This window comes from Aquarana catesbeiana, linkage group LG01 (genome assembly GCF_042186555.1).
Source record: "Aquarana catesbeiana isolate 2022-GZ linkage group LG01, ASM4218655v1, whole genome shotgun sequence".
Classification (NCBI taxonomy): domain Eukaryota; kingdom Metazoa; phylum Chordata; class Amphibia; order Anura; family Ranidae; genus Aquarana; species Aquarana catesbeiana.
In genome coordinates this window covers 986,055,819-986,632,534 of record NC_133324.1, presented here as the reverse complement: position 1 = coordinate 986,632,534, position 576,716 = coordinate 986,055,819, and the positions used below count along the sequence as shown (strand labels likewise).

The 576,716-nt window shown below is 46.1% G+C and overlaps 7 protein-coding genes and 2 long non-coding RNA genes across 19 annotated transcripts; 8 read left to right on the top strand and 1 right to left on the bottom strand.

The window, feature by feature from the left end:
* The first annotated feature begins 10,974 nt into the window (after window positions 1-10,974).
* Window positions 10,975-11,997, top strand: LOC141129249 (proteinase-activated receptor 1-like). Its single transcript, XM_073617163.1, has one exon. The coding sequence runs from the start codon at window positions 10,975-10,977 to the stop codon at window positions 11,995-11,997; it is 1,023 nt and encodes a 340-aa protein (XP_073473264.1).
* Window positions 11,998-48,937: 36,940 nt separating this feature from the next.
* Window positions 48,938-88,121, top strand: LOC141124038 (uncharacterized). The gene is made up of 4 exons (XR_012240774.1): window positions 48,938-49,000; window positions 77,773-77,826; window positions 80,416-80,469; window positions 88,104-88,121. It is a non-coding gene; the product is annotated as an uncharacterized lncRNA (long non-coding RNA).
* LOC141127190 (uncharacterized) lies at window positions 58,947-61,333 on the bottom strand. Its single transcript, XR_012241496.1, has 3 exons — window positions 61,222-61,333; window positions 59,246-59,418; window positions 58,947-59,150 (listed from the first exon to the last, which is right to left on the bottom strand). It is a non-coding gene; the product is annotated as an uncharacterized lncRNA (long non-coding RNA).
* Window positions 88,122-108,173: 20,052 nt separating the features above from the next.
* LOC141124037 (proteinase-activated receptor 1-like) lies at window positions 108,174-112,326 on the top strand. Its single transcript, XM_073612122.1, has one exon. The coding sequence runs from the start codon at window positions 108,220-108,222 to the stop codon at window positions 109,186-109,188; it is 969 nt and encodes a 322-aa protein (XP_073468223.1). The 5' UTR covers window positions 108,174-108,219; the 3' UTR covers window positions 109,189-112,326.
* Window positions 112,327-136,573: 24,247 nt separating this feature from the next.
* LOC141124036 (uncharacterized) lies at window positions 136,574-393,524 on the top strand. Of its 11 annotated transcripts, XM_073612111.1 has the most exons (17): window positions 136,575-136,749; window positions 160,962-161,282; window positions 173,858-174,049; window positions 174,418-174,612; window positions 187,854-188,045; window positions 188,419-188,613; window positions 190,177-190,216; window positions 191,687-191,835; window positions 196,915-196,967; window positions 201,108-201,176; window positions 203,067-203,135; window positions 204,466-204,534; window positions 305,601-305,669; window positions 309,564-309,632; window positions 312,165-312,233; window positions 314,882-314,950; window positions 393,170-393,524. In XM_073612111.1, exons 1-17 carry the CDS (start codon window positions 136,707-136,709, stop codon window positions 393,275-393,277), a joined length of 1,971 nt encoding a protein of 656 aa, XP_073468212.1. In that variant the 5' UTR covers window positions 136,575-136,706; the 3' UTR covers window positions 393,278-393,524. The 11 variants fall into 11 exon arrangements, with proteins under 11 accessions (XP_073468221.1, XP_073468212.1, XP_073468217.1 ...); XM_073612116.1 differs by lacking the exon at window positions 203,067-203,135; XM_073612113.1 differs by lacking the exon at window positions 204,466-204,534.
* LOC141124104 (uncharacterized) lies at window positions 212,483-297,392 on the top strand. The gene is made up of 6 exons (XM_073612188.1): window positions 212,483-212,605; window positions 246,694-247,014; window positions 284,562-284,753; window positions 287,510-287,704; window positions 296,097-296,136; window positions 297,140-297,392. The coding sequence occupies exons 1-6, from the start codon at window positions 212,563-212,565 to the stop codon at window positions 297,390-297,392; spliced, it is 1,044 nt and encodes a 347-aa protein (XP_073468289.1). The 5' UTR covers window positions 212,483-212,562.
* Window positions 393,525-396,164: 2,640 nt separating the features above from the next.
* LOC141127184 (uncharacterized) lies at window positions 396,165-455,284 on the top strand. Its single transcript, XM_073613420.1, has 10 exons — window positions 396,165-396,316; window positions 398,876-399,196; window positions 422,545-422,736; window positions 423,360-423,554; window positions 428,765-428,804; window positions 434,648-434,793; window positions 435,117-435,169; window positions 447,432-447,500; window positions 448,062-448,130; window positions 452,895-455,284. Exons 1-10 carry the CDS (start codon window positions 396,274-396,276, stop codon window positions 452,976-452,978), a joined length of 1,212 nt encoding a protein of 403 aa, XP_073469521.1. The 5' UTR covers window positions 396,165-396,273; the 3' UTR covers window positions 452,979-455,284.
* Window positions 455,285-489,163: 33,879 nt separating this feature from the next.
* Window positions 489,164-493,025, top strand: LOC141127176 (resistin-like beta). Its single transcript, XM_073613406.1, has 4 exons — window positions 489,164-489,299; window positions 489,875-490,012; window positions 492,271-492,348; window positions 492,656-493,025. Exons 2-4 carry the CDS (start codon window positions 489,895-489,897, stop codon window positions 492,787-492,789), a joined length of 330 nt encoding a protein of 109 aa, XP_073469507.1. The 5' UTR covers window positions 489,164-489,299; window positions 489,875-489,894; the 3' UTR covers window positions 492,790-493,025.
* Window positions 493,026-526,898: 33,873 nt separating this feature from the next.
* Window positions 526,899-544,475, top strand: LOC141124035 (resistin-like). Its single transcript, XM_073612110.1, has 4 exons — window positions 526,899-527,022; window positions 531,510-531,640; window positions 542,213-542,290; window positions 544,165-544,475. Exons 1-4 carry the CDS (start codon window positions 526,991-526,993, stop codon window positions 544,293-544,295), a joined length of 372 nt encoding a protein of 123 aa, XP_073468211.1. The 5' UTR covers window positions 526,899-526,990; the 3' UTR covers window positions 544,296-544,475.
* Window positions 544,476-576,716: the final 32,241 nt, after the last annotated feature.

The following is a 576,716-nucleotide window of genomic DNA, read 5'->3' as shown; positions in this document are numbered from 1 at the left end:
TTTGACACTTTTTTCGTGAAATGGTAGGGGTACTTATGTACCCCCTTACCATTTCACACAGGGGGGGGCCGGGATCTGGGGGTCACCTTGTTAAAGGGGGCTTCCAGATTCCGATAAGCCCCCCGCCCGCAGACCCCCACAACCACCGGCCAGGGTTGTGGGGATGAGGCCCTTGTCCTCATCAACATGGGGACAAGGTGTTTTGGGGGGCTACCCCAAAGCACCCTCCCAATGTTGAGGGCATGTGGCCTGGTACGGTTCAGGAGGGAGGGGGGCCGCACTCTCGTCCCCCCCTCTTTTCCTGCGGCTTGCCAGGTTGCGTGCTCGGATAAGGGTCTGGTATGGATTTTTGGGGGGACCCCACGCCGTTTTTTTTTTTTTTTGGCGCGGGGTTCCCCTTAAAATCCATACCAGACCTGAAGGGTCTGGTATGGAATTTAGGGGGAACCCCACGTCATTTTTTTTTTTAAATTTTGGCCGGGGTTCCCCTTAATATCCATATACCAGACCTGAAGGGCCTGGTATGGAATTTAGGAGGACTCCCACTTCATTTTTTTTTTTTAATTTTGGTTCGGGGTTCCCCTTTGGGGAATTCCCATGCCGTTTTTATCAATGAACTTCTATGTGTATTGTCGGCAATGCAATAGCCGCGGGTAGTTTTAAATGAGTTTTTTCCTTCAAAATGTCATTTTGCTGTCAGACTGTTCTAAACACAGGAAACATGCGCCCCTTTACAGGCATACTATAGACACCCCCCAGGTACGAAATTTAAAGGGATATTACACTTTTATTGATTGACTTTAAGCATTATTAAAATCACTGCTCCTGAAAAAACGGCCGTTTTTAAAACTTTTTTTTGCATTGATCCATGTCCCCTGGGGCAGGACCCAGGTCCCCAAACACTTTTTATGACAATAACTTGCATATAAGCCTTTAAAATTAGCACTTTTGATTATTCATGTTCGTGTCCCATAGACTTTAACGGTGTTCGCATGTTCGAACGAACTTTTTTCCTGTTCGCATGTTCTGGTGCGAACCGAACAGGGGGGTGTTCGGCTCATCCCTAATCCTTAAGTGCTTTCTCTCTCTGCATATAAGAAAGGCCTTCAAAACAGTCTCATGGCCTTATCTTTTCTATCTTCTCTACTCAAACAATGGGGATTTTGCCCCTGCTTTTTTCAATGGGTGACTTCCCAAAGCATATGTATGATAGGCCGGCTTCTGACTGGATTCATTTGCAATTGGTAGAAGCACTAGGAAGGGCTGCCCTACTTTTTTTCCCCCCATTCTCACTCACGATAAAACCACTTGCCCACTTCATACTCTCTGGCCCGAATATCAGAGGAAGTAGGTGGGCATCACCACAAACTGGCTGCAAAAGGGACTCATGGGTAACCCATGCCAGCCATGCAGCAAATATGGAAACTTAGAGGTACCAGACTAACAGCTGGTGAGAGGATTGTCCTAATACCAGAGTTTGGCTGGCCAGCGTGCACCAGATCAGCGGACGCAGGCTGGGCAGCAGACACTGGATCAGCAGAAGAAGGCTGGGCAGCTGACATTGGATCAGTAGAAGCAGGCTGAGCAGCAGACACTGGATCAGCGGAGGGAGGCTGGTCATCAGACACTGGATCAGTGAAGGCAGGCTGGGCATCAGACACTGGATGAGCAGAGGAAGGCTGGTCATCAGACACTGGATCAGCGAAGGCAGGCTGGGCATCAGACACTGGATCAGCAGAGAAAGGCTGGTCATCAGACACTGGATCAGCGAAGGCAGGCTGGGCATCAGACACTGGATCAGCAGAGAAAGGCTGGTCATCAGACACTGGATCAGCGAAGGCAGGCTGGGCATCAGACACTGGATCAGCAGAGGAAGGCTGGTCATCAGCCACTGGATCAGCAGAGGAAGGCTGGGCGTTAGACACTGGATCAGCAGAGGAAGGCTGGTCATCAGCCACTGGATCAGCAGAGGAAGGCTGGGCATCAGCAGAGGCAGGCTGGGCATCAGACACTGGATCAGCGGAGGCAGGCTGGGCATCAGCCACTGGATCAGCAGAGGAAGGCTGGTCATCAGCCACTGGATCAGCAGAGGAAGGCTGGTCATCAGCCACTGGATCAGCAGAGGAAGGCTGGGCATCAGCAGAGGCAGGCTGGGCATCAGACACTGGATCAGCGGAGGCAGGCTGGGCATCAGATACTGGATCAGCAGAGGAAGGCTGGGAATCAGACAGAGGCTCAATGAAGTTAGGTTAGGCAGCAGACAGGAAATCAATGAAGTCAGGCTAGGGAGTAGAGGGAGCATCAGTAAAGTCAGGCTGAGCAGCAGATGCGGGGTCAGACAGAAGAGCAGTAGAGGATCAATGGTGTCATACTCGATAGCAGGCAGAAGATCAGTGGCATTAGGGCTGGACAGCAGGCAGCATATTAGCAGATTCAGGTTGGACAGCAGGCAGCATATCAATGACATCAGGCTGGTCAACAGGCAAAGGATCAGTGACATCAGGCTGGTCAGCAGGCAAAGGATCAGTGACATCTGGCTGGGCAGCAGGTGAAACACCAATGGAGTCAAACTGGATAGCAGGTAGAAGAAGATCAGTAGAGTCATACTGGACAGTAAAAGTATAAGCAGAATCAGGCTGCATGATATAGTGCACAGTGGCTTTAAGAAATGGTCAAGTACACCACTTGACTGAGTAAGTCAATCTGTTCCAAGGATGGATGGAACTTCTTTGAAAGGCTTGAACAGCTATTCTTGCTGTAGAATATGTCTGGGCTCCTTAGAGTAGCAAATATGAAAGTTGAAGGTTGCATGGTTTCCAATCAGGTTGTTCTGCTAGCGGGGAAGTAGTGATCGCACTCAGAAGTGGAGAAGAAGGAGTAAAAGTAGCAGAGAAAAATGTATAAGTAGAAGGAGCCTTCATTTGGTTAAATGCAGGGAAGGTGCAACTAATAGGAGCAGGATACTGATATACATTTCGATATATGGAGTACTCAGTAGAAGCTGTGGTAACTAAGGGTAGCAAAGGAAGAGATTTTTGGTGTCTAGAGACAGGACTGAATTGGTGTGAATCGGCTTAATCTGGGAATAGTGTCTCTGACCAGGTTTGGGGTAAGGGCTGGACAAAGTGTAGTACTACCCCTGCAGGAGCTGCTGGATATTGGGTCCCCCTATAGTCTGCACAACCAGGCAACACACATGTCCTAATTTAAAATGTAAAAATAGAATCGCCAATTTGGAGGAGCCTCTACCTTCCTGGGGATCAGTTCTCCCAACAGTAATGCATGGAAAACCTAAATATGGAAATATGGAACTGTTTCTAATGTTGGATGGTGTGGAGAGAAGAAAGAAAGAAAGAAAGAAAGAAAGAAATGGCCCGGAGCTAAAGTAACACTAGGAGGAGGGCCAGCATGACTTGGGTGGGGCAGTGAGGCAGAGGCAATTAGGGGAGGTATTATTGCAGGGCCCCAGCCAGTCCTCCTCTGCTGCGCCCACAAGCCACCCTCCTCCGGGTCGCACACGTGCTAGGAGGTCTAGGCTTCCTGAGCATTTTAGCCCTGTGATGGATTGTGTTGGGAGCCCGGCGCAAGAAGTGTTGACTCCACCGGCCAAGCGTAAGCCTGCTGTGGCTTCTGCGGGCAGGGAGAAGAATACCCGCTCACGTCGGACCCGGGGAACGAGCCGCTCGACTGATACAGGTACCGCCCCCCTTGCGGAAAGCTCGAGACGCATGGCGGGCTCTCCACCTGACCGGAGGGAAGCTTGGCGTGGGAGAGATGCCTCAGCAGGTGTCGGCTATGTGCCTGGAGCGGCCGGGGCCTGTATTCCAGACAGGAGAGGAAGGAAGAGAGGTGCGGCAGATGCCCAGCGACATTGCAGGGACTTGGATGAGGCTCGGTCCAGGTCAACTGCCAGGCGGGTTTCCCCTGCCTGGCCCAGGGCTCAGCATGATGGCCTCGTGGAGACACGTTCCGGTGCGGCACGCAGTAATGATGTCACTGCTGTGCACTCAGCTGCTGCGGGGAATCCTGATGTGCGGCCTGCGAATGGGGAGCAGAGAGAGGCCGGGAGTTCCCAGGACAGTTTGTCTGAGGGCGAGCTGGAAGATCGGTTGGAAGGCGACCTACCAGAGGTGGCACGTGGAACAGGAATTGCGGCTGGATGTCCCGTGAGACAGCGGCAGCCAGGTGAGCACCCTTCTGTGTTGTCTTTGTCCTCTTCTGATGTTAGTAAAGGGGGGTCTGTGAGTGGGGCTGGAGGTGTAGGGTTGTCAGTGGGACAGGGGGATGGCTTAGGTGGGTTAGGTCATGGTGGTGGTTCCCGGTCCCTGGGGTTAGCGGGGGCGCAAGAAGTGGGGGTAGTGCAAATGTTGCTGGCTGGCTTGCAGGAAGTGTTGGCGCGCTGTGAGGCTAGTCCACGGCCGGTGGCAGGAGCTTCTCTGGTGGCAGCGTTGGCTACAGCCCACACGTCAACAGCCCAGGACTCTGTGCGGGTGGTACCTGCCCCAAGTGTATCGGCAGGGGTTGCGGGGCCAGTGGGGGGCCCGGTTGTTGAGGGGGTTGGGACGAAAAATCCTTTGACTCCACCGCCGGCGGCGACGGTAGTAGCTGGTACAACGGCGGCGGTTGGGGATGCCGCGGCCGTTGGAAAGGGGGCGGCAGGAGTGGATGGGGTGCGATTGGCGGATGCTACCAAATGCAAAGTCTACGTCTGCTTTGAGGGGCCTTTGGGCGCTCATCTAAAGGTGGAGGTGAAGGAGCGCATTTGGAAGGGTGAGTACGTTGAAATTTTCTCTTTGTTGCCCTTGGAGAAGTTTAACTTGGACAAAGTTAAACCGGACGAGAGCAAAAAAGAAGAGGAGGAGAAGCGGCGCTATCGGTTCATCCCGCGCACATTTGCAAATTTGCTGCAAGCGTTTGCGATTTTAGCAAGCGTTATTGGTGAAAAGACGTCCGAGCACTGCTCGGCACTTTTCTGCTATCTTGACTCTATTGGGGAGGCACAAAGGGTGTATGGTGGGATGGCCTGGTTGCGCTATGATGAACAGTTCCGGCAGAGGAAGGCGGTATGCCCTGCATTACGGTGGGACCATAAAGACATTAGTCTTTGGATAAAGCTAATGTCCTCTCCAAGAGGTTCTTTGCCTCCCTTTCAGGGAGGGGCCGGGGGTTCAGCTTTTGCCGGACAACCGTCCGGCAATCGCATGGGTTTCTGCTGGCAATTTAATGCTGGTACCTGCAAATTTGGGGCAAAATGTTGATTCCGACATGAGTGTTCCACATGCGGGGGGTCGCACTCGCAGTCTTTAAACAAGGTCGCAGAAAAGGGGCAGATGCTGGAAAAAGGGAAGACACCAGTGATGATAAAAAGGATGGCTCATTTTCTACCCTAATAGGGCAGCGGCCAGGTTATTAGATTTGGGGTTTACGGAAGGTTTCAGATTGAATAGCCGGCTTCTGGTTGTTCCGCCTATGGCGGATAATTTGAGGTCGGCTAGGGTACACCCTGGTGTTGTCACTGATAAATTGTTCAAAGGGGTTTCGTTGGGGCGCATGGCTGGCCCATTTGAGTTGCCGCTGATACCCAGTTTGGTTATTTCCACTTTGGGTGTGGTTCCTAAGAAGGAGCCGAACAAGTTTCAGCTCATTCATCATTTGTCTTACCCGCGTGGGGAATCAGTTAATGATTCCATTGATCCTGATCTTTGTAAGGTGTCTTACACACCTCATGACACGGCGGTAGCATGGGTGCAGCATTTGGGAAAAGGCGCATTGTTGGTGAAAATGGATATAGAGGCTGCTTTTCGCCTCTTGCCGGTTCATCCAGATTGCTGCCATTTGTTGGGATGTCATTGGCAGGGTAAGTTTTTTGTTGACAGATGTTTGCCCATGGGGTGTGCTATTTCTTGTTCGTTGTTTGAGCAATTTAGTTCCTTTCTGGAATGGGCAGTACGGGATGTTTCAGGCTTGTCATCCGTCATCCATTATTTGGATGATTTTTTATGTATAGGGCCTGCGGGGAGCTTGGTGTGTGCGTCTTTGTTAGCTAAGTTTCAGCAACTTTTTGAAGTTTTTGGGGTTCCGTTGGCTGTTCACAAAATGGAAGGTCCGGCTACTGTTTTGTGTTTCTTGGGGATAGTTATAGATACTGTGGCTATGGAATGTCAGTTGCCTTTGGACAAATTGGAGGGTTTGAAGCAGGAGGTGGCTGAGGCATTATGGGTGAAGAAGATCCAGCTTCGAGCTCTACAATCTTTGCTAGGAAAATTAAATTTTGCCTGCCGCATCATGCCTATGGGGCGTGTTTTCTGCAGGCATCTTGCGGCGGCCACGGCTGGAGTCTGTGCTCCGCATCATTATATTCGGTTGGGGTTGGATCACAAGGAGGATTTGAAAGTGTGGGATTCTATTTTGGCAATGTATAATGGCCGTTCTCTGTGGCTAGGTCAGGTGGTTTCGAACTTTGATTTGGAACTGTTCACTGACGCGGCTGGGTCCGGTGGCTTTGGGGCTTTTTACCAGGGAAAGTGGAGCGCTGGGGAATGGCCGGTGGCATCGAAGGAGTCTGGTTTGGTATGCAATTTGGTGGCATTGGAATTGTTCCCCATTGTTCTGGCTGTAGAGCTATGGGGCGAAGACTTTAGGAACCGTCGCGTGCGTTTTCACTGTGATAATCTGGGTGTGGTACAGGCCATTAATAACAACACTGCGTTTTCCCCCCCAGTTGTGCGCTTACTGCGGCATCTGGTTTTGCATTGTTTGTGTATCAACTGTTTTGTGACTGCAGTTCATGTTCCGGGGGTTGACAATTCTGTGGCTGATGTGTTGTCTCGTTTCCAGTGGGACAGGTTTCGTCAACTGGTACCGGGAGTGGATGTGTCCAGGATTCCTTGCCCCGAGAGGTTATGGAGCATCGCATTGCCATTGCCCAGCGGTTGATACGTAGCTCGGTTTCTGCAGCTACTTGGACGGCATACAGTAAGGTCTGGCAGGAATGGGGGGGCTTTGGGGAAGTAGGGGACAGTCCTCGTGATGAGGGTAGGGTCCATTTGCTGCTTTACTTTATAGGTAGGAATTTTGGGAGCAGAGTGTCAGCTTCATCGATGTCACAAAAGTTGGCGGGGCTGGCATTCATGTTCCAGTTGGCAGGGCAAAGGGATGCTACGAAGGCTTTCATGGTTCGGCATGCTATGCGTCGATATTGCACTGGTAGAACGGCTGCTGACAAAAGACGCCCAGTTTCTTTTAAGGTTTTGGGGGATGTGGTGGTACAGTTGGGATATGTTTGTTTTTCTCAGTTTGAGAGGGTTTTGTTTCGGGCCATTTTTGTATTGGCCTTTTTTGGAGCTTTTCGGGTGGGCGAGATGGTGAGTAAGAATAAAAAGGGTGACAGGGGTTTGGAAGTTCAAGATGTTTGGTTACATGGGGATATGTTGGGAGTATTTTTGAGAAGGTCCAAGACGGATCAATTTGGAAAGGGGGCGTGGGTAGAGTTGAAGATGGTCCCGAGTTCCCCTTTATGTCCGGTTGTGGCTGAGGGGGAATTTTGTAAAATTAGGCCTCAGGGAGAGGGTTTTTTTTCCAACATGAAGACGGGAGGGCTGTATCTCGTTTTCAGTTTCAGGCAGTTTTCAGAAAATGTTTGGTGGCAGCAGGATTGAATGCTGAGAATTATTCTTCTCACTCATTCCGCATTGGAGCAGCCACTGAAGCGGTACGGTGGGGATTGGATGAGAAGGCGGTAAAGAGTATTGGTCAGTGGGAACCAGCTAGGTTTAAATTATATGTTCGCCCTCACTTACTTTAGTTGAATGAATCCTTATGGGTGGGGGGGTTTAGCGATTTGCGGAACCTCTCTTTTTTATTTGCTTATTCAAAAACCTTATGTTGGGTAGGCTGGTGGGTTAGTGGCTAGGGAATGTGAGGGTGATGTGTTTTTGTCTTCTCTCTTTCTTCCTTTTGTCTGTTTTTTCATTTTCTTTCAGATTCAGAGTCCTGCTTGGTGTGGATCCTGGGACACTCATACGTGTATTGGGGTGCCAGGAGGGCGGATGTCAGGAGGGATGGCAGGTTGTTGGGTTTGTCAGGGGAGGAAGGCATAGTACGCTGGATTGGGATCCCGGGCATGCTCTGGTCCAGGGTGGTACCTGAGATGCATAGGTTTGCCCGCCTTTACCGCACCCCTGATGTGGTTTTGATATATGCGGGAGGTAATGATCTGGGTGTTCGGTGTGCGAGAGAGTTGATCCGGGACATTAAATTCGATCTGTTATGGCTGCAATCCTTTTTTCCAGATACTATTTTTATTTGGTTGGATATCGTGGCCAGGAGGGCTTGGCGTTTGGCTCGCTCTGTTGCAGGTCTGAACAGAGCGAGGATAAAGGTCAACAAAGCAGTGGCAACATTTTTTGTTCGAAATGGTGGTTTGGCGGTTCGTCACCGGGATTTGGAAAAGGAAACATGGCGTTTTTTAAGATCGGATGGGGTACACCTGAATGCTAATGGTCTTGACCTGTGGCAGCTGGCTTTGCAGGATGGCGTACACCGGGCGTTTAGGATGTGGAGGGCGACACGCACGTAAGGTGTCACGTGCGTGTGCTGTGGCGGTAGGTCTATGGGGTCTTTGAAGGCGGAGCTGAGAAATAATGGAGGTTTAGGGGGGGTTGGGCCCATACGAAGGTATGGGCGTCCTTTCCCTTGAATGGAAACAATGGTGTGTAGTAGGTTGTATCTGGAAGGAAGTAGCTGTTTGTCCCCCTGTTCGGTTCGCACCAGAACATGTGAACAGGAAAAAAGTTTGTTCGAACACGCGAACACCGTTAAAGTCTATGGGACACGAACATGAATAATCAAAAGTGCTAATTTTAAAGGCTTATATGCAAGTTATTGTCATAAAAAGTGTTTGGGGACCTGGGTCCTGCTCCAGGGGACATGGATCAATGCAAAAAAAGTTTTAAAAATGGCCATTTTTTCAGGAGCAGTGATTTTAATAATGCTTAAAGTCAAACAATAAAAGTGTAATATCCCTTTAAATTTCGTAGCTGGGGGTGTCTATAGTATGCCTGTAAAGGGGCGCATGTTTCCCGTGTTTAGAACAGTCCGACAGCAAAATGACATTTCAAAGGAAAAAAGTCATTTAAAACTACTCGTGGCTATTAATGAATTGCCGGTCGGACAATACACATAAAAGTTCATTGATAAAAACGGCATGGGAATTCCCCACAGGGGAACCCCGAACGAAAATTTAAAAAAAAAATGACTTGGGGTCCCCCTAAATTCCATACCAGACCCTTCAGGTCCGCCAAAATTTAAAAAAACAAGTCCCTTTCTTAAATGAGGCTTCCAGATTCCGATAAGCCCCCCGCCCGCAGACCCCCACAACCACAGGCCAGGGTTGTGGGTATGAGGCCCTTGTCCTCATCAACATGGGGACAAGGTGTTTTGGGGGGCTACCCCAAAGCACCCTCCCAATGTTGAGGGCATGTGGCCTGATACAGTTCAGGAGGGGGGGGGTTGGGCCTCCCCTCTTTTCCTGCGGCCTGCCAGGTTGCATGCTCGGATAAGGGTCTGGTATGGATTTTTGGGGGGACCCCACGCCGGTTTTTTTTTTTAATTTTGGCGTGGCGTTCCCCTGAAAATCCATACCAGAACTGAAGGGTCTGGTATGGAATTTAGGGGGACCCCCACGTCATTTTTTTTTTAAATTTTGGCCGGGGTTCCACTTAATATCCATACCAGACCTGAAGGGCCTGGTATGAAATTTAGGGGGACCCCACATCATTTTTTTTTTTAATTTTGGTTCGGGGTTCCCCTGTGGGGAATTCCCATGCTGTTTTTATTAATGAACTTTTATGTGTATTGTCGGACCGGCAATAGTAGTTTTAAATGACTTTTTTCCTTTGAAATGTCATTTTGCTGTCAGACTGTTCTAAACACAGGAAACATGCGCCCCTTTACAGGCATACTATAGACACCCCCAGGTATGAAATTTAAAGGGATATTACACTTTTATTGTTTGACTTTAAGCATTATTAAAATCACTGCTCCTGAAAAAACGGCCATTTTTAAAACTTTTTTTTGCATTGATCCATGTCCCCTGGGGCAGGACCCGGGTCCCCAAAAACTTTTTATGACAATAACTTGCATATAAGCCTTTAAAATTAGCACTTTTGATTTCTCCCATGGACTTTTAAAGGGTGTTCCGCGGCATTCGAATTTGCTGCGAACACCCCAAATTGTTCGCTGTTCGGTGAACTTGTGAACAGCCGATGTTCGAGTCGAACATGAGTTCGACTCAAACTCGAAGCTCATCCCTATCCCTGAGCTTGCGTAATACACAGCAGGGGGCCTTTTTAATGGGTGTACCGATACAACTAGTTGGTTTTAAAATGATATATTTGCCTTCAAGGACCTCTAGATCAGGAAAGTTAATACTAAGGTTCATTTGGTTAAAATGTTTATGTAAAATGTATAATATGCATTAAGTTATATGTTTAAACTATTTTTGTATTTCTATTTGTTGTAATAAAAGGCTGCTATGACCATTTGACTCCAAAAAAGAGTAGTGTCATATGGTCAATTGCTGGTAAGGGGTAAAAAGGGAACAGTATGTATGTACGGGAGCCTCACTTATAGACACATCCATTGGTTTGTCCAGCGTCCAACCTTCTAAAACCAAAGCATATACCCAGAGATCTGCTGTGCCTTTTGGTTTGCCAAATGTCCAACCTCCTAGAACAAAAGTATATTCCCAGAGATCAGCTGTCCCTTTGGTTTTTCCAATGTCCAACCTCCTAGAACAAAAGCATATACCCAGAGATTTGCTGTGTCCTTCCTCTTAGATTGAAATCATCAGCAGATCTCAGGGCACCCAACATTAAGGGGACACACAAGAGATCATCAGCCATCCTCCTGTTTGAAGTAATGTGAAAAATGCTGCAAAATGTTTCCCATACAATGACTTCAGCTCATATTTTCATGTTTTCAGATAAAGAAACTATGGTGAACTCAACCCAACAAATCAAGGTCAAACAAGTGCACAGAACATTTTCACAAGAATTTAAAGAACATATGAACAGCTGGTGGGTGACGAAGTTTGTGCCCTCTGTCTATACCGTGGTTTTCCTTGTGGCTCTTCCTCTCAATATAACGGCCATTATCGTGTTCTTGGTTAAGGTGAAGAAGCCGGCAGTGGTGTACCTCCTGAACCTAGCCGCTGCTGATGTTCTCTTTGTTAGTATTCTTCTGTTCCACATTGTGTACCGATTTTCAGGAAATAACTGGCTTTTGGGGGAAGGGATGTGCCGATTTGTCACGGCCATGTTTTTCAGTAGCATGCGTGTATCCATCCTGCTGATGACGAGTATCAGTGTGGACCGGTTCCTGGCTCTGGTTTACCCGGTCCAGTCCCTTCCCTGGCGCACAGTGAGACAAGCCTGGCTGGTGTGTTGCTGCATCTGGGTGATATCGTTGGTCAGCACTGTGCCGATTCTCATAAGACAACTAACTCGACCATTTCCCGACCTAAATATCACAACTTGTTATGATGTTCAGGATGCCGAATTGGTTGAAAGGTTTCACGTTTACTACTATTTCCCCTTTTATATCACACTTTTCTATTTCTTACCTTTAATTATTACAATCTTCTGTTACATTGGAATCGTCCGCAGTCTCAGAGCACCGAGCATGAAGGGTGCCCAGAAGAGATCCCGAGCCGTCCTCCTGTCTGTGGTTGTGTTGTGTGTGTTTGTCCTCTGCTTTGGCCCAGCCAATGTTATTTGGTTCATGCATTTCCTGCAGGTTTATAACCAAGCCAGTAACTTCCTGTACATTGTTTACATCATCAGTGTCAGTATGAGCAGTGTCAGTTGTTGTCTGGATCCTCTGATCTATTACTATGCGTCCTCGGAGTGGCAGAGACATGTCTACAGCCTGCTGGGATGTAAGAGAGAACAGACACAACCAGTAGACCCCAAAGACAAAATGCAAGAATCGTCCTGAAACATCTTAGTTTATATAACTGGATGAGGCTGAACATTTTCAGAAGACCTAAAACATAAATAAGTGCCAATTACCTCTATGGTAACCCTCTCCGTTTGTCTTTTCACTGTTGCCTGTTCCTAAGTTTCCATGCCGCCATTTTTAAAATTCTTTCTGGGGTCAGCTTGCAATATAGTTTTAGTGCAAGATGGAGTTCATGATATCATGTGGCTCATCCCACACATGCATATGACAATAATGTGAGATCTGGAAGAATAGGTACAAGATCAGCAGGGTTTTATTGCCCATACTCAGTGCTAATTTCTTCTGAATCATTCTCTGAAGCTGCAAAAGCTCAGTGAACTCCTGTGGCTTACCCCTATCTGGTGGGGCACAAGAATTCGTCACCTTTCTGATGAGCTCCCTTCGAGCCAAGCTCTGTGTAATGACATGTTCCTTAAAGTCCTCCAGCAATAAAGTTACACATAGCACTTTCAAACTCATGTCTTCCAGTATTAGTGAATCTCTTCTGGTTATGCAATAAGTTAAATAGCCGAAAGCTGAACCTGCCACTTTGCTGATCCCCATCGGTTCACCTGCTGGAACAGAGGCCTCCAGCTCCTTCCATGTGGGGGCAACAGGACTGTCTTGGTTAATAGGACTTTCCGAGGCATCTCTCAGATGAACTTCAGCCATGGCTCCTGCTTTGGTAGCAGGAGTAGAAGTTTCATCCCTCTGGATGGGGTTGCAGGCAAAACCAACCAACTCAGTCTTGGTCCTGATCTCCATCCATCTCCCTACTGCTGCACAACATTCCGTTCCCTCAGTGATACACACAACTTCCCCATCTCCGCTCCATGTACATAAAGTGGTGGATAATTTGTAACAGGTTGCCGGACTAGTCCGTTCCGGTAGGTGCTGCCATTTTGGTGCTCTCGCCAAGTGAGTACTTCTCTGCTGCACTCAAGCATGGCACACTGGCTCCTCTTGCCTTTTCAAATCGGCTGAAACTGCACAGTAACCCCACACCCCTTCTTCTAGCTGGCTGGCATGCTAGCAGTAACCTGTTGGACAGATTTCCCTGGCACGCTCGCTCTGATGCCAGATGCCCATTCTTTCACTGCTGCCACTTGGAAATGCTTCTGCACTGACAGTAGCCATTGTAGAGCAGGCATTCTTCATTGTGACACAACACTTCTCCATGCTGATTACCTTCCAGCAATTCAGCACACTGAATAAAAGCACTGACAGTCTTTTCTGTTTTCTTCGGTCAGTTACCAGTAGCAACTGTTGCAATTCCTTTAGGGGAAAATCCTGGATGAGCCCCCACATGTACCGCTTCCCCACAAAGGAGACGATTGTAGATTGTCTGGAGTCCTTTCCCCAATAGTTGCCCCTCATCCAGGCACACAATCACAGTCAGTCTTTGGCTCAATGAACAGTCCAGGGGTTTTCTTTTTTGGTGTTTTTTATTTTTGGGTAACTTGGTTGAGGTTAGGGAATTTCTATAGAACTATGAGCCTGTAGCAAACTAGAGGAGTTTACACTTCCTTTGGTGGAAAGTCTAAGTAATGTCCTTTCACTGGGAATTAGACTAAGCTCTTAAGGACACCTTTACACATACACAGTCGACTGTGAAATGCACACAGGGATGACCTCAGCCCACAGTCTCTAGGATCTCTCTCTCCAGTCTCTACTCACAAAAGTCCTTGGAAAACTGGTTGCCTCCTTCCAATACCCTTACAACACTTTCTCCCTGTGATACCAGACTAGATCCTCAGATGACAGCCCCTCAGTCAGCTTTCTGCAACTTCCAGCAAAGCAGGCTTCCTGGTAGCCCACTTGGGGCCTTGATACCCCACAGGCACATGGCAGGGTGGTGGAAATGGTCATTGGAAAACTATAGAGGGAACGATAATAATAGGCAGACAATGTCTGAGAAATCGGAGAATATTAATCATCAGATTTACTCAGAATTCTTCATCTAGATTACAGACAGACGTTGAGCAGCTTCAGATCATCCAGATATAGGAGGTCAGACAGAGTATGAGAATGTGTTAGACTTTCCATGTCATCAGATCGTCCTCTGACCACAAATGACTCCATGTAACCTTCCTGGCTCTAATATAATATAGAAAAAGAGAAATATAATAAAAGCCGCAATATCATCCTCAACAGTGCCGGCTAATAGGCATATATCCATTACTACACATGTAACAGCAGCCATGACATTATCATCCTGATGATCGTTTTTGCCCAATGAGCACACATACACTACTATATATCAGTTGTGACATCATCTTCATCCTTGCCACCCGATGGGCAGACATTTACAGCTACATTTACAATACCAGTTATGACATCATCATCTTCCTGATCGGTTTTACCCAATGAGCGCACATCCAATACTATCCAAAGCCATGACACCATCCTTATCAGTGCCACCTAATAGGTACATATCCATTGCTACACATGCAATACCAGCCATGGCATCATCATCCTCCTGATTGGTGATGTCCAATGGGCACACATCAGTCATGACATCATCATCTGCAGCTGACAAATCTACAACCCCTCCTAAATAATTATTATAGTTATATTAATTGGTTATTACTCTCAAAGATGAGGAGCTCTTCCCACCAGCCCATATAAAGGTTGGTAAGTGAGGGCTTCATCATTGCCCTCATGGAGGCTCCGCCTTAATGCAGGTAATAAGGACCATCACACAAAAAATTATTTGAAGCTAAAATTTCCACAGAATTAAGTAAAACTGACGGTAACTCCTCAGTGAAGCCGCTGTCCTGGATAAGATGATATGGCGGAGCCAGTGTTGCAGGTATATGGTTAGGGATTAGCTTAAGGTCTAGAGATGGGCTGAACACCCCCCCTGTTTGGTTCACAGCAGAACTCCTGAACGGGGGGAAATGTTCTAACCCAAATGGCGAACCCCATTGAAGTCTATGGGAACCGAACAGGAAAAAATCAAAAGTGCTCATTTTGAAGGCTTTTATGCAAGTAATTGGCCATAAAAGGGGTATGGGGGGTGTGGGCATCGCCCTGGGGGACATGTATTAATAAAAAAAAAGCAGTGGAGGAACAGAGATTTTATATATGTTAAAAGTGCAACAATGAAAATGAAAAATCCCTTTAAATATAGTGCCTGGGGGTCTCTTTAGTCTGCCTGTAATGTGGCGCATCTGTAGCATTCATAAAGCATGCTACAGCAAAAATTAAATTTCTAAAGAAAAAAAACAAGGCAAATCCCATTTAAAATGACTCACGGTTGCAATTCCAGCTATTGAAAGAATAAAGAAAAAAATGGCGTAGGGTCCCCCACAGTCCATACGAGGACCTTCAGGTCTGAAATGGATTTTAAGGGGAAAAATCGCCAAAATTGTAGAAAAAAAGGAAGTGGCCCTCCTCCCCCAAAATCCATATCAGACCTTTATCTGGTCATGCAGCCTGTCAGGTCAGGAAAGGGGGGACGAGCGCGTGCACCCCCTACTGAATCTAACCAGTCCGCATGCCCTCAACATGGGGGGGTGGGTGCTTTGGGGTAGGGGGGGCTCTGACATCAAGTGACATCAGAAGGGGAGCAGTGCCACCAGATGACGTAGCCAGGTGCCCCCCCCGCCGCTTGCCTAAATATGAAATGTTAAAGCGCAGAGCAGGCATATGACGGGAGGCCTCCCAAGAGGCAAGAGCGTTTAATTTTTTTTTTCTATTTTTCGGGTCAGCGGGCGGCGTGATTGGCAGTGGATTTACACAGAGGGACACTATTATTACTTTTGTACACTTTTTTGGTGAATGGGTAGGGGTACTATGAACCCGATACCCATTCACATGGTGGGGCCAGGATCTTTAACAAGGGGGCTTCCAGATTCTGATAAGCCCTCCTCACCCATAGACCCTGACAACCACAGCCCAGGGTTCTTTGAAAGAGGCCCTTGTCCCCATCAACATGGGGACACAGTGCTTTGGGGTGGGGGGGCTCTGCACCAAAGCACCCACCCCCCATGTTAAGGGCATGTGGCCTGGTATGGTTCAGGAGGGGGGGAGCACTCGCTCCTCCCCCACTGTTTCCTGATCTTCTAGGCTGCATGCCTGGACAAGGGTCTTATTATGGATTTTGAGGGGGACCCCACACCAGTTTAAAAAAAAAACATTTTTACCAACATTTTTTTATTTTATTATTTAGCTGTCAGTGGGGAAACCCATTGACAGCTGATGACTAATCGGTTGTTAAGGACACCGCGGCTGGCTTCCTGTCCTCGCTCCCTAACAACCAGTTTACACTGCGCCCTGATTGTGCAAAGCTTTGCTCAATCAGGGCGCAGAATGCACTGTGCAAATGTTCGGCCCAAACTCATTCTCGGGCTGCACCGTTCTCCCATCCCTATTAAGGTCCTGTTTGAACAGAAATTCACACCAAATCCTGGCTATTCAGGTGCCTGATCGAACATTTACCCATTCTGCGGGAGCCAAATGTCATGTATAATAGCGGTATTACTTCCCACTGTCATTGGTTGTTAGGGATGCTGCTGCATGCAGGCACTGCTGAGTCCATAGCAACTGAAGACATCAGCTGGAAGGGCTGATAAAATTGCTCAATTAACCTATAACTATTAAAGAACTAACCGAGGCCGTTGCTACTATGGCTAACAGTAAGTCCCCAGGGACCGACGCATTACCCATGGAGTTGTATAAACGCTATAGTGAATCTCTTTTGCCCTCGCTTTTGGCTGGTTGAATGATGCTGTTTGCAGAGGAGCATTTCCAGCTTATATGAGAGAGCCCATCATTGTAGTTTGCCCAAGCCGGTTAAAAACCCTTTACTTCCTGACTCTTATAGACCAATCTCATTAATAAATATGGACATCAAGCTCTTGGCCAGAGTTCTAGCCACACATTTGGCAAAGGTGGTGCCTGGGCTGATACACCTTGATCAGTCGGGCTTCATTCCTGTTCGGTCAACGGCATTGAATGTTAGAAGGCCATTTTTAAACATACAGCTACCAGTAGATAATCTGGACAATAGGACTGTGTTCTCTCTCGACTCTGCCAAAGCTTTTGACAACGCCAAGTGGAGATATCTGTGGGGGGGTCCTACGCAAATTTGAAGTTGGGAAATTCTTTCTTGCCTGGATCCAATTGTTACATATGGCTCCCAGTGCACGAATTTGCATTAATGGGGTTCTCTCCAAGGCTTTCCCATTGCACAGAGGGACTAGGCAGGGATTCCCATTGCCCCCCTTGCTCTTCGCTTTGGTGCTGGACCTCTGGCGGCCATGGTGAGAGCATCCCCTGTGGTGGTAGGCTTCCATAGAGGTGAGAGGGTAGACAAACTCTCCCTCTACGCTGACAACACCCTGATAGACCTCGGAGATACAAGTGGGTCCCTTGAAGCTGTCAACTTATTGAACAATTTGGGCAGTATTCAGGTTTTGCCATTAATTGGCATAAGTCCTTAATATTGCCATTGGACCTCTTGCCAGGTGTATTTTTATTTTCTTTAACGTTATTTGTTCGGTTTTTGTGAGGTTTTGATTTTTTATTGTACTCACCACTGTTTGAAAAGTGTGGACTCTTTGCAAACAAGCTCATACTTCATGTAGAGTAAAATGTATCTCTGAATATCTAATAATTGCACATGCCGTCTATCCTTGAATGTTTGTCATGTATATTTTCTTGTACAATAAAACTTTTTCTCTGATTTAAAAAAAAAAAAGACATCAGCTGACTCCAATCACTTGCATGAAAGCAATGGAGGTGGAGATGACTAAAAAAAACAGCACTGGGGTTCCCCCTAATTCATCCCAGTGACTTCAGGTAGGATAAGAATTTTAAGGGGGGGCAACACAAAAGAAACAAAAAAAAAAGGCATGAGGTCCCCCTAATTCTATACCAAACCTTTTGGGTCTGGCATGGATTTTAAGGGGTGCCCCACACAAAAATAAAAAAATAGCATAAAAGCTCACAAAAAATTCACACCAGACCCTAGCAGGCCAGAAAAAGGGAGGAACCATACCAGGCTACATGGACATGATTGTATATACTGATATGACGGGTTGACAGATGTTGGGTTTCGTGATTGATGTGTATGTACATCCCGGGACTTTTCTGGGGTTTATTTCATTAAAGGACTTGCCAGACACTGTGCCTGTGTGTTTATTTACACGTTCTATTTTCACTGGGAATTGCTATGTACTGTGTACCTCTTACTCATTTACAAGGGGGGGGGGGCAGTATCTGGAGCCCCCTGGCTGTAGACCCACACAAACACTGAGCCATGGTTGTGGGGAAGAGGACCTTGGCATCATCAGGATGGGGGAAAGAGTGCTTTTCCAGGGGGGTCCCCAAATTCTCCAAGGTACCCTTGAGCGCATGTGGTTTGATATGGTTCGTGAGAGGGGCACACAAGCATCCCACCTATTCTGGTCTGACAGGCTTCTGTATTTTTTTACATGATTGTCCCATTCTGCCAAAACAGCAGCTCACCGTCCCTTTGTAAACACACCTCTGGTGATGAGGATGTCCCTCTTTGATGCAGAGGTATTCATACACCTTAGTATGTGCCCACCCCAACATCTATGACCCCAAGGTCCCCCATCACAAGAGCAGGGGAGGAAGAAACAGGGTCTGGGAAGAAACTTTGCCACATATATTGCCTGATTAAACTAGCTAGGAATCAGCACATGGCAACCTTGTAGACAGACCTGTGAACCTATTTTTTAGCTGAGAACTAGCTGCAACTAATTATATCCAAAATAAAGTAATAGCAGAAAAAATAACAAATTTGATTGTTTAAAATAATACTATTATGCCAAGTGAAAAGTAAGCAGACAACGCAGTTTTTAATCAGAACAAATATGTTGACAGGTGCAATTAGTCTGCCCACCTGCAGGTGGCCTAGTGCCAATGTTGCTTGAGAAGATAAAGCTCGGGAGGGGATTGATTCTGTTCAGTGCCTTAAGAGGAGAAGTATTTAGACTGAACACAGAACTTTGGAGTGACTTTGGTGGCCATCTTAGGTGATGGAACTTTTTAAATAAGAAGACCCATGCCATTTTGGCACACTTTTGGTGAGTGGATGGTCAGGGACAGTAACTCACTTGTGAGGGACAATATTGAGCATAGAAAAAGCAGAGCAGAAGGGATAGCTTAGGGGAAGCTCCTTCTTTCTTTCATGCACTCCAGTAGCTGAGGCATGGATAGGGTTGCCTCCTGTCCAGGATTCACCCGGACAGTCCAGGTTTTGAATCATGTGTCTGGATTTCAGTCTGCCTGAAACTCAGACACATTATTCAGACCTGGCTATGGCTCCCCAAGTAGCTAAGATAGTCACACACAAATCTGTTGCTGTCCGGGAGCTCCAGCAGCTGTCTGGGGGCAGGGGCAATGATGTCAGCAAGAGCAATTTGGCCACACCCACTGTTTGCCTGCATCACTACTCTCCTTGGGGCACCCAATGGTTTCCCGGGTCTTTTATAATCCTATAGTGTAGACTATGAAAATAAAAAATGTAAATGGCCCTGTGGCGCTAAAGTGTTCGGGTTCGGCTTAAAGAAAAGGTGGCAAGCCTAGGCGTGGAGTCGGTGCAGTCTGCAGAATCTTCTCTGCCCCTTTCCAGAATAGACACTATTCCCACAAACTGAAGCCATCCTATGGTACCATAACTTGTAAATGCTGGGACTGTATATTTTCTGGACCATTATACATCAGTGCCAACAATTGGTTGTTCTGTTACTACCAACAACCTCACTTAGGAGCGCTATAAAGACACCAGTGCCCTATAAACTGTGTGTGAGTGATTCCTCCCAGACAAGATACCTAAAGCAGCCCCCACCTACAAGTCTGTAGATCTGAAGTCCTTATTTAAATTCTTATATATCCTTGAGATGCCATGGGAGTGTTCCTATGGGAAACCTAAAGAATTATGCAAAGTTCTCTCTGATGTTTACACCACTTGTGATACCATGGCTTCCGGTCTAATTTGCCCTTTCCATAGTGTGCATTATTGTATCTTTAAAAGGGTACCTATCACACCAGGGAACATAATCATGCAGGGCGCATGAGGCCTTAAGAGCAGTGATTGCATTCTGCGTGTTCAAGCTGATTGGAGTGTGCAGAAAGGAGACCAAAAGCACATTCCACAACTCTTCCTGCTCTGGTAAGCCAATAATTGAACACCCTCTTGCCATGCTTGCAATAGGGCCTTAGCAAGTGCTCACCCAGGGCAAAGGCCTCACTCCCAGCAAAGACAATTGGCAGACCAGGACTACTTATTCCCAGCAGTGGAGAGTTATCAAAAAAAGGTTTGCAAGCATGAGGAAACTGCATTAAGATATTTTAAATGATTACTTTCCTCCAATGTTAGCATGTTAATATTATTTTCTTGTGTGAGCTAGTGTTCCTTTTGGCCAGAGGCTAAAATACCTTCTCGGGTCCCACATCAGAAGTCTTTTAATTTGCCAGTGATACCTGTCTCGGCACTGACTACACAGACATTTTGATAGATACCGCATTGAGTCTCACCAACAGTTCTCTCACACGTTACACAATATACTTTACACGTTCAGCCCAAAGGCATGGAAGGAAGGTGCTGTATATTTCATGTGGCCTCACACACCATGATCCAGGTCAGTCCATAGGAGGGTTCTATTATGCAGAGGGATATAACAGAGGGATCCTGCTAATTAGAACGGCAAACCATACACTAACCCTCTTCACCCCTCATATAGAACCTCAGTCACTGGTTACCACCGCCTCCTCTCCCGAGCTGCCAACTGCTCCTTCCCTTTACGTCTTACTTTCTATTACCCAGAAAGTAACATGAATATTTAAACATCTCCTCAGTTCCCATACACAGTAGGAGCACACTCTCACTCTATCCACAAGTAAATCAGACCAGAGCCTACAACCAACCAAATTGTCCCGTCTAACAATATGCATTTGTAGCGCCTACCCCGATTTTCCGGAAGCCTGATGGTGACTACCGGGGGCAGGGATGGCTGACGTACATTTTCAGGGTGCAGGTTTGAGGGCATGGTGGGTGATAAACAATAAAGAAGTTGGGCGCCAGTCACTTTTATGCCTTAAACAATAGAGAAGTTTATTTCTCAGAACAGAAAAATGTGGGAGAGAGGGGAGTAGGGCGCAGTTCACTCTTAATAATGATTAGCAACAGGCAGATTGGCAGACTTCTTAGACAAAAATAGGTGAGGTAAGGTAGATGGCAGTACAGGAAAAAGAGCCTTTAAGCTGAACCATCACATCTGTACTTTGTAGTACAGGCGGTCTCCTCTAGTAACTGAACTTTACTCACAGCTTCATGCATAGACTCCCTTGGATGAGTTCTCTCTTGAAGTCATCCCAGCCACTTCATAGCCTTCTGATTATGAAGGGTCACCCCTGGTGCTTCTTTAGAACTTCATTCCTCTGGAATCATTTCCTGATCTTTGGCAGGCTTTTCTCCACATACACCTGGATAGGCCTCAGATAGGCCTTGCAGCTGGCAGCCACCTGGATAGGCCTCAGGCTCCAGGCCTAGCAGCCAGGAACTGTACACACATCCACCCAGGCTGAAGCCCTGGGCTGGAACACTGACCATGATCATCTGACTTTGTTTCATTAAATAAATTTTCCCAGCATGCATCACAGAAAATATAATTGGCTGAGAAAAGTATGTTTATCCATGTGATGGACCTGGCCGGGACAGAGGCTGTTGGAGAGGACTGGGTGCGGGCCTGTTGCCTTTTGATTATGGGCCCTAGCATTTTGATTTGGGCCCCAGCAAAGATCCGTGTACCTGGGAGACAGTACCATTGACGTGTCATCCCAGCAGCCAGATGAGGGAATGGAAAAGGAAGCAGCCGGCTCACCTCCCCAATGGCAGCTACACAGTTTGGGAGTGGAGGAAGCCAGCCTCCTGCTCCAACGGTTAGCCAGAGCGGAGGATGCGGAGTCCCCAGCAGAAGTGCTGGCAACAGGGCAGAGTGCTACCAACCTCTGCCCAGCACCGGCAACAACTACAGAGTTCCAGGGAGGCGAGGCAGTCGGCCTCCCTCTCCAACAGTTAGCCGGAACAGATGGTGTGAGGTTTCCAGCAGAAGGGCTGGCAACAGGGCCGAGGACTGCTGGACTCTGCCCTCAACTAACAGAGGATGGATTTCCTGTGAAGGTGGATGGGACTTCAGTCTCCACCTGTATACCCCAGGGATGCTGGGCAGTGGGCCCCGATCCCCAACAGCATGACAGAGTGAGCCCAGACACCCTGTCTTCTCTCCAGCGGCAGAAAGGATTCCAGGGAGAAGAGCCAGTCCAGGCCTCTCCCCAGCGGCAGATATGTTCTCTGAGAGAGGCAGAGGTTGGCTGGGTGAGTAATACTCTGTTTGGAATAATTTATTTGGGGTACTGTGTGGGTACAGGCATTAGAGGACTGGAACTACTGACTAACTTCGGAGTCAACCCGTCTGGGGTCCCCTCCTGTGTTAGTCTCCTGCCGAAAGGGGAGAAATGTGATCGACCTGGCCGGGACAGAGGCTGTTGGAGAAGACTGGGTGCGGGCCTGTTGCCTTTTGATTATGGGCCCTAGCATTTGGGGGAATGGTGCTCTCTATGAGCTGTATGCCTGGGGACCCTGGGGTTGGTGTTACTTTGGATTCAGCTCCATGTCCCCCCAAAAACACACAGACTCTGGGAACCCTTTATATGCCATATTAGAATGGTGACTGATTTATACCGTTGGGACTCGTACTGTTAAATGCTAATGTCATCAATTCTGCTATAATGTGTTTATTGTAAATAAGTCTAGTGTGGCTCTAAGAGTCTTTTCACCCATTGTTATTTGTGTTAATTAACTGTGTGAAGCTCGGTGACCACAAGTCTGGGCGAAAGGTCAGGTCTCAGTCACCTAGGCTGTATAAAGGATTAGATAATTAGCTCATGTTAATTAAGTTACAGTTGTATTGTTAGAGGAGGTTCCAACAGCATATAAAGTCTTGTAACTGATTCATAATAAACAGTCCATGTTAGCAGTGAAGCAAGTGTCGCCTTGTTTTCTGCTCAGAGAGGTTGCAATATCTGATATCTGTATACAGACTGGGAGGAAGTGGTATATGACGGAAGCACTCAAGCGGAGTGTGGGACGTTCCGTGACAATCCATAACTTGCATATATTGTAGCTTATCATACTAATGTCAAAGGCAACAGTGCCACCTACTGACAAAAAGGAGAACCCACAACTGAACAGAAGTCATTTTAAACTTAAACACTACAAATTAGCCAGGCTGGCTACCACCCAGCATAACTAAATTTACCTGCAGCCCTACTCTAGGGACGAGGGCGCTTTGCGTTAAAAACAAGGGTTTAATGTGCACACATTTGCAAATACACGCATAAGCTGCAGAGCCACTCCAGGGCACCCCAGTATTATCTAAATTTTTGGGAGCCTCCATAGTAGAAGTACATGCACAATAATGGATAGATAGAGGGCAGGTGAGCCTGGAGGGAGCCCACCCCTTTCTAAAAGGCACAGCAGCACACTAGACACCCAGCATAGAGGACAATTGCAGCAAAGATGTCCAACGCGTCCCCTCACCATATTTCAACAGTACAAACAAATGGCCATTGCCCCCACCTATAACTGGCTTTTGCAGCAAGGAGCACATGGAAGGGCAACGCATGTCAAACAAAACGAAAGAAAATTCCCAGCTCAACTTACCAATCAGCCTGCTCTCCAGGCTTGCATGCCCTCTATCTATCCATTATTATACATGTGCTTCTACTATAGAGGCTCTTGAAAATGTATAGAGTTAGGATTGCAGATAATACTGGGGTGCTGTGAAGTAGTTCTGCAGCTAATGCACCCCCCACACGAAAAAGGCACCCGCATCTTCCTTTCCGAGGGCTGCTTCTGAGTTCTTTGGCAAATGGAGCAGCAGCGCTGTGACAGGGAGAGCAGAGCTGTGGGCTATCTGTGTATCTCCCCAGCTTGCGCCCCCTCCCCTTTCTCCTGTCAGCTGAAGGGAGAAGAGAGAGAGCATCTCTAATTGGGTGCACTCTGCTGGGGGGGGAGCCTGGAACCTGGAACAAAGCAGAGAAATTGAGTGTTAAAGGAGGAGAAAGAAAGAGTACTGTGCTGGGGGAAGCCAGAGAGGGAGCCACATTGTACACCTGTACCTGTACCACCAGAGAGGGAGCCACACTGTACCTCTGTACCCGCACCACCAGAGAGGGAGCCACACTGTACCTCTGTACCTGCACCACCAGAGAGGGAGCCACACTGTACCTCTGTACCTGCACCACCAGAGAGGGAGCCACACTGTACCTCTGTACCTGCACCACCAGGGAGGGAGCCACACTGTACCTCTGTACCCGCACCACCAGAGAGGGAGCCACACTGTACCTCTGTACCCACACCACCAGAGAGGGTGCCACACTGCACCCCTGTACCTGCACCACCAGAGAGGGTGCCACACTGCACCCTTGTACCCGCACCACCAGAGAGGGAGCCACACTATACCCTTGTACCCGCACCACCAGAGAGGGAGCCACACTGTACCCCTGTACCCGCACCACCAGAGAGGGAGCCAGACTGTACCCCTGTACCCACACCACCAGAGAGAAAGCCACGCTGTACCCGCACCACCAGAGCAAGAGCCATGCTGTACCTGCACCACCAGAGAGGGAGCCACACTGTACCTCTGTACCTGCACCACCAGAGAGGGAGCCACACTGTACCTCTGTACCCGCACCACAAGAGAGGGAGCCACACTGTACCCGCACCACCAGATAGAAAGTCACGCTGTACCCGCACCAACAGAGCAAGAGCCACGCTGTACCTGCACCACCAGAGAGGGAGCCACACTGTACCGCTATACCTGCACCACCAGTGAGGGAGCCACACTGTACCTCTGTACCCGCACCACCAGAGAGGGAGCCACACTGTACCTCTGTACCTGCACCACCAGAGAGGGAGCCACACTGTACCTCTGTACCCGCACCACCAGAGAGGGAGCCACACTGTACGCGCACCACCAGATAGAAAGTCACGCTGTACCCGCACCACCAGAGCAAGAGCCACGCTGTACCTGCGCCACCAGAGAGAGAGCCACACTGTACCGCTATACCTGCACCACCAGTGAGGGAGCCACACTGTACCTCTGTACCCGCACCACCAGAGAGGGAGCCACACTGTACCCCTGTACCCGCACCAACAGATAGAAAGTGATGCTGTACCCGCACCACCAGAGCAAAAGCCACACTGTATCTGCACCACCAGAGAGGGAGCCACACTGTACCTCTGTACCCGCACCACCAGAGAGGGAGCCACACTGTACCTCTGTACCTGCACCACCAGAGAGGGAGCCACACGGTACCCCTGTACCTGCACCGCCAGAGAGGGAGCCACACTGTACCTCTGTACTTGCACCACCAGAGAGGGTGTCACACTGCACCCCTGTACCCGCACCACCAGAGAGGGAGCCACACTATACTCCTGTACCCGCACCACCAGAGAGGGAGCCACACTATACCCCTGTACCCGCACCACCAGAGAGGGAGCCACACTGTACCCCTGTACCCGCAGCACCAGAGAGGGAGCCACACTATACCCCTGTACCCGCACCACCAGAGAGGGAGCCACACTGTACCCCTGTACCCGCACCACCAGAGAGGGAGCCACACTGTACCCCTGTACCTGCACCACCAGAGAGGGAGCCACACTGTACCCCTGTACCCGCAGCACCAGAGAGGGAGCCACACTATACCCCTGTACCCGCACCACCAGAGAGGGAGCCACACTGTACCCGCACCACCAGAGCAAGAGCCACACTGTACGTGCCCCACCAGAGAGGGAACCACACTGTACCCCTGTACCCGCACCAACAGATAGAAAGTGATGCTGTACCCGCACCACCAGAGCAAAAGCCACGCTGTATCTGCACCACCAGAGAGGGAGCCACACTGTACCTCTGTATCCGCACCACCAGAGAGGGAGCCACACTGTACCTCTGTACCTGCACCACCAGAGAGGGAGCCACACTGTACCCCTGTACCTGCACCGCCAGAGAGGGAGCCACACTGTACCTCTGTACTTGCACCACCAGAGAGGGTGCCACACTGCACCCCTGTACCCGCACCACCAGAGAGGGAGCCACACTATACTCCTGTACCCGCACCACCAGAGAGGGAGCCACACGATACCCCTGTACCCGCACCACCAGAGAGGGAGCCACACTGTACCCCTGTACCCGCAGCACCAGAGAGGGAGCCACACTATACCCCTGTACCCGCACCACCAGAGAGGGAGCCACACTGTACCCCTGTACCTGCACCACCAGAGAGGGAGCCACACTGTACCTCTGTACCCGCACCACCAGAGAGGGAGCCACACTGTACCCCTGTACCTGCACCACCAGAGAGGGAGCCACACTGTACCTCTGTACCCACACCACCAGAGAGGGAGCCACACTGTACCCCTGTACCTGCACCACCAGAGAGGGAGCCACACTGTACCCCTGTACCCGCAGCACCAGAGAGGGAGCCACACTATACCCCTGTACCCGCACCACCAGAGATGGAGCCACACTGTACCCCTGTACCCGCACCACCAGAGAGGGAGCCACACTGTACCCCTGTACCTGCACCACCAGAGAGGGAGCCACACTGTACCTCTGTACCCGCACCACCAGAGAGGGAGCCACACTGTACCCCTGTACCTGCACCACCAGAGAGGGAGCCACACTGTACCTCTGTACCCACACCACCAGAGAGGGAGCCACACTGTACCCCTGTACCTGCACCACCAGAGAGGGAGCCACACTGTACCCCTGTACCCGCACCAACAGATAGAAAGTGATGCTGTACCCGCACCACCAGAGCAAAAGCCACGCTGTATCTGCACCACCAGAGAGGGAGCCACACTGTACCTCTGTACCCGCACCACCAGAGAGGGAGCCACACTGTACCTCTGTACCTGCACCACCAGAGAGGGAGCCACACTGTACCCCTGTACCTGCCCCGCCAGAGAGGGAGCCACACTGTACCTCTGTACTTGCACCACCAGAGAGGGTGCCACACTGCACCCCTGTACCCTCACCACCAGAGAGGGAGCCACACTATACTCCTGTACCCGCACCACCAGAGAGGGAGCCACACTATACCCCTGTACCCGCACCACCAGAGAGGGAGCCACACTGTACCCCTGTACCCGCAGCACCAGAGAGGGAGCCACACTATACTCCTGTACCCGCACAACCAGAGAGGGAGCCACACTATACCCCTGTACCCGCACCACCAGAGAGGGAGCCACACTGTACCCCTGTACCCACAGCACCAGAGAGGGAGCCACACTATACCCCTGTACCCGCACCACCAGAGAGGGAGCCCCACACTGTACCCCTGTACCCGCACCACCAGAGAGGGAGCCACACTGTACCCCTGTACCTGCACCACCAGAGAGGGAGCCACACTGTACCTCTGTACCCACACCACCAGAGAGGGAGCCACACTGTACCCCTGTACCTGCATCACCAGAGAGGGAGCCACACTGTACCTCTGTACCCACACCACCAGAGAGGGAGCCACACTGTACCCCTGTACCCGCACCACCAGAGAGGGAGCCACACTGCATCCCTTTACCCGCACCACCAGAGAGGGAGCCACACTGTATCCCTGTACCCGCACCACCAGAGAGGGAGCCACACTGTACCCCTGTACCTGCACCACCAGAGAGGGAGCCACACTGTACCCGCACCACCAGAGCAAGAGCCACACTGTACCTGCACCACCAGAGAGGGAGCCACACTGTACCCCTTTACCCGCACCACCAGAGAGGGAGCCACACTGCACTCCTGTACCCGCACCACCAGAGAGGGAGCCACACTGTACCCTTGTACCCGCACCACCAGAGAGGGAGTCACACTGTACCCCTGTACCTGCACCAACAAAGAGGGAGCCACACTGTACCCCTGTACCCGCACCGCCAGAGAGGGAGCCACACTGTACCTCTGTACTTGCACCACCAGAGAGGGTGCCACACTGCACCCCTGTACCCGCACCACCAGAGAGGGAGCCACACTATACTCCTGTACCCGCACCACCAGAGAGGGAGCCACACTATACCCCTGTACCCGCACCACCAGAGAGGGAGCCACACTGTACCCCTGTACCCGCAGCACCAGAGAGGGAGCCACACTATACCCCTGTACCCGCACCACCAGAGAGGGAGCCACACTGTACCCCTGTACCCGCACCACCAGAGAGGGAGCCACACTGTACCCCTGTACCTGCACCACCAGAGAGGGAGCCACACTGTACCCCTGTACCCGCAGCACCAGAGAGGGAGCCACACTATACCCCTGTACCCGCACCACCAGAGAGGGAGCCACACTGTACCCGCACCACCAGAGCAAGAGCCACACTGTACGTGCCCCACCAGAGAGGGAACCACACTGTACCCCTGTACCCGCACCAACAGATAGAAAGTGATGCTGTACCCGCACCACCAGAGCAAAAGCCACGCTGTATCTGCACCACCAGAGAGGGAGCCACACTGTACCTCTGTATCCGCACCACCAGAGAGGGAGCCACACTGTACCTCTGTACCTGCACCACCAGAGAGGGAGCCACACTGTACCCCTGTACCTGCACCGCCAGAGAGGGAGCCACACTGTACCTCTGTACTTGCACCACCAGAGAGGGTGCCACACTGCACCCCTGTACCCGCACCACCAGAGAGGGAGCCACACTATACTCCTGTACCCGCACCACCAGAGAGGGAGCCACACTATACCCCTGTACCCGCACCACCAGAGAGGGAGCCACACTGTACCCCTGTACCCGCAGCACCAGAGAGGGAGCCACACTATACCCCTGTACCCGCACCACCAGAGAGGGAGCCACACTGTACCCCTGTACCTGCACCACCAGAGAGGGAGCCACACTGTACCTCTGTACCCGCACCACCAGAGAGGGAGCCACACTGTACCCCTGTACCTGCACCACCAGAGAGGGAGCCACACTGTACCTCTGTACCCACACCACCAGAGAGGGAGCCACACTGTACCCCTGTACCTGCACCACCAGAGAGGGAGCCACACTGTACCCCTGTACCCGCAGCACCAGAGAGGGAGCCACACTATACCCCTGTACCCGCACCACCAGAGATGGAGCCACACTGTACCCCTGTACCCGCACCACCAGAGAGGGAGCCACACTGTACCCCTGTACCTGCACCACCAGAGAGGGAGCCACACTGTACCTCTGTACCCGCACCACCAGAGAGGGAGCCACACTGTACCCCTGTACCTGCACCACCAGAGAGGGAGCCACACTGTACCTCTGTACCCACACCACCAGAGAGGGAGCCACACTGTACCCCTGTACCTGCACCACCAGAGAGGGAGCCACACTGTACCCCTGTACCCGCACCAACAGATAGAAAGTGATGCTGTACCCGCACCACCAGAGCAAAAGCCACGCTGTATCTGCACCACCAGAGAGGGAGCCACACTGTACCTCTGTACCCGCACCACCAGAGAGGGAGCCACACTGTACCTCTGTACCTGCACCACCAGAGAGGGAGCCACACTGTACCCCTGTACCTGCCCCGCCAGAGAGGGAGCCACACTGTACCTCTGTACTTGCACCACCAGAGAGGGTGCCACACTGCACCCCTGTACCCGCACCACCAGAGAGGGAGCCACACTATACTCCTGTACCCGCACCACCAGAGAGGGAGCCACACTATACCCCTGTACCCGCACCACCAGAGAGGGAGCCACACTGTACCCCTGTACCCGCAGCACCAGAGAGGGAGCCACACTATACTCCTGTACCCGCACCACCAGAGAGGGAGCCACACTATACCCCTGTACCTGCACCACCAGAGAGGGAGCCACACTGTACCCCTGTACCCGCAGCACCAGAGATGGAGCCACACTATACCCCTGTACCCGCACCACCAGAGAGGGAGCCCCACACTGTACCCCTGTACCCGCACCACCAGAGAGGGAGCCACACTGTACCCCTGTACCTGCACCACCAGAGAGGGAGCCACACTGTACCTCTGTACCCACACCACCAGAGAGGGAGCCACACTGTACCCCTGTACCTGCATCACCAGAGAGGGAGCCACACTGTACCTCTGTACCCACACCACCAGAGAGGGAGCCACACTGTACCCCTGTACCCGCACCACCAGAGAGGGAGCCACACTGCATCCCTTTACCCGCACCACCAGAGAGGGAGCCACACTGTATCCCTGTACCCGCACCACCAGAGAGGGAGCCACACTGTACCCCTGTACCCGCACCACCAGAGAGGGAGCCACACTGTACCCGCACCACCAGAGCAAGAGCCACACTGTACCTGCACCACCAGAGAGGGAGCCACACTGTACCCCTTTACCCGCACCACCAGAGAGGGAGCCACACTGCACTCCTGTACCCGCACCACCAGAGAGGGAGCCACACTGTACCCTTGTACCCGCACCACCAGAGAGGGAGTCACACTGTACCCCTGTACCTGCACCAACAAAGAGGGAGCCACACTGTACCTCTGTACCCACACCACCAGAGAGGGAGCCACACTGTACCCCTGTACCTGCACCACCAGAGAGGGAGCCACACTGTACCCCTGTACCCACAGCACCAGAGAGGGAGCCACACTATACCCCTGTACCCGCACCACCAGAGATGGAGCCACACTGTACCCCTGTACCCGCACCACCAGAGAGGGAGCCACACTGTACCCCTGTACCTGCACCACCAGAGAGGGAGCCACACTGTACCTCTGTACCCGCACCACCAGAGAGGGAGCCACACTGTACCCCTGTACCTGCACCACCAGAGAGGGAGCCACACTGTACCTCTGTACCCACACCACCAGAGAGGGAGCCACACTGTACCCCTGTACCTGCACCACCAGAGAGGGAGCCACACTGTACCCCTGTACCCGCACCAACAGATAGAAAGTGATGCTGTACCCGCACCACCAGAGCAAAAGCCTCGCTGTATCTGCACCACCAGAGAGGGAGCCACACTGTACCTCTGTACCCGCACCACCAGAGAGGGAGCCACACTGTACCTCTGTACCTGCACCACCAGAGAGGGAGCCACACTGTACCCCTGTACCTGCCCCGCCAGAGAGGGAGCCACACTGTACCTCTGTACTTGCACCACCAGAGAGGGTGCCACACTGCACCCCTGTACCCACACCACCAGAGAGGGAGCCACACTATACTCCTGTACCCGCACCACCAGAGAGGGAGCCACACTATACCCCTGTACCCGCACCACCAGAGAGGGAGCCCCACTGTACCCCTGTACCCGCAGCACCAGAGAGGGAGCCACACTATACTCCTGTACCCGCACCACCAGAGAGGGAGCCACACTATACCCCTGTACCTGCACCACCAGAGAGGGAGCCACACTGTACCCCTGTACCCGCAGCACCAGAGAGGGAGCCACACTATACCCCTGTACCCGCACCACCAGAGAGGGAGCCCCACACTGTACCCCTGTACCCGCACCACCAGAGAGGGAGCCACACTGTACCCCTGTACCTGCACCACCAGAGAGGGAGCCACACTGTACCTCTGTACCCACACCACCAGAGAGGGAGCCACACTGTACCCCTGTACCTGCATCACCAGAGAGGGAGCCACACTGTACCTCTGTACCCACACCACCAGAGAGGGAGCCACACTGTACCCCTGTACCCGCACCACCAGAGAGGGAGCCACACTGCATCCCTTTACCCGCACCACCAGAGAGGGAGCCACACTGTATCCCTGTACCCGCACCACCAGAGAGGGAGCCACACTGTACCCCTGTACCCGCACCACCAGAGAGGGAGCCACACTGTACCCGCACCACCAGAGCAAGAGCCACACTGTACCTGCACCACCAGAGAGGGAGCCACACTGTACCCCTTTACCCGCACAACCAGAGAGGGAGCCACACTGCACTCCTGTACCCGCACCACCAGAGAGGGAGCCACACTGTACCCTTGTACCCGCACCACCAGAGAGGGAGTCACACTGTACCCCTGTACCTGCACCAACAAAGAGGGAGCCACAATGTACCCCTGTACCCGCACCGCCAGAGAGGGAGCCACACTGTACCTCTGTACTTGCACCACCAGAGAGGGTGCCACACTGCACCCCTGTACCCGCACCACCAGAGAGGGAGCCACACTATACTCCTGTACCCGCACCACCAGAGAGGGAGCCACACTATACCCCTGTACCCGCACCACCAGAGAGGGAGCCACACTGTACCCCTGTACCCGCAGCACCAGAGAGGGAGCCACACTATACCCCTGTACCCGCACCACCAGAGAGGGAGCCACACTGTACCCCTGAACCCGCACCACCAGAGAGGGAGCCACACTGTACCCCTGTACCTGCACCACCAGAGAGGGAGCCACACTGTACCCCTGTACCCGCAGCACCAGAGAGGGAGCCACACTATACCCCTGTACCCGCACCACCAGAGAGGGAGCCACACTGTACCCGCACCACCAGAGCAAGAGCCACACTGTACGTGCCCCACCAGAGAGGGAACCACACTGTACCCCTGTACCCGCACCAACAGATAGAAAGTGATGCTGTACCCGCACCACCAGAGCAAAAGCCACGCTGTATCTGCACCACCAGAGAGGGAGCCACACTGTACCTCTGTATCCGCACCACCAGAGAGGGAGCCACACTGTACCTCTGTACCTGCACCACCAGAGAGGGAGCCACACTGTACCCCTGTACCTGCACCGCCAGAGAGGGAGCCACACTGTACCTCTGTACTTGCACCACCAGAGAGGGTGCCACACTGCACCCCTGTACCCGCACCACCAGAGAGGGAGCCACACTATACTCCTGTACCCGCACCACCAGAGAGGGAGCCACACTATACCCCTGTACCCGCACCACCAGAGAGGGAGCCACACTGTACCCCTGTACCCGCAGCACCAGAGAGGGAGCCACACTATACCCCTGTACCCGCACCACCAGAGAGGGAGCCACACTGTACCCCTGTACCTGCACCACCAGAGAGGGAGCCACACTGTACCTCTGTACCCGCACCACCAGAGAGGGAGCCACACTATACCCCTGTACCTGCACCACCAGAGAGGGAGCCACACTGTACCTCTGTACCCACACCACCAGAGAGGGAGCCACACTGTACCCCTGTACCTGCACCACCAGAGAGGGAGCCACACTGTACCCCTGTACCCGCAGCACCAGAGAGGGAGCCACACTATACCCCTGTACCCGCACCACCAGAGATGGAGCCACACTGTACCCCTGTACCCGCACCACCAGAGAGGGAGCCACACTGTACCCCTGTACCTGCACCACCAGAGAGGGAGCCACACTGTACCTCTGTACCCGCACCACCAGAGAGGGAGCCACACTGTACCCCTGTACCTGCACCACCAGAGAGGGAGCCACACTGTACCTCTGTACCCACACCACCAGAGAGGGAGCCACACTGTACCCCTGTACCTGCACCACCAGAGAGGGAGCCACACTGTACCCCTGTACCCGCACCAACAGATAGAAAGTGATGCTGTACCCGCACCACCAGAGCAAAAGCCACGCTGTATCTGCACCACCAGAGAGGGAGCCACACTGTACCTCTGTACCCGCACCACCAGAGAGGGAGCCACACTGTACCTCTGTACCTGCACCACCAGAGAGGGAGCCACACTGTACCCCTGTACCTGCCCCGCCAGAGAGGGAGCCACACTGTACCTCTGTACTTGCACCACCAGAGAGGGTGCCACACTGCACCCCTGTACCCGCACCACCAGAGAGGGAGCCACACTATACTCCTGTACCCGTACCACCAGAGAGGGAGCCACACTATACCCCTGTACCCGCACCACCAGAGAGGGAGCCACACTGTACCCCTGTACCCGCAGCACCAGAGAGGGAGCCACACTATACTCCTGTACCCGCACCACCAGAGAGGGAGCCACACTATACCCCTGTACCTGCACCACCAGAGAGGGAGCCACACTGTACCCCTGTACCCGCAGCACCAGAGAGGGAGCCACACTATACCCCTGTACCCGCACCACCAGAGAGGGAGCCCCACACTGTACCCCTGTACCCGCACCACCAGAGAGGGAGCCACACTGTACCCCTGTACCTGCACCACCAGAGAGGGAGCCACACTGTACCTCTGTACCCACACCACCAGAGAGGGAGCCACACTGTACCCCTGTACCTGCATCACCAGAGAGGGAGCCACACTGTACCTCTGTACCCACACCACCAGAGAGGGAGCCACACTGTACCCCTGTACCCGCACCACCAGAGAGGGAGCCACACTGCATCCCTTTACCCGCACCACCAGAGAGGGAGCCACACTGTATCCCTGTACCCGCACCACCAGAGAGGGAGCCACACTGTACCCCTGTACCCGCACCACCAGAGAGGGAGCCACACTGTACCCGCACCACCAGAGCAAGAGCCACACTGTACCTGCACCACCAGAGAGGGAGCCACACTGTACCCCTTTACCCGCACCACCAGAGAGGGAGCCACACTGCACTCCTGTACCCGCACCACCAGAGAGGGAGCCACACTGTACCCTTGTACCTGCACCACCAGAGAGGGAGTCACACTGTACCCCTGTACCTGCACCAACAAAGAGGGAGCCACACTGTACCTCTGTACCCACACCACCAGAGAGGGAGCCACACTGTACCCCTGTACCTGCACCACCAGAGAGGGAGCCACACTGTACCCCTGTACCCGCAGCACCAGAGAGGGAGCCACACTATACCCCTGTACCCGCACCACCAGAGATGGAGCCACACTGTACCCCTGTACCCGCACCACCAGAGAGGGAGCCACACTGTACCCCTGTACCTGCACCACCAGAGAGGGAGCCACACTGTACCTCTGTACCCGCACCACCAGAGAGGGAGCCACACTGTACCCCTGTACCTGCACCACCAGAGAGGGAGCCACACTGTACCTCTGTACCCACACCACCAGAGAGGGAGCCACACTGTACCCCTGTACCTGCACCACCAGAGAGGGAGCCACACTGTACCCCTGTACCCGCACCAACAGATAGAAAGTGATGCTGTACCCGCACCACCAGAGCAAAAGCCACGCTGTATCTGCACCACCAGAGAGGGAGCCACACTGTACCTCTGTACCCGCACCACCAGAGAGGGAGCCACACTTTACCTCTGTACCTGCACCACCAGAGAGGGAGCCACACTGTACCCCTGTACCTGCCCCGCCAGAGAGGGAGCCACACTGTACCTCTGTACTTGCACCACCAGAGAGGGTGCCACACTGCACCCCTGTACCCGCACCACCAGAGAGGGAGCCACACTATACTCCTGTACCCGCACCACCAGAGAGGGAGCCACACTATACCCCTGTACCCGCACCACCAGAGAGGGAGCCCCACTGTACCCCTGTACCCGCAGCACCAGAGAGGGAGCCACACTATACTCCTGTACCCGCACCACCAGAGAGGGAGCCACACTATACCCCTGTACCTGCACCACCAGAGAGGGAGCCACACTGTACCCCTGTACCCGCAGCACCAGAGAGGGAGCCACACTATACCCCTGTACCCGCACCACCAGAGAGGGAGCCCCACACTTTACCCCTGTACCCGCACCACCAGAGAGGGAGCCACACTGTACCCCTGTACCTGCACCACCAGAGAGGGAGCCACACTGTACCTCTGTACCCACACCACCAGAGAGGGAGCCACACTGTACCCCTGTACCTGCATCACCAGAGAGGGAGCCACACTGTACCTCTGTACCCACACCACCAGAGAGGGAGCCACACTGTACCCCTGTACCCGCACCACCAGAGAGGGAGCCACACTGCATCCCTTTACCCGCACCACCAGAGAGGGAGCCACACTGTATCCCTGTACCCGCACCACCAGAGAGGGAGCCACACTGTACCCCTGTACCCGCACCACCAGAGAGGGAGCCACACTGTACCCGCACCACCAGAGCAAGAGCCACACTGTACCTGCACCACCAGAGAGGGAGCCACACTGTACCCCTTTACCCGCACCACCAGAGAGGGAGCCACACTGCACTCCTGTACCCGCACCACCAGAGAGGGAGCCACACTGTACCCTTGTACCCGCACCACCAGAGAGGGAGTCACACTGTACCCCTGTACCTGCACCAACAAAGAGGGAGCCACACTGTACCCCTGTACCCGCACCACCAGAGAGGGAGCCACACTGTACCCCCTGTACCCGCACCACCAAAGAGAAAGCCACGCTGTACCCACACCACCAGAGCAAGAGCCACGCTCTACTCACACACCACCAGAGAGGGAGCCACGCTGTACCCACACCACCAGAGGGGGAGCCACGCTGTACCCGCACCACCAAAGTGGGAGAAAGATGGAGCCACTGCCAGGGTACAGGCATGCTACACTACTGACTAGAGTCAGCCTGGGCAACCCAGAGTGAGCGAACATCCAACCGGAGGGAGCACTGTTGCGGTTTTGCGGGGTCTGGTAAGAGAGCCTGTTGGCCATTATCCATTACTGTTCCCAGGGACTGAGCCATTAGGAAGTGCCTAACCTGATGTCCTCTAGGCCTTATTGACCGCCACAACGATCTCCAACGCTGGTCCTCCGGTCCAAAAAAAGGGGGGGTGACACCATTTTTACCGCACCAGGTGACACCAACCCTAGTGACAGCACTGTCCCAGAGACCAGTGCCATGACAAGTTCCAGCACTGAGCTCCGGTAACTGGCCAGACAGGGGTGTGCTAGCATAGGCACCCAGGGGTCCCACAAGCGGCGATCTGCTTTCCGTAGCAGCCGACACCTCTCTCCCCACTGTCAGCCACACACACTCCTCAGCTCCAATGTTCTAGTGTACACAGCCAGGAGGAGTAGGAGCCACAGAGGAGGGACATGACTTCAGTGCAAGAGCCGTGCTGCTGGTCTGAGGTCTCTGTATAGTTTACAGAGGAAGGAAACACAGTAACCAGGAAGGGGAGGGGGCAGATAACAGATGTACACATGGAGTGATGGGAAGGAGGGATAAGGGGATATGTGCTGGGTGCTTTGGGAGGGGAGAGGAGATGTGCCAGTGTAGGGGTCTGATCCTCCCCCACCACTAACACATGTCCTCTACAATCCCAAAGCACCCAGCACATATTCCCTTACCCTCCACATTAAAAGATGCTGCATCCCTCTCTGTCCTCTTCCCATGGAGATAACAGGGCGGATCTTAAAAAGGAAGGGGTGGGACATATTTAAATTAGGGGGTGCACCAGTTTAGTCAGGCCGAGGGCAGCACAAAACATAAATACACCACTGGTGCAAACTAAACCCCGGTTTTTAACATATACTGTTAGACAGGATAATTTGGTTGAATGCAGGCTGGTTGGTAAGTTGAGCTGGGAATTTTCTTTGGTTTTGTTTGACATGCGTCGCCCTTCCGTGTGATTCCTTACTGTGAAGACCAGTTATAGATGGGGGAGTGGCTATTTGTTTGTGATATTATGATCCAGGTATCACTGCCAGACAACACAGCCAGACTCTCTATCTGCACTGCAACAAGACACACCCCAGGCTGACTGGCTCCGGGTCTGATTGCTGCTATGCAGAGGGATACACAGAAGACAGACTCTGGTATTTGTATTTGTAACATTACAAAATACATTTAAAGATTTATAATGCAAAGATATATAATTTTTTTTTAGATTTGCCCGGAGTCTAAGAAGTTAACCATTAGGAAATGAACAGGGTGTCTGCCAGAGTTGTCTGGGCTCCATGGCCTTAAATGTAATAAACAATGGTATTCCTTGTAATGGGATTGTTGGTGATACCCAATTACATCCACTTGTCAGCTGGCTTGAAGCTGCTGGCTGTCACGTATGGAAATCATGTTTCTGAAGATCATCAAATCTGTGCTGAGATTATCTCCAACTGTCATCTCCTCCAACTCCGATAAATAACCCAACCCGTCATCTACAGAGAGAAGACTCTTCATCACTTCTTAGTTTTCACTGTGCAAAGATGGAGCTCTGTGTACCTCTGATCCTTCTGTGTGTGTCCACCTCGCTCTCCATAGAGGACAATGAGATGGAGGGTGAGTACCCCCATTTCAGTATTGTAGGGTGATATCATGTATTGTGTGTGACCTCCTCACTCTCCATACAGGACAATGAGACGGAGGGTGAGTACCCCCATTTCAGTATTGTAGGGTGATATCATGCATTGTGTGTCCTCCTCGCTCTCCATAGAGGACAATGAGATGAAGGGTGAGTACCCCCATTTCAGTATTGTAGAGTGATATCATGTATTGTGTGTGTCCTCCTCACTCTCCATAGAGGACAATGAGATGGAGGGTGAGTACCCCCATTTCAGTATTGTAGGGTGTTATCATGTATTGTGTGTGACCTCCTCACTCTCCATAGAGGACAATGAGACGGAGGGTGAGTACCCCCATTTCAGTATTGTAGGGTGATATCATGTATTGTGTGTCCTCCTCGCTCTCCATAGAGGACAATGAGATGAAGGGTGAGTACCCCCATTTCAGTATTGTAGAGTGATATCATGTATTGTGTGTGACCTCCTCACTCTCCATAGAGGACAATGAGATGGAGGGTGAGTACCCCAATTTCAGTATTGTAGAGTGATATCATGTATTGTGTGTGTCCTCCTCACTCTCCATAGAGGACAATGAGATGGATGGTGAGTACCCCCATTTCAGTATTGTAGAGTGATATCATGTATTGTGTGTGTCCTCCTCACTCTCCATAGAGGACAATGAGATGGAGGGTGAGTACCCCCATTTCAGTATTGTAGGGTGATATCATGTATTGTGTGTCCTCCTCACTCTCCATAGAGGACAATGAGATGTAGGGTGAGTACCCCCATTTCAGTATTGTAGAGTGATATCATGTATTGTGTGTCCTCCTCACTCTCCATAGAGGACAATGAGATGGAGGGTGAGTACCCCCATTTCAGTATTGTAGAGTGATATCATGTATTGTGTGTGCCCACCTCGCTCTCCATAGAGGACAATGAGATGGAGGGTGAGTACCCCCATTTCAGTATTGTAGAGTGATATCATGTATTGTGTGTGTCCTCCTCACTCTCCATAGAGGACAATGTGATGGAGGGTGAGTACCCCAATTTCAGTATTGTAGGGTGATATCACAGATATTTGCATTGCACTATATAGAAGTGAATAAAGGAGATGTCAGTCTACTACAGTTTTACTACAGTTTTGGGGTATTGAATGTCTTAGACCCCACTGGAGAGGTGTTCATAGAGTGAGGAATATATCACAAAAAGTGACCAGGTGGACACATTGATTATGAAGGGTTTGAATGATAAAATAGATAAACTATTTTAACAGCGATTTGTGATTTACTGATTTTGATATTTATGTACTGGGTTTTTGTGCATAAATAAACTGTCCTTGGTGTAGTAGTGGGTAGGCAGTATATTGGCCCTACTTTTAGTGAGGAGTTCTAGGTTTGTCACTTTTATATCCATTTCTCATGGCTAGATATTTCTCAGATATCAACATCACTTGTTTTTAACAATACAGAAATGATCTGCCCCTGGAAGGGTTCTGGGTCACCCTGAGAAGAGTGGTGTCAGGAGGAAGGGGTGACCTTCCATCACAGAGATTGTAGAGGAATGATCTGCCCCTTGAAGGGTTCTGGGTCACTCTGAGCAGAGTGGTGTCAGGAGGAAGGGGTGACCTTCCATCACAGAGATTGTAGAGGAATGATCTGCCCCTTGAGGGGTTCTGGGTCACCCTAAGCAGAGCAGTGTCAGGAGGAAGGGGTGACCTTCCATCACAGAGATTGTAGAGGAATTATCTGCTCCTGGAAGGGTTCTGGGTCACCCTAAGAAGAGTGGTGTCACAAGGAAGGGGTGACGTTCCATCACAGAGATTGTGCAGTAATGATCTGTCCCTGGAAGAGTTCTGGGTCACCCTGAATTTAGCGGTGTCAGAAGGAAGTGGTGACCTTCCATCACAGAGATTGCAGAGGAATGATCTGATTCTGGAAGGGTTTTGGGTCACCCTGAGAGGAGGGGTGTCAGGAGGAAGGGGTGACACGCTTCATGGAGATTGCAGAGGAATGAACTGCCCTTGGAAGGGTTCTAGGTCATCCTGAGAAGAGTGGTGTCAGGAGGAAGGGGTCACATTCCTTTACAGGGATTAAGGGTGGGCCGAACACTCCCTTGTTCGCTTCACAGCAGAACTCCCTGCCCGCAGACCCCCCACGACCACCAACCATGGTTGTGAGGAAGAGGCCCTTGTCCCCATCAACATGGGGACAAGGTGCTTTGAAATAGGGGGGGGCTAAAGCACCCACCCCCCATGTTGGAAGCATGTGGCCTGGTATGGTTCAGGAGGGGGGAAGACGCTTGCTCATCCCCCTTTCTTGACCTGCCAGGCTGCATGCCCGGATAAGGGTCTGGTGTAGATTTTGGGGGTCCCCACACCATTTTTTTTTTAATTTTTTAACCGGCACTTCTTTTTATTGTTGAGCTGTCAGCGGAAAACCCATTGACAGCCGATGACTTGTTAAGGATGCCGCGGCCAGCTCCCCCCCCACTGTGCCCTGATTGGGCAATGCTTTGCCTGATTAGGGAGCAGAATGCACTGTGTAGCGCTCAGTGCATTGCAGGGTGTTCCTCGAGGCAAATCTGATCTGCCTCTGGAAGGGTTCTGGATCCAACGGGATTAGTTGTATTGCAGATTTCTGTTCAGTGTTGTTGGGTGAGAGGACAGTACTGATTGATCGCTCACATTCTGACTTTACAAATACAGGCCATATAATTATAACATGGGAATTTACTTTTATACTGCATATTACTGAAGGTCATTAAAATCTAAAACTTAGAAAGGAGAAATGTTTGTTTTGCATATTGTTGCATCCTCTAGTGTAGAGTGCTAGTGTAAATAATTTTTTTGATAGTGTAGGTAAATTTAGGCCTGGCTGGCAGCCAAGCCTGAGGTGAATCTGGGTCCAGGGTGAGTGACTCAGGGAGGATGGCTGACTCATCGGGCAGCACCTCTAGTACCTCCCCCTACTCGTGGAACCTTGGAGAAGCTTAGAGAATAGAAGGAAGATTAGGAGGAACTTGTCTGGAGTATTGATGAGGGTTCCAGCCAATCCCCAGCAAATGGTCTGGCAGGGAGTAGGCCCCTCTTAAATACTCAGGGTCATGCCAGCAGGGACAGGAGACTTTGGGTGGAAGCTGGAGATGCAGTGCTGAGGAGGCTGTCAGGGGCCCTTGAGGTTAACCCCTAGTCTGGGGGGTGACCTCAGGACTGGGGCTCGGGTGCAGGAGGAGTCCTGTCCGGAGCAAGAGTGAGTAAAGCAGGAGCCAGTGAGCACATCCAGGAGGTCTCTAGGGGGAAGTCAGCTGGGTTCGGCTGGTGAGTGTGACAGTCTGGGAGGACTGTGGGAAGTAGCCAGTAGGGCTAGTGAGAGAGGCAGCTGCAGCCAGGTTGGTTGGCAGTGCCGGGAGAGGTAGTGCTGGGATCATTAGCCACAGGAATACTGCTGGACACTGGACTTTTTCTCTACACACCATAGGGGCCTGTGATTGCTTCCTGCAAAAGGCTTGTGCTTGATCTGGCTGAGTGCCTCCAGCTGGGTCTGTGTTAGTTCCGCAAGCAAGTTATGTGCTGGAGGAAGAGGAGTGTATGCAGGGAGTGTACAGTTTATAGCTGAAGTGTCCCTGAAGAAGTTTTGTTCCACTCAGGTGGACATCCCATAATCATCCCATCCCCATCCAAGTTTATTAACCTCTAAATAAACAAACACAAAGTTGCTGGACTGTTTCCTGTCTCAAGTGTGTCTGTGGAAATTCGGTGTGCCTGGCTGTGCAGGATGGGGTGATCCCTATTCACTAGCGGCTCCTACAGGGAATGCTCTACAATAGAAATATAAATCCTGAGAGTGGACCGAATTCTAAATGATTTTCTCTTTTCAGGTCTTCCCATATCTGTCCTCAACAGCTCTTCTGAAGATTACAGATGGACCAATTTTTTAGATGGTACGTAATTTATTGTATATTCTATGTGTACCAGTTGTAGGTGGAGAAATATCTCTGTGTAGATAATATTGGGGTCTCTTCATGACTGATGGGACCTCTAGAGTTTAATTTGTGCTCCTGTTCATCATCCCGTCCAGTAAGATTTTCAGATATCCAATGACTCCTCATTACATCCATCCCATGTCCTCCACTGGTGTATATTCCGGGAGAGGAGATCATTGTTCAGTTGAGGATGGAGGAAGTGATGTGGGTACACGGTACCCTCAGCCTCACCTCCTTCTATCCAGGTCAGAGGAAAACTACATTTTGTTGAAAGAAAAATGATAAAACACAGGACTCGGCGAAGAGATTCAAAACCACTCAAACCACACAAAGCCAATTTCGTGCAGGTCCCTCTGACTCCATAGCTTAGTTTGAATATAGTTGGAGGTTCTGGCAGGACATCTACTCTTATACTCCTACTTCTCTCTTCCTCTACTCCTTTCCCTCCTTCTCCCTGTCTTCACTGTTTTTCTATTGGTGATTGAATACTTATGATATAGATATGGGACACCTCATCTTGAGTAGGTGAGACACACATCTGTGGATTTTCTATTATAGGGGACAACTTAATTTCCTCAAGAATCACAATGGATGGTTCATTTCAGCAGTGAATATGATCCTCTGTAGTAGGTATGAGCTTCGAGTTCGAGTCGAACTCATGTTCGACTCGAACATCGGCTGTTCGCCAGTTCGCTGAACAGCGAACAATTTGGGGTGTTCGCGGGAAATTCGAAAGCCGCGGAACACCCTTTAAAAGTCTATGGGAGAAATCAAAAATGCTAATTTTAAAGGCTTATATGCAAGTTATTGTCATAAAAAGTGTTTGGGGACCCGGGTCCTGCCCCAGGGGACATGTATCAATGCTAAAAAAGTTTTAAAAACAGCCGTTTTTTCAGAAGCAGTGATTTTAATAATGCTTAAAGTGAAACAATAAAAGTGTAATATCCCTTTAAATTTCATACCTGGGGGGTGTCTATAGTATGCCTGTAAAGGGGCGCATGTTTCCCGTGTTTAGAACAGTCTGACAGCAAAATGACATTTCAAAGGAAAAAAAGTCATTTAAAACTACTCGCGGCTATTAATGAATTGTCGGTCCGACAATACACATAAAAGTTCATTGATAAAAACGGCATGGGAATTCCCCACAGGGGAACCCCGAACCAAAATTAAAAAAAAAAATGACGTGGGGGATCCCCTACATTCCATACCAGGCCCTTCAGGTTTGGTATGGATATTAAGGGGAAAACCCTGCCAAAATTTATAAGAAAAAAATGGCGTGGGGTCCCCCTCAAAATCTATACCAGACCCTTCAGGTCTGGTATGGATTTTAAGGGGAACCCTGCGCCAAAATTTAAAAAAAAATGGCGTGGGGTCTCCCCAAAAATCCATACCAGACCCTCATCCGAGCACGCAACCTGGCAGGCCGCAGGAAATGAGGGGGGACGAGAGAGCGCCCCCCCCTCCTGAACCGTACCAAGCCACATGCCCTCAACATTGGGAGGGTGCCCCCCAAAACACCTTGTCCCCACGTTGATTTGGACAAGGGCCTCATCCCCACAACCCTTGCCCGGTGGTTGTGGGGGTCTGCGGGCAGGGGGCTTATCGGAATGTGGAAGCCCCTTTTAACAAGGGGACCCCCAGATCCCGGCCCTCCCCCCTGTGTGAAATGCCCCTACCATTTGACTAAAAAAGTGTCAAAAATGTTAAAAATGACAAGAGACAGTTTTTGACAATTCCTTTATTTAAATGCTTCTTCTTTCTTCTATCTTCTATCTTCCTTCAGTTTCTTCCTCCATCTTCTTCTTCTTCTGGTTCTTCTGGTGACCCTGCCCCCTCTGACGCACGGGAACTTCCCCGTGGCATTTCCCGTGACGTCAGAGGGGGGCGGACAGGGAAGTCACCGTGAGTCAGAGGGGGCGGGGTCACCGGGTGGCCCCGCCCTCCATTATTTAAGAACTGTCAGAAGAGAAGCGTCACACAGCGGGAGCCTCCCATCCCATCATGCTGGATGTGGAGCAGCCCAGAAGACGAAGGGAAGAAGACGCCGGCGCCGAGGAGGAAGATGCCAGACGAGAACACTGGAGGAAGAACCAGAAGAACCAGAAGAAGAAGATGGAGGAAGAAACCAAAGGAAGATAAGAAGATAGAAGATAGAAGAAAGAAGAAGCATTTAAATAAAAGAATTGTCAAGAACTGTCTCTTGTAATTTTTAACATTTTTGACACTTTTTTGTGTGAAATGGTTGGGGTACAAGTACCCCCTTACCATTTCACACAGGGGGGAGAGCCGGGATCTGGGGGTCCCTTTGTTAAAGATTTTCGATAAGCCCCCTGCCCGCAGACCCCCACAACCACCGGGCAAGTTTTGTGGGAATGAGGCTCTTGTCCTCATCAACATGGGGACAAGGTGTTTTGGGGGGCTACCCCAAAACACCCTCCCAATGTTGAGGGCATGTGGCCTGGTACGGTTCAGGAAGGGGGGCACTCTCTTGCCCCCCCTCTTTTCCTGCGGCCTGCCAGGTTGCGTGCTCGGATAAGGGTCTAGTATGGATTTTTGGGGAGACCCCACGCCATTTTTTTTTAAATTTTGGCACGGGGTTCCCCTTAAAATCCATACCAGACCTGAAGGGTCTGGTATAGATTTTGAGGGGGGCCCCTACGTCATTTTTTTTTTTTTAATTTTGGTTCGGGGTTCCCCTGTGGGGAAATCCCCATGCCGTTTTTATCAATGAACTTTTATGTGTATTGTCGGACCGGCAATTCATTAATAGCCGCGAGTACTTTTAAATGACTTTTTTCTTTGAAATGTCACTTTGCTGTCAGTGTGCTGTTCTAAACACTGGAAAAATGCGCCCCTTTACAGGCATACTATAGACACCCCCCAAGTACGAAATTTAAAGGGATATTACACTTTTATTGTTTCACTTTAAGCATTATTAAAATCACTGCTCCTGAAAAAACGGCTGTTTTTAAAACTTTTTTTTGCATTGATCCATGTCCCCTGGGGCAGGTCCTGGGTCCCCAAACACTTTTTATGACAATAACTTGCATATAAGCCTTTAAAATTAGCACTTTTGATTATTCATGTTCGTGTCCCATAGACTTTAATGGTGTTCGCGTGTTCGAACACATTTTTTTCCTGTTCGCATGTTCTGGTGCGAACCGAACAGGGGGGTGTACGGCTCATCCCTGCCCTCATTGTAACCATCTGTAGCCAAGTCCTCTCCAGGCCTAATGGTGACCTTCAGAGTTAGGGACAGCTGACATCCTTCTATGTAGAGTGGGTTACCAGGCATGGTGGGTGTAGTGCAAGGTAGATTCACGGGCGCCAGACACTTCTTGAATGCAAAGAGATTTATTTTCTCTTGAACAGAACTGTGGGAGAGAGGGTTTAAGGCCAGGACACCCTTTAGTAGTTGAAATGTTAATTAGCAGACTCCGAGACTTCTATAGGGAGACAGTCATGCAGGGAAAGGCACCCAGCCGGACACCACATCTGCATGTGTAGACACGCTGTCTCCTATGGCAACTATCTTCAACAGTTTCTAACAAAGGTTGCAATGAACTTGTTCACTTCCTCCACAATCTCCTTTTTAGATCTTCACTCAACTGGGCTCCCAGTCTGTCACCTAGACCCGCTGATCCACTGCTACTGGAGCTCCTGAGTTCTTCCAATCTTCTCACTAATTATCTTCCTCAAGCCTCACCCCAGCATCCCTGCTGGGTCCCCAGCTTGGAATTCACAAATACTCCTCGAGCGTCACCCCACTGGCCTGCTCGGTCCCTGGCTTGGCACACAAGACCGCTCTGCAAGCATCATCTCCGCTGGTTGGGTCCCTGGCTTGATACCTGCTGAAGTTTCTCAATTCTTCACCTCCCCGGTTGATGAGAATACTGCTCTGGTACTTGCTTCAGCTACTCACAATGGTCCCTGGTAATAAGTTGGATGGTCCCTAAGTTGTAACAGCTTCCCCTCTATCTCCGACCAGGACAGGTTCTCCGGCCTGCCGAACCATCACTTTTGGTTGGACTGCAAGCCGCAGTCCCAACCCTATGCTGCTCTCTCTTGCTTCTGGATAGGCCCTAAGACAGCCTAGCAGCCAGATGTCCCCAGGATAGACCTTAGGCTCTGGACTAGCAGCAGTGTTGCCAACCGTCAGTATTTATACTGGCAGCCAGTAAAAAACAGGCAAATTTGTCCTGCCAGTAAATGCCAGTAAAAGGAAAAGTTGCCAGTAAAAAATATGGCTGTGATGTTCGGCTCGGTCCAGAGCCCGCCGAGACCATCCGAGTGCCTGCTACAGTTCGGGCAGCTCTAGTGGAGGTGGTGCCCAAGTGTGTCGTGTGATGTCATGGTGCATGGGAGCCAAGCAGAGCAGCCAGAGCCTCGTGTGTAGGTCTGCAGGACAGGAGCAGGGCAGGTCGGGAGCGGGACTGTCAGTGCTGTTTAGACTGGAGTGGACTGAAGGAACTAAGAGTCAACTTCGTGTGTGTGTGTGTGCCTTCCTATTCTAATTTCTTGCCCTCCTGAGTCCTGTCCCTGAGCTACTTACTTACGATATCGAAAATAAAATAATATGTTTTTTGCCCTAATATCTACCTTAAATCACATTGCTATTTGCATATTGTACTTGTTTGTAGCCTAAATACTAAAATTTGCACTTAAAACTGTAATTTTGTAACTTTTGGAAATGCCAGTAAAAACTTGGCTGTGCCAGGAAATTTTGGGTGTTGTGTCAGTAAATTTCAATCTGGTAGGTTGGCAACACAGCCTAGCAGCCCAGGGCAATACAAACCATGTCCACCCAGACAGCTGTCCAGGTAGCACAGAACCCCAATCACCTGACTCCACCCAAATAAATAGGCTCTCCCAGCAGGCCAAGGGACCCAAGAAAATCCCTGCCCATTGGCTGAGACGCCCCATCTATTCCTAATCTGTCCTTGCAATGCCCTTGTCTTATCTAATACCAGTTACAGGGCCACCTAGTGACAGAAGAGAGAAGTACAGCAATTCCAGAATTAGGGTGGAATCAATTGATCTCCTAACAATTGGCCAAGACAACTATACTTGGCAGGTAAATTTACTAGCAACCCTGTCTAAACATCAGGGTGCTACATATCTATTACCCTTATATGAGCACACGTAATCCACGTGTCCCCGTACGCCACTGAGCTGTATGGTCCTATATTGTAAACCTCATTATTCATGTTATATCACCATTTTCTATGGTATACTGTGCAACTCTTCTAACAATAAAAAAAATGATTGAAAGAGAAAAATTAAGGTTGGCAGTATTGCCTACTGCCCTAGGACACAGTTTGTTCCCAGTTGGGGTGTCGGGGGCAGGGGTCACCTTACCACACAATCAGTTTAATACTATTTTCACTGTTCAAGTTGAAACAGGACATTTGCCTTGTTACTATGCTCACAACAGTACCTATTCTAAGGTATGGCAGGAAATGTCAATGTCATTTCTTTCTGTACTCATTTTTTTATGTTGAAAAATGAATAAAAACCATTGAAAGTAAAAAAAAAAATTATAAAACATAAATGTTTTGTAATCCATTTGGTAATTTAATGTCTGTCATGGGCGCCTGGGCCTACCCGCACATCTCGCACCACCCCACCCACATCCATGAGGTGAAACATGCCACTCAGAGCCACTCTTCTCACCAGTGCCACCACTCACAGCTCCCACCACCTCACACCACCTGTGTGAAAGGCATGGGGCAAACTATCCCCCCCTCGCTGTGACCTGAATGTAGATTTACCACATACCGGGTGGACATATCCTCCCCTGGTGTTCTAGAGTGTCAGGGGCACAGTGCACTCCCCTTCCTATACTATGGCAGTGCCCACCAGAGACTGCACTCCTGATATGACTGAGCTGTAAGCAGGGGTGGATCCAGAGTCTAGTCTCGGGAGGGGCACTGCCAGAAAATGAGGCGTTGCTTACAGAACTGTATTTAACGTATCATATAGTCCTAACCCTGTTTAAAACAGTGACATGTTTATCATTCCAGGTTAGATCATTACATTACAAACAGACAGGATAGGTTTAGGCCCATTGGCCAGAGGGGGAGCCAATCAGCGGGTCTGGTGGAAGCGGTGTTGGAAAAGTGGAAAAGTGTCAGTAAAGTGTCTGATCTGTCCGCTGCAGTCCCACTAAAAATCACCGATCACCGCTATTACTAGTAAAAAATAAAATAAGCATCTGGGGGCCCCCTTTAACAAAGGGGGCCCCAGATCTTGCCCCCCTCCCTATGTGAATGGGTATGGGGTACATTGTACCCCTACTCATTCACAAAAAAGTAAAAATGATAGCAGGCAGTTTTTGACAATTTCTTTATTGAAAAAAAAAAAAGTGTCCCGCGATGTAAATCCATCGTCAATCACGGCGCCGACGGACCTGAGAAAACTTTTTTACGGAAAAAACTCCAACTCCATGGGGAGCGCCCTGCCGACTGATGTTATATATCCATGGGCGGGGCCACCCAGTGACATAAACGGGTGACCCCACCCCCCCTCTGATGTCAGATGGAAGTGACATGTAAAATGTTCTTAGTAGGAAGGGAAGATCAGTGAACAGATTTAATGATCTTCCTCCCCTCTACCCAGCAGCACCCACTATGGTGGTCCGGGGGTCAGTCAATGGGAGTGGAGAGCCCTGGAAACATGGCGGGGGATTGACTGTTGTCAGGGTGTGTGGAAGGAGAGCCACCCAACTGCGTCCACCTAACAGTTGGTTTCCATACATGCCATTTATCTGTGGCAGTGAAAGTGTTAAAGATATAAATGTAGAGCAGGAATGGTCCTTTTGTGTGAAAATATAAATCCTGAGAAAGGACTGAATTGTCAATGATTTTCTCTTTTCAGGTCACCCCATACCTGTCCTCTCTGAAGATTATGGAAGTGCACTTTATTTTGACGGTTAGTAATGTATTGTACATTGTCCTGTTATGTGTTCACAGATGAAGGAACATCCATGTATTAATAAGGTGGGGAAATCTCTATAGCAGGTATGTCAAACTCAATTTTATCGTGGGCCACATCAGCATTATAGTTGCCCTCAAAGGGCCGGTTGTATCTGTAAGACTAGATATCCAGATCACCCCACCCCCTCTTACATCAGATGTCAAGAGCCGACCCCATATATATATCTATATCATTATCGGTGTTAATACTTGCCTTGTATTGCACAGGGGTTTCTTCTGCTGAGTTGGTGCTGTTTGCCTAAAACTCAGTAGCTCTACTACCTCTTCTTTGTAGCAACATTCCCCTTTTTGGTTCAAGCAAAATAGTCATAGAACCTAAATACACTGTGTTGTCTGATTATTACTCCACAGTGAATGTCTGAACCCAGAGTGTCAGGTGGGTTGGAATGTTCACCAAGTCATGGCCGTGAGGGTGAGCAGGTAATTCTAAGTAGTCCCCTAGGGGGGCTAGGCTACCCATGGATGAGCTTAGGAATATGAGAAGCATCTGGACTTGGCTATGAGGGAGCATACTGTGTAGGTGTATTGTCTCTGGTACAAGAAGCTGCCACAGCTGGATGATATGAAACCTAGCATATAAAATGCATGTTTAAAAATGATGGGACTGCAGTGTCGCCTGACTAGCTCTCACCCACCATGCTGCTTGCTTTCCGCGGTCCGTACGTGACCATAGGATGGATACCATTTAGCACCTTAAGTGTCCAACAAGCCGGTCTCTGGATCAGTTCAGGCAACTGAAGCAACCATCCAAAGAGATGTATTGATTTAAGTGTAGCACCCTGATGTTTAGGCAGGGTTGCTCCTAAATTTACCTGTATAGCTACCTTGGCACATTGTTAGGGATCAATTGATTTCACCCTAGGTCTGGAATTGCTGCACTTCACCTCTTCTGCCGCTCGGTGGCTGGGTACTTGGTGACATTAGATAAGACAAAGGGCAAAGCAAGCGGGGAAGGGAGCGGGCCAGAAAGGAGATAAGGGAACAAAGAATCATTGCGGAAGAAGTAGCAACTAAGCGGAAGGAAACTGGGCGATCGATCGTTTATGAGTGGCACATGGACTGTTGATCACGTGAGTGAAAGCCCAAGGGAAGGGTACTGCAGGGTACTGCCAGAGGCTGAGGGATGTTGGTACGCAAGTCAGTGAGATGGGCAGTGATGGCCCGTGACTTTGGGTTCAGCAATGCCCCGGGATTCCAATCAGTCAAGCGGGAGGAGTTATTCAGAGTGACTTTTCTTTAGCTCAACTTGGAAGTACCATGTAGATGGGAAGTAGTGGTAAAAAGGTAGTGGTAAAGCTGCAAGCACACATATAGAGATACAGACTGTTCTTAAAATGTTCTGCAGATGAAGATGTTATTCAGAGTGACTCTTTATCTATTATTCTCTATCAAATCTACTTCCATCTTCCCTAATTGAAGAAATCACACAAAGTGATTTCTTATTATCCGCAAATGGTTCTAGTTCTCCATAAGAGAAAGTGAAAAGATGATAATGCAACAAAAGAGCATCTCGGAACAAGTCCTTCTCCTATGCCAGTTCATGTTATTTAATAAAGCAAGAGAAAAAGCATTATGGACTGTGTTTCTGAATTTATGGGCTGCGATGGGTTAGTTGGTAAACGTGAATTACGGATATAACAAATACTAGCAGCTCCTTCGGGGTACTTGCTACATAACCATGTACTAACACTCCTATAATAATAAATATAAAGATGGTATATTTCCCCTACAAAGATTAGAGATCATTATCATGGTTCAAGGAATACTTGTAGGCTTAATTCAGTATTCAACCCCTTTGGGATCATAGTTTTCAAACTGAATATCCATTCCTTTTCCTTTCAGAGGATGGTGTCATAATCACCTCTGCATTTAGGTAGAGATTGGGCAAAAAAGCCTTTTTACTTTTAGCCCCACAGTGGAGGATTTCTTGGAACCTCTCGAAGTGCTGCGCTATAGGGCCCCATTTTGGGTTGTCCTTGTCCTTAACTTTTTGGACATTTCTAATGCTACAGAGGTGTCCCCCTACACGTATACATAGATGTCCCTTCTGTTTAACATCAAGTCTTCCTGTTCTTGCCCACATACAACTTTTCACACGGACATTCCAAAATGTGTAAGACTTTTTTCTGTGCCACAGTTAATGAACCTCATAATCTGATAAACTCTTTCACCATCCGTGTCGTTAAATTTATCTGTACGCTCAATATGATGACAGATATGGCAATGACCACATGGAAACATACTAGCCAATTATTAGACGGAGTGCAATTTTTTTTTTTTTTTTTTTAAGATTAAACACCTATATAGAAATATAATGGCCTTTTAACCACTTAAGGACCAAGCCTCTTTCTGAGATTTGTTGTTTACAAGTTAAAAACAGTTTTTTTTTTGCTAGAAAATTACTTATAACCCCCAAACATTATCTATCTATCTATCTATCTATCTATCTATCTATCTATCTATCTATCTATCTATCTATCTATCTATCTATCTATCTATCTATCTATCTATTTATGGGTGGAGCCTATGTCCGATATGGACATAGATAACATTTGTAGTTAACATAAACTTACCATCGGAAATAGACCTGGAAGTGTGGACTTACCATATGAAATGGACCTGAAAGTGTGCCTTGGTCTGCTGGTCGGTATGCCAGAATAAGGGGGCATACCCTAGTTTAAGAAATGATTATTCTGTAGAGAGAAATGAATGAAATGAATGAATGAAATGAATACCTTGAAATGGGGATGGGAGGGTGGGTATCGCGCACAGAAAACCGACAAGCACCACAGGTGAGTGGGCTGCTTAAATATCCCCCGGGCTCCTCCCATAAATTCAGGCCACCATACTGGCCTTCCTACATATATACATACATACATACATACATACATAGATATATTCTAACACCCTAGAGAATAAAATGGCGGTCATTGCAATACTTTCTGTCACACTGTATTTGCGCAGCGGTCTTACAGGTGCACTTTTTTTGAAAAAATACACTTTTTTGAATTAAAAAATAAAACAACAGTAAAGTTAGCCCAATTTTTTTTTTATACTGTGAAAGATAATGTTATGCTGAGTAAATTGATACCCAACATGTCACGCTTCAAAGTTGCGCCCGCTCGTGGAATGGCGACAAACTTTTACCCTTAAAAATCTCCATAGGCGACGTTTAAAACGTTCTACAGGTTGCATGTTTTGAGATACAGCATAGGTCTGGTGCTAGAATTATTGCTCTTGTTCTAACGGTCGCGGCAATACCTCACATGTGTGGTTTGAACACTGTTTTCATATGTGGGCACTACTCAGGTATGCGTTCGCTTCTGCACGCGAGCTCAGCGGGACGGGGCACGTTTACATTTTTTTTTCTTATTTATTTTACCTTTTATTTTTTTATTTTTACACTGTTCTTTTAAAAAAAAATTGTGCCACTTTTATTCCTATTACAGGGAATGTAAACATCCCTTGTAATAGAAAAAAAAGCATGACAGGACCTCTTAAATATGAGATCTGTGGGGTCAAAAAGACGTCACATCTCATATTTACACTAAAATGCAATACAAAAATAAATAAATAAATAAAAATGTTATCATATAAAAAAAAAAAAAAATGGACCTTTAAGAGCTATGGGCGGAAGTGACGTTTTGACGTCGCTTCCGCCCTGCAATGGTATGAAGAGGGGGGGGACCATCTTCCCCTCACTCTTCTCCATACCAAGCAGGAGAGCGGGCCCGATCGCCTCCGCTGCTACTGACGGATCCGGTAAGCGGCGGAGGGCACCGGAGTGCGGCGGGAAAAGTGATCTCCCGCCGCTGATAAAAGTGATCTTGCGGCGAATGCGCCGCAGAGACCACTTTTATCTTGAAGTGGACCACTTGCCGAAGAAGAAGATACCGGGGTTATGGCAGCTAGCTGCTCCCATTACAGTGACCCATTCAGTCCCCTTTTCTCTCTAATCACAGTGCCCCTTTACATTACAGTGCCCCCCATCACAGTGACCCATTCAGTCCCCTTTTCTCTCTAATCACAGTGCCCCTTTACATTACAGTGCCCCCCATCACAGTGACCCATTCAGTCCCCTTTTCTCTCTAATCACAGTACCCCTTTACATTACAGTGCCCCCATCACAGTGACCCATTCAGTCCCCTTTTCTCTCTAATCACAGTGCCCCTTTACATTACAGTGCCCCCATCACAGTAACCCATTCAGTCATGTCCCCTTTTCTCTCTAATCACAGTGCCCCTTTACATTACAGTGCCCCCATCACAGTGACCCATTCAGTCATGTCCCCTTTTCTCTCTAATCACAGTGCCCCTTTACATTACAGTGCCCCCCCATCACAGTGACCCATTCAGTCCACTTTTCTCTCTATTCACAGTGCCCCTTTACATTACAGTGCCCCCCCCCATCACAGTGACCCATTCAGTCCACTTTTCTCTCTATTCACAGTGCCCCTTTACATTACAGTGCCCCCCCATCACAGTGACACATTCAGTCCCCTTTTCTCTCTAATCGCGGTGCCCCTTTACATTACAGTGCCCCCCCATCACAGTGACCCATTCAGTCCCCTGTTCTCTCTAATCACAGTGCCCCTTTACATTGCAGTGCCCCCCCATCACAGTGACCCATTCAGTCCCCTATTCTCTCTAATCACAGTGCCCCTTTACATTACAGTGCCCCCCCATCACAGTGACCCATTCAGTCCCCTATTCTCTCTAATCACAGTGCCCCTTTACATTACAGTGCCCCCCATCACAGTGACCCATTCAGTCATGTCCCCTTTTCTCTCTAATCACAGTTCCCCTTTACATTACAGTGCCCCCCCATCACAGTGACCCATTCAGTTGCCTTTTCTCTCTAATCACAGTGCCCCTTTACATTACAGTGCCCCCATCACAGTGACCCATTCAGTCATGTCCCCTTTTCTCTCTAATCACAGTGCCCCTTTACATTACAGTGCCCCCATCACAGTGACCCATTCAGTCATGTCCCCTTTTCTCTCTAATCACAGTGCCCCTTTACATTACAGTGCCCCCCCATCACAGTGACCCATTCAGTCCACTTTTCTCTCTATTCACAGTGCCCCTTTACATTACAGTGCCCCCCCATCACAGTGACACATCCAGTCCCCTTTTCTCTCTAATCGCGGTGCCCCTTTACATTACAGTGCCCCCCCATCACAGTGACCCATTCAGTCCCCTGTTCTCTCTAATCACAGTGCCCCTTTACATTGCAGTGCCCCCCCATCACAGTGACCCATTCAGTCCCCTATTCTCTCTAATCACAGTGCCCCTTTACATTACAGTGCCCCCCCATCACAGTGACCCATTCAGTCCCCTATTCTCTCTAATCACAGTGCCCCTTTACATTACAGTGCCCCCCATCACAGTGACCCATTCAGTCATGTCCCCTTTTCTCTCTAATCACAGTTCCCCTTTACATTACAGTGCCCCCCCATCACAGTGACCCATTCAGTTGCCTTTTCTCTCTAATCACAGTGCCCCTTTACATTACAGTGCCCCCATCACAGTGACCCATTCAGTCATGTCCCCTTTTCTCTCTAATCACAGTGCCCCTTTACATTACAGTGCCCCCCCATCACAATGACCCATTCAGTCGCCTTTGCTCTCTAATCACAATGCCCCTTTACATTACAGTGCCCCCATCACAGTGACACATCCAGTCCCCTTTTCTCTCTAATCGCGGTGCCCCTTTACATTACAGTGCCCCCCATCACAGTGACACATCCAGTCCCCTTTTCTCTCTAATCGCGGTGCCCCTTTACATTACAGTGCCCCCCATCACAGTGACCCATTCAGTCATGTCCCCTTTTCTCTCTAATCACAGTGCCCCTTGACATTACAGTGCCCCCCCCCATCACAGTGACCCATTCAGTCCCCTTTTCTCTCTAATCGCGGTGCCCCTTTACATTACAGTGCCCCCCATCACAGTGACACATCCAGTCCCCTTTTCTCTCTAATCGCGGTGCCCCTTTACATTACAGTGCCCCCCATCACAGTGACCCATTCAGTCATGTCCCCTTTTCTCTCTAATCACAGTGCCCCTTTACATTACAGTGCCCCCCATCACAGTGACCCATTCAGTCATGTCCCCTTTTACTCTCTGCCTCCCATGCACAGTCCTATCTTCAGCAGGGCAGAGGCAGGATTCAGTCTGTGTGTCTTCTCCAGGGTCTCCCACCCTCCAATGATGTCATCCTATCAGCAGGGCAGGGGGTGGGAGGAGCTGCAGTTTTGGATCATATTACAAAGTGGGGGATTACCTGCTTGTTAATATGAAAAGACTCTATGCAGGGGCGGACTGACCATTGAGCCACTTGGGCACTGCCCGAGGGCCCTGGGCCACTAGGGGGCCCCATCAGGGTTGCCAGCCTCAGTAAAACCAGGGACAGTATGTATAAATCTGTGTTTTTTTTACATCTGTCTGTGTATACTGTTTGTACATGTATACTTTGTGATTGTATGCTGTGTGTGTATACTGTGTGGCCCCATAATCTAGGATTGCCTGGGCGCCCCATAATCTCCTATTGCCCGGGGGCCCCATGAGTTATCATTCTGCCCCTGACTCTATGTTTGTGCAGATCTCCAGCTCCTCCCACCCCCTGCTGATAGGATGACAGATAGTTGGTGGGGCGGGAGAGCCAGGAGAGGAGACACAGGTATGGATGCATATTGGGAGGTGAGCCGCGACCGTGGTCTGTGTTATGCCACGTACACACGATCGGACATTCCGACAACAAAATCCCATGTTTTTTTTTCAGACGGATGTTGGCTCAAACTTGTCTTGCATACACACGGTCACACAAAGTTGGTCGCAAATTCCGAACGTCAAGAACGCGGTGACGTACAACATGTACGGCGAGCCGAGAAAAATGATGTTCAATAAGCCAATGCTGCTCTTCTGCTTGATTCCGAGCATGCGTGGCACTTTGTGTGTTGGAATTGTGTACACACGATCGTAATGTACGACAACGGATTTTGTTGTCGAAAAATTTGAGAACCAGCTCTCAAATTTTGTGTCACGGAAATTCCGATGGAGCCTACATATGGTTGGAATTTCCGACAACAAGCTCCTATCAAACATTTTCCATCGGAAAATCCTATCGCGTGTGTGTGTGTGTATGGCGCATAGGTGTCATGTACCTGGGTGTCGTTGAACTGGGATGTTCCTGGTTCCACAGTTGCAGCCTTACCTGTTGTGCCACGGGGGAGCTCTGGAGTTGTCTCAGCTTGATGCATTCCCTTGGACTCACTAGCCCCACCTGCTGCCAGCTGTGGACAATGTACAATCAAGCAGCCCATAAATAGCACCACCTCCTGTTATTCAGTGCCCTTTTGTGTGGACTAGCTCCCTGGGTGTATTGATAACGCTGTGATTCTGATTACTGTGCGTGAACTTCTGCCTGAACTCTTGACCACTCTCTAGCCTGCTGATTTTGTACTTCACCGCCAGCTCGTGTATCACCTCTGCCTGCCTGACCACTCTCTGGATTTCGATTGTGTACCGCTTTGCCTGATCAGCTGCCAGCCTGACTACGTTTTCGCCTGAATCCTCAGCACACAAGCTCCGCTTTGGGGACTACCTACCACAGGTACCTTACATTACAAACAGGCCACAATGGCAGTGGAACCTGCTGAGATTTTAAGGGCTATTTTGCATCGGATACAACTGATTGGAGCTCGTGAACAGCATCTTTCTTCTCTGGACGGTAAGCTAGATGAGCTTTGTGCTATGCTTAAGTCTTCTTTGCCTGGTTCCTCTGCATCTGTCCAGACTCCAGCTTCTACTCCTGCTCCAATCCAACCCGCCTCTTCTGTGCCACCCAAACTTCCCTTGCCTGAAAAATTTGGTGGTGATACTGAGGACGGCAGAGGTTTTTTTTAAAACGTTTGCCATTTGCATTTCTGCAACAACCCTGGGACTTTCAGCACTTCTTCTGCCAAAGTGACTTTTGTTATTTCATTGTAAAAGGGGAAAGCCCTGGCATGGATCTCTCCTTACCTAGAACGTAATGATCCTGTGGTGCAAGACGCTGATACATTTCTGGCTTCTCTCCAGACTGTATTTGGCAAGCCAGATAGAGCTAGATAGAGTGCTCACTTTTGGACATACAGCAAGGTACCAGAACTGTGGCACAGTATGCTATTGAGTGCCGTACCCTGGCTGCTGAGACTAATTGGGATTTAAGTGCATTACGTGCAGCTTTCCATAAAGGTTTTATAGATCGCATTAAGGACGAACTGGTCTATAAGGATTCCCCAGAAGACCTTGAAAAATTCATAGAGCTGTGTGTTTGTCTGGATGTCCGGTATCATGAAAGGTTCCAAGAGAGACTTAGAATTTGTAAGCTTCCCAGGCCAGTTTAACATTTGGCCCTTAACTTCCAAGACTCAAATTTCAGTTGAGTCTAAGACACCTGTGGAACCCATGAAAGTTAGTTGTCTCCACCTAACAGAGTCAGAGAAACAAAGGAGGCGTGCGTTGGGCCTATGCCTGTACTGTGGACTTAAAGGACATTTATTTGTCTGCTCTTCCCATCCAGTAAAAGGCAGGTTCTAACCAGTGTTAGAGGAGCTGGGTTAGACCTTACAAGTACTTCCTCCAGGCCCGAGATTACTTTACCCGCAATCTTCCATTTAGCCTCTAAACTTGTCTCCTCTTTGCTAAGGAAAATAAGATCCCATCTGTTCCCAAGTCTAGACCCCTCAGCATCACCACCCTGAATGGACAACCGTTGGGAGATGGCCTTGTAAAGTTTGAGACTACAACAATCACCCTTCAGGTAGGCGCACTCCACAAAGAGGAAATTATCTTGTCTCTTATTGATTCTCCACTTCTGCCCGTTATCCTTGGTTACCAATGGTTACAACAACACAACCCTTCTTTTGATTGGGTAAATGAAGAACTAACATCTTGGGGCCTTCCTGTTATCTGAACTGTTTGTCTCGACCCAAAAGACTTTCTGGTTGTTTGTTGGCTTCCTTGGCCATTCCACCTACCCGATGAAGCTCTATGAACATAACGCGTACGGGGGAGGAGCTACGTGCTGATGTCAACCGCTGCCAACCTGCTACTTACACACCACTCAGCCATCTGTGATGGAAATGCCGTTTTTTTAAACAGCCGTTTGTGAGTAACCATTTTTACAATAAAGCTGCTTTGTAACTGATCCACAGTGAGCACTTTGAGTTGTTTTTGCTTCACCTTTTGTATATTTTGGGGAATCTCCTGGAGTTCCTGTCTTTGCCTGGATCATTTACCCTATGAAGGGACCTGCCTATGTGACATCTGTTAATTCAATGGTCCAGTCCTTAAGGTGAGCAAAGCTATTGCTCTGAAGGTGGAGGGTCTGTCACCATTATCTTCCTTGAATTGTGTGATCGTCACGTGTAATCCTCCTTGTGCTTGCTGGGACTTTTAGTCCTCTTCCCCTCTCTTGTTGGACTTTTTGTGATTGCTTTTGTAATACTGCATTTATCATTGTATTTTCAATTTACTTGTTCTTGCGCTGCACCTTACCTTATGCATTTTACTTGGATTATGTAATGATCTTTTTGTGCTAGCTGCATTCGTTTTTAGGTTATTTAGGAATTATTTTTTGTGCTGATTGCTTTATTTGTATTCACATTCCACCTACCTTGCCTCGTGAATACCATGGGTTTGCAGACATATTTTGCACGTAAAAGGCAGAGGTTTTACCTCCACATCTATCCTTTGACTGTGCGATTTAATCTGATTCCTGGAGCACCTCTTCCCAAAGGAAGACAAAAAGGAAAAGGTCTGGTGTCACCCGCAAACCACCTCCATCCCAATATATGCAACAAAAAATGCTGTAAGCCAACAATTGACAGAGTAAATGCAGTCTCAAAATGTATTAAATTTGTCATGCAAACATAAACATGAATCATAGCCAAGCCACTGAAATGATACATATAGTAAAAAATGTCATTACACGTATCATGGTATAGAATGCAAATTGCAAAGTACACAGGCATGAAAAGTATCCCAACGCGTTGCGCAAGACCATGCTTGCTTCATCAGGGGTAGATTCGTGTGCAGAACATCTGTAGGGGGTATAATGAACCAAATAAGTATCAACACAGACATGGTATCGTGACAATTAGTCAAGAGGGTCCAAAACACTTGGCCCTATACTCACCAGAGGCTGCATCAGACTACCAATTGCTTGATACCCAGAGGCAGCAGTAATGAGCGTCTGGCTCGGGAGCTGAGGAGGCAGAGGAAAAACCAACCCAACAGAGCACAAACGGGGGGCAGACATGACTGGGAGTGTGTCACCAAAGATCTCCCAGTATCCATTAATAATGTCAACTGAAACATAAATGCATGTGTATCAATAGATGCTGTCATAACAGCATAGAAGTAAAGTAATATATGATAGAAGTATGTATATGCATGAACCAAACTGATTAAATAATGGTATGAGCTAAGAATCTAGGGGACAATAGAGAAAAAAAATAAAGAAATAAAATAAAGAAAATAGTACAAAAACAGTGTAATAGAGTGTGTGTCTCGTATAGCTTATAATCTGATTTGAATTAGAGAGGGAGACGAGTGGAAGCAGTGCTGGGACAAGGCCATTTGGTGCCCAGGGCAAAGATGGCAAACTGCGCCCCCCCCCCCCCCCCATTTTTAAGAAAGAATCAATGTCATTTCAAAACAAGGATATACTTAAAACAATACAAATTCAATTAGGTTTATTGTGATAGAAACAGAGTTCACTCACACCTTTTAATTATATGTACAGTCAGGTCCATAAATATTGGGACATTGACACAATTCTAATCTTTTTGGCTCTATACACCACCACAATGGATTCCACCACTGGTCCACAGTGGGAGGATTCCCCCTTCCACCTGGAATGTGTAGATGGGGGAATTGGAACATTCTTTTATTTTTTCATTCAACCTAATAGTTGAATGAAAAAAGTGATCAATGTATGGGCTGCCCAAGAGCGAAGACTAAGATAGTTTAACCTCTTGACATCCACGCTATAGCTGAATGATAGCCACAGCGCGGACCTGAATTTCCGGAGTGCACGTGCCCTATGCGCGCTGTGATCACCGAGTCACTGGGTCCCAGCCCCTTACAATGTGATCAGCTGTCAGCCAATGACAGCTGATCACATGATCAAAACAAAAGCTCTATGATCGTTTTTTTTTTCTCCTCACGCTGACAGCGCGAGGAGAAAAAAAAGCTGATCACCGGCTCATCTGCAAGGGACATCGGTCCCGAAGAGGAAGAGGCAATTATGCCTCATCTGTGCCACCTGCCATTGCCACTTACCTATGCCCATGAGTGCCACATTTTAATGCCCACAAGTGCCACCTATCAATGCCACCTATCAGTGTAACTGATCAGTGCCCATCAGTGCCGCCTCATCAGCGTACATCAATGAAGGAGAAAAATTACCTGTTTTAAAATTTTATAACAAAATATAATAACATTTTTTTTTTTTTTCATTTGGTCTTTTTACATTTTTTTTAACAATAAATAAAAACCACAGAGGTGATCAAATACCACCAAAAGAAAGCTCTATTTGTGGTGAAAAAATGATAAAAATTTCATTTGGGTACAGTGTAGTATGACCGCGTAATTGTCATTCAAAGTGCGTCAGCGCTGAAAGCTGAGAATTGGTCTGGATAGGAGGGGGGTTTAAGTGCCCGGTAAGCAAGTGGTTAAATCTCAGCTGTTTCAGTGAGAACTGGCTGAGATTGGAACCATTAATGGGCAGGCTGAATGTTCCAAGTTGATCGATCAAATTGGGTACAACCAGCCTGCCGGATTCTCTTATGATTATCACTAGCGGTTGCTATATCTGCTAGTGATAATCACGTTTGTGGGGACAATACAATTGCTCAGCAGAAGGGATTCCCCTGTCAGCACTGACTGTGCTGACAGGGGAATTGTGTTAATTTCTTTCATGCAATCTGTGGTTACTGGAAAGAAATTTGTACCATCTATTGTACCATCTAATGTCTAACTGAAAGTGAAAGTGAAAGTTAGTGAATATCTTGAAAGAACATGAGGGGGGGAGGGTGAGGGGGAGACAGATGGAGATAAGGACAGTTCAGTGATTACATTGTACTGTGGTGTACACAATTGCTCACTCACCCAGGTCCAGGCTGGATGCTCAGGCATCTTTGGAATCTGGAGCCTGCAGCTGCTGTTTTCATATCTCCCACACATCCCTTCTCTTCAGATATATCTGCACGTCGGGGATAGTGTGGGCGGGGCGGGAAGTCACTAAAGGAGCAGAGGTGGGAGGAGCTGTATTCCTCCGTGATCTCCCGTCAGTGTGGGGGGGAGGTAATGTGTTCGCTGGGCTGTGTAAGTGTCACAGTCAGACACACTTACACAGCTGCAGCCACCAGTCTCACAATGTTACAGACTGATTCTCCTATCCTACGGGACGGGAGAAATCAGACTGTTTTCTCACAGTTACCAAGATAATGGGAGGCTTGTCCGCCCCTCCCCCTGCTGGTTCAATCCCTCTGAAGTCGCTCTCCTCCCTGACAATGAGGGGGAGGGAGCAGATCGGTCGGAGCGGCTCTCACATTATGCTCAGAGTCAGCGAGCAGAGGGAGGGGGAGAAATCCGCCCCCTCTCACACTCCGCCCAGGGCACCCGCCCCTCTCGCCCACCCCTTGTACCGGCCCTGAGTGGAAGACAGCATTCGACACCTGCAATGGACATTTTGAGTATCATCTGGTTATGCCATTTGGACTCTGTAATGCCCCTGCTGTCTTTCAACATTTTATGAATTACATTTTTCATGATTTCAACAACAGTTTTGTGATTATCTACTTGAATGGCATTTTATTCTTTTCCAAGACTCACCTAGAGCACATCTCACATGTAAAGCAAGAACTACAGCGACTGAGAGAAAACCACCTTTACGCAAAGATTGAGAAATGCAGTTTTCATCAAAACCGTATACCTTTCCTTGGATACATCATAAGTGCTGTCGGTTTTCAAATGTCCCCACAAAAGCATTCTGCTGTCTTGCAATGGCCCCAACCAACCACTTTGAGGGGGCTCCAAAGCTTTCTAGGGTTCTTGATATGACTGATTTCTGATTGGGACTCTAAACAAAGTTAATACTGCAGCTGCAGGAACAGATTCATAGGACTCAATCACTGTGTTTAAAATGTCCGTTCGGTGAAAAATTTATTATTACATGTTATTTTATACATAGATAAGAAAGGGGTGGTGTGAGATGTTATTAAAAAGTAACAAATAGCAATATGTTATTAAAAGCTAACAAATAGAAATATATTATTAAAAACTAGCGAATAGAACAATTGCAAAAGGGAGGGGGGAGTAGAGAGCGTTTAGTAGGAGAAGTGTCTGTGTGTTAGGTGAAGGTTACAGAACACATTTCAACAGTGAGAACAAAATGGGTTCTCTTGTGCTTAAATGAACAGTACAATGAATGTCCATGTCATTTCCCCCCTTTTGTTTATTTGACACCATTCTTCTCCGCGTTACGTTCAGCCGATTGCTGGTAACTCCTGTTACATTGGCGCAGAGAGACGGCGTCCTGTTCAGCTCTCTCCTAGCTTTCTCACAATAATGGGTTCATCAGGGCTGGTGGTACATTTGTTGGTACAGCGGGTAGTCACACAGAGGCATAGCCTGATGAGGAAGTAAATAACAAACATGAGAAATAGGAACATCACAATGTAAGCGCCTAGTTTTTGTAACCATGTTGCTATGCCATATAAAAAATCACCAAAACCTCCTAAACCCTTAAAGGGGTTCCATCCATCTTTAGCAATATCTCTGGCCTTATTCTGTAGTCCTCTTATCTTAGCAAGATGCCCTTTAATAATGTCCTCATTATCAGAAATGTATATACAACAGTCAGTGTGAAATATCTTACACATCCCACCTTGAGCTGCAGTGAGATAATTTAGCGTTAATCTGTGCTCTAATACTACTTTTTTAAGCTGAGCCATTTCTTCATTTAATAAACCTATATCGGTGGTAGTAAGGTTAATAATCTCATCTACAATTCTAGTGTAATTATTTAGTCTTTTCATTGCTTCAATTCCCCATCCTGTCCAGGAAGGGAACCATGACCATGTCATGTCACCTTCAGTGAACAGCTCTCTTTTGAACACTGAAGGGTATTCTGGACTCTGATCTGGTCGCACTGTATCTTTGCGAACAGCCAAAGCAGGTACTAACTTCCCAATGTAACATGTACCTGTAACATTAGTAGGAAGCCAGGCGTAAGCTTTATTTCCACATATATAATATAACCCTCTACGTATGGACGGTATGCCTGCTCCTAAAAAACTGGAAGCAATAACATGGAATCTCAGGAAACCGATATTTTCACATATTGGGAACTGTGAGCAATTTGTACTATAAAGGGTTCTATTTAGTTCTGGATCTGGGATATAATAATATTGACCATAGTTTCCTCCATAAACTGTAATTTTTGCTCCGGTGCAATCTGAATTGCCCAACCGTCTACATTTAGTGTTAAACGGGCATGTAATGTTTAAACAAATCTGTGGAGTGTTTATCTGTTTCGAAACCATCAAAGTTACTGATCTGTGCTCATTATCTGTGGAGACGATGTATGAGCCATTTATTCTGGTCCTGTTTAGATCAGTGAAATTGAGAGGCATTGCTATCATGGGTATTGTTCCTGTTTGGGGATGTAAGTGAGAACACACCCAGCAGTTACTAGCGTTGCTATGGGTTGCATACAATTTTAACATTTAGATGAAAGGGTTATTTTTCCATGTCTCAGTTCTCACAAACAACAAAAAGAAAAGAAACATTATCATCTTTTTTTCAAAGGATATCATCACTTCAGGATTTTCTTGCAGTGACTGGCGTGAATCCAGGTGGGCTTTCCTTCCAACTTGACAGCAGAACCGGTTGTCAAAAGCACCAAATGTGGTCCGTCAAATTTTGGTTCTAGTGGCTTTCTGACGTGTCGCTTGACCACCACCCAGTCACCTGGTTGGATTCTGTGAATACCTGAAACAGAATCTGGGTCGGGGATAGATTTATAAACACCTTCATGTATTTTATTCAATGTTCTTTGCAAAATCTGAACATATTCTAACAGATTAGAGTGAGAAGCCTGCAACTGTTGGGGAAAATATAGCCCTGTTTTGGGTGGCCCTCCAAATAAAATCTCATAGGGGGACAGCTCATGTGGTTGTTTAGGGGTAGTTCGTACAGAATATAGGGCTAATGGCAAAGCTTCCACCCATCCTTTTCCTGTATCTGCTTTAATTTTTGCACATCTGTTTTTCAAAATTCCATTAAGTCTCTCAACTTTACCACTACTTTGTGGATGATAAGGTGTATGGAAAGCTTGCTGTATGTGAAGTGCTTCCATTACCTCTTTCATTACTTCCCCAGTAAAATGGGTTCCTCTGTCACTCTCAATAGTTTCAGGAACTCCATATCTACAAACTATTTCATTCAAAATTTTCTTTGCTGTTGTTTTTGCATTTGCTTTGGCTACTGGCCAGCTCTCGGGCCAACCTGAAAACATGTCAACACACACTAAAGCAAACTCATAGGTGCCTATTCTGGGCATCTGAATGTAGTCTATTTGAATTCTTTGGAAAGGGAAATCTGGCTTTGGAGAATGCCTTTGGGGAACATGAACAGGCCTCCCTGCATTGTACAGAGCACAAGTGAGACATGAAGCACAAAACCTGGCTGCAAATGCACTAATTCCAGGTGCTATCCAATAGCAGTCAGTAAGTGCCACCATCGCGCCCTTAGCAAGATGACTGACGCCATGTGCCAGCTGTGCTAAAACTGGGTACAAACTCCTGGGTAGACACCACCCGTTGTCAGCGCTCCACAGGCCCTGCTGATTTTGGGTAGCATTACATTTGATCCACTTATCCTTCTCTTCATCAGGGGCCTGGTTCTGCAACTGAATTAGAGTTTCTACATCCCACTGCTCTTGATGAGGGGAATCTGTCCCCGCTACCTGGGCGACCCCTACAGTGGATGTGACTCCAAATGCCATAAGGGCAGCATCCTTTGCCGCTTGGTCCGCTAAAGCATTTCCTCTGGCTGTCATGTCACTTCCCCTTGCATGCCCTTTTACCTTCAAGATGGCAACTTCTGCTGGTTTCTGAAAGGCCTCAAATAGCCGCTCTATGAGTTTTGCATTTCTCACTGGCTTCCCTGCACTAGTCAGGAAGTTCTGTGCTTTCCAGATAGGCCCAAAATCGTGGGCTATTCCAAATGCATATCTGCTGTCAGTGTAAACATTTCCCCTTTGATTCTCTAGGAGATGACAAGCTTTGACTACAGCACACAACTCCGCTTCCTGTGCTGACATCTGGGGTTTCAATGCTTCCTGATGTAAAATGGTGTCTGTAGTGATTACAGCAAACCCTGTGTGTGGCTGACCATCATCAGTGTAAAATCTGGAACCATCTACGAATAAGTGTGTGTCACAATCTGATAAGGGCTCATCTTTTGCTGGTGTGACAGAGGCCCTTTCTACCTCCATAAGAGCCATACAATCATGAGAAAAACTCTCAGGTTCTACATCAGTACCATTTGTTGAATCTTCCTCATCAATTATAGGAAGAAGAGTAGCTGGATTTAAAGTAACACATCGTTTGATTGTTAAATTCGATGGAGCAAAAAGAGCAGACTGGTACTTGTCAAATCTACTGGCAGACACATGTCTAGTATTTACTTGATTCAGGATTTCCTGCACTGCATGTGGCACATACAGGATCAGAGCAGAATCTAGTACAAGCTCCGTTACTTTGTCTAGCAGCAAAATGCAGGCTGCTATGGCTCGCATACAACTGGGGGAGCCTTTGATGACAGGGTCTAATGAGGCTGATACATACATCACAGGCCTCTGTTTGTCTCCATGTAGCTGGGTGAGTACACCTGCAGCAAATCCATTGACTTCATGACAGAACAACGAGAAAGTCTTAGTATAGTCAGGAAGTCCAATGGCGGGCGCTTCAGACAAAATTTTAATAAGCTCCTTCATCTGCAATTCATTGTCCCATGTGAGTTTGAAAGGGTTTCTAGTGGTAGCCTCATATAGAGGAGCCATAAGTTCTGATGCATTTGGAATCCAGTCCCTACAATATCCCACTAACCCCAGGAAGGCACGTAGTTGCCGGACATTTCTTGGCTTTTCAAAGTTTTGTAGAGTTTTAACTCGATCTGGGGTTAGGTGACGGATTCCATGTGAAATACAGTGACCCAGGAAGATCACTTTCTCTTGGCAGTATTGTAGCTTATCTTTGCTAACTTTGTTGTTACTGTTATAGAGAAACAGGAGAAGGCTTACTGTTTCTCTGCTACAAATGTCCTTTGTATCAGAACAAATAAGCAAATCGTCTATGTACTGAAGCAAAACTGTGTTTGGGTGTGAGGGGGACCATTGGTCCAATACTTGCTTTAACGCAGTATTATATTCAGAGGGGCTACTCACACAGCCTTGGGGCAATCTTGTCCATGCTAACTTTTGGGCATCATGGGTAAATGAAAAAAGGTGCCAGCAATCTGGGTGCAGGGGCACCGAAAAGAAAGCATTTGCAAGATCAATCACTGTAAAGCAGGTGCTGGAGGCAGGTATTCCACTTAGTAAAGTGCGGGGGTTGGGCACGATCGGGGTATCTGCCTCTATTATATTGTTAATGGCTCTCAAATCATGCACCATGCGGTATGTCACCTGCCCACCCTTCTTGTCTGGCTTCTTTGAAATTGGGAACAGGGGTGTATTGACCTGGGACTTAATTGGTACAACAACCCCTGCTGCTTTCAGTTGAGTGATTTGATCCTTTATCCCCTCAGTCTGAGCAATACTCAGTGGGTACTGTTTAATCTGTGGGAGATGGGCTCCTGGTTTAATTTTTATCATGACTGGGGTGCAATCCAGCAGACCTACATCATATTTGCTGGTGGCCCATAATTCAGTGGGAATCACTTTCAATTCTGGTGGAAATGGCAGAGTGGAGTCTTGGATTAAAAATACTCCACAGGCAGAATTTAAAACTTCTCCTGATAGACTACTGACCACTTGGACTCCTGTAGGAGTGTAGTCTATGTTTGCTAGAATTTGGTTCAAAATGTCAGCTCCCAAAAGATTGGTAGGAACTGTGTCTGAAACTAACACTTTAGTGACAATTTCTGTTTGCTGTCCTAGCCTGAGTTTAAGTGGCTTGGACTCAACCAAATCAGTAGAGGTCCCGGTTAGGCCAACACCAGAGATAACATTTGTAGATAATAATCCTGGAGGTAAGTCCTCTATATTAAAAACACTTCGGCTTGCACCAGTATCAATTAAACAGGTTAATTCTGTTTCTCCTCCAGGATAGGGGAGTTCTTGTAAAAATACTTTTACTCTGGCCTCGGGACCATTGTCTCCCCTATTTAACATGATTGATACTGGCATGCCATTTTCCTATGCCTGATCCACTGCTTTTGGCAGAGAACTGGGCTCAGCATGAGGTGCCTCTAAGCTCTTTTCTAGTCTACGGTCAGGAAGATGGCAGAATTTGGCTATGTGTCCTTCCCCATCACAATTGTAGCATATAATTGGTCCCCGATTGCCATGATTTCTGAAATTGCCTTTGCCTCTTCCTCTTCCTTTTCCTCTCTGCTTCCCCATGTACATTACCTTGGGTTTGCTGTCTTTTTGGTTAATCCTGTTTTCTATGGACAACAGGATAGGCAGGACGTCTCGAATAGACATATTGCCTGCCTCAGGCCTTGCTGTGAACAACTTTTCTTTCAACTGGGGTATTAAACCATCAAGAAACCTTTGTTTCACCAGTTGTGTAGATGGACTTGCAGTTTCTCCCACCTTCTCTTCCTCTATTTTAATGCCTGCTTCCTCAGCCATATCACTTAACCGCCTCCAATAAGCCCCTGCTGCTTCCTCTTTCCCTTGCTTAGCATTCATAAATTCAGCATGTCTGGTTTGTCCATATATTTGGGGCAATTTTTCCTTCAATTTCTCACAAACCTCCCGTCTACTAACCATCTTACCTAGATTTTTGAAGTCTACACCACATTCTTTAAGTATATAGCCAGACATGTTGCTTCCCACTGCTTTAATAAGAAGCTGATGAATGTCAGTAGCAGAAGCCTCATATGCTTCCTGTGCAGCACTAAGTTTGTTTGCAAACCCAATTGGATTCTTTCTAGGATCTCCCAATCCCTCTAATATGGCTCTCATATCTTGGGGACTAAAAGGTACATGCCATTTAATTTGAGACTTACTGTCAACAGCATCACCTTCAAAAACTAATTGGGTTCTGACAGGATAAACTGCAACAGATTTCTCTATGCCAGGGGCAGAAGGGCTGGCATCTCCCTTCCTTCTCTCTTCATCTTGCTGCCACAATTTGGAAATTATGGTTTGCTCTGGAAGTTCAGACTCTATCTCTCTTTCTCTGGCCAAGGCCTTAAGTTCAGAGAGATCTAGGTTTGCATATGTGCCTTTTGATTTATGCCAATCATCTGTTTCTAGGATACGAGCCAAATCCCTCTTTGTAGGTTGATATGGGGCTGTTAAACCTCTGCTCTCTACTATATTGCATAGCTCATCTTTTGTGTGTTCCATGTAATCTAATTCTTTTGCTTTTGTGCGTGGACCCCTTAAAGCCAAACTGGCAGCCACATAAATATCTCCGTCAAGCCAGTTTGATTTGCTACTTTAGCTTCTGTCTCCCATGTGCAAGCTATTCTCCACGTTCCTTCACTGCACAGTAGTGGGCCATAATCGTGCAGAAAAGTTTGCCATACTTTTAAATCAAAAGTCCCTTCAGATTTTAAAGGTTTAGCTGTTCCCTTTGTCCATTCTACCCATTTATCTAGGGGCTCAGTATAGGCAGAACCGTACCTTCTGTTCATATATTCTCTAGCGCTCATCTTGCGCTGGGCATTTTCTGAAGGCCTCTCTCCCTTCATTCCCTTAATTAATTTAATGCCCATAATGACTGGCCAGTCTTCTCTCTTCTCTACTTGTGCCTATACCCTCTTGCCTCTAAAACAAATAGTACAGCAAATCTGCAGATTTACAAGAATAGTCTCCACTTATCTACGTGGATAGAAGGGGTTTATGACAATAGACAAAACACTCATTAAGAGACCCTCCTCGTCTCTTCTCTTCTCTGTGAGTTTTATCTGACCCTACCATGTGCCTCTGACCCAGGTCGCCCACAAGGAGTCAACGCAGGGAACTGCAGAGGATTTTCCCTATCCACACACAGTCCAACCCGTGAAGGGGGACACAAACACATTCACACACACACGTTACCCAACCAGAAAGGTCCGAGAGTGGTCTGGTTTCCTTGAGAACCGACAGATAGGATACATAGGAAAAGGCAGAAATATAGCAAGCTTAAGGGCAGCTTACCTAGCCGGCATTTGAGGTCTGCGTTTTCCCGATGATCCCGATCGAAGCGCGGTTCCTTCTGGAGACTCTGCCAAACTCCTGGCTGGCTCGCCAAGACTGATATGACTGATTTCTGATTGGGACTCTAAACAAAGTTAATACTGCAGCTGCAGGAACAGATTCACAGGACTCAATCACTGTGTTTAAAATGTCCGTTCAGTGAAAAATTTATTATTACATGTTATTTTATACATAGATAAGAAAGGGGTGGTGTGAGATGTTATTAAAAAGTAACAAATAGCAATATGTTATTAAAAGCTAACAAATAGAATTATATTATTAAAAACTAGCGAATAGAACAATTGCAAAAGTAAAACCTTGAAAAGGGAGGGGGGAGTAGAGAGCGTTTAGTAGGAGAAGTGTCTGTATGTTAGGTGAAGGTTACAGAACACATTTCAACAGTGAGAACAAAATGGATTCTCTTGTGCTTAAATGAACAGTACAATGAATGTCCATGTCAGTTCTCAAATTACTACAGGTGCTTCATCAAATGTTTTGCCTCTATTGCTGTCCCCCTTACTGCTATGACTAAGAAAGGTACAAATCGCAAGGTGTGGCCCTCAGAAGCAGAAGCAGCTTTCCAGCAATTAAAAGGCATGTTCAGCAAGGCTCCAGTTCTTCAGGATCCCAACCCCCATCTCCAGTACATAGTTGAGGTTGATGCCTCTGAAGTAGGAGCAGGTGCCGTGCTGTCCCAGAGACAGCCTAAGTCTGGAAGAATTCATCCAGTGGCTTTTTTCTCTAGAAAGTTTTCTCCAGCAGAGATTAATTATAGTGTTGGAAATTGAGAACTACTGGCTATCAAATTGGCATTGTCTGAATGGCGACAACTTCTGGAAGGGGCTCTCAAGCCCTTTTCTATCCTGACTGACCATAAAAACCTGCTGTATCTTCAGACTGCTAAACATTTGAATTCACCACAAGCTCGATGGGCTCTGTTCTTCTCCCATTTTAATTTTGTTCTTTCTTATGCTCCTGGGCATAAAAACAAGAAATCCGATGCTCTTTCCAGACAGTTCGCTACTTCTGAAGAAGATCGACCTACAGAGCAGTATATAATCCCACCCCACAAAATTTTCGCACCGATCTCGACGGCTCTTTCCCAACAGTTACAAGAAACCCAGAATCATGCTTCTCAAGGCTTGAAGATACCACCAGATCACCTGTTCGTAGCCCCCAGCCTCAGAAAACCTGCACTCCTCTGGGCACATGATGGAGTGTTATCCGGTCATCTTGGTGTCACCATCACTCTTAAGACCTTGCAGCATCATGTTTGGTGGCCTCACATGAAAAAAGATGTTATCAACTATGTGGCTGCCTGTCCAACTTGTGCTGCTAATAAAGTACCTCACACATTACCTACTGGGTTGTTACAACCACTTCCTGCACCTTGTCAGCCTTGGACCCATTTGGCTATGGACTTCATTACAGAGTTACCCAAATACGATGCCATGACTGCTATATGGGTCATAAAGGATCGCTTATCCAAAATGTCTCATTTTGTACCGCTCCCTGGATTACCTACAGCGGAAGCACTGTCCACCCTCTTCCTTTCCCATATTGTGAAACATCATGGCATACCTACCAATATCATCTCAGACCGGGGATCCCAGTTTGTTTCCAGATTATAGAGAACGTTTTGTAAGAAACAGGGAGTAACACTCTCACTCTCTACCTCACATCACCCTCAAACAGATGCTCAAACCAAACGCATGAACCAGACCCTGGAAACCTATCTTTGACATTATGTCTACTCGTTATACTGTAATTGGTCTGAGTATTTGCCTTTGGCTGAATTTCCCATTATCTCCCGTTGACACAGTGCTCTTCATACCACGCCATTCTATGCAGCCCTAGGCTATCACGCTCAGACTTTTCCCCTACTTCAGCAGCAGATCAGCGGGTGAAAAATATTCTGCTACACTGGAATAAGATTTGCTTATTGCTACTAAAGTCAGCAGGCAAATATGCGCTTTTCTCCAACAGATGAAGATGCCATATACCTCAATATGTGGTGGGGGACAGAATTTGGCTGTCTACCAAATACGTGAGACTGAAACAACCCTCTACCAAATTGGGTCCTTGATTCATCGGGCCTTACAGAATACTTGCTCGAGTCAGGCCAGTCTCCTATCAGTTGAAATTACCCTCCTCTCTCCAGATACATCCTGTGTTCCATGCTTCTCTCCTCAAAAAAGCAATTTTCAATCGTTACTCCAGAACTCAACAGCTGACTCCTCCTGTTCTTGTTGATGGACAACATGAGTCTGAAGTCTGTAAGATTCTAGATTGCGGGGTCATGTCCTACAGTATCTGGTTCATTGGAAGGGATATCCCGTCACAGACCGTTCCTGGATTCCAGCCAAAGATTTGCATGCCCCTGCTCTTATTCGAGACTTCCATACCTCCTTTCCTGCTAAGCCCCCATAGGGGTCCACTGGGGAGGGGGCCCTGTCATGAACCTGGGTGTCATTGAACCGGGATGTTCCTGGTTCCACACCTGCAGCCTTACCTGTTGTGCCACAGGGGAGCTCTGGAGTTCTCACAATGTTCTCCCAGCTTGATGCATTGCCTTGGACTCACTAGCCCCAAACGCTGCCAGCTGCGGACAATGTACATACAAGTAGCCCATAAATAGCAGCACCTCCTGTTATTTAGTGCCCTTTTTGTGGACTAGCTCCCTGGGTGTATTGATAACGCTGTGATTCTGATTACTGTGTAATCTTCTGCCTGAATTCTTGACCACTCTCTAGACTGCTGATTTTGTATTTTACCGCCAGCTCATATATGACCTATAACTGCCTGACCACTCTCTGGATTTCGATTGTGTACCGCTGTGCCTGATCTGTTGCCGACCTGACCTGCCTAACTACCTTTTTGCCTGAATCCTCAATACACAAGCTCCACTTCGGACACTACCTAACACAGGTACCTTACATTTAGCCCTGCCTGGACCCCGGTTACTGCTTACCTACCACTGTGTGGCCCAGTCGGCAACAGGCCACAGTCTGGTACCATTCCACGGCCCAGGGTTTGGGGTATTAGCCAGCTCATGTTAGTATGTGTGGCCAGGGCAGCCATCAGAAATTTTGGGGTGCCTTACACAGCTTTAGGTCTGGGCCCCCCAGGCCTGACCACCAACATTCCCCAGGGCACGCCTACTTTACATCCTATCGAGTCCTTCAGTGCACCCACTTTTATATTAACATTCTTACAACTTAATATATGTAAATGAAAGGTGTATTCCACGTTATCTGTGCTTTCAAGATTTAACAGTAAGGAATTATATTTTTGTCAAAGAACAGCAAAAAGACAACCCCATATATTCAGCAAAAAGATAGCCCGATCCACCAAAGAGACTTCCCAACCCAGCAAAGAGACATCCTCATATATTCAGCAAAGAGACATCTGTGACAGACCTAGTCATGACAGAGGCTTTTGGAGGGGACTGAATGCTAGCCTCTTGCTGACCAATCATGGGCCCTGGCATTTGGGGGAAAGGTGCTCGTTGTGAGCTGTATACCTCGGGACCCTTGAGGTGGTGTTACTTTGGATTCAGGTCCATATCCCCCAAGAGACACAGACTCTGGGAACCCTGTATTTGCCATATTACAGTGTGACTGATTTATACTGTTGGGACACATACTGTCAGATGCTAATGTCATCAACGCCAGCCACCTGTCTGTTGCCTTCCATAATGTAAATGAGTCTAGTCTGGCTTGCCACAGCTGCTAAGAGTATTTCACCCATTGTTGTTTGTTCTAATTAACCCTGCAATTGTATGAAAGAGTTCTGTGTTGATAATGTTGATTGTGTCTTCTGAGCTAAAAGAGACAGCAAGTCTGTCCTAAAGGTCATGTCTCTTAGTCACCTAGGCTGTCTAAAGGATTAGATAATTAGCTCATGTTAATTAGGTTTCTGGTTACAGTTTGTCATCCTGCTGTATATACAGTATTTGTGTGAAAATCTCAAATAAAAGTTATTCCTGATGTACTTCAAGACTGGTGTGGTCTGATTCCTGTTTGACCCTCAATACAGAGCCTTGTCTCGTACTTGGGGGGAGAATTATTTGTGTGGATTTCTTGTTCGTATGATTGGAGTGTTCAGTAGCTGCCTTTGTGTTTGGAAATGGAATGTCCTAAACGGCTTTAACCCCTTTCATACTTGGGCTGTCATTACAACATCCCAATCCAGCAAAGAGATGGGATAATCCAGCAGAGACATTCCCATATATTCAGCAAAGAGACATCACAATCCAGCAAAGAGATGGGATAATCCAGCAGAGACATTCCCACATATTCAGCAAAGAGACATCACAATCCAGCAAAGATATGGGCGAATCCAGCAGAGACATCCCCGTATATATACAGCAAAGAGACATCCCAATCTAGCAAAGAGATGACCAAATCCAGCAGAGACATCCCATATATTTAGCAAAGTGATATTACCATATATTTGGCAAAGAGGCATCCCCACAGAGCATCCATCAGTGTCCCCCTCATTAGAGGTCCCTCCATCAGTGTCCCCATCATTATTGTTTCCTCCATTAATGTCTCCTTCATTAGATGTCCTTCCATCAGTGTCCCTCTCATTAGAGGTTCCCCATCATTGTCCCCATCATTGGAGGTCCCTCCATCAGTGTCCCTCTCATTAGAGGTTCCCCATCATTGTCCCCATCATTGGAGGTCCCCCCATCAGCGTCCCTCTCATTAGAGGTTCCCCATCATTGTCCCCATCATTGGAGGTCCCTCCATCAGCGTCCCTCTCATTAGAGGTTCCCCATCATTGAAGGTCCCTCCATCAGTGCTCCCTCATTAGAGGACCCCTTGCTACCTCTGTGGAATTACTGCTTTGATAAACTTCTCCCTTTTTAAAGGACTGTTAATGGACTTGCTGCTACTCAGATATGTTTACCCAATGAACAGGACTATATGTGAACTTGACTTCTAAGGACTGTTTCTGTATGTTTTGCACTACTTCAGTTAAAGGGGTTGCAAACCCTTGTGTTTTTTAACCTTAATGCATCCTATGCATTAAGGTGAAAAAACTTCTTCTGGTGACCTGCCCCCCAGCCCCCTGTTTTACTCACCTGAGCCCTGGAATTTCTCACGACGGAGACACGCTCTTTCTCTGCTCGGGGTTCTCGGCTCTTGATTGGATAGATTGATAGTAACACAGCCATTGGCTCCCGCTGCTGTCAATCAAATCCAATGACAGGGTGCCGGGGGTGGGGCTGAGTCTGGAATTCTATCGATGCAAATGCTGGACTCTGGAGCGCGCACGCAAGGTAACCCACCAGGTGGAGGTCTCCTAGGGGGTTTTACGATGCGGGGAGGAGCTACCAGCGCCACCGGGGGACCCCAGAAGAGGATGATCGGGGCCACTCTGTGCAAAACTAACTGCACATTGGAGGTAAGTGTGACTTTTTTTTTTTTTTTAAACACAAAGCTTTACAGTCACTTTAAAGTGGTTTTCCAGCCGAAATGATACTTTTTAAATAAAAATTCCCCTATAATACACAAGCTTAATGTATTCTAGTAAAGTTAGTCTGTAAACTAAGGTCTGTTTTGTTAGTTTATAGCAGTAGTTTGTTATTTTATAAACTTACAGCAGGCCGTGGCCATCTTAAGTCTGGGCATCTGAAGCCAGAATGTATTTCTTCCTGGATCTCATCCTTGCAGATCTCGCACGTGCTCAGTGCAGCACAAGCAGTGTAATAGGTTTCAGGTCAGGTTTCCACAGCAACGGCAGTGTCAGAGGAAGTTGCCGCCCCTTCCCAGAAGGCATTGCAAACAGGAAATAATGCGATGGGCCGCGGCCAGGGAGGAGGAAGTGAAAAATTAATACAAAAGATATACAGTAGGTGCTGAGAAAAAAAAATAAAAAAATATCCAATTCGTTTACAGTGCACAGTTTAGTGAGGGATGCTGAAGAGTTGTAAAAGTGGGTGGAACTCCACTTTAAGACTGTTTGTTACTTTACATGCCTGGTCTGAAGTCTCTAAAAGGTGTGCATTGCTAGGTACATCTAAAGAACAGGGCTCATACCATTGGGACTGTAGGTTGGAGAAGATACAGTACATTTAGTCCAGCCTGTAGTTTACTGTCTAGTGTGGTCTATATTGCTGTTGCTATGGACAACTGTACATGTATCATTATCTAAAGGCAGCCAGGGTACATGTATCATTATCTAAACCGGCCAGGGAACGGGCGACTTGTCATAGGGTGATGGTTACTCTGGTAGTGAAGAGGTGTTATACTTGTTCCCCACATACTGGGGCCAGATTCGTGGCACAGCATACCTAGGTACCTAGCCTGGGAGTAACTGGAGAGATGTCAAGGGAAAAACATGTAGCTATAGTGAAGCGTGTTTCCTGTATCCAGTAGCAACAGGTGGATATGTCATTGGGAGTGAGGTGACAGTAATTGATGGGTTGGTTGACACCGGTACAGGCTCTGCAGTACCAGTCCCTAAATGCTGCACACCTGGGGGTTGGTGTTCTCTAACAGTAGTGGTGTCTAGATGTGTTTAGTGTTAAGAGTACAACAAGTTAGCCATGGGTTAATAGAGAGTTAACTGTGTTACTTGCTGCTCACTTCTAAGTCTAGAGTTATGCCTTAATGTTGATTTCACATGAGTGCAAACTCCTGCCTGGGGGGGATGGAGGACCTCAGTTTTGGGGATGGAGGACCTCAGTTTTGGGGGTTGGAAGATTTCAGTTATGGGGGCCTCTAATGATGTGGGCACTGATGCAGAGACCTCTTATAAGTGGAACATTCATGGAGGGACCTCCAATAAGGGGGACACTGATGGAGGGACCTCTAATGAGGGGAACACTGATGAATGCTATATGGGGGTCTCTTTGAATATATGGTGATGTCTCTGCTAGATGGTGCCACCTCTTTGCTGCATTGGGATGTCTCTTTGAATATATGTGGCTATCTCCTTGCTGGATTGGGATATCTCTTTGCTAAAAATATGAGGATGTCTTTTTACTGGGGTGGGATGTCTCATTGCAGAATTGGGATGTCTCTTTGCTATATATATCGGGATAGCTCTTTGTTGAATATATGGGGATGTCTCTTTGCTGGATTGGGATGTATATTTGCTTGTTGGGATGTCTCTTTGTTGGATATCTGGGGATGTCACTTTGCAGAATATATGGGGATTTCACTTTGCAGAATATATGGGGATGTCTCTTTGCTGGATTGGGATGTCTCATTTCTGGATTGGGCCATCTCTTGAAATATGTAGTGATGTCTCCTTGATGAATTTATGGAGCTGTGGGGGTGGAGGAGTTCAGTTATGGGGGAGTGGAGGACCTCAGTTATAGGTGATGAAGGAGCTCAGTTATGGGGGGTGGAAGAACTCAGTTATGGGGGTGGAGGAGTTCAGTTATAGGGGATGGAGGAGCTCAGTATTAGCGGATGGAGGAGCTCATTTATGGGGAATGTAGGAGCTCGTTTATAGTGGATGGACAAGCTCTGTTATGTGGGGTGGAGCAGTTCAGTTATGGGGGTGGAAGAGCTCAGTTATGGAGGATAGAGGACCTCAGTTATGGGGGATAGAGGAGTTCTGTTATAGGGGGTGTAGGACATCAATTATGGGGGGGTGGAGGACCTCAGTTATGAGGGGATAGAGGACCTCATTTATGAGGGAATGGAGAAGCTCAGTTATAGAGGATGGAGGAGCTCCGTTATGAGGGATGGCGGACCTCAGTTATGGGGGGTGGAGAAGTTCAGTTATAGGAGATGAAGGAGATCATTTATGAGGAAGGAAAAATGAGGAATAGGGAGACATAACCGAAACCTATAAATACCTGAAGGGGTGAATAGAGTTCAAGAGGGCAGGATTTTCAACATGAAGCCAAGATGAAGAACATGAGGACATGATGCCAAACTGTCAGGAGGGAAGTTCAAAACTAATCTTAGCAAGTATTATTTTACCAAAAGAGTAGTTGATGGTTGTAATAGACTTCCAGCAGAGGTAGAGAGTCAGTCAACAATAAGTGGATCCAAACATGCTCGAGACAAACATAGATCTATACTTAGACAAAAAAAGTTAACACAAAGTTTATAAATTAAGGAAATAAATTGGAGAGACTCAGTGGCCCTCTTGGTATTTCTTTTGCTGTCACTTTTCTATGTACAGTAACGATGTGACAGAGGAATGTTGTGTTTGTGTGTAAAGTTGAATCCTGAGAATTAACTGAATTCTAAATGATTTTCTCTTTGCAGGTCGTCCCGTATCTGACCCATCTGAAGATGAAGGATCATTAGGAAATAGAAGTGGTTAGTATCACAGCTGACTCTCTGTTCTATTTCTACACATTCCAGGTTTGGGTGGAAATATCTCAATGCAAATTAGGTGGGGCTCCCTCCATAACTGACATGGCCTCTGTAATTCTATTGGTGTTCATCATCATATCATCCAATAGAATTCTCAGATGCCCAATACCTTCTCATTGTGTCCATTCCATGTCCCTTGAGAGGAGATCATTGTCCAGGGAGTAATGTGGGGGGATGGGAGCCTCCACCGCACCACCTTCCATCCAGGTCTGAGCTGGGATTTATCCCAGAGTTATCTATAGAAAGGAGATCAGGAGGTCAGGGTAATACGCTGTCCTTTCCCATATGCATCTCCACTAAACCCGCCCCCAGTGCGTACTGATCACATCACCCAACACCTCCAGTAATTGAACGCTCTGCTTCCAGTTCCTGCTCTTCTCTGAACAGGACTGGTTGCTGCTAATGGCTGTAGACTTCTATTGTCCTGATTGGTAGATGTAAACAAGAGCTGAGAGCTGCCCCTGCTGGTTGGCGTACACTATTTTATATATGGGGATGTCTCTTTGCTCTATATATGGGGATGTCACTTTGCAGAATCAATATGAGGATGTCTCTTTGCTTGATTGGGATGTCTCGTTTCTGGATTTGGCCATCTCTTTGAATATGTAGGGATGTCTCCTTGCTGAATTTATGGATCTGTCTCCTTGCTGGATTGGGATGTCTCTTTTCTGGATTGAGCCATTTTTTTGCTGAATATATGGGGATGTCTCATTGCTGAATACATGGAGCTGTCCCTTTGCTGGGTTGGACCGTCTCTTTTGCTGAATATATGGGTATGTCTCCTTGCTGAATATATGAAGCTGTCTCTTTGCTGTATTGGTATGTCTCTTTGCTGGATTGGGCCATTTCTTTGCTGAATATATGGGGATGTTTCCTTGCTGACTATATGAAGCTGCCTCTTTGCTGTATTGGGATGTCTCTTCGCTGGATTGGGCCATTTTTTTGCTGAATATATGGGGGTGTCTCATTGCTGAATACATGAAGCTGCCTCTTTGCTGTATTGGGATGTCTCTTTGCTGGATTGGGCCATTTCTTTGCTGAATATATGGGGATGTCTCCTTGCTGAATATATGGAGCTGTCTCTTTGCTGGATTGGGCTGTCTCTTTGCTGAATATATGGGGCTGTCTGTTTGCTTCTGTTTGGCCAAAATATAAATCCTTACTGTTAAATCTTGAAATCACTTATGATTTGGAATACACTTTTCTTTTTCATATATTAAGCTATAAGAGTGTTACAGTAAAAGAGGGTGCACTGAAGGACTCAGTGGGATGGCCAGTGGATGGGCCCTAGGGAATGTTGGTGGTCAGGCCCAGTGGGGAACCTGGATCTAAAGCTGTGTAGGAGGAACCAAAATTTGTGATGGCTTCCCTGGGTGGAGGAGCTCAGTTATAGGGGATGGAGGAGCTCAGTTTTAGCAGATGGAGGAGCTCAGATTTAGCGGATGGAGGAGCTCAGTTATGGGAAATGGAGGAGCTCAATTATAGTGGATGGAGGAGCTCTGTTATGTGGGGTGGAGGAGTTCAGTTATGGGGGTGGAAGTGCTCAGTTATAGGGGATGGAGGACCTCAATTATGGGGGTGGAGGAGTTTAATTATGGGATGGAGGACCTCAGTTATAGGGGGGTGGAGGACCTCAGTTATAGGGGATGAAGGAGTTCAGTTATGGGGGGGGGTGGAGGAACTCAGTTATGGGGGTAGAGAAGTTAAGTTATAGTGGATGGAGGAGCTCAATTATAGTGGATGGAGGAGCTCTGTTATGTGGGGTTGAGGAGTTCAGTTAGGGGGTGGAGGAGCTCAGTTATAGGGGATGGAATGCTCAGTTATGGGGGATGGAGGACCTCAGTTATGGGGGGATAGAGGACCTAAATTATGGGGCTGGAGGATCTCAGTTATAGGGTATGGAGGAGCTCAGTTATGGGGGATGGAGGCGTTCAGTTATAGGGGATGGAGGACCTCAATTATGGGGGGGTGGAGGAGTTCAGTTATAGGGGGTGGAGGACCTCAATTATGGGGGGTGGAGGAGTTCAGCTATAGAGGATGGAAGAGCTCAGTTATAGGAGATGGAGGATCTCAGTTATGAGGAAGAAAAAATGAGGAATAGGGAGACATAACCAAAACCTACAAATACATGAAGGGGGTGAATAGAGTTCTGAGGGCAGGATTTATAATATGAAGCCAAGATGAAGAACACGAGGACATGATGCCAAACTGTCAGGAGGGAAGTTCAAAACTAATCTTTTAAAGAGTAGTTGATGGTTGTAATAGACTTTCAGCAGAGGTAGAGAGTCAGTCAACAATAAGTGGATCCAAACATCCTTGAGACAAACATAGATCTATAGTCAGACAAGATAAGTTAACAAAAATAATCAGTTTATAAATGAAGGAAAATTAAATTGGAGAGACTCAGCGGCTCTCTTGGTATTTCTTTTGCTGTCACTTTTCTATGTAACTATGTGATGGAGGAATGTTGTGTTTGTGTGTAAAGTTGAATCCTGAGAATTAACTGAATTCTAAATGATTTTCTCTTTGCAGTTCATCCCGTATCTGACCGATCTAAAGATAAAGGAATGTTAATAAAAAATGGTGGTTAGTATCATATTGTAGACACTCTGCTCTATTTCTACACATTCCAGGTTTAGGTGGAAATATCTGTATGTAAATTAGGTGGGGCTCCCTCCATAACTGAAATGGCCTCTGTAATTCTATTGGTGTTCGTCATCATACCATCCAATAAGATTCCCAGATGCCCAATACCTTCTCATTGTGTCCATGCCGTGTCCCTGGAGAGGAGATCATTGTCCAGGGAGTAATGTGGGGGGATGGGAGCCTCCACCTCTCCACCTTCCACCCAGGTCTGAGCTGGGATTTATCCCGGAGTTATCTATAGAAAGGAGATCAGGAGGTCAGGGTAATACGCTGTCCTTTCCCATATACATCTCCACTAAACCCGCTCCCAGAGCGTACTGATCACATGACCCAACACCTCCAGTGAGTGAGTGCTCTACTTCCAGTTCCTGCTCTTCTCTGAACAGGATTGGTTGCTGTGAATGGCTGTAGACTTCTATTGTCCTGATTGGTAGATGTGAACAAGAGCCGAGAGCTGCTCCTGCTGGTTGGTGTACACTATTTTATATTTATTAGGCTAAGAAAAAAATAAATCTATTTTGAAATATTTTTTTTCAGTTTTATACATCAGGAAAGGAAATATACATACTTCCTCCATGATCCCAGACAGGATCCATAGACATCCTTCCTCAGTCGGCTCTCAGGAGAACCATGAGTTTCAGCTTCAATGTCTCAGGCCCTCAAGTCGCCCACCTGAAGCCACATGGCATTATACATTTCCTTTATACAGTAAAACAATAGGTATTAATAATGAGTGGATTTATCAGGGCCCCTTTAAGACATTGGTAGGCCCAGGGCAAACCTTTCATACACGGGCCCCAAATCTTTTATGAATGGGCCCCAAACATATTTACACGCACCCCTCAAACATAAATTCCCTCTGTAAGTCAAATTTCTCCCCAAACAAAAATTTTAAAAATCCAACCTAGTCCCACTACAAATCCCCTCCTTCTAACTAAAATATTCTCTCCCCCAAATACCCTCTCACAGCACAAATACCCCCCCCCCACACCCCCAATCCCCCCTCCAAGCACAAATCCTCACCCAACACAAATCTTCTCTACCCAAAACACCCTCTCCAAACACAAATCCTCCCCTCCCAGCACAATTGTTCCTCCGTATGTCCCCAGCACAGCAGAATATTTGGGACGATCTTTCTTCCAGGTTCCTCCTCATCTTGTGTCATGTGATACATCAGATTTGCTGAGGAGCCTAGGGGCAGCTTCCCTTGCCAGTAAATTTTAATAATCTAACAAGCAGCTTGGGGGGGTGCCGGCTGCTGATCTGAAGTAGTGGTTGATCATGGCATTGGAGATCTGGGACACCCCATAGGACATGTGGGGCATATGCTGTGGGTTCCTATTGATGCCGCTGATATTAAGGATTCATTTATTTCTGAATTTAATCATTTGTGTTACTTTGTCCTGTGACTGGACGAGTATTGGACATCAGAGACGAGCTTTGATGCTGTAACTACATCTTTATCAATAAATGTGACATCATCCTCATCGTCATGTGTAGCGGGAGCAGTAACGTTGTGTCAGTAACATTTAGTAGCTCATATGACCATCTGGCTATACCCATTCCTCTTCACCTTGCTCCCTTTTAGGGATGAGCCGGGCTGCCCTGGGCCTCCTGTTCACTTTGGAGGGGTCTGTGTGCTTTTTTGGTATTTGTAGGCATTTAAAACTGTATAATATTCTTTGAAAATGTCACTTTTTCTGTAGCACAAGCTACAGAATGAATGAAAAAGAAATTGCTTTTGGCCCCTCAAAATACATACTAGGCTCTTTGAGTCTTGTTTGGATTTTAAGGGGGTCCTCAGGACAGGTGCTAGACTATTTTGCACCTTAGACAAGACCATCTACTTGCACCTCCTCAAAAAAAAATAAAATGAAACTGTGACAGACCTAGCCAGGACAGAGGCTGTTGGAGAGGACTGAATGTAAGCCTCTTGCCTTTTGATTATGGGCCCTGGATTTTCAAGGGAACAATACTCTTCGTGAGGTGAATGAGAAATCCAGTCTGAACTGTACTAATCGGACTCAGTCGTGTATATATGTATATAATGTAGGTTGTCTCATTCTGTTGTGGACTCTTTGCTGTGGTCATTTGGGATGTGTGTCCCGGTAGAGGGAGGGGGGATTCCTCCAGCAGCCCCCTGCTGATAAGACTGTGTACTGAGGAGACGTTTGAACACACCAGACCTGTGTGTCCATTGTCTTTGGACAGTTTAACCCGCCCTCTTTTCCAAGGGTGGAGGGGGAAGAGTCTCTTATTTATTTTATCTGTTGTGTCCATGTGTGATAATAAAACAGTCCATGTTAGCAGTGAAACAAGTCTCGCCTTGTTTTGTGCTTGGGAGCAGTTGGAATATCTGATATCTGTGTCCAGACTGGTAGGAAGTGGTATACTGACGGAAGCACTCAAGTGGAGTGTGGGACGTTCCGTGACATTGGTGGCAAGCAGTGGGACGCTTCCTGCAGTCTGGGACATCCAAACTTCCACCTGGATCCAAGGTCTGGATAGCAGAAGAGGAGAGGTACAGATACCAGCCGTCATGCAGGAGGAATTCAGAAGGAGGTTGCGAGAGATGCAGATACAGCACAGAGGACCAGTATCAGAGCAGGTCCTGCTGGGATGGTGTGATTCTATTTGCTGCTGACTCTGGAAATAAGCGCTAGCCTGTGAGCAGTGACACCAGGGAAAAGTTCTCCCCTCCATCCAGGAAAGTTACTGGTCACAATACGGATTGCGGGTGCGGTTTTTATGAGAAAAAACGCACAAGGAGCAGACATCTGAATTAAGCAGGCTGGTCTGGGCAGAGATGAATCTGGATGAGAGCTACAAAGCCCTCCGGTGGCATGTATCCCAAGCATGACCCTGGATAGCGGATGACAGCCCAATGGAACACATAAGCTACGGCGGCTTGGGACTGTTGTATGTGAAGCTGACAGGGGACCCTTACTTTGGGAGTGATTTGGAGTGGCGGTTGGACGAAATCATGTATTTCAGAGAAGGGCTACTGAATGTCTCAGAAGTGCATTGGGCACTGGAAGATATATAGTTTCTGGCCGTTCAGGAATGGGAGCTGGAGATCGCCTACAGACGGCTGCTAGACATTGCCCAGGGCCAGGGCTGGGCTCCCTTTGCCTGGAACTATCAGGAAAAACCAGCTGACAACCCTGAAATCCTGGCTGAAGAGTCGGCAATGTGGCAGAGTAATAGTGTGCTTTGCCAACCTGCCCCTGCAGCTATGGAGGCGGAGGTCTTATGGCGGATGCAGCAAGTGCTGACTGACCTTGATGATCCTGTTTCTGCATGGGATGATCTTGCATGAAGGAATGTGCCTGTCCAGCAGCATGCCAGAGAATCGGCAGTGGAAAATCTGGAGATTGCCATCCCCAAAGTTGAAGTGCTGACAACAGGGCAGACCTCTGCTAACCTCTGCCCAGCACCGATAGCATCTTCTGGGTTCCACGGACATGAGATTGTGAACCTCTATCCCCAGACACCAGTTGCAGAGAGAGGGGGTTTGATAAACTTTTCTGCTGAGGAAGAACAACCTGATGAGCCTCCAGCAGAAGAGCTGCTATCAGGGCCAAAGTTCACTGTGCTCTGTCCAGCACCAACAGTGGCTTCGGCCTTATTGAGAGAAGAGGTAGTCGGCCTTTCTCCCACAACACTGACAGGGACATGTGATTTTCTGCCAGCAGCATCTATGGAGTTACAGCAAACTTCTCCAGCTGAAGATCTGGTATCTGAACAGAGGGTCCAAGACCTCTGTCCCACACTTTTAGCAATTCCAGAGACTGGGGATTTAATAGACGTTTCTGTAGAAGAGGAATCACCTAGCAAACCCCCAGCAGAAGTGGTAGCAACTGGACAGAGGGTCCAAGACCTCTGCCCCACACTTTCAGCGAGCTGCAGATCAGGATCCAAGGGGAGAATGCAGTCATAACCTCACAACTGCAGCTTGATCTGGTGTCCGTGGATGGGGCTTCAGTCCCCACCTGTATACCTCAGGGATGCTGGGCGGTCGGCCCAGATCCCCAACAGCATGACGGAGTGAGCCCAGACACCCTGTCTTCTCTCCAGTGGCAGAAAGGACTCCAGGGAGAAGGGCCAGTCCAGGCCTCTCCCCAGTGGCAGATATGTTCTCTGAGAGAGGCAGAGGTTGGCTGGGTGAGTAAAACTCTGTTTGGAACAATTTGTTTGGGGTACTGTGTGGGTACAGGCATTAGAGATCTGGAACTACTGACTAACTTCGGAGTCAACCCGTCTGGGGTCTCCTCCTGTGTTAGTATCCTGCTGAAAGGAGAGAAATGTGACAGACCTAGCCAGGAAAGAGGCTTTGGGAGAGGACTGAATGCAAGCCTTTTGCCTTTTGATTATGGGCCCTGGATTTTCAAGGGAACAATACTCTTTGTGAGGTGAATGAGAAATCCCGTCTGATCTGTACTAGTCGGACTCAGTCGTGTATATATGTATATATTGTATGTTGTCTCATTCTGTTGTGGACTCTTTGCTGTGATTATTTAAGATGTGTATCTCTATGGAGGGAGGGGGGATTCCTCCAGCAGCCCCCCTGCTGAAAAGACTGTTTACTGAGGAGAAGTTTGAACACACCTGACCTGTGTGTCCATTGTCTTTGGACAGTTTAACACTCCCTCTTTCCCAAGGGTGGCGGGGGAAGAGTCTCTGAGTTATTTTATCTGTTGTGTCCGTGTGTGATAATAAAACAGTCCATGTTAGCAGTGAAACAAGTGTCTCCTTGTTTTGTGCTTGGGAGCAGTTGGAATATCTGATATCTGTATCCAGACTGGGAGGAAGTGGTATACTGACGGAAATACTCAAGCGGAGTGTGGGAGGTTCCGTGACAGAAACTCATTTCCTTCTCCTCTTACTACCTCCTTCAGGCCTACCAATCACGGTGCCTGGACCCCCTATGGTGATGGTGGTGTCAGGGGACTCCCTATAGTGGAGATGGTGTCAGGTGACCCCCTGTGGTGATGGTGGTTTCAGGTGACCCCTTATGGTGGAGGTGGTGTTAGGTGACCACCTATGGTGATGGTGGTGTCAGGTAACCTCCTATGTTGATGGTCATGTCAGAGAACCCCCTATGGTGATGGTGGTTAAAGGTGACCCTTTATGATGGAGGTGGTGTTAGGTGACCCCCTATGGTGATGGTGGTTTCAGGTGACCCCTTATGATGGAGGTGGTGTTAGGTGATAGACCTAGCCGGGACAGAGGCTTTTGGAGGGGACTGAATGCCAGCCTCTTGCCTACCGATTATGGGCCCTGGCATTTGGGGGAACGGTGCTCTTTGTGAGCTGTATGTCTGGGGACCCTTGAGGTGGTGTTACTTTAGATTCGGGTCCATATCCCCCCAAGAGACACAGACTCTGGGGACCTTGTATTTGCCATATTACGAATAGTGACTGATTCATACTGTTGGGACACATACTGTGAGGAGATGCTGATGTCAATTCCAGCCACCTGTCTCTGTCTGTGTCTGCTATAATGAAAATTAGTCTAGTATGACTTGTCACAGCTTCTAAAGAGTCTTATCATCCAGTGTGCTAATTAACCCTGCAATTGTATTGAGATGTATAATAATGTGTATTGTATAGTCCGTGAGCTAGGAGACATGAAGTCTGTCCTAAAGGTCATGTCTCTGAGTCACCTAGGCTGTCTAAAAGATTAGATAATTAGCTCATGTTAATTAGGTTTCTGGTGAGAGGTTGTAGTTTCATCATGCTGTATGTATTTGTGTGAGATCTCAAAATAAAGATTCAGTCCTGTTTGAACCTCAAGACAGAGCCTCGTCTCGTATTTGGCGGAGAATTATTTGTATGGGTTCCTTGTTCGGCTGATTGGAGTGTTCGGTAGCTGCCTTTGTGTTCGAGTATGGAATGTCCTAAACGACTTTAACCCCTTTCATACTCAGGGTGTCGTTACCCCCTATGGTGATGGTGGTGTCAGGTGACCTCCTATGTTGATCGTTGTGTCAGAGGTGATGGTGGTTTCAGGTGACCCCTTATGATGGAGGTGGTGATGGAGGTGGTGTCAGGTGACCCCTTATGATGGAGGTGGTGTTAGGTGACCCCCTATGGTGATGGTGGTGTCAGGTGACCTCATATATTGATGGTTGTGTTTGATGACCCCCCTGTAATTGAATTTTAAATATGTTGTAATATAGATAGTGGGGCCAAATGGGGAATAAGGCCCTGACTGAATATTGAATTTTGTATGTATGTTAAAACACAATAAAGAAATAAAAAAAAATAAATAAAGATGACCCCCCTATGGTGATGGTGGTGTCAAATGACCCCCCTATGGTGATGGTGGTGTCAGGCGGTTCTCTTTTCAGTGCAGGATATACAGTAGAAGTAATCTTTGGTATGATCCGAAGCTTACAGTGATTGTCAGGAAGGACAGAAGAGCTCCAATTCGCTGACCTGACACTTACAGCTCCAGGACAGCCAGCCCTGGCTGCTCACACAGCCTTCTAAACTATGCACCCCTAGAAGAGGAGACGAAGGGGGGCCCCAGACACACATCAGCCAGGTCACCTTAGCCAGGGTCTGCACTACAGCAATACAGGTCCTACAGTGACCAGCACAGCACCTCCACTCTGCCTGGCATCACAGCTCCATAACTGGCAGAGGAGGCCAGGCTTGGCACACCGGATCATGCTCACTCCTCCATGGGGGATGAAGACACTACGAGTGTTGAGCCCTGGCCATCCATGCCACACTGCTCTGCGGGGTGAAAGTTAACCATGGCCCGCCCACTACTGACATCAGTACATGTGATTGGTCCTTCACCTTGACATTACCTGTGATTGTTCAGCTGGGCTTAACTGTGAATAGCGCCATCAAGGACAGAGATCATCTTCCTGTTCATGTGGCTGGGCAGGCTCTGTTCTTCTACAGTGGCCATGGCTGCATCCTAGGTAGCTGCCTATTTCACCTAGTGGTAGCACCAGCCCTGGGGGGTAGCCCACACAAAAACAATAAAAAAGACACAGTTTTTTACAAGTCATTTAATAAAAAAAGCCTCATAATGTTCATCCACATCGATCACGCCATCCAGAGATGTTGATTCAACTCAATCGTGATGCACCCACCGAAAGAAAAAAAAATAGCTATCCACCAAGATGGGTCTAGATCATTCTCATAACTTCCACCAAATGACAGAGTGCATAGAAATAAATTAAAAAAACTGGATGCGTGAGGTTCCTCAGAAAATTCATACCAAACCCATATCTGAGCATGCAGCGTGGCTGGCAAGAGAAGATAAGGTGGAGCATATCCCCTGGAAAATATCCTTCTTCCCATAATAAAAAGGACAAGAGCCTCTTCCTCACAACCCTGGCCCAGCTATATCAAGAACTTTGACGACCACTGATATAGATGGTCCTCAGATTACACAACAAATCAGAGGTATGACATGTGACCACATTGAGCTGAAATATGATTGGTTACTGGGGCTTAGGTCACATGGTACATCCTCATTACTCTGTATAAAGTAACTTATATATCAGTGGAAGATCAAACCTAACTCTGTGCCTTCTCTTCTCTTATTTTCAGTGGGCATGGTCCTCCAAGGTAAGGAGCTTCATTATTAAAAGTCTTTTTATGTTTCCATCATTCTGTAACAAAAATGTCACTTAAAGTGGAACTCCAAACAAAGCTTTCTTGTTTATTAGATTGAGTGTGGGAAGGTAAGTGTCTGTGTCAGCTCTTATGTGGTGTCTGTGTTCTCCTCATTATTTTCTGTCCTTCTGACTCCATATTAGACTCTGACTAATGTGGTGTCACATGGAGAGAATGTGAGGGGCAAATCATCCTGCAGGAGCACAGTCACCAAAAAAGCCCCAAATCCCGCTCCACCCAAAACAGTTTGTTTGGGGTTACACTTTAAATAGGAGTTATTGTAATAAGTTGAAAATAACTATATGTAGGGGGCAACCATGACATAATGTTAAGAGAAGTGCATGGCCCTCCCCTGGTACCCAACACAGCTCTGTGATCTCTCTTCCATCATCCTCCAGTACAGCTCTGTGATCTCTTCCATCATCCTCCAGTACAGCTCTGTGATCTCTCCTCCATCATCCTCCAGTACAGCTCTGTGATCTCTCTTCCATCATCCTCCAGTACAGCTCTGTGATCTCTCCTCCATCATCCTCCAGTACAGCTCTGTGATCTCTCTTCCATCATCCTCCCGTACAGCTCTGTGATCTCTCCTCCATCATCCTCCAGTATAGCTTTGTTATCTCTTCCATCATCCTCCAGTACAGCTCTGTGATCTCTCCTCCATCATCCTCCAGTACAGCTCTGTGATCTCTCTTCTATCATCCTCCAGTACAGCTCTGTGATCTCTTCCATCATCCTCCAGTACAGCTCTGTGATCTCTTCCATCATCCTCCAGTACAGCTCTGTGATCTCTTCCATCATCCTCCAGTACAGCTCTGTGATCTCTCTTCCATCACCCTCCAGTATAGCTCTGTGATCTCTCTTCCATCATCCTCCAGTACAGCTCTGTGATCTCTCTTCCATCATCCTCCAGTACAGCTCTGTGATCTCTCTTCCATCATCCTCCAGTACAGCTCTGTGATCTCTCTTCCATCATCCTCCAGTACAGCTCTGTGATCTCTTCCATCATCCTCCAGTACAGCTCTGTGATCTCTTCCATCATCCTCCAGTACAGCTCTGTGATCTCTCTTCCATCATCCTCCAGTACAGCTCTGTGATCTCTCTTCCATCACCCTCCAGTACAGCTCTGTGATCTCTCTTCCATCATCCTCTAGTACAGCTCTGTGATCTCTCTTCCTTCATCCTCCAGTACAGCCCTGCAATCTCTCTTCCATCATCCTCCAGTACAGCTCTGTGATCTCTCTTCTATCATCCTCCAGAAAATACATTCTATATTATATTTGAGATAACTCTTTTATATGATTCTGAATACAGAGAGTGCATTCTGCTTATTTCCTGTGCATGTGTTGTGTTATATCTGAAGATAATGTTCTAACTCATTTCTATTTTTCTATTAGTGAGACCGCTTATCGAGGTTACTAATTCATCTAAATTAGGTAAAGACTTCATTTTTCTCTCATATTTGTTATTTATGATTAGTCTGTTTCCAATCAGCCTTTGCTGAACATGCATTATATTGTGCAGCAGAGCAGCTCACAGTCTGGTTTATGTTCTGACCTTTTACATCATTTGTATAAACATGTATATGTGGTGCCCTCTAGCTAGGTGCTAGTGTATATAGTTATTAGGGTTGGTGAATTGGCTTGGCTTAGAGCCAGGCCTGGGTTGAATCTTTGTCAGGGCTGGGAGACTCAGTGAGGCTGGATGACACAGCAAGCAGCATCTCTGGTGACTCCCCCTGCTAGGGATGAGACGAACACCTCCCCGTTCGGTTTGCATCCAGAACATGAGAACAGGCAAAAAATTTGTTTGAACACGCGAACACCGTTAAAGTCTATGGGACACGAACATGAATAATCAAAAGTGCTCATTTTAAAGGCTTATATGCAAGTTATTGTCATAAAAAGTGTTTGGGGACCCGGGTCCTGCCCCAGGGGACATGGATCAATGCAAAAAAAAAGCTTTAAAAACGGACGTTTTTTCGGGAGCAGTGATTTTAATAATGCTTAAAGTCAAACAATAAAAGTGTAATATTCCTTTAAATTTCGTACCTGGGGGGTGTCTATATTATGCCTGTAAAGGGGCGCATGTTTCCCGTTGTCACGGAACGTCCCACACTCCGCTTGAGTGCTTCCGTCATATACCACTTCCTCCCAGTCTGTATACAGATATCCCAACCTCTCTGAGCACAAACAAGGCGACACTTGCTTGTTGCTACCAAGAACTGACTTTATTCAGAACCAGAATACAGTCTTATATACACAGGAGAAGATTACTCTAACAATACAAACGTAACCTAATTAACATGAGCTAATTATCTAATCCTTTATACAGCCTAGGTGACTGAGACCTGACCTTTCGCCCAGACTTGTGGGCACCGAGCTTCACACAGTTAATTAACACAATAGCAGTCATCCCGTCTCCTACATTGTATAGAGGACAATGTCATCAGCTCATTCAATTAACATAAACACAGGTTGATGACACCAGCATCTCCTCACAGGATGTGTCCCAACAGAATGAATCCATTGAAAATCCAGGGCTCATAATCAAAAGGCAACAGGCTTGCATACAGTCCTCTCCAACAGCCTCTGTCCCGGCTAGGTCTGTGACATTTCTCCCCTTTCGGCAGGAGACTAACACAGGAGGAGACCCCAGACGGGTTGACTCCAAAGTTAGTAAGTAGTTCCAGTCCTCTACTGCCTGTACCCACACAGTACCCCAAACAAATTGTTCTAAACAGAGTATTACTCACCCAGCCAACCTCTGCCTCTCTCAGAGAACATATCTGCCGCTGGGGAGAGGCCTGGACTGGCTCTTTTCCCTGGAATCCTTTCTGCCGCTGGAGAGGAGACAGGGTGTCTGGGCTCACTCTGTCATGCTGTTGGGGATCGGGGCCCACTGCCCACCATCCCTGGGGTATACAGGTTGAGACTGAAGTCCCATCCACCTTCACAGGAAATCCATCCTCTGTTAGTTGAGGGCAGAGTCCAGCAGTCCTCGGCCCTGTTGCCAGCCCTTCTGCTGGAAACCCCACACCATCTGTTCCGGCTAACTGTTGGAGAGGGAGGCCGACTGCCCCGCCTCCCTGGAACTCTGTAGTTGTTGCCGGTGCTGGGCAGAGGTTGGTAGAGCTCTGCCCTGTTGTCAGCACTTCAGGTTTGGGGACGGCAATCTCCGGATTTTCCACTGCCGATTCTCTGGCATGCTGCTGAACTTGTTCTAGCAGTTTCCTGTATGCCCTTTCCAGATGCTGTTCCTTCCTTAGCAAATGGTCCAGATCAGGTTTGAGCTCTGAGACCCCTGCAAGACCGAGCATAGACTCTCTATAGTCTCTCAGGTCCTCAAGGTCAGGTTCCCCTTCATCGTCAAACATAAAAAGATCTGTAAGGTTCTCCCACAGCAATCCAGGGCCGCCAAAGTCATATCCCTCCGGAGAGCATTCTGTTGTCTCCCCTAAATATCCCTCCTCTGCGTGCCATTGCAGAGCCCGATAATGATTGTCCAGCTCTATCTCCTGCTGGACCAACCTGTCCAACTCAGTCACCCATTTCTCCTGGGGCTGCTCTCCCAGGAATGCCATCCGCAATGCCCGTTGGTCACTGGCCCGTTGCTCTTGGGTTGGAAAGCACTTGCCCTGTTTTATACCAGCGAGACGGAGGGCTGCAATCCAGAGCTCCACCCGAATCAGCTGCCTGAGCTCCAGGTATTCATCCTCAGACACAGTCCTGGAGTACGTTGAAAGGATGATCCGCAGCAGCCCCGGGAATTCTGATGCCAGGTCCATATCTCCGCTGGGGTGACTGAAGTCTGCTATGCTGATCTTGGATCCAGTTGGAGGTTTGGATGTCCCAGACTTCAGGAAGCTTTCCGGCTGCTTGCCACCAATGTCACGGAACGTCCCACACTCCGCTTGAGTGCTTCCGTCATATACCACTTCCTCCCAGTCTGTATACAGATATCCCAACCTCTCTGAGCACAAACAAGGCGACACTTGCTTGTTGCTACCAAGAACTGACTTTATTCAGAACCAGAATACAGTCTTATATACACAGGAGAAGATTACTCTAACAATACAAACGTAACCTAATTAACATGAGCTAATTATCTAATCCTTTATACAGCCTAGGTGACTGAGACCTGACCTTTCGCCCAGACTTGTGGGCACCGAGCTTCACACAGTTAATTAACACAATAGCAGTCATCCCGTCTCCTACATTGTATAGAGGACAATGTCATCAGCTCATTCAATTAACATAAGCACAGGTTGATGACACCAGCATCTCCTCACAGGATGTGTCCCAACAGAATGAATCCATTGAAAATCCAGGGCTCATAATCAAAAGGCAACAGGCTTGCATACAGTCCTCTCCAACAGCCTCTGTCCCGGCTAGGTCTGTGACACCCGTGTTTAGAACAGTCTGACAGCAAAATGACATTTCAAAGGAAAAAAAGTCATTTAAAACTACTCGCAGCTATTAATGAATTGCCGGTCCGACAATACACATAAAAGTTCATTGATAAAAACGGCTTGGGAATTCCCCACAGGGGAACCCCGAACCAAAATTTAAAAAAAAATGACATGGGGTCCCCCTAAATTCCATACCAAGTCCTTCAGGTCTGGTATGGATATTAAGGGGAACCCCGTGCCAAAATTTTTTTAAAAAATGGCGTGGGGTCCCCCTCAAAATCTATACCAGACCCTTCAGGTCTAGTATGGATTTTAAGGGGAACCCCGCACCAAAATTTAAAAAAAAATGGCGTGGGGTCCCCATAAAAATCCATACCAGACCCTTATCCAAGCACGCAACCTGGCAGGCCACAGGAAAAGAGGGGGGATGAGAGAGTGCCCCCCTTCTGAACCGTACCAGGCCACATGCCCTCAACATTGGGTGGGTGCTTTGGGGTAGCCCCCAAAACACCTTGTCCCCATGTTGATGAGGACAAGGGCCTCATCCCCACAACCCTGGCCGGTGGTTGGGGGGTCTGCGGGCTTATCAGGATCTGGAAGCCCCCTTTAACAAGGGGACCCCCAGATCCCGGCCCTCCCCCTTTGTGAAATGGAAAGGGGGTACCTACCATTTTACTAAAAAAGTGTCAAAAATGTTAAAAATGACAAGAGACAGTTTTTGACAATTCCTTTATTTAAATGCTTCTTCTTTCTTCTTTCGTCTTTCTTCTATCTTCCTTCGGTTTCTTCCTCCATCTTCTTCTTCTTCTGGTTCTTCCTCCAGTGTTCTCATCCGGCATCTTCCTCTGCGGCATTGGCATCTTTTTCCCTTCTTCTCCTTGGGCCGCTCCACATCCATGATGGCGTGGAGGGAGGCTCCCGCTGTGTGAAGCTTCTCCTCTTCTGACGGTTCTTAAATAATGGGGGGATGGGGCCACACAGTGACCCCACCCCCCTCTGACGCACGGGGACTTGACGGGACTTTCCCGTGGCATTCCCCGTGACGACAGAAGGGGCGGGATCACATAACCCTGCCCCTTCTGACGTCACGGGGAATGCCACAGGGAAGTCCCCGTTAAGTCCCCGTGCTCTCTCGCCCCCCCTCTTTTCCTGCGGCCTGCCAGGTTGCTTGCTCGGATAAGGGTCTTGTATGGATTGTTGGGGGGACCCCACGCACGTGGCACATGGTTCTCCTTAATATCCATACCAGACCTGAAGGGCCTGGTATGGAATTTAGGGGGACCCCCCACGTTATTTTTTTTTTAAATTTTGGTTCGGGGTTCCCCTGTGAGGAATTCCCATGCTGATTTTTATCAAAGAACTTTTATGTGAAATGTCATTTTGCTGTCAGACTGTTCTAAACACGGGAAACATGCGCCTCTTTACAGGCATACTATAGACACCCCCCAGGTATGAAATTTAAAGGGATATTACACTTTTATTGTTTCACTTTAAGCATTATTAAAATCACTGCTCCCGAAGAAACGTCCATTTAAAAAAAATTTTTTGCATTGATCCATGTCCTCTGGGGCAGGACCCAGGTCCCCAAACACTTTTTATGGCAATACCTTGAATATAAGCCTTTTAAAATTAGCACTTTTGATTTCTCCCATAGACTTTTAAAGGGTGTTCTGCGGCTTTCAAATTTGCAGCGAACACCCCAAATTGTTTGCTGTTCGGCGAACTGGCGAACAGCTGATGTTCGAGTCAAACATGAGCTTGACTCGAACTCGAACCTCCTCCCTACCCCCTGCTTTCTGGAACCTTGGAGAAGCTTCTAGATGCAGAAGTGGGGAATCTAGGAGGAGCTGCATGGCGTATTGATGAGGGCCCCAGCCAATCCCTGGCAGGTGGAGTTAGAGAGCAGGATGTCTTGTGAGGAGCAAAGAGAATGATTAGGTTGGTATTTTGAGACTAAGTTAGTGATGTAGCTGGGGTCGGTTGTGGATGGCTTTGTAAGTTATTGTTAGTATCTTGAATTAAATTTGTTGATTGAGCGGGAGCCAATGGAGGGATTGGCAGAGGGGTAGCAGATGCTGAGCGGTTTGTGAGGTGGATCAGTCTGGCAGCAGCATTCATGATGGGCTGAAGTGGGGGTAGCCTATTTAGAGGTAAGGAGGGAGTTGCAGTAGTTGACGCGGGAGATGACCAGGGAGTGGATTAGAAGCTTTGGGGTGTCAATGGTTAGGAAGGGGCGTGTCTTGGAGATGTTATGGAGGTTGAAGCTGCAAATTTTTGATATCGATAGGATGTGGGGCCGAAAGATTAGTTTGGAGTCCAGGATTACACCAAGGACCTTGGCGTGGGGGAACAAGTTGATAGTTGAGCCGTTGATATTGACTGAGAAATCAGGGGAAGTGGCACATGGAGGAGGAAAGATCATGAGCTTGGTTTTGGATAGGTTGAGTTTGAGGAAGTGATCATCCAGCCTGATATATCTGTTAGTAAGTTGGTGATGCGTGAGGAGACAGATGGAGAGAGCTGGGGGGTGGAGAGATAGATTTGGGTATCATAGGCGTAGAGATATTGAAAGCCATGGGAGGCAATCAACTGACTCAGGTGGTGTAGATTGAGAAAAAGAGAGGTCCAAGAACAGAACCTTGAGGGATCCCGACGGAGAAAGGAAGAGGAGAGGAGGAAGTAGAGTTGTAAGTGACACTGAAGGAGCGGTGGGATAGGAAGGATGATAACCAGCAAAGAGTGCAGTCACGGAGACCAAAGGAGTGGAGCTTTTTGAGGAGGAGGGGGTGGTCCACCATGTCAAAGGCAGCAGAGAGGTCCAGAAGTAGTACAGTGTTCACTGGTTTTAGCCATAAGTAGAAGTAGCTGACTCATTTGTGAGCTTAAGGAGAGCAGTTTCCGTGGAGTATTGAGGGCGAAATCTGGACTGAAGGGGATCAAGAAGAAGAAGTGTTTGCGGCAAATTTGAATGCCGCGGAACACCCTTTAAAAGTCTATGGGAGAAATCAAATGTGCTAATTTTAAAGGCTTATATGCATGGTTATGTCATAAAAAGTGTTTGGGGACCTGGGTCCTGCCCCAGAGGACATGGATCAATGCAAAAAAAGTTTTAAAAACGGACGTTTTTTCGGGAGCAGTGATTTTAATAATGCTTAAAGTGAAACAATAAAAGTGTAATATCCCTTTAAATTTCATACTTAGGGGGTGTCTATAGTATGCCTGTAAAGGGGCGCATGTTTCCTGTGTTTAGAACAGTCCGAGAGCAAAATGACATTTCAATGGAAAAAATGTCGTTTAAAACTACTCGCGGCTATTAATGAATTGCCGGTCCGACAATACACATAAAAGTTCATTGATAAAAATGGCATGGGAATTCCCCACAGGGGAACCCCATGCCAAAATTTAAAAAAAAATGGCGTGGGGGGTCCCCCTAAATTCCATACCAGGCCCTTCAGATCTGGTATGGATATTAAGGGGAAACCCGGCCAAAATTTAAAAAAAAATGGCGTGGGGTCCCCCCTTAAAATCTATACCAGACCGTTCAGGCCTGGTATGGATTTTAAGGGGAACCTATGGATTTTAAGGGGAACCCCGCACCAAAATTTAAAAAAAAAACGGCGTGGGGTCCCCCCAAAAATCCACACCAGACCCTTATCCGAGCACGCAACCTGGCAGGCCGCAGGAAAAGAGGGGGGGATGAGAGAGCGCCCCTCCCGCCTCTAGCCGCTAGTACTTTTAAATGACTTTTTTTCCTTTGAAATGTCATTTTGCTGTCAGACTGTTCTAAACACGGGAAACATGCGCCCCTTTACAGGCATACAATAGACACCCCCCAGGTACAAAATTTAAAGGAATATTACACTTTTATTGTTTCACTTTATTAAAATCACTGCTCCCGAAAAAAACGGCCGTTTTTAAAACATTTTTTGCATTGATCCTTGTCCCCTGGGGCAGGACCCGGGGCCCCAAACACTTTTTATGACAATAACTTGCATATAAGCCTTTAAAATTAGCACTTTTGAGTATTCATGTTCATGTCCCATAGACTTTAGCGGTGTTCGCGTGCTCAAACAAATTTTTTGCCAGTTCGCAAGTTCTGGTGCGAACTGAACAGGGGGGTGTTCGGCTCATCCCTATTGACCACTAAACACTACAAATTAGCCAGGCTGGCTACCACCCAGCACAACTAAATTTACCTGTAGCCCTGCTTGAGGTCAAGGGTGCTACACCAACAAATCAGGCTTAGTCTATGGAATGTCTTTTTTGTATTTTTTGCGGAAAAAAATTAACAGAAGAGAGGTTTGGGGCCACAGTATACTCCAAAATAATTAGTAGCAAAGATGGGAGGACAAACTTCTCATTTACCTTCAAATAGCAACTTTTCTGGAGGTAGTAGGGAAACGAGAGTATATATAGGACCCTGTCGCAGCAGTCCAAATAACAACCTCTTGCACTTGGTTCCCTTTTGATGTTCACACAACTAATAGTTCTAGGGTTGCCACCTGTCTGGGTTTGACACGATCAGTCTGGGTTTTGACAGTTGTTAAACCCGGACACACATACCTCCAGTGCAGTCCAACCATCTTGGGATAAATCCAATAAATCTAATTATGTCCCAGGGATGGAACCAGCCAGTGCCAAAGCAAGTTCTGGGTACAGTGCATCAGTGAGGATTTCTGTGTCGGTCCAGGGCAGTGCCTGCCTCTGTTCTCCCTGACTCCCCCGCTTCTCCCCCCCTCACAGCGGGAGGGAAAATAGCGCTGGAGTAGAATCGCTCAACTTTCCAGCTCTGCCCCCAAACTCTGGCTCCCACACCTCTTGGTTTGCACCAGCTCCCGCCAGTAAGGCAACCTAGAGAGGGTCTTTAGGGACAGAGGGCGTTGATAAAAGGGGGACTCTCTGGTCTAATGGAGGTCTCTACAGGGGACACTAATATAAGGAGACTCTGAGCTGATGTAGGGGAGGTCTCTAAGGGGGGGTGCTGGCTGATGATCTAACCATTGGATCAGCAGTCATCACCCTTCCTTAGAGACCCTTCATTAGATCAGAGATCTCTTACATCAGTACCCCCCCAACCCCTGTATTATGAAGGGGGGTGACACTGAAAAAAAATTGCAGAGCGCTGCTAAAATGTTGGGCTTGAAGAAAAGGTGGCAACCCTGAATAGTCCACAGCAAGGTCTTTACTCACAGTGTCCCAGGAGCTGTCTGACACCCAACATCCACAGGTAGATCCTCAGTAAGGAAAATACAAGACCCTTTTCCAAACCAGGACTTCAGAACAGTGACCTCCAGCAAATATTATCCTTTAGCAATCTTCTGCAGGCTCTCAGCCCAGCTCCTGCTGAGGCCCAGACTGCAGCTTCTTGTCACTCTGGCTATCTCCCAGGGGCAGCAGCCCCTCCAGGAGACTGGAAACCTTCTTGCAGAACAATCTGCTCAGGCCCCTGGCATATTTATCATGTCCCAGCCCAGAACCTGTAGCCAGTGCTCTCATCCTGGGGATCAGACAAGTCCTGTCTGGGAAAGCTTACATACTTTAGCAATCTTCTGCAGTCTCTCAGCCCAGCTCCTGCTGAGGCCCAGACATTTAGGGATCTCTGATCCACAGTACAGTTCAGAGTTTACAGGTCAGCTAAACTTCATTGAGAACTCAGGTAAAGACATTACTAATTCCCCCCCCCCCCCCCCCCCCCCTGCAGGAGTCCCTGGATTTTGGGGTCCCCTATTCCTGCACAGCAAGGCAACACACATTTTTTGACTCTCATGCAGAGACAATGAAACAGTCCAATAACTTGTTTTTTATTGCTTTATTGTGGGAAAAAACTTGGATAGAGTATGGGATTTATGGAATACCCAATATGACTTGAAGATTAATGAGGACAAGTTCCTTCTCTATGTAATCCAGAAAATGAATATATACTCCGGAAAAGCAATAGTCTATATGAACTTGACGAGGAAATCCCCCTTTATGGGAGCTTTGGGTCCCCAGAGTAGCATTTTAGCAAAGCTCCCACTTGAAAGAGCTTTATGTCCACTTTCTTGAAAATACCAGCCCACCTGGTTGCTTAGTGAAATGTCCCAGGACAAGGGATTGGATCATAGCTTGTTACCAAAGTCCCAGAACAGCTTTCTTAATATTACATATGGTAGCTTTAGCCCTTTTTGGCCCTGGGGGATGTACAAGTACTCACACTGTCCCTGGAAATTTTGCTGCCTCAGAAGAGACGACTGTTCAGTCCTCCTACTGTACAGGTCCTTCTCCGCAAGCCAGGGTGCCTCTCAGCTAAGGCCACGGGATAGTAGAGATCCCTCTGTACTTTTTCCTTTCTCAGCTCCCAGCCAGGAAGAAGAGCCCCCCTTAACCTGGGTCCCCTCTCAGGCTGGACTCCACAATATTTAGGGGCTGATCCAGCCGTCCTGCCCGGCCTCCTGCCTGGGGATTGGCCACATTCCCATAAATATGCAGATTATCACTTCCTGGGAAAACCAAAGGCACAGCTGGTCCTGGTGCCTATAAACCGGCACATACTGAGTAAGCCCAGGTTGATTGAGTGACCTCAGGAGGTTGGTCTCTAGGAAAATGAAAGGCACAGCTGGTCTTTTTTTTTTTTATTAGATCTTAGCAACAGATGACAAGTCCAAAAGAGTATATACAAAATAATACAATAAAAGAGGAACACCTATAAATCCCTTTTCGAATACCCGGTCCTCCTGCCTTATCTTACCAAGTATATAGACCCTCCACACATCCAGCATATAATTGTGATCTATATACACCTCTGTGTCTTCCATGTATAGTATGTACATGCATTTCTCTGCCCATCCTTTCTAGGCCTTTCCTTCTATTATTCTTTTTTCCCCTTCCACTCAAATCTTCCCTCCATAGACACATTTTTCCTTATTTTCTAATAAGCAAAGGACCTCATTGGTTGATCAAACATTTTTAGCCGTATCCCCAAAGGAGCCAGCAGCATGTAAGGTCCCTCAGGTATTTTCCCAGAATTGCCCTGCAGCAGACACTCAGTCACAGGCATTCCTTTTACTCAATGAACAGTTAAGGGTGATGCTTTTTTAGCGCTGGTAGATTTTCCAATCTACCGCTTATATGTAAATTTAGTGGGTCATCTGTTCTGTACATAGTTCAGATTCAATCTATTGTTAGATTAGCCTCTGTTCCAGTTTGGCTGTGTTGTGTGCAGTTCCACATTCTGCCTGTGGGTGTCGTTGTCACCGTGGGTCGGTGTTGGAAAGCAACAAGCTGAAGTATATGAGTGCTCTTCTGTCCCGTAGACAACTCTGCCAAGGTGGTCCTCCGGGTTGCATTCTGGGAGAGGGTATTTATGGGACAGACTCCATGTTTCTAGGAGTCTTTACCTCGTGGCCCTCCTGGCCTAGAGGTATGTGTTAGTGAGTTCCACCTCGTGGCCCTCCGGCCTGGAGGGTTGCGTCACGGCAGCTGTGCGGGTAAGCCCAGAAGCCTGTCTGGGGCCTGCTATCGCTGGGGTGGTCCTGTGCTGTCTGTCCTGCGGGAAGAAGCCGGACAATTGAGAAGATCCAGGGGAGGACCCATCTTGGAAGGGACCATGCAAGGCTGGTCTTAAGAAGGGCCTGGTGACTTGATTGGAGGACGCATCTTAAACTAATCTACCGCACAAGTACTGCCGGGTCGGCTTAAAGGTTCTGGTACTGTGTTTGCTGTTCATCGAAAACTACTACATCCTGTGGCAGAGGATCGTACAGTTTTATTTCACTCAAGTCTGTGGCAGAGACTTTTTGTTCGTGCTGCGTTCCGGCTGCTAGGTTGGCGAGAGAGACCTATCCGGGCGGGCAAAGATTTAATCCTGAACTGAAGATACATTCATCCCTGAGATTTCAATTCCTTAGTGCTACACCAAGAAAAGTTATTTGAACTTCCCTGCAACTCTTCTTCTATCTCTTTCCTGCTACTTCTTCCAGTTATCTCCCATTAAAGCATTGGAAAAGTACTAAAGTGACTGGTGCCTACATTGTCAGATAATAAGCTCAACGTGGACTCTAAGTTCGGTGTTGGTGAAATTACAGGTAAAAAAGGTGACGATAACAGCCCTCTTTAAATCAGCAGCTTCACCGTGAGTTATTGCTACACTTTTCTAGAGTTTTGTAGCACCCTGATGTTTAGGCAGGGTTGCTCCTAAATGTACCTGCCAGGTGTAGCTACCTTGGCTAATTGTTGAGGATTAATAGAGTCAACCCTAAGTCTGGAATTGCTGCACTTCTCTCTTCTGCCACTGGGTGGCCGGGTACCTGGTGGCATTAGATAAGACAAGGGCAAAGCAAGGACAGATTAGGAGTATATGGGGGTGTCACGGACCTGGCCGGGACGGAGGCTGTTGGAGAGGACTGTATGCAAGCCTGTTGCCCACCGATTATGGGCCCTAGCATTTGGGGGAATGGTGCTCTCTGTGAGCTGTATGCCTGGGGACCCTGGGGTTGATGTTACTATGGATTCAGCTCCATGTCCCCCCAAAACACACAGACTCTGGAACCCGTTATATGCCATATTAGAATGATAAGACTGAATTATATTGTTGGGACACATCCTGTGAGGAGATGCTAATGTCATCATCTCCACTCACCTGTCTGATGTCAGCTATAATGGGTTTACTGTAAATAAGTTTAGTCTAGGTTCTAAAGGTATTCAACTCATTGTTGTTTGTTCTAATTAACCCTGTGTTGATGTTTATGGTAATGTGTGTTAATTGAATGAGCTGATCACATTGTCCTCTATACAATGTAGGAGACGGGACGACTCCTATTGGAGCTCATGTTAATTAGGTTAATTAGGTTATGTTTGTATTGTTAATTGTAATTAGCTCCAGCTATTGTGTTTATATTCCTGTGTGAAGCTCGGTGACCACAAGTCTGGGAAAAAGGTCATGTCTCAGCCACCTAGGCTGTATAAAGGATGAGATAATTAGCTCATGTTAATTAGGTTACGTTTGTATTGTTAGAGTAATCTTCGCCTGTGTATATAAGACTGTATTCTGGTTCTGAATAAAGTGAGTTCATGGTAGCAGTGAAGCAAGTGTCGCCTTGTCTTGATGCTCAGAGAGCTTGGAATATCTGTTATCTGTATACAGACTGGAGGAAGTGGTATATGACGGAAGCACTCAAGCGGAGTGTGGGACGTTCCGTGACATTGGTGGCAAGCAGCGGGAAAGCTTCCTACAGTCTGGGACATCCAAACTTCCATCTGGATCCAAGGTCCAGATAGCAGGAGAGGAGAGGTACAGATACCAGCCGCCATGGATGAGGAATTCAGAAGGAGGTTGCGAGAGATGCAGATACAGCACAGAGGACCAGTATCGGAGCAGGTCCTGCTGGGATGGTGTGATTCTATTCGCTGCAAACTCTGGAAGGAAGCGCTAGCCCGTGAGCAGCGACACCAGGGAAAAGTTCTCCCCTCCATCGAGGAAAGGTACTGGTCGCAGTACGGACTGCGGGTGCGGTTTTTGGGAGAAAAACCACACAAGAAGCAGACAGCTGAATTAAGCAGGCTGGTCTGGGCAGAGATAAAGCTGGATGAGAGCTACAGAGCCCTCCGGTGGCATGTATCCCAAGCATGTCCCTGGATAGCGGATGACAGGCCAACGGAAGGCTTAAGCTACGGCGGCTTGGGACTGTTGTTTGTGAAGCTGACAGGGGACCCTAACTTTGGGAGTGATTTGGAGCGGCGGGTGGACGAAATCATGGATTTCAGAGAAGGGCTACTGAACATTTCGGAAGTGCACTGGGCACAGGAAGATTTGGAGTTTCTGGCCATTCAGGAATGGGAGCTAGAGATCGCCTACAGACGGCTGCTAGACATTGCTCAGTGCCAGGGCTGGGCTCCCTTTGCCTGGGACTATCAGGAAATACCAACTGAAGATCTGGTAACTGAACAGAGGGTCCAAGACCTCTGTCCCACACTTTTACCAATTCCAGAGACTGGGGATTTAATAGACGTTTCTGTAGAGGAAGAACCACCTGGCAAACCCCCAGCAGAAGTGCTGGCAACCGGACAGAGGGTCCAAGACCTCTGCCCCACACCTGCAGCAATTGTGGAGGCTCAGGCTGAGAAGATGGCAATCACTTCCCAGCAGCAGATACAGGGGGAGAAGGGAGAGGAGGTGTGTGTTGTCCCTCCCCAACAGTTGGCCAGGGTGGAGGAAGTGGGCTTTCCTCCCCAGCAAAGATCCGTGTACCTGGGAGACAGTACCATCGACATGTCGTCCCAGCAGCCAGATGAGGGAATGGAAAAGGAAGCAGCCGGCTCACCTCCCCAATGGCAGCTACACAGTTTGGGAGTGGAGGAAGCCAGCCTCCTGCCCCAACAGTTAGCCAGAGCAGAGGATGCGGAGTCCCCAGCAGAAGTGCTGGCAACAGGGCAGAGTGCTACCAACCTCTGCCCAGCACCAGCAACAACTACAGAGTTCCAGGGAGGCGGGGCAGTCGGCCTCCCTCTCCAACAGTTAGCCGGAACAGATGGTGTGGAGTTTCCAGCAGAAGGGCTGGCAACAGGGCCGAGGACTGCTGGACTCTGCCCTCAACTAACAGAGGATGGATTTCCTGTGAAGGTGGATGGGACTTCAGTCTCCACCTGTATACCCCAGGGATGCTGGGCAGTGGGCCCCGATCCCCAACAGCATGACAGAGAGGTTGGCTGGGTGAGTGATACTCTGTTTGGAATAATTTATTTGGGGTACGGTGTGGGTACAGGCAGTAGAGGACTGGAGCTGTTTACTAACTTCGGAGTCAACCCGTCTGGGGTCTCCTCCTGTGTTAGTCTCCTGCCGAAAGGGGAGAAATGTCATGGACCTGGCCGGGACGGAGGCTGTTGGAGAGGACTGTATGCAAGCCTGTTGCCCACCGATTATGGGCCCTAGCATTTGGGGGAATGGTGCTCTCTGTGAGCTGTATGCCTGGGGACCCTGGGGTTGATGTTACTATGGATTCAGCTCCATGTCCCCCCAAAACACACAGACTCTGGAACCCGTTATATGCCATATTAGAATGATAAGACTGAATTATACTGTTGGGACACATCCTGTGAGGAGATGCTAATGTCATCATCTCCACTCACCTGTCTGATGTCAGCTATAATGGGTTTACTGTAAATAAGTTTAGTCTAGGTTCTAAAGGTATTCAACTCATTGTTGTTTGTTCTAATTAACCCTGTGTTGATGTTTATGGTAATGTGTGTTAATTGAATGAGCTGATCACATTGTCCTCTATACAATGTGGGAGACGGGACGACTCCTATTGGAGCTCATGTTAATTAGGTTAATTAGGTTATGTTTGTATTGTTAATTGTAATTAGCTCCAGCTATTGTGTTTATATTCCTGTGTGAAGCTCGGTGACCACAAGTCTGGGAAAAAGGTCATGTCTCAGCCACCTAGGCTGTATAAAGGATGAGATAATTAGCTCATGTTAATTAGGTTACGTTTGTATTGTTAGAGTAATCTTCGCCTGTGTATATAAGACTGTATTCTGGTTCTGAATAAAGTGAGTTCATGGTAGCAGTGAAGCAAGTGTCGCCTTGTCTTGATGCTCAGAGAGCTTGGAATATCTGTTATCTGTATACAGACTGGAGGAAGTGGTATATGACGGAAGCACTCAAGCGGAGTGTGGGACGTTCCGTGACAGGGGGTATCTCAGCCAGTGGGCAGGGGTTTTCTTAAATCCCTTGGCCTGCTGGGAGAACCTATATATTTGGGTGGAGTCAGGTGATCAGGGTTCTGTGCCACCTGGACAGCTGTCTGGGTGGATGTGTGTTGTATTGCCCCGGGCCGATAGGCCGGAGATTGGGCCTATCCCAGGCACATCTGGCTGCTAGGCTGTCTGAGGGTCTGTCCAGAAGCAAGAGAGCATTGCAGGGTTGGGATTGCGGCCTGCAGTCCAACCAGAAGTGACGGTTCTGTCGGTTGGAGAACCTGTCATGGTCGGAGGTAGACGGGAAGCTGTCGCCACTAAGAGACCAACCACCTTGTTACCAGAGACCACAGTGAGTAGCTGAAGCAAGTACCAGAGCAATATTCTCACCAACCGGGGACGGTGGAGAATCGGGAAACTTCAGTGGGAATCAAGCCAGGGGCCCAACCAGCAGAGGTGACACTTGCAGAGCAGCCTTGTGTGTTAAACCAGGGACCCAGCAGAGAAGCGTGGGTGACGCTTGAGAAAGATACACCATGAATATTGGAGGAGCTCAAGGGATTCAGTGCCAGTGAATCATCTAGTCTAATGAGAGAGACCGGGAGCTCAGTGGGCTGAAGAACTACAAGAAGTGATTGTAGTGGAAGTGAATGAACTGTTACAACTTGTGTTAGAAACTGTTAAAGACTGTTACCATAGGAGACAGCATTCCTACACATGCAGTTGTGGTGTCTTGCTGGATGCTTTTCCCTGCATGGCTATTCTCCTATTGAAGTCTCAGAGTCTGCCAATTACCATTGCAACTATCTAAGGGTGTCCTGGCCCTAACTCTCTCTCCCAAAGTTCTGTTAAGAGAAATAAAATCTTTTGCATTCAAGAATTGTCTGGCGCCCAATTTATACACCTTATACTATACCCACAATGCCTTGCAACCCACCATACGAAGGATGTCAGTAGTTCTTGGCTCTAAAGGTTCTCATTAGACTAGAGGAGGCCCTGGACCTTGCTACAGTTTTATTGCAGAACTTGAACTTGGATAGGTGTATGGTAACTGGGGTATACTCTAGCAACTTTAGGCAGCAATTGCACCAGTCCTTGCACAAGCAAATACTAGACTGAGCTATACTAGGACACCATGAACAATGTCCCCTTTGAGTAATTCTGACTCTAACACAAGAGGGATGGAAACAGCACACAGATCTCTCACATTGGGCTGTACTCACTAATGTCCACGGACAATTGGACTCATCCTACCAATATCTTCCAGACACCTCTCCTGTGATACCACATCAGTTCCCCAGAAAAAAGTCCCTCAGTCAGCTCCAAAAAAAAGAAAAAACACACTAAGTGCAATATTTGTAAGAACTTTAATGGAGCAGCCAAATAAACTCTCACATGTGTTCCATAAGAATGTACATATCAAGTAGTATCAACAGAGGGGTCACTCAGGTTCCAAGTCGGTAGCCACCTGCCACTGGTGGTGTTGGACGGTGCGAGCTGGTCACTGCTCATCGGATGTAGAGGAGGACTTCCGTAACCACTGTGGAACATATCTTTGACTTGCGGAATGTCATAACTGGGGACTCTAAAGCTGGACTTACACACCTCTGTCAGCTCAACAAATGTCATTCAAAATTCAATGGAAAATTATCGGCTAAACAGTGACTGCATCCTATTAGATGAAGTCATTGGTTAGGTATTCAGGGAGGAAGGCAGAAGAGAAATCACTGCTCCAGGTGATCCAAGGAGATCCCACAGCAGGTAACTCCACAGGTGCTGGCCCGGCTCGCTACCGCGACATACAAGGGAACTGGAAGGTTAACATGTTTGACACATCTTGTGCTTAGTCATAAGTCAATACCTGGGTATTTGGGCAGCCATGGGTGCTGCAGCTGCCCAAATATCATCGTCAGCAATGGAGATTCCTTCATCCATGCAGTTTATATTGAACAGAGAATAGACTGTATGTGGCCTGAACAAGAGAAATTGAAACTTGTATGACTAGCTTTAATCAGCTCATCCACCACAAGGACAAGGTGGTTCTTATGAAGTTAGTTTTGTTCTTCCATCTCTGAGAAAACATTGTGCTGCCCTCCTTATGTTAATCTCTCTCATCCCAGATTGCTTTTCACTCCCTGGATGTCACACAGTGGCCGGTATTCATCTGTCCTCTATGGCTTCCTTCTGTAAGGTGGACTCAGGCTTTTTCATTTCTGAGTGTACCCACAATGCCAAGTGCCGCTATGATATCCCGGTCATACTCTACCACAGGATGAGAGGGCATGTTCCATGTCACTGCTCACTCTCACAGGTCAGTAGGTACTTGGTAGACAACAGATATCTGTCTTACGGGTACGAAGAGCTGGGACCTGGTCCCCATATTACACATTTACCAAGATCTAACATGGGTGACTGTGAAAATCAGCCAAAGCATGACATCTAAGGGGTTGCCTGTTGGTTTTATCACCTCTTCTTTAGGGATGTTTTTGGACATTTTATATGTCTACTGCATATGCTATGAATTTGGAAAAAAAAATCTTTTTCTACTCGGTGTAAAATCTTTTTCTCCTGTAGTTAACAATTTGAGCTTTCTAGGTTTGCTTGCTATGTGCAGAAGCCATAACCACTAGAATCTGCTGTGCTTTTTGGTTTGCCTATTATTCAACCTCCTCGAGCCAAACCTCCTGGGTGCAAAGAGGTTAAAGTCATTGGGGGCCAGACATTTCTTGAATGCAAAATATTTATTTCTCTTAGGGGAAAGAGGGTTAGGGCCAGGACACCCTTAGGAAGATGCAAGTTCAATTGGCAGACTCCGAGACTTCAATAGGAGGACAACCATGCAGGGAAAGCCATCCAGCAAGACGCCACATCTGCATGTGCAGGAATGCTGTCTCCTATGGCACCAGTCTTTAACCATTCCTAACAAAAAGCATAACAGTTCTTTCACTACAATCACTTCTTGTAGTTCATCAGATCACTGAGCTCCCAGTCTCTCACTAGACCCACTGATTCACTGCCACTGAATCCCTTGAGCTCCTCCAATCTTCACGGTGGTATCTTCCTCAAGCGTCACCCCCGCCTCTCTGATGGGTCCATAGCTTGACACTCCAGATTCCTCTCAAGCTTTACCCCACTGGCCTGCTCAGTCCCTGGCTCGACATACAAGTCTGCTCTGCAAGCGTCACCTCCGCTGACTGGGTTCCTGGCTTGATACCCACTGAAATTTCCCGATTCCTCACCCTCCCCAAGTTGGTGGGAATACTGCCATGGTACTTGCTTCAGTTACTCACTGTGGTACCTGGTAATAAGGTGGATGGTCCCTTAGTTGCAACAGCTTCCCCTCTACCTCCAACCACGACAGGTTCTCCGGCCATCACTTCTGGTTGGACTGCAAGCCGCAAACCCAACCCTGCGCTGCTCTCTTGCTTCTGGATAGGTCCTCAGACAGGCTAGAAGCCAGATGTGCCTGGGATAGGCCCAAACTCTGGCCTAGCAGCCCAGGCAATACAACACACGTCCACCCAGACAGCTGTCCAGGTGGCACAGAACCCGATCACCTGACTCCACCCAAATATATTGGCTCTTCCAGCAGGCCATAGGATCAAGAAAACCCCTGCCCTTTGGCCCGAGATACCCCATATAGTCATAACCTGACCTTGCATTGCCCTTTTCATACCTAGTAAAACCAAGTACTCAGCCACCTAGTGGTAGAAGAGAAAAGTGCAACAAGGCCAAACTTAGGGAGAAATCTCTAGATCTCTAACAATCAACCAGGATAGCTATTCCTGGCAAGTAAATTTGTGAGGAGCTCCCTGCCTAATCACCAGCTGTCCTCCTGTTTGCTGTAATGTGAAAAATGCTGCAAAATATTTCTCGTAAATGATTTCACCTCATATTTTGATTTTTTCAGGTAATAAAATTTGGGTGAACTCAACTCAACAAATTGAGGGCCACATCCTACACAATATGTTTTTACACGAATATAAGAAGTATATGAACAGCTGGTGGGTGACAAAGTTTGTGCCCTCCATCTATACCGTGGTTCTCCTCGTGGCTCTTCCTCTCAATATAATGGCGATTATCGTGTTCTTGGTGAAGGTGAAGGTGAAGAAGCCGGCAGTGGTGTATCTGCTGAACCTAGCCGCTGCTGATGTTCTCTTTGTTAGTATTCTTCCTTTCCACATTGTGTACCGATTCTCAGGAAATAACTGGCTGATGGGGGAAGGGATGTGCCGATTGGTCTCTGCCGCATTTCACAGTAACATGCGTGGATCCATCCTGCTGATGACGAGTATCAGTGTGGACCGGTTCCTGGCTCTGGTCTACCCGGTCCAGTCCCTTCCCTGGCGCACAGTGAGACGAGCCTGGCTGGTGTGTTGCTGCATCTGGGTGATATCGATGGTCAGCACCGTGCCAATTCTCATAAGACAACTAACCCGACCATTTCCAGACCTGAAGATCACAACTTGTTATGATGTTCTGGATGTTGAACTGGTGGAAAGGTTTTACGTTTACTACTATTTCCCATTTTATATCTCACTTTTCTATTTCTTACCTTTAATTATTACAACCTTCTGTTACATTGGAATCGTCCGCAGTCTCAGAGCACCGAGCATGAAGGGTGCCCAGAAGAGATCCCGAGCCGTCCTCCTGTCTGTGGTTGTGTTGTGTGTGTTTGTCCTCTGCTTTGGCCCAGCCAATGTTATTTGGTTCATGCATTTTCTGCAGATCTATAACCAAGCCAGTAACTTCCTGTACATCGTCTACATCATCAGTGTCAGTGTGAGCAGTGTCAGTTGTTGTCTGGATCCTCTGATCTATTACTATGCATCCTCAGAGTGGCAGAGACATGTCTACAGCCTGCTGGGATGTAAGAGAGAACAGACACCACCAGTAGGCCATCAGAGGTTCCTCCTCCACAAAGGCCGGATGTAGAGAACACCCAACAAACCTTCTGAAACTTCCCGGTTTATATAACTGGAGGAGGCCAAACATTTCCAGAAAGTGATCCCCTTTATAAAGAAAAATAACTTGTATCTGTATACTAATGGTTATATGACCGTATTATGTGCTTACAGTATATGCTGAGGTTGGGTTCCTTATATAACAGGTTCACTTGCTAGAAAGATATTGTTAGAATGTCCTTGAAACGTCTTGATAGAAGGTTGTTGGGACGTGTTGTTAGAATGCCCTCACCACAGATCTGCTGCTTTGCTGCTTATCTGTCACCTCTATTCCCAAAGATCAGCAGGCATGCTGGTACATGTAGTTCAATGGCTTTCATTTGCAAGGTTTTGATGTTACCTGTTATCCCATAAGACTAGAAATCCACCTGCTGTTGAATCAATTAGCTACACGCCCAGTCGGGCCATCTCATTCCATTTAACCACTTTAGCCCCGTTAGGATTTATCCACGTCCTGACCAGGCCATTTTTTGTGATGCGGCACTGCGTCGCCTTAACTGACAATTGCGCGGTCGTGCGACGCTGTACCCAAACAAAATTATGTCTTTTTTTCCCCCCACTAATAGAGCTTTCTTTTGGTGGTATTTGATCACCTCTACGGTTTTTACTTTTTGCGCTATAAACAAAAAAAGAGCGACAAGTTTGAAAAAAACACAATATTTTTTACTTTCTGCTATAATAAATATCTCCAAAAAATTGTAAAAAAACAAATTTCTTCATCAGTTTAGGCCGATACGTATTCTGCTACATATTTTTGGTAAAAAAAATCACAATAAGCGTATATTGATTGGTTTGCGCAAAAGTTATAGCGTCTAGAAAATACGGAATAGATTTATGGCATTTTTATTATTTTTTTACTAGTAATGGCGACGATCAGCGATTTTTTTTTGCGGGACTGCGACATTGCGGCAGACAGATCGGACACTTTTGACACTTTTTTGGGACCATTGACATTTATACAGCGATCAGAGCTAAAAGTAGCCACTGATTACTGTATAAATGTCACTGGCAGGGAAGGGGTTAACACTGGAGGCGATCAAGGGGTTAAACGTGTGTCTTAGGAAGTGATTCTAACTGTGGCGGGATGGGACTGACTGGAGCAGGAGAGAGATCGCTGTTCCTGATCACTAGGAACAGACAATCTCTCTCTACTCCCCTGACAGAATGGAGATCTCCGTTCAGTCTCTCTCAGGAGCGATCGCGGGTGCCAGGTGGACATTGCGGCCTCCGGGCACATGCATCAGCTCCTATGTCACGCAGCGGGCACGCACGTGGGTGCCCCCTATACCCCTTAAAGCACCCACCATACAGTGATTTGCACAGGGGAGCTGACCTGCCGCCGTAGATGGACAGTGGCTGGTCGGCAAGCGGTTAACTGCTCTAACACCATAGGACATCCTCGTATGTTCCCTAATGGAAGTGGGGATATCGGGTTCATGGTTGCAGCTGAAGTGTTTTCAGCCAGCGATGCTGAACACTGTAAAAGCAATCCTAGACTAAACAGCTGCTGGATTTCTTTTACGGGTGGTGGAAGTTGAGCCCCCCTCCTGCTGACTTCTCAGGTTCTCCCATCCCACCTGGGAACCTGAAATTGCAGCCAGCGGTTCCATCGGCTGACCAAAGAGATGATTGAGGACCAGAACATCCCAGATCATCGCTATGGTCTAAGAAACCAAAAGCGATTAGTATTTTGTCACTTCCCGTTTCAGCCTTTTGTTTACTGGCCGGTTACTAGCCAGTGAAGACCAAGCTATGTCTGATCAGCTGCTACATGTGAGGCAACACCGCCAACATTATAGTGAGAGCAATAATTCTAGGACCAGTCCTTCTGTGCAACTCTAAACTGGTAACTAGGGATGAGCTTCGAGTTCGAGTCGAACTCATGTTCTACTCGAACATTGGCTGTTCGCAAGTTCACCGAACAGCGAACAATTTGGGGTGTTCGCGGCAAATTCGAATGCCGCGGAACACCCTTTAAAAGTCTATGGGAGAAATCAAAAGTGCTAATTTTAAAGGCTTATATGCAAGTTATTGTCATAAAAAGTGTTTGGGGACCCGGGTCCTGCCCCAGGGGACATGGATCAATGCAAAAAAAAGTTTTAAAAACGGACGTTTTTTCAGGAGCAGTGATTTTAATAATACTTAAAGTCAAACAATAAAAGTGTAATATCCCTTTAAATTTCGTACCTGGGGGGTGTCTATAGTATGCCTGTAAAGGGGCGCATGTTTCCTGTGTTTAGAACAGTCTGACAGCAAAATGACATTTGGAAGGAAAAAACTCATTTAAAACTACCCGCGGCTATTGCATTGCCGACAATACACATAGAAGTTCATTGATAAAAACGGCATGGGAATTCCCCAAAGGGGAACCCCGAACCAAAATAAAAAAAAAAAAAAAATGATGTGGGGGTCCCCCTAAATTCCATACAAGGCCCTTCAGGTCTGGTATGGATATTAAGGGGAACCCCAGCCAAAATTTAAAAAAAAAATTGACGTGGGGTTCCCCCTAAATTCCATACCAGACCCTTCAGGTCTGGTATGGATTTTAAGGGGAACCCCGCGCCAAAAAAAAAAAAAAAAACGGCGTGGGGTCCCCCTAAAAATCCATACCAGACCCTTATCCGAGCCCGCAACCTGGCAGGCCGCAGGAAAAGAGGGGGGGACGAGAGTGCGGCCCCCCCCCCCTGAACCGTACCAGGCCACATGCCCTCAACATTGGGAGGGTGCTTTGGGGTAGCCCCCCAAAACACCTTGTCCCCATGTTGATGAGGACAAGGGCCTCATCCTCACAACCGTGGCCGGTGGTTGTGGGGGTCTGCGGGCGGGGGGCTTATCGGAATCTGGAAGCCCCCTTTAACAAGGGGACCCCCAGATCCCGGCCCCCCCCCTGTGTGAAATGGTAAGGGGGTACATAAGTACCCCTACCATTTCACGAAAAAAGTGTCAAAAATGTTAAAAATGACAAGAGACAGTTTTTGACAATTCCTTTATTTAAATGCTTCTTCTTTCTTCCTTCATCTTCTTCTTCTTCTGGTTCTTCTGGCTCTTCTGGTTCTTCCTCCGGCGTTCTCGTCCAGCATCTTCTCCGCGGCGTCTTCTATCTTCTTCTCCTCGGGCCGCTCCGCACCCATGGCATGAGGGGAGGCTCCCGCTCTTCTCTTCATCTTCTTCTCTTCTTCATCTTCTTCTTCATCTTCTTCTTCTTCTTCTCTTCTTCATGTCTTCTCCGGGCCGCTCCGCAGCCATGCTGTGGCATGGAGGGAGGCTCCCGCTGTGTGACGGCGTCTCTTCGTCTGACGGTTCTTAAATAACGGGGGGCGGAGCCACCCGGTGACCCCGCCCCCCTCTGACGCACGGTGACATGACGGGACTTCCCTGTGGCATTCCCCGTGACGTCACAGGGAAGTCCCGTCAAGTCACCGTGCGTCAGAGGGGGGCGGGGTCACCGGATGGCTCCGCCCCCCGTTATTTAAGAACCGTCAGACGAAGAGACGCCGTCACACAGCGGGAGCCTCCCTCCATGCCACAGCATGGCTGCGGAGCGGCCCGGAGAAGACATGAAGAAGAGAAGAAGAAGAAGAAGATGAAGAAGAAGATGAAGAAGAAGATGAAGAAGAGAAGAAGATGAAGAGAAGAGCGGGAGCCTCCCCCCATGCCATGGGTGCGGAGCGGCCCGAGGAGAAGAAGATAGAAGACGCCGCGGAGAAGATGCTGGACGAGAACGCCGGAGGAAGAACCAGAAGAGCCAGAAGAACCAGAAGAAGAAGAAGATGAAGGAAGAAAGAAGAAGCATTTAAATAAAGGAATTGTCAAAAACTGTCTCTTGTCATTTTTAACATTTTTGACAGTTTTTTAGTGAAATGGTAGGGGTAAGTACCCCCTTACCATTTCACACAGGGGGGGTTGTGAGGATGAGGCCCTTGTCCTCATCAACATGGGGACAAGGTGTTTTGGGGGGCTACCCCAAAGCACCCTCCCAATGTTGAGGGCATGTGGCCTGGTACGGTTCAGGAGGGGGGGGGGCCGCACTCTCGTCCCCCCTCTTTTCCTGCGGCCTGCCAGGTTGCGTGCTCGGATAAGGGTCTGGTATGGATTTTTAGGGGGACCCCACGCCGTTTTTTTTTTTTTTTTTTTTTTGGCGCGGGGTTCCCCTTAAAATCCATACCAGACCTGAAGGGTCTGGTATGGAATTTAGGGGGAACCCCACGTCAATTTTTTTTTTAAATTTTGGCTGGGGTTGCCCTGTGGGGAATTCCCATGCCGTTTTTATCAATGAACTTCTATGTGTATTGTCGGCAATGCAATAGCCGCGGTAGTTTTAAATGTGTTTTTTCCTTCAAAATGTCATTTTGCTGTCAGACTGTTCTAAACACGGGAAACATGCGCCCCTTTACAGGCATACTATAGACACCCCCCAGGTATGAAATTTAAAGGGATATTACACTTTTATTGTTTGACTTTAAGCATTATTAAAATCACTGCTCCTGAAAAAACGGCCGTTTTTAAAACTTTTTTTTGCATTGATTCATGTCCCCTGGGGCAGGACCCAGGTCCCCAAACACTTTTATTGACAATAACTTGCATATTAGCCTTTAAAATTAGCACTTTTAATTATTCATGTTCGTGTCCCATAGACTTTAACGGTGTTCGCGTGTTCGAACAAATTTTTTTCCTGTTCGCATGTTCTGGTGCGAACCGAACAGGGGGGTGTTCGGCTCATCCCTACTGGTAACCGGTAAAGGCATTAAAAGCAGTGCCTATGGAGATTTTTAAGTACCTAAGATTGTAGATATTCCATGATCGTGCACAAACAAGACATGTTAGTTATACATTTATTCAGTGTAACATCATCTTTTATATTTTACAAAAAAAATGGGTATTATATTGTGTTTTTGTGTGCTAAAACTCAATAAAGTGCTTCATCGTGTCCGTGGCTTCCTCAGAAGATTCTTAATGTGCCCCAGTGCTTCCGTATCCCTGGCTTCCCGAGAAGATTCCTAGTGCACCCCCAGTGCTTCCTCATGTCCCTGGTTTCTTGAGAAGATTCCTAGTGTACCCCCAGTGCTTCCTCATGTCCCTGGTTTCTTGAGAAGATTCCTAGTGTACCCCCAGTGCTTCTTCATGTCCCTGGTTTCCTGAGAAGGTTCCTAGTGTACCCCCCAGTGCTTTATTGTGTCCCTGATTAGATTCCTAGTGTACCCCCAGTGCTTTCTCATGTCCCTGGCTTCCTGAGAACATTCCTTGTGTTCCCCAGTGCTTCCTCGTGTCCCTGGTTTTCTGAGAAGATTCCTAGTGTACCCCTAGTGCTTCCTCATGGCCCTGGTTTTCTAAGAAGGTTCCTTGTGTACCCCAGGTGCTTCATAATGTCCCGGGTTTCTTGAGAAGATTCCTAGTGTACCCACCAGTGCTTCCTCATGTCCCTGGTTTCTCAAGAAGATCCCTAGTGTGCCCCCGGTGGTTCATCCTGTCCCTAGTTTTTTGAGAAGATTCCTAGTGTACCCACCAGTGCTTCCTCGTGTCCCTGGTTTCCTGAGAAGATTCCCAGGGTACCCCCAGTGATTCCTTGTGTCCCTGGTTTCCTGAGAAGGTTCATAGTGTACCCCCCCAGTGCTTTCTCGTGTCTCTGATTTCCTGATAAGATTCCTAGTGTTCCCCCAGTGCTTCCTCGTGTCCCTGGCTTTCTGAGAAGATTCCTAGTGTACCCCTAGTGCTTCCTCATGTCCCTGGTTTCCTAAGAAGGTTCCTTGTGTACCCCAGGTGCTTTATCATGTCCCTGGTTTCCTGGGAAGATTCCCAGTGTACCCCCAGTGCTACCTCATGTCCTTGGTTTCCTGAGAACAAAGGATAAACACCCCCTCAAGTGGAACTTTGACGGACCATCCACTCAGTACTATGTAAAAAATGTCTTTAATAGTATAGAATAAAATACATATGAAATCTACACATCACAAGGGTGCATAACAAGTATCGCATGAGAAACAAACAAAAACAAAAACTAACAACTGTGTATATGAACATCATACAATGTAGATGCCCGACGCATTTCCGGTATGAAGTATTCAGATACCTTCGTCAGGGGCTGAGGGTTCGACAAGTTTTTTTACATGTATATTGGTTCTAAAATACAAAGAGATGTGTCAGACAATACATACGATTGGAGTGTAAATAGTATTAAAAGAGAGACAATTAGCCATATGCACAAGATGTAATATAGTATGGATGGATGAACATAGGGAGGGAGGAAAACACATACTTAAACAATAAGTATACTCATACCCAGTTTGGTGGTTCCATGTAATAAGTAGGCACTGAGGATCAAAAATCCGTAATAATGATGCATGGCTGTCAGACTGTAAAAAAGTGGGCCAACTCTTAGATGCGTAATGTCTGCAATATCTGCATGGTAAAAAAGAAAATCAATGATGGGAAAACACGCCTCAAAACATTAAAAAAAGTGAGTATAAGAAAAAAAGGAAAAAGCAAGAAAAAAGGGGAGAAACCCCCCCCCCAAAAAAAGTCAGCGAATAAAGAGAGATAAAAGGAACAATTGTGGTGTAGATATGAAGAAACATGAGTCTGTAGGTGGTAAAAAGAATAAGGTGAGCAGAACATGGCCCACAATAAATATCCTAATGCTCATCAAAAGAGAAAGAGATAATTTGTGGACTGAGCAGGGGCCAATAAGGGACTCAGAAACAGAGCAAAGAGAATGTATCTACACAAGGCAGCAGCAGAGTGGATGTGTTCCAAAAATCCAAATAGAGAAGGAAGGGAAAAGAGGTACCAACCCTATGGGGTATGCCAATGTAGTATCCAGAGCAATGTGAGGGAAAGCTAGTCACTGAAGCAGAGAGTGTTAGCTGAGCGACCAAAGGATAAATATCCAGATGTCCCTGGGGCGGTATGTCCTGCATGTACCAATACATAAAATCAGTGTCATGTAGAGTGAACTGGTTTGAATGTATAATAAAGTCCCCAGGGTGGCAAAGCCTACTTACATATATCACTCTCTGCCGTGTAGCATGCTGCAGCCCGGCCCATGCCTGAGATGCAGAGAGTCGCTTCCTCTATTTGTATGTTGGTGTATGACGCCAGCGCATGCGCCCCAGTGTAACCATGATTGGTATGGGAAGAGAGGTCGGCGCGTGCCTGCGTCACTCCCACTGACGTTGTGCGCGTTCCTGGAGTGCACAAGTCAACTGTGAAAGAAAGGAGGGGCCACAATGGCACGGCTCCACCAAGTGAGTATAGAGCGCACATTCATAAACCCCATTGGCAGACTCAATAAGGGAACCGATAGAGTACCTATGGGGCATACACTACTGATGGAAGAATATGGAAGAAGATGGCAAAAATAAGAGAATAAAAAAATATTAAAAAAATAATGATAAAAAATGTATAGTGTGTCCATAAAAAAGAAGGTGGGTGCAGAACCACTTATGCAACAGGAGGTTGGCCCAATCGTCTGACGCCATCTAGTGAAAATAAATAAATATAGCAACCAAACTTGTTTCACATGAAAACATCCTCAACCTGGAGATGTTCTTTGGGGTGTATATCCAGCAGGGTGTCAGTAGGGAAAAATTATATAGCTATCCATGTGCAATTACTAAAAAATCAACCAATATCAACAAAAATAATATACAATAAGTTATTGCTAACAAAAGAACAGATGCAAAGTCTGCAGGTATAAGACCCCAGAGGTATATGGACAATGAAATATGAATATTTACAAAACTTTTAATTAGTGTCTGTTCCTACCCTGTTTCCCCGAAAATAAGACCTAGCAGGTTTGTTGGTGATGGCTGCAATATAATCCCTACCCCCGAAATAAGCCCTAGTTAAAGTCCTTGTAGGTCTTATTTTCAGGGTAGGGCTTATTTTCGGGGAAACAGGGTAGGGCTTATTTGGGGGGTAGGGCTTATATTGCAGCCATCACTAACAATCACACTAGGTCTTATTTTCAGGGAAACAGGGTAACTCTCCCTTAATTCATCCATCCATCATTTAAATGGTGGTATAGTTTCTCAAATGGGGACCTAAGAGTAGATCATACCCAAAGAGAAATTGGGAAGTACAAAAAAGCAAGAGAAGGGAATAATTTTGGTTAGAGGTTACAATTGTGGGTGGAGAAACCCTAGGGTGTTGTGGGTGTCTACCACTATGGCAGAACCAAGAGAAGGGGGGGGGGAATTGTAGCTAAATCAACTCCCAGTGCTTCCTTGTGTCCCTGGTTTCCTGAGAAGATTAATAGTGTACCCCCAGTGCTTCCTCGTGTCCCTGGTTTCCTGAGAAGATTAATAGTGTACCCCCAGTGCTTCCTCGTGTCCCTGGTTTCCTGAGAAGATTAATAGTGTACCCCCAGTGTTTCATCGTGTCCCTGGTTTCCTGAGAAGATTAATAGTGTAGCCCCAGTGCTTTCTCATGTCCCTGGTTTCCCGAGAAGATTCCCAGTGTACCCCCTGTGATTCCTCATGTCCCTGGTTTCCTAATAAGATTCCTAGTGTTCCCCCCAGTGCTTCCTCATGTCCCTGGTTTCCTGAGAAGATTTCTAATGTAACCCCAATGCTTCCTCCTGTCCCTGGTTTCCTGAGAAAGTTGCTATTGTACTCCAGTTCTAACTCATGTCCCTGGTTTCCTGAGAACATTCCTAGTGTACCCCCAGAGCTTCCTCATGTCCCTGGCTTCCTGAGAAGATTCCTAGTGTACCCCTAGTGCTTCCTCATGTCCCTGGTTTCCTGAGAAGGTTCCTAGTGTACCCCCAAAGCTTCCAATGCTTCCTCATGTCTCCGGTTTCATTAGAAGGTCCCAAGTGTACCTCGAGTGCTTCTTCATGTCCCTGGCTTCCTGAGAAGATTCCTAGTGTACCCCCAGTGCTTCCTCGTGTCCCTGGTTTCCTGAGAAGGTTTGTAGTGTACCCTCAGTGCTTCCTCATGTCCCTGGTTTCCTGATAAGATTCCTAGTGTACCCCCAGTGATTCCTCCTGTCCCTGGCTTCCTGAGAAGATTCCTAGTGTACCCCCAGTGCTTCCTCGTGTCCCTGGTTTCCTGAGAAGGTTCCTAGTGTATCCCCAGTGCTTCCTCATGTCCCTGGTTTCCTGAGAAGATTCCTAGTGTACCCCCACTGCTTCCTCATGTCCATGGTTTCCTGAGAAGATTCCTAGTGTACCCCCAGTGCTTCCTCATGCCCCTGGTTTCCTTAGAAGGTTCCAAGTGTACCCCCTGTGCCTATTCATGTCCCTGGCTTACTAAGAATATTCCTAGTGTACCCAGCAGTGCTTCCTCGTGTCCCTGGTTTCCTGAGAAGGTTCGTAATGTATCCTCAGTGCTTGCTTGTGTCCCTGGTTTCCTGAGAAGGATCCTAGTTTACCCCCAGTGCTTCCTCATGTCCCTGGTTTCCTGAGAAGATTCCTAGTGTACCCCCCCCCAGTGCTGCCTCATGTCCTTGGTTACCTGAGAAGGTTCCTAGTGTTCCCCCCAGTGCTTCCTCATGTCCCTGGTTTCCTGAGAAGATTTCTAATGTAACCCCAATGCTTCCTCCTGTCCCTGGTTTCCTGAGAAAGTTGCTATTGTACTCCAGTTCTAACTCATGTCCCTGGTTTCCTGAGAACATTCCTAGTGTACCCCCAGTGCTTCCTCGTGTCCCTGGTTTCCTGAGAAGATTAATAGTGTACCCCCAGTGCTTCCTCGTGTCCCTGGTTTCCTGAGAAGATTAATAGTGTACCCCCAGTGCTTCCTCGTGTCCCTGGTTTCCTGAGAAGATTAATAGTGTACCCCCAGTGTTTCATCGTGTCCGTGGTTTCCTGAGAAGATTAATAGTGTAGCCCCAGTGCTTTCTCATGTCCCTGGTTTCCCGAGAAGATTCCCAGTGTACCCCCTGTGATTCCTCATGTCCCTGGTTTCCTAATAAGATTCCTAGTGTTCCCCCCTGTGCTTCCTCATGTCCCTGGTTTCCTAATAAGATTCCTAGTGTTCCCCCCAGTGCTTCCTCATGTCCCTGGTTTCCTGAGAAGATTTCTAATGTAACCCCAATGCTTCCTCCTGTCCCTGGTTTCCTGAGAAAGTTGCTATTGTACTCCAGTTCTAACTCATGTCCCTGGTTTCCTGAGAACATTCCTAGTGTACCCCCAGTGCTTCCTCGTGTCCCTGGCTTCCTGAGAAGATTCCTAGTGTACCCCTAGTGCTTCCTCATGTCCCTGGTTTCCTGAGAAGGTTCATAGTGTACCCCCAAAGCTTCCAATGCTTCCTCATGTCTCTGGTTTCATTAGAAGGTCCCAAGTGTACCTCGAGTGCTTCTTCATGTCCCTGGCTTCCTGAGAAGATTCCTAGTGTACCCCCAGTGCTTCCTCGTGTCCCTGGTTTCCTGAGAAGGTTTGTAGTGTACCCTCAGTGCTTCCTCATGTCCCTGGTTTCCTGATAAGATTCCTAGTGTACCCCCAGTGCTTCCTCCTGTCCCTGGCTTCCTGAGAAGATTCCTAGTGTACCCCCAGTGCTTCCTCGTGTCCCTGGTTTCCTGAGAAGGTTCCTAGTGTATCCCCAGTGCTTCCTCATGTCCCTGGTTTCCTGAGAAGATTCCTAGTGTACCCCCACTGCTTCCTCATGTCCATGGTTTCCTGAGAAGATTCCTAGTGTACCCCCAGTGCTTCCTCATGCCTCTGGTTTCCTTAGAAGGTTCCAAGTGTACCCCCTGTGCCTATTCATGTCCCTGGCTTACTAAGAATATTCCTAGTGTACCCAGCAGTGCTTCCTCGTGTCCCTGGTTTCCTGAGAAGGTTCGTAATGTATCCTCAGTGCTTGCTTGTGTCCCTGGTTTCCTGAGAAGGATCCTAGTTTACCCCCAGTGCTTCCTCATGTCCCTGGTTTCCTGAGAAGATTCCTAGTGTACCCCCCCCCAGTGCTGCCTCATGTCCTTGGTTACCTGAGAAGGTTCCTAGTGTTCCCCCCAGTGCTTCCTCATGTCCCTGGTTTCCTGAGAAGATTTCTAATGTAACCCCAATGCTTCCTCCTGTCCCTGGTTTCCTGAGAAAGTTGCTATTGTACTCCAGTTCTAACTCATGTCCCTGGTTTCCTGAGAACATTCCTAGTGTACTCCCAGTGCTTCCTCATGTCCCTGGCTTCCTGAGAAGATTCCTAGTGTACCCCTAGTGCTTCCTCATGTCCCTGGTTTCCTGAGAAGGTTCCTAGTGTACCCCCAAAGCTTCCAATGCTTCCTCATGTCTCTGGTTTCATTAGAAGGTCCCAAGTGTACCCCGAGTGCTTCTTCATGTCCCTGGCTTCCTGAGAAGATTCCTAGTGTACCCCCACTGCTTCCTCATGTCCATGGTTTCCTGAGAAGATTCCTAGTGTACCCCCAGTGCTTCCTCATGTCCCTGGTTTCCTTAGAAGGTTCCAAGTGTACCCCCTGTGCCTATTCATGTCCCTGGCTTACTAAGAATATTCCTAGTGTACCCAGCAGTGCTTCCTCGTGTCCCTGGTTTCCTGAGAAGGTTCGTAATGTATCCTCAGTGCTTGCTTGTGTCCCTGGTTTCCTGAGAAGGGTCCTAGTTTACCCCCAGTGCTTCCTCATGTCCCTGGTTTCCTGAGAAGATTCCTAGTGTACCCCCCCCCCCCAGTGCTGCCTCATGTCCTTGGTTACCTGAGAAGGTTCCTAGTGTACCTCCAGTGCTTCTTCATGTCTCTGGCTTCCTGAGAATATCCCTAGGTTACCCACCAGTGCTTGCTCATGTCCCTGGTTTCCTGAGAAGGTTTGTAGTGTACCCCCACTGCTTCCTCATGTCCCTGGCTTCCTGAGAAGATTCCTAGTGTACCCCCAGTGCTTTCTTGTGTCCCTGGTTTCCTGAAAAGATTCCTAGCGTACCCCTAGTGCTTCCTTGTGTCCCTGGTTTCCTACGAAGGTTCCTTGTGTATCCCAGGTGCTTCATCATGTCCCTGGTTTCTTGAGAAGATTCCTAGTGTACCCACCAGTGCTTCATCATGTCCCTGGCTTCCTGGGAAGATTTCTAGTTTACCCCTATTGTTTCCTCATGTCCCTGGCTTACTGAGAAGATTCCTAGTGTTCCTCCATTGGTTCCTTGTGTCCCTGGCTTCCTGAGAAGATTTACAGTTTACCCCCAGTGCTTCCTAGTGTGCCTGGTTTCCTGAGAAGGTTCCTAGTGTGCCCCCAGTGCTTCCTCATGTGACTGGTTTCCTGAGAAGATTCCTAGTGTACCCCCAAAGCTTCCAATGCTTCCTCATGTCCCTGGTTTCCTTAGAAGGTTCCTAGTGTACCTCCAGTGCTTTTTCATGTCTCTGGCTTCCTGAGAATATTCCTAGGTTACCCACCATTGCTTGCTCATGTCCCTGGTTTCCTGAGAAGGTTTGTAGTGTACTCCCACTGCTTCCTCATGTCCCTGGTTTCTTGAGAAGATTCCTAGTGTACCCACCAGTGCTTCATCATGTCCCTGGCTTCCTGGGAAGATTTCTAGTTTACCCCTATTGTTTCCTCATGTCCCTGGCTTACTGAGAAGATTCCTAGTGTTCCTCCATTGGTTCCTTGTGTCCCTGGCTTCCTGAGAAGATTTACAGTTTACCCCCAGTGCTTCCTAGTGTGCCTGGTTTCCTGAGAAGGTTCCTAGTGTGCCCCCAGTGCTTCCTCATGTGACTGGTTTCCTGAGAAGATTCCTAGTGTACCCCCAAAGCTTCCAATGCTTCCTCATGTCCCTGGTTTCCTTAGAAGGTTCCTAGTGTACCTCCAGTGCTTTTTCATGTCTCTGGCTTCCTGAGAATATTCCTAGGTTACCCACCATTGCTTGCTCATGTCCCTGGTTTCCTGAGAAGGTTTGTAGTGTACTCCCACTGCTTCCTCATGTCCCTGGCTTCCTGAGAACATTCCTAGTGTACCCCCAGTGCTTCTTCATGTCCCTGGTTTCATGAGAAGGTTTCTAGTATACCCCCAGTGCTTCCTTGTGTCCCTGGTTTCCTGAGAAGATTACTAGTGTACCCCAAGTGCATCTTCAGGTTCCTGACTTCCTGAGAATATTCCTAGTGTACCCACCGGTGCTTTCTTGTGTCCCTGTCTTCATGAGAACATTCCTAGTGTACCTCCAGTGCTTCCTCATGTTCCTGGAGTTCCTGAGAAGATTTATAGTGTATCCCCAGTGCTTTCTCATGTCCCTAGTTTCCTGAGAAGGTTCCTAGTGTACCCCCAGTGCTTCCTCATGTCCCTGGTGTCCTGAGAAGATTCCTAGTGTATCCCCAGTACTTCCTCATGTCCCTGGTTTCCTGAGAACATTCCTAGTGAACCCCCAGTGCTTCCTGATGTCCTTGGTTTCCTGAGAACATTCCTAGTGTACCCCAAGTTCTCCCTCGTGTCCATGGCTTCCTGAGAAGGTTCCTAGTATACCTATATATATGTCCCTGGCTTCCTGATAAGATTTCTAGTTTACCCCCAGTGCTTCCTCATGTCTCTGGCTTACTGAAAAGATTCCTAGTGTACCCCCAGTGCTTCCTCATGTCCCTGGCTTCCTGGGAACATTCCTAGTGTACCCCCAGTGCTTCTTTATGTCCCTGATTTCCTAAGAAGATTCCCAGTGTACCCCCAGTGCTTCCTTGTGTCCCTGGTTTCCTTAGAAGGTTCCTAGTGTACCCCCAGTGCTTCCTCATGTCCCTGGCTTCCTGAGAAGATTCCTAGTGTACCCCTAGTGCTTCCTCATGTCCCTGGCTTCCTGAGAAGATTCCTAGTGTACCCCCAGTGCTTCCTCGTGTCCCTGGTTTCCTGAGAAGGTTCCTAGTGTATCCCCAGTGCTTCCTCATGTCCCTGGTTTCCTGAGAAGATTCCTAGTGTACCCCCACTGCTTCCTCATGTCCATGGTTTCCTGAGAAGATTCCTAGTGTACCCCCAGTGCTTCCTCATGCCCCTGGTTTCCTTAGAAGGTTCCAAGTGTACCCCCTGTGCCTATTCATGTCCCTGGCTTACTAAGAATATTCCTAGTGTACCCAGCAGTGCTTCCTCGTGTCCCTGGTTTCCTGAGAAGGTTCGTAATGTATCCTCAGTGCTTGCTTGTGTCCCTGGTTTCCTGAGAAGGATCCTAGTTTACCCCCAGTGCTTCCTCATGTCCCTGGTTTCCTGAGAAGATTCCTAGTGTACCCCCCCCCAGTGCTGCCTCATGTCCTTGGTTACCTGAGAAGGTTCCTAGTGTTCCCCCCAGTGCTTCCTCATGTCCCTGGTTTCCTGAGAAGATTTCTAATGTAACCCCAATGCTTCCTCCTGTCCCTGGTTTCCTGAGAAAGTTGCTATTGTACTCCAGTTCTAACTCATGTCCCTGGTTTCCTGAGAACATTCCTAGTGTACCCCCAGTGCTTCCTCATGTCCCTGGCTTCCTGAGAAGATTCCTATTGTACCCCTAGTGCTTCCTCATGTCCCTGGTTTCCTGAGAAGGTTCCTAGTGTACCCCCAAAGCTTCCAATGCTTCCTCATGTCTCCGGTTTCATTAGAAGGTCCCAAGTGTACCTCGAGTGCTTCTTCATGTCCCTGGCTTCCTGAGAAGATTCCTAGTGTACCCCCAGTGCTTCCTCGTGTCCCTGGTTTCCTGAGAAGGTTTGTAGTGTACCCTCAGTGCTTCCTCATGTCCCTGGTTTCCTGATAAGATTCCTAGTGTACCCCCAGTGCTTCCTCCTGTCCCTGGCTTCCTGAGAAGATTCCTAGTGTACCCCCAGTGCTTCCTCGTGTCCCTGGTTTCCTGAGAAGGTTCCTAGTGTATCCCCAGTGCTTCCTCATGTCCCTGGTTTCCTGAGAAGATTCCTAGTGTACCCCCACTGCTTCCTCATGTCCATGGTTTCCTGAGAAGATTCCTAGTGTACCCCCAGTGCTTCCTCATGCCCCTGGTTTCCTTAGAAGGTTCCAAGTGTACCCCCTGTGCCTATTAATGTCCCTGGCTTACTAAGAATATTCCTAGTGTACCCAGCAGTGCTTCCTCGTGTCCCTGGTTTCCTGAGAAGGTTCGTAATGTATCCTCAGTGCTTGCTTGTGTCCCTGGTTTCCTGAGAAGGATCCTAGTTTACCCCCAGTGCTTCCTCATGTCCCTGGTTTCCTGAGAAGATTCCTAGTGTACCCCCCCCCAGTGCTGCCTCATGTCCTTGGTTACCTGAGAAGGTTCCTAGTGTTCCCCCCAGTGCTTCCTCATGTCCCTGGTTTCCTGAGAAGATTTCTAATGTAACCCCAATGCTTCCTCCTGTCCCTGGTTTCCTGAGAAAGTTGCTATTGTACTCCAGTTCTAACTCATGTCCCTGGTTTCCTGAGAACATTCCTAGTGTACCCCCAGTGCTTCCTCGTGTCCCTGGTTTCCTGAGAAGATTAATAGTGTACCCCCAGTGCTTCCTCGTGTCCCTGGTTTCCTGAGAAGATTAATAGTGTACCCCCAGTGCTTCCTCGTGTCCCTGGTTTCCTGAGAAGATTAATAGTGTACCCCCAGTGTTTCATCGTGTCCGTGGTTTCCTGAGAAGATTAATAGTGTAGCCCCAGTGCTTTCTCATGTCCCTGGTTTCCTGAGAAGATTCCCAGTGTACCCCCTGTGATTCCTCATGTCCCTGGTTTCCTAATAAGATTCCTAGTGTTCCCCCCTGTGCTTCCTCATGTCCCTGGTTTCCTAATAAGATTCCTAGTGTTCCCCCCAGTGCTTCCTCATGTCCCTGGTTTCCTGAGAAGATTTCTAATGTAACCCCAATGCTTCCTCCTGTCCCTGGTTTCCTGAGAAAGTTGCTATTGTACTCCAGTTCTAACTCATGTCCCTGGTTTCCTGAGAACATTCCTAGTGTACCCCCAGTGCTTCCTCATGTCCCTGGCTTCCTGAGAAGATTCCTAGTGTACCCCTAGTGCTTCCTCATGTCCCTGGTTTCCTGAGAAGGTTCCTAGTGTACCCCCAAAGCTTCCAATGCTTCCTCATGTCTCTGGTTTCATTAGAAGGTCCCAAGTGTACCTCGAGTGCTTCTTCATGTCCCTGGCTTCCTGAGAAGATTCCTAGTGTACCCCCAGTGCTTCCTCGTGTCCCTGGTTTCCTGAGAAGGTTTGTAGTGTACCCTCAGTGCTTCCTCATGTCCCTGGTTTCCTGATAAGATTCCTAGTGTACCCCCAGTGCTTCCTCCTGTCCCTGGCTTCCTGAGAAGATTCCTAGTGTACCCCCAGTGCTTCCTCGTGTCCCTGGTTTCCTGAGAAGGTTCCTAGTGTATCCCCAGTGCTTCCTCATGTCCCTGGTTTCCTCAGAAGATTCCTAGTGTACCCCCACTGCTTCCTCATGTCCATGGTTTCCTGAGAAGATTCCTAGTGTACCCCCAGTGCTTCCTCATGCCTCTGGTTTCCTTAGAAGGTTCCAAGTGTACCCCCTGTGCCTATTCATGTCCCTGGCTTACTAAGAATATTCCTAGTGTACCCAGCAGTGCTTCCTCGTGTCCCTGGTTTCCTGAGAAGGTTCGTAATGTATCCTCAGTGCTTGCTTGTGTCCCTGGTTTCCTGAGAAGGATCCTAGTTTACCCCCAGTGCTTCCTCATGTCCCTGGTTTCCTGAGAAGATTCCTAGTGTACCCCCCCCCCCCCAGTGCTGCCTCATGTCCTTGGTTACCTGAGAAGGTTCCTAGTGTTCCCCCCAGTGCTTCCTCATGTCCCTGGTTTCCTGAGAAGATTTCTAATGTAACCCCAATGCTTCCTCCTGTCCCTGGTTTCCTGAGAAAGTTGCTATTGTACTCCAGTTCTAACTCATGTCCCTGGTTTCCTGAGAACATTCCTAGTGTACTCCCAGTGCTTCCTCATGTCCCTGGCTTCCTGAGAAGATTCCTAGTGTACCCCTAGTGCTTCCTCATGTCCCTGGTTTCCTGAGAAGGTTCCTAGTGTACCCCCAAAGCTTCCAATGCTTCCTCATGTCTCTGGTTTCATTAGAAGGTCCCAAGTGTACCCCGAGTGCTTCTTCATGTCCCTGGCTTCCTGAGAAGATTCCTAGTGTACCCCCACTGCTTCCTCATGTCCATGGTTTCCTGAGAAGATTCCTAGTGTACCCCCAGTGCTTCCTCATGTCCCTGGTTTCCTTAGAAGGTTCCAAGTGTACCCCCTGTGCCTATTCATGTCCCTGGCTTACTAAGAATATTCCTAGTGTACCCAGCAGTGCTTCCTCGTGTCCCTGGTTTCCTGAGAAGGTTCGTAATGTATCCTCAGTGCTTGCTTGTGTCCCTGGTTTCCTGAGAAGGGTCCTAGTTTACCCCCAGTGCTTCCTCATGTCCCTGGTTTCCTGAGAAGATTCCTAGTGTACCCCCCCCCCCAGTGCTGCCTCATGTCCTTGGTTACCTGAGAAGGTTCCTAGTGTACCTCCAGTGCTTCTTCATGTCTCTGGCTTCCTGAGAATATCCCTAGGTTACCCACCAGTGCTTGCTCATGTCCCTGGTTTCCTGAGAAGGTTTGTAGTGTACCCCCACTGCTTCCTCATGTCCCTGGCTTCCTGAGAAGATTCCTAGTGTACCCCCAGTGCTTTCTTGTGTCCCTGGTTTCCTGAAAAGATTCCTAGCGTACCCCTAGTGCTTCCTTGTGTCCCTGGTTTCCTACGAAGGTTCCTTGTGTATCCCAGGTGCTTCATCATGTCCCTGGTTTCTTGAGAAGATTCCTAGTGTACCCACCAGTGCTTCATCATGTCCCTGGCTTCCTGGGAAGATTTCTAGTTTACCCCTATTGTTTCCTCATGTCCCTGGCTTACTGAGAAGATTCCTAGTGTTCCTCCATTGGTTCCTTGTGTCCCTGGCTTCCTGAGAAGATTTACAGTTTACCCCCAGTGCTTCCTAGTGTGCCTGGTTTCCTGAGAAGGTTCCTAGTGTGCCCCCAGTGCTTCCTCATGTGACTGGTTTCCTGAGAAGATTCCTAGTGTACCCCCAAAGCTTCCAATGCTTCCTCATGTCCCTGGTTTCCTTAGAAGGTTCCTAGTGTACCTCCAGTGCTTTTTCATGTCTCTGGCTTCCTGAGAATATTCCTAGGTTACCCACCATTGCTTGCTCATGTCCCTGGTTTCCTGAGAAGGTTTGTAGTGTACTCCCACTGCTTCCTCATGTCCCTGGCTTCCTGAGAACATTCCTAGTGTACCCCCAGTGCTTCTTCATGTCCCTGGTTTCATGAGAAGGTTTCTAGTATACCCCCAGTGCTTCCTTGTGTCCCTGGTTTCCTGAGAAGATTACTAGTGTACCCCAAGTGCATCTTCAGGTTCCTGACTTCCTGAGAATATTCCTAATGTACCCACCGGTGCTTTCTTGTGTCCCTGTCTTCATGAGAACATTCCTAGTGTACCTCCAGTGCTTCCTCATGTTCCTGGAGTTCCTGAGAAGATTTATAGTGTATCCCCAGTGCTTTCTCATGTCCCTAGTTTCCTGAGAAGGTTCCTAGTGTACCCCCAGTGCTTCCTCATGTCCCTGGTGTCCTGAGAAGATTCCTAGTGTATCCCCAGTACTTCCTCATGTCCCTGGTTTCCTGAGAACATTCCTAGTGAACCCCCAGTGCTTCCTGATGTCCTTGGTTTCCTGAGAACATTCCTAGTGTACCCCAAGTTCTCCCTCGTGTCCATGGCTTCCTGAGAAGGTTCCTAGTATACCTATATATATGTCCATGGCTTCCTGATAAGATTTCTAGTTTACCCCCAGTGCTTCCTCATGTCTCTGGCTTACTGAAAAGATTCCTAGTGTACCCCCAGTGCTTCCTCATGTCCCTGGCTTCCTGGGAACATTCCTAGTGTACCCCCAGTGCTTCTTTATGTCCCTGATTTCCTAAGAAGATTCCCAGTGTACCCCCAGTGCTTCCTTGTGTCCCTGGTTTCCTTAGAAGGTTCCTAGTGTACCCCCAGTGCTTCCTCATGTCCCTGGCTTCCTGAGAAGATTCCTAGTGTACCCCTAGTGCTTCCTCATGTCCCTGGTTTCCTGAGAAGGTTCCTAGTGTATCCCCAGTGCTTCCTCATGTCCCTGGTTTCCTGAGAAGATTCCTAGTGTACCCCCACTGCTTCCTCATGTCCATGGTTTCCTGAGAAGATTCCTAGTGTACCCCCAGTGCTTCCTCATGCCCCTGGTTTCCTTAGAAGGTTCCAAGTGTACCCCCTGTGCCTATTCATGTCCCTGGCTTACTAAGAATATTCCTAGTGTACCCAGCAGTGCTTCCTCGTGTCCCTGGTTTCCTGAGAAGGTTCGTAATGTATCCTCAGTGCTTGCTTGTGTCCCTGGTTTCCTGAGAAGGATCCTAGTTTACCCCCAGTGCTTCCTCATGTCCCTGGTTTCCTGAGAAGATTCCTAGTGTACCCCCCCCCCCAGTGCTGCCTCATGTCCTTGGTTACCTGAGAAGGTTCCTAGTGTTCCCCCCAGTGCTTCCTCATGTCCCTGGTTTCCTGAGAAGATTTCTAATGTAACCCCAATGCTTCCTCCTGTCCCTGGTTTCCTGAGAAAGTTGCTATTGTACTCCAGTTCTAACTCATGTCCCTGGTTTCCTGAGAACATTCCTAGTGTACCCCCAGTGCTTCCTCATGTCCCTGGCTTCCTGAGAAGATTCCTAGTGTACCCCTAGTGCTTCCTCATGTCCCTGGTTTCCTGAGAAGGTTCCTAGTGTACCCCCAAAGCTTCCAATGCTTCCTCATGTCTCTGGTTTCATTAGAAGGTCCCAAGTGTACCCCGAGTGCTTCTTCATGTCCCTGGCTTCCTGAGAAGATTCCTAGTGTACCCCCAGTGCTTCCTCGTGTCCCTGGTTTCCTGAGAAGGTTTGTAGTGTACCCTCAGTGCTTCTTCATGTCCCTGGTTTCCTGATAAGATTCCTAGTGTACCCCCAGTGCTTCCTCCTGTCCCTGGCTTCCTGAGAAGATTCCTAGTGTACCCCCAGTGCTTCCTCGTGTCCCTGGTTTCCTGAGAAGGTTCCTAGTGTATCCCCAGTGCTTCCTCATGTCCCTGGTTTCCTGAGAAGATTCCTAGTGTACCCCCACTGCTTCCTCATGTCCATGGTTTCCTGAGAAGATTCCTAGTGTACCCCCAGTGCTTCCTCATGTCCCTGGTTTCCTTAGAAGGTTCCAAGTGTACCCCCTGTGCCTATTCATGTCCTTGGCTTACTAAGAATATTCCTAGTGTACCCAGCAGTGCTTCCTCGTGTCCCTGGTTTCCTGAGAAGGTTCGTAATGTATCCTCAGTGCTTGCTTGTGTCCCTGGTTTCCTGAGAAGGGTCCTAGTTTACCCCCAGTGCTTCCTCATGTCCCTGGTTTCCTGAGAAGATTCCTAGTGTACCCCCCCCCAGTGCTGCCTCATGTCCTTGGTTACCTGAGAAGGTTCCTAGTGTACCTCCAGTGCTTCTTCATGTCTCTGGCTTCCTGAGAATATCCCTAGGTTACCCACCAGTGCTTGCTCATGTCCCTGGTTTCCTGAGAAGGTTTGTAGTGTACCCCCACTGCTTCCTCATGTCCCTGGCTTCCTGAGAAGATTCCTAGTGTACCCCCAGTGCTTTCTTGTGTCCCTGGTTTCCTGAAAAGATTCCTAGCGTACCCCTAGTGCTTCCTTGTGTCCCTGGTTTCCTACGAAGGTTCCTTGTGTATCCCAGGTGCTTCATCATGTCCCTGGTTTCTTGAGAAGATTCCTAGTGTACCCACCAGTGCTTCATCATGTCCCTGGCTTCCTGGGAAGATTTCTAGTTTACCCCTATTGTTTCCTCATGTCCCTGGCTTACTGAGAAGATTCCTAGTGTTCCTCCATTGGTTCCTTGTGTCCTTGGCTTCCTGAGAAGATTTACAGTTTACCCCCAGTGCTTCCTAGTGTGCCTGGTTTCCTGAGAAGGTTCCTAGTGTGCCCCCAGTGCTTCCTCATGTGACTGGTTTCCTGAGAAGATTCCTAGTGTACCCCCAAAGCTTCCAATGCTTCCTCATGTCCCTGGTTTCCTTAGAAGGTTCCTAGTGTACCTCCAGTGCTTTTTCATGTCTCTGGCTTCCTGAGAATATTCCTAGATTACCCACCATTGCTTGCTCATGTCCCTGGTTTCCTGAGAAGGTTTGTAGTGTACTCCCACTGCTTCCTCATGTCCCTGGCTTCCTGAGAACATTCCTAGTGTACCCCCAGTGCTTCTTCATGTCCCTGGTTTCATGAGAAGGTTTCTAGTATACCCCCAGTGCTTCCTTGTGTCCCTGGTTTCCTGAGAAGATCACTAGTGTACCCCCAGTGCATCTTCAGGTTCCTGACTTCCTGAGAATATTCCTAGTGTACCCACCGGTGCTTTCTTGTGTCCCTGTCTTCATGAGAACATTCCTAGTGTACCTCCAGTGCTTCCTCATGTTCCTGGAGTTCCTGAGAAGATTTATAGTGTATCCCCAGTGCTTTCTCATGTCCCTAGTTTCCTGAGAAGGTTCCTAGTGTACCCCCAGTGCTTCCTCATGTCCCTGGTGTCCTGAGAAGATTCCTAGTGTATCCCCAGTGCTTCCTCATGTCCCTGGTTTCCTGAGAACATTCCTAGTGAACCCCCAGTGCTTCCTGATGTCCTTGGTTTCCTGAGAACATTCCTAGTGTACCCCAAGTTCTCCCTCGTGTCCATGGCTTCCTGAGAAGGTTCCTAGTATACCTATATATATGTCCCTGGCTTCCTGATAAGATTTCTAGTTTACCCCCAGTGCTTCCTCATGTCTCTGGCTTACTGAAAAGATTCCTAGTGTACCCCCAGTGCTTCCTCATGTCCCTGGCTTCCTGGGAACATTCCTAGTGTACCCCCAGTGCTTCTTTATGTCCCTGATTTCCTAAGAAGATTCCCAGTGTACCCCCAGTGCTTCCTTGTGTCCCTGGTTTCCTGAGTAGATTCCTAGTGTACCCCCAGTTCTTCCTCGTGTCCCTGGCTTCTTGAGAAGGTTCCTAGTCTACCCCCAGTGCTTCTTCATGTGCCTGGTTTCCTGAGAAGATTCCTAGTGTACCCCCAGTGCTTCCTCATCTCCCTGGTTTCCTGAGAAGACTCCTTGTGCACCCCCAGTGCTTCCTCATGTCTCTGGTTTCCTGAGAAGATTCCTAGTGTACCCCCAGTGCTTCCTCATCTCCCTGGTTTCCTGAGAAGGTTTGTAGTGTACCCCCATTGCTTCCTTGTGTCCCTGGTTTTATGAGAAGTTTTCAATTAACCACTATAGTGTTCTATGTTCTGAGAGACTCCTAGTAACCCTGATACTCTTCGTGTTCCTCTAGCTGGACTCCTCTTGTTTCTAGTGTCTGCATACAAGCATATCCCAGTGTGATCTCAGTACCCCAGTGTTCCCAGTGCTATCTCAGTACCCCAGTGTTCCCAGTGTGATCTTTGTAGATCAAAGTTCAAAAATCTTGGCACAATGTTATGTCTGACCTTTATGTGTGGAGGAACTTTAGTCACCCCCTTCAGTTCTTTCCCACTCCTACCTCCCCTCAGTTCACATACAGCATTGTCTTGATGTGATCCACTGTCCTCTCCTGTGTCCTGTGCTGCCATGTTGGGTGCGGACATCACTGAGGATTTGGCTCCTCTTCCTAGTTCAGGCAGCCCGGGTGGCCCCTGATGACATGGCACTGGTTCCGCCCACCTCCAGCTACATGAATGGAACCTGAAGCATCCTGAAATATGTGCTGTGTGTATCCCAGGAGCTTTCTGAACACAAAAGATGTAATTCTCACCAAGGCAAAAATGGAGGCTGGGGGGTGGTGGCAAATTTCAAAATTAAGAAAAAAAAATAGGTAGGGAGTGTAATGATGCCTAGTGCATTGGATGGGTGAAGGTCTTTGTTAAAATCTGGGGACCCCTTAGTTAATTCCTTGTTTACATATAGGTTCTGGGACTCCCATATTTATACACAGAGATACGGAGAGGAGCGACGAGATACAACTATTGATAAGGAGGTGATGTCTGTTTATTGAAAAGTCCTGATGGGCCGAGGCTTGTTTTATGTCCAATACTACAATCTTGGCACAATTCTGTGACGGAACAAAGTAACTCCTGTATACACTGTAACATAGGAAGAGCAATGTAGCGTGATCGTAAACAGAGTTTAATTCAGTAGTATTAGACATACAATATTCTCTTGATCCAGTAATCAATCGTAGATGAATGTTTCTCAATTAGAATTTGAGAGAAACAAGCAAGCCCATACACCAGAATTGACACTTGGGTGCCAATAAAATTCTCACATCTCTGTAGAGGTAGATTGGGATAAACAAATTGTCACCTCACTGAGTCTCAAAAAAAGTCCTAGCTCTTTTATTTACAAGCCCTTCAGGGGACGAGGCCTTTACACTGAGAGGGCCCCAAACCATCTGCAAGCCATTGATTTATGTCAAAGATCAGAGGAATATGTTTCATCTCTCATAATAGCTAAAATATTAGTTGCAGAGAGATAAAATTAATTTCTTCTGATTGCATACACCTTGGGGTACGTGTTCATCTAAAAGTGTATATGTATTGTATATGGAGAGAGAGATATCCAAGATGGTGGTATGGAGACTAGTCGTGACAGCCAAGCAGTCAGTGATCTTGTTGCGAATTGACTGACACACTGGTGTCTTAAATCCTATCACTGACATGGCCACCAGAACCATTCATGGCCCATTGATTTTACCTCTGTCACTTTGGGACACAGAACCGGCCCAGAAAGGGAACACCTGCCAGGGTTTATTGGCTAAGGACTAAAGTCAAGCCCACATCCATATCTCAATAATCCTGAGATATGGACGAGGTGATTTGCATGGAGCCGGTCTAATTGGTGAACATTCCCGGCATGCTCCTCTTATAGGATGAAACCTCAGTAAAGTTTATTTCTGTTTTTTTTTTTTTATCTGTGTAGCACCCTGATGTTTAGGCCGGGTGGCTATTACATTTATTTGCCAAGCAATAGTTGCCTTGGCCAATTGATAGGAGGTCAACTGATTTCACCCTAATTCTGGAGTTGCTGCACTTCTCTCTTCTGTCACTAGATGGCCGGGTATCTGGTGACATTAGATAAGACAAGGCCAATGTAAGGTCATATTAAGAATGAATGGGGTATCTCAGCCAATGGGCAGGGATTTTCTTGGATCTTGTTGGGAGAGCCTATTTATTTGGGTGGGGTCAGGAGATCGGGGTTCTGTGCCACCTGGATGGTTGCCTGGGTGGACGTGTGTTGTATTGCCCTGGGGCTGCTAGGCCAGAGTCTGAGGCCTATCCCGGGGACATCTGGCTGCTAGGCTGTCTGAGGGCCTATCCAGAAGCAAGAGAGCAGCATAGGGTTGGGATTGCGGCTTGCAGTCCAACCAGAGGTGACGGTTCTGCCGGCCAGAGAACCTGTCGTGGTCTGAGGTAGAGGGGAAGCTGTCGCCAGTAAGGGACTATCTACCTTATTACCAGGGACCACAGTGAGTAGCTGAAGCAATTACCAGAGCAGTATTCTCACCAACCGGGGACAGTGAAGAATTGGAAAACTTCAGCAGATGTCAAGCCAGGGACCCAACCAGTGGTGGTGATGCTTGCGGAGCAATATTGTGTGCCAAGCCAGGGACCGAGAAGGCCAGTGGGGTGATGCTTGAGGATTATCTGAGAGGGCCAAGCTAGGGACCCAGCAGGGACACGGGGGTGACGCTTGAGGAAGATACCATGGGAGAAGATTGGAAGAGCTCAGGAGATCCAGTGGCAGTGGATCAGCGGGTCTAAAGTGATAGACTGGGAGCTCAGCTGAGTGAAGATCTACAATAGTAGATTGCAGAAGAAATTTGTTTACAACTTTGTTAGAAACTGTTGAAGATTGTTGCCATAGGAGACAGCGGTCCTACTCATGCAGATGTGGTGTCCGGCTGGGTGCCTTTCCCTGCATGGCTGTCTGCCTATAGAAGTCTCGAAGTCTGCCAATTACCATTGCAACTACTTAAGGGTGTCCCGGCCCTAACCCTCTCTCCCAAAGTTCTGTTTAAGAGACAATAAATCACTTTGCATTCAAGAAGTGTCTGGTGCCCATAACTTCAGCTTGTATTACACCCACTATGCCTTGTAACCCACTCTACACAGAATGATGTCAGCTGTCCCTAACTCTAGAGGTCACCACTAGGCCTCAGGGGTCTCTGGACCTCGCTACACCCATTTTATTAGCCAGATAGACGAACTGTGTATGTCCTTTTGTCTTTTCCGTAATACTTTCCTTTGTATATATTTTATGTACAGACCACTTTTGGAATATTTAAAGATAAAATTAATGAGTGTCTTCTATGTACTAATCTAGGACTTTTATCCCTGGAGATATAGTTGCATTGTAGTGTGTATGTGCTCAGTCCAAATTCCTTGCTAATCTGTATGCAATTGTGTGTTGACAGACTGAGTGCAGATTGTAAGCTAGGCTATTGTGTGTATGGTTGTCTAGCAGACTAGTCAGGAGACAAATTGCTAGGTGGTGGCAATCTCCTGTGAGTCCTGTGTCTGGTGTGGAATTGCGCATGGACAGTAGGAAGAACGATTAATACCGGGATTCTAGCTCACCAGATAGCTTGATGAATCCTAGAAGTGTGCATGAATTGCTAGACTGCTCCCCGACCCTTAGAATGAATCAGATTGAATGTAAGATTTATATGTGTCTGTGTGTGGTCGGCCAGTTAGATTGGAGTGGAGTCTCCCTCTAGTGGTGGCCAGCGGTAGTGCGGGCTGTTAAAAGTGTATCACAACCAGTCTTAATTGCTCAAAGTAAGCTCCCCCTCATACCCTTCTACCTCAGTCAAGGGCCTTGCATCGTGTTGCTAGCTACAACGGGCTTGCCTGCCTTGACAATTATATTGGTCTGTACATAATTTAATCACTTTGTTATGTAGTAGGGTGCACTCATTAATTTGTTGGGAAGTGGAGATTGTGTATTTAGGAGTGCTCCCCTTTATTTAGCTCTAGGTGGCAGCAGAGTGTCCATCCTGTGCCTCTGTTATCCACAGTCCTTGTCAAGCAGTGCAATACCTGATCTGAGCTCTAGGTGGCAGCAGTTTCCATCCTGTGCCTCTGTTATCCACAGTCCTTGTCAAGCAGTGCAATACCTGATCTATGGCTCTAGGTGGCAGCAGAGTGTCAATCCTGTACCTCTGTTATCCACAGTCCTTGTCAAGAATCGCAATACCTGATCTGAGCTCTAGGTGGCAGCAGAGTGTCCATCCCGTGCCTCTGTTATCCACAGTCCTTGTCAAGCAGTGCAATACCTGATCTGAGCTCTAGGTGGCAGCAGAGTGTCCATAATGTGCCTCTGTGTTATCCACATTACCTGTCAAGCAGTGCAATACCTGATCTGAGCTCTAGGTGGCAGCAGAGTGTCCATCCTGTGCCTCTGTGTTATCCGCAGTCCTTGTCAAACAGTGCAATACCTGATCTGAGCTCTAGGTGGCAGCAGAGTTTCCATCCTGTGCCTCTGTTATCCACAGTCCTTGTCAAGCAGTGGAATACCTGATCTGAGCTCTAGGTGGCAGCAGAGTGTCCATCCTGTGCCTCTGTTATCCACAGTCCTTGCCAAGCATCACAATACCTGATCTGAGCTCTAGGTGGCAGCAGAGTGTCCATTCTGTGCCTCTGTGTTATCCACAGTCCTTGTCAAGCATTGCAATACCTGATCTGAGCTCTAGGTGGCAGCAGAGTGTCCATTCTGTGCCTCTGCATTATCCACAGTCCTTGTCAAGCATTGCAATACCTGATCTGAGCTCTAGGTGGCAGCAGAGTGTCCATAATGTGCCTCTGTGTTATCCACATTACCTGTCAAGCAGTGCAATACCTGATCTGAGCTCTAGGTGGTAGCAGAGTTTCCATCCTGTGCCTCTGCATTATCCACAGTCCTTGTCAAGCATTGCAATACCTGATCTGAGCTCTAGGTGGCAGCAGTGTCCATAATGTGCCTCTGTGTTATCCACATTACCTGTCAAGCAGTGCAATACCTGATCTGAGCTCTAGGTGGTAGCAGAGTTTCCATCCTGTGCCCCTCTGTTATCCACAGTCCCTGTTAAGCTTCGCAATACCTGATCTGAGCTCTAGGTGGCAGCAGAGTGTCCATCCTGTGCCTCTGCGTTATCCACAGTCCCTGTCAAGCAGTGCAATACCTGATCTAAACTCTAGGTGGCATCAGGTTGCAAACTGCTTTATTAAAGCCCAACTCCAGCTAAAAAAAAATTGTGATGAAGGGTTATAACCTGCTCCTCTCCTTGTTGTTCTCCCCTCAGATGTCCCCGTCACCCCTAACCCTCTGTGCTGGAATTATAAGGGAAAGAATAATCACCATTTTAGTGTCAGAATTTTTTTCCACTATGCAGTTTCGCTTACTTTGCTGCATTCTCACAGAGTTTCTGTATTTGACCGCCACTGAGCATCTGATAATGTTACAAAGAAACGGGAAGTAGGTGTTGAGTTTTTTCTATCTCATATAACTGTGTTCTTGGTACTGTGATCTGCTGTTCTCCTTTCTGTTCTCATTTCATATCAGCACACGGACCGCTCATCAGTGTCAGAGGGGCACCGCTGTCTCCCGGGGTCCCTCTGTGTGCCATTGTCCAGTATGAGGGTCTTCGCTGTGATCTGGGGATCCCTCTGCCTTATTGGTAAGTTTGGGAACATTCATCAATACATAAAAATTAGGGGTGAGAGGGACATAGGAAGAGGGAATCACCTGTTCATCAGTGTCTGGGAGCAGGGTTCCCACTGTGATCTGGGGTTCCTCTATTTATTAGTGTTCGGGATTAGGGTTTCCACTGTGATCTGGGGTTCCTCTCTTTATTAGTGTTCGGGATTAGGGTTCCCACTGTGATCTGGGGTTCCTCTCTTTATTAGTGTTTGGGATTAGGGTTCCCACTGTGATCTAGGGTTCCTCTCTTTATTAGTGTTCGGGATTAGGGTTCCCACTGTGATCTGGGGTTCCTCTCTTTATTAGTGTTCGGGATTAGGGTTCCCACGGTGATCTGGGGTTCCTCTCTTTATTAGTGTTCGGGATTAGGGTTCCCACGGTGATCTGGGGTTCCTCTCTTTATTAGTGTTCGGGATTAGGGTTCCCATTGTGATCTGGGGTTCCTCTCTTTATTAGTGTTCGCTGTTCGGGATTAAGGTTCCCACTGTGATCTGGGGTTCCTCTCTTCATCAGTGTCTGGGATTAGGGTTCCCACTGTGATCTGGGGTTCCTCTCTTTATTAGTGTTCGAGATTAGGGTTCCCACTGTGATCTGGTTACCTCTCTTCATCAGTGTCTGGGATTAGGGTTCCCACTGTGATCTGGGGTTCCTCTCTTTATTAGTGTTCGGGATTAGGGTTCCCACTGTGATCTGGTTACCTCTCTTCATCAGTGTCTGGGATTAGGGTTCCCACTGTGATCTAGGGTTCCTCTCTTTATTAGTGTTCAGGATTAGGGTTCCCACTGTGATCTGGGGTTCCTCTCTTTATTAGTGTTCGGGATTAGGGTTCCCACTGTGATCTGGGGTTCCTCTCTTTATTAGTGTTCGGGATTAGGGTTCCCACTGTTATCTGGGGTTCCTCTCTTTATTAGTGTTCGGGATTAGGGTTCCCACTGTGATCTGGGGTTCCTCTCTTTATTAGTGTTCGCTGTTCGGGATTAAGGTTCCCACTGTGATCTGGGGTTCCTCTCTTCATCAGTGTCTGGGATTAGGGTTCCCACTGTGATCTGGGGTTCCTCTCTTTATTAGTGTTCGAGATTAGGGTTCCCACTGTGATCTGGTTACCTCTCTTCATCAGTGTCTGGGATTAGGGTTCCCACTGTGATCTGGGGTTCCTCTCTTTATTAGTGTTCGGTATTAGGGTTCCCACTGTGATCTGGTTACCTCTCTTCATCAGTGTCTGGGATTAGGGTTCCCACTGTGATCTAGGGTTCCTCTCTTTATTAGTGTCCGGGATTAGGGTTCCCACTGTGATCTGGGGTTCCTCTCTTTATTAGTGTCCAGGATTAGGGTTCCCACTGTGATCTGGGGTTCCTCTCTTTATTAGTGTTCGCTGTTCGGGATTAAGGTTTCCACTGTGATCTGGGGTTCCTCTCTTCATCAGTGTCTGGGATTAGGGTTCCCACTGTGATCTGGGGTTCCTCTCTTTATTAGTGTTCGAGATTAAGGTTCCCACTGTGATCTGGTTACCTCTCTTCATCAGTGTCTGGGATTAGGGTTCCCACTGTGATCTGGGGTTCCTCTCTTTATTAGTGTTCGGGATTAGGGTTCCCACTGTGATCTGGTTACCTCTCTTCATCAGTGTCTGGGATTAGGGTTCCCACTGTGATCTAGGGTTCCTCTCTTTATTAGTGTCCGGGATTAGGGTTCCCACTGTGATCTGGGGTTCCTCTCTTTATTAGTGTCCAGGATTAGGGTTCCCACTGTGATCTGGAGTTCCTCTCTTTATTAGTGTCCAGGATTAGGGTTCGCACTGTGATCTGGGGTTCCTCTCTTTATTAGTGTTCGCTGTTCAGGATTAGGGTTCCCACTGTGATCTAGGGTTCCTCTCTTTATTAGTGTTCGGGATTAGGGTTCCCACTGTGATCTGGGATTCCTCTCTTTATTAGTGTTTCGGGATTAGGGTCCCCACTGTGATCTGGGGATCCTCTCTTTATTAGTGTCCAGGATTAGGGTTCCCACTGTAATCTGGGGTTCCTCTCTTTATTAGTGTTCGCTGTTCATGATTAGGGTTCCCACTGTGATCTGGTTACCTCTCTTCATCAGTGTTCGGGATTAGGGTTCCCACTGTGATCTGGGGTTCCTCTCTTTATTAGTGTTCGCTGTTCGGGATTAAGGTTCCCACTGTGATCTGGGGTTCCTCTCTTCATCAGTGTCTGGGATTAGGGTTCCCACTGTGATCTAGGGTTCCTCTCTTTATTAGTGTTCAGGATTAGGGTTCCCACTGTGATCTGGGGTTCCTCTCTTTATTAGTGTTCGGGATTAGGGTTCCCACTGTGATCTGGGGTTCCTCTCTTCATCAGTGTCTGGGATTAGGGTTCCCACTGTGATCTGGGGTTCCTCTCTTTATTAGTGTTCGGGATTAAGGTTCCCACTGTGATCTGGGGTTCCTCTTTTTATTAGTGTTCGGGATTAGGGTTCCCACTGTGATCTGGGGTTCCTCTCTTTATTAGTGTTCGGGATTAGGGTTCCCACTGTGATCTGGGGTTCCTCTCTTTATTAGTGTTCAGGATTAGGGTTCCCACTGTGATCTGGTTACCTCTCTTCATCAGTGTCTGGGATTAAGGTTCCCACTGTGATCTGGGGTTCCTCTCTTTATTAGTGTTCAGGATTAGGGTTCCCACTGTGATCTGGGGTTCCTCTGTTTATTAGTGTTCGGGATTAGGGTTACGACCGTGATCTGGGGTTCCTCTCTTTATTAGTGTTTGGGATTAGGGTTCCCACTGTGATCTGGTTACCTCTCTTCATCAGTGTCTGGGATTAGGGTTCCCACTGTGATCTGGGGTTCCTCTCTTTATTAGTGTTCGGGATTAGGGTTCCCACTGTGATCTGGGGTTCCTCTCTTTATTAGTGTTCGGGATTAGGGTTCCCACTGTGATCTGGGGTTCCTCTCTTTATTAGTGTTCGCTGTTCGGGATTTGGGTTCCCACCGTGATCTGGTTACCTCTCTTCATCAGTGTCCGGGATTAGGGTTCCCACTGTGATCTGGGGTTCCTCTCTTTATTAGTGTCCAGGATTAGGGTTCCCACTGTGATCTGGGGTTCCTCTCTTTATTAGTGTTCGCTGTTCGGGATTAGGGTTCCCACCGTGATCTGGTTACCTCTCTTCATCAGTGTCCGGGATTAGGGTTCCCACTGTGATCTGGGGTTCCTCTCTTTATTAGTGTTCGGGATTAGGGTCCCCACTGTGATATGGTTACCTCTCTTCATCAGTGTCTGGGATTAGGGTTCCCACGGTCATCTGATTACCTCTCTTCATCAGTGTCTTGGATAAGGGGCTCTGCTGTGATCTGGGGATCCTCCCTTTTATTAGTTTCTGAGATTAGGGTCTCTGCTGTTATTTGGGGTCCTTTTCCATACCTATGTTTGGGATTAGGATCTCTGCTTTGATCTGGGGTTTTTCTCTTCATCATTGTCCAAGATAAAAGTCTCTACTGTGATCTGTGGTCCATTTGTTCATCAGTGTCCTGCATGAGGAGCTCCACTGTGATCTGGGGGTCTTTCCCTTCATCCTTGTCTCTGATGAGGGTTTCAACTGAGATCTGGGGTCCTTCACTTCATAATTTTCTGGTCTCTGGGTTTCTACTGAGATCCAGAAACACTCTTTTCATCATTGTCTGAGATGAGGGGCCACGATGTGATCTGGATTCCCTCTCTTCATCAGTGTCTGGGATGAGGGGTTCCCCTGTGATCTGCGGTTGCTCTGTTCATCATTGTCTGGAATAAGGGACCCGATGTAATCTGGGGTCCATATCTCTTTATCAGTGTCTGAAATGAGAGTCTCCACTGTGTTTGTGGTTCAACTCTTCATCAGTGTCTGGGATGAGGGGTTCCCCTGTGATCTGCGGTTGCTCTGTTCATCATTGTCTGGGATAAGGGGCCCCCAATGTAATCTGGGGTCCATATCTCTTTATCAGTGTCTGAAATGAGGGTCTCCACTGTGTTTGGGGTTCAACTCTTCATCAGTGTCTGGGATAAGGAGTTTAGCTGTGATCTGGGGCCCCTCTCTTCATCGGTGTCCAGGATCAGGGGCTCCACTGTGATCGGGGTCCCTTACTTCACCAGTATCTGGGATGAGGGACTTCACTGGGGTCCCTCTGTTCATCAGTGTCTGGGATAAGGGGTTCCACTGTAAACTGGGCTTCCCTCTGGTCATTGATGTCCAGGATGAGGGGCTCCATTGTTATCTGGGCCCCCTCTTCATCAGTGTCCTGGGTGAGGGGCTCTGCTGTTATCTGGGGTCTCTCTGTTCATTAGTGTCCAGGAAGAGTGTGCCCACTGTGATCTGGGGTTCCCCTTATAGTGTTACCCCCGTAGCAGCCACTGTAGTGGTAGTAACCCAGTAGTAGTAGCGTTATATCAAAGGAAACAGGCACTGAACTAGTCAGTAAAGGCAAACTTCATACATTATCACCTGATATGGTTGGTAACGAAGTAAGCATAGAAATGGACTAACAATGGTAATCACACGATTCAGCTTACAGGGTGACACTTGGCATCCAGATCAGCATAATTAGTAGCAATGTCACCTAAAGTGCAGCAGTGAGCAGTAATAAAGCTTGATTTATCAACCACATAAACTATACTGCCAAAGGGCATTGATGGTGACTATGCTAGTCCACTACTGATTGTATGTGCACTCTCCATGAAATGAAGGAGATAGGAGAAGGGAATAAAGAGGACTTGCAGGATGGTTTTGCGGAAGGGGCAGTCCTTATGTTGTTACATATATATACATATACATACATATATACATAGTTACATAGTAGGTGAGGTTGAAAAAAGACGCAAGTCCATCAAGTCCAACCTATGTGTGTGATTATGTGTCAGTATTACATTACATATCCCTGTATATTGCGGTCATTCAGGTGATTATCTAATAGTTTCTTGAAGCTATCAATGCTCCCCGCTGAGACCACCGCCTGTGGAAGGGAATTCCACATCCTTGCCGCTCTTACAGTAAAGAACCCTCTACGTAGTTTAAGGTTAAACCTCTTTTCTTCTAATTGTAATGAGTGGCTATTGTGGGGTCACCAGTACAGTATTTGTAAATTGAAATCATATCCCCTCTCAAGCGTCTCTTCTCCAGAGAGAATAAGTTCAGCGCTCGCAACCTTTCCTCATAACTAAGATCCTCCAGACCCTTTATTAGCTTTGTTGCCCTTCTTTGTACTCGCTCCATTTCCAGTACATCCCTCCCGAGGACTGGTGCCCAGAACTGGACAGCATACTCCAGGTGCGGCCGGACCAGAGTCTTGTAGAGCGGGAGAATTATCGTTTTATCTCTGGAGTTGATCCCCTTTTTAATGCCAATATTCTGTTTGCTTTATTAGCAGCAGCTTGGCATTGCATGTCATTGCTGAGCCTATCATCTACTAGGACCCCCAGGTCCTTTTCCATCCTAGATCCCCCCAGAGGTTCTCCCCCCAGTCTATAGATTGCATTCAGATTTTTGCCACCCAAATGCATTATTTTGCATTTTTCTACATTGAACCTCATTTGCCATGTAGTCGCCCACCCCATTAATTTGTTCAGGTCTTTTTGCAAGATTTTCACATCCTGCGGAGAAGTTATTGCCCTGCTTAGCTTAGTATCGTCTGCAAATACAGAGATGGAACTGTTTATCCCATCCTCCAGGTCGTTTATGAACAAATTAAATAGGATTGGTCCCAGCACAGAACCCTGGGGGACCCCACTACCCACCCCTGACCATTCTGAGTACTCCCCATTTATCACCACCCTCTGAACACCCCCTTGTAGCCAGTTTTCAATCCATGTACTCACCCTATGGTCCATGCCAATGCACCTTATTTTGTACAGTAAACGTTTATGGGGAACTGTGTCAAATGCTTTTGCAAAATCCAGATACACCACGTCTACGGGCCTTCCTTTATCTAGATGGCAACTCACCCCCTCATAGAAGGTTAGTAGATTGGTTTGGCAAGAACGATTCTTCATGAATCCATGCTGACTACTGCTAATGATACCGTTCTCCTTACTAAAATCTTGTATATAGTCCCTTATCATCCCCTCCAAGAGTTTACATACTATTGATGTTAGGCTAACTGGTCTGTAATTCCCAGGGATGTTTTGTGGGCCCTTTTTAAATATTGGTGCTACATTGGCTTTTCTCCAATCAGCTGGTACCATTCCAGTCAATAGACTGTCTGTAAAAATTAGGAACAACGGTCTGGCAACCACCTGACTGAGTTCCCTAAGTACCCTCGGATGCAAGCCATCTGGTCCCGGTGATTTATTAATGTTAAGTTTCTCAAGTCTAATTTTAATTCCGTCCTCTGTTAACCATGGAGGTGCTTCCTGTGTTGTGTCATGAGGATAAACACTGCAGTTTTGGTTACTGAAGCCCCCCGATTCACTCGTGAAGACTGAGGAGAAAAATAAATTCAATACCTTTGCCATCTCCCCATCCTTTGTAACCAGATGTCCTTCCTCATTCTTTATGGGGCCAATATGGTCTGTCCTCCCTTTTTTACTGTTTACATACTTAAAGAATTTCTTGGGATTTTTTTTGCTCTCCTCCGCTATGTGTCTTTCATGTTCTATCTTAGCCGTCCTAATTGCACCCTTACATTTCTTATTGCATTCTTTATAAAGTCTGAATGCTGAGGATGATCCCTCAACCTTGTATTTTTTGAAGGCCTTCTCCTTTGCTTTTATATGCATTTTTACATTGGAGTTAAGCCATCCAGGATGTTTGTTCGCTCTTTTAAATTTATTACCCAATGGGATACATTGGCTAATGCCCTTATTTAATATGCTCTTAAAGCAAACCCATCTCTCCTCCGTATTCTTTGTTCCTAATATTTTATCCCAATTTATGCCTTTTAGCAAGGTTTGTAGTTTAGGGAAGTTGGCTCTTTTGAAATTCAGTGTCTTTGTGTTCCCTTCATGTTTCCTATTTGTGTGATTTATACTGAAACTAATTGACCTGTGATCGCTGTTACCTAAATTGCCCCGTATTTCCACATCTGTTATCAGGTCTGTATTGTTGGTAATCAGTAGATCCAGTAATGTTTTATTTCTAGTTGGTGCGTCTGCCATCTGACCCATAAAATTGTCCTGCAAGACATTAAGGAACTGGCGAGCCTTAAATGAATGCGCGGTTCCCTCCGCCCAGTCTATGTCTGGATAATTAAAATCTCCCATTATGATAACACTTCCCATCCTTGCTGCTAATCCAATTTGTGATAGGAGATCCATCTCCACTTCCTCCCTCAGGTTAGGGGGCCTATAGCATACTCCCAGTATTATTTTCCCCTTAGCTTCATCCCTTTGGAGCTCTACCCATAAGGATTCCACCTCCTCCCTAGCTCCCTCAGTGATGTCATCTCTCACATTCGCTTGTACATTATTCTTGATATATAGGCATACCCCTCCCCCTTTTTTACCCTCTCTGTCCTTGCGGTATAGGGTATACCCTTGAATGTTTGCCAGCCAATCATGAGAGCTGTTGAACCAGGTCTCTGAAATTCCCACAAAATCCAAATACTCCTTGTACAACAGTATCTCTAGTTCACCCATCTTGTCCGCCATGCTCCTGGCATTAGTGAACATGCCACATAGTTTAGACCAGTCGCATATTGTCCTCATATTGGGTGTTTCAAGATTGCAACTAGGACTTGCTACTATACTCACCTTGTTCTTCTGCCAGCTATCGATGGGGAACTTTAAGAAGCATTGGTGCATGCAGCGTCAATTTTAGTCAACCAGTATGCAGTAAGAGTGCGATATAGGTGCAGTACAGGGGCAGTATAGGCGTGCTGAAGATACAGAAAGAGCCCTTTCTCACTAGAATGCAGTTGTGGGAAACTCATGCTGCATATCAGTTTCTTGCACCAAGCGAACCAGAAAGACGTCATCAGCAGTCACTTCTAGTTCATGTGTATACAGTATATTCTGGGAGTGTCTGGTGCAGACATCACATCTGGTGTGCAGTGTGGACCAGCAGGAAGGTGAGCGGGGTCCGGACTGGAGTGGAACAACTGAGAACTCTATAGCAGAAGGCGAGTGGGGACAGGAGAGAGAAGACTGAGCTGCAGAGGATCAGCAGAGCTGGGGGACCAGAGCAGGAGAAACTAGCAGATGTCCCATATGGTAATTAGCATGGGACCAATATAGTGGGAGATGAGCAGGGACTGGAAAGAGAAAGGACTTAGTGGTGGAGAATCAGCAGAGCTGGGGGGACCAGGGGGGAGAAACTATCAGATGTCACAAGGGGAGTAATATAGTGGGAGATGAGCAGAGACTGGAGAGAGAGGAGGATCAGCAAACCAGAGGTTTAACAGAGCTAGGTGGGGGATACTACTAAGTGGGGGATCAGAAGAGCTGGGGGTTACTTACTACTCAGTGGAGGATAAGTAGAGCTGGAGGTTACTAATGAGCGGGGGATCAGAAGAGCTGTGAGTTACTACTGATTGGGGGATCAGCAGAGCTGGGGTACTACTAGGGTTGCCACCTCATCCCCTTAAACCAAAACACATATGAATTACACGGGTTCTGAGGCTGGTTTTAGTGCAGATAGGGCACCAAGTGAGTTTAATTACCACCTGTGTAATTCATATGTGTTCGGTTTTAAAGGGATGAGGTGGCAACCCTTGGTATTACTGAGGTATGGTTTTGCTGAACAAGGGAACTAATGAGCTTGAGATCTGCTGGGCAGGAGTACTAATGAGCTGCAGGTATTACTGAGTTGGGAGTACTACTGAGCTGGGGTTCTACTGGGCCTTTTTAAAACAAATAGAAAATCAATACGCATGGGACATTTTCCAAGCTTCAATGAAGCTTCAAAAAAGCATCACCTAATGTCCTGCCCCAATACCCCAGTCCCTGTTAGCAGTGTGAACAATGGGCTTTGCCCTCTCACCAGTCCCTGTGGTGCGGTGGTGAACTTTTGCTGTAGAAAGGGGGGGGTCCTTAGCCTCTCCACAGAATGCCTCCAGAGATTCAGCAGTGGGAAGTAGAATTTGAGAGGATGCTCTGGTCTCCCTGCAGCAAGGGTCTAGATGCGGTCCGTACTGCACTGCCCTGGGCACAGACTGGCTTCAACGGCAGATCTCATCTCTATCTCAGGGAGACAGTGCAGCCTCTGGGGAACCGAGTGGCCAGCCTGCTCAGGGGTCTCGGCTTTTCACCCCCATCCTTCCTCTCGAGCTCAGCGCCGTAATGGAAGCCCCTCAGATGGGGACCCTCCAGCCTCACTGGCGCGGCTTTCCACTTCGCCGGCCGGTGCCAGTTGTAATGCTTCAGGCAGTGAACTATGTTGGATTGAGTGGATCACAGCTTCAGAAGTCTATGAATACTATATTCTTAACAGTTAACTTTAACCTTAACAGCTATCAGGTAGTGTTAGCGAAATTTGGCTGCACACAGAGCACACAGCCAAATCTCCTGTTTCTAATCATAATAACAATTTCGTCTAATGATATAATATCATCTCACCTTTTGATCATATGTCTTTCCTCTGGCGTAGCTTATCCTCTGGTGTGTGCCTCATGCTTACAAATAGAATCACAACCTCATGCTTCCAGTTCCAAGATCACCCTGCAGCCAGCCTCCCTCAGCTGTCTGAGTGAGCCACTTTATTAGCATATCAATAGGAAGTCCCGAAGCTCGAAGAATAGGCCTCCAACAGCCAATAACACCTCTTACAAAGCTTGTGACATCACAGGATATTAATGACTATATAAGGATTTAACAACACAGGAAAATGCAACAGCCAATGAACAATGACTACAGGAGCCTTATGGGTGTGTCTGAGCAGAGACAGGGTGCATGTATGTTTTTAGAAGCCACATGGCTTTCAAACATTAACCCTGTCTCCAACCAGAACCCAAAAGACTCCCGTATTTCCGTTGATAGAAATCCCTATTATACATTGTTCCAGAGAACAATGTATACCTGGATTATTCTACTGTCTTTGTGGACGAGAGATTATCGGCAGGCGTACACTCATTGGGCCACAAATGTGTTGATCAGGTACACAGGGGCAACACGAGAGCACACTTGTTAAACCGATAATGTCTTTGCAGAGTGAACACACCCCCACCAGATGATCGTTCTGTGCATCGCACAGGGGCCCTTAGCTGGCGGACACGTCCCCACTCCGCAAACATTTCTCTACATCCCCAAAGAGCTTTTCACTACCAAACGGATCTCAACCAGCGTTGGTCTGCCCCAGTCAGCTCTTTAGAGTGGGCTACGATTGAACACACACTGGGAGACTTATGACAATACATTAATATAAAATTTTCCACAACAGTAGGAAGACTCAGATAAGTTTGGAAATACAATTGGTTTTATTTAGAGTGGTTATACACAGAAACGACAGGGTGCTGCAGAGGCATCTTAAGCTTAGTAGCACTACACAGGGATAAAGTTTATAGGAAACGTAAAGATACTTGCAGTGGGTTGATTCCTGGAGATGGGGTCACCCAGTGGCTTCTTGAGAGATGTACTGGTCTCCTATGTGGAAAGGAACAGGTAAGGTTTTCTTAGGGCAAATTAAGTAGACTGTGGGTAGGGCAGAGGAGAGTCTCTGACTACTAGAGAGGAAGGGGCTCTGTCCAGCCCAACAATTTGAAGTTGGAGGGGCTCTGTCCGGCCCAAAAGTGAGATGGTAGTCGGGGCTCTGACCAGCCCAAAAGAGAGATGGTAGTCGGGGCTTTGTCCGGCCCAAAAGAGAGATGATAGTCGGGGCTCTGACCGGCCCAAAAGAGAGATGATAGTCGGGGCTCTGACCGGCCCAATAGAGAGAGATGACGGCAGTTTTCTGTTGGAGATCTTTACCTGGCATCAGGTTCTTAGCACGAACGTCAAGCAAATGGCGTCAGCTATTTAAGTAGGTACAAGAGGAGGAGCAGGGTGATGTTGTTGTGACGTCATCAATCTGCGACGGAGTTTGTGGAGATATCAGAGCTCCCAGTGGAAAGATAAGAATATTGCAGGAGAAATGTTGGAGCCTCCAGTGGAGGAATAAAGACATTACAGGAGAAATGTCGTAGCTTCCAGTGGTGGGATAAAGACATTACAGGAGAAATATCGGAGCCTCCAGTGGAGGGATAAGGACATTACACCAGTGCTGGGAGGAATCCCAGACATAGGTGGAGCTCTTCTGGCAGGGACCGTGGCGTGGCTTCTCCCCCGGTCCCGCCTGCACAACACGGGAGACAGGAGCGTGCGGCCGCCTCACCCGGTGAGGCTCCTGTTAGGGAGGCGGCCCGACATGGGAGAGACATCGCTGTGGGTGCCGGCCAGTCGGTTAGAGTGGCCGGCGGCCCTCCAGTGCCTCCTTTGGGAGTCAGTCGCGCCCCCCTGGGACGGCTGTGAGAAGTGGTGGGAGAAGTGCAGTGGGGAGGAATACCCAGAGCGCAGATGGCGCTGCTGGAGTGGGAGTGCTGCACAGCCCGGCAGATGGGACGTGAGCTTCAGGATCCAGGGCTGATGCTGCCTTCCATGAAGTCCCCTCGGTTGCTGGTCGGCTAGATGTGGCGTTCACCCGGTCACAGGGTGAGCTGTCCAGCTCAGATGATGGTGAAGTGCCTGACCAATCTGCGGCGGTGGATTCCAGACCTGCAGCTGTGGGATCCTCTCCTGTGCAGCCTGGTAAGTGTTGGATGGTTTGTTGGGAGCGGGGGGTAGCAGGGTGTTGTCCCCCGCCGGTGTTGTCTTCTGCACTCCTCACTCATCGGACTGTGTGTCTGCTGCGTCGGGCATGGGCTCAGATGTACACCTTTTAGCGGGTTTGCGCACACTGGTGTTACGCTTTGAGGTGAGTACAATTCCTGCTTCCCCGGTTTCCGTCTGAATTCCCAGCCAGATGGCCACTGGGGTCCCCCGAGATGCTGCTGCCCCTGTTCCTGGGTCTAGTGTGGCCACTGGTTCGGGTACGGCAGTGGTGGTGACATTGGGGCTCAGACAGGGTAGATAGTTTCTGACAAGACGGATACATCAAAGGAGTCGGGTAAGGGGGTAAGGTTTCTGACACTTTCCGCTTGGCTGACACGGCCAAGTGCAAGGTGTATGTCTGCTTTGAGGGCCCATTGGGGACCCATCTCAAACCAATAGTGGAAGGGTGAGTATGTTGAAATTTTCTCCCTTTTCCATCCAAACTTTAACTTCGAAAAAGGATGAGGAGAAAAAAGGGCGGTATAGCCTGATTCCCCGATTCTTTGTTAACTGGCTACATTGTTTGCTATATTAGCGAGCGTGATTGGCGAAAAACAACTTGAGAGCTGTTCGCGCTTTTCTGCTACCTGGATGCCATTGGGGAGGCTCAGTGGGTTTATGGGGGTCAGGTGTGACTCCAGTACGACAAACAATTTCATAAGCGGGAAGCTGTCCGCCCCTCCCTGCGCTGGGACCACAAGGACATCATCAGCTTATGGATGAAGCTTATGTCATCTGCGAGGGCCTCCACATCGTTTTTTTTCCGGTGGGGCCAGAAGTTTGAGTACCCCGGCACAGCTAAACGACGGGGGGTTTTGTCGGCAGTACAATGAGGGAGCGGGAAGGTTTGGAGACGGACGTCGTTTCAAACACGAGTGCTCCGGTTGTGGAGAGTCCAGAAAACACAAAAACACCAAACCAGCGCCGTCCCCTTACTACTTCCTCTTTGTGCTTTACATAGGGTATCCATCCCATCTTCTCCAACCACGGTCTCCACATTTTTTTCAAATTCCTTAAAATTTCTTCTCTTTGTATAAACAATTTTCTCCCTCCTCCGGTACCCTGACATCTGGGGCACCTGGCATCTGCTGTCCACCCGAACCTGAACAGTCTTTTAGGTGTATAATATTTCCTATGTACCAACATCAAAAACAAGATCTTCTGTGTGGGTGAGACCGACACCAGGTGTCCTCTCTCTAGTATCCTCTTCCATTGCTCGTCCCTAGATCCATTGCTTGTCCCTAGATCATAGTTACATAGTAGGTGAGGTTGAAAAAAGACACAAGTCCATCAAGTCCAACCTAGATCCTCCTCGAGATCCTCCTCCCACTTTTAAGCAATTCCGGGCTCTCAATACTTCCTCCACATATATATGGGTAGATTTCTGATGTAAATCCCCCAGTCCTACTCAGGTTCATTATTCTTTGGTAAATGGTGGTATTCCACCAAACCGGGCCTTGTTTCTCAAACTGAGCATTTAAAGCGTGTCTAATTTGTAGATATTTATAAAATGTATGTTTAGGTATATCGTATTCCTCTCTCAATGTTGTAAATGTTTTTAGCGTTCTTCCCTCATACAGTCGGGCCAGCCTATCTATTCCTTTCATTTCCCATTCTTTGATCTTTCCTATCATCTCCAGCTCCCGGAGGTTCCTATTACCCCAGAGGGGAGTATATTCTGTCACACCACCTTGTCCCCTTAGTGACTTTACTGCTTTCCATACATTTTATGGCTAGCCTTACTGTAGGGGTTTTATTAACAAAGGAATCAGCCTCCAATACCTCCACTACCATCTTATGGGATGCCCCTAGTATCATTAGTTCCTTGTTTATTCCTCCTTCAGGGTCTTTACTCCCTCTTAAGTGTTGTAGTTGGGCTGCCAAAAAGTAACTCCGTGGATGTGGGACTGCCATACCCCCCTCCCTTGTTGATAACTGTAGGGATTCTAAGTTTATCCTGGCCTGGCCTCCTTTCCATATTAATTCTCTAAACAGAGTGTCAATTTTTTTAAACCATTTCTTGTGTATCCAAATCGGGGTGTTATGCAATAAATATACCGTATTTATTTAACACACACTTTTTTCCCCTTAAAATCAGGGGAAAACCGTGGGTGAGTGTTATACGCCTATGCCCCGCCGATCCCCCGCTGATTGTGAGCAGAGGAGCGAGCCGCCGAGATACACATAGCCGAGTGTACTCGGCTAGACTCGGCTCCGCTCACAGTCACGCCCAGTCCCGCCCTATGATGGACATAACACAGGCGGGACTGGGCGTGACTGTGAGCGGAGCCGAGTCTAGCCGAGTACACTCGGCTATGATCTCGGCGGCTCTCGGCTCCGCTCACAGTCGCGCCCGTCCCGCCATTGGACCTGTGTTATGTCCATCATAGGGCGGGACTGGGCGTGACTGTGAATGGAGCCGAGTACACTCGGCTATGTGTATTTCGGCGGCTGTGTGTCCATCATAGGGCGGGACTGGGCGGGACTGCGAGAGGAGCCGAGAGCGGCTGAGAGCCACCGAGAGCCACCAAGCGCCACCGAGGTACACAGGACATCCGACTCTGGATCTCGGAGGCGCCATTTTAGAACTGGAAGGCTACACTGACAAGTCTGCAAATGACACTGGGGCAAGGCTGCAATGACAAGGCTGCAATGACACTGGATAAGGCTGCAGATGGACACTGATGAGGCTGCATGGATGGGCATTTAAATGTAAGTTTTTTTTCCTTAAACTTCCCTCCTAAAAGTTTTTTTCCTTAAAATTCCCTCCTAAACTTGGGGTGCGTGTTATACGTCGATAAATCAGGTAATAACTGTGGCATCCACAACATTTTAATTAAGTTGCATCTCCCGGCGTCCAATAAAGGAGGGCGCCGTCAGATTTCAGTTTTCTTTTTGAACTTAACCAGAAGCGGGGATATGTTGTTATTAATATACTTATTTGGATCTCTTGTTATATGTATACCTAGGTATTTCATAGTCTCAACTACATCCACTTGGGGAGTTTCTGAAAATGTTAGGTTCCTGATGGGGTCCACTGGCATAAGTGCTGATTTCTCCCAGTTTATGGCTAATCCAGAGAGTCTTCCAAATTCTCTGAAAATACTCATCGCCTGCCTAAGTGATTGCTCTATATCTCCCAAGAAAAGGAGGACATCATCTGCATATAATGCGATTCTCTCCTCACCTGTCGCTCTCCTGATTCCTTCCATATTTGTACTTGCTCTTATTGCAATAGCCAATGGCTCCATTGCAAGTGCAAAGAGCAGGGGTTACCATGGACACCCCTGTCTTGTCCCTCTCTCCAATAGGATCTTACCTGAGTAGTCATTATTGACTCTAATTTTGGCACTAGGTCCCTTATGCAGTAATTTTATCCACCTAATGAAGGAGGGACCGAAGCCAAATTCTCCCAATATTCGCCAAATATACTCCCACTCTAAATAATTGAAGTCTTTAACCACATCTAGGGACATCACTGCCCTTGTACCCATATTCTCTGTTGGTGTAAGTTAAGGAATACCCTCCTAATGTTCATACTTGTTGACCTGCTGGGAATAAACCTCGTTTGGTCTGGGTGTATAAGTTTAGAGATGATCTTATTTAACCTGGCTGCCATTACTTTAGCTGATATCTTAGCGTCCGAGCAAAGTAGGGAAATGGGTCTATAGGACGTGGTCTCTAGCGGGTCTTTCCCCTCTTTATGCAGGACTATTATTGTTGCCTCTGTCATAGATATGGGCAGTTTCCCCTCCACGTCTACCCAGTTCAGCACTTTAAGGAGCTCCGGGAGCATTACTTCCCCATAATATTTATAGATTTCTACAGGGAGGCCGTCTGGTCCGGGGGATTTCTGATTAGCCATCTCCGCCACAGCTATCTGTATTTCCTCCAGTGTTATCGGGGCTTCTATTCCCTCTTTATACTCTTCTGTTAGGGACGGTATCTCTATTTTCCCCAAAATATTGTCCAACTCCTCTCCTCCTGCGGTCCCCTGTGACCTGTACAAATTCTCCTGGCTGGGGTGCTCATCCCCTCTTCGCCTTGCTGACATATCCACTTTTCAGTTAACCAACACAGTTTTTATTTTTAAAGATGATTTTTAGCCTTATGCCGCGTACACACGAGTGGACTTTACGGCAGACTTGGTCCGGCGGACTTTTCGACAGACTTTCCGACAGAACGGACTTGCCTACACAACGGACTTGCCTTTGGAGCCTTATATTTCCTGCTGATTGTGGCTACTTGGAGGAGAGTGGGATTACTACATATTCCTGTGCTCTACCATCCATATCTGTCAAGGTGCTTCGATTATTGGTGTGCAATCACTGACAAATCTGAACGATTCATGGGGCAAATGTCCTAGTGAATCCACGCTGCGTACACATGACCGGTTTTGTCGTCGGAATAAGCTCCGAAGGTTTTTCCGTCTGATCTCAGACGGAATTCCATTCAAGCGGTCTTGCCTACACACGATGCTTCAGAGCATGCGTCGTTTTTGGTCCGTCGGAACCCGATAGGAATTGGTTCCGTCGGAAATATTTAGAACATGTTCCATTTCTAGGTCCGTCAAAATTTTCGAAAAAAAAAAAGTCCGATGAGGCCTACACACAATCGGAATAGATGATGAAAAGCTTCCGTCTGACTTTTTCTGTCGGACATCCCGCTCGTGAATACGTGGCTTCATGGTATTGGTGGTGGTTTTCTGTTTCACCTTTCATGAACTTTAAATGGTGGTTTGAAAATTGAAGTTTGGTTCAGCAAGATTCATACATCTTTATTATATACATCTATCAACACTATTTATCACAGATTGGACTTCTTCTGCTTGTTTTGGCTTTACAGTATATTTTTTATATTTTTTTTTTTTGAATTTTTGAAGTGCAATTTCAGCTTTTCACTTTGTTTTTCTCACTCCTGTGGCTACTTTGTATCTTTGCATTTTTACCATTGCAATTTTTGAACTTTTACATTTTGGTTATTCATTGCACTAATATTGTCACTTATTGTCTGTATCACTATGGGTTTTTATTCGTTTTAAAATACCTAAGATTTTCATTTGTTTTCATTTTCAAATGTCATTAGCGCTGCACCATGATTTTTATATTTATACCTTTTGTCAATTGTCATTTGCACACACGAGCGGACTTTACGGCAGACTTGGTCCGGCGGACTTTTCGACAGACTTTCCGACAGAACGGACTTGCCTACACACGATCAACCAAAGTCCGACGGATTCGTACGTGATGACGTACGACCGGACTAAAACAAGGAAGTTCATAGCCAGTAGCCAATAGCTGCCCTAGGGTAGGATTTTGTCCGTCGCACTAGCATACAGACGAGCGGACTTTTCGAGTCCGTCGGAAAGATTTGAAACATGTTTCATTTCTAGGTCCGTCGAACTTTTGGGGAAAAAAAGTCCCCTGGAGCCCACACACGATCGAATTGTCCAATGGACTCCGGTCCGCCAGACCAAGTCTGTCGTAAAGTCTGCTCGTGTGTACGCGGCATTAGAAGTGCTTTTGGGGAGGCCTAATATCAAAGGGGACTTCTCCCAACCCCTAACTCAGGTCGAAGGCAATCGAACAAGTAACAAGTAATAAAGAGTTGTGGATGAGGGAGGTATCTGGGGGCTTATTCTGGGCTTGTATTTACAAGGGTCAGCAAGATGTATCCAATGCATCTGATTTATCAAATATATTGCGATATTGCACTGCAATGCAGTTCTCTGTATGCAAGTATGCTAGTATTTTACATAACAGTCTCTGTATAGAGTATATGCAATATAAGATATGCAATCTGCAGTATGCAGTGTACAATGTGCAGGTTCGTTACTCACGCAACCTTTTCAGGCTCAGACGGAACTGCCTTGATCCTGGATACCAGGCTTGTGGTGTAGTCAAGACACACACAGGTTCAATCAAAAAGTTACTGCATCCACGGTCGTGTTCCCTAAGAGAAAACAACAAAAGTTTTCTGGCGTTTGCAGGTATCTCGTGGGCCTCTCTGGTGTCTCGCGGCTCCATTCAGCTGCCTTACGCCACTATGAAACTCTCCCTGCACATCCGTTTCCGTCCTCCGTGGCCTTGCCGGCCTCCGTAGTTCTTCCTCTGCTACCCTCTACTGATTTGGGCGGTCTCGGGCTGACGGACAGCCAGGCAGGAACGGCTAAGAGCAGGCTTACGGTGCCGCCTAGTATCCCCTGTCAGGGATCAGCATGGAGCAGACTACGGCAGGCATAGGGCTGAAGGAGACACACACTCTCACTCCTCGCGTCTTATTCCACCTCTCCATCTGGTCACGCCCCCTTACCAAATCCTTTGAAGTAGTGTAACCCTTTTTAATTTGAATTGTATTCTAGTATTAAACAGTATCACACTAGGGCAGCTTTGTGCTCTCTTTTCTTTGTATGTTCCGGTTGTGGAGCCAGTCACACGCTGTCTCGATGCTTCAAACAGGAAAAAGGCCATCCCAGCGATGCTACAAGTGGGACGACTCCAGTGATGGTGGAAAGGACGCTTCCTTTCCTAAATAGGTACCTGGACCGTACGGCTGCCCGGCTTCTGGAGTTGGGTTTTACTGAGGGTTTTCGGGTTCCGTGTTCAATGGAGAGTATTTCTCCTGTTTCAAAAAATTTGCATTCTGCGCTGCTTCATCCTTTGGTGGTTCCGTAAAGACTACATAAGGAAGTGGCACTGGGGCGCATGTGTGGCCCCTTCCCTCTTCCCCCCGCTGGCAGATTTGGTGGTTTCTCCGTTGGGGGTGGTCCCCAAAAAAGAGCCATAGAAATTTTGCTTAATACATCACCTTTCTTTCCCTAAAGGTGGCTCGGTTAATTATGCGATTGACCCAGCTCCGTGTCTTATACTTCTTTTGATGCTGCAGTTTTTGGGGTACGGCATTACGGAAGAGGCGCGCTCATGGGCAAAACTGATGTGGAGTCTGATTTTCGGCTGTTGACGGTCCACCCACACAGCTTTTATCTCCTGGAGTGTCATTGGCTGGACACTTTTTTTTTTATCACAATCAAAGTTTATTGAGAGCAAATTCAATATACATGTTATATTATGATAAACATCTGTTTAAGCATGTAACATTATGTCAGCGAACAACTAGGCATTGCAAATATATTCTGAAAATTGAGTTTCAAAAATAATATTTCAAGTATTCTGGAAATAGGGTACAAGGGAAAAGGGAAGAGGGGGATGGAAAAAAAAAAGGGGGGGGGGAGGGTTTAAGGATGAGCAGGTAGCAATATGATACCATTTAGGATTGGTGTTGTTGGCTTATAATACATATGCATATAAATGAGTATTCTGAAACAGATAGTAAATGATAGCATCATTCAAGTTAAAAGTTCTTGGCAATTGAACCAGGGTTTCTTAGTTCGGGGTGGTTGCTGTTTTAAATTTGTCCGATAATGTAAACAGATACCAGGGTTGCCACATCTTGTTAAAGTTGGTGTTGTTTTCTTTTTTCATAGCTAAAATTTCTTCCATCTTATAGGTATACTGTACTTTGTCAAACCAATCTTTAGCTCCTGGAGTATGTGTAGATTTCCAGTGTAATGGAATTAGGGTTTTAGCTGCGTTTAAGAGATGTCTGGTGAAGGACTTTTTGTACTTGCTCAGTGTATATGTGTTGACGTGAATCAGGCAGGCAGCGGCATTTAGGTTTATTTTGGTCTCAGTAATGTATTTTATCCAGCGTATTATTTTTCCCCAATACTCTTGGATTGGGGGACATGTCCACCATATGTGCATAAATGAGCCTGTTTTTGTTCCACATCTCCAGCATGTGTCTGAGGTTGTGGGGAACCACCTCCTGGCCTTTTGTGGTGTCACATACCATTGGGTTAATATTTTATATGATATTTGGCTGGACACTTTTTATGTGGACTGATCTCTTGCTCTCTGTTTGAGACCTTCAGTTCATTTGTGGAATGGGTGGTGTGGGACATGTCTGGCATCAATTTCGTTATTCACTACCTTGACGATTTTTTAAGCATAAGCCCCCCTTCCTCTGGGTTATGTGGTATCTTACTGGCTACTCTTCAACATATTGTAGAACGCTTTGGGATACAGCTGGCACCAGACAAGACTATCGGCCCTGTGGTTGAACTTCGTTTTTTGGGGATCGTCATTGATTCCCAGGCTATGGAATGCAGGTTGCCTGATGATAAGTTGTTTTTTCTGTGACTTTCCTTCCTGTTTGTTTTATTTTATTCTCTATGTTGCCGTATTTTTCTTTTCAGATGATGAGGCTGGTCTCGTCTGGATCATGAGCGATTCTTTTGTTTTTTGGGGGGTAAATAGGCGGATGTTCGGCCGTCAGTTAGGTGTCCCCCGGGAGGTGACCATGGCCTGTTGGATTGGGGTCCCGGGTATATTTTGGAGGGGCCCCGGACGTGGTGGTATTGCACGTCCGGGGTAACAATTTAGGAGTTCGGTCTATGAGGCATTTGGCTCGGGACATTAAAATTGATGTCCTTCTCATCTGCACAGATTTTCCCCATACCCTCATCGTGTGGTCTGACATCGTCGGCCGTACTACTTGGCGCTGGGCTAGGTCAGTGAAGAAGGTCAACAAGGACCTTATTAAGGTTAACAAGGAGGTGGGAAGATTTATCACACGTAATGGTGGCTTTGTGGTCAGACACCGGGATATGGAAGTTGACACTAGTCGGTACTTGAGGGGGGATGGTGTACATCTCAATACTGTAGGCATTGATTTTTGGTTTCTACGCCTGCAGGATAGAATCCAATGAGCTCTGCATTTTTTGGGGCGCCCACAGGTGTAAGGCTTTACACCTGTGTGCTGTGGCGGTTGGGATCTTTGGAGGCCGTCAAAAATGAATACTGATATGGCATAGTGGGGAACCATCTATGGTATGGGGTCCTCGGTAAGATGCCAGTTAACCAAGGTTTAACTGGGTATTTGGCATATGGGTATCAGCGTTGGAAGGCGGAGAGTTGGTATAGTCCTCGACTCGGTGTGTTGCGACTGGGGACCTTGTGTGGTCACGCTGATACTAAAATCGATTTGGGGTCTTTTCAGTGCCTTCAAAGATCAGCAACATGGTTTAATAGATATACAGTATGTGAGATTATTGTTTGTAAATACAATCTTTATGGGTATTGTTAATAAATGGCCAGTACGGTATGGTTATTTAACTGCTTACCGACCGCCGCATGTACTTATACGTCAGCAGAATGGCACGGCCAATGGGCGTACCTGTACGTCCCTTTGAATTTGCCACCGTGCCATCGCGTGCGCGCCGCCGTGAGCTCCGTGAGATATCTGCGAACGTCTCACGGAGAGGAAGAACGGGAGGATGCTAATGTAAACAAGCATCTCCCCGTTCTACCTAGTGTCACTGTCACTGATCATAGCTCTCTGTGATCGGGAGCAGTGATCAGTGATGTGTCACTCACAGCCCCTCCCCCCCACAGTTAGAATCACTCCCTAGGACACACTTAACCCCTCCCTAGCTCCCTAGTGGTTAACCCCTTCACCGCCAGTGTCATTTTTACAGTAATCAATGCAATTTTATAGCACTGATCGCTGTAAAAATGACAATGGTCCCAAAAATGTGTCAAAATTGTCCGATGTGTCCGCCATAATGTCGCAGTCATGATAAATCCCAGATCGCCGCCATTACTAGTAAAAAAAAAAATATTAATAAAAATGCCATAAATCTATCCCCTATTTTGTAGACGCTATAACTTTTGCGCAAACCAATCAATAAACGCTTATTGCAATTTTTTTTTACCAGAAATATGTAGAAGAATACGTATCGGCCTAAACTGAGAAAAAAAAATGTTTTTTTTATATATTTTTGGGGGATATTTATTATAGCAAAAAGTAAAAAATAATGAGTTTTCTTTTCAAAATTGGCGCTATTTTTTTGCTTGTAGCGCAAAAAATAAAAACCGCAGAGGTGATCAAATACCAGCAAAAAGAAAGTTCTATCTGTGGGAAAAAAAGGACGTCAATTTTTTTTGGAAGCCACGTTGCACGACTGCGCAATTGTCAGTTAAAGCGACGCAGTGCCAAATCGCAAAAAGTGCTCTGGTCTTTGGGCAGCCAAATGCTCCGGGGCTGAAGTGGTTAAGATGGGTACAATAAATATGTTGAAAAAGCTATTCCCCCACTCTCCTTCCTTTGCAGCGTATTATGGGAATTGTATTGTAAAGGTCCTTAAGTCCCATTCTATGATTAATGTTTCAGGCTACAAGTCCCATGATCCTCGGTGTTCTATAGGTTTTTCTGACTATAGTTCTCCCTCTGTTGACTGGAGGGGATAGTGCAACACAACATAACAGCAGATAAGTGAACGTAAAACTGATTTTAAAGTGGTTGTAAACCACGGATGTTTGAACAAAAAAACACCTGTAAGGCAATGGCATAATGTACTAGTATGCATCGTATATTAGCACGTTATGAAATACTCACCTTGGAATGAAGCCCTCCTGTGCTGTCACCACTGAGAGGACTGACATGTTCCCCCATTCTTCCTTCCGGGTTTGCACGCTCCGGCTATGTGATTGGCCAGGACCCCGCAATGATGTCACATGCCGGACCTTCAGAACACATGCACCGGTGATGTAACTGGCTGCACCTTTAGGAGATATTCATTGAACCTACAGGTAAGACTTATTATATGCTTACCTGTAGGTAAAAATGGCCAAGCATGGGTTTACTACAGCTTTAAAGAAGGAAATACCTCCTCCATGTTTATGTAGTCCAGCATGGGGGTACACCCTTGTTGTTGGTCTCCAGGATACTTGGCACTGCTGCAAACTGGGGGCTCCTCTGTTCATAAATGAATGCTAGGATGGGGTCGGTGGGGTTGGTTTCCCTGAGAACAAAGCACAGCCAACGTTTGACACATTTCACTGACAGCATAATGACCACACACACTGCAACCATATGTAGCCATGCCTCCTTAGGGGTTTGCTGTGTGTAGTGGTCTTTGGGTGTCTTCCCATCATAACCCTATGGAGATACTCTTGATGAAAGCAAGAATTGGTCTTGCTGTAAAAAATTGCAATGATATGCACCTGTCATGCAGGTATGTATGTAAATCAGCGCTCTGGTTTCAGAATGAAGAGCGCCTTGCCCACCATGGCTGAAGAACGGCACTGGACTGAGCTGACATCTCCCGAGCACCGCAGTGGAGCCCTGGGTGGCCGGGGATGAGGGTGGGGTGGAGTCAGGTCAGGGGGACCCGGGCTGTCAATCACAGGTGGGCACACTGGGACACTGGCAGAGGACTGAGCAGACCTGACTGTAAACACCAGGCACATGTACACCTCCCGCAGGTGCATGCACCCCCCCATCACATATACCCCCCGTCCCATGCACACCCCCCGCAGGCACATGTACACCTCCCGCAGGTGCATGCACCCCCCCATCACATATACCCCCTGTCCCATGCACACCCCCCGCAGGCACATGTACACCTCCCGCAGGTATATGCACCCCCAGTAACATATACCCCCCAGTCACAGGCACACACCCCATAGGCACATGTTTACCTCCCACAGGCACATGTACACCCCCGCAGGCACATGCACACCCCCACAGGCACATGCACACAACCCGCAGGCACATGCACACCTCTCGCAGGCACATGCACACCCCCCCGCAGGCACATGTACACCTCGCCGCAGGCACATGCACACCCCCCTTAAGGCACATGCACACACCCCCAGTCACATGCAAACCCTCCCTAGTCACATGCACCCCCCCAGCCCATGTACTGCACACATAGCAAGGCTCTGTCCCCTTACAGCTCAGTCAGCGCATCCTCAGCTCAGCAGTCAGTCGGCTGCACACAGACAGAGAACTGGAATTGGCTCCGCCTCCACCACAGAAGGGCTGGAAGGAGGGTGGACTCGGCGATCCTGCTGGGGTCCCAGCTGCGCCATTGCACAAAATATCGTCTCAAGGGATGGATGGGATTTGCTAGCGGGGCGGGGCAGGGCAGTCGTCAGTCTGTGTGTGTGTCTCTGCCAGCTGTTACAGTGGAGTTTTAATGACAGGAGTGGAGACTGGGCAGTGCTCTGGTGGGGAGTGGTGTTACAGAGCAGAGAGGAGGCGGACTGACTGTATGCTAAATAAGGAGGCATGAAGCTCTGCTGACTGTACTGGGACTGATGTATGAGGATAGACACAGGTGGCTCTTTAGGCAAACTAGGTGGCCGCGAGGCCCCGGAGAGGGCGAGGCCTTAGGCGGCCACCTAATTTGCCTAATTCGCCTCTTCTGATGAATGGGATGTACAGGAATGATTTGCATGCTCTGCCCACCATCATGAAATGAGGATCAATCCCCTTTCTTGTAAATGTTCTAAGAAGCCATTACTCGGCTATTAAATAGCTGAGAACATTTTGTATCATTCTTCATGTCATTGTACAATGTGACATTACGAGGCCATTCATTTGTCATTCTCTCTTTTTACAGCAGAAGCCAGGGCCCTCCGGGGCCCCAGTGAAGTCACTGTTCGTCATGGAGAGGATTTATCTGTGACCTGTTATTACGATGACGGCTTTGAATCTTATGTGAAGTATTGGTGTAAAGGAGCCTACTGGAAAACCTGTAACATCCTCATCAAATCAACTGATTGGTCCAAGAACCAATACTCCATGGAGGACAACCCTTCATGGGGCAGGTTTACCATCACCAAAAGACGAATGAGACCGGAAGATGCTGACACGTACCACTGCGGGATCGAACGAAACTGGAGCGATAACATGCACGCCGTGATGGTGACCGTCCTCCCAGGTAATGTCCACCTCCTTGTTAGTTGGGTTTTATTGTCACAATGATTTCACGTAACGACACCCCACCACATTCACAGAGCAGACTGATGTTTGATTCGAGGGGAACTCCAACCACAGTGTTTTGGAAGGTTTTATGGATTTATTTGGTTTCCATTGTGTGTTGAAGAAATTAAATTCTTCTAAAACGGGTCTCAGATAATAATAATAATAATAGATCATACATGGAGGACAATGGTGAGGGAGAGGAATGAATACGATAAGAAGAGGAATCCACAGACCTATCATGACTATTGGTAGAATATATCGGTAAACATTGATATAAATACTATTTATACAGTGCCTTGAAAAAGTATTTTGTCATGTTACAAACAAAAACAAAAATATATTTTATTGGGATTTTATGTAATAGACCGACACAAAATGGCACATAATTGTGAAGAGGAAGGAAAATGATAAATGATACAAATAAATATGTGAAAAGTGTGGGGGAGGCATTTGTATTCAGCCCCCTTTACTCTGATACCCCTAACTAAAATGTAGTGGAACCAATCGCCTTCAGCAGTCACCTAATTAGTAGATAGTGTCCACCTGTGTGTCATTTAATCTCAGTATAAATACAGCTGTTCTGTGAAGCCCTCAGAGGTTTGCTACTTAGTAAAAAAACAGCATCATGAAGGCCAGGGAACACACCAGACAGGTCAGGGATAAAGTTGTGGAGAAGTATAAAGCAGGGTTAGGTTATAAAAAAATCTCCCAAGCTTTGATCATCTCACGGAGCTCTGTTCAATCCATCATCGGAAAATGGAAAGAGTATGGCACAACTGCAAACCTACCAAGACATGGCCGTCCACCTAAACTGACCGGCCGGGCAAGGAGAGCATTCATCAGAGAAGCAGCCAAGAGGTCCATGGTAACTCTGGAGGAGCTGCAGAGATCCACAGCTCAGGTGGGAGAATCTGTCCACAGGACAACTATTAGTTGTGTTCTCCACAAATCTGCCCTTTATGGAAGAGTGACAAGAAGAAAGACATTGGTGAAAGAAAGTCATAAGAAGTCCTGTTTGTAGTTTGTGAGAAGCCATGTGGAGGACACAGCAAACATGTGGAAGAAGGTGATCTGGTCAGATGAGACCAAAATTCAACTTTATGGCCTAAAAGCAAAACACTATGTGTGGGGAAAACTAACACTGCACATCACCTTGAACACACCATCCCCACCGTGAAACATGGTGGTGGCAGCATCATGTGGTGGGGATGCTTTTCTTCAGCAGGGACAGGGAAGCTGGTCAGAGATGATGGGAAGATGGATGGAGACAAATACAGGACAATCTTAGAAGAAAACCTGTTAGAGTCTAAAAAAGACTTGAGACTGGGGCGGAGGTTCACCTTCCAGCAGGACAACGACCTGAAACATCCAGCCAGAGCTACAATGGAATGGTTTAGATCAAAGCATATTCATGTGTTAGAATGGCCCAGTCACAGTCCAGACCTAAATCACATTGAGAATCTGTGGCAAGACTTGAAAATTGCTGTTCACAGACGCTCTCCATCCAATCTGACAGAGCTTGAGATATTCTACAAAGAAGAATGGGCAGAAATGTCCTCTCTAGATGTGCAAAGCTGGTAGAGACATCCCCAAAAAGACTTGTAGAGAAAGGGGGTTCTACAAAGTATTGACTCCGGGGGTCGCCATACAAATGCCCCTCCCCCCACACTTTTCACATATTTATTTGTATCATTTATCATTTTCCTTCCACTTCACAATTATGTGACACTTTGTGTTGGTCTATCACATAAAATCCCAATAAAATACATTTACGTTTTTGGCTGTAACATGAGAAAATGTGGGAAATTTCAAGGGGTATGAATACTTTTTCAAGGCACTGTAGAAGGTATTGGTGATCATTGGTGTAAATAACAATAGTGATGAGAAATCACACTTTTGAGGTCTGTGAAATGCCACTCATCATCACAGGAAACCACGGGGCAGCTCGGCACAGACAACACAAAATTAGTTCAAAAACGCATAAAAGATTGCTTTCTTTTGTCTTTTTTGCCCATTTTTGGGTTTTGCCTTTAGCCTGCTATGTATTTCCAGCTTTTAAATCTCATAATGTATTGTTGTCATTTCCTTGACATTCTGCATGTTTAAAACATTCAATACATGGAAAAGAAACCACGTAGAATCTGTGAGCGTGGACACACGGTGCTGACTAGGGATGGGCTGTCTGTTCGGGTCGAACGTAAGTTCCACTCAAACATCGGCTGTTCGCCCGTTCACTGAACAGCGAACAATTTGGGGTGTTCACGGCGAATTTGAAAGCCACGGAACACCCTTTAAAAGTCTATGGGAGAAATCAAAAGTGCTAATTTTAAAGGCTTATATGCATGGTATTGTCATAAAAAGTGTTTGTGGACCCGGGTCCTACCCCAGGGGACATGGATCAATGCAAAAAAAAGTTTTAAAAACATCTGTTTTTTCAGGAGCAGTGATTTTAATAATGCTTAAAGTCAAACAATAAAAGTGTAATTTAACTTTAAATTTCGTACCTGGGGGGTGTCTATAGTATGACTGTAAAGGGGTGCATGTTTCCCGCGTTTAGAACAGTCTGACAGCAAAATGACATTTCAAAGGAAAAAAAAAGTCATTTAACCACTTGCTTACTGGGCACTTAAACCCCCCTCCTGTCCAGACCAATTTTCAGCTTTCAGTGCTCTCACACTTTGAATGACAATTACTCAGTCATGCAATACTCTACCCAAATGATTTTTTTGTCCTTTTTTCCATACAAATAGAGCTTTCTTTTGGTGGTATTTGATCACCTCTGGGTTTTTTTTTTTTTTTGCGCTATAAATGAAAAAAGACCAAAAATTTTGAAAAAAAACGAATTTTTCTTAATTTCTGTGATAAAATTTTGCAAATTGTTAATTTTTCTTCATAAATTTTGCCCACAATTTATACTGCTACATATCTTTGGTAAAAATAACCCAAAATTTGTGGAAATTATTTGGTCTGTTTGAAAGTTTTAGAGTCTACAAGCTATGGTGCAAATCATAAAAAATGTATCACATCTGATTTACTGGTGGCCTATCTCATTTCTTGAGACCCTAACAAGCCAGGAAAGTACAAATGCCCCCCAAATGACCCCTTTTTGGAAAGTAGACATTTCAAGGTATTTAGTAAGAGGCATGGTGAGTTATTTAAAGTTGTAATTTTTTCCCACAATTCTTTGCAATATTAAGATTTTTATTTTTTTATTTTTATTTTTTCACAAAATTGTCATTGTAATAGCTTATTTCTCTCACATGGCATGTGCATACCACAAATGACACCCCAAAACACATTCTGCTACTCCTCCTGAGTATAACGATACCACATGTGTGGGATTTTTTCACTGCCTGGGCACATACAGAGGCCCAACATGCAGGGAGCACCATCAGGTGTTCTAGGAGCATAAATTACACATCTCATTTCTCAACCACCTATTACACTTTTGAAGGCCCTGGAGCACCAGGACAATGGAAACACCCACAAAATGACCCCATTTTGGAAAGCTAACACCCCAATGTATAATCTATGAGGCCTAATGAGTCTTTTGAACGGTTCATTTTTTTCCAGAAGTTTTTGGAAAATGTGGAAAAAAATGAAAACGCATTTTTTTTTACACAAAGTTGTAAGTTTATAAGATATTTCCAACACATAGCATTTAGATAGCAAAAATGACACCCCAAAATACATTCTGCTACTCCTCCTGAGTATTACAATACCACATGTGTGGGACTTTTTCACTGCTTGGCCACATACAGAGGCCCAACATGCAGGGAGCACCATCAGGTGTTCTAGGAGCAAAAATTACACATCTCATTTCTCAACCACCTATTACACTTTTGAAGGCCCTGGAGCACCAGGACAATGGAAACACCCACAAAATGACCCCATTTTGGAAAGCTAACACCCCAACGTATAATCTATGAGGCATAATGAGACTTTTGAATGGTTCATTTTTTTCCAGAAGTTTTTGGAAAATGTGGAAAAAAATGAAAACGCATTTTTTTTACACAAAGTTGTAGGTTTATAAGATATTTCCAACACATAGCATTTAGATAGCAAAAATGACACCCCAAAATACATTCTGCTACTCCTCCTGAGTATTACAATACCACATGTGTCGAACTTTTACACTGGCTGGCCACATACAGAGGCCCAACATGCAGGGAGCACCATCAGGTGTTCTAGGAGCAAAAATTACACATCTCGTTTCTCAACCACCTATTACACTTTTGAAGGCCCTGGAGCATCAGGACAATAGAAACACCCACAAAATGACCCCATTTTGGAAAGCTAACACCCCAACGTATAATCTATGAGGCATAATGAGACTTTTGAATGGTTCATTTTTTTCCAGAAGTTTTTGGAAAATGTGGAAAAAAATGAAAACGCATTTTTTTTACACAAAGTTGTCAGTTTATAAGATATTTCCAACACATAGCATTTATATAGCAAACATGAAACCCCAAAATACATTCTGCTACTCCTCCTGAGTATGGCAATACCACATGTGTCAGACTTCTACACAGCCTGACCACATACAGAGATCCAACATGCAAGGAACACCGTCAGGTGTTCCAGGAACACATAGCATGCACATACCAAGAATTACACCCCAAAATACATTATGCTGAGCAAAGTGTAAACAAAAGATTACCTGTGGTTGTAGTAGCGCAGTTGTACACAGGAGGATAGCACTGGTCCAGGCAGCAGGCAGGGACTTGGTCAGCAACGGCAAACACAATTGTCCAGGCAGCAGGCAGGGATACTGTCCATATACAGTCCAGGGTTAGTGCAGGCAGAGATATTGTCAGAAGTGCCATAAATATTGGTCCTGGTAGTAGGCAGGTCCATGTGGTGTGGTCAGTGCGACAGGCAGGGACATAATGGCAGTAAGTCCTACAGGCAGCAGTGGGGCCTCATTCAGGACAGAATGGGGACAGGGGTAGAGGCTTCTCCCACCCAAATCTCTTTGAAGCCTCCGAGTCTCCAGACCCTAATCTAGGAATGAGAAAACAAAAAAAATTGTTTTCTTCATCCAGAAAAACAATTCTGGAGCCCCTCACATATGTGAGACCCTTGTGTTGAATCCCACTAGTCCAGTTGCAGGGTACAAGATCAGTCCAAGAGGCAGGCAAATATCATGGTCAAACAGTCCAAGGTCAGTTCCAGATCAGGCAGAGGTATGTACAGAATCGTTAGGCAGAAGCATGGTCGAATAACAGTCCAGGGTCAGTTCCAGATCAGGCAGCGTTATGTTCAGAATCGTTAGGCAGAAGCATGGTCGAAATAACAGTCCAGGGTCAGTTCCAGATCAGGCAGCGGTATGTACAGAATCGGCAGGCAGAAGCGTGGTCGAATAACAAGCCAGGGTCATTTACAGAGCAGGTAGTGGCATAAGGGGTGTGAAGGTGTGTGAAGACAGGAACTGAGGATTATGTTACCATACTTCACTAATAATTTAGTGAAGTATGGTAACGGCGAAAGCATTCACTTATGCAGAGGCCTGGTTCGGAAGGGCATTGGGCACAGTAATAAGATGTATCTCTTCTGATTCCTGCTCTGGTACACACCTTACATCTTTTTTGACGTCGTTGGCCTGTTGGTCTGGAAGGGAGTCTATCTGGAAAGTGGCGCTCGGAGAGTCGACTAAGAACATCTGATCGGATGGTTTCTGGGGGGCCGTTCGGGAATATTAGGGCAGTGTAAATTTCCTCTTGGTAGCCAAGGAAGCGTTTGGGGTTTTGGGTGGAGTTACGGTAAATTACATATGAGTTGTATATGGCCAATTGAAAAAAATAAATTGCGACTTTCTTATACCAATGGTATGTCCGTCTTGTGGCAAGGTATGGTTCCATCATTTGGTCATTGAAGTCGACTCCCCCCATGTACAAATTATATTCATAAACGCATTTTGGTTTTTGAATGGGGCCATTTCTTCTAGGGATTTCTACGAAGGTATCATTGTGGATTGAAGATAACATATAGACATCTCTTCTGTCCCTCCACTTCACTGCCAAAATCTCCTTGTTCCGCAGGCTTGCCGTTTGTCCTTTCCTCAACCCCTTATTGACAAGACTTTGAGGAAAGCCCTTCCGGTTCCTTTTTATGGTTCCACATGCAGGCGTCTTCTTCCGGTGAAGGTTGTGGAACAGGGGCAGAGATGTGTAGAAGTTATCTACGTACAGGTGGTAGCCTTTTTCCAGTAGGGGGTATATCAGGTCCCAAACAATTTTCCCGCTTGATCCCAAGTAGTCCGGGCAATTAGGGGGTTGCAGCTGGGTGTCCTTCCCTTCGTACACTTTGAAGGCATACATGTACCCTGTGACTCGGTCACATAGTTTGTACACCTTCACCCCATAGCGGGCCCTTTTGCTGGGGATAAATTGCTTAATTTTAAGCCTGCCACTAAATTTAACAAGGGACTCATCCACACATATATGTTGGTCCGGGGTAAACAGCTGGGGGAATAATTCAGAAAAATAATTTAATATTGGCCGAATTTTGAAAAGCCTGTCATAATTTGGGTCATTTCGGGGAGGGCACTGGGTGTTATCATTAAAATGAAGGAACCTCATTATCATTTGATATCTGGTTCTGGGCATTACCTTGGAGAAGATTGGCATGTGGTGGATAAGGAGGGTTGACCAATAGGAATTCAAGGTGTTTTTTTTGGTGAGTCCCATAGCAAATGTGAGGCCTAAAAAAACCTTCAACTCCTCCACCGTTAGGTCTCTCCACTCATAGGGACGGGCATAATAGGACGTTGGGTTATTTAGAATAAATTGCTGTGCATAAAGGTTGCACTGGGCCACAATTGTTGATAACATGTCCTCTGTAAAAATTAAATCAAAAAAATTGATTGGAGAAAAATTTTCCGTGTCCACCTGGACTCCTGGCTGGGCAGTGAAAGGGGGAATGTTGGCTTCTCCTGAATTAGGAGAAAGCCACAAGGGATTTTGAAGGGCATAGGGAAGGCTGGCATGGGTCCTTGGCCTTTTTTGTGGAGGTACTGCGGTGCTGGTGGAAGGCACTGCGGTGCTGGTGGAAGGCAGTGCGGTGCTGGTGGAAGGCACTGCGGTGTTGGTGGAAGGCACTGCGGTGCTGGTGGATGCCACTGCCTCCACACTAGAACGCCTTCGTTTGGCGGGCCAAATTTCTTCCTCCTCTAAATCACTCAGTGTTCCACTACTGAGGACTGGCTCATAATTGACGTCCGACTCAGAATCGGAGTTTGAAATGGAATCCGAACAAGAGAGCTCCCCGTTGCTCTCGTCGGCCTGGGAAAGAATCTGGTATGCCTCCTCGGCGGAAAAGACTCTTTGGACATGCTTGCTGGTGATGATGCGACTTCACAGGTGTGTGCTAAGCCGGCACTGATGAGGCGGTAGTGATGAGCACAGATGGGCACTGAGGTGGCACAGAGGGGCACTGATGAGCTGGCACAGAGGGGCACTGATGAGGTGGAACAGGTGTGCACTGATGAGGCGGAACAGATGTGCACTGATGAGGCGGTACTATGAGGCTGCACAGATGTGCACTGATGAGGCTGCACAGATGTGCACTGATGAGGCTGCACAGATGTGCACTGATTACACAGATGGGCACTGATGAGGCGGCACAGATGGGCACTGATGAAGCTGCACAGATAGGCACTGATGAAGCTGCACAGATAGGCACTGATGAAGCTGCACAGATAGGCACAGATGTGCACTGAGGCGGCACAGATGAGGACTGATTTACGGCACAGATATGCACTGATGAGGTGGCACTGATGAGATGGCACAGATGGGCACTGAGGTGGCACAGATGGGCACTGATGGGGCGGAACAGTTGTGCACTGATTGATTGCATTGATGAGGTGGCACAGATGTGCACTTATGAGGTGGCAAAGATGTGGCGGCACAGATGGGCACTGAATAAAGCAGCACAGATGGACACTTATGAGGTGGCACAGGTGGGCACCGATGAGGCAGCACAGATGGCCACTGATGAGGCGGCACAGATGTGCACTGATTGCACAGATGTGCACTGATGAGGCGGCACAGATGGGCACTGATTGGCACTAATTGGCACAGGTGGGCACCGATGAGGTGGCACAGGTGGGCACCGCTGAGGTGGCACAGGTGGGCACTGATGAGGTGGCACAGGTGGGCACTGATTGCAGATGTCTTGACACTGATCACCAATGGCACAGATGGGCACAGGTGGGCACAGGTGAGCACAGATTGGCACAGGTGGGCACAGGTGGGCACTGATTGGCACAGGTGGTCACCGATTGGCACAGGTGGGCACTGACCGGCACAGATCCCACTGTACTGTTTGAGCACTGTTTGGGCACTGTTTGGGCACTGTTTGATCACTGTGTGAACACTTTTACAACAGATAGAACTAACACAAGGCACAGATCGCTGCAGTATCCTCTCTCTCCTCACACGCGGTCTCTGTGTGAGGAGAGAGAGACGGCAATGAGAGATGATCTCATATGTTTACATTTGAGATCATCTCTCATTGGAACCGGCGATCGCGCTGTAAACGGCCGCTGTGATTGGCCGTTTACCGCGATCTGTGACTGGCTGTGTCCAAGGGACACGGCCAGTACAGAATTTCCCCGATGCGCGCACGAGAGCGCGCACGGGGAACGAGGAAAGGGGAGGACGTCATATGACGTCCTCCCGGAGATTGAGGTCCGCGCTGTAGCCGTCATTCGGCTATGGCCCGGACCTCAAGTGGTTAAAAGTACTCGTGGCTATTAATGAATTGTCGGGTCCCGGCAATACACATAAAAGTCATTGAAAAAAATGGCATGGGATTCCCCCACAGTCCATTACCAGGCCCTTTCGGTCTGGTATGAATATTAAGGGGAACCCCGAACCAAAATTTAAAAAAAAAATGCGTTGGGGTCCCCCCAAATTCCATACCAGGCCCTTCAGGTCTGATATGGATATTAAGGGGAACCCCGCACCAAAATTTTTTTAAAAAATGGCACGGGGTCCCCCCCAAAATTCCATACCAGGCCCTTCAGGTCTGATATGGATATTAAGGGGAACCCCGCACCAAAATTAAAAAAAAAATGGCGCGGGGGTCCCCCTCAAAATGTAGGAGATCCATAGAGACCATATAATGAGAAAGCGGGAAAGGTATCATCCACAATGGCAGAGAGCTTCTCATTGTTCCAGAGATTCTGATCTCATTCTCAGCCCGGTTGAGGGTTGGTGGTCTCCATGCCCCTGGCTGTGATGTTCGAAGTCACTTATCATCATGAGGGAGTTGGTTCTACTTGATATCTATAATGGATTTGTTATAGTGAATTATTTGGAGGTATCAGGATCTCCAGAATTTGTTCAAATCTTCAGGCAGATCTTCATTATCAATTGTAACTAGATTTGAACATTGTCTGCCCTAACAAAGGGTTAGAGGTTTAGGGGCTGGGCTTTTTCCATTGCACGTTAATGAGGACAGACTTGGGACAGCCTCACGCTAACATTGTTCAAAAAACCTTTGAGTCTGCCATGACAATCCTCCTATGAAACATCTTAAAAGTAAGAAATATAAAAAAGATGTATATATGTATGTAAATATATACACTATACCACCAAAAGTATTGGGACGTCTGCATTTACACACACATGAACTTTAATGGCATCCCAGTCTTATAGGGCGTACACACGGTCGGACTTTGTTCGGACATTCCGACAACAAAATCCTAGGATTTTTTCCGACGGATGTTGGCTCAAACTTGTTTTGTCTACACACGGTCGCACAAAGTTGTCGGAAAATCCAATCGTTCTAAACGCGGTGACGTAAAACACGTACGTCGGGACTATAAACGGGGCAGTGGCCAATAGCTTTCATCTCTTTATTTATTCTGAGCATGCGTGGCACTTTGTGCGTCAGATTTGTGTACACACGATCGGAATTTCCGACAACAGATTTTGTTGTCGGAAAATTTTATCTCCTGCTCTCCAACTTTGTGTGTCGGAAAATCCGATGGAAAATGTCCGATGGAGCCCACACACGGTCGGAATTTCCGACAACACGCTCCAATCGGACATTTTCCATCGGAAAATCCGACCGTGTGTATGGGGCATTAGTCCGTAGGGTTCAATATTGAGTTGGCCCACCCTTTGCAGCTATAACAGCTTCAACTCTTCTGGGAAGACTGTCCACAAGGTTCAGGAGGGTGTCTATGGGAATGTTTGACCGTTCTTCCAAAAGAGCATTTGTGAGGTCAGGCACTGATGTTGGATGAGAAGGTCTGGCTTGCAGTCTCCATTCTAATTCATCCCAAAGGTGTTCTGTGGGGTTGAGGTCAAGACTCTGTGCAGGACAATCAAGTTCCTCCACCCCAAACTCGCTCATTCCTGTCTTTATGGACAAAGTTGGGAGCATAAAATTGTCCAAAAATGTCTTGGTATGCCGACGCCTTAAGAGTTCCCTTCACTGGAACTAAGAGGCCAAACCCAACCCCTGAAAAACACCCCCCACACCATAATCCCCCCTCCACCAAATGAATTGGATCAGTGTACAAAGTAAGGTCCATAAAGACACGGATGAGTGAGTTTGGGGTGAAGGAGCTTGACTGGTCCTGACCTCAACCCGATATAACACCTTTGGGATGAATTAGAACGAAGACTGCGAGTCAGGCCTTCTCATCCAACATCAGTGCCTGACCCCACAAATGCACTTCTGGAAGAATGGTCAAACATTCCCATAGACACCCTCCTAAACCTTGTGGACGGCCTACCCAGAAGAGTTGAAGCTGTTATAGCTGCAAAGGGCGGAGCCAACTCAATATTGAACCCTACGGACTAAGACTGGGATGCCATTAAAGTTCATGTGTGTAAAGGCAGGCGTCCCAATACTTTTGGTAGTATAATATATATATTAGGCGTGATGTGTGAACAGAAATCCACAGCAAACATTTAGTGGGGTTTTCTCAAATGTAATTGCAATAGTGGAATTACGCTTTATGCTTTCTCAGCAGCTTATCTTATTTCCTTCCCCTTTTTTCTCATCCTGTGTTTTTCTTTTTTTATTCTACTCGCTTCTCTTCTTTACATTGCAGTATATTTCATTTAATTAGTGCAGCCGGCAAGGCTCTGAGCCTTAGCTTTATAATCCTTTATAGTTCTAGAGTATACAGTATCTTATCCTGGGAAGAAAAATATAACACACAATGTAGCTCAACCAGTCCTCTAACGTGGTGGCTGCATTACTTTTCATTTTGCAGGCTTTATTGTAAGTACAGAAAAATAACTGTTGCTCTTTATAAAAATCCTGTCTTCTTGTAATGAGTCCCCAGTTTATATGCCAGAAGACGAGGTTGGGTCACACAATGGTACTCCTGTATGTCTCTTGTCCCTCACAATCCAGTTGGGTGGAGATGGATTGTCCTCTTGGTCCAACAGTAGTATTGGCTATTTCATCACACATTCTGTATCTGTACAAATCTTTGCTCACTGGATCCCCTCCAGGATCCATCCCTCCTCCCCATTCTAATGTTTGTAGGCTCCTCTGGAAGAGAAACCCCAAGAATCAGTCAAGTTTGGTAAAGTTAGATACACCTAGAGGAGGTACAAGTCACCCATTTCCAGAAGACAAGTTTAGATCATACAATGGAACTCTTGTATGTCTCTTGTCCCTCACAATTCATTTGGGTGGAGGTGGGTTGTCCTCTTGGTCCAATAGTAAAATGGACTATTTCATCATTCCTTCTGTATCTGTATAAAGCTTTGCCCATTGGCCCATTCTAATGTTTGCAGGCTCCTCTGGAAGAAGAACCCCAAGAGGCAGGCAATTTTTGTAAAGTTAGATACACCTAGAGGAGGTACAAGTCACCCAGTTCCAGAAGACAAGATGAGGTCATATAATGGAATTCTTGCCTGTCTCTTGTCCCTCATAACCCAGCTAATTGGAGGTATAAGGTCCATTTCAGAAGCACAACCAAGTGGCCCATTCTTGGTAAAGTAAAATTTCTGTGGGTGATTAAAAAAAAATTACAATGCAAAGGGTGCTAGAGTGAAGGTGTTTCTGAAGGACATGGTTTCTAGTTAAACACCTTTTGACATTTTTCAGCATGGGCTTTCTTTAAGGCCCTCTGGAATAAGTTACTTGATGTCGCAAAGCTTCCAATTAAATCAGTACTGTGAGATTTCCATATGCCAGGGGCTGTGATTGCAGGTCTCAACAAGGAGAAGGGACCTTTTCAAAGCCTACCATGTGTTACTAGCTGCATCTTTCACACTGACCAATGTCTGAATGGTTAAGGTTCTCCACTCAGGACCACCAGCCAAACATATCTTTTCATTACTGACCCAAACAGAGAAATGCTACCCCGTCCTTTAGCCCTCCCCCGATCTAATGTCACTTCCTCCTGTTACCCATCCCTTCTCTCTGATATACTAAAATCAAAAGTGGTAAATAAATTATACATAATAAGTGTGATTACTTCTCTGAACATTTACAATCTGGTCATAATAGGTGGAGATGTAATAATAATAATATCGGTGTATTGTGTCTTCTCAGGGGTCTGTAGGAAGACGCAGCTCTGGGCCTCCATAGTGGATTTCCCTCCTGGATTTGAGACTGCAAGGGAGAATGAGGTGGTGAAGGTGTCATGTAAGGAGCAGTATGACAACAGAACGTTCCGTCTGACCTGTGTGAAGAACTCAGACGTTTTCCAGTTTTATCCTCATCCTGAGCCGTCATCGTGTACACGTAAGAATTGTTCACTTCTTACAAACCCAAAGATATGAAATCACTACATACTGTATATGTCAGAGATTTTGCCTTCTCCTTGATCATAAGTTTTCTTTGCTGCTTCCTTTCTGTTGCATCAACAGTGAGGGCCTCAGGAGTGTCACCATTCCCCTACTAGAAGCTCTGGTCAACACATGGTAATCTCAGGTTCCACCACCTCATACGGAGCCTATACTGGTGACTCCACCTCTAGTGTCCCATCCTGTCATCTGTGTGTGCTTTGGTTTTGTCTGCTATTGCTCATATGCCTTGTCAGACCTTTTGGCGTCCCATTAGATCACCCTGGTGGCCCCCCGATGACAGGCTTTGTATCTTCTCCATTCTAGGGAAATGTCAGAGGTTGACAAATTTGGGGCAGAATATAAGCATGTATCCAGTAAAGGAATATTATGGTCAGGATGAAGAAGTCACCTTGACGTGTCCCACTGAATATTCACCAAATTACAACAAAATCCGATGTATGAGAGCCAACGACACCAATATCTGGAATGTGACTGAGGTTTTCTGTATCTACTCCCCAAGTAAGTCATACTTTTAATTGTTGTATATATATATTTTTAATATTACTAGTTAGAAAAAAAAGAGAGAAAAAAATTGTGAGAAGGAAAATAACAGCTAAGAGGAGAAGGAGAAGAAGGAGTTAGTTAAGGCTGATTTGAGGTAAATATAAGTTACTATGGTTTTATAAAAAATATATAAATATATTTGTATTTAATTTGAGTTCTATCTCCTGTCTGATCAATGTTTATAAACAATGTTACTTTATATCTCTCTATCTCCCATCTGATCAACGTTTATAAATAATGTTACTTTGTATCTCTCCATCTCCCATCTGGTCAACGTTTATAAACAATGTTACTTTGTATCTTCCTATCTCCTGTCTGATCAATGTTTATAAATAATGTAACTTTATATCTCTCGATATATTATCTGATCAAAGTTTATAAACAATGTCACTTTGTATCTCTTTATTTCCCATCTGCTTACAAAATGTACCTGCCCGGGTGTTCAGACATTTGACCCTCTTTCTGCAGTTTGGCTAATAAAGTGTCACTTCTCTCAGAACTGATCCTTACTTTGGATAAGAAGCTGATCCTCTTCTCCTTGTGTTTTTTGTTTGTGGTTATGGGGAATAGAGGGGTGATGTATTGTAGACGTAGAATTATAAATGGTGACTTGAAAAATAACCTAAAGAAAAAGTAATCCAAGGAAGGAAATTAGGAGGTAGGAGGTCAGGTAAAGGGCTATGGTTCAAGAACCATGTCAATATCAATCTTCCATTAAGAATACTTGTGAATTTTTTCGTACTTTATTGATGCTATGCCTGCAAAAGCCTCCCTTGTGTAGACTTTCAAAAGTCCTGAGGCTGCTGCTGTTTGCCGCCATCTTCAGTAACCCCAACAGACTCGGGTGACACTCTATAGCAGGGATATGCAATTAGCGGACCTCCAGCTATTGCAGAACTACAAATCCCATGAGGCTTAGCAAGACTCTGACAGCCACAAGCATGACACCCAGAGCCAGAGGCATGATGGGACTTGTAGTTTTGCAACAGCTGGAGGTCCGCTAATTGCATATCCCTGATCTATAGTGTTCCCCTTCACTCTTTCCCAAGCAGCTACATAAAAGTTTATATTGGGAAGTGAGGGGAGGAGGAGCTGGGTCAGCACTGACAGTAAATAGAAGCTCACATACAAGGAGGGTGGTAGCTTCTAGGGAATTGACAAGGTATCATCCACAATGGCAGAGAGCTTCTCATTGGATTCTGATCTCATTCTCGGCCCGGTTGAGGGTTGGTGGTCTCCATGCCCCTGGCTGTGATGTTCGAAGTCACTTATCATCATGAGGGAGTTGGTTCTACTTGATATCTATAATGGATTTGTTTTAGTGAATTATTTGGAGGTATCAGGATCTCCAGAATTTGTTCAAATCTTCAGGCAGATCTTCATTATCAATTGTAACTAGACTTGAACATTGTCTGCCCTAACAAAGGGTTAGAGGTTTAGGGGCTGGGCTTTTTCCATTGTACGTTAATGAGGACAGACTTGGGACAGCCTCACGCTAACATTGTTCAAAAAACCTTTGAGTCTGCCATGACACCTCCTCCTATGAAACATCTAAAAAGTAAGAAATATAAAAAAGATGTATATATGTATGTAAATATATACACTATACAACCAAAAGTATTGGGACGCCTGCCTTTACACGCACATGAACTTTAATGGCATCCCAGTCTTAGTCCGTAGGATTCAATATTGAGTTGGCCCACCCTTTGCAGCTATAACAGCTTCAACTCTTCTGGGAAGACTGTCCACAAGGTTTAGGAGGGTGTCTATGGGAATGTTTGACCATTCTTCCAGAAGAGCATTTGTGAGGTCAGGCACTGATGTTGCAGAGAAGGCCTGGCTCACAGTCTCTGTTCTAATCCATCCCAAAGGTGTTCTGTGGGGTTGAGGTCAGGACTCTGTGCAGGCCAGTCAAGTTCCTCCACCCCAAACTCACTCATCCATGTCTTTATGGATCACAAAGTTGGGAGCATGAAATTGTCCAAAAATGTCTTGGTATGCTGACGCCTTAAGAGTTCCCTTCCCTGGAACTAAGGGGGCCAAGCCCAACCCCTGAAAAACACCCCCCACATCATAATCCCCCCTCCACCAACACCATAATCCCCACCAATCCCTGAAAAACAACCCCCACACCATAATCCCCCCTCTCCCCACACCATAATCCCCCCTCCACCAAATGAATTGGATCAGTGCACAAAGCAAGGTCCATAAAGACACGGATGAGCGAGTTTGGGGTGGAGGAGCTTGACTGGTCCTGACCTCAACCCGAAATAACACCTTTGGGATGAAATAGTGCTGAGACTATGAGCCAGGCTTTCTCATCCACATCAGTGCCTGACCTCACAAATGCTCTTCTGGAAGAATGGTCAAACATTCCCATAGACACCCTCCTAAACCTTGTGGACGGCCTTCACAGAAGAGTTGAAGCTGTTATAGCTGCAAAGGGTGGAGCCAACTCAATATTGAACCCTCCGGACTAATGCCCCGTACACACGGTCGGACTTTGTTCGGACATTCCGACAAAAAAATCCTAGGATTTTTTCCTACGGATGTTGGCTCAAACTTGTCTTGCATACACACGGTCACACAAAGTTGTCGTAAAATCCGATCGTTCTGAACGCGGTGTCGTAAAACATGTATGTCAGGACTATAAACGGGGCAGTGGCCAATAGCTTTCATCTCTTTATTTATTCTGAGCATGCGTGGCACTTTGTCCGTCGGATTTGTGTACACACGATCGGAATTTCCGACAATGGATTTTGTTGTCGGAAAATTTTATATCCTGCTCTCCAACTTTGTGTGTCGGAAAATCCGATGGAAAATGTGTGATGGAGCCCACACACAAGGTCCTATCACACATTTTCCATCGGAAAATCCGACCGTGTGTACGGGGCATAAGACTGGGATGCCATTAAAGTTCATGTGTGTAAAGGTAGGCGTCCCAATACTTTTGGTAGTATAATATATATATTAGGCGTGATGTGTGAACAGAAACCCATAACAAACATTTAGTGGGGTTTTCTCAAATGTAATTGCAATAGTGGAATTACGCTTTATGCTTTCTCAGCAGCTTATCTTATTTCCTTCCCCTTTTTTCTCATCCTGTGTTTTTCTTTTTTTATTCTACTCGCTTCTCTTCATTACATTGCAGTATATTTTATTTAATTAGTGCAGCCGGCAAGGCTCTGAGCCATAGCTTTATACTCCTTTATAGTTCTAGAGTATACAGTATGTTATCCTGGGAAGAAAATATAACACACAATGTAGCTCAACCAGTCCTCTAATGTGGTGGCTGCATTACTTTTCATTTTGCAGGCTTTATTGTAAGTACAGAAAAATAACTGTTGCTCTTTATAGAAATCCTGTCTTCTTGTAATGAGTCCCCAGTTTATATGCCAGAAGACGAGGTTGGGTCACGCAATGGAACTCCTGTATGTCTCTTGTCCCTCACAATCCAGTTGGGTGGAGGTGGATTGTCTTCTTGGTCCAACAGTAGTATTGGCTATTTCATCACTCATTCTGTATCTGTATAAATCTTTGCTCATTAGATCCCCTCCAGGATCCATCCCTCCTCCCCATTCTAATGTTTGTAGGCTCCTCTGGAAGAGAAACCCCAAGAATCAGTCAAGTTTGGTAAAGTTAGATACACCTAGAAGAGGTACAAGTCACCCATTTCCAGAAGACAAGTTTAGATCATACAATGGAACTCTTGTATTGCCCCGTACACACGGTCGGATTTTCAGACGGAAAATGTGCGATCGGAGCGTGTTGTCGGAAATTCCCACCGTGTGTGGGCTCCATCAGACTTTTTCCATCGGATTTTCCTACACACAAAGTTTGAGAGCAGGAGATAAAATTTTCCGACAACAAAATCCGATCGCGTCAATTCCGACCGCGTGTGGACAATTCCAAATTTTGAGATGGAACAGCACGGTCTGGTAAGATTAATGTTCGGAATGGATAAAGCTCTTTCGTCACGCTGCAATGTTTTAAATAGTTTAATACAACGCACTCTCTTCTTCTTTATAATGTGAGAAGAATGAAGTTGTTTTGCTGCTCATATTCACACAGACTTCTCACAAACTTCTTTATTATTTCTCGTGATTTCATCAATATAATATTTTTATTTGTCACATCTCCCGAAAAAATAATATTTTTGGGATGTTTTTAGATTAAATAATTTTTTTTTAGGATTTTTTTAAAGCCTGATCTTGTGTTTTTTTTTTACTCCAGGATTTTACTCCAGATCTTGTGTTTTTTTTTTACTCCAGGATATTTTTGGGTGTGTTTTGTGTGTCAAGTTACCACAACACCATTATTATCTTGTATTATTTAATCTCAAGAAGATTGCTTGGTGTTGGGGTCTCTTGTTAATTTCACATTGTAATTTTGAAATGTACCTGAATCCTCACAAACAAACTGTCCTTTTTGAAGGAAAACACACATAGGCGAGTATAATTGAAACAAAATTCTGTTATTAAGGGCTCATAACCAAACAAACGCTGGAGAAACAGCAGAAATTGGCCCCCAGGGCAGACATCAATTATTTTACTGCAAAAATTGGTGGCCTGAGGAGTTCATATCTAAGGGAGTACAATCTGGCCCAGAAGTCCAAGAGATCATGAAAGCAGCAGAAGACATGTATGTCCCCAGGCTGTGGTCATACAAGAACCTGCATCTTTTGCCAGACCAGACTGAACCCAGGCCATCACTCTCTGGTCTTCCTTACATGCTTCCTTCCCGGCTGTGGCTCTGGTGTTGAAGGTGTGGCAGGAGGAGGAGTAGGACCTGAAGGAGAAGGAGGAGGACCTGGAGGAGCAGGGGGAGGACCATGGGTGAGCTCACAAATGTGGATTTGGCATGTGAGTTGGCCCCTCAACCCCTTTTTTAGTGCTTCTAAACTGAGAAACTCACATAAGAGGCGGTGGCCCTCCCCCATTTGCAGCATTTTGCATTCTGTTAGGTCAGCAAAATCTTCTTCAACACTGTGGGGTGTTCTGAGGGCCTCAGTAGCTTTCCAAAATAGGCCAATTGCAGCCTCCTCCAGGTTACTCCTCTTCCTGCCACTTTTTCCTTGAAGGCGGAGGGGAGGGACCTGGGTATCGGGCAGGCTACTGGGCCCGGCCACCTCCTGGCTGAGACTTTCCTGTGTATGAAAAAGGGACATCGTTTTAGTTTTTGGTTCATCAATCACAATCATAAATTAGTACTCCAAACTAACATATATTTAACATTATTAATTTGACAACCAGAAATATTTAGAAGAATGCTATACCTGGCTCAATCTGGGCTCCTCCACATGTTTCTGCCTGGAAGGCCCAGGTTGGATGTCAGAAGCCTCAGCTGGGGGGGAAGGAAGCGTGGAAGGAAGAGTGGAGAGTGATGACCTGGGTTCAGTCTGACCTGCCAGAAAATGCAGCCTGTCATAGTACCACAGCCTGAGGAGATAAATGTCATCTGCAGCTCCCGATCTCAAGGAATCCTGGACCTTCTTGCACTCCCTTAGATTAGTGCTCCTCATGCCACCAATTAGGGCCTTCAAATAGGTGATGTCTGCCTTGGGGATCACCTGCTTCACAATTTCCAGCAATTTATCCAGTGCTGCCTTCCTCTTTGTTTGATTCTTATAATGTGGGTGGTTTACCTGCCACAGACAAGGCAGCTCCCTGAACATGTCAATGAATATGGTGATAAAGTCCTGATCCTTCAATATATCCATTTTCTCTGCAAGACACAACACAAGACAAACCCTAAGGTCAGGCTAAACTCTCCTAATCTTGTCCCAATATAGGCCTCAATCTCTAAGCAGTATAGACCCAAGTTAAAATGTTACCTTCGTTATCACGATCGGTGCTTCCTATACTCCTTCCTCCGCTCACAGATCGTACGTACGACGCACACATGTTACGCTTTATATACACTGCGCATGCCTGAAACTCCGCCCATCCCTGGCATTCTTTCTAGTCTATTCCCTGCCCCTTCTCATTCGGCGAAGTGGGGGAGATCACATGGCAGAGTCAGAGCAGGTGCGTGCTAATTACAGCAACGAGGAGGAGGAGGAGGAAAGCCCGGAGCCAGAAGCGTCACAATCCCGGAGGAGACGATTTTCCATGGATCCATTGATCCCCCATGATGGCAGCTAACACATGTTGACATGTCGGCAATTTGTGTGCATGTTCAAAATTTGGCTTTTCCAGGGGTGACTTCACCCCATCTGAAGGCAATATCAAACACAGTTTATAAATACTCATGTCTCATATTGCCTTCACTTTCTATAAAAGTTGAACTTTGTAAGTCCCAGAGTTGTGTATTTATTGTTAGTTTGAAACATGCCTGTTTTATCTTAAAAGGCAATTTCTACTTTTAATGTGACCCAAAAAAATGATATGCAACAAACATGTTGGTTTGTTTTAAAAACCTTTTATAAATGCACATGTGATTGTGCTGGTATTATAAAGATAATTAACATTGTGTGGCTTCTTCTTTCAATGATCATAAACTTTTTTTGTGGTAAAATTGGTGTTTTCTGTGACAATGGGGGTTATTTCCTAAGGGCAAATCCACTTTGCACTACAAGTGCAGTTTCAGTGCAGTCTCAAGTGCACTTGTAGTGCAAAGTGTCTTTGCCTTTAGTAAATAACACCCAACAGTGCTGTATAATTTTACAGAATCACGCCATTTTCACGACTCCCCAAATTTCAGTCAGGGTCAGCTAAAAGAAAGACAAGCAGTAAATGTAAGCTAATATTTGTTCAGTTCAAAAAAGAATTTTATTTTAAAAATGTCTCAGACATTGTCTGGCATATTAATGGCCCCCCTACCCGCAAAGTATTCCATGTATTTTATACGGACCTCGCGGGAACTCAGGGGGGGCAAGCCAGAAAGGCCAGCTTCAAGCGCTTTCAGGGTTGGTTCATTGAGATTAATTCCGGCTTCAGGCCCAACTGAGCCAGCATAGTTTACAGAATTTCTCCTTAAAAAGTTGTGGAGAACACAGCAAGCCAGGATGATGTGATTGAGTTTATACTCTGCCATGTGTATCGGTGTAAGAAATAGGCGGAACCGGCTGGCCATTATTCCAAATGTGTTCTCCACCAATTAATAAACCCTCTGGTCCGAGTGAGGGTCCTCATTGGGAATGGCCGCATAAGATGGTCCCCCAGCACAAACCCTTCATCCACAACGAAGACAAAAGGGAGTCCTTCCGCATTGTCTTCTGGAGCAAGTCCAAGCTGCCATTCTGGAGACACCTGGGCGATGACTCCACCATCTGACATCCGGCCATTCTTCCCATCATTCACATACAGGAACTCGTAAGTAGCTGACACCACCGCTAACATCACAATACTATTGAACCCCTTGTAGTTGTAATAGTATGACCCCGAGTTGGGTGGTGGGATGATGTGGACGTGTTTCCCATCAATTGCCCCTCCGCAGTTAGGAAAGTCCCACCGCTGGGCAAAGTGGGAGGCCACAGTCTGCCATTCCTGTGGCGTGGAAGGAAACTGTGGAGTCAAACAAGAAAAAAAATAATCATTTTGCACATAAACATGGAAAGCAGATTAGACACAAACATTCTTGGCCAACATCACTATAACATTTATTTTAGGGAGTATTTAAAGACAAAGGTATAAGGTCCACCTATCAGATCCCCCCCCCCCTCATGGGCCATTAAAAAAAATTATGGGGGGAGATGTTTTGGACAGGTAACCCTCTCCACTTCATTGAGAGATGAATGACTAAATAATGTGTATTACTTTGGCCAGCCCCTCCTTACTTACACTATTGGCAGCCCGCTGGACAGGCAGGCCCTTGCACTACATGCTTTGGGGAATTCATCCATAAATCTGAACACAAAAGAGGTGGGTATAGTGTGTATGGGTTTGTCAAAGTCAGCAGATAGAGGATTGGTATCAGCTGAGTTAGCAGTTGGGGGAAGGGAGGGTTCCAAATGATTTTGGGACCCCAAAAAAAAGCCTCTGGCACTCTGCCTGAATTTAAAGCACAAATCACAATTTTCAACATTTTAGGGGGTATTTGGGGTAAAGCATTACTATGGAGATGACAAAATACATTGTTAAGTGACTACATGAGGTGAATATAGGCCCAGGAGAGCATGCTAGGAAGGTAAGTGAAGGCAAATATGTATGAAGGACAAAAAAATTACATAAAAATCCAGCATGCATGAGGACAAAGGGGATATTCATGGCATTACAAACATGGTAATTAGGAAATGAGGAAAGAAATACAATATAATAAATATAATAAACATTAAATACAATAAAATGTGATATAAAAAATCTTTAAAAATCTTACCTTCATATACTCCTTCTGCAGGACCTGCATAATGGCAGAACAGGTCTCTGGGATAATGATCCCAAGAGCCTGGGGGGAGATGCCTGTCGAGAACTTGAGGTCCTGCAGGCTTCTCCCTGTCGCCAAGTACTGCAGGGTGGCGACTAGGGATGAGCCGAACACCCCCATGTTCGGTTCGCACCAGAACATGCGAACAGGTAAAAAGTTTGTTCGAACGCGCAAACACCGTTAAAGTCTATGGGACACGAACATGAATAATTAAAAGTGCTAATTTTAAAGGCTTATATGCAAGTTATTGTCATAAAAAGTGTTTGGGGACCTGGGTCCTGCCCCAGGGGACATGGATCAATGCAAAAAAAGGTTTAAAAACGGCCGTTTTTTCAGGAGCAGTGATTTTAATAATGCTTAAAGTCAAACAATAAAAGTGTAATATCCCTTTAAATTTCGTAGCTGGGGGGTGTCTATAGTATGCCTCTAAAGGGGCGCATGTTTCCCGTGTTTAGAACAGTCTGACAGCAAAATGACATTTCAAAGGAAAAAAAGTCATTTAAAACTACTCACGGCTATTGCATTGCCAGTCCGACAATACACATAAAAGTTCATTGATAAAAACGGCATGGGAATTCCCCACAGGGGAACCCCGAACCACAATTAAAAAAAAAAAATGACGTGGGGGTCCCCCTAAATTCCATACCAGACCCTTCAGGTCTGGTATGGATTTTAAGGGGAACCATGCACCAAAATTTAAAAAAAAAAATGACGTGGGGTTCCCCCTAAATTCCATTTTAAGGGGAACCCAGCGCAAAAAAAAATTAAAAAAACAGCGTGGGGTCCCCCCAAAAGCCATACCAGACCCTTATCGGAGCACGCAACCTGGCAGGCCGCAGGAAAAGAGGGGGGGACGAGAGAGCACTCCCCCCTCCTGAACCGTACCAGGCCACATGCCCTCAACATTGGGAGGGTGCTTTGGGGTAGCCCCCCAAAACACCTTGTCCCCATGTTGATGAGGACAAGGGCCTCATCCCCACAACCCTAGCCGGTGGTTGTGGGGGTCTGCGGGCGGGGGGCTTATTGGAATCTGGAAGCCCCCTTTAACAAGGGGACCCCCAGATCCTGGCCCCCCCCCTGTGTGAAATGGTAAGGGGGTACAAAAGTACCCCTACCATTTCACTAAAAAGCTGTCAAAAATGTTAAAAATGACAAGAGACAGTTTTTGACAATTCCTTTATTTAAATGCTTCTTCTTTCTTCTATCTTCCTTCATCTTCTTCTTCTTCTTCTGGCTCTTCTGGTTCTTCCTCTGGTGTTCTCGTCCAGCATCTCCTCCGCTGCGTCTTCTATCTTCTTCTCCTCAGGCCGCTCCGCACCCGTGGCATGGGGGGAGGCTCCCGCTCTTCTCTTCATCTTCTTCTCTTCTTCATCTTCTTCTTCTTCTTTTCTTCATCTTCTTCTCCGGGCCGCTCCGCACCCATGCTGGCATGGAGGGAGGCTCCCGCTGTGTGACGCGTCTCCTCTTCTGACGGTTCTTAAACAACAGGGGGCGGGGCCACCCGGTGACCCCGCCCCCCTCTGACGCACGGTGACTTGATGGGTGACGTCACGGGGAATGCCACAGGGAAGTCCCGTAATGTCCTGTCAGAGGGGGGCGGGGTCACCGGGTGGCCCCGCCCCCCGTTATTTAAGAACCGTCAGAAGAGGAGACGCGTCACACAGCAGGAGCCTCCCACCATGCCAGCATGGGTGCGGAGTGGCCCGGAGAAGAGGATGAAGAAGAGAAGAAGATGAAGAGAAGAGCAGGAGCCTCCCCCCATGCCATGGGTGCGGAGCGGCCCGAGGAGAAGAAGATAGAAGACGCCACGGAGGAGATGCTGGATGAGAACACCAGAGGAAGAACCAGAAAGAAGAAGCATTTAAATAAAGGAATTGTCAAAAACTGTCTCTTGTCATTTTTAACATTTTTGACAGTTTTTTAGTGAAATGGTAGGGGTACTTTTGTACCCCCTTACCATTTCACACAGGGGGGGCCGGGATCTGGGGGTCCCCTTGTTAAAGGGAGCTTCCAGATTCCGATAAGCCCACCGCCCGCAGACCCCCACAACTACCGGGCAAGGGTTGTGGGGATGAGGTCCTTGTCCCCATCAACATGGGGACAAGGTGTTTTGGGGGGCTACCCCAAAGCACCCTCCCAATGTTGAGGTCATGTTGCCTGGTACGGTTCAGGGGGGGGCGCTCTCTCGTCCCCCCCCTATTTTCCTGCGGCCTGCCAGGTTGCGTGCTCGGATAAGGGTCTGGTATGGATTCTTGAGGGGACCCCACGCCGTTTGTTTTTTTTTTAATTTTGGCATGGGGTTCCCCTTAAAATCCATACCAGACCTGAAGGGTCTGGTATGGAATTTAGGGGGACCCCCACTACATTTTTTTTTTAAATTTTGGCCGGGGTTTCCCATAATATCCATACCAGACCTGAAGGGCCTGGTATGGAATTTAGGGGGACCCCCACGTCATTTTTTTTTTCAATTTTGGTTCGGGGTTCCCCTGTGGGGAATTCCCATGCCGTTTTTATCAATGAACTTCTATGTGTATTGTCGGACCAGCAATGCAATAGCCACGAGTAGTTTTAAATGACTTTTTTTCCTTTGAAATGTCATTTTGCTGTGAGACTGTTTTAAACATGGGAAACATGTGCCCCTTTACAGGCATACTATAGACACCCCCCCAGCTACGAAATTTAAAGGGATATTACACTTTTATTGTTTGACTTTAAGCATTAATAAAATCACTGCTCCTGAAAAAACGGCCGTTTTTAAAACTTTTTTTGCATTGATCCATGTCCCCTGGGGCAGGACCCGGGTCCCCAAACACTTTTTATGACAATACCATGAATATAAGCCTTTAAAATTAGCACTTTTGATTTCTCCCATAGACTTTTAAAGGGTGTTCCGTAGCATTTGAATTTGCCGCAAACACCCCAAATTGTTCGCTGTTCGTTGAACTTGCGAACAGCCGATGTTCGAGTCGAACATGAGTTTGACTCAAACTCGAAGCTCATCCCTAGTGGCGACTAACCTCTGCTCCAGAGTGATGGCTTGCCTCATGCAGGTATCCTGCCTGCTGATATAAGGGGTCAGCAAAGCCAACAAACGGTGAAATACGGGGTCCGTCATCCTGAGTTCCTGAAATCATCAGGATTATTCTCACGGATCTCACAGAGCAAAGGCATGTGACAGAACTGGTCACGCTGGAGCAACCAATTCTTCATCCATGAACTCCTCCTTGCCCTGTTCATGACTGGGCTTGTGTCAAAGTAAGGACCCCAACACCAAGCCCCAACACCAAGCCCCCACACAGCACAAACTCTACGATGAGTACGTATACGCAACATGGCTAGAAAACGGTCAGCTGCTCAGAACGCAGTAACAGAACGCACTGAAGAACAGCAAGGCCTGTGAAGAGAGACCTGAAAATCAGTAACGAACGAACAAGAACACAATGAAAAATCAATGGTAACTCGCTGCACGCACTGAAGACCAGACACAAACCCACAAGCACAAACCGAACAGCAGAAATACGATCTGAAAACCATCAGTCTGAAAAAGCGCGAATCGTCTCTCACCAAACTTTTACTAACACAAGATTAGCAAAAGGAGCCCAAAGTGTGCCGCGCTTAGTACTGAACTGCCATTTTATAGTCTCGTTGTACGTGACATTACCGCGTTCTTGCCGTTCTGAAATTCCGACAGCTTTGTGCAACCGTGTGTATGCAAAACAAGTTTGAGCCAACATCCGCAAGGAAAAAATCCATGAATTTTGTTGTCGGAATGTCCGATCAGTGTCCGACTGTGTGATCGGGGCATATGTCTCTTCTCCCTCACAATCCATTTGGGTGGAGGTGGGTTGTCCTCTTGGTCCAATAGTAAAACAGACTATGTCATCATTGCTTCTGTATCTGTAAAAAATCTTTGCTCATTAGATCCCCTCCAGGATCCATCCTTCCGCCCCATTCTAGTTTGTAGGCTCCTCTGGAAGAGAGACCCCAAGAATCAGTCAAGTTTGGTTAAGTCAGATACACCTAGAGGAGGTACAAGTCACCCATTTCCAGAAGACAAGTTTAGATCATACAATGGAACTCTTGTATGTCTCTTGTCCCTCACAATCCATTTGGGTGGAGGTGGGTTGTCCTCTTGGTCCAATAGTAAAACAGACTATTTCATCATTGCTTCTGTATCTGTATAAATCTTTGCCCATTGGCCCATTCTAATGTTTGCAGGCTCCTCTGGAAGAAGAACCCCAAGAGGCAGGCAATTTTTGTAAAGTTAGATACACCTAGAGGAGGTACAAGTCACCCAGTTCCAGAAGACAAGATGAGGTCATATAATGGAATTCTTGCCTGTCTCTTGTCCCTCATAACCCAGCTAATTGGAGGTGTAAGGTCCATTTCAGAAACACAACCAAATGGCCCATTCTTGGTGGAGTAAAATTTCTGTGGGTAATTAAAAAAATTACAATGCAAAGGATGCTAGAGTGAAAGGTGTTTCTGAAGGACATGGTTTCTAGTTAAACACTTTTTGACATTTTTAGCATGGGCTTTCTTTAAGGCCCTCTGGATTAAGTCTGAATGGTTAAGGTTCTCCACTCAGGACCACCAGTCAAACCTATCATTTCAGTACTGACCCAAACAGAGAAATGCTACCCTGCCCTTTAGCCCTCCACCAATCTAATGTCACTTCCTCCTGTTACCCATCCTTCCTCTTTGATATACTAAAATCAAAAGTGGTACATAAATTATACATAATAAGTGTGATTACTTCTCTGAACATTTACAATCTGGTCCTATAGGTGGAGATGTAATAATAATAATATCGGTGTATTGTGTCTTCTCAGGGGTCTGTAGGAAGACGCAGCTCTGGGCCTCCATAGTGGATTTCCCTCCTGGATTTGAGACTGCAAGGGAGAATGAGGTGGTGAAGGTGTCATGTAAGGAGCAGTATGACAACAGAACGTTCCGTCTGACATGTGTGAAGAATTTAGACGTTTTCCAGTTTTATCCTCATCCTGATCCGTCATCGTGTACACGTAAGAATTGTTCACTTCTTACAAACCCAACGACATGAAATCGCTACATACTGTATATGTCAGAGATTTTATCTTCTCCTTGATCATAAGTTTTCTTTGCTGCTTCCTTTCTGTTGCATCAACAGTGAGGGCCTCAGGAGTGTCACCATTCCCCTACTAGGAGCTCTGGTGAACACATGGTAATCTCAGGTTCCACCCCCTCATACGGAGCCTATACTGGTGACTCCACCTCTAGTGTCCCATCCTGTCATCTATCTGTGTGTGCTTTGGTTTTGTCTACTGTTGCTTATATGCCTTGTCAGACCTTTTGGCGTCCCATTAGATCACCATGGTGGCCCCCCCGATGACAGGCTTTGTATCTTCTCCATTCTAGGGAAATGTCAGAGGTTGATAAATTTGGGGCAGAATATAAGCATGTATCCAGTAAAGGAATATTATGGTCAGGATGAAGAAGTCACCTTGACATGTCCCACTGAATATTCACCAAATTACAACAAAATCCGATGTATGAGAGCCAACGACACCAATATCTGGAATGTGACTGAGGTTTTCTGTATCTACTCACCAAGTAAGTCATACTTCTAATTGTTGTATTTTTTTTTTTTTACTAATATTACTATATATATATAATATTATATTATAATATTATATATATATATATATATATATATATATATATATATATATATATATATATATATATATATATATATATATATATATATATATAACATATATATATATATATATATATATATATATATAATATATTTTATTATTTTATACATATATATATACATATATACACAACAGTGCCAACTTTATTGATATACAAAAATGGAACAAAAATGTCTAAAAGACAAGACCAACGTATACAATTAATGTAAAGTAGGTTTGAAAAATAATATTAACAAAGACATATAGAGCATACATGAATATTATCACCCAATGCCAGCAACCCCGAACCATCACCTAAATGAGGTAGATCTGGTGGGGGTAGGTGGATGCATATTTCCCAACATGTTTCGGAGAGGACCGTAGTCACATTGGTATATTCCTTCTTCAGGGGAATTGTTTTACATACAGATGGGTGGAGGATAAATATTTCTTGTCTCTAGAACATAGATGTAAACATCAATGAATAACATAGCAAAGAAACAGAACCATAAAAATGGTCTATTTTATAGCCATCATTTATATCACAGAAAATCATCAAAAAAAAATAATCATAGTACTTACAAAATAAAGCTCATGTCATAGGGAAAGGACAAGCAGAGAAAAGTCTTACTTTATATCTTTCTATTTCCTGTCTGATCAATGTTTATAAATAATGTTACATTGTATCTCTCTATCTCCTGCCTCATCAATGTTTATAAACAATGTTACTTTGTATCTCTCTATCTCCTGTCTGATCAATGTTTATAAGCAATAGGGTTGATTTACTGATATTGGAGAATGTAACATTTGGTGAGACTTTGTATAGAAACTTCCATTTTTTTTTTTTTTGTCAAAGCTTAATTAAACAAGTTGAAGATAGAAGCTGATTGGCTCCCATGCAGAGCTGCACCAGATTCTGCACTCTCCAATCTTAGTAAATCAGCCCCAATGTGTCAATCTTTTTTGATAGCCGCTGCTGTATTTACATAAAAACATTCTTATGAGAGTTTAAATATGATGGTAAGTGAGATGGGGGAGGGGCAGAAGAATAAGAAGTGCCGAACATGTCCTTTTTATTCCAAGCAGTATTTTTGGAGTGTGTGCAGTACATTCGGTGGCCATTATTGGTTGGTGGTGCAGTACACTCGGTGGCCACTATTGGTTGGTGGTGCAGTACACTCGGTGGCCACTATTGGTTGGTGGTGCAGTACACTCCGTGGCCACTATTGGTTGGTGGTGCAGTACACTCGGTGGCCACTATTGGTTGGTGCTGCAGTACACTCGGGGGCCACTATTGATTGGTGGTGCAGTACACTCGTTAACCACTATTGGCTAGTGGTGCAGTACACTCGGTGACCACTATTGATTGGTGGTGCAGTACACTCAGTGACCACTATTGGTTGGTGGTGCAGTCGGCTGTATGAAATTCATTATCTGGTTTCTGATTCTCTCATTGTGTTTTCTTTCATTCCAGCTGTTATTCCGATCATCTCAAATCACTCGGTGTCCTGGAAGTGAGTATGACTTATGATCACTATGTCACATGGTGTCAGGGGCCCTATGATCACTATGTCACGTGGTGTCAGGGGCCCTATGATCACTATGTCACGTGGTGTCAGGGGCCCTATGATCACTATGTCACGTGGTGTCAGGGGCCCTATGATCACTATGTCACATGGTGTCAGGGGCCCTATGATCACTATGTCACGTGGTGTCAGGGGCCCTATGATCACTATGTCACGTGGTGTCAGGGGCCCTATGATCACTATGTCACGTGGTGTCAGGGGCCCTATGATCACTATGTCACGTGGTGTCAGGGGCCCTATGATCACTATGTCATGTGGTGGCAGACGTTGCATGTATACCTTTTTTGTGCATTATTGCTCCTCACACATCAGGCAGCCAGTTCCTTTCAATGTACAGCAAATGCGACAAAGAATCTCATACACCTTTTCTGAGCTTCAAGATTTTTTAACTGTGTTTTTTCGTGCACAAAAACCTGGCTCTGCTTGCCGAATTTGGGGTGTCATTATTATTATCAGATATACCGGGGCAGGGAGTTCCAGAGGATGGGAGAGGCACTGGAGAAGTCCTGAAGGTTGACAGGTTAGGGGCTGATCAAACATACCGGGGCAGGGAGTTCCAGAGTATGGAAGAGGCTCTGGAGAAGTCCTGAAGGTGGACATGTTAGGGGCTGATCAAACATACCGGGGCAGGGAGTTCCAGAGGATGGGAGAGGCTCTGGAGAAGTCCTGAAGGCGGACAGGTTAGGGGCTTATCAAACATACTTGGGCAGGGAGTTCCAGAGGATGGGAGAGGCTCTGGAGAAGTCTTGAAGGTGGACAGGTGAGGGGCTGATTGAATATATCGGGGCAGGGAGTTCCAGAGGATGGGAGAGGCTCTGGAGAAGACCTGAAGGCGAGCATGAGTGGAGGTAACAAGGGAGCTAAAGAGCAGGAGGTCCTGGGAGGTGCGGAGGGGATGATTTGGGTGATATCTGCAGATGAGGTTGGTGATGTAGCTGGGGACGATGTTGTGGACGGCCTTGTATGTTGTGTTTAGTATTTAGAATTTTATACGGTGGAGTAGGGGAAGCCAGTGAAGGGATTGGCAGAGAGGGGCAGCAGTCACAGATTGATTAGTGAGGTGTATTAGTCTATCAGCAGCATTCATAATAGACTGAAGGGGGAGGAGCCTGCATAAGGGTCGGCCATTAAGGAGAGAGTTACAGTAGTCAAGGCGGGAAATAATCAAGGAGTGAAAAAGTTGTTTTGTGGTGTCGATAGTCAGGAAGGGTCAAATTCTGGAGATGTTGCGGAGGTTAAGGCTGAAGGATTTAGCCAGTGATTGGATGTGGAAGCCATTAACTATGAATATGTGTGAATGGAGCCTGATTGGAAGGAAAATCTCTCGGATATAAGTAAAACTTGCTAGTAGGTATGAAGGATTATATCATACCGATCCCCCGTCTTCTCTCCTCTCAGGAATATCGGGGTTTCCTGCTGTCTCGGGGTCATTCCTCCGATGGTGGTGAAGCTGATAACCATTCTGGTGATCCTCATTGTCAAGTTCTCCGGCTTTGCAAAGAGAAGATCCTCATCAGTGGAGGAGAGTCCAGGCCAAAGACAGCCAGGTAATCCCGACACAGAAGACATTTCTCTGAATCCCCCTGAAATATCATTTTATTCCCTCTTTGTCCAACCAGTAGAGCTGGGTTTTTTCCACTTCCGTTAACAGGGTGACAACATCATTTGTCCTGCAGTTAAATGACACAGCAGTGTTGTCACCATGCGAACAGGGGAGGCTTAGTGGACACATATGAGAAGAAAATAGCCAACCCAACCAACTTGTAACCAATGGGATATTTTAGGCACCAATAAAATTAGAAGATGATATGAATAAGATTAACCATTTCCCACCCAGGCCAATTCGGACATTTCCCTCCTACATGGAAAAATCCTGTATTTTTTTTTTTGCTAGAAAACTACTCAGAACCCCCAAACATTATATGTGGGTTTTTTTGTTCTTTTTAGCAGAGACCCTAGAGAATATAAGGATGGGCGTTGCAATTTTTTTTATGTCGCACAGTATTTGTGCAGCGATTTTGCAAACTAAAATTTTTGGAAAAAGTATACTTTAATGAATTTTAATGCAAAAAAACCCCATAATAAATAACCCAATTTTTTGGTGAAATATAAACGATGATGTTACGCTGAGTAAATAGGTGCCTAACATGTCACGCTTTGAAGTTGTGCGTGGAATGGCGCCAAGCTACGGTACTTAAAAATCTCCATAGGTGATGCTTTAAACATTTTTACAGGTTACCAGTTTAGAGTTACAGAGGAAGGTCTAGTGTTAGAATTATTGCCCTCACTATAACGTTCATGACGATACCTCACTGTTTACATATGTAGGCACGACCTACGTATGCGTTCACTTCTGCATATAAACACGAGAGGATGCGGGCACTTGGATTTTTTTTATTTTACTTTTTATTTTTACACCGTCCCTTTAATTTTTTTAACACTTTTATTCCTATCATAAGAAATGTAAACATCCCTTGTGATAGAAAGAAGGCATGACAGGTCCTCTTTATGAAGACGTCTGAGATCTATAAGACCCCCAATATCTCCTCTATCCTGTAAAGCATAAGATAAAAAAAAAACATTGATCTCTGCTTTCTAGGGAAAAAAATGCCAACGTTTACATCTGCAGGAGTGACGATGTCATGATGTCATGATGTCACTTTTGGCCTCCCAGGACCATAGAGATAGCCCAGGACCATGGCCAGCTCTGTGGTTACCCTGGCGCCACCGCTAGATTGGATCTCAAGCTCTTCAATCGCACGGGAGAGCACGAAAAGGTGGCGATGGAAGCTGGAATGGGGATGTCTCCTCCGGCTGTCTGTAAAAAGCAATCCAGCAGCTAATCAGCGGCTAGGGTGGCTTTCACATGCAAGGGAATCGCGGGCTGAATAGAAAGATATCTAGATGATGCCTATAGCTGCACCCATCATCCCTATATAACCACTTCAAGTACAGGACATCATATGGGCAGGAAGTGGTTAATGAATTTCACTACAAAAATCTTACAAAAATATTTTTGTATCATAAAACTGAAGGCTGACACATTGTTCCAATACTTCACCGATCATCTGTGACCTCTCTATGTTCCTACAAATGATAATTGTAAATACATCGACAAGTCCAATATTGTTATAATGATTACACATGTGGGATTGATCTTGACGCGTTTCACAATCTTCCTCAGGGGCTGGAAAAGATGACTTATATCTATAAAGTGATTAAACAACCTATCAGCATAGGATAAAAACAATCCATGTCTTGAAACCCAACTTGAAACTTACGTTTGACTCGAACATCGGGACCAGCCCTAGAATAAACACTTGTGGGAGGCTTTCCTGAAGATATTGGCTACTGGGGTGTGCTACAGGCCTATAGGAAGCAAACTGCAGGGATCCACAAAAACAATCCTTGTCTCGAAACCCAGGGAGACCCCTACGGCTGCAAAAGGAACAATGGGATGCCAGGAGGATCTAATTATCTGTATCCAGTGGAATATATGGACCTGCATAGGTCCCTCACAACCCCAGTGGCCCTACTAAGGAAGAAAGAAAAAAGAAAGGTGATTTTCTTTCTCCTCCAGTAAGGCCACTGGGGTTGTGAGGGACCTATGCAGGTCCATATACTCCACTGGATACAGATAATTAGATCCTCATCGCTTCCTGATGGAGCCATAGGGCTCTCCTTGGGTTTCAAGACAAGGATTGTTTTTGGGGATCGCTGCAGTTTGCTTCCTATAGGCCTGTAGCATACCCCAGTAGCCAATATCTTCAGTGAAACCTCCCATAAGTGTTTATTCTAGGGATGGTCCCAATGTTTGAGTCGCTGTGAGAGCCATGATTGGCCAAAGGCAGGGTGCCTTTAGCCAATCATGGTCCACGCCCCACACTATATAAGGCTGCCTATGCGGCGGCCGTATATATTGTTATAATTGAGAGAATGTTAGCTAGAGCCAGGTTAGTTAGTGGCGTGCAGGCAGTTTAGTATGTATGTATGTATATATATCCCCAGTGTCATGTGACTTGTTAGTGTTACAAGGTCTCAGGTGTGAATAGGGAGCAGGTGTGGTAAATTTGGTGTTATCGCTCTCACTCTCTCATACTGATCACTGGAAGTTCAACATGGCACCTAATTGGCAAAGAACTCTCTGAAGATCTGAAAAAAAGAATTGTTGCTCTACATAAAGATGGTCTAGGCTATAAGAAGATTGCCAAGACCCTGAAACTGAGCTGCAGCATGGTGGCCAAGACCATACAGCGGTATAACAGGACAGGTTCCTCTCAGAAAAGGCCTTGCCATGGTCCACCAAAGAAGTTGAGTGCACATGCTCAACGTCATATCCAGATGTTGTCTTTGGGAAATAGACATATGAGTGCTGCCAGCATTGCTGCAGAGGTTGTAGGGGTGGGGGGATCAGCCTGCCAGTGCTCAGACCACACTGCATCAAATTGGTCTGCATGGCTGTCGTCCCAGAAGGAAGCCTCTTCTAAAGATGATGCATAAGAAAGCCTGCAAACAGTTTGCTGAAGACAAGCAGACTAAGGGCATGGATTACTGGAACCATGTCCTGTGGTCTGATGAGACCAAGATAAATTTATTTGGTTCAGATGGTGTCAAGCAGTGTTGACAAGAAGATGAAGAGAAGACGATGAAGAGAAGAAGATGAAGAGAGAAGCGTCACACAGCGGGAGCCTCCCTCCATGCCATCATGGATGCGGAGCGGCCCGAAGAGAAGAAGGGAAGAAGACGCCGCGGAGGAATATGCTGGAAGAGAACACCGGAGGAAGAACCACAAGAACCACAAGAACCAGAAGAAGAAGAAGATGGAGGAAGAAGAAAGAAGAAGCATTTAAATAAAGGAATTGTCAAAAACTGTCTCTTGTCATTTTTAACATTTTTGACAGTTTTTTCGTGAAATGGTAGGGGTAAGTACCCCCTTACCATTTCACACAGGGGGGGCCGGGATCTGGGGGTCCCCTTGTTAAAGGGGGCTTCCAGATTCCGATAAGCCCCCCGCCCGCAGACCCCCACAACCACCGGCCAGGGTTGTGGGGATGAGGCCCTTGTCCTCATCAACATGGGGACAAGGTGTTTTGGGGGGCTACCCAAATGCCTAGGATGCATATATATACACAATACACTGTAAGTGCAGCTAACTGACTCGCAGCCTACTCTATCTAACTTAAATCAAATGACACTGTCTCTCTATCTCTCTCTCAACGCCGAAACACACTACACAGGGCCGCTGTGCAGGCGGCCTTATATAGTGCGGAGCATGTACTAAACCCCCTGAGCCATAATTGGCCAAAGCCACCCTGGCTTTGGCCAATTACGGCTCTCTGTACAGATGGTGCTGGCCAAGCATGCGGGTCATAGTGCATGCTTGGCCAATCATCAGCCAGCAATGCACTGCAATGCCGCAGTGAATTATGGGCCGTGACGCGCCACTCGAATTTGACGTGAACGGCCCATATCGTTCATAATTCGACGAACAGTCCAACATGCAATGTTCGAGTTTAACATGGGTTTGACTCGAACTCGAAGCTCATCTCTAGTAATAAACATGGAAAAGATTCATTACATTACAGACAGACTAAGGACACCCTCAGGCACGGTATTTAAAGGAATATTTCATTTTTATTGTTTCACTTTAACTATTATTAAAATCACTGCTCCCGAAAAAACGGTCATTTTAAAAACTTTATTTTGCATTGATACATGTCCCCTGGGGCAGGACCCGGGTCCCCAAACACTTTTTATGGCAGTAACTTGTATATAAGCCTTGAAAATGTTCATGTTCGTGTCCCATAGACTTTAATAGGGTTCACCTATTAGCACAAATTTTTTGTCTGTTCGCATGTTCTGGTGCGAACCGAATCGGGGGTGTTCGGCCCATCCCTAGTTTATTATCTCAAAACAAAGTCTAAGCATGAGACTGGTGTTCACAGCAACATCTCCATGACATTTTCATGGGGTGAAACCCTGGAGGGAAGGCCATTTGCAAGGAAGTGCCTCAGATATTTACTAAGTCTCCTAGCATGCACAGTAGCCCCCCCCTATTCCAAGTCTGGGTATTAAACATCCTTAATTTAGAATGTTAAGTCTAGCACACCATGGTGGAGCAAACGTAGCATAACATGTGACTGAGATAATACACATCAGCCAGCTAAACTGAATAAAGCTCAAAAATACAAAAAGATAACAAATACTACATCCTCACACTCCAATGGAATATTTAAAGTTTTAGAAGAACCCCTCACCCCATCAGCGGTACCCCGGGGATCAGAGTAACCTTGCATGTTGGGGGACTTCTGAAGGTCAGGTACCCAACACCAAATCTCACTCTTATCGTCCCCTAACCTGTGACCCGAACCAACACTTATCTCCCTGAATCCTAACCCAAACTTTAAAACTTCACCCCAACCTTAACCTAACACTAAAGGTTAACTCTTAACATTAAGTTCAAATCCAAGAGGCAGGTGAGGACCTGCTAAACAATGTTGGCTCTGACCCATGAGAGATTTTGAGTTTAAACCCCTGTCCTAAAGTTCATTCTCCATAAGTCTACAGGAAGCCCTGTCTGTCCATCTTTTGGTTCCCATCACCATGAATGTGTTTTCTCTCGTCAGATGTGAATATGGAGAAATCCTCCCACCGGGCAAGGAGCAACCTCTACTATAAGGTGAGACCTCCATTGCCACAACTGACCTTTCCTTGATAACAGAACAATATAAAATGGAAAAAAAACTCTGATTGGCTATGTGGACAAATTTAATGTAGAAGTCCATCCTGAGCTAGTTTGGCTGGGCTTCTCCTAAGGGTCACTGGAGTGAAATTCGTTTTGCACTCCTGTGACCTGTTTTCAGCAGAGAGCGGTCTGAAGTCTGCTCTCTGCTGACATCACTGGAATCAGTCCAGACACCATGTCATCATGATAAAGTCTGGATCCACCAGGTGCCTGGACTGATGACTGTCTCATCGAGCTGCTGAGAGCCTGAGAATGCTGCTCCCCTCAACAGCTCAGCGCTCCAGTGAGCGTGGAGGAGCAAAGAGGAGAGCTGCTGACTGACAGTCAGCAGCTCTCCTCTCTGGGATCTGTGAGAACCGAGCCATCGGTGGTGTTCGATCGCTCAGTGCTTAGTGCAGAGGTACCGGGGGACAGATGCAGCATCGGTCCCATGCTGCATTAACCTAGGTAAGTATAAAAGGGGGAAATAAATAACCCATACTTCTCTTTTAACTAAAAAGCAGAACTGTCTATGGCTTGTCCTCAGGACCAATGACTGATATTTGGAGCTCCGGTGAAGAAATTTCAGTGATTATTGCTGGTTTATGAATTCAGGAAGGATTCAGGCTCACTTGCCCAGTTTGCTTGCCGAGCCCTATTGGTTAATATTATTGACACCAATCACTCTGACCCGTGTCATGGCTGTCAGATCACCGGTGCAGCCCCGGAATTTACTAACACTCAGAAGCTTGTGACAGACCCAACCAGGACAGAGGCTTTTGGAGGGGACTGCAGAGTGGCCTTCTGCTTACTGGGCCCTGGCTTTTGAGCGAGCACTACTCTTTGGAAGGTGTGTGCCTGGGGGGGACCCTTGGAGTGGTCTTGCTTCGGATTCGGGGTCCATGTCTCCCCAAAACACAAAGATTTGGGGCCTTTGTGCCCGAACCAGCAATGACTGCTTCAGACTGTGAGACTCAGAGCAGATGTTAATAAAATCAGCTCAAAGCAATCTGATGCTGGGGTCTCCTGCTATAATCTGTTTACTAAGGTGTCTTTCCCCCATTGTATCATTTTCCCATTGTGTGCCTCCTAGGTGTGCATTCCCATTGGTTATTGAGTCACCTACTGTTTCTGTCTGTCTGCTCATCTCTTGGAGATGTGATTAATATTGTGTCCACTTTACCTTGTTACCAAACTATTTGTCAGAAACCATGAATCAGACTGAGAAGGAAGTACAGTTAAATCACATTTGTTTAACAAAAAAAAAAAAATAGCAAACAGAGTAAACATAGTCAAAACATAGCCAATTTTAGGAACCGCAACGGATAGTCAGAAAAGCCAAAACGTTAGGGAGCCAGAGATGAGCATAGTAGAACAGCAAGCTGGATCTGGAGCCAGAAGGAATGTCAGCCAAGCAAGTCTTTAACAGGAACACAGGAGAGCGTCTCTAGAGATGTGACCAAGGCAAAGGCAGAGATCATCTGGGCTGGAGGGTTTAAGTAGGCAGGACTGACGAGCAGGATATCATCAACAGGTGAGTCACTGTGGAGAGATAGGAGCTGGCAATTAGCCAACAGCTGAGTGGCCAGCTCAGTGAAGGAAGGGCTGAGCCCCGCCCTGACACTATTGTGGGATATTATATGTCTATGTTGATTTGCTTACTGTTTAATTACTGCTTATGTTTATGGTAATTGTTCCTTAGATATGCTATTTACAGTTTGCATTGTTTAGGATAATGTGATCAAACTCTTATCTGATCTTGCATGCTATATATTCTATGTGAATTTACAATAAAGAGTTCCAGTTTGAACCTAAGCTAGTGTCGTCTAGATCTTAGGTACAATATTCCGCTATAATACCGGGTTCCTGGTTCCAGACTGGAGGAATCTGTATCGTAGCGGAAGCACCCAGGCTGGGAGCCAGGCTTTCCGTCACAAAGCTTACCATAGATTCTCATAGTGGAAGGTCAATGAGGTCCACAGATTGGGAGGAAAGTGTTCATGAAAGGAGAACTCACATTATATGTAGAGATTGGGATGGAAAAGATCCTTGTAAGACAAAGTCAAACACACCGTGTCCTTCACTATGGGGCTCACAGGTATCACTCGCCACATATTACAATGTGTACTATACAAAATCAAATAGAATCTTTATAACTGGTATGTTTTTTTATTTTAATAAATATTTTATATAAAAACATATAAAATGCAGATATCACTGTTGCAGATTCAGGGTGGCCATACATCAGGAGAACCTCTCAGTCTGCCCTATGGCTCATACAACCAATATATCTGATCATTGTACACAATGTATTACGTATCTAATATCAGTTTAGGATGTCATAGGAAGATTCACAGATGGTTAGAAGATAACTTCTCAATGCATTTCATGAAACAAAGATCCTCTTCCTCAGGAGACTGTGGAACGTATTGTTATGAAACTCCCAGAATCCCAGCCAGAACCTCTGTATGGAGTTTTAGTAAAGTAGTTAATATGATACGAGTTCTATCTGGAGCGTCTTTCTTTTTATGATCCCGCTGGATATTGTGCTTCACCAGAGACACTTTTTTTCAGAGAAGGATGGACTGTATACACTGTGGAGGATCTGTTAAGCACTTACCGCCCGCTCACAGTACATTTACTGTGAACGGGCGGCACAGCCGGGCACCATGGCTTACCCATACGTCACTGTGAGATTCCAGATTTTTGGGTGCGCATGCACGCCCCCTGTTTACCCGTGCTGTGATTGGACACAGCACAAATTTGTAAGCAGATTTCAACCAATGATGTTGGCTGATACCTGATGATTGGCTGTGGCCAATCACAGCAAAGAGTTCTGTACACAGACAGAAATCTGTCTGTTTCCAGTGGCGTACCAATGGAGGAGCCCGCCCTGGGTGCTACACATTGGGTTGAGGGGGTGTCAGGCCGGCACCGCTTATTCAGCAGTTCTGCTTCCCATTTCAAGCATTGTGAACTTTGACCTTTTGTAACGGTCTCCGCAAAGATGGCACCGGCCCACAGAGGGGAAATGATGCATTCGACGGCAGGAAGTGCCCGCTGGAATGCATTTCCGGCCCCATTACCTGGTCCATGTAGTTGGCGTGTGTTCCACATTGCAGAACCACTTTTCTTCAAGCTTTGCATCCCAGACAACACCCCAGAAATGTTTACATCCTTAATCCACTGTTAGTAAGTGATCGTTGTCACTCTAGGTATGAAGTGTGTTACTGGCAGGATCACCAGATGAAAATAAAATAAACTCCAGAAAACAAAAAACTAATGCATCCACCAGCTGTTTTTGAAATGATATTTTGTATCTGATTGATATATATATTATTGGAAGTAACATCTCAAACTAGAACATTAGATGGAGACATACAGAGGGAGGGGCCAGTGCTCTACATGGAGGTGGAGCCACTGCTGATTTTTTTACTGTGTGCAAATTTCCCCTTGAGCTATTGGACTCTGTATACAACAGAATTTTTTTTAGCAGGAAGTGAGGAGAGACTGGAAAACATGTGAGAAGGAGTCAGAAGCTCCCCCTTCTGGCTTGATAGTACAATACATACTATTGATGGATAATATGTCCCACTTACCCGATTTTTATGATATAATTTAGTCATGACTGTAACAAGTAAAGAAAAGATATGATGTAGGCCTGATATGCTTCCCCTTTTATGGACTAGCCTGATGTACGGAATGAAAGAGAGGCTCTGGCTGCTACAGGCAACACAGGCAGTTCTTCTTTCAGAATTAAGGCTGCAGTCCGTCCCAGGGCCATAGATCATTTTCTTTCCTGTAGGGGGTTCAGCCTTGGGTACCATGGGTTACATAATTAGCGGCCCTTTACAGGCTGCACCGCCCCCTGCTGCTTCGTCAGCCAGTAGGTAGCTGAAGCTTCCTCAAATGTCCTGACATCACCCAGGATTCTCCGATGCCCAGCGGGCGGCAGCATGTACGTTTTTTAAGCAAATGTAGTAGATAGGTTGTGGCTGTGACAGGAGACAATCTGTGCATCTCCTGGAGCTAGTTGTCCCACATGTGTCCCATATGTATGAGTCTCAGGATTTTATCATCATTATTTATTTCCAGGTGACTGAAGATCAGAAGATAAATGAAGATGCAGAAGATGCTCCGGATCTGCTCTATAAGAATATGGAGGTGACCACGCCCTGTGATGTGTACAAGTCCGCCTGCTGTGCCCACTGACAGCTGAAAGTAAAAAAAAGAATTGCCAGAAAAATTTTTAAAAAATGGTGTGAGATCCCACCACCAAGTCCATACCAGGCCCTTTTGGCCCTTTAGGTCAACATGAGTGGCTCTGTCCCCCACTGGAAAGCACCTTGTCCCCATGTTGATGAGGACAATGGCCTCTTCCCAACAACCCTGGGTGGTGGTTGTGGGGATCTGCAGGCAGGGAGCTTAATGGAATTTGGAAGGCCCCTTTAACAAGGGGGCCCTCAGAACCCACCCCCCATGTTAATGAGTATGGAGTTCATGGTACCAAAAAAAGAGTGAAAAGTGTATAAAAACACACACAGGTTTTTGACAAATCCTTCATAAAAAAAAGGAAGTAATTAAAAAAAGTCCCCTGATGTAGATCCTACCTCAATCACAGCGCTTCGCCCGTGAGGAAGACTAACCACCGAATGCCTGCTTCTTCGTCTGACGGTTCTTAAATAGGTAAGGGGCGGGGCCACATGGTGACATAACAGGATGGCCCCATCCCCTTGTGACATCACTGACTGGTGCATGCTGGGTCCGTGACATTACAAGGGAGCCCCACCCTTTACCTATTTAAGAACTGTCACAGGGCAGGCATTAAGCGGTCAGACGTTGATGAGTCTTTTTTTCGGGTCCTGAGGTTGCGGCGGCCATCGGGATTGACAATTGCCAGTTTTGCTGCAGCAGGTTCTATACATTGTACAGATGCACCACTTTACAGGCAGACTAAGGGGACCCCCCAGGCACTATATTTACATAGTTACATAGTTAGTCAGGTTGAAAAAAAAGACACAAGTCCATCTAGTTCAACCAAAAAAAATAAAAAAATACAATCCCATATACCCAATCCTCCAAGAGGAATTTTTCATTTTTATTGTTTCACTTTAAGCATCAATAAAATCACTGATCCTGAAAAAACAGTAGTTTTAAAACATTTTTTTGCACTGATACATGTACCCCCATCCCCCTTCTATGGCCAAAAAACTTGCATATAAGCCTTCAAAATGGGCACTTTTGATTTTTCATGTTTGGGTCTCATAGACTTTATTAGATTTAGCGACTCGGGGCCAAACTTTCCCCCGTTCAGCAGCAAATTAATTTTGAAAAAGGAGATTTCGAAAACTTGTCACCCTCCTCTCTCCTGTGTCTCTGCAGTCTGTCACCCTCCTCTCTCCTGTGTCTCTTCAGCCTGTCACCCTCCTCTCTCCTGTGTCTCTGCAGTCTGTCACCCTCCTCTCTCCTGTGTCTCTGCGGCCTGTCACCCTCCTCTCTCCTGTGTCTCTGAAGTCTGTCACCCTCCTCTTTCCTGTGTCTCTGCAGCCTGTCACCCTCCTCTCTCCTGTGTCTCTGCAGCCTGTCACCCTCCTCTCTTCAGTGCCTCTGCTGTCTTCCACCCTCCTCTCTCCTGTGTCTCTGCAGCCTGTCACCCTCCTCTCTCCTGTGTCTCTGCAGCCTGTCACCTTCCCCTCTTCAGTGCCTCTGCTGTCTGCTACCTATGTCATCTTTCAGAATTAAGGCTGCAGGGCACCACATGGCCATTAATATTTTTTTTCCTTGAGGGTTTAGCCCTGGGTACCCAGGGGCACATAATTAGCGTGCCTTTACAGGCTGCACCGCCCCCTACTGCCTCCTCAGCCAATAGGTAGCTGAAGCTTCCTCAAAAGTCCATCCTTGCTGACATCACCCCGGATTGCCCAATTCCGGCGGGCAGCAGCATATTTGTTTTCTTATGCAAATGTAGTAGAAAGGTTGCGGCTGTGACAGGAGACAAGCTGTGCATCTCCTCTCTATGATTCTCAGGATTTAATCATCATTATTTATTTCCAGGTGACTGAAGATCAGAAGATCCCTGAGGATGCAGAAGATGACCTGGATCTGATCTATGAGAATATGGAGGTGACCATGCCCTGTGATTTGTAAACGTCCACCTGCTAAACGAAGAACATTTCATAATAAGACCAGCCTGCCACCCTCCTCCCTCCCGTATCTCTACAGCCTGTCACCCTCCTCACTCCTGTGTCTCTGCAGCCTGTCACCCTCCTCTCTCCTGTGTCTCTGCAGCCTGTCACCCTCCTCTCTCCTGTGTCTCTGCAGCCTGTCCCCTCCTCTCTCCTGTGTCTCTGCAGCCTGTCACCCTCCTCTCTCCTGTGTCTCTGCAGCCTGTCAACCTCCTCTCTCCTGTGTCTCTGCAGTCTGTCACCCTCCTCTCTCCTGTGTCTCTGCAGCCTGTCAACCTCCTCTCTCCTGTGTCTCTGCAGTCTGTCACCCTCCTCTCTCCTGTGTCTCTGCAGTCTGTCACCCTCCTATCTCCTGTGTCTCTGCAGCCTGTCACCCTCCTCTCTCCTGTGTCTCTGCTGCCTGTCACCCTCCTCTCTCCTGTGTCTCTGCAGCCTGTCCCCTCCTCTCTCCTGTGTCTCTGCAGTCTGTCACCCTCCTCTCTCCTGTGTCTCTGCAGCCTGTCACCCTTCTCTCTCCTGTGTCTCTGCAGTCTGTCACCCTCCTCTCTCCTGTGTCTCTGCAGTCTGTCACTCTCCTCTCTCCTATGTCTCTGCAGTCTGTCACCCTCCTATCTCCTGTGTCTCTGCAGCCTGTCACCATCCTCTCTTCAATGCCTCTGCAGTCTGCCACCTGTGTCATCTTTCAGAATTAAGGCTGCAGGGCACCACATGGCCATACATATTTTTTTTCCTTGGGGGTTTAGCCCTGGGTACCCAGGGGTACATAATTAGCATGTCTTTACAGGCTGCACCACCCCCTACTGCCTCCTCAGCCAATAGGTAGCTTAAGCTTCCTCAAAAGTTCATCCCTCCTGACATCACCCGGGATTCCCTAATTCCCGGCGGGCGGTAGCATGTTTGTTTTTTGTATACAAATGTAGTAGACAGGTTGCTGCTGTGACAGGAGACAAGCTGTGCATCTCCTGGAGCTGGTAGTCCCACAGCTAGACTAGTCTACCTGCTGTGTCATTGACATATGCTCTGGGGGGTTCTACCCCTCTGATCCCCCCCTTATCTATGCCCCTAGTGCACCAACATGGAGGAATAAAGGATGGGAATGTTCCCACATCACCCTCTAGTCATAATTGCTGTTAGAAGCCGCCTCCTCTTCTCAGCATTCAGAGTTTCTCCCGTATTCTAGATATGTGTGCGGGGATACTATGTACACTGCCAGAGTTCTACCTCCTATGTATGAGTCTCAGGATTTTATCATCATTATTTATTTCAAGGTGACTGAAGATCAGAAGATCCCTGAGGATGCAGAAGATGACCTGGATCTGATCTATGAGAATATGGAGGTGACCACGCCCTGTGATGTGTACAAGTCCACCTGCTAAGCGAAGAACTTTTTCATAATAAGACCAGAAATATATCACTTTGTCATCCCTCCATCATGTCCCACCATCATATCACTCTATTATATCACTCCGTCATATCACTCTATTATACCACCTTCTGGGATTTTATACGTTTGTAGATTCTTCACACGTTCTCTTCTATCACTATAAAGCAATTTTTATTTTTAAATCCATAAAACCAGAATGTGACCATTATTTGTGTGTTCCAATCCTGGCAAATAATGATGGAGTCGCAGAGAGTTTGTGATGGGCTTCTCTAGTTTTTTATCTCAATCATCCTAATGAGGAACGTTCACTCAGCAACATGAAAAATATAAAAGGTCCAAAATTTATACAATGAATAATTTGAACAAAAACAAACCACAAATCCCAGCTTTGAAATCTCTATTGTACAAGACACCAGGGAAGGATTCTTAATGGGAGATATGTGTCCCCATTATTTTGTGTTGTGGTCCCTTTAGGAGGGATGAAAAGAAGCTCTGGGAAATACTCATCCATGCAGGGTGAGGGACTTCAGGGTGATCCACTAAAGAGAGAAAACTGATTTACAGTTTTCCTGGGATTAATAATTCATGATATGGGACCCATAATGCAGAGGTTCTGAGAGATTTTGGGTGGGAAAGAGTCTCAATCCCTGTCTATGGATTCTGTGGTACTAAAAGGTTTAACCTGCCTGCTAGAGATGGCTGAGAAGGGCAGGACATTCTTAGCGGGTGTCCATGAGGTATGGTGAGGAGAAGGACACACTTGCAAAAGGAGCTGTGTGCTGCTGAGGCTTCAAGATACTATTGAGCTGTACTGTTGGGTGAACGGTTTGGCCCAAACAACGCAAACATTCAAATTTTCTGTGCACTCGGCGGGATGTTGGCCCACCGAGCGCACAGTCAGTATGTTGCTAAGGAGCAGGTATAGGAAGACGGCCGTCACATTCTTAACAACAAATGTGTCATCAGCTGTCAGCGGGCTTTCCCCAGACCCTTTTGACTCTTTGGGTCAACATGTTGATGGGGATATGAGTCTCTTCCCGACAACTCTGGGTGGTGCTTGTGGGGGTCTGCATGCAGGGGGCTTAATGGAATCTAATGGGCTTGATGGAATTTGGGAGCCCCCTTTAACAAGGGGGCCCACAGATCCCACCACGACCATGTGAATGAGTATCAGGGACATTGTGCCCCTACTCATTCATCAAAAAAAGTGTCAATAATAAAAAAAAACAGTACACAGGTTTTTGACAATTACTTTATTAAAAAAATTGAAAGAAAATAAAAAACAATGTCCCCCAATTTAGATCCATCATCAATCACAATGCCCGCCGCACCGCCGGACCCAAACACATAAAAAAAAGCTCCATCTGTGAGCAAGGCTGACTGCCAAATGCCTGCTCCTCCATCTGACAGTACTTAAATAGGTAAGGGCGGGGCCCCCCAGTGTCATCACCTAGTGGCCCCATCTACTTGTGACATCACTGACCATTGCATGCTGGGTCGGTGACATTACAAGGGTGCCCCGCCCCTTAAATATTTAAGAACTGTCACCCAGCGGAGCTGGTGTTCTATTGGATAGTGCCCACTATCGAGAAGTGCCCGGGAGGAACGGCCCATGCGCAGCACAACAGCTGATTTTCTGATCAGCTGTTGTGATGGCGAGGCGGCGCCTGCGCACAATAGCCGATGGAAGGAATTTTTGTGTCAGATTGTGCCCCACACTGGCGAGGCGTGCTCATGTTGGTGAGGGGCGGATTAGTAGATGATGGGGGCGGATTATTAAATGATGGGCAGTGCTGCAAAAAACATATTTTTCTGCTATTCTTCGTCGACGCTTGCGGGGCATGTTTAACTGAAGGGTGGATTTTTATATCCAAAACATATGTGTTTAGCAGCACTGCCCATCATTTATTAATCTGCCCCCATCTTGTACAAATCCGCCCCTCACCGACATGAACATGCCTCTCCAACGCCAGGCACAATCTGACAAAAAAATTTCTTCCGTCGGCTATTGTGCGCAGGCGCCGTCTCGCCGTAACAACAGTTGATCATAAAATCAGCTGTTGTGCTGCTCCCTACAGCGAATTCACCATTCATCTCGGGCACTTCTTGATTGCGGGCACTTCTCGATGGCGGGCACTATCCGATAGAATACAGGCATTCAGTGGTCAGCCATCGACGAGTACAAAGCTTCTTTTTTTTTTTCCGGGTCCGGCGGTGTGGTGGGTGTCACGATTCATGATAGATCTACATCGGGGGACACTGCTTTTTTTTTTAATAAAGGAACTGTCAGAAAATGTGTACTGTTTTTATTTATTTTTGACACTTTTTTGGTGAATGGGTAGGGGTATAAGGTACCCCATACTCATTTATATGGGGGGGTTGGGCTTCCAGATTCTGATAAACCCCACCCACCTGCAGACCCCCACAACCACCACCCAGGGCTGTTGGGAAGAGACCCTTATCCCCATCAACATGGGGACAAGGTGCTTGGGGTGGGGGGACAGAGCCCCCCATGTTAAAGGGATGTGGCCTGGTATGGTTCAGGAGAGTGGGGTGCTAGCTCACCCCCCCTTTTCTGGCCTGCCAGGCTGCGTGCCCTGATAGGGGTCTGGTATGGATTTTGGGGGGGACCACCCCACCCCGTGGGGTTCCTCTTTAAATCCATACCAGACCCAAAAGCACACCACTTTTTTTCGTATTGCCGGCAATACCTTGCAGCCGCAAAGTCAATTTAAATGTCAGTTTTTACATTTTTTTTTTGTAGAAATGTCAGTTTTGCTGCAGAAGGTTCTATACATGGTACAGATGTGCCACTTTACAGACAAACTAAAGAGACCTCCCAGGCACTATATTTAAAGGAATTTTTCATTTCTATTGTTTCACTTTAATCATCATTAAAGTTACTGCTCCTTTAAAAATTATATTTAAAAACATGTTTTTGCATTGATCCATGACCATTTTTATGGCCAATAACTTGCATCTAAGCCTTCAAAATATGGACTTTTTTTTTTCATGTTCGGGTCCCATAGACTTTAATAGAGTTTGTGGTTCAGGGCAAAACTTTCTCCCCTTTTCGGCAGCAAATTCATTTTGAAAGAGGAGATTTCAAAAACTTGTCACCCTTCTCTTTCCTGTATCTCTGCAGTCTGTCACCCACCGCCCTCTGTAGACTTTAGGTCAGCCTATTTTGACCAGGGTGCCCTGGGAGCTTGTAGTTCTTTCATGCATCATTAGGGGTACCTTGACAAATTGCCTAAAAATTGCCCAAAAATTGCAAGCCAGCAGGTGGATCAAGCCTTCCTTACACAAAGCCACAGGTTTTCATTGTGCACCATTACAACCTTCCAGCCACCAGCGTCCTACCAACCAATGACGTCATAGGTTTGTAAGGAGGATGTTGGGTTCCTGCACAGTATCGTTGTTTGCCCCTCTCCATCAGCACTGGAGTCACATTAGCTGGGGGAGAAGAGAATCACTAGAATGCTGATTAGTACCATTGTACAAAGGTGTATTTGCTCTGGAAGAATAAGTCACCTGTAATGTTGGGCGTTCTATGTGTGTGGCGACAAGTTCTGAATGAACCCTCAGCACATAGCTATACATCCTTTTTTTATATGTGTGTGGCTGTCACTGTGCTATGTAAAACAATTACTTTTTACATTGTAGAATGGGCTTCCTCGAAGCTGGTTGAGAAACATTGCTTTAGATGACAGCAGAGTTCCCATCCACCATGTATGTGTCTTGTGCAGTCCTTGACACACACTGCAATGCCCTATGTGAGCTCTAGATGGCAGAATAGTACCCAGTCTTTGCCTTTGTGTTCTCTGTAGTCCCTAATACAATCACAAATACATAATCTGAGCTTTAGATGGCAGAAGAGTACCCATCCTCCGTCTCTGTTTTCTCTGCAGTCCTTGACATACACTGCATTACCTAATCTGAGCTCTAGGTGGCAATAGAGTCCCCATCCTCTGTCTCTGTGCCCTCTGCAGTCCCTGACACACTCTGTATTATCTCATGTGAGCTCTAGATGGCAGCATAATGCCAATCGGTTGCCTACATGTTCTCTGTGTGCCCTCATACAATTTGTTATACTTCTTTTGAGCTTTAGATGGCAGAAGAGCACCCATCCCCTGCCTGTATGTTCTCTGCAGTCTAATCTGCAATACCTGATCTGAACTCTATATGGAAGCAGAGTTCCTATCCTCTTCCTGTGTGTGTTTTTTTTTATAAATAAATGACACAGACTGCAATACCTGATCTGATCCCTAGATGGCAGCAGAGTTCCCATCCTCAGAATTTGCCCTATCTGCAGTCTCTGACACACCCTGCAATATATGGCAGATGGCAGCAGAGTACCCATCCTCTGCCTTTGTGCTCTATGTGGTCACTGACACACTCTGAAATGCCCTATGTAATCTCTAGATGGCAGCAGAGTCCCCCCCCCCTTCGTCTGTAAGTTCTTTTCAGTTACAGACACACACTAAAATACCTGATCTGAGTACTAGATGACAGCAGAGTGCTTATACTTGTCCTTTATCTTCCCTTCAATCACTGGTACACACAAGAATATCCAACCTGTATGAGTATTACAGCAGAATTCCTATTCTCTGCCTGTATGTTCTCTGCACCCCCTGACACACACTACAATACCAAACCTGAGCTCCGGACGGCAGCATAATTCCCATCCTCAACATCTGTGTGTTCTCTGCAATCCCTGACACACACCACAATACCTAATCTGAACTCCAGGTGGCAGCAGAGATCCCATCCTCTGCCTGTGCACGCTATGCAGTCACTTGCACACACTGCAATACCCTGTATGAGCTCCAGATGGCAGCAGAGTTCCTGTACTTTCCTGCAATCCCTGACACACACAAACATACCCAATCTGAGCTCTAAACAGCATCAAAGTTCCCATCCTTGGCATTTGTCTTATCTGCAGTCTCTGACACACATTACAATATATGATCTGAGCTCCAAATGGCAGCAGAGTGCCCATCCTCTGCCCATATGTTTTCTGCACCCCCGGAACACACACTATAATATCAAATCTGAGCTCCAGATGGCAGCAGAATTCCCATCCTCTCCCTGTGTGCTCTATGCGGTCACTGACACACACTGCAATATCTGAAGTGAGCTCTAGATGGCAGCAACATTATGTGATCTCTAGCCACTTACCGACCGGCTCCTGTACGTATACGTCGGCACTTTGAAGGTGGATATCTCGGTAATGGCAGCAGCTGCTGCCACAACCGAGGTATCCACCTTTACAGGAGCCAGTCATGTTTCCAATAATGGTGGTCTCTGTGGCGGGTTCGCCGCAAGATCACCGTTATCGGCGGCGGGAAAGGTGCCACCCCCCTCCCGCCGCTCTCCCGCGCCCTCTGCCACTTACCGGAGCCGTCGGTAGCGGCGGAGGCGATCGGGACCTGTCACTTCCTCGGTATGGAGACGAGTGAGGCTAAGATGGCCCCCACCCGTCTCCATACCATAGGAGGGCGGAAGCGACGTCATAATGTCAGCTCTGCCCATTTGCCTTAAAGGCATTTTTTTTGTTGTCATTTTGTCATTTTTTTTTGCATTTAATTCCAAATATGAGATCTGAGGACTTTTTGACCCCAGATCTCATATTTAAGAGGACCTGTCGTGCTTTTTTCTATTACAAGGGATGTTTAAATTTTTTTTTTTTTTTAAAACAGTGAAAAAATAAATTAAATAAAGTAAAATAAATAAGAAAAAAAAAATTAAAGTGCCTTGTCCCGATGAGCTCGCGTGCAGAAGCGAACGCATACGTGAGTAGCGCCCGCGCCACACAAGTGAGATATCACCGCGACCGGTAGAGCAAGAGCAATAATTCTAGCCCTAGACCTCCTCTGTAACACAAAACATGCAACCTGTAGAATTTTTTAAACATCGCCTATGGAGATATTTAAGGGTAAATGTTTGACGCCATTCCACGTGCGGGCACAATTTTGAAGCGTGACATGTTGGGTATCAATTTACTCGGCATAACATCATATTTCACAATATAAAAAAAATGGGCTAACTTTACTGATGTCTTATTTTTTTATTCAAAAAAGTGAATTTTTTCCAAAAAAAGTGCGCTTATAAGATGCTGCACAAATACGGTGCGAAAAAAAGTATTGCATTGACCGCCATTTTATTCTCTAGGATGTTAGAAAAAAAAACAATATATATAATGTTTGGGGGTTCTAAGTAATTTTCTAGCAATTAAACCTGTTTTAAACATGTAAACACCTAAAATCCAAAACGAGGCTGGTCTTTAAGTGGGTAAATAGAAGCGCAGTACCCACCTCTGCCTGTGTGTTCTCTGCAGCTCCTGATACAACTTTCAATACCTGATCTGGGCTTTAGATGGCAGCAGAGTACACATCCTCTGTCTGTGCATTCTCTGCATCCACTAACTCAATTTGCAATGCCCTATGTAAGCTTTAGATGGCAGCAGAGCTTCCGTCTTCTACGTGTGCATCCTCTGCAGTCCCTCGCACACTCTGCGATGCCCTAGTTGAGCGCTAGATGGCATCACAATTCCCTTTTTTTTCCCTGTGTGTTCTTTGCAGTCCCTAATACAATCTGCAATACTTGATTTGAGCTGTAGATGGTAGAAGAGGTCACATTGTGTAGATGGCGGCATAATACCCATTCTTTTGCCTGTGTGTTCACTGTAGTCATTAATACAATCACCAATACCTGTTCTGATCTCTAGACGGCAGCAGAGTACCCATTCTTCATCTGTAGGTAACACACTGAACTACCTGATCTGAGCACTAGATGACAGTAGAGTTCCTATACTTGTCCTAATCTTCCCTGCAATCCCTCACACACACAAGAATATCCAATCTGAGCTCAGTATGACAGCAGAATTCACATCCTCTGCCTGTATGTTCTCTGCAATCCCTGACACACACTGCAATACCTAATCTGAACTCCAGATGGCAGCAGAGATCCCATCCTCTGCCTGTGTATGCTATACAACCACTTGCACACACTGCAATACCCTATCAGAGCTCCAGATGGCAGCAAAGTTCCCAACATTAGCCCATGCCCTCTCTGTAAAACCTGACACATTCTGCAATATTTGATCTAAGCTGTAGATGGCAGCAAAGTACTCATCCTTGGTTTGTGTCTTCACTGCAGTCCCAGACACATTGCAATACCTGATCTGCACTCTAGATGGCAGCAGGTTACAGATTGTTGTGTTAAAGCCCAACTCCAGCTAAAATTTATATAATTTTTTTTTTAAGATGTAATTGTTCTGCCTTTCTCTGCAATCCCTGACACCTCAATACTGGACCTGAACTCCGGATGGGAGCAGAGATCCCATCCTCTGCCTGTGCGTTCTTTGAAATGCCTAATACAATCTGCAGTACTTGATTTCAGCTTTAGATGGCAGAAGAGTACCTGTCCTCTGTCTGTAAGTTCTGAAGTTCGGAAGTAACTGATGCGCCCGTATCTTCTCTGTAAAACCTGACACATTCTGCAATCTTTGATCTGAGCTGTAGATGGCAGCAAAGTACTCATCCTTGGCCTGTGTCTTCTCTGCAGTCCCAGACACATTGCAATACCTGATCTGAGCTCTAGATGGCAGAAGGTTCCAGATTGTTGTTTTAAAGCCCAACTCCAGCAAAAATTAGTGTATATATATTAAAGATGTAATTGTTCTGCCTTTCTCTCCCTCTTTCTCTCATTGTTCTTCTCTCATCTGACCGCCCTCCCCCCTAGTCACTGTAGTGGTACTATGGGCAGAACATCCTGTATTTGGCCACCACAATTGATAATGTGGCCAATAGACAGGAAGTCAGCATTGGGTTGTTTTCATCTCATATAATTGTGTTCCTGACACTGAGAACTGATGTTCTCCTTTCTGTTCTCATTTCACATCAGCACACGGACTGTTCACCAGTGTCAGAGGGGCACCGCTGGCTCCTGGGGGTCCCTCTGTGTGCCATTGTCCAGGATGAGGGTCTCCGCTGTGATCTGGGGGTTCCTCTGCCTTATCGGTAAGTTTGGGAAGATTAATCATAATAAACATAATATACATAAATATTAGGGGTGAGAGGGATATAGGCTGAGGGGATCCCCCACAATTGGGGTCCCTCTGTATGTCAGTGTCTGTGATGAGGGTCTCCACTGTGATGTTGGGTCCCCCTCTTCATGTGTCTGGAATGAGGGGTACAGCTGTGATCTGTGGTCCCTCTATTTATCTGGCTCTGGGATGAGGGGCTCTGCTGTGATCTGGGGTTCCTCTCTTCATCAGAGCCTGAGATGAGGGGCTCTGTTATGATCTGTGGTCCTTCTCTTAATCAGTGTCTGGGATGAGGGGCTCTGCTGTGATCTGGGGTCCCTCTCTTCATCAGGGTCTGGGATGAGGGGCTCTGCTGTGATCTGGGGTCCCTCTCTTAATCAGGGTCTGGGATGAGGGGCTCTGCTGTGATCTGGGGTCCCTCTCTTAATCAGTGTCTGGGATGAGGGGCTCTGCTGTGATCTGGGGTCCCTCTCTTTATCAGTGTCTGGGATGAGGGGCTCTGCTGTGATCTGGGGTCCCCCTTTTCATCAAAATTCTGGGATGAGGGGCTCTGTTGTGATCTGGGGTCCCTCTCTTCATCTATGTCTGGGGTTAGGGTTCTGCCTTGATCTGGGGTCTTACTCTTTATCAGTGTCTGTGATGAGGGGCTCCACTGTGATCTGGGGTCCCCCTCTTCATCAGAGTTTGGGATGAGGATCTCTGCTGTGATCTGGGGTCCCTCTCTTTACCAGAATCTGGGATGAGGGGCTCTGCTGTAATCTGGGGTCCCTCTCTTCATCAATGTCTGGGATTAGGGTTCTGCCTTGATCTGGGGTCTTTCTCTTTATCAGTGTCTGTGATAAAGGGGCTCCACTGTGATTTGGGGTCCCTCACTTCATCAGTTTTTTGGATGAGGGGGTCCATTGTGATCTGGGGCCCCTCTCTTCCTGCACTGTGATCTGGGGTCCCTCACATCATCAGTGTCTGGGATGAGGGGCTCTGTTGTAATCTGGGGTCCCTCTCTTCATCAGAGTCTGGGATGAGGGGCTCCACTGTGATCTGGGGTCCCTCACACCATCAGTGTCTAGGATGAGGGGGTCCATTGTGATCTGGGGCCCCTCTCTTCCTGCACTGTGATCTGGGGTCCCTCTCTTCATCAGTGTCTGGGATGAGGGGCTCAGAAGTCATCTCATGCCCCTTCTCTTTAGCAATATCTAGGATGAGGAGCTCCAGCATTTTTAGGACCAGTAGTGTACTCAGTCAGCACTTCCATGGAGTGAGTCTTGGGTCCCAATGGGGCAGTGTAATCTGGATCTTTATATTGTCTTGTTGGGTCCCAATCCTCCCTCCATAGGAATCATGGTTTCCATACATTGCACTGATGGTGGCCAAGAAGCTTGGATCCCCCATGTGAAGATTGGAATGAAAGGCTTCATGATATTTGGCTATACTTGTACCATATAATACAAGTAAATGGCACAAAAGACTAAGACAATATATATCCCTGAATATAGAATAAAAGTGCTAAGTAGGCATAAAAATAAATGCAAACAATGACAACCCAAGTCCACAATCTAAGTGATTATATATAGAGAAAGTCCATAAATCAAATAAATAAAATAGATAAATAATGGCAGGGGGAAAAGGGGTGGGGGTGGGGAGGGGTTCTTAGAAGGGAAGAAAGTCCACGCTCACGGCAGCCATCCAGGGGGAACAGAAACCATGTTCCCAGTATACTGTAACAACAAAAGAGGGAGAGGAGGCGCCTCTAGGTGCAGATTTTTAACAGTTTTTTAATATGAGGTAAAACTGGTGAAATGGCAACTCACATTTCAATAGATAAAAACAGGCAATGTACTGTCCCAAACAGCGGGGGGGTTCTGTTCATCATCAGTTCAGTCAGTCCCTCGTCCTCCTGTGGATAGGTGCTGTGTTGTTATCTCCTGCACCGCTAGATGGATCTCTGCCGGCCGTGGTGGAGCGTTCATCAACACCAGGCCGCGCTCCTTCTTCAAAGCTGATGGGCTGGGACTAGCTCGAGTGGAATATAAGGGGAGGGGAATGGCCGGAAAATCGAGTGCACCGTGATTGGATGCATCGCAAACAAAGGGGAGTGACACAGAACATAGGGGACAATGTAAAAATGAAAGTGCAAGATGGTAACAATAATAAAAGCAAGATAATAACACATCAACAAACATATATAAGGGAACAATCACAGGCAGAAAAGTAATGCTTAAATATGAAATAAAAAATAAATATAATGAGTAATAGAATTAAAAATGAATGTACAGCGCATGAGAAGTGTATGTGACTGAGCACATATCAGCAATGTAGGGAGAAATAAAAAACGAAGGGGAAGGCAGAGAGGAAATTATGGGGAGTAATATGTACGTATATGTATATATATATATATATATATATATATATCTCCAATTTTTGTCTCTGTAGTGCAAGGCGGTAGACAGGAAGATTAATATAGGTACATGTGGATTATGATAAAATATTTATGGTCAACAAAATTCCTTTATTAATTAATTAAAATAAAAATAGCAATAAATGGGGGGAATTAATTGATAGTAAAGAAAATATGGTAGGTAATAAAACCAGATTGGTATGCTATAGGGGCGTGTGTATATAATAAGAGCGAGAAATAGCAAATAAATAGTAGTAGGGATTTATAATGGAAGAGGGGAGGGAGGAAGGGGGGAGGGGGTGTACAGATATACTTACAAGTACCCGCCACCCCCAATAGTGGAAAAGCTGAGAAGGCCAACCTGAATAATGTATATATAAGAGGATAAAGTTAGATGTTATTTTGGTCATGGTTAGAAATATATATATATATATATGAGGATGTAAATATATTTAGAGGATGTACCCACACCTTTAGACCAGTAGTAGATCCGTGGTGGGCCATAGCAAAGTGTCTATGCTGTTGGGTCCATCCCACCCTCATTGAGCCTTCTGTGTTCTCCAAAACGCTGTCTTAGTGCCCTAATCGTTCGGCCGACATAAATAAGGCCACAAGTGAGGCCATACACTACGTAATCTGATGAACAGTTATAGAATTCCTTTAATGGATATGTAATTCCTTTGGTACAGAAAGATTTCTGGCCATTCTCTATGAATTTGCAAGTCTTACAAAGTTTTTTTCGACACTGGTACATTCCTGTTAAGGGTATCAGAGTGGGTACTGAGGAGGGGATCGAGGTAGTTTTAATTTTGCAGGGGGAGATTTTAAAGTGCCCTTAAAGTGCATGTATGAGTTACCAGCTGTTGGTTTTGTGTAGTTTTTTGCATATATTTCCTGTCCATCATGTTCAAGCTCCAAGTCCAAAAAAGCCAATGCAGTAGGATTGCTTTCATGTGTAAATGATAGTCCATATGCATTATTGTTGCTGTACTCGATGAATGATGTGATGAGGTCCGGGGTGCCATCCCAAATGATGATAAGATCATTAATGTATCTTCCAAAATATACAATGTTAGCTAAAAATAGGTTATTGTTGTGAATGTATTGGTTTTCCTAGAAGCCCATGGCCAAATTTGCATAGGAGGGACAAAATGAGTGCCCATTGCAGTGCCTTGTTGTTGGAGGTATAACTCTCCATTGAAGGTAAAATAATTGCGTGTTAAACAAAATTTGGTGGCCTCAACAATGAAGGATGCTTGGTGAGTTTTGATAAAAGGATCCATAGCCAGGAATTGTTCTAGAGCCATTAGGCCAAATGTGTGGGGGATCAAAGTATACAGGGAGCTGACGTCCAAAGACAACCCTAGATGGCAGCAGAGTTCTCATCCTCAGAATGCCCTATCTGCAGTCTCTGACACACCCTGCAATATATGGCAGATGGCAGCAGAGCACCCATCCTCTGCCTTTGTGCTCTATGTGGTCATTGACACACTCTGAAATGCCCTATGTAATCTCTAGATGGCAGCAGAGTACCCATCCTTTGCCTGTGTGTTTACTGTAGTCTATAATACAATGTCCAATACCTGTTCTGATCTCTAGATGGCAGCAGAGTACTCACCCTTTGTCTGTTCTTTTCAGTTACAGACACACACTGAAATACCTGATCTGAGCTCTAGATGACAGCACAGTGCCTATACTTGTCCTTGATCTTCCCTTCAATCTCTGGCACACACAAGAATATTAGACATGTGCGATTCATTTCGTACGAATCGATAATTCGTACGAATTTCCATAAATTCATACATTCGGGAGGATCCAAAATATGAATTGCTATGCTTCCAAATTTTGTACGAAATACGAAATTTTGTTTACGAATTTGGGATACAAATTCCTAACGAACATTTGTAATTGTTACGAAAAGTTAACAAACCTAAAAGTTAAAAAACCCAGGAAGTCAGCACAGCACAGGGATGGTACGAATCCAAATTGAATTTTGGACACAAATTACGAAATACGAATTCATTCTAATACAAAACAGAATGGAACGAAACAAAAATAATTTATGGATGGCGCACATGTCTAAAGAGTATCCAAACTGTATGAGTATGACAGTAGAATTCCCATCCTCTGCCTGTATGTTATCTGCACCCCCCTGACACACACTACAATACCAAACCTGAGCTCTGGACGGCAGCATTATTCCCATACTCAACATCTGTGTGTTCTCTGCAATCCCTGACACAGACTGCAATACCTAATCTGAGCTCCGGATGGCAGCAGAGATCCCACCCTCTGCCTATGTAGGCTATGCAGTCACTTGCACACACTGCAATACCCTATATGAGTTCCAGATGGCAGCAGAGTTTCCATCCTCTGCCTAATGTGTCCCTGACACACACTACAATACTTGATCTGATCCCTAGATGGCAGCAGAGTTCCCAAACTTGTCCTATGCATTTTCTGCAGTCCTTGACACACTCTGCAACAACCTATGTGAGCTCTAGATGGCAGCAGAGTTCCTGTACTTTCCTGCAATCCCTGACACAATATAAAAAGAAAAATACAATATAAAAAAGTATATCCCCTAATCCCTGACACACACAAACATACCCCGATCTGAGCTCTAAACGACATCAAAGTTCCCATCCTCGGCATTTGTCTTATCTGCAGTCTGACACACATTACAATATATGATCTGAGCTCCAAATGGCAGCAGAGTGCCCATCCTCTGCCCATATGTTTTCTGCACCCCAGGACTTACACTATAATATCAAATCTGAGCTCCAGATGGCAGCAGAATTCCCATCCTCTCCCTGTGTGCTCTATGCGGTCATTGACACACACTGCAATATCTGAACTAAGCTCTAGATGGCAGCAACATTATGTGATCTCTAGATAGAAGCGCAGTACCCACCTCTGCCTGTGTGTTCTCTGCAGCTCCTAATACAATTTTCAATACCTGATATGGGTTGTAGATGGCAGCAGAGTACACATCCTCTGTCTGTGTGTTCTCTGCATCCACTAACTCAATTTGCAATGCCCTAGGTAAGCTTTAGATGGCAGCAGAGCTTCCATCTTCTACGTGTGCATCCTCTGCAGTCCCTGGCACACTCTGCAATGCCCTAGTTGAGTGCTAGATGGCATCACAATTCCCATCTTTTCCCTGCGTGTTCTTTGCAGTCCCTAATACAATCTGCAATACTTGATTTGAGCTGTAGATGGCAGAAGAGGTCATATTGCCTGAGTGTAGATGGCGGCATAATACGCATTCTTTTGCCTGTGTGTTCACTGTAGTCATTAATACAATCACCAATACCTGTTTGGATCTCTAGACTGCAGCAGCACCCATCCTTCTTCTGTAGGTAAAACACTGAAATACCTGATCTGAGCACTAGATGACAGTAGAGTTCCTATACTTGTCCTTATCTTCCCTGCAATCCATGACACACACACACAAGAATATCCAATCTGAGCTCAGCATGACAGCAGAATTCTCAACATCTCAACATCCTCAACATCTGTGTGTTCTCTGCATTCCCTGACACACACTGCAATACCTGATCTGAACTCCAGATGGCAGCAGAGATCCCATCCTCTGCCTGTGTATGCTATGCAGCCACTTGCACACACTGCAATACCCTATCAGAGCTCCAGATGGCAGCAAAGTTCCCAACATTGGCCCATGTCCTCTCTGTAAAACCTGACACATTCTGCAATATTTGATCTGAGCTGTAGATGGCAGCAAAGTACTCATCCTTGGTTTGTGTCTTCACTGCGGTCCAAGACATATTGCAATACCCGATCTGCACTCCAGATGGCAGCAGGTTACATATTGTTGTGTTAAAGCCCAACTCCAGCTAATCTTTTTATATATATATATTTTTAAAGATTTAATTCTGCCTTTCTCTGCAATCCCTAACACACACTGTAATACTGGACCTGAACTCCGGATGGCAGCAGAGATCCCATCCTCTGCTTGTGCGTTCTTTGAAATGCTTAATACAATCTGCAGTACTTGATTTGAGATTTAGATGGCAGAAGAGTACCCGTCCTCTGTCTGTAAATTATTTTTAGTAACTGATACTCAATACAATGCCTGATCTGAGCTCCAGATGGAAACAGAGTTCTTAAAATTGTCCCGTATCTTCTCTGTAAAACCTGAAACATTCTGCAAAATTTGATCTGAGCTGTAGATGGCAGCAAAGTACTCATCCTTGGCCTGTGTCTTCTCTGCAGTCCCAGACACATTGCAATACCTGATCTGAGCTCTAGATGGCAGCAGGTTGCAGATTGTTGTGTTAAAGCCCAACTATATATAAAAGATGTAATTGTTCTGCCTTTCTCTCCCTCTTTCTCTCATTGTTCTTCTCTCATCTCATCTGACCGCCCTCCCCCCTAGTCACTGTAGTGGTATTATGGGTAAAACATCCTGTAGTCTCACTGACTCTCCTACGACATAACAGAGTGCCTGTATTTGCCCACCACAACTGATAATGTGGCCAATAGACAGGAAGTCAGAGTTATTTTCATCTCATAATTGTGTTCCTGACACTGAGACCTGATGTTCTCTTTTCTGTTCTCATTTCACATCAGCACACGGACCGCTCACCAGTGTCAGAGGGGCACCGCTGTTTCCTGGGTGTCTCTCTGAGTGCCATTGTCCAGCATGAGGGTCTCCACTGTAATCTGGGGGTCCCTCTGCCTTATTGGTAAGTTCGAGAAGATTTATCAATACGTAAATATTAGGGGTGAGAGGGATATAGGATGAGGTGATCCTCCACAAATAGGGGTCCCTCTGTATGTCAGTGTCTGTGATGAGGGTCTCCACTGTGATGTTGGGTCCCCCTCTTCATCAGTGTCTGGAATAAGGGGCACAACTGTGATCTGGGTTCCGTCAATGTCTGTGGTGAGGGGCTCCTATGTGATCTGGGGTCTCTCTCTTCATCAGAGTCTGGGATGAGGGGCTCCTATGTGATCTGGGGTCTTTCTCTTAATCAGTTTCTGAGATGAGGGGCTCTGCTGTGATCTGGGGTCCCTCTCTTCATCAGTGTCTGGGATGAGGGGCTCTGCTGTGATCTGGGGTCCCTCTCTTCATCGGAGTCTGGGATGAGGAGCTCTGCTGTGATCTGGGGTCCCTGTCTTCATCAGTGTCTGGGATGAGGGGCTCTGCTGTAATCTGGGGTCCCTCACATCATCAGTGTCTGGGATGAGGGGCTCTGCTGTGATCTGGGGTCCCTCTCTTCACCAGAGTCTGGGATTAGGGTTCTGCCTTGATATAGGGTGTTTCTCTTTATCAGTGTCTGTGATAAAGGGGCTCCACTGTGATCTGGGGTCCCTCACTTCATCAGTGTCTGGGATTAGGGTTCTGCCTTGATCTGGGGTCTTTCTCTTTATCAGTGTCTGTGATGAGGGGCTCCACTGTGATCTGGGGTCCTTCACTTCATCAGTGTCTGGGATGAGGGGGTCCATTGTGATCTGGGGCCCCTCTCTTCCTGCACTGTGATCTGGGGTCCCTCTCTTCATCGGTGTCTGGGATGAGGGGGTCCATTGTGATCTGGGGTCCCTCTCTTCCTGCACTGTGATCTGGGGTCCCTCTCTTCATCAGTGTCTGTAACAAGGGGCTCAGAAGTCATCTCAGGCCCCTTCTCTTTGGGCAATATCTAGGATGAGGAGCTCCAGCATTATTAGGACCAGTAGTGTACTCGGCACTTCCATGGAGTGAGTCTTGGGTCCCAATGGGGCAGTGTAATCTAGATGGTTATATTGTCTTGTTGGGTCCCAATCCTCCCTCCATAGGAATCATGGTTTCCATACACTGCACTGATGGTGGCCAAGAAGCTTGGATCCCCCATGTGCAGGTTGGAATGAATGGCTTCATGATATTTGGCTATACTTGTACCATATAATACAAGTAAATGGCGCAAAAGACTAAGACAATATACATCCCTGAATATAGAATAAAAGTGCTAAGTAGGCATAAAAATAAATGCAAACAATGACAACCCAAGTCCACAATCTAAGTGATTGTATATAGAGGAAGTCCATAAATCAAATGAATAAAATAGATAATAGATAAAATAGATAAATAATGGCGGGGGGGTTCTTAGAAGGGAAGAAAGTCCACGCTCACGGCAGCCATCCAGGGGGAACAGAAACCATGTTCCCAGAATACTGTAACAACAAAAGAGGGAGAGGAGGCACCTCTGGGTGCAGATTTTTAACAGATTTTTAATATGAGGTAAAACAGGCAATGTACTGTCGCAAACAGCGGGGCGGTTCTGTTCATCATCAGTTCAGTCAGTCCCTCGTCCTCCTGTGGATAGGTGCTGTGTTGTTATCTCCTGCACCGCTAGATGGATCTCTGCCGGCCGTGGTGGAGCGTTCATCAACATGAGGCTTGGAATGCAAGCTGGTATCCAGGCGATGGGCGATGACGTCACTGGTATTGAGACGCGTTTCCTGAGCGTACAGGTCGTGAATGATGTAACAGCCGTGCTCCTTCTTCAAAGCTGATGGGCTGGGACTAGCTCGAGTGGAATATAAGGGGAGGGAAGTGGCCGTAAAATCGAGTGCACCGTGATTGGATGCATCGCAAACAAAGGAGAGTGACACAGAACATAGGGGACAATGTAAAAATGAAAGTGCAAGATGGTAACAATAATAAAAGCAAGATAATAACACATCAACAAACATATATAAGGGAACAATCACAGGCAGAAAAGTAATGCTTAACCACGTGACCACCGGGCACTTAAACCCCCTTCCTAACCAAACCAATTTTCAACTTTCGGTGATCTCACACTTTGAATGACAATTACTCAGCCATACAACACTGTACCCATATTAAATTTTTGTCCTTTTTTCACACAAATAGAGCTTTCTTTTGGTGGTATTTAATCACTGCTGGGTTTTTTATTTTTTGCGCTATAAAAGAAAAAAGACTGAAAATTCTGTAAAAAAATTAATTTTTCTTTTTTTCTGTTATAAAATTTAGCAAATTATTAATTTTTCTTCATAATTTTTAGCCAAAATTTTGACAATATCTGAAAATTGATCACACCTGAAGTACTGACAACCTATCTAATTTCTTAAGACCCTAACATGCCAGAAAAGTACGAATACCCCCCAAATGACCCCTTTTTGGAAAGAAAACATTCCAAGGTATTTAGAAAGATGCATGGTAAGTTTTTTGAAGTTGTCATTTTTTCACACAATTATTTGCAAAATCATAATTTTTTTTGTTCTTTTTTTTCACAAAATTGTCATATTAGCAGGTTATTTCTCACACACAGCATATGCATACCACAAATTACACCCTAAAGCACATTCTGCTATTACTCCTGAGCAGGGCTGGACTGGGACAAAAATGTGGCCCTGGACTTCATCCAGACCGGCCCAGGGCACAACACATAAGGGTATGGTACATCAGGGCACAGCACATCAGGCCACATCAGGGTACAGGGTACATGGCACAAGGCACATCAGGGCACAAGGCACATCAGTGCACAGCATATCAGGGTACAGCACACTAGGCCACATCAGGGTACAGGGCACAACACATCAGGGTACAGAGCCTAGCACATCAGCATACATGGCACAGCACATCAGGGTACAGGCCATCAGGGTACAGGCCATCAGGGTACAGGACATCAGGGCACAGCACATCAAGGTACAGGACATCAGGGTACAGGACATCAGGGTACAGCACATCAGGGCACAGCACATCAAGGTACAGGACATCAGGGTACAGGACATCAGGGCACAGCACATCAGGGTACAGGACATCAGGGCACAGCACATCAGGGTACAGGACATCAGGGTACAGGACATCAGGGCACAGCACATCAAGGTACAGGACATCAGGGTACAGGACATCAGGGCACAGCACATCAAGGTACAGGACATCAGGGTACAGGACATCAGGGCACAGCACATCAGGGTACAGGACATCAGGGTACAGGACATCAGGGTACAGCACATCAGGGTACAGGACATCAGAGTACAGCACATCAGGGTACAGGACATCAGGGCACAACACATCAGGGTACAGGACATCAGGGTACAGCACATCAGGGTACAGGACATCAGGGTACAGGACATCAGGGTACAGCACATCAGGGTACAGAACATCAGGGTAAAGAACATCAGGGCACAGCACATCAGGGTACAGGACATCAGGGTACAGGAAATCAGGGCACAGGACATCAGGGTACAGCACATCAGGGTACAGGACATCAGCGTACAGCACATCAGGGTACAGGACATCAGCGTACAGCACATAAGGGTACAGGACATCAGGGCACAGGACATCAGGGCACAGCACATCAGGGTACAGGACATCAGGGTACAGGACATCAGGGTACAGGACATCAGGGCAAAGGAAATCAGGGCACAGCACATCAGGGTACAGGACATCAGGGTACAGCACATCAGGGTACAGGACATAAGGGCACAGCACATCAGGGTACAGGACATCAGGGTACAGCACATCAGGGTACAGCACATCAGGGTATAGGACATCAGGGTACAGCACATCAGGGTACAGGACATCAGGGCACAGCACATCAGGGTACAGGAAATCAGGGTACAGCACATCAGGGTACAGCACATCAGGGTACAGGACATCAGGTCACAGCACATCAGTGTACAGGACATCAGGGTACAGGGCATCAGGGCACAGCACATCAGGGTACAGGACATCAGGGTACATGACATCAGGGCACAGGACATCAGGGCACAGGACATCAGGGTACAGCACATCAGGGTACAGGACATCAGGGTACAGCACATCAGGGTACAGGACATCAGGGTACAGGACATCAGGGCACAGGACATCAGGGCACAGCACATCAGGGTACAGGCCATCAGGGTACAGGACATCAGGGTACAGGACATCAGGGTACAGGACATCAGGGTACAGGACATCAGGGCACAGCATATCAGGGTACAGGACATCAGGGTACAGCACATCAGGGTACAGGACATCAGGGTACAGCACATCAGGGTACAGGACATCAGGGCACAGCACATCAGGGTACAGGACATCAGGGTACAGCACATCAGGGTACAGTACATCAGGGTACAGCACATCAGGGTACAGGACATCAGGTCACAGCACATCAGGGTACAGGACATCAGGGTGCAGCACATCAGGGTACAGGACATCAGGGTACAGCACATCAGGGTACAGGACATCAGGGCACAGCACATCAGGGTACAGGACATCAGGGTACAGCACATCAGGGTACAGGACATCAGGGTACAGCACATCAGGGGACAGGACATCAGGGCACAGCACATCAGGGTACAGGACATCAGGGTAAAGAACATCAGGGCACAGCACATCAGGGTACAGGACATCAGGGTACAGGACATCAGGGCACAGGACATCAGGGTACAGCACATCAGGGTACAGGATATCAGGGTACAGCACATCAGGGTACAGGACATCAGGGCACAGGACATCAGGGCACAACACTTTAGGGTACAGGACATCAGGGTACAGGACATCAGGGTACAGGACATCAGGGCAAAGGACATCAGGGCAAAGCACATCAGGGTACAGGACATCAGGGTACAGCACATCAGAGTACAGGACATCAGGGCATAGCACATCAGGGTACAGGACATCAGGGTACAGCATATCAGGGTACAGGACATCAGGTCACAGCACATCAGGGTACAGGAAATCAGGGTACAGGGCATCAGGGCACAGCACATCAGGGTACAGGACATCAGGGTACATGACATCAGGGCACAGGACATCAGGGCACAGGACATCAGGGTACAGCACATCAGGGTACAGGACATCAGGGTGCAGCACATCAGGGTACAGGACATCAGGGTACAGCACATCAGGGTACAGGACATCAGGGCACAGCACATCAGGGTACAGGACATCAGGGTACAGCACATCAGGGTACAGGACATCAGGGTACAGCACATCAGGGGACAGGACATCAGGGCACAGCACATCAGGGTACAGGACATCAGGGTAAAGAACATCAGGGCACAGCACATCAGGGTACAGGACATCAGGGTACAGGACATCAGGGCACAGGACATCAGGGTACAGCACATCAGGGTACAGGATATCAGGGTACAGCACATCAGGGTACAGGACGTCAGGGCACAGGACATCAGGGCACAACACTTTAGGGTACAGGACATCAGGGTACAGGACATCAGGGTACAGGACATCAGGGCAAAGGACATCAGGGCAAAGCACATCAGGGTACAGGACATCAGGGTACAGCACATCAGAGTACAGGACATCAGGGCATAGCACATCAGGGTACAGGACATCAGGGTACAGCATATCAGGGTACAGGACATCAGGTCACAGCACATCAGGGTACAGGAAATCAGGGTACAGGGCATCAGGGCACAGCACATCAGGGTACAGGACATCAGGGTACATGACATCAGGGCACAGGACATCAGGGCACAGGACATCAGGGTACAGCACATCAGGGTACAGGACATCAGGGTACAGCACATCAGGGTACAGGACATCAGGGTACAGGACATCAGGGCACAGGACATCAGGGCACAGCACATCAGGGTACAGGCCATCAGGGTACAGGACATCAGGGTACAGGACATCAGGGTACAGGACATCAGGGTACAGGACATCAGGGCACAGCATATCAGGGTACAGGACATCAGGGTACAGCACATCAGGGTACAGGACATCAGGGTACAGCACATCAGGGTACAGGACATCAGGGTACAGCACATCAGGGGACAGGGCATCAGGGCACAGCACATCAGGGTACAGGACATCAGGGTACATGACATCAGGGCACAGGACATCAGGGCACAGGACATCAGGGTACAGCACATCAGGGTACAGGACATCAGGGTACAGCACATCAGGGTACAGGACATCAGGGTACAGGACATCAGGGCACAGGACATCAGGGCACAGCACATCAGGGTACAGGCCATCAGGGTACAGGACATCAGGGTACAGGACATCAGGGTACAGGACATCAGGGTACAGGACATCAGGGCACAGCATATCAGGGTACAGGACATCAGGGTACAGCACATCAGGGTACAGGACATCAGGGTACAGCACATCAGGGTACAGGACATCAGGGCACAGCACATCAGGGTACAGGACATCAGGGTACAGCACATCAGGGTACAGGACATCAGGGTACAGCACATCAGGGTACAGGACATCAGGTCACAGCACATCAGGGTACAGGACATCAGGGTGCAGCACATCAGGGTACAGGACATCAGGGTACAGCACATCAGGGTACAGGACATCAGGGCACAGCACATCAGGGTACAGGACATCAGGGTACAGCACATCAGGGTACAGGACATCAGGGTACAGCACATCAGGGGACAGGACATCAGGGCACAGCACATCAGGGTACAGGACATCAGGGTAAAGAACATCAGGGCACAGCACATCAGGGTACAGGACATCAGGGTACAGGACATCAGGGCACAGGACATCAGGGTACAGCACATCAGGGTACAGGATATCAGGGTACAGCACATCAGGGTACAGGACATCAGGGCACAGGACATCAGGGCACAACACTTTAGGGTACAGGACATCAGGGTACAGGACATCAGGGTACAGGACATCAGGGCAAAGGACATCAGGGCAAAGCACATCAGGGTACAGGACATCAGGGTACAGCACATCAGAGTACAGGACATCAGGGCATAGCACATCAGGGTACAGGACATCAGGGTACAGCATATCAGGGTACAGGACATCAGGTCACAGCACATCAGGGTACAGGAAATCAGGGTACAGCACATCAGGGTACAGCACATCAGGGTACAGGACATCAGGTCACAGCACATCAGGGTACAGGACATCAGGGTACAGGACATCAGGGCACAGCACATCAGGGTACAGGACATCAGGGTACATGACATCAGGGCACAGCACATCAGGGTACAGGACATCAGGGTACAGGACATCAGGGTACAGCACATCAGGGTACAGGACATCAGGGTACAGGACATCAGGGCACAGGACATCAGGGCACAGCACATCAGGGTACAGGCCATCAGGGTACAGGACATCAGGGCACAGCACATCAAGGTACAGGACATCAGGGTACAGGACATCAGGGCACAGCACATCAGGGTACAGGACATCAGGGTACAGGACATCAGGGCACAGCACATCAGGGTACAGGACATCAGGGCACAGCACATCAGGGTACAGGACATCAGGGCACAGCACATCAGGGTACAGGACATCAGGGTACAGCACATCAGGGTACAGGACATCAGGGTACAGGACATCAGGGTACAGCACATCAGGGTACAGGACATCAGGGCACAGCACATCAGGGTACAGGACATCAGGGTAAAGAACATCAGGGCACAGCACATCAGGGTAAAGGACATCAGGGTACAGGACATCAGGGCACAGGACATCAGGGTACAGCACATCAGGGTACAGGACATCAGGGTACAGCACATCAGGGTACAGGACATACGGGCACAGGACATCAGGGCACAGCACATCAGGGTACAGGACATCAGGGTACAGGACATCAGGGTACAGGACATCAGGGCACAGGACATCAGGGTACAGCACATCAGGGTATAGGACATCAGGGTACAGCACATCAGGGTACAGGCCATCAAGGCACAGCACATCAGGGTACAGGAAATCAGGGTACAGCACATCAGGGTACAGGACATCAGGGTACAGGACATCAGGGCACAGCACATCAGGGTACAGGACATCAGGGTACATGACATCAGGGCACAGGACATCAGGGCACAGGACATCAGTGTACAGCACATCAGGGTACAGGACATCAGGGTACAGCACATCAGGGTACAGGACATCAGGGTACAGGACATCAGGGCACAGGACATCAGGGCACAGCACATCAGGGTACAGGACATCAGGGTACAGGACATCAGGGCAAAGGACATCAGGGTACAGCACATCAGGGTACAGGACATCAGGGCACAGCATATCAGGGTACAGGACATCAGGGTACAGCACATCAGGGTACAGGACATCAGGGTACAGCACATCAGGGTACAGGACATCAGGGCACAGCACATCAGGGTACAGGACATCAGGGTACAGGACATCAGGGCAAAGGACATCAGGGCACAGCACATCAGGGTACAGCACGTCAGGGTACAGGACATCAGGGTACAGCACATCAGGGTATAGGACATCAGGGTACAGCACATCAGGGTACAGGACATCAGGGTACAGCACATCAGGGTACAGGACATCAGGGTACAGCACATCAGGGTACAGGACATCAGGGTACAGCACATCAGGGTACAGGACATCAGGTCACAGCACATCAGGGTACAGGACATCAGGGTACAGGACATCAGGGTACAGCACATCAGGGTACAGGACATCAGGGCACAGCACATCAGGGCACAGCACATCAGGGTACAGGACATCAGGGCTCAGCACATCAGGGTACAGCACATCAGGGTACAGGACATCAGGGTACAGGACATCAGGGTACAGAACATCAGGGTACAGGACATCAGGGTACAGAACATCAGGGCACAGCACAATAGGGTACATGACATCAGGGTGCAGGACATCAGGGCACAGGACATTGGGGCACAGGACATCAGGGTACAGCACATCAGGGTACAGGACATCAGGGTACAGCACATCAGGGTACAGGACATCAGGGCACAGGACATCCGGGCACAGCACATCAGGGTACAGGACATCAGGACAAAGGACATCAGGGCACAGCACATCAGGGTACAGGACATCAGGGTACAGGACATCAGGGTACAGGACATCAGGGTACAGCACATCAGGGTACAGGACATCAGGGCACAGCATATCAGGGTACAGGACATCAGGGTACAGCACATCAGGGTACAGGACATCAGGGCACAGCACATCAGGGTACAGGACATCAGGGTACAGCACATCAGGGTACAGGACATCAGGGTACAGCACATCAGGGTACAGGACATCAGGTCACAGCACATCAGGGTACAGGACATCAGGGTACAGGACATCAGGGTACAGCACATCAGGGTACAGGACATCAGGGCACAGCACATCAGGGTACAGGACATCAAGGTACAGGACATTAGGACACAGGACATCAGGGCACAGGACATCAGGGTACAGGACATCAGGGTACAGCACATCAGGGTACAGGACATCAGGGTACAACACATCAGGGTACAGGACATCAGGGTACAACACATCAGGGTACAGGACATCAGGGTACAGCACATCAGGGTACAGGACATCAGGGCACAGGACATCAGGGCACAGCACATCAGGGTACAGGACATCAGTGTGCAGGACATCAGGGCACAGGACATCAGGGCACAGCATATCAGGGTACAGGACATCAGGGTACAGGACATCAGGGTACAGCACATCAGGGTACAGGACATCAGGGTACAGCACATCAGGGTACAGGACATCAGGGCACAGCACATCAGGGTACAGGACATCAGGGTACAGCACATCAGGGTACAGAACATCAGGGCACAGGTCACAGCACATCACGGTACAGGACATCAGGGTACAGGACATCAGGGCGCAGGACATCAGGGCACAGCATATCAGGGTACAGGACATCAGGGTACAGGACATCAGGGCACAGCATATCAGGGTACAGGACATCAGGGTACAGCACATCAGGGTACAGGACATCAGGGTACAGCACATCAGGGTACAGGACATCAGGGTACAGCACATCAGGGTACAGGACATCAGGGTACAGCACATCAGGGTACAGGACATCAGGGTACAGCACATCAGGGTACAGGACATCAGGGCACAGCACATCAGGGTACAGGACATCAGGGTACAGGACATCAGGGCACAGGACATCAGGGTACAGCACATCAGGGCATAGGTCACAGCACATCAGGGTACAGAGCCCAGCACATGAGCGTACAGGGCACAACACATGAGAGTACAGAGCACAGCACATCAGGGCACGTCAGAGCACAGTACATCAGGGTACAGGACACAGCACATCAGGGCACATCACATCAGGGTACAGGGCACAGCACATCAAAGTATAGCACTTCAGGACACAGCACATCAGGGTACAGGACATCAGGGCACAGGTCACAGTACATCAGAGCACATGACATTGAGGCACAGGACATCAGGGCACACCACATAGGGGGACATAAGGGCACGGGGCACCGGGCCACAAGGCACATCAGGTCACGGGCACATCAGGACACATAGCACATCAGGGCACATTATGGCACATCAGGGCACATGGCACATTATGGAGCACATCAGGGCACATGTCATATCAGGGCACGGGGTACATCAGGGTATATAGCACATCAGGGCACATTATGGCATGTCAGGGCATGGGGCACATGGCACATTATAGGGCACATTATGGGGCACAATAGGGCACATGGCACATCAGGGCACGGGGCACATCAGGGCACATAGCACATCAGGGCACAGGGCACATGGCACATTATAGGGCACATCAGGGCACATAGCACATCAGGGCACATAGCACATCAGGGCATGGGGCACGTCAGGGCACATAGCACATCAGGGCACATAGCACATCAGGGCACAGGGCACATCAGGGCACATCAGGGCACAGGACATTGGGCCACAAGGCACATCAGGTCATGGGGCACATCAGGGCATAGGACATCAGGGCACAGCACATCAGGGCATGGGGCACATCAGGGCACATAGCACATCAGGGCACATCAGGGCATATAGCACATCAGGGCACAGGGTACATCAGGGCATGGGGCACATCACGGCACATAGCACATCAGGGCACATAGCACATCAGGGCAAGGGGCACATCAGGGCACATTATGGCACATCAGGGCACATGGCACATTATGGGGCACATCAGGGCACATGGCCATCAGGGCATGGGGCACATCAGGGCACATAGCACATCAGGGCACATTATGGCACATCAGGGCACATTATGGCACATCAGGGCACATGGCAAATTATGGGGCACATCAGGGCACATAGCACATCAGGCAGGGGCGGACTGACAACTCATGGGGCCCCCGGGCAATAGGAGATTATGGGGCCCTCAGGCAATCAGAGATTATGGGGCCACACAGTTTACACACACACAGTATACAATCACACAGTATACACATACATGTACACACAGTATACACAGACATGTTTCTATTGGCTGAGAAGGTACTGGAGAGGTGGGGCAGCAATAATCTCGGGATTTTTAGACCAAAAGGATGTTGGTAAAGGACATTTCAGAGACAGATGTAAGATGTAAGAAAACACAGATTTTTACATACTGTCCTTGGTTCCCTGATGGGGCCCCCTAGTGGCCCAGGGCCCTCGGACAGTGCCCGAGTGGCTCAATGGTCAGTCTGCCCCTGACATCAGGGCATATAGCACATCAGGGCACAGGGCACGTCAGGGCACATAGCACATCAGGGCACATAGCACATCAGGGCACGGGGCACATCAGGGCACATGGCACATTATGGGGCACATCAGGGCACATTATGGGGCACATCAGGGCACATAGCACATCAGGGCACATAGCACATCAGGTCACATTATGGCAAATCAGGGCACATGGCACATTATGGGGCACATCGGGGCACATAGCACATCAGGGCACATAGCACATCGCACATGGCATATCAGGGCATGGGACACATCAAGGCACAGGGCACATCAGGCCACATGGCACGTTAGGGCACAGGGCACATTAGGGCACAGGGCACATAGCACAACAGGGCATGGGGCACATCAGGGGGCACATGATCAGGGCACATGATGGGGCACATTATAGGGCACATCAGGGGGCACATCATCAGGGCACATCAGGGGACACATCATCAGGATCTTACTAGCCAGAATGCTGAGTAGCGCAGGAAGAATGTGTAGTAGTAAGTTCTCTCTCTCATGTCACGCACGGCTGCTCCCCAGCGACCTCTCCTCTCTTCTCGTCTATCGCAGATGATCTTACAAGCCAATGGGGATAGACGAGAAGAGAGGAGGGGCCGCCGGGGAGCAGCCACGCGTGACATGAGAGAGAGAACTTACTACTACACACGCTTCCTGGGCTACTCTGCATACTGGCTTACGATCTACCCGTCAGGCGACAGCTGTCGGCGGTTGACGGGTAGATCACCGTGCACCGCAGATGCGGCTGAAACTGGCCCACACTGAGCCATCGGCCCACCGGGAATCTCCGGCGATACCACATGTGTGAGACTTTTACACAGCGTGGCCACATACAGAGGCCCAACATGCAGGGAGCACCTTCAGGCATTCTGGAGCACCCAGGCCAATTCTGACATTTCTCTCCTACATGTAAAAATCATCATTTATTTGCTAAAAAATTACATAGAACCTCAAAACATTATATATGTTTTTTTTAGCAAAGACCCTAGAGAATACAATGGCGGTCATTGCAACTTTTTATCTCACACGGTATTTGCACAGAAATTTTTTGAACGCTTTTTTGGGAAAAAAACAGTTTTGTGCTTTAAAAAAAACAAAACAGTAAAGTTAGCCCAATGTTTTTGCATAATGTGAAAGATGAAGTTGAAGTTACGCCGAGTAAATAGATACCTAACATGTCACCCTTAAAAATTGCACACGCTCGTGGAATGGCGCCAAACTTCGCTACTTAAAAATCCCCATAGGCGACACTAAACATTTTTTTACTGGTTACATGTTTTGAGTTACAGAGGAGATCTAGGGCCAAAATTATAGCTCTCGCTCTACCGATCGCAGAGATACCTCACATGTGCGGTTTGAACACCATTTTCATATGTGGGCAGGACTTACGTATGCGTTTGCTTCTGCATTCCAGCACACGGGGACAGGAGCACTTTAAAAAATTGTATTTTTTTTTTTTATTGTTCATTTTGCTTTATTTATTTTAGTTTGACACTTTTTTCCAAAAAATAAATGTTTTGATCACTTTTATTTCTATTACAAGGAATGTAAACATCCCCTGTAATAGGAATATGGCATGACAGGTCCTCTTTACAGCAAGATATGGGGTCAATAAGACCCCACATCTCACCTCTAGGCTGGGAAGCCTGAAATAAAAAAATGTAAAAAACGATCCTGGCTTTGATCGTAGCGGTGAGTCGGTAGAAGCACCGGAGGGTGGCGGGAGCGGGGGACGTCCCCTCTCGCCTCCCGTAAGAACGATCAAGCAGTGTAACAGCCGCTATGATCATTCTTATGGTGTTGGTAATCGCAGGCTGAAAAAGCTGATATCTGAATGATGCCTGTAGCTGCAACCATCATTCAGATATCCCCGCACAAAGTCAAGAATGTCATATGATCTCAAGCGGGCGGGAAGTGGTTAAAACACATTTTTTTAACACAAAGTTGTCCATTTATACAATATTTATAACACATAGCATGTACATACCAAAAATGACACCCCAAAATAGATTCTCCTACTCCTCCTGAGTACAGCGATACCACATGTGTGAGACTTCCACAGCCTGGCCACATATAGAGGCCAAGTACAGCCGAGTATGGCTGAGTATGGCCGAGTATGGCCGAGTATGGCCGAGCATGGCCGAGCATGGCTGAGCATGGCTGAGCATGGCTGGGTATGGCTGAGTATGGCCGAGTATGGCTGAGCATGGCTGGGTATGGCTGAGTATGGCAGGGTATGGCTGGGTATGGCAGAGTATGGCTGGGTATCACCGAGTATTGCAGAGTATGGCTGGGTATTGCAGAATATGGCTGGGTATGACCGGGTATTGCAGAGTATGGCTGGGTATTGCAGAGTATGGCAGGGCATTGCAGGGTCTTGCAGGGTATTGCGGGATATTGCAGGGTACTGCACAGTATTGCAGGGTATTGCGGGGTATTGCAGAGTATTGCGGGGTATTGCAGAGTATTGCAGGGTATTGCAGGGTATTGCAGAGTATTACAGGGTATTGCAGGGTATTGCGGGGTATTGCAGAGTATAGCGGGGTATTGCAGAGTATTGTGGGGTATTGCAGAGTATTGCAGGGTATTGCGGGGTATTGCAGAGTATTGCGGGGTATTGCAGAGTATTGTGGGGTATTGCAGAGTATTGCAGGGTATTGCGGGGTATTGCAGAGTATTGCAGGGTATTGCAGATTATTGCAGGGTATTGCAGAGTATTGCAGAGCATTGCAGAGTATTGCATGGTAGTGCAGAGTATTGCAGAGCCTTGCAGAGTATTGCAGGGTATAGCAGAGTATTGCAGAGCCTTGCAGAGTATTGCAGGGTAGTGCAGAGTATTGCAGAGTATTGCAGGGTATTGCAGGGTATTGCAGAGTATTGCAGGGTATTGCAGAGCATGGAGGGATGGCTGAGCATGGATGGATGGATGGCTGGATGTGACTGCAATTGCCACAGAGCAGCGCTGTGGGCACTACAGATCCAGCCCACAGGGCTGCTGCCATCCGATCTCTCCCCCTCTTCTCTCACACTGTACCGATCGGTACACAAAGGGGATTAGGCCAAATGTGTGGGGGATCGAAGTGTACAGGGAGCTGACGTCAGCACCCTGTATACTTCCATCCCCCACACATTTGGCCTAATGGCTCTAGAGCAATTCCTGGCTATGGATCCTCTTATCAATACTCACCATGCATCCTTCATCGTTGAGACCACCAATTTTTTTTTAACACACAATTATTTTACCTTCAATGGACAGTTCTATCTCCAACAACAAGGCACTGCAATCGGTGCTCATTTTGCCCCCTCCTATGCAAATTTGGCCATGGGTTTCTGGGAAAACCAATACATTCACAACAATAACCCTTTTTTAGCTAACATTGTATTCTTTTGAAGATACATTGATGATCTTATCATCATTTGGGATGGCACCCCAGACCTCTTCACATCATTCATCGAGTACTGCAACAATAATGCATATGGACTATCATTTACACATGAAAGTAATCTTACTGCATTGACTTTTTTGGAATTGGAGCTTGAACATGATGGACAGGAAATATATGCAAAAAAATATACAAAACCAACAGCTGGTAACTCATACCTGCACCTTAAGAGTTGCCACTACCCTAAATTTGTCCGAGAGCCTGGTAGAAGAAGCATACCAACTATATCTCCCTGGAAAACCCATCAAAATCAATCAACCTCCTAGAGATTGTTCCTGCAGGTTTATCAGCACTTTTCACTCCAAATATAAAAAAATGGAAAGAATATTGTTCAACCACTGGGACATCCTTCAACAGGACCCTCACCTAAAAAACATTTTTCCTACGCTCCCTAGAGTCACATATCGCAGGGCTCCCAATCTCATAAACAAAATCACCCCCAGCAAAATTAAAACTACCTTGATCCCCTCCTCAGTACCCACTCTGATACCCTTAACAGGAATGTACCAGTGTTGAAAAAAACTTTGTAAGACTTGCAAATTCATAGAGCATGGCCAGAAATCTTTCTGTACCAAAGGAATTACATATCCATTAAAGGAATTCTATAACTGTTCATCAGATTACGTAGTGTATGGCCTCACTTGCCCATGTGGCCTTATTTATGTCAGCTGAACGATTCAGGCACTAAGACAGTGTTTTGGAGAACACAGAACGCTCATTAAGGGTGGGACGGACCCACACAGCATCCCTAGACACTTTGCTATGGCCCACCACGGATCTACCACTGGTCTAAAGGTGTGGGTCATAGAGCAGATCCCTAGATCTCTCTCGATGGCTGAATGTTTTAAAAAGCTATGTGCGAGAGAGACTTATTGGATCTACATCCTAGATGCCCTCTCACCAGGGGGTATCAATGAATGTATAGAATTGTCTACCATCCTCTAATCACTAGCCTTCATCCTTCTTATGTACTGTACGAATCATATGTCCTTTACCAGTAAATAATTCTAAAGATTGCCCTTACTATTGTCATTTTTTCCTCCTCACCCCACCCATTTTTACAGATATATATATATTTAACCATGACCAAAGTAAAATCTATCTTTATCTTCTTATATATACATTATTCAGGTTGGCCTTCTCAGCTTTTCCCCTACTGGGGGTGGCGGGTACTTGTAAGTATAGCTGTACACCCCCTCCCCCCTTCCCCCCCTTCCATTATAAATCCCTACTACCATTTATATTCTATTTCCCGCTCTTATTATATACACACGCCCCTATAGCATACCAATCTGGTTTTATTACCTACCATATTTTCTTTACTATCAATTACCGCAATTCCCCCCATTTATCGACATTTTTATTTTAATTAATTAATAAAGGAATTTTATTGACCACATGTACCTATATTCATCTTCCTGTATACCGCCTTGCACTACAGGGACCAAAATTGGAGATATTTGGAGACACACATTTGTACATATTACTCCCCATAATTTCCTCTCTGCCTTCCCCTTCGTTTTTTAGTTCTCCCTAAATTGCTGATATGTGCTCAGTCACATACACTTCTCATCCGCTGTACATTAATTTTCATTTCTATCACTCATTATATTTATTTTTATTTCATATTTAAGCATTACTTTTCTGCCTGTGATTGTTCCCTTATATATGTTTGTTGATGTGTTATTGTTAGGATTACTCTCCTCTTGTGATCAGTCGAACTCCAGGTGTATTGAAAAGCAGACAATTTATTTCAGATGTGTCACACAAATGGATGATGCTTACAAGTCAAAAGATGCAGTAAGAATCATACAAAGAGATGAACATCCCCCCTCCTAATACCTACAATAATATAGAGATAACGTTTCTATTGGCTGAGGAAACACACATAGCGTGCCTGGTACAAAATGGTACTTTATTTGCCAATTAGTGTTTCCTGTACATTCTTGTTCTACCATATATGGTTAAGCCTAATCATCCTACAACTTACTATGGAGTTAGTTAAAGTAAATGATACAGCAAGTTAATACAACAATGTGCTCAGAAGTCATCTTAAAAATAATCTCAAGGTTATTGTTTTTCTAATAGTCACACAATAAACATTTAAAACTTTTCTAACATTCCCTCCTCTTGTGTGACTATTTTATCTCAACACTTTTCTATAATAGTCCCTGTGTTTATACACTTTAGGACTGTATGTCATTAAGTTGAGCTTCAATGTCCACACAGGTCTCCTCAGAGGTAGGAAGGGCTTGATACATTGTTCTTGAGACTGCGGTTTCAATCAGTTTCTGTGAAAGTCCTCGAATACAGGGAATACAGCAGCATCCGCAAGTGACCAAAATGGCCAAAGCCACAGCAATTGAGATCAAACATGATGTGATAAGTCCAGTCCACTTACCGAACCATCCTTCAAGCCAGCTTGTTAATGGATCATTAATACCTGAGTTTTCCGCTAATTCATTCGATAGAGCAGTCAGTCCTTCCAAGGCTCTGGTCACGGTCCCTCCAGGAGCTGTATTATTAGGGATAAAGGTGCAACACATGCTACCAAACATTTTACATACTCCTCCTCTTTCAGCTAGGACCATATCTAAGGCCATTCGGTTCTGCCATGCCATTAGAGATGTGGTGGCCAACTGTTCTGTTAGGCCCTTCACAGCGTCCCTAGTATAGTTTACAAACCGTTGTTGGTTATAGTGTACGTGTGTGTGTGTGTATATTTATCTATACATACATATAATCCAGTCAACATTTTTATCTATAGTCACCCACCAGAGAAAAGACTCAAACCCAGCTGTCACCTGATTCCTGGCCCTAATCTCATCCAGCACTCCGCGAGGAACCCCAGTCTCATCTATGTAGATCTGAGAGTCAAATGACCCTATGGGAGAGGTGTCCCTCCAATACCGTTGGCGACTCTTAGTCCACGGGTGTTCTGACAGGATCCTCAGGGGCATAGCCAGCTGGACCATAGCGCAATCCCCTCGGGCATTGGCTGGTATCCTAGCTCGCAGTTTCTTATCCCCACACATCCACCAGACATCAGCTCTCTGAATGTCATGTTCAACCCAGTCACCATTGCCCATGGTAATCCTCTCCCTGCAATAGTCATCGGGTAGTGACCCAAGATCCACCCCGGTACAGTTCCCTGGAAGTGCAAAACAAGCAAAGTTGCCCGGATAAGCAGTAACCACTGGAGGTATCTGAGGTCTCTGTACTGGGGGAAACAACAAACTCAACGTGTGACAGGTGGAATTTGTTTCAGGTTTATAGCTCTTATTATACAATCGCAACATATATTTTAAACCTTCTGGATCTGTATTGTGATCTAGAGGAAAAGGAATAGTTGCTAAATGTAGTCTTGCTCTGGCACAAACTAAACAGTTTTCCTTTTTTTTTTTTTAAGTTTTAACCGTGTACCTCAACCATCCTAACCACTCATTTTTTCCCTGGTATCCTGTCTCCAAAGCTATGGCATCTTCTACTGTTAGGTTAGTAAATCTTATAATTTTACTCAGAACTTCTATTTTAGTATGGCCTTCTTCTTTCCCTTCTGTGTCTACCTTTCCCTGTTGTCTGGTCTTATTAGATGGTGATACCTCGAGGAAAAATTTGCCTGAGGGGTCAGTTCCTGACACCCATGCTCCCATAGAGTACAACCGCTGATCTTCCTTCCTCGGCTCCTTTAATGTTATTAATAATTGGTTACAGTTCTTACTATGTGTGCAGGGGGAGTTGGCCGCTTTTGTAATTAGGAGTCTTTCCTTTATTCCACTCTTTTTAGGCCCTGGTAGATTATACCCCCAATCTTGATGTGCTGTGGTCCACAGGGCTTGATCCCATGCTTGACATCCTGCCCCATCCCAGAGCCAGCAAATGTATTTATCTGCCCATAGAAGTCCTCTAGCCCCAGTTGTATCCCCACAATCTGCAACCTGACAAAAGTCTACCAGTATGGTGCTAGTTATTCCCTCTATAAAGGTTAGATTCAATGCTTTTCCTGTTCTTTCCCAATCCAAAGGTTCCTCTACTCTTCCATAACGTCTCCCCCCTCTTATGGACGCCTCTCCTAGAGTCACCAGTAACCCAAGGATAATTACTGTCCCTTTCATCCTAACCAGCTACAGAGTTCCAGCGGATAGGGTAGGGGAGACTTCACCGGTTTGAGACAAGTCCCACCTTGTGCAGGACCTCCCTTTGTAGCCGGACTTTCTGGACCTCTTGTAGCCAACTGGCCCTACTCTACCTGTAAAACCTTTTTACAATGGGACTGGTGAATCCAGGTAGACCTCTCTGCTATCCTTATAGCCGTGGGAGTAGTGAGAAGAACCTGATACGGTCCCTTCCACTTAGGTGAGTGCCAATGTTTTCTTTTTATTACTTTTACCAAGACCCAGTCTCCAATATGGATTTTCTCTTCTCCTTGGATTGGACCTTCTGGAATAGAACAGACTTCATTAATTTGCTTCTGTTTCAACAGGTTAGACATATATTCTGCTAGAGTACGTTCAGATTCTTCAGCTGGTGTTTCATTTGGTAATAAGGGTATTCTATATGGCCTTCCATGTATCATTTCAAATGGGCTCAAACCTTCTTTTGTGGGTGTAATATGCATACTAGTCACAACCAATGGTAAACAGTACATCCAATTTTTAACTGTTTCTTCCATAGCTTTCTTCAGCTTATTTTTTAGGATTCCATTGTGTCTCTCCACCAATCCAGCTGATTGGGGGTGGTAAGCGCAATGGTTTTTTACTTGAATTCCCATCACTTCTGTCAAATGTTGTATAGTTTTATTTACAAAATGGGGTCCATTATCACTGTAAATCTTTTCAGGGATTCCAAATCTAGGAATTATATCTCTTAGTAATGCTTTGGCTACTGTCTGTGCGTCTGCACTTCCTGACGGGAATACCTCCACCCATTTGGTCAGGGCGTCTATGATTACCAAACAATATTTCTTCCTTTCACATTTGTCCAATTCAATAAAATCCATGCAAATGTGTTGGAATGGATATTGCGGTGTGGGGAACTTCCTTTTCTGTGGTCTTATGCCTCCCTGAGCATTGTGTCTTGCACATATAATACATTGAGAGCAAAAAGTTTTTGAGTAGTTAGTGAAACCATAGGCTGTACATACCTTATTTAACATCTCAGTCATCCCCCTGTTTGACACATGAGTTACTCCATGTGTCAATACTGCTGCATACCTAAACAAGGATTTTGGCAATACCGGTTTTCCTTCAGGTGACGTGTAAATGTTATCTATTATTGTGCAACCCTTTATTTTCCAATATTGTTTCTCCCCGGGGGGTGCATTCTGCTGCATATCAGTAAGGACTGTATGATCTATCTCTATGATTTCTTGTTCTGTCATTATTTGATGTGTTTCTTGTGCCGCTATTTTGGCCGCTTCATCTGCCCTTTTATTTCCCTTTGAGATGGGGTCTGTATATTTTGTGTGTGCTTGACATTTGCAGATTGCAAGCTCTTTTGGTAACTGTGTTGCATCTAGGAGTTCTAGAATGAAGTCTCTGTATGAAATTGGTTTACCACTGGAGGTGACCATCCCCCTGTTTTTCCATTGTTGTGCAAAAACATGTACTGTTGAAAAGGCATATTGACTGTCAGTGTATATGGTTACAGATTTTCCTTCTGATAGTATGCATGCTCTTGTCAGTGCTACAAGTTCTGCTACTTGTGCTGAATAATGTTTCGGTAATGGTCTAGCTTCCAAAATTTCATCCTGTGTCACTACTGCATATCCAGTTGCATTTGTACCATCTAGATTTTTTTTACTGGAACCATCGACAAAAAGTGTCATGTCAGGGTTAGATAACGGTACATCTTTTAAATCACTCCGTGGCAGTACCTTTTCAGCAATGGCAGCAGTACAGTCATGTTTATGACCATCAGTAGGAAGTGGTAGTAGTGTGGATGGGTTTAATGTAGTACATCTCTGTATTGTTAAGTGAGGTTGTGTCAAAAGTATTGTCATACAGGAAAGGTGTCGTGCTGGACTCAAATGTGATATCTTTTGTTGTAAAAGAATAACAGATACTGCATGTGGTACTTTGAGTGTCAGCGGGTGATATAGCACTATAGACGCTGAGGCCTTAACTGCTTCCGCTGCAGCTACCACTGCCTGTACACAGGGTGGAAGTGCTCTAGTTACACTGTCTAGTTTTGTAGAATAGTAAGCAATCGGCCTCTGGCGCCCGCCATGTGACTGTGTAAGTACTGACGTCATGTGACCTTCCCTTGAGTCTACTGTTTGTTCAAAAGGTTTGTCATAGTTTGGTAAGGCTAGCACCGATGAACTAGAAAGGACTTGTTTTAGGTCAGTAAAAGCTGTCTCTGTTTCCTCATCCCATTTTATAGCATCCTGGGGGGCCATAGGGCTCCCATGTATTGCCTGTACTAACGGGGCCGTCAGTATGGAATACCCGGGAATCCAGGCTCTACAAAAATTTGTCATACCCAGAAAGGACATCATTTGTTTCTTTGTCTTTGGCTTCGGCACCTGGAGGAGGGCTCGAATTCTCTCCTCATCCAAGTGCCGACCTTCTTTTGAGATATTATACCCCAAGTATTGGACCTGTTGTTGCCACAATTGAAGTTTAGTTCTGTTTACCTTATGCCCTTGTTCATGGAGGAAATACAACAGAGCCATTGTGTCAGCCCTACAAACCTCCTCTGAGGGAGACGCCACTAAGATGTCATCTACATAGAGGAGGAGCTGGCTTCCCCTTGGGGGTACAAATTGAGCCAAGTTTGAGGACATTGCTTGTGAAAAGATGGTAGGGGACTCACAATAGCCCTGGGGCAATCTGGTGAAGGTATACCTTTTTCCCCGGTAGGTGAAGGCAAACCAAAATTGATGGTCGGGGTGCACCGGGATGCTAAAGAAAGCATTACTGATATCAATCACAGAAAAGAATTCATTTCCTGGATCTAAATCATTCAGTAGTGTGTGTGGATCTGGTACCACAGGAGCCCTTGGTATAACTGCCTGGTTGACAGCTTGGAGATCTTGTACCATTCTCCAGCCTGTGGAAGGCGGAGCCTTCTTAACAGGAAAAAGGGGGGTATTGCAAGGGCTGTCAGGACATGGAATAATCACCCCTGTTTTTAAAAGTTCATCTACAACAGGGGCTATGCCCTCCTCTGCTTCCTTCTTAAGGGGGTATTGTCTTAGGTGGGGTCTGTGGTGTGATTTTGGAGTGATGGTTACTGGTTGGACTCCTTTCATGAGTCCCACATCTGCTGGACCTCTAGTCCACAGTGTCTCTGGGAGCCCATCTAACAGGTGACCCTCTTGTGTCAAGTATCATTCCGTTCCTGCAGCCCACATGTGTGCCGAGGGTGTTGTAATGATTTTGTGTCCCAAGGGTTTGTGGCAGAAATAACCTGTCGACTTACTTTTGTATAAATCAGGTAGGCCCACAGGTGCCCAATCTCTTAGGTCTTGGCATTCCTTCACAAACCCTCCCACATCCTTCCAATCTCGGCTTTTGGGTTTAGCCAAAGATAGATGTGGGGTAATTTCCCTAAACAGAACCTGTTCCTCGGGGGGTATACAACATGCCGATACACAAAATCCCTCAACACTCCAGTAAACATTGGTTAATTGCAGGGTAACCTCCTTCTTTGAGAAAAATCTGGTGGCGTAATACCTATCAGGCCCCGGTGTTCTCTTAAAATACATTGTGCAGTGAGCCTTATTTGGTGTCTGTAAATCCACTGTCCTACCTTCCGTCACGCTTTCAGCATAATTAATCATTTTGTCAACAGTATCAACTGTCTCCTTGTCTTTCATATACACATCTAAGGAGTAATAATAATGTGTTTCTTCTATTGGGTTAATGGGTCCCTGTCCTACCCGGACTGCAAACCCATTATTTTGTGCACTGACTGACATGCACATGGCTGACATCAGGTCTCTACCCAAGAGATTCACAGGGCAGATAGCAGACAAGATCACTCTGGTTGTGATCTTGACCCCTGTCTCTGGCTCCTCAATGGTGACATACTCAGACAGTGACTCCCTGACTAATTTTCCACTTACTCCTTGTACCAAAATGGATTTTGTAGATTGATTAATATGAGGCACATCTGCAGGGTGAATTAAGGTCCTAGAGGCCCCAGAGTCCACCAAAAACTGTACACATTTTCTCTCAACCATTAACTCCACCTGTGGTAAGTTTTCAACATACCCTATCTTTTCCAGGTGGCTCACACATACCGTTTCTAGTCATTCCGATTTGTGAGGGCCTGGCCCGTCAGGGCAGTCCCTGGCCAAATGGCCCTGTCTTCCACAAATCCAACATTCCCTTCTTTCTACCCATTCTTTATTCCTCCATTGTCCTCTACCCCTTCCTCTTCCTCTCGACTTGTTCCTTCCTCTAAACCCACTTGTGCCTCTCCCTTTATGAGACTCCTCTGGTTCTGCCTCGGCAGTGTACTCTTCTGCATCCTCAGCTTCTTCATCACCTTGCACAAAAACCTTTACTTTCACATTCTTTTTTGCCCTTGTTTTAAAATACCTCTCAGAATGCTTAGCATATTGTAAAACATCTAAAACTGATGCAGTTTGGTAAGTAACCATGTTTGTAGCAATATAATCCTTATGATCCTGTTTTAAACCATTAACAAAAGCTATCTTTAGCTGTTGCTGATATGCACTATTCACATCCTCAGCTTCGGGGAGCCCGGAGAACACCTTAAAAACTCCTCGTAGTTTATTTAGGTAGTCACCAACACTCTCCTTGTCTTCCTGTACTGTCATATTTATTTTTTGCCAATCAGTCCGTTGTACCCATCTAAGCTGGCATCTGTTCAGTAAGGCAGTCAACCTGTTTCCTAAGTCTGGGCTATCTGGAGGCAATGGATCCCCTCACCCCTGTCCGTTTGCTGGGGCGCAGGGGTCCCAGTCCCCCTTTACCGAGGCCCAATCTGATCCTAGTACTCTCCTCAGGGCTCTCTCTACCTCCACCCCGTTCAACTTATAACTGTTCCGTAATACCTCTATGTTTTCAATAAATTCAGCTGAACCTAATTTTGGATGTTTTATGTGTTCTGTAGCCTTTTGTATGTCACTGTCGGTCCATGGTCGAAAAACAGTCATAGTCAAGGGATATGGCTGGCCAAGTGCATCATTCTGTCCTCCTCTTGGGTTTGGGACTTCTATCAAGGGGTATTCCTCACCATCATCTACACCATACCTAATAGGGGGTTTACTTGGTCTCTTTGCTCCTGCTGGGGCACCTAGTGCATGGGTTATGGCGTCAGTTAGGGTTTCAAGGATCGATCTGTTCATCTCCAGGGCTGTACTACTGTCTGGAGAGATTGAGGAAGTGAAATTGGGGTTTTGTTCAGAGGCGGTTCCTTTGTCAGGGGTGGATGTCACAGGGAGGTTGGTGCTCTGGGCAGTGGCTTGCACCTGAGGGGGAGGACCATTATAAGGAGGTGGTCTCTGGGTGTAACAAATGAGATCATCCTCTTTGTCCACTAGGGGCAGTTGGGCTTGGCATTTTTCCTTTGTTCTCCTTCCTTCTACTCTAATTCTAGCGTGCTGAAGCCAGTACTCCGCCATTCCCAACCCATACCTTTTTTGATCTTTGGGTCCTAACAATTTAAGCTTATCCACCAGCTCCTGACACCCTTTCACAGTTAGTTTACCATTGAATCCAAACTTCCTCTCCCACTTGGCACAATACTGAACAGACTTAGGTTCTTTGCTATGCATAAATTTCTTATCTCCTTCTAACGGCTCATTAGGAACACAGCAGCAGCATAAGCAAGCACAAGACATTCTTTTACAGAGATTATTCCCCATTGTCATCGTTAGTCGGGTCTCTCATTAACCTATAAAACACTGGAATAATGACCCTCGGCTCACGGTAACAAAAGGAATACAAGAAGAGTATAAACATCAACACTCCCCACACTATAGGGAAAATTAAAAAATAATTAAAACTTGTCTCAGCAGTACTGTTATTCAATAAGGTTGCAACGTCAACAGAAAAATTAAACATGAGAGAAGAGAAAAAAAAACTAAACATACAGAAGAAAGTTAGACTTGTGATCTTCCTAGATCACTTAAGCGCTTACATCGTCGGGCAATCCACCTCCGACGATGACGTCAGGCATTCACCCTCTGACGTTCGGTATACCTCAAATCTTTTTTTTATCTGTCCTGGACAGCGGGTAACGCTATTTTTTACCTTAGACAACGCTCCCAAGTGTCTCTGTCTTCGCACACTGTATTATTAAGATATTATACAATCAATACCAGTGTCGGCATCGCACACTGTATTATTAAGATATTATACAATCAATACCAGTGTCGGCATCGCACACTGTATTATTAAGATATTATACAATCAATACCAGTGTCGGCAATTAGAACACATTAAACCAGAATCACACAGAAAGAGAAGAAAAGACTCTTAGAGAGTATTAAGAATAAGTTAAATTATCTTACCTCTCAAACACCAGGAGGACTGGATCACGAAGTTCGAAACCAGACAGTGGATCTGGGTCTCAGGCCCCCGCCCCTATTTCACCACTAACGTTGAGTGGGGGGACTTTTAATTCTCAGTGAGCTTTGAGGTCCAATACTCACCAAAGTTTTTTGTCGGGACCATCTGACCCGAAATTCACTTGTTAGTTCCAGGCTCGGAAGGACCAAAATGTTAGGATTACTCTCCTCTTGTGATCAGTCGAACTCCAGGTGTATTGAAAAGCAGACAATTTATTTCAGATGTGTCACACAAATGGATGATGCTTACAAGTCAAAAGATGCAGTAAGAATCATACAAAGAGATGAACATCCCCCCTCCTAATACCTACAATAATATAGAGATAACGTTTCTATTGGCTGAGGAAACACACATAGCGTGCCTGGTACAAAATGGTACTTTATTTGCTAATTAGTGTTTCCTGTACATTCTTGTTCTACCATATATGGTTAAGCCTAATCATCCTACAACTTACTATGGAGTTAGTTAAAGTAAATGATACAGCAAGTTAATACAACAATGTGCTCAGAAGTCATCTTAAAAATAATCTCAAGGTTATTGTTTTTCTAATAGTCACACAATAAACATTTAAAACTTTTCTAACAGTTATTATCTTGCTTTTATTATTGTTACCATCTTGCACTTTCATTTTTACATTGTCCCTTACGTTCTGTGTCACTCCCCTTTGTTTGCGATGCATCCAATCAGGGGGCATTCAATTTTCCGGCCACTCCCCTTATATTCCACTCGAGCTAGTCCCAGCCCATCAGCTTTGAAGAAGGAGCGCGGCCGTCACATCATTCACGACCTGTATGCTCAGGAAACGCGTTTCAATACCGGTGACGTCATCGTCCATCGCCTGGATACCAGCTTGCGCTCCAAGCCTGGTGTTGATGAACGCTCCACTGCGGCCAGCAGAGATCCATCTAGCAGTGCAGGAGATAACAACACAGCACCTATCCACAGGAGGACGAGGGACTGACTGAACTGATGATGAACAGAACCGCCCCGCTGTTTGGGACAGTACATTGCCTGTTTTTATCTATTGAAATGTGAGTTGTCATTTCACCAGTTTTACCTCATATTAAAAATCTGTTAAAAATCTGCACCCAGAGGCGCCTATACTTGTACCATACACTGTCGGTGTGATACTAACCTGAGTAGATGAAATGGTTCCATTCGATTTTTCTATGTTGGGGACATTTTTTATCATTCATTGTCTGGTCTGCTGGAAGAGTATCATACAATGTGACATCACATGGATGTTAAGGGTGATGTTCTCTTCTTTCACAATAGGAGCCGGGGCCCTCAGGGGCCCTAGTGAAGTCACTGTCCCTTATGGAGAGGAGTTATCTGTGACATGTGATTACGGTGGCGGCTTTCAATCTTATGTGAAGTATTGGTGTAGAGGAGCTGACTGGAAAACCTGTGAGATCATTGTCAAATCAATCGATGAAAAGTCCAAACACCGATATTCCATAGAGGACAATCCGTCATCACTCAACTTCATCGTTACCGGCAGAGGAATGAGACTGGAAGATTCCGACACGTACCACTGCGGGATCGAACGAAATGGGATTGATAATATGCACGTTGTGAAAGTGACCGTCCTCCCAGGTAACGTCCTCTTCAGTGTTTGTTGGGTTTTATTGTTACAATGATGTCACACAATGCCACCCCACCACCGTCACAGAGCAGATGTTTGATTAACCGCTTCCCGTCTAGCCTATAATAGAATGATGGCCGAGTTGGAGTGCTGCCATCCTAGGTGGACATCATATGATGCAAGGGTGGTAGAGAGGAACAACACTGTGAATGGGACGAGGGGGGAAGTGGAATTAGTATGGGTAGAACTCCAAAGAGAAGAAGTAAGCGGGAAATTAATAGTGGGGGTATGTTATAGGCCATCCAACATGAAGGAAAAGGAGGAGCTAGAACTACTATCTCAGTTAGAAATGGCAGATGGCAGGGAAACAGGGAGATGTCATCCCAATATCGACTGAGCTGAGGAAACAGCTCACTCATTAAAGGCCCATCATTTCATGAATGTCCTACAGGACAACTTTATGTCCCAATTAGTGGATTCCCCAACTAGAAAGAATGCCCTGTTAGATCTATTAATTAGGAACGATCCAAGTCTGATCTCAGGTGTGGCAATATGCGACAACGTGGGATCTAGCGATCATAGGATGATCACATTTAGAATAAATCATTGGAATAGGAAGCACAAGGATAGCACAAAAACACAAAATTTTAAATGAGCAAATTTTTCTGAACTGCGATTACTGCTACGTGGCATAAATTGGGACCAAATCCTGGAAACATTGAACGCAGAAGAGAAATGGGAATGCTTTAGGAGCATATTAAACAAGGATATCACACAGTGCATTCCAATGGGCAATGAATATAGAAGAGTGAAGATCAAACTTGGGTGGCTAAACTGTAATGTAAAAAGTCTTATTAAGGAGAAAAATATGGCCTTTAAAAAATATAAAGGGATTGGGTCACCATCAGTATTCCAACACTACAAGGAATGCAATAAGAAGTGTAAAATCACAATCAGGGAGGATAAAAACAATTACGAGAGACACATAGCAGAAGAAAGTAAAAATAACCCAAATAATTTTTTTAGATTTATTAACAGTAAAAAGGCAAAATCAGAGCACATTGCACACATAAAAGATGAGGATGGGGGATGGTTACAGATGACACAGAGAAGGCAACTGTACTAAATACCTTCTTTTCCTCAGTTTTTACGCAGGAAAAGGAGGGGTTTACCGACCGTGACTATACTGTTAATTACACAAAAAAGGACATCCCTTCGAGGCCGGAGTCAGGGAAATACTTAATAAACCTAATACAAATCAATCACCAGGTCCAGGTGGCTTACACCCAAGAGTCCTCAAAGAACTCAGTCAGGTTATAGCCAGACCATTGTTCCCAATCCTTTCGGACAGCATAATGACAGGATTGGTACCAGCTGATTGGAGAAAAGACAATGTGGTACCAATATTCAAAAAAGGGCAGAGACATATTCCTGGGAATTATAGGCCGGTCAGCCTAACATCAATAGTGGGTAAATTATTGGAGGGGATGATAAGGGGCTATATCCAAAGATTTACAGAGAAAAAGAATATCATTAGTGGCAATCAGTAGGGATGAGCTTCGACTCGAACATCGGCTGTTCGCCAGTGTGCCGAACAGCAAACAATTTGGGGTGTTCGCGGCAAATTCGAATGCCGCGGAACACCCTTTAAAAGTCTATGGGAGAAATCAAAAGTGCTAATTTTAAAGGCTTATACGCATGGTTTTGTCATAAAATGTGTTTGGGGACCCGGGTCCTGCCCCAGGGGACATGGATCAATGCAAAAAAAGTTTTTAAAAAACGGCCGTTTTTTCGGGAGCAGTGATTTTAACCACTTCAGCCCCGGAAGGATTTACCTCCTTCCTGACCAGAGCACTTTTTACAATTTGGCACTGCGTTGCTTTAACTGCTAATTGCGCGGTCATGCAATGCTGTACCCAAACGAAATTTGCGTCCTTTTCTTCCCACAAATAGAGCTTTCTTTTGATGGTATTTGATCACCTCTGCCGTTTTTATTTTTTGCGCTATACACGGAAAAAGACCGAAAAGTTTGAAAAAAAATGATATTTTCTACTTTTTGTTCTAAAAAAAATCCAATATACTCAATTTTAGTCATACATTTAGGCCAAAATGTATTGGGCCACATGTCTTTGGTAAAAAAAATGTCAATAAGTGTATATTTATTGGTTTGCGCAAAAGTTATAGCGTCTACAAACTAGGGTGCATTTTCTGGAATTTACACAGCCTTTAATTTATGACTGCCTATGTCATTTCTTGAGGTGCTAAAATGGCAGGGCAGTACAAACCCCCCCCAAATGACCCCATTTTGGAAAGTAGACACCCCAAGGAAATTGCTGAGAGGCATGTTGAGCCCATTGAATATTCATTTTTTTTGTCCCAAGTGATTGAATAATGACAAAAAAAAAAAAATTACAAAAAGTTGTCACTAAATGATATATTGCTCACAAAGGCCATGGGCATATGTGGAATTGCACCCCAAAATACATTTAGCTGCTTCTCCTGAGTATGGGGATACCACATGTGTGGGACTTTTTGGGAGCCTAGCCGCGTACGGGGCCCCGAAAACCAATCACTGCCTTCAGGATTTCTAAGGGCGTACATTTTTGATTTTACTCCTCACTACCTATCACAGTTTTGAAGGCCATAAAATGCCCAGATGGCACAAACCCCCCCCAAATGACCCCATTTTGGAAAGTAGACACCCCAAGCTATTTGCTTTGAGGCATGTTGAGTCCATGGAATGTTTTATATTTTGACACAAGTTGCGGGAAAGTGACAATTTTTTTTTTGCACAAAGTTGTCACTAAATTATATATTGCTCACACAGGCCATGGGCATATGTGGAATTGCACCCCAAAATACATTTAGCTGCTTCTCCAACCCCCCCCCCAAATGACCCCATTTTGGAAAGTAGACACCCCAAGCTATTTGCTGAGAGGCATGGTGCGTATTTTGCAGCTCTCATTTGTTTTTGAAAATAAAGAAAGACAAGAAAAATTTTTTTTTTTCTTTTTTCAATTTTCAAAACTTTGTGACAAAAAGTGAGGTCTGCAAAATACTCACTATACCTCTCAGCAAATAGCTTGGGGTGTCTACTTTCCAAAATGGGGTCATGTGGGGGGGTTTTCTGCCACCTGGGCATTCCATGGCCTCCGAAACTGTGATAGGCAGTGAAGAGTGAAATCAAAAATTTACAGCCTTAGAAAGCCTGAAGGCGGTGCTTGGTTTTCGGGGTCCCGTACGCGGCTAGGCTCCCAAAAAGTCTCACACATGTGGTATCCCCATACTCAGGAGAAGCAGCAGAATGTATTTTGGGGTGTATTTTCACATATTCCCATGGCATGTTTGAGCAATATATCATTTAGTGACAACTTTGTGCAAAAAAAAATTGTCTCTTTCCCGCAACTTGTGTCACAATATAAAATATTCCATGGACTCGACATGACTCTCAGCAAATAGCTTGGGGTGTCTATTTTCCAAAATGGGGTCATTTGGGGGGGTTTTGAACTGTCCTGGCATTTTATGCACGACATTTAGAAGCTTATGTCACACATCACCCACTCTTCTAACCACTTGAAGACAAAGCCCTTTCTGATACTTTTTGATTACATGAAAAATTTTTTTTTTTTTGCAAGAAAATTACTTTGAACCCCCAAAACATTATACATTTTTTTAAAGCAAATGCCCTACAGATTAAAATGGTGGGTGTTTCATTTTTTTTTTCACACAGTATTTGCACAGTGATTTTTCAAACGCATTTTTTGGGGAAAAAACACACTTTTTTAAATTTGAATGCACTAAAACACACTATATTGCCCAAATGTTTGATGAAATAAAAAATATGATCTTAGGCCAAGTACATGGATACCAAACATGACATGCTTTAAAATTGCGCACAAACGTGCAGTGGCGACAAACTAAATACATTTTTAAAAGCCTTTAAAAGCCTTTACAGGTTACCACTTTAGATTTACAGAGGAGGTCTACTGCTAAAATTACTGCCCTCGATCTGACCTTCGTGGTGATACCTCACATGCATAGTGTAATTTCTGTTTACATTTGACGCCAGACCGACGCTTGCGTTCGCCTTAGCGCGAGAGCAGGGGGGACAGGGGTGCTTTTTTTTTTTTTTTTTTTTTTTTCTTTATTATTTTTTTGCTTTTTTATCTTATTTTTAATCTGTTCCTTTCATTTTTTTTTAAATCATTTTTATTGTTATCTCAGGGAATGTAAATATCCCCTATGATAGCAATAGGTAGTGACAGGTACTCTTTTTTGAAAAAATTGGGGTCTATTAGACCCTAGATTTCTCCTCTGCCCTCAAAGCATCTGACCACACCAAGATCGGTGTGATAAAATGCTTTCCCAATTTCCCAATGGCGCTGTTTACATCCGGCGAAATCTAAGTCATAAAATGCTCGTAGCTTCCGATTTCTTAGGCCATAGAGATGTTTGGAGCCACTCTGGTCTCTGATCAGCTCTATGGTCAGCTGGCTGAATCACCGGCTGCATTCTCAGGTTCCCTGTTGAGACAGGAGAGCCAGAGAAAAACACAGAAGACGGTGGGGGGGCATTCCCTCCCACTGCTTGTAAAAGCAGTCTAGAGGCTAATTAGCCACTAGGATTGCTTTTACACGACCGCTGGCTGAAAAGAATGATACCAAGATGATACCTAAACCTGCAGGCATCATTCTGGTATAACCACTCAAAGTCGTGAATGGCGTACCTGAAGACAAAAAAATGGTTAACAATAAAGCACAGTAAACGGTAAAGTATAAAAAAATGCATACCTGAAAAGCAAACATGATAAAACATAATAACAATAAAACATTGCAGAATAGAATACAGTAAAAAAGAGCAGAACAATAGAGAGAGAATAGAGAGAGAGAGAACAATAAAATGACAACTATTTTTTTTATTTTATATTTTTGTATGTGTTTTTTTTTTTTTTACACTTTTTTTTGTAACTGTAACTTTTATAACTGTAACCGGTTCCAGGTTCGGGTCTCTCAAAATGCGATTGCATCTTGGGAAACCCTGTGAAAGTGTGCCTAGTCTGTGGAATGCTGTACCCTACGCTAATACTCAACTAGTGAATGGTAGCGTTCAAAACATTCACCAATGCAAAGACCAGGATTGTCAGGACAGGAGGGACAATAATAGCGGGTGTCACGCCTATATCTGCGCTTGCTGCAGACACAACATCTTTTTTGGGGGGGTTCGCTGGATAGGGGTACTCGGGAGGACATAAAGAAAATGCCTCTCATGCAGCCGACTGCATTTGGTTGGGGATGTGAATGGGGGAAGTACGGGCGCTGCAGAAGCGGTGGGTTCCCAATTAGGATTGGCGAATGCAGCAGGAAGGGCACTATGGGCACGACGGGCCTGTGTTTGTCTTTTTGGTGGCAGCGGGACACTACTTGTGCTTGCCACCTCACCAGCTTGAACTGCACTTATGGGACTCGCCACGTCACCAAGTGTTACTGCAGTGCTGGTTTGACTACGACCGGGGTGTACTAGGCCCCTGGTGCTTGCCAGTTCACCAAAACGCTACCAAAAGAACTGTTAGCGATCGCAGGGATCAGGCCTGACTCTGCGAACGCTGCAGTTATGCGTTTAGTGTTTTGTAAGTGACAGTGATCGATCGATACTGCACTTGGGTGGGCTGGGCCGGGCGGAGGGGCAAAACGCAGGTGCTAGATAGTATCTGGGCTGATCCCGCTAACACTGCAATTTTGGGAACCCTAAACTGCTGGGGACGCTAGTATAGATCTGATCGGATCAGACATTGATCCGTTCAGATACTATACCACTAAGGGAGGTGTATGCTGCGTGCGTGGGTGTTAGTGGTACTGGTGCTAATCTGACGCTGCCTGGGGCGACGCATATCACCGCCGGGCGATCAGGGGGCTAAACCTTTATTCGGTAATAAACGGCGGGTGCCCTGACACTATAAAAAATAAACGAACTAACCAGCGTCAACCGTAACGGTTATACGGTGATCAGTGGTGAAAGGGTTAACTAGGGGGCAATCAAGGGGTTAAAACATTTATTAGATAGTATATGGGGGTCCCTGACGCTATAAAACGCTGACGGCGAACCTAAATATTTACCTCCCTAACTAGCGTCACCAGCGACACTAATACAGCGATCAGAAAAATGATCGCTTAGTGACACTGGTGACGGGGGGGTGATCAAGGGGTTAAAACTTTATTAGGGGGGTTAGGGGGGTATCCTAGACCTACAGGGGGCTAACACTCACTGCCCTAACACTTCTAACTGTCACAAACTGACACCATGCAGTAATCAGAAAAAAAAAAAAAATACTGCTTGGTGTCAGTGTGACAGGCAGGGGGGAGGGGTGATTGGGGGGGGATCGGGGGGCGATTGGGGGGGGTCGGGGGTGTAAAGTGTGCCTGGCATGTTCTACTATGTGTGTGTGTGTGTTGTGCACTCACATGTCTTCTCTCCTCGGCGCCGGAACGGAAACTGCCGAGCCGAGGAGAGATGACATCACATCCTCTGCCTGTGTGTACTACACACAGGCAGGGGAGGATTCCCATTGGCTGGGAGCGATCGCGAGGGGGGGCCATGATCGGATGGCCTCCCCCTCATCACGGAACGCTCCCAGACAAATGCCGACCGCCGCTGGCACCGGGGGGGGGTCCGATCGGACCCCCCGCCCGCGGGAGGCAGATCACGTACGGGTACGTGATTCTGCCTGCCCGTGCCATTCTGCCGCAGTATATCTGAGTTAGGCGGTCGGCAAGTGGTTAATAATTGAAACAATTAAAGTGTAATATCCCTTTAAATTTCATACCTGGGGGGTGTCTATAGTATGCCTGTAAAGGGGCGCATGTTTCCCGTGTTTAGAACAGTTCGAGAGCAAAATGACATTTCAAAGGAAAAAAAGTCATTGAAAACTACTCGCGGCTATTAATGAATTGCCGGTCAGACAATACACATAAAAGTTCATTGATAAAAATGGCATGGGAATTCCCCACAGGGGAAACCCGAACCAAAATTAAAAGAAAAAATGACGTTGGGGGTCCCCCTAAATTCCATACCAGTCCCTTCAGGTCTGGTATGGATTTTAAGGGGAACCCCGCGCCAAAAAAACGGCGTGGGGTCCCCCACGAAATCCATACCATACCCTTATCCAAGCACGCAACCTGGCAGGCCGCAGGAAAAGAGGGGGGGACAAGAGAGTGCCCACCCTCCTGAACCTTACCAGGCCACATGCCCTCAACATTAGGAGGGTGCTTTGGGGTAGCCCCCCAAAACACCTTGTCCCCATGTTGATGGGGACAAGGGCCTCATCCCCACAACCCTTGCCCGGTGTTTGTGGGGGTCTGCGGGCGGGGGCTTATCGGAATCTGGAAGCCCCCTTTAACAAGGGGACCCCCAGATCCCGGCCCTCCCCCCTGTGTGAAATGGTAAGGGGGAACAAAAGTACCCCTATCATTTCACAAAAAACTGTCAAAAATGTTAAAAATGACAAGAGACAGTTTTTGACAGTTCCTTTATTTAAATGCTTCTTCTTTCTTCTATTTTCTATCTCCTTTCTTCTATCTTCTATCTTCCTTCGGTTTCTTCCTCCATCTTCTTCTTCTGGCTCTTCTGGTTCTTCCTCTGGTGTTCTCGTCCGGCATCTCCTCCGCGGCATCTTCTTATCTTCTTCTGCTCAGGCCGCTCCGCATCCATGATGGCATGGAAGGAGGCTCCCGCTGTGTGACGCTTCTCTCTTCATCTTTCTCTTCATCTTCTTCTCTTCATCTTCTTGTCTTCATCTTCTTTTCGGGCCGCTCCGCATCCATGATGGCATGGAGGGAGGCTCCCACTGTGTGACGCTTCACCTCTTCTGACGGTTCTTAAATAACGGGGGGCGGGGCCACCCAGTGACCCTGCCTCCTCTGACGCACGTGGACTTGACGGGGACTTCCATGTGGTATTCTCCGTGACGTCAGAAGGGGGCGGGGTTACGTAACGGGTGACCCCGCCCTCCTCTGACATCATGGGGAATGCCACAGGGAAGTGGCAGAGGGGGACAGGGTCACCGGGTGGCCCCGCCTCCCGTTATTTAAGAACCGTCAGAAGAGGAGAAGCGTCACACAGCGGGAGCCTCCCTCCATGCCATCATGGATGTGGAGCGGCCCGAAAAGAAGATGAAGACAAGAAGATGAAGACAAGAAGATGAAGAGAAAAAGATGAAGAAAAAGATGAAGAGAGAAGCGTCACACAGCGGGAGCCTCCCTCCATGCCATCATGGGTGCGGAGCGGCCCGAGGAGAAGAAGATAGAAGACGCCGCGGAGGAGATGCCGGACGAGAACACCGGAGGAAGAACCAGAAGAACCGGAAGAAGAAGAAGATGGAGGAAGAAACCGAAGGAAGATAGAATAGAGAAGTAGGAACCCTAGAATAGGGAACCTATGTATACCCCCCGGTACAGCTGGACTTTTAAGGCGAACAGAATGATTACGTTTTATAATAAAACTCTTATTTATTTTGTTAGAAAAAAAGAAGCATAAAAACAGGACAGACTATACATAAATCTGTACAAAAGTGCTTATACAGTAAATTTCCTTTCATACTGAACATTTTTTACTTTTATCCATAAATACATGTTTCTCTATAGGCCTGACATGTTTCAGGATGATGTCCCTTCTTCAGAGGCGTATTGCAAAGAGAAATTATATGTATAAAAGGCGTATTCTGAAAAGACAAGTAAGAACAGTTTACATATTGAAATATTGTGCGAAATAAACAATTCACAACATGGCATCCGACAGTGTCCAACATACATACCAAAATCCAGTCTGTCACAGACCTAGCCAGAACAGAGGCTGTTGGAGAGGACTGTATGCAAGCCTGTTGCCTTTTGATTATGGGCCCTAGCATTTGAGGGAATGGTGCTCTCTGTGAGCTGTATGCCTGGGGACCCTGGGGTTGGTGTTACTTTGGATTCAGCTCCATGTCCCCCCAAAAGCACACAGACTCTGGGAACCCTTTATATGCCATATTAGAATGGTGACTGATTTATACCGTTGGGACTCGTACTGTTAAATGCTAATGTCATCAATTCTGCTATAATGGGTTTATTGTAAATAAGTCTAGTGTGGCTCTAAGAGTCTTTTCACCCATTGTTATTTGTGTTAATTAACTGTGTGAAGCTCGGTGACCACAAGTCTGGGCGAAAGGTCAGGTCTCAGTCACCTAGGCTGTATAAAGGATTAGATAATTAGCTCATGTTAATTAAGTTACAGTTGTATTGTTAGAGGAGGTTCCAACGGCATATAAAGTCTTGTAACTTTGATTCATAAAAAACAGTCTATGTTAGCAGTGAAGCAAGTGTCGCCTTGTTTTCTGCTCAGAGAGGTTGGAATATCTGACATCTGTATACAGACTGGGAGGAAGTGGTATATGATGGAAGCACTCAAGCGGAGTGTGGGACGTTCCGTGACACAGTCCTTAAAGAAAAAATGCTGTGCACAAAATATGCAAAAAAGCAAACTTTTGTATCAGTGGAAAAAGATGATTGATAAAAAGGCGATGGCCACCAGTTAGCCAAATACTGGGCGTGGCGGCTCTCCCCTGGGTTCAGGAAATAGCTCCGCAAAGGCCCCCAAATAAAAGGACGGCCCTATCACATCTTCACTGTAGCCCTAAAAAAAAGGGGGGGAAGGGGTTGTATGAATTAATAAGTCGCATTAGACTGCTGTAAGCATTCCAAATTGCTATAAACTACTTTTTACATGCTTTCAAGCAGAGTAAAAGGCCATAAAACTGATGGTCTTTTTGTTACTATGCAACTGCATTTTAGAAAATATTAATATCATCATTTATATTATCATTAATAATCCTAAAAATTTGAACTCGAGACAACAAGAGAACACATATCAGAAGGGGAAGAAAGTATGATGAACATAACTTTCCCTCTAATAATTGTATTATATAAGTCTGGCTCACATGTATATTAAGATTAATAAGGAGGGAAGGACCATCAGTGTAGCTACAAACTTGACCATACATGCAACATTAAGGTTACAATGAAGGAGATGGCAAGGAGTTGCCACTCCTTCGTTGAAAGGTACGTGGAAACTATAAAATATAAGATAAAGCTCTTTGTTACTTACTTGTTTGATTTCACAGGTGTTGGACAAGGTATGGAGGCATGATGAGCATTAATAGGTATGGTTTGACACTGAGCAGGATGGCAAATGCGGTTTAAATAGCCGCCGGCGCCTGCGCAGTGCAAACCACACCCACAGTGTCAGCAAAGGTGGATATATATCCATACGCGTCATAACAACGCGACGTGCACAGGCAATATGAACAAATGGCGACCTAAGGAAACTGTAGGGTCGCATCATCACTGCGAGACCGCGTTATTATGTCTGACGCAGTGGCAACGTATGAGGGCTGTGTGATAGGTTACCGAAGGGTATCCAATCATCACGACGGCAACCCAGAATACACCAATGAACTCACGGCCAATGAATGCTAATGAGAAACTGGAATATTTGAAAGCAGGAGAGTTATGAAATGACAGGGGACTCGGGACTTGGGACATCCAATGTTGAGGCCCCAGGGACAGGACTGAATGGCGCCTGCCCGGTGCCTGAGCGCTGGGGGAGCGTCATGCAGGCAAGTCCCACAGATGCACGAAACACCGCAATGCCACGTCCGAACTCAGTCGGACATATCTGCAGTGTAAAAGAACGCCATGCCGCCATCTAAAACGGAACCGGCATGGCCCCCGTGCACCGGGTGGAGATAGTGACCGAACCAGGGGCATAAAAGGGGAAAAGAATTGCATATCAGAAAACACATGTCTGATGAACATACATCTATATGCGCAGACATATTATTCCCAATTGTTTTATAATTTTATGGGTCTGGGTGTAAGGACACGGTCGGATGCACATGATGGAAAGGTGGCAAGGATCAATAGATGCAGAGCAAAGCTTGGAACTGTAAAACATCTAGGACAAAGGAAGGAGAGCATCACAAACAAAGATCAGAACAACGATCAGGAGCATAAGCATATTAGATACATTGTCATATAATGGTATTAACACCGTGCATAGATATGTTGAATACATTCATAAACAGTGTACATTCATAGATTCTTTAAGCATCTTATTTAAGCATACATAGCCTGGATATTTTAGGATATACATTAAGTTATTCTTTTTCGCATCCTCCTGATACGTAACCGTCTAGAAATGGACGGAAACTCATTTGACTGTTCAAGCCTGGAAATTGAGTTGCAATGAGGTTTGCGATTCAACGGACCTCCCTCTGGAGCAAGATCTTATTCCAATCACCACCTCTCGTATCCGGATGAATCCGGTCAAGAATGGTGAAATGGATAAGGGAAAATTTGCCAGTGTGATGGTCTCGTACATGTCGCCCCAGAGGGAGGTCCGGGTCCGCTTGCCTCATACTAGTAATATGTCATGCCGCCCTTTTATGAAACTCTAATTTTGTTTTTCCGACATAAAAGCATTTTCATTGGCATGTCAGAAGGCAAATCACCCCAGGGGTCTTGCAATTAGCAAAGTGTCTGGGCCTATACATTCTGCCATTTGGTAATTTAAATTTGACCTGTGTATTCATATAACGGCAGCACGAACAACCACCACAAGTAAAAGTTCCAAGTCTTTTGCATGTATCAGAACGAAAGGTACCCGTATATTCACTTTTTACAAGATGGTCCCTCAGTGAACGTGCTTTTCTAAAGGTGATAGTAGGTGTCATGGGTACGTATGGTTTTAGGTTGGGATCGATTTGTAGTAGATGCCATATGGCAGATGCCATATATTATATACAGAAGGAAGATAGAAGATAGAAGAAAGAAGATAGAAGAAAGAAGAAGCATTTAAATAAAGGAATTGTCATAAACTGTCTCTTGTCATTTTTAACATTTTTGACAGTTTTTTGTGAATTGGTAGGGGTACTTTTGTACCCCCTTACCATTTCACACAGGGGGGAGGGCCAGGATCTGGGGGTCCCCTTGTTAAAGGGGGCTTCCAGATTCCGATAAGCCCCCCACCCGCAGACCCCCACAACCACCGGGCAAGGGTTGTGGGGATGAGGGCCTTGTCCCCATCAACATGGGGACAAGGTGTTTGGGGGGGCTACCCCAAAGCACCCTCCCAATGTTGAGGGCATGTGGCCTGGTACGGTTCAGGAGGGGGGTCGCTCTCTCGTCCCCCCTCTTTTCCTGTGGCCTGCCAGGTTGCGTGCTCAGATAGGGGTCTGGCATGGATTTTGGGGGGGACCCCACGCCGTTTTTTTTTTATTTTGGCACATGGTTCACCTTAAAATCCATACCAGGCCTGAAGGGTTTGGTATAGATTTTAAGGGGGGACCCCACGCCATTTTTTTTTATTTTGGCCGGGGTTCCCCTTAATATCCATATCAGACCTGAAGGGCCTGGTATGGAATTTAGGGGGACCCCCACGTCATTTTTTTTTTTTTAATTTTGGTTCGGGGTTCCCCTGTGGGGAATTCCCATGCTGTTTTTATTAATGAACTTTTATGTGTATTGTCGGACCGGCAATTCATTAATAGCCGCGAGTAGTTTTAAATTACTTTTTTTTCTTTGAAATGTCATTTTGCTGTCAGACTGTTCTAAACACAGGAAACATGCGCCCCTTTACAGGCATACTATAGACACCCCCCAGGTACGAAATTTAAAGGGATATTACACTTTTATTGTTTGACTTTAAGCATTATTAAAATCACTGCTCCTGAAAAAACGGCCGTTTTTAAAACTTTTTTTTGCATTGATCCATGTCCCCTGGGGCAGGACCCAGGTCCCCAAACACTTTCTATGACAATAACTTGCATATAAGCCTTTAAAATTAGCACTTTTGATTATCTTGTTCGTGTCCCATAGACTTTAACGGTGTTCGCATGTTCGAACAAATTTTTTGCCTGTTGGCAAGTTCTGGTGCAAACCGAACAGGGGGGTGTTCGGCTCATCCCTAGTAATCAGCATGAGTTTACGAAAGGTTGTTCCTGCCAGACCAATCTGCTAACATTCTATGAGGAAGTGAGCTGCCACCTATACAGTGGAAGGCCCATGGATTTAGTATATTTGGATTTTGCAAAGGAATTCAATACAGTCCCCAATAAGCACTTAATCTACAAGCTGAAGTCTGTAGGCATGGACCATAAGGTTTGTGCTTGGGTAAAAAACTGGGTACAGGGACGGGTCCAAAGGGTGGTGATAAATAATGTGTACTCAGACTGGTCTGGAGTGGTGAGTGGGGTGCCCCAAGGTTCTGTGTTGGGACCAATTCTATTGAATTTATTCATAAATGATATAGAGGATGGGATAACTAGTTCAGCCTCAGTCTTTCTGGATGACACAAAAATAAGTAGAGCAATAAACTCACATCAGGACATAGACATTTAGCAGAATGACCTGAACATAAAAATGGAGTGGGCAGACAAATGGCAAATGAAGTTTAATGTTGAGAAATGTAAAGTGCTGCACTTGGGGGCAAAAAACATAAATTATTCACTAGGAGGAGAACCTCTGGGGGGAATCAAGGATGGAGAAGGATCTGGGGGTCCTAGTAGAAGACAGATTGAACAATAGCATGCAATGCCAAGCTGCAGCTACCAAAGCCGGCAGAATATTGGCATGCATGAAAAAAGGGGATATACTCCAGAGATAGAACAATAATTCTGCCACTTTATAAAACTCTGGTGTAGCAAGATCCCAGGCCTCCTTTAGTCTAATGAGAACCTCCAGGGCCAAGAGCTGCTGACATCCTTCCGTAGAGACTGGGTTACAAGGCACGGTGAGTGTAATGCAAGATAGATTCATGGGCACCAGACACTTCTTGAATGCAAAGAGATTTTATTTCTCTTAAACAGAACTTCGGGAGAGAGGGTTAGGGCCAGGACACCCTTAGGTAGTTGCAATGTTAATTGGCAGACTCTGAGACTACAGGTAGACAACCATGCAGGGAAAGGCATCCAGCAAGACACCACAGCTGCATGTGTAGGAATGCTGTCTCCTATGCATAGGCGTGCCCACGGGGTGTGCCGGGTGTGCCTGGGCACACCCTAATCCTCCAAGCAGTGTTTAGCCCCATGCCATCTGTATCGGATGTGCAATGTGTACCCTGCACTGCCTGTGAGTCAGTATAACATTGTGCCGATATTGGGGCTTGAAAGATCCGATCAGTGTGACACTGTCCTGTATGGTAACTGCATGCAGAGAGAGAGAGGAGCTGTCAGATTTCATGTATGATGTTGGGGGGGAGGGACCAAGCAGGTATCTGAACACCAGCCAATGGGATGGGTCTGCTACGTGTATGTAGCCCCGCCCCCTTTCTCAAGCTGCTCAAATATTGGCTGATGTTCAATAGCTGCTCGGTCCTGCTAGGATATTACACAGGCACAGCGAGCAGAGTGAAGCCGCCTCCCCCTCCAATGTTTATGTGTACACAGGGGGAGGGGGGATCTGTCTGTGCTGAATGGGGGGTCCATCTGTGCTGAAGGGGGATCTGTGCTGAGGGGGGGTATGTGCTGAAGAGGGGGGTCCATCTGTGCTGAAGGGGGGGTCTGTGTTGGATGAGGGGTCTGTGCTGAAGGGGGGTCTGTGCTGAGGGGGGCTGTGTAATGTAAAGGGGTCCAGTGGTGCAGGGTGCTGTGTAATGTAAAGGGGTCCAGTGGTGCAGGGTGCTGTGTAATGTAAAGGGGTCCATTGGTGCAGGGTGCTGTGTAATGTAAAGGGGTCCAGTGGTGCAGGGTCCTGTGTAATGTAAAGGGGTCCCACCAGGCACATTGTCCAAGTGGGTGCCGGCCTGGTGGGGCACAACTGAAATCTGTTGATGTTTATTAATGCCACATCCCGATTTTAGTATAATAGGTAATCACCTCACCTCTATTTACAATAAACTACTGGAGGTAAAATAAAAAAGTGTAATTGAAAGGCCGGCCACTAAGCACTGTTATGTGTTCCCACACCACACACAAAAAAAAAGTGCAGCGCTAACTTACTGATCAATAACTTAACAATAATGGTGGAATCCTCTAATGTATGGAAATCTCAATAAACTTCAATATTATCACAATACCGATCTCTGTGATACACAACTTCACATAATACACATCAAGCTGAAAATAAGACATACTGTATACAAATAAGCCTAGCAGGGATGGTGGAAACCCCTCCTATAGATATTTACCATACAGATTAATCTCAAGTGAAACAACCTTTTAGTTGGGAGGTTCCCACTGTTGCCTTATAAGTTTGTGTGAAATCTCCATTAATAACTGTAAAATATTGTAATAATGAATATATTTCAAAAAGGGTTTCATTTAAGTTTTTGCTAAGAGCTGACAATGTGGGCCAAGGCTTGTATATGCAAACAAGGGAGAGCCAATTCCATTGTTCTATACCTACTCCTTTGAAAGGGTGCCATGCTGGGATATACAATGGACCTAACTTCCTGGGGAAATACAATTGACACACTTGGCCAACATAGTCACAAGGATTTGCATGAAAGGGGGCCGACTTATGGAGTAAGCCCTCCAATCATGATCCAAGCTAGGCCAACCAATGAGACATCAGCTTGGTTTGATATACTCAGAGCCAAGGGGGAGCTAGGCTCTCTCTCTCTGATGACCAGCAAGCTGAAAGGAGCTTTGGTAAGGATGGGTAATTATGGGAAAGGAATGCCCTTTTACTTGTAACTAAATATGTGTGTAGATTACTGTATTGAGGAATATACCCTGTATTCCTTAATGTAAATACTTTATTTCAACCTAATATTTTCTTCCTTGGTGTAAGGCGATAGACAGATGATTGTGTATTAGCTAGACTTCCAACTGCTTCCTAATAAATGTTATTATATTTTAAGCTTTCACTCTTCGTCAAAAAGAACTCTTATTTAACCCACCTCATATCTATGAGATATGAAAAATCTTAAATATAGATTTTTCAGGGTAACAGATGGCGACCACTGAAGTAGATTACAAGACTGAAAGTATTTAATATAATACCGAGATTTGTGTAAGGCAGATTAAGGTTATTGGGGGGGAATTTAAACTGAGTCAGTTTTTCCCGGAAATTGGAGGTCAGAACAATTTTATCTAGGGAAAAATATAGGTAATTGGTTGTTTTATTAGTGGGTATTAGATGAACTCTAAAAAGGAGGGAGGATACACCACATATTTTGTTTTGCTTAATATCCCGTAATTATACTTGAAAAAAGTACTTTGGATGTACCATTATAATCCGGATTAAATGTAATGGGGAGGAAGTACAGAGCGGGAAAAATTTTTTTTTGTTTTGTTTTTGTTTCTTTTGGGCTCACCAAGCTTCATTGCTCTCTATCTAACCAGGGTTTGAGTGTGCTGCATGGTGAGTACATGTGTTTCATTGGAAAGACACCGATTGAAGGTGGTCTTAGTTTTGTTGAAAAGGATCAACAGATTTTTGTTTTTAATTTAAATGGTGTGTCCACTAAAGGCATAGTATTGTGTGAAGGACATTTGAAATGAGCTACAAGAGAGTAGTTTGGTTTATTTGTTTGTTTTTTTTAGCTGTGAGAATTTACAAGCAGTAATATTTTCATTGGCGTGAGTTAAAGTACAAAACGGTGGACGTCTTGTTACTAAAGCTAATATTTGATAAAGATTATTATTATAGGGTATAAGGTGCCTCTAGCATACTGTATTATACCTTGAAATTTTTTTTTGTTAAGGATAAACCCTATCCAAAATTATTTGATAATCTGAGTTTGTGGTAGATTTTTTTTTTTTTTTAAACTGAATTTGGTTTAACATTGGTGTAAACACGGCTGTGTTTACCTTTCTATTGTAAACCTAGAGGGCTACCCACCCTATTTGATCCTGGTGGCTTTACTATTGTTACCTTTATCCCCCGGGTCTATTGTTTTGCGGGTGTAGGCCCAGACAAGGTAAACTACAGTCTATTGTGTGTAGGCTACAGGCTAGTGAGTGTGTCTCCACTAAGCTGAAAGATTGTGTTATTGAGAGCTGAAAATATCTTTTATTTTCTACACTTTACTGTATTTTTAGAATTTTTATTCTATTGGAGTTTCTGTTTATTGTTTTTTCCCTCCTTCTATAGTGACTGTATAGTACAGGGGAACATTTAACTTAATCTAGCTTACAAATTGTGCATATTATTTGTTGATAATGGCAGCCATGTCCTCTCTAGAAAAGTTTGTAGCAAGTTATACTCTTAAATATAAGAGCAATGAATTTGCATGTGATGCTAGATTACAAGGTTCGCCTTGGGACTATGTCCAAGAGTTATTTGAAGAACAATTTAAAACAACCAAAAAGGATAAAAAGCTCAAAAGTTTAGCTGTAGCAGGCATGTATTCGGCTTGCATGGCTATGAATGCTAAAATACAGCAATTAGAAGATATAGTCTATAATAAAAATAGTACAATTTCTAAGAGGGAAAAGGAGAATACAGCTTTACATAACCAAGTACAAACCTTAACTACCCTTAATCAAATGGTTAATGCCTCACAGGAGGAAAATGTTAAAAAGTACAAATTGGCTCAAAAAGAAGTGGTACAATATAAAAACAGGCTAACCAAAGTGGAGACTGAACTGGACCACATAATTACTGCATATAAAGTGATCCAAAATCAGTTACATGAAACTAAGAAAGGAAAATTTATAGATCACACACAGTGCACACAAACAGAGTCACAGTTGCTACAAACAATTTCAATTCTCAAAGGACAGGTGGCTGGGGCTAGCAGATGTGAACATGCTAATGCTACGGCACCTACTTGTGCCTATAAAATAGGGGACACAGAGGAATATGAAAAGTACTGGGGAGGTGAAGATATGGGTCCTAATTCTACTTTTCCTGTGGCGATGGGAGAAATCGCGGAGCCACAGGAAAATCGAGAATGCACCATGGTCACAGACCCACTAAACAATGGGGGCCAGCTATCCACAAAGGAGGAGCAAGACAAGTTCCCCATCATGGGTAGGATCCAGACCCTCTCCTCACCTGAAGGAAATCAAACACGTTTGGGGTTTGATGGTAAAGGAAATGAGGGGATTTCAGAGGTATATCCAATTCAACCAGTAAAAACCCTCAAAAGTGTGGCTGCTTTCACTCACAAAATTAAAACTAATGAACACATTCCACACACAACCAATGTACAACAGAGCTGTGAGCTCTTAGATGGGCGAAGGCCTAGTGGCCAGGTTAAGGCATCTTCCAGCCCAGGGCAGCGTGTGCAATCTACACATACCATAGATTGTAATGCAACCAGGTTGAGTATTTCTAGAGACAACAGGAAGTTATCTCCTCCTGGAGAAGTTGTTAATTTCAACAACTCATTAAAAGGTGAGAGCTCTTTTGTAAATACCCCTAGACCTCCTAGGAAGACAGGAAAAGTGGTTAATCAAGTTGGAGCCATGGAATATTCTCAGCCTAAAACCACACCAGTTGTTAAGAGATGCTTTAATACTTTACAAAAGGTAAAGTGCTACACGTGTGGGTTATGGGGGCATATTTCGCAGTTTTGTTTGTCTTCTGGGAAAAAGTTATTTAAACACAAGCAATATACAACCAAGAGGCGTGATGTGGAAGTATACTCACCGCGCTGGGGTGAAGGGCCTAGGAAATATGAAAATGCAAAATCATACATCCCTTCCTCAAATATTAAAGCCGAAAATGAGGCTTTACAGCAGGAGATTAGGCAAATTAAACAGGAACGGGATGAGTTTGTGAAAGAATTCCAATCCTTTAAAATAAATGTTATTGACTCCTTGAATTGGAAAAATGGAGGGAGTAATTTGTCCATCGAGAGACAAACCACTACACTAAAGCCGGGGTGGCAATACAATATATAAGTTATGTTATAGAGTTCTATGGCATTTAAGTGTCACTATATCCAGAGAGGAATGTTATGGACCATTTACCAATATACACGTATGAATGATGTATTGTTTGCTTTAAATAAAGTTAAAGAGAAAAAAAGAGGGGGATAGAGTTAATAACTGTTGTCTACAAGTTTTTTTCAGGTTAAGTGAGTTCCTGAAAATAAATGTACATATAAAGCAGCTGTATTGTAGGTTGCTGTACATATGCGTAAAATAAGCGCCTAACAAAGGTAAGGTGTAACAGTCCATTGTGTTCTTTCTCTCTCTTCTTTCCTTTGTATTCTCCCAGAGGCCTGAAACTCCTAGCTTTTCATTTGTAATTAACAAAGCTCTATCCACAATGTATGGGTTCAATCTAAATGAATGTGTGTGTCTGAGTGATGGAATGCATGGGTATGAACTGTCCATATGTAAAGAAAGATTTTTTTTGTAGGGGTGTACATTGTTTTTATGGCCATCAATAAGTGTGATCACACTAATGCGCATGCTTTGTAATGTTTATGATTATTTTAATAATTTTTTTTCTCGTTTGTAATGAGTTCAATACTGGTACCAGTTTAAATTAATACTATTTTTTTTACAAGTTTATATGTATTCGCGAATAAATAACCTGTGCACAGATAAGAGATCTCGATCCCTATAACTCTGAGTAGGGATTTTGTTTTGATAATTTTTCCTTTCCTGTGGCTTAGAGTGAAGTTTCATTCACTCTGATACATGGAATACATAACAATGCATTGCTTTGCACCTTTGTGGCATCTTATGGATTCAGTAGGTCTGATGTTTTGTTTTTCCTTCCAAATTGACGCATGTGCTGTTAATATGTGTAAAGGTTTTATGTCTACAGGTTGTCTTCTTAAACTTTAAGTTCTTACAAACACACCAGGTTTTCCTATAACTTTTTGTTTGTCAGAGTACAGATATGTGGGTGTGTCTGTACATTTTCGACTGTACTTACTGTGGATGGACGCATTATCTCAGCTGAAAGTCTGTTCCAATCATCCACTACTAGTTTAGTCCATTATGAACCTCTCAGAGAGGTACAGTGAGGTGTTATTAATTTTTGAGTTTTGTATTTTAGGAGACATACACAGACAAGGACAAATGATTGGACCTAGACTGGACAAAGTACTTTGAAACACAGAGGACCTTGAAACATAATTTTTATTTTTTTTTTTTGTTTTAAGGAGAAGCCTTGAATCCAATTAATTGCAGTCAGGCCCAACTAAATTCTAAAAAGAAAAACATTTAAACTTTTTTTTTAAACAGAGATCCTGCTCTCTGTAATACAAGTTCTTGTGGCCTGATTGAATTGCAAATAGATTTGCACTGAGAGTCAATTAATATGTTAATCACCACCGACAGAGGGGGTTGCCTTTTGAATAGCTACAATGTTTGAAGGCAGTTTCAATGTTTTTTTTTGACAGAATACAGATTCAATTTTTTTTTTTAATTTGTTACATTTTTTTTCTCTCATTTTTATTTTTTTTTTTTTTCTCTTAACGGTAATTTTTTTTTGTTTACAAAAAAAAAAAACAAAGGGGGGAAGAAAGATTTTTAATTTTTTTTTATTAATTCTTTTTTTTTAATGTTTACTATTTTTCTTTCTTTCCTATAGTACCTTTATTTTTATTTATTTATTTATTTTTTTTATTTTTTTTTATTGTGATTCTTGAGTTTGGTGTCACCAGGGTGAAATAAATGAATAAAATAAAGAAAAGAAAAAAAGAGGGGAGTAGGGGGAACATTAAATGGAGAACATTTAAAATGGTTAGAAATGTTGATATAGAATATTAAAGCTTCCCTATAGCATTTTGGGGATGGACCAAGTTCCAAAGTTTTTCTTCTCTCTTTCGACATTGGATAATTGTTATATAAATGTATGTGATTGTAGCTATTACCAAATATGACAGTAACAACTGGGTGTTAGCAACAGTCATGTGACTATTTTCTTTGTATATGTGACATACAACCCTCTCTACAGTTCTAATATTGGGCAGTCATCATATGTGGTCATGGATCAATTTTTTTTTTTGGTCAGTTTTCTTTTTGTGCCATAATCAAGTTCAAAGAGCATTGCGTGAATATCATATAGATATACTGGGACTGGTGAGACTCATAGTGATTGGCAAATAGCAGGGAGTATAGTACAATTGTACTTAAGAGTAATTTAGTTTGATTGTTCCTGAAGCCACTAGTGACTGATGACATCACACTTATCCGTATTCTGAAATCAAGTTATTTTTGTCTGCGTAGGCGACACTGCCTAATCTGCACGGAAAACTCTTAAGGTGATGACCTCTTCCGTAGCCTGCTAAAGGCAGGACTCATACAGTAGCTACACATGGTAGCCAAAGGTTTGGCACCAGCCAAGGTTGAATGGAACACAGTTCCAGTAAAAGGAGTTAGTGGTGAGTTGCGATGGCAACTAAACTCCCTGGAACACGTGAAGGGTCATACACGCACACGCAACGTGCTATTCCACAGAAGGTGGGGCAGAGGTACTTGCAGGCATATGACAATGGAGGAAGAAAGATGGGGGGATGAAAATCAGACACCTGGCTGAAGGGCGTAACCATTCAAATTGTTACACATGTCACTGGGAAAGGGGTCTCATTAGTATGTCGCAGTATATCTATGACAATTCTAATCAAAGGTCCTTACGGCTCAGACTTACCAGACAAGCATTCAGTTGAATGCATATGTTTTAAATGTACTTGTGTTTTTATTTTTCTACCTTTGTCCACATTAATAAAGTATAATCTTGGAAAGCCAGGAAAAGCTGGTCCCCAGGCTATTATTTTATGCTGTATCCACTTGGAATCACCAGTGAAGGCCGTCCCAGAAGCAAGGGCAACAGGACCAGATTCGCCGTATGGACTTTCGTACTGTTATTATCGGACTATTGTTATTATTGGACTGTTGAGAACAAGGATCCTCATGTTGTTTTTTTTTTTTTTTTTTCCTTATTGTTTTGGTGCTGTTTCTCATGATTTCTATTTTGGACTTATGACATCCAGAACAAGTGATGACTACCAATACGGGGATCCAGAAGTGTGAACTGTAGAGATGGAGAGTTTAAAAGTTTTTTTTTCTTCTCAAAGAGTTTTATTTCATTTCAGAGGGTAAAGCCGAAAGTGCCAAATATTAAAGGAGATTGCACATAAACCATTATTCTAGGTGTGGCCGAGTCTCATATTTTCAACTGGCCACAAGGGGCCATCTGTTGCCTTATAAGTTTGTGTGAAATCTCCATTAATAACTGTAAAATATTGTAATAATGAATATATTTCAAAAAGGGTTTCATTTAAGTTTTTGCTAAGAGCTGACAATGTGGGCCAAGGCTTGTATATGCAAACAAGGGAGAGCCAATTCCATTGTTCTATACCTACTCCTTTGAAAGGGTGCCATGCTGGGATATACAATGGACCTAACTTCCTGGGGAAATACAATTGACACACTTGGCCAACATAGTCACAAGGATTTGCATGAAAGGGGGCCGACTTATGGAGTAAGCCCTCCAATCATGATCCAAGCTAGGCCAACCAATGAGACATCAGCTTGGTTTGATATACTCAGAGCCAAGGGGGAGCTAGGCTCTCTCTCTCTGATGACCAGCAAGCTGAAAGGAGCTTTGGTAAGGATGGGTAATTATGGGAAAGGAATGCCCTTTTACTTGTAACTAAATATGTGTGTAGATTACTGTATTGAGGAATATACCCTGTATTCCTTAATGTAAATACTTTATTTCAACCTAATATTTTCTTCCTTGGTGTAAGGCGATAGACAGATGATTGTGTATTAGCTAGACTTCCAACTGCTTCCTAATAAATGTTATTATATTTTAAGCTTTCACTCTTCGTCAAAAAGAACTCTTATTTAACCCACCTCATATCTATGAGATATGAAAAATCTTAAATATAGATTTTTCAGGGTAACACCACCATTAGAGCACTTTGGAAATTTTATGTTTTAGATTGTTACACTTAATTTTAGATGTTTTAGTTACTATTATAATGTGAATTTTTGCACTTGAAGGTAATTTTCCACCACCCATGTCTTTATAGACCTTGCTTTGTGCACTGGTGGGCAGTCATGTTGGAACAGGAAGGGGCCGTCCCCAAACTGTTCCCACAAAGTTGTTAGCATGAAATTGTCCAAAATGTCTTGGTATACTGACACCTTAATACCCTGTACACACGGTCGGACATTGATCGGACATTCCGACAACAAAATCCTAGGATTTTTTCCGATGGATGTTGGCTCAAACTTGTTTTGCATACACACGGTCACACAAAGTTGTCGGAAAATCCGATCATTCTGAACGCGGTGATGTAAAACACGTACATCGGGACTATAAACGGGGCAGTAGCCAATAGCTTTCATCTCTTTATTTATTCTGAGCATGCGTGGTACTTTGTCACTTTAGTATCTTCCTCAAGCGTCACCCCCACCTAAATGCTGGGTCCCTGACTTGGCATTCCAGATAATTCTCAAGAGTCACCCCACTGGTCTGCTTGGTCCTTGACTTGACACACAAGCCTGCTCTACAAGCGTCACCTCCTCTGGCTCGGTCCCTAGCTTGACACACAAGGCTGCTCTGCAAGCATCACCTCCGCTAGCTCAGTCCCTGACTTGATACCCGCTGAAGCTTCCGGATTCTTCACCGTCCCCGGTTGGTGAGAAAACTGCTCTGGTACTTGCTTCAGCTACTCATTGTGGTCCCTGGTAACATGGTGGTTGGTCCCTTAGTGGCGACAGCTTCCCCTCTACTTCTGACCACAACAGGTTCTCCGGCCGGCAGAACCGTCACTTCTGGTGGGACTGCAAGCCGCAATCCCAACTCTGCGTTACTCTCTTGCTTCTGGATATGGCCTCAGACAGCCTAGCAGCCAGATGTACCCGGGATAGGCCCAAACTCTGGCCTAGCAGCCTCGGGGCAATACAACATATGTCCACCCAGACAGCCGTCCAGGTGGCACAGAACCCTGATCACCTGACTCCACCCAAATATATAGGTTTTTCCAGTAGCCCAAGGGATTTAAGAAAACCCCTGCCCTATGGCTGAGATACCCCATATACTCCTAATCTGTCCTTGCTTTGCCCTTGTCCTATCCAATGTCACCAGTGGGGATGAGCTTTGTGTTCGAGTCGAACCCATGTTCGACTCGAACATCGTCTGTTCAACTGTTCACCGAATTATGAACGATATGGGCCGTTCGCGCCAAATTTGAGCGGCGCGTCACGGCCCATAGTTCACTGCGGCATCACAGTGCATTGCTGGCTGATGATTGGTCAAGCATGCACTATGACCCGCATGCTTGGCCAATCACAGCACCGTCTGTACAGAGAGCTGTAATTGGCCAAAGCCAGGGTGGCTTTGGCCAATTATGGCTCAGGGGATTTAGTACACGCCCCACACTATATAAGGCCGCCTGCACGTCGGCCCTGTGGAGTGTGTTCCGGCGTTGAGAGACAGAGACAGAGAGACAGTGTCATTTGATTTAAGTTAGATAGATTAGGCAGGACAGTCAGTCAGTTAGCTGCACTTACAGTGTATTGTGTATGTATATGCATCCCAGGTGTTGTATATATATATATATATATATATATATATATATATACACTGCATTCAGTTTATCTAGATCCGTTCCTGTTATTATCTTCCTACTGACAGGCAGGCAGGTGTTGTTACAGTATTTGAAGAAAATTCCTGGTGTTCTTCTGATCCTATTAGTCCTATTAGCTACAGTATTTACAGTTAGTGTAGTGCGTCCTCTGCACAGTGTTCAGCTAAAGCTACCTGTAGAAGATTGGTGGTGTTTTTCTGATCCTATCACTACCGCAGGCAGCTACATTATTTTTTAGTGTAGTGCGACCTCTGCACAGTGTTCAGCTAAAGCTACAAGTTAGTGTAGTGCGACCTCTGCACAGTGTTCATCTAAAGCTACAAGTTAGTGTAGTGCGACCTCTGCACAGTGTTCAGCTAAAGCTACAAGTTAGTGTAGTGCGACCTCTGCACAGTGTTCAGCTAAAGCTACAAGTTAGTGTAGTGCGACCTCTGCACAGTGTTCAGCTAAAGCTACAAGTTAGTATAGTGCGACCTCTGCACAGTGTTCAGCTAAAGCTACAAGTTAGTGTAGTGCGACCTCTGCACAGTGTTCAGCTAAAGCTACAAGTTAGTGTAGTGCGACTTCTGCACAGTGTTCAGCTAAAGCTACAAGTTAGTGTAGTGCGACCTCTGCACAGTGTTCAGCTAAAGCTACAAGTTAGTGTAGTGTGACCTCTGCACAGTGTTCAGCTAAAGCTACAAGTTAGTGTAGTGTGACCTCTGCACAGTGTTCAGCTAAAGCTACCTGTAGAAGGTTGGTGGTGTTTTCCTGATCCTATCACTACCGCAGGCAGCTACATTATTTACACGTTAGTGTAGTGCGACCTCTGCACAGTGTTCAGCTAAAGCTACAAGTTACTGTAGTGCGACCTCTGCACAGTGTTCAGCGAAAGCTACAAGTTACTGTAGTGCGACCTCTGCACAGTGTTCAGCGAAAGCTACCTGTAGAAGGTTGGTGTTGTTTTCCTGATCCTATCACTACCGCAGGCAGCTACATTAGAGAAGGGAATGGATTGAAAACGAAGGTATTTTTTAAACCAACCGATCGCAACAGTTACTTATCAATAAGAAGCGGTCACCACCCAGCATGGATAAGAAATATCCCAAAGGGACAAATGTTGCGAGTGCGCCGGAACTGTACTGAGTTAGAAGATTTCTTTGAGCAGGCTGGAGCCCTAAAAAATAAGTTCATACAAAAAGGTTATGGAGAAGAAATATTGGATGGAGTCATTCAGGAAGTGGCAGAAATGCCTAGGGAACAGTGTCTGATTAAAAAGGATGCTGTAGCAAAAGATAACCAGCATCAGTTCAGGTTTATATCTGGATTTCATTGTCAATACAAGGACATTGAAGACATTTTTAAAAGGTATTGGCATATTCTATGCAGAGATAGACACCTGGGAGAAGTACTACCTAGCCACCCAAAGTTTATATATAGAAGGGCCCCAAGTTTTGGGGACCTGGTGGTCAAGAAAATCTTGAACCCACCAGGGCAGAATGACCTGAGATTGGATTTCAGGGGCTTTTACTGCTGCAGGAGATGTATTTGCTGCAAGACGGTCAAAGTAAAACATAGAGGAATAAAGAGTGTGACTAATAGGGATGGGGAATCCTTTGACATCAAGGAATTCAGTACATGCAACTCCTCACATGTAGTATATCTTATGTGGTGCCCATGTGGCCTATTATATGTGGGGAGAACCAAGAGGCTCTTAAGGATTAGAATCTCAGAACACCTAACTAACATCAAAAATGGTTACAAATACCATAGCGTTTCTCTACATTTCAAGGAAAAACATCAACAAGACCCCTCTCTGCTGCAGTTTTGTGGGATAGATGTAATTCACCCATCATGGAGGGGTTCCAATAGAGTTAGGAATCTATCCCAAAGGGAAACTCGGTGGATATTTTTATTGAAGAGTCTGGCCCCGAGGGGGTTAAATATAGAACTAGACCTAAATTGTTTTATCAATGATTTTTAGTGATTATTATTTAGAACCCCTTTAGGAGAGGGAATTTCTAGCACTGTGGTTAAGGAATAAATCCATGTGACTTGAATGCCCAGGGGGAGGATGTATCAGCCGAGATATTAGATACATGTCCAGATATTATGGAGTATTATGATATATTAGAAATGATTCCCCAAGCCTTATTAATAAATGTGAGGTGGAGCTGGATCTATAGATAGAACCCCCTTAGTTTTAAAACATTTTTTTATTAATTATTGTACTTACACTGTAATGGATTCAACTGGCTTTGTCTGATCTTAGATCAATATTTATATTAATTCAGCATGCTTATTAGTTGGTAGTTACATATGGAATTTAATTAATTTTATAACTGAGATTGATTATAATATTTTAATATACCGTATTTATCGGCGTATAACACGCGCCGGCGTATAACACGCACCCCAAGTTTAGGAGAGAATTTTAAGGAAAAAAACTTTTAGGAGGGAAGTTTAAGGAAAAGAAACTTACATTAAAATGCCCATCAATGCAGCCTCATCAGTGTTCATCTGCAGCCTTGTTAGTGTCATTGCAGCCTTTTCAGTGTCAGTGCAGCCTTCTCCCAGTGCAGCCTTGTCCCCAGTGCAGCCTTGTCCCCAGTGCAGCCTTGTCCCCAGTGCAGCCTTGTCCCCAATGCAGCCTTGTCCCCAATGCAGCCTTGTCCCCAGTGCAGCCTTGTCCCCAGTGCAGTCTTGTCCCCAGTGCAGCCTTGTCCCCAGTGCAGCCTTGTCCCCAGTGCAGCCTTGTCCCCAGTGCAGTCTTGTCCCCAGTGCAGCCTTGTCCCCAATGCAGCCTTGTCCCCAGTGCAGCCTTGTCCCCAGTGCAGTCTTGTCCCCAGTGCAGCCTTGTCCCCAGTGCAGCCTTGTCCCCAGTGCAGCCTTGTCCCCAGTGCAGTCTTGTCCCCAGTGCAGCCTTGTCCCCAGTGCAGCCTTGTCCCCAGTGCAGCCTTGTCCCCAATGCAGCCTTGTCCCCAATGCAGCCTTGTCAGTGCAGTCTTGTCCCCAGTGCAGCCTTGTCCCCAGTGCAGCCTTGTCCCCAATGCAGCCTTGTCAGTGCAGTCTTGTCCCCAGTGCAGCCTTGTCCCCAATGCAGCCTTGTCAATGCAGCCTTGTCCCCAGTGCAGCCTTGTCCCCAATGCAGCCTTGTCAATGCAGCCTTGTCCCCAGTGCAGCCTTGTCCCCAGTGCAGCCTTGCCTCAGTGCAGCCTTGCCTCAGTGCAGCCTTGCCTCAGTGCAGCCTTGTCCCCAGTGCAGCCTTGTCCCCAGTGCAGCCTTGCCTCAGTGCAGCCTTGCCTCAGTGCAGCCTTGCCTCAGTGCAGCCTTGTCCCCAGTGCAGCCTTGCCTCCTGCAGCCGCCGCAGTTTTAAATATGGCACCGCAAAGTTCGGAGGGTCTCGGCGCCGGCGGAAGTGAACTAACGCCGCCGAGATACACATAGCCGAGGGTTCTCGGCTCTTTCCGGCGCCGCTCACAGTCCCGCCCAGTCCCGCCCTATGATGGACATAACACAGGTCCAATGGCGGGACTGGGCGTGACTGTGAGCGGCGCCGGAAAGAGCCGAATACACCCGACTATGTGTATCTCGGCTCTGTGATTTCGGCGGCGCTCGTTCAGCACCGCCGAGCCCCTCCGAACTCCGCGGCGCCATTTTTGAAACTACTCGCTATGTGAATGTCGGCGGCGATCGCCGATATTCACATAGCGATAGCGGGGATCGGCGTATAACACGCACCCACGACTTTCCCCTGATTTTAAGGGGAAAAAAGTGCGTGTTATACGCCGATAAATACGGTAATATTTTAATATCTTATTTAAATAATCGAATTATCCACTAGATATGCACACATGTATGCGACTAATACTCATTATATATGTGAGCATATAGATTGGAAGGGTACATATACATAGTAGGAGAATTTATTAATGTCTTGTATATGGCCTATTAAGATAGGAAGGTACTCACTGTGTGGATATATAGATATATATTTTTATGTGAACAACATAAGATATCCAGTAAGGAATATGTGAGCGGTACATGCAGAAATTGATAGTGCTTTGTGCTGACACTGTTTGCAATATGTTATGCAGCGATCCATTTAAACTTTAACCATGTGTGTAACATACTTCACAGAGTGTATCAATCTTTGTAAATATCAGTCCATGTCATTGAAATGTCTGATCCCTAGTGTGTACCGCAACGGAGCACTCAGCTTAATTCATACAGCGGGGACCCGAGATGTGCGCATGCGCGAAGCGCGGTGTTATGGACGCAAGCGGAATATGCATATAAGGGGTGAGTGACAGGAAGCAGGGCCTATCCCATGAGTAAGTCAACCTGTGACGAAACATGTCGGGGGCGTGGCTGTGAGACGTGACACACAGCGCTGTAAGCCATACTGAGGGAGAGGAGTTGTGGTTACACAGAGGAGCGGAGGAGTATCAAGGGAGGGGTGAGATTGGAAGCTCGGCGCCAGCACACCTCGGGTCCGCCGTGACCATTTGTTGTATTTGGTTCCACTATATTGGTTTGATGTGATCTGCACCTTACTTTGGCTGATTTTTATCGTTTTAAATGTGAGTTTGATGTTAGAAGATTGCAGTGGTTTTAATAAATGTGTGAAACTGGTTTACACTATTGGAGCACTTATTATTTCTTTCATGTGGACCTTATTTAAAACAATCACTGTGGAACAACGATTGATCCTATTACCCGTGGGTGGTAAACAAGCGATTATTGCCGTGCATGAGAATGCTGGCAAAATAAGTCGGTGAGTGTTATTCTTGAGGGAGTGGAGGCACCGTGCACGAAGGGAGAGGTGGAAGATACACATTATCACCCTTTTTGCATCAAGATTGATCACTGTCATAGGACATTTGTCCACCACGAGTGATGTCATGTCTTTTTTGGACTGATTGTTTTTTGAAAGATATGTCGTTTTTTTAAATTTATTTTGGTGCACGCACAGCATGAAGTGACCGCACAATATATCACTGGAGACGTATTGTTATATCTGTTTGTGATACTCATTTTACTGAATGTGAGTGCATAATTACACATATAGAGGGTCACACCATCACTGTATTGAACGCACTAGAACACTTAGAGATTGTGGTCTATATTTACGTTTGCTTTTTAGTTTGCAGACTGGTTCATTCTTTTTTTATTTTTTTTAATGTGTTAAGGTGCAGGACACTTGTAGAGGGTCACACCATCACTGGGTCTAAAGCATGTGAACACTTTAATTCATCCTTTAAAGCGCCTCTCATTTTTTCCCTGGGTGCCTGTGGGAGGATTGTGGTAGTACAGGCACTCTGGATTAAATATTTAACAGCTACATTATTTACCCGTTAGTGTAGTGCGACCTCTGCACAGTGTTCAGCTAAAGCTACAAGTTAGTGTAGTGCGACCTCTGCACAGTGTTCAGCTAAAGCTACAAGTTAGTGTAGTGCGACCTCTGCACAGTGTTCATCTAAAGCTACCTGTAGAAGGTTGGTGGTGTTTTCCTGCTCCTATTACTACCGCAGGCAGCTACATTATTTACACATTAGTGTAGTGCGACCTCTGCACAGTGTTCAGCTAAAGCTACAAGTTAGTGTAGTGCGACTTCTGCACAGTGTTCAGCTAAAGCTACAAGTTAGTGTAGTACAACCTCTGCACAGTGTTCAGCTAAAGCTACAAGTTAGTGTAGTGTGACTTCTGCACAGTGTTCAGCTAAAGCTACAATTTAGTGTAGTGCAACCTCTGCACAGTGTTCAGCTAAAGCTACAAGTTAGTGTAGTGCAACCTCTGCACAGTGTTCAGCTAAAGCTACAAGTTAGTATAGTGCGACCTCTGCACAGTGTTCAGCTAAAGCTACAAGTTAGTGTAGTGCGATCTCTGCACAGTGTTCAGCTAAAGCTACCTGTAGAAGGTTGGTGGTGTTTTCCTGATCCTATCACTACCGCAAGCAGCTACATTATTTACACGTTAGTGTAGTGCGACTCTGCACAGTGTTCAGCTAAAGCTACAAGTTAGTGTAGTGCAACCTCTGCACAGTGTTCAGCTAAAGCTTCAAGTTACTGTAGTGCGACCTCTGCACAGTGTTCAACTAAAGCTACCTGTAGAAGGTTGGTGGTGTTTTCCTGATCCTATTACTACCGCAGGCAGCTACATTATTTACACATTAGTGTAGTGCGACCTCTGCATAGGGTTCAGCTAAAGCTACCTGTAGAAGGTTTGTGGTGTTTTCCTGATCCTATCACTACCGCAGGCAGCTACATTATTTACACGTTAGTGTAGTGCGGCTCTGCACAGTGTTCAGCTAAAGCTACAAGTTAGTGTAGTGCAACCTCTGCACAGTGTTCAGCTAAAGCTGCAAGTTACTGTAGTGCGACCTCTGCACAGTGTTCAGCTATAGCTACTTGTAGAAGGTTGGTGGTGTTTTCCTGATCCTATCACTACTGCAGGCAGCTACATTATTTGCACGTTAGTGTAGTGCGACCTCTGCACAGTGTTCAGCTAAAGCTACCTGCAGAAGGTTGGTGTTGTTTTCCTGATCCTATCACTACCGCAGGCAGCTACATTATTTACCCGTTAGTGTAGTGCAACCTCTGCACAGTGTTCAGCTAAAGCTACAAGTTAGTTTAGTGCGACCTCTACACAGTGTTCAGCTAAAGCTACAAGTTAGTGTAGTGCGACCTCTGCACAGTGTTCAGCTAAAACTACCTGTAGAAGGTTGGTGGTGTTTTCCTGCTCCTATTACTACCGCAGGCAGCTACATTATTTACACATTAGTGTAGTGCGACCTCTGCATAGTGTTCAGCTAAAGCTACCTGTAGAAGGTTTGTGGTGTTTTCCTGATCCTATCACTACCGCAGGCAACTACATTATTTACACGTTAGTGTAGTGCGGCTCTGCACAGTGTTCAGCTAAAGCTACAAGTTAGTGTAGTGCAACCTCTGCACAGTGTTCAGCTAAAGCTACAAGTTAGTGTAGTGCGACCTCTGCACAGTGTTCAGCTAAAGCTGCAAGTTAGTGTAGTATGACCTCTGCACAGTGTTCAGCTAAAGCCACAAGTTAGTGTAGTGCGACCTCTGCACAGTGTTCAGCTAAAGCTACAAGTTAGTGTAGTGCGACCTCTGCACAGTGTTCAGCTAAAGCTACCTGTAGAAGGTTGGTGTTGTTTTCCTGATCCTATCACTACCGCAGGCAGCTACATTATTTACCGGTAGTGTAGTGCGACCTCTGCACAGTGTTCAGCTAAAGCTACAAGTTAGTGTAGTGCGACCTCTACACAGTGTTCAGCTAAAGCTACAAGTTAGTGTAGTGCGACCTCTGCACAGTGTTCAGCTAAAACTACCTGTAGAAGGTTGGTGGTGTTTTCCTGCTCCTATTACTACCGTAGGCAGCTACATTATTTACACGTTAGTGTAGTGCGACCTCTGCACAGTGTTCAGCTAAAGCTACAAGTTAGTGTAGTGCAACCTCTGCACAGTGTTCAGCTAAAGCTGCAAGTTACTGTAGTGCGACCTCTGCACAGTGTTCAGCTAAAGCTACCTGTAGAAGGTTGGTGGTGTTTTCCTGATCCTATCACTACTGCAGGCAGCTACATTATTTGCACGTTAGTGTAGTGTGACTCTGCACAGTGTTCAGCTAAAGCTACCTGTAGAAGGTTGGTGTTGTTTTTCTGATCCTATCACTACCGCAGGCAGCTACATTTGTACACGTTAGTGTAGTGCGACCTCTGCACAGTGTTCAGCTAAAGCTGCAAGTTAGTGTAGTGTGACCTCTGCACAGTGTTCAGCTAAAGCCACAAGTTAGTGTAGTGCGACCTCTGCACAGTGTTCAGCTAAAGCTACCTGTAGAAGGTTGGTGTTGTTTTTCTGATCCTATCACTACCTCAGGCAGCTACATTTTTACACGATAGTGTAGTGCGACCTCTGCACAGTGTTCAGATAAAGCTGCAAGTTAGTGTAGTGTGACCTCTGCACAGTGTTCAGCTAAAGCCACAAGTTAGTGTAGTGCGACTCTGCACAGTGTTCAGCTAAAGCTACCTGTAGAAGGTTGGTGTTGTTTTTCTGATCCCATCACTACCGCAGGCAGCTACATTTTTACACGTTAGTGTAGTGCGACCTCTGCACAGTGTTCAGCTAAAGCTGCAAGTTAGTGTAGTGTGACCTCTGCACAGTGTTCAGCTAAAGCTACAAGTTAGTGTAGTGCGACCTCTGCACAGTGTTCAGCTAAAGCTACCTGTAGAAGGTTGGTGTTGTTTTCCTGATCCTATCACTACCGCAGGCAGCTACAATATTTACCCATTAGTGTAGTGCGACCTCTGCACAGTGTTCAGCTAAAGCTACCTGTAGAAGGTTGGTGGTGTTTTCCTGATCCTATCACTACTGCAGGCAGCTACATTATTTGCACGTTAGTGTAGTGTGACTCTGCACAGTGTTCAGCTAAAGCTACCTGTAGAAGGTTGGTGTTGTTTTTCTGATCCTATCACTACCGCAGGCAGCTACATTTTTACACGTTAGTGTAGTGCGACCTCTGCACAGTGTTCAGCTAAAGCTGCAAGTTAGTGTAGTGTGACCTCTGCACAGTGTTCAGCTAAAGCCACAAGTTAGTGTAGTGCGACTCTGCACAGTGTTCAGCTAAAGCTACCTGTAGAAGGTTGGTGTTGTTTTTCTGATCCTATCACTACCGCAGGCAGCTACATTTTTACACGTTAGTGTAGTGCGACCTCTGCACAGTGTTCAGCTAAAGCTGCAAGTTAGTGTAGTGTGACCTCTGCACAGTGTTCAGCTAAAGCCACAAGTTAGTGTAGTGCGACTCTGTACAGTGTTCAGCTAAAGCTACCTGTAGAAGGTTGGTGGTGTTTTCCTGATCTTATCACTACCACAGGCAGCTACATTATTTACACGTTAGTGTAGTGCGACCTCTGCACAGTGTTCAGCTAAAGCTACTTGTAGAAGGTTGGTGGTGTTTTCCTGATCCTATCACTACCGCAGGCAGTTACATTATTTACACGTTAGTGTAGTGCGACCTCTGCACAGTGTTCAGTTAAAGCTACAAGTTAGTGTAGTGCGACCTCTGCACAGTGTTCAGCTAAAGCTACCTGTAGAAGATTGGTGGTGTTCTCATACTAATAATAATACAATAATAATAATACAGGCAGACAGTTGATTTTGCTAGCTGAAGTATCAGTATATATATATATATATATATATATATATATATATATATATATATATATATATATCCCAGCTTAGTGCAGCTACATCTCACTGCAGGCCATTAGTATGTCTGGAAGGCCAACAAGGAAAGGCAGACAGTCACAAGCCAATAGAAGAGGGCAAGCAGGCTCTGTGTCTAGAGGCAACAGTGCTGGTCGTGGACACGGTGCATCCTCATGAGCACGTGGCCGTGGGACACGCTTGGCCTTTTTTTTGGCAGCTGGCCGTGTTGAGCTGCAACATGCGGAAGACTTGGTCGAGTGGATGACCAAGCTGTCCTCATCCTCCTCATCCTCTCTCACCCATGCTCAGGCTACTTTGTCTGGCAAAGCATCTGCCAACGCGGCCTCTTCCCTCGGCTCAATGGCATCAGTGACTCCTTCCCTAGCCCCACCACAGGAGCCACACTGGGGCAGAGATTCTGTCAGCTCTGCAGGGGCAGGTTCAGAGGTGGTTGACGCCACACCAACTTAACGCAGGAATGGTGGTTTGCGACAATGGCACCAACCTCCTCTCCACCCTCCAACAGAGACAACTGACCCATGTGCCCTGTTTGGCTCACATCCTTAACTTGGTGGTGCAGCGGTTCTTGGGCAGGTACCCGGGCTTACAGGATGTTCTGAGGCAGACCAGGAAAGTCTGTGTGCATTTCCGCCGGTCATATAATGCCAGTGCTCGGCTGACAGACCTCCAAAAGAATTTAACTTGCCCAAGAACTGCCTAATCTGTGACATGCCCACCAGGTGGAACTCAACGTTGGCCATGCTGCAGCAGCTGCACACGCAGCAGAGACCATCAATGAGTACCTGTGCGACTATGGCACCAGGACAGGGTCAGGGGAGCTTGTTTTTTTTTTCCCACACCAGTGGGCCATGATCAGGGATGCATGCACTGTCCTGTCACCATTTGAGGAGGCCACGAGGATGGTGAGCAGTGACAGTGCATGCATCAGTGACACTGTCCCCCTTGTCCACCTGTTGGAGCACACGCTGCATGGAATAATGGACAGGGCACTTGAGGCAGAACAGAGGCAAGAAGAGGAGGACTTCCTTAGCTCTCAAGGCCCCCTTTATCCAGACAGTGTTCCTGCGTGCCCGCCGATCACACTGGAAGAGGATGAGGAGGAGGATTGTGTCAGTATGGAGGTGGAGCCTGGCACTCAGCATCAGCTGCAGTCTTTAAAGAATCATTTACAGTCCCAAGAAACACTTGGACTTTTACATGGCTGCGAGGAGGTGGCTGCGGATCATTTCATCCTTAGTGACCCAGAGGACTCCGGACCGAATGCCTCAGCAAACCTACGCTGCATGTCCTCCCTGATCCTGGCCTCTCAAATGACAGTTCTTTTATAACTGAGGGCGGGCCACACAGGGACATCCCTTTGGCTTCCCCATAGCGTCAAAGGGGGCGGGGTCACTGAGTTAAGACATTTTTACCCCGTTACCATTTCACACAGGGGGGAAGGCCGGGATCTGGGGGTCCTTTGTTAAAGGTGGCTTTCAGATTCCAATAAGACCCCGCCCGCAGATCCCCACAACCACCGGGCAAGGGTTGTGGGGATGAGGCCTTTGTCCCCATCAACATGGGGACAATGTACTTTGGGGGGGCCGCTACCCCAAAGCACCCTCCCCATGTTGAGGGCATGTGGCCTGGTACGGTTCAGGAGGGGGGTCGCTCTCTCGTCCCCCCCTCTTTTCCTGCAGCCTGCCAGATTGTGTGCTCGGATAAAGGTCTTGTATGGATTTTTAGAGGTAACCCCACGCCATTTTTTAAAAAATTTTGGCGTGGGGTTCCCCTTAATTTCCATACCAGACCTGAAGGGCCTGGTATGGAATTTGGGGGGACCCCCTCGCAATTGTTTTTTTTTTAATGTTGGTTTGGTGTTCCTTTTAATATTCATACCAGACCCAAAGGGCCTGGTAATGGACTGTGGGGGATTTCAATGACTTTTATGTGTATTGCCGAGACCCAGCAATTCATTATAGTCGCGAGTACTTTTAAATGACTTTTTTTCCTTTAGAAATGTCATTTTGCTCTCTGACTGTTCTAAACACGGGAAACATGCGTCACTTTACAGGCATACTATAGACACACCCCCCCCCAGGTACAAAATTAAAAGGAAAATATCACTTTCATTGTTACACTTTGAGCATTATTAAAATCACTGCTCCCGAAAAAACGGCCGCCATGGCAAACTGATCTATGCGGTGATGTTGCTCATCCAATCTGGAAAAAATATTACCAACAAGATTGACTGCATCTTCTGAATTCATGACCTTCGCCTACTGTCAGAAACCATGAATCAGACTGAGACAGAAGTACAGATAAATCTCACTTGTTTAATAATAATAAAAAAAGGTAAACAGAGTAAACGTAGTCAAAACATTGCCAGAGTTCAGGAGCCGGAACAGATAGTCAGACAAGCCAAAACATCAGGGGGCCAGGGATGAGTATAGTAGAACAGCAAGCAGGATCTGGAGCCAGAAGGAATGTCAGCCAAGCAAGTCTTTAACAGGAACACAGGAGAGCATCTCTGGAGATGTGACCAAGGCGAAGGCAGAGATCATCTGGCCTTGATGGCTTAAGTAGGCAGACTGACAAGCAGGATATCATCAACAGGTGAGTCACTGTGGAGAGATAGGAGCTGGCAATTAGCCGACAGCTGAGCGGCCATCTCAGAGAAGGAAGGGCTGAGCCCAGCCCTGACAAATGGATATAAGTGACACAGTTCCAGAAGACAAGGTATGTCTTTTGTGCCTCACAATCTACCTGGGTGGAGGTGTAAGATCCTTTACACAGAGGAGGAATAGCTCACCTAGTTCCACGTGTTAAGGTCAGATCATACAATGGAACTCTTGCCTGTCTCTTGTCCCTCACAATCCAGCTAGGCAGAGGTGGGAGGTCCTTCACAGAAGAACCCCCAAGAACCAGTTAAATTTGGAAAACTCATATACACACAGATGTGGAATGGGTCACCCAGTTCCAGAGGACAAGATAAGGGTCATACAATGGAACTCTTACCTGTCTCTTGTCCATCACAATCCAGCTAGGTGGAGGTGGGAGGTCCTTCTCAGAAGAACTCCCAAGAACCAGTTAAGTTTGGAAAACATAGATGCACACAGATGTGGAATGGGCTACCCAATTCCAGAGGACAAAGTCAGGTCTTACAATGGAACTCTTGCCTGTCTCTTGTCCCTCAAAACCCAACTGATTGGAGGTGTAAGGTCCATTTCAGAAACACAACCAAGTGACCCATTTTTGGTGGAGTAAAATTTCTGTGTGTGATTAAAACAATTACAATGCAAAGGGTGCTAGAGTGAAAGGTGTTTCCGAAGGACATGGTTTCTAGTGAAACACTTTTTGACATTTTTCAGCATTTGTTTTATTTAAGGCCCTCTGGATTAAGTCACTTGATGTCTCAGAGCTTCCAATTAAATCAGCACTGGGAGATTTCCATATGCCAGGGGCTGTGATTGCAGGTCTCAACAAGGAGCAGGGACCTTTTAAAAGCCTACCATGTGTTACTAGCTGCATCTTTCACACTGACCAATGTCTGCATGGTTAAGGTTCTCCACTCAGGGCCACCAGCCAAACATATCTTTTCATTACTGACCCAAACAGAGAAATGCTACCCTGCCCTTTAGCCCTCCCTCGATCTAATGTCACTTCCTCCTGTTACAAATCCCTCCTCTCCGATATACTAAAATCAAAAGTCGTACATAAATTATACATAAGTGTGATTACTTCTCTGAACATTTACAATCTGGTCATAATAGGTGGAGATGTAATAATAATAATATTGGTGTATTGTGTCTTCTCAGGGGTCTGTAGGAAGATGCAGCTCTGGGCCTCCATAGTGGATTTCCCTCCTGGATTTGAGACTGCAAGGGAGAATGAGGTGGTGAAGGTGTCATGTAAGGAGCAGTATGACAACAGAACATTCCGTCTGACCTGTGTGAAGAACTCAGACGTTTTCCAGTTTTATCCCCATCCTGAGCCGTCACCGTGTACACGTAAGAATTGTTCACTTCTTACAAACCCAACGACATGAAATCGCGCATACTGTATATGTCAGAGATTTTGCCTTCTCCTTGATCATAAGTTTTCTTTGCTGCTTCCTTTCTGTTGCATCAACAGTGAGGGCCTCAGGAGTGTCACCATTCCCCTACTAGGAGCTCTGGTGAACACATGGTAATCTCAGGTTCCACCCCCTCATATGGAGCCTATACTGGTGACTCCACCTCTAGTGTCCCATCCTGTCATCTGTGTGTGCTTTGGTTTTGTCTACTATTGCCTATATGCCTTGTCAGACCTTTTGGCGTCCCATTAGATCACCCTGGTGCCCCCCCATGACGGGCTTTGAATCTTCTCAATTCTAGGGAAATGTCAGAGGTTGATAAATTTGGGGCAGAATATAAGCATGTATCCAGTAAAGGAATATTATAGTCAGGGTGAAGAAGTCACCTTGACGTGTCCCACTGAATACTCACCAAATTACAACAAAATCTGATGTATGAGAGCCAACGGCGCCAATATCTGGAATGTGACCAAGGTTTTCTGTATCTACTCCCCAAGTAAGTCATACATCTAATTGTTGTATTTTTTTCTAATATTACTAGTTAAAAAAAAACAGAGAGAAAAAAATTGTGAAAAGGAAAATAACAGCTAAGGGGAGAAGGAGAAGAAGGCGTTGGTTAAGGCTGATCTCCTGTCTGATCAATGTTACTTTGTATCTCTCTATATATTATCAATAAAAGTTTATATATAGTGTTACTTTGTATCTCTATGTCTCCCATATGATCAATGTTGATAAACAATGTCACTTTGTATCTCTTTATTTCCCATCTGCTTACAAAATGTACCTGCCCGGGTGTTCAGACATTTGACCCTCTTTCTGCAGTTTGGCTAATAAAGTGTCACTTCTCTCAGAACTGATCCTTACTTTGGATAAGAAGCTGATCCTCTTATCCTTAGCTGTATTTTTGGTTTGTGGTTTCCCATCTTCTGATTCATTTCCTCCCACGATTAACCCTCAGAGCTCCTTGCTCACTTCTGGTCTGGCCTTCTCTCTCTTCACCTTGTATTACATTGGGCCTCCTTGTCACCCTCTGTCTAAGTTGTGTCATCAGTGAGGGCCACAGGAGTGTCACCATTACCGTTTTTCAGAGCTCCAGTGAAGCCTCATACACACGATTGGATTTTTCGCAGACAAAGTGTCAGACTTTTGTCTGAAGGGTGTGTGCCTGGATTTTGTCTTGCATACAAACAAACGGTACACAATTGTCAGCCAACAAACACAAATGTAGTGACATACTAGACGTACTACGAGCTGATAAAGAGGAAGTTCAATTGTCAGGCACCACACTTTGGGCTCCTTCTGTTAATTTTGCGTTAGTAGAAGTTTGGTGAGTGTTGATTCATGCTTTTCATTTCGCGCTTTTCATTTTGCACTTTTCAGTTTGCGCCTTTCATTTCATGCTTTTCAGTTGGTTTCTGAACAGCCGTTTGTCAACCAGCCATGTTGCGGAATTGGAGGAGATAACGTGTTATTTATTATTGGCCTTGGAGTTATTGCTTTGACCCAAGTCCAGTCCAGGAACAGGAGGAGGAGGATTTCTTGGACCAAAAATTGGTTGCTTTATTAATGGTGACCAATTATGTCATATGCCTTTGCTGCGGGAGCTCCAGGAGAATAATCCGGATGATTTTTCGGAATTATCTCCGGATGACGGACCCCTGCTTTCACCAACTCTTGGCATTGCTGACCCCCTATATTAAGAAGCAGGACACATGCATGAGGCTTATATTTTATTTTTTGGTTGAATAATAATGATTTGATTTGGTATATTTTCTATATTTTTGGATGCATAGAATGTACTTCTTGGTTAAGTTCTATTGGCAGATATCAGGTCTGATTTTATCTGTTTTCTTTTTTTAATGCACAATAAAAAAATTGTGTAGAATAATACTTGGCTATGTGTTTTACTTCAAATGACAGTTTGGGAGTCGGCAGTTATATTTTATAAAATACAATGTAAAATTAACAAGGGACACCAACATAGTTGTATCTTTGATCTTAAATATGACGGGATAATGGTGTTGTAACTTGCACCAACAAAAAATAACAAGCATAATAATATTATTCTTGATATCACTATAAAAAAAAGCCTTTGAAAATACGTTTGGCAGAACTCCATCAGTATCCCCAGCAAAGCAGCTTCATTATTATCCCATTAAAGAAGAAGAGAATTGTGCGCTTAATTTCCAGATTTCATAATTTGCCGCGTCACGAATGTTAATTCTCCATTATGAATGCTAGTTTACAAGACCGACTGCTTCTGGCTCGTCCTTGCTTCCGAGCATGTGTACTTTGGACTTTTGTCCGAGGGACTTGTGTACACACGCTCGGAAAATCCGACAACAGACCGTTGGCCGCCGAAAATTTACTAGCCTGCCATCCAACATTTGTTAGCAGAAAGTTGGCCAGCAATTGTCTGATGGAGCGTACTAATGGTCAGATTTTAGGCAAACAATTATCACACAATTCCCAGAAGAAAATCTGATTGTGTGTACGAGGCTTTAGAGGTCTCAGGTTCCACCCCATCATGGTGGGAACATACTGGTGACCCCACCTCTTGTATCCCATCCTGTTATCTGTGTGCACCGTGGTTTGGTCTAGTATTGCTCACACACCTTGTCAGGTATTTGGCGTCCTATCAGATCACCCTGGTAGTCCCCAGCAATGGACATTGTGTCTTCTCTATTGCAGGGAAGTGTGGGAAGTTGATGCATTCGGGGCAGAATATCAGCATGGATCCAGAAAAGGAACATTATGGTCAGGATGAAGAAGTGACGATAACGTGTCCCGTAGGATATTTACCCAATTACAGCAAAATCCGATGTATAAGAGCCGACAGCACCAATGTCTGGAATGTGACCGAGGTTTTCTGTATCTACTCACCAAGTAAGTCATACTTCTAACTGGTTCCCACCAAGTGGTCATATCACCTCTTATACCCAAAATGTCCAAATGCCATCTTATGTGACAATATGGAGGATGTTCTATCTACTTCTCCAAAACTCATCCAAATCCAGTATGGAGGAAGCAGTGCTATGGGAGCTCCTCACCCCTCCCCCCATGGAGCAGAACAATCCTTACATATCTGCTATGGGACTGAATTTTCAGCCAAACTGTCATTACATAATACATGGTATACATACGGAGCACGCAGCACCCCATATTGACAGAAAAACACAGAATTGTTGACATTTCTGCAGATTTATTAAAAAAGAAAAACTGAATTATCACATGGTCCTAAGTATTCAGACCCTTTGCTGTGACACTCATATATTTAACTAAAGGATATGCTTCTATCCCTGCAGACCTCCCTCATGAATGATCTTTCATCCATCTTTCACAGAGTCACCTCTGACATTCACAAGCTGGATGACAGGATGACTAACGCTGAGAGGGGAATACAGGCCTGCACTTCTACAGTAAATGAAGTTATTGATGCTTATGACACTGTTAAGGAAGAACAGTCATGGATGCGTGCCAAAATGGCGGATTTAGAAGACAGGTCTCGCAGGAACAATATTAAGCTGAGGGGAGTCCCAGAGTCCATACTCCCTGTGGACCTGCCACGCTACGCTAAAGAATTGACACACCTAGTGATACCTGAAGCCTCCCTAAGAGATGCTATCATAGACAGAATACATAGAATTGCCAAACCATACCACCTGGCAGCCTCAGTCCCTAGAGACGTATTGATGAGGGTTCACTTCTATCAAACCAAAGAAAAACTCCTTATGGGCCTTAGAGCTAAATCACCCCTACCTGCTCCCTATACTGGGATCCAACTTTTCTCTAACCTGTCCAAATACACCCTCCAACTGCGACGTCAACTAAACCTGATAACCAAAGGCCTACAGAACCATAAAGTACCATACAAATGGCGCCACCCAGCTACTATCCTTGTTGTATGCAATGGACAGACACACGCAATCGGAGACCTAGACAAAGGCCTCAAACTCCTCCGCTCCTGGAGTATAATTCCTGATTTGCCAGTCTCTGCCCTGCAAAGCAATGGTTTTATGCCACCCCGTAGACAACAGGGCCGCCACCTCACCTGAGGATGTACTCTTCAACACTACATTGGCCGACAACTATTTCTATGGTCCCCCTGAGCTCTGACAACCTGCTACTTTAGCTCTCTATCTCCAGTGATATTGACTCTGTTTACCCCCACATAGAGGATTCAACGGTGTTAAACACCCCCTCTAATCTTCGCCTTATTGAAATATACATCAATAACAACATCATATCAATCACCAGCGAATCATACTCCAAGTTCTTTTCCACTAGTTTTCGCATTTTATACCAGTGATCTGTAAATGCATTTCTCTCTTGGTTACTAACATATTGCTCTATCCGCAGTATTCTAGTCCACTTCCATTTCAGACCCTTGGATTGCCATCAAAGCACCACTGCGTTCTAACTCCAAGATTCACCAGACGACAGAAACAACACCATACCACTACTGGAACGTCAACATTTCTACAATCGGACTTCCACTCCCCGGTCATCGTATTTGACTCCCAACTACCACCGGACCCACCCTCCAGCAGCAAACAGTAATTTTCCCCATCTGTTCCACGCCACTCATTTAACTAAAACTAGAGGGGTCATGATTGCAATCAGAGAATCACTGGACTTCCAACTACTAGATATAGAAACAGACCCCGAGGGTCATTTTATTATTCTTGCCTGCAAAGTCAACAAAGTGACCTACACAATAATTAGCGTCTATGCCCCGAATTCTTGTCAAACGAAATTCCTACACAGAGTTCTACGCAAAGCCAAACCCATTCAAAAAGGACATGTAATACTCTGTGGAGACTTCAATCTCGTCCCCAAAGTATCCATCGACTCTACCTCGACAGCAACCCGAAGAGACTCACCTCTGAAAAAATTTATCTCCTCCCAAGACCTCTACGACGTTTGGCGCTGTCATCATGGCTCCGAACGGGACTACACCTTCTTTTCCTCCAGGCACCGCTCATATTCAAGAATAGACCTGTTCCTAACCAACAAGTTTATTCTGCAAAAAATATCTAACTCTTCAATCCACACCACGACATGGTCGGACCATGCCCCAATCTCTATCACGATTCAAGATTCTAACTTACAACAAAATACATTAATTTGGCGAGTAAACAACCATATTATTCAACATAATCAATATGCGCCAACTATCTCAGAACAAATAGCCAATTTTTTCTCACTAAACAAAGGCTCGGTGCCCGACCCTGCCGTGGTGTGGAGTACGCACAAAGCGTACATGAGAGAAATGTTAATTAAACTAAGCTCTTATCATAAGAAAAAGAGGACGCAACGTATAGACGATTTAACAACTCAAATAGCAGCCCTAGAACTGAAACACAAAACTGACCCCCAAGACCACCAGACAAATCACCTCTTGTCCCTCAGACAGGAACTTAGAACACTACTCCTTCACTCTTACGAATTCCTTCAGAGAAAATTTAAAGCGACCTCATACTCTACCTCCAACAAAGCGGGAAAGAAACTTGCGCAACGACTAAAAGGTAGACGCACCAAAACCAAAATATCTAAATTTTTCCACCCCCACACAAACGCCCCACTGAGTAACCCCCAAGACATAGCCAACGCCTTCAGTGTCTATTATGGAGACTTATATAATCTAAAACAGGACCCCCACACTCCTCAACCCACTCCAGACGATATTGATCAATTTCTCAGAAAAATAACATTACCCACACTGACTGAAGAGCAACTGACCGCCCTAAATGCCCCTTTCACGGAACAGGAAATAAAAACAACAATTGCCTCGCTACCTAGCGGCAAAGCCCCAGGCCCTGACGAACTGACTGGGGAATACTACAAGCAATTTTCATCACAATTGACCCCATACCTAACAGAACTTTATAATCACGTTGCCTCCTCTTCTGCTTTTTCTAAAGAATACTTGAATGCATTAGTGATAACACTACCGAAGCCAGGGAAACAGTCAAATGTAACTCAAAATTTCCGCCCAATATCTCTGCTCAACCTCGACCTTAAAATATACGCTAAAACCATAGCAACAAGATTGATTAAAATTATGCCAAATTCTTGGAGCCATTATGGCACTATACTCCAACCCCGAAGCTCAAGTTTACACAGAGGGCATGCTCTCATGTCCATTTCCCATTACTAACGGCACCCGCCAGGGATGCCCTCTATCTCCTCTCATATTTAATATGCTCATGGAGCCCCTAGCAGAGAGTATCCGATCTCATCCCAACATTTCTGGCGTACAAATTGGAACTACACACCATAAGATCAGCTTGTTTGCGGATGACGTCATTCTTATCCTATCCAATCCGACTGTTTCCCTGGCGGAAGTACAAAAAATGCTCCAATGGTTTAGTTCGATCTCCTATTACAAGGTGAATACATCCAAATCCTTTATCCTAGACATAAACATAAACACCACCATAAAAAACCTACTACAACTACAATATCCTTTTGCATGGGCTGACGCTGACATGTCTTACTTGGGCATAAAACTCCCAAGACACACTAAAAACCTATATTCAAACAATTTCCTTCCACTCCTCCAGGCCATACAACAAACAACACAACAAATAGCAAAACACGAACTTTCTTGGACAGGCAAACTTGATCTGCCTCCCCCAAATACTTTATTATTTCAGAACCTTACCCATTCCACTATCCGCAACATTTTTTAGGTCCCTCCGTACAACGTATAACAAATTCCTGTGGAGTGGTAAACATCCTAGATGTGCACATCAACAACTGGTCAAGCATAAACTGGTGGGTGGTACGGGCTCTATAGATTTTGAAGATTATCATCTAGCAGTTATCCTGGCTCAATTACCCTGCTGGTTCCAACCATCCCCAACCACGCTGTGGGGACAAATTGAATGCTCCTCACTTGCACGATCAGACCTGAAAACCTGGTTACTGAGCATCCCACTGGGCTCCCCGATCCCAAAGTCCCTATCTCCAACTATGAAAGCATCAGCGCATGCCTGGAGAAAAGCGTCAACCTCACCAAACTACACTCCCCATGAACCACAAACCCATATTCCTTTAACCACCTTGAAACATATAATGCCTGAACTCTCAGTAACATCATGGACACATAAAGGCATATGGTCCCTACAACATTTGTTACAAGACAACTCCCTCAAACCATTCTAACAATTGCAAACTGAATATGCACTACCTGCATCTGAACATTTTACTTATCTTCGTATACAGCACTGCCTCAAAACTGTCCCCCTTCCTCTGTACAACATTAATCCCAAGACCTGGAGTTACCTCACTAACCCTGACACAAATCTCAAGGGTATCTCCTATTTTTACAACTCCCTCCACAAAAAACGTACCTTCACCAAACTAAAACCACATCGGAAATGGGAACTTGATCTGAACCACGAATTCACAGACAATCAATGGCAACAAGCCTTTAAATCAATCTGTAAAGCCACAAAATGCGCGGCCCTTTGGGAACTGGCGCAGAAAATCTCTCTGCGTTGGTATATGACCCCAGCCAGAATCACATCCATTAATCCTCAAATTCCCAACACTTGCTGGAGATGTAATTCATCCCCAAGTGATCTACTCCATATTTTCTGGATATGCCCTCTTCAACAAACATACTGGGATAGTATTTTCCACTTAATCTTGAACATCACTCACATCAAAACTCCCCCCTCCCCAGCACTTGCGATCCTGAACCTAACTATTGAAAACATTCCCCACCCTTTTAGACTGGTGACCACCCATGTCCTGATGGCATCTAGAATAATATAACTTAATATAACTAGACACTGGTAGTCCGTCACACCTTTAACTCTAACCCAAGTCATCGACTTGGTATCATTACATTACAGCCATGAGCATTCATCTGCTACTTGCATGAACCATTATACAAAAGTATACACCAACTGGCAACCATGGACCACCTGGACTAGACACTGCGCATCTCACGTCTAAATATACTGCAGTACAGCCCCTTTCTCTTGGCCAAGCAATACCAAGAATAGCACAGTATTACATGCATACGTTTCATCTGGTAACCTTTCAAACGTAACTACCTTTTCGAAGTATTACAAGATAAGATGGTCCACTTCGCTCCTGTGGCTCTAGAGATCCCACATGGGGTGTCACACTAGTGAAGTGGACCAGCCACAACTCTGAAATATTAGATATTTTATAGACACTGGTTTATTACTTACTTATTACAATAGATTTCTGCTTATGGATAAAAGTTGTACTCTAATCATAATGGAGTTATCTTTCTTGAATTGTTCACTTAAACGTCATTGCATGACGTACAATGTTCAATTGTACACTGTATTTCTTTTGAAAATTAATAAAAAATATTGATTAAAAATAAAAGGAAAGCCACACACCTGTCTATATAAGACCTTATAGCTCACAGTGCATGTCAGAGCAAATGAGAATCATGAGGTCAAAGGGACTGCCTGAAGAGCTCAGAGACAGAATTGTGGCAAGGCACAGATCTGGCCAAGGTTACAAAAAAATTTCTTCTGCACTTAAAGTTCTTAAGAGCACAGTGGCCTCCATAGTCCTTAAATGGAAGACGTTTGGGACAACCAGAACCCTTCCTAGAGCTTGCCGTTCAGCCAAACTGAGCTATCGGGGGAGAAGAGCCTTGGTGAGAGAGGTAAAGAAGAACCCAAAGATCACTGTGGCTGAGCTCCAGAGATGCAGTCGGGAGATGGGAGAAAGTTGTAGAAAGTCAACCATCACTGCAGCCCTCCACCAGTCGGGGCTTTATGGCAGAGTGGCCCGACGGAAGCCTCTCCTCAGTGCAAGACACATGAAAGCCCGCATGGAGTTTGCTAGAAAACACCTGAAGGACTCCAAGATGGTGAGAAATAAGATTCTCTGGTCTGATGAGACCAAGATAGAACTTTTTGGCCTTAATTCTAAGCGGTATGTGAGGAGAAAACCGGGCACTTTTCATCACCTGTCCAATACAGTCCCAACAGTGAAGCATGGTGGTGGCAGCATCATACTGTGGGGGTGTTTTTCAGCTGCAGGGACAGGACAACTGTTTGCAATCGAGGGAAAGATGAATGCGGCCAAGTACAGGGATATCCTGGATGAAAACCTTCTCCAGAGTGCTCAGGACCTCAGACTGGGCCGAAGGTTTACCTTCCAACAAGACAATGACCCTAAGCACACAGCTAAAATAACGAAGGAGTGGCTTCACAACAACTCTGTTGACTGTTCTTGAATGGCCCAGCCAGAGCCCTGACTTAAACCCAATTAAGCATCTCTGGAGAAACCTAAAAATGGCCATCCACCAACGTTTACCATCCCCCCTGACAGAACTGGAGAGGATCTGCAAGGAGGAATAGCAGAGGATCCCCAAATCCAGGTGTGAAAAACTTGTTGTATCTTTTCCAAAAAGACTCATCAAAAGGGGCTTCTACTAAATACTGAGCAAAGGGTCTGAATACTTAGGACCATGTGATATTTCAGTTTTTCTTTTTTCAATAAATCTGCAAAAATGTCAACAATTCTGTGTTTTTCTGTCAATATGGGGTGCTGTGTGTACAATATGGGGTGCTGTGTGTACAATATGGGGGGCTGTGTGTACAATATGGGGGGGGGCTGTGTGTACAATATGGGGTGCTGTGTGTACAATATGGAGTGCTGTGTGTACAATATGGGGTGCTGTGTGTACAATATGGGGTGCTGTGTGTACATTATGGGGTGCTGTGTGTACAATATGGGGTGCTGTGTGTACAATATGGGGTGCTGTGTGTACAATATGAGTGCTGTGTGTACAATATGGAGTGCTGTGTGTACAATATGAGGTGCTGTGTGTACAATATGGGGTGCTGTGTACAATATGGGGTGCTGTGTGTACAATATGGAGTGCTGTGTGTACAATATGGGGAGCTGTGTGTACAATATGAGGTGCTGTGTGTACAATATGGAGGGCTGTGTGTACAATATGGGGGGCTGTGTGTACAATATGGGGTGCTGTGTGTACAATATGGGGTGCTGTGTGTACAATATGGGGGGCTGTGTGTACAATATGGGGTGCCGTGTGTACAATATGAGGTGCCGTGTGTACAATATGGGGTGCTGTGTGTACAATATGGGGTGCTGTGTGTACAATATGGGGTGCTGTGTGTACAATATGGGGGGCTGTGTGTACAATATGAGGTGCTGTGTGTACAATATGGGGGGCTGTGTGTACAATATGGGGTGCTGTGTGTATAATATGAGGTGATGTGTGTACAATATGGGGTGCTGTGTGTACAATATGGGGGGCTGTGTGTACAATATGAGGTGATGTGTGTACAATATGGGGTGCTGTGTGTACAATATGGGGTGCTGTGTGTACAATATGGGGTGCCGTGTGTACAATATGGGGTGCTGTGTGTACAATATGGGGTGCTGTGTGTACATTAATGAGGAAAAAAATGAACTTAAATGATTTTAGCAAATGGCTGCAATATAACAAAGAGTGAAAAATTTAAGGGAGTCTGAATACTTTCCGTCCCCACTGTATATATATATATACTGTATATAATTTTTTGTACAATCTATAGACAAAAATAGAAACAAAATAATAATAAAAAAAGACACTTTTTTCTATTTTGATTCATATTAGTTAAATAAAGTAAGTGTTACTGCAGATTTAAAGTATACATTGTATTCTGTAATTCGTTCTGTTTAAAATTACACTAAAATTATTATTCTGGTACAAAGTATTGCAAAGTTATTTACAAATGAATGAAAGGCCGCCTTTTTTAATCTTGAACTTTTTGCAATGCAACAATAAAAAAATTTAAAAAAATTCATAAAGATAAAAACATGTCCTTTTTATTCCAAGCAGTATTTTTGGGGTGTGTGTGCAGTACACTCGGTGGCCACTAGTGGTTGGTGGTGCAGTACACTCGGTGGCCACTATTGGTTGGTGGTGCAGTACACTCGGTGGCCACTATTGGTTGGTGGTGCAGTACACTCGGGGCCACTATTGGTTGGTGGTGCAGTACACTCGGTGGCCACTATTGGTTGGGGGTGCAGTACACTCAGGGGCCACTATTGGTTGGTGGTGCAGTACACTCAGGGGCCACTATTGGTTGGTGGTGCAGTACACTGGGTATCCACTATTGGTTGGTGGTGCAGTACACTCAGGGGCCACTATTGGTTGGTGGTGTAGTACACTCGGTGACCACTATTGGTTGGTGGTGCAGTCAGCTGTATAAAATTCATTATCTGGTTTCTGATTCTCTCATTGTGTTTTCTTTCATTCCAGCTGTTATTCCGATCATCTCAAATCACTCGGTGTCCTGGAAGTGAGTATGACTTATGATCACTATGTCACATGGTGTCAGGGGCCCTATGATCACTATGTCACGTGGTGTCAGGGGCCCTATGATTACTATGTGATGTGGTGTCAGGGGCCCTATGATCACTATGTCTCGTGGTGTCAGGGGCCCTATGATCACTATGTCACGTGGTGTCAGGGGCCCTATGATCACTATGTCACGTGGTGTCAGGGGCCCTATGATCACTATGTCATGTGTTATCAGGGGCCCTATGATCACTATGTCATGTGTTGTCAGGGGCCCTATGATTACTATGTCATGTGGTGTCAGGGGCCCTATGATCACTATGTCACGTGGTGTCAGGGGCCCTATGATCACCATGTCACGTGGTGTCAGGGGCCCTATGATCACTATGTCATGTGTTGTCAGGGGCCCTATTATCACTATGTCACGTGGTGTCAGGGGCCCTATGATCACCATGTCATGTGGTGTCAGGGGCCCTATGATCACCATGTCACGTGGTGTCAGGGGCCCTATGATCACTATGTCATGTGTTGTCAGGGGCCTATGATCACTATGTCACGTGGTGTCAGGGGCCCTATGATCACTATGTCATGTGTTGTCAGGGGCCCTATGATCACTATGTCACGTGGTGTCAGGGGCCCTATGATCACTATGTCATGTGGTGTCAGGGGCCCTATGATCACCATGTCACGTGGTGTCAGGGGCCCTATGATCACTATGTCATGTGTTGTCAGGGGCCCTATGATCACTATGTCACGTGGTGTCAGGGGCCCTATGATCACTATGTCACGTGGTATCAGGGGCCCTATGATCACCATGTCACGTGCTGGCAGACGTTGCATGTATACCTTTTTTGTGCATTATTGCTCCTCACACATCAGGCAGCCGGTTCCTTTCAATGTACAGCAAATGCGACAAAGAATCTCATACACCTTTTCTGAGCTTTAAGATTTTTTATGTATTTCTTCATTATATCATACCGATCCCCCGTCTTCTCTCCTCTCAGGAATATCGGGGTTTCCTGCTGTCTCGGGGTCATTCCTCCGATGGTGGTGAAGCTGATAACCATTCTGGTGATCCTCATTGTCAAGTTCTCCGGCTTTGCAAAGAGAAGATCCTCATCAGTGGAGGAGAGTCCAGGCCAAAGACAGCCAGGTAATCCCGACACAGAAGACATTTCTCTGAATGCCCCTGAAATATCATTTTATTCCCTCTTGGTCCAACCAGTAGAGCTGGGGTTTTTTTCCCCACATGTGTAATCATTTGTCCTGTAGTTAAATGACACAGCAGTGTTGTCACCATGCGAACAGGGGAGGCTTAGTGGACACATATGAGAAGAAAATAGCCAACCCAACCAACTTGTAACCAATGGGATATTTTAGGCACCAATAAAATTAGAAGATGATATGAATAAGATTAACCAGTTCCCACCCAGGCCAATTCGGACATTTCCCTCCTACATGGAAAAATCCTGTATTTTTTTGCTAGAAAATTACTCAGAACCCCCAAACATTATATGTGAGTTTTTTGTTTTTATTTATTTTTTTAGCAGAGACCCTAGAGAATATAATGGTAGTTGTTGCATTTTTTTTTATGTCGCACAGTATTTGTGCAGCGATTTTGCAAACTAAATATTTTGGAAAAAATACACTTACTAACCCAATTTTTGGTCAAATATAAACAATGATGTTACGCTGAGTAAATAGGTGCCAAACATGTCACGCTTTAAAGTTGTGCGTGGAATGGCGCCAAACTATGGTACTTAAAAATCTCCATAGGCGATGCTTTAAACATTTTTACAGGTTATTAGTTTAGAGTTACAGAGGAGGTCTAGTAGAAGAATTATTGCCCTCACTATAACGTTCATGGCGATACCTCACATTGGTGGTGCAAACACTGTTTACATATGTAGGTGCGACCTACGTATGCGTTCGCTTCTGCATGCAAACAAGAGAGGATGCGGGCACTTTCATTTTTTTTTTACTTTTTATTTTTGTCCCTTTAAAAAATGTTTTAACACTTTTATTCCTATCACAAGGCATTTCTATACCTTGTGATAGAAATAAGGCATGACAGGTCCTCTTTATGGAGACGTCTGAGATCTAAAAGACCCCAAATATCTCCTCTATGCTGTAAAGCATAAGATAAAAAAACATTGATCTCTGCTTTCTAGGAAAAAAAATGCCAACGTTTACATTTGCAAGAGCCAGAAGTGACGTCATGATGTTGCCTTTGGCCTCCCAGGACCATAGAGATGGCCCGGGACCATGGCCAGCTTTCGGGTTTCCCCCGGCGCCACTGCTAGATTGGATCTCGGGCTCTCCGATCGCACGGGAGAGCACGGAAAGTCGCCAATGGACAGCAGGAACTAAAGAAGAAAGAAAAAATAAAGGTGATTTTCTTTCTCCTTCAGTAGGGCCCCTGGGGTTGTGAGGGACCTATGCAGGTCCATATACTCCACTGGATACACATAATTAGATCCTCCTGGCACCCCATTGTTCCTTCTGCAGCCGTAGGGGTCTCCCTGGGTTTCAAGACAAGGATTGTTTTTGGGGATCTCTGCAGTTTGCTTCCTATAGGCCTGTAGCACACCCCAGTAGCCAATATCTTCAGGGAAGCCTCCCATAAGTGTTTATTCTAGGGATGGTCTCAATGTTCGAGTCGAAACGGGTGTTCGTTTACTCGCAAACGTACCAAACATATGGGGCATTCACGGCAAATTCGAGCACTGCGGAACGCCTCATAATGCACTGCAAGATCGCCGGGAAGCCTCCCACGGAGGCGGAGTATTTTTGGGTTTTTTTGTTTAATTTTTCATTCTTGAGGTCCCCTTGTTAAAGGGTGCTTCCAGATTCCAGACAGATTCTTGCAGACCCCCACAACCACTGGGCCAGGGTTGTGGGGGATGAGGCCCTTGTCCCCATCAACATGGGGACAAGGTACTTTGGGGGGGACCCAAAAGCACCTTCCCCATGTTGAGGGCATGTGGCCTGGTATGGTTCAGGAGGGGCACTCACTTGTTCCCCCCTATCCTGGCCTGCCAGGCTGCTTGATTGAATAAGGGTCTGGTATGGATTTTGAGTGGGAACCACGCCAATTTTTTATTTTATTTTTGGAGTGGAGTTCCCCTTAAAACCCATACCAGACCCGAAGGGCCTGGTATGGACTGGGGGGACCCCATGCTATTTTTATTTCTTGATTTTTATGTATATTGCCGGGACCCGACAATTCATTACAGCCGCAAGCAAGCTTACATGACATTTTTTCCTTCATGTCACGTTGCTATGGCACTGTAATAAACATGGGAAAGATGTGCCACTTTACAGATAGACTAAGGACACCCCCAGGCACGGTATTTAAAGGAATATTTATTTATTTTTGTTTCACTTTAACCATTATTAAAATCACTGCTCCCGAAAAAATGATCCTTTTAAAAACTTTTTTTGCGTTGATACATGTCCCCTGGGGCAGGACCCGGGTCCCCAAACACTTTTTATGGCAGTAACTTGCATATAAGCCTTGAAAATGTTCACGTTTGTGTCCCATAGACTTTAATAGGGTTCACATGTTCACAGAAATTTTTTGTCTGTTAGCATGTTCTGGTGCAAACCGAACCGGGGGGTGTTTGGCTCATCCCTAGTTTAATATCTCAACACAACATCTAAGCGTGAGACTGGTGTTCACAGCAACATCTCCATGACATTTTCATGGGGTGAAACCCTGGACGGGAAGGCCATGTGCCAGGAAGTGCCTCAGATATTTACTAAGTCTCCTAACATGCACAGCAGCCCCCCACCCTCCAAGTCTGGTGATTGGCCAGGTATTAAACATCCTTCGTTTAGAATGTTAACTCTAGCACTACCTGCTGGAGCAAACTTAGCATAACATGTGACTGAGATAATACACATCAGCCGGTTAAACTGAATAAAGCTCAGAAATACAAAAAGATAAAAAATACTACATCCTCACACTCCAATGGAATATTTAAAGTTTTAGAAGAACCCCTCACCCCATCAGCGTTACCCCGGGGATCGGAGTAACCTTGCATGCTGGGGGACTTCTGAGGGTCCGGTACCCAACACCAAATCTAACCCTTATCTTCCCCTAACCTGTGACCCGAACCAACACTAATCTCCCTGAATCCCAACCCAAACTTTAAAACTTCACCCCAACCTTAACCTAACCCCAAAGGTTAACCCTTAACATTAAGTTCAAATCCAAGAAGCAGATGAGGACCTGCTAAACAAACAATGTTGTCTCTGACCCATGAGAGATTTTGGGTTTAAACACCGATTCCCATGTGCAGCATTCCTGTCCTCTCAACCATGCCTGTCCTAAAGTTTCTTCTCTATAAGTCTACAGGAAGCCTTGTCTGTCCATCTTTTGGTTCCCATCACCATGAATGTGCTGAAATTGTTTTCTCTCCTCAGATGTGAATATGGAGAAATCCTCCCACCAGGCAAGGAGAAACCTTTACTATAAGGTGAGACCTCCATTTCTACAACTGATTTTTCTTTGATAACAGAACAATCTAAAATGGAATAAAACCTCTGATTGGCTATGTGGCCAAATTTAAAGAAGTCCAGCCTGAGCTCGTTTGGCTGAGCTTCTCCTCGGGGTCACTGGAGTGAAATTTGTTTTGCACTCCTGTGACCCATTTTCTCTGATGACGTCACTGGAATCAATCCAGGCACCGTGTCATCATGATAATAAAGTCTGGATCCACCAGGTGCCTGGACTGATACCTGTCTCAGCGAGCCGCTGAGAGCCTGAGAATGCCGCTCCACACCCCTCAACAACTCATTGCTCCAGTGAGCGTGGAGGAGCAAAGAGGAGAGCTGCTGATTGACAGTCACCAGCTCTCCTCTCTGGGATCTGTGAGAACCGAGCCATCAGTGGTGTTGGATTGCTCGGTGCTTAGTGCAGAGGCAGCATGGGGCAGATGCAACATCGGTCCCATGCTGCATCCACCTAGGTAGGTATAAAAGGGGTAAAAAAATAACCCATACTTCTCTTTTAATGAAAAAGCAGAACTGTCTATGGCTTGTCCTCAGGACCAATGACTGATATTCGGAGCTCCGGTGAAGAATTTTCAGTGATCATTGCTGGTTTATTAATTCAGGAAGGATTCAGACTTACTTGACCAGTTTGCTTGCCGAGCCCTATTGGTTAATATCATAGACACCAATTACTCTGACCCATGCCATGGTTGTCAGATCATCGGTTCTGTCCCGGTATTTACTAACACTCAGAAGCTTGTGACAGACCCAACCAGGGCAGAGGCATTTGGAGGGGACTGCAGGGTGGCCTTCTTCCTACTGACTATGGGACCAGGCTTTTGAGGGAGCACTACTCTTTAGAAAGTGTGTGCCTGGGGGGGCTTGGAGTGGTCTTGCTTCAGATTCGGGTCCATGTCTCCCCAAAACACACAGATTTGGGGCCTTTGTGCCCAAACCAGCAATGACTGCTTCAGACTGTGAGACTCAGAGCAGATGTTATTATAATCATCTCAAAACAATCTGATGCTGGAGTCTCCTGCTATATTCTGTTTACTAAGGTGTCTATCTCCCATTGTGTCATTTTCCCATTGTGTGCCTCCTAGGTGTGCATTCCCATTGGTTATTGAGTCACCTATTGTTTCTGTCTGTCTGCTCATCTCTTGGAGATGTGATTAATATTGTGTCCACTTTACCTTGTAACTGAACTATTTGTCAGAAACCATGAATCAGACTAAGACAGAAGTGCAGTTAAATCACACTTGTTTAACAATAATAAAAAAAAGGCAAACAGAGTAAACGTAGTCAAAACATAGCCAGAGTTCAGCAATCGGAACAGATAGTCAGACAAGCCAAAACGTCAGGGAGCCAGAGATCAGCATCGTAGAACAGCAAGCAGGATCTGGAGCCAGAAGGAATGTCAGCCAACCAAGTCTTTAATAGGAACACAAGAGAGCGTCTCTAGAGATGTGACCAGGAGGAAGGCAGAGATTATCTGGACTGGACGGCTTAAGTAGGCAGGACTGACGAGCAGGATATCATCAACAGGTGAGTCACTGTGGAGAGATAGGAGCTGGCAATTAGCCGACAGCTGAGCGGCCAGCTCAGAGAAGGAAGGGCTGGGCCTAGCCCTGACACTATTGTGGGATGTTATATGTCTATGTTGATTCGCTTACTGTTATTTTTACAGTTTGCATTGTTTAGGATAATGTGATCAAACTCTTATCTGATCTTGCTTGCTATATATTCTATGTGAATTTACAATAAAGAGTTCCAGTTTGCACCTAAGCTAGTGTCGTCTAGATCTTAGATACAATATTCCGCTATAATACCGGGTTCCTGGTTCCAGACTGGAGGAATCTGTATCTTAGCGGAAGCCCTCAGGCTGGGAGCCAGGCTTTCCGTCACAAAGCTTACCATAGATTCTCATAGTGGAAGGTCAATGACGTCCACAGATTGGGAGGAAATTGTTCATGAAAGGAGAACTTACATTATATATAGAGATTGGGATGGAAAAGATGCTTGTAAGACAAAGTCAAACACACTGTGTCCTTCACCATGGGGCTCACAGGTATCACTCCCCACATATTATAATGTGTACTATACAAAATCAAATAGAATCTTTTTAACTGGTATTTTTTTTATTTTAATAAAGATTTCATATAAAAACATATAAAATGCAGATATCACTGTTGCAGATTCAGGGTGGCCATACATCAGGAGAACCTCTCAATCTGCCCTATGGCTCAACCAATATATCTGCTCATTGGACACAATGATTTACGTATCTAATATCAGTTTAGGATGTCATAGGAAGATTCACAGATGGTTAGACGATAACTTCTCAACGCATTTCATGAAACAAAGGTCCTCTTCCTCAGGAGACTATGGGACCTATTGTTATGAAACTCCCAGAATCCCAGCCAGGACCTCTGTATGGAGTTTTAGTAAAGTAGTTAATATGATTCGAGTTCTATCTGGAGCGTCTTTCTTTTTATGATCCCGCTGGATATTGTGCTTCATCAGAGACACTTTTTTCAGAGAAGGACGGACTGTATACACTGTGGAGGATCTGTTAAGCACAGCACAGTACATTTACTGCGAGCAAGCGGCACAGCCGGGTACCGCGACTTACCCATACATCACTGCGAACTTCCAGATTTTTACGTGCGCATGCACACCCGCTGTTGACCCGTACTGTGATTGGACACAGCACAAGTTTGTCTGCAGATTTCAACCAATGATTTTGGATGATACCTGATGTACCGAAACATCCCACACTCCGCTTGAGTGCTTTCGCCATATACCACTTCCTCCCAGTCTGAATATAGATATCAGATATTCCAACCACTCACAAGCACAAAACAAGACAGTACCTGTTTAGTTGCTGAACATGGACTCTTTTATTAGAACCAAAATACAAGTCTTATATACAGTAAAAGAGGAGGTTCCTCCCTCCTGCTCATATTACTCTAACAATACACCTGTAACCAGAAACCTAATTAACATGAGCTACTTTACTAAATCATTTACCCAGACTAGGTGACTCACAGATCTGACCCCTAAGGGTAGACTTCACATCTCCTAGCTCACTGACTATACAATACACATTATTGTAAATATCAACACAGAACTCCTTCATACAATAGCAAGGTTAATTAGCACAAACAACAATGGGTGAAATACTCTTAGAAGCCACACTAGTAGACAACAGGAGACCCAGGGCTTTCCAGATCTCATTAATCAGCATTCCTTTCACATACATCTGCTATATGAGTCCCAAGCATGCAGAGACCATCATGGCCTCCTTAATAATGTCCTTTTGCATTACATAACAGAATATCTTCCTAAATGCTTGTAGCTCCCTCAAATGCCAGGGCCCATAGTCGGTAGGTAAGAGGCTAGCGATCAGTCCCCTCCAAAAGCCTCTGTCCTGGGTGAGTCTGTCACACCTGATGATTGGCTGTGGCCAATCACAGCACAGAGTTCTGTGTTTACAAACACACAGAACTCTGTACACAGACAGAAATCTCTCTGTTTTCTAGTGGCGTACCAATAGAGGAGCCCGCCCAGGGTGCCACACTTTGGGTGGGGGGTGTCAGGCCTGCATCGCTTATTCAGCATTTCCGCTTCCCATTTCAACCATAGGGAACTTTGACCGTTTGTAACAGTCTCCGCAAAGATGGCGCCAGCCCAATGATGCATACGGCAGCAGGAAGTGCCCACTGGAATGCATTTCTGACCCCATTTTCTGGTCCCTGTGGTTGGCGTGCATTCCACATTGCAGAACCACGCTTTTCTTCAAGCTTTCTTCAATGTTTACATCCTTATTCCACTATCAGTAAGTGATCATTGTCACTCTAGGAAGGAAGTGTGTTACTGCCAGCATCACCAGATGAAAATAAAAGAAACTCCAGAAAAAAAATAATGCATCCACCAGCTGTTTTTGAAATGATATTTTGTATCTGATTGATATATATTATTGGAATTAACATTATAAACTAAAACATTAGATGGAGACATACAGAGGGAGGGGTCAGTGCTCTACATGGGGGTGGAGCCACTGCTGATTATTTTATTGTGTGCAAATTTCCCCTTGAGCTATTGGACTCTGTATACAACAGACTTTTTTTAGCAGGAAGTGAGGAGAGACTGGAAAACATGTGAGAAGGAGTCAGAAGCTCCCCCTTCTGGCTGGATAGTACAATACATACTATTGATGAACAATATGTCCCACTTACCTGATTTGTTTATGCTATAATTTAGTCCTGACTGTAACAAGTAAAGAAAAGATATGTAGGCCTAATATGCTTCCCCTTTCATAGACTAGCCTGATGTAAGGAATGAAAGAGAGGCTTTGGCTGCTACAGGCAACACAGGCAGTTCTTTATTCAGAATTAAGGCTGCAGTGTGCCCCAGGGCCATAGATTATTTTCTTTCCTGTAGGGGGTTCAGCCTTGGGTACCATGGGTTACATACTTAGCGGCCCTTTACAGGCTGCACCACCCCCTGCTGCCTCGTCAGCCAGTAGGTAGCTGAAGCTTCCTCAAAAGTCCTGACATCACCCAGGATTCCCCGATGCCCGGCGGGCGGCAGCATGTTAGTTTTTTAAGCAAATGTAGTGGATAGGTTGTGGCTGTGACAGGAGACAAGCTGTGCATCTCCTGGACCTAGTTGTCCCACAGCTCCACTAGCCTAGCTGCTGTGCCATTGAAATATGCTCCAGGGGGGTTTTGACCCCCCCGGATCCCCCTTATCTACGTCCCTAGTGCACCACCATGGAGGATTAAAGGATGGAAATGTTTCCACATCGCCCTCTAGTGATAATTGCTACGAGAAGCCGCCTCCTGTTCTCAGCACTCAGAGTTTCCCCCATATTCTAGATATGTGTGCGGGGATACTATGTACACTGCCAGAGTTCTATCTCCTATGTATGAGTCTCAGGATTTTATCATCAATATTTATTTCCAGGTGACTGAAGATCAGAAGATAAATGAGAATGCAGAAGATGCTCCGGATCTGCTCTTTAAGAATATGGAGGTGACCACGCCCTGTGATGTGTACAAGTCCGCCTGCTGTGCCCACTGACAGCTGAAAGTAAAAAAAAGAATTGCCGGAAAAAATAAAAAAAATGGTGTGGGGTCCCACCACCAAGTCCATACCAGGCCCTTTTGGTCCTTTGGGTCAACATGAATGGCTTTGTCCCCCCACTGGAAAGCACCTTGTCCCCATGTTGATGAGGACAAGGGCCTCTTCCCAACAACCCTGGTTGGTGGATGTGGGGGTCTGCAGGCAGGGAGCTTAATGGAATTTGGAAGCCCCCTTTAACAAGGGGGCCCTCAGAACCCATCCCCCATGTGAATGAGTATGGGGTACATTGTACCAAAAAAAGTGTCAAAAGTAAATAAAAACACACACAGGTTTTTGACAATCCCTTCATAAAAAAAAAGGAAGTAATAAAAAAAGTCCCCTGATGTAAATCTTACCTCAATCACAGCGCTTTGCCCGTGAGGAAGACTCACCGCTGAATGCCTGCTTCTCCGTCAGTTTTTAAATAGGTAAGGGGCGGAGTCACGTGTTGACATCACAGGGTGGCCCCGTCCCCTTGAGACATCACTGACCGGTGCATGCTGGGTCGATGACATCAAAAGGGAGCCCCGCCCCTTACCTATTTAAGAACTGTCACTGGGAGGAGCAGGCATCCAGCGGTCAGGCGTTGATGAGTCTTTTTCGGGTCCGGCGGAAGCGGCGGCTGTCATGATTGACAATGGATCTGTATTGGGGGACATTGTTTTTTTATTTTTATTTAAAACAAATTAATAAAGGAATTGACCAAAACTTGTGTACTGCTTTTATTTATTTTTGACACTTTTTTTGGTAAATGAGACCCAAAGGGCCTGGTATGCATAGGGGGACCCCACGCCGTTTGTCGGCAATAGATTGCAGCCATGAAGTAAATTTAAATGCCATTTGTTTTCTTTAAAAATGCCAGTTTTGCTGCAGCAGGTTCTATACATTGTACAAATGTGCCACTTTACAGGCAGACTAAGGGGACCCCCAGGCACTATATTTACATAGTTACATAGTTAGGTTGAAAAAAAGACATAAGTCCATCTACTTCAGTCAAATAATAAAAAATAAAAAAAATACAATCCCATATACACAATCCTATACCCACAGTTGAACCAGAGGAAGGGGAAACCCCTAAGCAAAGCATGATCCAATTTGCTACAGCAGGGGAAAAAAATTCCTTCCTAAACCCCCAAGAGGAATTTTTCATTTTTATTGTTTCACTTTAAGCATCAATGAAATCACTGCTCCTGAAAAGACGGTAGTTTAAAAAAAAAAAAAATTTTTTGCATTGATGCATGTACCCCCATCCCCCTTCTATGGCCAATAACTTTGATCTAAGCCTTCAAAATGGGCACTTTTGATTTTTCATGTTTGGGTCCCATAGACTTTATTATATTTAGCGGCTCAAGGCTGAACTTTCCCCCATTCAGCAGCAAATTAATTTTGAAAAAGGAGATTTCGAAAACTTGTCACCCTCCTCTCTCCTGTCTCTCTGCAGCCTGTCCCCTCTTCTCTCCTGTGCCTCTGCAGCCTGTCATCCTCCTCTCTCCTGTGTCTCTGCAGTCTGTCCCCTCCTCTCTCCTGTGTCTCTACAGCCTGTCCCCTCCTCTCTCCTGTGTCTCTGCAGCCTGTCACCCTCCTCTCTCCTGTGTCTCTGCAGTCTGTCACTCTCCTATCTCCTGTGTCTCTGCAGCCTGTCACCCTCCTCTCTCCTGTGTCTCTACAGCCTGTCCCCTCCTCTCTCCTGTGTCTCTGCAGCCTGTCACCCTCCTCTCTCCTGTGTCTCTGCAGCCTGTCACCCTCCTCTCTTCTGTGTCTCTGCAGCCTGTCCCCTCCACGCTCCTGTGTCTCTGCAGTCTGTCACTCTCCTCTCTCCTGTGTCTCTGCAGCCTGTCACCCTCCTCTCTCCTGTGTCTCTGCAGCCTGTCACCCTCTTATCTCCTGTGTCTCTGCAGTCTGTCACCTTCCTCTCTCCTGTGTCTCTGCAGTCTGTCACCCTCCTCTCTCTTGTTTCTCTGCTGTCTCTCACCCTCCTCTCTCCTGTGTCTCTGCAGCCTGTCACCCTCCTCTCTCCTGTGTCTCTGCAGCCTGTCACCCTCCTCTCTCCTGTGTCTCTGCAGCCTGTCACCCTCTTATCTCCTATGTCTCTGCAGTCTGTTACCTTCCTCTCTCCTGTGCCTCTGCAGTCTGTCACCCTCCTCTCTCTTGTGTCTCTGCTGTCTCTCACCCTCCTCTCTCCTGTGTCTCTGCAGCCTGTCCCCTTCTCTCTCATGTGTCTTTGCAGCCTGTCCCCTCCTCTCTCCTGTGTCTCTGAAGCCTGTCACCCTCCTCTCTCCTGTGTCACTACAGCCTGTCACCCTCCTCTCTCGTGTCTCTGCAGTCTGTCACCCTCCTCTCTCCTGTGTCTCTGCAGTCTGTCACCCTCCTCTCTCCTGTGTCTCTGCAGTCTGTCACTCTCCTCTCTCCTGTGTCTCTGCAGCCTGTCACCCTCATCTCTCCTGTGTCTCTGCAGCCTGTCACCCTCTTATCTCCTGTGTCTCTGCAGTCTGTCACCTTTATTCTCTCCTGTGTCTGTGCAGTCTGTCACCCTCCTCTCTCTTGTGTCTCTGCTCTCTCTCACCCTCCTCTCTCCTGTGTCTCTGCAATCTGTCACACTCCTCTCTCCTGTGTCTCTGCAGCCTGCCCCCTCCTCTCTCTTGTGTCTCTGCAGTCTGTCAGCCTTCTCTCTCATGTGTCTCTGCAGCCTGTCCCCTCCTCTCTCCTGTGTCTCTGCAGCCTGTCACCCTCTTATCTCCTGTGTCTCTGCAGTCTGTCACCTTCCTCTCCTGTTTCTCTGCAGCCTGTCACCCTCCTCTCTCCTGTGTCTCTGCAGCCTGTCACCCTCCTCTCTCCTGTGTCTCTGCAGCCTGTCACCCTCTAATCTCCTGTGTCTCTGCAGTCTGTTACCTTCCTCTCTCCTGTGCCTCTGCAGTCTGTCACCCTCCTCTCTCTTGTGTCTCTGCTGTCTCTCACCCTCCTCTCTCCTGTGTCTCTGCAGCCTGTCCCCTTCTCTCTCATGTGTCTTTGCAGCCTGTCCCCTCCTCTCTCCTGTGTCTCTGCAGTCTGTCACCCTTCACTCTCCTTTGTCTCTGCAGCCTGTCCCCTCCTCTCTCCTGTGTCTCTGCAGCCTGTCCCCTCCTCTCTCCTGTGTCTCTGCAGCCTGTCACCCTCCTCTCACCTGTGTCTTTGCAGCCTGTCACCCTCCTCTCTTCAGTGCCACTGCAGTCTGTCACCTGTGTCATCTTTAAGAATTAAGGCTGCAGTGCACCACATGGCCATAAATATTTTTTTCTCCTGGGGGGTTTAGCCCTGGGTACCCAGGGGCACATAATTAGCATGCCTTTACAGGCTGTACCGCCCCCTACTGCCTCCTCAGCCAATAGGTAGATGAAGCTTCCTCAAAAGTCCATCCCTCCTGACATCACCCGCGATTCCCGGCAGGCGGCAGCATGTTTGTTTTCTTATGCAAATGTAGTAGACAGTTAGCGGCTGTGACAGGAGACAAGCTGTGCATCTCCTGGAGTTGGTAGTCCCACAGCTCCACTAGCCTATCTGCTGTATCATTGACATATGCTCTGGGGGGTTCTACCCCTTTGATACCCCCTTATCTACATCCCTAGTGCACCAGCATGGAGCATTAAAGGATGGAAATGTTCCCACATCGCCCTCTAGTGATAATTGCTATGAGAAGCCAGCTCCTGTTCTCAGCTCTCAGCGTTTGCCCCATATTCTAGATATGTGTGCGGGGATACTATGTACACTGCCAGAGTTCTATCTCCTATGTATGAGTCTCAGAATTTTATCATCATTATTTATTTCCAGGTGACTGAAGATCAGAAGATCCATGAGGATGCAGAAGATGCTCCGGATCTGCTCTATAAGAATACGGAGGTGACCACGCCCTTTGATGTGTACAAGTCCACCTGCTGTGTCCACTGACAGCTGAAAGTAAAACAAAGAATTGCCGGAAAAATAAAAAAAAGTCCATACCAGGCCCTTTTGGCCCTTTGGGTCAACATGAGTGGCTCTGTCCCCCCACCAGAAAGCACCTTGTCCCCATGTTGATGAGTACAAGGGCCTCTTCCCAACAACCCTGGGTGGTGGTTGTGGGGGTCTGCAGGCAGGGAGCTTAATGGAATTTGGAAGCCCCCTTTAACAAGGGGGTCCTAAGAACCCGCCCCCCCCATGTGAATGAGTATGGGGTACATTGTACCAAAAAAAGAGTGAAATGTAAATAAAAACACACACAGGTTTTTGACAATTCCTTCATAAAAAAAAGGAAAAAATAAGAAAAAGTCCCCTGATGTAGATCCTACCTCAATCACAGCGCTTTGCCCGTCTGGAAGACTCACCGCCGAATGCCTGCTTCTCCGTCTGACAGATCTTAAATAGGTAAGGGGCAGGGCCACGTGGTTACATCACAGGGTGGCCCCATCTTCTTGTGGCATCACTGACCGGTCATGCTGGGTCCATGACATCACAAGGGAGCCCCGCCCCTTACTTATTTAAGAACTACCACCAGGCGGAGCAGGCATTCAGCGGCCAGACAATGATGAGTCTTTATTTTGGGTCCGGAGGTTGCGGCGGCCGTTGGGATTGACATAGGATCTGTATCGGGGGACATTGTTTTTTATTTTTATTTTTAAAAATTTAATAAAGGAATTGTCAAAAACTTGTGTACTGCTTTTATTTATTTTTGACACTTTTTTGGAAAATGAGACCCAAAGGGCCTGGTATGCATAGGGGAACCCCATGCCATTTGCCGGCAATAGATTGCAGCCATGAAGTAAATTTAAATGTAATTTGTTTTCTTTAAAAATGCCAGTTTTGCTGCAGCAGGTTCTATACATTGTACAGATGCGCCACTTAACAGGCAGACTAAGGGGACCCCCAGGCACTATATTTACATAGTTACATAGTTAGTCAGGTTGAAAAACAGACACAAGTCCATCTATCTCAGCCAAATAATAAAAAATAAAAAAAATACAATCCCATATAAACAATCCTATACCCACAGTTGATCTCTGCAGCCTGTTACCCTCCTCTCTCCTGTGTCTCTGCAGCCTGTCTCCCTCCTCTCTCCTGTGTCTCTGCAGCCTGTCACCCTCCTCTCTCCTGTGTCTCTGCAGCCTGTCACCCTCCTCTCTCCTATGTCTCTGCAGTCTGTCACCCTCCTCTCTCCTGTGTCTCTGCAGTCTGTCACACTCCTCTCTCCTGTGTCTCTGCAGCCTGTCACCCTCCTCTCTCCTGTGTCTCTGCAATCTGTCACACTCCTCTCTCCTGTGTCTCTGCAGCCTGTCACCCTCCTCTCTCTTGTGTCTCTGCAGCCTGTCACCCTCCTCTCTCCTGTGTCTCTGCAGCCTGTCACACTCCTCTCTCCCGTGTCTGCAGTCAGTGACCCTCCTCTCTCCCGTGTCTATGCAGCCTGTCACCCTCCTCTCTCCTGTGTCTATACAGCCTGTCACCCTCCTCTCTACTGTGTCTCTGCAGCCTGTCACCCTCCTCTCTCCTATGTCTCTGCAGCCTGTCACCCTCCTCTCTCCTGTGTCTCTGCAGTCTGTCACCCTCCTCTCTCCCGTGTCTCTGCAGCCTGTCACCCTTCTCTCTCCTATGTCTCTGCAGCCTGTCACCCTCCTCTCTCCTGTGTCTCTGCAGTCTGTCACCCTCCTCTCTCCCGTGTCTCTGCAGCCTGTCACCCTTCTCTCTCCTGTGTCTCTGCAGTCTGTCACTCTCCTCTCTCCTGTGTCTCTGCAATCTGTCACCCTCCTCTCTCCCGTGTCTCTGCAGCCTGTCACCCTCCTCTCTTCAGTGCCTCTGCAGTCTGGCACCTGTGTCATCTTTCAAAATTAAGGCTGCAGTGCACCACATGGCCATAACTATTTTTTTTCCTTGGGGGTTTAGCCCTGGGTACCCAGGGGTACATAATTAGCGTGCCTTTACAGGCTGCACTGCCCCCTACTGCCTCCTCAGCCAATAGGTAGCTGAAGCTTCCTCAAATGTCCATCCCTCCTGACATCACCTGGGATTTCCCGATTCCAGTTGGCGGCAGCATGTTTGTTTTTTATGCAAATGTAGTAGACAGGTTGCGGCTGTGACAGGAGACAAGCTGTGCATCTCCTGGAGCTGGTAGTCCCACAGCTCCACTAACCTACCTGCTGTGTCATTGACATATGCTCTGGGTGGTTCTACCCCTCTGATCCCCCCCTTATCTACGCCCCCAGTGCACCAGCATGGAGGAATAAAGGATGAGAATGTTCCCACATCACCCTCTAGTGATAATTGCTGTTGGAAGCCTCTTCCTGTTTTCAGCATTCAGAGTTTCTCCCGTATTCTATATATGTGTGCGGGAATAACATGTACACTGCCAGAGTTTTATCTCCTCTCTATGATTCTTAGGATTTTATCATCATTATTTATTTCCAGGTGACTGAAGATCAGAAGATGCCTGAGGATGCAGAAGATGACCTGGATCTGATCTATGAGAATATGGAGGTGACCCCACCCTGTGATGTGTAAACGTCCACCTGCTAAGCAAAGAACATTTAATAATAAGACCAGCCTGTCACCATCCTTTCTCCTTTTTCTCTGCAGCCTGTCACCCTCCTTTCTCCTGTGTCTCTGCAGCCTGTCACCCTCCTCTCTCCTGTGTCTCTGCAGTCTGTCACCCTCCTCTTTCCTGTGTCTCTGCAGCCTTTCAGCCTCCTCTCTCCTGTGTCTCTGCAGCCTGTCACCCTCCTCTCTCCTGTGTCTCTGCAGCCTCTCACCCTCCTCTCTCCTGTGTCTCTGAAGCCTGTCACCCTCCTCTCTCCTGTGTCACTACAGCCTGTCACCCTCCTCTCTCGTGTCTCTACAGTCTGTCACCCTCCTCTCTCCTGTGTCTCTGCAGTCTGTCACCCTCCTCTCTCCTGTGTCTCTGCAGCCTGTCACCCTCCTCTCCCCTGTGTCTCTGCAGCCTGTCACCCTCCTCTCTCCTGTGTCTCTGAAGCCTGTCACCCTCCTCTCTCCTGTGTCACTACAGCCTGTCACCCTCCTCTCTCGTGTCTCTGCAGTCTGTCATTCTCCTCTCTCCTGTTTCTCTGCACTCTGTTACCCTCCTCTCTCCTGTGTCTCTGCAGCCTGTCACCCTCCTCTCTCCTGTGTCTCTGCAGCCTGTCACCCTCCTCTCTCCTGTGTCTCTGCACTCTGTCACCCTCCTCTCTCATGTGTCTCTAAAGCCTGTCACCCTCCTCACTCCTGTGTCACTACAGCCTGTCACCCTCCTCTCTCCTGTGTCTCTGCAGCCTTTCAGCCTCCTCTCTTCAGTGCCTCTGCAGCCTGTCACCCTCCTCTCTTCTGTGTCTCTGCAGCCTCTCAGCCCCTTCTCTCCTGTGTCTCTGCAGTCTGTCACCCTCCTCTCTCCTGTGTCTCTGCAGCCTGTCACCCTCCTCTCTCCTGTGTCTCTGCAGCCTGTCACCCTCCTCTCTCCTGTGTCTCTGCAGCCTGTCACCCTCCTCTCTCCTGTGTCTCTGCAGCCTGTCACCCTCCTCTCTTCTGTGCCTCTGCAGCCTTTCAGCCTCTTCTCTCCTGTGTCTCTGCAGTCTGTCACCCTCCTCTCTCCTGTGTCTCTGCAGCCTGTCACCCTCCTCTCTCCTGTGTCTCTGCAGCCTGTCACCCTCCTCTCTCCTGTGTCTCTGCAGTCTGTCACCCTCCTCTCTCCTGTGTCTCTGCAGAATGTCCCCTCCTCTCTCCTGTGTCTCTGAAGCCTGTCACCCTCCTCTCTCCTGTGTCTCTGCAGCCTGTCCCCTCCTCTCTCCTTTTTCTCTACAGGCTGTCACCCTCCTCTCTCCTGTGTCTCTTCAGTCTGTCACCCTCCTCTCTCGTGTCTCTGCAGTCTGTCACCCTCCTCTCTTCAGTGCCCTGCAGTCTGTCACCTTTGTCATCTTTCAGAAATAAGGCTGCAGTGCACCACATGGCCATAAATAATTTTCTTTCCTGGGTGGTTTAGCCCTGGGTACCCAGGGGTACATAATTAGCGTGCCTTTACAGGCTGCACCGCCCTCTACTGCCTCCTCAGCCAATAGGTAGCTGAAGCTTCCTCAAAAGTTCATCCCTACTGACATCACCCGGGATTCTCCGATTCCTAGCGGGTGGCAGCATGTTTGTTTTTTATGCAAATGTAGTAGACAGGTTGTGGCTGTGACAGGAGACAAGCTGTGCATCTCCTGGAGCTGGTAGTCCCACAGATCCACTAGCCTACCTGCTGTGTCATTGACATATGCTCTGGGGGGTTCTACCCCTCTGATTCTCCCCTTATCTACGCCCCTAGTGCACCAGCATGGAGGATTAAAGGATGGGAATTTTCCCACATCACCCTCTAGTGATAATTGCTGTTAGAAGCCACCTGTCACACTTCCACGTACCTGACCGATGAGCCCGATATAGCAGGGGAAGGTCTCCCTTACGTATCTGGTTCCTGGCCCCTGGTGGTATGGACAGGAGGCACGGGAGCACAGAGTGGTATGAGGGCCTGGCGGGTCAGCAGCGGGAGGATCCTGATGAGGGTGGCTTGGAGACCACCATACAGCTGAAGCACAGGCAGAAGGTGCAGAGCAGGAGCGGAGTAGGCAGGTCGGGTCACAGGCAGGGTTGGCAACAGGCGGGCAGCGTGGTAAAGAGGAGCAGGCAGGTTCGTAGTAAAGACAGGCCAGGGTCAGATGCAGGCAGAAGACAAAAGGATAATCCAAAGGGAAAGCCGGGTAATCAGGAGATCAGACGTTCAGACAGGTAAGCAGGTGCAGGAATACAGGGAGCTGCAGATCGGACAGCACCGGGCCAAATGTGCTGACAGCCTAAATAGGCAGAATGGCGCCAAGCGCCGTGCACGCGCGCCGATGCACACAGGTGCGGTGCCCACACGCACGCGCCCACATGCCGGCACCCACAGCAGCGCTCACGGGCACATGCGACAACATGCCCCAGCGCACACTGGCGCACACCAGCACAGCGTCTTCTCTGGGAACCTCTCTGACGCCGCATCCTGTTCTTAGCATTCAGAGTTTCTCCCGTATTCTATATATGTGTGAGGGAATAACATGTACACTGCCAGAGTTCTATCTCCTGTGTATGAGTCTCAAGCTTTTATCATCAGTATTTATTTCCAGGTGACTGAAGATCAGAAGATGCCTGAGGATGCAGAAGATGACCTGGATCTGATCTATGAGAATATGGAGGTGACCCCACCCTGTGATGTGTAAACGTCCACCTGCTAAGCAAAGAACATTTCATAATAAGACCAGAAATATTTCCTCTTACAACTGAGTGTGTACAGGAGGCTCTGCGCACCACAAATGACATCATCGATCTGCATCATCCATCATATCACTCTGTCATCCCTCCATCGTATCCCGCCATCATATCACTCTATTATACCACCTTCTGGGATTTTACATGTTTGTAGATTCTTCTCACGTTCTCTTCTATCACTATAAAGCAATTTTTACTTTTAAATCCATAAAACCAAAATGTGACCATTATTTGTGTGTTCCAATCCTGGCAAATAATGATGGAGTCGCAGAGAGTTTCTGATGGGCTTCTCCAGTTTTTTATCTCAATCATCCTAATGAGGAACGTTCACTCAGCAACATGAAAAATATAAAAGGTCCAAAAATTATACAAAGAATAATTTGAACAAAAACAACCCACAAATCACAGCTTTGAAATCTCTATTGTACAGGACACCAGGGAAGGATCCTTCATGGGAGATATGTGTCCCCATTATTTGGGTTGTGGTCCCTTCAAGAGGGATGAAAAGAAGCTCTGTGAAATACTCATCTATGCAGGGTGAGGGGCTTCAGGGTGATCCACTAAAGAGAGAAAACTGATTTACAGTTTTCCTGGGATAAATAATTCATGAAATGGGATCCGTAATGCAGAGGTTTTGAGAGATTTTGGGTGGGAAAGAGTCTCAAACCCTGTCTATGGATTCTGTGGTACTAAAAGGGTTAACCCACCTGCTAGAGATGGCTGAGAAGGGCAGGACATTCTCAGCGGGTGTCCATGAGGTGTGGTGAGGAGAAGGACACACTTGCAAAAGGAGCTGTGTGCTGCTGAGGCTTCAAGATACTATTGAGCTGTACTGTTGGGCGAACGGTTCGGCCCAAACAACGCAAACATTCGCATTTTTTGTGCACTCGGCGGGATGTTGGCCCACCGAGCGCACAGTCAGTATTTTGCTAAGGAGCAGGTATGGGAAGACGGCTGCCACGTTCTTAACAACGAATGAGTCATCAGCAGTCAGCGGGCTTTCCCCAGACCCTTTTGGCTCTTTGGGTCAACATGTTGATGGGGATATGAGTCTCTTTCTGACAACCCTGGGTGGTGGTTGTGGGTGTCTGCAGCCAGGGGGCTTAATGGAATCTAATGGGCTTAATGGAATCTGGAAGCCCCCTTTAAGAAGGAGCCCCTCAGATCCCACCACCCCCATGTGAATGAGTATCGGATACATTGTGCCCCTACTCATTCATCAAAAAAAGTGTCAATAATAAAAAAACAGTACACAGGTTTTTGACAATTCCTTTATTTAAAAAATTTAAAGAAAATAAAAAACAATGTCCCCGATATAGATCCATCATCAATCACAATGCCCGACGCACCGCCGGACCCGAACACATAAAAAAAGATCCATCTGTGAGCCAGGCTGACTGCCAAATGCCTGCTCCTCCATCTGACAGTTTTTAAATAGGTAAGGGGCGAGGCCCCCCCAGTGACATCACCTGGTGGCCCCACCCCCTTGTGACATTACTGACCATGGCATGCTGGGTCGGTGACATTACAAGGGTGCCCCGCCCCTTACCTATTTAAGAACTGTCACCCAGCGGAGCTGGTGTTCTATCGGATAGTGCCCGCTATCGAGAAGTGCCCGGGACGAACGGCCCATGCGCAGCACAACAGCTGATTTTACGATCAGCTGTTGTGATGGCGAGGTGGCGCCTGCGCACATAGCCGATGGAAGAAATTTTTGTGTCAGATTGTGCCCCACACTGGTGAGGCGTGCTCATGTTGGTGAGGGGCAGATTAGTAGATGATGGGGTGGATTATTAAATGATGGGCAGTGCTGTAAAAACCATCTTGTCTGCTATTCTTCATCGACGCTTGCGGGGCATATTTAACTGAAGGGTGGATTTTTATATCCAAAACATATGTGTTTAGCAGCACTGCCCATCATTTATTAATCTGCCCCCATCTTGTACAAATCCGCCCCTCACTGACATGAATATGCCTCTCCAACGCCAGGCACAATCTGACAAAAAAATTTCTTCCGTCGGCTATTGTGCGCAGGCGCCGTCTCGCCATCACAACAGTTGATTGTAAAATCAGCTGTTCTGCTGCTCAATATGGTGCATTCGCTGTTCGTCCTGGGCACTTCTTGATTACGGGCACTTCTCAATGGCGGGCACTATCCAATAGAACACAGGCATTCAGTGGTCAGCCATCGACGAGTACAAAGCTTTTTTTTTTTGGGTCCGGCGGTGTGGTGGGTGTCACGATTAATGATAGATCTACATCGGGGGACACTGCTTTTTTTTTTTTTAATAAAGGAATTGTCAGAAAATGCCTACTGTTTTTATGTATTTTTGACACTTTTTTGGTGAATGGGTAAGGGTATAATGTACCCCATACTCATTTATATGGGGGGTGGGATTTGATAAAGAGGGCTTCCAGATTCTGATAAACCCTCCCGCCTGCAGATGGGGACAAGGTGCTTTGGGGTGGGAGGACAGAGCCCCCCATGTTATAGAGATGTGGCCTGGTATGGTTCAGGAGAGTGGTATGCTAGCTCACCCCCCCTTTCCTGGCCTGCCAGGCTGCGTGCCCTGATAGGGGTCTGGTATGGATTTTGGGGGGGACCACCCCACCCCGTGGGGTTCCTCTTAAAATCCACACCAGACCCAAAAGCTCACCAATTTTTTTTGTATTGCCGGTAATACCTTGCAGCCGCAAAGTTAAATTAAATGTCAGTTTTTACATTTTGTTTTAGAAATGTCAGTTTTGCTGCAGAAGGTTCTATACATGGTACAGATGTGCCACTTTATAGACAAACTAAAGGAACCTCCCAGGCACTATATTTAAAGGAATTTTTCATTTCTTTTGTTTCACTTTAATCATCATTAAAGTTACTGCTCCTTTAAAAATTATATTTAAAAACTTTTCTTGCATTGATCCATGGCCTTTTTATGGCCAATAACTTGCATCTAAGCCTTCAAAATGTGGACTTTTTTTCATGTTCGGGTCCCATAGACTTTAATAGAGTTTGTGGCTCAGGGCAAAACTTTCTCCCCTGCTCGGCAGCAAATTCATTTTGAAAGAGGAGATTTCAAAAACTTGTCACCCTTCTCTTTCCTGTATCTCTGCAGTTTGTCACCCACCGCCCTCTGTAGACTTTAGGTCAGCCTTTTTTGACCAGGGTGCCCTGGAAGCCTGTAGTTCTTTCATGCATCATTAGGGATCCCTTGACAAATTGCCTAAAAATTGCCCAAAAATTGCAAGCCAGCAGGTGGATCAGGCCTTCCTTACACAAAGCCACGGGTTTTCATTGTGCACCATTACAACCTTCCAGCCACCAGCGTCCTACCAACCAATGACGTCATAGGTTTGTAAGGAGAATATTGAGTTCCTGCATAGTATAGTTGTTTGCCCCTCTCCATCAGCACTGGAGTCACACTAGCTGAGGGAGAAGAGAATCACTAGAATGCTGATTAGTACCATTGTACCAAGGTGTATTTGCTCTGGAAGAATAAGTCACCTGTAATGTTTGGTGTCCTATGTGTGTGGCGACAAGTTCTGAATGAACCCTCAGCACATGGCTATACACCCTTTTTTTATATGTGTGTGGCTGTCAGAATGGGGTTCCTTGAAGCTGGTTGAGAAACATTGCTTTAGATGACAGCAGAGTTCCCATCCACCACGTATGTGTCTTGTGCGGTCCTTGACACACACTGCAATGTCCTATGTGAGCTCTAGATGGCAGCATAGTATCCAGACTTTGCCTTTGTGTTCTCTGGAGTGCCTAATACAATCAGAAATACATAATCTGAGCCCTAGATGGCAGCATTGTACCCAGTCTTTGCCTATGTGTTCTCTGTAGTCCCTAATACAATCAGAAATACATAATCTGAGCTCTAGATGGCAGCATAGTACCCAGTCTTTACCTTTGTGTTCTTTGTAGTCCCTAATATAATCAGAAATACATAATCTGAGCTCTAGATGGCAGCAGAGTACCCAGTCTTTGTGTTCTCTGTAGTCCCTAATACAATCACAAATACATGATCTGAGCTTTAGATGGCAGCAGAGTACCCATCCTCTGTCTCTGTTTTCTCTGCAGTCCTTGAAACACACTGCGATACCTGATCTGAGCTCTAGCTGGCAATAGAGTCCCCATCCTCTGTCTCTGTGTCCTCTGCAGTCCCTGACACACTCTGTATTATCTTAAGTGAGCTCTAGATGGCAACATAATGCCAATCTGTTTCCTAAATGTTCTCTGTGTGCCCTCATACAATTTGTTATACTTCTTTTGAGCTTTAGATGGCAGAAGAGCACCCATCCCCTGCCTGTATGTTCTCTGCAGTCTAATCTGCAATACCTGATCTGAACTCTATATGGAAGCAGAGTTCCTATCCTCAGAATTTGCCCTATCGGCAGTCTTTGACATACCCTACTATATATTGAAGATGGCAGCAGAGTACCAAACCTCTGACTTTGTGCTTTATGTGGTCACTAGGGATGAGCTTCGAGTTCGAGTCAAACTCATGTTCGACTCGAACATCGGCTGTTCAGCATTTTGCCGAACAGCGAACAATTTGGGGTGTTCGCGGCAAATTCGAAAGCCGTGGAACACCCTTTAAAAGTCTATGGGAGAAATCAAAAGTGCTAATTTTAAAGGCTTATATGCAAGTTATTGTCATAAAAAGTGTTTGGGGACCCGGGTCCTGCCCCAGGGGACATGTATTAATGCAAAAAAAAGTTTTCAAAAAAGGACGTTTTTTCAGGAGCAGTGATTTTAATGATGCTTAAAGTGAAACAATAAAATTGTAATATCCCTTTAAATTTCGTACCTGGGGGGTGTCTATAGTATGCCTGTAAAGGGGCGCATGTTTCCTGTGTTTAGAACAGTCTGACAGCAAAATGACATTTCAAAGAAAAAAAAGTAATTTAAAACTACTCACGGCTATTAATGAATTGCCGGTCCGACAATACACATAAAAGTTCATTGATAAAAACGGCATGGGAATTCCCCACAGGGGAACCCCGAACCAAAATTTAAAAAAAAATGACGTGGGGGGTCCCCCCAAATTCCATACCAGGCCCTTCAGGTCTGGTATGGATATTAAGGGGAACCCCGGCCAAAAAAAAAAATGGCATGGGCTCCCCCTCAAAATCCATACCAGACCTGAAGGGTCTGGTATGAATTTTAAGGGGAACCCCGCGCCAAAATTTTTTTTAAAAATGGCGTGGGGTCCCCCCAAAAATCCATACCATCCATACCCTTATCCAAGCATGCAAACTGGCAGGCCACAGGAAAAGAGGTGGGGACGAGAGAGCGCCCCCCCTCCTGAACCGTACCAGGCCACATGCCCTCAACATTGGGAGGGTGCTTTAGGGTACCCCCCAAAACACCTTGTCCCCATGTTGATGGGGACAAGGGCCTCATCCCCACAATCCTTGCCCGGTGGTTGTGGGGGTCTGTGGGCAGGGGGCTTATCGGAATCTGGAAGCCCCCTTTAACAAGGGGACCCCCAGATCCCGGCCCTCCCCCCCTGTGTGAAATGGTAAGGGGGTACAAAAGTATCCCTACCATTTCACTAAAAAACTGTCAAAAATGTTAAAAATTACAAGAGATAGTTTTTGACAATTCCTTTATTTAAATGCTTCTTCTTTCTTCTATCTTCTTTCTTCTATCTTCTATCTTCCTTCGGTTTCTTCCTCCATCTTCTTCTTCTTCTGGTTCTTCTGGTTCTTCCTCCGGTGTTCTCGTCCGGCATCTTCCTCCAGCGTCTTCTTTCCTTCTTCTCCTCAGGCCGCTCCGCATCCATGATGGCATGGAGGGAGGGTCCCTCTGTGTGACGCTTCTCCTCTTTTGACGGTTCTTAAATAATGAGGGGCAGGGCCACAGGTGACCCCGCCCCCCTCTAATGCACTGGGACTTGACAGGGACTTCCCTGCGGCATTGCCTGTGACGTCAGAGGGGGGCGGGGTCACCCGATACGTAACCCCGCACCCTTCTGACATCACGGGGAATGCCACAGGGAAGTCCCCGTCAAGTCCCTGTGCATCAGAGGGGGTGGGGGTCACCGGGGGGTTCCGTTACTTAAGAACCGTCAGAAGAGGAGAAGCACCACACAGCGGGAGCCTCCATCCATGCCATCATGGATGCAGAGCAGCCCGAGGAGAAGAAGGGAAGAAGACGCCAGAGGAAGATGCCGGACCAGAACACCGGAGGAAGAACCAGAAGAACCCGAAGAAGAAGATGGAGGAAGAAACCGAAGACAGATAGAAGATAGAAGAAAGAAGAAGCATTTAAATAAAGGAATTGTCAAAAACTGTCTCTTGTCATTTTTAACATTTTTGACAGTTTTTTTGTGAAATGGTAGGGGTACTTTTGTACCCCCTTACCATTTCACACAGGGGGGAGGGCCGGGATCTGGGGGTCCCCTTGTTAAATCTGAGCACTACATCACAGTAGAGTTTCTATACTTGCCCTAATCTTCCCTGCAATCCCTGACACACACAAGAATATCCAATCTGAGCTCAGTATGACAGCAGAATTCCCATCCTCTGCCTGTATGTTCTCTGCACTCCCCTGACACACACTACAATACCAAACCTGATCTCTGGACGGCAGCATAATTCCCATCCTCAACATCTGTGTGTTCTCTGCAATCCCTGACACACACTGCAATACCTGATCTGAACTCCAGACGGCAGCAGAGATCCCATTCTCTGCCTGTGTATGCTATGCAGCCACTTGCACACACTGTAATACCCTATCAGAGCTCCAAATGGCAACAAAGTTCCCAACATTAGCCCATGTCCTCTCTGTAAAACCTGACACATTCTGCAATATTTGATCTGAGCTGTAGATGGCAGCAGGTTACAGATTGTTGTGTTAAAGCCCAACTCCAGCTAAAATTTATATATATATATTTTTTTAAGATGTAATTGTTCTGCCTTTCTCTGCAATCCCTGACACACACTGCAATACTGGACCTGAACTCCGGATGGCAGCAGAGATCCCATCCTCTGCCTGTGCATTCTTTGAAATGCTTACTACAATCTGCAGTACTTGATTTGAGCTTTAGATGGCAGAAGAGTACCCGTCCTCTGTCTGTAAGTTCTTTGAAGTAACTGATACGCAATGCAATACCAGATCTGAGCTCCAGGTGGAAGCAGAGTTCCTAAAATTGTTACTCATCCTTGGCCTGTGTCTTCTCTGCAGTCCCAGACACATTGATCTGTGCTCTAGATGGCAGCAGGTTACAGATTGTTGTTTTAAAGCCAAATTCCAGCAAAAATTTATATATATATATATATATATATATATATATATATATATATATATATATATTAAAGATTTAATTGTTCTGCCTTTCTTCTTTCTCTCATTGTTCTTCTCTCATCTCATCTGACCGCCCTCCCCCCTAGTCACTGTAGTGGTACTATGGGTAAAACATCCTGTAGTCTCACTGACTCTCCTATGACATAACAGAGTACCTGTATTTGGCCACCACAACTGATAATGTGGCCAATAGACAGGAAGTCAGCATTGGGTTGTTTTCATCTCATATAATTGTGTTCCTGACACTGAGACCTGATGTTCTCCTTTCTGTTCTCATTTCACATCAGCACACGGACCGTTCATCAGTGTCAGAGGGGCACCGCTGTCTCCTGGGGGTCCCTCTGTGTGCCATTGTCCAGGATGAGGGTCTCCGCTGTGATCTGGGGGTCCCTCTGCCTTATTGGTAAGTTCGGGAAGATTCATAAATACATAAATCTTAGGGGTGAGAGGGATATAGGATGAGGGGATCCCCCACAAATTGGGGTCCCTCTGAATGTCACTGTCTGGGATGAGGGTTTCCACTATGATGTTGGGTTCCCCGCTTCATCAGTGTCTGGATTGAGGGGCTCTCCTGTGATCTGGGGTCCCTCTCTTCATCAGAGTCTGGGATGAGGGGCTCTGCTGTGATCTGGGGTCCCTCTCTTCATCAATGTCTGTAGTGAGGGGCTCCTATGTGATCTGGGGTCCCTCTCTTCATCAGAGTATGGGATGAGGGGCTCCTCTGTGATCTGGGTTCTTTCTCTTAATCAGTGTCTGGGATGAGGGCCTCTGCTGTGATCTGGGGTCCCTCTCTTCATCGGAGTCTGGGATGAGGGGCTCCTCTGTAATCTGTGTTCTTTCTCTTAATCAGTGTCTGGGATGAGGGTCTCTGCTGTGATCTGGGGTCCCTTTCTTAATCAGTGTCTGGGATGAGGGGCTCTGCTGTGATCTGGGGTCCCTCTCTTTATTGGAGTCTGGGACAAGGGGTTCTGCTCTGATCTGGGGTCTTTCTCTTAATCAGTGTCTGGGATGAGGGGCTCTGCTGAGATTTGGGGTCCCTCTCTTCATCAGAGTCTGGGATGAGGGGCTCTGCTGTGATCTGGGGTCCCTCTCTTCATCTGTGTCTGGGATGAGGGGCTCTGCTGTGATCTGGGGTCTTTCTCTTAATCAGTGTCTGGGATGAGGGGCTCTGCTGTGATCTGGGGTCCCTCTCTTTATTGGAGTCTGGGATGAGGGGTTCTGCTCTGATCTGGGGTCTTTCTCTTAATCAGTGTCTGGGATGAGGGGCTCTGCCGAGATTTGGGGTCCCTCTCTTCATCAGAGTCTGCGATGAGGGGCTCTGCTGTGATCTGGGGTCCCTCTCTTCATCTGTGTCTGGGATAAGGGGCTCTGCTGTGATCTGGGGTCTTTCTCTTAATCAGTGTCTGGGATGAGGGGCTCTGCTGTTATCTGGGGTCCCTCTCTTCATCAATGTCTGTGGTGAGGGGCTCCTATGTGATCTGGGGTCCCTCTCTTCATCAGAGTCTGGGATGAGGGGCTCCTCTGTGATCTGGGTTCTTTCTCTTAACCAGTGTCTGGGATGAGGGGCTCTGCTGTGATCTGGGGTCCCTCTCTTCATCGGAGTCTGGGATGAGGGGCTCCTTTGTGATCTGGGGTCTTTCTCTTAATCAGTGTCTGGGATGAGGGGCTCTGCTGTGATCTGGGGTCCCTCTCTTCATCAGAGTCTGGGATGAGGGGCTCTGCTGTGATCTGGGGTCCCTCTCTTCATCTGTGTCTGGGATAAGGGGCTCTGCTGTGATCTGGGGTCTTTCTCTTAATCAGTGTCTGGGATGAGGGGCTCTGCTGTTATCTGGGGTCCCTCTCTTCATCAATGTCTGTGGTGAGGGGCTCCTATGTGATCTGGGGTCCCTCTCTTCATCAGAGTCTGGGATGAGGGGCTCCTCTGTGATCTGGGTTCTTTCTCTTAATCAGTGTCTGGGATGAGGGGCTCTACTGTGATGTGGGGTCCCTCTCTTCATCGGAGTCTGGGATGAGGGGCTCCATTGTGATCTGGAGTCTTTCTCTTAATCAGTGTCTGGGATGAGGGGCTCTGCTGTGATCTGGGGTCCCTCTCTTCATCAGAGTCTGGGATGAGGGTCTCTGCTGTGATCTGGGGTCCCTTTCTTAATCAGTGTCTGGGATGAGGGGCTCTGCTGTGATATGGGGTCCCTCTCTTCATCAGAGTATGTAATGAGAAGCTCTGCTGTGATCTGGGGTCCCTCTCTTCATCAATGTCTGGTATTAGGGTTCTGCCTTGATCTGGGGTCTTTCTTCTAATCAGTGTCTGTGATAAAGGGGCTCCACTGTGATCTGGGGTCCCTTAATTCATCACTGTCTGGGATGAGGGGGTCCATTGTGATCCGGGGTCCCTCTCTTCATGCACTGCGATCTGGGGTCCCTCTCTTCATCAGTGTCTGGGATGAGGGGGTCCATTAAGACCTGGGGACCCTCTCTTCCTGCACTGTGATCTGGGGTCCCTCTCTTCATCAGTGTCTGGGATGAGGGGCACTGCTGTGATCTGGGGTCTTTCGCTTAATCAGTGCCTGGGATGAGGGGCTCTGCTGTGATCTGGGGTCCCTCTCTTCATCGGAGTCTGGGATGAGGGGCTCCTCTGTGATCTGAGGTCCCTGTCTTCATCAGTGTCTGGGATGAGGGGCTCTGCTGTGATCCGGGGTCCCTCTCTTTATCAGAGTCTGTAATGAGGAGCTCTGCTGTGATCTGGGGTCCCTCTCTTCATCAATGTCTGGGATTAGGGTTCTGCCTTGATCTGGGGTCTTTCTCTTAATCAGTGTCTGTGATAAAGGGGCTCCACTGTGATCTGGGGTCCCTTAAATTCATCAGTGTCTGGGATGAGGGGGTCCATTGTGATCTGGGGTCCCACTCTTCATGCACTGTGATTTGGGTTCCCTCTCTTCTCTGGGATGAGGGGCTCAGAAGTCATCTCAGGCCCCTTCGCTTTAGCAATGTCTAGGATGAGGAGCTCCAGCATTATTAGGACCAGTAGTGTACTTGGCACTTCCATGGAGTGAGTCTTGGGTCCCAATGGAACAGTGTAATCTGGATGGTTATATTGTCTTGTTGGGTCCCAATCCTCCCTCCATAGGAATCATGGTTTCCATACATTGCACTGATGGTGGCCAAGATGCTTGGATCCCCCATGTGCAGGTTGGAATGAATGGCTTCATGATATTTGGCTATACTTGTACCATACACCGGCGGTGTGATACTAACTGAGTAGATGAAATGGTTCAGTTTGATTTTTCTATGTTGGGGACATTTTTTATCATTTATTGTCTGGTCTGCTGGAAGAGTATCATACAATGTGATATCACAGGGACGTTAAGGGTGATGTTCTCTTCTTTCACAATAGGAGCTGGGGCCCTCAGGGGGACTAGTGAAGTCACTGTTCCTTATGGAGATAAGTTATCTGTGACATGTGATTACGATGACGGCTTTCAATCTTATGTGAAGTATTGGTGTAGAGGAGCCTACTGGAAAACCTGTGAGATCATTGTCAAATCAAAGGATGAAAAGTCCAAACACCGATATTCCATAGAGGACAATCCGTCATCACTCAACTTCATCGTTACCGGCAGAGGAATGAAACCGGAAGATTCCGACACATACCACTGCGGGATCGAACGAAATGGGATTGATAATATGCACGTCATGAAGGTGACCGTCCTCCCAGGTAACGCCCTCTTCAGTGTTTGTTGGGTTTTATTGTCACAATGATGTCACACAATGCCACCCCACCACCGTCACAGAGCAGACTGATGTTTTATTAACCGCTTCCCGCCTGGCCTATAATAGAATAATGGCTGAGCGGGAGTGCTGCCATCCTGGTTGGACATCATATGATGTTATTCCAGTATTGCGCTGAATTGCGACCCGGGGGGTGCCACCCGCTGTATCCTGCTGTGTCCAGTGGATGACAATTCCTTATATTGCAAGGACAGGGAGGGTAGAAGAGGGGGAGGGGTGTGTCTATATGTTAAAAATGATGCAAGGGTGGTAAAGAGGAGCCAGATTGTGAATGGGACGAGGGGGGAGGTTGAATCAGTATGGGTAGAACTCCAAAGAGAAGAAGTAAGAGAGAAATTAATAGTGGGGGTATGTTATAGGCCACCCAACATGAAGGAAGAGCTAGAACTACTATCTCAGTTAGAAATGTCAGAGAAACAGGGAATTGTCATCACAATGGGGGACTTCAATTATCCCGATATCGACTGAGCTGAGGGAACAGCTCACTCATTAAAGGCCCATCATTTCATGAATGTCTTACAGGACAACTTCATGTCCCAATTAGTGGATTCCCCAATGAGAAAGAATGCCCTGTTACATCTATTAATTACAAAAAGGGATGAGCCGAACACCCCCTGGTTCGGTTCGCACCACAACCTACTGACTCGGTTAAATTGGTGATAGGCAACTCCTATCCTCATATTGATTAGTGGTTCCAAATTAATAACCACTGCAGTAGGGAACAGACACAAAAGATACGCTCAGCATCTTTCCAAATAACTGTTCTGCTTTATTATGACGCAAGAAGGTTTTTATACACATGATTACGTAGGTATCACATTAAGTTTACAATTGTACGTTTATGGTAACAAGGGGCGTAACATAGGCAGATTAATTGTAATCCGGACTCGAAAGAATGTAAACATTTACTGAAAACATTATTAGTGCTGTGTGCACAGTGAGGGCAGTGTGCAATATATACAAAATACAATACAATTATTTACAGAACATACAAATTTCCATTACAGTCTCCCCTCTTTTGATCAATATTTTGATCACTAACCATACCTGCTATCACCTTTAACCTGGAACCTCCACACTCTTAGGTGGAGGTAGTCATGGCCAAAGGGGCAAAAAAAAAAAACCCATTGTGGAGAAAATAGTAGCTGAGCAACTTTTTCATTACCAAATGACTTTTCATTGTGAAAAACAAATGATTGATAAGACATATTTATAGAGTACTGGCTGTACACTCCTGTGGCCAGAATGACCTTCTAGCTGAATTGTTGGCATGCTGACTTATCAGCATATGTAAACACAGACAATTCTACATAAAATGGAAGACGTACAAAAGACAAATATGACTTCAACATGGCTAAACTACTTTTCAAATATATATATATATATATATATATATATATATATATATATATATATATATATATATATATATATATGTATATCCCTTACAATTAAAGTAATTGAATCAAAAAGTACCCTAGACTGTGATGACAAGAGGGAAACAAATCAAACACAGAGATTTCTTTAATTTAGTCATTTTTGCAGTGTTTGGTGTGGATCCAGGTGACTTTTCCTTCAAGTTTTGCAAAAACTGTACATGAAATAGATGCTGTATTGAGTCTCCAAACATTTCCTTATGTTTACATGTCTCTTAACAATCCAAAAGTCACCTGGCTTTAGTTTTAGATCCTTCCAAACTTTTAGTATCTGGAATTGGGGAGAAAACACATAAATGAGTTTGTCAAAAACCTTAAAAGATCAGCAACATTCTCTGTGAGATCCGAATGGAGGACTTCAGCTGCTGAGACAAAATATAAGCAAGTGAGTAACACACTCCCAAATAGGGATGAGCTTCAAGTTCGAGTCGAACTCATGTTCGACTCGAACATTGGCTGTTCGCAAGTTCGCCGAACAGCGAACAATTTGGGGTGTTCGCGGCAAATTCGAATGCCGCGGAACACCCTTTAAAAGTCTATGGGAGAAATCAAAAGTGCTAATTTTAAAGGCTTATATGCTAGTTATTGTCATAAAAAGTGTTTGGGGACCCGGGTCCTGCCCCAGGGGACATGGATCAATGCAAAAAAAAGTTTTAAAAATGGCCGTTTTTTCAGGAGCAGTGATTTTAGTGTAATATTCCTTTAAATTTCGTACCTGGGGGGTGTCTATAGTATGCCTGTAAAGGGGGCGCATGTTTCCCGTGTTTAGAACAGTCTGACAGCAAAATGACATTTCGAAGGAAAAATTCCATTTAAAACTACTTGCGGCTATTGCATTGCCGACAATACACATAGAAGTTCATTGATAAAAATGGCATGGGAATTCAACACAGGGAAACCCCGAACCAAAATGTAAAAAAAAAAATGACGTGGGAGTCCCCCTAAATTCCATACCAGGCCCTTCAGGTCTGGTATGGATATTAAGGGGAACCCCGGCCAAAATTTAATAAAAAATGACGTGGGGTTCCCCCTAAAGTCCATACCAGACCCTTCAGGTCTGGTATGGATTTTAAGGGGAACCCCGCGCCCAAAAAAAAAAAAAACAGCGTGGGGTCCCCCAAGGAATCCATACCAGACCCTTATCCGAGCACGCAACCTGGCAGGCCGCAGGAAAAGAGGGGGGGACGAGAGTGCGGCCCCCTCTCCTGAACCATACCAGGCCACATGCCCTCAACATTGGGAGGGTGCTTTGGGGTAGCCCCCCAAAACACCTTGTCCCCATGTTGATGAGGACAAGGGCCTCATCCCCACAACCCTGGCCGGTGGTTGTAGGGGTCTGCGGGCGGGGGGCTTATCGGAATCTGGAAGCCCCCTTTAACAAGGGAACCCCCAGATCCCGGCCCCCCCTGTGTGAAATTGTAAGGAGGTACTTACCCCTACCATTTCACTAAAAAACTGTCAAAAATGTTAAAAATGACAAGAGACAGTTTTTGACAATTCCTTTATTTAAATGCTTCTTCTATCTTCCTTCATCTTCCTCCGGCATTCTCGTCCAGCATCTCCTCCGCGGCGTCTTCTATCTTCTTCTCCTCGGGCCGCTCCGCACCCATGGCATGGGGTAGAGGCTCCCGCTCTTCTCTTCATCTTGTTCTTCATCCTCTTCTCTTCTTCCTTCTTCTCTTCTTCATTTTCTTCTCCGGGCCGCTCCGCACCCATGCTGGCATGGAGGGAGGCTCCCGCTGTGTGATGGCGTCTCCTCGTCTGACGGTTCTTTAATAACGGGGGGCGGGGCCACCTGGTGACCCCGCCCCCTCTGACGCACGGGACATGACGGGACTTCCCTGTGGCATTCCCCGTGACGTCACAGGGAAGTCCCGTCAAGTCACCGTGCATCAGAGGGGGGCGGGGTCACCGGGAGGCCCCGCCCCCCGTTATTTAAGAACCGTCAGATGAGGAGACTCCGTCACACAGCGGGAGCCTCCCTCCATGCCAGCATGGGTGCGGAGTGGCCCGGAGAAGAAAATGAAGAAGAGAAGAAGGAAGAAGAGAAGTGGATGAAGAAGAAGATGAAGAAGAAGATGAAGAGAAGAGCGGGAGCCTCCCCCCATGCCATGGGTGCGGAGCGGCCCGAGGAGAAGAAAATAGAAGACGCCGCGGAGGAGATGCTGGACGAGAACGAAAGAGGAAGAACCAGAAGAGCCAGAAGAACCAGAAGAAGAAGAAGATGAAGGAAGATAGAAGAAAGAAGAAGCATTTAAATAAAGGAATTGTCAAAAACTGTCTCTTGTCATTTTTAACATTTTTGACATTTTCTTTAGTGAAATGGTAGGGGTAAGCACCCCCTTACCATTTCACACAGGGGGGGCGGGATTTGGGGGTCCCCTTGTTAAAGGGGGCTTCCAGATTCCGATAAGCCCCCCGCCCGCAGTCCCCCACAACCACCGGCCAGGGTTGTGGGGATGAGGCCCTTGTCCTCATCAACATGGGGACAAGGTGTTTTGGGGGGCTACCCCAAAGCACCCTCCCAATGTTGAGGGCATGTAGCCTGGTACGGTTCAGGAGTGGGGGCACACTCTCGTTCCCCCCTCTTTTCCTGCGGCCTGCCAGGTTGCGTGCTCGGATAAGGGTCTGGTATGGATTTTTGGGGGGACCCCACGCCGTTTTTTTTTTTTTTTTGGCGCGGGGTTCCCCTTAAAATCCATACCAGACCTGAAGGGTCTGGTATGGACTTTAGGGGGAACCCCACGTCATTTTTTTTTTAAATTTTGGCCGGGGGTTCCCCTTAATATCCATACCAGACCTGAAGGGATTTAGGGGGACTCCCACGTCATTTTATTTTTTAAATTTTGGTTCGGGGTTTCCCTGTGTTGAATTCCCATGCCGTTTTTATCAATGAACTTCTATGTGTATTGTCGGCAATGCAATAGCCGCGGGTAGTTTTAAATGGAATTTTTCCTTCGAAATGTCATTTTGCTGTCAGACTGTTCTAAACACGGGAAACATGCGCCCCTTTACAGGCATACTATAGACACCCCCAGCTACGAAATTTAAAGGGATATTACACTTTTATTGTTTGACTTTAAGCATTATTAAAATCACTGCTCCTGAAAAAAAACGGACATTTTTAAAACTTTTTTTTGCATTGATCCATGTCCCCTGGGGCAGGACCCCGGGTCCCCAAACACTTTTTATGACAATAACTTGCATATAAGCCTTTAAAATTAGCACTTTTGATTATTCATGTTCGTGTCCCATAGACTTTAACGGTGTTCGCGTGTTCAAGCGAACTTTTTTCCTGTTTGCATGTTCTGGTGCGAGCCAAACAGGGGGGTGTTCGGCTCATCCCTACTCCCAAACCAAATCCCATAGGGAGAGAGTCCAACATCCCCCTTAGGGGCTTCATATAATATAAGAAAACATTCAGGCAAAAGTTTTCTAGTTTCTTACTCTACTTTGTCCGCTACATTGTAGACAGTAGGGAGTGTAAAAATAAAACCTCAAAACTTCTAGTAAGGACTCTCCTATAAAAATGATTTCCTCTGTTACTCTCTGTACTTTCTGCACTCTGTACTTACAAACTACTTCTGATAACACTTTTTACTGTGGCCTTTGCAGTAGCATTTGCCACTGGACATCCAGAAAACATGTCCATACAGACAAAATGCATACTCATAAGATCCTGACTTGGGCATCTGGATATATCTTTTTGTAATCTCTGGAAGGGATGTTCAGCTTTTGGTAACACCTTTGGTAACAGGTAAAACAAGAAGTGGTATGTTATAAAAACAACTGTGGAGAACCCTGGCTCTATCCCACGCTCATTTACTAAGGCAGCCATAACTTCTTGTGACTGATGACACGGTCCATGTGTCAAGCTGGAGGAAAAAGAGTGGCTGGCAGACATAAATGATCGCCTTTCCCAAAGTCCTGTTTCATAAGAAGTTGTCCCCTATGGACCACTTGTTCTTCTCGTTCTGGGGTCCTTAAAGTTGAATTATTAATCCCAGCTATACTGGGCCAGAACTCGGGTGGAATCTGTGAGTTGCACAGACCCATCAAGTGTCCGGGGCTGTAAATGCAGCATCCTTAGTCACCTGGTCTGCTTCCATGTGTGAGTTTTAAAGTTAATATGGCTACCACAGCAAGAACCTGGAAAGCTGAAAACAGCCAATCAAATTAACTTGGCATGCTTTATTGGTTTACCTGCCGAAGTAAAAACAAACTTCTGGCCCTTCAAATGGAACCAAAAGCTCTCTATATCTCGACTATCTATATAAATATATACTCTTTTTATAGTTCACAGGCTTTGCTAAAACATGGAGCTCTGCTTCTTGAGCTGGGAAAAAAAAGGATCCAATGACTTTGAATACAGAGTATCCTTCTGGGTGATAAACTGCATACTCAAATCTACAAAAAATGTAATATCTGGGTCTTCAGGGAGTGTGTCCTGCACTGGGCTCACAGCAGCTGATTCCTATGTCATCAATTTAACACATGTGTCTTCCTTTGTCTCCAGCCTCCTCCAATAGAGGCAATAAGGTGGCTGGATTCAAATGTACTCATTTTTCATTGTTAGATTTGTACATAAACATTTATATTTTAAACCTTTCATTAGACAAACATTTAGTTAGCTGTATATTTGCTGCACAGAATGTCAGACCATTAAAAATTAAATGTTTGACCAAAACAATATCTAACTTTGTCTAATAGTACCTTTGCATAAAGCTACAGCTCTGATATATCGGGGTGAACTCTTCATTACTGGGTCCAGCTTCCATAAATATATTACAATGTCTTGTTTTCTATCATGCTGTTTGTGTAAGAACTCCAGTTTCATGTATCAAAAGACAACTTTTTCCTGGCAATATTATAATAAATGATAACAATACCCTGCGGTCATGGAAAGATGTCCATAAATCCAAAACTATTCTTCTGCTTATACCACTGAACTTACAAGAAAAAGGGGCACATCATTTCACAAAAAAAATAAATAAAAACAAAAGGATCAACAATCTGTATGATGGACCAGAAAGCATCAAAAACTATAAAAAAAACTGGCTGCAGGGTGCATCTATCCTAATAGGGTGTGTGGACTTGATGTGATGGGTCTGTTATATTTAAATTGTATTTATTATTACTCTTACATCATGGACCGCACATCAAGTTATTATCAAAAACCTGGAAATTTCATTTTTGTAGAAGAACTTCTTATGTATCCCGTCCATCTTGGCTTTGTTAAATATTATGGCAGCTGTATTCCAAATAACAACCTCATCTTAATCTTTTTTTCTCTCAATAAGGGCTTATTGTATAAATGTAAAATTACAAAATTGTTATCTTAATCTAAACTAATCCCATTTTTACAAATTTCCACAATAACCTGGATTTCATTTCCAACCAAAAGTTGTCTAAACCAGTTTCAATATATCTATATTATTAATAAAATTGTTAAACTCATATTAGAAATGAATACTCATTATTACTTAATTTTTAAATGCACTGTTTCCCCTATCAAAGGATATTCAATTTGTGTAATACACGGTTAAATGTAACCTTCATTTTACCATGTCTGGAAAACAGATTAAAAAAATAATTGTGATCACATTATTTACCATTAGATTTGTTAACCCGGCACATTTTGTTATAAATTGTTTGTCTAAAAAACTGGAATTGGCATGGTGTCCTTCCAGCTTATCACTGATCTCTCATCCCAGCCACATTCTTTCATGAGAGCACAAAGGAGGGGATCACATCTGTGTACATGACACACACAAGCAATAGAACTAAAGGTCCCAGCATTCACACACACATACACCAATATCTCTATAAAATCACTTACATTTTTCCCATTTGTACACAACACATGCATATCATTCTCTCTTTCTATTATTTTGTTCAGATATCTTTTATATCTAGCTTCTATGATCAGACGGGTAGCCAGAGTGCTCATCCCATCTTCCCTCTCTGACAAAATATAAAGTATTCTGTTTTAATACTCATTTCTCTGTTTCTGACTCTAATATTTGTAGTGCCTGACCATAAATTCATCCCACAATTTAACATGAAAATGTCCCTTTCTGTCTAGTGTTAATGTCACCCTTCATCCATCCTGCTCACATAGATAGCTGTTTCTCTAGCTGTTTACTCTGCACGATTCTTAGTCCCTGTGGACTTTGGTAACCCAGTTACCCATTGTGGATCCCTGTCCACTTTAACCATTAATCTAGGGGCTCAGTATAGGCGGAACCACACCTTCGGTTTATATATACGGACTGAAAATTTGCACGAACGTTAGAACCCAATTGACGTCTATGGGACTCGAACGTTCGAAATCAAAAGTGCTCATTTTAAAGGCTAATTTGCATGGTATTGTCCTAAAAAGGGTTTGGGGACCCGGGACCTGCCCCAGGGGACATGTATCAATGCAAAAAAAAGTTTTAAAAACGGCCGTTTTTTCGGGAGCAGTGATTTTAATAATGCTTAAAGTGAAAAAAAAAGTTAAATATTCCTTTAAATATCGTACCGTGTTTTCCGTGCTTAGAACAGTCCCTGCACAAAATAAGGAATAAAAGTCATTTAAAACTGTTTGCGGCTTTAATATAATGTTGGGTCCCGACAATATGGATGAAAATTAGTAAGACAAACAGCATGGGTACCCCCCAGTCCATTACCAGGCCCTTTAGGTCTTGTATGGATATTAAGGGGAACCCTGCACGCAAATTAAAAAAAGGAAAAGCATGGGGCCACCAGGCCCTATATACTCTGAACAGTAGTATACAGGCGGTACAAACAAGAAAGGAGAAACGTTTTTCCCATATTAACTCTTACAGGAGAGAATTTCCCTTCCTAGGGGTAGATTTCATCTCACTTCCTGTTGTCTCCTTCCGTTTGGAAGTAGGAGTCATTTGTAAGTTGGATGTTTGAAAGTAGGGGCCTGCCCTATATACTCAGCAGAAATTGTGGCCTTAGGTGTTGGTGTTGCCACAACACTGTAAGCCCTCACAAGGAACTGCTGTGAAATATTAGATCAAGAATTGTAATTACATGTCCCTGTTGTATAGGGGCAGAAAAATAGGGCCTTTGGTGATGGTGGTGCCACAACACTGTAAGTCCTCACAGTTACTCTTGGTGGGCGCTGGAATGGGCCCTGCTGTGAAATATTACATCAAGAATTGTAATTACATGTCCCTGTTGAACAGGGACAGAAAAATTGGGCCTTAGGCACTGGTGCCACAACACTGCAACCCCTCACAGATACTGTAGTTGGAGTGCAGGAACGAGCCCTGCTGCAAAGAGTTGCATCAAAAATTGTAATTACACGCCCCTGTTAAACAGGGGCTGAAAAATTGGGCCTTAGCCACTGGTGGCGGCACCAGAAACAAAAATATTCTTACAAGCTATCAGCATGATCATTGAGGAGAAAGAGGATAGTCACTCAGCATAACAGGATAGTCATTCAGCATCAGCATAGGCAGTCTTGAAGGGATCTGACATTTCAAAAAAATGTATTCAGTTACGTCAGCATCAGGTGCTTGGTAGCTGGTGGTGATCCAAGACTGATTCATTTTTATGAAGGTCAGTCGATCGACCGAGTCGGTGGACAAGCGCACCCTGTGATCAGTTACAAAAAGCCTTCAGCAGCACTGAATGTGCGTTCCAAAAGAACGCTGGATGCAGGACAGGCCAGTAGCTCAATTGCATACTGTGCAAGCTCTGGCCAGTGATCCATCCTCAAGACCCAGTAACCCAGAGGTGGGAAAGGTGTCAGATATTGCCCCTAGGTATTCCTGCACCATGTAAAACAGACGCTGGCGATGGTTGCTGGAACCGATCATATCTTGGGGCTGCAGACTAAAAAATTGTCTGAACGCATCGGTCAGACGGCCACCTTCTCCACCACTCCTTCTTTGACTGACCGAAGCCTCAGCAACACGTTGTCCAGGAACAGGAGTTTGTAACCTCCCAGTCTCTGGGAACGCGTTGCACAGACCTTTCTGCAAGGCCTCTGAAGATGTTTTATCCTCTGCTCCCTCTGCGATGGCAAGATAAGGTCCGCAACCTTACCCTTGTAACGTGGATCAAGGAGGGTTGCCAGCCAGTAATGATCCCTCTCCTTGATACCACAAATACGAGGATCCTTCTGCATGCTTTGCAGGATCAGGGAGGCCATGCAGCGTAGGTTTGCTGAGGCATTCGGTCCGGAGTTCCCTGGGTTACTAAGGATGACATGATCCGCAGCCACCTCCTCCCAGCCACGTACAAGTCCATGGGTTTCTTGGGACTGTAAATGATCCCTTAAAGACTGCTGCTGATGCTGAGTGCCAGGCTCCACCTCCAGGCTGACACAATCCTCCTCCTCCTCCTGTGTGATCAGCGGGCACACAGGAACACTGTCAGGATAAAGGGGGGCTTGAGAGCTAAGGAAGTCCTCCTCTTCCTGCCTCTGTTCTGCCTCAAGTGCCCTGTCCATTATTCCACGCAGCGTGTGCTCCAACAGGTGGACAAGGGGAATAGTGTCACTGATGCATTCACTGTCACTGCTTACCATCCTCGTGGCCTCCTTAAATAGTGACAGGACAGTGCATGCATCCCTGATTATGGCCCACTGGCATGGGGAAAAAAAATCCAAGCTCCCCTGACCCGGTCCTGGTGCCATAGTCGCACAAGTACTCATTGATGGGCCTCTGCTGTGTGTGCAGCCGCTGCAGCATGGCCAACGTTGCGTTCCACCTGGTGGGCATGTCACAGAATAGGCGGTTCTTGGGCAGGTTAAACTCCTTTTGGAGGTCTGCCAGCCAAGCACTGACATTATATGACCGGCAGAAATGCACACAGACTTTCCTGGCCTGCCTCAGGACATCCTGTAAGCCCGGGTACCTGCCCAAGAACTGCTGCACCCCCAAGTTAAGGACGTGAGCCAATAAAGGCACATGGGTCAGTTGAGTCAGTTGACTCTGTCAGAGGGCGGAGAGGAGGTTGGTGCCATTGTTGCAAACCAATATTCCTGGCTTAAGTTGGAGTGGCGTCAACCACCTCTGAACCTGGCCCTGCAGAGCTGACAGAATCTCTGCCCCAGTGTGGCTCCTGTCCCCCAAGCACACCAGCTCAAGCACTGCATGGCATCTTTTGGCCTGCGTACTTGCATAGCCCCTTGAATGCCTACGGAGCACTGCTGGTTCTGAGGACAAAGCACAGGAAGAGGCCATGGAGGAAGAAGAAGAGGAGGGGGTGGAGGAGAGTGGTGTGTCAGAATCACTAGTAGTGGCATTTTGGAGGCGTGGTGGCGGAACAACCTCCAACACTACTGCATCTTGTCCTGCATCCTTCCCAACTGCCAGCAGAGTCACCCAATGCACCGTGAAACTTAGGTAACATCCCTGTCCATGTCTGCTGGACCATGAGTTAGGGGTAATATGCACCTTACCACTGACCGCCCTGTCGAGCAAGGCCAAGACATTGCCTTCCACATGCCAGTAGAGAGCCGGAATCGCCTTCCATGAGAAAAAGTGGTGTTTGGGAACCTGCCACTGAGGAACCGCACATTCCACAAACTCATGGAAGGGGGCAGAGTCAACCAACTGAAAAGGTAGCAGTTGAAGTGCTAGCAATTTTGATGCATTTTTGATGCACTCGTCTCAAAAAAGGCCCACGCCAAATAACTTTTGGAATAACGTGCAAAGACAGCAGCGCCCTGCACATGCAGAGCTCTGCGTTGTGATTCAGTCAGTGTGCTGCCCTTAGGCTGGCCCCTGGAGGGCATCCTGCCTTGTTGGTGATGTTCCTCCTCCTCTCTCCTATTAGGCACCCACGTGGAGTCAGTGATCTCATCATCCCCTCATCACTGGAGCAAACCTGGTAGTATGCTGCAGCAGGGGGAACATGACTGCCAGATTGCTGTCCTTCTTGGACACCCCCTCTGTCTGAGCTCACATTACTGCCTTCCTCTAGGTGAGTACCATCATCGGAGCCTTCAAAACGCTGGGCATCCTCCTGAAGCATGTACCCAACACTGTGGTCAAACAGTTCGGGGGACTCCTCAGGAGGACATGGTGGGGCTAGGGAAGGATTCACTGATGCCATTGAGCCGAGGGAAGAGGCCGTGTTGGCAGCTGCTTTGCCAGACAAAGTACCCTGAGCCTGGGTGAGAGAGGATGAGGACGGCTTGGTCATCCACTCTACCAAGTCTTCCGCATGTTGCGGCTCAACACGGCCAGCTGCTGAAAAAAAAGGCCAAGCGTGTCCCACGGCCACGTGCTGATGAGGATGCACTGTGTCCATGACCAGCACTGTTGCCTCCAGACACAGAGCCTGCTTGCCCTCTTTTATTGGCTTGTGACTGTCTGCCTCTCCTTGTTGGCCTTCCAGACATACTATTGGCCTGCAGTGAGATGTAGCTGCACAAAACTGGCATGTATATATATAACAATTATACTGCAGCTAGCAGAATCAACTGCCTGACTGTAGTATTATTAGTATGATAACACCTGCACTTGTCTTCAGGTAGCTATACTGTAGGTGCAACTGTGCAGGGTACACAGTACAGTAACTGGAAATACTGTAAAAACACCTGCCTGCCTGTCAGTATATTAGGAAGAGAAGAACAGGATCTAGCTAAACTGAATACAGTATATATATATATATATATATATATATATATATATATATATATATATATATATATATACACATACACACACACACACACACACACACACACACACACACAACACCTGGGATGCATATATATACACTATACACTGCAAGGGCAGCTGACTCGACCTGCCTAATCTATCCAACTTAAATCAAATGACACTGTCTCTCTGTCTATCTATCACTCTCCACAGCAACACACTACACAGGGCCGACATGCAGGCGGACTTACATAGTGTAGGGCGTGTACTAAACCCCCTGAGCCATAATTGGCCAAAGCCTCCCTGGCTTTTGCCAATTACGGCTCTCTGTACACACGGCACTGTGATTGGCCAAGCATGCGGGTCATAGTGCATGCTTGGCCAATCATCAGCCAGCAATGCACTGCGATGCCGCAGTGAATTATGGGCCATGACGCACCACTCGAATTTGGCACGAACGGCCCATAACGTTCTTAATTTGGTGAACGACCAAACACACAATGTTCGAGTTGAACATGCGTTCGATTCGAATATGAAGCTCATCCCTAATTACGATTATGGATGGGCCAAACACCCCACGGCTCGGTTCTTATCCAGAACATGCGAAAAGACCGAAAGTTTGCGCGAACATTCAAACACCGTTAAAGTCTATAGGACTCGAACGTGAGAAATCAAAAGTGCGAATTTTAAAGGCTAATATGCAAGTTATTGTCCCAAAAAGGGTTTGGGGACCCGGGTCCTGCCCCAGGGAACATGTATCAATGCAAAAGAAAGCAGGGAGCAGTGATTGAAAAAAAAAGTGAAATATTCCTTTAAATATCATACCTGGGAAGTGTCTATAGTATGCCTGTAAAGTGGCGCGTGTTTCCCGTTCTTAGAACAGTCCCTACACAAAATGACATTTCTAAAGGAATAAAAGTCAATTAAAACTGCTTGCGGCTTTAATGTAATGTCGGGTCCCGGCAATATGGATGAAAATCAGTGAGACAATTGGCATGGGTACCCCCCACCCCCCAGTCCATTACCAGGCCCTTTGGGTCTTGTATGGATATTAAGGGAACCCCGCACCCAAATTAAAAAAAGAAAAGGCGTTGGGCCCCCAGGCCCTATATACTCTGAACAGCAGTATACAGGCGGCGCAAACAAGACAGGGACTGTAGGTTTGTTTTTATGTAGAATCTGTTTGTAATTTGGAACTGGTACATTTTGTAAGTGTAGCTCCAGCTAAAAAAATCTATTTTAAAGCTTTGGATGGCTTGGTCATCCACTCTACCAACTCTTCTGCATGTTGTGGCTTAACATTGTCAGCTGCCCGAAAAAAAGGACAAGCGTGCCCCGCGGCCACATGCTGAAGATGCACCGTGTCCACGACCAGCACAGTTTGCTGTAGACACAGAAGCTGCTTGCCCTCTTTTAGTGGCCTGTGAGCGTCTGCCTCTCCTGGCCTTCCAGACATACTGTACAATTAGCAAAACAACGCCTGAAGTTTACTAAAAACAGTACATAGGAATGGCCTGCAGTAAGGTATAGGCTTGGCTGGACTACAATGCAGTGGATATATATTTTATAAACTGCAGCTCTCTGAGTCACCTGTCTGCCTGAAAGTATCTTTGAACACACACTCAAGGAATGGCCTACAGTCAGGTATAGGCTTGGCTAGACATATCTATATATTATATATATTAGTCTAGCCAAGCCTATACCTGACTGTAGGCCATTGCCTGAGTGTGTGTTCAAAGACACTCTCAGCCAGGCAGGCTGAATATATATATATATATATTTTTTTTAAATGAACTGCAGCTCAGTGAGTCACCTGCCTGGCTGAAAGTGTCTTTGAACACACCCTCAGGCAATGGCCTACAGTCAGGTATAGGCTTGGCTAGACTAATATATATATATATATATATATATATATATATATATATATATAAAGCCGGGATGTATATATATAGTAAATACACTGCAGCTAACTGTCTCGCCCGCCTGCCTGAAGTATATTAGCAACAGTACACCAGGAACAATCTGCAGTGAGATCTAGCTAAACTGTATACAGTGTATATATTAGGGAAAATTGTTATCCATACTTACCGTAATTTTCCTTTCCTGGATCCTCCCCATGTCAGCCTACTATGCGTCAGCTCCGCCCCCTCTGACCCCTACAGGACCACCTCTTTTCTAGTCCATAAAAGGGCAGCTGTCTGCCCACACCAGTGTTCAAAAAAGCCCCACCTTGCGACATGGGGAGGATCCAGGAAAGGAAAGTTACGGTAAGTATGGATAACGATTATCCTTATTCCTGGACCTCCCCATGTTAGCCTACTATGGGATGTACCAAGCACTATTAAGAAGGGAGGGAAGACAAAAAATAAAAAATAAGCCAAACCCTCAATGCAATGCTACTCAAAATTTTTAATGGGCAACAGCTGCCGTAATAACCGCAGAGCCAAATGTTTCCTCAGGTGGACAAGTCATATTAAGCCTGTAATGCCTAATAAAAGGTGTTGGGCGCGCTCCAGCTTGCTGCTCTGCAAACTACCTCAGGGGCGACCTTCACATATGCCCGGGATGCTGCCATACCCCTCGTCGAATGTGCTTTGATCTCTGAAGGAGGAGAAAGGTCCAGCGTTTTGTATGCAATATGCATGGTCTTGAAAAACCAGGAAGACACAACTCTGGATGTTGCTGGCATACCCTTTTTAGGCCCCATTGGGAAAACCTACAGCTGATCTTGTTTTCAAAAGCTTTTATTCCATTTCAGGTAGGTTGAAACCGTAGAAACCGCAAAGACCAGCTCTAACCTACTCCACTCATCATCAGCTGTATCCACCGGAAAGGCTGGGAGAATGACCTCCCAGTTTATACGAAATTATGTGGCCACCTTAGGTAGAAAGCTCTGTATTGGCCTAAGGACTATCTTGTCTGGGAGCACCAAACAATATGGTTCTTTAGATGAGAAGGCGCACAACTCAGAGACTCTTCTGGCCGAGGCCACGGCTAGTAAAAAACAAAAACAAAACCTGTTAAAAGAAATAATGAACAAGAGAAAGCTTGATCAAACGGAGGAACCAGCAATGATCCTAAGACTAGTGTTAAGTCCTCTTTTGGAAAAAACGATTTCAATGGAGGTCTGATTTCTATGGCTGCCCCTAAAAATCAGATCACCAACGGATGTAGAGCATATCCTGTACACAACATAGCCGACAAGTCAGGGATTTGACCCTTCAGGGAATTGTAAGCTAACCCTTGGAGACCACTCTGCAGAAACTCCAAAATGTCAGATACTGAAGGAGATCCAAGGTCCCAACCCCTTTCTGTAGTATTCCCGATCCAGTGATAGGTTACATTCCTTCTGACGATCCTGTAATAATGTCATTAACTTTATCCTCCTGCGGTTCGGGTGTCAGGCCTCACTCCACAGAAGGAGATTTTGACAAGGAGGCAGAGGGATTGGTGAGCCCAACTTTATCATCCAAGCCAGAGGGAACCACAGCTCCCTGAGCCAGTAAGGTAGGACTACTATTGCTGTGACCCTTTCTCACTGAATCTTCAGCAGGATTTTGAGAGCCAATGGAAGCGGCGGGAACACATACACCAAGGGGAAGTTCCAAGACCTGGACAGAGCACCCTGACCCAATGCCTGTGGGTGCCAGGTCCGGGAGAAGAAGCAAGGCAGTTGACAATTCTCCTCCAATGCCATAAGATCTATTGAAGGCGTCCCCAGACCCTGAAGATCTTGCGTAGGTACTTGGGGTTGAGGCCCCATTTGTTTTGATCCCCAAAGCCTTGACTCAAGCGATCTGCTAAAACATTGCCAGGCCCTGGGAGATAAGATGCTGTAAGAGAGCCGAGATTCTTCTCTGTGCATAGGAAGATTGACATGCCACCTGAAGAAGAGGGTGACTTCTTGTGCCCCCTTGATGAGACACATAAGCCACCATAGTTTTGTTGTCCAAAAGAATCTTGACAGCTCGACCTCGCAACATAGGTTAGAACACTAAGAGCGCGTCTGACAGCATCCAATCCCAGGAAATTTGAACTCTTCGCCCCACAAAAGTTTCATTGGCCTTGAACCTACTGTCCCAGGCAATGTGCCCCGCAGCCTGCCAGACTGGCATTGGTCGACACTATTGGTCCTGAGGCCTTCAATGGAACTCAGCGGGAAAGATTGCGAGTAGGGATGAGCTTCGTGTTCGAGTCGAACCCATGTTCGACTCGAACATCGGCTGTTCGATCGTTCGCCGAATTGCGAACGTTATGGGCCGTTCGCGCTAAATTCGTGTGGCGCGTCACGGCCCATAATTCACTGCGGCATCGCAGTGCATTGCTGGCTGATGATTGGCCAAGCATGCACTATGACCCGCATGCTTGGCCAATCACAGCGCCGTCAGTAGAGAGAGCTGTAATTGGCCAAAGCCAGGGTGGCTTTGGCCAATTATGGCTCAGGGGATTTAGTACACACCCCACACTATATAAGGCCGCCTGCACGGCGGCCCTGTGTAGTGTGTGTTCCGGTGTGCTGAGAGATAGAGAGAGAGAGAGACAGTGTCATTTGATTTGAGTTAGATAGATTAGGCAGAACAGTCAGTCAGTTAGCTGCACTTACAGTGTATTGTGTATATATATGCATCCCAGGTGTTGCATATATATATATATACACTGTATTCAGTTTAGCTAGATCCGTTCCTGTTATCTTCTATCTAGACTATTTACATTTAATGCAGTGCGTCCTGCTCACAGTGTTCAGCTAGATCCGTTCCTGCTATTTACATTTAGTGCAGTGCGTCCTGCTCACAGTGTTCAGCTAGATCCGTTCCTGCTATTTACATTTAGTGCAGTGCGTCCTGCTCACAGTGTTCAGCTAGATCCGTTCCTGCAATTTACATTTAGTGCAGTGCGTCCTGCTCACAGTGTTCAGCTAGATCCGTTCCTGCTATTTACATTTAGTGCAGTGCGTCCTGCTCACAGTGTTCAGCTAGATCCGTTCCTGTTATTTACATTTAGTGCAGTGCGTCCTGCTCACAGTGTTCAGCTAGATCCGTTCCTGCTATTTACATTTAGTGCAGTGCGTCCTGCTCACGGTGTTCAGCTAGATCCGTTCCTGTTATCTTCTAGACTATTTACATTTAGTGCAGTGCGTCCTGCTCACAGTGTTCAGCTAGATCCGTTCCTGCTATTTACATTTAGTGCAGTGCGTCCTGCTCACAGTGTTCAGCTAGATCCGTTCCTGCAATTTACATTTAGTGCAGTGCGTCCTGCTCACAGTGTTCAGCTAGATCCGTTCCTGCTATTTACATTTAGTGCAGTGCGTCCTGCTCACAGTGTTCAGCTAGATCCGTTCCTGCTATTTACATTTAGTGCAGTGCGTCCTGCTCACAGTGTTCAGCTAGATCCGTTCCTGTTATTTACATTTAGTGCAGTGCGTCCTGCTCACAGTGTTCAGCTAGATCCGTTCCTGCTATTTACATTTAGTGCAGTGCGTCCTGCTCACGGTGTTCAGCTAGATCCGTTCCTGTTATCTTCTAGACTATTTACATTTAGTGCAGTGCGTCCTGCTCACAGTGTTCAGCTAGATCCGTTCCTGCTATTTACATTTAGTGCAGTGCGTCCTGCTCACAGTGTTCAGCTAGAGCCGTTCCTGCTATTTACATTTAGTGCAGTGCGTCCTGCTCACAGTGTTCAGCTAGATCCGTTCCTGTTATCTTCTAGACTATTTACATTTAGTGCAGTGCGTCCTGCTCACAGTGTTCAGCTGGATCTGTTCCTGCTATTTACATTTAGTGCAGTGCGTCCTGCTCACAGTGTTCAGCTAGATCCGTTCCTGCTATTTACATTTAGTGCAGTGCGTCCTGCTCACAGTGTTCAGCTAGATCCGTTCCTGCTATTTACATTTAGTGCAGTGCGTCCTGCTCACAGTGTTCAGCTAGATCCGTTCCTGCTATTTACAATTAGTGCAGTGCGTCCTGCTCACAGTGTTCAGCTAGATCCGTTCCTGTTATCTTCTAGACTATTTACATTTAGTGCAGTGCGTCCTGCTCACAGTGTTCAGCTAGATCCGTTCCTGTTATCTTCTAGACTATTTACATTTAGTGCAGTGCGTCCTGCTCACAGTGTTCAGCTAGATCCGTTCCTGTTATCTTCCTACTGACAGGCAGGCTTGTCTGGTTACAGTATATAAAGCTACCTGAAGAAAATTACAGGTGTTCTATTTGATCCTATTAGTACCACGGTCAGGCAGCTAGACTATTTACATTTAGTACAGTGCGTCCTGCTCACAGTGTACAGCTAGATCCGTTCCTGTTATCTTCCTACTGACAGGCAGGCTTGTCTGGTTACAGTATATAAAGCTACCTGAAGAAAATTACAGGTGTTCTATTTGATCCTATTAGTACCACGGTCAGGCAGCTAGACTATTTACATTTAGTACAGTGCGTCCTGCTCACAGTGTTCAGCTAGATCCGTTCCTGTTATCTTCCTACTGACAGGCAGGCTTGTCTGGTTACAGTATATAAAGCTACTTGAAGAAAATTACAGGTGTTCTATCCCAGCTTAGTGCAGCTACAGGCCATTAGTATGTCTGGAAGGCCAAGAAGGAGAGGCAGACAGTCACAAGCCAATAAGAGAGGGCAAGCAGGCTCTGTGTCTAGTGCTGGTCGTGGAGACAGTGCATCCTCATCAGCCCGTGGCCATGGGACACGCTTGGCCTTTTTTTCGGCAGCTGGCCGTGTTGAGCCGCAACATGCGGAAGACTTGGTCGAGTGGATGACCAAGCCGTCCTCATCCTCCTCATCCTCTCTCACCCATGCCCAGGGTGCTTTGTCTGGCAAAGCAGCGGCCTCTTCCCTCAGCTCAATGTCATCAGTGACTCCTTCCCTAGCTCCACCATGTCCTCATGAGGATTCCCTCGAACTGTTTGACCACAGTGTTGGGTACATGCTCCAGGAGGATGCCCAGCGTTTGGAAGGCTCTGATGACGATACTGAGCTCGATGAAGGCAGTAACATGAGCACGGACAGAGGGGGTGCCCAAGAAGGACAGCGATCTGGCAGTCATGCTCCCCCTGCTGCAGCATACTGCCAGGTTTGCTCCAGTGATGAGGAGGGAGGGGATGATGAGGTCACTGACTCAACGTGGGTGCCTGATAGGAGAGAGGAGGAGGAGTAGGAGGAGGAGGAGGAGGCAGCGGCACATCACCAACGAGGCAGGATGCCCTCCAGGGGCCAGCCTAAGGGCAGCACATTGACTGCATCACACCCCAAAGCTCCACATGTGCAGGGCGCTGCAGTCTCTGCGCGTTATTCAAAAAGTTCTTTGGTGTGGGCCTTTTTTGAGACGAGTGCATCAGATCGCACCGCTGCTATTTGCAACATATGTCTCAAGCGTATCTCGCGTGGCCAAAACATCTCCCGCTTGGGTACCACATGCTTGACCAGACATATGTTGACCTGCCATGCAGTTCGTTGGCAAGCGTATCTAAAAGACCCACACCAAAGAACAAAGAGGATCTCTCCTTGCTCCTCATCAGCTGAGATTTCCAACCCCACTAGACCTTCAGTCCTCTCTGAGACCTGCAGTGAGAGGAATGAAGGTGTAGAATTAGGTGTGTCACAGCCAAGTACTTGTGGGCAATCTGCTTTTGGTACACCGACGTCAGATTGTACCAGGCAAATTTCCCTGCCCCAGCTGCTGCACCGCCGAAAGAAGTTTGCTCCCAGCCATCCACATGCCCAGCGGTTGAATGCTAGCTTGGCAAAATTGCTAGCACTTCAACTGCTGTCTTTTCAGTTGGTAGACTCTGCCCCCTTCCGTGAGTTTGTGGAATGTGCGGTTCCTCAGTGGCAGGTACCCAAACGCCACTTTTTCTCACGGAAGGCGATTCCGGCTCTCTACCGGCATGTGGAAGGCAATGTCCATGCCTCGCTGGACAGGGCGGTCAGCGGTAAGGTGCATATTACCGCTGACTCATGGTCCAGCAGGCATGGACAGGGACGTTACCTAAGTTTCACGGCGCATTGGGTGACTCTGCTGGCAGCTGGGAAGGATGCAGGACAAGGTGCAGTAGTGTTGGAGGTTGTTCCGCCACCACGCCTCCAAAATGCTGATTGTGACACACCTCTCTCCTCCACCCCCTCCTCTTCTTCTTCCTCCATGGCCTCTTCCTCGGAACCAGCGGTGCTCCGTAGGCGTTCAAGGGGCTACGCAAGTACGCAGGCCAAAAGATGCCATGCGGTGCTTGAGCTGGTGTGCTTGGGGGACAGGAGCCACACTGGGGCAGAGGTTCTGTCAGCTCTGCAGGGGCAGGTTCAGAGGTGGTTGACGCCACGCCAACTTAAGGCAGGAATGGTGGTTTGCGACAATGGCACCAACCTCCTCTCTGCCCTCCGACAGGGACAAATGACCCATGTGCCCTGTTTGGCTCACGTCCTTAACTTGGTGGTGCAGCGGTTCTTGGGCAGGTACCCGGGCTTACAGGATGTCCTGAGGCAGGCCAGGAAAGTCTGTGTGCATTTCCGACGGTCATATAATGCCAGTGCTCGGCTGACGGACCTCCAAAAGGAGTTTAACCTGCCCAAGAACCGCCTAATCTGTGACATGCCCACCAGGTGGAACTCAACGTTGGCCATGCTGCAGCGGCTGCACACGCAGCAGAGGGCCATCAATGAGTACCTGTGCGACTATGGCACCAGGACAGGGTCAGGGGAGCTTGGTTTTTTTTCCCCACGCCAGTGGGCCATGATCAGGGATGCATGCACTGTCCTGTCACCATTCGAGGAGGCCACGAGGATGGTGAGCACTGACAGTGCATGCATCAGTGACACTGTCCCCCTTGTCCACCTGTTGGAGCACACGCTGCGTGGAATAATGGACAGGGCACTTGAGGCAGAACAGAGGCAGGAAGAGGAGGACTTCCTTAGCTCTCAAGGCCCCCTTTATCCAGACAGTGTTCCTGCGTGCCCGCCGATCACACAGGAAGAGGACGAGGAGGAAGAGGAGGAGGAGGAGGAGGAAGATTGTGTCAGTATGGAGGTGGAGCCTGGCACTCAGCATCAGCAGCAGTCTTTAAGGGATCAGTCCCAAGAAACACATGGACTTGTACGTGGCTGGGAGGAGGTGGCTGCGGACCATGTCGTTCTTAGTGACCCAGAGGACTCCGGACCGAATGCCTCAGCAAACCTACGCTGCATGGCCTCCCTGATCCTGCAAAGCCTGCGTAAGGATCCTCGTATTCGTGGTATCAAGGAGAAGGACCAATACTGGCTGGCAACCCTCCTTGATCCACGTTACAAGGGTAAGGTTGCGGACCTTATCTTGCCATCGCAGAGGGAGCAGAGGATGAAACATCTTCGGGAGGCCTTGCAGAAAGGTCTGTGCAACGCGTTCCCAGAGACTGGGAGGTTACAAACTCCTGTTTCTGGACAACGTGTTGCTGAGGCTTCGGTCAGTCAAAGAAGGAGCGGTGGAGAAGGTGGCCGTCTGACCGATGCGTTCAGACAATTTTTTGGTCCGCAGCCCCAAGGTATGATCGGTTCCAGCAACCATCGCCAGCGTCTGTTTTACATGGTGCAGGAATACCTAGGGGCAAGATCAGACTTGGACACCTTTCCCACCGAAAATCCTCTGGGTTACTGGGTCTTGAGGATGGATCACTGGCCAGAGCTTGCACAGTATGCAATTGAGCTACTGGCCTGTCCTGCATCCAGCGTTCTTTCGGAACGCACATTCAGTGCTGCTGGAGGCGTGGTAACCGATCACAGGGTGCGTCTGTCCACCGACTCGGTCGATCGGCTGACCTTCATAAAAATGAATGAGTCTTGGATCACCACCAGCTACCAAGCACCTGATGCTGATGTAACCGAATAATTTTTTTTGAAATCTCAGATCCCTTCAAAGATTGCCTATGCTGATGCTGAGTGACTATCCCTGAGTAATTATCCTCTTCCTCCTCAATCATCACGCTGATAGCTTGTAAGAACATTTTTGGTTCTGGGCGCCACCACCAGTGCCTAAGGCACAATTTTTCAGCCCCTGTTTAACAGGGGCGTGTAATTTGAAATTTTTGATGTAATACTTTGCAGCAGGGCTCGTTCCTGCATTCCAACTAGAGTGTCTGTGAGGGGTTGCAGTGTTGTGGCACCAGCACCAGTGCCTAAGGCCCAATTTTTCTGCCCCTGTCTAACAGGGGCGTGTAATTACAATTTTTGATGCAATACTTTGCAGCAGGGCTCGTTCCTGCGTTCCAACTAGAGTGTCTGTGAGGGGTTGCAGTGTTGTGGCACCAGCACCAGTGCCTAAGGCCCAATTTTTCTGCCCCTGTCTAACAGGGGCGTGTAATTACAATTTTTGAAGCAATACTTTGCAGCAGGGCTCGTTCCTGCGTTCCAACTAGAGTGTCTGTGAGGGGTTGCAGTGTTGTGGCACCAGCACCAGTGCCTAAGGCCTAATTTTTCAGCTCCTGTTCAACAGGGGCATGTAATTACAATTCTTGATCTAATATTTCACAGCAGGGCCCTGTGAGGGCTTACAGTGTTGTGGCCACAGCAACACCTAAGGCCCAAATTTCTGCTGAGTATATAGGGCAGGACCCTACTTTCAAACATCTAACTTACAAACGACTCCTACTTGCAAACGGAAGGAGACAACAGGAAGTGAGATGAAATCTACCCCTAGGAAGGGAAATTCTCTCCTGTAAGAGTTAATATGGGAAAACAATTTCTCCTTTCCACTGATGCTTTCCAATCCTTGTTCCACAAAAAAACCCAAATTTTCAAAAAACATTTTTCATTGGGACAAAAAAGTGAGGTGAAATCTTCTGAAGAGGAGGAAAGACAGCAAAACAAATGTCACAGGGGTGATAACCCTTCCCTATGTTTTCCAAAAAGCTTAGAAAAGATTTTTTGGCTGGAGCTAAACACGTTAAAAACGTTCAAAATTACAAACAGATTCTACTTAACAACAAACCTACAGTCCCTGTCTTGTTTGCACCGCCTGTATATTGCTGTTCAGAGTATATAGGGCCTGGTGGCCCCACACCTTTCCTTATTTTAATTTGGGTGCGGGGTTCCCCTTAATATCCATACAAGACCCAAAGGGCCTGGTAATGGACTGGGGGGTACCCATGCCGTTTGTCTCACTGATTTTCATCCATATTGCCAGGTCCCGACATGACATTAAACCCGCAAGCAGTTTTAAATGAGATTTTTTCCTTTAAAAATGACATTTGGTGCAGGGACTGTTCTAAACATGGGAAACACGCGTCACTTTACAGGCATACTATAGACACCCCCCAGGTACGATATTTAAAGGAATATTTCACTTTTTTTTTTTTACTTTAAGCATCATTAAAATCACTGCTCCCGAAAAAACGGCCGTTTTTAAAAGTTTTTTTTGCATTGATACATGTCCCCTGGGGTAGGACCCGGGTCCCCAAACCCTTTTTAGGACAATACCATGCAAATTAGCCTTTAAAATGAGCACTTTTGATTTCGAACGTTCGAGTCCCATAGACGTCAATGGGGTTCTAACGTTCGTGCGAACTTTCGGTCCGTTCGCGGGTTCTGGTGCGAACCGAACCGGGGGGTGTTCGGCTCATCCCTAATTGCGAGCTACTGACCACAAAACCAGGAACCAGATTATTGGAATTGGCAGATGATCCCACTGAAGAAGAAAGTTGCAACAAAACCTCCTTCTCTGCCACCTGACCCACTGGTAGGGATGAGCTTTGAGTTCGAGTCAAACTCATGTTCGACTCAAACATCGGCTGTTCGCAAGTTCGACGAACAATTTGGAGTGTTCTCAGCAAACTCGAATGCCGCGGAACACCCTTTAAAAGTCTATGGCAGAAATCAAAAGTGCTAATTTTAAAGGCTTATATGCAAGTTATTGTCATAAAAAGTGTTTGGGGACCCGGGTCCTGCCCCAGGGGACATGGATCAATGCAAAAAAAGTTTTAAAAACGGCCGTTTTTTCAGGAGCAGTGATTTTAATAATGCTTAAAGTCAAACAATAAAAGTGTAATATCCCTTTAAATTTCATAGCTGGGGGGTGTCTATATTATGCCTGTAAAGGGGCGCATGTTTCCCGAGTTTAGAACAGTCTGACAGCAAAATGACATTTCAAAGGAAAAAAGTCATTTAAAACTACTCGCGGCTATTGCATTGCCGGTCCGACAATACACATAAAAGTTCATTGATAAAAATGGCATGGGAATTTCCCCACAGGGGAACCCCGAACCGATAAGTCCCCCGCCCGCAGACCCCCACAACCACCGGCCAGGGTTGTGGGGATGAGGCCCTTGTCCTCATCAACATGGGGACAAGGTGTTTTGGGGGGCTACCCCAAAGCACCCTCCCAATGTTGAGGGCATGTGGCCTGGTACGGTTCAGGGGGGTGCTCTCTTGTCCCCCCCCCTGCGACCTGCCAGGTTGCGTGCTCGGATAAGGGTCTGGTATGGTTTTTTGGGGGTACCCCATGCCGTTTTTTTTTTTAATTTTGGCGAGGGGTTCCCCTTAATCAGGTCTGGTATGGAATTTAGGGGGACCCCCATGTCATTTTTTTTTTATTTTGGCCGGGGTTCCCCTTAATATCCATACCAGACCTGAAGGGCCTGGTATGGAATTTAGGGGGACCCCCACGTCATTTTTTTTTTAAATTTTGGTTTGGGGTTCCCCTGTGTGTAATTCCCATGCCGTTTTAATCAATGAACTTTTTTGTGTATTGTCGGATCGGCAATGCAATAGCCGCGAGTAGTTTTAAATGGCTTTTTTTCTTTGAAATGTCATTTTGCTGTCAGACTGTTCTAAACACGGGAAATATGCGCCCCTGTACAGGCATACTATAGACACCCCCCAGCTACGAAATTTAAACGGATATTACACTTTTATTGTTTGACTTTAAGCATTATTAAAATCACTGCTCCTGAAAAAACGGCCATTTTTAAAACTTTTTTTTGCATTGATCCATGTCCCCTGGGGCAGGACCCAGGTCCCCAAACACTTTTTATGACAATAACTTGCATATAAGCCTTTAAAATTTGCACTTTTGGTTATTCATGTTCGTGTCCCATAGACTTTAACGGTGTTCGTGTGTTCGAACAAACTTTTTTCCTGTTTGCATGTTCTGGTGCGAACCGAACAGGGGCGTATTTGGCTCATCCCCACCCACGGGACTACTGGAACCATGGCTGATAAAACCCCCAGATACTGCATGCATTCCTTCAGCATCAGAGAAGGCCTGGCCGTCACTGCTTTGTCTGAGACTGGATCTCCTGGACCTTCCTCTGAGGAGGAGAAACACGACCCTGATCTGTGTTGAATGGTACTCCTAAATACTCCAACATTTGGGTCAGATGCATCTGGCTCTTCCGAAAGTTGATCAACCAACCGAAACGAGTTAGTGTTTTGCAGGTGAAATTCACATGAACTAGAAGGAGCTCATTTGATGCACCCAGAAGTAGTATATCATCTAGATCAGTGTTTCTCAACTCCAGTCCTCAAGGCGCCCCAACAGGTCATGTTTTCAGGATTTCCATTATTTTGCACAGGTGATTTGATCAGCTTCACTGCCTTAGTCATTATCACAGCCATTTCATCTAAGGGAAATCCTGAAAACCTGACCTGTTGGGGCGCCTTGAGGACTGGAGTTGAGAAACACTGATCTAGATAATGGAATATTTGCACTCTCTTGACCCTGAGAGTCGCAATGACAGCAGACACTAGCTTTAAAAACGTTCTATGAGTCATGCAGAGACTGAATGGGAAGATTAAAAATGAAAATGAGAGCCTTCCACGGAAGGCCTGAGAAAGAGATGGTGAGATGCATCTATGGAGACATGCAGATACCTATCCGCCAGATCGATGTGGAGTCTCCTGACCGAAACGATCGTTTCCAATTACTCCATTTTGAATGGTGGAACCTTCATGTAACAATTCAGGACTTTGAGGTCAAAAACTGGTCTGAAACCCCCTGAAGCCTCTGGGACCAAAAACAGAGGGGAACACACTCTTTGACCCAATTCGTGCCTTGGAACCGGAAGGATGGCTCTTGCTGCCAACAGCTCCCCTATATATCCTTGCAAACATTGCCTCCTTTCCAAATCTATAGGAAGTCCAGTTTCTATGAACAAGGTCTGAGGGGGCCTTGTTCTGAACTCGAGACGATAATGTGATCGAATGATGGCTACAATCCAGGCATCATGTAATTTGTCCGCCCAAACCCCCCCTGAATTGGGCTAATCTTGCTCCTACTTGAGAAGGACTTATTTGAAGCCTTATGCCGCGTACACACGAGCGGACTTTACGGCGGACTTTGCCTGGCGGACTGGATTTCGTCGGACAATTCGATCATGTGTGGGCTCCAGCGGACTTTGTTTGCTCAAAAGTTGGACGGACTTAGATTTGAAACTTGTTTAAAATTTATCCGTTGAAATCGAGTCCGGTCGAAAAGTCCGCCGTCTGTATGCTAGTTCGACGGACAAAAAGCCATGCTAGGGCAGCTATTGGCTACTGGCTATGAACTTCCTTGTTTTAGTCCGGTCGTACGTCATCACGTACGAATTCGACGGACTTTGGTGGATTGTGTGTAGGCAAGTCCGTTCATTCAGAAAGTCCGTCGTAAAGTACGTAGAAAAATCCGCCGGGCAAAGTCCGCCGTAAAGTCCGCTCGTTTGTACGCGGCATTAGGAGCTTTGTTGGCCATGGGCTTGGAAGGTTTCTGGAAGGTTGAACCGGCTCCCCTCCACTGTCTGATAAACTGTCTGTAAGCCCTGGCCTCTCTGAATCCTTCTTCGGATCCCTTGTTAAACCTAAAGGGCTGCTGTGTCTTTTTCTCTTCTGCTGGATTAGGCCAGATTTGCCGTCGGAATCCCACTGAATTGCTGATTCTAATGCCGCGTACACACAAGCGGACTTTACGGCAGACTTTGTCCGGCGTACTGTGACAGACTTTACTACGGACTTTCCGAATGAATGGACTTGCCTACACACAATCAACCAAAGTCAGACAGATTTATACATGATGACATACGACCGGACTAAAACAAATAAGTTCATAGCCAGTAGCCAATAGCTGCCCTAGCGTCATTTTTTGTCCATCAGACTAGCGGACTTTTCGACCGGACTCAAGTCCGTCGGACAGATTTGAAACAGGTTTCAAATTTAAGTCCGTCAAACTTTTGAGAAAACAAAGTCCGCTGGAGCCCATACATGATCGAATTGTCTGATGAAATCCGGTACGCCGGACCAAGTATGCTGTAAAGTCCGATCGTGTGTACACGGCATAAGTCTTCCCGGAGAGTAGCTTCCCGTCAAATGGAACCGAACACAGACTGTGCTGAGGAGCCTTATTGGCCGACCAATGCTTCAACCATAAGGCTCTGCGGGCTGTGACGGAATGAGCCATTATCGTTGCTGTCATCTTGACCTGGTCGACAGCCACTTCAGCCACAACTCTACAGCAGTCTTAAATACTGCAAAGGAGAAGAACTGCCACTTCCCAGACTTTCATCTAAACATTTATCCACCAGCTCCGCTACCCACACTCTAATGCCCCGTACACACGGTCGGATTTTCCGACGGAAAATGTATGATAGGACCTCGTTGTCAGAAATTCTGACCGTGTGTATGCTCCATCACACATTTTCCATCAGATTTTCCGACACACAAAGTTTGAGAGCAGGCTATAAAATTTTCCGACAACAAAATCCGTTGTCGGAATTTCCGATCGTGTGTACACAAATCCGATGCACAAAGTGCTACGCATGCTCAGAATAAATAAAGAGATGAAAGCTATTGGCTACTGCCCCGTTAATAGTCCCGACGTACGTGTTTTACGTCACCGCGTTCAGAATGATCGGATTTTCCGACAACTTTGTGTGACCGTGTGTATGCAAGACAAGTTTGAGCCAACATCCGTCGGAAAAAATCCTAGGATTTTGTTTTTGGAATGTCCGATCAATGTCCGACCGTGTGTACGGGGCATAAGGCTGGATTCACACCCATGCACTCCCAGCGCTCCCCGCATTCCGCAGAACCGCACCACAGAACGTGTTCCATAGGAGACCATGATAAATGGACGGTAGTGCAAATCCGCAAAACGCAAAAAGCACCAAAAAATGCACCGGTGCGAACCCAGCCCAAGTGCTGCTGCCACAGGAGTGAGTGCTACCGCCGGTCTGCAGGCTGCTGCGGCCAAAACTATACAACCTTTTTAGGTCTGCGTTTATTTTGCGATCCATAGGATCCCTAAAAGAGACCGAATACTACAGCGGAAGCGTAATGTGGTGGGCGAATACACGTAATGAAGCATCCGCCTTAGGCGTAGCGTCCCAAGGGGTACAGCTTCGATACTCCATTATGCACATTGAGCTTCCTCTCAGGCCCCCCCCACTCATCGTCAATTACTTCTTTAATTTCAGAAATGAAATGGGAAGGAAGGTAACGATTTCTTTAAATACAGGTAGTATCTTTGCTGTTTCTTTGGAGGCGACGATTCTTCCTGCCATTTCATCGCATCCTTAACAGCCTCCACCAAGGGGGAACCAGTGCAAGAATCAAACGTATGCGATTCTGAGACCATCCCAGCCTCAGATGGATCCGAATCACTATCGACTTCAGAGTTAAAACGCACTGAAAACACATGATCTGAATCTCCAGATGGTGAAGATACAGCAGGATGAGCAGGATTCCTTGAAACACTCTTTAACCCTTCCTTGACTGCGTGCTTAATCTAGGATTTAACATGGCGTGCTTTCGCACCATTGTCCTGAGCCATCTAAAGTCTTGACCTCTCTTGGCTTGGGTCCGAGCGACTAAAGTGAGGTAAGAGCGAGGGAGATCTGGAATGCTGTGACAACAGGCGTCTATCCAGCTGTATGCGACTCTGTGATTTCTCATGTCTAGTCCCTTCTTTACTCCATTGAGGCTGGAATGCTGATTTGGAACCTCTTTGTGGGAGTTTATCTCGCAGTGGGCCCTTCTCTCTGTAAAACACAGAGGATGTGCTCTCTTTTAAAAAATAAACAAACAATTTTTTTTTTTTAAACAAAAATAAAGAAATACAATTAAAATAAACTTCTCCATCCAAATCTTGAGTGCTAATGCAGCTAGGCAGGCAGGCAAAATTCCCCAGTCCTAGAAGGTACAGGATAATAAAAATACTCTGACAGACAAGTAACATAGCAGAAAGTAATGAGAGACCTGGAAGGAGGCGTACCAGAGCAGAGCAGAGCAGAGCAGCAGATTGACCAGCTGGAGACTGAGATCAGCCTAGAGGACAGAGGCTGCTGCAAATCAGCAGTGAGCATTCTGGTGTTTGCTAGACAACGCAAAGAGGAAGCTACCTCTGACCTCACCTGCTCAACTCTGAGCTTCCTGAAAGGAATACATGTGGAGGCAGTGAACTACAAGTCCCCTCGAATTTGGCGTGAACGGCCCATTATGTTCGAAATTCGGCGAACAGCCGATATTCGAGTCAAATTCATGTTCGACTCAAACAGACAGCCCATCCCTAATTACGAATGATCCAAGTCTGATCTCAGGTGTGGCGATATGCGACAACTTGGGATCTACGATCAGAGGATGATCACATTTAGAATAAATCATTGGAAAAGGAGACACGAGGATAGCACAAAAACACAACATTTTAAACGAGCACATCTTTCTGAACTGTGATCACAGATACATGACATAAATTGGAACCAAATTCTGGAAACATTGAACACAGAAGCAAAATGGGAATGCTTTAGAAGCATATTAAACAAGGATATCACACAGTGCATTCCAATGGGCAATAAATATAGAAGAGTGAAGATCAAACCTGGGTGGCTAAACTGTAAGGTAAAAAGTCTCATTAAGGAGAAAAATATGGCCTTTAAAAATTATAAAGGGATTGGGTCACCATCAGCATTCCAACACTACAAGGAATGCAATAAGAAGTGTAAAATTGCAATCAGAGAGGCTAAAAACAATTATGAGAGACATATAGCAGAATAAAGTAAAAAGAACACAAAGAAATTTTTTAGATTTATTAACAGTAAAAAGGCAAAATCAGAGCACATTGCACACAAAAAAGATGAGGATGGGGGATGGTTACAGATGACACAGAGAAGGCAACTGTACTAAATACCTTCTTTTCCTCAGTTTTTATGCAGGAAAGGAGGGGTTTACCGACCGCGACTATACTGTTAATGGCGAAACAAAGACATCCCTTCGAGGCCGGAGTCAGGGAAATACTTAATAAACCTAATACAAATCAACCACCAGGGCCAGGTGGCTTACACCCGAGAGTCCTCAAAGAACTCAGTCAGGTTATAGCCAGACAATTGTTCCCAATCCTTGCGGACAGCATAATGACAGGATTGGTACCAGCTGATTGGAGAAAAGACAATGTGGTACCAATATTCAAAAAAGGGCAGAGACATATTCCTGGGAATTATAGGCCGGTCAGCCTAACATCAATAGTGGGTAAATTATTGGAGGGGATGGTAAGGGGCTATATCCAAAGATTTACAGAGGAAAAGAATATCATTAGTGGTAATCAGCATGGGTTTACGAAAGGTTGTTCCTGCCAGACCAATCTGCTAACATTCTATGAGGAAGTGAGCTGCCATCTATACAGTGGAAGGCCCATGGATTTAGTATATTTGGATTTTGCAAAGGAATTCAATACAGTCCACAATAAGCACTTAATCTACAAGCTGAGGTCTGCAGGCATGGACCATAAGGTTTGTGCTTGGGTAAAAAACTGGGTTACAGGGACGAGTCGAAAGGGTGGTGATAAATAACGTGTACTCAGACTGGTCTTGAGTGGTGAGTGGGGTGCCCCAAGGTTTTGTGTTGGGACCAATTCTATTCAATTTATTCATAAATGATATAGAGGATGGGATAAATAGCTCAGTCTCAGTCTTTCTGGATGACACAAAAATAAGTAAATTAATAAACTCACATCAGGATATAAACATTTAGCAGAATGACCTGAATAAAATAATGGAGTGGACAGACAAATGGCAAATGAAGTTTAATGTGGAGAAATGTAAAGTGATGCACTTGGGGGCTAAAACTTTAAATGCTAATAACGGTATTCACTAGGTGGAAAACCTCTGGGGCAATCAAGGATGGAGAAGGATCTGGGGGTCCTAGTAGAAGACAGATTGAGCAATAGCATGCAATGCCAAGCTGCAGCTACCAAAGCCGGCAGAATATTGGCATTAGGGATGAGCTGAACACCCCCCTGTTCGGTTTGCACCAGAACTTGCCAACAGGCAAAAAATTTGTTCGAACACGCGAACACCGTTAAAGTCTATGGGACACGAACATGAATAATCAAAAGTGCTCATTTTAAAGGCTTATATGCAAGTTATTGTCATAGAAAGTGTTTGGGGACCTGGGTCCTGCCCCAGGGGACATGGATCAATGCAAAAAAAAGTTTTAAAAACGGACATTTTTTCGAGAGCAGTCATTTTAATAATGCTTAAAGTGAAACAATAAAAGTGTAATATCCCTTAAAATTTCGTAGCTGGGGGGTGTCTATAGTATGCCTGTAAAGGGCGCATGTTTCCCGTGTTTAGAACAGTCTGACAGCAAAATGACATTTCAAAGGAAAAAAAGTCATTTAAAACTACTCGCGGCTATTAATGAATTGCCGGTCCTACAATACACGTAGAAGTTAATTGATTAAAACGGCATGGAAATTCCCCACAGGGGAACCCCGAACCAAAATTTAAAAAAAAAATGACGTGGGGGTCCCCCTAAATTCCATACCAGGCCCTTCAGGTCTGATATGGATATTAAGGGGAACCCCGGCCAAATTTTTTTTTTTAAAAATGACGTGGGGGTCCCCCTAAATTCCATACCAGGCCCTTCAGGTCTGGTATGGATATTAAGGGGAACCCTGCGCCAAAATAAAAAAAAAACGGCGTGGGGTCCCCCCAAAAATCCATACCAGACCCTCATCTGAGCACGCAACCTGGCAGGCCGCAGGAAAAGAGGGGGGGATGAGAGAGCGCCCCCCCCTCCTGAACCATACCAGGCCACATGCCCTCAACATTGGGAGGGTGCTTTGGGGTAGCCCCCCAAAACACCTTGTCCCCATGTTGAAGAGGACAAGGGCCTCATCCCCACAACCCTGGCCGGTGGTTGTGGGGGCCTGCAGGCGGGGGGCTTATCGGAATCTGGAAGCCCCCTTTAACAAGGGGACCCCCAAATCCCGCCCCCCCTGTGTGAAATGGTAAGGGGGTACTTACCCCTACCATTTCACTAAAAAACTGTCAAAAATGTTAAAAATGACAAGAGACAGTTTTTAACAATTCCTTTATTTAAATGCTTCTTCTTTCTTCTTTCTTCTTTCTTCCTTCATCTTCTTCTTCTTCTTCTGGATCTTCTGGTTCTTCCTCCAGTGTTCTCGTCCAGCATCTCCTCCGCAGCGTCTTCTTCCCTTCTTCTCCTCGGGCCGATCCGCATCCATGGCATGGAGGGAGGCTCCCACTCTTCTCTTCATCTTCTCTTCATCTTCTTCTATTCATCTTGTTCTCTTCATCTTCTTTTTGGGCCGCTCCGCATCCATGCTGGCATGGAGGGAGGCTCCCGCTGTGAGACGCTTCTCCTCTTCTGACGGGTCTTATATAACGGGGGGCGGGGCCACCCGGTGACCTTGCCCCCCTCTGACGCACGGTGACTTGACGGGACTTCCCTGTGGCGTCACGGGGAATGCAACAGGGAAGTCCCGTCATGTCCCCGTGCGTCAGAGGGGGGTGGATTTACCGGGAGGTAGCGCCCCCCGTTATTTAAGAACCGTCAGAAGAGGAGAAGCGTCACACAGTGGGAGCCTCCCTCCATGCCAGCATGGATGCGGAGCGGTCCGAAAAGAAGATGAAGAGAGGAAGATGAAGAGAAGAAGATGAAGAGAAGAAGATAAAGAGAAGAGCGGGAGCCTCCCTCCATGTCATTTTTAACATTTTTGACAGTTTATTAGTGAAATGGTAGGGGTACTTTTGTACCCCCTTACCATTTCACACAGGGGGGAGGGCCGGGATCTGGGGGTCCCCTTGTTAAAAGGGGCTTCCAGATTCCGATAAGCCCCCCGTCCGCAGACCCCCACAGCCACCGGCCAGGGTTGTGGGGATGAGGCCCTTGTCCTCATCAACATGGGGACAAGGTGTTTTGGGGGGCTACCCCAAAGCACCCTCCCAATGTTGAGGGCATGTGGCCTGGTACGGTTCAGGAGGGGGGGGGGCTCTCTTGTCACCCCCTCTTTTCCTGCGGCCTGCCAGGTTGCGTGCTTGGATAGGGGTCTGGTATGGATTTTTGGGGGGACCCCACGCCGTTTTTTTACAAATTTTGGCACGGGGTTCCCCTAATATCCATACCAGACCTGAAGGGCCTGGTATGGAATTTAGGGGGACCCCCCACGTCATTTTTTTTTTAAATTTTGGTTCGGGGTTCCCCTGTGGGGAATTCCCATGCCGTTTTTTTCAATGAACTTCTATGTGTATTGTCGGACCGGCAATGCAATAGCTGCGAGTAGTTTTAAATGGCTTTTTTCCTTTGAAATGTCATTTTGCTGTCAGACTGTTCTAAATATGGGAAATATGCGCCCCTTTAATGGTATACTATAGACACCCCCCAGCTACAAAATTTAAAGGGATATTACACTTTTATTGTTTCACTTTAAGCATTATTAAAATCACTGCTCCTGAAAAAACGGCCGTTTTTAAAACTTCTTTTTGCAATGATACATGTCCCCTGGGGCAGGACCCGGGTCCCCAAACACTTTTTATGACAATATCATGCATATAAGCCTTTAAAATTAGCACTTTTGAATTCTCCCATAGACCTTTAAAGGGTGTTCCGCAGCATTCGAATTTGCTGCGAACACCCCAAATTGTTCGCTGTTCGGCGAACTTGCGAACAGCCCACGTTCGAGTCGAACATGAGTTTGACTTGAACTCGAAGCTCATCCCTAATTGGCATGCATGAAAAAAGGGGATATACTCCAGAGATAGAACAATAATTCTGCCACTTTATAAAACTCTGGTGTAGCAAGATCCCAGGCCTTCTTTAGTCTAATGAGTACCTCCAGGAGCTGCTGACATCCTTCCGTAGAGACTGGATTACAAGGCATGGTGGGTGTAATGCAAGATAGATTCATTGGCACCAGACACTTCTTGAATGCAAAGAAATTTTATTTCTCTTGAACAGAACTTTGGGAGAGAGGGTTAGGGCCAGGACACCCTTAGGTAGTTGCAATATTAATTGGCAGACTCTGAGACTACAGGTAGACAGCCATGCAGGGAAAGGCATTCAGCAAGACACCACATCTGCATGTGTAGGAATGCTGTCTCCTATGGCAACAGTCTTAGAACAGTTCCTAACACAAGTTGTAATGAATTATTTTACTTTTCTACAATCACTTCTTGCCGGTTCTCAACCCACTGAGATCCCAGTCTCTCTAGATTTGCTGATTCACTGCCACTGAATCCCTTGAGCTCTTCCAATCTTCACTGTAGTATCTTCCTCAAGCGTCACCCACACCTCAATGCTGGGTCCCTGACTTGGCATTCCAGATAATTCTCAAGCGTCACACCACTGGTCTGCTTGGTCCTTGACTTGTCACACAAGCCTTCTCTGCAAGTGTCACCTCCGCTGGCTCGATCCCTGGCTTGACACACAAGGCTGCTCTGCAAGCATCACCTCCGCTAGCTCAGTCCTTGGCTTGATACCCGCTGAAGCTTCCCGATTCTTCACCGTCCCCGGTTGGTGAGAATACTGCTCTGGTACTTGCTTCAGCTACACACTGTGGTCCCTGGTAACAAGGTGGTTGGTCTCTTAGTGGTGACAGCTTCCCCTCTACCTCTGACCACAACAGGATCTTGCTTCTGGATAGGCCCTCAGACAGCCTAGCAGCCAGATGTACCCGGGATAGGCCCAAACTCTGGCCTAGCAGCCCCGGGGCAATACAACACACGTCCACCCAGATAGCCGTCTAGGTGGCACAGAACCCTGATCACTTGACTACACCCAAATATATAGCTTCTCCCAGCAGGCCAAGGGATTTAAGAAAACCCCTGCCCATTGGCTGAGATACCCCATATACTCCTAATCTGTCCTTGCTTTGCCCTTGTCCTATCCAATGTCACCAGGTACTCAGCCACCTAGCGGCAGAAGAGAAAAGTGCAGCAATTCCAGACTTAGTGTGAACTCAATTGATCCCTAACAATGAGCCAAGGTAACTACACCTGGCAAGTAAATTTAGGAGCAACCCTGCCTAAAAATCCACACTGGTTAGGCCACATCTGGAGTATTCTGTCCAATTCTGGTCACCAGTCCTCAGAAGGTATGTGCTGGAGCTGGAGTTCAAAGAAGGGCAACAAGGTTAATAAGAGGATTGGAGGACCTCAATTACGAGGACAGGCTGCAAACACTAAATTTATTCTCGCTGGAGATGCGACACTTGAGGGGGACATGATAGCGATCTACAAATACCCGCATGGTGATCCCAGCTTAGGAAAAAAAACTATTCAGTCTCAGGGAGTGTAAGAGGACATGGGGCCACACAATGAGAATGGAGGAGAAGCGGTTAAACCTTAAACTGCACAGGGGGTTCTTCACTGTCAGGGAAATAATGATGTGGAATGTGTTAATTATAGTGGATGACTGAGCCAGCCCTCAACCAAATATTCCCAAAAAATACCTGTGACAGTGAGCACTAATTTACATCCTTCAATTATAATCATTAATAATTAAACCATGGGAAAAAAAAAACGATGTGAACTATAAATGGAAAAAATTCTGTGTGTCCAACAAAAATATATATATAGAGAAAAGAAAGTCCCAGTGCTCGTCTTCAAAGATGGGCGATCAAACCCTCCTGACCAAATCACAATGCTGTGTTCAACTTCCACCAATCCATGATACACCACCACCTTCCAAGATGAACACTCACCAGAAACCAGCATTAAAAAAAAGCCTTGTTTGAGCCTGGATCAGCCACTCCTCACCAGAACATATCTGGGGTATCTCAGTATTCATTCCATAATATTTCCACTTATTGGGGATCTTAAAAACTCATAGGAAATAGGGATGAGCTGAACACGCGAACAGGCAAAAAATTTGTTGAACACGCGAACACCGTTGGACACGAACATGAATAATCAAAAGTGCTCATTTTAAAGGCTTATATGCAAGTTATTGTCATAAAAAAGTGTTTGGGGACCCGGGTCCTGCCCCAGGGGACATGTATTAATGCAAAAAAAAGTTTTTAAAACGGCCGTTTTTTCGGGAGCAGTGATTTTAATAATGCTTAAAGTGAAACAATATAAGTGTAATATTCCTTTAAATATCGTACCTGGGGGGTGTCTATAGTATGCCTGTAAAGTGGCATTACTAAAGGAAAAAAGTCATTTAAAAGTACTCGCGGCTATAATGAATTGTCGGTCCCCTTCAATACACATAAAAGTAATTGAAAAAAACAACATGGGATTCCACCACAGTCCATTACCAGGCCCTTTGGGTCTGGTATGAACAGTAAGGGGAACCCCGAACCAAAATTTAAAAAAAAATTATGTGAGGGTCCCCCCAAATTCCATACCAGGCCCTTCAGGTCTGGTATGGATATTAAGGGGAACCCCACGCCAAATTTTTTTAAAAAATGGCGTGGGGGTCCCCCTCAAAATCCATACCAGACCCTTATCCGAGCACGCAACCTGGCAGGCTGCAGGAAAAGAGGGGGGACGAAAGATCGCCCCCCTCCTGAACTGTACCAGGCCACATGCCCTCAACATGGGGAGGGTGCTTTGAGATAGCGGCCCCTCCAAAGCACCTTGTCCCTGTGTTGATGGGGACAAGGGCCTCATCCCCACAACCCTTGCCCGGTGGTTGTAGGGGTCTGCGGGCGGGGGACTTATCGGAATCTGGAAGCCCCTTTTAACAAGGGGACCCCCAGATCCTGGCCTCCCCTGTGTGAAATGGTAACGGGGACCTACCATTTCACAAAAAAAGTGTTAAAATGGTAAAAATGACAATACACGCCTTGAGACAAGTTCTTTATTAAAAAATTAAAAAATAAAAGTGTCCCACGAAGTCCATTCATCTTCTTCTTCTCTCGCTCCGACGGACTGAAAAAAAAAAAAAAAAAGCCGCACGCCGCCACCGATCTGTCTCTATGGGAGGCACCCCCCGTAATGACCGGCCTCTCAGATGACAGTTCTTTTATAACTGAGGGCAGGGCCGCGCAGGGACATCCCTATGGCTTCCCCGTAGCGTCAAAGGGGGCGGGGTCACTCAGTTACGACATATGTACCCCGTTACCATTTCACACGGGGGGAAGGCCAGGATCTGGGGGTCCTTTGTTAAAGGGGGCTTCCAGATTCCGATAAGCCCCCTTGCCCACAGGAACCCACAACCACCGGGCAAGGGTTGTGGAGATGAGGCCCTTGTCCTCATCAACATGGGGACAAGGTGCTTTGGGGGGGCCTCTCGCTCTCTCATCCCCCCTCTTTTCCTACGGCCTGCCAGGTTGCGTGCTCAGATAAGGGTCTTGTATGGATTTTTGAAGGGACCCCCACGCCATTTTTTGTTTAAATTTTGGCGTGGGGTTCCCTTTAATATCCATACCAGACCTGAAGGGCCTGGTATGGAATTTAGGGGGACCCCCGCGCAATTCTTTTTTTTAAATTTTGGTTTGGTGTTCCCCTTAATATTCATACCAGACCTGAAGGGCCTGGTAAAGGACTGTGGGGCAATCCCATGCTGTTTTTTCAATGACTTTTATGTGTATTGCAGAGACCTGACAATTCATTATAGCGAGTAGTTTTAAATGACTTTTTTTCCTTTAGAAATGTCATTTTGCTCTCGGACTGTTCTAAACATGAGAAACATGCTTCACTTTACAGGCATACTATAGACACCCGCCAGGTACGAAATTTAAAGGAATATATCACTTTTATTGTTTTACTTTAAGCATTATTAAAATCACTGCTCCTGAAAAAATGTCCGCCATGGCAAACTGATCCATGCAGTGATCTTGCTCATCCAATCTGGAAAAAATATTACCAACAAGATTGACTGCATCTTCTGAATTCATGACCTTTGCCCACTGTCAGAAACCATGAATCAGACTGAGACAGAAGTACAGATAAATCTCACTTGTTTAATAATAATAAAAAAGGTAAACAGAGTAAACATAGTCAAAACAGCCAGAGTTCAGGAACCGGAACGGTTAGTCAGACAAGCCAAAACATCAGGGAGCCAGGGATGAGCATAGTAGAACAGCAAGCAGGACATGGAGCCAGAAGGAATGTCAACCAAGCAAGTCTTTAACAGGAACACAGGAGAGAATCTCTAGAGATGTGACCAAGGTGAAGGCAGAGATCATCTGGCCTTGATGGCTCAATTAGGCAGGACTGACAAGCAGGATATCATCAACAGGTGAGTCACTGTGGAGAGATAGGAGCTGGCAATTAGCCGACAGCTGAGCAGCCATCTCAGAGAAGGAAGGGCTGAGCCCAGCCCTGACAAAGGGATATAAGTCACACAGTTCCAGAAGACAAGGTATATCTTCTGTGCCTCACAATCTACCTGGGTGGAGGAGTAAGATCCTTTACACAGAGGAGGAATAGCTCACCTAGTTCCAGATGACAAGGTCAGATCATATAATGGAACTCTTGCCTGTCTTTTGTCCCTCACAATCCAGCTAGGCAGAGGTGGGAGGTCCTTCTCAGAAGAACCCCCAAGAACCAGTTAAATTTGGAAAACAGATACACACAGATGTGGAATGGGTCACCCAGTTCCAGAGGACAAGATAAGGGTCATACAATGGAACTCTTACCTGTCTCTTGTCCATCACAATCCAGCTAGGTTGAGGTGGGAGGTCCTTCTCAGAAGAACTCCCAAGAACCAGTTAAGTTTGGAAAACATAGATGCACACAGATGTAGAATGGGCTACCCAGTTTCAGAGGACAAAGTCAGGTCATACAATGAAACTCTGAGAAAAACAAAATCTACCTCGGTGTGGGATTTTTAAGGCAATGTATTAATGAGAAAAATTATGTATTATATTAAAAGTAATTTTTATTGATACAAAAAAAGAATAGAATACAAGTGAACATACATGTTTGAGAGTGTCGTATGATTAAAAGAGAACATCAAATGACATGAAAAATAAGTGATGCATCCTACTGCTAAGTACAAACACCACCCTAGTTGATACGATGGCATCCAATAGCAGATTTCCAACGCGTTTCAACTTTTAATTGTCATAGCAAAGTCTTCCTCAGGGAAGGATTGCATCACATTCTAAAATTTGCAAAAACAATAATAACATAGTTACTAATTATATATAAATACACATGTATCGCCTATATTAAGAAAAAACGCATTTCAACTGAAGAAAAATAAATGCGACTTACATTTGGCATGTAGTTGCATAAAGATGCTTTTTCAGTGCTGACAGGGGCCCTAATCATCAAAATGCCTGTACCGCTCAATATCCTCTACAGGGCAGCCCGGTATACTTTAAAGAACCAGTATTTGGCAGCCATAGAGGCCAAAAAACTGAAAAACATAAACAATATTAAGATGAAAAAATAGTGATAATTCTTGGAGAGAGTACATCTCCAGAAGAAAAAAAAAAAAGGAATTAGTTGCAAGTGAAAACTACCTTGAGTTGGTCGTGTAGCATGTGTAGATCGGGTTCCAAACGATTAGTAGCAGAGAGTCTAGATCTTAAGGTACCTCTCTGTTTGAAGCCAGTAATGAAATGCTGCCTTTGGCTGTCCCTGGCGTCCTAATATAGGGGATATGGGCGTAACTGCAAAATGGGCGTTTGCATAAGTCTCCTACTCATTGGTAAGCGTTAGCATCAATCTAAACATAGTCACCTATTTATTGGTGAAGCCTTGAGGGGGAGGCACGGCCTCTATTGGCCGCCGTCAATTGCAGAAGATGACCTAATATGGGAAGCTGGAGCGCCTCCTGTTGTCTTGGTGATGGACGCCTCCCCTTTTCCCTCCCCTCCCGGCCGCAGTATGGAGCCCTCCTTCTGCGTGTCCTATGGGGTGTGTGGGCGCGGCGGCAGGGAGGGAGGGGAGTATCCAATCCCCCAGGCAACTACCTGTATGAAGGAACGTGTAGCGTCCTCCCTCCGCAGCATGAAGCCTTCCTCCAACGTGTTCCAGGGGTGTGGGCATGGCGGCAGGGAGGGAGAAGAGCATCAGATCACCTAGGCAACTGTATATGCGAGAGATGTGACGTCGGAGTCATGTGACTCCGACGTCCGCTCACACTAAAGGGAGAGTGCCGTGTAATCTACACAGCACTATTAGATGATATGTCAGAGCACCAGAGCACAATGATCTTGATGCCTGTAGGTATATAAGGAAAGGAGGGGTATTGTAAGCCCTGACCACATCATTGTGTACAATAATGTGTGAGGAATCAAAAAGTAAAAGCATATAAAATTAAGATTAAGAACAAACAAAGAGTCAGTGCAGACCCTAATGTATAAGGCACTTGTCACTGTAAAAATAATATTTCATAAATTGGATGAACTCTCTATATTTAAATTATATTTGTTGATATTATAAAGCAAGCCTCCATTAGCTCATTAGAGAATGAAGGGTCACTGGTTCCATTTAGAATAGAGAGGAGCATTGATGCATTCTATATTTAATGAAAAGTGCCCAAACCCCTTTTTCCCGATTGATCTGGCATTTTGACTAAATGACAGGCAATCGGTATAGGACTTATAACCACCGGCACAGTGGGAAACTCCCCCGGCACCAACAAAAGTTGGTGATTTCGGGGGATATGGGCCATGGCAAGAAGCCATGGCCCCCCCCTGTGCCGGGTAAGGATATAGAGAGCGGGGGGACCATGGTGACCCCGCCCCATGGTCGCAGGACTGAAAAACAAGATAATGAAAGCAAAAACATGTGAAATGCGTCCATAATAGCAGCGATTCAATTGATAATCATAAGTGTTACATACAATGTATATAAAATACAAATTTTTTATTGAAAATTAATCTAATATATCAAATAAATTGAATGAAAAATAATAAAGAAAACTCTCCTTTACAATTTGGCTGGGTGAAATGTAAAATCACAGTCTTAGCAATTCAAACACATGACCGTAAACTGGGGAGGTCCCATTGGAAGACAGTTAGCCTATATCTTATTTGTCAGAACCCTTGTATCTATATGATGGATATGTGGGTAATCCAAGGTTTTAGAGGAAATGATTCAGTTGTAGAGACAAAGGCAAGACAGAAAGCAGGAAAGGTATGTGATTGGTCCATTATCCCAAGGCATGATTAGTCCGTTTTCCCAGAGCTGAAACCCTCTAGGAAAGGTCTAAAGCTTTCAGTTTCGTTCAGACCTGGGGGGGTAGTGGCCCTAAGGTATCCAGCGCATTTCCCGCTGGAGAAGGACCTTGTTCCAGTCTCCCCCTCTTATTGGCAAATGAATCCTGTCAAGGACTGTGAAGTTCACAGAGGGTAACCGATAATTATGGTATCTGCCAACATGCCTTCCCAGAGGTAAGTATAAGTTGCCAATGCGCATGCTTTGCATGTGCTTGTCGACTCGTTTTCCGAGTTCCTGTCTGGTTTTCCCTACGTAGAAGGCACCACACTGGCACTGCATGAGGTAAACCACCCCCTGCGTTCTGCAGTTGGCAAAATGTCGCAGGGAGAAGTCCTCCCCATTTGGCAGCACCAGTGTGGTCCTCCTACCAATAACTTTGCATTGAGCACAGGATCCACATGGGTAGGTACCCCATGTTTTGCAGGGATCTTTTCTAGCCCTGCCTTTATATTCGCTTTGAGTAAGTGCATTCCCTATTGAACCAGATTTCCTGTAAGTAATTTGGGGTTTTGGGCCAATCAGTCCTTTCAGATTTGGATCATCCGTAAGAATAGACCAATACTTGGAGACTATTTTGTTGATTTTAGAATGCTCATTGGAGAATCTTACTATTCTCTTTTTTTGTATCAATAAAAATTACTTTTAATATAATACATCATTTTTCTCATCAATACATTGCCTTAAAAATCCCACACCGAGGTAGATTTTGTTTTTCTCAAAGTTTTGAGGGATGATGGCAATGACACACCCAACCCTCTGAGTCATATATTTTTGTATACAATGAAACTCTTGCCTGTCTCTTGTCCCTCAAAACCTAGCTGATTGGAGGTGTAAGGTCCATTTTAGAAACACAACCAAGTGGCCCATTCTTGGTGGAGTAAAATTTCTGTGTGATTAAAAAAGTTACAATGCAAAGGATGCTAGAGTGAAATGTGTTTCTGAAGGACATGGTTTCTAGTGAAACACTTTTTGACATTTTTAAGCATTTGTTTTATTTAAGGCCCTCTGGATTAAGTCACTTGATGTCACAGAGCTTCCGATTAAATCAGCACTGGGAGATTTCCATATGCCAGGGGCTGTGATTGCAGGTCTCAACAAAGAGCAGGGACCTTTTCAAAGCCTACCATGTGTTACTAGCTGCATCTTTCACACTGACCAATGTCTGCATGGTTAAGGTTCTCCACTCAGGACCACCAGTCAAACATATCTTTTCAGTACTGACCCAAACAGAGAAATGCTACCCCGTCCTTTAGCTCTCCCCCGATCTAATGTCACTTCCTCCTGTTACCCATCCTTCCTCTCTGATATACTAAAATCAAAAGTCGTACATAAATTATACATAAGTGTGATTACTTCTCTGAACATTTACAATCTGGTCCTAATAGGTGGAGATGTAATAATAATAATATTGGTGTATTGTGTCTTCTCAGGGGTCTGTAGGAAGACGCAGCTCTGGGCCTCCATAGTGGATTTCCCTCCTGGATTTGAGACTGCAAGGGAGAATGAGGTGGTGAAGGTGTCATGTAAGAAGCAGTATGACAACAGAACATTCCGTCTGACCTGTGTGAAGAACTCAGACGTTTTCCAGTTTTATCCTCATCCTGAGCCGTCACCGTGTACACGTAAGAATTGTTCACTTCTTACAAACCCAACGACATGAAATCACTACATACTGTATATGTCAGAGATTTTATCTTCTCCTTGATCATACGTTTTCTTTGCTGCTTCCTTTCTGTTGCATGAACAGTGAGGGCCTCAGGAGTGTCACCATTCCCCTACTAGGAGCTCTGGTGAACACATGGTAATCTCAGGTTCCACCACCTCATACGGAGCCTATACTGGTGACTCCACCTCTAGTGTCCCATCCTGTCATCTGTGTGTGCTTTGGTTTTATCTGCTATTGCTCATATACCTTGTCAGACCTTTTGGCGTCCCATTAGATCACCCTGGTGCCCCCCCCATGACAGGCTTTGTATCTTCTCCATTCTAGGGAAATGTCAGAGGTTGATAAATTTGGGGCAGAATATAAGCATGTATCCAGTAAAGGAATATTATGGTCAGGGTGAAGAAGTCACCTTGACGTGTCCCACTGAATATGCACCAAATTACAACAAAATCCGATGTATGAGAGCCAACGGCGCCAATATCTGGAATGTGACTGAGGTTTTCTGTATCAACTCACCAAGTAAGTCATACTTCTAATTGTTTTTGTTTTTTTTTTTTTAAATATTACTAGTTAGAAAAAAAAGAGAGAGAAAAATTGTGAGAAGGAAAATAACAGCTAAGGGGAGAAGGAGAAGAAGGAGTTAGTTAAGGCTGATATAAATATAGGTCACTAAGTTTTTATAAAAAAAATATATATGTATATTATATATATATATATATATATATATATATATATATATATATATATATATATATATATATATATATATATATATATATTTATATATATATATATTTATTATTTATTTATTTAATTTGAGTAATATCTCCTGTCTGATCAATGTTTATAAACAATGTTACTTTGTATCTCTCGATATATTATCTAATCAAAGTTTATAAATAATGTTAATTTGTATCTCTCTGTCTCCCATATGATCAATGTTGATAAACAATGTCACTTTGTATCTCTTTATTTCCCATCTGCTTACAAAATGTACCTGCCCGGGTGTTCAGACATTTGACTCTCTTTCTGCAGTTTGGCTAATAAAGTGTCACTTCTCTCAGAACTGATCCTTACTTTGAAAAAGAAGCTGATCCTCTTCTCCTTAGCTGTGTTTTTGGTTTGTGGTTTCCTATCTTCTGCTCCATTTCCTCCCATTATTAACCCTCAGAGCTCCTTGCTCACTTCCGCTCTGGCCTTCTCTCTCTTCACCTTGGGCCTCCTTGTCACCCTCTGTCTAAGTTGTCTCATCAGTGAGAGCCACAGGAGTGTCACCATTACCGTTTCTCAGAGCTCTAGTGAACACATTCGGATTTTCCGCAGACAAAGTGTCAGACTTTTGTCTGAAGGGTGTGTGCCTGGATTTTGTCTTGCATACAAGCAAACGGTACACAATTGTCAGCCAACAAACACAAATGTAGTGACATACTAAATGTACTACGAGCCGATAAAGAGGAAGTTCAATTGTCAGGCACCAGTGCACCACCCTTTGGGCTCCTTCTGCTAATTTTGTATTAGTAGAAGTTTGGTGAGTGTTGATTCGTGCTTTTCATTTCATGCTTTTCAGTTGGTTACTGAACGGCCGTTTGTCAACCAGCCATGTTGCGGAATTGGAGGAGATAACATGTTATTTATTATTGGCCTTGGAGTTATTGCTTTGACCCAAGTCCAGTCCAGGAACAGGAGGAGGAAGATTTTTTGGACCAAAAATTGTTTGCTTTATTAATGGGGACCAATTCTGTCATATGCCTTTGCTGCGGGAGCTCCTGGAGAATAATCCGGATGATTTTCGGAATTATCTCTAGATGACGGACCCCTGCTTTCACCAACTCTTGGCATTGCTGACCCCCTATATGAAGAAGCAGGACACATGCATGAGGCTTATATTTTATTTTTTGGTTGAATAGTAGGGATGAGCCGAACACCCCCCTGTTCGGTTCGCACCAGAACATGCGAACAGGAAAAAAGTTTGAACACGCGAACACCGTTAAAGTCTATGGGACACGAACATGAATAATCAAAAGTGCTAATTTTAAAGGCTTATATGCAAGTTATTGTCATAAAAAGTGTTTGGGGACCCGGGTCCTGCCCCAGGGGACATGGATCAATGCAAAAAAAAGTTTTAAAAACGGCCGTTTTTTCAGGAGCAGTGATTTTAATAATGCTTAAAGTCAAACAATAAAAGTGTAATATCCCTTTAAATTTCGTAGCTGGGGGGTGTCTATAGTATGCCTGTAAAGGTGCGCATGTTTCTTGTGTTTAGAACAGTCTGACAGCAAAATGACATTTCAAAGGAAAAAACCCATTTAAAACTACTCGCGGCTATTGCATTGCCGACAATACACATAGAAGTTCATTGATAAAAACGGCATGGGAATTCCCCACAGGAGAACCCCGAACCAAACTTAAAAAAAAAAATGATGTGGGAGTCCCCCTAAATTCCATACCAGGCCCTTCAGGTCTGGTATGGATATTAAGGGGAACCCTGGCCACAATTAAAAAAAAAAATGACGTGGGGTTCCCCCTAAATTCCATACCAGACCTGAAGGGTCTGGTATGGATTTTAAGGGGAACCCCGCGCCAAAAAAAAAAAAAAAACGGCGTGGGGTCCCCCCAAAGATCCATACCAGACCCTTATCCGAGCACGCAACCTGACAGGCCGCAGGAAACGAGGGGGGACGAGAGTGCGCCCCCCCTCCTGAACCATACCAGGCCACATGCCCTCAACATTGGGAGGGTGCTTTGGGGTAGCCCCCCAAAACAACTTGTCCCCATGTTGATGAGGACAAGGGCCTCATCCCCACAACCCTGGCCGGTGGTTGTGGGGGTCTGCGGGCGGGGAGCTTATCAGAATCTGGAAGCCCCCTTTAACAAGGGGACCCCCAGATCCCGCCCCCCCTGTGTGAAATGGTAAGGGGGTACTTACCCCTACCATTTCACTAAAAAACTGTCAAAAATGTTAAAAATGACAAGAGACAGTTTTTGACAATTCCTTTATTTAAATGCTTCTTCTTTCTTCCTTCATCTTCTTCTTCTTCTGGCTCTTCTGGTTCTTCCTCCGGCGTTCTCGTCCAGCATCTCCTCCGCGGCGTCTTCTATCTTCTTCTCCTCGGGCCACTCCGCACCCATGGCATGGGGGGAGGCTCCCGCTCTTCTCTTCATCTTCTTCCTTCTTCTCTTTTCTCTTCTTCTCTTCTTCATTTTCTTCTCCGGGCCGCTCCGCACCCATGCTGGCATGGAGGGAGGCTCCCGCTGTGTGACGGCGTCTCCTCGTCTGACGGTTCTTAAATAACGGGGGGCGGGGCCACCCGGTGACCCCGCCCCCCTCTGACGCACGGTGACTTGACGGAACTTCCCTGTGACGTCACGGGGAATGCCACAGGGAAGTCCCGTTATGTCCTGCTACTGCTCCTGAAAAAACGGACGTTTTTAAAACTTTTTTTTGCATTGATCCATGTCCCCTGGGGCAGGACCCAGGTCCCTAAACACTTTTTATGACAATACCATGCATATAAGCCTTTAAAATTAGCACTTTTGATTTCTCCCATAGACTTTTAAAGGGTGTTCCACTGCATTCGAATTTGCCGCAAACACCCCAAATTGTTCGCTGTTCGGCGAACTTGCGAACAGCCAATGTTCGAGTCGAACATGAGTTCGACTCGAACTCGAAGCTCATCCCTATTGAATAGTAATGATTTGATTTGATATATTTTCTATATTTTTGGATGCATAGAATGCACTTTTTAGTTAAGTTCTATTGGCAGATAGCATGTCTAATTGTATTTGTTTTCTTTTAAAAAATTGTGTAGAATAATACTTGCAGTTACATTTTATAAAATACAATGTAAAATTAACAAGGGACACCAACATAGTTGTATCTTTGTTCTTAAATACGACGGGATAATGGTGTTGTAACTTGCACCAACAAAAAATAACAAGCATAATAATATTATTCTTGATATCACTATAAAAAAAGCCTTTGAAAATACGTTTGGCAGAACTCCATCATTATCCCATTAAAGAAGAAGAGAATTGTGCGCTGATTTTCCATACTTCCTAATTTGCCGCATCACGAATGTTAATTCTGCATTATGAACGCTAGTTTACAAGACCAACTGCTTCTGGCTCATCCTTGCTTCCGAACATGCTTGTTTGTACTTTAGACTTTTGTCCGACGGACTTGTGTACACACGCTTGGAAAATCTGGCAATAGACCGTTCTCCGCCGAAAATTTACTAGCCTGCCATCCAACATTTGTTGGCAGAAAGTTGGCCAACAATTGTCTGATGGAGCGTGTACTAATGGTTGGATTTTAGGAAAACAATCTGTCATCACACAATTCCCAGACGACAATCTGATCATGTGTACGAGGCTTTAGAGGTCTCAGGTTCCACCCCATCAAGGTGAGAACATACTGGTGACCCCACCTCTTGTATCCCATCCTGTTATCTGTGTGCACCGTGGTTTGGTCTAGTATTGCTCACACAACTTGTCAGGCATTTGGCGTCCTATCAGATCACCCTGGTAGTCCCCAGCAATGGACATTGTGTCGTCTCTATTGCAGGGAAGTGTGGGAAGTTGATGGATTCGGGGCAGAATATCAGCATGGATCCAGAAAAGGAATATTATGATCGGGATGAGGAAGTGACGATAACGTGTCCCGTAGGATATTCACCCAATTACAGCAAAATCCGATGTATAAGAGCCGACAGCACCAATGTCTGGAATGTGACTGAGGTTTTCTGTATCTACTCACCAAGTAAGTCATACTTCTAACTGGTTCCCACCAAGTGGCCATATCACCTCCTATACCCAAAATGTCCAAATGCCATCTTATGTAACAATATGGAGGATGTTCTATCTACTTCTCCAAAACTCATCCAAATCCAGTATGGAGGAAGCAGTGCAATGGGAGCTCCTCCCCCCTCCCCCCATGGAGCAGAACAATCCTTACATGTCTGCTATGGGACTGAATTTTCAGCCAAACTGTCATTACATAATACGTGGTATACATACGGAGCACGCAGCACCCCATATTGACAGAAAAACACAGAATTGTTGACATTTTTGCAGATTTATTAAAAAAGAAAAACTGAAATATCACATGGTCCTAAGTATTCAGACCCTTTGCTGTGACACTCATATATTTAACTCAGGTGCTGTCCATTTCTTCTGATCATCCTTGAGATGGTTCTACACCTTCATTTGAGCCAAGCTGTGTTTGATTATACCGATTGGACTTGATTAGGAAAGCCACACACCTGTCTATATAAGAACTTACAGCTCACAGTGCATGTCAGAGCAAATGAGAATCTTGAGGTCAAAGGAACTGCCTGAAGAGCTCAGAGACAGAATTGTGGCAAGGCACAGATCTGGCCAAGGTTGCAAAAACATTTCTGCTGCACTTAAAGTTCCTAAGAGCACAGTGGCCTCCTTAATTCTTAAATGGAAGACCATTGGGATGACCAGAACCCTTCCTAGAGCTGGCCGTCCAGCCAAACTGAGCTATCGGGGGAGAAGAGCCTTGGTGAGAGAGGTAAAGAAGAACCCAAAGATCACTGTGGCTGAGCTCCAGAGATGCAGTCGGGAGATGGGAGAAAGTTGTAGAAAGTCAACCATCACTGCAGCCCTCCACCAGTCGGGGCTTCATGGCAGAGTGGCCTGACGGAAGCCTCTCCTCAGTGCAAGACACATGAAAGCCGCATGGAGTTTGCTAAAAAACACCTGAAGGACTCCAAGATGGTGAGAAATAAGATTCTCTGGTCTGATGAGACCAAGATAGAACTTTTTGGCCTTATCTCTAAGCGGTATGTGTGGAGAAAACCAGGCACTGCTCATCATCTGTCCAATACAGTCCTAACAGTGAAGCATGGTGGTGGTGGCATCATGCTGTGGGGGTTTTTTCAGCTGCAGGGACAGGACGACTGGTTACAATCAAGGGAAAGATGAATGTGGCCAAGTACAGGGATATCCTGGATGAAAACCTTCTCCAGAGTGCTCAGGACCTCAGACTGGGCCGAAGGTTTACCTTCCAACAAGACATCGACCCTAAGCACACAGCTAAAATAATGAAGGAGTGGCTTCACAACAACTCCGTGACTGTTCTTGAATGGCCCAGCCAGAGCCCTGACTTAAACCCAATTGAGCATCTCTGGAGATACCTAAAAATGGCCGTCCACCAACGTTTACCATCCATGACAGAACTGGAGAGGATCTGCAAGGAGGAATGGCAGAGGATCCCCAAATCCAGGTGTGAAAAACTTGTTCCATCTTTCCCAAAAAGACTCATCAAAAGGGGCTTCTACTAAATACTGAGCAAAGGGTCTGAATACTTAGGACCATGTGATATTTCAGTTTTTCTTTTTTAATAAATCTGCAAAAATGTCAACAATTCTTTTTTTTTTTTTTTTTCTGTCTTTTAGCCAGTTTTCCTTGTCAAAAGAAGTTTATTGAGTATACAATGTTATAAAGATACATAAAGTAAGTTTACAAGGATCTATAAAGTAAGCTCATTGTTTTACAGTAGGGTTTATATAGGTAAATATCATGAAATTTCAAATATTAAACATTGGGTTCACGTAAACCTAAATTAAAGATATATATCATTTCCTTAGTTACTTTTGTAGGTATTTAAATGATTTATACCTACTATACATATTGTTTACAAGTAGAGTGTATATAGGTCAAATAAATTCTGATAATGAGCTTTAATCGTAAGGTGGAGAAAAGGAAAGAGAAAGAAGAAAAAGGGTTGAAAGGTAGAGGTATGGTCCACAAGGTTGTCCCGCTCATCAGTTTATTATTCTTTTTAGTTCTCTTTGAAGCCTTAGAATGGGTGTCTCTGTAAGTCATTTAATCTGTTACCATGGCAACAGGACAGAGTCATTGAAGTTTGACAGGAACTGTTGTTTTATCCAAGGAGTTAACAATTCTTTGTTTTTCTGTCAATATGGGGTGCTGTGTGTACAATATGGGGTGCTGTGTGTACAATATGGGGGGCTGTGTGTACAATATGGGGTGATGTGTGTACAATATGGGGGGCTGTGTGTACAATATGGGGTGCTGTGTGTACAATATGGGGTGCTGTGTGTACAATATGAGGGGCTGTGTGTACAATATGGGGTGCTGTGTGTACAATATGGGGTGCTGTGTGTACAATATGGGGTGCTGTGTGTACAATATGAGGTGCTGTGTGTACAATATGGGGTGCTGTGTGTACAATATGGGGTGCTGTGTGTACAATATGGGGTGCTGTGTGTACAATATGGGGTGCTGTGTGTATAATATGGGGGGGTGTGTGTACAATATGAGGTGCTGTGTGTACAATATGGAGTGCTGTGTGTACAATATGGGGTGCTGTGTGTACAATATGGGGTGCTGTGTGTACAATATGAGGTGCTGTGTGTACAATATGGGGGGATGTGTGTACAATAATGGGTGCTGTGTGTACAATATGGGGGGCTGTGTGTACAATATGGGGTGCGGTGTGTACAATATGGGGTGCTGTGTGTACAATATGGGGTGCTGTGTGTACAATATGGGGTGTTGTGTGTACAATATGGGGGGCTGTGTGTACAATATGGGGGCTGTGTGTACAATATGAGGTGCTGTGTGTACAATATGAGGGGCTGTGTGTACAATATGGGGTGCTGTGTGTACAATATGGGGTGCTGTGTGTACAATATGGGGTGCTGTGTGTACAATATGGGGTGTTGTGTGTACAATATGGGGTGCTGTGTGTACAATATGAGGTGCTGTGTGTACAATATGGGGTGCTGTGTGTACAATATGGGGAGCTGTGTGTATAATATGGGGGGGTGTGTGTACAATATGAGGTGCTGTGTGTACAATATGGGGGGCTGTGTGTACAATATGGGGTGCTGTGTGTACAATATGGGGTGCTGTGTGTACAATATGGGGTGCTGTGTGTACAATATGGGGAGCTGTGTGTATAATATGGGGTGCTGTGTGTACAATATGGGGTGCTGTGTGTACAATATGGGGGGCTGTGTGTACAATATGGGGTGCTGTGTGTACATTAATGAGGAAAAAAATGAACTTAAATGATTTTAGCAAATGGCTGCAATATAACAAAGAGTGAAAAATTTAAGGGAGTCTGAATACTTTCCGTCCCCACAGTATATATATATATATATATATACTGTATATAATTTTTTTGATTCATATTAGTAAAATAAAGTAAGTGTTACTGCAGATTTAAAGTATACATTGTGTTCTGTAATTCGTTCTGTTTAAAATGACACTAAAATTATTATTCTGGTACAAAGTATTGCAAAGTTATTTACAAATGAATGAAAGGCCGCCTTTTTTTAATCTTGCACTTTTTGCAATGCAACAATAAAAAAAGAAAAAAAAATTCATAAAGATAAAAACATGTCCTTTTTATTCCAAGCAGTTTTTTTGGGGTGTGTGTGCAGTATACTCGGTGGCCACTGGGTGTGTGCAGTACACTCGGTGGCCACTATTGGTTGGTGGTGCAGTACACTCAGGGGCCACTATTGGTTGGTGGTGCAGTACACTCAGGGGCCACTATTGGTTGGTGGTGCAGTACACTGGGTATCCACTATTGGTTGGTGGTGCAGTACACTCAGGGGCCACTATTGGTTGGTGGTGTAGTACACTCGGTGACCACTATTGGTTGGTGGTGCAGTACACTCGGTGACCACTATTGGTTGGTGGTGCAGTCGGCTGTATAAAATTCATTATCTGGTTTCTGATTCTCTCATTGTGTTTTCTTTCATTCCAGCTGTTATTCCGATCATCTCAAATCACTCGGTGTCCTGGAAGTGAGTATGACTTATGATCACTATGTCACATGGTGTCAGGGGCCCTATGATCACTATGTCACGTGGTGTCAGGGGCCCTATGATCACCATGTCACGTGCTGGCAGACGTTGCATGTATACCTTTTTTGTGCATTATTGCTCCTCACATCAGGCAGCCGGTTCCTTTCAATGTACAGCAAATGCGACAAAGAATCTCATACACCTTTTCTGAGCTTCGAGATTTTTTAACTGTGTTTTTTCATGCACAAAAACCTGGCTCTGCTTGCCGAATTAGGGGTGCCATTATTATTATCGGATATACAGGGGCAGGGAGTTCCAGAGGATGGGAGAGGCTCTGTAGAAGTCCTGAAGATGAGCATGGGAGGAGGTAACAAGGGAGCTAGAGAGCAGGAGGTCCTGGGAGGAGCGGAGGGGACAATTTGGGCTATGTTGTGGACGGCCTTGTATGTTGTGTTTAGTATTTAGAATTTTATACGGTGGGGTAGGGGAAGCCAGTGAAGGGATTGGCAGAGAGGTCCAGCAGTCACGGATCGATTAGTGAGGTGTATTCGTCTAGCAGCAGCAATCATAATAGACTGAAGGGGGGAGGAGCCTGTGTAAGGGTCGGCCATTAAGGAGAGAGTTACAGTAGTCAAGGCGGGAAATAATCAAGGAGTGAAGAAGTTGTTTTGTGGTGTCGATAGTCAGGAAGGGTCGAATTCTGTTGATGTTGCGGAGGTTAAAGTGGCAGGATTTAGCCAGTGATTGGATATGGAGGCCATTAATTATGAATGTGTGTGAATGTAGCCTGATTGGAAGGAAAATCTCTCGGACATAAGTAAAACTTGCTAGTAGAAAGTTCTGATGGTGGAATAGAGAAGGATGGAAGGTAGACAGAGCGAAGGTATGAAGGATGGAATCTGTATTTCTTCATTATATCATACCGATCCCCCATCTTCTCTCCTCTCAGGAATATCGGGGTTTCCTGCTGTCTCGGGGTCATTCCTCCGATGGTGGTGAAGCTGATAACCATTCTGGTGATCCTCACTGTCAAGTTCTCCGGCTTTGTAAAGAGAAGATCCTCATCAGTGGAGGAGAGTCCATGCCAAAGACAGCCAGGTAATCCCGACACAGAAGACATTTCTCTGAATGCCCCTGAAATATCATTTTATTCCCTCTTGGTCCAACCAGTAGAGCTGGGGGTTTTTTCCACTTCCATTAACAGGGTGACAACATCATTTGTCCTGTAGTTAAATGACACAGCAGTGTTGTCACCATGCGAACAGGGGAGGCTTAGTGGACACATATGAGAAGAAAATAGCCAACCCAACCAACTTGTAACCAATGGGATATTTTAGGCACCAATAAAATTAGACGATGATATGAATAAGTTTAACCAGTTCCCACCCAGGCCAATTCAGACATTTCCCTCCTACATGGAAAAATCCTGTATTTTTTTTACTAGAAAATTACTCAGAACCCCCAAACATTATATGTGAGTTTTTTGTTTTTATTTTTTTAGCAGAGACCCTAGAGAATATAATGGTGGTCGTAGCAATTTTTTTTTATGTCACACAGTATTTGTGCAGCGATTTTGCAATAAATTTTTGGGAAAAAAATACACTTACTACCCCAATTTTTTTGTAAAATATAAACAATGATGTTACGCTGAGTAAATAGGTGCCTAACATGTCACGCTTTAAAATTGTGCGTGGAACGGCGCCAAACTATGGTTCTTAAAAATCTCCATAGGCGATGTTTTAAACATTTTTACAGGTTATTAGTTTAGGGTTACAAAGGAGGTCTAGTAGAAGAATTATTGCCCTCACTATAACGTTCATGGCGATACCTCACATTGGTGGTGCGAACACTGTTTACATATATAGGCGCGACCTACGTATGCGTTCGCTTCTGCATGCAAACAAGAGAGGATGCGGGCACTTTCATTTTTTTTTATTTTATTTTTATTTTTGTCCCTTTAAAACATTTTTTAACACTTTTATTTCTATCACAAGGCATTTCTATACCTTGTGATAGAAATAAGGCATGACAGGTCCTCTTTATGGAGACGTCTGAGGTCTAAAAGACCCCAAATATCTCCTCTATCCTGTAAAGCATAAGATAAAAAAACATTGATCTCTGCTTTCTAGGAAAAAAAATGCCAACGTTTACATCTGCAAGAGCCAGAAGTGACGTCATGATGTCGCTTTTGGCCTGCCAGGACCATAAAGATGGCCCGGGACCATGGCCAGCTTTCGGGTTTCTCCCGGCGCCACTGCTAGATTGGATCTCGGGCTCTCCAATCGCACGGGAGAGCACGGAAAGTCGCCAATGGACAGCAGGAACTAAAGAAGAAAGAAAAAATAAAGGTGATTTTCTTTCTCCTTCAGTAGGGCCCCTGGGGTTGTAAGGGACCTATGCAGGTCCATATACTCCACTGGATACACATAATTAGATCCTCCTGGCACCCCATTGTTCCTTCTGCAGCCATAGGGGTCTCCCTGGGTTTCAAGACAAGGATTGTTTTTGGGGATCTCTGCAGTTTGCTTCCTATAGGCCTGTAGCATACCCCAGTAGCCAATATCTTCAGGGAAGCCTCCCATAAGTGTTTATTCTACATATGGGGCATTCGCTGCAAATTCGAGCACTGCACTGCAAGATTGCCGGGAAGCCTCCCATGGAGGCGGAGTATTTTTGGGTTTTTTTGTTTAATTTTTTTTTCTTGAGGTCCCCTTGTTAAAGGGGGCTTCCAGATTCCAGACAGATTCTCGCAGACCCCCAAAACCACTGGGCCAGGGTTGTGGGGGATGAGGCCCTTGTCCCCATCAACATGGGGACAAGGTGCTTTGGGGGGACCCCAAAGCACCTTTCCCAAGTTGAGGGCATGTGGACAGGTATGGTTCAGGAGAGGGGGGCACTCACTTGTTCCCCCCTATCCTGGCCTGCAAGGCTGCTTGCTCGAATAAGGGTCTGGTGTGGTTTTGGGGGGGACGCCACGCCAATTTTTTATTTTATTTTTTGGCGTGGAGTTCCCCTTAAAATCCATACCAGACCCGAAGGGCCTGGTATGGACTGGGGGGACCCCACGCTATTTTTATTTCTTGATTTTTCTGTATATTGCCGGGACCCGACAATTCATTACAGCCGCAAGCAAGCTTACATGACATTTTTTCCCTTACAAATGTCATTTTGCTATGGCACTGTAATAAACATGGGAAAGATGCGCCACTTTACAGACAGACTAAGGACACCCCCAGGCACGGTATTTAAAGGAATATTTAATTTTGATTGTTTCACTTTAACCATTATTAAAATCACTGCTCCCGAAAAAACGGTCATTTTAAAAACTTTTTTTGCGTTGATACATGTCCCCTGGGGCAGGACCCGGGTCCCCAAACACTTTTTATGGCAGTAACTTGCATATAAGCCTTGACAATGTTCATGTTCGTGTCCCATAGACTTTAATAGGGTTCACATGTTCGCATAAATTTTTTGTCTGTTAGCATGTTCTGGTGCAAACCAAACCGGGGCGTGTTTGGCTCATCCCTAGTTTATTATCTCAACACAACATCTAAGCGTGAGACTGGTGTTCACAGCAACATCTCCATGACATTTTCATGGGGTGAAACCCTGGAGTGAAGGCCATGTGCCAGGAAGTGCCTCAGATATTTACTAAGTCTCCTAACGTGCACAGCAGCCCCCCACCCTCCAAGTCTGGTGATTGGCCAGGTATTAAACATCCTTCGTTTAGAATGTTAACTCTAGCACACCCTGCTGGAGCAAACTTAGCATAACATGTGACTGAGATAATACACATCAGCCAGTTAAACTGAATAAAGCTCAAAAATACAAAAAGATAAAAAATACTACATCCTCACACTCCAATGGAATATTTAAAGTTTTAGAAGAACCCCTCACCCCATCAGCGTTACCCCGGGGATCGGAGTAACCTTGCGTGCTGGGGGACTTCTGAGGGTCCGGTACCCAACACCAAATCTAACCCTTATCTTCCCCTAACCTGTGACCCGAACCAACACTAATCTCCCTGAATCCCAACCCAAACTTTAAAACTTCACCCCAACCTTAACCTAACCCCAAAGGTTAACCCTTAACATTAAGTTCAAATCTAAGAAGCAGATGAGGACCTGCTAAACAGACAATGTTGTCTCTGACCCATGAGAGATTTTGGGTTTAAACACCAAATCCCATGTGCAGCATTCCTGTCCTCTCAGCCATGCCTGTCCTAAAGTTTCTTCTCTATAAGTCTACAGGAAGCCTTGTCTGCCCATCTTTTGGTTTCCATCACCATAAATGTGCTGAAATTGTTTTCTCTCCTCAGATGTGAATATGGAGAAATCCTCCCACCAGGCAAGGAGCAACCTCTACTATAAGGTGAGACCTCCATTGCTACAGCTACAACTGACCTTTCTTTGATAACAGAACAATCTAAAATGGAATAAAACCTCTGATTGGCTATGTGGCCAAATTTAAAGGAGAAGTCCAGCCTGAGCTCGTTTGGCTGAGCTTCTCCTTAGGGTCACTGGAGTGAAATTTGTTTTGCACTCCTGTGACCCATTTTCTCTGATGACGTCACTGGAATCAATCCAGGTACCGTGTCATCACGATAATAAAGTCTGGATCCACCAGGTGCCTGGACTGATACCTGTCTCATCGAGCTGCTGAGAGCCTGAGAATGCCGCTCCCTGCCCCTCAACAGCTCATTGCTCCAGTGAGTGTGGAGGAGCAAAGAGGAGAGCTGCTGATTGACAGTCACTAGCACTCCTCTCTGGGATCTGTGAGAACCGAGCCATCAGTGGTGTTCGATCACTCGGTGCTTAGTGCAGAGGTGGTGGGGGACAGATGCAGCATCGGTCCCATGCTGCATCCACCTAGGTAAGTATAAAAGGGGTAAAAAAATAACCCATACTTCTCTTTTAATGAAAAAGCAGAACTGTCTATAACTTGTCCTCAGGACCAATGACTGATATTCGGAGCTCCGGTGAAGAATTTTCAGTGACCATTGCTGGTTTATGAATTCAGGAAGGATTCAGGCTCACTTGTCCAGTTTGCTTGCCGAGCCCTATTGGTTAATATCATAGACACCAATCACTCTGACCCATGCCATGGTTGTCAAATCACCGGTTCGGACCCGGTACTTACTAACACTCAGAAGCTTGTGACAGACCCAACCAGGGCAGAGGCATTTGGAGGGGACTACAGGGTGGCCTTCTTCCTACTGACTATGGGCCCAGGCTTTTGAGGGAGCACTACTCTTTGGAAGGTGTGTGCCTGGGGGGGGGCCTTGGAGTGGTCTTGCTTCAGATTCTGGTCCATTTCTCCCCAAAACACACAGATTTGGGGCCTTTGTGCCCAAACCAGCAATGTCTGCTTCAGACTTTGAGACTCAGAGCAGATGTTAATCAGCTCAAAACAATCTGATGCTGGGGTCTCCTGCTTTATTCTGTTTACTAAGGTGTCTATCTCCCATTGTATCATTTTCCCATTGTGTGCCTCCTAGGTGTGCATTCCCATTGGTTATTGAGTCACCTATTGTTTCTGTCTGTCTGCTCATCTCTTGGAGATGTGATTAATATTGTGTCCACTTTACCTTGTTACTGAACTATTTGTCAGAAACCATGAATCAGACTAAGACAGAAGTACAGTTAAATCACGCTTGTTTAACAATAATAAAAAAAGGCAAACAGAGTAAACTTAGTCAAAACATAGCCAGAGTTCAGGAATCGGAACAGATAGTCAGACAAGCCAAAACGTCAGGGAGCCAGAGATCAGCATCGTAGAACAGCAAGCAGGATCTGGAGCCAGAAGGAATGTCAGCCAACCAAGTCTTTAATAGGAACACAAGAGAGCGTCTCTAGAGATGTGACCAGGAGGAAGGCAGAGATTATCTGGACTGGACGACTTAAGTAGGCAGGACTGACGAGCAGGATATCATCAACAGGTGAGTCACTGTGGAGAGATAGGAGCTGGCAATTAGCTGACAGCTGAGCGGCCAGCTCAGAGAAGGAAGGGCTGGGCCCAGCCCTGACACTATTGTGGGATGTTATATGTCTATGTTGATTCACTTACTGTTATTTTTACAGTTTGCATTGTTTAGGATAATGTGATCAAACTCTTATCTGATCTTGCATGCTATATATTCTATGTGAATTTACAATAAAGAGTTCCAGTTTGCACCTAAGCTAGTGTCGTCTAGATCTTAGATACAATATTCCGCTATAATACCGGGTTCCTGGTTCCAGAGTGGAGGAATCTGTATCTTAGCGGAAGCCATCAGGCTGGGAGCCAGGCTTTCTGTCACAAAGCTTACCATAGATTCTCATAGTGGAAGGTCAATGAGGTCCACAGATTGGGAGGAAATTGTTCATGAAAGGAGAACTCACATTATATATAGAGATTGGGATGGAAAAGATGCTTGTAAGACAAAGTCAAACACACTGTGTCCTTCACCATGGGGCTCACAGGTATCACTCGCCACATATTATAATGTGTACTATACAAAATCATATAGAATCTTTATAACTGGTATGTTTTTTATTTTAATAAAGATTTCATATAAAAACATATAAAATGCAGATATCACTGTTGCAGATTCAGGGTGGCCATACATCAGGAGAACCTCTCAGTCTGCCCTATGGCTCATACAACCAATATATCTGCTCATTGGACACAATGATTTACGTATCTAATATCAGTTTAGGATGTCATAGGAAGATTCACAGATGATTAGACGATAACTTCTCAACGCATTTCATGAAACAAAGATCCTCTTCCTCAGGAGACTATGGGACGTATTGTTATGAAACTCCCAGAATCCCAGCCAGGACCTCTGTAAGGGGTTTTAGTAAAGTAGTTAATATGATACGAGTTCTATCTGGAGCGTCTTTCTTTTTATGATCCTGCTGGATATTGTGCTTCATCAGAGACACTTTTTTCAGAGAAGGACGGACTGTATACACTGTGGAGGATCTGTTAAGCACAGCACAGTACATTTACTGCGAGCGAGCGGCACAGCCGGGTACCGCGACTTACCCATACATCACTGTGAACTTCCAGATTTTTGCGTGCGGATGCACACCCCCTGTTGACCCGTGCTGTGATTGGACAAAGCACAAGTTTGTCTGCAGATTTCAACCAATGATTTTGGCTGATACCTGATGTAACGAAACATCCCACACTCCGCTTGAGTGCTTTCGTCATATACCACTTCCTCCCAGTCTGAATATAGATATCAGATATTCCAACCACTCACAAGCACAAAACAAGACAATACCTGTTTAGTTGTTGAACATGGACTCTTTTATTAGAACCAAAATACAAGTCTTATATACAGTAAAAGAGGAGGTTCCTCCCTCCTGCTCATATTACTCTAACAATACACCTGTAACCAGAAACCTAATTAACATGAGCTAGTTTACTAAATCATTTACCCAGACTAGGTAACTCAGAGATATGACCCCTCAGTGTAGACTTCACATCTCCGAGGTTAATGACTATACAATACACATTATTGTAAATATCAACACAGAACTCCTTCATACAATAGCAAGGTTAATTAGCACAAACAACAATGGGTGAAATACTCTTAGAAGCCACACTAGTAGACAACAGGAGACCCAGGGCTTTCCAGATCTCATTAATCAGCATTCCTTTCACATATATCTGCTATATGAGTCCCAAGCATGCAGAGACCATCATGGCCTCCTTAATAATGTCCTTTTGCATTACATAACAGAATATCTTCCTAAATGCTTGTAGCTCCCTCAAATGCCAGGGCCCATAGTTGGTAGGTAAGAGGCTAGCATTCGGTCCCCTCCAAAAGCCTCTCTCCTGGGTGAGTCTGTCACACCTGATGATTGGCTGTGGCCAATCACAGCACAGAGTTCTGTGTTTACAAACACACAGAACTCTGTACACAGACAGAAATCTCTCTGTTTCCAGTGGCGTACCAATGGAGGAGCCCGCCCAGGGTGCTACACATTGGGTGGGGGGTGTCAGGCCGGCATCGCTTATTCAGCATTTCTGCTTCCCATTTCAACCATAGGGAACTTTGACCGTTTGTAACAGTCTCCGCAAAGATGGTGCCAGCCCACAGAGGGGAAATGATGCATACGGCAGCAGGAAGTGCCCGCTGGAATGCATTTCTGACCCCATTTTCTGGTCCCTGTGGTTGGCATGCTTTCCACATTGCAGAACCACGCTTTTCTTCAAGCTTTACATCCCAGAGAACACCCCAGAAATGTTTACATCCTTATTCCACTATCAGTTGTCACTCTAGGAAGGAAGTGTGTTACTGCCAGCATCACCAGATGAAAATAAAAGAAACTCCAGAAAAAATGCATCCACCAGCTGTTTTTGAAATGATATTTTGTATCTGATTGATATATATTATTGGAATTAACATTATAAACTAAAACATTAGATGGAGACATACAGAGGGAGGGGTCAGTGCTCTACATGGGGGTGGAGCCACTGCTGATTATTTTATTGTGTGCAAATTTCCCCTTGAGCTATTGGACTCTGTATACAACAGACTTTTTTTAGCAGGAAGTGAGGAGAGACTGGAAAACATGTGAGAAGGAGTCAGAAGCTCCCCCTTCTGGCTGGATAGTACAATACATACTATTGATGAACAATATGTCCCACTTACCTGATTTGTTTATGATATAATTTAGTCCTGACTGTAACAAGTAAAGAAAAGATATGTAGGCCTAATATGCTTCCCCTTTCATGGACTAGCCTGATGTAAGGAATGAAAGAGAGGCTTTGGCTGCTACAGGCAACACAGGCAGTTCTTTATTCAGAATTAAGGCTGCAGTGTGCCCCAGGGCCATAGATTATTTTATTTCCTGTAGGGGGTTCAGCCTTGGGTACCATGGGTAACATACTTAGCGGCCCTTTACAGGCTGCACCACCCCCTGCTGCCTCGTCAGCCAGTAGGTAGTTGAAGCTTCCTCAAAAGTCCTGACATCACCCAGGATTCCCCGATGCCCAGCATGTTAGTTTTTTAAGCAAATGTAGTGGATAGGTTGTGGCTGTGAAAGGAGACAAGCTGTGCATCTCCTGGACCTAGTTGTCCCACAGCTCCACTAGCCTAGCTGCTGTGCCATTGAAATATGCTCCAGGGGGGTTTCGACCCCCCCCCCCGGATCCCCCTTATCTACGTCCCTAGTGCACCAGCATGGAGGATTAAAGGATGGAAATGTCTCCACATCGCCCTCTAGTCATAATTGCTACGAGAAGCCGCCTCCTGTTCTCAGCACTCAGAGTTTCCCCCATATTCTAGATATGTGTGCGGGGATACTATGTACACTGCCAGAGTTCTATCTCCTATGTATGAGTCTCAGGATTTTATCATCAATATTTATTTCCAGGTGACTGAAGATCAGAAGATAAATGATAATGCAGAAGATGCTCCGGATCTGCTCTTTAAGAATATGGAGGTGACCACGCCCTGTGATGTGTACAAGTCTGCCTGCTGTGCCCACTGACAGATGAAAGTAAAAAAAAGAATTGCCGGAAAAAATAAAAAAAAATGGTTTGGGGTCCCACCACCAAGTCCATACCAGGCCCTTTTGGCCCTTTGGGTCAACATGAATGGCTTTGTTCCCCCACCGGAAAGCACCTTGTCCCCATGTTGATGAGGACAAGGGCCTCTTCCCGAAAACCCTGGGTGGTGGATGTTGGGGTCTGCAGGCAGGGAACTTAATGGAATTTGGAAGCCCCCATTAACAAGGGGGCCCTCAGAACCCGTCCCCCATGTGAATGAGTATGGGGTACATTGTACCAAAAAAAGTGTCAAAAGTAAATAAAAACACACACAGGTTTTTGACAATCCCTTCATAAAAAAGGAAGTAATAAAAAAGTCCCCTGATGTAGATCCTACCTCAATCACAGCACTTCGCCCGTGAGGAAGACTCACCGCCGAATGCCTGCTTCTCCGTCTGACAGTTTTTAAATAGGTAAGGGGCGGGGTCACGTGGTGACATCACAGGGTGGCCCCGTCCCCTTGAGACATCACTGACCGGTGCATGCTGGGTCGATGACATCACAAGGGAGCCCCACCACTTACCTATTTAAGAACAGTCACTGGGAGGAGCAGGCATTAAGCGGTCAGACGTTGATGAGTCTTTTTTTCGGGTCCTGAGGTTCCGTCGTGATTGACAATGGATCTGTATCGGGGGACATTGTTTTTTAATTTTTATTTTAAAAAAATTATTAAAGGAATTGTCCAAAACTTGTGTACTGCTTTTATTTATTTTTGACACTTTTTAAGGTAAATGAGACCCAAAGGGCCTGGTATGCATAGGGGGACCCCACGCCGTTTGTCGGCAATAGATTGCAGCCCTGAAGTAAATTTAGATGCCATTTGTTTTCTTTAAAAATGCCAGTTTTGCTGCAGCAGGTTCTATACATTGTACAGATGCGCCACTTTACAGGCAGACTAAGGGGACCCCCAGGCACTATATTTACATAGTTACATAGTTAGTCAGGTTGAAAAAAATACACAAGTCCATCTACTTCAGCCAAATAATAAAAAATAAAAAAAACACAATCCCATATACACAATCCTATACCCACAGTTGATCCAGAGGAAGGGGAAAAACCCCAGCAAAGTATGATCCAATTTGCTACAGCAGGGGGAAAAAAATCCTTCCTGATCCCCCAAGAGGAATTTTTCATTTTTATTGTTTCACTTTAAGCATCAATGAAATCACTGCTCCTGAAAAAACGGTAGTTTAAAAAAAACATTTTTTTCATTGATGCATGTATCGCCATCCCTCTTCTATGGCCAATAACTTGCATATAAGCCTTTAAAATGGGCACTTTTGATTTTTCATGTTTGGGTCCCATAGACTTTATTAGATTTAGCGGCTCGGGGCCGAACTTTCCCCCGTTCAGCAGCAAATTCATTTTGAAAAAGGAGATTTTGAAAACTTGTCATCTCCTCTCTCCTGTGTCTCTGAAGCCTGTCCCCCTCCTCTCTCCTGTGTCTCTGCAATCTGTCACCCTCCTCTCTCCTGTGTCTCTGAATCCTGTCCCCCTCCTCTCTCCTGTGTCTCTGCAGTCTGTCACCCTCCTCTCTCCTGTGTCTCTGCAGTCTGTCACCCTCCTCTCTCCTGTGTCTCTGCAATCTGTCACCCTCCTCTCTCCTGTGTCTCTGCAGCCTGTCACCCTCCTCTCTCCTGTGTCTCTGCAGCCTGTCACCCTCTTCTCTCTTGTGTCTCTGCAGTCTGTCACCCTCCTCTCTCCTGTGTCTCTGCAGTCTGTCACCCTCCTCTCTCCTGTGTCTCTGCAGCCTGTCACCCTCTTCTCTCTTGTGTCTCTGCAGTCTGTCACCCTCCTCTCTCCTGTGTCTCTGCAGTCTGTCACCCTCCTCTCTCCTGTGTCTCTGCAGTCTGTCACCCTCCTCTCTCCTGTGTCTCTGCAGTCTGTCACCCTCCTCTCTCCTGTGTCTCTGCAGTCTGTCACCCTCCTCTCTCCTGTGTCTCTGCAGTCTGTCACCCTCCTCCCTCCTGTGTCTCTGCATCCTGTTACCCTCCTCTCTCCTGTGTCTCTGCAGCCTTTCACCTTCATCTCTCCTGTGTCTCTGCAGTCTGTCACCCTCCTCTCTCCTGTGTCTCTGAATCCTGTCCCCCTCCTCTCTCCTGTGTCTCTGCAATCTGTCACCCTCCTCTCTCCTGTGTCTCTGAATCCTGTCCCCCTCCTCTCTCCTGTGTCTCTGCAGTCTGTCACCCTCCTCTCTCCTGTGTCTCTGCAGTCTGTCACCCTCCTCTCTCCTGTGTCTCTGCAATCTGTCACCCTCCTCTCTCCTGTGTCTCTGCAGCCTGTCACCCTCCTCTCTCCTGTGTCTCTGCAGCCTGTCACCCTCTTCTCTCTTGTGTCTCTGCAGTCTGTCACCCTCCTCTCTCCTGTGTCTCTGCAGTCTGTCACCCTCCTCTCTCCTGAGTCTCTGCAGCCTGTCACCCTCTTCTCTCTTGTGTCTCTGCAGTCTGTCACCCTCCTCTCTCCTGTGTCTCTGCAGTCTGTCACCCTCCTCTCTCCTGTGTCTCTGCAGTCTGTCACCCTCCTCTCTCCTGTGTCTCTGCAGTCTGTCACCCTCCTCTCTCCTGTGTCTCTGCAGTCTGTCACCCTCCTCTCTCCTGTGTCTCTGCAGTCTGTCACCCTCCTCCCTCCTGTGTCTCTGCATCCTGTTACCCTCCTCTCTCCTGTGTCTCTGCAGCCTTTCACCTTCATCTCTCCTGTGTCTCTGCAACCTGTCACCCTCCTCTCTCCTGTATCTCTGCAGCCTTTCACCCTCCTCTCTCCTGTGTCTCTGCAGTCTGTCACCCTCCTCTCTCCTGTGTCTCTGCAACCTGTCACCCTCCTCTCTCCTGTATCTCTGCAGCCTTTCACCCTCCTCTCTCCTGTGTCTCTGCAGTCTGTCACCCTCCTCTATCCTGTATCTCTGCAGCCTTTCACCCTCCTCTCTCCTGTGTCTCTGCAGTCTGTCACCCTCCTCTCTCCTGTGTCTCTGCAACCTGTCACCCTCCTCTCTCCTGTGTCTTTTTTTTCATTGATGCATGTATCGCCATCCCCCTTCTATGGCCAATAACTTGCATATAAGCCTTTAAAATGGGCACTTTTGATTTTTCATGTTTGGGTCCCATAGACTTTATTAGATTTAGCGGCTCGGGGCCGAACTTTCCCCCGTTCAGCAGCAAATTCATTTTGAAAAAGGAGATTTTGAAAACTTGTCACCCTCCTCTCTCCTGTGTCTCTGAAGCCTGTCCCCCTCCTCTCTCCTGTGTCTCTGCAGTCTGTCACCCTCCTCTCTCCTGTGTCTCTGCAATCTGTCACCCTCCTCTCTCCTGTGTCTCTGAATCCTGTCCCCCTCCTCTCTCCTGTGTCTCTGCAGTCTGTCACCCTCCTCTCTCCTGTGTCTCTGCAATCTGTCACCCTCCTCTCTCCTGTGTCTCTGCAGCCTGTGTCTCTGCAGTCTGTCACCCTCCTCTCTCCTGTGTCTCTGCAGTCTGTCACCCTCCTCTCTCCTGTGTCTCTGCAGTCTGTCACCCTCCTCTCTCCTGTGTCTCTGCATCCTGTTACCTCCTCTCTCCTGTGTCTCTGCAGCCTTTCACCTTCATCTCTCCTGTGTCTCTGCAGTCTGTCACCCTCCTCTCTCCTGTGTCTCTGCACTCTGTCACCCTCCTCTCTCCTGTGTCTCTGCAGTCTGTCACCCTCCTCTCTCCTGTGTCTCTGCAGTCTGTCACCCTCCTCTCTCCTGTGTCTCTGCAGTCTGTCACCCTCCTCTCTCCTGTGTCTCTGCAGTCTGTCACCCTCCTCTCTCCTGTGTCTCTGCAGCCTGTCACCCTCCTCTCTCCTGTGTCTCTGCAGCCTTTCACCTTCATCTCTCCTGTGCCTCTGCAGTCTGTCACCCTCCTCTCTCCTGTGTCTCTGCACTCTGTCACCCTCCTCTCTCCTGTGTCTCTGCAGTCTGTCACCCTCCTCTCTCCTGTGTCTCTGCAGTCTGTCACCCTCCTCTCTCCTGTGTCTCTGCAGTCTGTCACCCTCCTCTCTCCTGTGTCTCTGCAGTCTGTCACCCTCCTCTCTCCTGTGTCTCTGCATCCTTTTACCCTCCTCTCTCCTGTGTCTCTGCAGCCTTTCACCTTCATCTCTCCTGTGTCTCTGCAGCCTGTCACCCTCCTCTCTCCTGTATCTCTGCAGCCTTTCACCCTCCTCTCTCCTGTGTCTCTGCAGTCTGTCACCCTCCTCTCTCCTGTGTCTCTGCAGTCTGTCACCCTCCTCTCTCCTGTGTCTCTGCAACCTGTCACCCTCCTCTCTCCTGTATCTCTGCAGCCTTTCACCCTCCTCTCTCCTGTGTCTCTGCAGTCTGTCACCCTCCTCTCTCCTGTATCTCTGCAGCCTTTCACCCTCCTCTCTCCTGTGTCTCTGCAGTCTGTCACCCTCCTCTCTCCTGTGTCTCTGCAGCCTGTCACCCTCTTCTCTCCTGTGTCTCTGCAGTCTGTCACCCTCCTCTCTCCTGTGTCTCTGCACTCTGTCACCCTCCTCTCTCCTGTGTCTCTGCAGTCTGTCACCCTCCTCTCTCCTGTGTCTCTGCAGTCTGTCACCCTCCTCTCTCCTGTGTCTCTGCAGTCTGTCACCCTCCTCTCTCCTGTGTCTCTGCATCCTGTTACCCTCCTCTCTCCTGTGTCTCTGCAGCCTTTCACCTTCATCTCTCCTGTGTCTCTGCAGCCTGTCACCCTCCTCTCTCCTGTATCTCTGCAGCCTTTCACCCTCCTCTCTCCTGTGTCTCTGCAGCCTGTCACCCTCTTCTCTCCTGTGTCTCTGCAGTCTGTCACCCTCCTCTCTCCTGTGTCTCTGCACTCTGTCACCCTCCTCTCTCCTGTGTCTCTGCAGTCTGTCACCCTCCTCTCTCCTGTGTCTCTGCAGTCTTTCACCCTCCTCTCTCCTGTATCTCTCCAGCCTGTCACCCTGCTCTCTCCTGTGTCTCTGCAGTCTGTCACCCTCCTCTCTCCTGTGTCTCTGCAGCCTGTCACCCTCCTCTCTCCTGTGTCTCTGCAGTCTGTCACCTGTGTCATCTTTCAGAATTTAGGCTGCAGTGCACCACATGCCCCAAATTTTTTTTTTTCCCTTGGGGGTTTAGCCCTGGGTATCCAGGGGTACATAATTAGCATGCCTTTACAGGCTGCACCACCCCCTACTGCCTCCTCAGCCAATAGGTAGCTGAAGCTTCCTCAAAACTCCATCTCTCCTGACATCACCCTGGATTCCCCGTATCCCAGCGGGGTGGCAGCATGTTTGTTTTTTATGCAAATGTAGTAGACAGGTTGCGACTGTGACAGGAGACAATCTGTGCATCTCCTGGAGCTGGTAGTCCCACAGCTCCACTAGCCTGCCTGCTGTGTCATTGACATATGCTCTGGGGGGTTCTACCCCTCTGATCCCCCCTTATCTACGTCCCTAGTGCACCAGCATGGAGGAATAAAGGATATGAATGTTCCCACATCACCCTCTAGTGATAATTGCTACGAGAAGCCACCTCCTCTTCTCAGCACTCAGAGTTTCTCCCGTATTTTATATGTGTGTGTGGGAATAACATGTACACTGCCAGAGTTCTATCTCCTCTCTATGATTCTCAGGATTTTATCATCATTATTTATTTCCAGGTGACTGAAGATCAGAAGATGCCTGAGGATGCAGAAGATGACCTGGATCTGATCTATGAGAATATGGAGGTGACCCCGCCCTGTGATGTGTATACGTCCACCTGCTAAGCGAAGAACATTTCATAATAAGACCAGAAATATTTCCTCTTGCAACTGAGTGTGTACAGGAGGCTCTGCGCACCACGAATGACATCATCGATCTGCATCATCCATCATATCACTCTATCATCCCTCCATAGTATCCCACCATCATATCACTCTATTATACCACCTTCTGGGATTTTACATGTTTGTAGATTCTTCTCACGTTCTCTTCTATCACTATAAAGCAATTTTTATTTTTAAATCCATAAAACCAGAATGTGACCATTATTTGTGTGTTCCAATCCTGGCAAATAATGACGCAAGAGTCACAGATTTTCTGATGGGCTTCTCCAGTTTTTTATCTCAATCATCCTAATGAGGAACGTTCACTCAGCAACATGAAAAATATAAAAGGTCCAAAAATTATACAATGAATAATTTGAACAAAAAAACCCACAAATCACAGCTATAAAAATCTCTATTGTACAGGACACCAGGGAAGGATCCTTCATGGGAGATATGTGCCCCCATTATTTTGGTTGTAGTCCCTTTAAGAGGGATGAAAAGAAGCTCTGTGAAATACTAATCCATGCAGGGTGAGGGACTTCAGGGTGATCCACTAAAGAGATAAAACTGATTTACAGTTTCCTGGGATTAATAATTGCTGATATGGGACCCGTAATGCAGAGGCTCTGAGAGATTTTAGGTGGGAAAGAGTCTCAAACCCTGACTATGGATTCTGTGGTAATAAAAAGGTTAATCCGCCTGCAAGAGATGGCTGAGAAGGGCAGGATGTTCTCTGTGTGCCCTCATACAATTTATTATACTTTTGAGCTTTAGATGGCAGAAGAGCACCCATCCCCTGCCTGTATGTTCTCTGCAGTCTAATCTGCAATACCTGATCTGAACTCTATATGGAAGCAGAGTTCCTATCCTCTTCCTGTGTGTGTTTTTTTTTTCAATAGATAAATGACACAGACTGCAATACCTGATCTGATCTCTAGATGGCAGCAGAGTTCCCATCCTCAGAATGCCCTATCTGCAGTCTCTGACACACACTACAATATATGGCAGATGGCAGCAGAGTACCCATCCTCTGCCTTTGTGCTCTATGTGGTCATTGACACACTTTGAAATGCCCTATGTAATCTCTAGATGGCAGCAGAGTACCCATCCTTTGCCTGCGTGTTTACTGTTGTCTCTAATACAATCTCCAATACCTGTTCTGAGCTCTAGATGGCAGCAGAGTATTCACCCTTCATCTGTAAGTTCTTTTCAGCTACAGACACATACTGAAATACCTGATCTGAGCACTAGATGACAGCAGAGTGCCTATACTTGTCCTTATCTTCTCTTCAATCTCTGGCACACACAAGTATATCCAAACTGAGCTCAGCATGACAGCAGAATTCCCAACCTCTACCTGTATGTTCTCTGCACCCCCTGACACACACTACAATACCAAATCTGAGCTCTAGATGGCAGCAGAGATCCCACCCTCTGCCTGTGTATGCTATGCAGCCCACTTGCACACACTGCAATACCCTATCTGAGCTCCAGATGGCAGCAGTAGTTCCATCCTCTGCCTGTGTGTTTTCTGCAGTCCTTGACACACACTACAATACTTGATCTGATCCCTAGATGGCAGCAGAGTTCCCAAACTTGTCCTATGCCTTTTCTGCAGTCCTTGACACACTCTGCAACAACCTATGTGAGCTCTAGATGGCAGCAGAGTTCCTGTACTTTCCTGCAATCCCTGACACACACAAACATACCCGATCTGAGCTATAAATGGCATCAAAGTTCCCATCCTCGGCATTTGTCTTATCTGCAGTCTCTGACACACATTACAATATATGATCTGAGCTCCAAATGGCAGCAGAGTGCTCATCCTCTGCCCATATGTTTTCTGCACCCCCGGGACACACACTATAATATCAAATCTGAGCTCCAGATGGCAGCAGAATTCCCACCCTCTCCCTGTGTGCTCTATATTCTGCAATATTTGATCTGAGCTGTAGACATCAACAAAGTACTCATCCTTGGTTTGCGTCTTCACTGCAGTCCCAGACACATTGCAATACCTAATCTGCACACTAGATGGCAGCAGGTTACAGATTGTTGTGTTAAAGCCCTACTCCAGCTAAAATTTTTATATATATTTTTTAAAATACTTAATTGTTCCGCCTTTCTCTGCAATCCGTGACACACACTGCAATACTGGACCTGAACTCCAGATGGCAGCAGAGATCCCATCCTCTGCCTGTGCGTTCTTTGAAATGCCTAATACAATCTGCAGTACTTGATTTGAGCTTTAGATGGCAGAAGAGTACCTGTCCTCTGTCTGTAAGTTCTTTTTAGTAACTGATACTCAATGCAATACCTGATCTGAGCTCCAGGTGGAAGCAGAGTTCCTAAAATTGTCCCATATCTTCTCTGTAAAACCTGACACATTCTGCAAAATTTGATCTGAGCTGTAGATGGCAGCAAAGTACTCATCCTTGGCCTGTGTCTTCTCTGCAGTCCCAGACACATTGATTTGAGCTGTAGATGGCAGCAGGTTACAGATTGTTGTTTTAAAGCCCAACTCCCGCTAATTATATATATATATATATATATATATATATATATATATATATATATATATATATATATATATATATATATATTTAATGATTTAATTGTTCTGCCTTTCTTCTTTCTCTCATTGTTCTTCTCTCATCTCATCTGACCGCCCTCCCCCCTAGTCACTGTGGTGGTACTATGGGCAAAACATCCTGTAGTCTCACTGACTCTCCTATGACATAACAGAGTACCTGTATTTGGCCACCACAACTGATAATGTGGCCAATAGACAGGAAGTCAGCATTGGGTTATTTTCATCTCATATAATTGTGTTCCTGACACTGAGACCTGATGTTCTCCTTTCTGTTCTCATTTCACATAAGCACACGGACCGTTCATCAGTGTCAGAGGGGCACCGCTGTCTCCTGGGGTCACTCTGTGTGCCATTGTCCAGGATGAGGGTCTCCGCTGTGATCTGGGGGTCCCTCTGCCTTATTGGTAAGTTTGGGAAGATTCATAAATACATAAATATTACGGGTGAGAGGGATATAGGATGAGGGGATCCCCCATAAATTGGGGTCCCTCTGAATGTCACTGTCTGGGATGAGGGTCTCCACTATGATGTTGGGTCCCCCTCTTCATCAGTGTCTGGATTGAGGGGCTCTGCTGTGATCTGGGGTCCCTCTCTTCATCAGAGCCTGGGATGAGGGGCTCTGCTGTGATCTGGGGTCCCCCTCTTTATCAATGTCTGGATTGAGGGGCTCTGCTGTGATCTGGGGTCCCTCTCTTCATCAGTGTCTGAATTGAGGGGATCTCCTGTGATCTGGGGTCCCTCTCTTCATCAATGTCTGTGGTGAGGGGCTTCTATGTGATCTGGGGTTCCTCTCTTCATCAGAGTCTGGGATGAGGGGCTCCTCTGTGATCTGGGTTCTTTCTCTTAATCACTGTCTGGGATGAGGGGCTCTGCTGTGATCTGGGGTCCCTCTCTTCATCGGAGTCTGGGATGAGGGGCTCCTCTGTGATCTGGGTTCTTTCTCTTCATCGGTGTCTGGGATGAGGGGCTCTGCTGTGATCTGGTGTCTCTCTCTTCATCAGTGTCTGGGATTAGGGTTCTGCCTTGATCTGGGGTCTTTCTCTTTATCAGTGTATGTGAAGAGAGGCTCAACTGTGATCTGGGGTCCCTCAATTCATCAGTGTCTGGGATGAGGGGGTCCATTGTGATCTGGGGTCCCTCTCTTCATGCACTGTGATCTGGGGTCCCTCTCTTCATCGGTGTCTGGGATGAGGGGGTCCATTATGACATGGGGACCCTCTCTTCCTGCACTGTGATCTGGGGTCCCTCTCTTCATCAGTGTCTGGGATGAGGGGCTCTGCTGTGATCTGGGGTCCTTCTCTTCATCAGAGTCTGGGATGAGGGGCTCTGCTGTGATCTGGGATCCCTCTATTCATCAGAGTCTGGGTTGAGGGGCTCTGCTGTGATCTGGGGTCCCTCTCTTCATCAGAGTCTGGGATGAGGGGCTCTGCTGTGATCTGGGGTCCCTCTCTTCATCAGAGTCTGGGATGAGGGGCTCTGCTGTGATCTGGGGTATTTCTCTTAATCAGTGTCTGGAATGAGGGGCTCTGCTGTGATCTGGGGTCCTTCTCTTCATCAGAGTCTGGGATGAGGGGCTCCGCTGTGATCTGGAAACCCTCTCTTCATCAGAGTCAGGGATGAGGGGCTCTGCTGTGATCTGGGATCATTCTCTTCATCAGAGTCTGGGATGAGGGGCTCTGCTGTGATCTGGGGTCCCTCTCTTCATCAGAGTCTGGGATGAGGGGCTCTGCTGTGATCTGGGGTCCCTCTCTTTATCAGAGTCTGGGATTAGGGGCTCTGCTGTGATCTGGGGTCTTTCTCTTAATTAGTGTCTGGGATGAGGGGCATAGCTGTATTCTGGGGTTCCTTTCATCAGTATCTGTGATGAGGGGCTCTGCTGTGATCTGGGGTCCCTCTCCTCATCAATATCTGGGATTAAGGTTCTGCCTTGATCTGGGGTCCCTCTTCTTATCAGAGTCTGGGGTTAAGAGCTCCACTGTGATCTGGGGTCCCTCTCTTCATCAGAGTCTGGAATGAGGGGCTCCACTAAATTATGGGGTTCCTTTCATCAGTGTCTGGAATGAGGAGCTCTGTTGTGATCTGGGGTCCCTCTCTTCATCAATTTCTGGTATTAGGGTTCTGCCTTGATCTGGGGTCTTTCTCTTTATCAGTGTCTGGGATGAGGGGGTTCATTGTGATCTGGGGTCTCTCTCATCATGCACTGGGATCTGGGGTCTCTCTCTTCATCAGTGTGTGAGAAGAGGGGCTCTGCTGTGACCTGGGCTCCCTCTCTTCATCATTGTCTGGGATGAGGGGGTCCATTGTGATCTGGGGTCCTTCTGTTCCTGCACTGTGATCTGGGGTCCCTCTTTTTATCAGTGTCTGGGATGAGGGGGTCCATTGTGATATAGGGACCCTCTCTTCCTGCACTGTGATCTGTGGTCCCTCTCTTCATCAGTGTCTGGGATGAGGGGGTCCATTGTGATCTGGGGCCCCTCTCTTCCTGCACTGTGATCTGGGGTCCCTCTCTTCATCAGTGTCTGGAATGAGGGGCTCGGAAGTTATTTCAGGCCCCTTCTCTTTAGCAATATCTAGGATGAGGAGCTCCAGCATTATTAGGACCAGTAGTGTACTCGGCACTTCCATGGAGTGAGTCTTGGGTCCCAATGGGGCAGTGTAATCTGGATGGTTATATTGTCTTGTTGAGTCCCAATCCTCCCTCCATAGGAATCATGGTTTCCATACACTGCACTGATGGTGGTCAAGAAGCTTGAATCCCCCATGTGCAGGTTGGCATGAATGGCTTCATGATATTTGGCTATACACCGGCGGTGTGATACTAACCTGAGTAGATGAAATGGTTCAGTTCGACTTTTCTGTGTTGGGGACATTTTGTATCATTCATCGTCTGGTCTGCTGGAAGAGTATCATACAATGTGACATCACAGAGATGTTAAGGGTGATGTTCTCTTCTTTCACAATAGGAGCTGGGGCCCTCAGGGGCCCTAGTGAAGTCACTGTCCCTTACGGAGAGAAGTTATCTGTGATATGTCATTACAATGGCGGCTTTCAATCTTATGTGAAGTATTGGTGTAGAGGAGCCTACTGGAAAACCTGTGAGATCATTGTCAAATCAAATGATAAAAAGTCCAAACACCGATATTCCATAGAGGACAATCCGTCATCACTAAACTTCATCGTTACCGGCAGAGGAATGAAACCGGAAGATTCCGACACGTACCACTGCGGGATCGAACGAAATGGGATTGATAATATGCACGTCATGAAGGTGACCGTCCTCCCAGGTAACGTCCTCTTCAGTGTTTGTTGGGTTTTATTGTTACAATGATGTCACACAATGCCACCCCACCACCGTCACAAAGCAGACTGATGTTTGATTAACCGCTTCCCGCCTGGCCTATAATAGAATGATGGCCAAGCAGGAGTGCTGCCATCATATGATGTCATCATATGATGTCATTCCAGTATTGCGCTGAACTGTGACCCGGGGGGTGCCACATGCTGTATGCCGCTGTGTCCAGTGGATGACAATTCCTTGTATCGCAAGGACAGGGAAGGTAGAAGAGGGGGAGGGGTGTGTTTATATGTTAAAAATGATGCAAGGGTGAAAGCGACATTGTGAATGGGACGAGGTGGGAAGTTGAATCAATATGGGTAGAACTCCAAAGAGAAGAAGTAAGTGGGAAATTAATAGTGGGGGTATCTTATAGACATGTGCACTGATAAAAAAATTGTTTGTTTTTGTTATCGTTTCATTCGTGTTTTTGCTTTTTTTGAATTTCCGAAAATCTGAAAAAAAGAAAGGAAATCAATAAAATTCTAAAGAATAACTAACTAATAATAACTAACTATTAAATTACAGGTATTGGAATTTCCTTTCAAATTTGGCTGTTTGTGATGAATACATTCGTTACGAATACAAATTTATCTGAAGTTACGAATTATCCAAAATAACGAATGCCACATCTAAACAAATGGAATGGAACAAATTAATAATAAATAAAAATAATACAATTTTTTTATTATTATTATTTATTATTATTATTAGATCGTTATGTTCCATTCATTTAGATATGGCATTTGTGATTTCAGATAATTCGTAACTTCAGAAAAATTCATACTCGTTACGTTCACTAACAGACAAATTTGAAAGGAAATTCCAATACCTATAATTTAATAGTTATTATTAGTTATTATTTCCAAAACTTCAAATTTCCTAATTTCAAATTTTGGAATTTCCAAAATTTAGGATTTCCAAACTTCCGATTTTCCGGAATTTCGAATTTCCGAATTTTCGAATTTCTAAATTTTTGAATTTCCGAAATTTTCCAATTTCAGAAATTTTTAATTTCCAATTTCTGAATTTCGAATTTCTGAATTCCGGAAATTTCGAATTTCTGACATTTTGAATTTTTTAATTTCCGAATTTTCGAATTTCCGAAATCTGAATTTCCAAAATTTTCGAATTTCTGAATTTCCAAAATTTTCGAATTTCTGAATTTCCAAAATTTTCGAATTTTTGAAATTTCCAATTTCTAAAATTTAGAATTTTCCAATTTCTGAAATTTCAATTTCCGAATTCCAAATTTACGAAATTCCGAATTTTACGAAATTTCAAATTTTCGGAAATTTGAAAATTTGGAATTTGAAAATTCGGAAAATCGAAATTCGGAAAATCAGAAATTTGGAAAATCAGAAGTTCAGAAATTTGAAATGTCAGAAATTGAAAAATGTGGAAATTGTGAAATTTCGGAATTAACGAATTTGTCAAAATTTGTTAAAAAACAAATTCAGAACTAAACAAATTGCACATGTCTAGGCCACCCAACATGAAGGAGCTAGAACTACTATCTCAGTTAGAAATAGCAGGGAAACAGGGAAATGTCATCATAATGGGGGACTTCAATTATCCTGATATCAACTGGGCTGAGGGAACAGCTCACTCATTAAAGGCCCATCATTTCATGAACGTCTTACAGGACAACTTCATGTACCAATTAGTGGATTCCCCAACGAGAAAGAATGCACAATGATAGGATTGGTACCAGCTGATTGGAGAAAAGCCAATGTGGTACCAATATTCAAAAAAGGGCAGAGACATATTCCTGGGAATTATGGGCCGGTCAGTCTAACATCAATAGTGGGTAAATTATTGGAGGGGATGATAAGGGACTATATCCAAAGATTTACAGAGGAAAAGAATATCATTAGTGGTAATAAGTAGGGATGAGCTGAACATCCCCCGGTTCAGTTTGCACCATGCATGTGAACAGGCAAAAAATGTGTTCGAACACACGAACACTGTTAAAGTCTATGGGACACGAATGTGAAAAATCAAAAGTGCTCATTTTAAAGGCTTATATGCAAGTTATTGGCATAAAAAGTGTTTAGGGACCTGGGTCCTGCCCCAGGGGACATGGATCAATGCTAAAAAAGTTTAAAAAAACGTCAGTTTTTTCGGGAGCAGTGATTTTTTTAATGCTTAAAGTGAAAAAAATAAAAGTGAAATATTCCTTTAAATTTCGTACCTTCTGTCCCGTGTTTCGAACAGTCCTCCGTCCCGTGTTTCGAACAGTCCGAGAGCAAAATGACATTTCTACGAGCCCTTTCACACTGGGGCAGGCGTCGGCGGTAAAGTGCCACTATTGTAAGTGGCACTTTACCGTCGGTATGCGGCCGCTAGTGGAGAAATGGTTAAAAACCACCGCAAAGTGCCTCTGCAGAGGCACTTTGCCGGCGGTATAGCTACGCCGTCCCATTGATTTCAATGGGCAGGAGCGGTAAAGGAGTGGTATACACTCCGCTCCTTCACCGCTCCGAAGATGCTGCTAGCAGGACTTTTTTTACCGTCCTGCCAGCGCATCGCTCCAGTGTGAAAGCCCTCCGGGCTTTCACACTGGAATTAAGGCAGCGGCACTTTCGGGTCGGTTTGCAGGCGCTATTATTAGCGCAATAGCGTCTGCAAACCGCGCCAGTGTGAAAGGGCTCTAAAGGAAAAAAAAGTCATTTTAAACTGATCGCGGCTATTAATGAATTGTTGGGTCTCGGCAATATAGATAAAAGTCATTGAAAAAAAGAGCATGCCCTCCCAGTCCATTACCAGGCCCTTTGGGTCTGGTATGAATATTAAGGGGAACCCCGAACCAAAATGAAAAAAAAAATGCGTGGGGTCCCCCAAAAATCCATACCAGAACCTTATCCGAGCACGCAACCTGGCAGACCGCAGGAAAGGAGGGGGAATGAGAGAGCGCCCCCCCTCCTGAACCATACCAGGCCACATGCCCTCAACATAGGGAGGATGCTTTGGGGTCTGACCCCAAAGCACCTTGTCCCCATGTTGATGGGGACAAGGGCCTCATCCCCACAACCCTTGTCCGGTGGTTGTGGGGGTCTGCGGGTGGGGGGCTTATCGGAATCTGGAAGCCCCTTTAACAAGGGGACCCCCAAATCCCGCCCCTCCCTGTGTGAATTGGTAACCACTACCATTTCACTAAAAAAGTGTCAAAAATAGTAAAAAAAAAGACAAGAGACGGCTTGGGACAAGTCCTTTATTAAAAAATAAAGAAATAAAAATGTCCCACAATGTAAGTTCACACCGCCCAACGGTCCGAAAAAAAAAAGCCGCAACCATTCCACCTCCATGGGAGGCTCCCGCCGATTTATATAGCTGAAGGTGGGGCCACCCTGTGATGTAAACGGGTGACCCTGCCCCCTCTGACTCCATGGGGGCTTCCCCGTCGGAGGGCATGTGGGCATAATCAGGACTTGTGGCCTAGTACAGTTCAGGAGGGGGCGCTTTATCTTCCCCCTCTTTTCCTGTGGCCTGCCAGATTGCATGCTCAGATAAGGGTCTGGTATGGATTTGGGGGGGGACCCCTAATCCAGACTTAATGTGAACTCAATTGATCCCTAACAATGGGCCAAGGTAACTACACCTGGCAGGTACATTTAGGAGCAACCCTGCCTAAACATCAGAGTGCTACACTGGTTAGGCCACATCTGGAGTATTCTGTCCAGTTCTGGTCACCAGTCCTCAGACGGGATGTGCTGGAGCTGGAAAGAGTCCAAAGAAGGGCAACAAACTTAATAAGAGGATTGGAGGACCTCAATTACGAGGACCGGCTGCAAACAATAAATTTATTCTCGCTGGAGATGCGACACTTGGGGGGGGGGCATGATAGCGATCTACAAATACCTCAATGGTGATCCCAGCGTAGGAAAAAAAACTATTCTCAGGGGGTGTGAGAGGACACGGGGCCACACAATGAGATTGGAGGAGAAGTGGTTTAACCTTAAACTGCGCAGGGGGTTCTTCACTGTCAGGGCAATAAGGATCTGGAATGTGTTTAATTATAGTGGATGACTGTGCCAACCCTCCCAGTGCTCTTCTTCAAAGATGGGTGATCAAACCCTCCTGAACAAATCATAATGCCGTGTTCAACTTCCACCAATCCATGATACACCACCACCTTCCAAAATGAACACTCACCAGAAACCAGTATTAAAAAAACCTTGTTTGAGCCTGGATCAGCCACTCCTCATCAGAATATAGCTGGGGTTTGCCAACCGGTATCTCAGTATTCATTCCATAATATTTCCACTTATTGGGGATCATAAAAACTCATAGGAAACAAATGGCCATCATTGCGCCAACATTCTTTTACTTTATTCCAATAAAAATATATAAAAGTGTTTCACTCACAAAGTATGGTGCCTATGAAGGCACTGAGTCTTTCCAACAATTTTGTTTAGAACCTGTACTCGCTGTTCCATCTACAGGGACTGGCGTGCGTTGCAAGCCTCGATCTCATGTGGGTTCAGGACAGGAAGTGAGATCGGCGTTACCCAGGAGCTTCTACGCGTTTCGCATCCAATCATGCGTCTTCAGGAAACTTAAGGCGCCATCTTACTTTTGGCATTTATGCCCTTACTACAGATTACTTAACCAATCGGCATGCCGCGGAACAGGCTTAATGGTACTTTATGCCTATCTTTTGTTCGATTGTTTTTCTGATCACCCCATACTCAAATTTCTTCCAAAAACTGAACTGAAGGACACATTTTATATATTGTCTCCTCCTATTTTGCCACTATACGCTGCAAAGTGTACTTGCTCCAATGAGATGCCTGGAAGGACTTTACAATCTTAGTACATAATTCATATTTTATGGGTCATTAGAAACATTAATAAAAACATTAATTATATTAATCTCATTACATATGCTACCATTACTAAGAAATATATTTGAACTAAACTTAATTTGAATAATTCATGCAAATGATGATACTATTATACAAATTCAAATTTAATAAGAAGCTGGTTAGAATACAAATAAAAATAATTAGGAGCTAGATAAAAATAAAGTATATAGATAAAAATAAAAATTAAAGTTAAAAATAAATTAAATTCAAATAAAAGTATTAATATTAGTATTAGTATTAATAAAAACTAAACTAGAAATGGAAATAAAAATAAAAATTAAATAATAAATAAATCAATAAATAAATAAATAAGAATAAACATAAAAATAAAATTAAAAATAAAATAAAAATAAACATAAACGTAAAAAAAACAAATAAAAATAAAGAAAAATAAAGAAAAATAAAGAGAAAAAAAGAAAAATAAAATAAAAAGATGACAGCATATGAAAAAAAATATATATAAAATTAAATCTAATAATCTTCAATAAAACAATTGATGTCCAGTTCCACATTTAACCCAATAGGTGTCATCGTGTTCGTGTTAAATATACAATAAGTTTCATTACGCGATACCTACCTTCGCAAGTTTGAATTTCTCCAATTTTGATCTATTTTATCTATAGCATAAAACTTGAGGTGTTGTGGGTCTCTATTGTGTTCTCTACTGTGGTGTTTGAATCTCTTTTTTATATTTTTAATGTGTTCACCTATCCTGATAGAGAGTTTTCTCGTAGTTCACTCTACGTAGTGTAGCCCACAACTGCTTTCCAATATAAAGGTCACATGCATTAGTATTAGTTGAAATTGTGACCTTATGGAGGATTACTTTACACAAACAAGCACTTTAGTTGAAAGATTTGTAGCTAAAGGATATGAAAAGAGGGAATTGGAGCACACTAGAGACAAAGTAGGAAGTTTAAACAGAGAAATGATACTATATGAACAACCAAAGAAAACAATAGAGAGAAATAAAGTTCCCTTTGTGACAGGATCTAATTCAGAGTACAAAAATTTAGAGGAAATTGTAAAGAAATATTGGCTAATTATTTGCAATGACCCCCATTTAAGTAAAATGTTACCATCCAAACCAAAGTTTATATATAGAAGGGCGAGGAGAATTAGAGATGGTATTGTAATAAAATGGACCTGACCCACCTAAAAAAATGGTAACCTTCTTTAACCAAAAAAGTTTCTATAAATGTGGTAAATGTAAACCCTGCAGAACAACCAAGGAAGGAACAAGAAAAACAACAGGCTTTCAATCAAATAAAACAATAATAATACAAAAATATAAGATAGAAGATAGAATAAATAATACAAAAATATAAGATAGAAGAACTGATGACGTGCTGTAGCACGCATGTGACCTTTATATTGGAATGCAGTTGTGGGCTACAGTACGTAGGGAGAACTACGAGAAAACTCTCTATCAGGATAAATGAACACATTAAAAATATAAAAAAGGGATTCAAACACCACAGTGTTTCAAATCATTTCATTCATGTAAACATCCCTTGTAATAGAAAAAAGAAACGCGACAGGACCTCTTAAATATGAGATTTGGGGGGGTCAAAAAGACCTCACATCTCATATTTACACTAAAATGCAATAAAAAAAAATTGTCATTTAAAAAAATGATTAAAAAAAATGGCCCTTTAAGAGCTATGGGCGGAAGTGACGTTTTGACGTCGCTTCTGCCCTGCAGTGTCATGGAGATGGGTGGGGGCCATCATTCCCCTCACTCGTCTCCATGCACAGCCACCGAGAGGACCGGATCGCTTCCACCGCTGCCGACGGCTCTGGTAAGCGGCGGAGGGCCCCAGAGCACGGCGGGAGGGGGGCCCCTCTCCCGCCGCCTATAATAGTGATCTTGCGGCAAATCCTCCACAGAGACCACTTTTATCTTGTAGCCGCCTGCCAGCCGAACACGGGGATACTGGGGTTATTGCAGCTAACTGACGTATATCGGCGTTCGGCGGTCGGCAAGTGGTCAAGTTGCCAGAAAGAAGTTTTTACTGCACAAGTTCCACAAAACAGCCCGCTTACAATGTGCCCAACAACACCTTGACACGCCTCATTGGGCTTTTTTGTGGCATTGGCCCAGTAAGGACTTCCTTCTGGCAGCTCAACCATGCAGCTCTTTTTTGTTCAAGTATCGTTGAATTGTGCTCCTTAAAAACAACCACACCGTCTTTTTCCAGAGCAGCCTGTATTTCTCCTGAGGTTACCTGTTCTTTGTATTCTGAGCAATTCTTCCTCCAGTTGTGGATGCAATCTTTCTTGGTCTAGCTGACCTTGGCTTGGTATCAAAAGAGCCCCTAAATTTCCACTTCTTAATAAGGGATTAAACAGAACTGATTGGCATATTCAAGGCTTTGGATATCTTTTTATATCCTTTTCCATCTTTTGTAAAGTTTCATTAACTTGTTACGCAGGCCTTTTGACTATTCTTTTCTACCTCCTCATGGCTCAGTGTCTAGCCTGCTTAGGGCATCCATGTGAGAGCCAACAAACTCATTCACTATTTATACACAGACACTAATGGGGCGTACACACGGTCGGACTTTTCAGCTACAAAAGTCCGACAGCCTGTCCGACAGACTTTCGACGGACTTTCGACGGACTTGCGGCGGACTTTCTAACGAACAGACTTGCCTACACACGATCACACAAAAGTCAGTCGAATTCTTACGTGATGACGTACACCGGACTAAAATAAGGAAGTTAATAGCCAGTAGCCAATAGCTGCCCTAGCGTGGGTTTTTGTCCGTCAGACTAGCATACAGACGAGCGGATTTTTCGACCGGACTCGAGTCCGTCGGAAAGATTTGAAGCATGTTTCAAATCTAAAGTCCGTTGGATTTGAGGCTGAAAAAGTCAGTTGAAAGTCCGGAGAAGCCCACACATGATCGGATTACCAGCCAGCTTTAGTCCGTCAGCGTCCGTTGGACTTTTGTAGACGAAAAGTCCGACCGTGTGTACGCGGCATAATTGTGATTTAAAAAGCTACAAAAGTGAGAAATGAACCTTTAATTGCCATTTTAACCTGTGTGCCACCTTCTATGTCTGTACCAAGGCCAGACATTCCGGGGTATGTAAACTTTTTATCAGGGCCATTTGGGCCATGGGACTGGTGCGGTGGTAATCAGGGACACTGGGACTGGTTTGATGGTGATTAGGGACACTGGGACTGGTGTGGTGGTGGTTAGGGACACTGGGACTGGTGCGGTGGTGATTAGGGACACTGGGACTGGTGCGGTGGTAATCAGGGACACTGGGACTGGTGCAGTGATGATTAGAGACACTGGGACTGGTGCGGTGGTGGTTAGGGACACTGGGACGGTTGTGGTGGTGGTTAGGGACACTGGGACCTCGTGCGGTGGTGATTAGGGACACTGGGACTGGTGTGGTGGTGGTTAGGGACACTGGGACTGGTGTGGTGGTGGTTAGGGACACTGGGACTGGTGTGGTGGTGGTTAGGGACACTGGGACTGGTGTGGTGGTGGTTAGGGACACTGAGACTGGTGCAGTGGTTATTAGGGACACTGGGACTGGTGTGGTGGTGATTAGAGACACTGGGACTGGTGTGTTGGTGATTAGAGACACTGGGACTGGTGCGGTGGTAATTAGAGACACTGGGACTGGTGTGTTGGTGGTTAGGGACATTGGGACTGGGACTGGTGCGGTGGTAATCAAGGACACTGGGACTGGTGCGGTGGTGATTAGGGACACTGGGACTGGTGTGGTGGTGGTTAGGGACACTGGTACTGGTGTGGTGGTGATTAGGGACACTGGGAATGGTGTGATGGTGATTAGGGACACTGGAACTGGTGCAGTGGTGATTAAGGACACTGGGACTGGTGTGGTGGTGGTTAGGGACACTGGGACTGGTGTGGTGGTGGTTAGGGACACTGGGACTGGTCCGGTGGTGATTAGGGACACTGGGACTGGTGTGTTGGTGGTTAGGGACACTGGAACTGGTGCAGTGGTGATTAAGGACACTGGGACTGGTGTGGTGGTGATTAGGGACACTGGGACTGGTGTGGTGGTGATTAGGGACACTGGGAATGGTGTGGTGGTGATTAGGGACACTGGAACTGGTGCAGTGGTGATTAAGGACACTGGGACTGGGTCGGTGGTGATTAGAGACACTGGGACTGGTGTGTTGGTGGTTAGGGACACTGGGACTGGTGCGGTGGTAATCAAGGACACTGGGACTGGTGCGGTGGTGATTAGGGACACTGGGACTGGTGTGTTGGTGGTTAGGGACACTGGGACTGGTGTGGTGGCGATTAGGGACACTGGGAATGGTGTGGTGGTGATTAAGGACACTGGGACTGGTGCGGTGGTGATTAGAGACACTGGGACTGGTGTGTTGGTGGTTAGAGACACTGGGACTGGTGTGTTGGTGGTTAGAGACACTGGGACTGGTGTGTTGGTGACTAGGGACACTGGAACTGGTGCAGTGGTGATTAAGGACACTGGGACTGGTGCGGTGGTGATTAAGGACACTGGGACTGGTGTGGTGGTGATTAGGGACACTGGAACTGGTGCAGTGGTGATTAAGGACACTGGGACTGGTGTGGTGGTGATTAGAGACACTGGGACTGGTGTGTTGGTGGTTAGGGACACTGGAACTGGTGCGGTGGTGATTAAGGACACTGGGACTGGTGTGGTGGTGGTTAGGGACACTGGGACTGGTGTGGTGGTGATTAGGGACACTGGGAATGGTGTGGTGGTGATTAGGGACACTGGAACTGGTGCAGTGGTGATTAAGGACACTGGGACTGGTGCGGTGGTGATTAGAGACACTGGGACTGGTGTGTTGGTGGTTAGGGACACTGGGACTGGTGCGGTGGTGATTAGGGACACTGGGACTGGTGTGGTGGTGGTTAGGGACACTGGGACTGGTGCGGTGGTGATTAGAGACACTGGGACTGGTGTGTTGGTGGTTAGGGACACTGGGACTGGTGCGGTGGTAATCAAGGACACTGGGACTGGTGCGGTGGTGATTAGGGACACTGAGACTAGTGTGGTGGTGGTTAGGGACACTGGGACTGGTGTGATGGTGATTAGGGACACTGGAACTGGTGCGGTGGTGATTAGAGACACTGGGACTGGTGTGTTGGTGGTTAGGGACACTGGGACTGGTGTGGTGGTGATTAGGGACACTGGGAATGGTGTGGTGGTGATTAGGGACACTGGAACTGGTGCAGTGGTGATTAAGGACACTGGGACTGGTGCGGTGGTGATTAGAGACACTGGGACTGGTGTTTTGGTGGTTAGGGACACTGGGACTGGTGCAGTGGTGATTAAGGACACTGGGACTGGTGTGGTGGTGGTTAGGGACACTGGGACTGGTGTGGTGGTGATTAGGGACACTGGGAATGGTGTGGTGGTGATTAGGGACACTGGAACTGGTGTGTTGGTGGTTAGGGACACTGGGACTGGTGTGGTGGTGATTAGGGACACTGGAACTGGTGTGTTGGTGGTTAGGGACACTGGGACTGGTGCGGTGGTAATCAAAGACACTGGGACTGGTGCGGTGGTGATTAGGGACACTGGGACTGGTGTGTTGGTGGTTAGGGACACTGGGACTGGTGTGGTGGTGATTAGGGACACTGGAACTGGTGCAGTGGTGATTAAGGACACAGGGACTGGGTCGGTGGTGATTAGAGACACTGGGACTGGTGTGTTGGTGGTTAGGGACACTGGGACTGGTGCGGTGGTAATCAAAGACACTGGGACTGGTGCGGTGGTGATTAGGGACACTGGGACTGGTGTGTTGGTGGTTAGGGACACTGGGACTGGTGTGGTGGTGATTAGGGACACTGGGAATGGTGTGGTGGTGATTAGGGACACTGGAACTGGTGCAGTGGTGATTAGAGACACTGGGACTGGTGTGCTGGTGGTTAGGGACACTGGGACTGGTGCGGTGGTGATTAGGGACACTGGGACTGGTGTGGTGGTGGTTAGGGACACTGGGACTGGTGCGGTGGTGATTAGAGAAACTGGGACTGGTGTGTTGGTGGTTAGGGACACTGGGACTGGTGCGGTGGTAATCAAGGACACTGGGACTGGTGCGGTGGTGATTAGGGAAACTGAGACTGGTGTGGTGGTGGTTAGGGACACTGGGACTGGTGTGATGGTGATTAGGGACACTGGGACTGGTGCGGTGGTAATTAGAGACACTGGGACTGGTGTGTTGGTGGTTAGGGACACTGGGACTGGTGCGGTGGTGATTAGGGACACTGGGACTGGTGTGGTGGTGGTTAGGGACACTGGGACTGGTGCGGTGGTGATTAGAGACACTGGGACTGGTGTGTTGGTGGTTAGGGACACTGGGACTGGTGCGGTGGTAATCAAGGACACTGGGACTGGTGCGGTGGTGATTAGGGACACTGAGACTGGTGTGGTGGTGGTTAGGGACACTGGGACTGGTGTGATGGTGATTAGGGACACTGGGACTGGTGCGGTGGTAATTAGAGACACTGGGACTGGTGTGTTGGTGGTTAGGGACACTGGGACTGGTGCGGTGGTGATTAGGGACACTGGGACTGGTGTGTTGGTGGTTAGGGACACTGGGACTGGTGCGGTGGTAATCAAGGACACTGGGACAGGTGCGGTGGTGATTAGGGACACTGAGACTGGTGTGGTGGTGGTTAGGGACACTGGGACTGGTGTGATGGTGATTAGGGACACTGGGACTGGTGCGGTGGTAATTAGAGACACTGGGACTGGTGTGTTGGTGGTTAGGGACACTGGGACTGGTGCGGTGGTGATTAGGGACACTGGGACTGGTGTGTTGGTGGTTAGGGACACTGGGACTGGTGCGGTGGTAATCAAGGACACTGGGACTGGTGCGGTGGTGATTAGGGACACTGAGACTGGTGTGGTGGTGGTTAGGGACACTGGGACTGGTGTGATGGTGATTAGGGACACTGGGACTGGTGCGGTGGTAATTAGAGACACTGGGACTGGTGTGTTGGTGGTTAGGGACACTGGGACTGGTGTGGTGGTGATTAGGGACACTGGGAATGGTGTGGTGGTGATTAGGGACACTGGAACTGGTGCAGTGGTGATTAAGGACACTGAGACTGGTGCGGTTGTAATTAGGGACATTGAGACTGGTGTGGTGGTGGTTAGGGACACTGGGACTGGTGTGATGGTGATTAGGGGCACTGGGACTGGTGCGGTGGTGATTAGAGACACTGGGACTGGTGTGTTGGTGGTTAGGGACACTGGGACTGTTGCGGTGGTAATTAAGGACACTGGGACTGGTGCGGTGGTGATTAGGGACACTGGGACTGGTGCGGTGGTGATTAGAGACACTGGGACTGGTGTAGTGGTGGTTAGGGACACTGGGAATGGTGTGATGGGTATTTGGGACACTGACAGACTGTACTAGTCTGGTAACATTGTACTGCTGGTGATCAGAGACAATGGCTGGCAGTACTGACATACAGTGATATCAGAGCATCCAGCCATGGTACATGATCACCACCAATACAGCAACACTGTAGTGCTCAGGAAGGGGGGGGGGTAATATTTTTTTTCTACACTGTGATTGCTTTTATAGTCATGATCTTTGTGTAAGCAAACACTTCTAACTTCATTCGGCTGTCTTTTTTCAGTCTTTGCTTACAGCTGCCGTTGCTGTGATTGGTTACAGCAATCATATGGTACAGGGCTAATTTCATTGGCCCTGTACCATGTGATCACTGTGACAAATTACAGTGATCACAGTAGTAAACAAAGGCTGCAAAAATGAAAGCCTTTTGTTTACCATTACTTACTGTGATCGCTGTGATTGGTCACAGAGATCACATGGTACAGGGGCAATTTTATTGCCCCTGTACCGCAATCTGTGATCTGCGGTTCAGTCCTAATAGTGCCCAACAGTGCTGCCAATTAGTGTCCATCAGTGCCTCCTCATCAGTGACTCCTCATCAGTGACTCCTCATCAGTTTCTGCCTATCAGTGCCCATTAGTTTTTGTTCTTTTTTTGTTTATTTAGCAATAAAAAAACTCCAGTGTTGATTAAATACCACAAAAAGAAAGTTATATTTGTGTGAAAAAATTATAAAAATGTCATTTGGGTACAGTGTAGCATGACCGCGCAATTGTCATTTAAAGTGTGACAGCGCTGAAAGCTGAAAATTGGCCTGGGCAGGAAGAGGGAGGGGAGTGCCCAGTAGGCAAGTGGTTAAACGTAGCTTAGGTCAGTACAGGCAGCAGACAGTAGAGGTACAGTATAAATTAAATGTAGCTAAGGTCAGTGCAGGCAGCAGACAGGAGCTGTATCTGGTAAGTATTACAAAGGGTCAGGGCAGGCAGCATGACATAGAGATATCCATTAAACATAAGATATCAAAACAAGCATCAGACAGTAGATGTATTTGTTAAACAAAGCTAAGGTCAGGGCAGGCAGCAAACAGTAGATGTGTTTGTTAAACATAGTTAAGGTCAGGGCAGGCAGCAGACAGTAGATGTATGTGTGAAACGTAGCTAAGGTCAGGGCAGGCAGCAGACAGTAGATGTATTTGTTAAACATAGCTAAGGTCAGGGTAGGCAGCAGACAGTATATTTATTTGTTAAACATAGCTAAGGTCAGGGCAGGCAGCAGACAGTAGATGTATTTGTTAAACATAGCTATGGTCAGGGCAGGCAGCAGACAGTAGATGTATTTGTTAAACAAAGCTAAGGTCAGGGCAGGCAGCAGACAGTAGATGTATTTGTTAAACATAGCTAAGGTCAGGGCAGGCAGCAGATAGTAGATGTATTTGTTAAACATAGCTATGGTCAGGGCAGGCAGCAGACAGTAGATAGACAGTAGATGTATTTGTTAAACATAGCTAAGGTCAGGGCAGGCAGCAGACAGTAGATGTATTTGTTAAACATAGCAAAGGTCAGGGCAGGCAGCAGATAGTAGCAGTACTAATAAATGTAGCTAAGGTCAGCACAAGCAACATACATGAGAAGTATCTGATAAATGTAGCAGAATTCAGAGTAGGCAGCAGAGGTATCCATTAAATTTAGCTAAGGTCAAGTCAAGCATCAGACAGGAGATGTTTCTGTTAAAATTAGAAAAGGTCAGCACAGGCAGCAGACAGTAGAAGTATCCATTAATTTAGCTAAGGTCAGCATAGGTAACAGACAGGGGACGTATCTGTCAAATTCATCAAAGGCCAGGGTAAGCAGCAAAGGTATCTACTAAATGTAGCTAAGGTCAGGACAGGCAGAAAACAGTAGAAGTATCCGTAGAAGTATCTGTAGAAGTATCTGTTAAACATAGCTAAGGTCAGGACAGGCAGCAGACAGTAGAAGTATCTGTTAAACATAGCTAAAGTCGGCACAGCAGTAGACAATAAAGATATCTATAAAACATTAGGGATGAGCTTTGTGTTCGAGTCGAACCCATGTTCGACTCGAACATTGTGTGTTCGGCCGTTCGCCGAACTAAGAAACGATATGGGCTGTTTGCGCAAAATTTGAGTGGCGCATCACGGCCTATAATTCACTGCGGCATCGCAGTGCATTACTGGCTGATGATTGGCCAAGCATGCTTGGCCAATCAAAGCGTCGTCTGTACAGAGAGCCGTAATTGGCCAAAGCCAGGGTGGCTTTGGCCAATTATGGCTCAGGGGGTTTAGTACACGCCCCACACTATATAAGGACACCTGCATGTGTTGTGTGCCGGCGTTGAGAGAGAGATAGTTAGACAGAGAGACAATGTCATTTGATTTAAGTTAGATAGAGTAGGCAGGCGAGTCAGTGAGTTAGCTGCACTTACAGTGTATTGTGTATATATATATATATATATACACCCCAGGTGTTGTTTCTGATCCTATTAATACCACAGGCAGGCAGCTACAGTATTTACAGTTAGTGTAGTGCGTCCTCTGCACAGTGTTCACCTAAAGCTACCTGAAAACAATTGCTGGTGTTCTCATAATAATACTACAGGCAGGCAGTTAATTCTGCTAGCTGCAGTATCAGTATATATATATATATATATATATATATATATATATATATATATATATATATATCCCAGCTTTGTGCAGCTACATCTCATTGCAGGCCAATAGTATGTCTGGAAGGCCAACAAGGAGAGGCAGACAGTCACAAGCCAATAAAAAAGGGCAAGCAGGCTCTGTGTCTAGAGGCAACAGTGCTGGTCATGGAGACGGTGCATCCTCATCAGCACGTGGCCGTGGGACATGCTTGTCCGTTTTTTTGGCAGCTGGCCGTGTTGAGCCACAACATGCGGAAGACTTGGTAGAGTGGATGACCAAGCCGTCCTCATCCTCCTCATCCTCTCTCACCCAGGCTCAGGGTACTTTGTCTCGCAAAGCAGCTGCCAATGCAGCCTCTTCCCTCAGCTCAATGGCATCAGTCACTCCTTCCCTAGCCCCACCATGTCCTCCTGAGGAGTCCCCCAAACTGTTTGACCACAGTGTTGGGTACATGCTCCAGGAGGATGCCCAGCGTTTTGAAGGCTCCAATGATAGTACCCAGCTAGAGGAAGGCAGTAACATGAGCCCAGAGAGAGGGGGTGCCCAAGAAGGACAGCAATCTGGCAGTCATGTTCCCCCAGCTGCAGCATACTGCTAGGTTTGCTCCAGTGATGAGGAGGGAGGGGATGATGAGGTCACTGACTCCACGTGGGTGCCTGATAGGAGAGAGGAGGAGTAGGAGAAGGAGGCACATCACCAATGAGGCAGGATGCCCTCCAGGGGCCAGCTTAAGGGCAGCACACCAACTGCATCACACCTCAGAGCTCCGCATGTGCATGGAGCTGCTGTCTCTGCGTGTTATTCCAAAAGTTCTTTGGTGTGGGCCTTTTTTGAGACAAGTGCATCAGATCGCCCTGCTGCTATTTGCAACATATGTCTCAAGCGTATCTCTCGTGGCCAAAACATCTCCCGCTTGGGCACCACATGCTTGACCAGACATATGTTGACCTGCCATGCAGTTCGTTGGCAATTGTACCTAAAAGACCCACACTAAAGAACAAAGAGGACCTCTCCTTGCTCCTCATCAGCTGGGATCTCCAACCCCACTATACCTTCAGTCCTCTCTGAGACCTGCACGGAGAGGAATGAAGGTGTAGAATTAGGAGTGTCACAGCCAAGTAAAGGGGGACAATCTGCTATCGGTACACCGACGTCAGATTGTACCAGGAAAATTTCCCTGCCCCAGTTGCTCCACCGGCGAAAGAAGTTCGCTCCCAGCCATCCACATGCCCAGCGGTTTAATGCTAGCTTGGCTAAATTGCTAGCACTTCAACTGCTGCCTTTTCATTTGGTAGACTCTGCCCCCTTCCGTGAGTTTGTGGAATGTGCGGTTCCTCAGTGGGAGGTTCCCAAACGCCACTTTTTCTCACGGAAGGCAATTCCGGTTCTCTACCGGCATGTGGAAGGCAATAACTTGGCCTCGCTGGACAGGGCGGTCAGCAGTAAGGTGCATATTACCGCTGACTCATGGTCCAGCAGGCATGGACAGGGACGTTACCTTTCCTTCACCGCGCACTGGGTGACTCTTCTGGCAGCTGGGAAGAATGCAGGACAGGGTGCAGTAGTGTTGGAGGTTGTTCTGCCACCACGCCTCCAAAATACTACTAGTGGTGATTCTGCCACACCTCTCTCCTCCACCCCCTCCTCTTCTTCTTCCTCCATGGCCTCTTCCTGTGCTGATTTGACTTTGGAACCAGCGGTGCTCCGTAGGCGTTCAAGGGGCTACGCAAGCATGCAGGCCAAAAGATGCCATGCGGTGCTTGAGCTGGTGTGCTTGGGGGACAGGAGCCACACTGGGACAGAGATTCTGTCAGCTCTGCAGGGGCAGGTTCAGAGGTGGTTGACGCCACGCCAGCTTAAGGCAGGTATGGTGGTTTGCGACAATGGCACCAACCTCCTCTCCGCCCTCCGACAGGGATAACTGACCCATGTGCCCTGTTTGGCTCATGTCCTTAAATTGGTGGTGCAGCGGATCTTGGGCAGGTACCCGGGCTTACAGGATGTCCTGAGGCAGGCCAGGAAAGTCTGTGTGCATTTCCACAGGTCATATAATGCCAGTGCTTGGCTGGCTGACCTCCAAATTTAACCTGCACAAGAACCGCCTAATATGTGACATGCCCACTAGGTGGAACTCAACGTTGGCCATGCTGCTGAGGCTGCACATGCAGCAGAGGGCCATCAATGAGTACCTGTGCGACTATGGCACCAGGACAGGGCAGGAGAGCTTTGTTTTTTTCCCCACGCCAGTGGGCCATGATCAGGGATGCATGCACTGTCCTGTCACCATTTGAGGAAGCCACGAGGATGGTGAGCAGTGACAGTGCATGCAACAGTGACACTTTTCACCTTGTCTACCTGTTGGAGCACACGCTGCGTGGAATAATGGACAGGCACTTGTGGCAGAACAAAGGCAGGAAGAGGAGGACTTCCTTAGCTCTCAAGGCCCCCTTTATCCAGACAGTGTTCCTGCGTGCCCGCTGATCACACAGGAAGAGGACGAGGAGAAGGAGGAAGAGGAGGATTGTGTCAGCATGGAGGTGGAGCCTGGCACTCAGCATCAGCAGTGCTCTTTAAGGGATCATTTACAGTCCCAAGAAACCCATGGACTTGTACGTGGCTGGGAGGAGGTGGCTGCGGATCATGTTGTCCTTAGTGACCCAGAGGACTCCGGACCGAATGCCCGAGCAAACCTATGCTGCATGGCCTCCCTGATCCTGCAAAGCCTGTGGAAGGATCCTCGTATTCGTGGTATCAAGGAGAGGGATCAATGCTGGCTGGCAACCCTCCTTGATCCACATTACAAGGGTAAGGTTGCGGACCTTTTCTTGCTGTCACAGAGGGAGCAGAGGATGAAACATCTTCGGGAGGCTTGCAGAAAGGTCTGTGCAATGCGTTCCCAGAGACTGGGAGGTTACAAACTCCTGTTTCTAGACAACATGTTGCTGAGGCTTCAGTCAGTCAAAGAAGGAGCGGTGGAGAAAGTGGCCGTCTGACCGATGCGTTCAGACAATTTTTTGGTCCGCAGCCCCAAGGTATGATCGGTTCCGGCAACCATCGCCAGCGTCTGTTTTACATGGTGCAGGAATACCTAGGGGCAAGATCTGACTTGGACACCTTTCTCACCGAAAATCCTCTGGGTTACTGGGTCTTAAGGATGGATCACTGGCCAGAGCTTGCACAGTATGCAATTGAGCTACTGGCCAGTCCTGCATCCAGCGTTCTTTCGGAACGCACATTCATTGCTGCTGGAGGTTTTGTAACCGATCACAGGGTGCGTCTGTCCACCGACTCGGGCGATCGACTGACCTTCATAAAAATGAATCAGTCTTGGATCACCACCAGCTACCAAGCACCTGATGCTGATGTAACCGAATAATTTTTTTTGAAATGTCAGATCCCTTCAAGACTGCCTATGCTGATGCTGAGTGAATCTCCTGTTATGTTGAGTGACTATCCTCTTCCTCCTCAATGATCATTCTGATAGCTTGTAAGAATATTTTTGGTTCTGGGCAGCGCCACCAGTAGCTAAGGCCCAATTTTTCAGCCCCTGTTTAACAGGGGCGTGTAATTACAATTTTTGATGCAATACTTTGCAGCAGGGCTCGTTCCTGCGCTCCAACTAGAGTATCTGTGAGGGGTTGCAGTGTTGTGGCACCAGCACCAGTGCCTAAGGCCCAAATTTTCAGCCCATGTTCAACAGGGGCATGTAATTACAGTTCTTGATCTAATATTTCACAGCAGGGACCTGTGAGAGCTTACAATGTTGTGGCCACACCAAATTTCTGCAGAGTGTATAGGGCAGGCCCCTACTTTCAAACATCCAACTTACAAACGACTCCTACTTGCAAACGGAAGGAGAAAACAGGAAGTGAGATGAAATCTACCCCTAGGAAGGGAAATTCTCTCCTGTAAGAGTTAATATGGGAAAAAGTTTTCTCCTTTCCACTGATACTTTATCACCAATCCTTGTTTCACAAAAAAACCCAAATTTTCAAAAAACATTTGTCATTGGGACAAAAAGTGAGGTGAAATCTTTTGAAGAGCACAGACAGCAAAACAAATGTCACAGGGGTGATAACCCTTCCCTATGTTTTCCAAAAAGCTTAAAAATAGATTTTTTGGCTGGAGCTAAACACGTTAAAAATGTACCCATTCAAAATGACAAACAGATTCTACTTAACAACAAACCTACAGTCCCTGTCTTGTTTGCACCGCCTGTATACTGCTGTTCAGAGTATATAGGGCCTGGTGGCCCCACACCTTTCCTTATTTTAATTTGGGTGCGGGGTTCCCCTTAATATCCATACAAGACCCAAAGGGCCTGGTAATGGACTGGGGGGTACCCATGCCATTTGTCTCACTGATTTTCATCCATATTGCCAGGACCCGACATTACATTAAACCCGCAAGCAGTTTTAAATGGCTTTTTTCCATTAAAAATGACATTTGGTGCAGGGACTGTTCTAAACACGGGAAACATGCGCCACTTTACAGGCATACTATAGACACCCCCCAGGTACGATATTTAAAGGAATATTTCACTTTTATTGTTTCACTTTAAGCATCATTAAAATCACTGCTCCCGGAAAAAAAGCCGTTTTTAAAAGTTTTTTTTGCATTGATACATGTCCCCTGGGGTAGGACCCGGGTCCCCAAACACTTTTTAGGACAATACCATAAAAATTAGCCTTTAAAATTAGCACTTTTGATTTCGAACGTTCGAGTCCCATAGACGTCAATGGGGTTCTAACGTTCGTGCAAATTTTCGGTCCGTTCGCGGGTTCTGGTGCGAACCGAACCGGGGGGGGGGGGTGTTTGGCTCATCTCTATTAAACATATATTTAATTTCTTATATGTAGCTAAGTGTATTTCCACATTTGCAGCCAGATTGGGATAACACCTACCTTATATTTCTACCACGTCCCCATTCAGTAGTATAACTTTAAAAAATATTCAGAAATCGCAGCTTACCTTTTTTTAGATGCTCTATTCTGGACCCTCCAGCAAGGAAACATCCTACATAGTTCTCTTTGTTTGTAAGGGGGCTGAGCAGCCAGCAGCGTTTTCCATAATTAACCCTGTCAGTACTGTGCTGACAGATCTCATTATCATTTGTAAAAAAATCTGAACATTGTGGGGGGATATTTACTAAAATGGGTGTATGGTAGCCAATCAGCTGCTACCTTCAGATTAAAAACCTGGAAGCTGATTGGTTTCCATGCAAAGCTGCACCAGATTTTGCACTCTCCACTTTTAGTGAATCTCCCCTGTTTGTCCTAACAAATGGTTAGAGGTTTAAAGGTTTAGAGGCAAGGCTTCTTCCATTGTATGTTAAAGTGATTGTAAAGGATCGTTTTTTTTTTTGTTTTTTTTTTTTAATAACAAACATGTCATACTTACCTCCACTGTGCAGCTCGTTTTGCACAGAGTGGCCCCGAACCTCCTCTTCTGGTGTCCCCCGGCGGCTCTCGCGGCTCCTCCTCACATCAGATAATCCCTAGGGGAAGCGCTCTCCCGAGGGGCTTACCTTGCGGGTGCTCTCCCGAGTCCAGCATTTGCGTCCACAGACACGAATGCCGGACTCGGCCCCGCCCCCAGCGCCAGCGTCATTGGATTTTATTGACAGCAGCGGGAGCCAATGGCTGCGCTGCTGACAATCTATCGAATCAAGAGCCGGGACCCCATGAAGAGAGGGACAGCGCGTCCCCGCCAAAGTGATGAAGGGGTTCAGGTAAGTAAAATAGGGGGCGGTGACTGCCAGATGTTTTTTCACCTTAATGCATAGAATGCACGAGGGTTTAAAACCCCTTTAATGAGGACATACTTGGGACAGACTCACTCTAACTTTACTTGTTAAAAAAAAAACTTGCAGTCGGCCATGACACCTCCTCCCTGAGAAACATCGAAAAGGTAAGAATTATTTTAAAACATTCTTTTGCTGTGTGAATTGGAACTCATACCAGACATATAGAGGGGTTTTCACAAATTTGACTGCAAAAGTAGAAATACGCTTTAATCTCACTCTCAACCGTATAGCTAATTTCCTTCCCTTTTCTCTCATCCTGCGTTTCCCTTTTTTTATTCTACTCACTTCCCTTCTTTATAGTGCAGCACATTTCCTTGAAGTAGTGCCGCCGGTGAGGAATAGCTTCATACTTCCTTATAGTGTTAGAGCACATCTAATCCTGAGAAGAAGGACATAACACATAATGCAGCTTGTCAGTCCTCACAAGTAGTGGCTGTATTTGTTTTCTTTTCTCAGGCTTTCTGTAACTTCCCGTGCCATAAACTGAAACTCCAAACTATGAACTTCCCCAGCTATCTTCTGTGACCTACAAATCACCCCTCCCCTCCTTTGTAATGCAAATAAATAGAGGGGTGTACTGTAGTCCTAACACACTTCCTGTCCTAGGGTGACAACTCCATAGATACAGTGCAGTAAGTGAGCGTTGTCACCCCTAAAACAGGAAGTGTGTTACTGGCAGGATCACCAGGTGAAAAGGAAGAAAAAAATGCCAGACAACTCAAACTAATGCAGCCACTACGTCTTGCAAGCTGCAATATATAACATTTTTCCTCTTGTGTTTAGATACCCTTTAATGCCAATACCAGACATTCTCAATATTGGATAAATGTTACACTTTTATCCAGATTCAAAATTAACCTGGATAAAATAGAGGTGTATCCCCTAAATATCTCCCCTGCACAACAAAAATTGCTTCTCGGTTTTAGTGGAAGCCGGTGGATATAAAATACCTGGGTGGAACCCTAACGGGCACCCCTTGGGATCCCTACAGATTGAACTATGAAACATCTAAGTAGAACCCAAGTGGGCACCATAAACTCCATGAACAGCTTGAAAGATAGAACATGTGAAGCATTTAAAATGTGGTCCTGCTCATTCTGTATCTGTATAACACTTCATTCATTTGGATCCCCTGTAGGATCTCATCCCTTTTCATTTTGCTAGGCTTTTTTGGCAGAAGTTTGGTAAACTTACACATAGTGAAGGTACGAGTCTCTAGATTCTATGCCAGAAAATGAAGTTGGGTCATGGAATGGGTCAACTCCTGTCTGTCTCTTGCCCTTCACAATCCAGTTAGATGAAAGGGTAAGGTGATGTTGGTCTTCTATATCTATATAAACCTTTGCCTATTTGTGTCCCATCTAGGATCTCTACATTCTCATGTCTGTAGGCACATCTGTCAGAAGAACCCTCAAGAATCAGTCATGTTTGATGAAGTTAGAGTAGGAGGTACAGGTCATCCAGTTTCTATGCCAGAAGACCAGGTCAGGTCATACAATGGAACCATTTTCTGTCTTTTGCCCCTCAAAATCCAGCTGGGTGGAGGTGGAACGTGTTCCTGGACCAGTCAGTAAAATTGAACATCCTATAACTCATTCTGTATCTGGATAAAACTTGAGCACTAATCTGTTCCCCCCATAAGCATTACTCCCCCCTTTCTCCCAGTACAAATCCACCCCACTACTGATAAAATCCCCCCTCCTGGCACAAATCTTTGCCCCCCCCCATCCAGCTCAAATCCTCTCTCTCCCCATATGCCCTCAGCACAATTTCTTGCCCCCTTCTGAAATACACAAACAAACTTCACCCTCTACCCCTCAAATAGCCCCCTCCCAATCCCCTCCTTCTAGCAAAAACACATTCCAATCATCCCTACTAGCATAAAACCCCCTCAACAAATACATTTCTGATCTTGGCACAAATTTCCCTCCTATATTACCTTTTCTAGCACAAATGCCCCAAATAAACACACCTAGCATACATCCTCTTCACCCATCCCCCTCCCAACACAAATCCCCCCCAAAGCACCACTCTCAGCACCCCCCCCCAAATCCCCCTCCTAGAACAGTTCTTACCCCCTACCACCCCCCTCCAAAGTTCCCCTCCCAACACAAGTTTCCTTCCCCCAATCTCTTAGTAGTGCCCCACTACCTCACATGATACCACAGTGCCCAGGGCAGCTGCTCCTCCTGCCCACCCCTTGTCCTGGCCCTGATACGATGCTATGGTGAATGGTGCTCCCAATAGGACATGGTTTATTGAGACACTTTTGGACACTTCTCAACATTAGCTTCCTTTGCAGCTCTCTGCAATCAGCCTCGTAGCTGCTAAGAAAGTCAGTGCTGGAAGATTTCCATCAGTTACAATTTGTGATCACAGGTCTGAAAAAGGAGGAGGGAGCTATACAATGCCTACCATGTGTCACTGGCTGCGGGTCCCACACTGATCAATATCTGGATGGTGAAGTATTTACACTCTAACGTACTAAAATCAAAAGACGTACAAACTCTACGCACACCAAAAATGATTATTTCTCTGATCATTTACAAATCTGGCCCCATAGATATAGATGTAATAATAATATTGGTGTGTTGTGTCTTCTTAGGGGTCTGCAAGAAGACTCCACTCTGGGCCTCCATAGTGGATTTCCCTCCTGGATTTGAGACCATAGAGGAGAACAAAGTGGTGGAGGTGTCATGTAAGGACCAGTATGAAAAAAGGGTGTTCCATCTGAAATGTGTGAAGGAGTCAGACGTTTTCCAGTTTTATCCTCATTCTGAGCCGGTACCGTGTACACGTAAGATTCATTCACTTATTACAGACCCGAAGACTTGGCTGAGCTACATATATGTCAGAGATCTTGTCTTCTCCTTGGTCAGAAGTTTTCTTTGCTGCTTTCAAAATGTACCTGAGTGTTCAAACAACTGACTCTCATTCTGTAGTTTGGCTAATAAAGTGTCTCTCAACCCAGAACTAATTCCAACTTTGTACAAAGAGCTGATCCATTAACCCCTTCCTCTCCTCAGCCATCTGATTACTTTGTGGTTTCCTATCTTCTGCATCTCTGCTCCACACCATTCCTTTATAAACCCTCCAGAGTTCCTTGCTCATTTCCAGTCTGGCCTTGTATTACACTGGGCCCCGTCACCCTTTGTCTCAACTGTGTCCTCAGTGAGGGCCACAGGAGTGTCATCATTTCCCTACTAGTAGCTCCAGTGAACACATGGTGGTCTGTAGTCCTGACACCCCTTGGTGAGACCCTACTGGTGATTCCACCTCTACTTTTTCATCCAGCCATTCTACCATCTGTGCGTACCATGGTTTGCTCTTATATTACTCTTAAACCTTATTAGGCCTTTGGCATCCCATTAATCACCCTGGTGACCCCCAGTAATGGCCATTGTATTTTCTCTATTCCAGGGAAATGTGGGAGGTTGACTTATTCAGGGCAGAATATAAGCATGTATCCAGAGAAGGAATATTATGATCGGGATGAGGAAGTGACGATAACGTGTCCCGCAGGATATTGGCCCAATTACAGCAAAATCCGATGTATAAGAGCCGACAGCAACAATGTTTGGAATGTGACCGAGGTTTTCTGTATCTACTCACCAAGTAAGTCATACTTCTAATTGGCTGGAGCTCAATGGCCAGATCACACCTTATACTCATAATGTTCCCTCACCGACCCGTGTGACAATATGGAGGATATTTTATTCACTTCTCCAAAACTCAACTAAATCCAGTATGGATGAAGCAGTGCAATCAGAGCTTAACCCCTCCCCCACCCCGTACACCCCCCCCCCCCCATGGAGCAGAGCAATCCTTACATGTTTGTTATGGGAATGAATATTCAGCAATAACTGCCATTACTTCAGATTCAGATTCACACTGAAAGCGCCAGCTGTTAGCGTTAAAGCGCCGCTCGTTTTAGCAGCGCTTTAGCGCTGTTTATGCAGCGCTTTTGTGCTTTTTGGGTTGCGTTTTTAACCCCAATAAAAGGTTTAAAAATTGCAGTTTTGCGGCGCTTTAAAAACACTTTTCAGTCGCTTTGAAAGCGCTGCCTATTCATTTAAATGGGCAGGGCATTTTGGGAGCGCTAAATACAGCGCTCCCAACCCGCCCCAAAGATGATGCTTGCAGGACTTTTCCCAACGCCCCGAAGCAAGAGCCCTGCCCTGTGCGAAAAGTCACACTGGAATGAATGGGAGGCGCTTAACAGAGGCTATTTCCAGCGCTAAAGCGACTGAAAACCGCCCCAGTGGGAAAGGGGTCTAAAACGTAAGATATTGTCTTGCAAAAATAATTTTATTTTTTAAACAATCCATCGACAAAAAAGTAACAATACCCTAAAGCACACCTTTTTTTTCTCTTTTGATAAGCATTCATTAACCACTTCCCGCCCACCATATAGCAATATGACGTGCGCAAAGTGGTTTAGTTATCCTGACCGGATGTCACATGAAGTGATCAGGATAACGAGCCAGCGCGTGCCCATGGCGATCGGTGGTGAGGCGTATCAGTCCGACAAACCGCAACTTCGATCTAGGTAGAATCTCTGATGGAGACTCTTTACCACGTGATCAGCCGTATCCAATCACGGTGTAAACAAGAAAAGCCGTGTATCGGCTTTTCCTCACTCGCGTCCCTCAGATGCAAGTAGAGGAGAGCCGATCGGCTGCTCCTCTGACAGGGGGGGTCTGTGCTGCTTGATTATCAGCGGCAGCCCCCCCAGAATGCCCACCGAGGACCACCAGGATCACCAGGGATGCCCACCACTTGTGACCACCAGGTTTGCCACCCATGGCCACCAGGGATGCCAATCAGTGCCCACAATTGATACCAATCTCTCAGTGTACATAAGTGCCCCTCCGTGTCGCCTATCAGTACCCATTAGTGCCGTCTATCAGTGCCGCATATTAGTGTCCATCACAGTGCCCACCATCTGTGCCCATCATCAGTGCCCATCAGTGCCACCTCATTGGTGCCACCCTATCAGTGCCCATTGGTGCTGCCTTAGGGTCCTTTCACACTGGGGCGGGGGCGTTGTCGGCGGTAAAGCGCCGTTATTGTAAGCGGCGCTTTACCGTCGGTATTCGGCCGCTAGCGGGGCGGTTTTACCCCCTTGCTAGAGGCTGAGAAAGGGTTAAAACCCCCGCAAAGCATCTCTGCAGAGGCGCTTTGCCGGCGGTATAGCCGCGCCGTCCCATTGATTTCAATGGGCAGGAGCGGTAAAGGAGCGGTATACACTCCACTCCTTCACCGCTCCGAAGATGCTGCTGGCAGGACTTTTTTTTCCCGTCCTGCCAGCGCATCGCCCTCGGGGCTTTCACACTGGAATTAAAGCAGCGGCACTTTCGGGTCAGTTTGCAGGTGCTATTATTAGCGCAAAAGTGCCTGCAAACCGCCCCAGTGTGAAAGGACCCTTAAAAGTGAATTTTTGTTTCAAAATTTTCAGACTTTTTTTATTTGTTTAGCAGAAAATAAAAATCCCAGAGGTGATCAAATACCACCAAAAGAAAGCTCTTTTTGTGAGAACAAAATGATAAAAATATTGTCTGGGTACAGTGTAGCATGACTGCGTAATTGTCATTCAAAGTGCGACAGCGCTGAAAGCTGAAAATTGGTCTGGGCAGGAAGGGGGTGAAAGAGCCCGGTATTGAAGGGGTTAAAAAAATGTTGATGTGGTTAGCAAGTAAAACTTTTGTTCTCTAATGTGTCCTGTATAAAATCACACTTATTATGATGCTAGTAATGTTACTTTTTTATCTCTATATCTCTGTCTGATCAATGTTTATAAATAATGTTACTTTGTATCTCTCCATCTCCTGTCTGATCAATGTTTATAAACAATGTTACTTTGTATCTCTCTATCTCCTGTCTGATCAATGTCTATAAATAATGTTACTTTGTATCTCTCTATCTTCTGTCTGATCAACATATATAACTACTTGCCTACAGGGCACTTAAACCCCCTTCCTGCTCAGGCCATTTTTCAGCTTTCAACGCTGTCGCACTTTGAATGACAATTGCGCGGTCATGCTACACTGTACCTGAATGAAATTTTTATAATTTTCTTCACACAAATAGAGCTTTCTTATTTAATCACTGCTGTTTTTTTTTATTTTTTACAAAAAAAAGACCAACATTTTTTTTTTTCTTAGTTATAAAATATACTCACAGAAATGAAGTCCTTTTTCTCCTCCACTGATGTGCGCTGATGATGCGGCACTGATGGGCAATGTTAGGCTGAACTGGTGGGCATTTATGAGGTGGCACTGATGGTGGCACTGATGAGGAGGTACTAATATGCCGCACTTATGGGGACTGATAGGTGGCACTGATATGTGGCACTGGTGGGCACGGATAGGAGGCACTGATAGGCAGTGATGGGTGGCACTAATGGGCGACACTGATGGGTACTGATTGACAGCAGTAATGGGTATTGATGGACAGCACTGAAAGGCGACACTGATAGCCAGCACTGCCTGTAATTGCTAATAGAGATGAGCCGAACACCCCCCTGTTCGGTTCGCACCAAAACATGCGAACAGGCAAAAAAGTTCGTTCGAACACGCGAACACCATTAAAGTCTATGGGACACGAACGTGAGAAATCAAAAGTGCTAATTTTAAAGGCTTATATGCAAGTTATTGTCATAAAAAGTGTTTGGGGACCTGGGTCCTGCCCCAGGGGACATGGATCAATGCAAAAAAAAGTTTTAAAAATGGCCATTTTTTCAGGAGCAGTGATTTTAATAATGCTTAAAGTCAAACAATAAAAGTGTAATATCCCTTTAAATTTCGTACCTGGGGGGTGTCTATAGTATGCCTGTAAAGGGGCGCATGTTTCCCGTGTTTAGAACAGTCTGACAGCAAAATGACATTTCAAAGGAAAAAACACATTTAAAACTACCCGCGGCTATTGCATTGCCGACAATACACATAGAAGTTCATTGATAAAAACGGCATGGGAATTCCCCACAGGGCAACCCCGAACCAAAATTTTTTTTAAAAATGACGTGGGAGTACCCCTAAATTCCATACCAGGCCCTTCAGGTCTGGTACGGATTTTAAGGGGAACCCCGCGCCAAAAAAAAAAAACGGTGTGGGGTCCCCCCAAAAATCTATACCAGACCCTTATCCGAGCACGCAACCTGGCATGCCGCAGGAAAAGGGGGGGAGGAGAGTGCGCCCCCCCTCCTGAACCGTACCAGGCCATATGCCCTCAACATTGGGAGGGTGCTTTGGGGTAGCCCCCCAAAACACCTTGTCCCCATGTTGATGAGGACAAGGGCCTCATCCCCACAACCCTGTCCGGTGGTTGTGGGGGTCTGCGGGCGGGGGGCTTATCGGAATCTGGAAGCCCCCTTTAACAAGGGGACCCCCAGATCCCGCCCCCCCCCTGTGTGAAATGGTAAGGGGGTACTTACCCCTACCATTTCACTAAAAAACTGTCAAAAATGTTAAAAATAACAAGAGACAGTTTTTGACAATTCCTTTATTTAAATGCTTCTTCTTTCTTCTATCTTCCTTCACTGATTGGTGATACTGTTGGCGTTATATTGTAATCAGAGCATTGATGTTCAGTGCCCTGATTACATGCCTAGATGTCCCCTGTGAGGAGATGCTGCTGATCGGCTCTCCTCTCCCCACACTCTGTCAGTGTGAGGCGAGGAGCACTGATTACCGGCATCTCCATGTTCACATGTGACCGGCTGTGATTGGACACAGCCAATCACATGGTTATTGATCGGGGTTGCGCCGTGTCCCAGAGACATGGGGTGCTTGCTGCTCTTCGCACCCCCGCGGGCGCACGCAACTACGGCCATTCTGGGACGCCGTCATATGACGTTGTACCAGAATGAGAGCCATACCGCCCCACCGTCATTTGACGGTGGGCGGGCGGCAACTGGATAAACAATGTTACTTTGTATCTCTCTATCTCCTTTCTGATCAATGTATATAAACAATGCTACTTTGTATCTCTCTATCTCCTGTCTGATCAATGTTTATAAACAATGTTACTTTGTATCTCTCTATCTCCTGTCTGATCAATGTTTATAAACAATGTTACTTTGTATCTCTCTATCTCCCGTCTGATCAATGTTTATAAATAATGTTACTTTGTATCTCTCTATCTCCCATCTGATCAGTGTTTATAAACAATGTTACTTTGTATCTCTCTATCTTCCGTCTGATCAATGTTTATAGACAATGTTACTTTGTATCTCTCTATCTCCTTTCAGATCAATGTTTATAAACAATGTTACTTTTACCTCTCTATTTCTGATCAACGTTTATAAACAATGTTACTTTGAATCTCTCTATCTCCTGTCTGATCAATGTTTATAAACAATGTTACTTTGTATCTCTCTATCTCCTTTCAGATCAATGTTTCTAAACAATGTTACTTTGTATCTCTCTATCTCCTTTCTGATTAATGTTTATAAACAATGTTACTTTGTACCTCTCTATTTCTGATCAATGTTTATAAAAATGTTACTTTGTACCTCTCTATTTCTGATCAATGTTTATAAACAATGTTACTTTGTAACTCTCTATTTCTGATCAATGTTTATAAACATTGTACCAGTCTATTTTGACAGCTGCTCTGTTTACACAGCAAGTATCACTGTGACAGTTTGGAGATGCTGGGAAGTGAGATTGGGAGCATAATAATATGATGTACTACAAATGCCATGCAGTATTTTGAGGTGTGTGTAGTACATCCTATCTTCACAATTAGATAAGAACTGCACATTTAGCTGCAGGAGATTCCTTATCTGGTTTCTGATTCTCTCATTGTGTTTTCTTTCATTCCAGCTGTTATTCCGATCATCTCAAATCACTCGGTGTCCTGGAAGTGAGTATGACTTACATCTGACATCTAGTCCAGTCATTGGGTGTCTCCTGTCTATAACCCCCTCCACCAGCCTGCAATCTAAATGTAGGCAAGGACTTCACAGTGTGCAGACAGCATCCTCCCTGACAATACAGGAAATCTGTAGACAGAAGAGGGCTCTGAAACAAGATGATGATTTGATATGGATATATTTGGGAAATTACAATAAAGCGTAGAGAGGGAACCTGTACTGAGGGGATATGGGGGGTCTGTCATTGTTAATCTCCTTTTGGAAATGCCAACTGCCTGGCTGCTCTGGGAATAAAATGGCCTCAGTGCTTTCTGATTCACCAGCAATATTTATCTATTATGATTCACCTGCAGATCTTCTGCCCTCCTCACATCTGAAGTCATTGTCAGTAAATACAATGTAACACATCTCATAGTTACATAGTAGGCAAGGTTAAAAAAGACAAAGGTCCATCAAGTCCAACCTATGTGTGTGTGATTATGTGTCAGTATTACATTACATATCCCTGTATGTTGTGGTTATTCAGGTGCTTATCTAATATATTCTTGAAGCTATCGATGCTCCCCGCTGAGACCACCGCCTGTGGAAGGGAATTCCACATCCTTGCAGCTCTTACAGTAAAGAACCCTCTACGTAGTTTACGGGTTAAACCATTTTTCTTCTAATTTTAATGAGTGGCCACGTGTCTTGTTAAATTCCCTTTTTTGGAAAAGTTTTCTCCCTATTGTGGGGTCACCAGTCCGGTATTTATATATTGTGGGGTCACCAGTCTGGTATTTGTATATTGTGGGGTCACCAGTCCGGTATTTATATATTGTGGGGTCACCAGTCCGGTATTTATATATTGTGGGGTCACTAGTCTGGTATTTGTATATTGTGGGGTCACCAGTCTGGTATTTATATATTGTGGGGTCACCAGTCTGGTATTTATATATTGTGGGGTCACCAGTCCCCATGTATATTGAAATCGCATCCCCTCTCAAGCGTCTCTTCTCCAGAGAGAATAAGTTCAGCGCTCGCAACCTTTCCTCATAACTAAGATCCTCCAGACCCTTTATTAGCTTTGTTGCCCTTCTTTGTACTCGCTCCATTTCCAGTACATCCTTCCTGAGGACTGGTGCCCAGAACTGGACAGCATACTCCAGGTGCGGCCGGACCAGAGTCTTGTAGAGCGGGAGAATTATCGTTTTATCTCTGGAGTTGATCCCCCTTTTAATACATGCCAATATTCTGTTTGCCTTATTAGCAGCAGCTTGGCATTGCATGTCATTGCTGAGCCTATCATCTACTAGTACCCCCAGGTCCTTTTCCATCCTAGATTCCCCCAGAGGTTCTCCCCCCAGTCTATAGATTGCATTCAGATTTTCGCCACCCAAATGCATTATTTTACATTTTTCTACATTGAACCTCATTTGCCATGTAGTCGCCCACCCCATGAATTTGTTCAGGTCTTTTTGCAAGATTTCCACATCCTGCGGAGAAGTTATTGCCCTGCTTAGCTTAGTATCGTCCACAAATACAGAGATTGAACTGTTTATCCCATCCTCCAGGTCGTTTATGAACAAATTAAATAGGATTGGTCCCAGCACAGAACCCTGGGGAACCCCACTACCCACCCCTGACCATTCTGAGTACTCCCCATTTATCACCACCCTCTGAACACGCCCTTGTAGCCAGTTTTCAATCCATGTACTCACCCTATGGTCCATGCCAACGCACCTTATTTTGTACAGTAAACGTTTATGGGGAACTGTGTCAAATGCTTTTGCAAAATCCAGATACACCACATCTACGGGCCTTCCTTTATCTAGATGGCAACTCACCTCCTCATAGAAGGTTAATAGATTGGTTTGGCAAGAACGATTCTTCATGAATCCATGCTGATTACTGCTAATGATACCGTTCTTACTACTAAAATCTTGTATATAGTCCCTTATCATCCCCTCCAAGAGTTTACATACTATTGATGTTAGGCTAACTGGTCTGTAATTCCCAGGGATGTATTTTGGGCCCTTTTTAAATATTGGTGCTACATTGGCTTTTCTCCAATCACCTGGTACCATTCCAGTCAGTAGACTGTCTGTAAAAATTAGAAACAATGGTCTTGCAATTACTTGACTGAGTTCCCTAAGTACACTCGGGTGCAAGCCATCTGGTCCCGGTGATTTATTAATGTTAAGTTTCTCAAGTCTAATTCTAATTCTGTTCTCTGTTAACCATGTAGGTGCTTCCTGTGTTGTGTCCTGAGGATAAATACTGCAGTTTTGGTTACTGAAGCCCCCCGATTCACACGTGAAGACTGAGGAGAAGAATAAATTCAATACCTTTGCCATCTCCCCATCCTTTGTAACCAGATGTCCTTCCTCATTCTTTATGGGCCCAATATGATCTGACCTCCCTTTCTTACTGTTTACATACTTAAAGAATTTCTTGGGATTTTTTTTACTTTCCTCTGCTATGTGCCTTTCATGTTCTATCTTAGCCGCCCTGATTGCACCCTTACATTTCTTGTTGCATTCTTTATAAAGTCTGAATGCTGATGATGATGCCTCAACCTTGTATTTTTTGAAGGCCTTCTCCTTTGCTTTTATATGCATTTTTACATTGGAGTTAAGCCATCCAGGACTTTTGTTCGCTCTTTAAATTTATTTCCCATTGGGATGCATTGGCTAATGCCCTTATATAATATGCTCCTAAAGCAAACCCATCTCTCCTCCGTATTCTTTGTTCCTAAGATTTTATCACAATTATTATCCTCTAGCAAGGTTTGTAGTTTAGGGAAGTTGGCTCTTTTGAAATTCAGTGTCTTTGTATTCCCCTTATGTTTCCTATTTGTGGGATTTATACTGAAGCCAATTGATCCGTGATCGCTGCTACCTAAATTGCCCCGTATTTCCACATCTGTGATCAGGTCTGTATTGTTGGTAATCAGTAGATCCAGTAATGTTTTATTTCTAGTTGGTGCGTCTACCATCTGACCCATAAAATTGTCCTGCAAGACGTTAAGGAACTGGCGAGCCTTAAATGAATGCGCGGTTCCCTCCGCCCAGTCTATGTCTGGATAATTAAAATCCCCCATTATGATAACACTTCCCATCCTTGCTGCTAATCCAATTTGTGATAGGAGATCCGTCTCCACTTCCTCCCTCAGGTTAGGGGGCCTATAGCATACTCCCAGTATAACTTTCCCCTTAGCTTCATCCCTTTGGAGCTCTACCCATAAGGATTCCACCTCCTCTCTAGCTCCCTTAGTGATGTCATCTCTCACATTCACCTGTACATCATTTTTGATATACAGGCATACCCCTCCCCCTTTTTTACCCTCCTTATCCCTTCAATATAGGGAATAGACTTAAATGGTTGCCAGCCAATCATGAAAGCTGTCAAACCAAGTCTCTGTAATTCCTACAAAATATAAATCCTCCTTATACAACAGTAGCTCCATTTCTCCTATCTTGTCCACCAGACTCCTAGCATTGGTGAACATGCCACGTAGTTTAGACCGGTCACATACTATCTCCTTATTGGTTGCTCTGGGGTTGCAAATAGGACTTGTTACTATACTTACCTCGGGTCTAGATGCTTTAGTCAACCTACCACTAATGTCCCCAGTACTACCCTCTGGAATATGTTCCGCACTGGCTATCTCTACCTCTGGGCCCTCCCCCCGTCGCCTAGTTTAAAAGCCCCTCTAACTTTTCGGCCATCTTCACTCCCAGCAGATCTGCACCCTCCTCATTTAGGTGCAGTCCGTCACTTCTATAGAGCTGGTAGCTGTCTGAGAAGTCGGCCCAGTTCTCCTGGAACCCAAACCCCTCCTTACTACCTACCTTACTACTTCCTAAGAATACAACCTTGGAGGTCATTTTCCTCAATGTAGCTCCTAAGTAGGGATGGGCGAACGGTTCGGCCCGAGCATAAGTTCAGGCCGAACATTTGTTGTTCGGATGTTCAGATAACAGCCGAACAAACGGGGCGTTCGACCGTTTGTTCGGCCCCCCGAACCGACCACAATGCATTGTGGCGTTGAACAGTGCATTGCGAGCCCTGATTGGCTGAAGCAGTGAAAGTTTCAGCCAATTAGGGCATAGAGCACTGTCAGAGTCATGATTGGACACTGTCATCATGACTTTATCCAATCAGGTTCATTCCCGCCCCACAGTATAAAAGTATTCTTTCAATAGCAGCCATTTTCAGTGTGATTTTGGTGTGGAGAGAGATAGAACAGGGCTCTGTTCAGTGCTATTAGTTAGTGTGCTATACTGTGCTATTTTACTTCTATTCTATTCCATACTTCTATTTGATTGCGTTACTGGCAGTTTAACGCCATATAGTTTTGCGTGCGTTACTGCCAGTTTAACGGCATAGGGTTTTGCGTGTGTTACTGCCAGTTTAACGCCATATCATATTGCGTGCTTTACTGCCAGTTTAACCCATATAGTTTTGCATGCGTTACTGCCAGTTTAAAGCCATATCGTATTGCGTGTGTTACTCCCAGTTTAACGCCATATCGTATTGCGTGCGTTACTGCCAGTTTAACTCCAAATAGTTTTGCGTGCGTTACTGCCTGTTTAACATCATATAGTTTTGCGTGCGTTACTGCCAGTTTAACGCCATATTGTTTTGTGTGAGTTACTGCCAGTTTAATGCCATATAGTTCTGTGTAAGTTACTACAAGTTTAACGGCATATAGTTTTGTGCGTTTCTGCCAGTTTAACACCATTTACTTCTGTGTGCGTTACTGCAAGTTTAACGCCATATAGTTCTGTGCGTCACTGTACGTTTGGCGCATTATATTGCAGTATATTATATTGTATCCGTGGAGTGTGTCTGTGTAGCTTGAGTACTCAAATTAAAGGGCACCAAACATCTCTTTACATTGATTAAAGTGCATCTACGTACAGATTTCAACTTCTCCTTTACATTTGCTTATAAGCACCGCCCCCTCCCTCCCAATAATTTCTGAGAGGACAACAAGGAGAGGCAGACGTTCACTTTGGCACTGTAAGGGGGCCAGCAACAAATGTGTCCACAGGCAAAGGTGGACGTGGTGGTCAGTCCTCAGGCAGGGCATCATTTCCTCCTCCTCATTCCCTCCTCATATTTGAAGTCACTGTCAGTAAATACAATGTAACAGATCTCCTTCCCTCCTCATATCTGAAGTCATTGTCAGTAAATACAATGTAACAGATCTCCTTCCCTCCTCATATCTGAAGTCACTGTCAGTAAATACAATGTAACAGATCTCCTTCCCTCCTCATATCTGAAGTCACTGTCAGTAAATACAATGTAACAGATCTTCTTCCCTCCTCATATCTAAAGTCACTGTCAGTAAATACAATGTAACAGATCTCCTTCCCTCCTCATATCTGAAGTCACTGTCAGTAAATACAATGTAACAGATCTCCTTCCCTCCTCATATCTGAAGTCACTGTCAGTAAATACAATGTAACAGATCTCCTTCCCTCCTCATATCTGAAGTCACTGTCAGTAAATACAATGTAACAGATATCCTTCCCTCCTCATATCTGAAGTCACTGTCAGTAAATACAATGTAACAGACCTTCTTCCCTCCTCATATCTGAAGTCATTGTCAGTAAATACAATGTAACAGACTGTACAAACTTTTTTAACTGCGTGTTTAGCTGTGTTTGTCGTGTTTTTGCATGCAGAAATCTGCCTCCGGGGTGCCATTAATAATGAATGCAGTTTGATTGGCTGGAAAGTTCTTCAGAATAAAAAGATATTGATAGTTCTGTTGGTGGAGTAGAGAAGGATGGAATCTGTATTTCTTCATTATATCATACCGATCCCCCGTCTTCTCTCCTCTCAGGAATATCGGGGTTTCCTGCTGTCTCGGGGTCATTCCTCCGATGGTGGTGAAGCTGATAACCATTCTGGTGATCCTCATTGTCAAGTTCTCCGGCTTTGTAAAGAGAAGATCTTCATTAGCAGAGAGTCCACGCCAAAGACAGCCAGGTAATCCGGACACAGAAGACGTTTCTCTGAGTTCCCCTATAACAGGGTTTTATTACCTCTTGGTCTGACCAGTAGAGTTGTTCTATTTCCACTTCCTTTAACAGGGAGACAATGCTACAGAACAGAAGCAGGTGAGGATCCTCTACAATCTTCACAATGTTGGCTCTGACCTGCAAGACATTTTTTCCCTCCATTTGCCCTTTTCCTGTCCTCTCCGCCTTCCTCATCCTGAGTCCCTTGCCTATAAGTGTACAGGAAGTCCTGTCCGCCCATTTATTGGTTCCCCTCTCCATTAATGTGCTGAAATTGTTTTTTCTCCTCAGATAAAAAGATTATGAAATCGTCACACCGGACAAGGACCAACCTCTACCTAAAGGTGAGACCTCCATCGCTGCAACCAATCAGCAGCTGACTTTTCTTTGATAACAGGACAGTATAAAATGTAAGAAACCCTCTGATTGGCTATGTGGCCAAATGTAACTAAACTTGGTAGAGCAGAACTGTCTATGGCTTGTCTCCAGGACCGATATTCCGAGCCCCGGTGAAGAAGTAGCAGTGAACATTGCTGGTTTATGAGTTCAGGAAGGATTTGATTGCTCTGTTTTCTTGCAGTTCCTCATCAACTAAAAACCCATAGAAACCAATCACTCTGACCCGTGCCATGGCTGTCAGATCACCAGTCCGGGCCCGGTATTTACTGACACTTACATACCAATAAGAAGATTACAGAAGATTCTCATAGTGGTAGGTCAATGAGGTCCACAGATTGGGTGGAAAGTGTTCATGAAGGAGAACTCACACATATATATATATATATAAATATATATATAGATATATAGATAGATATATATATATATCTATATATATATTTATATATATATATATACAGTATATAGATATATATATAGATATATATATAGATCTATATATATATCTATATATAGATCTATATATATATATGAAAAAAACACTAACTAAAGACAACTTGGATACAATTGATGGTTTATTATAAATTCATGGTATACAAAAATACATTACCACTAGCGACCAGCTGCCATCATTATACTGTGGCAGGTCGGCACTTTCCCATGAGCCGTCGTAGCTATACGTCAGCTCCTTTTGAGTGGGATGGCAGGCACGCGCCCTCTGCACTGCAGGTATGCCGATGCTCGTGGCCAACAGTTGCGATGACCGCTGGCCACGAGCGATTTCAGGCACGTGAGGCAGAACAGGGACGTGTGTGTGTAAACACACAAATCCCTGTTCTGTGAGGAGAGACAGATCGTGAGTTCCTATCAGCTAGGAACCACGATCTGTCATCTCCTATAGTCAGTCCCCCCCCCCTACAGTTAGAACACACACTAGGGAACACAGTTAACCCCTTTATCGCCCCCTAGTGTTTAACCCTTTCCCTGCCAGTGACATTTATACAGTAATCAGTGCATTTTTATAGCACTGATCGCTGTATAATTATCAGCCATCCCAAAAATGTGTCAAAAGTGTCCGATGTGTCTGCCATAATGTCAAAGTCACGATAAAAATTGCAGATCGCCGCCATTACTAGTAAAAAAATAATAATAAAAATGCCATAAATCTATCACCTATTTTGTAGGCGCTATATATACTTTTGCGCAAACCAATCAATATACACTTATTGCAATTTTTATTACCAAAAATATGTAGAAGAACATGTATCGGCCTAAACTGAGGAAAAAATTATTTTTAAAAATTGGGGATATTTATTATAGCAAAAAATAGAGAGATGATCAAATACCACCAAAAGAAAGCTCTATTTGTGGGAAAAAGAGGACGTCAATTTTGTTTGGGTGCAACGCCGTGCGACCGCACGATTGTCCGTTAAAACAACACAGTGCCGTATCGCAAAAAATGCTCTGGTCATTGAGCAGCCAAATCTTCCGGGGCTGAAGTAGTTAAAAAGATATGCAGAAAATCGTACAGACATTTACAGTAAAGTGGTCATCCAAAAAATCCATATGATAAAAAAACACACGTACAGTTGTGCTCAAAAGTTTGCACACCCTGGCAGAAATTGTGAAATTTTGGCATTGATATTGAAAATAAGAGCCCCTAATTTTCCACTTCTTAATAAGGGATTAAACAGTACTGACTGGCATATTCAAGGCTTTGGATATCTTTTTATATCCTTTTCCATCTTTGTAAAGTTTCATTACTTTGTTACGCAGGTCTTTTGACTGTTCTTTTCGGCCTCCTCTTGGCTCAGCGTCTAGCCTGCTTAGTGCATCCATGTCCAAAAAGTTAGAGGGGTTTTTAAACTAGGTGATGGGGGGGAGGGTCCAGAGGTAGAGATAGTCAGCGCGGAAGATATTCCAGAGGGTAGTATTGGGGGCATTAGTGGTAGGTTAACCAAAGCACAAAAACACAAGGTGAGTATAGTAGCAAGTCCTAGTTGCAATCTCGAAACACCCAATACGAGGACAATATGCGACCGGTCTAAACTATGTGGCATGTTCACCAATGCCAGGAGCATGGCGGACAAGATGGGTGAACTAGAGATACTGTTGTACGAGGAGGATTTGGATTTTGTGGGAATTTCAGAGACCTGGTTCAACAGCTCTCATGATTGGCTGGCAAACATTCAAGGGTATACCCTATACCGCAAGGATAGAGAGGGTAAAAAAGGGGGAGGGGTATGCCTATATATCAAGAATAATGTACAAGTGAATGTGAGAGATGACATCACTGAGGGGGCTAGGGAGGAGGTGGAATCTTTATGGGTAGAGCTCCAAAGGGATGAAGCTAAGGGGAAAATAATACTGGGAGTATGCTATAGGCCCCCTAACCTGAGGGAGGAAGTGGAGACGGATCTCCTATCACAAATTGGATTAGCAGCAAGGATGGGAAGTGTTATCATAATGGGGGATTTTAATTATCCAGACATAGACTGGGTGGAGGGAACCGCGCATTCATTTAAGGCTCGCCAGTTCCCTAATGTCTTGCAGGATATTTTATTGGGAAGGGAATAAAAGGGAAAAGGGAAAGTTTAAAGGGAATACAAAGACACTGAATTTCATAAGAGCCAATTTCCCTCAACTACAAACCTTGCTAAAAGGCATAAACTGTGATAAAATATTAGGAACAAAGAATACGGAGGAGAGATGGGTTTGCTTTAAGAGCATATTAAATAAGGGCATTAGCCAATGTATCCCATTGGGTAATAAACTTAAAAGAGCGAACAAACATCCTGGATGGCTTAACTCCAATGTAAAAATGCATATAAAAGCAAAGGAGAAAGCCTACAAAAAATACAAGGTTGAGGGATCATCATCAGCATTCAGACTTTATAAAGAATGCAACAAGAAATGTAAGGGAATTAGGATGGCTAAGATAGAACATGAAAGACACATAGCGGAGGAGAGCAAAAAAAATCCCAAGAAATTCTTTAAGTATGTAAACAGTAAAAAAGGGAGGACAGACCATATTGGCCCCATAAAGAATGAGGAAGGACATCTGGTTACAAAGGATGGGGAGATGGCAAAGGTATTGAATTTATTCTTCTCCTCAGTCTTCACGAGGGAATCGGGGGGCTTCAGTAACCAAAACTGCAGTGTTTATCCTCAGGACACAACACAGGAAGCACCTCCATGGTTAACAGAGGACAGAATTAAAATTAGACTTGGGAAACTTAACATTAATAAATCAGCGGGACCAGATGGCTTGCATCCGAGGTACTTGGGGAACTCAGTCAAGGTAGTTGGGGAACTCAGACCATTGTTCCAAATTTTTACAGACAGTCTACTGACTGGAATGGTACCAGCTGATTGGAGAAAAGCCAATGTAGCACCAATATTTAAAAAGGGCCCAAAATACATCCCTGGGAATTACAGACCAGTTAGCCTAACATTAATAGTATGTAAACTCTTGGAGGGGATGATAAGAGACTATTTACAAGATTTTAGTAATAAGAACGATATCATTAGCAGTAATCAGCATGGATTCATGAAGAATCGTTCTTGCCAAACCAATCTATTAACCTTCTATGAGGAGGTGAGTTGCCATCTAGATAAAGGAAGGCCCGTAGACGTGGTGTATCTGGATTTTGAAAAAGTATTTGACACAGTTCCCCATAAACGTTTACTGTACAAAATAAGGTCCGTTGGCATGGACCATAGGGTGAGTACATGGATTGAAAACTGGCTACAAGGGCGTGTTCAGAGGGTGGTGATAAATGGGGAGTACTCAGAATGGTCAGGGGTGGGTAGTGGGGTTCCCCAGGGTTCTGTGCTGGGACCAATCCTATTTCATTTGTTCATAAACGACCTGGAGGATGGGATAAACAGTTCAATCTCTGTATTTGCAGACGATACTAAGCTAAGCAGGACAATAACTTCTCCGCAGGATGTGGAAATCTTGCAAAAAGATCTGAACAAATTAATGGGGTGGGCGACTACATGGCAAATGAGATTCAGTGTAGAAAAATGTAAAATAATGCATTTGGGTGGCAAAAATATGAATGCAATCTATACACTGGGGGGAGAACCTCTGGGGGAATCTAGGATGGAAAAGGACCTGGGGGTCCTAGTAGATGATAGGCTCAGCAATGGCATGCAATGCCAAGCTTCTGCTAACAAAGCAAACAGAATATTGGCATTAAAAAGGGGATCAACTCCAGAGATAAAAAGATAATTCTCCTGCTCTACAAGACTCTGGTCCGGCCGCACCTGGAGTATGCTGTCCAGTTCTGGGCACAAGTACTCAGGAAGGATGTACTGGAAATGGAGCAAGTACAAAGAAGGGCAACAAAGCTAATAAAGGGTCTGGAGGATATTAGTTATGAGGAAAAGTTGCGAGCACTGAACTTATTCTCTCTGGAGAAGAGACGCTTTAGAGGGGATATGATTTCAATATACAAATACCATACTGGTGACCCCACAATAGGGATAAAACTTTTTCGCAGAAGAGAGTTTAATAAGACTCGTGGCCACTCATTAAAATTAGAAGAAAAGAGGTTTAACCTTAAACTACGTAGAGGGTTCTTTACTGTAAGAGCGGCAAGGATGTGGAATTCCCTTCCACAGGTGGTGGTCTCAGCGGGGAGCATCGATAGTTTCAAGAAACTATTAGATAAGCTCCTGAATGACCGCAACATACAGGGATATACTATGTTAATGACTGGAATGGTACCACTGGATTGGTGTAGGGCCAATGTGGTGCCCATATTTAAAAAGGGAACAAAGTCTTTACCAAGTAACTATAGACCTGTTAGTGTAACTTCTCTAGTTGGGAAGATACTGGAGAGATTAATAAAAGACCACATAAACAAGTTCTTGCTGGAAAAAAATATTTTAAGCAACAGACATCATGGATTCATGAAAGACAGAAGTTGTCAAATAAACCTGATTCCTTTTTATGAGGAGGTAAGTAAAACCTTGGACAGAGGGGTCGTGGTGGATGTGGCATTCTTGGACAGAGGGGTGGCTGTGGATGTGGTATATTTGGACAGGGGGGTGGCTGTGGACATGGTATACTTGGACAGAGGGGTGGCTGTGGATGTGGTATATTTGGACAGAGGGGTGGCTGTGGACATGGTATACTTGGACAGAAGGGTGGCTGTGGACGTGGTATACTTGGACAGAGGGGCGGCTATGGACGTGGTATACTTGGACAGAGGGGCGGCTGTGGACGTGGTATACTTGGACAGAGGGGCGGCTGTGGACGTGGTATACTTGGACAGAGGGGTGGCTGTGGACGTGGTATACTTGGACAGAGGGGTGGCTGTGGATGAGGTATACTTGGACAGAGGGGCGGCTGTGGATGTGGTATACTTGGACAGAGTGGTGGCTGTGGACATGGTATACTTGGACAGAAGGGTGGCTGTGGACATGGTATACTTGGACAGAAGGGTGGCTGTGGACGTGGTATACTTGGACAGAGGGGCGGCTATGGACGTGGTATACTTGGACAGAGGGGCGGCTGTGGACGTGGTATACTTGGACAGAGGGGCGGCTGTGGACGTGGTATACTTGGACAGAAGGGTGGCTGTGGACATGGTATACTTGGACAGAAGGGTGGCTGTGGACGTGGTATACTTGGACAGAGGGGCGGCTATGGACGTGGTATACTTGGACAGAGGGGCGGCTGTGGACGTGGTATACTTGGACAGAGGGGCGGCTGTGGACGTGGTATACTTGGACAGAGGGGTGGCTGTGGACGTGGTATACTTGGACAGAGGGGTGGCTGTGGATGAGGTATACTTGGACAGAGGGGCGGCTGTGGACGTGGTATACTTGGACAGAGTGGTGGCTGTGGATATGGTATACTTGGACAGAGGGGTGGCTGTGGATGTGGTATACTTGGACAGAGTGGTGGCTGTGGATATGGTATACTTGGACAGAGGGGGGGCTGTGGACGTGGTATACTTGGACACAGTTCCCCACACGCGGCTCATGTGTAAGGTAAAGTCTACAGGCTTGGAAATATCTGTTTGTAAATGGATAGAAAACTGGCTAAAAGACAGAATTCAGAGAGTAGTGGTTAATGATTCTTACTCTGAATGGTCTAAGGTTATCAGTGGTGTACCCCAAGGTTCAATGCTGGGACCCTTACTTTTTAATACCTTTATAAATGATATCGGGTCTGGGATTAAAAGTACCATTTCTGTCTTTGCAGATGACACCAAGCTATGCAGTGGAATAACGTCCTTACAGGATGTCTCCAATTTACAAGCCGACCTCAATGCTCTGTCTAATTGGGCGTCTATGTGGCAAATGAGGTTTAATGTTAATAAATGTAAAGTTCTGCACTTGGGGGCTAAGAATATACATCATACATACTAGGGGGAGTACAACTGGGGGAATCAATGGTGGAGAAGGATCTGGGGGATTCATAGTGGAGAAGAATCTGGGGGTTTTGGTAGATCATAAGCTCAATAATAACATGCAATGCCAAGCTGCGGTTTCCAAAGCGAGCAAAGTCCTTTCTTGTATAAGAGAGATATGGACTCCAGAGAGAGAGACATCATCTGTACAAATCATTAGTAAGACCTCATATGGAATATGAAGTTCAATTTTGGGTTCCAGTTCTCAAAAAGGATATCGGGAACTGGAGAAAGTGCAGAGAAGGGCAACCAAACTGATAAGAGGGATGGAGGAGCTCAGCTATGAGGAAAGATTAGAGGAACTGAATGTGTTCACTCTTGAGAAGAGGGGAATAAGGGGGGATATGATCTCCATGTATAAATATATAAGGGGTCCGTATAGTGAACTTGGTGTTGAGTTATTCATTTTACGGTCTTCACAGAGGACAGGGGGGCATTCTTTATGCCTAGAGGAAAAGAGATTTCATCTCCAAATATGGAAAGGTTTCTTCACAGTAAGAGCTGTGAAAATGTGGAATAGACTCCCTCCAGAGGTGGTTCTGGCCAGCTCAGTAGATTGCTTTAAGAAAGGTCTGGATTCTTTCCTAAATGTACATAATATAACTGGGTACTGACATTTATAGGTAAAGTTGATCCAGGGAAAATCCGATTGCCTCTCGGGGGGTCAGGAAGGAATTTTTTCCCCTGCTGTAGCAAATTGGATCATGCTTCGCTGGGGTTTTTCACCTTCCTCTGGATCAACTCTGGGTATAGGATTGGGTAATGGGATTGTACTATATTATTTTTTATTTATTTATTTATGTTTATGGTTGAACTAGATGGACTTGTGTCTTTTTTCAACCTGACTAACTATGTAACTATGTATGTAACTATGAGGAGCCGAGACAAAAGTCTAGCCCGGGGTTGAGGCAGGAATCTTCTGCTGAAATTTGGCCTAAGGGGATGACAGCTGAGGGGAAAATACAAGACCCCAGGTGCAATTGATGAAGTATATAAACACATATGGACCAGATATTCTAGAAGAAAAAAGAGCATTTGAGTGTATTACACGACAGAGTAATGAATGGATGAGTCTCATATTGTGTTCAGTGAATACAGGTAAATTGGTGAAAGTGGAAAGTGAGCATCCATGTAGGCCAATAAGTAATAGGGTAAAATGTGAAAAGAAAAAAACAAAATAAAAAAGACTCAAACCATATAGCTGGGTGCCAAAACAACAAAGTGAAAAAAAGTGTTGGGTAAAACATAAGTGAAAAAGAAATCCAGAAAACAAAGTGGGGGACATGTGAAAAGAACTGTCAGGGTCATACCTGTAATTAATAGCAAGTGTTGAATGTAGATCCCAATAACCACCTTAAAAAAGGGACAATATGCAAAATGAGGTCCCGGATAGCCCCGGCTAAATACCCCCACAGCCGTGGGCGGACCCTTCCAACGCCACGCGGAGGCTAAGAAATGGGGGCCATGGAGTGATCCTGCATCCGATGCGACCCCCCGGAAAACGGGTCAGAATGGCCCACCTTGTGTCATCAGATGGAAACCATCGCCCTGACGACGCGATGATGAAACAGCCATTTGTCGAGCGTCGGAAGCATGACGCAGATGCGCAGCGTGGCCCCACCCACCCACAACCCGGATATAAACAGAGACGGGAGGGGAGGGAGGTAACAAACCGTGCGAGTCCCGGCAGACCCTCCCACCCCCCCCACCCATGGCAAGGAGTAACAGAAGGCATGCAGAAGAAAAAATAAAAACAAGTAACAAAAATGTAATAAATTATTAGATAGAGCTCATTATCACATTATTATTACATTATATGTAGTAGACAAGTGCGCCGTCAATAAATTTGTTTTGTTTCATTCCATTCCGTTTCATATTAGAATTAATTCGTATTTTGTAATTCGTGTCCGAAATTTCGTACGAAATACAAATTTTCGTTACCTTTTGGTAACAATTACGAACGTTCGTTATGATGAATTTATCATTATGAGGGGCTCCCACCATCCCTGTGCTGTGCTGACTTCCTGGGTTTTTAACTTTTAGGTTCGTTAACTTTTCGTAACAATTACGAATGTCCGTTAGGAATTTGGATGCGAAATTCGTAAACGAAATTTCGTATTACGTACAAAAATTTGTAGCACAGCAATTCGTATTTCGGATCCTCCCGAATGTACGAATTTACGGAAATTCGTACGAACTTTCGATTCGTATGAAACTAATCGCACATGTCTAATATATAGAGCTCAGCTCAGGATGGAAAAGATTCTCATGATATATAGACAACCATAACATGACCTTCACCATGGACTCACCCAGATACTACTACAACATTGTAAACAAAACCAAATTGAATTTGTAAGTCACAAAGAGAATCTTTTCAACTGTTTTTCTTATTTTAATAAAGATTTCATATAAAACATATAAAACAGATGATTCAGAGTGTCCATCTATCAGGAGATCCTCCCCCTCTGCCCTATCATTCAGACAAACAATATATCTGCTTATTGTACACGGTGGTGTATTTTGGTTTTGTGGTGCCCTAAGCAAGACTAAGATAGGGCGCCCCCCTCTTCCCAATCTGTGGCACCCCAGCCACGGTATACCATTCTTGTTTCAGAATCTCATGAGGAAGATGCAGCCATTCACAAATGAACAGCTGCGGCTTCCTCATCAGTCCCTAAAACATGATTCATCCAAGTGCCACATATCTGGTCAATCGGGTAGAGGATGGGGTCAGAGAGACATAGGACGGGGTCATCAGGGTAGAGGATGGAGTCAGAAGGACATAGGATGGGGTCATCAGGGTAGAGGATGGGGTCAGAAGGACATAGGATGGGGTCATCAGGGTAGAAGATGGGGTCAGTGGGGCAGAGAATGGGGTCAGTAGTGCAGAGGATCATGTGGTCAATCGGGTAGAGGATGGGGTCAGAAGGACATAGGACGGGGTCATCAGAGTAGAGGATGCGGTCAGAAGGACATAGGACGGGGTCATCAGGGTAGAGGATGGGGTCAGAAGGACATAGGACAGAGTAATCAGGGTAGAGGATGGGTTCAGTGGGGCAGAGAATGGGGTCAGTAGTGCAGAGGATCATGTGGTCAATTGGGTAGAGGATGGGGTCAGAAGGACATAGGATGGGGTCGTCAGGGCAGATGACGGGGTCAGCAGAGTATAGGACAGGGGTCAGTAGGGCAAAGTATGGGGTCAGCAGGGCATAGGACAAAGGCCAGTGGGGCAAAGGATGGGGTCCCTGCTGACAGGGCTCTCAGCAAAGCTGCTCCTTCCCACACTGCACACAGCTGAGGTTGGATTCTTTTACAGACACAGCCTCCATCTGTGTAGCTGGCTGTTGCAGCTCTGCTGCCTTTCCAATATGAGGATTTCACAGATTAGAACTGCAACAGCCAGCACCACATAGTGCAGATGGAGGTTTTATCTGTACAAGAATCCAATCTCGGCTGTGTGCAGTGCAGGTAGGAGCAGCTCTGCTTTATGTCCTGTGTGAGTACAGTAGGATAATAGGGGGGGACTTACCAATCCCAGCATGGGGGGGGCGCACCACCCTCTAGATCCAGCTGTCCTCAACGCCACTTCAGTGTGGTGCCCCCCGAGACTGCCCATAGGGGAAGTCCTGGTGGGAGATAGCAGCAGAGAAGCCGATCAGCAGGCAGTGCCAGTGCAAGATGCAGAGCACCTGGCACACCATGACTGAGGATCGGCACTGCACTGAGCCGTGACCTCTGGACCCCCTGTGGCAGAGAGAGCAGTCAGGGGGACAGGGGCTGACAATCAAAGGCAGGCACATGGACACTGGCAGAGGACTGAGCTGTCCTGACTGTTTAGGAGCAGAGGTGGCACTTTAATCAGGCAAATTAGGCAGAAGTGAGGCCTAATTAAAGAGCTGCTCCTGCCCATCTGCCTGGAGGGTGGCTTCGCCCCCCCCCCCTGGACAATACACCTTCTGTTGCCTCACGGTAGATACGCCCCTGATTGTGCACAATGTATATCAATGCAAAATGTCACAGAAAGATTCACAGATGGCTAGAAGATAACTTTGTTTCATGAATCAAAAGTCCACTTCCATGGGAGTATATAGGAAGTACTGGTGGGACAATTTTGGAATCCCTGCCATGGCATTCACAGAATTTCTGCCAGTACGTCCAATGATACTCACATAATCCCTGCCAGGACTTTCAGAATCTCTGCCAGGATTTCTACTGGCACTTGCAGACACTCTGCCTGTAGGGACTTCAGAAACCCTGCCAGTAGATCCAATAGTGCTTGCAGAATCCCTGATAGGACTTTCAGAGTGTGCTGGAATAGTGCTTGGTGTGTTCTCTGACCCAAAGTGTTTTTAAGGTCCAGCCTTTAGAGTGGCTGATACTGTGTCTGCTCACCAGATACACTTTGTTGCAAGTGTTATAATACTTACTGTACATATGATATTGACTTGACCATTGCAGACTTTGGCTAAGATTACTACTCTGCCTGCTGCCTGCCAAAACCCATGTCTAGACTTGATTACTCTTCTGTCTGTCAAGACCCCTGCATGGACTTGTCTTCTCTTATGTCTGCTGCCTACCGATACCCCTGCATGGACTAATTTGTCTTTTGCCTGCTTCATGCAAAGGCCCCTGCCTAAAGTTGCCTACTCTTCTGCCTGCATCTTGTCAAAACCTCTCCCTGAACCTGAATAATATTCTGCCTGCTGCCTGTCAAGACCTCTACCTAGACTTGACTACCCCTCTGTCTGCTTTCTGCCAAGACTCCTGCCTGCACCTCATTACTCTTCTGCCTGTTTTCCTGCCAAGACCCCTGCTTAGACCTGACTATTTTTTTGCCTGCTGCTTGCCAATACTCCTGCCTAGACCTGACTATTGTTTTGCCTGCCACCTGCCAAGACTCCTGCCTGGACCTGTCAAGACCCCTGCCTGGACCTGACTGCTTTTCTGCCTGCTGACTCCCGCAACTCCTGCCTGTACCTGACAGATCTTCTGCCCGCTGCGTGCCAAGACCCATGTCTAGACTTGACTACTCTTTTGCCTGTCAAGACCCCTGCATGGACCTGACTACTCTTCTGTCTGCTGCCAACCACGACCCCTACCTGGATCTAATTCATCTTTTGCCTGCTTCTTGCAAAGGCCCCTGCCTAAAGCGGATAACTCTTCTGCCTGTTTTTTGTCAAGACCCTTCCCTGAACCTAATCTGCCTGCTGCCTGCCAAGACTTCTGCCTCAACTTGACTACCCTTCTGTCTGCTTTTTGCCAAGACCCCTGCCTGCACCTCACTACTCTTCTGCCTGTTTCCTGCCAAGACCCCTGCTTGGACCTGACTATTCTTCTGCCTGCTGACTGCCAAGACTCATTCCTGTACCTGACTATTCTTCTGCCTGCCAAGACTCCTGCCTGGACCTGACTATTCTTCTGCCTGTCAAGACTCCTGCCTGGACCTGACTGCTCTTCTTCCTACTGCCTCCCAAGACTCCTGCCTGGACCTGACTGCTCTTCTGCCTACTGCCTCCCAAGACTCCTGCCTGGACCTGACTATTCCTCTGCCTGCTGCCTGCCAAGACTCCTGCCTGGACCTGACTATTCTTTTGCCTGCTGCCTGCCGCTTGCAAGACTCCTGCTTGGACCTGACTATTCTTCTGCCTGCCATCTGCCAAAACCCTTTCCTGGAGATTATTATCTCTATATCTACATATGTGTGCTGGAATAACATGTACACTGCCAGAGTTCTATCTTCTCTCTACGAGTCTCAGGATTTTATTATCATTATTTTCAGGTGAGAGAAGATCAGAAGATCACCACGGGCACAGAAGATGACCCGGAGCTGTTCTATCATAATATGGAGGTGACCCCATCCTGAGATGTTTACGTGTCTCCTTACGTAGAGCCAATTGTCTGTCACCAATGGATGTCACTTATCTGTTATCACCGGGGAGGGAAAATGGCTAATTGGGCCCAATTTGTACATTTTCACTTAGGGGTGTACTGACTTTTGTTGCCAGCGGTTTAGACATTAATGGCTGTGTGTTGAGTTATTTTGAGGGGACAGCAAATTTACACTGTTATACAAGCTGTACACTCACTACTTTACATTGTAGACAAGTGTCATTTCTTCAGTGTTGTCACATGAAAAGATAGAAGAAAAGATTTACACAAATGTGACTGAGGGGTGTACTCACTTTTGTGAGATACTGTACTAACCCTTTCATTGTCCAGCCTGCCACAAAGAAATGGAAGGGAGACTTTGGCTGCTACAGGCAACACAGACAGTTCTCTTTGCTGTGATAAGCTTCTTCCTGACAGAGTATCTCTCTTATTCTACATATGTGTGCTAGAATAACATGTACACTGCCAGAGTTCTATCTCCTCTCTACGAGTCTCAGGATTTTATCATCATTATTTCCAGGTGAGAGAAGATCAGAAGATCACCACGGGCTCAGAAGATGATCCGGAGCTGATCTATGATGATATGGAGGTGACCCCATCCTGAGATGTTTATGTGTCTCCTTACGTAGAGCCAATCGTCTGTCACCGATGGATGTCACTCATCTGTTATCAACGGATGTCACTTATTTGTCACCAATGGTTGTTACTCGTCTGTCACCGATGGATGTCACTCGTCTGTCACCGATGGATGTCACTCGTTTGTCACCGATGGATGTCACTTGTCTGTCACCCATGGTTGTCACTCGTCTGTCACCGATGGATGTCACTTGTCTGTCACCCATGGTTGTCACTCGCCTGTCACCGATGGATGTCACTTGTCTGTCACCCATGGTTGTCACTCGTCTGTCACCGATGGATGTCACTTGTCTGTCACCCATGGTTGTCACTCGCCTGTCACCGATGGATGTCACTTGTCTGTCACCCATGGTTGTCACTCGTCTGTCACCGATGGATGTCACTTGTCTGTCACCCATGGTTGTCACTCGTTTGTCACCGATGGATGTCACTTGTCTGTCACCCATGGTTGTCACTCGTCTGTCACTGATGGATGTCACTTGTCTGTCACCCATGGTTGTCACTCGTCTGTCACCGATGGATGTCACTTGTCTGTCACCCATGGTTGTCACTCGTCTGTCACCGATGGATGTCACTCGTCTGTCACCGATGGATGTCACTCGTCTATCACTGATGGATGTCACTCATCTGTTATCAACAGATGTCACTTATTTGTCACCGATGGATACCACTTATTTGTCACCGATTGATGTCATCACTGTGTTGCTTCATTCAAAGTCCCAACTCCTTGCCCCCCATTTCATTTAGATAGGGATGGAGGCAACCGACCTTACCAGGTCACTGCCTCATTTAAAGTCCCTTTTTTCATTCATACAGCGATGGAAGCACATAGTCTCTTTCTAGTTAGGTCTGATTATTTAAAATTTTTATTTTATAATACTTAATTAACTTGCCTATTGCCTTCTCCCTCCTGGGTTAATCCCCCCCAGGATGGGGCTGCCATCTCCCATCCCATTATTAGATATAGCTATCTCTGTCACAAGTAGAGTTGCCACCTCATCCCTTTAAACCCGAACACCTTTGAATTCCACAGGTTCTGAGGCTAATTAAATGCAGATAAGGCACCAAGTGAGTTTAATTACCACCTTAATCAGCCACAGAACCTGTATAATTAATATGTGTTCGGGTTTAAAGGGATGAGGTGGCAACCATAGTCACAAGTGCGGTGCATTGCCCAGGTAGGAGCTTCGGCTCCATCATTTCCTGGAGCTGCGATGAGCCCCGCAGGCCTTCCTCCTCCCCCTCCTTACAGGGTGGGTGGACGTTCCTGCACCGTGCATCAATGTCACGCTACCAGCGACAGAGTTGTGGCCCCCCCATGGCTGTTTCTATCAAGTGGCTACATGGAGGGATGACATTGGCGCCGGTTTTGGGCGGCTTGTCCACCCAGTTGCAGGCGCCTCCCCTCCACAATTACCCGCCAGCGTGACGCTGGTGGGCGTGGTGGCTGTGCCCTTATAGGCTTCACCCGGGGTGGCTGTTTCACAATGGTGGTGTTATCTGTTCACACTGGTTTACTCCTATGTATTGATCTGGACTTTAGGGTTCAATGCACTAGTCTCAGGTAAATTGTCACTCATTTTTATCACCAGTTTTTATTGGCACATTTAGGTTGATTCTTATCTCTTTTGCCTGCTTCATGCAAAGGCCCCTGCCTAAAGTTGGCTACTCTTCTGCCTGCATTTTGTCAAAACCCCTCCCTGAACCTGAAGAAAATTCTGCCTGTTGTCTCCCCCTAGCTAGACTTGACCCCTACCTAGACTTGACTACTCTTCTGTCTGCTACCTGCCAAGACTCCTGCCTGCACCTCACTACTCTTGTGCCTGTTTTCCTACCAAGACCCCTGCTTAGACCTGACTATTTTTTTGCCTGCTGCCTGCCAATTCTCCTGCCTGGACCTGACTATTCTTCTGCCTGCCATCTGCCAAGACCTTTGCCTGGACCTGACTGCTCTTCTGCCTGCTGCCTCCCGCAAACTCCTGTCTGGACCTGACTATTCTTCTGCCTGTTGCCTCCCGCAACTCCTGCCTTGACTTGACTGCTCTTCTGCCCGATGCGTGCCAAGACCCATGTCTAGACTTGACTACTCTTTTGCCTGTCAAGACCCCTGCATAGACCTGCCTATTCTTCTGTCTGCTCCCTGTCAAGACCCCTGCATGGACCTGACTACTCTTCTGTCTGCTGCCTGCCAGGACCCCTGCCTGGATCTAATTCATTTTTTGCCTGCTTCATGTAAAGGCCCCTGCCTAAAGTGGACTACTCTTCTGCCTGCTTTTTGTCAAGACTCTTCCCTGAACCTAATCTGCCTGCTGCCTGCCAAGACCCCTGCCTCAACTTGACTACTCTTCTGTCTGCTTTTTTGCCAAGGCCCCTGCCTGCACCTCGCTACTCTTCTGCTTGCTTCCTGCCAAGACCCCTGCCTGGACCTGTCTATTCTTCTGCCTGCTGCCTGCCAACACTCATTCCTGTACCTGACTATTCTTCTGCCTGCCAAGACTCATGCCTGGACCTGACTGCTCTTCTGCCTACTGCCTCCCAAGACTCCTGCCTGGACCTGACTATTCTTTTGCCTGCCAAGACTCCTGCCTGGACCTGACTGCTCTTCTGCCTACTGCGTTCCAAGACTCCTGCCTGGACCTGACTATTCTTTTGCCTGCTGCCTGCCGCCTGCAAGACTCCTGCTTGGACCTGACTATTCTTCTGCCTGCCACCTGCCAAAACCCTTTCCTGGAGCTGACTGCTCTTCTGCCTGGTGCCTGCCAAGACACCTGCCTGGAGAGACTGGAGAACATATGAGAGAGTCAGCAGCTCCCCTGCTGGCTGGATATTACTATGTATATTATTGGTGAACAATATATATAAGATAAGATATATATGTGCACTATACAGTATCTCACAAAAGAGAGTACACCCCTCAGTCACTTTTTTGTAAATCTTTTCTTCTATCTTTTCATGTGACAACACTGAAGAAATGACACTTGTCTACAATGTAAAGTAGTGAGTGTACAGCTTGTATAACAGTGTAAATTTGCTGTCCCTTCAAAATAACTCAACACACAGCCATTAATGTCTAAACTGCTGGCAACAAAAGTGAGTACACCCCTAAGTGAAAATCTCCAAACTGGGCCCAAAGTTTCAATATTTTGTGTGGCCACCATTATTTTCCAGCACTGTCTTAACCCTCTTGGGCATGGAGTTCCCCAGAGCTTTACAGATTGCTACTGCAGTTCTCTTCCACTCCTCTATTATGACATCACAGAGCTGGTGGATGTTAGAGACCTTGTGCTCCTCCACCTTCCGTTTGAGGATGCCCCATAGATGCTCAATAGGGTTTAGGTCTGGAGACATGCTTGGCCAGTCCATCACCTTTACCCTCAGCTTCTTTAGCAAGGCAGTGGTGATCTTGGAGGTGTGTTTGGGGTTGTTATCATGTTGGAATACTGCCCTGCGACCCAGTCTCCGAAGGGAGGGGATCATGCTCTGCTTCAGTATGTCACAGTACATGTTGGCATTCATGGTTCCCTCAATGAACTGTAGCTCCCCAGTGCCGGCAGCACTCATGCAGCCCCAGACCATGACACTCCCACCACCATGCTTGACTGTAGGTAAGACACACTTGTCTTTGTCCTCCTCACCTGGTTGCCGCCACACACGCTTGTCACCATCTGAACCAAATAAGTTTATCTTGGTCTCATCAGACCACAGGACATGGTTCCAGTAATCCATGTCCTTAGTCTGCCTTTCTTCAGCAAACTGTTTGCGGGCTTTCTTGTGTATCATCTTTAGAAGAGGCTTACTTCTGGGACAACAGCCATGCAGACCAATATGATGCAGTGTGCGGCATATGGTCTGAGCACTGACAGGCTGACCCCCCCACCCCTACAACCTCTGCAGCAATGCTGGCAGCACTCATACCTCTATTTCCCAAAGACAACCTCTGGATATGATGCTGAGCACGTGACCTCAACTTCTTTGGTGGACCATGGCGAGGTCTGTACTGAGTGGAACCTGTCCTGTTATACCGCTGTATGGTCTTGGCGACCTTCTTCTTATAGCCTAGGCCATCTTTATGAAGAGCAACAATTTTTTTTTTTCAGATACTCAGAGAGTTCTTTGCCATGAGGTGCCATGTTGAACTTCCAGTGACCAGTATGAGAGAGTGAGAGCGATAACACCAAATTTAACACACCTGCTCCCAATTCACACCTGAGACCTTGTAACACTAACGAGTCACATGACACCGGGGAGGGAAATGGATAAATGGGCCCAATTTGGACATTTTCACTTAGGGGTGTACTGACTTTTGTTGCCAGCGGTTTAGACATTAATGGCTGTGTGTTGAGTTATTTTGAGGGGACAGCAAATTTACACTGTTATACAAGCTGTACACTCACTACTTTACATTGTAGCAAAGTGTCATTTCTTCAGTGTTGTCACATGAAAAGATAGAAGAAAAGATTTACACAAATGTGACTGAGGGGTGTACTCACTTTTGTGAGATACTGTACTAACCCTTTCATTGTCCAGCCTGCCACAAAGAAATGGAAGGGAGACTTTGGCTGCTACAGGCAACACAGACCGTTCTCTGTGCTGTGATAAGCTTCTTCTTTACAGAGTTTCTCTCTTATTCTACATATGTGTGCTAGAATAACATGTACACTACCAGAGTTCTATCTCCTCTCTACGAGTCTCAGGATTTTATCATCATTATTTCCAGGTGAGAGAAGATCAGAAGATCACCACGGGCTCAGAAGATGATCCAGGGCTGATCTATGGGAATATGGAGGTGACCCTATCCTGAGATGTTTACGTGTCTCCTTGCGTAGAGCCAATTGTCTGTCACCAATGGATGTCACTCATCTGTCACCGATGGATGTCACTTATCTGTCACCGATGGATGTCAATCCTCTGTCATCGATGGATGTCACTCATCTGTCACCAATGGATGTTGCTCCTCTGTCACCAATGGATGTCACTTATCTGTCACCAATGGATGTCACCCATCTGTCACCGATTGATGTCATCACTGTGTTGCTTCATTCAAAGTCCCAGCTCCTTGCCCCCCATTTGATTTAGATAGGGATGGAGGCAACCAACCTTACCAGGTCACTGCCTCATTTAAAGTCCCTTTTTTTTCATTCATACAGCGATGGAAGCACAGAGTCTCTTATTTTATATTACTTCTTTAACTTGCCAATTGCCTTCTCTCTCTTTTGGGTTAACCCCCCCAGGATGGGGCTGCCATCTCCCATCCTTTTATTAGATATAGCTATCTCTGTCATAAGTGCGATGCATTGCCCAGGTAGGAGCTTCGGCTCCATCATTTCCGGGAGCTGCAAAGAGTCCCACAGGCCTTCCTCCTCCCCTTCTTTCCAGGGTAGGTGGACGTCCCTCCGCCGCGCATCGACGTCACGCTACCAGCGGCAGAGTTGTGGTGCCCCCCCCCCCCTGCGGCTGTTTCAATCAAGTGGCTAAATGGAAGGATAACATTGGCACCGGTTTTGGGCGGCTTGTGAAGATTTTTAAAATGAAATTCTGGGACATATTTTTTTTTTATTGGCAAATGGTAAACAATTTTATAAGCATATTTTCCCTTAAATGATATTTGCCGTGTATGTGTTTATGGAATGATTGTATGCAAACATCTCCAGGCCTCCTGTGTTCAGTGTGAGCTGGGTGACAGTAAGCGGACTATTTCTTCATTTTCGGGTTTAGGCGTATTCATATTGAAGAGGCGGGGCTTCAACTGTGTAGCGTGCTGTGGCGGATGAATCCTCCTAAACCCGAAAACAAACCCGAAAGCAAACAAATAGTCCCCCTACTGTCCCTCTGCCCCCACTGAGCACAGGGGGCCCGTAGACGTTTGTTTTGTAAAAAAGCTACAGCGCGGAGGGTTAGCTTATAGGTGGACAGGATTTGGGAGTCCCTGCCCGCTCTCTACCTCTGGGCCCCCCTGCTGAAATGACAGACCCGGGGACAGACGGGCTTCGGGGACAGGGTCCTCAATCCAGGGGACTGTCCGCGGAAACTGGGAATGTCTGGTCACCATACCTTAGGGGATCTCTGGCTCTTAGTGCCACACTTCTATCATTGTTGTGGAATTTTTTATTAATGTATGTTGTCAGATGTCCCCCAATGTCAGTTTTTCTGTAATACGCTCATGTGAGGGTATTCGCACATACAGACGCTGGAGGAAGACCATTGGATGCGAAAACCTTCCTGTGGTCACAGCAGATCTGTTTTTTTAAGGATGTTTGTTTATGCCTCACCAAGGGACTGGCACTTCATGGCGATCGCATTTATAACTCCTAAGTAAGCAGATCTGCGTACATGGGAACCATAGCATAACCATACAAAATTATGGCCCACTGAGCCATGATAGAGTACGGCTCGCGTCATTGGTAGCAGTGGGAGTGTGCCATGTAAGTAATGTTTAAATTGTGAGACACTTTGTGTCTCGCAAAGACGCTTGCCGCATGGCCCTGCACACGACCATCACACGTCGCTACTGCATTTCTATTTGATTTTATACATGTGTGTGATTGGTTCTTTTGAAAGAATACAAGTGTCTGATTGGCTGATTCTGAAGCCATCTCCTTCCTTTGTTATTCATGTTTATATCATAAATAAAAGGAGCTTTCTATTCTCTGGAGGATTCTGCTGAGCTCAACATGATACCAGCATCTGTGTCTGTCTTACTTGGAGACATACAAGCGCGCTTTCCCGGCATTATACGAGAGAGCTGTTTTTGTGCTTTTAAGCGTAAAGAAATTATTTGCTTATAGGGAGAAGCTTAAAATTTCCCTGACAATCATGCAGGTATATTTTGTAAATATTAGAGAGAGTGGAGTCTATGCAATTTTATTTATAGTCTATTTATTTTATACCTTTTTCTCCTTGGCAGGGTCAGACCATTAGAATTTATCTCCATCATATTACATTCATCTAATTCACGTGCATGCTCCTGAAGAGTGGATAAATCCACAAAATGCATAGAGCTATTATATGCCGTGTTCTCATGTATTACATGTTTTACTGGATATATATTTTTTTAGTATATGTATTACCAATTGTTTGCAATCATGTGGCTAACTGCCCTTAATGTATGTACATTGATCTTTAGGAATTGTATTGGACATTATATGGTGTGTCTTTTATGATTACTATTATCTATTACTATACTGATTTCCAATAAAATTGTACTTGTTACCTACGTGCTTCACTCAAAGTCCCAGCTACTTGCCCCCGCTGTTTTAATTTAGATAGGGATGGGGGCAACCGACCTCACCAGGTCACCGCCTCATTTAAAGTCTCAAGTGTTCTCCCCTTTTCTTCAGTCATCACTCTGTTATATTTGTTTGGGATTTTGTTATGTTTTGTAGGTTCTTGTTTCACTATAAAGTATTTTTATTAATTCATAATAACAGAATGGGACAATTCTATGTACTGTGTATGTGACAGGAGTCACTTTGGGTGGGGGATTTGTGGAGTGTATATAATAACCTTTTGCCAATAGTGATTGAGTTGCAGAGATTCTCTGATAGGCTCCTCTACTTTATTATCTCATCAATCCTACTAAGGAACGCTCATGGAGTATGAAGAAAACTACAAACAAATAAAACATAAAAGGCCAAAACAATAAAAACAAAAAGAATCATTTGAACAGAAAGAAACAGCAAATTTTCAGTAAACATGAATCAAAAATAGGAAATCTCTGTATACCTTCTGAAATATTCAGTGCCGTAGTGCAGTTTTTCTCAACTCCAGTCCTCAAGGCGCCCCCAACGGGTCACGTTTTCAGGCTATCCCTTATTTTGCACAGGTGATTTGATCAGTTTCCCTGCCTTAGTAATTACCACAGCTGTTTCATCTGAGGGAAATCTTGAAAACATGACCTGTTTGGGCGCCTTGAGGACTGGAGTTGAGAAACACTGCCTTAGTGCATGTGCAATAGAACCCATTATAAGGAACATTAACGTGTTGTATTAGGGAAGTCCATTCTGAACATGCTGCTCAGAAGGTGACAAATACTGTATATAATTAGCTATAGGGACAGACAGCACATGGGGGGAGGGTGATTAGTGTAAACATGTGCACTGACAAAAAATGTGTTCATTTTCGTTTCATTTGTTTTTTTTTACTTTTTTCAAAAATTTGGAAATTCAGAAATTCGAAAATTTGGATTTTCAAAATTTCAAATTTCTGGGTTTCGAATTTTCGTTTTTTTTAATTTTCAAATTTTCGAAATTTCGAAAATTCGGAAATTCGAAAATCTGAACATTTGAAAATCTGAAAAAAAGAGAGAAAATCAGTAAAATTTGAAATAATAACTAACTAATAATAACTAACTATTAAATTACAGGTATTGAAATTTCCTTTCAAATTTGGCTGTTTGTGAACGTAACGAATACAAATTTATCCGAAGTTATGAATTATCCGAAATAACGAATGCCGCATCTGAACAAATGGAATGGAACAAATTAATAATAAATAATATTAATAGAAAGGTTTTATTATTATTTTTGTTATTTATTATTATTAGATCATTAGGTTCCATTCTTTTAGATACGGCATTCGATATTTCAGATAATTCGTAACTTCGGATAAATTCGTACTCGTTACGTTCACTAACAGCCAAATTTGAAAGGAAATTCCAATAACTATAATTTTATATTTATTTTTAGTTAGTTATTATTTCAGATTTTCGGGGTTTTTGAATTTTCAGATTTTCATATTTTCGAATTTCCTAATTTCGAATTTTCGAATCTCCGAAATTCAGAAATTGGACATTGGAAATGTCGGAATTTCGAATTTCCGAATTCCTGAAATCTCCAATTTCCGAAATTTAGAATTTCCAAAATGTCTTATTTCCTAAATTTCCAAATTCCGAATTTCCGCATTCCGAATTTTCGGAAATTCGGGTATTAAGGAATTTGTCAAAATTTGTTAAAAAAGGTATTTGGAACTAAACAAATTGCACATGTCTAGAGCAGTGACACAGCACTGGAGAGAAAAGAGAAACCAGAGATGCAGTCACAGGTGAACCCCCAATTGGAGATGATGGAGAAGATCTTGCACCAGATGATTGCACAGGTGATCTGCTATGAAATGTCAGCATTTCTTTGTTTCTATGCAAGCTTTCCACATAGTATAAACAGGTGTTGGGCACCTCTTCTTGTAAGGGAGGCTTCATCCAGTGTTATTAGGACTCATAGGACTTTGCTCCCTGGAGGCACCTCCTCCATAGGTACACCTCTCCTGGGACCCTCCAGGGAAGCAACCTCATGCAGGGAACTCTTGGACTGGCTTACAAGGCTTTTTGCAATCCGCCCTAGCCCCTACCTCCATATGGGACAGAAAGTCTACAGCTTGCTCTACCTGAGTGCAGGTCTATTCCTCCAGGCCTCCCGTCCTTTCCAGGGCCTACATGTGTTGGTTTAATTCACATAGATGTGGGGTGTGCCCCACATCTATGTGTGCTCCCTACCTGACTTCTATATGGGTGCTAACTCACCCCTGATATCACTGCAGGAGGGATCTACCTAAAAGGTGACTAGCACCTGATGACACTAGCTGTTGTGACTGACATTATGTTGATACAGAGCCAACTAGTTGGAAAGTTGCTAACTGCACCTGCCTACATACTTGTTGAGCCGTATAAGGAGCTATGCTGTCACTATACACAGACAAGCCTAGAGATTCATAACCTCTAAAAATTGAGGCAATTTTGGACTTTCATGGTACGATATAGACTTACAATACTGAAACTGTTTTATATAAAAATACTAATTTATTGAACAAAAAAAGATTTAAAAAAACATATAACCTCAACGACGGACATGTAATATACAAAGGGTGCCAATTGTCCCATAACAGAGGGCACCTATGACAATCAAATTTTCTCTGATATAAACTGGAAAATAATAAGTGTGTTAATCCGTAATAGAAAATACGGTATTCGTCTTTATCCAGTTGTAGACTCTACATGTTTCGGGGTGACCCGCTTCTTCAGGAGTATGATTCAGAGAAATACTGTTCACCAGGGCCAGCACCAACAAAACTAAGCGTCTCAAGGCCAAAATTTGCAGTCTCCCGGGCAAGTGTGGGAACCAGGTGAAGGTAAGATGGTATAAAGAAAACCACAGTATCTTCAAAAAATTACGGTGAGCAGCGGTCTGCATGGTGGCGGGGTTTCTTTACGGAGCAGGCTTCTTGGTAATGATGGCTGCTATCTGCATGGCTTAAGGTGATCCTTAGCCTTCCATACTTACCATTTGCTAATAGACCCCTGGTTGGACACTTGGTTTCTAGATATGATATACTTTCCTGGTCCAAGTTGAATGACCGATTTTCTTACTCATGAAACCTTGGATTTAGAACCTTCAATTTCTACTGGCCTTTTAGTCTACCACTAGCTCCAAGCATTCCAACTAAGGACTGCTTTCTCCTCAGCCCTGCCCTGCTACATATAATTTTATGAAGATACTGTGGTTTTCTTTATACCATCTTACCTTCACCTGGTTCCCACACTTGCCCGGTAGACTGCAAATTTTGGCTTTGAGACGCTTAGTTTTGTTGGTACTGGCTTTGTTGAACAATATTTCTCTGTATCATACTCCTGAAGAAGCGGGTCACCACGAAACATGTAGAGTCTACAACTGGATAAAGACGAATACCGTATTTTCTTACGGATTAACACACTCATTCTTTTCCAGTTTATGTCAGAGAAAATTTGATTGTTATAGGTGCCCTCTGTTATGGGATAACTGGCACCCTTTGTATATTACATGTCCGTTGTTGAGATCATATTTTTTTAAAATCTTTTTTTTATATAAATTTGTATTTTTATATATAATTGTTTCAGTATTGTAAGTCTATATCGTACCATGAAAGTCCAAATTTGCCTAATTTTTTAGTGGATTCTATTACATTTATAGGACGAAGGTACTCTATATATTCTTTTCTACTTCAGTAGCCTAATAATATTTTAAGCCTAGAGATTCAATAACGACTGTACTTAGACTTGTACCAGCTAGGATATCCCTGATTCAGAGCCTCTCCTGAGATATGCTGGTAATGAGTAAATTGGAAACTACCAGCGCAGAACACACAATAAGGTCGCATATAGTACACAGTGGAGAGGGAGTGGGGGGTTAGAGAGCTTTGCTGTAGTTCATCAATAAGAATGACCATAAATTGGGTTTCAGTCTGGGGTGGAGCTGACCCCCAACACAAACAGACAGAATGGGACTAAATGATATACAAACTTTGTCCCCTGGACGCACAGAAAAATATTATAGTGAGACTTTTTCTTTAAATCACACCTTCCCTTATACAAAACACCTCAATTCTCCCCTCTCCACAATCTGAAAAGCCATTTTTTGTTTCTTACTTTTGTTTTTAGAATCCATCTCGCCCCCTGCCTCCACTCTAGCCTCCTCCACTCCTGAAGCCTCCTGGGATATGCACACCACATATCCCAGGAAAGTATCGTCTCAGGAGAGGGCGTGTCATCAGGGGACTGACTGCCTGAACCGGAAAGAGACAGCCACCCCCTGATGACATCACAAAACAAGATGGTGGCATGGGACCCAGCATGTAGCAAGGCATCACAGCAGGACAAGGCAAGATTCATTGGGTGTGTATGTTTTCTGAGCACAACCCAGCTGACAAGGTAGGAGGGGGGAAAAAATGTACAGGGAAGTGAATTTCCTCCTTAAAGTCAACCCTGTCATACATTGGCCTGGGAACTCACATAATGTCCTAGATTTCAGCCCTCTGTTCCAACTCCCAAGGCAGGAGTCAGAATTTACGAGACTTGTTCAGACTATTTTGTCCTCTCTAATGGTGCTCACCAGGGATGTTTACTTTCCCATTTAATTTTTACATTACCCTGGAACCACTTTATGCACCTCTTGAGTAAATCAGACTAGTCAAGGTCTGTCACTGCCTCATGCACATCATACAATAGCAGTATATGCTGACAACCTTCTCTTTTTCATATCCAACACAAAGATTGACCTCTCCTAACCTATTGATGCTTTGTAAGCAATGTGGAGACCTTTCCAATTTCACAATAAGTTTCCCCAGATTGGAGGTCCTTAACATTTATTTTACCTTAGACAGACTATAGGTATTGAAGAAAGACATCCCTTTCTGTTTGGAACATTCTACTGTAGTCCTATATACTAGTGAAGTAAATTGTGTGAAGATAACTTTTTGACACAAGGTCCTTTGACACTGGCAATCACTGACGTATACATGGATCAGGAGAAGTAGCACTTTCAAGGTGACTTTACCCCAGATCTTATACCTGATCACAATGGTACCTTACCATAGTCTGCCGTTTTAGTTCTCCCACTTTATTCTCTGCTACTGACATTTATATAAGACCACAACCCCACTGTATGCATTCTTCTCTACTTCTACTCACAAGCCCTAAGCACAACAGAGGTATAGGCTTTCCTGACCTGTCCCAGTACTACAAGGCACTTCATCTTTTCTGAATAGTAAACAGGTGTTGATACTCTGCCACCAGACAAGGGGTCCAATTGGAGCAGGACAGTATCCATATATCCCTCTGATGCCTTCCATGTAACACCAGATCCTTAAAATCTCATCCACCAATAGGGGTCACACTCCAGGTCATCATGACTTTCCCTCTGTCCATGATCTCCTCTCCTTGGCACTGACAATAAACATCTCAAATGCTTCACGAACACAGGTAAAGTTTGACTCTTCCACTTCCCAATCCTGACTGGATGGCTAAGCCAGGAACAGATCCAAAATCTGACATCTCCACCCTTGGATGTCTGGGTGGCACACCAAATCAGAAACTTTTTGAGAGTTATACCAGGACAAGACCTACTTATGAGACCAACCATCTCTGTAGGGTCACCTCTCCATTGTCCCATTTTTACAAGCTTTAATCCATTTCTCCAGGAGGGTTTGCGCCTCAATACATTCACATTGGGAAGCTAAAATACAAATCTCATTTACAACTACGTGTAGCACCCTCCTAGTTGGGATGCTAGGTTAATTTAGTTTTTGGCCCCTTTGTTACAAAGGGAGCAGTAAATGTTTGGTCTGGTCTGTTTGATTGCTTCCCCCTGCCTCTAGAAGAAGTTTCTGGAGCTTGGGGGGAGGGAGAATTCAAATGAACAGCCTGAATATTGAGCAGGGCCTAACCAATCTCTGTGAGGGTGTGCCCAGTTGGTGGCTGAGATGCTGTTAAATAGTCTGGAGCCCTAAGGAGATGTTTTTTTTCCTCCTGAGGGAATAGATCAGTTTGCTAAGGGGGGTTGGGGGGTCTACTTGCCTCTGGTGCTCCTGGGACTGAATGCTGGATTACTTTACATGAGGCTGCATCTATGTATTGATCTCACTACAGGATTTTGTTCCCAACCACGAACCTGTCTAGAGCGGAAGTTACTTCATTTTCCTCAGCCACGAACCTATAGACTGTCCCAGTCTGGCTATACCTGCTTTGCAAAGCTATCTCATGGTTCTCAGCTGTGAGTGAAAGGCTGTGTTGCTGCTCTTTAAATATAGAGAGAGAGAGAGGGCAAGAGAGAGAGATAATTGTCCTCTGCAGAATTGTGCTCAAGCATTTTTAAAGTATCTCACAATATCCCTAATCCCCTTTTAAGTTCTACATGCAATAAAATACAAAAAAAAAAAGAAAACCCCTAGACTGTTTGATGAGCCAGAGTAAATAGACTGTTGCTATGTGCCTGGCTGCCCCTGCACTGATCTGGAAAGAACCAGTTAAATCGAAGTGGCTCCTTCAGGGTTAGTCCATCCCTATGAATAAGCTCCTAAGGGTGGAGTGAAACGCATTTGGGGCGTGGCCTGGTGGGAGCCCAGGCTGAGACCACCATTCATTCTTTTTTTTTTTTTTTCTTTCTTTCCACTTCAGTGTTTACCTTTGAGAGACTTATTTCAACTTGACGTTCAAAACCTGTCCCTTCTCAAGTTCACATCATTGTGGTAACATTAAACAAAGAGGGAAGAGAGAGCACAGATCAAAAGGAAAAAATAAAAACAAAAGGAAAATCCCTCTATTTTATTTATGCAAACTGCTTTAAAAGAATATCAGTCTACGCCACCCCCCCAACAACCCTCCCTCTCTAATTTCCCCCTCCACCCCCTCCACCCCTGCCTCACCGCTATATTTTCTTTCCTTTCTTTCCCCGGTGTTTTTTCCTCTTATGACTTTATACCTTCTGCCATCTTCTGCCTATAGCTGTCCGATGTTTTGTATTTTACCCAATTATTCCAGACAAAAGTATATTTATCTAGTTGCCCTTGCTCTTTGTACCAAAATAGTTCCATTTTGTGATAGTGCTCCACTTGGTTATACCATTCTCTTATGTCTGGACTTTCACTCTTTAACCATTTTTTTGGGACCAATCCCTTTGCAGCATTTAATAGTTTTGACGCTACTTTTTTCATGTATTGCTTTTTGGGAGAGTCGGTATCATGAAACAGACAAGCCAGTCTATTTTTTTCTATCTTCTCTCCTGTTATCTCCTTTACACATGTAATTACTTCTTGCCAGAATATACTGATTTTTGGACAGTCCCACCATATGTGTATCATTGTGGCTTTTTTTCCACAATTTCTCCAACATAATGGTGATCTTTCCTGGTTAATTCTATGAAGCCTCTCCGGAGTCATGTACCACCTAACTAGAAATTTGTAATTCATCTCGATGGTGTTGACATCCCAAGCTTGATTATACCCTCCTGCAATCATTTTCTCAATTTGTTGCTCTTCCAAATGTGTTTCTAATTCTTTTTCCCATTTTTCTATGAAGGAAGGCCTTTTTTGACCTTCAAGGTCCGACAGGAACTCATAGACTTTTGAAATGCCTCTCTTTAATGGCGTTGGTGTCACACAGAGTTTTTCCAAACAATTGAATTCTTCTCCATCTCTAAGCTTATACGGTGATGTAGTGACGAAGTGCTTTCATTGAATATATTCCCATTCACGTAGTTTCCCACCAAATTTAAGCTCTAATTCTTGTGCAGATTCCATCTTCTCTTTCCTAATGATATCTTTGATTTGTGGATTCTTTATTTTCTTCGAGATATATCTTCACCCGGTGTAAAAAACTTTGTACCAGTGAGGGCTATTAGCGGTGAATTATGTACCCACTTTTGTTTCCGGTGTAATGCATCCCAAATTCTGAAAACGTTTTTTTGTCAATTCATGTGTATTCGGATCTAATGTTCTATACTTATTTGATATCCAAATATTATTGTGCAACGTGGTTTTACTTAAAGTGTTTTCTATCTCTATCCATTTTTTTTTTCTGTTTTCCTTTGTCCGCTCGAGCATGCGTGATAAATTTACTGCTTTGCAGTACCTAAAAATATCCGGTGCTGCTAACCCCCCGTGCTGTCTTTTTCTGGAAATTAGTGCAAATTTTAATCTTGGTGTTTTATTTCGCCAAATAAATTTTGTCAGTATTTTTTGTATAATTAAAAAAAAACTCTGTGGGACCCCTATTGGCAACATTTGGAATTTGTACAATATTTTTGGTAGAATTACCATTTTGAGCGTATTGACTCTTCCAATCCAGGTTATTGATTGTATATTTGTCTTCTTGACTTCTGCCTTGATCTCATTTAATAGTGGGATGTAGTTTGCAGGATACATTTTTTCGAGGGATGATGTTAATTTAATCCCAAGGTAGGGTAGCTCACCTTTTACCCACGTAAATGGGAATTCTTCTTGAAGGGCCAAGATGTCTTTTTTTCCTACTCCCAGGTTCAGTATTTCTGTTTTTATAGGGTTTATTTTGAAATTTGACAGTTCACCGTACTTTTCTACTTCTGTCAGGATATTTAACAGGGTCTCTCTAGGCTTGGTCACATACACGAGGATATCATCGGCATAAGCCGCAACTTTATGTTCTTTTCCCTCTACTCGAACCCCTTCTATCCCACGGTTGTTTCGCAAGGTCTCCAGGAAAGGCTCCAGTGACAGTACACATAGAAGAGGCGAGGGTGGGCATCCTTGCCACGTTCCGTTGTACATTTCAAACGCTGGCGACATCTTACCGTTTACTCTTACTCTTGCCGTAGGTCCTGTTATATAAGTTGTTTATCCACTTCATTATTTTAGGCCCCAATCCGAGGTGTTGTAATGTAGTCATCATAAATCTCCAGTCTACCCTGTCAAATGCTTTTTCTGCATCAATTGACAGGAGTAGATCTGGGGAAATGTTGGTGTTCTTTCTTTTCAGCATCAAGAGTGTTTTTATGCTGTTGTCCCTTCCTTCTCTACCCGGGACAAATTCGGTCTGGTCCGGGTTTATCCATAGTGGCATCAAACTTTTTATCCTAGTGGCTAAGATTTTGGCATAGAGTTTCATATCTGTGTTCAATAGAACAATGGGCCTATAGCTTGAGCAGTTAACTTTATTCTTTCCTTCTTTGGGTATTATGGTGATATGTGCTAGGAGTGACTCTTTTCTGATATCTTCTTCTTCTCCTATTTTATTTAGATATTCGCATAGCTTTGGAATCAGTTGGTCTTGAAATTTTTTATAATATCTGATCGTGAATCCATCTGGCCCGGGACTTTTACCAGTGGAGGTTTCTTTTAGTGTCACCTTGATCTCCTCTTGTGTTATCTCCTTTTCTAGGTCCAATAGTAGCTCGGGTTTAATTTTTGGTAGATTGGCTTTTTCCAGATAAATTTGGGTCATCTTCTTCTTTCTGCTTGTTGTCTTGTTTCTTGCTTTTTTATTGCGTATAAAGAACTATAATATTTTCCAAAGGCTTGTGCTGTATCTGTGGTTTTATTTTTTACTTCTCCTTTTTCATTTTTTATCTTCTCTATATAATTTAAGGTCTTCTTCTTTCATAGAACGTTTGCGAGGTACTTTCCTACTTTATTACCCATCATAAATCTCTGACTTATTACCCTATTGATTTCCTTTCTGTCTTCTTCCTCCATCAATTCTTTTAATTGTTCTCTTTTTAAGATCAGGGACCGATATATTTCCTTTTTGCCTTCCTTTTTATGCCTTTGTTCCAGATTATACATTTCATTTTGGAGTTTCCGCATATTCTTTCCCCTTTCCTTCTTCTTTGCCGTTCCTATAGATATTATTTTTCCCCTGATTACAACTTTATGCGCCTCCCATAGGGTTGCTCTTGAGAGGTCAGGGGTGTCGTTTTCCCGAAAATATTTTTCAATCTCGTCTTTTATAGTTTTTTCAATACCTTCGTCTTCCAATAGTTCTTCATTGATTTGCCATGATCCTCTACCCATAGATTCTCCCCGAAGGTTTATCTGCATAGAGACTGGAGAGTGGTCTGAGAAAACTGACGTTTCAATTTCTGTCTCCAATACTTCTTCTGATAATCTGTGTTCCAGCATAATATAGTCCAGTCTTGTGTAAGTTTTATGTATTGTTGAGAAATATGTATTATTTTTTATTCCTGGGTGCTGAGTTCGCCAAGCATCCACCAATTGCAATTCATGTCATTTCTTTTTAATCCTCCTTAGTTGTTTTCTTTCTCTATCTAGGGCAGTGGACGTAGAATCTAGATTGTGATCCATGACGAAGTTTAAATCACCCGCTACTATTAATTTGCCCTTTTTAAATTTAAATAGGTCAGTCATTTTCTCCACTAGAAATTTTTTAGGATTTTTATTAGGGCAGTAGAAATTTGCAAATGTATACTTTGTGTCTTGTATTGTCCCTGTGAGAAAGAGGAAACGTCCCTCTGGGTCTGCCTTTATCTTTTCAGTACCAAAGCCACTGTTTTTTCCAAACCCGATTGCGACACCTTTTGCTCTTCTTGTAGGTGAGTCTCCATAGTACCAGAGTGGGATTTTTTTTTAGTATATTTTAACATTTGAGTCCTGCATTATATGCGTCTCCTGCAGGAAAACTATATCAGCCTTGAGTCGTTCCATTTCCCGCAGAATTGAATGCCGTTTTTGAGGCGAGTTCAGCCCTCGGACATTGTATGTCAGAATTTTTACTTTATTTATTTCTTCCATTTACAGCTCTAGTTTCCCACCTTGTCCCCCCTGTAGGAGCCCCCCCCCGCGCCCCGAAGAGGGACATGGGGGGAAGGACCTCCCCCCAGGGGCCAGCACCCGGGTCGGCTAGGCAGCATGAAATTTTCCTTTCTTTTTTTCTCCTCTTTTTTTTCCTTTTTTTGGTGAGACAGTCCTAAACCCTCCCCTATCTTCCCTCCCACTCAACTCCCTCACTCCCTTCACCCCATCTAACCCTCCCATTTCCCTCCCTCCCCCCCATACCAAAACCCCAAACCCTTGTGCGCTTGACCAGAAGGTCATGAGTAGGTACCATGTGATTTTAAAGGTTACTTATCCCTACTCCCTCACCTGAGGTGGAAATCTGTTTGGTCCCTTGGACCACCTTCCTTCCAAAGGCTAGGGTGGTGTCAGCAGAAAGCGCCCCTTCTTCCGGGTCCCCTCCCCTCCTCCACCCGATGCCTCCTTTCTTTGTTCTCCTAGTTTAACCCTTTTCTTATTTACCTAGCCCCTCACCCCCTTTTCCTTTATCTCCGCGTCTATTTCCTATGACCTAGCTGCCAGTGTGCTTCATCCCCTGTCTGCCTATCTAATTTTTTAGCTGGTTCTTCCAAGTTTTTTGGTAAGGGAATTCCCGGCGTCTTACAGAAATCTGGGATTTCTTCTGGGAATCTCAATTTTGTGGTTCTTCCGTTTTTCTTAACCAATAGGCATGCTGGGAAGCCCTAGTTATATTGGAGTCCATTTTCTTGCAGTATTTTTAATAGCGGTTTTAACGTCCTCCTTCTTCTTAGCGTATCTTGAGATAAGTCTTGGAAGATCTGGATTTCCTTTCCCTCGATTACTATTGGTGATTTCCCTTTTAAGTTTTTCCAGACTTGGTTCTTTCCTTCTAAGGTACCAAAATTGACCACGATGTCTCTTGGTGTCTCATTAGAGAGACCTAGTGGCCTTTTTGTTCTATAGGCTTCTTCAACTTTTAATTCATTTGTTGCTTCGTTAGTACTTATTGGATTGAGAACTTGCCCGATTACCTCTATTAAGTTTTCTGTTTGAGGCAATTCTGGAAGTCCACGGACTCTCAGGTTCTTCCTCTTTTCCTTGTTCTCCTGGTCCTCAAATCTATACGCCTGTCATGTACCTGGTAGGTAGAGCCCGGAATGCAGGGAACGGCTTCTCGTATATCTCCGACTCGGGAACCCCTGGTAGTGATGACAGGAGCTCGGGAGTGCGAAGGGGCACAAGTGCCTGACTGGAAGGCTGTAGCAGAGGGCTGGATCTGGTAGTCAGCAGGAAGGTGTCCTGTAGTCCGACAGCAGGATGCAGACAGCAGGGAGGTGACTTGTAGTCCAGCAGCAGGATGTAGACAGCAGGGAGATGACTTGTAGTCCAGCAGCAGGATGCAGACAGCAGGGAGGTGTCTTGTAGTCCAGCAGCAGGATGTAGACAGCAAGGAGGTGTCTTGTAGTCCAGCAGCAGGATATAGACAGCAGGGAGATGACTTGTAGTCCAGCAGCAGGATGTAGACAGCAGGGAGGTGTCTTGTAGTCCAGCAGCAGGATGTAGACAGCAGGGTACAGGCAGGCCGGGTCAAACACAGGTGGGTAGATCAGGTACAGAAGGTAAATCCAGGAGAATAGTCAAAGTCCAAAGCCAATATCAGGGCAGGCAGCAAACAGGGTAGTCAGGAACAGTCCAACAGGTATCAGGTATCAGCAAATACAGGGTAACAAGGCAGTAGGGGTCTTCAGGAACGCTGTAGACCGGACAGCAAGGGAGAAATGGAACAGTCCCCTTTAAATAGCACATCTTGGCGCCAAGTGTTGTCACAGGGAGCGCGCGCCCGTGCGCCGCTATTGGCGCTATTGCGCATGCGCCGGATGGCGATTCTGTGCACAGGCACTTTTTTACACTTCAAATTGCTGGAACGCTTGCGAGAAGGCTTTTCCTATTCTTGTTTTAAAATTTTTATTTCCCCTTTTAACGCTTTAATTCTTCTTGAATGTATGTCCAATTTTTTTCCACCTCCTCCACTCTAGCAAGCATATGTCCCATATCCTTATGGAGTTTTGTCATTTCTGATTTTAGTGAGATTTCCAACGCTGCAAACATCCTTTCCATGTCTGTCATTGTTGGTAGTTGGACCGTTTTCTGATCACCTGTTGTTTTAAGGGGGTTCTCAGGTTCAGTTTCTTGCTCTGTTCTACTATCCGGGGTTATGCTGCTGTCCATGCTTGTTTTTATCTGACTCTTTTTATTTTTTTTTTCCTTATTCTCTGCTAGTCTTTATTTGGAGCTTTGTTGTTTTTCCACTGCCAGAGCTGCCCCTTCCTCCTCTCCTCCCTGGGTTACGTATCTATGCATTGGACCACAAGTGGGGCTCATACTAGGGCATGGGGATTTTGTCACCACCCCTCCACCCCTCCCGCTTTTGCCCCTCATAAGGAAAAAAAAAAAAAAAGGGGGGGGGGGGAACCACGCAACTGGGAACTAAGCTTCAGGCAGCTTTCTTGCCGGTTTCACTTCCTAAATTAGTCCATTTTTATTATCTTGTTGTAGAATGTGGTAAGAAATAGGAAATGACCGTCCAGCTTTCAATAAAATACAATTACCTAAGTAACAGCTCTTGTTTTACCTCCTTATGTCATTATTGGCAGACTTCATGCACCTTGTCACCTTTCAAAACAGTGTTCGGATATTGAATGTCAGTGATGTTTCTATTTCTTTTCTTACCGGAAGATAATTATACAGTCAGATGTTAATCCCAATTTATCACTTAACTGGGGATGGATTATAGTAAGATTAAGTACACCAGGGGCTGCATTCAATGGGGGGAGGACACCAGAAACTTCTTTCATAACAACTAGTTCTCATAGATTCTCATACATAACATCTAAAAGAATACAACCTTTGTCATATAAAGTGCAGCAGTTTACTTATCTTGAGGGGGTGGGAATGGATGTTCCTCCTTTTTCCAGAGCAGATTTCTTTCCTTTCTTTTATTCTGCTTGAGTGATCTCCCTGTTGAGTCCCTGGATCTGTTCACTCTCTGTTTATTATGTCTTTTCTCTCTCCTCTCCCCTCTTCCTTCTTCTTCCCTAAGGTTGAAAAAAGGGGGGAAAAAATAATTGCGCTTCAAAGTGTCTAAAATATGGTAACAAAGCAGCGATATCTAAAATGTGACACAAACACATAGCATAAACAAGAAAAAATGGGATGATTTGCGCTATATAAATAGTGAATGTGTGGCCAAATGGTCACACCGACAGTGAATGCATAAACCAAAAGTGCAATAATATATCACAATCAGTGCAAACAAATATATAAAAAAAGTCCAAGCAAAATAAATGTGTTAGAAGATCATTGTGAATGATAAAAAAGTGTCCATAAAAAAGCACCCAAAAAGAAAAAGAGTAAAATAGCATTCACGGGTCTTTCAACCACATGGAGCCTCAGATGTGTGGGACCGCCACCAACAATAAGAGCCTGGCCGCTTACCAGAACCCCATGACCCCCCGTTACAGAGGGTCCAAAAGGGCTTATGAGATCCTAGTAGTCCGGATTTCCCTAAGGTTGCCTGCTCTTCATCAATTCCTTCCCGTTGTTTTTCACAGGCACAGGCACCTAGCTCGATGGTATGGTCTGGGGATAGATGCAGGGGAGGGAGAGAGCGAGGGATCCCGCAGCGCTCACACTGCCCTGGTCCGACACTTATCCCCTCACACCGCCTCCCGTCCTGACCGCCCAGTCAAGCCTTCTACTTCATTCCCGAGAACTCTGGAGGAGAGTGGGGAAAGGTAAAGCCGAACCAGCTGTCCTTCTCCTCTCACAGCGCCGCCGTAATCCCCGCTGTGTCTCCGAGACACAGCGTCACTCACCACACTTCTCTCCCGACCTTCTGACTGCACAGCAACCCGCGCCTTACCTTACTCATAGATCCGGCGTCAGGGAAGGGGGGATCAATACCAGTCTGCTGGGGGGTCAGGCTGCTCACAAATCTGCATCTACAACATCGGCATCAGCGAGGGCTCACAGGTTTGGAGACCAGGAAGCCTATGGCGCTTCCTAGCTCGGCGCCATTAACAGGCTCCTCCCTGCTGCAGCCAGCCAGATCTGTTTAATAACCAGTTCCCGAACGTGCTAAAGCCAAAAGACGGCCACAGCGCAGTTGACTGCCATTCATTCTAATACCACTGGGTCTGCATTGATGTGTGGCTTCATGGGATCCATCCTTTTGCTCCTTCAGGGATATCGCTACATATGCAAACTGACAGAGCTTTCTACTTGGTGTACAAACCTCTATAGCCAGCCAATTTCATGGACCAGGTTTTAACGTATTGTTTTGTTTTTACAAAGTCCTGAGAACCTTCACAAGATTTCCCACCCAAGTCCACTTCCCATGATGATGGTGTGCATCTGAACCAGGCACATTGCTTCAAACTTTCTGGAGCTGCCCCTTAGACCACCCACTCTGAAAGGAAGTCTAACAACCAGTTCTTCAGCTAACTTTAGTCAACCTGGGGCAGGATCATTTTTAGCTATGCATTTGACATTAATATGTTCCCAAAGAAAAGCTACAAAGCTTTCCTAATAATACACTTATTAAATGCAGCTCAAAACGTACATCACTGACCTATGGAAGAATCCCACAACCTGAACCCTGCCTCTCTGGTTTGGCAAAATCAATGCAATTATGAGGTTGAAGAATCAAATGCCTCCACTTATAAAAAGGAGGAGAAGTTTAGACACACCTGGTTTCCATGGGACACTGCCACGAGGGCCACATACCCGATTTGAGACCGAAGTAGTGGGGAGGCTACCCTTGCACCTCGGGTCCTTAAAGCCTCTGGAGATGGAGACAAAGACTTGATGGGGACACTGAGTGGCAGAGGTGCCAAGGGTGCAGAGCACCATGCAAGCCTTAGTCCGGGATCCGAGCCGAGGTCAAGTCCAGTTGGGCAACGAAGCATAAAAGGGTTAATCAGAAGAAGAATGGACGAGATCCAAGCCGGGGTCGGTTCCAATCTGGCAGCTGAGTACAAAAGGGGCAAAGAAGTAGAATGGTCAAGGTACAAATCGGAGGTCAAAGGCAAGCAGCAATCAAGAGTAGTCAAACAGGTTTCCAGGTCACAACAGGTTCAGATAGATCACACACTAGCACAGGAACAAGGGGGAACTGAAGATAATCCAGCAATTTGGCAGTGTCTGGGCTTATATAGGGAAGTTTGAGGTCACTTCCTGTGCGCCTCCTGGGCATTTTCCCGCCTTTTCCCATCAGGTTGATGTCACTTTCCGTGCACCTCCTGGGTTTTTTTCCCACCTTTTTTCATCAGGTTGAAGTCACTTCCTGTGCGCCTCCTGGGCATTTTCCCACCTTTTCCCATCAGGTTGATGTCACTTTCCGTGCGCCTCCTGGGTTTTTTCCCGCCTTTTTTCCACCCGGTTGAGGTCATTTCCTGTGCGCGTCCTGGGCATTTTCCTGCCTTTTTCCATCAAGTCTTCTGTGTAGGTGCGGGTTGGCGCCCTGAGGTGTTATTGGCGCATGCTCAGTTGGCACGGATTTCCTCTTGCGGCAACGCGCCATTGGTGCATGCGTAGTAAGCCGTGGACTCTTACAAACAATATACCTCTGCATAAAGAAACATGCTAGCCACCACGGGCTTGAATCCTGTGGACCGTGGACCATAAAATCCTCACACCCAAACCAGCTATGGCTAAGCCCCATGCCTGGGGAACCCACTCTTTCTTTTGAGTAGGGATGAGTTTGATGTTTGAGTCGAACGCAAGTTCGACTCGTACATCGGGTGTTCGCCTGTTCACCAAATAGCGAACAATTTGGGGTGTTCGCGGCAAATTCAAAATCCACGGAACACCCTTTAAAAGTTTATGGGAGAAATCAAAAGTGCTAATTCTAAAAGCTTATATGCATGGTATTGTCATAAAAAGTGTTTGGGGACCTGAGTCCTGCCCCAGGGGACATGGATCAATGCAAAAAAAAGTTTTAAAAAAGGCAGTTTTTTCGAGAGCAGTGATTTTAATAATGCTTAAAGTGAAAGAATAAGAGTGTAATATTCCTTTATATTTCGTACCTGAGGGGTGTCTATAGTATGCCTGTAAAAGGGCGCATGTTTCCCGTGTTTAGAACAGCCCCTGCACAAAAGGAAAAAAAGTCATTTAAAAGTACTCACGGCTATAATGAATTGTCGGGTCCGGCAATACACATAAAAGTCATTGAAAAAAACGGCATGGGAATTCCCCACAGTCCATTACCAGGCCCTTTGGGTCTGGTATGAATATTAAGGGCAAACCCGAACCAAAATTAAAAAAAAAAAAAAAAAAAATTGCGTGAGGGTCCCCCCAAATTCCATACCAGACCCTTATCTGAGCAAGCAACCTGGCAGGCCGCAGGAAAAGAGGGGGGGACAAGAGAGCGCCTCCCCTCCTGAACCATACAAGGCCACATGCCCTCAACATGGGGAGGGTGCTTTGGAGTAGCCCCCCAAAGCACCTTGTCCCCATTTTGATGGGGACAAGAGCCTCATCCCAACAACCCTTGCCCGTTGGTTGTGGGGGTCTGCAGGCGGGGGACTTATAGGAATCTGGAAGCCCCCTTTAACAAGGGGACTCCCAGATCCCGGCCTCCCCCCTGTGTGAAATGGTAACGGGGTACCCCTACCATTTCACAAAAAAAGTGTCAAAATGGTAAAAATGACAAGACATGGCTTGGGACAAGTCCTTTATTAAAAAAAAAAAAAAAAAAGTCCCACAAAGTCCATTCATCTTCATCCTCTCTCACTCCGACTGACCGAAAAAGAAAAAAAAAAGCCGGGACCAACCCACCTCCATGGGAGGCCCCCACCATATGACGTGTCTGCGCAGGTGACAGTTGTTTTATAACTGAGGGCAGGGCCACACAGTGACGTCCCTTGGTGACCCCGCCCCCCTCTTATGCATGGGAACATCCCTATAGCTTCTCCGTAGCGTCAGAAGGGGAGGGGTCACCCGGTTATGTCACAATGTGGCCCCGCCCTCAGTTATAAAAGAACTGACACCTGCGAAGACGCATCATACGGTGGGGGCCTCCCATGGAGGCGGGTCGGTCCCGGCTTTTTTAATTTTTTTATTTTTCGGTCCGTCGGAGCGAGAGAAGAAGAAGATGAATGGACTTCGTAGAACATTTTTATTTTTTATTTTTTTAAATAAAGGACTTGCCCCAAGCCAGGTCTTGTCATTTTTACCATTTTGACACTTTTTTTGTGAAATGGTAGGGGTACATTTGTACCCTGTTACCATTTCACACAGGGGGGGAGGCTGGTATCTGGGGGTCCCCTTGTTAAAGGGGGCTTCCAGATTTCGATAAGCCCCCCCGCTCGCAGACCCCCACAACCACCGGGCAAGGGTTGTGGGGATGAGGAAGGGTAACGGGAGAAAGAAGTTAGAAGGGGTTAGAAGGAAGCACCCTCCCCATGTTGAGGGCATGTGGCCTGGTACAGTTCAGGAGGGGGGCGCGCTCTCGTCCCCCCCCTCTTTTCCTGCAGCCTGCCAGGTTGCGTTCTTGGATAAGGGTCTGGTATGAATTTTTGGGGGACCCCCACGCCATTTTTTAAAAAATTTCGGCGTGGGGTTCCCCTTAATATCCATACCAGACCTGAGGGGCCTGGTATGGAATTTGGAGGGACCCCCACGCAATTTTTTTTTTTTAATTTTGGTTCGGGGTTCCCCTTAATATTAATACCAGACCCAAAGGGCCTGGTAATGGACTGTGGGGAATTCCCATGCCATTTTTTTTCAATGACTTTTATGTGTATTGTCGGACTGATAATTCATTAATAGTCGCGAGTAGTTTTAAATGACTTTTTTTCCTTCGAAATGTCATTTTGCTGTCAGACTGTTCTAAACACGGGAAACATGCGCCACTTTACAGGCATACTATAGACACCCCCCAGCTACGAAATTTAAAGGGATATTACACTTTTATTGTTTCACTTTAAGCATTATTAAAATCACTGCTCCCGAAAAAACGGCCGTTTTTAAAACTTTTTTTTGCATTGATCCATGTCCCCTGGGGGAGGACCCAGGTCCCCAAACACTTTTTATGACAATAACTTGCATATAAGCCTTTAAAATTAGCACTTTTGATTATTCATGTTCGTGTCCCATAGACTTTAACGGTGTTCGCATGTTCCAATGAATTTTTTGTGTTCGAACAAATTGCCTGTTGGCATGTTCTGCTGTGAATCGAACCGGGGGGGGGGGGGCTGTTCGGCTCATCCCTATTTGCCAATCTGCACCCCACCTCCAACAGGATGCTCCCCCCCCTTCACATATTTCCTCCATACTCCTTCTAACTTCTTCCTCACTCCCCCTCACCTCTTGATATGTTACCTTTTTCTTTTTGTTGCCAACAACTCGACCAATCACTCCACGCATGTAAAACACAACGAGGAAATGGCAGCAGTACAGATGTACATGTTTGTTTTAGATATTTGAGATACCAGGATGTTGATGTTTAATACACAATGCAGCCCATTGTTCATTGCTTTCTCTGGAGCAATGATGTATCCAAATGTCTGTCATTTATTGAGTTGTGTCCTAAATAAGGACATTTAGTAAATATGAATGTAAATGAAACATCTTCCTATTTGATCAATTCTATTTGATGACTTCCTCCATTTTGCCTTCAGCTATTGTTTTTCTGACAATTGTTTTGCAAATTTTCAAAATTTTAACACCTTAATATATAAAGTGGTTGTTAACCCTCCATATCCCCAGTGAGGTGACCGGCCTCAGGTGATGCACAGAGATAAAACGAATTCCCCTACATAAGTTGTACCTGTTTATCTGCAGTCTTCTCTTCTTTACATCCATTCAACATTCTGAATATTTAAGGCTTGTCTGGGATTGCAGGTAAATGGGGGGCAGAGAGCTAAAGTCACGCTCTACCGAGCTCGGGGGGGAGAGCTCTGACAGCTGATTGGAGGGAAGAGACACGCCTCCTCCACACAGCTCACAGGAACAGAGCTGAGGCTGTCAATCAGCTGGGGCTCCCTCCCCTGTCACCTTTTATCCCTTGGTGTCAGGGGAAACTTGTCAGAAGTGGCTAATGCAGATAGCAGAGGAAGGAGGCAGCAGACAGAAATGACACTTAGGGGTTGATTTACTAAAATTGGAGCACACAGAATCTGGTGCACCTCTGCATAGAAACCAATCGGATTCCAGATTTTAAAGCTTAATTGAACAAGCTGAAGTTAGAAGCTGATTGGCTACCATGCACAGCTGCACCAGATTCTGAGTGCATCAATTTTAGTAAATCCCCCCTCCCTTAGTGCTCTGGACTGAGACAAGTACACACTATAGAGGGATATGCTTTGTTCAGATTTCATGTCTGAGGTTTACAATCCACTATAAACGCTTTTTTTTTTTTGTTTTCATTTTTTTTTGTATATTTTTTTTTTTGTATGTTTCCCCGTTAATATACATGCAAAAATGTAAAAAAAAGTCTTTAATAGAGCCTTAAAGAGGAAGTCCAGCCTGGGTGAGAAAAAGTAAAAGTCAGCAGCTACAAATACTGTCTACTGACTTTTAATATCAGGGCACTTACCTGTCCAGGGAGCCCATTATGTCAGCACCCCAGCCGATCTTCGGATCGACTCCTGGGTGCTGCCGATGCCATTCCTGGTAAGGGAACCAGGCAGTGAAGACTTTCGGCTTCACTCCTGGTTCCCTACTGCGCATGCGCAAAGCGTGCTGTGCATTCTAATTGGCCCAGCGGCGGGGAACAAAGAGGGGGGTGAGTTCCTGGGAGATCGGGCCTCGGCCCGTCTCCAGAAGTGGGGAAGGGGACAAAAACAAAAACAAGTCCCCCATTCCCTCCTCCCCCCTGAAAGGTGCCAAATGTGGCACCAGAGGGGGGGGGGGAGGAAGCATATAAGGGAGAGTTCCACTTTTGGGTGGAACTCCGCTTTAAGTTGTGACACCAACCTGGACAACCCGCAATAACCCCACCCGCCCCCCTTCATCCTTATTTATTTTTTACCCCGGATCTTTCCTGGTGACTATCTGCCCCCGACGTGCCCCAAGCTATGGCTGGGGAGGGGCACCTAACAACAACTTAGATTGCTACGCTTCACTTGTTACTAAAAGTGGGAGAAACCACACAAAAAAAAAATAGACACCGGGCAGCTTAAGTCAAAATGTGCTAGTATGCATTGTACATTACGACAGACTTACCTGAGGCGGTAGACCTCCAGCAATGCGCTGTCACTGCTGTAGGGGCTTTCATCTTCACTAGAGACGGGCCGAACATCCCCCTGTTTGGTTCGCAGAACAGGGGAAATGTTCCAACCCAAACAGCGAACCCCATTGAAGTCTATGGGAGGCACTGTGCTGTATGCCCGCTCTGCGCTTTGACAGTTCTTATATAGGCAAGTGGCAGGGCCACCCATTTACATCACCCGGTGGCACCGCCCCCCTTCTGATTCCACGTTCTGTTTTTCGGGTTCTGCGGGCAGTGCGATTGACAGTGGATTTACATCATGGGACACTGTTTTTTACTTTTTAATACAGGATTTGTCAAAAACTGTCTTTTGTGGTTAGTCTTTTTTTACACTTTTTTGGTGAATGGGTAGGGGTACGATGTACCTGATACCCATTCACATGGGGGGGCGGTGGGATCTGATAAGCCCCTCCGCCCACAGACCCTGACAACCACCGGCCACAGTTGTTGGAAAGAGGCCCTTTCCCCATCAACATGGGGACAAAGGGCTTTGAGGTGGGGGGGCAGAGCCCTCCTGCCCCAAAGCACCCACCCCTCCATGTTGAAGGCATGTGGCCTTTTATGATTCTGGACGGGGGGGCGCTTGATCGTCCCCTCCCCTTTCCTGACCTGCTGGCTACATGCTTGGATAAGCGTCTGGAATGGATTTTATGGGGGATCCCACGCTTGTTTTTTTTTTTTTTTTAAATCGGCATGGGGTTCCCCTTAGAATCCATACCAGACCTGAAGGGCCTGGTATGGACTGGGGGGGGCATGCTGTTTTTTTTATTTTTATTCAGCTGTCAGCGAGGAAACTCAATGACACCTGAAGACTCATTGGTTGTCAAGGATGCCGCAGCCGGCTTCCCGGCCCGGCTCCGTAACAACCAGCTTACACTGCGCCCTCATTGGGCAAAGCTTTGCCCAATCAAGGCGCAGAATGCACTGTGCAGGGCTCAGTGCATTGCAGGGTGTTCATCCCGGTGAACACCCTGCAAATTCGGGTGTTCGGCAAACAGCCCAACAGGCAAATGTTCGGCCCGCACTCATGCTCAGGCTAAATCATTCACCCATCCCTGAATCCCTGATCTTCACCTAGTCTTCCTTCCGGATTTGCAAGCTTCGGCGATATGAATGGCCGCGCCGACGATGACGTCATTCCGAGTCACTGTTGATGTCACCGGCTGCATATAAAGTAGAGATCTCATGAACGGTGCAAGTTTAGGATATGTTTTCTGTACTTGTAGGTAAGCCTTACTATGGGCTTACCTACAAGTAAAAATCATAAAAGGAATTTTACTTCCACTTTAATTGTTTGACGTGTTGGGAAAATTTCTTTTCTTTTCTTTTACCATATATTTTTATTAAAAGAAATGGGTTTTACAAACAATACAAAGGCACATTGTTGGGATTTTATCAGTATATTGGGTAGGGACAAGGGAGTGTGACTTAACATCGTCAATGCCAGTAATATGGGAAATGTTCTTATGTTGGATATGGGGGTCACAATGCTGATTCTGTCATTCTCTATTTACTTCATGGATGTGGCCATGTCTGCCTCTCCCTGCGTGGAGATTAGTTAGGCCTTGCTTTGATCATGTATGCCTTCAGTGTGAACTTGGTCATGCTTTTCAATAAAAAAAAATAAAAAAATGAAACAAGAAAAAGTCTTGATTTGGTTTGTAGATAGGGTTGCAATGCTTTGTACTGAAATCCAGCGTCTGAAAGCTGATCTCGGTAATATGGGAGTCCTGGTTAAATATTAAACACGTCATTTCCTCGAGGGCTGATTCTCATCTGATAAGTCACATCAGACATCAGACAGACGTCCTGTATATACAGATATATTGTGAGATGCCGATCTGGCTAAATCTGCCCAAAAGTGTCTGAAGTTTCTTGTGGCTACAAAACTTTAAAGCTTAAATATAACTCACCGGCCACTTTATTAGGTCCACCTTGCTAGTAGCGGGTTGGACCTCCTTTTGCCTTCATTCTTGGTGGCATAGATACAGAGATTTTGGTCCATAGTGACATGATAGCATCCCAAAAGGTGCTCTATTGGATGAGATGTGGTGAGTGTGGAGACCATTGGAGTACAGGGACCTCATTGCCCAGTGGTGAGATGATTGGAGCTTTGTGACATGGTGCATTATCCTGCTGGAAGGAGCCATCAGAAGATGGGGACACTGTAGTCATAAAGGGATGGACATGGTCAGCAACAATACTCAGGTAGGCCGCGGTGATTAAACCATGATCAATTGGTACTAAGGGGCCCAAAGCGTGCCAAGAAAATATCCCCCCCACCATTCCGAATGACTCCGAATGGCACTGAACCGCTCCGAACCGTGTCGGCGCCCCCCGTACCACTGGCCAAATGTGGTACTGCACGCCCCATTAGCTTGAATTCTGCTCGTTTTGCGTGACAACACTCGCAAACAGAGTCAGGATTTAAAAAAAAAAAAGTTGCTCGTTTTTCAAAAAATGCTCGTTAACCACATTACTCGTTAACCAAGGTTCCACTGTATATATAAAATTTTGCACGCCTTTTATTATGATGAGCCTAGAAGGTATTTAGCGGATTTAAACTAGAAGTTAGTTTGGCCTTTAATTCATCACAATTTCTTCAGACAAGAATGAAGTTGGAATTGGAAAGATTTGAAATACACAACATTGGATGGAGATCCTTTTGGTAGAAGGTTGAGTACAGCTTGCCTGAGAGTTGTTTCCTGAAGAAGCAAATCTTTGATATTCCATAAATGTTAATGTAGAGCTCACACATGAAGTGACCACTGATAATAGACAGGTTCTCCCAAGTAGTGCAGAGGCCGCCAGCCACAACCATGGTCCTTAAGAACTTTACCAGAGTAACAATGTGGATAGGGCTGCCACCTCATCCCTTTAAACCTGAACACATATGAATTACACGGGTTCTGAGGCTAATTTAATGCAGATAAGGCACCAAGTGAGTTTAATTACCACATTAATCAGCCACAGAACCCGTGTAATTATTATGTGTTCAGGTTTAAAGGGATGAGGTGACAACCCTAAATGTGGACTACGATTGCAAAGTACAGCAATTCACTGTCATTCCACAAATCATATTGTCCCTCTAGTGCCCAGCGCCACTAACCGACATCATATTCGTGAGCCAAACCAAAGGGATAATGGGATTAGTAGTTCCTCAGAATAGCTATCCCCCCCCCGTATGAATATACAGCCGGACTACATATCCAAAGGATCTTTGCTACTATCAGAGGGATTACTGGGAAGAGCTACTGTATAAAAGAGGCCAGAGACCCGCCTGCGCTCTCTTCCTCCTGGGCCCGGTGTGTGAAAGACCTCTCTGTACGGGGAGAGTGAGGTCGTGGCCTACCATGCAGTGCACAACATTCCAACTCGGTAGAGAAGGGCCTAGCACTGCTTGCTGTTCGTCAAGCATCAACTCGGCAGTCTGACAACCCACACTCCGAGCTTCGCATCAGGTGATCGCCACAGCAGATCCGCTGCAAAGATGTCTCTCTGGGAGTCGCTATTCAAAAGGCACTGAATCAGTCTGGTCGTTGGTGAGAGGGCAATTGCCCACCTTTGCAAAATCTGGGTGGACATGTGTTGTTTTCCCCCGGGCTGCTAGGCCGGAGATTGGGCCTATCCTGGGGGAATCAGGCTGCCAGGCTGTGTGAGGTCCTATCCTGAAGTAAGAGCGCAGGGTTTGAACTGCGGCTTGCAGTCCAACCAGAAGTGACGGTTCTGCCGGCCGGAAACCTGTCAGTGGTCGGAGGTAGAAGGGAAGTTGTCGCCTTGAAGGAACCAATCGCCTTTATCAGGGACCACAGTGAGTAACCAAAGTAAGTACCCGAGCAGTATTCTCACCAGTTGGGCACGGTGGAGAATCGGGAAACTTCAGGCGTTGATCAAGTCAGGGACCCAACGAGCGGAGGTGACGCTTGCAGAACAGCCTTGTGTACCAAGCTCGGGACCTAGCTGGTCAGCAGGGGTGAAGCTTGAAGGTATCCGAAGTGCCAAGCCAGCGACCCAGCAGAGAAGCGTGGGTGATGCTTGAGACAGATACCAACGCAAAAGCCTTGAGAAACTCAGAGAGATTCAGAGTTAGTGAATCAGAGTGTCCAGTGAAAGACCAGGAGCTCAAGGGGGCTGAAGAATTACAAGTAGAAGTTGTAGTGAAGCTGAGAGAACTGTTACTTTGAGTTAGGAACTGTTTAAGTACTGTTACCATAGGAGACAGCAATCCTGCACGTGCAGAAGTGGCGCCTTGCTGGGGCCTTTCCCTGTACGGCTGTCCTCCTGTTGAAGTCTCGGAGTCTGCCAATTGAAATTGCAACTACTTAAGGGTGTCCTGGCCCTAACCCTCTTTCCCTTGCAAAGGATAAAAAGGACTGTTAAAGGAATAAAACCTCTTTTACATCCAAGAAGTGTCTGGCGCCCAATGACTTTTACAACCTTAGCACCCACTATGCCTCATAGCCCACCACATATTGAAGAATGTTAGTTATCTTTGGCCTTGAAGGTTCTCATTAGACTGGAAGAGGTAAGAGATTCTGCTGCACCAGGATTGTGGTTCAGGGTCACAAGATACTCCAAAGACGATCAGTAACAATGATAGGAGGACCAACTTCGCTCTTATTTACCAATAGCAGCTTTCTTAGGGTATCAGGAAATGGGCAGTATATTTAGGTCCTTGCATTATCGGTTTATAACATCAATTCCGGCACTTATACACCTATTAGTCCCCAGCAAGGTCTTTACTCCCATAAGCTGTCTACTACCCAGAATCCACAGGTAGATCCCTAGTGAGGGAGATAAATCCTTCTCCAGACCCAGGGCTTCAGTGCAGTGCCCTCAAAAACATGTAACCCTCCAGGAATCTTCCCCAGTCTCTCAGCCCAACAACTGCTGAGGCAGAGACTGTAGATTCTTGTCTTAGTGGAGCTGCCTCCAGGGGCAACAGCCCCAAGAGAACCCAGAGCCCTCCTTGGAGGGAAAAGAACACTCTACCCATACACATTTATCATCTCCCCAGCCACTTTCTGGATGCCTCCTTTCAGGGATTGACAAGGACAAGGCTTTTTTTCAGCAGGAACATGGGGGTACGTAGTTCTGGCACCTCCAGCACTGACTGTATTTAATGGTAAGGGATGCTGGGGTGTGCTGCAGGGCCTATTGTTGCTGCCTGCTGGGGGATCTATTTGAGCTGGAGGCAATCTATTTTTGCAGGGGGGTCTTTTGTTGCTGGCTAGTGGAGAGTCTATTGATGCTGGCTGTGGGAGATCTGTTGTGGCTGCTGGGGATCTATTGATGCTGCTGGGGGCAGGTTGTTTCAGGTGGTCCATTGATGTTGGGGGATCTATTGTTGCTGGAGGGGGCTCTATTGTTACTGGCTATAGGAAATCCATTTTACAGTTTTTTTTGTTATCAGTAACACATTCCATACAAATTACTTGTCACCATAAAACAATACTTGGTTCTGTATTCCCTAAAAGAGTACTAATGGGAGGTGGGTAGGGGGTGGAACCAAGGAACAGTGTTAGGAGGTGGGTAGGGGCAGAGAAAAGGGATGACTCAGAGAGGGGGGGTTCCTGCATCTATGTGGTGCCTTGTGGTAGTAACCCAAAGTTTATCTGGGGTATAATAGAAAGACTCAAGGGGGTCACCCGAAGTATGATAGAAATTAAAAGACTCAAGGTGGTAACTTGCAGCTAACCTGGGCTGTGATAGAAATGGAAAGACTCAAGGTGGTAATCCCAAAGTATGATAAAAAATGGAAAGACTCCAGGTGTTAACCTGAAGTATGATAGAAATAGAAAGACTCAAGGTGGTAACCTGAAGTATGATATAATTGGAAAGGCTCAAGGTGGTAACCCGAAGCATGATAGAAATGGAAAGACTCCAGGTGGTAAACTGAAGTATGATAAAAGTGGAAAGGCTCTAGGTGGTAACCCAAAGTATGGTAGAAACGAAAAGACTAAAGGTGGTCACCCAAAGTTAACCTGGGCTGTGATAGAAATGGAAAGACTCAAGGTGGTAACCCGATGTATGATAGAAATAGAGAGACTCAAGGTGGTAACCTGAAGTATGATAGAAATAGAAAGACTCAAGGTGGTAACCGGAAATATGATAGAAATGGAAAGACTCCAGGTGGTAAACTGAAATATGATAGAAGTGGAAAGGCTCAAGGTGGTAACCCGAAATATGATAGAAATCGATTGACTCCAGGAGATAACCTGAAGTATGATAAAAGTGGAAAGGCTCTAGGTGGTAACCCCAAGTATGCTAGAAATGGAAAGACTCAAGGTGGTACCCAAAACTATGATAGAAACGGAAAGACTCAAGGTGGTAACCTGAAGCTAACCTGGAGTATGATGAAAATGTAAAGTCCCAGGGTGGTAACCAGAAGATAACCTGGGGTATCAGAAATATGGAAAGTGACAGTGGTAATTAGAAGATAAGCTGGGGTTTGACAAATAATGAAAGTCCCAGGTTGGCAATCCAAAGGTAACCTGTAGTATACTGAATATGACAAGGCCCAGGATGGTAACCTGAAGATAACAGAACACCCATGCATCCCCAAATGGGTAAACACAGCCTTTCCTGGGCATACAATATAGTACACCCCATGTGAATGAGGTCTAAATCTTCTTTTAAACCATGAGATCTGCAAAGGAATTAAAAATCCTTCCCATTATATGATATTGTGGTATTAGGATACTTAATCTACTGTAGATCTTCTGTGTGCTGTGTATAGAGATGCCGTATCATCTACATCGCCCTGATTGTGCAACCAAGACCGAGGGCTTATTGCTATTTCCAAACTGACCCTCTCTCCTGATTGCCCAATATACCTCCACCCAGTTCATACTGACTGGAATTGTGTTTGTAATGTCTAGTAGTATATAGAGTGCTCTGTATTGTTTATATCCTTTTGTAAATATAATAAATACCTGAGAATGATGTTATCTCATGTGTAAATATAAGAAGAGAAAGCCGCAGTGAGTAATGTCCTTCTAACACAAACAGAGAATTTTAGAGCGATAAGACTTACCGACCATGTGACCAGAGAACCAATTCCGGAGATTGGCTGTAAACACCATGAGATGTGTCCTGCTGCTATCGGCACACATTGTATTGTGTAATATCCCAGCTGAGCCAGGAAAACACTACAGAGGGAACATGGCGATCATTCGACATACTGCAAAAACCAACAAATACAAGTCATTTTTTATTTATTAGTAAAAAAATGTATTAATATACAGAACATCTCTCTATATAGAAATGAAACCTTCAATAATTGCGTGTATTTCTGCTTCACATTTGTGCTGTACAGTTTCAGATAATTACTGTTAATGTCTAAACTTTTCATCCCATAAGTCGTAGCAGATATCTTGTGTTGGATTTTTAGCATTTGCAGCTGGGGAGTCACTAACGGTAAAGCTAGCCATACATGGATCGAAATTTGACCATTTTTGGAGGGATGGGCCATATTTCCATCCATGTACAGTATGGGCAGGCTGGTTTTACAGAAGTCGGTCCAGTCATTCGATATTCCTCCTCTTGATCATCATTGCCTGTGGGTGGGGTGCAGCGGTGCACCAGCAATAATACGCACAGTTCAGGTGCAATGCAAAGAACTTGTACTGAAGTAAGGCAAAGACAGTTCACAATAAACCCAGAGGGAAGGCAACCCAACCGGGAACAATTTCCAACAGCGTGTAGAGAGCAGGTTTCAGATGAACTGACATCGCCTCTTAGGAGGGGCTCTCTCATACCAAAGCAGGAAGATGTCCAGAAGAGTTGCCACCCTACATCCCCTACTTCCCTCCTCATCTGGAAACTTTCCCTGCTGCTAGTGGTGTCCCTACCAGGACACTACCCAATGGGTGCCAAGCCTGGGAGCCAGGGCCCTAAATAGGCTGTGCCTGACCCAAGATAGCTGCTAGAGTCACATGGGGCAGCAGCATCCAATTGGATAGTGTCCCCAGTAACCCAGGAAACTATAGAGGATCCATGTTCTTCTTGACTTCCTCTCCAACTGCAATGATACTGCAGACGGGCACCACCTACAGTGGATAAAGTAGACTGCACCTGCCTTCATGCCAGGTAGAGCCAACAGCGCTCATCAGGCAGGGGGGCTTCCTTTTTCATTCAACCCTTCTGACTCATCTATAGGCTGCTTAACTCATTGTGTTTTCTGCAAGCCAAGAATAGAGATGGGATGTACACAGCAAAAATCCCCAGGAGATGGGAAAACGCTTTTGTTTTGCATGTCTCCTCTGCCAAAAACTACCTCCTGGAGATTTTGAGTTCAAAAGAATCCCTATGGCTTTTGGCATATGTGTCACAGTGCCCCAGCTGCCCCATCTATTCCCCGCACACCTCTTCACACCATTCATCTGGTACCTGGTCCCTCTCACTCAGTTCCCACCAATTCACAACTCCCATGTGTGAGACACCAGGCAGTCAGATTCCCTGATGCAGCGAGTGTATTGATTTCTTCACACTGGCCACAAACTTCCTTCCCTCCCCCCAGGCACCAGGTCTACCAGACACAGCATGCTCTTCTTCCTGTGCTGTAACCTTCTGGAGAACAAAGACACGCGGCCACTCATTAAAATTAGAAGAAAAAAGGTTTAACCTTAAACTACATAGAGGGTTCTTTACTGTAAGAGCGGCAAGGATGTGGACTTCCCTTCCACAGGCGGTGGTCTCAGCAGGGAGCATCGATAGTTTAAAAAAAATGATTAGATAATCACCTGAATGACCGCAACATACAGGGATATACAATGTAATACTGACACATAATCACACACATAGGTTGGACTTGATGAATTTTTGCCTTTTTTCAACCTCACCTACTATGTAACTATGTAAAGAGCTCACCCCCAGCCACACACCTGATGCGACCATCTTGGGGACTCTATGAGATTGCGCCCAGCTCAGTTATATTTAGGTATATTTACCTGAGCTGGAGAAAACAGCCCCAGTCTCATGTGCTACTTGTGCCTGTGAGGAGCCCAGACTGAAGTCAGGCCTCCATTAGTGATCCCCGACCTCCAATCGCTCAGCCCCCTCTCCACCTGCACCTCCTGCTTTTTTCTCTCCCTGGATCTGACACAGGCCCACAAGACCCTGCCCCCAAGGACCCTCTAGGACAAGCCACCCAGCACCCAGACCAACCCACCAGCAGCCGTAGGCCCTCAGGCATCCTCAGTGTCCCTGAACCCTACTGCTCCCCTTTGCTGTACCGTATTACAGTCCTGAAGATCATTCCCCCTTGCAGTGCCCCTCTTGTCACCCTGTGTCCTGATTCCCTCGTTGCTGTGCCATATTGCCATTCCATGGACTTTTTCCTTGTGTTGTGTCCTGTTGCCACCTTTCCCGTACACTCAAGTTCCCCAATAAATGCCGGCACATTGGGTTCTGTGTGACTTGCTTCCATGTGCTCTCTCTCTCTCTCTCTCTGTGCTCCTTGTTTGTCACAGTGTGTGCAAAGTACATGGGGGTCCCCACTGAACAGGAAATTATTCCCCTGTGTTCAAACCTTGACATTAGCTGTCAGTTCAACATTTTTAATTTCTTTAGATTATATACTTACATATTAAATTTGAACTGCTTTTGGTTTTCTCTTATGACCTTGTACAATGTGCTTTATACAACATTAGGTTGGGGTACCTCTACTGTCATCCCATACATGCGTCATAAGCATCCTCCATATTAGCAAATATTCTAAGGAGGTTGGATAGGATAGGAATTATAATAAGGACGTTGTCTCTAATATCCGGGAAGTAATGAGGAAAAACACCATCAAGAACAAGATCTCATATTTCACAATAGCTCATAGAACGGCTGTGTGACGCAGGCTATTTGTTCAGCATTACAGCCTCTCAGTGTAATTAATGTTCTCCTATTAAATAATGTTACTAAATTCCTGTAATCACACTTTAGCCTCATCCACTAACAACTGCATTATTCTATTCCATGTGAGCTGCAATCCTGTTTCCATCTACACGTCATGGACAGAGGTCCATATCTACAGAGAGAAGGACAGTGCAGGAGATACTGGAGTGTACCTGAGGCTACATGTAGATATGGATGTCATGGAGGCTTTAATAGAGTCACAGGTTGACTCAGAATACTCTGGACACACAATTGCACAGGTGTGACTGGAGACTGGGGACTGAAGTCACAGAGAAATCAGCCACTGGAGAAACAGAAGGGCAATGAGGTCCCTGGAGACACAGGAGCACACAGGGGTCATTGGAGAAACAGGAGGGCAATATGGTCATTGTAGAAACAGAAGCACACAGGGGTCACTGGAGACACAGGAGGACAATGTGGTCACTGGAGACACAGAAGCACACAGGGTCACTGGAGACACAGGAGGGCAATGGCATTTCTGGAGACACCGAAGCACACAGGGGTCACTGGAGACACAGGAGGGCAATAGGATTACTGGAGACACAGGAGCACACAGGGGTCACTGGAGACACAGAAGCACACAGGGGTCACTAGAGACACAGAAGCACACAGGGGTCACTGGAGACACAGAAGCACACAGGGGTCACTGGAGACACAGAAGCACACAGGGGTCACTAGAGACACAGAAGCACACAGGGATCACTGGGGTCACAGGAGACAAAGATGGCACTGAAGATGCAGAAGTCAAAGGGGGTCACTGGAGACAGCAGAGCCACAATGGTTGCTGGAGACATAGGGGTCACTGGAGCTGTAGGTAAAATGCAGCAGGGGGCACAACTATGGCATAGTGACACCTTGCTTGAGACACATGAGTAACTGGGATCACAGGAGACAAAGACAGCTCTGAAGAATCAGGAGTCAAATGGGGTCACTGGACACAGCACAGCCACAAGGGTTGCTGGAGACACAGGAATCACAAGGGTTGCTGGAGACCCCAGGGTCACTGGAGACACAACCTAACCAGAAGTGCCTGTGGCTGTGTGCCAGAGAGAAGACCTGGGGCTAGATCAAGAAGTAGAAGGTGAGTGTAACCTAACCCCACATCCCCACTTCTATGGAGTCTATCCACCCTGGTTTCAATGGAAAATAGACATGGAAGTGGGAAGCTGACACCAGGATCTTTCTTCAGTACTGAAGCCCCTCCAGTCAATTAGGTACTGACATTTTCTTTGAGAAATCTTGGGATTTGATGAGCTTTGTAACCTTGTGATGGATTAGCAGAAGGTGTAGCAAGAGACATAGGATGGAAAACCTATTCAGGACCAAAGGTTTAAGTAAGGAGACATTGAAAAAATTCAGTAATAATCATGGTAGGCAGACACCAGAGCACAAACTGTAAAGAGATGTCCAGAGACTTACAGAGGCTTTTCCAAAAGACGGAGGTAAACAGGACCCCACAATCCATGAGGTAGGCATGCCATGAGGTCTGAGGAGTCATAATGCACCTGAAGGCAGTAAAAGAGGTACACTTTGTACCCAAATTACCGTAAAGTCATAGGACAGTGGGAAATCAATTAAGAAGTCCATTGAAAAATGGTGCCATGGTTCATGGTGGGAATGGGAAGCAGTGGAACACAGGCTGCCGGTAATTCGGGTTTTGGCCTGGTACAGGCACTAATCATACAAGCTTTCATGTAGTCCTATACATCCTTATGGATATTAGTCACCAGTACAAGAACCATGGGAGTTCTTTGGACACTTGGCTGCCTGAAAAGCTTTGAGTCATGGGCCCAATGCAGGGGTTTTGTTCTCAGCTCCGGATGCACTACTCTTGCCAGGGGGAATTGCAGATTCCTGAGTAGAAGTCAAGGCCAGGATACGAGTGGTCGGAATAATTATAGCCTGGCTCCAGAGGCTCTTCTCAATCTTGGGAATCAATGGAGTGAAAGAGGGAGCCTGCTCTAGAGTTAGAGGTCTATTTAGGTCTTGTATGGATTAAAGGGAGAAACCCAATGCAAAAATCAAGGAAAAAAATGGATTGGATTCCCCCCAAAATCCATACCAACATGAAAAAAGTTACCTTACAAGGGGGCCTTCCTGGCAATGTTCACCCCCATGTTGAGAGCATGTAGCCTGGTACAGTTCAAGAGAGGGAATGGCCGCTCTTCTCTTCCTTTCTTGGGCTGCGCATTCAGATAAGGGTCTGGTATGGATTTTTGGGGGTTCTCATGCTTTCTTTCTTGATTTTTTTGTGTTATTGTAGGTTGTATACATTGTACAGATGAGCCACTTCACAGACAGGGGCAGGGCACCCCCAGACATGTTATTTAATGGAATTTTTCATTTTTAATGTTTGACTTCAAGCATTACTAAAAACACTGCTCCCGGCCAAACAAAATGTTTTAAAACATTGTTTTGCTTTGGTGGATGTCCCCAGGGCGGTGCTCAGCTCCCCCATATTATTTTTTTGACAATCACTTGCCTATTACCCTAGAAAATGGCCAGAAAAGCTGAATTTAACTCCCAAATTTAAATCCCAAAAGGGGATTTTTCAAAACTCCCTTCCACCCCAAGCAGAATTACTGGACATTTCTTTATTTACTGTATTTCTATATTTTCTTTTTTTTTTTTTTTTGGCTGCATCCCCACCATGATTTGCACCCTCTTGTTTATGTGAAATCTTGGCATGTCAGCTCTGTGGGCTCACAGAAGGGAGATGACATCTTGGGGAACACCCATCCCATCGACTTCCATGCAGAGAGTTGGCTGGACTCCAGCAGGGGAAGGATTAATTTGGAAGACAATGCCCAATTCCCAATAACAGGCTGTGATTGGAGGAAGGTCGGTTCCCATAAGATATTTATGTGTCTTCTTACATTCAAGGTCACTTAGAATTTCTCTCATATCCATCAGGTAAGTGTAATGGGAGGGGGTGGAAGGTGCAGTCCTGAATCTTTATATCACGGGGATAATGATGAGTTACTGGGTTACAGCCCAAGGTGGATTTACTAAAGGAGTGGAGCATGGTCACTGTTCCAATAAGACTTAATACTATCTATACCTCGGACATCAACAAAGACCTGAGACAAGACATATTCCTCCTATATCTTCTTAGATGTATTCTGCTGGTATAAAACTCCATTTATAAAGCTGCTCCAGGCTCAACCCTTTTGCTCCACCTTAAAGTTGGTGATATCAATTATTTTCAGTGGAGGAAGCCAAAGAAGGAAAGTTTCACCATAACTGACGCTTCAGTTTCCTGGTGAAACTTCTCCACGTTGGGGATGGAATAGTTGAAATGTAGCAGTAAAAAAAGTAAAATGAATGTCTTGTTCTTATAACCCATAATCCTGGTATAGATGGATGTAGGTTACCTTGTGATGTGAACTGTTATTAATGCTATATATTTGTTGGCTGTATTTGTATAGAGAATTGTTATTTGTGGAGATATATCATCCTGTTCTCCACACATTCTCCATCCCTCTCAGGTGTTCCTGGACTCTGGAAGATGAAGCTTCTGTTTTGTTTATTTTTCCTGTCTGCAGTCACGGCAGACACCAAAACCTGCGCTGGACAAAGTTGTCTGAGAGATGTCATCTCCCTCACAAACCTCATGAAATCTATGGGTAGGTCACCTGCATTTAACTTCTTCATGATAACGCATTTGTTTAATCTCCTATGCATCCACTTACTGCACTTTGTTGGGACAGACCTGGCTTTCGTCTGTTGGATTATTTTATCAAATACTGTCTAGGAGGAAGGTAGAGCCCACAAGGTAGAGGTATCCTTTTACTGAACCTCTTTCATCACTTAGGCGTTTATTGATCAACTTTCTTTTACAATACGTTTTTATTGATTTTAAAAGTACTGAAATACAATACAAGAGCACCTACATTCTTCAATAAAATAGAAATTCCAACCAGAATGTTGGTCGGTTACAAGGCTGAGTGAAAGAAAGGATTTTGAGTTTGCTTGTAGAACCAGTGGTGGTGAACTTGTATTTGTTGGACAGCTGAATGAAGTGCTCATAAATTGAGTTGAGTGTTAGACATCAGTGCCTAGAGGAAGACTGGCCGAACAATTGTAGATATAGTGTCCCTCTGGAAGGGGCCATTGAAAATAGGTTCTCCCACAATGGTACAGAGGCTGCTAGCTCCAGGCACAGATCCAAGTACATTGACAAACACAGGCACAGTCTATGGGATGTGTTTTTGTGGATTTATTGCAGATCTTTATTAAGGGAAAGGCATATAGGGTGCAGGATACTCCAAAATGTTAGCAGCAAATATCAGGAGGACAAACTCCAGGCTGAATCCTCTGGTAGTGAACTTTGTTGGGGGTAAAAGGGAATGGGCCAGGTAATCTAGGACCCGATGTTAGCAGTCCCAGTCCTTACAGAAATCTCTGGCACTTATTTCCCTGAGCACATGCACACCTGGGAACCAAATCAAGATATTACTCACAATGTCCTAGCAAAGCTGTGGCCCATTCCAGCTTCCACTCTTCAGTGAGGGAGAAAATGATCTTTCCCCAGACCAGCCTCCACAGGTAATACCCTACAGCAAATGTCCCTTTATTTAATCACATCTCCTTCAGGCCCCCAGCTAAGCACATGTTGAGGCCCAGGAGCAACTCTTCTGAGAACATGCACAGCTGCCTCACAGGGGCAGCAGCCCAAGGAGAAGAATACCCCCCGAGCATGTGTCTAAAACATTTATCATCTCTCCAGCCACCTTCTAGGTTCCCCTTCCCAGGGTTTGGCTGAGATCTGCTAAATATTCAAAGTGGTTGATCCTTCTACTCTATCTTCTGGAAGCATCTTCTAGAAGCTCACAGGAGAGGTCGACCATCAAGCTTAGGGAAACCCGACCCAACCAAAAAAACAGATTACTACTCGACTGAGTACAGCAGAGCCAAAAACTAGATTTAACTTAACTAGGGAATGGTGCTACAAAGAGAACAGAAGTGTGAAGGTAAAATATGAAGGAAAGCAAGAATAGTAGTAGATACTGTAGAAGAGGGGGTAGGGGGAGAAGGAAAATGTGGGACTAAAGAAGGTAAGGCAGAGAGAGGAAGGGCCCAGGGGAACCAAAATCTGCAAGGTCCAGCCAAGATGATCAAACACCTTTTAGGCATTGATAGATAACATATAAAAAGAACAGTGCAGCGCTGGACATATGTCACAAATGTGAAATGTGTTATGTCAATGAATAAGATAACCAACAGCAGTGAATATCAAGCAATAAAATAATATCGGCTGATATATAAATCAATTACATGCTCATAAATAGTTACAAAGACATAATAAAATATGTAGTATAGTGAAAAAACAGTTCAAATGATAAAGTGAAGGTGAAAATAAAGTCCAAAAGTTATGGTATTCAATGCGGAATCCTGGATCAATGTTCCACCGCTAGTGCTGCCCACCACCTGGTGATAAAGTAATGGAGGCTTACCGGAAAGCGACTGCCCTTATTCAGGGGGGGGGGGTCAAAACAGGCTTAGTAGAGATGTATGGACCACAGGGAATGTCCCACAGGAGGCTCTGCTGTAATCCCACCAAACTCCTTCCCGGACAGCTAATCAGCGACAACAAGGAGCACTTCGGAAGATGTACTCCCAGGAGTACTTCCTATATAGCAATCATTGTTTGCAGTGATGCTGTATTTAGGGGATGCAATTTTTAGTCTAACATGTGCTTTGATGGCTGGTTCCTTATTTCAGTCTCTAAGATGTCGGAGTTCCCAGGATACGCCTGTTTCTCCTGTTTCTAAGAGAGAAACAGGTGTATCCTGGGAACTCAGACATCTTAGTATTGGGAGGCAGCCATATTGTCTGACCATTTACATTTGCAGGTTCTTCATATCTCTGTCTTTTCTTTCAGCTTCCGAGGTCCTGGCAAACAGTAAAATTATCTGCATTGATGCCCACCAAACAGGAGCATTCGCTACTTGTCCTACAGGTAAATGACCATAAGAATAGAATAGAGCTCAGTATCAGTGTGAGAGAGACATATACTTCACTACAGACCACCCATGAGGTCCTAGAGATCTCAGACCAAATATGAGAAGAAGGACCACTGTCACCCCCAGAAGAACAGAGTGGGAACAGTCTAATGAATGAGAGGAGGGGAGTGCTGGACATTTACCCAAAGCCTCTATATGAGGTCATTTTGGGGTACACCTCGGGGGCTCCAAACTTCTGCATATTGCTGTGTATATTATATGATTGTAGAAAGTTATAATCAGATATTTTCTCAATTTATGCAGATTACGCCTGCACGGGGTGTGCCTGTGGGATGGGATGTGGCTCGTATGACATCCAGTCTCAGAACACTTGTCACTGTCAGTGTAAACCCATGGACTGGACAACGGCCCGCTGCTGCAAGGTCGGATCTAAGTAGAGTCTGACCACCAGAGGGCGGACACTCAGAGATGGGAGTGACACCGCTAAATAATCTCTTCTATCATAAGCAACTTCACTGAAGATATATAAATAACAATAGAGAAGACCAGTCTCCGCTCTCCATGGCCGGGAGCTGCACATCACACCTATTATATGACAGCTTACAGCGTCCAGTTATAAAAGTTTATAATTTGTGATTTATTTTGCTGCAAATAAAGTTTTCCTGAAACCGTCCTTCCTTTACTCCGCCCTGAACCTGGATTCTTTCCTATTCTTCCAAACAGTGGGAGGGCGGAGTTGGGGTGACATCACAGGTTCTCCTCAGTTTTAGCTGGGTCTCATTAATCAGATTTTATAGATTAGATAGAGTTTGTGTAAATGTTTATAAAGTGCAGAAAACCCAGTGAGAAGCGCAGCGGTAGAAGCGGAGGATTATTTTGCAGATCTCTATAGACAGGTCCCTCTGTATAGGATCTCCATAATGAGAACATAGATGATGGGAAGCCAAACCAAAACCTATGAGATGTTTGCAGATTTCAGCGCTCCGAGATGGGAGAACACACTAATATGGAGTGATGAGATTGGTTACATTGGTAACAGGTCAGAATAAGCCTAATCAGAAACCCCTTGACCACAAGCACTGCCCCCCCATGAACTGCCAGTTACTTTGTAGATGGGGCGGTTTTAGTTGTTTTGTTGTGTGAAGCAAAAACAAAACATAACTCTGACATCATTGAGCAATATGATTCGTCGGTGCAATAGGAATTTCCAACCCTCTTCTCTCCTGAATCGGATGTTGTAATTGAAAGATAAGACCTTATGTGGACACACCCAGAAGCTGCACATTTCATTGTATCTGACTGGATAAAATGTGTGTACCAATCAGCTATTAGATCACTGCACCGCCCTGAGTCTGAATTAATATTTATCATCTGCTAGGTAAAATATGGAGCCATTGCACCTCCTATTTGTGTCTGGTGTGCCATCCATCCCTTTACAGATGCTTTGATTTAAATATCCTACAAGTGTCATCTCTGTGAAATGGTCATGTGCAACATTTTGCAGGCACTGTAGTAGTGGGGTAGAAATGTTCCTTCTGAAGTTTGATTGACCTCCTCACTACCACCTCATGGTGGCAGATCAGGAATGAAGGTCACTGGGGTCTGATATGGGAAAAAGTAAAGTGATATCATGGAGTGCCCCATCCCCCCTCACACATACCTCCGGGTCCTGTACTGTTCACTGATGGGCACACTGAGATCTGTACTGGTACCAACTTCCCTAAACTGTGCTCTTTGCTAGAAAATATTAAATAGAATAAAATCCTAGGAACAAAAAACAGGGAGGAAAAAATGGTAGCGCTTTAAGAGCATATTAAATAAAGGTATTGGTCAGTGCATTCCAAGGGGAAACAAATTTAAAAGAGCCAAAAAAAAATCCTGGGTGGCTCAACTCCAATGTAAAAATGCATATAAAAGCAAAAGAAAAGGCCTTCAAAAAAAACAAAGCTGAGGGGTCATTGTCATCATTCCAACTTTACAAAGAATGCAATAAAAAATGTAAGGGTGCAATCCAGGTGGCTAAGATAGAACACAAAAGACACATAGAGGAGGAGAGTAAAAAAAATCCCAAGAGATTCTTTAAGTATATAAATAGTAAGAAAGTGAGGCCAGATCATATTGGCCCCATAAAGTATGATGAAGGGAATCTGGTTACAAAAGACGGAGAGATGGTGAAGGTTTTGAATATATTTTTCTCATCAGTCTTCACAAGGGAAACGGGGGGGGGGGGGGATTCAGTAACCAAGGCTGTAATGTTAATTTTCATAGCATGTCTCAGGAAGCACCCTAATGGCTAACAGAGGACAGAATTAGAAATAGACTTGAAAAACGTAACATTAATAAGTCACCGGGACCAGATGTCTTGCACCTGAGGGTACTTAAAGCCGAGTTCCACCCAAAAATGGAACTTCCATTTTAAGTGCTGGTGACCCCCTGACATGCTACATTTGGCATGTCATTTTTTCGGGGGAGAAGCGTGTACCCTGTTTTTACAGGCACCCAGCTCCCACTTCCTCCCCTGGCGCCGTGGCGCCGGAACGAAGACCTCCTCTTCCCCCTCCCTCCCTGCAATCTTCTGGGACACATCACAGGTCCTAGAAGATTACCCGGCCATTCACAGCATGGCTTTTGCATGCTCAGTGGGTGCCCGCAGTTAGAATGCCGGCGCCTCGCAGAGGAGGGGGAGAGGAGCGAGGCTTCCTGCACCCACATTACTGGACCGTGGGACAGGTGAGTGTCTGATTATTTACACTTTTTGTAGCTGCTGACTTTTAAATGGGTGGAATTCCGCTTTAAGGAACTCAGTCAGGTGATAGCCAGACCATTGTTCCTAATTTTTGTGGAAAGCTTACTAACTGGAATGGTACCAGCTGATTGGAGAAAAGCCAACGTGGCACCAATATTTAAAAAAGGGCCCAAAATACATCCCTGGGAATTGCAGACCAGTTAGCCTAACATCAATAGTATGTAAACTCTTGGAGGAGATGATAAGGGACTATATACAAGATTTTAGTAATGAGAACGGTATCATTAGCAGTAATCAGCATGGATTCATGAAGAACTGTTCTTGCCAAAACAATCTATTAACCTTCTATGAGGAGGTGAGCTGCCATCTAGATAAAGGAAGGCCTGTAGACGTGGTGTATCTGGATTTTGCAAAAGCATTTGACACAGTTCCCCATAAACGTTTACTGTACAAAATAAGGTCAGTTGGCATGGACCATAGGGTGAGTACATGGATTGAAAACTGGCTACAAGGGCGAGTTCAGAGGGTGGTGATAAATGGGGAGTACTCGGAATGGTCAGGGTGGGTAGTGGGGTCCCCCAGGGTTCTGTGCTGGGACCAATCCTATTTAATTTGTTCATAAACGACCTGGAGGATGGGATAAACAGTTCAATCTCTGTATTTGCAGACGATACTAAGCTAAGCAGGGCAATAACTTCTCCGCAGGATGTGGAAACCTTGCAAAAAGATCTGAACAAATGAATGGGGGAGGGGCAACTACATGGCAAATGAGGTTCAATGTAGAAAAATGTAAAATAATGCATTTGGGTGGCAAAAATCTGAATGTAATCTATAGACTGGGGGGAGAACCTCTGGGGGAATCTAGGATGGAAAAGGATCTGGGGGTCCTAGTAGATGATAGGCTCAGCAATGGCATGCAATGCCAAGCTGCTGCTAACAAAGCAAACAGAATATTGGCATTAAAAAGGGATCAACTCCAGAGATAAAACAATAATTCTCCTGCTCTACAAGACTCTGGTCCGGCCGCACCTGGAGTATGCTGTCCAGTTCTGGCCACCAGTCCTCAGGAAGGATGTATTGGAAATGGAGCGAGTACAAAGAAGGGCAACAAAGCTAATAAAGGGTCTGGAGGATCTTAGTTATGAGGAAAGGTTGCTTGAGAGGGGAAATACCGTACTGGTGACCCCACAATAGGGATAAAACTTTTTCATGGAAGGGAATTTAACAAAACTCACGGCCACTCATTAAAATTAGAAGAAAAGAGGTGTAACCTTAAACTACGTAAAGGGTTCTTTACTGTAAGAGCGGCAAGGATGTGGAATTCCCTTCCACAGGCAGTGGTTTTAGCGGGAGCCATTGATAGTTTCAAGAAACTATTAGATAAGCACCTAAACGACCACAACATACAGGGATATACAATGTAATACTGACATATAATCACACACATAGGTTGGACTTGATGGGCTAGGTGTCTTTTTTCAGCCTCACCTACTATGTAACTATGTAACCGCATGGTTAGGCCTGACACTAACTCCGCCAGGCCTTAATGGATTGCCTTTTGCAGGCAGAGGCCTTGGGCCCCTGTGGTGTAGAAATAGTTCAGGTGCTCTCTTCAGGCCCTGTCAGCCAGCCTGGCTGCAATTACCTCTCTCCAATCCTCTTCCCACAGTCCACTCTTCTGGTTCTGCACCCATCTCAAACTGCAAACTCCCAGTTCTATCAGGTGTGCCTCCCCAGTCCTCCTGACTGTGTTTACTCACCAGCCCCCCTGGCTGTGACCAGTTGTCCTCCCTAGAGTCTCTTAGCAGTGTTCTCTCCCACTGTCCTCTCCTCGTTCTCTCATGTGTTCCTTCTCCAGGATTTCTTCTTTCCTCTTGGATGCACACAAGCCCCAGCCCAAGGTCACTCCCAGACTGGGGAGTTCCTTGTGGGCCCGACAGCCTCCACACTCTCTCACTCCACCCCTTCACCCAACAACTCCCCCCCAGCTGGGCTGACCCCGGGTATTTAAAGAAACCTGCCCCCTGCCAATCCCAGTTGGGGATTGGTCAAGGCTCCTCAAACTTCCCCAGGCAGCTCCACATTTCCTCCTCCTATTCTACCACCTTCTAGATAGAAGAGTGAGGTAGCAGTTATGCTACCTGTGAGTCACCCAGCCCTTCCCTGAGCCACTCCCAGCCCAGAATGAAAACAAACAGGTCTAACCCGCCTACATTTTGCTACTCTGCTAAAAAAAATCCTCACTCTAGTACCTACCTAACTAGAGGGTGCTACACTTCCACGAAGACCACTTCAGGCCAGACTTCTCCGTACAGTAGATGGGGGTACCTGGGTACCACTGGTTTCCTCCAGTCTTCTCCAGACAGTGGATGGTGGTACCTGGATACCACCACCATAAAAGTGTAATATCCCTTTAAATTAAATTTAAATCGTAGCTGGGGGGTGTCTATAGTATGCCTGTAAAGGGGCGCATGTTTCCCATGTTTAGAACAGTCTGACAGCAAAATGACATTTCAAACTACTCGCGGCTATTAATGCATTGCCGGTCCGACAATACACATAAAAGTTCATTGATAAAAATGGCATGGGAATTCCCCACAGGGGAACCCCAAACCAAAATTAAAAAAAAAAATGATGTGGGGGTCCCCCTAAATTCAATACCAGGCCCTTCAGGTCTGGTATGGATTTTAAGGGGAACCCCGCGGCAAAATTAAAAAAAAAAACGTCGTGGGGTCCCCCAAAAATCCATTACAGACCCTTATCCAAGCACGCAACCTGGCAGGCCGCAGGAAAAGAGGGGGGGCGAGAGAGCGCCCCCCCTCCTGAACCGTACCAGGCCACATGCCCTCAACATTGGGAGGGTGCTTTGGGATGGCCCCCCAAAACACCTTGTCCACATGTTGATGAGGACAAGGGCCTCATCCCCACAACCCTGGCCGGTGGTTGTGGGGGTCTGCGGGCGGGGGGCTTATCGGAATCTGGAAGCCCCCTTTAACAAGGGGACCCCCAGATCCCACCCCCCCTGTGTGAAATGGTAAGGGGGTTCCCTACCATTTCACTAAAAAACTGTCAAAAATGATGATCTTCTTCTTCTTCTTCTTCTTCTTCTTCTTCTTCTTCTTCTCTCGTCCAGCATCTCCTCCGCGGCGTCTTCTATCTTCTTCTCCTTGGGCCGCTCCGCACCCATGGCACGGGGGGAGGCTCCCGCTGTTTGACGCATCTCCTCTTCTGACGGTCCTTAAATAATGGGGGGGCACCCGTTGACCCCGCCCCCCTCTGACACACGGGACATGATGGGACTTCCCTGTAGCATTCCCCGTGACATCACAGGGAAGTCCCATCAAGTCACCATGCGTCAGAAGGGGGCGGGGTCACCGGGTGGCCCAGCCCCCGTTATTTAAGAACCGTCAGAAGAGGAGAAGCATCACACAGCGGGAGCCTCCCACCATGCCAGCATGGGTGCAGAGCGGCCCGGAGAAGAAGATGAAGAAGAGAAGAAGATGAAGAGAAGAGCGGGAGCCTCCCCCCATGCCATAGGTGCGGAGCTGCCCGAGGAGAAGATAGAAGACGCCGTGGAGGAGATGCTGGACAAGAACACCGGAGGAAGAACCAGAAGAGCCAGAAGAAGATGAAGAAAGATAGAAGATAGAAGAAAGAAGAAGCATTTAAATAAAGGAATTGTCAAAAACTGTCTCTTTCATTTTTAACATTTTTGACAGTTTTTTAGTGAAATGCTAGAGGGTTGTGGGGATGAGGCCCTTGTCCTCATCAACATGGGGACAAGGTAATTAATGGGTGTGTGGACGGGGGATTATGGCGGTGCTAAAGTCAAAAAGATTTGTCAAAGAGGAATAAACGAGAAAAAGTGTAAAAAGCAAAAAAGTTACAAAATTTATTGATAATCTAACATAGACAAAAACATACATTACAGACAATTCATGTTGTACTTAAAAGAAGATTATGGATACATGTACTGTAAGTGACCCTAAGGATGGTGGAGTGGGCCAGATGGTAAGTGGCCGTTGAAGGAGGAGGGCTCGATTTCCTACATGTTTCGCCAAGACATTGGCTTCTTCAGGGAACAGGAGCTCATAAGATAGACATATAAAATAATTCTGTGTGGTAAATATGAAAAACATGGTAAGAGCAATAATTTGACCAAACACTGCATGGTATAAACAGTAGAGAGTTAAAACTGCGGCTGGACATTCATGCGACCATAGGCTCCACACGAAGTACCGGTAATGCAGACATACCTGGGGCGTCAGTGCCCGAGACAGGAGGGAGGAGAGGGGAAGGGGGAACACAGCCACCCGAGGAGATCCCCACAAGGGAGCGGGCAGGCCGCGCCGTAGATTATGCCTGCAGGGGGCATACAGTAGACCTGGCAAAGGAATGTAGAGATAGCCATAAGTCATAATGCACTATGTAATGATAATCTAGGGATAAAGAATTGCACATCTGTGCATTGTATTAGAAAGAATACGTAAAATGTATATATAAAAATATGAATAAATGTGTCTATATCTCTAGAAGGGAGAGTGCAAACTTACATGTATATTTAAAAACCGTAGAGGAACAAGGTCACGAGGTGCCTGTGATGGATGTGTGCACACAGCAAGGGAAAAAACCTTGCTGTGTGCACACATCCATCACAGGCACCTCGTGACCTTGTTCCTACATAATCTACGGCGCGGCCTGCCCGCTCCCTTGTGGGGATCTCATCGGGTGGCTGTGTTCCCCCTTCCCCTCTCCTCCCTCCTGTCTCGGGCACTGACGCCCCAGGTATGTCTGCATTACCGGTACTTCGTGTGGAGCCTATGGTCGCATGAATGTCCAGCCGCAGTTTTAACTCTCTACTGTTTATACCATGCAGTGTTTGGTCAAATTATTGCTCTTACCATGTTTTTCATATTTACCACACAGAATTATTTTATATGTCTATCTTATGAGCTCCTGTTCCCTGAAGAAGCCAATGTCTTGGCGAAACATGTAGGAAATCGAGCCCTCCTCCTTCAACGGCCACTTACCATCTGGCCCACTCCACCATCCTTAGGGTCACTTACAGTACATGTATCCATAATCTTCTTTTAAGTACAACATGAATTGTCTGTAATGTATATTTTTGTCTATGTTAGATTATCAATAAATTTTGTAACTTTTTTGCTTTTTACACTTTTTCTCGTTTATTCCTCTTTGACAAATCTTTTTGACTTTAGCACCGCCATAATCCCCCATCCACACACCCATTAATTATTTGATTATTTTGGGGATGAGGTGCTGTATCCCTTGGTACCATCTAGTAACCCTTACACTTCATGGGGACAAGGTGTTTTGGGGGGCTACCCCAAAGCACCCTCCCAATGTTGAGGGCATGTGGCCTGGTACGGTTCAGAAGGGGGGCGCTCTCTCATTCCCCCCTCTTTTCCTGCGGCCTGCCAGGTTGCGTGGTTGGATAAGAGTCTGGTATGGATTTTTGGGGGGACCCCACGCCATTTTTTTTTTAATTTTGGCGAGGGGTTCCCCTTAAAATCCAGACCTGAAAGGCCTGGTATGGAATTTAGGGGGACCCCCACTTCATTTTTTTTTTTTTAATTTTGGTGGGGAATTCCCATGCCGTTTTTATCAATGAACTTTTATGTGTATTGTCGGACCGGCAATTCATTAATATCCGGGAGTAGTTTTAAATGACTTTTTTTCTTTGAAATGTCATTTTGCTGCCAGACTGTTCTAAACACGGGAAACATGCGCCCCTTTACAGGCATACTATAGACACCCCCCAGGTATGAAATTTAAAGGGATATTACACTTTTATTGATTGACTTTAAGCATTGTTAAAATCACTGCTCCTGAAAAAACGTCCGTTTTTAAAACTTTTTTTGCATTGATCCATGTCCCCTGGGGCAGGACCCAGGTCCCCAACCCCTTTTTATGACAATAACTTGCATATAAGCCTTTACAATTAGCACTTTTGATTATTCATGTTCGTGTCCCATAGACTTTAACGGTGTTTGCGTGTTCGAACAAACTTTTTTCCTGTTCGCATGTTCTGGTGCAAACCGAACAGGGGGGTGTTCGGCTCATCCCTACTCCTAAATGTTACCCGACCACTGCATCTACGTTTCTCAATGTTAGCAGACCACTGCATCTATGTTCCTCAACGTTACCCGACCAAAGAGTCTACGCTTCCTAATGTTATCCAACCACTGCATCTATGCTCTTCAACGTTGCCCGATAAATGGTTTCCTCAATGCTGATAAATACAGGCAGATACTTCTCCATCATGCCATACCATCAGGGAGACTTGTGATTGGCCCCAAATGTATACTGCAGCAGGACAACCACCCCAAACATGCCACCAATGTCATTAGGAACTATCTTCAATGTAAAGAAGGACAAGGAGTCCTGGAAGTGTTGGTTTGGCCCCCACAAAGCTCTCATCTCACCATCATGGAGTCTGTTTGGGATGAGAGATGGCTGAGGGGTGGGCCTCAGCAAGTTTGATCAGTTTCTAGCAGGGCTGGAGCAGAGGTTGTGATTAATGCTTGAGTGTCAAAAGAAAAGATATCATTGTTCGAGGATTATTGTCTGGTTTTACAGAATTAGTGGAGGGGATTAAGGAGAAGTAAATTGTAGAACAGGTTCAGAGGTATGAGGGTGTGGTGAGAGCGCTGAGTGAGAAGCTATCAGATCTCAGGGGACATTCTATCATTACTGGGGAGACAAAGCTAAATTATGTGACATTTTAAGTCAGGGGAATGAGGAAATGTCAGGAAAAATTCGAGTTGTTTAGAAACAGTCGGGGGAAGGTAACATGCTGCTAACATTGTTTTCAATAAGTTGGTGGAAACATTAAATCACACATCAAAATTCTTTTACATGATCAATTCTGATACCAAAGAACTGAAGCCAATATATCCCTGAGATGATTTATCCCCTCCGGAAGGTTCCACCCCTTCATGACCGGGGCACTTTTTGCTATTCAGCACTGCGTTACTTTAACTGGTAATTGCACGGTCATGTAACATTGTACCCAAATGACATTTTTGTCTTTTATTTCACACAAATAGAGCTTTCTTTAGGCGGTATTTGATCACTACTGTTTTTTTTTTTTTATTCTTTGCAATATAAATGAAAAAAGTGCCGAATCGCAAAAATCGCTCTGGTCTTTGGGCAGCCAAATGGTCCGGGGCTGAAGTGGTTAACCACTTCAGCCCCGGAAGAATTTACCCCTTCCTGACCAGAGCACTTTTTGCGATTCGGCACTGTGTCGCTTTAACTGACAATTGCGCAGTTGTGCGACGTGGCTCCCAAACAAAATTGACGTCCTTTTTTCCCCGCAAATAGATCTTTCTTTTGGTGGTATTTGATCACCTCTGCGATTTTTATTTTTTGCGCTATAAACAAAAGAAAAGCGACAATTTTGAAAAAAACACATTTTTTTTTACTTTTTGCTATAATAAATATCCCCCAAAAATATATAAAAAAACCTATTTTTTTCCTCAGTAATAAGCGATTATTGATCGGTTTGTGCAAAAGTTATAACGTTTACAAAATAGGGGATATTTATATGGCATTTTTATTAATATTTTTTTTTTTTTAAATGGTGGCGATCAGCGATTTTTATTGTGACTGCGACGTTATGGCGGACACATCGGACATTTTTGACACATTTTTGGGACCATTGTCATTTATACAGCGATCAATGCTATAAAAATGCACTGATTCCTGTGTAAATGACACTGGCAGTGAAGGGGTTAACCACTAGGTGGCAGTGTAGGGGTTAAGTGTGTCCTAGGGACGTGTTTCTAACTGTGGGGGGGTGGTTACATGTTACACGTCACTGATCTCTGCTCCGATGACAGGGAGCAGAGATCAGTGACACCGTCACTTAGCAGAACCGGGAGATGCAGTTTACATCAGCATCTCCCCGTTCTTCCTCCCCGTGAGGTGATTGCGGGTATTCCCGTGGCGATCGAGTCCGCGGGACCAGCAGCCCGACTCACGGAGCTTGCCGCGGGCGTGCACGTGCCCGCTGGCTGCCTCTCAAACGGCAACGCACAGCTACGTGGTTTTGCCTGTACAAGCCCTTCTGCCGCAGTATATCTGCGTGAGGTGGTCGGCAAGCGGTTAAACGAGGTTCAATTGACCACAAAACAAATAAAGCCCCATGAGATTGTAAGTAAGAGATAGGACAGGTACCCCGCTATGACATGAGTAAGTTCATGAAATGGTTTTGTGATTTGCAGAGAGTCAGTGTCAGGACCTGGGCTCAAACCTGGGACTTCACGCTGAGCTATCTTGGATGCTGGACAGCTCTCTGCCTGATCTATTGGACAATCCTGCCTGATCTATTGGGACAACCCTGCTCTGTGTCTTGATTGCCGTTGAACCTTGAACTCATTGCTCCTCCCATGAACTTCCTATATAAGCCTTGCCTCTGCTCTTCCTGTCGCCAGATTATTGTGGTCTGATCCTGCTTACTGCTTGAGCTACGTCTATTGCTGTTGGAAACTACTTTGGCTTGTGACCCTGACTATGAAACTCTCCTTCTGCATCGACCTTGGCTTGTGACCCCAGCTACGAAACTCTTCTCCTGCACCGACCTTGGCTTGTGACCCCCACTACGAAACTCTCCTTCTGCATCGACCTTGGCTTGTGACCCCCACTACGAAACTCTTCTTCTGCAGTTACCTTGGCTTGTGACCCCCACTACGAAACTCTTCTTCTGCAGTTACCTTGGCTTGTGACCCCGACTACGAAAGTCTCCTTCTGCATCGACCTTGGCTTGTGACCCCAGCTACGAAACTCTTCTCCTGCACCGACCTTGGCTTGTGACCCCCACTATGAAACTCTCCTTCTGCATCGACCTTGGCTTGTGACCCCCACTACGAAACTCTTCTTCTTCAGTGACCTTGGCTTGTGACCCCCACTACGAAACTCTTCTTCTGCACTGACCTTGGCTTGTGACCTCCACTACGAAACTCTTCTCCTGCACCGACCTTGGCTTGTGACCCCGACTACGAAACTCTCCTTCTGCACCGACCTTGGCTTGTGACCTCCACTACGAAACTCTTCTCCTGCACCGACCTTGGCTTGTGACCCCAACTACGAAACTCTTCTTCTGCACCGACCTTGGCTTGTGACCCCAACTACGAAACTCTTCTTCTGCACTGACCTTGGCTTGTGACCCCACTACGAAACTCTCCTTCTGCATCGACCTTGGCTTGTGACCCCCACTACAAAACTCTTCTTCTGCACTGACCTTGGCTTGTGACCCCACTACGAAACTCTCCTTCTGCATCGACCTTGGCTTGTGACCCCCACTACAAAACTCTTCTTCTGCACTGACCTTGGCTTGTGACCCCCACTACGAAACTCTCCTTCAGCATCGACCTTGGCTTGTGACCCCCACTACGAGACTCTCCTTCTGCATCGACCTTGGCTTGTGACCCCTAGACTGATCATAGGTCTAGAACAGAGAGGTGATAAGGGCGCTCTGGTGGAGGTGGGTAGCTGGTCAGAGGGATGATAGTGATGAGATGGCACTTCTGGCAGCACTTTGGTTAGAGGAGAAGCAACTCTGAAGATATAAAAAAGGAAAAGAAAGGCGCCTCTAAGTGCAGTATGTAAAATTTTATAGAGTGCACAAAGGGTTAAAAGCACTTACAAGATTGTTGAGTGTTAAAAGACATGATAAAATCAGGAGTCCTCATCTGTGGCATGTGTCCATCCTCAGCACGGTGGTAGAGAGCAGTGTAGAGCCGTCCAGCAGCTGTAAAGCGTTCTCATGCGTGTTGGAAAGAGGAGGCAGCAGGGAAGCCTGTATTCACTGCGGGACACACAAGGCTGATGGTGTCAGTGTAGAGAAGGGGGTGGTAACGCGTTTTGGAGCATGTGTGGCTCTTTCGTCAGACCCTGACGAAGGAGCCGCACATGCTCCGAAACGGCTCTACACTGGATGGCTCTACACTGCTCTCTACCACCGTGCTGAGGATGGACACATGCCACAGATGAGGACTCCTGATTTTATCATGTCTTTTAACACTCAACAATCTTGTAAGTGCTTTTAACCCTTTGTGCACTCTATTAAATTTTACATACTGCACTTAGAGGCGCCCTTCTTTTCCTTGATCATAGGTCTTCGGACTTCTCTATCTCTTGTAGACCTCCGAGACACTTACAACTCGAATATAGAAGGCTTATAGTGGAACTTTACCTATAACAACTTGATAAAAAAATAATGTTCTTTAGCAAGGAACATACATTACACATTAATAACAATGCTACTAAAATTAGTGCGTGCTGCAAACTGCCTCCAGCATTGCTCCTGTTTGTTCGTGCTGGAGGCTGCCATTTTGCTGAAGCCCAAAGCCCTAGCAGTTTCAGAAAACAGTTTGATTTGGTTGTGTCCTCAACCAAACTGTCAAGCCATCAAATGGCTGGTGTCATAAATGATCACATGTGCAGCACCATGGCAGTTGAAGATCAAACAGAAGCAGCTTACTTGGCTGTAAAGGATAGAAGAGTTTAATTCAACTTGAAGGCTGTCAGAAGATTGGCCTCTACAAACTCAGCAGTGCCTAAAAATGCCTAAACAAGGAGAGCAACTGAGCATGTGCAGAGTAGGGATGAGCCGAACACCCCCCGGTTCGGTTCGCACTAGAACCTGCGAACGGACCGAAAGTTCGCACGAATGTTAGAACCCCATTGACGTCTATGGGACTAGAACGTTCGAAATCAAAAGTGCTCATTTTAAAGGCTAATTTGCATGGTATTGTCCTAAAAAGGGTTTGGGGACCCGGGTCCTACCCCAGGGGACATGTATCAATGCAAAAAAAACTTTTAAAAACGGACGTTTTTTCGGGAGCAGTGATTTTAATGATGCTTAAAGTAAAAAAAAAAAAAAAAGTGAAATATTCCTTTAAATATCATACCTGAGGGGTGTCTATAGTATGCCTGTAAAGTGACGCGTGTTTCCCGTGTTTAGAACAGTCCCTGCACCAAATGTCATTTTTAAAGGAAAAAATCTCATTTAAAACTGCTTGCGGGTTTAATGTAATGTCGGGTCCTGGCAATATGGATGAAAATCAGTGAGACAAACGGCATGGGTACCCCCCAGTCCATTACCAGGCCCTTTGGGTCTTGTATGGATATTAAGGGGAACCCCGCACCCAAATTAAAATAAGGAAAGGTGTGGGGCCACCAGGCCCTATATACTCTGAACAGCAGTATACAGGCTGTAGGTTTGTTGTTAAGTAGAATCTCTTTGTAATTTTGAACGGGTACATTTTTAACGTGTTTAGCTCCAGTCAAAAAATCTTTTTTAAGCTTTTTGGAAAACATAGGGAAGGGTTATCACCCCTGTGACATTTGTTTTGCTGTCTTTCCTCCTCTTCAGAAGATTTCACCTCACTTTTTGTCCCAATGGATTGGAAAGCATCAGTGGAAAGGAGAAATGTTTTTCCCATATTAACTCTTACAGGAGAGAATTTCCCTTCCTAGGGGTAGATTTATTCTCACTTCCTGTTGTCTCCTTCCATTTGCAAGTAGGAGTCGTTTGTAAGTTAGTTGTTTGAAAGTAGGGTCCTGCCCTATATACTCAGCAGAAATTTGGGCCTTAGGTGTTGCTGTGGCCACAACACTGTAAGCCCTCACAGGGCTCTGCTGTGAAATATTAGATCAAGAATTGTAATTACATGTCCCTGTTGAACAGGAGCTGAAAAATTAGGCCTTAGGCACTGGTGCTGGTGCCACAACACTGCAACCCCTCACAGACACTCTAGTTGGAATGCAGGAACGAGCCCTGCTGCAAAGTATTGCATCAAAAATTGTAATTACACGCCCCTGTTAAACAGGGGCTGAAAAATTGTGCCTTAGGCACTGGTGGTGGCACCCAGAACCAAAAATGTTCTTACAAGCTATCAGCGTGATGATTGAGGAGGAAGAGGATAATTACTCAGGGATAGTCACTCAGCATCAGCATAGGCAGTCTTTGAAGGGATCTGAGATTTCAAAAAAAATTATTCGGTTACATCAGCATCAGGTGCTTGGTAGCTGGTGGTGATCCAAGACTGATTCATTTTTATGAAGGTCAGTCGATCGACCGAGTCAGTGGACAGACGCACCCTGTGATCGGTTACCACGCCTCCAGCAGCACTGAATGTGCGTTCCGAAAGAACGCTGGATGCAGGACAGGCCAGTAGCTCAATTGCATACTGTGCAAGCTCTGGCCAGTGATCCATCCTCAAGACCCAGTAACCCAGAGGATTTTCGGTGGGAAAGGTGTCCAAGTCTGATCTTGCCCCTAGGTATTCCTGCACCATGTAAAACAGACGCTGGCGATGGTTGCTGGAACCGATCATACCTTGGGGCTGCGGACCAAAAAATTGTCTGAACGCATCGGTCAGATGGCCACCTTCTCCACCGCTCCTTCTTTGACTGACCGAAGCCTCAGCAACACGTTGTCCAGAAACAGGAGTTTGTAACCTCCCAGTCTCTGGGAACGCGTTGCACAGACCTTTCTGCAAGGCCTCCCGAAGATGTTTCATCCTCTGAACCCTCTGCGATGGCAAGATAAGGTCCGCAACCTTACCCTTGTAACGTGGATCAAGGAGGGTTGCCAGCCAGTATTGGTCCTTCTCCTTGATACCACGAATACGAGGATCCTTACGCAGGCTTTGCAGGATCAGGGAGGCCATGCAGCATAGGTTTGCTGAGGCATTCGGTCCGGAGTCCTCTGGGTCACTAAGGACGACATGGTCCGCAGCCACCTCCTCCCAGCCACGTACAAGTCCATGTGTTTCTTGGGACTGATCCCTTAAAGACTGCTGCTGATGCTGAGTGCCAGGCTCCACCTCCATACTGACACAATCTTCCTCCTCCTCCTCCTCCTCTTCCTCCTCGTCCTCTTCCTGTGTGATCGGCGGGCACACAGGAACACTGTCTGGATAAAGGGGGCCTTGAGAGCTAAGGAAGTCCTCCTCTTCCTGCCTCTGTTCTGCCTCAAGTGCCCTGTCCATTATTCCATGCAGCGTGTGCTCCAACAGGTGGACAAGGGGGACAGTGTCACTGATGCATGCACTGTCACTGCTCACCATCCTCGTGGCCTCCTCAAATGGTGACAGGACAGTGCATGCATCCCTGATCATGGCCCACTGGCGTGGGGAAAAAAAAACAAGCTCCCCTGACCCTGTCCTGGTGCCATAGTCGCACAGGTACTCATTGATGGCCCTCTGCTGCGTGTGCAGCCGCTGCAGCATGGCCAACGTTGAGTTCCACCTGGTGGGCATGTCACAGATTAGGCGGTTCTTGGGCAGGTTAAACTCCTTTTGGAGGTCCGTCAGCCGAGCACTGGCATTATATGACCGGCGGAAATGCACACAGACTTTCCTGGCCTGCCTCAGGACATCCTGTAAGCCCGGGTACCTGCCCAAGAACCGCTGCACCACCAAGTTAAGGACGTGAGCCAAACAGGGCACATGGGTCATTTGTCCCTGTCGGAGGGCAGAGAGGAGGTTGGTGCCATTGTCGCAAACCACCATTCCTGCCTTAAGTTGGCGTGGCTTCAACCACCTCTGAACCTGCCCCTGCAGAGCTGACAGAATCTCTGCCTCAGTGTGGCTCCTGTCCCCCAAGCACACCAGCTCAAGCACCGCATGGCATCTTTTGGCCTGCGTACTTGCGTAGCCCCTTGAACGACTACGGAGCACCGCTGGTTCCGAGGAAGAGGCCATGGAGGAAGAAGAAGAGGAGGGGGTGGAGGAGAGACGTGTGTCACAATCATTAGCATTTTGGAGGCGTGGTGGCGGAACAACCTCCAACACTACTGCACCTTGTCCTGCATCCTTCCCAGCTGCCAGCAGAGTCACCCAATGCGCCGTGAAACTTAGGTAACGTCCCTGTCCATGCCTGCTGGACCATGAGTCAGCGGTAATATGCACCTTACCGCTGACCGCCCTGTCCAGCGAGGCATGGACATTGCCTTCCACATGCTGGTAGAGAGCCGGAATCGCCTTCCGTGAGAAAAAGTGGCGTTTGGGTACCTGCCACTGAGGAACCGCACATTCCACAAACTCACGGAAGGGGGCAGAGTCTACCAACTGAAAAGGCAGCAGTTGAAGTGCTAGCAATTTTGCCAAGCTAGCATTCAACTGTTGGGCATGTGGATGGCTGGGAGCAAACTTCTTTCGGCGGTGCAGCAGCTGGGGCAGGGAAATTTGCCTGGTACAATCTGACGTCGGTGTACCAAAATCAGATTGCCCACAAGTACGTGGCTGTGACACACCTAATTCTACACCTTCATTCCTCTCAGTGCAGGTCTCAGAGAGGACTGAAGGTCTAGTGGGGTTGGAAATCTCAGCTGATGAGGAGCAAGCAGAGGTCCTCTTTGTTCTTTGGTGTGGGTCTTTTAGATACGCTTGCCAACGAACTGCATGGCAGGTCAACATATGTCTGGTCAAGCATGTGGTACCCAAGCGGGAGATGTTTTGGCCACGCGAGATACGCTTGAGACATATGTTGCAAATAGCAGCGGTGCGATCTGATGCACTCATCTCAAAAAAGGCCCACACCAAAGAACTTTTTGAATAACGCGCAGAGACTGCAGCGCCCTGCACATGTGGAGCTTTGGGGTGTGATGCAGTCAATGGGCTGCCCTTAGGCTGGCCCCTGGAGGGCATCCTGCCTCGTTGGTTATGTGCCGCCTCCTCCTCCTCCTCCTCCTCCTCTCTCCTATCAGGCACCCACGTTGAGTCAGTGACCTCATCATCCCCTCCCTCCTCATCACTGGAGCAAACCTGGCAGTATGCTGCAGCAGGGGGAGCATGACTGCCAGATTGCTGTCCTTCTTGGGCACCCCCTCTGTCCGTGCTCGTGTTACTGCCTTCATCGAGCTCAGTATCATCATCAGAGCCTTCCAAACGCTGGGCATCCTCCTGGAGCATGTACCCAACACTGTGGTCAAACAGTTCGAGGGACTCCTCAGGAGGACATGGTGGGGCTAGGGAAGGAGTCACTGATGACATTGAGCCGACGGAAGAGGCCGCTGCTTTGCCAGACAAAGTACCCTGGGCATGGGTGAGAGAGGATGAGGAGAATGAGGACGGCTTGGTCATCCACTCGACCAAGTCTTCCGCATGTTGCGGCTCAACATGACCAGCTGCCGAAAAAAAGGCCAAGCGTGTCCCATGGCCACGTGCTGATGAGGATGCACCGTCTCCACGACCAGCACTAGACACAGAGCCTGCTTGCCCTCTCTTATTGGCTTGTGACTGTCTGCCTCTCCTTCTTGGCCTTCCAGACATACTAATGGCCTGTAGCTGCACTAAGCTAGGATATATATATATATATATATATATATATATATATATATATATATATGTACTGATACTGCAGCTAGCAAAATCAACTGCCTGCCTGTAGTATGAGAACACCACCAACCTTCTACAGGTAGCTTTAGCTGAACACTGTGAGGTGGACGCACCCCACTAACTTGTAGGTTTAGCAGAACACTGTGAGCAGGACGCACCCCACTAACTTGTAGGTTTAGCTGAACACTGTGAGCAGGACGCACCCCACTAACTTGTAGGTTTAGCAGAACACTGTGAGTAGGACGCACTGCACTAACTGTAAATAGTCTAGCTGCCTGACCGTGGTACTAATAGGATCAAAAGAACACCAGTAATTTTCTTCAGGTAGCTGTATTTACTGTAACAAGACAAGCCTGCCTGTCAGTAAGAAGATAACAGGAACGGATCTAGCTGAACACTGTGAGCAGGACGCACTGCACTAAATGTAAATAGTCTAGCTGCCTGACTGTGGTACTAATAGGATCAAAAGAACACCAGTAATTTTCTTCAAAATGCTGTAACAAGACAAGCCTGCTTGTCAGTAGGAATATAACAGGAACGGATCTAGCTGAACACTGTGAGCAGGACGCACTGCACTAAATGTAAATAGTCTAGAAGATAACAGGAATGGATCTAGCTAAACTGAATACAGTGTATATATATATATATATATGCAACACCTGGGATGCATATATATACACAATACATTGTAAGTGCAGCTAACTGACTGACTGTCCTGTCTAATCTAGCTAACTCAAATGAAATGACACTGTCTCTCTCTCTCTCTCTCTCTCTAAGCACACTGGAACACACTGCACAGGGCCGCCGTGCAGGCGGCCTTATATAGTGTGGGGCGTGTACTAAATCCCCTGAGCCATAATTGGCCAAAGCCTCCTTGGCTTTGGCCAATTATGGCTCTCTGTTAAGGCGGCGCTGTGATTGGCCAAGCATGCGGGTCATAGTGCATGCTTGGCCAATCATCAGCAAGCAATGCACTGCAATGCCGCAGTGAATTATGGGCCGTGACGCGCCACACGAATTTGGCGCGAACGGCCCATATCGTTCGCAATTCGACGAACGATCGAACAGCCGATGTTCGAGTCGAACATGGGTTCGACTCGAACACGAAGCTCATCCCTAGTGCAGAGTAGAGTGAGACAGTGTATTACTGGATTTTGCACATTATAGACACTTATGTTTAATGTTTTATATAGGGCTTAATTTTCTAGCTAAAGTTCTACTTTATCTAGGGTTTTGTGGAAAGTTGTAGGCAATGGATTGTGGGTACGGATCTTGCTAAATTTTTGCCAGCATCCGAAAACTAAAGATGTTTTGAGGGAATGGCTGAAGACATTGTATGGTGTGAGAACACATTTGTCCTTGTCAGAGAAGATTAGGCAAAGGAAGAATAAATGCCTATATCAGCTCACAGATAGAAATGCCAATGTGTTTGAAATGTGTAATGACTAGAAATTTGGGCTTTGAACATGGTGTTTGGATGTCAGGGGAAGCATATTACCTTTTACTCCTGATCCAAGTGTAGAACTACCCCTACAGGAGCTGGTAATGTGAATCTTCTGCACCGGTCCAGCCCTCCTCCTCACTGACACCATCGGTATATCTTTCTGTAAACCTCAGCAGGCACAGACAGATCTCCCCTCAGGATAGAAGGGTCTGAGTAAGTCTTTGTGGTAAATCTTCTGCCGACTATGTTGGGGCCCTTTAAAGATGTTGGTTTGCAGGGAAATAAAAGTGTGTTTATAAATTGCGTGTTGCAGTAATGTATCTAGGAAGTTGATCTTAGGGGAGGAGGGGACTCCTTGGTTAGAGATGAATGCTTAACCACTTGCTTACTGGGCACTTAAACCCCCCTCCTGCCCAGGCCAGTTTTCAGCTTTCAGCGCTGACGCACTTTGAATGACAATTGCGTGGTCATACAACATGGTACCCAAATGAAATTTTTATCATTTTTTTCCCACAAATAGAGATTTCTTTTGGTGGTATTTGATCACCTCTGCTGTTTTTATTTTTTGTTAAAAAAATTTTAAAAAGACCAAATTTAAAAAAAAATATATATATTTTTTTATATTTTGTTATAAAATTTTGCAAACAGGTAATTTTTCTCCTTCATTGATGTACACTGATGAGGTGACACTGATGGGCACTGATGGGTGGCAGTGATGGACACTAATGGGTGGCAATAATGGGCACTGATCGGCACTGGTTGGTTACAATGATAGGCAGCACTGTTAGGTGGCACTAATTGGCACCACTGGTGGTCATTGATAGGTGGCACTTGTGGGCATTGATAGCAGGCACTCATGGACATTGATAGGTGGCACTGGTGGGCACTGTGGGCACTCGCAGGTGGCAATGGCAGGTGGTAATGGCAGGGGCTACTGGTGGGTACAGATGAGGCAGAATTGCCTCTTCCTCTTCGGGACCGATGTCCCTTGCACATAAGCTGGTGATCGGCTTTTTTTTCTCCTCACGCTGTCAGCGTGAGGAGAAAAAAAAAAGATTACAGAGCTTTTGTTTACATCATGTGATCAGCTGTCATTGGCTGACAGCTGATCATGTAGTAAGGGGCCGGGATCGGCCCCTTACTTGGATCTGTGATCACCCGAGTCTCAGTGACTCGGTGATCACAGCATGCGCTGCATGCGCCCTGCAGGTCGCGCGTGGGGTGCGTGCAAAGGGGAGGCCATCATATGATGGCCTCCCGGAAATTCAGGTCCGCGCTGAGGCCGTAATTCGGCTATAGTGTAGACGCCTAGTGGTTAAAAAGGGGCAGACCCAGTTGCAGCAGTCAGGTGCTAAGGTGTGCACGGTTGCAGTAGTTAGATGTAAGGGGGTGAACGGTTGCAGTGGTTAGATGTAAGGGGGTGAACGGTTGCAGTAGTTAGATGTAAGGGGATGGACGGTTGCAGTAGATAGATGTAAGGGGGTGAACGGTTGCAGTAGTTAGATGTAAGGGGGTGAACGGTTGCAGTAGTTAGATGTAAGGGGATGGACGGTTGCAGTAGATAGATGTAAGGGGGTGAACGGTTGCAGTAGTTAGATGTAAGGGGGTGAACGGTTGCAGTGGTTAGATGTAAGGGGGTGAACGGTTGCAGTAGTTAGATGTAAGGGGATGGACGGTTGCAGTAGATAGATGTAAGGGGGTGAACGGTTGCAGTAGTTAGATGTAAGGGGATGGACGGTTGCAGTAGATAGATGTAAGGGGTTGAACGGTTGCAGTGGTTAGATGTAAGGGGGTGAACGGTTGCAGTAGTTAGATGTAAGGGGATGAACGGTTGCAGTAGTTAGATGTAAGGGGGTGAACGGTTGCAGTAGTTAGATGTAAGGGGATGAACGGTTGCAGTGGTTAGATGTAAGGGGGTGAATGGTTGCAGTAGTTAGATGTAAGGGGATGAACGGTTGCAGTAGTTAGATGTAAGGGGGTGAACGGTTGCAGTAGTTAGATGTAAGGGGATGAACGGTTGCAGTGGTTAGATGTAAGGGGGTGAACGGTTGCAGTAGTTAGATGTAAGGGGGTGAACGGTTGCAGTAGTTAGATGTAAGGGGGTGAACGGTTGCAGTGGTTAGATGTAAGGGGGTGAACGGTTGCAGTGGTTAGATGTAAGGGGATGAACGGTTGCAGTAGTTAGATGTAAGGGGGTGAACGGTTGCAGTAGTTAGATGTAAGGGGGTGAACGGTTGCAGTGGTTAGATGTAAGGGGATGAACGGTTGCAGTAGTTAGATGTAAGGGGGTGAACGGTTGCAGTAGTTAGATGTAAGGGGATGGACGGTTGCAGTAGTTGGATATAAGGGGGTGAACGGTTGCAGTAGTTAGATGTAAGGGGATGAACGGTTGCAGTAGTTAGATGTAAGGGGGTGAATGGTTGCAGTCGTTGGATATAAGGGGTGAACGGTTGCAGTCGTTAGATGTAAGGGGGTGAACGGTTGCAGTCGTTGGATATAAGGGGTGAACGGTTGCAGTTGTTGGATATAAGGGGTGAACGGTTGCAGTCATTAGATGTAAGGGGATGGACGGTTGCAGTAGTTAGATGTAAGGGGGTGCATGATTGCAGCACCATGGAAGGTAGATCAAACAACCTGGCTGCCTTGGGCCCGGTCTAGAGAAATAAGAGCAGTACACACAACAGCAGGTACGTGGTCTACGTCTGCAAGTTATTTGCAAATGGTTACAACTTAACAGTGGGTGTGTGACCCGCTCAACACTTCCTTCTTCTGCAGTTCCCTGATGACAGTTGGTTGGATGAACAGATGGGGGGGCCCTCTTTCTTGTAGTTGACCAAGATGGTGAACACCTTGGTGACTCCTTGGCGGGGCTAAGTGGTGGCAGCCTAGATCACCAACAAGCATCTCAGGCCCATTAAGCAGCAACCTCTCCTCGGTCCAGCCTCCGGGTCCAGGATCCTGAAGCATCCACCACAACTCAGTATAGAAGCAACACGGCACACTACAGCACTTCCTTTCCCTTCCTCTCTCCAGTTGAAGGGCTTCCCCCAACTGCCCTTTGTCCTTCTAACTAGTCCTTCCCGGACTTTTTCTCTTCTATCCCCTCTCCTGCTCTCAGGCATCCCTGGGTATTGTAGTTGTTTCCCAGTGATAGTTGTGGCACAGATCCTCCTCCACACTACATCTCCCAGAGTGCCACTGCCCAAGGTCAGTGACTGACTATACAAGGTACACCTGTTACTGCCATCTAGTGGAAGAAAAAGAGTTCTGCAATCAGTAACATTACCCTCTGTTACACCAGTAATGATTATGTCGTTTTGTTAAGAGCAGATTATTTCTGGAGGAAATCAAATAAGGGGGCTGCAAGAGTTTATGTAACCACATTAGTAAAGACAGAAGCTGAAAATAAAAGATCAGCAGAGAAAAACAAATCCAAACAGTCCGGGCAGATATGACAGGTCAAAGACATGTACAAGACAAAGCTATCCAAAATAATATGCAAAAATTCAAGACCTGGATACTATTTCCTCAGTTAAAACAAGAACACGAGCATCTGAAATTTGAATATTAAGCAGAAAATACAAATCTTTGTGTACAGTGGAGGAGATTACAGGGTGTCATAGACACACAGACAGGGCCAGTGCTAGACTATTTTGCGCCCTAGGCAAGACCAGATACTTGCACCCCCCACCCCCCCAAAAAAAGGATTTCTCTTACCGTCAGTTTACAGCCCACACTGTATTACACATCAGATTGTACCTTCTTCTCAGCTCCAGCCTGCTGCCGGAGCCTCCACAGTGCAGAACGCGTGGGACAGCCAGCCAAGGGCTCCTCTGCTCCATTGTGGGTGGGACTTAAGTGGGTGGTGTATCACACCGTGCTTAGCACCTCATTGGCTGGAACGGCACCTGTCCTGGGCACACAGTGCCAGCCAGGAAGCAGCCTCATTTTAATTGTGATAGGCATTGGCGGGGGCCGGCAGGCGGGAGTGTCACCTTCAATCCAAGACACAGACAGCGCTGGCCAGAAGGACCATGAGGCTTGCAATCTGCAGGGTCAGCAGCAACACACAGAGTCAGGACACAGAGGTAGCACTATTCCGGGGAAGCTGCGGCGGCCGCCAGGCCCCACAAACTGACATGTCACACTCGCATGGTCCATTAGGACTGGCCTGCATCCTCCCGGCTAGGCTAGGCAGCAGTGAGCCCCTAGGCGGCCGCCTAGTTCGCCTAGTGGGAGCACCGGCCCTGCACACAGAGAGCAGAAGGTAAAGGACCTTCAGATCTGTGTGGGGTAGGGTAGGGGTCGTAGTCATGGTCGTCAAAAAGGCCCGAAAAAGGCATACTGTATCTGTCATGGACTGATCAAACTGGTAAATGCTACATTTGAGTTAAACAATCCCCAAGTTGTCACAACAGCCACAGCACAGCCAGCTCACATTGTGCCTGATCACTGCCAACAGTGTACTGTGCATGCTCTGCAACCAGCCACCTGTCTCCTGTCCCAGTGCTGCCAGGAACAGTGTCCCAGATTTGAGTGACCATTTGTACATCAACACCAGTGATAACTCCCATTTTGTGTCCTGATCACCGCCATAAGAGTGTGTCCTGATCACTGCTATACTAGCATTCTGATCACCACTGTAACAGCATCTCGTGATCACGGCCACACCACATCCTGATCAAATTCATACTAGTATCCTGATCACCGCCATAAGAGTGTGTCCCCATCACTGCCACACCACATCCTGATCACCACTATTCCAGTGTGTCCCGATGATAGGGAAACTGCATATTATGTATTTCCTCATTAATGTTGTGGCTCACTAGTGAATACCTTATACCAAAGGAATGTTATTGTTAACTCACCAGGATGTGGCCGAGGCCACTTTCTTTACAATTTGGCATTTTCTTACATTCAATTGCTAAATTACCACAGCCAAAACTATAAGACCTCAGTCTCACATCAGAACTGCCATGAGGCATGTGTCTGAACCTGGTTGGCCATGCCGCAAAAGAGCAGGCGGGGACTCCATGGCGAAAGAGCATCTTTAGTTACGTATTATTTTTATCATTTCTAATCATATCTGTAATTACATTTAATAAATGTTATACTTATAAGTATTTGTGTGATCTCTCTTTGATCATATCAAATACAACCCCAAAAAACGTAAACTATCATGTGACCGTGTGTCAGAGAACTCACACAGCAAGCACCCGTCTCCGTGCAGCAGCTGCCAACCCTTGTTCTGCTAATGCCAATGTGCATGCACGGAACCGTAGCCAGAGACAAATGAGATCCAGAGTGGGCATGCACAATGGCACCTCCATGTGAACGCGCATGCGCTAACGTGCACCCGCGAGTACCAACGCACATGCGCCAATGTGCTAAGGCGCTAATGCGCGCATGCACGTACGCTGCCGCAAATCCTGGCACACAGCACCCTATATACACAGAGAGTCTGCCTAGCATCAGTGCTGGATCGTCTTCAGATTGTCCCTGTGTTCCTGTTGTTACTCTGCCTGATTGACCTTGTTCCTGAAAACCCGGCTATCTTCTGACCATTCTCTTGGATCTCCCCTGCCTGCTGAACCTGCCTCTACCTGCAATACTGATCTTGGCTTGGACTTATGATTACGGCTCTGCCTTCTGATTCTGTACCCTGCTGCCTATCTGTTGCCAACCTCTGCCTGTTCCTGACTATGGTTTTGCCTTCTGATTCGGTACCGCGCTACCAGCCTGTTGCCGACTCCTGCCTGTTCCTGATTCTGCAGTTGATCCTGATCTGGCTCCCGCTGAACAAGTCCAGTGATCAGTTTCCACATCTCCTCAGCAGAGGTTCCTGTATCTCCAAGTTCCAGGTGCAACCTGCACCCTTTCGTTGCCCTCACACTCCCTGTACCCACCACCAGATGATGCTTGGATCGGAACCGTGCAAGAGGCCACCCTCATCATTTCGGGCTCCACTGTAAGGTACGCGACACCATATTATGTCCTAATCACTATCATTCCAGTGTGTCCTGATCATCGTTATACCACGTCCTGATCAGCGCCATTCCAAGTGTCCTGATCACCGCCACACCAATGCCATCAGTTTCACCAGAGCCTGAACACCATGTCCAAAAAAATCTACACCAGTGAGCAGGCATTTCATATTTTTTGCATGACGGATGAGAGTAGTGGGGTCTCTTATTGTCAGACTCAGATTCTGAATATGAACCTGTAGACAGCATTGGTTCAGTAACTGACTCTGAGGAAGAGATGGTCCCAAATAAAGGAATGACGTGTAATGAAGGCCTAATTGGGATCTGTTTGCAGTTCATACCTGAGGCTGGGGTAGACAGCCATCCGCACGCATGATCTCCTAATAAGAGATCAAAGGAGTCGGTAAGGGGCAGTGTATTTATAGGTGGAGGAAACTTTCTGTCATCACAATTTCCCGGATGATAAAGTTGCATGTCACTCACGTTTTGGATGACTGTCATTCTCTCCTTTGCAAAAGGATAATTTACCCATATGAACTTTTCACTTTATGCACTGTGCTATTGGACTATGCTTGTTCATTGGTTCTATATAATAGTTTTATTTGGATTATGAGGACTTTTTATTGTTTTCTCACTGTGAGCCTATCACATGTGGATGTTCATTTTTATTTTTCTAAGTGATCATATCAATATTTTTTTATTTCATTTCACTAATTGCAGCTCAGCAATTTTTTTGTTTTATTGTTTTACAAAGTGGTTGTGTCTCACATTTATGGTTGCAGCTGTTTTCCTCACGTAATTCATTGTACCTTTGGGATAGCGCAGTAATTTTTCTAGTTGTGTAATGAAGAGCAGTGGGCACCCACCAGCAGCTCAATACTTTCCTGTGACAGGGCTAGCACCAGGAGTGCAGTTCACTCAAGTAACAAGCCTCCAAAAAATGTGATAGGTAGTCAGGAAATTAGATGTGTAATTTATGCTGCTAGAACGACTGAAGGTGCTCTTTGGATTTGGGGCCACTCTGTATGTGGCCAGGCTGTGAAAAAGTCTCACACATGTGGTATCTCCATATACTCAGGGGGAGTAGAAGAATGTGTTTTGGGGTGTAATTCTAAGTAGGCATATGATGTGTGTTAGAAATATTTTATTAATTAACAACTTTGCATAAACAAATACAATTTTCATTTTCTTTCCTGCACTTTCCAAAAACTTGTGGCAAAAAAATAACATTTTCAAAAGACTCAATCTGCTTTTCAGAATATACCTTGCAGCTTTAGCTTTCCGAAATGTAGTCATTTGTGGGTGTTTCCACTGTCCTGGTGCTCCCGGGCCTCCAAAAATGTGTTAGGTAGTTAGGAAATTAGATGCACAATTTATTCTCCTTGGGAGCCCTGCCGGGCTGTTCGCTCGGATAAGGGTCTGGTATGGATTTTGGCAGGGACCCCACACAGTTTTTTGGGGGTGGGGGTTCCCCTTAAAATCCATACCAGACCGAAGGACCTGGTATGCTCTTGGAGGGGGAACCCATGCCATTTCTTTTTCTTTTATTTGGTGTGGAGTTCCCCTTCAAGATCATCAGAGCACAAGTCTCATGCCAAAGTCAGATCAGTTAAGACGGCGATCCGACTTTGATCCAACTTAAGTGATATTCAATGGGCCAAAATAAGATCAAAATCAGGCCAAAATAGTGCAGGGAGCATTTTCAAAGTCGGACCAGTTAAGACGGTTTCCACAGGGAAACATTGATTTTCACACGTCATGCGACATGAGCTCCCAATGTCGGAGCGTTTGTCATACAAGTGTGTACCCGGCCTTATGCTGGTTGAGTTAAAATAACAGACTGGAAGCTTTAAGAGGAGACTGGTGCTTGAAATCATTGTTCTTCCTCTGTTAACCATGGTTACCTGCAAGGAAACATGTGCAATCAGCATTGCTTTACAAAAAAAGGGATTCACAGGCAAGGATATTGCTGCTAATAAGATTGCACCTAAATCACCCATTTATTGGATCATCAAGAGCTTCAATGAGAGACGTTCAATTGTTGTGAAGAAGGCTTCAGGGTGCCCAAGAAAGCCCAGCAAGCGACAGGATCGTCTCCTACAGTTGATTCATCGGCGGAATTGGGGCACCACCAGTGCAGAACTTGGTCAGGAATGGCATCAGGCAGGTGTGAGGACATCGGCACACACAGTGAGGAGAAGACTTCTGGAGAATGGCCTGGTGTCAAGAAGGGCAGCAAAGAAGCCACTTCTCTCCAGGAAAAACATCAGCGACAGACTGATATTCTGCAAAAAGTACAGGGATTGGACTGCTGAGGACTGGGGAAAGTCATTTTCTTTGATAAATCTCCTTTTCATTTGTTTGGGGAATTGGAAAAAACCTTGAAGAAAAGGTGAGCGCTACCATCAGTCCTGTGTCATGCCAACAATAAAGCATCCTGACACCATTCATGTAGCGTCTCAGCCAAGGGAGTGGGGGGCTCACTCACAATTTTGAACACCGCCATGAATAAAGAATGGTACAAAAACATCACCCGAGAACAACTTCTACCAACCATCCAAGAACAGTTTGGTGGAAAATGCCTTTTCCAGCATGATTGAGCTCCTTACCATAAGGCAAAAGTCATAACTAAGTGGCTTGGGGAACAAAACATCGAAATTTTGGGACCATGGCCAGGAAACTCCCCCGACCTTAATCCAATTGAGTTAATCCTCAAGAGGCTGGTGAACAACCCCCCCACAAATTCTGACAGACTCCAAGCATTGATTATACAAGAATAGGGGGGTGACCATCAGTCAGGATGTGGCCCAGAAGTTGAGTGACAACATGCCAGGAAAAAATGCAGAGGTTTGAAAAAAGAAGGGTCAACACTGCAAATATTGACTTTTTGCATAAACTTCATGTCATTGTCGATTGGCTGTACACTGATTTGGGTTATTTTCACCAAAGATATGGAGCAGAATACATTTTGGCCTAAATTTATGAAAAAAGATTATTTATTTGCAACATTTTATAACAGAAACTAAGAACAATGTTTTTGTTACAACATTTCTTTTGTTGTTTATGTTGCAAAATATAAAAATCCTAGTGGTGATTAAATACCACCAAAAGAAAGTTCTAAAAAATGATACAAATGTTGTTTGGGTGCAGCATAGGATTTCACTTGTTCCATTCCACGGCACACAAGACATTTTCCATACAGGGGCGGCTTTGTTTGTATGTGAAAAGTGACAACTAGTCATCTGAAGCGTATAACTGTCAGCAGAAAGATGCAGAATTTTTTGTTATAAATTTCCCCATAAGAGCCTTGCCCTAAAGTCTCCCATCCAGAAAAATGATGGTTTTCTTCTCCCATTTTCCCATATGAATGAGGGGGAAATTTTCTTACTAGGAAACTTTAACCACTTTAAAACCGGACCTATTTTTCAAACTTATTGTTTACAAGTCAAAATCAGATATTATTTTGCTAGAAAATTACTTATAACCCCCAAACATTATATATACTTTTTCTAACACCCTAGAGAATAAAATGGCGGTCGTTGCAATACTTTCTGTCACACCGTATTTGCGCAGCGGTCTTACAAGCACACTTTTTTTGGAGAAAATACACTTTTTTCAATTAAAAAAATACGACAACAGTAAAGTTATCCCAATTTTGTTTTTTATATTGTGAAAGATAAGGTTACGCCGAGTAAATTGATACCCAACATGTCACGCTTCAAACGCCCGCTCGCCGAATGGCGACAAACTTTTACCCTTAAAAATCTACATGTGGGCGGTTTAAAAAATTCTACAGGTTTGCTTTTTTTTTTGAGTTACAGAGGAGGTCTAGGGATAGAATTATTGCTCTCACTCTAACGATCGTGGCGATACGTCACATGTGTGGTTTGAACACTGTTTTCATGTGCGGGCGCTACTCACGTATGCGTTCGCTTCTGCACACGAGCTCGGCGGGACGGGGAGCGTTTACAAAATTTTTCTTATTTATTTTACTTTTTATTTTTTATTTTTACACTATTCTTTTTTACAAAAAAAGTGGCACTTTTATTCCTATTACAAGGAATGTAAACATCCCTTGTAATAGAAAAAAGCATGACAGGACCTCCTAAATATGAGATCTGGGGGGTCAAAAAGACTTCAGATCTCGTATTTACACTAAAATGCAATAAAAAAAAAAGAAAAAGTCAATTTAATCGCTTCAGCCCAGAAGGATTTACCCCCTTCCTGACCAGAGCACTTTTTGCGATTCGGCACTGCGTCGCTTTAACTGACAATTGCGCGGTCTGGCGACGTGGCACCCAAACAAAATTGACGTCCTTTTTTCCCCACAAATTTATTTCTATTATTTTTTACTAGTAATGGCGGTGATCTGCGATTTTTATCGTGACTGCGACATTATGGCGGACTATTGACAATTATACAGCGATCAGTGCTATAAAAATGCACTGCTTACTGTATAAATGACACTGGTAGTGAAGGGGTTAACCACTAGGAGGTGATCAAGGGGTTAACTGTGTTCCCTGTGTGTGTTCTAACTGTAGGGGGAGGGGACTGTCTAGAGGAGATGACAGATCGCTGTTCCCAGCTATTAGGAACTCACGATCTGTCTCTCCTCACAGAACAAAACAGGGATTTGTGTGTTTACTCACGTCCCTGTTCTGCCTCTCATGCCCGCGATCGTTCATGGTCGGCGGCGTGCGTGCCTGCTATCCTGCCTAAAGGAGCCGACGTACAGCTACGGCGGCTCGTGGGATCGTGCCAACCTGCCACAATATAATGACGGAGGCCAGTTGGCAAGCGGTTAATTTGCTCATTATCCCAAAAATTTGGACAAAAAATTACAACTTTTAAAAAAAATAATTCACCACGCCTCTTACAAAATATCTCAGACTGTCTACTTTCCAAAAAAGGGGTGAGTTTGGGGGGTATTTGTACTGTCCTGACATTTTAAGGGCCTCAAGAAATGAGATCGGCCGACAGTACATCAGGACTGATCGATTTTCCAATACTGTTTATACTGCATCCCATAGACTTTATAGACTATAACTTTCACACAGAATGAATAATAGACACGGATTTGAGGTTATTTTCACCAGAGAAATGGAGCAGAATACATTTTGGGCTAAATTTATGAAGAACGATTATTTATTTGCAAAATTTTGTAATTGAAACGAACAAAAACTTTATTTTATTTTCAAGACATTTGTTCTGTTTTTTTTGTTTTAGTTTGTTTATATAGCAAAAAATAAAGCATACCAGGAAAAGAAAACTCAATCTGTCTAAGAAAATAATAAAACATGTCATTTGGGTGTAACGTTCCATGACTGCCTGTATGACATGAAGTTCACAAGGAAATAGAATGTCACTTGCACCATTCCACTGATCAGAGGAACATTCCCTCCAGGTACGGATCTGATTGTGTGTGAAAGGTGACAACTAATCACCTGAAGCGTAGAATTCTCAGCAGAAAGCTTGCGGAAATTTTTTGTCAAAATTTCCCCCATAACAGCCTTGCCCTACAGTGTCCCGTCCAGAGAAATGATTAGAAATGTGTATCTCCACAGAGTGGTACTGTGGATACGACACTAGGATAAAATTTGCCACGTCCCGATATTTAGATATTTAGGAAATTGAGGTTTTTGGGTGATGGACTTTTAAGGCATAACACAGTCTTATAAAAAAAAATTAATATTTATTACAAATTTAAAATCAGAACAATTACATACATTTCTCATATAAATCATTCACAAAAAAATTGCCTATGAGCATGAATAACGCCCCACCTATATACAGTATAGTCAAAAACCTCTGAGGACCAGACTGATCATCTAAATTTAGTCTATAGGGTAATTATAGGCCACTATCAAAAAATAGACAGTAGTCTTTGACACAGCAAATGAAGCACAGGACCGCCGGTAGCATACTGGCTTATGCCGCGTACACACGAGCGGACTTTCCAGCATACTTGGTCCGCCGCACAATCCGACCACGTGCAGGCTCCGGCTGACTTTTTTTCCCCAAAAGTCCACTGTACCTAGATTTGAAGCATGCTTTAAATCTTAGTCTGCCGGACTCAGTTTCTGACGGAAAGCCCGTTCATCTGCATGCGTCTATATGCTGGTCCGAGGAACCAGATACGACGCAAAGGCCAGGTACTGCATCTCGCGCTCGCTGCAACAGAAAAAAAATAATTTTCCTATTGCGGCGAGAGTGGGGCATCCCAGGCCCTTAGGTTTGGCATGGATTTTAAGGGGAACCCCCTACGCCACAAAAACGGCGTGGGGCCCCCCAAAATCCATACCAGACCCCGATCCGAGCACGCAGCCTGGCCGGTCAGGAAAGGGGGTGGGGACGAGAGAGCACCCCCCCTCCTGAACAGTACCAGGCCGCATGCCCTCAAAATGGGGGGGTGCTTTGGGGGAGGGGGCGCCCTGCGGGGCCCACCCCCACAAAGCACCTTGTCCCCATGTTGATGAGGACAAGGGCCTCTTCCCGACAACCCTGGCCGTTGGTTGTCGGGGTCTGCGGGCGGGGGGCTTATCGGAATCCGGCAGCCCCCTATAATAAGAGGGCCCCCAGATCCCGGCCCCCCACCCTAGGTGAATGAGTATGGGGTACATGGTACCCCTACCCATTTACCTAGGGAAAAAGTGTCAATAATAAAACACACTACACAAAGTAATTTATTAGACAGCTCCGGGGTGATCTTCTTCCGACTTCGGGGGTCCCTCCGGTTCCTCTTCTCCCGGCGTCCGGTTGGTTCTTCTCCGCTCCCTCTGGCCTCTTTTCCCGGTGTTCCAGTTCTTCTACCGGCTCCTCCGCTGTCTTCATGCCGCTCTTTTGAGGTCCGGATGCTGGGACTGTGACGTTTTAGGGGGCTTGGTCTCCGCCTATATAAGTCACATCGGAGCTCTCAGAGAGCATTCCAACCGGAGAGAGCGTCGTGTCAACATGGGAAGAAGAGAAGAAGCCCAGAAGCCACAGGCCAGAAGTCCGGACCTCCACTGGCAAAAGAGCGGCATGAAGGCAGCGGAGGAGCCGGCAGAAGAACTGGAACACCGGGAGAAGAGGCCAGAGGGAGCGGAAAAGAACCAACCGGACGCCGGGAGAAGAGGAACCGGAGGGACCCCTGAAGTCAGAAGAAGACCCCCGAAGCCGGAAGAAGACCCCCCCCGGAGCTGTCTAATAAATTACTTCAAAAACCTGTGTATGTTTATAACAGTCCCTGCACAAAATGACATTTCTAAAGGAAAAAAAGTCATTTAAAAGTACTAGCGGTAGTGCCAGCTATTAATGAATTGTCCCGACAATACACATAAAAGTCATTGAAAGTCATTGAAAAATTTTTAAAAAATGGCGTGGGGGTCCCCCTAAATTCCATACCAGGCCCTTCAGGTCTGGTATGGATATTAAGGGGAACTCCATGCCAAAATTAAAAAATAATGGCGTGGGGTTCCCCCAAAAATCCATATCAGACCCTTATCTGAGCACGCAACCTGGCAGGCCGCAGGAAAAGAGGGGGGATGAGAGAGCGCCCCCCCTCCTGAACCATACCAGTCCATATGCCACATTTTTCATGTTCGTGTCCCATAGACTTTAACGGTGTTCACGTGCTCAAACTAATTTTTTGCCTGTTCGCATGTTCTGGATGCGAACCGAACAGGGGGGTGTTCGGCCCATCCCTATCCGTGAGATGTTCAAAGCTTGGGAGATTTTTTAATAACCTAACCCTGCTTTATACTTCTCCACAACATTATCCCTGACCTGTCTGGTGTGTTCCTTGGCCTTCATGATGCTGTTTGTTCACTAAGGTTCTCTAACAAACCTCTGAGGACTTCACAGAACAGCTGTATTTATACTGAGATTAAATGACACACAGGTGGACTCTCTACTAATTAGGTGACTTCTGAAGACAATTGGTTCCACTAGATTATAATTAGGGGTATCAGAGTAAGTGCCGGTTCACACTGATGCGAGTTCATGGCGAATTTGATGCGTGAAAAACATTCTAAATTCGCATGTCATCCCTAAAGTCATTGTTTTCTATGACCGTCGTTCACATGCGTTGCGATTCCTCTATAAATGCGATGCGATAAAAAAAAGGGTCTTGTGTGAGTTTACAGCGTTGCGTTGCATTGCGAATTTAGCCTCCATAGACATCAATGTAAATCGTTCTGGAATCGCATTGTTGGTTCAGATATGTGCGAATTCCACCACACTACTCTCCACAAAAACCAGGAAATACACAGGAAGTTAACACCCTTTTTTTTTTTCCATTATGATTCCATTGGCTAGAACATCAATCACAGCTATGACCAACTCCTGAAATTCGCGGTAAAATTGCGTTAAAATCGCGGTAAATTCGCACCTCACACAGGACAAAAAAACGGAACAAATTTGCAGCGCGCAGTGTGAACCGACACTAAAGGGGGCGACATACTAATGCCCCCCCCACACTTTTCACATATTTATTTGTATCATTTATCATTTTCCTTCCACTTCACAATTATGTGACACTTTGTGTTGGTCTATCACATAAAATCCCAATAAAATACATTTATGTTTTTGGTTGTCACAAAATGTGGAAAAGTTCAAGGGGTATGAATAGTTTTTTAAAGCGCTGTAAATCTATAATAATAATAATAATGTGTGACTGTGGGGGAGGGGACATTAGAGTGTAAGCTCCTCTGTACAGAGACTGCTGTGAGCAGCTCAGTGTACTCTGTACAGCACTGCGGTATATGTCAGAGCTATATAAATGTATAATAATAGTGTGTGACTGTGGGGGGACATTAGAGTGTAAGTTTTCTCTGTACTGCACTATGGTATATGCTATCACTTTATAAAATAAGAACATGCCACTACAATCCTGCAGATATACACACATGTGTTTGTGTGAAATCTTGGAGTGTCAGCTCTGTGGACTCACATAAGATATGATTGTATCTGGGAGAATACACATTCTTTTCTGTTCCCTGCAGGGAGGGGGCTGGACTCCAGCAGGGGAGGGGTTATTGAGGAGGATGACTCCTGTCCTACTGTGATTGGTGGAAGGTCGGTCCCCATCAGGTATATAAGTGTCTCCTCACCTTCATGGGATATAGAACTTCTCTCATATCCATCAGGTAAGTGTTATGGAGGAGGGGAGGAGGGGGGTCTCAGTCCTGTATGGGGGTCCTGAATCTTTATACCCCTGGGATAATGATGGGTTACTGATGTACTGTCTCCCTTTATAATGTTGGTGCCATATAATTCCTGAATAATAATAATAATACAGCACCATATATAGAGCTCAGAGGAGAATTACTTAAGGAGTGGAGCATGGTCACTCTTCCAATTATCCCCAATACTATCTATAGTATAGTCCCCTCCATTTACCAAAAGTAAATGGAGGGGACAAATTTCTCTTCTGTAATTTATGTATAAAGTTGCTCCAGGCTTATCCAGTTTAGTTAATCCTAAAGATGGTGAAATGGATTATTATCAGTGGAAGAAGCCAGAGGAGGAACGTTTCACCATAACTGGTACTTCAGGTTCCTGGTGAAACTTCTCCATGATGGGGAGGGAGTCGGGAGAACGTGTCAGTAAGGAAAAGTGAAATGATTGTGTCTCCCGGTGTAGACGGATGTTGGGATTTCTTGTGTTTTTTTTTTTTTTCACAATCAAAGTTTATTGAAAGCATACGTAGCATACAAGTGACTAATAACAATCGTCAATTTATGTGTATAGAAATCTACATCGGTCAACAGTTTAACCACTTGACCACCGGGGCACTTAGACCCCTTTCCTAATCAGACCAATTTTCAGCTTTTGATGCTCTCACATTTTGAATGACAATTACTCAATCATGCAACACTGTACCCATATGAATTTTTTGTCTTTTTTCACACAAATAGAGCTTCCTTTTGGTGGTATTTGATCACCTCTGGGTTTTTTATTTTTTGCGCTATAAAAGAAAAAAAAATGAAAATTCTTTAAAAAAAAAATGCATTTTTCTCGGTTTTGGGAGTCCTATGCCGCCTTTGTTTTTGGGGGAGGTAAGTAGGCGGTAGTTTAATCTAGGCTTTTTATCTGCCCATAGAAATCTTCTTTGTAGTTCTTTAACCACTTGACATGCGCGCTATGGCCGAATGACGGCCACAGCGCGGACCTGAATTCCCGGAAGGCCGTCATATGACGGCCTCCCCTGTGCATGCGTCCTGCAGGGTGCACGCCGTGCGCTGTGATCACCAAGTCACTGAGACTCGGGTGATCACCGATCTAAGGAAGGGGCCGGTCCCGACCCCTTACCACCTGATCAGCTGTCAGACAGCTGATCACATGATGTAAACAAAAGATCGGTAATCATTTTTTTTTTCTACTCATGCTGACAGCGTGAGTAGAAAAAAAAGCCGATCACTGGCTCGGATGCGAGGGACATTAGTCCCGAAGTGGAAGAGGCACATCTGCCTCATCTGTGCCCACATAACAGTGCCCACAGTGCCAACTAACAATGCCCACAGTGCCCCCTATCAGTGCCCACAAGTGCCACCTATCAATGCCTACCAGTAGTGCCAATCAGTGCCACCTAGTGTAACTGATAGTGCCCATTATTGCCACCCATCAGTGCCCATCACTGCCGCCTATCGGTGCCCATCAGTGCCGCCTCATCAGCGTACATCAATGAAGGAGAAAATAGACCTGTTTTAAATTTTTTATAACAAAATATAAAAAAAAATTTTTTTTTTTTCTAAATTCAGTTTTTTTACATTTTTTTTAACAAAAAATAAAAACTGTAATCAAATACCACCAAAAGAAAGCTCTATTTGTGGGGAAAAAAATGATAAAAATTTCATTTGGGTACAGTGTTGTATGACCGCGTAGTTGTCATTCAAAGTGCGTCAGCGCTGAAAGCTGAAAATTGGTCTGGATAGGAGGGGGGTTTAAGTGCCCAGTAAGCAAGTGGTTAAGTTTAGTGAAGAATGCGTTGGGGATATGTATTGGTAAAGCCTTGAAGAAATACAGTAGTCTAGGGAGAATCGTCATTTTCAGTATTGAAGCTCTGCCGAACCAAGAGAATAATTTCGGGGTCCAGTTTTGAAGGTCTTTTGTTATAGAATTTAGTAAGGGTTTAAAATTGGTTTCATATATAGAGTCAGTGTTTGTTGTGAGGTTAACCCCTAGATATTTGAGATATTTTTTGTTCCCACTTGTAGGTGCAGTTCCTTTTTTGTCAGGTTCAGTTGGTCGGGGGGGATAGGGTAAGGTTGAGCGCTTCAGATTCGGTTTGGTTGACTTTAAAGTTAGAAATGTATCGAAATGTCTTAAATATTTTGTGGAGGTTAGGAATGGAGATGTGTGGTTGCATGAGAAAAAATAGAAGGTCATCTGCATAGGCTGCTATTTTGTATCCTCTTTTATTTATTTGGAATCCATGTACAGTACATCTGTAGTTACATTTATGCTTCTGATGAGTGGTTCTAATGTTGGTATGAAGAGGAGTGGTGACAAGGGGCAGCCTTGGCGGGTGCCGTTGTGAATGTTGATTGGGTCTGATAGGGTATTACTTACTTTGATTTTGGCTGGGGATTTTGGTATAAGGCTCCTATCTAATTTAGCATGTTGTTTCCTAGGCCAATGTGTGAACATGTGGCAAACATGTATTCCCAGGAAACTCTATCGAAGGCCTTTTCCGCATCCGTAGATGGCAGCAGGCCCTCGATTTTGGAGCTCCTGGCAAAATGGATTAAATGTAATGCTTTGGTTGTATTGTCTCTGGCTTCCCTACCTGGCATAAAGCCAACTTGTTCTGGGCCGATGATTTTTGAGAGGAGGGGTTTCATCCTGTTTGCTAGAATTTTAATTAGGATTGGTCTACGTTGAGGAGGGAAATGGGTATAAAGTTGGCACAGTCCGTGAGGTCCTTATCTGGTTTTGGTACTACTGCTATGTAGGCCATTAAGAGGGAGTCATAGGGAGTCATAGGCAGACATGAGGTGTTTTGAAAGTAAATGTGTGAATGTTTTGTAATTCGGAAATTCGAAATTCGGAAATTGAAAAATTCTGAATTTTGGAAATTGAAAAATTCAGAAATTCGGAAATTAATGAATTTGTCAAAATTCGTTAAAAAAAAACAAATTTGGAAATAAACGAATTGCACGTCTACTTTGTGGTGCATTAGGCAGTCTATGGGTCTGGCTTCATAGCAATGCTTAGTAAAGGTTGCCCTCTAGTGGCTAAACTAGTAAGAACTTCTTTGTAACAAATAAAAAAGAAAAATCAACAGGAGAAAAAAAGAAAATGGTGGTTCAAACGTGCTCAGTAAACCATGTGAGCTGATAACTAACTGATAAGTTTGCCTTGATCTGGGACTTTTGGTGGCAGGAGAGATATAGTTGGTTCTGTTTGTGTTTTCCATATTGAAAAGGTGATTTTTCGGGAGACAAGCCTGACATGGAGTGCAGGTTGTTGATTGCAGGAGGGAATTCTGGGTACCAGTCTGGCAGCTCAACTGGAGCTATCTGCAGATTTTCACCAAAATACAACAAGTCATCTGGGACTCTGAGCATGTACTGTTTACCATTATAGGTGGCTTGGAGGGCGAAGGGGAATTTCCACCTATAATGAATCCCTTTTTCTTTTAGGATTTCTAGTAGGGGATTCAGGACCCTTCTATTTTTTTTTTGTGATTTTTTTTTGTGATAGGTGAAAGGTCCTGGAAGAGCTGAACATCTACTCCATTAAATGTGATCAGTTCATTTGTTCTTGTTTTCTGCAGAATTTCTTCTTTGAGGCAGAAGTTGGGGAGATCTCTGGGAGGTCTATTATCTGGGGCTCTGAGTCTGAGGGCTCTGTCATATTCTATTGGTGAAGCCTCAGGTCTCTCAATGAGATTATTGAAGATGGAGGATAATGCGTGTTTAATTTGTTCAGGGGTAACAGATTCAGGGACTCCCCTCACTCTTATGTTATGTCTTCTCTCTCTGTTATCCAGGTCCTCACTCTGTCTATTCATATCCATCATGTGTTGAGAGTGAGAGGCTGTAATGTCATCTACTCTGATCAGAGCCCCGTCCCTCCATTTTCTTGCCCTTTCATTCACTGCCATTTGCTCTGTGAGTTGCAGTAAGTCGGTTTTTAGGTCAGTGATGGCAGCTGAGAGCGAGTTTTCGATGTCCGCCATTATTTCCTTCATGTCTGCAAATGTTAGGGGATGGTCAGCCGTCATTTTACCTCTGGTAGAGTCCTCGGATGGAGGAACGGAGATTTCATCATCCTCCATGTCCTCCTCTACTGCCGTTCTGTGAGTCAGTGCCATCTTGGATCCTCCACCTCTGCTGCTGTTGCAGTATTTACTGAGGTTTGCCGGTGAATGTTTGCCTTTAGGGGTTTCTAGTGAGTGCAGGGATCGATTGTGTGTCCCCCTCCTGAGCAGTGTGGACATTTTTGGCCGGAATTCAGGTCGTTTTCAGCTCCCAGCGCTCTCAGGATCTCGGAGCTCCTTCACTCTGCCTCCATCCACGCCCCTTCGTGATGTTATCTGTTATTCGTGTCATATTTACAGTTGCAGTTGTCCACCATATTTGTATAGATAATCATTATTTATGCTGAGATATCATCCCGTTCTCCACAGATTCTCCGTTTCTCTCGGGTGTTCCTGGACTCTGAAGATGAAGATGAAGCTTCTGCTTAGTTTCTGTCTCCTGTATGTGGTCACAGCAAACGACAGTTGTCCCGCCCTCACCAATGTCATAAAATCTACGGGTAGGTCACACTCCGCTCTTCATAATCAGAACACATTTTTAATCTTCTATGTATCTTCTTGCTGCGTGATAGGGGGGGGGGGGGGGGAGCCCACAAGGTACTTGGAACCCGACAAAAGAGCAAATACATTCTTCAAAGCATTAGAAATACATTACCAAGTAGAACGATGGTCGGTTAAAAGCAGTGCTGGGACAAGGTCGTCCAACACCCAGGGCAAAGATGGCAAACTGTGCCCCCTCCCTTCTGTTAGGGTTAGGGTCATGGCGCCCCCATCCCTGCAATAAACCATTGCACCCAGGGCAGCCGCCCCTACTGCCCACCCCTTGGCCCTGGTTACAAGGCTGAGTGTGAGAGAAGACTTGAGAAGTTTCTTGTTCTGTAGGTCCAGTCATGGTGAACCTCCATTGGTTGGACAGCTGAATGTAGTGCTGGTAAATTGAATTGGTGTAAGGGGGGATTGATGGTTAGGCAGGTGACACTTCCTTCATGTTTTCCTCTTAGTTGGTCTACACTAGGCACTTTGGTTAAGGTGACTGCCTTACAGATGGGGTACCCTTACTTGGACAGACGACTGAACTTTAATAAAGAGAAAAGATATACCTGTGATCAGATCTCAATAGTTTGTTCATTCATTTAAACTATCAGGTGCTAAAGGGGTGTGACCACATATTAACAAAGCCGTGTAGGACTGGCCATAAGAGGGATTACTTTGACGCTGCTGGTTGGCTTAAAGAGGAACTGCAGTCTGCTCACATAATTTGTAATAAAAACATCTTTGCCATTCTGAAGCTTCCCTGCAACCACTTTTCATATTATTTTATATATACTGTGATTCAGTACTTGCCAAATATGCTGCAGAAATTTCCCTGCACTGAGTCTGGCTGCAAATGTGTTTTTTTGGGGGGAAAAAACTGTTTCATACATTAAAAAAACAAAACAAACCTGTAAAGTTATCCCAATTTTTTGCATCATGTGAAAGATGTTGTTACACCAAGTAAATAGATACCTAACATGTCACGCTTCAAAGTTACACCCACTTGTGGAATGGCGCCAAACTTCAGTACTTAAAAATGCCCATAGACGACGCTTTCAATTTTTTTTACTGGTTACCTGTTTTGAGTTACAGAGGAGGCCTTGTGCTAGAATTATTGCTCTTGGTCTAACGTTCCTTGAGATACCTCACATGTGTTGTTTGAACACCGTTTACATAAGTGGGCGCGACTTGCGTATGCGAATGCTGCTGCGAGTGAGCACACGGGGACGGGGGCGCTTTACATTTTTTTTTTTATTATTATTAATTTTACTTTTATTTTTCTAGTTTGATGCTTTCTTTTTACATTTTTATGATCACTTTTATTCCTATTACAAGGAATATGTTTATCGCTTGTAATAGGAATACACATGACAGGTCCTCTTTATAGTGAGATCTGGGGGGTCTAGAAGTCCTCACATCTCTCCTCTAGGCTGGGAAGCCTGAAATAAAAAAATAAAAAAGGATTTCAGCTTCCCAGCTGAGGCTGCGGCATTTTTTCAAATAACATCGCGCCCGGCCTCCGAACGATCATAGGGACTCCCCGGACCGTCTGGCCCACCCTAAATCTCTATGGTCAACATCCAGCCCTGCTTGGTTACTTCTCTGGTTCACCGATCCCAGGGACGAGCTGGGAGAAGCACCGGAGGGTGATAGGAGGAGGGGGGAATGTCCCCTCCCGACACCTATAAGAACGATCAAGCAGCTGAACAGCCACAATGATCGTTCTTATAGTGAAGGGAATTGCTGGATCTAAAAGAAGATATCTGAATGATGTCTGTAACTGCACCCGGGGTGTAATAAACCGGAATGAGGTTTATTATAATTCAGGTTTATTATACACCGCTGTGGGTGCACATACAGTAATTACAATTGATCCCACCCCCTGCCACCTTCTTCCCCACCCACTGATGTTTAAACTCTGGCTGTTTGCACGAATGTGACAAAGGGGGCGGGGCTCCGCATATCGGCCCCGCCCATGGCCGACATCAGAGCTGAGATTTGACAGCTCCACTCACTGTCATTGTGGCAGTACGTCACTCTGTACAATGCATTCCTGAGCCCTGCACTCTGTACAACGCAATCCTGAACCCTGCACTCTGTACAACACATTCCTGAGCCCTGCACTCTGTACAAGGCATTCCTGAGCCCTGCACTCTGTACAACACAATCCTGAACCCTGCACTCTGTACAACGCATTCCTGAGCCCTGCACTCCGTACAAGGCATTCCTGAGCCCTGCACTCTGTACAAGGCATTCCTGAACCCTGCACTCTGTACGTGGCATTCTCCTGAGCCCTGCACTCTGTACAATGCATTCCTGAACTTTGCACTCTGTACAACGCATTCCTGAACCCTGCACTCTGTACAATGCATTCCTGAACTTTGCACTCTGTACAACGCATTCCTGAACCTTGCACTCTGTACAACACATTCCTGAGCCCTGCACTCTGTACAATGCATTCCTGAGCTCTGCACTCTGTACAACACAATCCTGAACCCTACACTCTGTACAACTCATTCCTGAGCCCTGCACTCTATACGTGGCATCCTCCTGAGCCCTGCACTCTTTACAATGCATTTCTGAACTCTGCACTCTGTATGTGGCATTCTCCTGAGCCCTGCACTCTGTACAATGCATTCCTGAGCCCTGCACTCCGTACAAGGCATTCCTGAGCCCCGCACTCTGTACAAGGCATTCCTGAACCCTGCACTCTGTACGTGGCATTCTTCTGAGCCCTGCACTTAGTACAACGCATTCCTGAACCCTGCACTCTGTACAACGCATTCCTGAACCCTGCACTCTGTACAACGCATTCCTGAACCTTGCACTCTGTACAACGCATTCCTTAACCGTGCACTCTGTACAACACATTCCTGAGCTCTGCACTCTATACAACGCATTCCTGAGTCCTGCACTCTGTACAACGCATTCCTGAGTCCTGCACTCTGTACAACACATTCCTGAGTCCTGCACTCTGTACAAGGCATTCCTGAGCCCTGCACTCTGTGCAACGCATTCCTGAACCCTGCACTCTGTACAATGCATTCCTGAGCCCTGCACTCTATACGTGGCATCCTCCTGAGCCCTGCACTCTTTACAACGCATTTCTGAACTCTGCACTCTGTATGTGGCATTCTCCTGAGCCCTGCACTCTGTACAATGCATTCCTGAGCCCTGCACTCTGTACAACGCATTCCTGAGCCCTACACTCTATACGTGGAATCCTCTTGAGCCCTGCACTCTATATGTGGCATCCTCCTGAGCCTTGCACTCTTTACAACGCATTTCTGATCCCTGCACTTTGTACATGGCATTCTCCTGCACCCTGCACTCTGTACAACGCAATCCTGAGCCCTGCACTCTGTACAAGGCATTCCTGAGCCCTGCACTCTGTACAAGGCATTCCTGAGCCCTGCACTCTGTACAAGGCATTCCTGAGCCCTGCACTCTGTACAACACATTCCTGAGTCCTGCACTCTGTACAATGCATTCCTGACTCCTGCACTCTGTACAATGCATTCCTGAGCCCTGCACTCTGTACAACACAATCCTGAACCCTGCACTCTGTACAACGCATTCCTGAGCCCTGCACTCTGTACAAGGCATTCCTGAGCCCTGCACTCTGTACAAGGCATTCCTGAGCCCTGCACTCTGTACAACACATTCCTGAGTCCTGCACTCTGTACAATGCATTCCTGACTCCTGCACTCTGTACAATGCATTCCTGAGCCCTGCACTCTGTACAACACAATCCTGAACCCTGCACTCTGTACAACGCATTCCTGAGCCCTGCACTCCGTACAAGGCATTCCTGAGCCCTGCACTCTGTACAAGGCATTCCTGAACCCTGCACTCTGTACGTGGCATTCTTCTGAGCCCTGCACTTAGTACAACGCATTCCTGAACCCTGCACTCTGTACAACGCATTCCTGAACCCTGCACTCTGTACAACGCATTCCTTAACCGTGCACTCTGTACAACGCATTCCTTAACCGTGCACTCTGTACAACACATTCCTGAGCTCTGCACTCTATACAACGCATTCCTGAGTCCTGCACGCTGTACAACGCATTCCTGAGTCCTGCACGCTGTACAACACATTCCTGAGTCCTGCACTCTGTACAAGGCATTCCTGAGCCCTGCACTCTGTGCAACGCATTCCTGAACCCTGCACTCTGTACAATGCATTCCTTAACCGTGCACTCTGTACAACACATTCCTGAGCTCTGCACTCTATACAATGCATTCCTGAGTCCTGCACTCTGTACAAGGCATTCCTGAGCCCTGCACTCTATACGTGGCATCCTCCTGAGCCCTGCACTCTGTACAACGCATTCCTGAACCCTGCACTCTGTACATGGCATAACATTCTACCGAGCCCTGCACTCTGTACAATGCATTCCTGAGCCCTGCACTCTGTAGAACGCATTCCTGAGCCCTGCACTTTGTACAACGCATTCCTCAGCCCTGCACTCTATACGTGGCATCCTCCTGAGCCCTGCAATCTATACTTGGCATCCTCCTGAGCCCTGCACCCTTTAAAATGCATTTCTGAACCCTGCACACTGTATGTGGCATTCTCCTGAGCCCTGCACTCTGTACAACGCATTCCTGAACCCTGCACTCTGTACGTGGCATTCTCCCGAGCCCTGCACTCTGTACAATGCATTCCTGAGCCCTGCACTCTGTACAACACATTCCTGAGCCCTACACTCTATACGTGGAATCCTCTTGAGCCCTGCACTCTATATGTGGCATCCTCCTGAGCCTTGCACTCTTTACAACGCATTTCTGAACCCTGCACTTTGTACGTGACATTCTCCTGAGCCCTGCACTCTGTACAACGCAATCCTGAGCCCTGCACTCTGTACAAGGCATTCCTGAGCCCTGCACTCTGTACAAGGCATTCCTGAGCCTGTGCACTCTGTACAACGCATTCCTGAGTCCTGCACTCTGTGCAACACATTTCCAAACCCTGCACTCTGTACAACGCATTCCTGAGCCTTGCACTCTATACGTGGAATCCTCCTGAGCCCTGCACTCTATACGTGGCATCCTCCTGAGCCCTGCACTCTTTACAATGCATTTCTGAACCCTGCACTCTGTACGTGGCATTCTTCTGAGCCCTGCATTCTGTACAACGCATTCCTGAGTCCTGCACTCTGTACAACGCATTCCTTAACCTTGCACTCTGTATAACACATTCCTGCACCCTGCACTCTGTACAACGCATTTCTGAGCTCTGCACTCTGTACGTGGCATCCTCCTGAGCTCTGCACTCTGTACGTGGCATCCTCCTGAGCCCTGCACTCTGTACAACGCATTCCTGAGCTCTGCACTCTGTACATGGCATCCTCCTGAGCACTGCACTCTGTACGTGGCATCCTCCTGAGCCCTGCACTCTGTACATTGCATCCTCCTGAGTAGGGATGAGCTTGATGTTCGGGTCGAACATACGTTCAACTCAAACATCGGGTGTTTGCCCGTTCGCAGAAGAACGAACATTATGGGACGTTTAGGGCAAATTCGAGCACCGCAGAAAGCCCCATAATGCACTGCTGTATGATGATTGGCCAAAGCATGTACCTGACCTGCATGCTTTGGCCAATCACAGCGCTCTCTGCTAAGAGAGCCATAAATGGCCAAAGGCAGGGTGCCTTTGGCCAATCATGGCTCAGGGGGACTAAGTCCACGCCCCACACTATATAAGGCTACTAACACGGAGGCCCTGTGTAGTGTTGTTGGTGTGGATGGAGAGCCTGATTCTGCAAAGGCTGCAAAAGGACCCTAGGATTTGTGGTATCAAGGAAAGGGATCATTACTGGCTGGCAACCCTTCTTGATCCACGTTAGAAGGGTAAGGTTGCAGAACTCATCCTGCCTTTGCGGAGGGAGCAGAGGATGAAACATCTTCAGGAGGCCTTGAAGAAAGATTTGTGCAATGCATTTCCAGGCCCTGGGAAGTTACAATTTCCTGGTGCTGGACAACGTGTTGCTGAGGCTTCATTCAGTCAGTGGAAGAGCGGTGGAGAAGGTGGCTGGCTGACCGATGCCTTTAAACAATTTTTCAGTCCTCAGCCCCAAGGTCTGATTGGTTCAAGCAACCATCGCCAGCGTCTGCATTACATGGTGCAGGAATATCTAGGGGCAAGAGCAAATTTGGAGAACTTTCCAACAGAGCATCCACTGGGTTACTGGGTCTTGAGGATGGACCACTAGCCCGAACTTTCTCAATATGCAATTGAGCTACTGGCCTGTCCCACATCCAGCGTTCCTTCTGAACGCACATTCAGTGCTGCTGGAGGGTTTGTAACGGATCATAGAGTGTGCCTGTCCACAGACTCCGTTGATAGGCTCCCATTCATAAAAATGAATCAGTCTTGGATCAGCAGCTATCAAGCACCTAAAGCTGATGTAACTGAGTGAATTTTCTTTGGATGTGGGATCTCTTGAAGACTGCTTATGCTGACTATCCTATTCCTCCTCAATCTTGATGCTAGCTTAGGGCACCACCACCACCTACCCAAGGCCCAATTTTTCTGCTCCTGTTTAACAGGGGCATGAAATTACAATTTTTTATATAATATTTCAACGCAGGGCCTGTTCTTGCACCCAACAAGCTTAACTGTGAGGGCTTACAGTGTTGTGGCACCATCACCACCACCAAAGGCCCAATTTTTCTGACCCTGTTTAACAGGAGCATGTAATTACAAATTTTGATATAGTATTTCACAACAGGGCCCGTTCCAGCGCCCACCAAGAGTAACTGTGAGGGCTTACACTGTTCTGGTACCACCAACACCTAAGGCCCTATTTTCTGCAGAGAATATATGGCAGGCCGTATAGTATATATACTGCTGTCCAGAGTATATAGTGCCTGGGGGCCTGGGGGACCCCCACGCCATTAAAAAAAAAAAATTGGGTGTGGGGTTCCCCTTAATATCCATACTACCAGACCCAGAGGGCCTGGTAATGGACTGGATTGTTGATGGTTTTTCTATTTGAGGTTGCCTCTATGGACGGAATCGTATTCCCATTTTCACCGTTCTTGTTTTTTCTACATTTGGTGTTGGATCATTGTGTTGGACATTTATTTTCCAATTCTTTCCACATCACTTATTACTAGAGGTTTATTATTGTTTGCAGATGGACGTTCTTCTGTATATGGACTTTTGAGTTTATTATTCATTTGACAAATTCATCACGATTTTTGTGTTTACCTATTAGTGCTACATTTTTCACCATTCTGTTCTTCATATGTTTGTCACATTTTATGTAGCTGCTTATGCATCTTTTCTTTTTTGAGGTCAGCGCAGTAATTTCTTTTCCTTCGCATTTCCTTACTGTCCTTACTGTCATATTGCATCTCCAACAGTGATCAAATGAGGTTAGGAAATGTTTGGTAAGTTATAACGACAACAGAAGTAGCATGCCACAATTTTTCCTTCTTGTGCCATGATAGTGATACCCCTTTTTATGGGTGGGAGTGAAAATCTTGCATAGTTTGGCTTCCTGAAATTCTTGGTTCAGGTCCTTTTCCCATATTGTTATAAGGTGTGTAGGTGTCATGTTCTTAGATAAAGGGATTCAAAAGTTGTCAAGTCCCTAGAGATTGGACCTTTACTTCCTAAATGTGAAACAAAGCATCAAAGTGTGGGTTGTAGTTGGATGAGAGAGTGGAAAAGGTTGATATTTACTGTGGTCAGCGGCTCTAGAGATCGGGGAGATATTTGTACGTGTTCATTTAAGGAAGGGAGAATCCTGGGGGGAACTCAGGATTGCCGAGGGAAGGAGTAAGTGGTCCAATATATGGGGACAAATATTAATGTTTATGAGTGGAGTCTCAGGCCTTCAGGAGAAGAGGAATCCAAATGGGACAGATGAAGAGTTGGGGGAGCTTTTTGGGGTCATATCCAGAGAAGAGAAGTCAGTAAACTTATTGTGAACCATAACTTATCCATCCAATGGTGTATCCGTCCACAGATATGGAGGGTTATGACTTTATAATACAGTTTGAGGTGAGGAAGTCCACACACCACCAGCTTTTGGGGAGGTGCAGAGCGGTGTCCCGGCAATAAACACTCAGAGTCCGGATGCAGTAACAGAACTGTTGTAGTTTAAGTTCAAACAAGTACAACTACCCGACGGGAAGTCAACCCAACTGGGTTCACTCACAGATTGATGCAGCAAACCGTGTAACAGCAGGATGCACCTACAGCGTCTGTCTCTAGGGATGAAATGGGGCCTGGCCAGTCTGTACCCAAACGGGGAGGTTTCCAAGAAAGATAGTGTGTCTCTGCTCTTTCCTTCTCATTTTGAACCTTTCCCTACTGCTAGTACTGTCCCTGACAGACAGGTGGGCTGTCCCTATACTATTCACATGAGAAATGCTCACCAGCCTGGGAGCCAGGACCTTAAATGAGACTAAATGAGACTCAGTCAGACTCTGCCTGACCCAAGATGGCCGCTGGAGTCACATGTGATGGCAGTATCCAATCGGATAGCTTCCTAGTGACCCAGGAGATTATAGAAGAGCCATGTTCCTCTTGACTTCCTCTCCCTCTGCAATGCCACTGTTGTTGAGTGCCACCTACAGTGGAAAAAGTAGAGTGCACCTGTATACAAGCTGACTTTTACCTGACAAAGATATCATATAACATCCGGGGGGGGAGGGGGAGCGAGCCCAGATATATTTCAGTAATGTGCTTTTCAAGATACAGAAGGAACATTTTGGGAACGATGCTTGAAATTATTATCCACTTGTCCTGGAAATTATGATTATCCACTTGTCCTGGAAGTTTTAACCCCCTCAAGAGTTTCCTTTTGGTGGTATTTGATCACCACTGCATTTTTTTTGTTTGTTTTGTGCGCTATAAACAAAAAAAGAGCAACAATTTTAACGCCCTAATATTTTCAACTTTCTGTTATAAAACACATCCAATAAAAACTGCAAAAAAAAATCTAAATTTCTTCTTCAATTTAGGGCAAAATGTATTCTGCTGCATGTTTTCGTTAAAAAAAAATCCCAATAAGCGTATGTTGATTGGTTTATGAAAAAGTTATAATGTCTACAAACAATGGGATATATACATTTTTTAAAATATATTTACAATTTTTATACTAGTAATGGTGGCGATCAGTGACTTATAGCAGGACTGCAACATTGCGGCGGATAATCTGACACTAACTGACACTTTGTGGGAACTAGTGACACTAATACAGTGATCAGTGCTACAAAATGTGCACTGTCACTGTACTAATGACACTTGTAGGGAAGGGGCTATCAAAGGGTTAAATGTGTGCCTAACCAGTGTTTATGTGTACTATGTGCTGCTTTCATTAAGGGAAGTGCTTTACAGGGAAACAAAATCCATCCCATCCCCCGCTGACAGGACAGAGCTCTGCATTGTTTACATTAACAGAGCTCTGTCCTGTATTCCTCCTCGCCGATTAGGGGGTAAGGGTGGTCATCCATTGGCCGACACCCGCTGATCAGCTTGTGCTGTGAGTAATCATTGCACAGACGGCGCGTGTGTGCGCCCCCTTCCCTGAAGAGCAGAGTCATGTATATACACGTGATTCTGTACAGCCGGCCCACACTTGAGCAGTAAAGTTACGGGGCGTGGCCGGGACGTGGTCAAGCAAATGTCTCAGTTAGTTGTTGAAGAAATAAGAGTAGTTCGGATTTCAGATGTGAGTTGATGACTCTGCTAGCATGTTGGGGCCCATGAATGATGGCGACTAGTCACAGATCTGCAGTATCCAGTAAATAGACAGCTGAGATAGTTATAGTGACGGTCCCTTTAAGGCAGCAAACATATGATGTCTGCATGCAGTGTCTCTAGATAGTGAAGTGACAGAATTAAAGTGTGTGGGAATCCTCCCGTTCACCAATCCCGGCCTCTGCAAGAACAGGACAGTCCTTCCAGACATTACGAGTGCGCTCGGATGGCAGCAGGGCGGGCGATCGGCTGGCCTCATTGACAGATCGGCGCAGCACTTGTGGAGCGGCCCTCTGGCTGAAGGAAGGTCTTGAACACCCGACTCTCACAGACAGCGCTCAGAAATGTGACTCCTCCTTCTGAAGTTGGACTGGCACCAGCCAGGCCGCACTGGCATGACGCCCCTGAAGTGCAGAACAGCAGCTCTGATGCTCTGTGTGAAGTCCCCGGGGCCAAGGGAACGAGCCCGCCAATTTCAGTCAAATATATAGTCTCTACCATAAGTCCATTGTGCGGTTCAGCCACTTGGGAGGTGTAATTCAAGGAGTGGTGTGGTAACTTGTAACATAACATCAGGACTACATGTCCCAAGGTTCTCTGCTTTATCCATGACAGGCATACGCCACTCCTTGGACACTCCTCGTAGACTCCGGTAACACAGGCACTAGAGGGAACTGTTAGATCAACTGTCTCTGAGTAATGTTTTACTCCATCATGGCATACAGTAGCTGCCACCTGGCTACACTAGTGTTGGGGGAGGGGATATCTGTATCTCTATTTATATTTGTATATTCCTTATATCTCTCTTCTCTTTCAGCTTCTAAAGTCCTGGAGAACAGTAAAATTGTCTGCACCACCGTCAGCCAGCGAGGAGCATACGCTGCCTGTCCTGAAGGTAAATGACCAGAAGACCTGAAATAGAGCTCAGTGTCAGTGTGAGAGAGATGTATACTTCAGTCCAGACCACCCGTGAGGCAGGGCCGTCTTAATAGCATCATGGGCCCCTGGGCAAAGTAATGCTCTGGTGCCCCTACAATGGAGACAAGCCGAGCTTCCCCTTTTGGGTGGATCTCCGCATTAACTACATAAACAATCTTTCTGTAGGGCAAAGAAACAAAATACTACATACATAAAGTAACAAAGCTGTCCTGTGCATATAATATATCTACTAGAGTGATGCCCCCCTGCACTATGACCCCTCTACACCCCAGATATCCCCCCAGCACTCTGACCTCTCTACACCCCAGATATGCCCCCAGCACTCTGACCCGTCTACATCCCAGATATCCCCCCAGTACTCTGACCCCTCTACACCCTATATATCCCCCCAGCACTGTTACCATATATATCATAAGATACCCCTTGTACTGTGACCCCACTACATCCCTGATACCCCCTACACTGTGGCCTCTCTACATCCCTGATACCTCTAGCACTATAGCTACCCAAGATACCCCAAGCATTACTACCCCCTATACACCCCAGATCCCCCCTCATAATTGTTTTCCCCCATACACCCTTGATATCCCCCAGCACCATTATTCCATGAATGTAGTACCCCCTTTTCCAGTGGAGATACAGAGCATGTGAACTTTTGACTATGTGCCCACCTCCAGCACTGGACTCACCTATACCAATCAAGCAGGCAGAATGAGGGGTGGAGGACAGAGCATCCCTCCAGTCATTTCAAGCCCTTCGGTGCAACCAGTGCTGGACAGCTGGGCTCACCATGACACCATCCACAATGCTACTTCCACCGGTGGGCTCTCAGTGCTGCCGACTCAGCAGCTCCCAATCCAACTCCTACCCCGTGGCCCCTGAGTCCCGAGCATTCAAGCTGCATGGGGCAGGGTCATTGCATCACTGGCGCTGTGTCCCTGCCCCTCCCTGCTCTCTCCCTGTGGAGATACAGTGAATGTGAACTTTTGACTATGTGCCCACCTCCAGCACTGGACTCACCTATACCAATCAAGCAGGCAGAAGGAAGGGTGGAGGAGGGAGCATCCCTCCAGTCATTTCAAGCCCTTCGGTGAAAACAGTGCTGGACAGCTGGGCTCACCATGACACCATCCACAATGCTACTTCCGCAGGTGGGCTCTCAGTGCTGCCGACTCAGCAGCTCCCAATCCAACTCCTACCCCGTGGCCCGCAAGTCCAGAGCATTCAAGCTGCATGGGGCGGGGTCAGAGCATCACTGGCGCTCTGGCCCCGCCCCTCCCTGCTGGCTGTGAAATAATAGGTATCGTTCTGTACAGCACGGTGCACCGCTGCCAGCCTGCCTCCCTTGTGTATCCATCACTCAGTGCCATCATGGGGCCCCCAATTTCCAGGCAGCATGGGCTCAAGGACCAGCTGCTTTGGGGAAAGTGCAGGGGTCCCCATGCATCTGGGGCCCCTGGGCAGTGCCCAGGTGTGTCCACTCATTAAGACAGCCCTGCCGTAAGGTCCTAGAGATCTCAGACCACCCATGAGGTCCTAGAGATCTCAGACCACCCATGAGGTCCTAGAGATCTCAGACCACCCATGAGGTCCTAGAGATCTCAGACCAAATATGAGAAGAAAGACCGCTATCACCCCCCTCCCCCCAGCAGAACAGAGTGTAAACAGTCTAAGAAATGAGAGGAGGGAATGCTGGGCATCCTCTATATGAGGGTATTTTTGGGGTACACCTCGGGGAATCCAATCTTCTGTATATTGCTGTGTATATATGTATGATTGTAGAATGTTATAAACAGATATGTCATCATTGCCTCTTCTCATTTTATACAGATTACACCCCCACGGGGTGTTCCTGTGGGATGGCCTGTGGCTCGTGGGACATCCAGTCTGAGAAAACCTGTCACTGTCAGTGTGGCGGCATAGACTGGACATCGGCCCGCTGCTGCAAGATCGGCTCTTAGTAGAGTCTGACCACCAGAGGGCGATGGAAGTAACACCGCTGAATGATCTCTTCTATCACAATAGCCGCACATCACGCCTGTTATATGGTTGTAGAACGGCTGAGGGGGTCCAATAATAAAAGTTTGAAGTTTATAGCTTGTGATTTATTTTGTGTCAAATAAAGTTTTTCTGCAAATGTCTTTCAGTTACTCCGCCCTAAATCCAGACTTTTTCCTATTATTCCTAACAGTGGGTGGGCGGAGTCAAGGTGACATCACAGTTTTAGCTTGGCCTCACCAATCAGGTTTTATAGGTCCTCCTCCTGAGTTTGCGACTCTGTGTAAAACACTTATAAAGTGGAGAAAACCCAGTGAGAAGGGCAGCGGTAGAAGCGGGGGATTATTTTGCAGATCTCTATAGACAGGTCCCTCTGTATAGGATCTCCATAATGAGAACATAAATGATGGGAAGCCAAACCAAAACCTATGAGATGTGTGCAGATTTCAGCCCTATGAGATGGGAGAACACACTAATATTGAGTGATGGGATTGGTTACTTGAAAAACAGGTCAGAATCAGCCAATCAAGGAGTCCCATGGCCATGAACTGCTGGTAAGGTATCATCTTCTATGGATCCATCAGTGAGGGCAATGAAGTTTTAGTTGTTTTCATTGTCTGAAGCAAAGAGTCATACATCTGACAACATTGAGCAATATGATTGGTTGGGGTAGTAGAAAAATATTGCATTATGACCACTAGATGGAGCTGAGGAACATAGGAAACACACATCTTAAGAATTCCACTGGGAATGCCCAAATAATTGTAAGTATTGGTTACAAATATTTGCCAAATCCCACTAGGAAGCTCCAGAAAGTGAACAGAGCATGATCCCTCCAGGACAACTGTCAGAGTATCTACAGAACATGGTGATCAAAGTTGAGAGCTAAGGGCACAGATAACTGTACTGGTCAATGCGGGGGGCACTGAGATCTGTACTGGTCACTGCTGGGGGCACTGAGATCTGTACTGGTCACTGCTGGGTAGGGATGGGCCGAACACCCCCCAACCCCCCCCCCCGGTTCGTATTGTAGCAGAACACGCGAACAGGCAAAAAATTTGTTTGAAAATGCGAACCCTGTTAAAGTCTATGGAACACGAACGTGAAAAATCAAAAGTGTTAATTCTAAAGGCTTATATGCAAATTAAAAGTGTTTGGGGACCCGGGTCCTGCACCAGGGGACATGTATCAATGCAAAAAAAGTTTTAAAAACTGCGTTTTTTGGGAGCAGTGATTTTAATAATGCTTAAAACACATTGCACTAACCTTTATTCAAGGCCTCCTGAAGATGTTTCATCCTCTGCTCCTTCTGCGAAGGCAGGATGAGTTCTGCAACCTTACTCTTGTAACGTGGATCAAGAAGGGTTGCCAGTCAGTAATGATCCCTCTCCTTGATACCCACGAATCCTAGAGTCCTTTTGTAGGCTTTACAGAATCAGGGAGGCCATGCAGAGTTTGGAGAGGCATTCGATTCTGAGTTCTCTGGGTCACTAAGGATCACATGCTCCATAACTACCTCCTCCCAGCCACGTCCAACTCCTTGGGTTTCTGGGGACTGAAAACCACTCCTTGAAGACTGCTTCTGAGTGTTATCCTCTAAATCCATGCTGACACAATCCTCCTCCTCTTCTTCCTGTGTGTTTGGCGGGCCCACAGGAATGCTGGATAAAGGGGGCCTTGAGAGCTAAGGAAGTCCTCCTCTTCCTCCCGCTGTTCTGCCTCAAGCGCCCTGTCCATTATTCAACAAAGCGTGTGCTCCAACAGGAAGACTAGAGGGACAGTGTCGCTGATGCATGCATTGTCGCTGCTCACCATCCTCGTGGCCTCCTCAAATGGTGACAGGACAGTGCATGCATCCTTGATCAGTAGACACTGGCATGGCAAAAAGAAGCCAATCTCCCCTGACCCTGTCCTAGTGCCATACTCACACAGGTACTCATTGATGGCCCTCTGCTGCATGTGCAGCCGCTGCAGCATTGCCAATGTTGAGTTCCACCTGGTGGGTATGTCACAAATGAGGCGGTTGGTGGACAGGTTGCACTCCCTTTGAATGTCAACCAGTCGAACACTGGCATTGTATGACCGGCAGAAATGACCACAGACTTTTCTGGCCTGCCTCAGGAGATCCTGCAAGCCTGGGTACCTGCTCAAGAACCACTGCCCCACCAAATTCAGGACGTGTGCCAGACATGGGACATGTGTCAAGTGTCCCAGTCGGAGGGCGGAGAGAAGGTTGGTGCCATTGTCACATACAACTATTCCTGGCTGAAGCTGGTGTGGCATCAACCACCTCTGAGCCTGCCCCTGCAGAGCTGACAGAATCTCTGCCCCAGTGTGGCTCCTGTCCCCTAAGCTGACCAACTTAAGCACCGCCTGGCATCTTTTCACCTGACTACATGCGTAGCCCCTTGAACACTTATGGAGCACTGCTGGTTCAGAAGAAGAGGCCATAGAGGAAGAAGAAGAGGAGGGGGTGGAGGAGAGAGTTGTGGCAGAATCACCACTAGCATTTTGGAGGCGTGGTGGCAGAACAATCTCCAACAATACTATACCCTGTCCTGCATCCTTCCCAGGTGCCAGCAGAACTACCCAGTGCGCCGTGAAGGAAAGGTAACGTCCCTGTCCATGCCTGCTGGACCATGAGTCAGCAGTATCATGCATCTTACTGCTGACCACCCCGTCCAATGAGGCCAAAACTTTGCCTTCCACATGCCGGTAGAGAGCCGGAATGGCCTTCCGTGAAAAGAAATAGCGTTTTGGAACCTGCCATTGAGGTATAGCACATTCCACAAATTCACGAAAGGGGGCAGAGTCTACCAGCTGAAAATGCAGCAGTTGCAGTGCTAGCAATTTGGCCAAGCTAGCATTCAGATGCTGAGCATGTGGATGGCTGGGACCAAATTTCTTTTTATGGTTCAGCAACTGGGGTAGGGAAATTTGCCTGCTAAAATCAGATGGTGGTGTACTGCTAGCAGATTGGCTGCAAGTACTTGGGACACCTATTGCTATACCTTCATTCCTCTCAGTGTTGTTGAGAGGACTGGAGATATAGTGGGGTTGGAGATCCCAGAAGAGGAGCAAGGAGAGGTCCACCTTGTTCTTTGGTGTGGGTCTTTTAAGTGCCAACAGACTGCATGGGAGGTCGTCATATGTCTGGTCAAGCGGCTGCTATTCTGGCCACGCTTGATCCGCATTAGACATAGGTTGCAAACAGCAGCGGTGCAATCTCCTGCACACCTGTCGAAAAAGACCCAAACCAAGGAACTTTTAAAAGTCAGCAGGGAGTCAGCAGCGCCCTGCACCTGCGGAGCTCTGCGGTGTGATGCAATAGGGTGGCTGCCCTTAAGCTGCCCCCTAGAGGACATCCTGCCTTGTTGGAGTTGTGTCTCCTCCTCCTCCTCTCTTCTCTCAGGCACCCATGTACAGTCAGTGACCTCATCATCCCCTCCCTCCTCGTCACTGGAACAAACTTGGCAGTATGCTGCAGCTGGGGGAACATGACTGCCAGTTTCTTGTCCTTCTTGGGCACCCCCTCTCTCTAGGCTCACGTTCTACCTTCCTCAACCTGGGAACCAACATCGGAGCCTTCAAATCACTGCGCATCCTCCAGCAGCATGTACCCGACATTGTGGTCAAATAATTCTGGGGACTCCTCCGTGCATGATGGTGGGACTACAGAAGGAGTGACTGTGGAAAAGGAACCGGTGGAATAGGCTGCTTTGGCAGCTGCGTTGGAAAGCAAACTACTCTGAGCCTGGGTGACAGAGGATGAGGAGGATGAGAATGGATTTGTTATCCACTCCACCAACTCTTCTGCATGTTGTGGCTCAATAACATGGCCAGCAGCAGAAAAAAAGAACAAGCGTGCCCCACGGCCACCTGCAGAGGATGCATGTCCACGACCAGCACTGTTAACTGTAGACACTGAGGCTGCTTGCCCTCTTTTAGTGGCCTGTGAGAATCTGCCTCTCCTTGGTGGCCTTCCAGACATGATGTATATTTTGTTTTGCAACACCACACTACACTGTATTATATACTGTGTACACCACCAGAAAAGTATTAGAAACTGTACACACTGTATTAGATACTGTGTACACTGCCTGAAGTGTATTAGTAACTGTACTACAGCTGCACTGTATTTTATACTGTGTACACCACCAGAAGTGTAGTAGAAACTGTACACCCGAACATCAAGCTCATCCCTACTGGGGATAATGAAATCTGTACTGGTCACTGCTGGGGACACTAGATCTGTACTGGTCACTGCTGGGGATAATGAAATCTGTACTGGTCACTTCTGGGGACACTGAGATCTGTACTGGTCACTGCTGGGGACACTGAGATCTGTACTGGTCATTGCTGGGGACACCAAGCTCCTAGAGGCAGTTTTAGTTGTTTTGTTGTCAGAAGCAAAAAGCCATAAATCCGATAACACTGAGCAATATGATTGGTTGGGATAGTAGTGTAGCACCCTTGGGTTTAGGCAGGGTTGCTCCTAAATTTACCTGCCAGGTATAGCTACATTGGTCTATTGTTAGGGATCAATTGATTTCACGATAAGTCTGTAATTGTTGCACTTTTCTCTTCTGCCACTAGGTGGCCGGGTACTTGGTGGCATTAGATATGAGAAGGGCAGAGCAAGGTCAGGTTATGGGTATATGGGGTATCTCAGCCAATGGGCAGGGGTTTTCTTAAATTCCTTGTCCTGCTGGTAGAACCTATAAAATTAAGAGTCAGGTAATCTGTGTTCTGTGCCACCTGGACGGCTGTCTGGGTGGCCGTGTGTAGCCGGGGTATTGTCCCGGGCTGCTAGGCCAGAGTTTGGGCCTATCCCGGGGACATCTGGCTTCTAGGCTGTCTGAGGGCCTATCCAGAAGAGAGCAGCACAGGGTTGGGATTGCGGCTTGCAGTCCAACCAGAAGTGACGGTTCTGCTGGACGGAAAAACTGTTGTGGTCAAAGGTAGAGGGGAAGCTGTTACCAGTAAGGGACTGTCCGCCTAATTACCAGGGACCACAGTGAGGAGCTGAAGCAAGTACCGGAGTCTCATTCTCAACAACCGGGGACAGTGAAGAATTGGGAAACTTCAGTGGGAATCATGCCAGAGACCCAACCAGCGGAGGTGATGCTTGCAGAGCAGCCTTGTGTGTCAAGCCAGGGACCGACCAAACCAGCGTGGGTGAAGCTTGAGAAGCATCTGGAGTGCCAAGCTAGGGACCCAGCAGAGAAGCAGGGGTGATACTTGATGAAGATACCACCATGAAGTTTGGAGGCGTTCAAGGGATTCAGCGGCAGTGAATTAGAGGGTCTAGTGAGAGATCGGGAGCTCAGTGGGCTGAAGAACTACAAGGAGAGATTGTAGTAAAAGAGAAAGGAACGTTTGTGTTAAGAACTGTTAAAGACTTTTACCATAGGAAACAGCAATCCTGCACATGCAGATGTGGCATCTTGCTGGATGCCTTTGCCTGCAGGCCTGTTCTCCTATTGAAGTCTCAGAGCCTGCCAATTAATCTTGCAGCTAACTAAGGGTGTCCAGGCCCAAACTCTCTTCCCCCCAAAAAGATTAAGAGAAATAAACTTTCTTTTTCATTCCAGAAGTGTCTGGTGCCCAATAACTGCAACTATTCTGCACCCACTATGCCTCACAACTACATACAGAAGGATGTCAGCTATCCCTGGCCCTAGAGGTTCTCATCAGTCCAAAGGAGGCCTGGGACCTTGCTACAGTAGTAACATAGTGCATTATATTGGTCATTCCTGGAGACACTGAGATCTGTACTGGTCAATACTGTGCGGTATTGATGTCTATACCTGTTACTTCTGGGGACACTAAGATCTCTACTGGTCAGTGCCCGGGACACCGAGCTCAAAGAGGTCAATGTTGCCACTAGGGATGGGTGAGCATAAGGTCGGGCCAAACATTTGCATGTTCAGCCATTCGCCAAACACCCGAATATGCAGGGTGCTCGCTGGGTGTTCGCCTCGCCGAACACCCTGCAATGCACTGTGGGCTGCACAGTGCATTCTGCCCCCTGATTGGGCAAAGCTTTGCCCAATCAGGGTGCAGTGTAAGCTGGTTGTTAAAGTGGAGTTTCAGGCTTTTTTTGTTTATTAAAAGTCAGCAGCTACAAAAAAGTTTACCGAGGGTTGTGGGGATGAGGCACTTCTCCCCATCAACATGGGGACAAGGTGCTTTGGGGGGGCCGCTACCCCAAAACACCCTCCCAATATTGAGGGCATGTGGCCTGGTACAGTTCAGGAGGGGGGGCACTCTCTCGTCCCCCCCTCTTTTCCTGCGGCCTGCCAGGTTGCGTGCTCGGATAAGGGTCTGGTATGGATTTTTGGGGGAACCCCACGCCATTTTTTTTAAATTTTGGTTCGAGGTTCCCCTGTGGGGAATTCCCATGCCGTTTTTATCAATTAACTTTTATGTGTATTGCTGGGACCGACAATTCATTAATAGACAGCGCTAGCACTTTTAAATTACTTTTTTTTCCTGTAATTTTGCTGTCAGACTGTTCTAAACACGGGAAACATGCGCCACTTTACAGGCATACTATAGACAACCCCCAGGTACGAAATTTAAAGGAATATTACACTTTTATTGTTTGACTTTAAGCATTATTAAAATCACTGCTCCCGAAAAAACTGCCATTTTTTAATTTTTTTTTTGCATTGATACATGTCCCCTGGGGCAGGACCCGGGTCCCCAAACACTTTTTATGACAATAACTTGCATATAAGCCTTTAAAATGAGCACTTTTGATTATTCATGTTCGTGTCCCATAGACTTTAACGGTGTTCGCTTGTTCGAACAAAGTTTTTGCCTGTTCGCATGTTCTGGATGCAAACCAAACGGGGGGTGTTCGGCTCATCCCTACTGATTGGACTTGATTAGGAAAGCCACACACATGTCTATATAAGACCTTACAGCTCACAGTGCATGTCAGAGCAAATGAGCATCATGAGGTCAAAGGAACTGCCTGAAGAGCTCAGAGACAGAATTGTGGCAAGGCACAGGTCTGGACAAGGTTACAAAAAAATTTCTGCTGCACTTAAGGTTACTAAGAGCACAGTGGCCTCCATAATCCTAAATAGAAGATGTTTGGGATGACCAGAACCCCTCCTTGAGCTGGCCATCCGGCCAAACTGAGCTATCGGGGGAGAAGAGCCTTGGTGAGAGAGGTAAAGAAGAACCCAAAGATCACTGTGGCTGAGCTCCAGAGATGCATTCAGGAGATGGGAGAAAGTTGTAGAAAGTCAACCATCACTTCAGCCCTCCACCCATCGGGGCTTTATGGCAGAGTGGCCCGACGGAAGCCTCTCCTCAGTGCAAGACACATGAAAGCCCGCATGGAGTTTGCTAAAAAACACCTTAAGGACTTCAAGATGGTGAGAAATAAGATTCTCTGGTCTGATGAGAACAAGATAGAACTTTTTGGCCTTAATTCAAAGCGGTATGTGTGGAGAAAACCAGGCACTGCTCATCACCTCTCTAATACAGTCCCAACAGTAAAGCATGGTGGTGGCAGCATCATGCTGTGAGGAGGGGGGGGTTTCAGCTGCAGGGACAGGACGACTGGTTGCAATCGAGGGAAAGATGAATGTGGCCAAGTACAGGGATATCCTGGATGAAAACCTTCTCCAGAGTGCTCAGACTGGGCCGAAGGTTTACCTTCCAACAAGACAATGACCCTAAGCACACAGCTAAAATAACGAAGGAGTGGCTTCACAACAACTCCGTGACTGTTCTTGAATGGCCCAGCCAGAGCCCTGACTTAAACCCAATTGAGCATCTCTGGAGAGACCTAAAAATGGCTGTCCACCAACGTTTACCATCCAACCTGACAGAACTGGAGAGGATCTGCAAGGAGGAATGGCAGAGGATCCCCAAATCCAGGTGTGAAAAACTTTTTGCATCTTTCCCAAAAAAGACTCATGGCTGTATTAGCTCAAAAGGGTGCTTCTACTAAATACTGAGCAAAGGGTCTGAATACTTAGGACCATGTGATATTTCAGGTTTTCTTTTTTTAATAAATCTGCAAAAATGTCAACAATTCTGTGTTTTTCTGTCAATTATTATTATTATTATACAGTATTTATATAGCGCCAACAGTTTACGTAGCGCTTTACAACTTGAGGGTAGACAGTACAAGTACAATACAATTTGATACAGTAGGAATCAGAGGGCCCTGCTCCTTAGAGCTTACAATCTAAGAGGGGAGGTCAAGAGATACAAGAGGTAATAACTGTGGGTGATGTGCTGATTGAGAAGATAAATGTACAGTTGTTAGGTGGGGGCCAGATAGGCTTCTCTGAAGAGATGAGTTTTCAGGGATCGTCTGAAAGTGGATAAAGTAGGAGAAAAACGGACGGATTGGGGTAGAGCATTCCAGAGGATGGGGGAGGCTCTGGAGAAGTCCTGAAGGCGAGCATGGGATGAGGTGACAAGGGAGTTTGAGAGCAGGAGGTCTTGGGAGGAGCGAAGAGAACGATTAGGTTGGTATTTTGTGACTAGGTTAGAGATGTAGCTAGGGGCCAAGTTGTGGATGGCTTTGTAAGTTATAGTTAGTATCTTGAATTTAATTCGGTGACTGAGTGGCAGCCAATGGAGGGATTGGCAGAGGGGTGTAGCAGACGCTGAGCGGTTTGTGTGGTGGATGAGCCTGGCCGCAGCGTTCATGATGGACTGAAGTGGGGATAGCCTATTTAGAGGTAAACCAATGAGGAGGGAGTTGCAGTAGTCAAGGCGGGAGATGACCAGGGAGTGGATTAGAAGCTTTGTGGTGTCAATGGTTAGGAAGGGGTGTATCTTGGAGATGTTGCAAAGACAGAGGCGGCAAGCTTTGGATAGTGATAGAATGTGGGGTCGAAAGGTTAGTTCAGAGTCCAGGATTACACCTAGGACCTTGGCGTGGGGAGATGGGTTGATAGTTGAGCCGTTGATCTTGACAGGGAGATCAGGGGAAGTGGCACCTGAGGGAGGAAATATCATGAGCTCGGTTTTGGATAGGTTGAGTTTGAGAAAGTGATGTGACATCCAGGCTGATATGTCTGCTAATAAGTTGGTAATGCGTGAGGAGACAGATGGAGAGAGCTGGGGGGTGGAGAGATAGATTTGGGTGTCATCAGCGTAGAGATGATATTTAAAGCCGTGGGAGGCAATCAACTGACCCAAGGAGGTGGTGTAGATTGAGAAAAGAAGAGGTCCGAGAACAGAACCTTGGGGGACCCCAACGGAAAAAGGAAGAGGAGAGGAGGAAGTAGAGTTGTAAGTGACACTGAAGGAGCGGTGGGATAGGTAGGATGAGAACCAGCGAAGAGTGCAGTCACGGAGACCAAAGGAGTGGAGTTTTTCGAGGAGGAGTGGGTGGTCCACTGTGTCAAAGGCAGCAGAGAGATCCAGGAGAAGTAGTACAGAATAGTGTCCATTGGCTTTAGCCATTAGTAGGTCATTTGAGAGTTTAAGGAGAGCAGTTTCCGTGGAGTGTTGAGGGCGAAAACCGGACTGAAGGGGATCAAGAAGTTTATTCATGGTCAGATGGTCACTTAATCGGTTGTAGACCAGTCTTTCAAGAAGTTTGGAGGAGAAGGAGAGTAAGGAGATGGGACGTAAGTTGTTGAGATTGGTGGGATCCAGTGAGGGCTTTTTTAGTATGGGGGTGACTAGTGCATGTTTTAGAGAGTTTGGGAAGATGCCACAAGAGAGGGAGAGGTTGAAAATGTGAGTTAGAGAGCGTAGAATCGAGTCAGAGGGTGAGCGTAGCATTTGCGAGGGAACAGGATCCAGGGGGCAAGTGGTTAGATGAGTGCTAGATAAAAGTTTAGCAACCTCAGTAGTAGTAGCAGGGTTGAATGAGGGAAGTAATGACTGTATCTGTGGACATGGGGTGTTGCATGGGGGAGGTTTTTGCGCATTGGCGATCTCCTCATGAATTGTATCAATCTTAGTTTTGAAGTGATTGGCAATCTCCTGGGCGGTGATTGAGTTGGTGGGTGGAGGCAGTGGAGGACAGAGTAGAGTGTTGAAGGTAGAGAAGAGTTGACGTGGACTGGATGAGAAGGTGTTGATGAGTGTGATAAAGTAGGTCTGTGAAGGCAGGAGTAGTATTTTAGGAGGGCAGATTTATATTGTGTGAAGTCTTCCTGGGTCTTAGTCTTATGCCACAGGCGCTCAAGAGCGCGGCTACGTTTTCTGAGACTTCTGGTGTCATCTGTTTGCCAGGGTTGTAGCAGTCGGGGCCTAATTCTGCGTGTAGTGAGGGGGGCCAGCTTGTCTAGGGAGGAGGACAGTGAGCTGTTGTAAATGAAAGTAGCTAGGTTGGGGCAGGACAGGGGGGAGATTTTGTCATAGAGGTGATCAGTAGCAGAGTAGAGAAGAGAAGGGTTGAGGTGGCGAAGGTTTCTGGTCAATATGGGGTGCTGTGTGTACATTAATGAGGAAAAAAAATGAACTTAAATGATTTTAGCAAATGGCTGCAATATTATTATTATTTTTATTATACAGGATTTATATAGCGCCAACAGTTTGCGCAGTGCTTTACAACATGAGGACAGACAGTACACTTACAATACAAATCAATACAGGAGAGATCAGAGGGCCCTGCTCATTAGAGCTTACAATCTAGAAGGGAGGGTCAAGTGGAAACAAAAGGTAATAACTGTGGGGGATGTGCTGATGGAAAAAAAAAAATTACGTTGTTAGGTGTGGGTAGGATAGGCTTCTCTGAAGAGAAGGGTTTTCAGGGATCGTCCAAAAGCTAATAAAGTAGGAGATAAACTGACAGATTGGGGTAGGGCATTCCATAGGATTGGAGAGGCTTTGGAAAAGTCCTGGAGGTGAGCATGGAAGGAGGTTACGAGGGAGCCAGAGAGCAGAAGGTCTTGAGAGGAATAAAGAGTACGAGTAGGTTGGTATTTAGAGACTAGGCTAGTGATGCAGCTGGGGGCAAAATTGTGGATGGCTTTGTACGTAGTTGTTAGAATTTTGAATTTAATTCTTTGGCCGAGCGGAAGCCAGTGGAGGGATTGACAGAGAGGAATAGCAGACACAGAGCGATTGGTAAGGTGGATGAGTCTGGCAGCAGCATTCATGATGGATTGAAGAGGTGATAGACTTTGTAGAGGTAAGCCAATGAGAAGGGAGTTACAGTAGTCGAGGCGAGAGATGACCAGCGAGTGAATTAAGAGCTTTGTTGTGTCATTGGTTAGAAAGGGGCGTATTTTGGAGATATTGCGGAGGTTGAGTCGGCAGGATTTGGACAGTGATTGGATGGTTGCTTGAAGGAGAGTTCAGAATCCAGGACTACACCTACACCTAGAACCATGTGGGGGATGGGCTTATAGTTGTGCCGTTGATTTTGACAGAGAGATCAGGGGAAGGGGCACATGGGGGAGGAAAAATTATAAGTTCGGTTTTGGATAGATTGAGTTTGAGGAAGTGGTGTGACATCCAGACTGATATATCTGATAGTAAATTAGTGATACATGAGCAGACAGAGGGAGTGAGCTGAGGGGTAGAGAAATAGATTTGGGTGTCCTCAGCGTAGAGGTGGTATCAGTTGACCCAGGGAGGTGTAGATTGAAAATAGAAGAGGTCCAAGAACAGAACCCTGGGGAACCCCAACAGAGAAGGGAAGAGGAGGAAGTAGAGTTGTAAGAAACGCTAAATGTGCGGTTGGATAAGTAGGAAGAGAACCAGCGAAGAGTACAGTCACGGAAACCAAAGACGTGGAGTCTTTTGAGGAGGCGGGGGTGGTCAACCATATCAAAGGCAGCAGAGAGGTCTAGGAGTAGGAGTACAGAATAGTGTTCATTGGTTTTGGCCATTAGTATATTGTTTGTTAGTTTTAGGAGAGCAGTTTCTGCGGAGTGTTGAGGATGAAATCCAGACTGAAGGGGATCAAGAAGGTTATTATCAACGAGGTGGACGCTCAGTCAGTTGTAGACCAGACGTTCGAGGAGTTTGGATAAGAAGGGGAGCAAGGAGATGTGGCGTAGGTTGTTAAGATTGGATGGGTCCAGTGAGGGATTTTTAAGTGTGAGTCTGACAAGTGCATGTTTTAGAGAGTTGGGGAAGATGCCAGAAGAGAGGGAGAGATTGAAGATGTGGGTTAGAGAGTGTAGCATAAGGCCAGAGGGTGAACGTAGCATTTGTGAGGGAACAGGATCCAGAGGGCAGGTGGTAAGGTGGACATTAGCAAGTAGTTTAGCAACCTCGTCTATAGTGGTGGGGTTGAAAGAGGGAAGAAATGATTGTGTCTGTGGGCATGAAGTGTAAAGCGTGGAGGGTATCGGAACAGTAGAGATCTCTGCGCAAATTGTATCAATCTTCTGTTTGAAGTGATTGGCAATCTCCTGGGCAGTGAGTGAGTTGGCGGGTGGAGGTAGTGGAGGACAAAGTAGAGAGTTGAAGGTGGAGAAGAGTTGATGGGGATAGGATGATAAATTGCTAATGAGAGTGATAAACTAGGTCCGCTTGGCAGTGAGGAGGCTGGAATTGTATTTTTGGAGGGCAGATTTATATTGATTGAAATCTCTCTGAGACTTGGTCTTACACCACAGGCGCTCAGGAGCACGACTACATTTTTTCAGACTTCTAGTATCATCTGTTTGCCAAGGTTGAAGGGGTCGGGGCTTGATTCTGTGTGTAGGAAGCCAGTGAGTCCAGTGAGACTAGAACTGAGGTGTTGTAGACAGAAGTGGCTAGGTTGGTGCAGGATAGGGGTGAGATTTTGTCGTAGAGGTTGTCGATAGCAGAGTAGAGAAGAGAATGGTTGAGATGACGTAGGTAACTTTAAGGCTGTTGGAGGGAAAGGAGGTGAAGGAGAGAGTGAAACTAATAAGGTGGTGATCAGAGAGAGGGAGTGGATAGTTAGAGAGGTTGCATGGAGTGCAAAGGTGAGAGAAAATGAGGTCAAGGGTATTGCCTTCGGAGTGAGTAGGAGCGTGTATCCATTGCTTCAGGTCAAAGGAGGTGGTTAGGCTGAGAAGTTTGGAAGGGGCGGGAGTGTTAGTATTAATAGGGATGTTGAAGTCCCCGAGAAGGATTGTGGGGATTTCAGAGGAAAGAAAGCAGGGTAGCCAGGCAGAGAAGTCATCAAGAAAGGTTGATACTGGTCCAGGGGGCCTGTAGATCACGGCTATCCTTAGAGAAATTGGAGTGAAAAGACTAATACAGTGTTCTTCGAAAGAGGAGAGTGACAGAGAGGGAGGTGGCTGAAGTACCTGAAAGGTGCTATGTGGGGCAAGAAGGATTCCAACACCTCCTCCCTTACATCCACTGGATCTGGAGGAGTGAGTCCAGAGAAGACCACCATGGGATAGGGCAGCAGAAGATGCAGTGTCTGATTCGTGGAGCCAGGTTTCGGTAATGGCGAGTAGGTTAAATGAGTTGGTAAAAAAGAGGTCATAGAGAAAGGTGAGTTTGTTGCAGACAGAGCGGGAGTTCCAAAGAGCACAAGAGAAAGGGAGTCTGGTCTTGGGAATAATGGAAATGGAAACTAAATTGTGTTGATTGCGGCTGCTGCCAGAGGGTGCAGGGTGATGGGTGCATGGGGTACAGTTAAATGATGGAGGCCCAGGGTTTGGGGATATATCTCCAGAGGTTAGGAGAAGCAAGAGGGTAAGGGAGGTAATATGGGAGTGGGATTTATATGAAGGGACATGGCCCAGGGTCTTGGAGATATTTAGTGTGTGTGGATTTAGAATTAGCAGGAGTTGGTGGGTGCAGTAATAAGGAGAGGACACAAGTGAGGGTGATATATATATATATATATATATATATGCTGTGGGGGGAGAAGAGGGGTGAAGGAGAGATAGTTTTAGGATAGAGGACAGAGCTGTCAAAAGGAATGGTAGAGAGTGCATGTTAGAAGGAGAAAGAGCTGAAGGGGTAAACAAGGTCACCTGATGTGTGTGTGGTGTTTTTCAAAGTGTTTATCTTGTGTCCCTTCGCTTTGTGCATTCGCTGAAGTGCAGAGTCAGAAGTGCTCCCACTTATAGAAATCGCCACTTTGAGAAAGAGCCCAGTTGCCAATGTGCCCCCTGCAAATGCTTCCCCCAAGAGAAGCTTATATATATACTGATAGGGGGAGGGTGTGGCTGGATTTCAATTATCACTTAGGAGGTAATAAAGCTTGGCTGGTTAACAGGGCAAAATTCCTAATTCACAAACAGACTAGCAAGAGGGCACTAAAGTTAAACGGGCCATAATTTTGGGTAAGACAAGGGAGATAATAAAGCATTGTAATGTGGACAGGTCTACAGACGGTTAAGTAAAAATAACATACCAGACTTATTAGAGACACATAAGAAAAGCAGATAGCAGTGTTTCAGTTTTTGGGTGCAGATATAACAAAGAGTGAAAAATTTAAGGGGGGTCTGAATACTTTCCGTCCCCACTGTATAAATATGGCTTACTTCCGTGATGATGTCATGTGGCCCCACCCCTGACATGTTTCATCACATGACCAATGATTTCCTCATAGGGAAAAGCAGCCATGGCGTTCAGGAACTTATTTACACACACCCTGAGTTTACTATGGAACTAGGCAACCGGGGACACATAATGCGTTCACTGGAGGCCAAATAAGGTGCCACACCTTGTAGCTCAGCCACTATATATCAAAAAACAAAACATAACCATAAGTATAGAACCCCTATGGCAAGCCGACAATAGAGGTCAAACCGGGTGCCATTTTAAAGTCTAATCCGGACCCAGCACCATTTTATATATTAAATAGGTCTATCTTCACGCTATTTAGAATGAAATATAAACCAATATACACCCCAAATGAAGGGAAAACGGGGAGAAAAATAAATAAATGAATAAAGGGCCAAAATAAGACATATCATATTGAAGAAATAGCCCCATATACATATATAGTGCCACCCCTTTCACATAAAATCACAAAAGCTAAAACAAAAATACTAATAGATACAAGCTCTTTATTTAAAAACTGCCTAAAGCGAATAAAAAGGATAAAGTAGGAAAAAAGTAGAATAAAGATAAACATATAATGCAATAAGTGCAGTGTTCTAAAAGACCTACAGTATATAACATCACAACGCTCTGCCACCTAGTGGACAAATAGCAGAATAAAAAAAACATCAAATCAGTAATACATACACTAATCCATACTCTAAAAGTCACCTATAAGACAATTTATATCAAAATCTAAATTCAGTCCATACAGGGCCAAAGTTTTCATTTCATAGATCCACTTTCTTTCTTTTTGATTCAATACCTTAATCTCATTAGATCCCCGCCAGTGTAAACTGTAAACCCGTCAGATCTCTGTTATGCACCTTTCTAAAATGTTTAGAAAAAAATGTTTTTTTATAGCCAATGGTAACATTACACTCACCACAACTTTATTTGGTCCCCCTTGTGCTAGTAGCAGGTTGGACCCCCTTTATTAGGCCCACCTTTAGAGCTGGGCGATTTTCTCCAAAAAAAAAATCTGCAATTTAAAAAAAAAAAGTATTTTTTTTTGATGGACACCACCCCGGTCCTGAGGAGCTGTGGGCAGGAGTTTTTAGGCGAGGTCGCGACTTGGGTCTAGCTCCTCAGGACCGGCGCGGTGTCAGCGCCGGTCCTGGTGAAAAAGAAAAAAACGATTTGCTGAAAATTTGAATCGATTTGACCTCTCAACTCGATTCAAGATTCAAATCGATTTTTTCCCCAGCCCTACCCACCTTTCTAGTAGCAGGTTGGACCCCCTTTATTAGGCCCACCTTGCTAGTAGCAGGTTGGGCCCCTTTGGACTTCATTCTTGGTGACTTAGATACAACAAGGTGTTGGAAACATTCCTCAGAGATTTTGCTCCATAGTGACATGATAACATCACAAAGTTGCTGCAAATTTTTTTCGGCTGCACATCCATGATGCCAATCTCCCGTTCCCCCACATCCCAAAGGTGCTCTATTGGATGAGATGTGGTGAGTGTGGAGACCATTGGAGTACAGTGACCTCATTGTCCAGTGGTGAGATGATTGGAGCTTTGTGACATGGTGCATTATCCTGCTGGAAGGAGCCATCAGAAGATGGGGACACTGTAGTCATAAAGGGATGGACATGGTCAGCAACAATACTCAGGTAGGCCGTGGTGATTAAACCCCATCCCCACACCATTACACCCCCACCACCAGCCTGAACCGGTGATATCCCATCCCCCACACCATTACACCCCACCACCAGCCCGAACCGGTGATACCCCATCCCCCACAAGATTACACCCTCACCACCAGCCTGAACTGGTGATATCCCATCCCCCACACCATTACACCCCCACTACCAGCCTGAACCGGTGATACCCCATCCCCCACACCATTACACCCCCACCACCAGCCTGAACCGGTGATACTCCATCCCCCACAAGATTACACCCTCACCACCAGCCTGAACTGGTGATATCCCATCCCCCACACCATTACACCCCCACTACCAGCCTGAACCGGTGATACCCCATCCCCCACACCATTGCACCCCCACCACCAGCCTGAACCAGTGATACCCCATCCCCCACACCATTACATCCCCACCACTAGCCTGAACCGGTGACATCCCATCCCCCACACCATTACACCGCCACCACCAGCCTGAACCGGTGATACCCCATCCCCCACACCATTACACCCCCACCACCAGCCTGAACTGGTGATACAATGCAGGATGGATCCATGCGCCAAATTCTGGAACCACAACTGACCCAAAAATTGTCCCTTAGATGGTACTTAACTCCCTCAAGGTTAGCATCATACAATGCCAATACTCCAGACATGTGTTAGAGGTGCAATTCTGACAAAGGAGACATACTTCACATTTTTTGGAAGTGTAAAACTATCCAGTCCTTTTGGACTACCATATTCCAAATCATTGCTGACGTAACATGCTTACGTGTTTCCCACACTCCGAGTCCAGCTCTTCTGAACTAACCTATAGAAGAAATTCCTGACCCACTTAGACACGCAATGACCCACACCCTACTGGCAGCTAGACTGTCCTTAACCAGGCTGTGGAAAACAGACAAGACTCCTTCCACTAACCAGCTCTTGGAAACTGTCAACCTCCATTATGGTTATGAAATGATCATGGCCTCCAGCGAAGGTCGGTTAACCAAGGAAAAAAGTAGGTGGGCACCGTGGGAACAGTGGTCGGGAGCCGCTGATTTCCTATAATACCCCAACTGTTGCCTTGATATATACTTACTGTGACAAGGGCTATGCAGTACATTATTTACTATTCACATTAAGATTTAGTTGAAGGAAATATGTTGAACTCCAATATCGCGACTCCGTCCTCCCCTGGGATACAGCTGAGTTCCCATTGTGGTATCCGGGGGAGGTGACCATTAGTATATTATAGTGTTTTAGGGGTTAGCATATCAGTGCATGTCCTTGCAAGCTTTATTGTTTCTGGTATCTCTATGTTATGCCGCGTACACACGACCGGACTTTCCGGCAGAATAAACTCTGACGTTTTTTTTGACGCAGTTCCGACGGAGTTCCGCTGAAACGGACTTGCCTACACACGATCACACCAAAGTCCGACCGTCCAGAACAGGGTGATGTACAGCACGTACGACGGACTAGAAAAAGGAAGTACAATAGCCAGTAGCCAATAGCTTCCGTCTCGTACTTGCTTCAGAGCATGCGTCGTTTTTGGTCCGTCGGAACAGCATACAGACCAGCGGTTTTCTGATAGGAACTGATTCCGTCGGAAAGATTTGAAACATGTTCTATTTCTAGGTCTGTCAGAATTTTAGAAAGAAAAAGCCCGATGAGACCCACACACAATCGGAATATCCCCCGGAATGATTCCGTCAGACCTTTTCTGCCGGAAAGTCCGGTCGCGTGTACGCGGCATTAGAATATCAAACAAGTCTGTACCTAACAAACTTCATTTTATGATAACATGTAAACCGTGATGCAATGTGAACATTGTATGTCTTTTGCATGTTCTCAAAACAATAAAAACTATTGATTAAAAAAAAAAATCGGACCCCACCATCTGAATGTCGGAGCTGAAATCCAGACTCATCAGACCAGGCAACGTTTTTACAATCTTCTATTGTGCAATTTTGGTGATCCTGTGCCAATTGTAGCCTCAGTTTTCTGTTCTTAGCTGATAGGAGTGGCACCCGGTGTGGTCTTCTGCTGCTGTAGCCCATCTGCCTCAAAGTTCGATGTGTTGTACGTTCAGAGATGGTATTCTGCATATCTTGGGTGTAACGAGTGGTTATTGGAGTTCATGTTGTCTTTCTATCATCTGGAACCAGTCTGCCCATTCTTCTCTGACCTCAACAAGGCATTTTCCTCCACACAACTGCCGCTCACTGGATATTTTCTCTTTTTCCCACCATTCTCTGTAATCCCTGAGAGATGGTTGTGCGTGAAGATCCCAGAAATACTCAGACCAGCCCCTCTGCCACCAACACCCATGCCACGTTCAAAGGCACCTCTATCCCCTTTCTTCCCTATTCTGATGCTCGGTTTGAACTTCAGCAAGTCGCCTTCACCACGTCTAGATATCTAAATGCATTAAGCTTCTGCCATGTGATTAGAAATTTGTGTTACCAAGCCATTAAACAGGTGTACCTAATAAAGTGGCCGGTGAGTGTATATACATGTTCCTGTATTCTTTTAGACAGCTTGGGTTTTGTACGTCCAATGTACTGAACACCACAGAGGTAGGGGGTGCTTTGGCTCCATATGGATTGAGTTTAGATTTTGTTCTAAATTTTCTTATAGAGGATTTTTTGTGTAGGAATTAGTGTATTTATTACTGACCAGATGGGGGTTTTATTCTGTTATTTGTCCACTAGATGGCAGTGTGTTGTGATGTAATATACAGTAGGCACTTTAGAATAATGCTTTTTTTATTGTATTTTATATTCATTTTTCTTACATTTTTTTCCTATTTTGCCATTTTTATTCATTTTAGGCAGTTTTTATATAAAGAGTTTTTATCTGTTAGTATTGTTATTCTAGGTTTTGTGATTTTATGCAAAAGGGTTGACATCGGCACTATAAATGAATATGGGGCTATTTATTCAAAAGGATATGTGTAGTGCTAACCCCATGAGGGCCGCTCAAAGATTATGTACCCAACCGATTGCCTTGACCTTGCAAGTCCTCCGACACCTCTGACACTCTGGGTTCTGACATTTTCTGTTCTAAACAAAAGGACCTGGGAGGTGCACACACATGCAATGTAACCCAGTTAGATTTGTCTACTGATAGATTATTGGTAAATGAATTCAGCAATAGAGAATATGTAACATGCAGGAGATAAAACGCGGTCAGGAGACTTGATGGCAAAGCCAATTAAGAAAATAGACAATGAGAACAGTTTAAGAACATATAACCAGCAGAATGGAACCCTGGGTAGGGTCTAAGGCTACAGGCCATGAGGGTAGAGGAATGACTGGACTTCCATCAGACCTCTCCCTTTATTCCCCTGACACCCCCAGCAATGTATAAACTCTAAATTCACATTAAGCAAAGAACTCTACAGTCCTTATTCCTATTCTCTAATATATAGAGTCCTTGGTTGCTGTGCGGGCCAGGTGGGCACCAAATGTTCTTATCCCTAGTGGGAGGGGGGGGTATTTTGTAGTCCTTTGAAGTGAAAGGCTTGAGTCTTCAGCTATCTCTTTGAGATGGGCACAATGTGTCCTGGCAAATAAGATGGACACTAGATTCTCTTGGTGTGCAATAAGTTCCCCTTACAGGCTTGGTGGAGTGAACAAGGCAACGGTGTCAGGTCACCTTGAGGCTAGGTGACAGATGCACTCTGTAGGAGTCAGAAGTGCACCACCCTAGGACTGACTGCTGCAGATTGAACCCTGGGAGGTTCAGGAAGCAGGTCTACTGGATCACTGACACAGATCCCACTGGGAGCTAGAGCATAGTTTCCCCAGGGCGCGGAGTCTAAGAGTCAGCAGGTGTTCACCAGAGCCTCTAGTGGTGAGGATGGACTAAGCTGCAGTCTGACTCCAGGTTGCGGCCCCCAGGGTCTCACAGCTCACGCTCACGGTAGACTACAGGAGAAGAGGAAGGAGGCAGCAGGCTGGAACAACAAGGAAAGTAAGGGACAAGCCAAGGTCGGGCCACAAGCAGACAAGGAAAACAGAGTACACGCCAAGGTTCAGGGTCACAGGCAAACAGGGATGGTCGGGGACATGCCAAAGGTCAGGGTCACGAGCAGACAGGAATAGTTAAGAACAGGCCAAAGTCGGTAACAGGAATCAGACGTAGGAAACACAGCAAGTACACATGGAGGCTAACACACAATGGTCGATCAGCACTGCTGGCTTGCAGTGCACAGGTTAATATAGGGTTCCCTGATAGGAGCTGGGGTGGGGCCATGCTTAGAGGAGAGATTATAAAACCAGTCAGGTGAGAGGCAGCTGGTCTCTAGAGATGAACACATGGAGACAGGTAAGCTGACAGAGAAAATTCTATTGCCTAACCATGACAAACGTTGTCTGCATGCAGTGTCCTTTGGTGTAAAGAGAATGGGCAAGTGCCCGCTCACCAATCCCAGCCACCTTCTGTTTTGAAGTGTAGCCTGAGGGCTCCGCAGCAAGCCTCTGCAAAGTCTGGCTCAAGGGATAACGCTTGACCGCACATCGCACCGTGCTACCGTCCAGCTGCATCTGGCGTGGATGTGATGAGGGCGGCCTCCAGGCTGCCACTGAATGATCAGATGTTGCTGGCAGCAGATGCTCGCAATGACTCTCTCTGTAGCACAGGCCGCAAGCATGATCTACAGTCCGATTCACTGCTTGCAGATCCAGGCCGTGGTCCTAAGAGAGCGATCCCGTCCCCGCACAGGCTTTATATTACCTCTCCCAGCATTCTGTTCTCTCTCTACAACCAGCTGGTATTCGTAGTCCATAGCAGTCTGATTCTAGTGCAAATCTGTCTTTTCGGACTACAGATTCTTTGCTCCACTCTGCCCTCAGGACATGACAGCATGGGATCCAGGCTGAACACTAGGGTGAACAACCGCTCTACAGCAAGTGCTGCAGAGTGTTCCCTGATAGCGCGGGTAATCTTACCCAGCTCCTGGCTACATATGTTTTATTCGGGCCTTTTATTAATTTATTTATTTTTCCTCCTTTTTTTTATTTCATTTGAGGTGTATATTGGCTGAAATTTTAATCTAAATATTGTTATGATAGACCTTTTTAATATATAAAATGGTGCTTGGTCCGGATAAGACTCTAATATGGGGCCTGATTTGACCTCTATTGTCGGCATGCAATGGGGGTTCTATACTTATGGCTGTGTTTTTTGGGGGTTTTTTGGGTATATAGTGGATGGGCTACAAGATGGCGCTTTATTTGGCCTATAATGAATGCATTAGTTGCCTAGTTACATAATAAACTAAGGATGTGTATAAATAAGTTCCTGAAGGTAATACTGTCTGCACTGGAGTTTAGTGCACCTTTTGTGTGAGTGTTATTTTATTCTTTAGGGGTGTGTCTTAACAACAATATGAGAGGCATGTTTATTCTTTCTTGGTGAATGGGTTGGAGTTGGAGCTGAGCTTCATGGAAGATTCCAGACTGGTTGTTAATAAATTTGGTGGATTTCTGCAGGACATACCTACCCTGGTTACAGGGCAAACCGTATGTTGACCTTACCTTAGTGTGGGTCAAACATTGGTGTAAGTGGCTTGATGTAAAGATGATGATACACTTTGGTGGAGCAGGCAGGATATTCTTAGTGGAATACGTTTAATAATATGAACTCACTTTTGTTTTGCATTGTTGTGCTGCACTTTGGATATATATTACACAACATTGTACTCTGCCCACCCCACCCACACTTACATGTCTACCAAAAGATGACACAGAAATTAAGGATCAATCCACACTTCCTACTTGTGCTACTCCCCTCCCAACCCCAGCATACTGATGACATAAGGCCAGGACACCAACAGGAGAGAATGTAATCCCTAACAGGGAACATAGGAAGAGGAGAAGGATACGGGGGACATTGACCTAATGATCCCTAGCTGAACCTCCAGCATCTCCCCACCTTGACCCAGGAACCTCCTCCCTGTGCCACTCTGCCCTCCTCACCCCCTGAGGTGTGCTGTCTTGTGTACAGTGGCGGCTGGTGCTCAAAATGTTTGGGGGGCGCAAACAAACTGAAAAAAAAAGCATCAATTGCAGCCACTGTGCCCATCAAACGCAGCCACTGTGCCCATCAAACGCAGCCACTGTGCCCATCAAACACAGCCACTGTGCCCATAAATTGCTACCACTGTGCCATCAAACGCAGCCACTGTGCCCATCATTTGCTGCCAGTGTGCCCATCAATTGCCACTACTGTGCCCATCAAATTCTGCCACTGTGCCCATCAATTGCCACTACTGTGCCCATAAATTGCTGCCAGTGTGCCCATCAATTGCCACTACTGTGCCCATCAAATTCTGCCAGTGTGCATCCCCCCCTGCCTGGCACTTATCTTGTCTTGGTGGGGCAGCGGGTCATGGCGGTGGTGTCCTCCACGCTCCTCAATGTCTTCTCCTGTCCTCTCTTCCCATCCTCTGCTATGATTGGATGCCTCATAGGCGTCCAATCACAGCGCCTGTTGTTTCAGCCAATCAGGTGACAGGTAACAGACCGGAGCACTTGATTGGCTGAGAGGCAGTTCAGTGTTAGGAAAGCGAATATTTATTTGCTTTCCTAACACAATGCTGAGTGAACAGCGAGCGCCCAGCATGGCGCCCGCTGTTCACCTTTTTGGACGCCTATTAGAGGCTCTAATGGATGGCTCTAATCAGGTGCTTCCAAAAAATACCCCGCCACTGTAATTCAGATGCCCGGCGCCGAAAAGGGGCCAGCGCCTGAATAGGGGGTGGCAGCGGTGACCATAGATAGATTCATGCAATGCATTAACCGGTTCAATACCGGGCAATTTCACCCCCTTCCTTCCCAGGCCAAATTTTAGTTTTCAGCGCTGTCGCACTTTGAACGTCAATTGCGCGGTCGTGCGACGTTGTACCCAAAAAAAATTTACGTCCTTTTTTCAGCACAAATAGAGCTTTCTTTTGGTGGTATTTGATCGCTTCTGCGGTTTTTATTTTTTGCGCTATAAACAAAAGAAGAGCGACAATTTTGAAAAAAACACAATATTTTTTACTTTTTGCTATAATAAATATCCCAATTTTTTTTTTAAAAAACAAATTTTTCCCTCAGTTTTGGCCGATACGTATTCTTCTACATATTTTTGGTAAAAAAAAATCGTAATAAGCGTATATTGATTGGTTTGCGCAAAAGTTATAGCATCTACAAAATAGGGGATAGATTTATGGCATTTTTAAAAAAAAAAATGTATTTATTTTTTTAGCGGCGATCACAATTTTTTTTCGTGACTGCGACATTATGGCGGACACATCGGACACTTTTGACACATTTTTGGGACCGTTCACATTTATACAGCGATCAATGCTATACAATTGCATTGATTACTGTGTAAATGTGACAGGCAGTGAAGGGGTTAACCACTAGGGGGCGGGGAGGGGTTAATATGTTTCCTAGGGGAGTGATTACTAACTGAAGGGGGAGGGGACGCTCAAGGGGAGGAGACCGATCAGTGTTCCTCCGTTCTGGGAACACAGATCGCTCTCCTCAGAGCTGACAGGCTGTGGATCTGTGTGTTTACACACACAGATCCACATGCCGGCCCGGTTAACGGGCAATCGCGGGTGCCCGGCGGACATCGCGGCCGCCGGGCACACGCACCGGGTCCCGAGGAACGCGGCGGGCGTGCGCGCGCGCTCCCGGCGGCGCGCGCGCGCCCCCTAGGCGGCCGGGAATCCCAGGACGTCATATGACGCCCACCCAGGATGGGAGATCCCATCTGTGGACGTCATATGACTATGGGCGGGTAGGGAAGTGGTTAATCTATCTATTGGTGATAGACAGGTGGCAGGAGAGAGGGGGCGGAGCCTGTGCACCCTTTATGGACGCACCCCTATTGTTTGTGTACCTTACATTATAGCCAATCACCTCAGACCTACACCTCCTAAGGATCCAGCGATTTCCTTCCTGAAGGACACTGCAAGCCCTCAAGATCCCCCGGCCTGCTTTTTTCTCCACCAAGCAAACCCAGCCATCTTGTGGGGATGTGCAGCATGGTGGGGTGGCTGTAAACACACAGAGTCCAATTGCAGAGAACAGAACTTGTATCAATATAGAATCCAGTAATTCACAACAAACCAGCAGGAAGGCACCCGACTGGGAACACTCACAGCAATATCAGCAGTGTGTAGAAGAGCAGGTCTAGATGTGTCTTGAGGGGTGGAATGCAGCCTGGCCAGTCTTAGCCCAAATAGGGAGATCTCCAGAAGGATGGCATGTCCCTATTTTTTTCCTATCCATCTGGAACCTCTCCATGCATCTAATCACTGTCCCTGTCCCTACACTACCCACACTCGAAATGCGTGCCAAGCCTGGTAGCCAGGGCCTTAAATAGGCTCTGCCTGACCCAAGATGGCTGCCAGAGTCACAAGGGGCAGCAACATCCAATTGGATAGCTGCACCAGTGACCCAGGAAACCATACAGGAACCACATTACTCCTGGCGTCCCCTCTAACCACAATGCTGCTGCGGTTGAGCGCCACCTACAGTGAAGAAAATAGACTGCACCTGCCTACAAGCTTCCCAGGACTGTCAGAAGCCTACAGCGTGAGTTGGTTAATCCATGTGTCACGTCTTCTGCTGTGCCTGTCATTTTCGCCCGTTGTCCTTGCTGCTGGTGCTTTGTTGTACACTGATTGCCCTTGTAACTCATTTCTACACCATATAATTGCTTATCTTTTGCTGTGTCCTGGATTGTTGCCCCTGGGAATCTAGACTATCCTTTGATGTACCCTATCAGTCTCTCCTTGTGAATTCGCCCTTTGTTCCTATTATCCTGTGAAGTCTCTCTGACTGTACCAAACAGTTACCCTGGCCTTTTCTGTGTACCAGAATACCCCAATAAATACCCCAAATGTCAGGTCCCATGTGATTCTCCTCAATAAGCTCTTTCTCTACTAGTTCATCACAAACTGGCTTGCAGCAGCCCAATCCAAGTGTGTGTGATGGCAGATGAAAGCCTACACACTATGGACACATACAGATTTCCACAATACAATAAATGGAGACTGCCTGCAAGAGAGGGCCAGGGAAGTGGGTCTTGGCTATATGGGACTTAGCAAGGAACAGCTGGTCAGGATTCTAGTAGAAGCTGGTCAGCAGAAATGGTCAGGTACTGACATTGTTCAGCCACAACCCAGGGAAGATGTGCTAGAGGTATAAGAGGTGGTCATCTGCAGCCCCTTTGGACAACAAGCTGGAGTCTAAAGTGAAAGGCCCAAAAGAGGCAGCAAGAATGAGACACTGCAAAAACAAATTGCACCTCTGCCCTCGTGCCCTTGAGGCCCCCAGGAAGCTGAAACCATGTCCAAAAAATATGAGAAATGTGGAAGGGTTCTTCCAGGACTTTGAGCACCAGTGTGAGCTATTGGAGGTTACACCAGCAGCCTGAACCTTCATTTGAGAGGTCTAGCAAAGAAAGGACAACCATATCGCTCTGAGTCTTAAGATACTGTTGGGAAGCTGAGCCTCCTCTGACGATCAGGCAGGTTTCCATTGTGAGCACTTTCCAGATAATTGGGAGAAAGATTTTCTCGGATTCCAGCACCAGATGGGCTGGTTCTGCTTGACTGCCGTACTTGGTGATCCAGTCTGCTTGTCCCACACTGCCAGAATGTTAAGTTGAAATGGTCTGAAGTGGAATTGGATATATGGTACTGCCTCAAAGGAGGCTACCATGAGTCCCAGAACCTTCATGCTAAATCAAAAGGTTGGAAAGCTCCCAGCAGTGGTGGCTGGTGCTCCATTTTTTTTGGAGGGGCGGCCTTTTTAAAGCCAATTGAAGCCTCAGGCTCTAATCACATGCTTTAAAAAACAAAAAAACATTCAAATCCATGCGTCCGGTGCTCTGCATGTAGATTAGGGGCCGGGCACGTGGCTTAGGGGGGCAGCGCCCCTTATGGATGGGCCACTACTGGCTCCTGGTCAGTAATGACTTCAGGGCATATCGATGCGGCGATACAAGCCGCCGAATCCCCGCCGTCTTACCGACTACTATCCGACGGCTGCCGCCATGCAGAAGGCCCAAGATGGCGCTGACGAAAGCAAGGGTGATCTCTTCAACAACAACCCAGAGTGCCTGCCTGCTATTTCTCCAGCGCTCCCTGTTCAGGGAAATACAGCCACATCAACTAACAGGGACAGCATGGACACACATCGCCCTCCAGAGGAATCCCCAGGAGGACTTCATCAAGACAGAGGTAAGAGGCTGGCTACCTCCCCTGCACATTCCCCAAATAAAGAGCCACATGCAAAGAAGCAGCTATGGTCCCATGTTGCTGCAGGGACAAAATACTCCCTCCCTGGCTGCTATACCTGTCACTGACAACACTGTATCTGAAGCTATGATGAAATCTATGCTTCTTACACTGCAGCACGATTTGCATAGAGAGCTCCAGATGTCATTATCCCAGATGCATGACAAAATAGACTGCCTAGAAGAGCATACAGATGCTCTAGAAGAAAATCTGCAAGATTACTCTAAGGCGCACAACGAAATGTTAGATGCTCATGAGCATCACTCGGAAGAAATTCACTGTATTAAAATGAAATTGGCGGATTTAGAAGACCGCTCTAGGCGGAACAACATCAAATTCAGAGGCATCCCTGAATCGGTCAAACCGAACGAAATAATTCCTTACTTGCAACAACTTATCTCCGCCTTACTTCCATGCCTTATTGCCCGCGACACCCTAATCGACCGGGCCCACAGAATTGCTAAACCGCCACACCTCTCCGATGATATCCCTAGAGATATTTTGCCGCGTATACATTTCTTCCATGTTAAGGAGCAAGTTCTCTCTGCCCCAGATCCTCAAAACCCCTGCCAGCCCCTTACACTAATATCAAGCTGTTCACTGACCTGTCCCCTTCAGATCTACTCATCAGCCAATAAATCAGGAGCATTTATGGCCAAACAATTTAAAAAGGAACTTTCCAATAAAAAAATAGCATTTTTCACTAGTCCCCAGGGCAAACACTTGACCAACCCGCTAGATATTGCCAACAAATTTGGCAATTTTTACACAAAGCTTTACAACCTTACGAAAACAGACCCCCATCTCGCACCTACCCAAGCTGATATAAAACATTTCTTATCCTCTATCTCCCTCCCCTCGATTTCTCCAGAACAACTTGACTGCTTAGCGGCTCCTTTTTCACAGACCGAAATCCAAAAAGTGATAAACAACTTACCTCTACATAAGGCGCCAGGACCTGACGGACTATCCAATGAATATTATAAATGATTTGCCCAACCCTTAGTCCCCCACCTATGTGACATGTATAATCAATTTGCTACCACAGGCATAATCCCTAAGGAATCCCTCGATGCCTTAGTGGTTACCATTCCCAAACCGGGTAAGCCCCCAGACAACCCAGCCAACTACAGGCCGATATCACTCCTTAACACAGACACCAAAATTTATGCCAAACTCTTGGCACAACGCCTCTCCACCATCATCCCCCAGATTATCCATCCTGACCAAGTGGGACTTGTGCCCGGCAGGCAGGCTTCAGATGGAACTAGACGTTTTATTGACCTTATCCAATGGACAGAGCACACTCGAACGCCTTCTTTCTTCCTATCTTTGGATGCAGAGAAGGCGTTCGATAGGCTTTGTATTGGCTGTACATGGAGGCAGTGCTCCAAAAATGTGGACTTTCGGGCACTTTTCTCTCTGCCATATTAGGCCTATACACTCATCCATATGCACGCATTTGGACGTCGGGTGTTGTCTCCAACCCATTCCAAATTACTAATGGCACGAGAAAAGGGGTGCCCATTGTCCCCTCTAATTTTTGCCATGATAATGGAGCCCTTAGCACAATTTATTAGATCTGACCCCTCGATCACGGGTATAAAAATTGGACAAACCGATCATAAAATCGGCTTATACGCGGATGACGTGATTATTGCCCTAACCAATCTGCTCTTGTCTCTACCAGCAGCCCAACGAGTCCTTGACATGTTCAGCGCTGTATCTATGTACAAACTGAACCCTAATAAATCTCTAATGCTTAACCTTGGCCTAGACTCTCAAACTTTAAACACCATTAACGCTAGCTCCCCCTTTGCTTTGGCCCCTAATTCCTTTCTCCCATACTTGGGTATTCAACTAATGTTCCCAAGTCGGATGCTTCTGAGAACCAATTTGGAAGACCTCTTGGGCAAGCTTACACGACTAGCAAAAGGACTAAGTAAGGTCCCAGCCTCCTGGGCTGGTAGGATAGCTCAGGCAAAAATGTATTTACTCCCCCATGTCCTATATTTTTTTCGTACATTACCCCTACCTCTAGCGCAAAATCAGATAAAAAAAATCCAGGGGATCATCAACGGCTTTATTTGGCAACAAAAAAGACCTAGAATAAAAAAAGTCATACTTACAACTCCAGTTCAACATGGAGGCCTGGGTGCCCCGGATGTCCAAGCATATCATCGAGCAACTATTCTGGACCAACTGAGAACATGGTGGTCAGATAAACATCACACAACCTGGAAACAAATTGAAGCCAACGACCCACAGACCCTAAACTTTTCCTAGCAGCACTGTGGCTCAACCCTCACCCCAAACGATACCCTCTTGATACCATCACGTCCTCCACCTCATCTCCCCAGACTTACCTCTCTCAGAATGGACAAAAGCCGGCATCCGCTACCTAGGTATGCTTTTTTCACCATCAGGTTTGCTTTCCTTTGAGCAGTTAACGCAGACGTTTAGATTAACCAAACACGCGTTTTTTCTTTACCTAAGGATTAGATCTAGCCTATCAAAAACGTGCTGGTCAACTTCGGATTGTGTTTCACTCCCTCTGCTCAAGTTTTACAATATAGCTACACCCAAGGCCAAAGGAATCTCTTTTATGTACAAACTGCTCACCAAACCAACTACTAACCATCTCTCTTCTTCCTCACAGTATTGGTCCTCACTGTTGGACCAACCATCTACAGAACTACACTGGCCGAAGGCCCTCCCATTGCCCTTACGCCTGTCTCACTGCATTAATCACTGGGAAGCACTACAAAAGCTTTTTCACAAATGGTATTTTACCCCAGAAAGGCTAGCGAAAATGTACCCGAACACCTCCCCAAATTGCTGGAGGGGATGTGCTGAAACTGGATCTCTTTCACACATATGGTGGAAGTGCCACCTTGTCAAAAATTTTTGGAGAAAGGTGCAAAATCTAATTGAGTCTCTGTGTGGTATATCCCAATCTCTGTCCCCGCTTGACCTACTCCTTGGACTCTCGATCCCCACATTGCCTAACCATCTGCAAACACTGGTCACACACATCCTCATTGCTGAAAGATTGACAATCGCAAAGAAGTGGAAATCAACCGACCCACCTGCACTGAGAGATGCCATCCACCTACTTAACCTACACTTCCAGATGGAATTCCCTTTTGCCAAGGCCAACATGTCCACTAAGCACTTTAATAGAAACTGGCAACCTTGGATTTTGGACTCTAGAAGTACACCACTGTCGTAGCAGTTCTACCTTTAGCTTGGCTGGATCCTACACTAGCTTCCTTTCTTTACTGCAGTCTTATGGACATCTTGTTATGAAACTCAGTACAGTTCACATTGTTATGCCATTACTGTTATTGCACACAAGTGTCCACCCCCACAGTACTTAGCTCAGTGTTACAGGATTACTGTATGCTACCATAGATATCTGTAGTATAATCATTTACTTAACCCTAATCACTTGCTCTTGAGGTAGCTCGATAAAGGCTACACTTAAGTAAGCTTTTACCTTCATTGCCATTTATATAAACATTAAGACGCCAGGGTATGCCCAATTGGCGATGTTTCTGTATTCTTTTTCTCTTCGTAAAACACAATAAAAATCTTAAAGTTCCACTATTCATTTTTTTCGCTCCACCTCATGGGTTGCACAAAAAAAAAACTGTCAGCTCCAGTTGCAGTGGGGCGCCAGAACACTCCGACCAGAACTCTCTGCCATTGGCTGAGAGTGCTGATCGGGAGTTGGCCGGCTGCTGGTTTTCCAGCATGTACGTCCAACAGAAGACGTCCAAATGTTTTTTTGTTTTTTTTTAACCAGCAAATGTCTCCCGACATTCTGCCCGTGTGTACGGGGCTTAGGGCTCTTTGGAAACAGAATGGAGCAAGTGCCTTCATTTGCCTTAGGGGCAGCAAACAAGTTCAGGTAGAACCCTTGGATGTTGTTCATCCCTTGTGATAGCAATAAAGTTGTTAAAAAAATAAAGGTACAGAGCAAAAAAAAATAAAACTTAACCTCTTGGCAAATATGTGGCCTCTTGGTGCCTGGTCCTCATTGCTGAGGGGTCACATATTTGCATAAATTGCTGCCAATACACCTGTGCCAAGAGCAGGCTGCATGCTCCCAGCACAATTACCATCGCCTAACCGAAAGCTCCGGATCGCTCCTTGGGAATCGGGAGTTTTCAGATCCCGTGACTGCCGTGACAGCCACTTCCGGACTGCCGCACGCCGATATACGTCGGCACTTTAAAGAGAGATATCTCTGTTATGGAAGCAGCTGCTGTCTTAACCCAGGTATCCATCTCTTCTGGTTTCCGATAATGGTGGTCTCTGTGGCCTCTCCTGTGCCCTCCGCCACTTACCGGAGCCGTCGGCAGCGGCAGAGGGGATCGGGTCCTTCTGGTGGCTGGGTATGGAGACGAGTGAGGGGAAGATGGCCCCCACCCATCTTTATACCATAGCAGGGCGGAAGCGACATCAAAACATCACTTCCACCCATAGCTCTTAAAGGGTCATTTTTTTTTTATTGCATTTTAGTGTAAATATGAGATTTGAGGTCTTTTTGACCCCACATCTCATATTTAAGAGGTCCTAATGCTTTTTTTCTATTACAAGGGATGTTTTTTTTAAAGAACAGTGTAAAAAATAATGCATACGTGAGCAGTATGAAAATGGTGTTCAAACCACACATGTGAGGTATCGCCGCGATAGGTAGAGCGAGAGCAATAATTATAGCCCTAGACCTCCTCTATAACCTTAAAAACATGCAACCTGTAGAATTTTTTCAACGTTGCCTATGGAGATTTTTAAGGGTAAAAGTTTGTCGTCATTCCAAGAGCAGGCGCAATTTTGAAGCGTGACATGTTGGGTATCAATTTACTCGGCGTAACATTATATTTCACAAAATAAAAAAAATTGGGCTAACTTTACTGTTGTCTTATTTTTTAATTAAAAAAAGTGTATTTTTTCCAAAAATAAGTGTGCTTGTAAGACCGCTGCGCAAACACGATGTGACAGAAAGTATTGCATTAAAACATTTTCAAAATTATCAAGTGAAAAAAAGGGAAAACGAAGGCAGAGTCTCAATAGAATTCCAGTCCATAAATGAAGGGTTAAACAACACCCATCCGTGCAAGGTGCAGATGACAAACTGCAGAGGAGGAAGCCATGAAAAGATCCTTCATCCAAACAATGTGCTCCACACCTGAGTGAGTAAGTAGCCTCCTTACCAGCTTTACATGACCACTGTTATAGTAGTCTCACCAAACACAGGGAATTCGGTCTCCCCAAAACCCTTATGCCACTTACACACGATCGGAATTTCCGTCAGAAAAAACTTGGATGGTTTTTCCGACGGAATTCCACTCAAGCTTGGCTTGCATACACACGGTCACACAAAAGTTCTCTGAACTTTCGACCGCCAAGAACGCGGTGACGTACAACACTACGATGAGCCAAGAAAATGAAGTTCAATGCCTCCGAGCATGCCTCCAATTTCTATCTGAGCATTTGTGTTTTTTTGCGCGTCCCAATTGCATACAGACAAAGGCATTTTCGGATAGGAACTTTTCCCGACCGAAAAATAGGGAACCTGCTCTCAATCTTTTATTGGCGGGAATTCCGCCAGCAAAAGACCGATGGAGCATACACACGGTCGGAATTTCCAACAAAAAGCTCTCATCGGAGTTTTGCTGGCGGCATTTCCGACCGTGTGTACGGGGCATTAGTGTTGTCTGAAACTGCAGCTAAGCTGGTATCATTCAGAAAATATAAAAAAGAAAAGCTCCCATAGTGCAGTACTTTATATGAATAAATTTAATAAAATGAATGGGTTACACGCTAGAAGGTTGGCCGCAGTCTAGCCTGGATTTGTAGGAGGAGTCTGAGGGTTATATACTCCTCCTCCTCTTCTATCAGATCCTTGTTGGCTCGTTTATGGGTCACGCCGACACACGTCACTTCCAGTTCCTTACTGA

Bases quoted from the DNA above. Each gene is read 5' to 3' on its own strand.
- LOC141129249 (XM_073617163.1), top strand. From the start codon at position 10,975: ATGTTTTCAGATAAAGAAACTATGGTGAACTCAACCCAACAAATCAAG.
- LOC141124037 (XM_073612122.1), top strand. From the start codon at position 108,220: ATGTTTTTACACGAATATAAGAAGTATATGAACAGCTGGTGGGTGACA.
- LOC141124036 (XM_073612111.1), top strand. From the start codon at position 136,707: ATGAGGGTCTTCGCTGTGATCTGGGGATCCCTCTGCCTTATTG. The intron at 196,968-201,107 runs GTGAGACCTCCA...ATTTATTTCCAG, and splicing joins GGAGCAACCTCTACTATAAG to GTGACTGAAGATCAGAAGAT. The intron at 201,177-203,066 runs GTGACCACGCCC...ATTTATTTCCAG, and splicing joins TGCTCTATAAGAATATGGAG to GTGACTGAAGATCAGAAGAT.
- LOC141124104 (XM_073612188.1), top strand. From the start codon at position 212,563: ATGAGGGTCTCCGCTGTGATCTGGGGGTTCCTCTGCCTTATCG. The intron at 212,606-246,693 runs GTAAGTTTGGGA...CTTTCACAATAG, and splicing joins GGGGTTCCTCTGCCTTATCG to GAGCCGGGGCCCTCAGGGGC. The intron at 284,754-287,509 runs GTAAGAATTGTT...TCTCTATTGCAG, and splicing joins TGAGCCGTCACCGTGTACAC to GGAAGTGTGGGAAGTTGATG.
- LOC141127184 (XM_073613420.1), top strand. From the start codon at position 396,274: ATGAGGGTCTCCGCTGTGATCTGGGGGTCCCTCTGCCTTATTG. The intron at 396,317-398,875 runs GTAAGTTTGGGA...CTTTCACAATAG, and splicing joins GGGGTCCCTCTGCCTTATTG to GAGCTGGGGCCCTCAGGGGC. The intron at 422,737-423,359 runs GTAAGATTCATT...TCTCTATTCCAG, and splicing joins TGAGCCGGTACCGTGTACAC to GGAAATGTGGGAGGTTGACT.
- LOC141127176 (XM_073613406.1), top strand. From the start codon at position 489,895: ATGAAGCTTCTGTTTTGTTTATTTTTCCTGTCTGCAGTCACGGCAGAC. The intron at 490,013-492,270 runs GTAGGTCACCTG...CTTTTCTTTCAG, and splicing joins AAACCTCATGAAATCTATGG to CTTCCGAGGTCCTGGCAAAC. The intron at 492,349-492,655 runs GTAAATGACCAT...CAATTTATGCAG, and splicing joins ATTCGCTACTTGTCCTACAG to ATTACGCCTGCACGGGGTGT.
- LOC141124035 (XM_073612110.1), top strand. From the start codon at position 526,991: ATGGGATATAGAACTTCTCTCATATCCATCAG. The intron at 531,641-542,212 runs GTAGGTCACACT...CTTCTCTTTCAG, and splicing joins CAATGTCATAAAATCTACGG to CTTCTAAAGTCCTGGAGAAC. The intron at 542,291-544,164 runs GTAAATGACCAG...CATTTTATACAG, and splicing joins ATACGCTGCCTGTCCTGAAG to ATTACACCCCCACGGGGTGT.